General features: G+C 45.6%; 2 protein-coding genes across 7 annotated transcripts; both read left to right on the top strand.

The window, feature by feature from the left end:
- The first annotated feature begins 24,351 nt into the window (after positions 1-24,351).
- On the top strand, positions 24,352-27,093 carry LOC115100764. Its single transcript, XM_029619612.1, is given in 2 exon segments — positions 24,352-25,014; positions 25,597-27,093. Coding segments are annotated over 2 exon segments (2,160 nt in total).
- Positions 27,094-85,979: 58,886 nt separating this feature from the next.
- GPBP1 (GC-rich promoter binding protein 1) lies at positions 85,980-539,122 on the top strand. Of its 6 annotated transcripts, none has more exons than XM_029576801.1 (13): positions 85,980-86,404; positions 87,225-88,253; positions 88,635-88,714; positions 146,105-146,221; positions 148,011-148,131; positions 190,533-190,714; positions 269,739-269,805; positions 344,205-344,389; positions 392,102-392,236; positions 435,532-435,696; positions 455,127-455,311; positions 521,884-521,986; positions 538,130-539,122. In XM_029576801.1, the coding sequence occupies exons 4-13, from the start codon at positions 146,162-146,164 to the stop codon at positions 538,286-538,288; spliced, it is 1,362 nt and encodes a 453-aa protein (XP_029432661.1). In that variant the 5' UTR covers positions 85,980-86,404; positions 87,225-88,253; positions 88,635-88,714; positions 146,105-146,161; the 3' UTR covers positions 538,289-539,122. The 6 variants fall into 6 exon arrangements, with proteins under 6 accessions (XP_029432661.1, XP_029432641.1, XP_029432632.1 ...); XM_029576781.1 differs by having other exon boundaries at positions 85,981-86,404; positions 87,935-88,253; positions 190,533-190,756; XM_029576772.1 differs by having other exon boundaries at positions 85,981-86,404; positions 190,533-190,756.
- Positions 539,123-552,235: the final 13,113 nt, after the last annotated feature.

Genomic DNA, 552,235 nt, shown 5'->3' with positions numbered 1-552,235 from the left:
GACTTTTCATCCAGGAACTTGTCCAAATCTTTGTTAAACCCAGCTACACTAGCTGCCTTAACCATATCCTCTGGCAAGAAATTCCAGAGCTTAATTGTGTGTTGAATGAAAACAAATTTTCTCTGATTTGTTTTAAATGTGCTATTTGCTAACTTTATGGAGTACCCCCTAGTCCTTGTATTATCCGAAAGAGTAAATAACCGTTTCATATTTACCATTCAAGTCCTTTCATGATTTTGTAGACCTTTATCATATCCCCCCCTCAGTCGTTTCTTCTCCAAGCTGAACAGCCCTAACCTCTTTAGCCTTTCCTCATAGGGGAGCCATTCCATGCCCTTTATCATTTCGGTTGACCTTCTCTGTACTTTCTCCAGTGCAACAATATATTTTTTGAGACGTGCTGACCAGAATTGCACACATAATGCCTCTGTAGTGTCACTGAGTGATATAGAGACATTATGACATCCTCCGTTTTATTTTCCATTCCCTTCCTAATAATTTCTAACATTCTGTTTGCGTTTTTGACCACCACAGCACACCGAACTGATGATTTATGTTAAACAATTTTTATTATTTTTCTCTCAATAGCATAAACAAACAAACAAACCAAGAGGAGTGTGGTGTGTCTCTGAACCACTCTCCCCTAACAATAAACATAAGTAATTCAGTTAGTACATTTTACCCCATACCCCACCTACCCCCCAACCCCTCCGTCCCAATCCACGAACTAGGTCCATCGTCCACTGATGAGAATAGATAAAGAACAAAGTAAGAAAAAGAAAAAAAACGGAAGCCATCCAGCAAATAAAGTAGTATGATGTCGTAGATAAGGAAATCCAGATGGTATCACTCATTCAGGACAGCGCTGCGAACACGTTGCGGTAGAGACTGCAAATAAACATCCCAAATGTCAAGAAATCACTTCTTATGTCATGGAGATATTCTCATGAGCGCTGCATCTAGTAGCATCATATGATGAAAGTTATTGCGCCAAGCCCAATACGATGGAGGAGTCTGATCTCTCCAGTTCAGTAATATGACCTTTTTCCCCCACTAAACAGGCCTTACGAATAAGCAATTGAGGTCCCAAACCCAAATTCGCAATGGAGAAATGCAACCAAAAAGCAACCACAGTGGCGAAACTGGGATAAGAGCCCCTAATAGTGAACCCAGGTATCTCGCCAATTTAGTCCAGAGGCTATATATAGGAGGGCACTGCCAAAAGGCATGGGACAGTGAACCCAGCGCTAGGGGTGTGCATTCGTTTTGAACTTATATGTAAAACGCTACTTTTTTTTTTTTTTTAACTTAAAAAAGTAATGAGGCGAAATCGGATTTCCAACTTATTCAACATAGCTATGTTTGGTAAGTCTTGGGGGGGGATTAAGGAGGGTGAGGGGTTTAAATTTTTATTTAGGGAACCGGTGCACGTATGGACATAGACTCAACTTATGGAATTCTCCATATGTCCATATTGACCGAAATTGACCCCCCTTTTCGACTTATGGACTTATGAACATAAACTTTTTGTCTGCACAAACATAGCTATGTTGAATACGTTGGAAATCGCGATCGTTGATCCTAAATAAAAATTTAAACCCCTCACCCTCCTTAATCCCCCCCAAGACTTACCAAAACTCCCTGGTGGTCCAGCCGGGAGTCAGGAAGCCATTCCTCTATTCCTTTGCGAGGAGCACGTGACGTCCGCGTCACGTCGGAGTGACGTGGCCGTCACGTGGTCCACCGCGGTTCCGCTCCCGGACCCCTCGTTGGACACAAACGGAACTTTTGGCCAGCTTGGGGGGGGTCAGGAGGCCCCCCCAAGCTGGCCAAAAGTTCCGTTTGTGTCCAACGAGGGGTCCGGGAGCGGAACCGCGGTGGACCACGTGACGGCCGCGTCACTCCAACGTGACGCGGACGTCATGTGCTCCTCGCAAAGGAATAGAGGAATGGCTTCCTGACTCCCCGCTGGACCACCAGGGAGTTTTGGTAAGTCTTGGGGGGGGGATTAAGGAGGGTGAGGGGTTTAAATTTTTATTTAGGGAACCGGTGCACGTATGGACATAGACTCAACTTATGGAATTCTCCATATGTCCATATTGACCGAAATTGACCCCCCTTTTCGACTTATGGACTTATGAACATAAACTTTTTGTCTGCACATCCCTACCCAGCGCATGACCACAACGTATACACACAGGGAAAGGGGAAATTTTAAGATGAAAGGCTCCCTGGGCCAATATATAACATCTGCATAAAAATTTGTATTGCATTTCTCTGAAGTAAGAGTTCACTGAGATTTGGGACACTCGCTTCAAAGAAGCTTTAATAATATATGTGGAAATCGTAAATACCCCATCCACATTCCACCGTTCTACCAGAACAGAAAATGTATCCACTACAGTCAGCTGTTTAAGAAGCTTATAATACTGTGATAGCGAAGGCACCTTTTCTTTCTCAAAAGAAAAAATAGCATCAAGCGATTTAAAGTGAGAGGCTTGTCTCATGGAGGAGGGGAGGGAGCCCACATAATGCTGCAATTGTAAATAAGAAAAGACCTCAGTGGCGGAGAGGGCATAAGTTTCCCGAAGTTCAGCAAACGGCAAAATCTTACCCTCCAAATTTAAAACATTTCCCAGCACACGTATTCCTCGGCCATGCCACCTCCTATATGCCGCCGTTTGGGAGCCCGGGGTGAAATCGGGATTACCCCCGATGGGAAGAAAATAAGCGCATGTGCGTGGTATCTGTAGTAATCTCATGAGCTTTAGCCAGGAGGTCCTAATGGGCCTAGTAATAACGCTCTGCACCAAAAACATGGGCAAAGCGGCTGCTGGGGCCTGCAAAATAAATTTGAGCGAGAAAGAGGAGGCCAATTCCCCATCTGCAGCAAGATCAATAACAGTGGAGCTATCTAAAAGCCAATCTTGCACCACCCGGAGATTGCTGGCCAGATTGTATATGGCTAAGTCAGGAACTCCCAACCCTCCTCTTCCCCACCTCTCCCGCATCCAAATCAAGGGAATACGAGACTTCCCCCCTCGCCAATAAAAGGTACACTGCGCTTTGTCCAACTGTCTGATTTCAGCTGCACGTAGCTGTAAAGGCAAGTTCTGAAAGATATATAACCACTTTGGCAAAATATTCATTTTAAAGAGATGAATCCTACCTCCTAAGGCAGGGGTAACCTAGCCCAAGCCAATAATTTATCCCAAGTATGTTGTAACAAAGGAAATACATTTAGTTTATATAAATGTGAGAGCTCTCAGGGTATGATAATTCCGAGGTACTTAAAAGAGGATCCCGCCCATTGAAAAGGAAAGTCCTCATCCCACGCAGCTTGCAGAGATTCTGGGAATGCTAGGGCCATAGATTTAGCCAAATTCAGGTGAAGGCCTGAAAAGATGCCAAAGGCCCAAAAAATCTGAAGCAAGGGGTGGAGGGAGTGTCGGGGATCCGTAAGAAATACCAAAATATCATCCGCAAAAGCGGCATATTTAAAGGTGGAAGATTGGAGACGCAGACCTTTAAATGTTCTTGCCTTTTGTATTTTCTGCAGCAAAGGCTCAAGTTAAAGCACAAACAGTAAAGAGGAAAGGGGACACCCTTGCCTCGTACCCCGAGTAATAGAAAAAAACCTCTGAATGAGAGCCATTCACCATCACTGTAGCTTCAGGAGACTGATACAAGAGCCGAACCACATTTAAGAACAGACCCTCAAATCCCATCTGTTGCAACACCCAAAAGAGTTATCCCCATTCCACCCTATCAAATGCCTTTTCGGAGTCAAAACTCACCTCCAGAAAAGGCACATTCATCTGTTGACACATTGTCATGGCTGCCAGCACCTTGCGGATATTTGTCAAGGCATATCTCCTTCGGATGAAGCCCACCTGTTCATGGCCCACCAGGTACGGAAGTATTTCAGATAATCAATCTGCCATAATCTTGGCTAGCAATTTTTGATCAAAATTTAACAATGAAATAGGGCGATAGGATTCGGGCGCTAATGGATCTTTCCCCTGTTTATGAATGAGGGTAATATTGGCTTTATTAACATGATCCAGAAAGGCTCCAGCAGCAGACAACTCAGAGATGACATTTACCAATTTATTTATTTATTTTATTTATTTAACAACTTTTCTATACCGACATTAAAATACACATCATATCGGTTTACATTGTAACAAAAGGTAGAAAATACAAATAACAAGGGGTGGGGTGGGGGGAAAACTAAGAACGTGGGGTCAGAGGGGAGACCCCAAACTAAGATAGGAAAGGGGAGAAGGTGAGAGGAACAGTAACAGGTTAATTAAATGCAAAGGAGCACAAGATATACTATAAATAATATACAAATGGAGCCAGGAATCGAAAGGGTGGAGGCAGTTATACGATTAAATGAATATACCGTTATACACATATGCAATTATACAAAGGGGGCGGGGAGAGGGTTACCGGGGGTCTGTAGGGGTGAGGGGGTGAGAATGTTAATCTGGGAAGGCTTGATGAAAGAGCCATGTTTTTAACTGTTTTCTAAATTTGAAGGGGCAGGATTCCATACGGAGGTTGGGCGGTAGGTCATTCCAGAGCTTAGGGCCGGCGATAGAGAAGGCGCGATTCCTGGTGGTCGAGAGGCGGGCTTTCTTGAGAGAGGGAACTAGGAGAGTACATTTATGAATTGTTCTGGTCGGGCATGAGGGTTGTGTGGGTTGGAGGGGTTCATTAAGCCAGGAGGAGTTGTGGTTGTAAATGGCTTTGTGTGTAATGGTGATGGCTTTGAACAAGATGCGGTAGGGGATAGGGAGCCAGTGAAGGTTTTTGAGGATAGGGGTAATATGATCTGATTTGCGTGAATTGCTGATGATCCATGCAGTGGCATTTTGCAGTACCTGGAGGGGTCTGATAGAGGGGTCTGATAGGGGTCCCACGAGATCCGAGATACATTTATAAAACTCGGCACCATACCCATCCGGCCCAGGAGCTTTTAAGGGTTTGGCCTTCCGAATCACCAAAGTGACTTCATCTAGCGTTATTGGCTTATTTAGAAATGGTTGTTGATTCTGGGTCAGGTAGGGGAAGGACAGCTGCTCACAGAAATGGGCACAGGCTTCCGGGTCCCAGCCTTCTGAGATGTAGAGAGTGCTGTAGAACGCCCTAAACTGGCGCAATCTGTCAGCCACATCGGTTACAACCCGACCAGAGCGTATAGCTGGGATGTAACGAGATCATCTAGCGGCTCGAAGCAGGTTGGCAAGCATCTTACCCGCCTTATTACTATGTTGATAGAGCTTATATTGGTAGTACAAAAAGCTCTTATGCACTCTTTGATGTAACAAAGTATTGAGCTCTCCCTGGATTGTGAAAAAGCGTACCCTGGCATTTATGGGAATTCGTATTATTCAACAAAATCTGAGCTCGGTTCAGTTGAGCAGTCAACGCTAAAATGCGATGATTAATGGCTCGTTTTCGATGGGCCATATAGGAGATAATATCCTCTCGTAATACCGTCTTAGCAGTATACCAAAACAGGACTGGTGAGTCCACATGTTGGGCATTTAAGGTGGTAAAATCTGACCAGCGGGCCCGTAAATATTCCTGAAATTTGACATTATTAGCTAAATAGAAGGGAAATCTCCAGGAAAAGGAGGCAGGATGATCTCCACCAATTTGCAATTCCAAATGCACCAGGGCATGATCAGATATGATAATTTCCCCAATAGTTACATCCTCTATCTGAGCTAGGCATCGTGCACTAATGAAAAAATAATCAAGGCGTGATAAAGTGCCATGAGCTCGAGAAATATGGGTAAAATCTTTCTCACCCGGGTGTAATATGCGCTTAGCATCCACTAATTGGAGAGAGTGCTCCAAAAAAGAGGGCCCCTTCCCAAATCCCGTTCTGGGTCCCACGGAGGAGGATCTATCAAGTTGAGGATCCCTAATAGTGTTGAACCCCCCCCCCCCCCCCCCCACATCAAGATACAGTCCTCCGCATATGGTAATAACCGTTGATATATTTCCCAGAAGAATTCCGGGCTATAATTATTGGGGGCATATATATTGCATAAAATTACCTTAGTCTGCTGTAAATCAGCCACCAAAATAATATAGCGCCCTAGAGGATCCTTGATCGTAGTATGAACCCGGATAGGGACATGTTTAATAATCCAAATGACTACTCCAGCATATTTGGTGGTACCAGACGCATAGTAAACGTCTCCCCCCCAACATCTACTTAATTTATCGTGTTCAACATCAGTAAGATGAGTTTCTTGTAGAAATGCAATGTTCGCTCGCTTACGCTTTAGAAGAGAGTGTATCTTGGACCTCTTAATAGGTGAGTGAATCCCGCATACATTCCAAGTTATGAGATTTGTAACATTACTAGAGAGATATCCATGAAAAGCATCCCAGCAAAGATTCAAGCAACAACAATTGTAGCAGAGGTTCTCCCAGCCGGAACCTCCAGCCACCTGTCATTGGATGGCCTAATGTGTTGATTACAAGTGAACATACCTGGTAAGAATTCACAACATGGATCGGAGACAAACCCTCCCCATTTCCCTGAACCCCATCCTCCCCATTTAATCCCCCCAACAGTTTCACAACCCCAGTTGTGATAGTGTACCCCATATACAGCCTGGAGATCACTACCATGCTGGCATCCCCACCCCCACCCCCCACCCCACCCGCATCCGAGTGAAGAAAAACTAACAATGAGATAAACATACACACACGTCAACAAGTCCAGAACTTATCAGGTAAAAACCCAGAAAGTACAAGAACGACTTGAAATCAGTAGGACAAACAACCATGGGCATAGAAATATATGAACAATTATAACTGCATCAAGTATGAAGCATATAAACGATTATAAGCCTACATATCTGCAGCCCATAGAAGCACCCAAAACAAAAACAGGCAGAGAAGAAATTGTGTAAAGTATAAGCAATAGGGTTTGGGATCCACTATGACCAATCAAACGATTTCCTCAAATCTGACCAGTACTTCAGTGTAACATATTAATGTATATGGGAGAGGCATGAAAAACACAAAAGAAAAATGATAAAACTGTCCTCTGGGCCGCAAGAAGTCCATATGGTCTGTCTGCTTTCAGAAGTTCACAGTTATTTTCCCCATTAAGGGTGAAAAAAGGACAAGAGATCACCAATCCATCCAGCCAGTGTATCCACCGAAGCTTTAGCAGCCTAAGTACCTAAACAGGCTGTGCGCTTCCAAGCTCCTACCGCTTCTAGCGGCCAGACTAGAAAGAAAAACAAAAAGCAAGGCCCATCAATAATCCAGGAAAAATACATTTAAAAAAACCGTCCAATGACTGAAGTATGCAAAAAAAAAATTTTTTTTTTGTAAGAAAGACATCCAGAACCAGAAGTGCCATGATCTCAGAGCTATGCATAAAGAGAAAAAACAGTCAGTCTGAGAGTCTAATCCGACTTGGTGTTCGCATCAGGTGGCCCCTTCTCCTTCAATAGGGATTTGGCAGCTTGGGGCGAGGTATACCAAGTGACCCCTGCATCTGTCGCCACCCACAGCCGTGCTGGATATAACAAAGAGGCGCAGACCCCCTGTGCCAATAGCTGAGAACAGATTGGGGCCATAGCCTTCCTTTGGGCTGCCACCACAGCCGAGAAGTCCTGAAATATAAGCACACGGTTATTTTCATACTGCAGGACCCGGCCTTTCCTCATGGCCGTCAGGATTTCCTGCTTGTGTGCATAATTAAATATTTTAGCATCCACAACACGGGGCCTTGTGGCATCAGGCCTCCGGGCCCCCAGCCGGTGTGCACGCTCGATTCGCAACCGGCCATGTGCTGTAGAAAGAGAGAGCTCCCCGTTCAACTAAGTCTCTAGCAGAGCCGGCAAGGTGCGATCCTCTAACGATTCAGGCAAGCCCACAAAACGTAGATTGGATCTTCTAGATCTGTTCTTCAAATCCTCTATTTTAGCAGAATATTTGCTGATTTCAGCCTGCAGGGCCATGATATCCAGCTGCACCGAGTGGAGGCCCTCTTGTGTCTCTGACACGCGGCTCTCCAACTCAGCGAAACGGCCCTCAAAGCGATTCAAATTCGCCGAAATTTCAGTAATCGCCGCTGATATATTTTTAAGATCGGGCCCCAATGCCTCCATAAGTGCTGCTTTAATCTCGTCAATAGCCGGGGCTGAAGTCACATCGCCCGAACCCACGGCCGCCATTTCCGGGTCCGGGGAGGGAGGAGCAGGTTCTTTCCCTTTATCTTTCACCTGCTTCGCAGGGCGCACTGGCATTCCAGACGGAAAAAAAAACTATAACAGCACAAATACCAAAATTCCAACACTCAATTTTTGACTTATCTGGGTAGTTGGGATGCGGATGGGGTACGATGCAGACAGCAGAGCGCCGAGAGAGAGGGAATCACATCCTCTTCTCTCAGTGCATCACGTGATCTCCCCGAAGTGATGATTTAAATGTTATATCAACTATGATGCCCAGAAGTTTTTCCTGGATGGTAACTCCTAATATGGAACCTAACATCGTTGTTGCGACCGTCGCTGCCCGACGTCTTCACTCTGCACACCTAACCTCTTTTGCGACTCCCTCTTTGGTTCATGGAAGTTTGGCTGCCGCGGCGTCATCTTGCTGTTCTCCTCCAGCGTCCCTGGACCGGCTAGACGCTGCCTTCCGCCATGTTCTTCTGAAGCCTAAGGGCGCACGCGCGCGGCCCCGACTCAAGTACCAGCTGTGGCGCGAACCTCAGGGGCGTCCCCCTGAGATGACATCATCCTCACCGGATACTTAAGGTCTTTCGTTTTGCTAGCTATTCGAGTTAGCAAAGGTTAAGGGTTTCATACGTTTACCTAGCTTCCTCCAGGTATCGCTGAGGATGGGATTCGCTCTCCACATACCTTGCTACTCTGCCTCCTCGGACTTTACCAGGGGTACCCGCTCCTCGGGGGCCTCGCTCTCTTTCTTGATTTTCAGGTCGCAGTCTGGAACCGGCACTCGCTCCTCGAGGGCCCACGTTCCCGGACCTGCTACCGAATACAACTTCTGTTACCATCTCTCTCTCAGAGCTTTCCCTGGAACCAGGTACTTGCTCCTCGAGGGCCTACTTCATTCCAGCCCCTGGGCTGCTTCAAGAGACTATTGTATGAGTGTTACCATCAAAGCTCTGTTCCTAAACTCTGCATACTCTGCCTACTCACTATATTTAGTTTCTCTCAGCTCAGTCATCCTGGGATCGCTGTTCCAGTGCCTGAGGGACTACAGCCCAGCCAGGCCCTTCCAGCTCACTACTGCCACCTCTGGTGGTTCACTATACAGTTTAATAAAAGATCTAGTGTGTGTCTGTCTCCCAACTCTGAGCCTGACCGGTGGCCCCTCTCAGGATCTTCCCCCGTGGGCGTAGTCATCTGCCACCGGCCCAAGGATCCACCCACAATTATCACAAATAATATCAGTCGTATAGCTCAGCATGGATTATTTTTCCCTATATGCATCACCTTGCATTTGTCTACATTAAATTCCATCTGCTATCTGGATGCCCAGTCTTCCAGTCTCGCAAGGACCTCCTGCAATTTATCACAATCCGCTTGTGATTTAACTACTCTGAATAATTTTTGTGTCATCTACAAATTTGATCAACTCACTCATTGTACCTCTTTCCAGATCATATATGCATATATTAAAAAGCACAGGTCCAAGTACAGACCCCTGAGGCACTCCATTCTTTCAGGCCGATACAGAACAGTGGTCTCGGTTGAGTGCACCATTTAACACGCGATTGGCCGTGCGTTTCCCACCAGTGTCTATTACCCCTTATACTGTAAGGGGTAATAGCACGTGGAAAACGAGCGGCCAACCCCCCCCAAACTAATAGCATTCATCACATGCAAATGCATATTGATGAGCCTATTAGTTAGTCACCCGGTATACTGAAAGTAAAATGTGTGGCCAAGCCACACATTTCACTCTCAGAAATTAATGCTTTTCTGTACTCCTCCAACTTAATAGTGCTACAGTCGTTCAGTTTTGCCGGCGTCCATTTTCCAAACCCGAGGGTGTCAGCGGGTTCAAAAACCGACACCGGTAAAATTGAGCATCGGTTGTCAGACCTGCTGACAGCCATCCCTAACACTAATAAGGAGGCACTAGGGATGTGCTATTGTCCCTAGCGCCTCCTTATTAGCACGCGGCCTCATTTAAATAGAGAATCACATGCCCAGGAAAGCTGCCTGGGTGCATGTCGGGAGAGCAGGAGCTCAACACGGAGTGTCGGCTCCCCCACACTTTTTAATGAATGGGCCAGTTTACCTTTTTCTACTGTGAAAACAGACCATTTAATCCTATTCTGTATTTTCTGTCTTTTAACCAGTTTGCAATCCACAAGAGACATTGCTTCCTATCCCATGACTTATTAGTTTTCTTAGAAGCCTCTCATGAGGAACATTGTCAAACGCCTTCGGAAAATCCAAATACACCACATCTACAGGTTAACCATTATCAACATGATTATTCACTCCATCAAAAAATGTAGCACATTTGTGAGGTGGACTTCCCTTAGGCTAATCCATGCTGGCTGTGTTCCAATAAATCATATTTATCTATATGTTCTGTGATTTTATACTTTATAATAATTTCCCTGATTTTTCCTTGTACTGAAGTCAGGTCACTGGTCTATAGTTTCCCGGATCGCCTCTGGATCCCTTTTTATATATTAGGTCAGACTGGCCACCTTCCATTGTTCAGGTACAATGGATGATTTTAATGATAGGTTGCAAATTACTTGTAATAGATCTGAAATTTCATTTTTTTGTTCTTTCAGAACCCTGGGATGTATACCATCTGGTCCAGGTAATTTGCTACTCTTCAGTTTGTCAGTCTGGCGTACTACATCTTCCAGGTTCACTGTGATTTGGGTCAGTTCATCTGAATGGTCACCCTTAAAAATCATCTCCGGAACGGGTATCGCCCCAACATCCTCCTCAGTAAACACCAATGTAAATAATTCATTTAGCCTTAATTGCCCCTTTAATCCCGTGACCATCTAATTGTCCAACCAACTCCCTCGCACGTTTCCTGCTTCGGATATATTTTTAAAAGTTTTTATTATGAGGTTTTGCTTCTACGGCCATCTTCTTTACAAATTCTCTTTTAATCTGTCTTATCAATGTTTTACATTGTACTTGGCAATGGTTATGCTTTTTCCTATTTTCTTCAGATGGATCTTCCAATTTTTGAAGGACGATCTTTTGGATAAAATAGCCTCTTTTACCTCATGTTTTAACCATAACAGCAATCTTTTGACCTTCCTTCCATCTTTCTTAATGTGTGGAATACATCTGGCCTGTGCTTCTAAGATGGTTTTTTTTTTTTAACAATGTCCACGCCTTTTGTACACTCTTAACCTTTGTAGCTGCAGCTTTTAGCTTTTTTCTATTTTTCTCATTTTATCAAAGTTCCCCTTTTGAAAGTTTAGTGCCCCTTTCCAGTCATTAATTCAAATTTCATCATGTTATGATCACTATTGCCAAGCAACTCCACCACTGTTACCTCTCTCACTAAATTCTGTACGCCACTAAGAATTAAATCTAAAATAGCTCCCTCTCTCATTAGTTCCTGAACCACTTGCTCCAAAAAGCTGTCATTTATTCCATCCAGGAACTTTATTTCTCTAGCATGTCCTGATGTTACATTTTCCCAGTTAATATTGGGAAAAGAAATCTTCCATTATTACTGCATTACCAATTTGGTTAGCTTCCCTAATTTCTCTTAGCATTTCATCTGTCTCATCATTTTGGCAGGTGTATGGTAGTATACTCCTATCACTATACTTTTCCCCGACACACATGGGATTTCTACCCATAAAGATTCTATTGTGCATTTAGACTCTTTCAGGATCCTTATCTAGTTGGAATCTATGCTATCCCGGACATAAAGTGCCCCCCCCCCCCCCACCAAATTACTCCTTGCTATAATTGCGATATCATTTGTATCCTGGTATGGCATTATCCCATTGGTTATCCTTCTTCCATCATGCATCTGAAATACCAATTAAGTCTGTCTCATCATTCACTGTTATACACTCTAACTCTCCATCTTACTTCTCATACTTCTGGCATTTGTTATGCGTGCCATCCTTGGCAGACCTGTGGCACGGCCCCCTCACCTTTCTACAGTGATTCCAGCTTCTGGTTCCTCCTCGCTGGCGGCGGTGGGCCATCAGTTCCGACCTCGGGCCTCCCACGGTGCATCTGGCTCTGCCACAGTCCCCAGCATTCCCGGTCCTGCTACCACTTCTCATCGGGCCTCTCCGCGTGGCCCGAGGAGAGATGCTGCTACTCGCACCACGCCCCTCCCTAGGCACGCGTGCACCATTGATCCTTAAGTAGGGACCGCGGCAGGAACCTAGCCGCGGCCCTGGATGATGACGTCAACTTAACTACAGTATTTAAGCTCAGGCTCCGCTCCCTAGAGTTGCCTTTGCAACAGGTCTCCTCACTGGTCAAGTACTCGTTGCCTCCTAGAGATTCGTCTCATCCCTGCGTTCCTGAAACTCATTGCTCCTGGTTCCTGTCTCCTCGTTCCTACCTTGCTTCATACCTCAGATTGAGTACATGGACTTTGTCTTTGCTTTGCCTGACTTTGCCATTGATTCTCTCCAAGTCCGGATCTCTGCCTATCTGTTGCATCCGTCGGTCTTCGATGGCTTCGCCCCACCTACCTCTCTCTACTTTCAGCTCCTCCTGCTCACCTTGGACTGATGGCCGCCGCGGCGTCCCCGGAGCGGCTTTGGTGCTGCCTCCCGCCATTCTCCTTCAAGGTACCTCTAGGGCACGCGCGCGCACGCCGCCCTCATCTTTAACACTACGTTGGCGAGAACCTCAGGGGCGTCCCCCTGTTCTGACGTCATGACTTCCGGGTATATCTGCCTACAGTATTTGCTAGCTCGTTGAGTTAGCAACAGGATTCGTACGGATGGGATTCACTCTCCGTTCCTAAGCTACTCTGCCACTCCAGCATTATCTGAAACTCTTACTACCCTTTGGGGTCTCTAACGGGGTACCCGCTCCTCGGGGGCCTCTTTGCTTCTTTCAGGTGCTATCAGGAAACTGGTACTCACTCCTTGAGGGCCCATGTTCCCTGAGTCGCTGCCTGCATCCTCTACACTTCTACTTGGAAGAACTAACTTACAGTTACCATCAGTGAGTACAGAAACCATCTCTCTCCACAGTACTGCTTCACTGGAATCAGGTACTCGCTCCTCGAGGGCCTGCTCTCTGCTCCGGTGCCAGACCTCTCGTCTAGTGGAATCCCCGTTACTGCTAGTGAGTACAACGCTACCGAGTATCTCTGCTCTAAGGGACCAGGTACTCGCTCCTCGAGGGCCTGCTCTCCCTGTCTCGGAGCGTCTCCTATTTCTACATTGGGACTCTGAATGTTAATTCTATTGTGTGCTCATAACTCTCAGTCTCTTTCCACTACAGCACTGCCTTGCAGAGGATCCACTGTTCCAGCGTTCTATGTGAGATGTGCCCAGCCGGGCTCTACAGCCACTACTCACAACTGCCACCTCTGGTGGTCACTCAAACTGTTTAATAAAAGATTCAAATTTGTGTTTGTCTGTCCGGAGTCTAGCCTGACACCGTGGTCCCTCACGGGACTGCCCCCCGTGGGCGTGATCAGCTGCCACAGTGTCCAAGGATCCACCCAAACACCATTAACCATAACACTATCTCCAGACCCAGATCTCTGCTTCGCCTGACTACGCTACTGCCTATCTCTAGACCTGGATCTCTGCTTTGCCTGACTATGCTATTGCCTGTCTCCAGACCCGGACCTCTGCTTTGCCTGACTACGCTACTGCCTATCTCCAGACCCAGATCTTTGCTTCGCTTGACTACACTACTGCCTATCTCCAGACCCAGACCTCCGCTTTGCCTGACTACGCTTTTGACCATCTCCATGATCAGACTTCTGCCTTGCCTGACTACGCTTTTGACTATCTCCGTGATCAGACCTCAGCCTTGCTTGCCACTGCCTTTGCATTGCCGCCAGCCCAGACTCAAGCCTGCCCTTGGACGCCTCTCAGGCTTACTCCCTGGACATGGTTTCTTCAGGCTTCGGCCTGCTTTTGCTCGAGCACCCTCTGTCTGTCTCTGTTCCATTGGCGCCCAAGTTTCCAGGACATTAACCAGTCCAGAGTAAGACTGTACCATCTCTCACCTGCTGTCTCTGGGCTGAACCAACTCTTACTTCGACTACACACAGAGCCCCACCTAAGTCCTGCCAGCCCCGGCACCCATAGGCTCAACCTGCGGGGAATGAGGGCTGGTATAGGTGAAGCTCCAGTGGCCTCTGTCTATCAGCCCACTCTGCCTGCCGACGGTGGGGACCCGTAGGTCCTTACCTACGGGTTGCGTCAACCCCACCTCGGCCCAAGGGTCCACCTCCGACGCAACAGCATTGGCATACAGACATTTCAAAGTGTGTTTTATGTTTGTATTAATAACCTGCTTTTTAGTTGATAGGGATAATTTGGAATCTTTTAGCTCAGGTGATTCTTTACTTATAGGCACATGGATTACTTTTGCTTTTATTGGGATGCCCTAACTCTCCTGTTTCATGAGTATCCTTTGAAGATAATTTGCTCTGAATGACACGCTGTTGCGTGACTGTTGGCTTTCCCCTTTTTTCTAGTTTAAAAGCTGCTCTGTTTCCTTTTTAAAGGTTAGTGCTAGCAGCCTGGTTGCACTCTGGTTAAAGTGGAGCCTGTCCCGTTGGAAAAAACTCCCCGTTCCCCAAAAGGTTCCCCAATTCCTTGCAAAACTGAATCCCTCTTCTTTGCACCATCATTTCATCCACACATTGAGAGCTCTGCCTGCCTCTGGGGACCTGCGCTTGGAACAGGGAGCATTTTAGAGAATGCTACCCTGGAGGTTCTGATTTCAGAGTTCTACCTAAGACCCTAAATTTGTCTTCCAGAACCTCTCTCCCAGAATTTCCTTTGTCAGTGGTGCCCACATGAACCACGACAGTCGGCTCCTCCCCAGCACTGTCTAAAGTCTTATCTAGGTGATGCGTGAGGTCCGCCACCTTCGTATCAGGCAGGCATGTTATCAAGTGATTCTTACACCCACCAGCCACCCAGCTATCTAAATTCCTAACAATCAAATCACCAATTATGATAGTCAACCTAACCTTTTCCTCCTGGGCGGTAGCCTTGGAAGACACATCCTCAGTGCGAGAGAACAGTGCATCACCTGTCGAGCAGGTCCATACTACAGGATCACATCTTGCCGCACCAAGTTGATGCTGTCCGACCAGGAGACCGTCCTCCTCCAAGGCAGCACCAGGGCTGCCAGACTGGAGTTGAGACTTGGCTACTATGTCCCTGAAGGTCTCATCAATGTACCTCTCTGTTTGCCTCAGATCCTCCAGGTCTTCCACTCTAGCCTCTAGAGATTGGATTCATTTTCTGAGAGCCAAGAGCTCTTTGCACTGGGAGCACACATACAACTTCTCACCGGCAGTTAAAAAATCATACATGTGACATTTGATGCAGAAGACTGGAAGGCCCCCCTCTTGCTACTGGATTGCTGTCTTCATCTTAATTTTGTTGCTAAGGGGAGTAGGAATGTGTAAATAAGAGTCATTTACATTTATTCATATATTTGTTTATTTATTTATTTATTTATTTTTAGCTTTTATATACCGATCTTCTTGCATTGGATACAAATCAAACCAGTTTACAGTGAACTTGCCTGTGGGCATTACATAGAACAAGAAACATCTAAGCAAACTTTGAGTAACATAGAATGAAAATTAAATAACAACTTAAACAATTTGAAATTACATAGTAATACAGTTACAATAAGCGATCGATCCGATTACTTGGGCTTGGTTGCTTTAAGGGTGAGAGGAAGACAGATGAGGTGCAAAGGGCTTGAAAAGAAAGAAAGACATGGGAAACAAGACCAAAGGGTATCTGTGGCCCTCATCAAGGGAACGCGTGTTTAGAGTGAATAAGAGCAAGTTTGAAAGCGAATAGTAGCAAATCATACTTGCGAGGAGATTGGTAGGGATATGTTGAGACTATGGTGAGAATATATTGGTTAACATGCGGGTTCTGGAAACGCTAGTTTGAATAACCATGTTTTGAGTTTTTTCTTGAAGGAAAATGGGCAGGGGTCCTGTCGGAGGTCTGATGGGAGAGTGTTCCATTGAGTAGGACCTGCTGTGGATAGGGCCCTATTCCTAAGAGATGTTTTAGCTTGAGGAACGAAAAGAGTGCCTTGGTATGCTCTTCTAATCGGTCTGGTAGAGTTGTTAGGGCGAAACTGGAAGGTGAGATCAATTGGGGCTAAGTTGTGCAGGGTTTTGTGCATGATGGTCAGGACTTTGTAGAGAATTCTATATTTGATAGGGAGCCAGTGGAGGTTGTAGAGGATGGGCGTGATGTGATCCCTCTTTTTTGAGTTCGTTAAGATCCTGGCAGCTGAGTTCAGTAACATCTGGAGAGGCTTGATGGTGACAGCAGGGAGACCGAGCAGCAAAGAATTGCAGTAATCAACTTTAATGAGGATGATTGATTGCAGAACCAGGCGGAAATCATAAGAGTGCAGAAGGGGTTTTAGCTTTTTAAGCACTTGTAATTTGAAAAAGCACTCCTTAGTCGTATTGTTGACAACTCTTTTGAGGTTCAGCTGGTTGTCCAGGAGCACGCCTAGATCTCTTACGTACGACATGTTTTTGAGGTTGTCCGGAATTGTTGAAGGGGAGTTAGGGCGAGAGTGGCTTTCATCCTGTAGCTGATCCTCTGGGTGAGTGGCTGTCTCCCTAATAAAGAGGTTTTCATCCTGGGAGATGATGAGGAATTCAGTCTTGTCTTTGTTGATGACTAGGTTAAGCTTAGCAAGGAGTGAACTGATTTCCTGGAAGCAACTGTCCTAGAAGTTAAGGGATTTTTGTAAAGACTCCTTAATAGGGATGAGAATTTGAACATCATCCGCGTATATGTAGTGCTTGATTTTCAGCTTGGAAAGGAGGAGGCAGAGAGGAAGAAGATATATGTTGAAGAGGGTTGGTGAAAGGGAAGAACCTTGCGGGACTCCCAGGTTAGATCTGATTGGATGAGATTGTTTGTTATTGATTTTTACCTTGAATGATCTATTGCTGAGAAATGAATGGAACCAGGCGAGAGCAGTACCAGAGATACCAATGTCAACGAGCCGGTCTAGAAGGATTGAATGGTTGACCGTATCAAAGGCTGCAGAAAGATCAAGGAGAATGAGTAGGTGAGATTGTCTTTTGTCCATGTTCAGGATGATGGAGTCGGTGAGAGAGATCAGAAGGGATTCCGTGTTTAGAGATTTGCGAAAACCATATTGTGACGGTGCCAGAATCTTGTGTTCCTCCAGGAATTCTGTGAGTTGTTTATTAACTATTTTCTCCATGATCTTGGTGATGATGGGTAGATTGGCTCTGGGGCGGAAGTTAGCTGGGTCAGATGTTGACAAATTGGTTTTTTTTAAGAGAGGTTTCAAGATGGCCTGCTTTAGCGAATCGGGAACTAGTCCTTGGGTTAACGAGCAATTGATGATTTATGCGATGGGTTTTGCAATGGTATTTGGTATTGAGATGAGGAGGTTCGATGGGATGGAGTCTAGAGGATGGGATGAGAGTTTGAGTTTCTTAAGGATATTTTCCACTTCGAGAGATGAGGTGGTCTCGAATGCATCTAACCTTGCAGTCTGTTGAGGTGATGATGTCAACGAAAGGGGTATAGGGGTGTTGGGGGTGGCAAATGGTTTGGTGAGATTGATAATTTTGTTTTCAAAGAAGGTGGCCAGTTCTATGGCTTTAGAGAGAGCTTGGTCGTCTGGAATGGATGGTGGAGAAGGTTTGGTGAGAGCAGAGATATAGGTGAAAAGAGCTTTGGAATCGAAAATGAAATGGTGTATTTTTTTTTGCGAAGAAATCTTTCTTTGTTTTGAAGATGGTGTTCCTATAGTTGTTGAGGGTGGATTTGTAGCTTGCTAGAGTCGTGGGAGAAGGATTTCTGTGCCAAATATGTTCTTTATTTCTGAGGAGTAGTTTGATAGCCTTCAATTCAGGTGTGAACCAATGTTTTCTGTTGTCTTGGGCCTTGTGGAGCACCTTGGTAGTTAGGGGGCAGGTTCGGTCTGCGACTTTGTTGATGATAGAATGCCAAGAGTTGATGGCTGTATTCGCATCTGAGAGGTGGAGCTGTGGCAGTTCCTTGGCTAGGTGTTTAGTTAGGATGTCTGAAGAGCAAGGTATCCTGAAGTGAACCGTGGTTTTAGGGAAGGAAGGGGGAAGGGAGTCTGCTGTCTTGAGGACCGTGGTGATGATTTGGTAGTCCGACCAGGGAACTGGTGTGCATGTGGGAGAGGATGAGAGAGAGATACCTTCATTAACAAAAATCAGGTCCAGAGTATGGCCTGCTTTGTGAGTTGGGTTGTTAATGATCTGTTTGAAGCCCATGTGCCGAAGCGATGATAGGAGAGTTTCACAGTTGGTGGAGCATATGACCGAGTCTACATGTAGGTTGAAATCTCCCATTATTAATGCAGGGGAGTCGTAGTTGATGTGTTTGGCGATGTATTCTATGAGGGGAGATGGGTCGGTTTCAAGATTTCCTGGAGGGGCGTAGATAAGGCATATTTGGAGCTGTTTGGATTTGAAATACGCACATTCTAGATTAGAAATTAGGTTTGATTGTTGAAGGGTTATCTTTAGGCCTTTCTTAGTTGCAAGTAGCAGTCTGCCTCCTCTTTTTTTAGGTCTGGGGATCGAGAATATGTCGTATATTTGTGTGGGAAGTTGATTTATAAGTGCTGTGTCCGTGGATTTTAGCCATATCTCTGTGATAGCACAGATGTCAGGATTGGCCTCTGAGAGATAATCATTGAGTATTTGAGATTTTTAGAGAGTGATTGGGCATTGAAAAGGGTCAGGGTGAATAGTGAGAGGCCTAACAGTTGTGTGAACGGTGAGAGAATGATAGGGATTAGCCTCTTCTGTTGGATGGTGTGAAATGGGGGAGGCTTCTCTTTATTTCTGAGGTGTTTGTTGATGATGGGGATGTTAAAGGAGTGCATTTTTAAGTGGGGAAGTGAGCTGGGCGCACAAAGGGATGGGCCCCTTTGTTGCGCTCCTTTGGTGCGCGGCGCGCAGCGCCGGAGAGAAGAAGAAATTTAAAGCCACTCTGTGCTGCTGCTGATTGGTTGGCGGGGGGAGCCGCCGCGATTGGCAGGAGCCCGGAGGCTGGCTCAAGGGCCTGCAAAGCATCTCGGAAGGTGAGCGGGTGAATCGACGCTGTGGGCTCGTGGTAGGCGGCAGCCCTGCTGGGGAAGGCGTGCAGGTAAAGTGGCCTTACCCCGGCGGGTCTGAGGCACCGACTGCGCAGCCCAACCTTGCTGCGATCGACGGTGCAGGAAGGAGATGGCGCCGGAGAGAAGAAGAAATTTAAAGCCCCTCTGTGCTGCAGCTGATTGGTTGGTGGGGGGAGCCGCCGCGATTGGCTGGAGCCCGGAGGCCGGCTCAAGGGCCTGCAAAGCGTCTCGGAAGGTGAGCGGGTGAATCGACGCTGTAGGCTCGTGGTCGGCGGCAGCCCTGCTGGGGAAGGCGTGCAGGTAAAGTGGCCTTACCCCAGCGGGTATGAGGCGCCAACTGCGCCTGATATTCGTTACAGAATATTCGTAATGGGATAATTAAAATCTTGATAAGGCCAGGGGCCTTAGATAAAAGGCTGATTGATTTTTAATGTGAAAGTGTCTGCTGCCTATAAATCAAAGAAGAGCTAGGGGTGGGTGGGAGGGACGGAAAGACAAACACACACAAACTAAGCTTTTTCCTATCTTTTGGCTAGTTTTTATAACTAACACAAACAAACAAATAGAATAACATCAAATAGTTAAAAACTCATACAAAAATGTTTGCAACACCCAATGTCAAAACAGACATATCAAATAAAACCCAATAATTAAAACTTGTAAGGATTTTTAAAAATTCCCACTCTCCATACCTGGGAACTTGATTTCCAGATCCTCTGAGATTGTCATAGAAACATGACGGCAGAAAAAGACTGTATGGGCTATCCAGTCTGCTCATTCATCTAATTAATTTAACCACTTTCTTAGAGATCCCCAGTATTTATCCAATGCTTTCTTGGATTAGCAGGCAGAGAGGAATGGGGGATATTGCTTACACATGTGATCTCCTTCTCTTATCCAAGCACACAATGCTCTTTCACCCATCCATACACACACACACACACACATTCTCTCTCACACCCACCCATACAATGCTCTTTCACTCATCCATACACACACAATGCTCTCTCTCTCTCTCTCATATATACACACACACACACACAAAATGCTTTCTCATCCACCTGTGATGGGGCTTTGCCAGTCAGGATTCCTCTCCTGGCATTAACCTCATCTTTTTGGGGAAAGGCTTGTCTAGGATATAAAAATCCCCATGAGCATGCTCAGTTTTCAGTGGATTAGTAGATTACAGAAGGTAGAGATCATCCCTGGATCTAGGGCAACTCTGGTGAGTTGAAGGTGTACTATTGCTTTTGAGAAGATTTTTGTTTAAAGATTAATCAGTCCAGCAGGAAGGGCATCCCCTCCCCGTATCCCAACTGGCTGTATCAAAAGATCTTTTTGCCCAGAGGCTACCTACTAAGGATGTGCATTTGTTTATAATGAAAGTGCAAAAGTCACGAATAAGGCTAATTTGTTTCATTCGGGGGGGGGGGGGGGGGAAACAAAGAAACCTTATTCATTTGTTTCATTTTAAACAAATGCATCGGGCTTAGGTCAGGCCCAAAGCTGAAGCCTTGCTAGACCTATGCCCTAGGTGAGGCCCAGGCTTCGGGCCTAGAGCGAGACACCGGTGTTGTGCTCAGGCATAAGCCAAGGCCCAAAGCAAGGACTGCGACTTAGGCCCAAGCGTGATGCTGGGGTTTTGGTGGAGGCCCAAAGCTGGGGTCTCAGCCAAAACCCCTGAAAATTTTAAACAAAAACAAAACCTTATCTGATCTGTAGGGTATCATCTGGGGTCTTGGTCCAGATCCAGGCCCCTATGCTGTCACATGATCCAGAGGCTGGGTCCCACCACCAGCTGGGGCCTCGGCCCAGACCCAGGCCCAATGCCACAACATGACCCGGAGGCCAGGTCCCAATGCTGGGGCCTCAGCCCGGACCCAGGCCTGATGCTGCGACACAACCCGCAGGCCAGGTACCAATGCAGGGGCCTTGGCCTAGGCCAGGGCCCAAGCACAGGCCCAACGCCATGACCCGATCCAGTGGTACATTAAAATGGCACCATCCGATGGGGTAAATGTGCTGGAGTTTAACTCTGGCGTGGCCCGAGCAGACACCATCAGTGTATTTTGGGAAGAAGAAAGAAAAGGATGCATGAAGAGAAGTTTCCAGGCCTGGGCCAAGGGCCCAGTGTCGGGACTCAGCCTTCTGGACGAGGCCCTGGCATCAGGCCTGGGTCCAGCCGAGATTCTGGCATCAGGTTCTGGCTTCCGGGTTGGGTTACAGTGTTGGGCCTGGGTCCAGCCGAGGTTCTGGCGTCGGAATCCTGCCTTCAGGCCGGGTTGCGGCATTGGGCCTGGGTCCAGTCGAGGCCCAGGCATTGGGACTAGGACTAGGCTAAAGCCTCGGACTTGCATACGTCGAGGCCACAGCTATCTGTTGCAGCCTTGGCCTACGCAAGTCTGAGGCTTCGGGCCTAGGACTAGACTGAAGCCTTAGCCTACACAAGTCCGAGGATCCCCACCGGACTGGGTAAGTGGGGGCCGGGTGGGATCCTGGCCCCCTGCATTTTTCCGGGAGGGTGGGAGGGAGGGCTCGTTTTTGGTTTTGGCAGTGTAGGATAAACATGTTCTTGTTAAACAGGTTGTGCAGCTCAGCTTTCTGGCTCCCTGCCAGGATTACGGCAGTCTGATCAATCGCCTACATGCCAGGGACAGGATGAGTCCGAGTGGGCAGTAGCAACTGTTGACACATAACATGGGGGGATAGTGATCAATCATTTCTCTCTCACACGCACACTTGTTTACGGCACAGTATAAAAGAGCTGGACTTTCCAGTGTCCAGCGGGAGTAGGAGATATTGCCTCTATAGACGTATAGAGTGCTGGACACTGAAAACCCCCTTCTCGCCTTTGCTGACCTGACGACTCCTCGATACAAGGCTGATAACACGAAGGGTGCTGGATGGCATATGCAATCATGTGGTATGTAAATAACTTTCTGTAAATAACGTATATTTCCATGATGTCACATTAATAAATGATGTCATAGATATTGTGTCAGAGTACCTTACTCTCTCATTCCCAACATTTGGCGTCACTGAACAGGATGTCTCTATTTAAAAGGAAAAACGGAAAAGAGACATCCGAACCACCAAGCCCAGTGGATCTAAAAATTCCCGGATGGGAAAAAACCCCATATAAAATGTTGGCCCATGAATGGGCTACGAATACAGGGCTCACGGAGGCTTGGGATATAGGAGGAGAACCTTTAGATATTGTAAATCAACTCCAACAGGTCCCTGTAATAAAAGGAAAAGAATTGGAGACAGTGGGACGGAGAGGATGGGCAGTATTAACAGGATATAAGAAATGTCATGAACAAAAAAGCGTGTTGCAAGAGAAATTAGTTGAACTAGAGTGAGAGATAGACAACCTCCTCAAAGATAATGTTATGCTTAGGTGTCACTTAGAGACGTTTAAACAGAAGGCAGAACATTATCAGACGGTAGCCGAACGAGCCGCTGTGCGGGTAGCACAACACAAATATAGAAAACGAAGAGGAAGAGTAAATAATTCTAAAATACGAGCATGTATTATGAAAGATGATTGGGATCCAGAGATACGGGACGGGGACATATGGGACTCTACGGACAGTGAGGAGGAGGCAGTAATACCCCCTCCCCCCTGTAGAGCAAGCCTTTCCCATAGTCAGGCGTAAATTAAAGCAGACCAGCGATGGTAGAGCTATAGAACAGGAGGGTACACAAGTAATGGAGGACTTCACCCAACAAGAAGTAAGTGAGATATTGGATCGCATGGGGCAAAAACCAGGAGAACCTATTGACCGCTAGAGATGTGAATCGTGTGCCAGATCGTCTTAACGATCAGATTCGGCTGGGGGGCGGGGGGAAATCTGATCGTTAAGATATGTGAATTGGAATTGTTTCTGATTCCAATTCACATCGCTAATTTTTTTTTTAGGGAGGCCCGCGCAGCTAAAAAAAAACAACCCACCAGACCCTTTAAATCGACCCCACCCTCCCGACCCCCCCAAAACCTTTTAAAATTACCTGGTGGTCCAGGGGGGCCTCGGGGGGCCTTGGGGAGAGATCCAGGGGTGCCTCGGGGAGAGGAGAGATCCAGGGGGGCCATCGGCGCCATTTTGGCTGCCACTAATTAAAATGGCGCCGATGGCCCAATAAAAAGAAAAACCCACCCGACCCTTTAAATTGACCCCCCTTAGCCTCCCCCACCCTCCCGACCCTTTTTTTTTAGGGAAGCCCACGCCACTAAAAAAAAACAAACCACCCGACCCTTTAAATTGACCCCACCCTCCCGACCCCCCAAAACCTTTTAAAATTACCTGGTGGTCCAGGGGGGCCTCGGGGGGCCTCGGGGGCCTGATGAGTAAAGATGGCCGGCGCCATCTTTAAAGATGGCGCCGGCCATCCAGTGGGCCTCCCTAAAAAAAAAGGGTCGGGAGGGTGGGGGAGGCTAAGGGGGGTCGATTTAAAGGGTCGGGTGGGTTTTTCTTTTTATCGGGCCATCGGCGCCATTTTAATTAGTGGCAGCCAAAATGGCGCCGATGGCCCGAGAGCGGGAGATCGCGCCGGGCCCCCCCCCCCCCCACTGGACCACCAGGTAATTTAACATTTTGGGGGGGTTCAGGAGGGTGGGGGAGGGTAAGGAATTGGTTTTAAAGGGTCGGGGTGGGTTTAGGGGTTGTTTTGGTGTGCCGGTTTTCCCGCCCTCCCCCAAATAATTCCCGTGCCCTATTTAACGATACAATACAAATGCCCCTGACGATAAATCGGGGGCATTTGTATTGTATCGTGCACTCTAACGATTTAGGACGATTTTAAAATTATCTGACGATAATTTTAATCGTTCAAAAACGATTCACATCCCTATTACCGCTGGCTAGTGAGATTATATGAATCGGGGGCAGGAGACATTATGATTGATCAAAAAGATGTTAAAAGATTCACTATGATTTCTACCGATCCCGAGGTAAGGGCAGCTATCAGAACAGTAGTTTGGCAAGGGGACATGACGGACTTGTTTCGAGTAGTTGCCGCTGCCACTAAAATAAGGTATAGCACTGTATTAGATTGGCCCGTCAGTAACAAACCATTATATAATATGCATGATATCATACAGCGTATCAAAGAAATTACCATGCAAACATGGTGTCTGAGGAATTTGCAGGGAGATTTCCTGGACCTACCTCTGCCCGGTACGGCTCGGGCAGAGATTATGCGTAGTCGTACCGTAATCCCGGCACACAGACCCATTATGTTGACCTTGCTATTAAATACGGCCGGGAAGAAAATTGGAGATTTGATTCGAGCAATCAGAGAGGTCCTAGATTTAGGGATACAAGAGTGCAATGCGCTCTTGACTTTCACAATGACTTTCACATTAAAAGGCGAAGTATGTGACAGAGGAGAAGGTATTCGAAAGGGATACAGGGATCTCCGAAACCGAGATACAGACGCCCGGGTGTCAAGGAGAGATATGTTTGCAGCATTAATAGCTGCCGGAGTGGCTAAAGAGAAAATAGATGGTATTCCAACCAAAGACATGTATAAATTGTATCTGCAAAAATGCAAGGGTAAACAAAAGAAAGTTTACGCGGAAAGGGAGGAAGACTGGGGAAAAGTGTTACTAACAAAGATGAACCAATTGTTGCAAGATAAAAAAGAGCAAGAGGTAAATGCTACAAACCCCTTCATAAACGAGTCTTAGTCCGTACAACCCAGCGCCCCACCTCAGGAGGCCAATAGTACCAGACTTATCCTGGGCACAATAGGAAAAAGGCCATACCCCCCAAATCGCTGCCGTCACCGTGGATAATCGCCCCCATATTGGGGTAGAAATACAATGGCGAAATGGGGCACAGCAGGTGATGGCTTTAGTAGATACGGGGGCGGAGGCCACTTTAATATTTGGAAATCCCAAGAAACATGGGGGGCAAAAGGTAGAATTAGCGGGTCTTGGAGGAAAAACTGTGATAGGAAAACAAACCATAATTTCTTTAGTCGTGGGAGGATACAAAATTGCTCAAGCTAAGGTAGTAATTGTACCCATTAAGGAATATATAATTGGGATGGATCTGTTACAGGGACTTAAGTTGAATACAACATGTGGGCAAATGGTGTTTGGAAAGGCGCCAAGTAAGCAAGTAGCATTTGAAAACAATAGACCAGTATATCTATCCAGAACAATATAGTGGGTAGAACTGTGGGACCAGAAATAGCTTTGCCTAAAACAAGGGGTCCGGTATGCCAAAAGCAATACTGGATACCTGGAGGACATAAAGAGATAACAGAAACAATTAAGGATTTACAGGAAGCGGGGGTGCTAATTCCAACCACTAGCGGTTGGAATAATCCCATCTGGCCAGTGAAGAAATCAGATGGTTCGTGGAGAATGACAATAGATTACAGGGCTTTGAACAAAAATACGGACCCTCTGACTGCTGCGGTCCCCGATATTGTAACATTGGTAGAGCAGATACAGCAACATTCGGGGAAGTGGTACGCCGTAATTGATTTAGCAAATGCTTTTTTCACAATTCCTATCTGTAAAGAAAACCAAGAACAATTTGCCTTCACTAGACTACCTCAGGGATTCTTACATAGCCCTACCATATGTCACCGGAGGGTGGCAGAAGATTTAGAGAGGTATGATTGTCCAAAAGACATACAATTAACTCATTACATTGATGATATATTAGTACAAGGGGATACAGAAGAGCAAGTAGCGATAGCTCTAGCACAAGTAGTAGAAAATATGGAGAATAGAGGTTGGAAAATTAACAAGAATAAAATACAAGGACCTAGCAACACTGTGAAATTTTTGGGGATACAGTGGTCGAATGGTAAAAGAGAAATCTTACCAAAGGCAAAGGATAAGATATTGTTTTCCCCGCCGCGGAATCAAAAAGAAGCCCAGAAGTTTATAGGACTATTTGGATTCTGGTGACAGCACATTCCACATTTGGGGCAAATATTGTCCCCATTGTATAAAGTCACTCAAAAAAAGGAAAAATTCGAATGGGGACGATTACAACAAGATGCTTTTGATCAGGCTAAGGTCGCTATCCAAACAGCATTAGACTTATGGCCTATCAGGGAGGGGCCAGTAGAATTACAAGTTTCATTTTCATCTTGTCATGCGGACTGGAGTCTGTGGCAGAAACAAGTCAGTAAACGAGTACCATTAGGGTTTTGGAGCAGGAAATTACCTGATACTGCATGGCAGTATTCAGCCTTTGAGAAGCAGTTACTAGCATGTTACTGGGCTTTGTTAGACACGGACCAATTAACTCAGAACCATGAAATCTTTATGCGCCCTTTAATCCCAATTATGCAGTGGGTACACAGCACCCCGCATACCCATCGGTTAGGGTATGCGCAAGAAGCTTCCATTGTAAAATGGAAATGGTATATCCAGGACAGGGCGAAATCAGGCTTGGCTGGGCACTCCATGCTCCATGAACAGGTAGTGGAAATTCCTATTAATCAAGAAAAAGAACAGATAGAAACATTGGATATTCCTCCTTCTCCGGTTACTACCGGGGTACCATTCAACCAATTACCCAAAGAACAGCAGTTACATGCTTGGTTTACAGACGGTTCGGCTAGAATGAAGGGAACCGAGCGATTATGGAAGGCTGTAGTGTATAATCCCCATACAAACGAAGTAAGTCAGGAGGAAGGGAAAGGCAAATCTAGCCAGTTTGCGGAACTTTATGCCATATGGATGGCTTTACAAAAGGGAAACTGATTGCCACAGTTATACTGACAGTTGGGCAGTCATGAAAGGAATGACTCAGTGGATGGCAAAATGGCATAAAGATCAATGGAAGATACATCACCGCCTGGTATGGGGCACTGACATTTGGCAAAAAATCTGGGATGAGTGTCACAAAAAGCATGTTACAGTGTTCCATGTAGACGCACATGTGAAAGATGTTTCTTTATCTAATCTGTCCAATTCCATTGCAGATAAACACGCAAAAATCCGAGCCAGTGTCACGACCACAAACGAGCAGGGGCTATGGAAATGGGCACACGAAAAAAGTGGCCACTTGGGGGCAGAAGCTACTCACAGGTGGGCCCAAGCCAGAGGGATACCAGGATCCCTCGCTGATTTTCAAAACATACTCACACAATGTGAATATTGTCAGTTGACACATCCAAGGTCACCACAAGCAATTGAGCAGGGGCATATCCATCGTGGTTTAAGTCCTGCCACTATTTGGCAAATAGATTTTATAGGCCCTTTACGAAAATGTGGAGGAGATGTATATTTATGTACGGCAGTAGATACATTTAGTGGAATCATGATGGCTGTGTCTGCACCAGAGGCTAATCAGAAAGCTACGTTAAAACTTTTAAATGAAATGAGCCGGTATTATGGAATACCAAAACAAGTTCAGAGCGATAGAGGGACTCACTTTACTGATAACTTAGTGCAGCAATATGCTAGAGACAACTACATTGAATGGATCTTTCACAGTCCATATTATCCGCAAGCTGCCGGCCTTATTGAGCATATGAATGGGTTATTAAAAAATATGTTACGCTCTCTTACAAAATCTGCCACCATGAAGGAGTGGAAATCTGTATTGTCCACAGCTATACAGTTGCTAAATAGTAGACCTTTAAAAAAGGACGGAAAGACTCCTTTCCAGAAGTTATATAATCAGGAACCCGCTTCTACTCAGATCCGAAATATCATTTGCTGGGCCACGGCTTCGGGAAACGTCGAATTGCCCCGCCAAAATAGTTATGAAGCTGCGGGATATGATGTAACCAATCCCACCGCTATAGTGATACCTCCCCATGAATCTTTATTGTATGATTTACAGATTGGGTGCAGCATCCCTAAGCAACATTTCGGATGGCTATGTATTCGATCTAGTTGGGCAAAACAAGGCATAACTGTATTGGGGGGAATCATTGATTCTGACTACCGTGGTCCCATATATGTACTGTATCACAACTTGATGAATAAAGAAATTTACATTCCTTCTCAAACCAAAATGGTACAATTGATTATTATTCCCTATGTAACAGACCAAATGGTATGGGGAATTCCCAATTCCACTCCCCGAGGACAAGATGCCTTTGGAAGCACCTCCAATCCAAGTAAACTACATCCAGGAGCTAAAATATGGATCTTCACGCCTCATAGAGAACCTAGGAAAGGTGAAATTTTAGCTGTTGGCAAAGATGCAGTACTGACTGTACTACCAGAAGAAGATGAACATTGAATACAGGTACCCAGTATGCGATGTAAACTAAGGGAATAACTAACAATGTGTTCTCTCGCTACAGGTTGGCTTGCACCTCTCGTTTATGGCGATCAACCTCTTTGCCATCATTGGTATGGTGCACACCCTATATCAGCCTGTAGAAGTAACCTCTGGACGGGGGACTATCAAGTGGAAGAACAGCACCTCCTCTCGGACACAGGATAATTTCACATGTACAGCATACGATGCTTGTGTGGTTTGGAACATCACCACAACTGCAAAAGTAGTGAAAGCAAAGACAACACAGGACAAAACCACTAGATTACTCGTTAAGTATCGCATCGGGGATCAGTTTTCTATAGCCAGTTACACCGCCATACAGTGTCGTAACTATTCGGCTCCTTTTCTACAATATACCCGAGCTATGTGGAAGGAGAAGATATGTAATTCCACCCCAGTCCAATCACTCAATATGACACTTACTAGTATTAATGACTGGGTGCTAGTATGTGAAAATGCTACTGTAATTACAAATCGGGCCCGCTTTGGGTACTTTTGGATGATGCTACCTATAAAAGAAGTTACTAGTCATTCCCAGCTGGTGGTCCAATTCCCCGAGACATGCATGCCTTTTATACATTATGTTACAAAACATGTGTTGAAATTTAACATAACATTTCCCCACAGACCCAAACTTACACGATATAAACGAGAATGGTATGATACACTATTGGGAGGATTGGGTACAGGAATGGGAGCATTAAATACTATGGACATAGAGGTATTAGCGAACAGAATTGCCATGGCCGGAGGGGATACAGGCCTCATCACTAACATTATTGCAAATTGGATTCCTGACCCCGCACACATGCCACAGTATGTGCAGAAGTATTTGCATTTAAATAATGATTTGGTTATAGAAGGGTGGAATGCCACTTGGGAAATGGGACATAATCTGACTGCATTTGTTAATTGGACACAATCCCGTATGCAAGCTTTGTATCTACAACAACAGATAGAGATGATACAAACCAAACTATACATGAGTATTTCTCCTATTTGGAAGGAATTGTTCCAATCATATGTACCATACCAATATCCTGTAGGTTGGCTGCCACAGCCACAGTATACGATATGCGACACAAATTGGTATACAGGTCGAATCACATTTTATAACGCCTCCAATACATTAACAGATACTGTACGTAAATTTACATCACTTCCTTTCCCAGTCTATCTTCCTGAAAGAGGAAGTGTGCTAATACAAGTTTTGCATACTAACAATTGGATACGGACCACCAATAATCACACTATTGACAATACAATATGTACCCCTACACTAATGGTATTGGCTTGCCCTTTAATGTATTCCACATTACCCGATGATTGCTCGTTGCAGCAACCTTTGGCACACTGTAGCCTTCTAATATTACCTGATGATGTAACTGGTTTCATAATTCCATTCCCTGAAACTGTATGTGTATATAATTTGACTTTTATAGGATGCCTGTATAATGTTACTTGGTTTACTTTTGGTTCTCGACAATATTATTTACCACCAATGGACATTGCTGATGCGCAATTGGGGGTAAAGTTGGACTTATCATTCTTTAAGACACCATTGTTGGATTTGACTAAACTGCAAAAGGTATTGAATACCTCAGATTTGTTGAAACAGACCCTGAGACATGTGGACATTGCTGTAACTGGTGCCCTGCTTCGAGCGGACTTTGCCAAGGAACACCTACATTTACAACAACAATTGATAAAAGACACCTCTCATTCTTGGTGGGATGTGTTTTTCAGACGTTCCTTTACTGCTACAATGACTCTGAATTGGATTTTTCATCCTATCCTTATTGTAATGTGTGTATGCCTCCTGTGCCTAGTGTGTACATATTATCTTACCTATCGAGTGCATAAAATAGCACATCAAAGTAAATATACCACTACAGTGGCTTCGTATGCAGTGGTCCCTGCATTGGAGAATGATTGATCAAGGGTGGAGTGTAGGATAAACATGTTCTTGTTAAACAGGTTGTGCAGCTCAGCTTTCTGGCTCCCTGTCAGGAATAAGGCAGTCTGATCAATCGCCTACATGCCAGCGACAGGATGAGTCCAAGTGGGCAGTAGCAACTGTTGACACATAACATGGGGGGATAGAGATCAATCATTTCTCTCTCACACGCACACTTGTTTACGGCACAGTATAAAAGAGCAGGACTTTCCAGTGTCCGGCGGGAGTAGGAGATATTCCTCTATAGACTTATAGAGTGCTGGACACTGAAAACCCCCTTCTCGCCTTTGCTGACCTGACGACTCCTCGATACAAGGCTGATGACACGAAGGGTGCTGGATGGCATATGCAATCATGTGGTATGTAAATAACTTTCTGTAAATAACGCATATTACCATGATGTCACATTAATAAATGATGTCATAGATATTGTGTCAGAGTACCTTACTCTCTCATTCCCAACAGGCAGTTTTGGGTCTTTTTTTTTAATTGCTTGATTCATTTTTTTCACACGAATGAAATGAATCAAGCAATCCATGAACTGAAATTTGTGGGGAAAAAAGCCTCTTGAAAATGGGTTTTTTTTCCCTGCCCATCCCCACCTGTTACCAGCTAGAGTGAGAAGAAGCTGTGGTTGAAGAAGAGAATCCAGAGATTTGAGGAGGCTTCTGAGACGTTTAGATGACAGTTGAAGTTGTTTACTTGTTGGAACCCTGTTTGAAGTTTTTTGTGCTTGGGAATACTTATTTTTTGTATCTGTTCCAGCTTATGCTGGAGCTTCACTCAAGCTATCGTACCGAACAAGGGGAGGATATTTTTGCTATGGATAAAGGTGCAAGAGAAGGGAGAGTGTTGAGAAGATCTAAAATGGACAAGAAACCATTGTTTTCATTGGTGCTATTTTTGATATTAGTGATTTTGGCCTGGATACTTCTATTTAAGTTACAGTAAACTGATTATTTTGAACATCACTTTGAACTTTGTTTTTTCTTTTGTTCCAGTGCACTGGCTGAATGAGTGGACATGTATGAGTTTTTCTTTCTACCCATTTTGCTACTTTTGGCTTTTTTGCTGTTATATTGGACACTCTTGCACATAGTGGTGATCACAGAGCAAGAGCGTGAGCGTTTAATTGCAGTAGTAACTGATCATACCAACTTCACCCCCCCCCCCCATTCAGACTTGGACCCAGACCCTTAGCCCCTCTGGTTGATACTAAGCACACAAACAGGGGACTTGCTACACACTCATACCCACATGTTTTCTCTCTCTCACCCACCCACATACCTACAAGCTCTTTCTCACCCACCCACCCACCCACTGCTCTTTTTCACTCATACACACATGCTGTTTCACCTACCCACATACTCTCACGCACACATACATGCTGTCCCTCACCTACTCATACACACATAATGTCTGTCATCCAACCACACACACAGTGCTCTCTCTTTCCCACCCACACGTTTTCTGTCAACCACACAGACAGACTCTCTCTCTCCCACCCACATATGCTCTCTCTCACCCACAAAAGTTCACACACACTTCTTCTTTCACTATTCTCTCTTGAACAGCAGCAGCAGTGTCTGTCTTCGGCTCCCGCGGATGATCCAACTGTGGCATTGATGAGAGAGAATCATACCATTCCACTCCTCCCAAGGCCCCACCGGCCAAGCTGCTCCTCCTCTTCCAAAGTCCCTGCCAGCCATGCACCTGATAATGGCAGGGCCACAAAAGCAAGTTTGCTTACAGTAAACGGTTTTTCCGTAGATAGCAGGATGAATTAACCATACTGTCATGGGAACTGTCAATCAGGCCCGGGAGGCGGAGCTTCCAAAGCGATGTCAGAGCTTTGCTCTGAGGCTGCACGTGGTTTCCCGTGCTCGGATCAACTCTCCTCAGTCTGTGATAAAGCAAGTGTCGTTGTACCATAACGACGGTCGACTGTGCAGGGAGGTGGGTGGGTCAGCATGGTTAATTCATCCTGCTATCTACGGAAACACCGTTTACGGTAAGCAAACTTGCTTTTTCCCATCAATAGCATGGCTGAATTAGCCATGCTGTCATGGGAGTCCGAAGCTCCCTAACATGCTGCACTGAATTGTGTCAGTCCATGTAGTGGGTGTGGCGTGTTGGCAATTATGTGCCAGTCGACCCCGCCGATGGCTTCTTCAAGGACTGTAATAACATTCGTCCCAACTTGGCATCTTCCGCTGTCTGCTGGTCTAAGCAGTAATGGGAAGTGAATGTGTGAAGAGATGCCCACGTGGCAGCTTTAGAAATGTCCACTGGTGGAACGTGTTTTAAGTGAGCCAATGAAGCTGCCACCGCCCTGGTTTGATGAGCAGTGGGAAGCGAAGGTAACTTGGACTGCCAATTGTCATAGCAGAAGAGTATACATTGAGTAATCCAGCTAGAGATAGTCTGCTTCGCCACTGGAAGCCCAGGAGCATTTGGATTGAAAGAGACAAATAGTTGTGAAACTCTGTTAGGCGAGTGGGTTCGTTGCTTAAAGTAAGCCAACGCTCTCTTGCAGTCCAATGTGTGCAGAAGTTTTTCTAGTTCTTTCTGATAGGGTTTTGAACAGAACGTAGGTAGTTCTATGGATTGGTTCAGATGAAATTGGGATACCACCTTCTGGAGAAAGGTGGGATGGGTTCGAAGGAGTACTTTATCGTGGTAGAACTGTAGATATGGGATATAATGTACCAAGGCTTGTAACTCGCTAACTCGCAGGCCTATACAGTAAAGCGCGGCCGCGGTTACCCTGCTTCTAACCCGCTTTCTACTCACAATTTGGCCGCGTTAGTCCAACCAGCGATTCACTATCCCTTTTAACCCATCCTTACCGCTTCTTTAAATCAACGGGTAACCCTTTCTGCCCACAGCATGTATATGATATGTAAACGATCGGATTAGCTATTCCCTCCCATACAGTAACGTGCACCCCGATTATCGCCTTTTTAACCTGCAATTTTGCCGCGTGTTTAACCTGCTAATTTACTGCCTACCCTTACCCCTGCGTTAGTGTGGCGTGTCAAGTCAGAGAGACGAAATTTCACGGGCAAACGACCCCCTCACCCCCCGGGACAAGACCTTTAAAGGAGCCAGGATTGGGCAAACTTTCCCCCAGCCCCCCGCTCACCTGCCCTGGTCTCGTCCATGGGTGCCGATCTCCTGTGCGGGCGCGCTGACAGCTCCGGAGCAGGAAGGAAGGACCTGTTGTTTCCAAGCATAACCTCTAAACCTCCATAACTAAACTCTTGCCTGCCCAACCTAAAATCCAACGCACCGGGAAAGCCACGCTTCAGGATCGGGCAAACTTTCCCCCAGCCCCAGCTCACCTGCCCTGGCCGCGTCCATGGGTGCTGGTCTCCAGAGCACCCCCAGTCCTTTCTCCCCTTCTCCTGGGGGCAGCCGGCGGCAAGAGCGAGAGCGGCTTCAGCAGCCCGGGGCGGATCGGGCGCTCCCCATGCAAGGCGCGGCTTCCAGCAGCCCTCGCCGGCGATGGTGAATGAGCGCATGAGCGCACGCCGTGACCTCGGACGTCCAGCCGGGCGCTCAGGTCACGGCGTGCGCTCATGCGCTCATTCACCATCGCCGGCGAAGGCTGCTGGAAGCTGCACCTCGCATAGGGAGCACCCAATCCGTCCCAGGCTGCTGAAGCCGCTCTCGCCGCCAGCTGCCCCCAGGAGGAGGGGAGAGAGGACTTGGGCTGCTCCGGAGACCGGCACCCATGAACGCGGCCAGGGCAGGTGAGCGGGGGCTGGGGGAAAGTTTGCCCGATCCTGAAGCGTGGCTTTCCCGGTGCGTTGGATTTTAGGTTGGGCAGGCAAGAGTTTAGGCTGGCTGATACTTCTCTGATCCTTTTCTTTTGCTTTAAGTTGGGATCCACTTCCTGGTACCTGTCATTTCAAATGTCATTTGAAATGACAGGTACCAGCGCACCCAGGATACTGTATAGGCGCTGTATAGCGCTCTATACAGTAAAATGGATTGTGCTTCATGGACGCTTCTTGGACGCGCTTTGGACGCGGCTTGCATTTGCATGCCATTTAAATACTGTATCAAATGGTATGTGATCCGGACTGTGCTTGCGGCAAACGAGGATGCGCCCGGCACTGCCGCACTTTTTCTACCGCGTCCTTACTGTATCGGCCTGTCGGTGAGCTGACGTGACCGTAACTAGGAAAACTACTTTCCAAGTCAAGTATTTGAGATGCGCCGCTTCCATTGAGTCAAATGGGGGTAGCATCAATTGTTTGAGGACCAGGTTGAGGTTCCATAGTAGGGGGGGTTTTGTGACTGGAGGGTGAAGGTGAGTGAGCCTCCGGAGGAATTGCGAAACCATCGGATGATGGGAGATCGGTTGTCCTTCATGAAGCCGGTGGAAGGCAGCTATGGAACTAAGGTGGACCCGGACGGAAACCGTGGCAAGGCCTGCTGTTACGAGCGCGCACGGGCGCGGTCGTCTCGAGCTGGTGGTGAGCCCTTGGGCCACGGCGAAAGCTAGGGAGGAGCCCCAGCCACACCGTGGGAGGTGAGCTGGGCAGGCATGGTGAGCCAGGCGGGTACAGAAGCAGGCACAGAGTCTGACCCTCAGCCGGACCTGCACGCCCATGGTAGCCAACACTGGGAAGTTGACTGATGAACGGTCCTCCGACTGTTCCCGGCCCTTTCGGACCTGCCGCAGGGAACGGCAATGGGCAGCAGGCCGGACAGAGGCGAGGGCAGACAGAGTCCTTTACACTGAAGACGTCAGACAGGGGCTGAAGCAGACATCCAAGACAGGCTGAAGCAAGACGTTGGAGACATCAGGGCAAAGGCTGAAGCAGACATCGTAGACAAGGCAGGTGTAGACATCGTAGACAAGGCTGGAAGGAAACATGGCACTGTCCATCAGGGCGTCCTACTCAGCCCACCCGCGGGACTGAGTCGCGGACCACCCCGTCCCAGACGCGCCCTACACAGCCCAGGAAGGCTGGTCGCAGACCACGCTGAGGAAAGGAGGGTGCAGAGAAGACAAAGCGGAAGATCCAGGCGAACAGGAACTCCGATGCTGGGATACTGACATCCGAAGCCCCTTCGGCTGGCAGGCAGGGAAGCTCAAGAGCCCGGGGGACGAATTCCTCCTGTTGGCCACTCCAGGGCCCAACAGGACAGAAGGCTCAGGAGCCAGACGAGGACATCAAGGAAAAGCAGGAACTGGATCAGGCACATGAGGAACACATCAAGGCAGACATCAGGAACACAGCAAGGCAGACATCAGGAACACATCAGGTAGTGGATATCCGGACCAAGACAGGACAAGGAGCCATCAATACATGGAGGACCTGGATCAGCAAGGTTACAGGCGACTGTAATGCTCAATCCGCAGGCCAGTTGCAAATGATAAGGAAGTCCTTATATACTGGAGGTAGAAGGCAACTCCCTAGGAGGAGCTTGCCAGGACCGCCCCTCACTGGTCCTATAAATAAGGTGGAGAGCTGCGGGCCGGCCCCTAGGAGAAGGGCGTCGCCAAACAGGAAGTCCAAACGCAGAGGCATGCAAGCCACAGGCACAGCTAGGCCACTCAGGCCCTGGAGCAAGTCCCGGATGGAACACAGGCGAGGCCCTGGCTTCGGAGCGGCCTCCGGTGGAAGGTGAGAGACCACCTGTAGCGCAGCAACAGGGGGGATCGTAACACCTGCTATGTACAAGGTATGTAGATACATCAGGAGTATGTCCGGGGTGCATGTGAGCGGGTCTGTTCCCTTTGACGTGCACCATGCCGCATAGCGTCTCCATTTGAGCTGATAGTTGCATCTCGTGGATGGCTTTCTGGAGGCCAAAATTATGTTTTGTACAGAAACTGAAAATCCCTGTTCAGCGAGAAGGAGCCACTCAACCTCTACGCCATCAGATGTAAGGCGGCATGGAGCGGGTGCAGGAGAGAGCCTTCCTCTTGTGACAGGAGGTCTTCTTGATTCGGTAATCGAAAGGACTCCGCTGTCGAAAGCCGGAGGAGGTGTGTGTACCATGGTTGACGTGGCCACGCTGGTGCCACTAGGATTAATTGTGCGCCGTCTTGCATGCACTTTTGTAGCATTTTGGTAATAAGAGAAATGGGGGGAAATGCATACATTAGGGTTTCTGTCCATGGAATCAGAAAGGCATCCTGGGCAGTCCAGTACAGACTTGGCCAGACCAAGCAGAAACGAGTTGTCTTTCGGTTGAATTCCGTGGTGAAGAGATCTATTGTCAGTGTTCCCCATCTCCGGAAGATCTCTTCTGCTATGATTGGGTTGAGAGACCACTCGTAGGGGTGAAATACCCTGCTCAATTTGTCTGCTCTGGTGTTGGAGATGCCCGATAGGTAGGTAGCTTGCAACTGAATTGAGTGCCGGCTGGCCCATAGCAGAATGGTGAGGGCTTCCCTGCAGAGAACCCATGAGCCCAAGCCGCCTTGTTTGTTGATGTAAAACATGGCTACCTGGTTGTCTGTGTAGACCATTTCCCGATGCCCCTGAAGGTTGGAGACAAAGGTCCGTAACACGTAGCGTATCGCTCGAAGTTCTAGGAGGTTGATTTGATACGATTGTTCCTGGTATGTCCACAGGCCTTGTGTCTGCATGTGGTTGAGATGTGCCCCTCAGCCTTTGCGGGAGGCATCCATAGTGAGTACTGCATTGTGAGGTAACAGTAAGAATGGAGCGCCTTTGCTGAGCATCCGTGCGCGTAGCCACCAGTCGAGTTCCCTGGACATGGCAGGTGTAGGGATACAGCCATCATCATCAGGGGCTGGGAATGTTGTCGCCATTGGCGTTTGAGATCCCATTGGATGTGGCGCATGTGCAGTCTGGTAGTAGCTACTGCATGAATGGCCGCTGCCATGTGTCCCATCACTGTGAGAATTTGAAGAGCCGAAGGCGTCGGTATGCGGTGGAGGCATCGGAAGAGTTGACGCATCGTGATTGTCCTGTCGTGTGGCAAGAAAACTCTGTACTGTGTTGTGTCTAAGATGGCTCCTATGAACTGAATCCTTTGGGTAGGTTGCAGATTGGACTTTTTGTAGTTGATGTTGAGGCCCAACTGACTTAGGTAACAAATCGTATCATGTAGGTTTTGTAGGACGCTATCAGGAGCCAATCGTCCAGGTAAGGAAAAATTATAATTCCCCGCTGCCGGAGGAACGCCACCACCACTGCCATGCACTTGGTGAATACCCTGGGTGCTGTTGAGAGACCGAAGGGAAGTACTTTGTATTGAAAGTGCTGGCCATGAACTTGAAAGGATAGGTAATGCCAGGAGGAAGGATGCATTGGAAAATGAGTGTACGCATCCTTGAGATCTATAGAATACATCCAAACTGTGGGTGGAATCAGGGGCAGTATGGATTTGAGGAATATCATCTTGAACTTTTCCTTGACAATTAATTTGTTGAGGTCTCGGAGGTCCAAGATGGGACGCAGATCCCCGGACTTCTTTGGAATGAGGAAGTATGGGGAGTAGAACCGCATGCCATGGTTGGATGGATGGAGGCGTTGAATCACCTGTTGAAACTGCACGAGGTTGGATCTGGGCCCCCTGGATGTAAGGTGGGGAAGGGGCGGTGAGCTCAGGAAAGGGATTTGATATCTGGAACAGACAATGTCTAGAACCCACTGATCCGATGTTATTGTCTCCCACTGCTGAAGGTGATCTGTTATGCCTCCTGCCTGTACCTGGTGTGATGGTGGCGGAGCGAAGTCTAAAAAGATGGGTTGGACTTCGCTGTGGTAGCGGGTTGTTGTGTTGCTGGACGCTGAGGTCATTGACAGCCTCTGCGGTTTTGGGGTGCTTGTGTTTGTTGCCGTGGAGGAGGCTGATACAGTGGCATCCGATAAGAGGTATACGAACGGTACGGGCGTCGCTGGAAGGATTGTCTTCTGTTCGGGGTATAATAGCCCCTTGACGCTGGGTAGGATTGTGACGTGGTGAGAGATTGTACCGCTACTGACTATTCTTTGAATTGCGCGATTGTCTCCTGGAATTGTGAACCGAAGAGATTGTCTCCTTTGCAGGGTAAATTGGCTAGTTTGTCATGGATATCTGGTCTGATGGAGCTAGAGCGAAGCCATGCGACTCTGCGCACCGCAATAGCTGCCGCCAAAACTCTGGAGGAGGCCTCAAACCACTCATACACGGTACGCAGTAAATGCCGTATGGCTTCTTCGACGTCTTGCATCAAGATGGGATCTGCAGGCTTCGGAGTCTGCGATTCTGAACCCTGTTTAAGGCGCTGTACACATTCATATATATACTGAATGATATAGAATTGATGATGGCCTATCCGGGCAGCTAACATTGAGGCTTGAAAGGTTCTCTTCACAAAGTCGTCCAAAGATTTCAAGTCTCGACCCGGGGGTGGACGAGTGAATCTTTGATTTTTTGGCCCGCGCCATAGCAGATTCCACCACCACGGAGGCATGGGGCAGTTGAGTAGGCATATAGTAGGATGACCTTTGCATCTTAAACTGCCGGTAGCGTGAAGGGTGACTCCCACGAACGTTCGAGTACCGAATCTAGAACCTTATGTTCTGGTAACACTGTTGGTTCTGTGGGAAGGTCGAAGATTTTGAACAATCCTAGGGTGTCAGCTCTAGGGTCTGGTATCTTTTGTATATCGAGTACCGATCCCATTTTTTCCAAGAATTTTGGATAAGTAAGGTCCTCGGGCGGAGAGTACGGTTCAGCAGGTTGCTCTTCTGGCTCCGAGGGATATCCCGTCGACGAGTCGAGAGTTGTAGTGTGACCCGTAGGTGACATGGGATGGGAAGGAAAGTCCTGAGGTGTCGGTACTGTGATGGGGATGGGAATGTTAACCGGAGTCGGTGGTAAAGGTGTCGGTGAGGCCTGCACTGATTGTTGCGGAGACGATGGTGCTGTACTTGGAGAACTGACCGGCAACTTGTAGGTGGCTTGCATGATTTCAAAAAACCCCGCCAGAGTAGTAGATAAAGTGGAAACCGCCTCCTGTGTCTGAGGAGGCATGACCGGTCAGTGCGTCGTGCCCCGGCATGGCAATACTGCTAATAGTATATCAGAGTCCGGAGGGGGCGTATTAGTATCCTGGGTATGAGGGGAATCCAGCGCCTTCCTTTTCTTTGAAAGCGGTTCTTGTAAACCATTTCCACTAGAGTGGGTTTTTGAGATCGACGACATGTCCAAGTAGACCTTGAGAGATGAGGAGGACGAGGAGAGAGAGCGAGGAGTCGGCACCAAAACTAGGTCTTTGCTGGAGTCCGGCGAGAAATCCAAAGGCCAAGATCCCTCTCCATGGGAAGTGTGATGTCTCTTCCGAGGTTGAGGGGCAATAGAATGTCGATCCCTAGCCTTCTTCCTCATCTTAGTGGCCACAGTAGGTACTTGTGGCTGTAGTGTTGCAGAAGCGATGGTGTGCGTCTTTACCTGCGCCGATTGTGTCGTGGTCTTTTTTGAGGCCGACTCAGTAGGCCTGTTTCGCGTCGATGTGTTGACGTGGTGAGATGCGTCGATTGCGTCGATGCAGTTGGTGTCGATCAGTGCGTCAGCATCGACTCATGGCGTGATTTCGGCTCTTCCGGCACCGTCGACACATGCACCGGAGGACGTGATGGTACAGATGGCGGCGTCTGTGGCGTGTCGATCGAGGGGGTAGACACGGCCTGCACTGTGGCATTCTGCATCGAAAGCCTTTGAGCCCCGGGCTCAACTGACGGCCGCTTCGTCGACGCGTACGACTCCCTTCGACTCCTTATTCAGTTCCGAGTAGAGTCCCTGCCTCTGGACGTCTCCGGACGAGTGTCCTGTCTGAGATGTCCTCCAGGCCTGGAAGTAGAAGGCTCAACAGAGGCTGCTCGATGCTGCTGGGGAGGCGCCGTTGAGGCCGGTCCCGGCGATGATCGTGCCTCGGTTGGGGGGGGGGGGGTGTGGCATATGATCCACCCCAGCCTAGTTTTAGGGCCTCGATCTTGTCGGCTCTCTGCCGACGCGCCCGTGGAGACATTTTACCATAGTGGGAGCAGGTGGCTATCGGGTGGTCTGGGCCCAGACACCGACAGCACCTCTCGTGTCCATCCGTCCGGGACATCACCTTACCACAGGCGCAAGGCTTAAAGCCTGATGGACGAGGGTCCTTTCTGTCCTTTATCGTCTTTTTTTTTTTGACAAAACTGAGGAGGTCTGGAGCTCTGCGTGCGATCCCGCGCATGGATAAAACAAACTGAGGAGAGTTGATCCGACCACGGGAAACCACGCGTAGCCTCAGAGCAAAGCTCTGATATCGCTTTGGAAGCTCTGCCTCCCAAGCCTGATTGACAGTTTCCATGACAGAATGGCTAATTCAGCCCTGCTATCTACGGGAAATGCTCCTCCTCTTTGTGCTCCAGCAGCCACAATGCTCCTCCTCTTCTTGCTCCACCAGCTGCAATGCTTCTCCTCTTCCTACCCCGCTGGCTGCAATGCTCCTCTTCCTGCCTCGTCGGCCAAGCTACTGTTTCCAGCAGGGCCACACTGCTCCGCTTGGCCTACTATTCTGCTAGGCCTATAAGACGGGGATGTCACTGCCAGCCACCAGCACCTCAGTTAATGTCATCAACAAAAGGCCACGAAGTCAGGCCATTGTTGATTTCATCATTGTAAGGCACTAGCAAGCCAAAGACAATGGGGAAAATTGAGTAGGAGGAGGACCAGAAATAGCCTGTCATCCGGCCGGGTTTGGCCCGCAGGCAGTAGTTTGCCCACTCCTGGTTTTGATGGCCTGTTACCAACAAAACCAATCTTTCCCCTGAAGATAGAGGGTAAGGTCTGATATGGATTAGAGTTTAAATACACACACTCGCATTACAGTAGGATTAGTTTGAGAGGAGTAGGGGTCAAACTGATAGTACATTTTATTGCCATTCACTTAAAATTTCTGTAGGAAACAAATATTACACAGTACCAAATTGTAAGAACATAGTTTTATTTTCTTAGAAACACTTTAAATCTTCATGGTCTTTTTTTAATAAATGCACATAAATTAATAAATAACAAAAAGAATGGTGGTTATTCAGTATTATGGATAACAAATAAGGGATAAAGGAAAACAATATATATATTATAAAGTGCCTTTCAAACAGCTATCTCCCACTTTAACATTATTGAAGAGATTGAATCTCTCTGTCTCCATTCTCTTTATACAATATAAAAGTTAACCGTTCTTTAAAATTCCAATATTAGCGGCACAGGGAGGTTCGAGCCGACCACCGGCTCTAAGAGCCCGAAGACTGCACACCCCCTCCCCCACTGAAAGAGAAGCAGCGCAGGACTGGCAGCGCTGAGCACTGCCCCTACTTGCAGCCCGCCCACTGCCCACCCACCTTCGCCAACCAGATTGCCACGGTGCCCACACTGAGGAGGTAAGAGAGCAGCTTAGGGAGGCTTGAGCCGACCACTGGCTCTTGGAGCCTGAAGACTGTGCCCCCTCCCCCATTGAAAGAGAAGCAGAGCAGGACTGGCAGCACTGAGCACCGCCCCTGTTCTCAGCCTGCCCACCATGCCAATCAAATTGCTACGGTGCCCATGCCGTAGGGCACGAACATGAAGGAGCACAACAAAGGATCCTTCCCCTTTGTACGCCCCTTTGTGCATGCCTAATTAGTGCCTCCAATCCACACTCCCACTTGCATCATGGAAAACTGTGAGCACAATTTGTCAGCTCCCCTATCCCACTTCCCTATTCTTATTATCACTGGCCAGGGTCGCTATGGTGATGAAGCAGTCAGACGGCCCTTCCACCACACACAAGAGCCCTCACCAACATTAATCTAACCAACATGCACCCGATTTCTATACCTACCAACCTATTCTTCATTGTCATCAATGGACAAACTCTCAAAAAAATCCGCCATCATCTACGACCTCCTAATCTCTGGAACCTATGATTATTTATGTGTCACCAAAACCTGTTTGAAAGACTATGATACTCCCATCCTCAACCACTGCTGCCCACACAACTTCTCACACTTTCCTAGTCCTCGAATAGAATGATGAGGAGGAGGCCTGGCTATATTCTTTAAATCCCACCTAAAATTTACTATGGCAGATATCTCTACCTGAAGACTACTATTAGGAATAGTAGCTCCACTTGAGCTACTATTCCTAAAATCCCAACACATCAACCTTTGATTGACCTACAGCCCCCCTGGGCTCCTTGCCTAAAACACTCTCCCCCTGTACGAAACAATTCTTAATCTCAACCTGAATCCATCAACAATTATAATCCTAGGTGACTTCATCCTCCACCCACCAGCCTCACATATTTCAGCTCCCACCAATATTATTTTTGATACTCTTCTTTCATGCGGCTGGAAGCAAATCATCTTCTCCCCCTTGCACAAGAAAGGCAATTGCTTAGACATAGTGGGTTGGATTTTAAATGCCCTGCGCACGTAAATCTGGCCGGATTTACGCGCGCAGGGCCCTCACGTGCCAGCGCGCCTATTTTGCATAGGCCACTAGTGCGCGCACAGCCCCGGGACGCGCGTAAGTCCCAGGGCTTCGTAAAAGGGGCGGGGGAGGGGGCGTGTCCGAGGCGTGTCCAGGGCGTTCCGGGGGCGTCCTGGGGCAGTTCGGGGCGGGACCGGGGGCGTGGCGCCAGCCCGGGGGCGTGGTCGAGGCCTCCGGACCAGCCCCCGGGTCGGGTGATGGCACGCCAGCAGCCCGCTGGCGCGCGCAGATTTACGTCTGCTTTCAGCAGGCGTAAATCTGCCAACAAAAGGTAGGGGAGGGTTTAGATAGGGCCGGGGGGGTGGGTTAGGTAGGGGAAGGGAAGGGAAGTTGTGGGGGTGGAAAGAAAGTTCCCTCCGAGGCCGCTCCGATTTCGGAGTGGCCTTGGAGGGAACAGGCAGCGCACGCCGGGCTCGGCGTGCACAGGTTGCACAAATGTGCACCCCCTTGCGCACGCCGACCCTGGATTTTATAAGATATGCGTGGCTAAGTGCGTATCTTTTAAAATCCAGCGTACTTTCGTTCGCGCCTGGTACGCGAACAAAAGTACCCGCTCGCGCAATTTTATAAAATCTGCCTCCCCATTTGTTAACCCCTCGGGCTTTCACATAAACGATCTGAACATTAACATATCCAAAATTCCTTGAAGTGACCAGTTCCTTATCAACTTCACTCTCATACCCAAATCTTGCAAACAAATCTCCCATGGAAAGAATATCACAACCATGAAATGAGGTTTTATAGACCCTGTGTCTCTTACAACCAACCTCACTCCAATTCTAGAAAATATATCCTGTAACTCACCTGAAGAACTCTTGGAACACTGGAACTCTTCCCTTATATCAACACTCGATAAACTGGCCCCTCTCAAACCATACTCAACTAAAAGAACAAAATCGACATAATGGTATAATACTACACTCCATACCCAAAAATGTGAGCTGAGGAAATGCGAGAGAAAATGGAAGAAAGACCCATCCCACACAAATAGAATCTTATACGATAAATTGACTGCATATCAAGAGGCTATCAATGCTGTAAAGAAATCCTATATCTACAAGAAACTGTCGGCCATACAAAACAATCACAGAGAGCTATATACCTCTGTGAAGACAATCATCAACCCAAGTTTGACCTCTTCCACCCTGCCTCCCACCATCCCGGGTATGAACATTGCCGAGACATTCGCCACTCACTTTACCAACAAAACAGCAACTGTAATTAGCCTGTTCAATAAATTAGCTTCTGATGAAGCTGATAGAGATTTGGAACTCCAAGGCCCAATTTGGGAACACTTCGACGACATCACAACAGAGAATACCACCAAGATCATTGACAACCTGAAACCTTAATCCAATCCCTTTAACCCATGCCATACATCCCTACTCAAATTGATCAAACTGGATATTGCTTCATTTGTCACTAAATTCATAAACTCATTGCTACAACATGGCGTTGTCCCCGATATCTTAAAAAAAAGTCTTAATCCGACCCACAATAAAAAAACCCAACAATTTGAACGAGTAGATGTGAATTGGTTATTTACACTTTTGGATAATAGAAGAACTAGGGGGCACTCCATAAAGTTAGCAAGTAGCACATTTAAGAGTATTTGGAGAAAATTCTTTTTCACTCAATGCACAATTAAGCTCTGGAATTTGTTGCCAGAGTATGTGGTTAGTGCAATTAGTGTAGCTGGGTTTAAAAAAGGTTTGGTTAAGTTCTTGGAGGAGAAGTCCATTAAATGCTGTTAATCAAGTTGACTTAGGGAATGGCCTCTGCTATTACTGGCATCAGTAGCATGGGATCTTCTTAGTGTTTGGGTACTTGCCAGGTTCTTGTGGCCTGGTTTGGCCTCTGTTGGAAACAGGATGCTGGGCTTGATGGACCCTTGGTCTGACCCAGCAACTATCAATATCCACCCTATCTTTCATGGCCAAAGGACTAGAAACCGCAATTCACTACCAACTCGGCAACTTCATTGACTCAAATAATATCCTCAATCAATACTGCAGGGGCTCACCTCCTTCTCTGCAAGGGCTCACGCGGTCGGCGCAACCCAGTTGGGGCAAGAGCCCGCTCACCAGCCCTAACAGTGAGCCAGCAGAGACCCGGAGGGAAAAGGGAGAAAAAAATCCGAAAAAAAAACCACTGCAGGAATACGTGGTGAGTTAAGCCGCTCCCACCCCAACCCAGCCAGCCTATCCTAACTCGGCTACAGGCCCTTTAAATTGGCGACGTTGCCGCGGGCCTCCCTCTTTTGGCGCATCCCACGCGATCCGACTCACCTCCTCCTCTGCAGGGGCTCCCGTGGTCGGTGCAGCCCAGTCGGGGCAAGAGCCCGCTCACCAGCCTAACAGTGAGCCAGCAGAGACCCGGAGGGAAAAGGGAGAAAAAATCCAAAAAAACCCCAAAATGCTGCAGGAAAACGTGGCGAGTTAAGCCGCTCCCACCCCAACCCAGCCAGACTATCCTAACTCGGCTACAGGCCCTTTAAATCGGCAACGCTTCCCGGGGTGTCGTGCGCCCGAAGGAGTGCGACCTAAGGGGCCTGCCCCATAGTGCGCCCCTTCGTGAGCCCCAGGACCCAGGACTGGAGAAACCCTCCACCTACAACCATGTCCCACTAAGCACCACCATATCATACCGACCTCCCATCAGCTTCTACCCAGCCTGCAGCCAGCCGCCTCCTACACTCTTCCTGATATCATCCATCACTCATCTAACACTCCTCCAGCATCTCCCTGATTCCATCCAGCAGCCTCCGCACTCATCCAGCAATCGTCCTGACATCATCAAACATCATCCAGATCTCATCCTGCACTCATCCAACACTCTTCCAGCATCTCCCTGATACCATCCTGCCGCCTCTGCACTCATCCAGCAATCGTCCAGACATCAACAAGCATCATCCAGATCTCATCCAGCATCATCCAGCACTCATCCAACACCCTTCCAGCATCTCCCTGATACCATCCAGCTGCCTCCGCACCAATCCAGCACTCATCCAGCATCATCCTGATCTCATCCAACATCCCCCAGCACTCATCCCAGCCTCCTCCAACACTCATCCTGAACCCACCAAACACTCATCCAGACCCCACCCAGCATACTCCAGCAACATAGAAACATAGAAACATAGAAATGACGGCAGAAGAAGACCAAACGGCCCATCCAGTCTGCCCAGCAAGCTTCATACATTTTTTTCTCATACTTATCTGTTTCTCTTCGCTCTTTGGTTCTATTTCCCTTCCACCCCCACCATTAATGTAGAGAGCAGTGATGGAGCTGCATCCAAGTGAAATATCAAGCTTGATTAGTTAGGGGTAGTAGGGGAAGTAACCGCCGCAATAAGCAAGCTACACCCATGCTTATTTGTTTTACCCAGACTATGTTATTCAGCCCTTATTGGTTGTTTTTCTTCTCCCCTGCCGTTGAAGCAGGGAGCTATGCTGGATATGCGTGAAGTATCCGTTTTTCTTCTCCCCTGCCGTTGAAGCAGAGAGCTATGCTGGATATGCGTGAAGTATCAGTTTTTCTTCTCCCCTGCCGTTGAAGCAGAGAGCTATGCTGGATATGCGTGAAGTATCAGTTTTTCTTCTCCCCTGCCGTTGAAGCAGAGAGTTATGCTGGATATGCGTGAAGTATCAGTTTTTCTTCTCCCCTGCCGTTGAAGCAGAGAGCTATGCTGGATATGCATTGAAAGTGAAGTATCAGGCTTATTTGGTTTGGGGTAGTAACCGCCGTAACAAGCCAGCTACTCCCCGCTTTGTGAGTGCGAATCCTTTTTTCTTCTCCCCTGCCGTTGAAGCAGAGAGCTATGCTGGATATGCGTGAAGTATCAGTTTTTCTTCTCCCCTGCCGTTGAAGCAGGGAGCTATGCTGGATATGCGTGAAGTATCAGTTTTTCTTCTCCCCTGCCGTTGAAGCAGGGAGCTATGCTGGATATGCGTGAAGTATCAATTTTTCTTCTCCCCTGCCGTTGAAGCAGAGAGCTATGCTGGATATGCGTGAAGTATCAGTTTTTCTTCTCCCCTGCCGTTGAAGCAGAGAGCTATGCTGGATATGCGTGAAGTATCAATTTTTCTTCTCCCCTGCCGTTGAAGCAGAGAGCTATGCTGGATATGCGTGAAGTATCAGTTTTTCTTCTCCCCTGCCGTTGAAGCAGGGAACTATGCTGGATATGCATTGAAAGTGAAGTATCAGGCTTATTTGGTTTGGGGTAGTAACCGCCGTAACAAGCCAGCTACTCCCCGCTTTGTGAGTGCAAATCCTTTTTTCCACATTTCCTCTTGCTGTTGTAGCTTAGAGCGATGTTGGAGTCACAGTAACCATGTGTATGTTTATTGAATAAGGGTATTATCTCCAGGCAGTAGCCGTCATTCTGGCGAGCCACCCACTCTTTATTGACAGCCTCTTGATTTTATGGATCCACAGTGTTTATCTCACGCCCCTTTGAAGTCCTTCACAGTTCTGGTCTTCACCACTTCCTTCGGAAGGGCATTCCAGGCATCCACCACCCTCTCCATGAAGAAATACTTCCTGACATTGGTTCTGAATCTTCCTCCCTGGAGCTTCAAATCGTGACCCCTGGTTCTGCTGATTTTTTTCCTACGGAAAAGGTTTGTCGTTGTCTTTGGATCATTAAAACCTTTCAAGTATCTGAAAGTCTGTATCATATCACCTCTGCTCCTCCTTTCCTCCAGGGTGTACATATTTAGATTCTTCAATCTCTCCTCATAAGTCATTTGATGAAGACCTTCCACCTTTTTGGTCGCCCTTCTCTGGACCACCTCCATCTTGTCTCTGTCTCTTCGGAGAAACGGTCTCCAGAACTAAACACAATACTCCAGGTGAGGTCTCACCAAGGACCTGTACAAGGGGATAATCACTTCCCTTTTCTTACTCGATATTCCTCTCTCTATGCAGCCCAGCATTCTTCTGGCTTTAACTATCGCCTTGTCACATTGTTTCGACGACTTCAAATCATTAGACATCATCACCCCAAGGTCTCTCTCCTGCTCCGTGAACATCAGCCTTTCTTCCCCCATCGAATACAGTTCATTCGGATTTCCACTCCCCATATGCATGACTCTGCACTTCTTGGCATTGAATGTCAGCTGCCATATCTTCAACCACTCTTCCATCTTCCTTAAATCCCGTCTCATTCTCTCCACTCCTTCCGGCATGTCCACTCTGTTGCAGATCTTAGTGTCATCCACAAAAAGACATACCTTACCTTCTATCCCTTCCGCAATGTCGCTCACAAAGATATTGAAAAGGACCGGTCCCAACACCGATCCCTGCGGTACACCGCTTAAAACCGCTCTCTCTTCAGAGAGAGTTCCATTTACCATCACACATTGTCTTCTGTCCGTCAACCAGTTTGCAATCCAGGCCACCACCTCGGCACTCACTCCTAAGCTTCTCATTTTATTCACCAGTCTCCTGTGCGGGACAGTGTCAAAAGCTTTGCTGAAGTCCAAGTAGATGACATCGAGTGCTCTTCCTTGATCCAATTCCTTGGTTACCCAGTCAAAAAAGTCAATCAGATTTGTCTGACAGGATCTTCCAATGGTGAATCCATGCTGCCTCTGGTCCAGCAATTTTCCCGACTGTAGATAGTTCACTATTCTCTCTTTCAACAGTGACTCCATTAATTTTCCCACCACCGAAGTGAGGCTAACCGGTCTGTAGTTACCAGCCTCTTCTCTGTTCCCACTCTTGTGAAGCGGGACCACCACCGCTCTCCTCCAATCATTCGGCACCACTCCCATTTCTAGGGATCTATTGAACAGGTCACACAGCGGACCCGCCAGCACATCTCTGAGCTCCCTCAGTATTCTGGGATAAACTTCATCAGGCCCCATGGCTTTGTCCACTTTCAGTTTCACCAGCTCTTCCCATACATTTTCTACTGTAAATGGAGTTACATCTACTCCATTCCCCTCCAGTTTCTTGTTAACTAGTGACGGTCCTTCTCCAGGGTCCTCTTTAGTGAACACAGAACTGAAGAATTCATTTAATATTTCTGCCATTTCTTCGTCTCTCTCCACACATTGATCCTTTCCACCTTTCAATTTCACTATACCATTTTGAACTTTTCTCTTTTCACTGATGTATCTGAAAAATGTTTTGTTACCACTCTTTACTTTTTTGGCAATCCTCTCTTCCGCTTGACTTTTTGCCATTTTGATTAATTTCTTCGTCTCCCTCAGTTCTACCAGATATTCTTCTTTGTGCTCCTCCCTTTGGGATCTTTTATATTTCTTGAACGCTGTTCTTTTAGCCTTTATTTTGTCAGCCACCTCCTTTGAGAACCAGATAGGTTTCATTTTTCTTTTGCTTTTCTTTACTTTTCTAACATATAGATTAGTTGCCTTGGTAATTGCTCCTTTTAGATTGGTCCACTGTTGATCCACATCTCTCTCGTTTTCCCAGCCTTTTAGTTCTTCCTCCAGGTACTTCCCCATTTCATCAAAGTCTGTGTTTTTGAACATCAAAACTTGGGTTTTTGTGCTTCTTTTCCGTGTCCTTTTTGTGATATTAAACCATACCGTTTGATGATCACTGGTGCTGAGGTGGGCACCCACCTGGACGTCTGAGACATTATCTCCATTAGTGAGCACTAAGTCGAGTATAGCTCCTTCTCTCGTGGGTTCCATTACCATTTGTTTGAACAAAGCTACTTGCTGGGCATCTACTATTTCTCTACTATTATTAGATTCTGCAGATGGGATTCTCCAGTCTACATCTGGCATATTAAAGTCTCCAACGATCACCACTTCTCCTTTCTTTGCTATCCTGTGGATGACTTCAACCAGATCTCTGTCCAGCTCTTCCTTTTGGTTTGGAGGCCTGTAAACCACTCCAATAAAAATGGATGCCCCATCTTTTTTTAAGTCGGCCCATAGTGCTTCTTCTTTGCCCCATCTTCCTTGCAGCTCAGATGCTTGGATATTGTTTCTATCCTCTCTGTCCTTCCTTAACAAGTTATAGCCTGGTATTGCCGTATCCCAGTCATGAGATTCCGTAAACCACGTTTCCGTGACAGCAACAACGTCCAAGTCCGCCTCCACCATTAGGGCTTGCAGCTCTGGGATTTTATTACCCAAACTACGAGCATTTGTGCTCATAGCTTTCCAGCTTTCTTTGTTCAGGTTACTGCTGTTCCTGGACTCCTTTTGTGACCTATTTAGTTGAGTTTTGTTATCCACTTTTCTCTTTGCATTTGTGCAAGGGAAGAGATTAATGCCTCTGATGACAGAGTCATCCATCACCGTGAGCTTTTTCCTTTGGTTTCTGATCTGGAATTTCTGTATGCATTGGGGTTTTTCTCTCTTTTCCGATAACATTTCAATCTTTTTCTCAAGGACTTCTTCAGAATTTAATACAGAGAAGGCATTTTGTACTTGTTGCACTTGATACAGTGTGTGTCTACGGAACACAGGTCTTATTCTACCAGAGCCCACTGTAATACTTTTTAAGTTCCTTAATGGCCTGTGTGAGTGGGGGGATAGAGTTGTGGGCTGCACATCTTTCAATAATGGGTGTCTGTGGGTTACAGGTCTTATCCTACCTGAGCCCACAGTAAATCTCTTTTTTCGTGAGTTTTGGTTATTCAGTGGTAAGTGGAAATTATTTCCTGAATAATGTACCGTGGCTGAGACTCTCTTTATTGAAGCTAATTCAGCTTTAAAGTCATCCAGCTCCTTTTCCAAGGTAGAGAGTTTTGAACAAAAGGGGCAAGCCTTAAGTTTCCATATGATTACCCTCAATATAAAGGCTCCACAGCAGTTGCATTGAATAGTACTCATTTAGGTAAGTTATTTGATTGGTACACCTAAGGAATAATCAATTTACTAATTTATCTGGTTGCCTATTATGAAGTTAGGATGACTACATTAGAAATACAAACCTAGGGGTGGGTGGGCAGAGGGGTAGGGTGGGAGGGAGTTAAACAGTTTATACCTTCCCTGATCTTATCCAGCACCCTCCAGCAATCCAGCACTCATTCAACCTCTCTCCTCCAACAAACGCCTTCCTCCTCTCAACTACAATAAATCAACTACAATAAATCTCAACTACAACAAATCACGACTCCAAGACTGGAAGGAATTCCATTCACTGTCAATCCACCAGCCAGCCCAAACATGGCTACATCTCCCAACATGACTCATCGAAAAAGACACAGATACCTGATTAATATCTGTTATGAACCCTCCTGTAGCGGTGCTACGGGAGGCTCCTTACCGCTTCCTGGAGGCCGCGCCAAGCCAGGGCCTCGCCTGCAAACTGTCCAGGATTTGCTCCAAGGCTTGGGAGGCCTCGATGTCCTTGGAGCCTGCCTGAGGCTGCTTGTGTTTGCATGGACTTCCTGGTTTGAGCCACGCCCTTCCCTAGGGGCCAGCCTGCAGCACTTCTCTATAGTTATAGGGCTAGCTAGGTGTGGGCCTGCCAAACTCCTCCCAGGGAGTCGCCGGTCTGCAGCCCTATAAAAGGACTTCAACTTCAGTCTGTCTTTGCCTTGCATCATCGTGACTTCCCTCTGGAGGCTCCTGCCTGCCAGAGCCTTGTAAGGTCTTCTGTTCTTCATGGAGCTCCTCGTCTCGTCTGCTTTTATACTATGTCTTCTTGTCTTGATGTTTTGCCTGAGGTCCCTGACCATGTCCTGATGTTCCACCATGATCTTCCTTATCCTGATGTGTCTGCCTCCCAGGATGTTCTTCCCCACGTCTTCGTCTGGTGCTCCTGAGCCTTCTGTTCCTGCAGAGCCGTGGTTCCCGGATGGTGTATGCCCGAGATTGGTATGGTCTGCAGGTGGGATTGCTCCCTGCGCTCCGGAGCCTCCTTAGAGAGAGCTTTGGATAACACCGGCTTCATCATTGGAGTCCCTCTTTGCCTGGACCTTTCCTGCGCTGTCCCGTTCTCCTCGTGGTCCGTGACCAGCCTGCAAGGGCTGCGTAGGGCGCGCAGTGGGACAGGGGGGTCCGTGACTCAGTCCCGCAGGTGGCCTGAGTAGGGCGCCCTGAGAGACAGTTTCAATGTCCATGCCTTGTGTTTGCCTGTTTGGATGTCAAGTTCCTCATCATGCCCGTGATGCCGATGCATCAACCCAGCTGTTGTTAAGTTCCTCACCCGGATGCCGTAGCATCAACCCAGTTGTTGTCATGTTCCTTGCCCGGATGCCGATGCATCACCCCAGTTGTTGTCAAGTGTCTTCGTCAGGATGCTGTCGCATCAATCAAGTGTCTTGTCTGCGATGCTGCCGCATCGACCATAGTCCTGTCTACGTGTCAAGGCCTCCGTCTGCCCTCAACCTCAGGCCAGGCCTGCTGCTCCAATGCCGATCAAGCGGCAGGTCCGAAAGGGCTCGGAACAGTCGGAGGACCGTTCCCCTACCAACATCATGTTGTTGGCGCTGGGAGCTTGCAGGCCTGGCAGAGGGTCACCCCGTCAGCCATGCGGAGCCACCGACAACCCTCGGCCTGGCCCTGAAGGTCTGGGCCCGGGCTGAGGGCCAAGTGCACACTAAACACCCCCGTTCTCAACAATATCCCCCTCATGAAATATATCAAAAACATTATATCTCACCTTCTTTCTCATAAATGCACAATCCTTAACCAAAAAATTCATATTAATATCAGATATACTACAAGAAAAAACCCACGACTTCAAAGCTATAACCGAAACCTGGTTCAAAAATACCGATCAAGTCATAATGAACCAACTAAACAACAAGGCATATGACACATTTTCAATCCCACGCAAGTCTCGCAGAGGAGGAGGAGGAGGACTACTCCTCATCATAAAAAAACACTTCTCAATGAAATTGATCCCACACGATCTCCCAAGACAATACGAAATATCTCTCTTTGACTCGGAAAACCTGCAAATATGCCGTGTACTGACCTCCAAAACTTCTTGATAATGAAATCTCTCCATTCCTAGAATTCCTAATAACATACATTAGTACAAAAAACCAACAATTATACTTGGCGACTTCAATCTTCACACAGACGCCAGCCCCAGATCACAAAACTGCCAAACCATGATCGACATGCTATCAAATCTAAACCTAAACCAACAAGTGAACAACCCCACACACAAAGCGGGACACACATTGGACCTGATCTTCACAAATCAATATTTCTCAGACACATCAATATCATACAGACCAGTCCCTTGGTCCGATCACTACCTCTTACAATGCAAGACACAGGCAAACTTCAGCAACACGACAAAAACAAACGTTTCACTATCTTTTAAATACCGTCCACCATTCCAAACCGACATTCTCCAACAAGAACTTGGAAAACAACTAGCAAATCTAGACCTTTCCAATATAAACAATGCCATGCAATCCTGGTTCCAACTTACAGAAGAAACTGCAAATAATATAAACCCTGAGATATTTAAACAGATAAAGAAAAACAGAGAACAACACAATCCATGGTTCAACTCACAACTAAGAATGTCGAAATCCAACCTTAGGAAAACAGAAAAGGAATGGCAAAAATACAAATGTCCCGTGACACTACAAAGATACCGCAAGCAACTCGCCTCTTATAAAAAAATGATTCTGAACACTAAACGTGACTACTATAGTCAAAAGATCAAAAACTCCACCAATAACTCCAAATCCCTATTCAACATCGTAAACAACCTCATATCTGAAAACAACTCCCCCAAAACCGAAACAAAAAATTTAAGCCAAGACCTAGCCATGTTCTTCAAAAACAAAATAAAATAATTGATACAATCAACAAATCCTCGATCTCAGAAGACCAAATATCCACAACAATCATAATACCATGGTCTAATTTCGAACCAATCTCAACCACTGAAGCAGAAAAAATGCTAAAAAAAATAAACCCAGCAAGTCATGATCTTGACATAATCCCAACACGAGAACTAAAGGAAATTGCCCATACCATAGCCCCAACCGTAGCAGCAATTATAAATAAATCTCTCAAAGAAGGTGAGCTACCAGTCAAACTAAAAATCACAACGATCAAACCAATTTTAAAGAGGAAAAACCTAAATCCAGACGACCTGAACAACTACCGTCCAATCTCAAACCTACCCCTAATTGCAAAACTGACAGAGAAAGCTGCCCTGACACAGCTCAATGAACACCTCAAAAACAACAAAATCTTACATCCCACCCAACATGGCTTTAGGAAAAACCTCAGCACTGAAACCCTACTTCTCAACCTATCAAACAATATACTAAGAGGTTTCGATAACAAAGTAAGCCATTTACTAATCTTACTAGACCTCTCTGCCGCATTCGACACAGTAGACCACAGAAGCCTAATATCAAGATTAGTAAGCATAGGTCTCTCAGACAGAACTCTAGAGTGGTTCACATCCTTCCTAAAAGACAGATATTTCAAAGTTACCATCAACAACAAATCATCTGAAGCCACCCCCCTCGAAACAGGAGTACCACAAGGGTCCGCTCTCTCTGCCACACTCTTCAATATTTACCTACTCCCACTCTGCCAGCTCATCTCAAGTCTAGGCGTAACATACTATATGTACGCCGATGATATTCAACTCCTCATACCAATAACTTCCACCATCAAAGATGCACTGACCCTAGCAGCCTCTTACCTTGAATCAATTAGAAACATGCTAAACCACCTAAAATTATGCCTCAACATGAACAAAACAGAATGCATTCTGATAGAAAGAAAAAACTCAGGATCAAAGACCAATCCCTCCATACAAATAGACATCATCAGTATCCAACTAAAAGACAACGTAAAAGACCTCGGTATATGGATTGATAATGAACTAAACTACAAAAAGCATATAGCAACAAAAACAAAAGAAGGCTTTCATAAACTCCAAATACTTAAACATTTAAAACCGCATTAAAACCACTTCAATTACTACAGAATGCTGCAGCTAGAGTCCTATCCAGCAAAAAAAAAAATCAGACCACATCACCCCTGTACTCCAAAGTCTACACTGGCTACCGGAAGAAAAAAGAATTGAATTCAAGATACTGACAATCTTACACAATGCAATATACAAAGCAGAGAATACTGCCCTCAACAACATAATACAGATACACAGATCTCAATGCACAACAAGAACTGCTAGTAAATTACATCTAGTCATACCATCACTCCCATTAGCTAAGCTATCAAACACAAGAAATAGAGCCATCTCCATCGCTGGACCGAAACTATGGAACTCACTACCAGACTACCTGAGCTCTCAAAGCAACATGAAATCATTTAAAAAAGAGCTCAAAACATGGATCTTCAAACTTTCAAAGATGGCATCGGTTAATGTCACTTAATTTATGGAACACGTAACACTCTCGGTTATGCAATGATAACACAATTGCAAATTAGATAAATTTATTACATTCTAAGTTGTTTCCAATTTCACTAATGCTCTATTTTTTGATCATTACACGGTTTGATCACAGTTATACCCTGTTTGTATCAGTTGTTGACATAATGTACTTAGTTGCTTGTATCAGTTGATGAAAAAATGTACTAAGCTGTTGTATCTGTAAACCGGAATGAAGGCAGCTTGCTATACTTCAATATATAAAAAAAACGTTTAAATAAATAAATAAATACTAGTTTGCATTCAGGAAACACCATAGTAGTGAATTGCTACTACTATCCAGCTTTGATACAGTAAGACGCGGATTTGACCACGGCTCCTCTTTCCTCCTATGTCTACTCGACATCTCTGCCACATTCGCCATGGTCAATCACTCCATCCAACTCTCAAGGTTGTGCTCCTTCGGGATCATTGGTTTGGTGCTGGCCTGGTTCTCATCATACCTTAACAATAGGACACAGCTAGTCCAAATTGACTCTTTTACCTCCTCACTGACGCCCTGAACTCTGGACTCCCCCCAGGGTCTGCTGTATCCACTGCACTATTTAACCTTTATCTAACTCCGTTATGCAGCATCCTCAATGACCTTGGAATGCACTATAAAATCTATGCTGACAATATCCAATTCTTTTTTCTTCTCAAGGAAACATGGGCCCTGACTGAAGCTGTCCTTAACAACTGTCTTACAATGATCCAAAAGTAGCTGCACAGCAATAAATTAGGTCTCAACACATCCAAAATGGAAATCATCGTGTTATCATTCCATTCAATTGTCAACACTCCCAGCCATTTCGCTTTTGATTCCCACTCCATCTCCATCTCCCAAAGTGTACAAAACTTGGGAGTCACAATTGACTCCTCTCTCTCCATGTGCAACCATATAAGATGTTGTGTTCCGCAGCCGCAGACAGCCGCCGCCCCCTACCTGACCTGTGGTGGCAGGTCGCCGTTGCAGTGTCAGCAGAGCTGCGGGATTTTGCTGCCTATTGGTTCCGCATGCCGGCTCGGGCCTCTGTGGTGGCTGCTGGGTCGGGAGCTGTCCCTGCTCCCCCCTCGCGGCATCGGGCAGCTTTTTCCTCCATGGCCGAAATCCAAGATGGCCGCTGCCATCTTAGGCGCAAGGCCGCGCCTCCTTACCAGATTTAAAGGGACCTCATCCCTTTAATTGCCTACACCTGTCTCTAATACACCAGACCAGGGGAACTATATAAGGAGACTTCCTCTGCTCATTCCTTGACTTGGCAACGTCTTCCTTCAACGTTGTTTGAGTCTGCTTGCTTCGGTGAGTCTTCTTGTGCTTCGGATCCTTGCTTCCTGGTTCCTGTCTTGTCTCATTGATTCCTTGGTACCTGACTTCGGATTGGCAAGCGGTGATTCTTGGTGTGTGACTTCGTACTGGCAAGCGGTGATTCCTGGTGTGTGACCTCGGACTGGTAAGCGACGACCCTCTGTCACTTGACCTTGGACTTTTTCTGGACCATTGTCTCCAAGGGCCCACCTAAGTCCCAGCAGCCCGGGTCCCTACGGGCTCCTCCCAGGGGGGACCGCAGGCTTCCAGGGGTGAAGCTCCAGTTGGCCCTTGCACTGACCTCACAACTCCTTGACCTCTCAAAGGTCCACCTAAGTCCCAGCGGCCCGGGTCCCTACGGGTTCCTCCCGGGGGGGCCGCTGGCTTCCAGTGGCAAAGACACAGTTGGCTTCTTTGACGTCACGACTCTTCCTCTGCCTCCACAGTCACCTCAGTCTCCAGTGCCGAGGGTCAGCCGGTCACATCTTCTGCTCCGCCTCGCCATCTGATAGGAGAACCCAAGGATCCACTTCCTAAGGTATACCATCTTCCCGTCGGCCCAAGGGTTCACAAACCTGAGCATAACATAAGAAATATCACCAAATCCTCCTTCTATAAACTATGACTGATATGTCACCTCAAGCCCATTCTCGAATATGTGACTACAGGTCGGTCCTTCAATTCCTTCTTTTCTCAGGGATCAATTACAGTAACTACCTCCTGATGGGCCTTCCCCTATATACCACTTGCCCTCTTCAGATCATACAAAACTCAGCAGCAAGACTCCTTACCAACAGTCCCATGTGTGAACACATTTCTCCTGTTCTCAAATTTCTTCACTGGCTCCCCATCTCCTACCGTATACAATATAAGTTTGCTATAATTATCCATTCCTCAATCCATAACTTACACTCCTCATGGCTCTCCTCAACAATAAAAATCCACACCCCCTCCCAACAATTCACATCATCTAACAAGATGCTACTAGTCTCTCCACCTACAAAGCTCACCCATCTGGAGGAGACCAGACAACGTGCATTGTTCTTTGCCGGGCCAATCCTGTGGAACAGCCTACCTAAGACAATAAGATATCTCTGAGAAAGATCTTTCTTCAAAAAAGCCCTAAAAATTTTCTTCTTCAAGAGAACATTCCCCAACCTAGATGACTACCCCCATCTCATCCACCTTCAGTTGTTGCTACCTAGTCTTCTAGTCCCCTCTCCTCTAACCCCTAGCAATACTGAAATCCCTCCCTCGATACTTGTCTGTTCTCTCCCCTTCCTTAAATTTTGTATCGCCTTCCCCCTTCTCTATTGTCTGTATATGTTCATATTGTACCCTGCTCTGAACACGGATATGTTCTATATTGTACCCCAGTCTGAATGTAGGAAGGGTGGGTAATAAGTGCTTTAAATAAATAAATAACTATTTCAACCATTTAACCCTTTTTCTTTTTTTTTAATTGAAATATTTTTATTGAAAACCAAATAGGACAAATGGAAACAGGAGTCAGGGCCCCATGTACATACAAATCAGTAAACAGTATAACAGGCTCGAGGAAAAAAAACCAAAAAGCAATATCGTAATGCTAATGTAATCTCAGCATCACCTAACAAATAAAGATATTATCATATTCCATATGTCTCGTAATGCATTCATTATTTACATTATACCCCCCTCAACCCCCCTCCCTCCCCCCCAATATGCTATTAGTGATAATGACAATGGTAGGACAGTGAGTAAATCATACAGTGACAGGTGATAAGAGGGAGATACTAGTCAAGCAATACCCATCACACAAGACTGAAGAGCAAGCAAAATATACCTCAGCTTTCCCCTGCACAACAGGATTGCAACTTCCATGTGGGGTATCCTGTCCAAACATCCTGAAATCGTTTAAGCTGTTTCTTCAACCTTGCAGTGATCTCTGACATAACATACAAATGATTCAGTTTAACTTGTACTTCAGCCAATGACGGTGTATGAGCTAGCTTCCATTTTCTGGCAATTTCGATCCGAGTAGCTGTACAGACATACGTGATTAGTCTATTTGAACCCTCCTTGCCCGGGATCATATCTATTCCCAGTAATGCATGTTGTGGCAGTAACCCCACTGTGACCCCGCACATCTGCTGAATCCATAGTTCTATAGCCTTCCACAGTGGGCGAATTAAAGGACAATACCACCACATATGAAAATAGCTGCCCACCTGTAGGCAACCCCTCCAACATTCGTCCGAAACATGCGGTAGCATGCGGTGTAAACGTTGTGGGTAATAATGCCATCTGTGCAGTAACTTCAAAGAATTTTCTATTAAGGAAGCTGAAATGAGCCCTTTACCCAAGCTTCTGAAAATCTTTTCCCATTCTCGTTGCGAGAAAGTAACATGAAGATCATGTTCCCAAGCCAACATAGCTGTGGATTTTACAAAAGCATCTCCCCCCAACAAGGAGTAGAGCACTGACAACAATTTAACGGTGAAATCCGCTTTCTGACATACTTTCTCAAAATCAGATTGTGCCGTCTGACCGTGCCCTCTGAACAGGGAGGCCTTTGCAAAATGACGAATTTGTAAATATAAAAAGATATCAGATCCCTCGAGACCATATCTCGTTTGCAAATCTGGGTAAGGAAGAAGTCCTCCAGACACCATAATATGTGCCCAAGTGCTGATCCCCTTTTGTTTCCATCTTAGAAAAGCCGAATTTTCAAAGCCGGGTGTAAAATCCGTATTAGCATAAAGATAAGTAGATTGGTGGTATTCTCTGTTCCCCAAAAGTAAGTGTTTACAGGCAGACCAGGTCTTAAGAGCTAGCAGCATAGTCGGAGGGAGAATCTCCTCGGCATGTACACGCCAGGTATGCTTGGGCTGCCAAAATAAACTACATAGAGGTACTTCCCCGGCTAATTGCTGACTGAATAGAAGCCAAGGCTTTGGGTTGGTCCGTTTATGCCAGTCCACAATCGTTTTAAAACGTGCCACTAGAAAGTATCGTTCTAAGTTGGGAACTCCCAACTGTGAGTTTCACCGTTATACATCGGAACTCCTGCCTCTTCTTCAATGTAGCAGCGGAGAGATCTGCAAAGAGTGCTATTTCCTGGCCTTCCCATTGCCATGTTCTCTGTCTTCTTGCAGTATTGAAAATTTTCTCTTTCTGAGAGTAGGAATGGTAACAAACCATGATGTCCCGCGGTTTATTGGCAACTTTGGGTCCCAAGGATCTATGTGCCCTTTCCACTTTGACATCATTAGTAGCAACAGAGGGCTCCCCCTTGGAGGCATCCATGCCCAGGAAAAAAGAAGAAATTTTTTCCACTACCTTTATGCAATCAGTAAACTCCTCAGTCTCTGGGACCCCCCGGATCCGAATGTTGCACCACCGGTTATGGTTCTCGAGGTCTTCTAATTTCTCAGATAAAGAGCTATAAGACTGTTGTAAATGCACATGCTCCCTCCGCAAGGCATCCCAGCTTTCTCCCTGCGTGTCGAGTCTGAGCTCTGCTTCCTCCACACGACGGCCCAGCTCTGCCGTTTCTTCTTTCATCTCAGCAAGCAGTGCTGCTATCTCCGATTTGTATGATTTAAGATCCTGCCGGAGCTCCCCAAACCACCTTCTCATCTCCGTTCGTATGGGCAGGAGATCCTCCGAAGCCGATTGTTCATCACTCTCCCCCTCCGTATCGTGGAGTGATTCCGCCGCCGCCATCTTTAATTGTCCCGGGTCTGAACGATCGGCACCGTGGGCGAAGGAAAACTTGCGGAGATCAGGTGGTTTTTTTTTCGTGGTCATCGCGCCGTCGGTTAGGAGGCACTCCGCAGTCGTCAGGTGCTATTTTGGGCTAATTTGTCGCAATTAATCTGGCAAAATACCCCAGAGGCTCGAGGAGCAGTTCAGAAGCACTGCTTACATGAAGAGTGACGTCACTTCCTCCCCCCATTTAACCCTTTTTCGTGTCTGACCAGAATTAAATCCTTGTTTAAGTGAGCTGATGTGAAGCCTGCTGGATTCCAGAACCAAAGAGACAACAGACCAGATTATTAGACACAACACACATGGTAGTCCTTCTTGAACCAGTTTAAAAATTAGAACACATAATATAAAATCCTTTCCTAATCCCATCGATATAGAGAAAGTTCTTACAACTCAAACATCTTTATATTCCTAACTGAACAAGTTCAGATTAGCCGTATACTGTTTTCTAAATACAAATAAACTATATAATCAAGCCCCTACAGTCCCTTAACACAAAAGATAAGTTCTGTTTTCTTTAAATTATTCCATTCAAAGCTAAGTTTTTAGAACTATTTATATGACATGTGCCCTGTCTGGGCATTACCCTCTGCCTGGCACCACAAAGGTTAATAATCACAGTTTAACTAACACCTCTTTTAAAATTCTGTTCATTCAGCTGATTCAATTAACAGCTGGTTTACAACTACCTTAACAGAAAAAAAGGTGGTAAGACAAGCTAAACCACTTGAAAACAAGATGCAGCAAAAATGCTACATTCTCACAAATTACAGGGAATAATGACTTCCCGGAATGTATATAATCATAGAAGTCACACAGTTTTCTTTAAGTTGCAAGTGTCTATAATCAAAGATTTTAAGAAATATGAAATTTCAGACCTGCTACTAGTAATCTGTAACCTATAATTCAAATCTGCTCTGTACCTGAGAACTGGAGTGTACTCAGTGTAGCAAATGTAATGCCAATCTTCAAGAAAGGGCTCCAGAGCAGTGAGCTGGACATCAATATTAAGTAAAATAATGGAAAGTATTGTTAAGAACAAAATTACTGGTGATATACATGGCTTAAAGGGAAAGAACCAATGTGGATTTAGCAAAGGGAAGATGCTAAATTGGAATGCTTTGAAGGTGTGAATAAGCATGTGGATAAAGGTGAGCCAGCCAATATAGTATATTTGGTTTGTTAGAAGGCATTTGATAAAATCATTTATGAGACACTCCTCAGAAAACTAAAAAGGCATGGGATTGGAGGTGATGGTTAAAAGACAGAAACAAAGAGTAGGTCTAAATGGCCAGTTTTCCCAGTAAAGAAAGGTGCCCCAGGGATCTGTACTGGGACTAGTATCCAATTTATTCATGAATGAGTGAAATGAACAATTTTGCAGATAACACAAAAATAATTAAAGTAAGTAAAACACAAGCAAACTGCAGAGCAAATTGCACAGGCAAACTGAGGAGGAACTGGGCATCTAAATGGCAAATTAAATCATAGCCTGCTTTTGGGGTGTGCGACCAGGGCAATCGCACAGAGCACCATGAGTGAGGGGGTGCTGCATACCTAGCATCCCCTCTCCTACCTGTGTCTCCTCTGTTCTTTCTCGTACTGATGCTTTTCAACTCATGTCATCATTAGGCTGCTGATTCAGGTGGCGCACAGTACAGCCCTTGGGGCATTACTTATGCAGCATGCTCCCCCCGCCTTGATAGAACAGTTCCTGCCCTGGACCTCATGCTGCCATCAAGCCACCTCCTCCCAACAAGCCCATGGAGGGTAAAAAAAAGTTACTGTTGCCTCTAGTGCAGTAGGTTCCATAGCAGCTTGTGTTCTTGACTTCTATTTCCTCTTTCTTTATCTGCAGCGGCGATGGTGACAGCATAGCAGCTACATGGGCCTGTTGTTGCTGTTCTGTTGAAGCACCCCTTTCTCCCACTATTTCAGCGTTCCTGGCTCCTCCCCTCACATGCTTCTGTGGACAGCCTGCCGAGGCAGCAAGCTGGCATCTCACCACTGCCTCAGCAGAGACTCAACTCCTTGCTCTTCTCTCAGCTGCTGAGATCTTCCCCTCAAGCAAAAGGTAATAATTGAGTTTTCCAGCACACCCTTTTCAACACTAAGGAGGGATACCAAGGAACAACAGGCAGCCCACCGATACCCTATTCTTGGGGCCCTGCCTGGATCCCCCTGACCACCAATATAAGAAAAACCAATTAAAAAAAAATTTATTTAGAGGGAAGAACAGTAAGTGTTAGAGACAGAGTGCTTGAGTCAGTGAACATGTGTGAGGGCATGTGAGTCATCATGTTTGTGATTGTGAGTCTGTGAGTGTTAGTGGACATATGACTATGAGAGTGTGAGTGTCAGTGAATGTGTGAGAGCATGTGAGTATCAGTGAATACATGAGAGTCAATGTTTGTGAGAGTGTGAGTCAGAGAGCATGTGTGAGAGACTGAGAGTCAGTATGAGAGTGTACGTGAGAGCATGTATGGTGTATCGGTGGGCGTGCATGTGTAGGTGGGAGTGTGACAGGATATGTGTGAATGTCAGGGATGCTGCGGGAGCACTAGGGAGCGGTCCCAATTCCGGAGGAGTCAGTGGGCCTTGGACCATGATGCGACTGCAGAGAGGAGCTCCGTGGAAGCGCCGAGGCAGGCAAGATGTGTCCAAGCTCAGGCGGGCGGAATGACGACCAGGAGCACTGACCTCTGCCGAACCTGAACAAACCAGAAGAGACCCAACAACGCAATGTTGGTCTCTGGGGTAGCCCTCCGGCCATTCGATAGCCCTTTTGGACCTGCTATCTGGGAACGGCAGATACGTCAGGACGGACAGAGGTCGAGGACAGGCGATGGTACTGGAACAAGACAAAGACTCTTGGAGACATGGAAAGATGAAGGTACTTGAAGACATGGTCAGACGAAGATATGTGAAGACATGGTCAGACAAAGATACTGGGCAGGACTCAGGCAAGACTGAGACGAAGCTGAGACAAAACTGAGACAAAGCTGAAGCAAGGCACATCAGGAACATCGACGAGGATACTTGATGAGTGAACAGAAGACAGCAAGGCTAAAACTCAGCATGAAGTGCAATCCGGGCAGTACTCGAAGGGACCTCCGATCAGTATGATCGACGCATCCCCAGCGTGGAAAACACACCAGAAGGTCATCTCGAAGTGAAACAGAGGTCGGCAGGCAGCTAAGAGTCGAATCCGGAACCAGGACATCCAAGAACAAGGCTTCCAGAAGAAGGGCTGGAAATGGAGAACGCCTGAAGGTGGAATATCTGAACACTAGACATCAAGATCATCTGGAGACAAGGACATCGGAGACATCAGAAGACAAAGACATCTGAAGGCAGATTCATCTGAGGCATCCAAGACAAGGACATCAGGACTTCGAACCCTCAAGACACTCAATAAAGAGCAACAAGGAGGCGCTGAAAGACGAAACATCCGAACGCCAGGACTTCCGGACTTTGGACCTGCAGAGCACTCAATCAAGAGCATCAAGAAGGCACCAAGGGACAGAGCAACTGGACATCTAGTGATGAGGACTTCTACAGATGAAGACATCTGTGGACAGGGGCATATGTAGATAAGACATCAGGAGAGATAGGACATCAGAAGGCAAGGACATCAGGGACATCTGAAGATGAAGACATCTGAAGATGAGGACATGGAATCCAACGAGAGATTAGGACATGGAACCATAGACAAAGATAGGGAATTCCCACGAAGAACAGAGTGTCTTGCAGAAGCGGAGAAGGACTTCGGAGCCCCCTGGACTGAAGAGCTGGAACAATGAAGAGTCCAGGAGCAGGCAGCTCCTTGCAAAGACAAAAATGATCTGAAGGCAAAGCCCTTTTTATAGGGCTGAAGAGGAAACACCCGGATGAGGTCATCAGATGGGGCTGTGTGGCTATTCCCACCGCTGGCCCTTTCAGAAGCTGAAGGAGGCATGGCCTCATGCCTAGGGGCAGGACCCTGGAGATCGGCATCCATGCCGCGAGAGAAGGAGCATGCCCTGATGTCAGCGGCTCCCTGCTGCGAAGAAGGGAAGAAGATGGCGGCTTCCTGCCACAGGAAGAGGAGCTTCAGGGCAGACTCCAGGCCGTGGAAGAGGTCCTGGTTGACGGCGTCCTGCAGGCTGCAGAAGAGGAGTGTCAGTGGCCGCCTCCAAGCCACATAGAAGATAGACAGTGGCTCCCAGGCTGCAAAGGATGCGGTGGCCTAGCGGCGAAGAGAAGCAACAATGGCGGCACTCCTACCGCTTGGGGCAGCTCCACGCCATGCAGGAAGAGCTGGAGACAGCAGCCCTATCAGTGCAGGAAAGAGAAGAATGTCGGTGGCCTCCGGGCCGCATGGGAGGAGAAGAACAGCAGCCTCCCAGCCGCATGGAGGCATGGCAGCATGGCCACAAAGGCAGAACAGCGGCAGCTCTGACCGCCGCGAGACAAAGGTGGCGGTCTCCAGGCCACACGAAACGGTGACAGGGCGGCAGGCGGCGAAAAGGTGAGAGGCTGTTTGCGGCTAGGTCCACGAGCAGCATCGTAACAAGGGAGTGTTTGTGTGTTAGCATATGAGAGAGTTATGTGCAAGCACCAACCTCTGACTAATCCAAAATAATCTCAGGGTGACTAGAATCAAAAGTTCCTACATATGGAAAGCAGTAGATATTTTAATTTTGTATTGCAACAGAAAGCTCTTCCACTCAATTAATGTGCAAGTGGTCTATGACGCTTGACTGCGCATCCTTGTCGTGGTTGTCTGGTACCAGGGAGCTGCACACAATTCCTTTATACTTATCTGGCCTCTGTGGTGATGGTTTTCTCATAGGTAAGAATTTACTTACTCTTTCAGATAGTAGAAAGACTAGGGGGCACTCCATGAAGTTAGCATGGGGCACATTTAAAACTAATCGGAGAAAGTTCTTTTTTACTCAACGCACAATTAAACTCTGGAATTTGTTGCCAGAGAATGTGGTTAGTGCAGTTAGTATAGCTGTGTTTAAAAAAGGATTGGATAAGTTCTTGGAGGAGAAGTCCATTACCTGCTATTAAGTTCACTTAGAGAATAGCCACTGCCATTAGTAATGGTTACATGGAATAGACTTAGTTTTTGGGTACTTGCCAGGTTCTTATGGCCTGGATTGGCCACTGTTGGAAACAGGATGCTGGGCTTGATGGACCCTTGGTCTGACCCAGTATGGCATTTTCTTATGTTCTTATGTTCTTATGCTACTTCTTTCTATAGTCCCTCTCCAGCTATTTGTTTACAGCTAACACCACTGACATTGGGAGGGGGGGGGGGGGGGCTCTTGAGGATGTGACTGCATCGGTTACATGACAAGTGGCTTGCACAGTTAGTTATACAAGCCATAGTGCCAGGGCCCAGCTTTCTCTGTCCATGCTGGGGAGGACAGCTAATGTTGCATGCCCACACAAGGCACTTGCCACAAAGATCTGTGTGTGACTGAGCAGTACAGACTTTCAATTTGTTAACTTTAAGCAAATGGGTATTCAAATCTTCCCTCTTGGAGCAGTTGAAATGTAACTTGTGAACGAAATCTTTTCTGTTTCCACAGAGCAGGAACTCCCAGGTCATGTGCCCTATTAGTGCTCTGTCAGCCAGGAAGTCAGTCAGGGTTTGTCTTGAGCATCACAGAAGTACATGGTTTCTATTGAATCTGGGAGCTGTGCCTTTTGGGCCAATTCTAGTGATTGTGTCATGTCAGACAAATGTGTATCTCTGGAGGACATACCACAGAACAGCCAGGGACATCATAATTGTACCATGAGATTGATGTCTTTCTGTAATGACAAGTGTGGCAGCTGTGATGAACAGCTTCAGTGTTAGAGGAGAGCTAGAAATGGGTAGAGATGGCTTGGTTGTGAGTGACATGGACACATTGTGTAGGAACCCCAGATGCAATTTTCCATTCAGGAAAATATGACACTGCAAAAGCAAATGCTATAGCATACATATAGTGTCACAGTAAAAGGCAGCATGGATTTTGGGTTCGGAAAAAGCTTTTTAAGTCTCATGTCAAGCTAGAGCTTAGCTTCTAGTGTGTAATAGCATGCTGTGGGTTGGCAGTAATAGCACAAAGTCAAGGTGGTGTGAGTGAAACAGCCATTCTCTCTTTGCCGCAGGAGATTTGGGCTATGGTTGCAGGACCATGGTTTTCATGCCCGTCGCTATTCCTAACATGCCAGCAGAGACAAGGTACAACGAGGCCTTATATTCTACCCTCTGCGTCAGAATGCACCTTTAGAGATCTCAAAAGTATATTTTGCTGTTTGGACAAAACAGGGGGAGCCCCACACAGAATCTCTGACATAGTGCTGCTCTGTGGTATTTTCCACAATCTGGTCTACAGTATGGTATCCCAGTAGATGTCGTTCCAGATTTACCTGAGGATCTCTTGTGTACCCCTGCAGAAGCTGAGGAGACCAACGGACTGGCAGCCAGCTTCGGCAAAGCATCATACAATGCTACTTTGCCTGTTAGTCCTCATCTAGTCCTTCCCCTTTCATGTAAGAGAGCCCAGCAGATTGGTTCTAGCTGGTCTCATCTCTGTTTTTTTACTCACAAGTTCTCTGTCTGGATAAGCATGTTACAGAAACCACGTAAGCCTAGTTAGGCAACATCATGATAATGGAGCAATAGGTGTAAAACCCCCCTCACAAGAGACAGAGGTTTGAGAATGCTACCATTTAAGTGAACTGCAGCAGAGAAAAAAAAAAGAGGACATTGCAACTATGTAATTTGAGCAGCCAGCCCAGGAAATTGAAAAGATCGTCAGACCTCTTACTGTGAAGGTACTTAAATGACCATTGAATAGATGAGACACAGATTAAGGTAGGGGATTTGCATGTTACAGCCCCCTGAACTTCTGCTGGTAATTTTGTAGGAAATATCACAAAAAAATCAGAGGATTCAAACTCATAGAACTATGATTGGGAAAGGGATCTGCGCTGCGACCTAGACCCCCAGGCCAATCGCCACCATGCTGTGCCAGGGTTGACTAAACTTCTCGGTGCCTTAAATTTTTTTGGTACTGGAAGTTTTCAAAATCCCGTGAGTGTCGTTGCAGGTATGACGCAGGCCTCCGTTTCACGGCATCTGTCACAGGTGTTGAAGGCCATGATGAAGCGGATGAGGAAGTACATCATCTATCCTATGGATCCAACTGAGCTGCAACAGATCCGCAGTGGGTTCATGGGTATTGAGGGGATGCCGAACGTGTTGGGTGCTATCGACTGCACTCATATTGCGTTTACCCCCAAGTTGGAGGAAGAGAGTGCGTTCCGGAATCGCAAGCACTTCCATTCCATGAATGTGCAAGAGGTTTGCGATGCACACCTTCGTATTCTAAATGTTGTAGCGAAGTATCCTGGGAGCTGCCATGATGCCTACATTCTCGCACATTCATCTCTGGGGACACAATTCCCGGAGGGAAAGTACGGTGAAGATTGGCTACTTGGTAAGTGACAATGGCTACTGCCTGGGATGTCATGTGTTCAGGTCTGGGGATGTTCGGGATGATCGGTATACAGTTATGTTTATGATGTTTGGCGCTGCGAAGTGGTTTTTGATGCATTCCGGATTATTGATCATATAGGTGATGGCAGCTATGGCTGTAAGCCCTGGTTGCTAACTCCACTCCAGTCCCCACACACAGCCGCCGAAAAATGATACAATGAGGCTCATGGCAGCACCAGAAACGTGATTGAGCGCACTTTTGGAGTTCTGAAGGGCAGTTTGTGTCAGGAGGCCCCCCCAAGCTGGCCAAAAGTTCCTTTTGGGTCGAACGAGGGTCCCGGAGCGAACGCGTGGGGAATCACGTGACGTCGCGTCACTCCGACGTGACGCCGACGTCATGTGCTCCTTGCAAAGGAGTTCAGAAATGGCGTCCTGACCCCGCTGGACCACCAGGGAGTTTTGGTAAGTCTTGGGGGGGGGGGGATTAAGGAGGGTGAGGGGTTTAAATTTTTATTTGCACATATGGACATAGACTCAACTTATGGAATTCTCCATATGTCCATATTGACCGCAAATGACCCCCCCTTTCGACTTATGGACTTATGAACATAAACTTTTGGTCTGCACATCCCTAGTAGCGGGGGGGGGGGGGGGGCATGATAGATTACTATCTCAATAGTGAAGTACTATATACCTATTGCCAACAACTCTTCCTTGGAGAGTTGATCCATAACAGATTGCTACTCCTTAGCAGATTGATACAGCTTGCTACTTCCTTTCCTTACAGGAGTATCTAACAGCAGTTCGCTAACAGAATTACAGATAGCTAACTCCTCCCCCTTTGGAGGAGCAGGTCATGTCATATCGCTACTCCTTCCCCTTTCAGGAGCACAGCAGGCCAACTCCGTCCTCCTGGCGAAGTGAGGGACAGCAGATTACTAACTCCTGCCCTTTGGAGGAGGTGAGCGTAACAGATTGCTAGCTCCTCCCCTTTGGAGAAGGAGAGCGTAACAACCAGGTATCCATCCGAAGGGAAAGGTGGGGACAGATAGGCAGGGCAGGAAGACAAGGAGCAAAACAGATGGGCAGATGATGAGACATGGAGAACTGAAGAATGAAGGACTGAAGAACCAACCACAGGAGCTTGAGACAAAGACAAGGACCACTGAAGATGAAGGCAAGGAGCTGGAACTGAAAATGAAGAATGCTGAAGCAACTCACACTACTAAATTGTAGGGAGACCTGTTTCCAAGGCAAGGAAGTATACACAGGATGGCCTTTTATAGACCTAGCAGACAGTGACGGATTTAGGATTTTGCCGTCCCTAGGCACTGATGGTGTTTTCGCACCTCGCTCACCTTTCCTCAGTAAGGTCAGACAACAGGGAGTAGGTCTAAGGCATAGCCCAGAGTTTACTACTTCAGCTCACGGGTAGATTCTGTAGCAAAAATAAGAAAATTCTGAAGTACATTGACAATTGTTTCCATCTTTTATATTACATTATAAACATTGCTTGTGACTGTATAATTTATTATTCTTCTATTGGGTGAGGAAAAGGAATCTCAAGTATCAGTACAGGGAGGAGATCTAGGGGTGGGGAGAAGAGGAGGGTGAGAGGACCAAGGATGAGGAGAAGATGGGAAGAGGACCAGGAGTCAGGAGAGAAGAATGGATATAGGGGAAATTGGGAGAGGGGGAATCAGGAATTTGTGATCAGAGAAAAGGTAGGAGTGGGATGGAAGTTTTGGGACTGAGGAAGGAGAAAAGGGAGTAGGAAGTATCAAGGGCTAAGTTCCAGGACCTGGGGAGAAGGGAAAGATAGGAGATTCCTGGATTTGGGAGATAGCATCCAAAATCAAAGAGATAATATGAATTGCGGTGGGGTGAGCAGTGGAGGGAGTGATGAGGAATACTCTGGTCCTGCTCTTCCTTGCATCCCCTCTCTCACTTCTCACCCAATCTGGCAGAGACACCCACCAAGTGAACACCAATCCCTAATCCCTCACACACACACAAAATCACTGCTTCTCTCTCCCATTTCCCCTCTGTCTTACACACAGGCACACACTCTCTAGCTGATCCCCTGTTATCCCACTCAGTCCCTCCTAACTTCCTCAAAATGATCCACTTTGCCCTGTCTGCTCCAGGCTCACCCCTTTCTCTCTTGATCCCTGCAAGTTGCCTGGGAGGGACTAAATCAGGAAGTGGAGAGCTGTTCTCTGTTAAGTGAGATTCAACACAGCTGTAAGATAGTAAATCTTCAGCCAGTCTGCTGCCTCTCAGATTTTTGCCACCCTAAGCATAGGCCTATGTGCCTATTGACAAATCCAGGTCTTCTAGCACAGTGAGGTCATTAAGGGATGCCACAAGTCCTTTCCCACTGTGGGCCTTTTAAAAATGAGCCGTCAAGCATGAATGTGCCCTAGGGATAGCCCTGATGAGCATTGGTGGCACTCTGCCACAAAGAACCTCGGAGTGTCCCGTCATGCTGGGGAGCAGAAGAGTTTGGCAGCATCAGGGGATGACTGGTGAGGCCCAACCCGCCCAACCCAAGGGTTAAATGCAGCGGTTCATGGTAGGAGACCACGGACCACCAAATGCAACATCATATATGACTCCTTGTTGTGGAGTTAGGAATTATGGGAAAAAGAATACAGAGTGTCAGGTTGCCCCTATGTAAAATGGATCACAATGAATCACTGCCAAGGATCACAGACATAAATATTGCTTGCTTATATACAATGATATTTTATTGTTAATTATTTTACTTAGTGAGAAACAGCAAGCTGCAGAAAGAAACATTGCTTGCATTAGAATTTATATAGGATTATTAGACATATTATAGCTAGTGTTAGCCATATGAACCTGTATTTGTATTCTTAGGATACTATAGAGGCACTTTCTCTTGACAGAAAAGGGAAGTTTATCATTATCTCTGTAACCATCTTAGAATAGATATATTGGCATTAGAAGCAGACAGCCATGAGATAGCTAGGAAGTACCAAGCTTAAAGTAGTGCATCTGCTTCTATAAGATAAGAAATTCAGTCCCAGGAAGGTACATCTATTACTAAAAGATTAAGGAAGTGGAACATTTAGATTAGGGAAGTAGATCATCCTTTGGCTATATGCTCAGAACTGGCATTCTGCCCAGAATGGCTAAAACTGCAAAAGAGGAACTACCCTTTTACAGTTGAACATATTCCCAGATAGACCAGAAGAGACTTTCTGTAGCTTAAAGACAGAAACTATTTTGAAATCATATTTCATACTTTAAATGCATTCTTTTCAAGCATTTAAGAGTTCAAGTATTTTACAAGAGAAAGAATCATTTCTCTTACATTTAGAAGAAACATTAAGAAGATACTGCAGTGACATTAAGAGGAGACATTTAGAAAGATACTGCAATATTCCAAAGAGGAAGTAACTACAGTAAGTTCAGACAGCTAATTTGGATTCGTGGACCCTTGGGCCGGCTAGGACAGTTGGTGGCTCACTGGAAGATACCCAGTGGGTGTTGAAGCTGGGAGGCGGCACAGGAGACCAAGAGATCTTCACCACTGGAGACCCAAGGTCCCCCCAGGAGGAGCCTGTGAGGACCCGGGCCGCTTGGACTTATGAGTGGTCTCCTGCGAGACAGTATCCAGGGAATGGAGATGAAGAGCTGGAGCCAAAAGGCCAACTGGAACTTCACCACTGAAAGCCCATGGTCCCCCCGAGAGGAGCTCATGAGGACCCGAGCCGCTTGGACTTAGGCGAGGCCTCCTGGATGAAGCCGAAGTTGGAAGCCAAAGGACGAAGCTGGATCAGAAGTCTGTGGATGGAAGCCGGAGTCGAAAGCCAGGAGTCAGAAGCCGAAGTCAGAAGCCAAGGATCCAAAGCAGCAACTAGCAACTCAACCAGAGTGAACCTCGTTGCAAGGCAAGGGCCCAGGCCTAGCTGCAGGTTTTAAATACCCCTGCAACATCTGACGTCATCTGGGGGCTTTCCTGCCTGTTCCCGTGCTGGCCCCTTTAAATCTGGAGCTACTGAGCGTGCGCCTCGAGGAGGGAGTACTGCAGGAGACTGCCGGCCGGAACGGAGCAACAGCGGGCCGGGCTGGCCCCGAGGTGAGTGGAGGGTCCGGGGCACGGCCCGGTACTGTAACAGCTAAGGAATGAGGAAGTACATTTCAGTTAGAGATGAGGCACACATGTGTGCATGATATCTAACATACAATTCAGAGTAGTTAAATCACAAGCAGACTGTGATACATTACAGGAGGACCTTGTAAGACTGGAAGATTGGGCATCCAAATGGCAGATGAAATTCAATGTGGACAAGTGCAAGGTGTTGCATATAGGGAAAAATAACCCTTGCTGTAGTTACACGATGTTAGGTTCCATATTAGGAGCTACCACCCAGGAAAAAGATCTAGGCATCATAGTGGATAATACTTTAAAATCGTCAGCTCAGTGTGCTGCAGCAGTCAAAAAAGCAAATAGAATGTTAGGAATTATTAGGAAGGGAATGGTTAATAGAATGGAAAATGTCATAATGCCTCTGTATTGCTCCATGGTGAGACCGCACCTTGAATACTGTGTACAATTCTGGTCGCCACATCTCAAAAAAGATATAGTTGCGATGGAGAAGGTACATAGAAGGGCAACCAAAATGATAAAGGGGATGGAACAGCTCCCCTATGAAGAAAGGCTGAAGAGGTTAGGGCTGTTCAACTTGGAGAAGAGACGGCTGAGGGGGGATATGATAGAGGTCTTTAAGATCATGAGAGGTCTTGAACAAGTAGATGTGACTCGGTTATTTACACTTTCGAATAATAGAAGGACTAGGGGGCATTCCATGAAGTCAGCAAGTAGCACATTTAAGACTAATCGGAGAAAATTCTTTTTCACTCAACGCACAATAAAGCTCTGGAATTTGTTGCCAGAGGATGTGGTTAGTGCAGTTAGTGTAGCTGGGTTAAAAAAAGGTTTGGATAAGTTCTTGGAGGAGAAGTCCATTGATGGCTATTAATCAATTTTACTTAGGGAATAGCCACTGCTATTAATTGCATCAGTAGCATGGGTTCTTCTTAGTGTTTGGGTAATTGCCAGGTTCTTGTGGCTTGGTTTTGGCCTCTGTTGGAAACAGGATGCTGGGCTTGATGGACCCTTGGTCTGACCCAGCATGGCAATTTCTTATCTTCTTAATTTATGGACTCCACGTAGCGTGATGGGAAGAACAGACAGAACCAAATTGTGTTCATGCAGGCAAAGAGCCCTGGTCTGTAGTCTAGACCTGGTCATTCTATCCTGGATACCAGCCCAGTATAAGTTCCACAATTAGTTGTATATAAGATGGAGGTCTGGCAGTAACTCTTTGCACTGAGTGGACAACTGATCCGAGACCATCCAAAATGACAAACAGTGCCTGGTAGGGATGTGAATCGTTTTTTGACGATTTAAAATATCGTCCGATATATTTTAAATCGTCAAAAAATCGTTAGGGCCACGATACAATACCAATTCCCCCGATTTATCGTTAAAAAATCGTAAATCGGGGGAAGGGGGAGGGCAGGAAAACCGGCACACTAAAACCCACCCCAGACCCTTTAAATTAAATCCCCCACCCTCCCGAACCCCCCCCAATGCTTTAAATTACCTGGGGATCCGGCGGTGGTCCAGAACGGCGGCGGTCCGGAACGGCCCCCTCAATAGAATCGTGTTGTCTTCAGCCGGCGCCATTTTTCAAAATGGCCGCCGCAAAATGGCGGCGGCCATAGACAAAAACAATTCGACGGAGGAGGTCGTTCCGGACCCCCGCTGGACTTTTGGCAAGTCTTGTGGGGGTCAGGAGGCCCCCCCAAGCTGGCCAAAAGTTTCCTGGGAGTCCAGCGGGGTTCCGGGAGCGATTTCTTGCCGCGAATCGTTTTCGTACGGAAAATGGCGCCGGCAGGAGATCGAGTGCAGGAGGTCGTTCAGCGGTGGTCCCCGCTGAACGACCTCCTGCACTCGATCTCCTGCCGGCGCCATTTTCCGTACGAAAACGATTCGCGGCAAGAAATCGCTCCCGGAACCCCGCTGGACTCCCAGGAAACTTTTGGCCAGCTTGGGGGGGCCTCCTGACCCCCACAAGACTTGCCAAAAGTCCAGCGGGGGTCCGGAACGACCTCCTCCGTCGAATCGTTTTTGTCTATGGCCGCCGCCATTTTGCGGCGGCCATTTTGAAAAATGGCGCCGGCTGAAGACAACACGATTCTATTGAGGGGACCGTTCCGGACCGCCGCCGTTCTGGACCACCGCCGGATCCCCAGGTAATTTAAAGCATTTGGGGGGGGGGGGGTTGGGGGGGGGGGGGGGTTTAATTTAAAGGGTCGGGGTGGGTTTTAGGGGGGTTTAGTGTGCCGGCTCACGATTTTAACGATTTTTCACGATAGTTTACACACCCAAACGGCAACAATACGATTCCCTCCCCCTCCCAGCCGAAATCGATCGTTAAGACGATCGAGGACACGATTCACATCTCTAGTGCCTGGTGCTCTGCCATCTTCCCCACCGAGACCCTTCTTCATAAACATTGCTGAGGATGAAAAGGTGGAGTCATCACTCAGGGAAGAGTCTACTGTAAATATTCTTTTAGACCTTTCTCTTATATGGTATTGTATATATGCTCTTTCTTATGGTATTGCTTTTACATAAATAGTCATTTGCTAGGCCAAGGTATAATCTGAATGTTTTGCTGCTTCATTGCTTATTTCGATGTCTATAATTTTTGGGGAAGTGTTTGTTGTAAATTATATTACTGCTAGTTCATGTGAAACAACTCTTTCCTTGAGTCCTTTCAGGAATAAAAGCTCACATATATTCTTTTGCCAATTTCTCTCAGTGTATGTGTCTTATTTCTGAAGGATTACACATATATCCCACTCCATGGCCACACTACACTCCTTTAAATTAACTTTGTAGTTTATTATTCTGGGGTTTTCATTTACTTCACCCTACTTTATTTTCTGTTTGAGATGTCTAACTTGAATATACTTTGCAAATAAATAAATAAATACTACTTGTGTATTTATCCAGGGTGTGCCAAATTCAATTTTCGCACTGGGCGCCAGATGGCCCTGGATGAAATTTAATGTGGATAAGTGTGAAGTGATGTACATAGGGTGCACTATTTGTGCAAAATGCTGAGTTCTGTGTTAGGAAAAGGATCTTAAATTCATTTTGGACAATACATTGAAATACTCTCCACTGGGAGACAGTTCCATACATCCACCATCCTTTCTGTAAAGAAATGCTTCCTTAGTTTATCCTTTTTCCACTCTCATCACAAAACCCCTTGTTCCAGAGTCTCCTTTCTATTAAAAAAGATCCATCTCCTGTGCATCGATACCTCTGAGGGATTTAAATGTCTTTATCATATCTCCCCTATTTTGCCTTTCTTCTAGGGTATACATGAGTATCAGGTCAAGTTTGTGGCTCATGTCATGATTTGGTCTGTCAACTAACTGGGTCATGGTATGAGGATGAAAGAGGGTAAACTAAGAAGTAATCTAAGGAAGTATTTCTTTACAGAAAAGGTGGTGGATGTATGGAACTCTCTTCTGGTGCAGATGGTGGAAATAATAAGAAATTGCAATCCCAACATTTTCAGTTCATTATTTCGTTTCAGGGTTTTTATTCATTTATTTTTATTTGGTTTGGTTTATTTGCCAAACCAAAAATAATCCCCACATTAAACAAGAAAAAAATCCCCAAAACAAAAAGAAAATGAACCATTAAAAATCAATATAGGCTGGGGCAGGCACTGAAGTATCGGCTCGGACCAGGGCCAAGGTCCTTCATCTGTGCAAAAAGAGATGAGGCTGGAGAGCTCCCATCCCAGCCCCCACTTACCCCTTCACAGATTCTGCTTGTAAAAAGAGTATGAGCAATCCCCAGTTGCTCCTGCCCAAGTCCTGGCACTTTAAAAATGGTGCTGTCCACTGGAGAATGGTGTCAAAGTGACATCACTTTGGTACCTTCCACAGCATAATTTTGATGTACAGGTTGGCTTGTACATCAAAATGGCGATGGTTGTACCAGAGGAAGGTGCCTAAGTGGTGTCAATTTGACACCATCCTCCTGGCAGATAGCACCATTTTTAAAGTGCTGTGACTAGGGCAGGAGAGACTGGGCATTGCTCCTGCCCTTTCACAAGTAGGATCCAGGAAAGGCTAAGTGGTCTCTGCCTCTACTGTGGGGGTTCCGGCCATCTTCTCCAAACTTGCCCGGTGCGCCCAGGAAACTCCAGAGCCTGAGCCCGGCGGGGGTCCCGAGCTTGGGCACCACAGTTTCTGGCCCTCAACTGCTGCTGCCTGTCTCCCTCCAAAGGGAGGTGCATTTCTTCGCCACCACTGCCCTCACAGATACTGGGGCAGGTGGGAACTTCATCCTCGAGGAGATAGTCACTCTCCTCCAGTTACCCACTCAACCACTAGGGTTACCACTCCGCATTGCTTCCATGCACGGGGAACCATTACCGGATCGTATCGCTCACCGTACACTGCCTATCTGGCTGACCGTGGGAACACTCCACGAGGAAGAGATCTCCCTCTTGATCCTCAAACGATCGGTACACCCCACAGTCCTTGGACTTCCCTGGCTTCAAGTACATTCACCCCACTTCAACTGGCAGTTGCTTCAATTAACCCAGTAGGGTCCTCAATGTCAAGACCAGTGTTTATGACGGGTGTCCCCGTCTGTATCAGTACTAACTTCTTCAACCCTTCCTGGGTTACCCACTCCTTACTTAAAATACCAAGATGTTTTCTCTAAGCAGAAGGCTGATATTCTGCCACCATTCCAGAAATTCAATTGCCCCATTGAACTCTTGCCTGGTTCCACACCACCCAAGGGCAGAACCTATCCCTTGTCACTTCCGGAGACTCATGTAATGTTTACATACATAAAAGAAAACCTAGCCAAAGGGTTCATAAGTCTGTCCACCTCTCCGGCAGGTGTGGGATTCTTTTTTGTAAAGAAGAAAGATAGAAGTCTCAGACCCTGTATTGATTACAAGCGTTTGAACCCCCATTACCCGGAAGGATTGTTATCCACTCCCGCTCATCAGTGAGCTCTTTGATTGGCTGTAAGGGGCTCAAATCTTCACAAAGTTGGACCTACGTTGAGCCTTCAATTGAATCTGGTGGGAAGACATCTGGAAGACTGCATTTAATACACGGGATGGACACTACGAGCACATAGTTATACCCTTCGGGCTATACAATGCCCCTGCAATCTTTCAACAACTAATGAATGAGATTTTTCGGGACCTCCTGTACTCATTCATCGTAGTGTACCTGAACGACCTATTAATATTCTCCAAAGATCTGGAGTCTCATTGCTTCCACATCCAGATGGTTCTCCGACTCAGAGACCACCACCTCTATGCCAAACTAGAGAAATGCCTTTTTGAGCAATCCAGCCTTCCATTTCTGGGGTACATTAGCTCGAGTCAAGAGTTCACCATAGACCCAGATAAGCTCCAAGGCATTCGTGATTGGCCCCAGCTGGTAGTATTGTGAGCTCTGCAAAGATTCCTAGGATTCACAAATTAGTATTGTCAATTCATAGCAGATTACTCCACGCTGGCCCCTCCACTCACCGCCATGACGAAAAAGGGAACTGACCTTCGGGTCTGGAGCCCCAAGGCACAATTTGCATTCCATGCTTTGAAGGAAGCCTTCCATACAGGGCCGTGTCTCCGTCACCCGGATCCTAGCCGCCCCTTTATTGTTGAAGTTGATGCATCCACCATTGGGGCTGGGGCGGTCCTGAGCCAGCAGTCTACCAACGGAGTTCTTGTTCCATGTTCATTTTATTCCCACAAATTCTCGCCTACTAAGGTGAAGCAAGGTATTATAAGCTACTTGTGTTTCAAAAAATGTTCTTCAAATATGTGGATTTGGGCAATGTCATATTGTGCCTTAGCTCGGTACAACTGTTTTTCCAGAGCTAGTATCTCCAATGTTAAAGCTCGACGCAGGCTATCCCATACAATATAACATGACCCCTCATCACTGCCTTAGCAGCCTCCCAGAATAATATTGGGTCATCTCAATGGGCAACATTATAAAAATTCATATTCCTCCCATTTCTTATTCAAGTATTCCCAGAAGGCTGGATCCCTAATAATTTCGTTTTCCTTAGTGTAGACACTACAGATGGACTCAGGACCAATGGGTACAGTGTACTCCTGCTAGCAGTTGGAGACGGATCAGATTTGAATCTGACGTCAGCCCCGAATACATATACCCCTGCAGGAAGTGCAGCTCTTCAGTATTCTCCTCGAAAAGCATTGTGGATATATGTGTGACTGACTGATTAACTTAATAATTTGATTAACTTCAATAACTTCATAACTTAGTTAAATGTTAAAACTTGATTAACTTGAACTGGTTGATTGACTATAGCTGGAGACCGCCAGTGTACTCAACCAGAAAGCGTCGACACCCAGCAGGGTGGATGCCCTAGTTAAATGAAAACGTGGCTTACCCTTGAATCATTTAAAAGACGATGCGTAACGGCAGCCAAGGGTGGGATGCTGAGTCCATCTGTCTACACTAAGGAAAACAAAATTATCAGGTAAGTAATTTCTCCATTTCCTAGCATGTAGCAGATGGACTCAGGACCAATGGGATGTATAAAAGCTACTCCTGAACCGGGTGGGAGGCTGCCCGTGACCCACTTAGAATTGTCCTTGCAAATGCCGTGTCCTCCCGAGACTGAACATCCAGACGGTAGAATCTGGAGAAGGTATGGATGGAGGACCATGTCGCTGCCCTGCAGATCTCGGCAGGCGACAGCATTCTAGTTTCTGCCCAGGATACTGCCTGGGCTCTGGTAGAGTGGGCCTTGACCTGTAGAGGTGGTGGCTTGTCAGCTTCTACGTAGGCCGCCTTGATGACTTCCTTGATCCAGCGGGCAATGCTTGCCCGCTAGGGCCGCTTCCCCTTGTCTCTTTCCACTGTGAAGGACGAAAAGGTGGTCCATTTTTCGTACGGGTTCCGACATTTCCAGGTATCTGGATAGGAATCTGCCGATATTGAGGTAGCGTAGACTACGGGCTTCTTCTGAATTATTTAAACCATCCGTCGTTGGTAGCGAGATGCTCTGGTTAAGGTGGAAGTGTGAGACCACTTTGGGGAGGAAGGAGGGAACCGTGCATAGTTGGATGGTTCCCGGGGTGAACCTGAGGAATGGCTCATGGCAGAACAGCGCTTGTAGTTCCGAGATGCGGCGGGCTGAGCAAACTGCCAGCAAGAACACCATCTTTAAGGTTAACAGGCGGAGGGACAGTCCTCGGAGGGGTCTGAAGGCGGTTCCCGCTAGGAAATCCAAGACGAGATTGAGATTCCACAGAGGTACCTGACACTTTAGTGGAGAACGAATGTGTTTGGCTCCTTTTAGGAAGCGTGACACGTCTGGGTGAGAGGCTATGCTGTCGCCCTCGCTCTTGGGGCCATAGCATGACAGTGCGGCCACCTGTACCTTGATGGAGTTGAGGGACAGTCCCTTCTGTAGTCCGCTCTGTAGGAATTCCAGGATCACGGGAACTTTAAATGAGCATGGCTTGACGTTGTGGTCTTCGCACCAGGCTTCAAATACTCTCCAAATCCTTATGTACGTTAACGATGTGGAGAACTTACGTGCTCGGAGGAGGGTGTCGATTACAACCCCCGAGTATCCGCTCTTTCTCAGGCGGGCCCTCTCAAGGGCCAGACCGTAAGAGAGAATTGAGCTGGATCCTCGTGGAGGATCAGACCTTGTTGTAGCAGGTCCCTGTGTGGAGGCAAGGGTAGTGGGTTCCCTGCCAGCAGCCTTCTCATGTCTGCGTTCCAGGGTCTTCTTGGCCAATCTGGAGCCACCAGAAGAACTAGTCCCCTGTGTAGTTGTATCTTGTGAATGATTGCGCCCAATAGTGGCCACGGCGGGAAGGTGTATAGCAGGGTCCCCAGTGGCCAGGTCTGTACCAGGGCATCGATCCCTTGGGACTGCGGTTCCTGCCTGCGGCTGACGTATCTGGCCACTTGTGCATTGGATCTGTTTGCCAGAAGGTCCATGTCCGGTGTCCCCCACTGATTCACTATCATTTGGAAGGCTGCGGGCGACAGCCTCCATTCTCCTGGGTCTAGACTTTCCCTGCTGAGGAAGTCCGCTGTGATGTTGTCTTTCCCGGCGATGTGGACGGCGGAGATCTCCTGGAGATTTGCTTCCACCCACGCCATCAGGGGGTCTATTTCTAGAGACACTTGTTGGCTTCTGGTTCTCCCCTGTCAGTTGATGTAGGCCACTATTGTTGCATTGTCTGACATTACTCTGACCACTTTGTCTCGAAGTCTGTGAGCGAACCGAATGCAGGCTAGTCTGACTGCCCGCGCTTCTAGGCGACTGATGTTCCATCCCGCCTCTTCTGCGTTCCACTGCCCTTGGGCGGTTAACTCCTCGTAGTGTGCTCCCCATCCTCGTAGACTGGCATCTGTGGTGAGTAGGGTCCAGGTTGGAGAGGATAGTCTTGATCCTCGGCTCATGTGGTTGGCCTGCAGCCACCACCGTAGCTGGTTCCGGACTCTGCCTGGGAGCGATAAATGTACGGTGTAGTTCTGGGACCGTGGGCTCCACCGTGATAGAAGTGAGTGCTGTAGGGGCCTCATGTGGGCTCGCGCCCATGGCACAACTTCCAGTGTAGATGCCATCAGCCCAAGGACTTGCAGGTAATCCCATGCTGTGGGACGAGGATCATTCAGCAAGGTCTGTAGCCGGTTGCACAGTTTTAATCTCCTTGTGGGGGTCAGCCTGACCTTGTCTTCTTTGGTGTCAAATCAGACTCCTAGGTATTCCGACTGTGAGGGTTGTAGAAAACTTTTGTTTGTGTTGACCACCCATCCTAGGCTCTCCAGTAGAGATATGACTCTGCTGGTTGCTTGGTGGCTTTCCTCTGGTGACTTTGCCCTGATCAGCCAGTCGTCTAGGTAAGGGTGGACGAGGATTCCTTCCTTCCTCAGTGTTGCTGCCACCACTACTATTACCTTGGTGAACATCTGGGGTGCTGTGGCTAACCCGAAAGGTAGTGTCCGGAACTGGTAGTGACGGTTCAGGACTTTGAAGCGTAGGAAGCACTGGTGTTCCTGGTGAATTGGGATGTGTAGGTAGGCCTCCGAAAGATCCAGGGATGTGAGAAACTCTCCCGGTTGTATCGCCCTTATTACGGATCGCAGGGTTTCCATGCGGAAGCGGGGAATCCTCAGGTGGCGGTTGACCGACTTGAGGTCCAGGATGGGCCTGAATGCTCCCTCTTTCTTGGGGACGATAAAATAGATGGAATAATGTCCAGTATTTATTTCTTGTGGAGGCACTGGAGTTATGGCCTTGAGGGCCAGTAGTCTGGACAGTGTAGCTTCCACTGCCGCCCTTTTGAAGAGGTCATGGCAGGGGGACTCCACGAACTTGTCCTGAGTTATCTCGACCCATCTGCGGAAGAATAGGGCTAGTCTGCCCCCTATGGCTTTTTCCCTTGGACGGGTTGGCTGAATCTCATTGTGGGGTGCGGCTGGGGCCTGTACCCGAGCTGGTACCCCTCTTGTTGTGCTTGTTCCGAAAGGACTGGTTCCTGCTCATAGGGCGGGGCACTTGATAGTTGTTCCTGAAAGGATTGAAGCGCTGTGAACTTCTGCCCCTGGAGGGCCCGGGAAAGAGTCACTGGTTTCTCTTTGTTTTATCCTCCAGCAGGCGCGGCACTGGGGACTCGCCCCATTTGTCGGCTAATTTCTCTAGTTCGCTGCCAAACAGGAGGGATCCTTTGAAGGGCATCCTTGTGAGGCACGTTTTGGAAGATGCGTCGACCGACCAGCTTCGGAGCCAGAGCTGCCTTCTGGCCGCCTTTATCCCTGATTCTGGTGGTGCTATGGCTGTTGGCGTGTAAACTCTTATGCGCTCTGGTGCGCTTAAGATGAGCGTGTGAGTTGTGCGCGCAGCTGTGCATCCAGCCGTATATATGCGCCCAGCTCTGTGCGTGCAACTTATGCGCACAAGGTATTATGTGCGTGTAAGTCTATGCGCCCAAGTGCTTTGTGCACCTAGCTCGGTTTTGTGCGCTCGGGCCGAACGGCGTGGCGAATAGGGCCCAGATGGCGACGGCGAGCACACGGGCAATATGGCGACCCCCTCGGACGGTCTCCAAGTGGGTAGACCCTTGGAAATAGTCGGGCCTGGCCCTGCTAGGGCGGATCAACCTGGTGGCATTGGTCCTGGCCAGTGACCTGTGCTCTTCCTCGATCCTCAGAGACCGGATTCAAGCAGATTTCTACCTTATTTTGTCTTCGGCACTTCCCGGTTTCGTCCCGGGCGGTCTCCAGCTGCGGGGGGAGAGGGCAAATACCTTCACCACCGCGCTCGAGGGTGCACCTGAGGATCAGGGGCTAGGTCCTCACCGCGATTTGGCCGCAGGACCGAGGCTTACCTCTGAGGGACCACGGAAATCACCTCAGGAATCTCAACTGGGGGAGTGACCCGAGGGTATCACCGTAGGAGAGCGGGGCTCGTCTTCATGTAGGTTTCTTCTTTAAAATTTGGTTTTCTTCTTTGAATTTGGTTCTAACACTGTGAGAGCGTGCAGAAAGTCCCTAACTGCTATGGAGACGGAAAATACTGAAGAGCTGCACTTGCTGCAGGGGTATATGTACTAGGGGCTGACGTCAGATTGAAATCTGATCAGTCTCCAACTGCTAGCAGGAGTACACTATACCCATTGGTCCTGAGTCCATCTGCTACACGCTAGGAAACCATTGTTAGTGCGTACTTCTAATTTTGACATAAAGGCCTCTGTTGGAAACAGGATCCTGGGCTTGATGGACCCTTGGTCTGACCCAGCATAGCAATTTCTTATGTTCTTATGTTCAAAGAGTAGATTCTTTCTATAGGGAAAGACTTAATCTTTTAGGCCCAGGTGGTAAATGTGAATCCTCTCTGAGGTGTGTTATTTATTTATTTATTTAAACGGTTTTATATACCGACAACCGTTTGCACATCGTGTTGGTTTACATGTAACTTACAACCAAAGTAAATATAGGCATTGCCTTTACAGAGAACAGGAACAATCGAACGAAGTAACAGTGCAAAAAATAGTTAAATTGGGAGGGAGGGAATCAACTAGGAGAGACATAGAGACATAGTGTTACCCCTTTGGTGACCTTAGAACTGAGAAACAGGCAGGACACGATGTGGGTGTTGAAAAGAAACTTTACTTGGATTTGCATAAATTAAATAAATATCCAATTGATGGGTTACCTGTCTTACTTCACATCTGTGTTCAATCTGGGTCATACATAAGGAACTCTCTTTTCTTAATGCTGTGCAGCTCACCCCCGTTTCTTGTCTGTGGGGCAAGGGTCCCAACCGGGAAGGGAAGTTTAATGAGGGGAGTCCCCTAAATCCTCCAAAAATGTCTCATACCTGCAGTCCAAGAGTCCCTGATGTTCCCAGCTTGTGTCCTGCGTTCCCCGGTGTAGCGATCCGGTTGGAGTCTCCAATTTGATCATGAAACTCTTCTCTCCTGGACTCTTATTGACCTCTTAGGGGAAAAGGTCTTTTTCTGGATACCAGCAGAGCTTTTACAGCCCGGCCACATAGTGAGGAGGGGTGTTTAAAAAACCTCCTCACTAAAACATAACTTTCAAAAATCCAAATTTCAACCCTGGGTGAGGAGTCATTGTAGTCTTCTCACTGGCTGGAAAGGAATAACCGAGTCTTCTTCCTCCTGCCCTGTGGTTATGGGGATAGTCTCACCAGCAGGAACAGGATTCACCCAGGTACAAACAAATTTAGAAAATCTTCTTACTAAAGTCCTTTCTCTGCTCACGAAGGGATAGCCCCCTACCAGGCAAGAGGTGCACTCGAATTGGGCAGTCTCCCAACCAAAAACAGCGCAGGAGCAAAAACCAGCTCCTCTCTCAAAAAAAAAAGAAAGAAAACAAACTAAACTGACCACCACTAACTAAGGCTCTGACCCCCCAGCCCCTTCTGCACAAGGACTGAACCATCGCAGGCATCCTCATGGGAAGGTGCTGCAAGGAATAGCCTGTTCCTCCTAGCTGTTAACTACCAGGCAGGGATATAGGACCAGCTAGTGGGGGACCAAAGGTTCCCCACATATGATTCTGAAAATATAGGCGTTAAAGACCTGGGTATCATGCCAAATGCATCAGGCATATCTGTCTGCTACTGAACACAGGCTTCATGTAAAAGGAACTTTAATATTTCCCAAGATTTTTGCTATCTTCGTGACATGCTTTCTAATATGCAAACTACAATGCAGAAAATAAAAAAATAAACAAACTAGATATATATAGGCAGAATCCTCCTACAAGAACAATCAGGCCAACAGTCATTGTGCATCCCTAGCTTGTCCTTGGGTGCCCAGGAGATGTGGTTGTGTGCCAGTTATGAAAATAGCTGCTCAATATGAGCATCCATTTTATCCCACAACAGCTAATTTACCAATACAATACAGACAACATACATGGCCTGGAGCATATATATTGTGTGTGTATACTGTGTGCCCAGAAATTTTTTCTTTTTTTTTTTTAATGATGCTTTTTATGGTTCCTCCTACTTAATACTGGACGATACTAAGTAGAAGGAACCACAGAAAAGCAGTAGTTTTTGTATTTTTTGCTGAGTCCTTAACGTGCAGCAAGAGTTTTACATCTCTTTCTAGGCAGGCTTAAAATTTGACGGGTTAAAAAGTGTGGCTTGGGCACACAGGGATTTTTTGCATTGTGAGGTAATAGCTAATAGCCTCATCTACATGGCATTTACATGTAATAGCCTCATCTACATGGCATTTACATGTGATGAGCACTATTAACTACGCCTTTGGATGCATGAAGGCGAGTATCCCCTTATTGCATTAGGGATTAGTCTAGCATGTAGCAAATGCACATCCAGCTGCTCATTAACCTACGTGCTAGGCTGAGCACACTTTATTATAGCGGCCTCTTAGGGCCAGATTTATTAAAGCTTTTGTCCTATTTTCAAGCCTATGCAATAAAGCATGAGTAAAAATGTGTGTCCAAACTGGGACCATTTTTTATCACACGCACATTCACTTCTTGGGCCCCAGATGCAATACACAAATGAGCTGCTGCGCTAAAAGGGATGCACTAGGAATAAAAATTGTGCATCCCTACCATGTCCTTGGCATTGGGCACCTAGGAGTCATGGCTGTGTATGGGTTACCAAAACAGATGCTCAATTTATGAGTGTCAGTTTTATCCCACAGCATAAAATGTGACAGGTTAAAAAGTGTGCTTTGGGCACACAGCGATTTTTTGCATCACGGGGTAGTAGATAAAAGCCTCATCTAGATGGCCTTTACACGTGATGAGCGCTAACAGCTACACCTTTGTTTGGATGGGTGTTTTGGAGGTGCTGATGCTCTTATTGAATTAGGGATTTTGGACGGGCATCCAACTCCTCTTGTGTCTATAGGAAAAATGCTTAGTAAACGAGGCCCACAGGTCGGGAAATAAATTAGCCGCCGACATACAATAAAAATAAATAAAAAAAAAAAAGCATTCTCCAGATTCATTTTCTTCAGGTGTATTTACCTAATCTAACCGTCCAGTCTTGCTAAACTCTATTATATCCGACAGATATTAAATAGAGCATAGCATAGCATAGCAATGAACACAAGTTTCATACAACCCTTTTTTTCTCTACTATCAAACATCCAATATATGCGCACGGAATTTTCCGTCTCTTAGAATATTCATGTTTTAAAGTTTGAAACAACGATCCTTTCTGCTCAGGCACGGAATTAGCGTCCCTGTGCGAACTCCTCCGATGCCAGCGGAATTCCCGACTCAGTCTAGGAAACGTTCCGGATTGTTCCCTGTGACGTCACCAGCAGGGGGATGCCCCACTTTCCAGGTTGGTTCTTGATTTCTGTTCCTAGCTTCCTCATCGTGTTCCAGTCTCAGACTTTCTAGGAGGCTCTAGCCAGCACCGCCGCTTCTGCTCTCAACTTCCTTCAGGCTCAGCAAATGACAAGTCAGCAGCGATTAACTGCTTCTTGAGCCTTCGCCATCGAACACCACACTAAAGCTCTCCGACTCCCACCGTCACCACCCACTACAAGGCAACCGTTACTACTGCAGCTGCCACCACAACTACGGTACTATAAGCACTCCCAGCCGGCGATCTCGCCGCAGAGCTCGCGAGACTTCGAGGGGGCGGGGAACAGATCATTGCGGATCGCTACGGCGCCATTTTGGGACGGAGGCTGGGAAAAGCGGCAAAAGGAATTATTCAAAGTAAAGCACAGTGGGAGTGCACGCGCCAGGAGCCTGAGGGAAAGGAAGACGCATGAGAGGACGTGAAGTGGAGGAAGAGAGACGGTGGGGGCGTCGCAACGGCTGGTGAGGCGGGAAGGTGGGAGTGGAGTGGATGGCGGCAGTGGTGGTTAAGGGGCCGGGTCATGCAGCTGCCGGAACTGCTGCGCTCTCTCTCGAGTTGTTGTTTTGTTATTGGTGTAAATAGTGAGGCCGTCTCCTCCTCCTGGGCGCTGTTTTACTCCTCAGGTTCTGGTGGCTATGTTGTCTTTAGTGGGAGGGGGTTTTGGTACTCTAAACTCAACGAGGTTGGAGGGGAATCTCCTCATCCACGCAACACTTCCCCTCGTCAGCCCGGGCCGGATGGAGAGCGGTCAGTGAGAGGCGCCGTCCCCTGGCGGCTGGCATGGACACACCAGCCCTGGCTGTAGGAGGCGGAGGCGGCCAGAAACTGCTTTTCACCGAGTAGAGGGGGGGAGTGCCTGAAGTTGTGGCCGCTTCTGAAATGTCGCTGGTTCTGAGGGTCGGTCGTTCTTCTCCTTCAACTCCGCACATTCAGCAGTAGCTTCTTTCCCTCCTCATTGCAGGGTCATTTGGTAGTGGTTCAGGTGGCCGTCACTGCTTTCTACGCTCACAGTACACACTGTAGCACGTGATAGCAGATAAAGTAGTAAACTATTAGGTGAGCTGAGTTGGGCTGATTTTGAACAAGTTCGTAGATGATGAAACCAAATTGTTCAGCTAACAGCTCTGTTAAATTTCGATATCTAATAGTGTTTATAGTGCGGTGTGACTTCTGTACATTCAGTGTTCCGTATTTACTTGTTGAGAAGTCCTTGTTTGATTTGCAGAGATCTAACTTTTTTTGTGGTCTGCTGTGTGTTTTTTTTTTTTTTTATATTTTCAGGTTCACATAGCAATAAAACAAACTTGTACGGTGCTTGCCAGAGCGCATTTCCTTCAGATCAACTGGACAAACCTACCGGGAATTAGGGATTTGTTCTTTCCTCACCTAAAAGGGCTTTTTCCCCCCCCTATTTTTTTATGTTTCTAGTACAAACAACTAATCCGTCATAAGTGAAATGAGAGTGGATATTAAATGTTAAACATTCTCCTGGGATCACGGCTACATAATATAACTTTAGTTTTTGAGATTGGATAACAGGCTAAGATCATTCAGTTCTATGAACTTTTGTTATCAACATTTTTTTTCTTAAATTATGTTCCCAAGCAATGTGTAATGTATAATTAACTTTTCTACCTACATGGTTTAGTTAACGGGTACTGCTTTTTTTCTTTAAGATGACCGTATTTATGTTTTGTTACCGTGGACTTTAATGTGAGATGCTTTTTCCTGCAATATAGTTTTCAAGTGTTTCAACATCAGATCTTTTATTTTGCAATGAACAATTATTTCTAAATGAAGAGACGAGTAGAACACAGTTTTTTTTTTCTTGTCCGTTTGTTTTTTTTTTAATTTTTTACTTTGTGCTTGCATATTAGACATGTTTTTGTAAACAACTGCAATGGCGACATCTAGATAGCCAATGTGTCTGCTTCTGTTTGCTGGTGCATAGAAATGCCCCATGTAAATGTGAGGTCTTACCGATTTTTCAGTTTCCTTTTTTGGCATAAAACCGGTATTATGTACTGTGTTTGGATGGGATGTACATCAAAGTGACACTTGCCAGGAACGACACAAAAAAGGCTCTGGAAGATTAAATTTGCTTGCTAAATCAAAGGACTTAGTTAATTCTGGAAACTTCATCGAGCATCCTCTTATCAAAATGGGCAGCTGATGTGTGAGACCTTATGAATTGCTATCTATCTATAACGAGCTCTGGATATTAGGAGTACAATAAGCTGTAACAAACTGGAAAATATAAAGATCAAGAGAAGCAATCTAATGCCTTCCTGTACAGTCTTTTTCTATTTTGTAAGTATACAATTTTTTTATAATGAAAATTTTGAAGAAAGAACTAATGGTAGAAATATTTCTGTTAATTTTTAGATTAGTAGTAAATCAGTATCTTACATTTTACAGATTAATTTTTATTAACCACTGATATTTGTTACAAGAAGAAGCAATGTGCAAGAGGAAAATATTGTTTTCTGCCTTTCACACTGTTCTAAAAATAAGGTTGAGGGATTGCTGTGGCATTGCATTATTGGCATAATGTGCACTTGATTGGAAAAGTTTATTCTGCATAATCAGGCAGTGAGAAATGCTTAAGAATCTCAAGAGGTGTTATGTTACTTTGAGAGAGACTGGTGACAAGGGAGAGAAATTGAAATATTCCTTTTTTTTAAATCTCAGTATTTATTGTGAAAAGACCATTTAAAGAAGATGTCTGAAACCATAACTACTATGATGACGTCTGCATAACACAGGAGCAGGTAAAGAAAACTGGACGATCTAAAAGTTAATGAGAACTGTAAAGTCAATGAATACTACAGGAAATAAGCAAAATGCTTGTGTGTCCGCATTTATTTAATATTTCAGCAGCCTGATAAATCTCTTATCGTATCTCCTCTTAGCTTAGAGAAAAGAGTCTAGAAGGAGATGATATAGAAGTCTATAAAATCTTGAGTGGGGTGAAACTGGTAAACAGGAAACAGTTATTTAATCTTTCAAATAGTACTAGGGCTAGAGGACACTCCATGATGCTAATCTGTAGCACATTCAAAACAAGTCAGAGTATTTTTTATCATTTGGTGCACAAACTAATCTTGGAATACGGCAGCAGAGGATGTGATGAAAGCAGTTAATGTAGCAGGGTTTAGAATGTTCCTGGAGGAAAAGTCCATAAATTCATTATAATAGAAGCAGTTGTGCACAGGAAGGAAGAACTTTTTATAAATAGAAACGTGTTTTTTAATAACAGTAGCAAACTTGATAGTGGTATGGAAAATAATATATTTTATCTGGATTTTGCTAAGGCTTTTAGTAAATTTATGAAAGTTGGATCTTAGAGAGAGAACCACTTTTGATTGGACAAAGAACTGATTGAAGGAAAAGCACCATAGGACTAATTACTGGCAAATGCTTCAGTTGGAATAAGTTAAGTTATGGTTCACAGAACATTGCTTAAACTGCTTTATTTAATGCTAGTGCAAAATCTTGTGCATGTTTGGGGTTGAAAATTCTCCAGCTTTGCAGAACTTTCAACATTGGTCAGTTGGTGTCCCGGGACAGTGTTTCTGCTATTGCTGAGGGTGGATATGATAGAGGTCTTTAAGATCATGAGAGGTCTTGAACGAGTAGATGTGACTGTTATTTACACTTTCGAATAACAGAAGGACTAGGGGGCATTCCATGAAGTTAGCAAGTAACACATTTAAGACTAATCGGAGAAAATTATTTTTCACTCAACGCACAATTAAACTTTGGAATTGTTGCCAGATGATGTGGTTAATGCAGTTAGTGTAGCTGGGTTTAAAAAAGGTTCCGATAAGTTCTTGGAGGAGAAGTCCATTACCTGCTATTAATCAAGTTGTCTTAGAAAATAGCCACTTCTATTACTAACATCAGTAGCGTGGGATGTACTTAGTTTTTGGGTTCTTGCCGGGTACTTGTAACCTGGATTGGCCACTGTTGGAACAGGATGCTGGATTTGTTGGACCCTTGGTCTGACCCAGTCTGGCAATTTCTTATGTTCTTATTAGAGTGTGTGGGTTATATATATATATTTTTTTTAACTATATAAGAATTTTATTTGCAATTTTAAAGGGGATGGAACAGCTCCCCTTTGAGGAAAGGCTGAAGAGGTTAGGGCTGTTCAGCTTGGAGAAGAGACGGCTGAGGTCTTTAAGATCATGAGGTCTTGAACAAGTGGATGTGAATCGATTATTTACACTTTCGAATAGGACTAGGGGGCATTCCATGAAGTTACCAAGTAGCACATTTTAAGACTAATTGGAGAAATTTCTTTTTCACTCAACGCACAATTAAACTTTGGAATTGTTGCCAGAGGATGTGGTTAGTGCAGTTAGTGTAGCTGGGTTCAAAAAGGTTTGGATGGGTTCTTAGAGGAAAAGTCTATTAATGGCTATTGATCAAGTTTACTTAGGGAATAGCCACTGCTATTAATTGCATCAGTAGCATGGGATCTTCTTAGTGTTTGGGTAATTGCCAGGATCTTGTAGCCTGGTTTGGCCTCTGGAAACAGGATGCTGGGCTTGAAGGATCCTTGGTTTGACCCAGCATGGCAATTTCATGTTCTAGGACAGGGGTCCCCAACCACCAGTCCGCAGGAGTTTTTTGCCGGTCCGCGGCGCCGCCAAGCACCGGCAGGTGTGTCGCGCGCTCCCGGTCTCTCCAGCTGCCGTTGCTGCCGGGCTGTCAGCACGTTCAAGCCCAGTGGGAACGGCAGCGGTGCTAAAAAGCTGTGGCACCCGCGGCTGGCCTTTTCTTCTTCCCGCGCCTGCCCCCCTCCCGTGACCCGGAACAGGAAGTGATACACGGAGCGGTGCGCGGGAAGGAGAAAGAGCCGTGCCGCGTGATAAAGTAGCAGCGGCGGCTGCAGCATCGGTCCCCGAGCAATAGAAGCAGCCGGTAATCGAGAAAGGAGACAGCAGCATGAGCCTCCCGCGGCCGATGGGATTCTTCTTTCTTGGCCTGCGGGGGCTGCTGCAGCTCCCATTTGTGCTCGGGGGGGGGGGGGGGGGGGGGAGAAGAGGAAGTGAGTGAGAGAAAGAGAGAGAAGCAGCCAGCCAGCCTGTGTGTGATTGACTGGTCAGAGAGCTGATGTGTGTATGTGAGCGACAATGAAAGTGATTGCTCAGGGAGATGACTGATGTATATGTGAGAGTGTGAGACATTAGTCAGGGAGGTGACTGATGTGTGTGTGTGTGTGTGTGTGAGAGAAAAAGCATGGAAGTGAGAAGTCTGGGTATGTGGGAAAGCATGGGCGTAAGAAGCCTGGTTTTGTGGGGGTGAAAAAAAGCATGGGAGTGAGAAACCTGGGTGAGTGTGCATGCATGAGAAAGAGAGACTGCTTGGTAAGGTGACGGTGTGTGTGAGAGAAAAAGACTGGTGTTTGTGAATGTGAGAGAATGTGATTCAGGGAATGAGAAGCCTGTGCATGAGAGTGAGAAACCTGGGTGTGTGTGAGACACAGCATGGGAGGGAGAAGCCTGTATATCTGAAAGAGAACATGAGAGTAGGAAGCCTGTGTGTGTGTGTGTGTGTATGCATGAGCGAGATCAGGTGACTGGTGTGTGTGTGTGTGAGAGAGAGAGAAATAAAGTGATTATGGGAATGAGAAGCCTGTGCATGTGAAGAGAGTGAGCATGGGAGTGAGAAACCTGGGTGTGTGTGAGACACATCATGGGAGGGAGAAGCCTGTATATCTGAAAGAGAACATGGGAGTGAGAGACGAGTGAGTGGGGGTGTGTGTGTGAGAGAGGGAGACAGAGAAAGTGATTATGAGTGAGAAGCCCATATATGTAAGTAGAACACGGGAGTGGGAAGCCTGTGTGTGTGTGTGTGTGTGTATGGCATGAGAGAAACTGTTCAGGAAGGTGTCTGGTGTGTGCGTGCCGAAGACTGTTTGGGAGATGATTGGTGTGTGAGAGACAGAAACTGGTCATGGGGGCATGACTGGTATGGTGTGTGTGTGAGAGACATGGGCACTAAGGAAGAGGACCATAAGTATAGAGGTTAGCTTCTACTGCTGCTTCTGGTGAGTGCCACGGCCTGCAGGGAAGGGGAGTAGGAGAGCTGCTGGAGGGGGTAAGTAAAGGTGGCTTTTTAAGTTTATTTTTCTTGACTGCCGTTTTAATTGTATGATGTCTGCTTTTTTGAAATATTTTATTGGTGTTTGGAGAATGTTTAATAGTTTTTATGAGTTTTTAATTGTTGGATGTTGTTCTGTTCATAGCTGTTTTGAAACATTTATTCTGCTTATTAGTATAGTTTTACAATTATTTCTGTGTGGGGATCTATAGCTGCTTGCTAGTTCTGTTTTCCTAATAAGAGGTGTATTGGTTTTTAGGACCTGATTTAATATTTGTAGTGTTGCCTTTTCATAGATAGGGTTGCTCCTGTTTGAGTGTATTCCATAATACAGGTGTAACTGTGTGTGTATTAGTTTATGTGCATTACTACAGATCCTGGGAGTATGTTAGGTCGGTTCTGTGTCTGTTACCGATATGAGATATTTTGCTAGCATGTAAGCATTTGTATCGGTCTTATTTGTTGTGTTTTCTCAGAGGACATGCATTGGTGGTAAACTGCTGTCTTTTCATAAGTAGGGCTATTGAGCCTGGAAGTAGAAAGAGTTTGAGTTGCTGTTACTGAGATGTCACCAGAACCAGAATATCTTTTTTGTAGGGTGAGTTGTATGGGGAATGTCATAATTCTGCTTTACATCCATTATTGTGGGTCAGGGGGGTTCCCGTGGATACAAACTGTACTTTTATATCTAGCCCCGTGACGATCATGGGTCAGTGTGCCATGCATGTGAGAACCTATGGTGAGTTGAGTCACATTCACATTATAAATGTCATAATTAAATGATAAGTGTGCACTAAAATCCCACCCCCACCCCGTCCTGCTGGGCCATGGAAAAATGGTCTTGCTTGAAGCCGGTCCCTGGTGCAAAAAAGGTTGGGGACCACTGTTCTAGGACATAAGTAGCAGTATTGCTGTGTTTTTTTTTCTTTTAAGGTAACACTAAACTGTAGCTATAAAATGCTACTGAACGCACTGATTTTAAATGGATATTGCCCAAGAAAACTGGCAAAAACATTAACAATGAGGTTCTTGACAAGTATAGATAGCAGTATTGTGTTAATTCTTAAAATAATTACAAAATCCAACAAGTCAACTCACTGTAGTGTAGGGCTCTACCTTGCGAAACAGAGACGTCAGTTATATCTCCACAGCCTGGGTACTGCGGGGAAACACTTTCATCAAAAGTCTCCGTTACCTATGCAATAAACTTTTTAACTTTTTCAAAATTTGCTGGATCATTTCCAGAATGTCTGCAAGTTCCCCTGATGCAGAAAGTTACTGTTGAACATTCTTGAAATGCTGTGCAGTGTCAGGCGATGATTCATAACATTTCATCCATGCCTTTTGGATTAAAAAAGATGTTTTTTTATAGATTCACGTGAAAATCGTGACTATTTTATTTGCAAATTTTGAAAAAGTTAAATTGCATTGGTAACAGAGACTTGTGATAAGTGTATTTCCCTGCAGTACCTAGGTTGTTAAGGTGTAACTGAACTGAAGTCTGATAGCATTACTTTGGTACAAAAATATTACCCATATATAATTGATTTATATTCTGCTTCTTGGTACTTCAGGGTATTCTTCCCATAGGGAAGAATACCCTGAAGTACCACTCCTTCAAAACGCTACTGCACGCATCCTTACTAATGCCAATAAGAAAGACCACATCACTCCCACCCTCTTCAACCTCCACTGGCTTCCCATCCACTCACGAATTATTTACAAAACCCTTACCCTCATCCACAAAAGTATTACCAACGAACATTACAACTGGCTAAACCCACCTTTCTCCCCTTGCACCTCCACCAGACCCACTCGCTCCTCTCTCCGCGGAACCCTTATTCCCCCCTCCATAAAATCCACAAGACTCATCTCCACCACTAATAGGGCCCTCTCCCTCGCAGGCCCTTCCCTGTGGAACTCCATGCCCCTTGACCTACGCACAGAAACCTCCACACCAACCTTCAAAAAGAAACTCAAAACCTGGCTCTTCCTCCAAGCTTACCCCCAATCATCATCATTTCCTACTAACACCCTAACCCAAACACCATCCCTCGCCAACACCCCACCCCAGGACCTACACCCTACACCCACCCCCCCAAGGAACTACAAACCTAAAAAATTGCCACTCAGCACAACCGTATACATTTTCCCATCTCTACCATTGTCATTCTGCGCTTACACAATTTGTATATAACCTGCGTACACACTAATTGTTCCTTTTTACCCCTGTATATAACCTGTGTACACATCAATTGTTCCTTGCACCCCCGTACATAACTTCTCCTTATGTATCCACTCACCATTCCCCCCCCCTTATCCTTTGTCTCGTATACCCCCACCCCTCCCCCTCCATATTTACTTATTTATTGTATATTACCTTTTAATTATTTACTATGTTACTTCGTTTATGTTAAACAATGTTCCATGTAAAGGCTTTGCCTATATATTCTTGGTTGTAAGTTATCTGTAAACCGGCACAATGTGCAAACGGTTGCCGGTATATAAAACAAAATAAATAAATAAATAAACAAGGGTTTACAATCTGAAGTTTGTACCTGAGGCAGTGGAGGGTAAAATGACTTGCTCAAGATCACAAAGAGCAACAGTGGGATTTGACCCTGGTCTCCTACCAGACCTTCGCAACTCTTCCTCACCTTTAATCCAAATGCGCCAGGACTTCCAGTTTCAAAAAGAATGTTATCTTCCTGGCTTACCAACTGCATATGTTTCTGTTACCAAAAGCATTCGGAATAATTATCTACCACACCCAAAGCACACCAAATTCGTGCCATAGCTGCTTCCATTGCTCACTTTCATGATGTGTCTCTCTTAGATATCTGCAAAGCAGCCACATGGTCTTCACTTCACACCTTCGCATCCCACTATTGCCTGGATAAACAGGCAGGGGATGACGCAAAAATGGGGGCGGATAATTCTCCAAAAGAACACTTCATTAATTCAATCACTTCAGAACTGTCCACCTCCTATTCTGTATTGAGTGATGCCTGACATACAAATGACAACATGCCTACTATGCTCAATACTTCAGCTGGGAACTCCCAGATAGCATGGCTAATTCAGCTGCTTATATGGGGAAAAAAGCAAGTTTGCTTACCATAAACGGTGTTTTCTGTAGAAAGCACATGAATTAGCTATGCTGACCCTCCCCGGACAGTTCCAGCATTGCATATCATCTTGCTTTGACAGGGACTGAGGAGCCTTGAGCAGGCTCAGGGACAGGCAGGAGGAAACATCTCATCTAAAGACTTTGGGTGATCTTGGAGAGCTCCACCATTTAGTGGCACGGAGGACGTACCCAGACAGCATGGCTAATTCATCTGCTATCTACGGAAAACACAGTTTACGGTAAGCAAACTTGCTTTCTGGACCTGGTTATCCACCCTGGTAAGATGAGATTCTATCGTCTGAGCTCTCTTTCTAATATAAATGAATAGGATTTGAATCTCAGCAGATTTTTCATATTTTCTCAAGTTTCCCATCCAGTGTGGCTACCAATACATTGCTTAACCCTATCTGTTTGCGAACTTGGTGATGGGGAGTTGCTGGCTGCCTCTGCCATTTTCCCGACTGCAGGCTTTGCATTTTCTCATCTGGTTAGTTTTGTAGACATAAGAGCTCCTTGGTTGTGGCAGTTAATTGAAGAAAAGCAATTGCCCTGACCAGAAGGTATTGTTTCACTAACGACCTGAAATTTGGAGGGTGATGAAATATAAATGTATCCAGTTTGGTGAGTGGGGACTTGGATCAGTGAAGGAATATACCTTTACGCCTCCATCACATCATGTGACCTTCAGCTTGAATCTTTAAATTGGGTAGATGGCATGACCACAAAGATGCTGTGCAAATCTTCTGATTTACATATGGTGTTTGAGATTGAAAAAGCAATGATGAAAAAAAAAGGCAGAATTGCTAAAAGAAATTTCCAAAAAGAGCTGAGCAGCTCTCGAAGATAAACTGAAGATGTTGCAGTCTTCAATCGATGAGATTGACGGCAGCATGGAGATGCAGAAAACTTGTTTAGACGAACTAGAGGGCTGTGTTGCATCAAGAGACAGTGACCGATCAGTTAGAAACTAGAAGAAAATAGGATAAAGCATAAACATTGGCAAGTTAAATGTAAGACATTGATAAGACAGGCTAAGAGAGAATTTGAAAAGAAGTTGGCTGTAGAGGCAAAAACTCACAGTAAAAACTTTTTTAAATATATCCGAAGCAGAAAGCCTGTGAGGGAGTCAGTTGGACCGTTAGATGATCGAGGGGTTAAAGGGGCACTTAGAGAAGATAAGGCCATCGTGGAAAGATTAAATGATTTCTTTGCTTCGGTGTTTACTGAAGAGGATGTTGGGGAGGTACCCGTAATGGAGAAGGTTTTCATGGGTAATGATTCAGATGGACTGAATCAAATCACGGTGAACCTAGAAGATGTGGTAGGCCTGATTGACAAACTGAAGAGTAGTAAATCACCTGGACCGGATGGTATACACCCCAGAGTTCTGAAGGAACTAAAAAATGAAATTTCAGACCTATTAGTAAAAATTTGCAACTTATCAATAAAATCATCCATTGTACCTGAAGACTGGAGGATAGCAAATGTAACCCCAATATTTAAAAAGGGCTCAAGGGGCGATCCGGGAAACTACAGACCGGTTAGCCTGACTTCAGTGCCAGGAAAAATAATGGAAAGTGTTCTAAACATCAAAATCACAGAACATATAGAAAGACATGGTTTAATGGAACAAAGTCAGCATGGCTTTACCCAGGGCAAGTCTTGCCTCACAAATCTGCTTCACTTTTTTGAAGGAGTTAATAAACATGTGGATAAGGGTGAACCGGTAGATATAGTATACTTGGATTTTCAGAAGGCGTTTGACAAAGTTCCTCATGAGAGGCTTCTAGGAAAAGTAAAAAGTCATGGGATAGGTGGCGATGTCCTTTCGTGGATTGCAAACTGGCTAAAAGACAGGAAACAGAGAGTAGGATTAAATGGGCAATTTTCTCAGTGGAAGGGAGTGGACAGTGGAGTGCCTCAGGTATCTGTATTGGGACTAGGGATGTGAATCGTTTTTCGACGATTAAAATTATCGTCCGATAATTTTAATATAGTCTTAAACCGTTATGGAACACAATACAATAGAGATTCTAACGATTTATCGTTATAAATCGTTAGAATCGTGAGCTGGCACATTAAAACCGCCTAAAACCCACCCCCGACCCTTTAAATTAAATCTCCCACCCTCCCGAACCCCCCCCAAATGACTTAAATAACCTGGGTGTCCAGCGGCGGTCCGGAACGGCAGCGGTCCGGAACGGGCTCCTGCTATTGAATCTTGTTGTCTTCAGCCGGCGCCATTTTCCAAAATGGCGCCGAAAAATGGCGGCGGCCATAGAACAACACGATTCCACGGCAGGAGGTCCTTCCGGACCCCCGCTGGACTTTTGGCAAGTCTTGTGGGGGTCAGGAGGCCCCCCCAAGCTGGCCAAAAGTTCCTGGAGGTCCAGCGGGGGTCAGGGAGCAATTTCCCCGCCGCGAATCATTTTCCGTACGGAAAATGGCGCCGGCAGGAGATCGACTGCAGGAGGTCGTTCAGCGAGGGTTCCGGCGCCTTGCTGAACGACCTCCTGCAGTCGATCTCCTGCCGGCGCCATTTTCCGTACGGAAAACGATTCGCGGCGGGAAATCGCTCCCTGACCCCCGCTGGACCTCCAGGAACTTTTGGCCAGCTTGGGGGGGGGGCCTCCTGACCCCCACAAGACTTGCCAAAAGTCCAGCGGGGGTCCGGAAGGACCTCCTGCCGTGGAATCGTGTTGTTCTACGGCCGCCGCCATTTTTCGGCGCCATTTTGGAAAATGGCGCCGGCTGAAGACAACAAGATTCAATAGCAGGAGCCCGTTCCGGACCGCTGCCGTTCCGGACCGCCGCTGGACACCCAGGTTATTTGTCATTTGGGGGGGGTTCGGGAGGGTGGGAGATTTAATTTAAAGGGTCGGGGGTGGGTTTTAGGGGGTTTTAATGTGCCGGCTCACGATTTTACGATTTTTCACGATATTTTACCCCCCCAAACGGCAACAATACGATTCCCTCCCCCTCCCAGCCGAAATCGATCGTTAAGACGATCGAGGACACGATTCACATCTCTACTTGGGACCCTTACTGTTCAATATATTTATAAATGATTTGGAAAGAAATACGACGAGTGAGATAATCAAATTTGCAGATGACACAAAATTGTTCAGTGTAGTTAAATCACAAGCAGATTGTGATAAATTGCAGGTAGACCTTGTGAGACTGGAAAATTGGGCATCCAAATGGCAGATGAAATTTAATGTGGATAAGTGCAAGGTGATGCATATAGGGAAAAATAACCCGTGCTATAATTACACAATGTTGGGTTCCATATTAGGTGCTGCAACCCAAGAAAGAGATCTAGGTGTCATAGTGGATAACACACTGAAATCGTCGGTGCAGTGTGCTGCGGCAGTCAAAAAAGGAAACAATGTTGGGAATTATTAGGAAAGGAATGGTGAATAAAACGGAAAATGTCATAATGCCTCTGTATCGCTCCATGGTGAGACCGCACCTTGAATACTGTGTACAATTCTGGTCGCCGCATCTCAAAAAAGATATAATTGCGATGGAGAAGGTACAGAGAAGGGCTACCAAAATGATAAGGGGAATGGAACAACTCCCCTATGAAGAAAGACTAAAAAGGTTAGGACTTTTCAGCTTGGAGAAGAGACTGAGGGTGGATATGATAGAGGTGTTTAAAATCATGAGAGGTCTAGAACGGGTAGATGTGAATCGGTTATTTACTCTTTCGGATAGTAGAAAGACTAGGGGGCACTCCATGAAGTTAGCATGGGGCACGTTTAAAACTAATCGGAGAAAGTTCTTTTTTACTCAACGCACAATTAAACTCTGGAATTTGTTGCCAGCGAATGTGGTTAGTGCAGTTAGTATAGCTGTGTTTAAAAAAGGATTGGATAAGTTCTTGGAGAAGTCCATTACCTGCTATTAAGTTCACTTAGAGAATAGCCACTGCCATTAGCAATGGTTACATGGAATGGACTTAGTTTTTGGGTACTTGCCAGGTTCTTATGGCCTGGATTGGCCACTGTTGGAAACAGGATGCTGGGCTTGATGGACCCTTGGTCTGACCCAGTATGGCATTTTCTTATGTTCTTAATCCTACTAGCATTTAAAAAAGAAAAACAGCTAGAAGATCAAGGAAACAGATGAAACCATCTCCGTCTGATAGGTGTGCTTGAGATTATAAAAGATCCCTATCTCATTCTGTTGATTCGGTATGCCGGGGATGTTGGACCTTTCTCTAGAAATGGAGCCTATCTTCATCGAGAGACCTCAAAGAGTAGGTCCGTCTTTCGGAAATGCAACGTGCCTTAGACCAGTAATGGCTTGATTTCTGAATTTTGCTGATAAAGTAAAAATTCTTTCAGCCTATAAGAAGAGACAGAATTAAAGTCCATTGAAATATAATGAATCTCAAATTCTGCTATTCAATGATTATTCAGTAAAGGTAGCAGACAGTCTGAGGGCATTTTCTCCCATATGTGCAGAACTCTTTTGCAAGGGGAGAAACTGGAAACTGTAAAGAGAATTTTTTCATGGCGGAAAGACCACACTTTTGACACCATATCAAGCAACCACATTTTTGGAGAGCTTAAATTTCTCTTTGTTCACTTGTATCAGAAGCAAATTTAAGATTTGGAGAGAGAGGCCTAAAATTGTTGGAGGATACGGATTGTTAATTTTTAACATTGTTACAAGTGAGAATAAAGGGTGGCCATGCTGGTGGTTTGCCATGACACACTACAAAATCTGCTGAACTGGTTATTTTTTGCAGCTGATAATGGCTGCTTGATTGCTCTTATTAATCTTGGTTTAGATTTTGACTCAGTAATTAGGGTTCGGTTAATGATAAACATTCTTACCTTGTTCACAAATACTTTTTGTTTTGCAATTCCAATAATTAGCATCAACCTTAGACCTAAGGGGTTGTTCAGCTTCTCAATATGCAGAAGAATGGAAGAGAAGAGAAGCCAAGGTTAGGTTAAACAAAACAAAACAAAACAACTTTCCATTTTTTCTTTTTTTTTTTTCTCGATTGTTCCTGTAAATACTGCCTGTCAACTGATGGCTATACTTAGTTTAGGTATGTTGGGTATGAATTACCCCACAGATAACTAGGAGCATGGTAAATTGAAAGCTACTTGGGGTACTCTGTTCTGATCATTTGCAATGGAATTCCAAATGAAACATGCTGCAATAGAGAATAGTATATATTTTTTTCTATTGTATTTTTGCTTTTTTGCTGATCTGATTGAAGGATGGTATATTTTCTCAACTGGGGCCTTCCTCCATTCATGCTGACTTACATGTTAATTGCTTTTTTATTTTATGGCCTTTTCTACTTATAAAAACTGACGGTTTCTTAATGGACAGTGGGCAAACATTGATTCTTGAGAGGCTTGGAAGGTGTATCTTCAAGAAGAACAAAATGTCTGTCGATTTTCAGTATAGAATGAGTCAAAGATTGAATATAGATGTTTGTGTAACCCGCAATAGTTTTTTTGATAGAGGTACTGTTGTACTGGGACGTTTTTTCTTTCCGGGTGTGGGTTTGAGTGCCTGTATGTGCAGAAAGAGCACATTTCTTGACATTTTGATATTGTGTTGGTGGACTGTAGAAGACGACATTTGATATTGTACATTGTTTCTAGACTGATGTTGAAGCTGGGCAGCATCATGGTCTAGTCTCAAAAATGTGAATTTGTTAAATCATTACTATTGGAAATATGGATAATTTTTGAATAGCATCACTTTATGTTGATATTCATTTGCCAATAAAGAGAGAAAAATACTTGAATTTTAGCTTTTTTTAAACAAATTAAGTGGCCTCTCTTCAAGAAACTCACCTTAATGGTGATGAACATGGGAAATTAAAATAGGACTGGGTTAGCCAATGTTACTATGTCTAATATTCTAGTAGATAATGTAGTGTTTGCTCTCTTGATCCATAAAATTTTTTATTTATTTTATTTAACATTTTTCTATACCGAACTTCATGACAGGCGTCATATCAGGCCGGTTTACATCAAACTCAGGGGTTAACTTAGTAAAAAACTGTATAACAAGAAGGCCGAAGCGCAGTTACAAATAACAGGGAAAATGAGCTTGGAGGCTAGAGTAGCCAGGAAATAAAGGACAGAAAAAAAACTGGAGAATGAACATGGAAGAATTAGCAATTACTGAATTTGTTCATTTAGTCAGTTGAGCTAAAACAAAGCACTGTTGCGATGTTATGCTTGAGGGAAGGCTTGGACGAAAAGCCAAGTCTTGAGTTTTTTCCGGAAGGTAATCAGGCAGGGTTCCAGTCTTAGATCAGTCGGCAGGTTGTTCCAGATGAAGGGGCCAGCTGTGGAAAGTGCCCGTTCTCTCGTGGAGGTTAGACGAGTGGATTTAGTAGGGGGAGCTTGAAGGGTTCCTTTGTGTGCCGATCTGATGGGTCTTGCAGAAGTGTATAATTTGAGTGGTAACTGAAGGTCTAATGGGAGTTGGTTGTGTATGGATTTGTGGATGATAGTGAGTGCTTTGTGCAGGATTCTGTATTTAATAGGTAACCAGTGTAGGTTTCTGAGTATTGGGGTGATGTGAGTTCTCCGGTTAGTGTTGGTTAATATCCTGGCTGCTGAGTTCTGGAGCATCTGTAGTGGTCTAATGGCAGAGATCGGGAGTCCTAGAAGGAGTGAATTGCAGTAGTCTGTTTTGGAGAATATCGTTGACTGAAGTACTGTTCTGAAATCCTGGAGGTGGAGGAGGGGTTTGAGTCTTTTCATAACTTGTAGCTTAAAGAAACAATCCTTCGTAATATTGTTGATTGATTTTTTTAGGTTTAAATGGTTGTCAGTGGTGACTCCTAAATCTCTAACTTGAGTGGTCTGAGGAATAGAGGTTGGCTGATCGTGGCTGGTAGAATGTTTCGGGGGAGATGAGCAGAATTTCTGTTTTGGTTGCATTGAGGACCAGGTTCAGGCTAGTGAGTAGGTGGTTGATGGACTTGAGGCAGTTTTCCCAGAAGGAGAGCGTCTTTGGGAAGGGATTCTTTTATAGGGATCAGACAGAAAAGTAGTAGGTAAAGAAGGCTATTTTATTATCAGTGAATCTATAGCACACAACATTTTTTGTAGTATATATATTCCATAAATGTGTTTAATCACTGGTTTTTTCTCTGTTAGTAAATGCAGTGGGCCAGTTTCTCCACCATAAGATAATGAGCAGTAATTTTAATGAACCTGTTAACCCATTATTAGATACAAAACCTATTAGATTGAAGTATCCTCAAAAAGTGGCCGGAGGAGTGCATTTTCTTATGAAAGAGTTGTAATTGATTGAGATGTGACAAATATATCCTTCAGAAATAGATTCTAAAATTCATAATTCATACTCTAGGATTGACTGTTTTTAATTTTCTCATCTTTATTTCCTAGAATCCAGCTTCTATTGATAACATTTATTTTGTCAGATCATGTATACATTACACTGGCCTTGTCTATACCACTACAAAGACTGCTTTTCAATGGTGGCCCCCAAGAAGCAAAGCGGAAGCCGATCCAAGATGGCTAACAGCGATAAACACGAAGAGAAGGATCGGTAAAAAAAGGACTTTTATTGAATCTTGCCTGACTCTGGCCGAGTTTCGCTCTTCTAGGAGCTGCCTCAGGGGCTTATCAGCCACATCTATTGGCTCTTCCATGAGCACACTATTTTTTAAAAGATTATTGAATGTTGAATCCTTTCTTACATGGGGACTATGGATTCATTACCTTATTCCACGACGCGCCACAGTCCTGCTGCTGACTAACAAGTATAAATATTGCTGTTGAAACAATCGCTACACTAGTGTGGTTTCAAGCAATAAGTATACTTGTCATACATAGTCCCCATGTAAGAAAGGATTCAACATTCAATAATCTTTTAAAAAATAGTGTGCTCGTGGAAGAGCCAATAGATGTGGATTATAAGCCCCTGAGGCAGTTCCTAGAAGAGCGAAACTCGGCCAGAGTCGGGCAAGATTCATTAAAAGTCCTTTTTTTACCGATCCTTCTCTTCGTGTTTTTCAATGGTGGCTACAGCCGCCGTCATACTATGATACAGATTTATGTGTATTTTTACAATGAAAATGGGCGGAAGATGTAGTTTAATGTAACTGATGCAATGTCTGGGAATGTTTTCTGGAAAGCAGGGAAAATGGTAATCCATGGGCAAATTATAGCTTATATGGCCCAAAAAAAAAAAATCTTGCACTAACATGAACAATTAAGATCCTTGAAAAAGCAATACATTGTCTATGCAAGCAGATCTACAATGACAAATTAATTCTGCTGAAAATTCTTTGAATCATTTATTATTTCAAAGTGAAGTTCAGTATATAATACATTTCAAAAACCATTTATTTAGACAAGGTAATTACTGGCAAGGATGATAGAGTATTAAACTTTGATATTATATAACAGCCTTAAAGGATAATTATAATACAAAATTCCACAGAGGATTAATAGTGCAGATCATGTTGGAATGTTATCAAGATCTGTACTTGGGGTGGCCAACTAAAGAAGTCCAAAAATAATTTTGGACATATTCCTCAAATTACTACTTCTCATAAACAGAGCTGAGACAAACCTATTTCTATCTTGGCTAAGGCAACAGGCTTGTATGACTTCTTAGTGCAGAATTCTATAAGAAAATAATGGATGAAGTATCAGAGTTCTTACTTCAGATGGATAATAGAAGCCTTGTGGGTGGTAGTCTTCAATATGATATAAATCATGCTTTAATTAGTGTTCCCTAAACCTGGAAAAGACTTATCCTTGTCTGGCTCTTACAGACCAATGTGTGGATTTGAAAATGTTGGCATCTGTTAGTTGTCTCAATTTAATATTGCCAACTCTGATAGAAGATCAGACTGGCTTTGTTAAAACTAGAAATGGAGTAACTAATTGTATGCAAACAGAAGTAATTTGGTCTGGAGAATCCAGTAATAAAAATGGTTTGATCATATGTCTGGATGCAGAAAAGGCTTTTTATAATGTTCAAAGGCCATTCCCTGTACGTACCCGGATCAGTCCAGTTTCCTGGGCTTTGTTCCCGCACCAGCAGGTGGAGACAGAGAAAGATTGACAGCCTCTGTCCTATATATACCTAGGCGCCACCCACAGCCTGTTAGTAGTATTCTTTCTCCAGCAGGTGCTAGGTTTGCTTACCCACAGTCTGTATTAGTCTGAGGCAGTTAGAGGTTCCATTTTATTTTCATATCCTCTTTTTGGTATAGGACTTGTTTGCAAAAAAAAAAAAAAAAGGAAAGACTGTGAGGTCTAAGCGGGTTTTCTTCAGCGAGGATCTACTTGGCCTCCCAGGGGAAGGGCAGTCCCTCCTGGGGGACTGCCCTTCCCCTGCGGCTGTGGTCGAGGACCCGATAGCCCTTACTTCAGTAGCTGAGGGGTTGATACCGGACAGCCCGGTTCATGCAACCCTGGAGATCTGGTGGCACGACCCCTTCCGGTGCTGGGCAAGTACTTCTAACTGAATCAATCAAAAAATAAAAAAAAATTATTTTTTTTTGCTTAGACTCTCCCTTCTCTCGTCGAGTTTTTTCTTCACGGCTTGTGGGTTTTTTGTTTGGTTTTTTTTGGCTCCTGATCGCAGTTAAAAAAAAAAAAAAAAAAAAAAAAAGTTACTTTTCTCTGCTTCCCTCGGCCCGACATGTCCAGTAGGGTGGCGTGCAGGGCATGCGGCTCGACGCGCGGTCATCTATCCGGAGAGGATCTGTGTCCTTCCTGCATGACGGGGGGTGAGGGCACCTCTCAGGGGGCCGGGGGGGGGGGGGTGGTTATGCTGCGCGTCTCTTCAGTCACCCGCGCATTCGGGGAGTTGCCAGTCCTTCCCTCGGCTCCGTTCAGCTGAGCGCGGGAACGGGCACCATTTTGGATGGTTTCGGCGTGGCAGGACCCGCCGCGTCAGGGGTAAACCTTTTACCACAGCATCACTCGCAGTACGTTTGCCCGTTGGGGGGCGGGGGAGTAGCGCGGCGAAACCGCCGCGGAGTGTGAGGGGGGAGGCCCCTGCAGATAGGGGGGGATTCCTCTTCGTCATCCTCATCGAATTTGGATTATATTCGATTTTTGCATAAGGCTTTTCGGGCTAAGAAAGCTGCAAAGAGACACGGCAGGGACAGGAGGTTATCACCTTTACCCTCAAAATCCCGGGAACGGGCTCGGAGCCGCGCAGAGCAGGAAGCCCCCAAGGATAAGCGCCCTTTAAGATCCCAGACGCCACAGGACGATTCTAGCTCCTTCTCTGATGTTTCTCTGGAATCAGAGGACCAGGGCCTGGCCACCCCTCCCCCGAGGGGGGTAGAGGGTGAGGGGGGACCCGCAGCAGAGTGCTGCATGGGAGACTCATGCGACGGAGGGAGATGACCCTAAGGTAGTCTGGTTATTCCGAAGGGATGCGCTTACCCCCTTATCCCGGCTATTTTGAAGGAGTTGGGCATTGGATCCTGTGTCTGCTCAACGGTCTTAGGGTCTATGGATCCGGTTTTATTGTGTCTGAGGGGCCCGCCTGCTACCTTCCCATTCCATTTTTCAGCAACGGATTTACTGTACCGGGAATGGGATACGCCGGATATGGGCCTCAAAGTTACGAAGGCCATGGATAAGCTCTATCCTCTAGCTGAGGAGGCTCTAGAGCTTCTGCGAGTTCCAAAGATTGATGCCGCTGTCACTGCAGTTGCGAAGAAGACGACTATTTCCGGTCACAGGCGGTACAGCTCTCAAGGATTGGCAAGACCAAAAACTTGAGCTGCAGCTGAAGAGAATTTTTGAAGTCTCTGTGCTGGGGGTCCGAGCAGCCATGTGTAGTAACTTTTTGGATTGAGAGCGAGCCTGTGCTGGGTTCAGCAACTCCTGGCGAAAGAGTCTCTCTCCGAGGAGGAAGTTCAGCAAGCTGGTCGCCTGGAAGCAGTGATAGCGTACAGTGCAGATGCACTGTATGATCTTCTGCAGACTTCTGCTCGGTCCATGGTCTCGGCGGTTTTGGCTAGACGCTTACTGTGGCTACATCACTGGGCAGCGGATATGTCTTCCAAATCTAGGTTGGGCTCCCTTCCTTTTAAGGGAAAGTTGCTGTTTGGCAAGGAGCTGGAGGACTTGGTTCAATCCTTGGGAGAGAATAAGGTCCATCGCCTTCCTGAAGATAGACCTAAGCCGAGGTCTTCGTTTTCCTCAATCTCGTTTTCGGGGTGGGCGGAGGACTCGTACACCCCGAGCGTCCTCTTCATCTTTCCGTCAGTCTACAGGCAGACAGTCGTGGCTTCAGTCCTTTCGAGGGTGCTGTTTTGGTAGACTCGGTACTTCCCCACCTGCTCCAGGAGGCAAAACTTCGCAATGATGGCAGCAGGTCCATTCCTCGGTACCAGTGGTAGGGGGCAGACTGTCTCTGTTTTGAGGAATGGGCCAAGATCACGTCGGACCAGTGGGTCCTCTCTGTGATAAGAGACAGCTACGCTTTAGATTTTGTACACCAACCATGCCCACAGTTTCTGGTCTCTCCGTGTGGCTACGCCACAAAACGCCAGGCGGTAAAGCTGACGGTGCAGCGTCTTCTCAACCTGGGAGCCATTGTTCCAGTTCCTCCCCCGGACCAGCGCTCAGGCCGATATTCCATCTACTTCATGGTACCAAAGAAGGGGAGGGGTCCTTCATCCCATTCTAGATTTAAAAAAGGTAAACAGATGTCTGCGCATTCCAAGGTTTCCGTATGGAGACGCTCTGGTCTTTGATCGCGGCAGTACATCATGGGGAGTTCCTGGCGTCACTGGACCTCACGGAGGCATATCTCCATGTAGGCATCAGGAAGGATCATCAGAAGTTCCTGAGATTCACAATTTTGGGAAGACATTATCAGTTTCAGGCTCTGCCCTTCGGTCTCGCTACAGCGCCCAGAACCTTCACCAAGATCATGGTGGTCGTGGCAGCACGGCTACGCAGAGAGGGGTTTTTGATACACCCCTATTTGGACGATTAGCTGATTTGGGCAAAGTTGGAAGCCTTTTGCCAGGAGACGATCCAACAGGTATTGCAGCTGTTGAAGACGCTTGGCTAGGTGATCAATATGGCAGAGTCACCTCATCCCCTCCAAATCCTTGGAGTATTTGGGAGCTTTGTTCGACCCTCGGCAGGGTCGAGTCTTTCTCACGAACGACAGGATTGTCAAGTTGCAGGGGCAAGTGCAGTCCTTACTCTCCAAGCCCCAGCCCACCGTCTGGGATTATTTACAAGTGCTAGGATCTATGACTTCTACTTTGGAGCTGGTTCCCTGGGCCTTCGCTCATATGTGGCCTTTACAGTCAGCCTTGCTTTCCTGCTGGAATCCAACCTCCGAGCAGTTCCAGCTGGTTCTGCCATTGACGGACTCTGCTCGTTCTAGTCTGCATTGCTGGATGATCACGGACAATTTGGCCAGGGGGGTTCCGTTGGTGGTTCTGGATTGGACGGTGGTGACCACAGATGCCAGTCTCAGGCTGGGGTGCAGTTTGTCTGAGGACCTCTGTGCAGGGACAGTGGACTCCGGAGGAATCTCGATGGTCCATCAATCGGCTAGAGACCAGAGCAGTCCGCTTCGCGCTACAAGCGTTCCTCCCGTTGATCGAAGGGAAGTCGGTTAGGGTGTTACCCGACAACGCGACCACAGTGGCTTATGTCAATCGTCAGGGAGGCACCAGAAGTTGCACCGTAGCAGACGAAGTGCGCCTGTTTAGTAGACTGGGCGGAGCAGCATCTCCTCAACATAGCTGCGCCCCACATTGCAGGGGTGGACAACGTTCATGCGGATTTTTTGAGTCACCATCGTCTCGACCCTGGCGAATGGGAGCTGGTGGACGAAGCTTTTCAACTTCTCTGCAACAGGTGGGGCGTTCCCCCATATGGATCTAATGGTGACGTACAAAAATTCCAAGACCCCAAGATTCTTCGCTCGCCACAGAGAAACAGGAGCGGAAGGCGTGGATGCGATGGTTCTCCTGTACGTGTTCCCTCCCTGGCCTCTAATCGGCAAGATGATCAGACGCATAGAAGGCCATCTGGCAAACGTGATCATGGGAGCTCCCGAGTGGCCACGTAGGCCATGGTTCGCGGATTTGCTTCATCTGGTAGTGGACGGTCCTCTACGTTTCCATCCGATCCCGAACCTTCTTCATCAGGGTCCAGTCTGTTTCGACCAGGTCAATCGCTTCTGTCTAGCGGCATGGCTTTTGAGAGGCAGCGCCTGAGGGGCAAAAGCTATTCCGAGGCGGTAGTCACTACGCTATTGCAATCGTGTAAGCCATCTACTTCTTTATCTTACGTTCGGGTCTGGAAGGTTTCGACTCCTGGTGTGTGGTGAGAGAGATTGTTGCCACCCATGCCGCTGTGTCCGATATTCTAGGTTTCCTTCAGGCTGGTTTAGCCAAGGGACTGTCTTGTAGCTTGTTGCGTGTTCAGGTGGCTGCTCTTGGGTCTTTACGTGGTCCTGTACAGGGCGTACCATTGGCCACGCACCTAGATGCTGCTCGTTTCCTGAAGGGAGTGAGGCATTTGTGACCCCCGGTAAGCTCTCCTTGTCTATCTTGGAATTTGAGTTTAGTTCTCAAAGCTCTGTGTGCCCCGCCCTTTGAACCCTTCCATAGGGTGACTTTGAAGGACATAACATGGAAGGTTGTCTTTCTGGTGGCGATCACTTCGCTCAAAGGGCTTCCGAGCTTCATGCGCTGTCCTGTAGGGACCCTTTCCTGCGCATCTCTGATTCTGGTATCTCCTTGCCACGGTTCCTTCCTTCCTGCCTAAGGTTGTTTCTTCTTTTCATTTGAATCAATCAGTGGATCTTCCGTCGTTCTCCGATTTAGACATGTCGGACCCTCTTTTACGGGATCTGCGGAAATTGGATGTTCGCAGAGCTCTCCTACGCTATCTGGAGGTTACTAATGAGTTTCGAGTCTCGGACCACCTCTTTGTGCTCTGGTGCGGCCCTAAGAAAGGTAACATGGCCTCTAAGGCTACCATAGCTTGATGGTTGAAAGAAGCTATTAATTCGGCTTATTTAATCCGTGGTCGGCCTTTGCCTGAGGGTCTTCGGGCACACTCGACTCTATCTCAGGCCGCCTCTTGGGCGGAATGCCAGCAGATTTCACCTCAGGAGATCTGCCGGGTGGCTATGTGGACGTCCTTACATACTTTTGTGAGACATTACAGACTTGATGTTCGGGCGCCTGGGGTGGCTAACTTTGGGGAAAGTGTGCTTCGCGCGGGTCTCTCCGGTTCCCATCCCAATTAAGTGTTCGCTCTGGTACATCCCAGGAGTCTGGACTGATCCGGGTACGTACAGGGAAAAGAAAATTGGTTCTTACCTGATAATTTTCGTTCCTGTAGTACCACAGATCAGTCCAGAGTCCCGCCCATTTTTACTGTGGGGAGGTAATGGAGAGTCCGCTTCATCTGCATTGCTTTACATTTCCTAAAGTTATCCCAATTATTGTTCCCCTGTTTTGGGGTCTGGCTACAGTTGGGGTCCATGCTCCTCTTTTTTTCCGTTTACAGTTTTTTGTATATAGTTTGGCTAGTTTTTTTTTTCTGTTGCTTTGACATTACGTAATATTGACAGGCTGTGGGTGGCGCCTAGGTATATATAGAACAGAGACTGTCAATCTTTCTCTGTCTCCACCTGCTGGTGCAGGGAAAAAACCCAGGAGTCTGGACTGATCTGTGTTCTCTGAGGACAGCGGGATGTCAGTCCTCACAAAACTCACCTGCCACTTCACAGAATTGGGTTTCCAGTTTGTGGGTTTTATTCTTACTTTCATTCTTCATTCCTCAATTCTCTATGTCTGAGGAGACGATGCATGGTATAGTGCAAGCCGAGCATGCTCAGAGAGGCTCAGTGAAAGTTCTAGAAACTTTGACATGTTTTGTTTGCTGGGCACCATGCTGTCACCCATGTGCGAGGACTGGCATCCTGCTGTCATCAGAGAACACCTATTACAGGTAATCAGCTCTGCTTTCCATCCCACCGAGGTGAGGCTAAGTGGCTTGCAGTTTCCAGCTTCCTCTCTGTGATCACCCTTTTGAAGTGGGACCACAACTGCAGTTCTCCAGTTTTGTGGCATCATTCCTGTTTCTAAGGATCTATTGAACAGAGGACCTGCTAGTACATCTCTGAGCTCCCTTATTTTCCTAGAATGTACTTCATCCGGCCTCATGGCCTTGTCCACTTTGTTTTCCTAGGTCTTCCCATACTTTCTTTTCTGTAAACAGGGTTGCGTCTACCCCTCTCCTAGGCCTGGTTTTGTCAATTAGCAATGGTCCTTCTACAGGATCTTAGTGAACACATGTAGTGTGGCCATGGGGTGGGATGTTTGCCCTACATTACCTGATGGAAATCACAAACACTGAGAAATTGAGCTTATTCCTGCACAAGAGCTAGCAGTAATATCGCAACAAAAGCTTCCCCAAAAATCATAGGCAATGAAGCAGCAAAACATGCAATATTCTATCCTAGCAAATAACTATATAAAAGCAATATATGAGAGCATATATACAAGCTCTGTGAGGATGATCTGAGAGCAAAGGAAAGCAAGAGTAAGTCAATTAATACTTATGATTGTCCTGCTCAGCTTGATTTGCCTGGAAAATTCGAGGCAGGTGATCGAGTGCCGGTCTCCTGATCTGTTCCCCATTTGTTCGGTAAGGTAGGGCAACTCTGGTGATCCTCTGAGGCACGGGCATCAGCTCTGGCTCTCTGGTACCTGGGACATCAGTGCTGGAGTCACAGTAGTTGTCGCAAGCTTGAATTGGGGTTGGTTGTTATGTGCTGTGTGTGTGTGGGGGGGGGGAGGGGGCATGAGTTGCATGTTAGATATCACACGTATGTGTCTCAGCTCTCACTGTGCAGAGGTGTGCTCCCTACTCTATGCTGCCTGAATCTTGTATAGTTGTTTCCTCTTTGCTAAGCTGACTGAACTCACTGTAGTTACTTCCTCTTTGGGACATAATATCTTAAATGTCTCTTCTTAATGTCACTGCAGTGTCATCTTAATGGCTCTTCTAAATGTAAGGGAAGTATTCAACATCATCTTATTACTACTTATTGTCAGGGAGAATGTTTCTCTCTTGTTAAACACTTGAAAGTAATGTATTTAAAATGTAAAGTAAGATTTCAGAATAGTCGTTTAACTGAACTTTATTAGAAGACAGTATGTAGAAAGATCTCTTCCTGCCTTTCTGGGCATGTATTCAACTATAGATGGGAACTTCCTCTTTTATGGGACTTAAGAATTCTGGGTAGGAGGCCAGGTCTGGGCATATGGCCAGAGGTAGCCTACTTCCCTAATCTGTATGGTGTACTTCTGTAATCTTTAGCTTCTCAGGGCAGCAGTTTAGTTCTGAGCATGTGGCAAAGGATGACATACTTCCTCATTCTATAGTGCTAACTTTCTTTATCTGTACAAGTATGTGTACCACTATTAACCTTGATATCTTCTAGGAAACATGTGATTGTCTAGTTTTAGTGTCAGTGTCTAAGAGCCCTGAGAACGGAGATTGTCAAACTTTCCCTTTTGTATTAGGGGAAAATAAATATCTTTAAGATCACAGAATGCAGTTTCATATGGCTAACTCAAACTATATTATGTCTACAAATCCTGTATCTTAATTCTAGTTGCAAATAGTCTTTGTCAGCACTTGCGTTTCTCACTGAGTAAAACTCTTAAGTAAAAGCATTCTATTACACCTATGTAAGCATTATATGTATGTGTGGTCTCTGACAGTAACTCATTGTGATCCATTTTATGCAAGGGCATCCTGAGCCTCTGCATTCTTTTTTTTTTTTTCCCTATTTCCACTGGGCAACAATGAAAGTGTTACTGACCTAAAAAGGTCCTACTCTGTAGTATCTTGATGTGCTGAACACGGATATGACCATGAGAAGTTTTTATTGGCTCTTGTTTTGAAGATATTTAATATAGTTCACTTTCTATGTTTAGTCATGTAAATTTATCCAGTAGGACTGTAAATAAGCCTAGAATGATGTAATATTGCATAAAACCATCATGCACACATCATCCAGAGTTTTATATCATTTTCTGATGCAATGCAGTTCTACTGCCATGCTGCTGCTGAGTAAGCTGACGTCAGCAGTGTACTATATGAAGCCCAGTCAGAAAGGGTGAGCATTTGAAATATTCATGCTGGCTGACTACTGCTGGACACTCCGCAGAGATGCTCCCGAACAGGTGTACAAGAGACAAGCAAAGAAATCTAAGACGTAGTCTACGACTTCATTTTTCAAACGGTATTAACCGTAGGTCTCCTACTATTGGCATACAATTCAAGATGTATTTATTTATTTTTATTTATTTAAAATCTTTTCTATACCGTCGTTAAGCGGGTGCCATCACAACGGTTCACAATAAGGCACAAAAACTGTTGCATCAAGTGTCTAGAATTCTAACTCTTAAACAGGTGCCATCAAAAAACTGTAACATATTATCATAATAAGTACTATTTGGTGCGTGTTATAATTCTGTCTAGTTTTTCTAACTCTGCTAAAAGTTTGGTGTTACTTAACTTTAGTTCTTTGTAGTTTAAGATAAATGAGGAAATTAGAATAAAAGGAGAGAAGACACACTTTAAGAAGGAAGGAGTGTGTTTGTGTGGGCGTTTGCTTGACCGCAACTAACAATTCCCTGGGTTCTACTCTTGATTCTCTTTGTGGTATACTTGCTTAAATAGCCATGTTTTTAAATTTTTTCTGAATGTTTTGATGTCTCTTTCCAATCTGATTTCTACCGGCATGGTGTTCCATATTATCGGTCCTGCTAGGGATAGGGCCCTGTCCCTTACTTGTGTTAATCTGGCTGTTTTGACTGATGGCATAGTTAGCAGTGCTTTGTTTGCTGACCTTAGGTTTCTGTGTGGGGTATGTAAGTGGAGGGCTGTGTTCAGCCACTCTGCTTTTTCGTCGTGTATTAGTTTATGAATGGTGCATAAAGTTTTGTATTGTATTCTTTGTTCAATGGGTAACCAGTGTAATTCTATTAAGGTTTCAGTGATATGGTCTCTCTTACTTTTCCCAGTTAGGATTCTCGCCACTGAGTTTTGTAGAATCTGTAATGGCCTTATTGTGGTATATGGCAGGCCCAGAAGGAGGGTATTGCAATAGTCTGTGCTGGAAAAGATTAAGGCTTGTAAGACTGATCGGAAGTTGGTGGGCGTTAGTAGTGGTTTTTATCTTCTGAGAGTCATAAGTTTGGTGTATCATTTTACTTTTTGAGATATATGTTGTTTCATACTTAGTTCTGGGTCGATTATCACTCCCAGGTTTCTTACTTTCTCAGCTAGATGTATTTTTTGGTTGTTGTTGAGTGTAATTGGGTTCTGGATGATCGTTAGGTCTTTTCGTTCTAGGTGTAAGAAATTGGTTTTATCTATATTGATTACTAGTTCCATTTGGTTTAGAAGTTGTTTTATTATATCTAGGTACATGTTCTATGTTTAGAGTGTTTTTCAATTGTGTCGTCAATTGGGAGTATTAACTGAATATCATCGGCGTAGATGTAGTGCGAAATTCCTAAACCTGCTAGTAGGTGACATAACGGCAGCATGTATATGTTGAACAATGTGGCGGATAGGGCAGATCCCTGTGGAACTCCTGTTTGAAGGTTTATTTTTTCTGACATTACTTCTTTGATTTGTACTTGGAAGTATCTGTTGTTTAGGTATGATTTAAACCATTTGATTGTCAAGTTGCTTAGTCCTATTTCTTCTAATCTATTTATCAATATGTCATGGTTAACTGTATCGAATGCCACTGAAAGGTCAAGCATTACTAAAATGTACTGTTTACCGCTGTCAAATCCTCTCATGATGTTGTCTGTTAGTGCAAGTAGTAGGGTTTCAGTGCTGAAGTGTTTGCGGAAGCCATGTTGAGATGGGTATAGTATATTGTTCTCTGTGTTCTGTTAATTGTTTTTGTATGGCTTTTTCTATTAACTTTGCAATTAAGGGCAGGTTTGATACTGGTCTATAATTGCTCATGACTAGATGATCGCTGTTTTTTTTCTTTAGAATTGGTTTTACTATTGCTCCTTTTAGTGAGTCTGTCATGTTTCCTTCTTTTAGTGATAGGTTAATGATTTTTGTTAGAGTTGGAGAGACTACATTGGCTACTTTTTTTTAAATCTGTGGTTGGAATTGTGTCTAATGCACGTGGGGCTGGGTTTAGTTTTTTTTAGCATTGATTCAACTTCAATTACGGATATTTTGTCCAATATTATTGCATATTACAAAAGAGCTAGAGCCAATTTTGCATTTTCACAGTCACATTCGTGTTTAGCACAAGGAAATGTATAAGAATTTACTAATTTCATTTCCGTAACATGACTTTTGTGAAAATTTGTTGCCCAGTTTAACTCCAATACAACATTGAACTGAAGCTAATATTTCTGCCATTTCATCTTTTTCACACATTGCTTCTTGATGCCTTTCAATTTTACTATACCACCTCAGGCCTTCCACCTTACTCTGTTGTATCTGAAAAATGTTTTGTTGCCTCACTTTACCTTTATAGTTAGAAAAAGAAAATGGCACTACACTCAAAATGTAGAATGGGACAGCAAATAAGTATTATATATAACAAAATGTTCCAACTCACACTCTTATCATACAAGTAACATTTATATTTAAAAAATACAATTGAAACAATATTCATTGAAGAAAATCTTTAATCAAACCTTCTATTGTTTATTATTAAAATCAAATAGACTCACCACTCTAAAAACCCATTTGCATACACACACTCTATACCTATGCAACAAAGTATCACTTCCTCAATACAATATAAATTGTATCCCTAGTTTTGCAACAAAATATCACCAATTTTTCCCAATCAAAAAAGAAAGAGTTCACCCACCCTTTAGAGCATTAACCAAACATAAAGAAAGTCCTTCATTAAAAATTGTATTAAAAAATGTTCTTCCAGGATTATGTGAGCCAAAAATGAACACAACAGACTAAAGCCCCTACAAAGGCCTTTCTTTTACCCTTATCTGGGCTTCCTGAGGGGGTTAGTCGTGGATCCTTCCCCAAAAAGGGGTTCACAGTCCCATTGGCTTTTCATACCTGCAGCAATCTTTCTGCAAATTTTCACAGCAGTAGCAACAAAAAATGGTGTGAATATTCAACTTAATCCTCACTCAGTGGCATGAAACAATGAAACGTCAAATACTGATGCAGTTTTATTCAATTTAAAGTGGCAAAGAAGCCAGCAAAATTTGCAAAGCCGTCTCCACTCAAAGCAGCTGCGATCAATAATAGTTGAAGCTGCTTGTGTAAAGCTACAAGTGGCACCTCAAAAATCATATTGCACTGTTATTTCTTGGCTGGTGCTCTTTCGCAACTGCATATTTTATAATTTGCATTCAGTGGTAGTGTTGTCATGGCCGTCTGTAAATTTGAACACCACAAAGTGTTTCAAACTAACCCACCACTACAAACAAATACAAAAATGTTGTTTAAAAAAACCCTCTCAAATATTAACTACTTCAAACACTTCAATAGAGATTGCAGTGGGTTCACAACACTTTCATATATCTAAACAAATTTCAAATAGCAAAAAATTAAACCCCCTTTTTAGCTATATATTTCCAAACTAGCAGTCACAGAAGCATTAGAACAAAATGAAGCAAGCCAGAGACAGCAACCAAATATGTTTTTATATCCAGCCATTTTGAATGGCAAAACTTCCTATCTAAATGTTCTGTGATTTTTATTCTTTACAACACTTTTCCATGATTTTTCCTGGCACTGAAGTCAGGCTCACCAATCTATAGTTTCCCGGATCACCCCTGGATCCCTTTTAAAATATCGGGGTGAGTTTGGCCACTCTTCAGTCTTTAGGTTCAGTGGACGATTTTAATGATAGGTAACAAATCTTTATTAATAGATCTGAAATTTCATTCTTGAGTTCTTTCAGAACCCTGGGGTGAATACCATCCGGTCCAGGCGATTTGCTACTCTTCAGTTTTTTCAATCTGGTTTACTGCATCTTTCAGGTTCACCATAATTTGGTTCAATTCATCTGAATCACCCTTAAACTGTCTCCGGAATGGGTATCTACCCAACATCTTCTTCTTCAGTAAACACTAAAGCAAAGAATTAGTTTAGTCTTTCCGCAATGGCCTTATCTTCCCAAAGTGCCCCTCTAACCCCTCAATTATCTAACGATCCAGCAGATTCCCTCATAGGCTTTCTGCTTCATATATATTTTAAAACGTTTTTGAGTTTTTGCCTCCGGCTAAATTTTCAAATTCTCTTATAGCTGTCTTAATCCATTCTTACATTTAACTTGCTAATACTTATGCTTTTATCCTATTTTCTTCTAGTGGATCCTTATTCCAGTTTTTGAATGAAGATTTCTTGTCTAAAATAGCCTTTTTCATCTCACTTTTAACCGTGCCGGCAATCATTTGGCCTTCCTTCCACCTTTCTTAATGTGTGGAATACATTTGGACTGTACTTCTAAGATATTTTTAAATAGTGTCCATGCTTGTTGCACAGTCTCTACCTTTGATAAAATGCGGAAGATAAAATGACATAGAAACATAGAAATGACGGCAGAAGATGACCAAATGGCCCATCCAGTCTGCCCAGCAAGTTTTGCACTTTTTTTTTCTCATACTTATCTGTTACTCTTGGCTCTTAGTAACCTTTTGGTTCTATTTCCCTTCCACCCCCACCATTAATATAGAGAGCAGTGTTGGAGCTGCATCTAAGTGAAATATCTAGCTTAGTTAGGGGTAGTAACTGCCGCAATAAGCAAGCTACACCCATGCTTATTTGTTTACCCAGACTATGTAATTCAGTCCTTGTTGGTTGTCTGTATATAGATCCACTTTCCTTCATTCCCCCTGCTGTTGAAGCAGACAGCTATGCTGGATATGCATTGAAAGTGAAGTATTAGGCTTATTTGGTTTGGGGTAGTAACTGCCGAAAAAGCAAGCTACTCCCTGCTTTTTTGTGAATGCAAATCTTCTTTTTTTCCCACATTCATTCACGTCCTCTAGTCTAGAGGATCCACAGTGTTTATCCCACGCCCCTTTGAAGTCTTTCACACTTCTGGTCTTCCCCACTTCCTCCAGAAGGGCATTCCAGGCATCCACCACCCTCTCTGTGCAGAAATACTTCCTGACATTGGTTCTGAGTCTTCCTCCCTGGAGCTTCAAATCGTGACCCCTGGTTCTGCTGATTTTTTTTCCGATGGAAAAGGTTTGTCGTTGTCTTTGGATCATTAAAACCTTTCAAGTATCTGAAAGTCTGTATCATATCACCTCTGCTCTTCCTTTCCTCCAGGGTGTACATATTTAGATTCTTCAATCTCTCCTCATAAGTCATTCGATGAAGACCTTCCACCTTTTTGGTCGCCCTTCTCTGGACCGCCTCCATCTTGTCTCTGTCTCTTCGGAGATACGGTCTCCAGAACTGAACACAGTATTCCAGGTGAGGCCTCACCAAGGACCTGTACAAGGGGATAATCACTTCCCTTTTCTTACTCTATATTACTCTCTCTATGCAGTCCAGCATTCTTCTGGCTTTAGCCGTCACATTGTTTCGCCGACTTCAGATCATTAGACACTATCACCCCAAGGTCTCTCTCCTGCTCCGTGCACATCAGCCCTTCTCCCCTCATCGACGCTCCAGAGTGGAGTTGGGACTTGGCTATAATGTCCCTGAAGATCTCATCTATATACCTCTCTGACTGCTTCAGCTCCTCCAGGTCTGTCACGCTAGCCTACAGAGATAAGACTCATTCTCTGAGAGACAGGAGCTCTTTGCAGCAGGTGCACACATACAACCTCTCGCCGGCGGGTAAAGAAGTCATACATGTGACACTGGAAGGCCCACACCTCTTGCTGCTGGACTGCTGCCTTCATCTTAATTTTTGGGAAAGATGATGAGAGATCATAGGAAGTACATTTATGTTTAAATGTTAGGTAAAATACTGTGAATTGTTACGTGTAGGAAACCAGTAGGTATTGATGTTATAAGATGTTTACTTTTTAATGTTGGATGAAGCACGATTGGTATGAATGTGATACGAATGATTTTTAATGAGTAATGGTCCAACAGCATGTGCATTACATTTATAAGGAACTAATGAAACTATTTAGATGTAAAAATTTGTTTGAATATAATTAATTTGTGGTTGTGCAATAGTGTTTTACTGTATGTATGTACATAATCTTTTTATTAAAAAAAATTACAAAAATACAAAATCTGTATCTATATTCAAATGATGTATCCACTATGCAATATCACCAAAGATGAATAAATAAAATACTAAAAAAAGATATCACATATCACTCATACCCACAAAGGAGGACTGCCACCCAACATGTTTTAAAACCTGATCAAAAGTATCTTCACATGGGGAGATTATATACAGATAACACTCTGAAACAATTTTTTCTTATTGTGCTTCCTTAATCTTCTCAATAACAAAGTGTCACAAAGTCTTCACTCTACAAATGACCATTTCTTCCTTTATATGTGTGCAAACAAGTAGAATTGAAACTACCTGCCCATTATATAATCAAACTCCGAATGTTTACAGTTCAGAGCTCAACAAAAAAACATTATGGTCCGGATCTGGAATATCTAGGAGCTCATTTCGATACCATGATGAGACCAGTTTTTTCTCATTTAGGAAATTTTGGCCAAGCTAGTGTCAGGTGCATGTTTTCCCTCCCAGTAAGTCCTCCGGGTTTGGAGTTAAGTTCCATGGTGGTGAACTTGGATGGGCTCCTTGGGCCAAGTGCTCATGTGCAAACCCTGCTGCTTGAAGCCTTGCTGCTATCTCTCTGCCCCCCCCCCCCCCCCCCAAATTGTAGGACTATGAAGTTTAATTTTCCCTTCCAGTGTCTGAGGGAGAGCCCATTGTGGTGAATGGTTCTACTGAAGCTTTCCAAGGGAATGAGCTTGAATCCACCTGTATGGATTATGATCATATTGGATGAGAGTTTGTTGGGCTGGGAAGCTCATTGCTGGGATTAAGTAGCTGAATGAGGTCCGGTTGGCCCTGACCATTCTGTTCCTTGATGAAAGGAAGTTCATGTGCTTTTGGACAACGCCAAAGTGGTAGCATATGTGAGCAGGGAGATTTTTTATTCCATTGGGCGCACGTCATGGAAGTGGAGAACATTAGCTTGATTTCTTCAGCAGAATATGCTAGATCCTGGAGAGTGGAGATTCAGGTGAGAATCTATTCAGAAGGTATCGTATTAGTGGTGCCTTTCTGATGGCAACTACAAGAAATCGAAAGCCCCTAGTTTCTTCAGTTGCTGGGGACAAGCAGGATAAATTGACTGACTGATTCATCAGTGGCCAGATAATATTTTCTGTTTCATCCTGGCCCTTCTTCTATTCCTGATAGTAAGGACTTTAAGAAGAATAGAAAATCAGCGCTCACTGATCATTCTGGTGGCTCCAGAGTGGCCGGGAAGGCCATGTTACACAAATCTGGTAAGATTTATTGATTAGTCCTCTCCTTTGGTTACTTGGGACTTGAAGCTGGTTGTTCCAAGGGAGTGTCAGTCCCTGTTCTCTTATGGCCTGGTCCTTGAAAGGTCATGATTGTTCAGAATGGGATACCATCCATTGACTGCTATTAATCAAGTTTACTTAGAGAATAGCCACTGCTATTAATTATACCAGTAGCTTCGGATCTTCTTGGTGTTTGGTCTGGTTTGACCCTCTGTTGGAAACAGGATGCTGGGCTTGATGGACCCTTGAGCTGACCCAGCATGGCAATTTCTTATGTTCTTATGCTGTTAGAGGTCAAATCCAGGGAATGTCTGTTGCCTGTCATGCAGGCATTTCTCATTTCTTTTGGGTAGCTAAGTGTATTTGTCTTCTTGGGCCCTGGTTCCTTAGTGAGACTTTAATCTGCTGCTTAGTGCTCTGGTAGGTCCTCCTGTTGAGCAGCTTAAGTTTTCTTTTAAGGATCTTGCTTTTGAAGATCGTTTTTCAGATAGTCCTTTGTTCTGCTATGTGGCTTTCAGTTTTTCCAAACTCTTTCTTGCCAAGAACCTTACCTAGTGTTTTTCTTGGAGTGGGTCCCTCTTTGGCCAGTGCCGTCCTCTTTACCCAAGGTTGTTTTTGTATTTCATCTGAATCTTTCTCTTCTGGCTTTCTCAATAGATATGGTGATAGGAAGAATGTTTATTTGATCTGCATGGTTTTAGCCCCCCAGATACAAGACCAAAGATATTTTAGAAATTAATAAAATGTTTATTATAATAAATAAATTGTCAATTACAGTATAAATGTCTGGGAAGGATAAGCATAGAGTCTACAAATTATCAAAAGCCCTTAAACTCAACCTTGCCTATGTCACACTCTTACAAGGCTTGTATATATTTTTTTTTCTAGTTGCTCATTTCTAAATATCAGGTCTATCCTGTAAAGTGCGGCCGCGTTTACCCTGCTCCTAAGCCGCGTTTTACTCACTTTCCGGCTGCGTTATCCCTTCCTGCGATCCCGAATCCACTTTAACCTATTCCTACTGCGTCCTAAAATCCCCGGCCAACCCCTTCCGCACGCGGCATGGATATTGCATGCAAACGAGCGAATTAGCTATTCCCTAGCATACCGTAACCCGCGCCCCGATTATCGCTATCTTTCCCTGCCGTTTTGTCGCGCGTTTAACCTGCTAACTTACCGCCTACCCTGACCCTGCGGTAGAGGCAGGGGTAAGGGTAGGTGGCAAGCTTTCCCCCAGCCCTCGCTCACCTGCCCCGGCCGCGATCTTGGGTGCCGGTCTCCGGGGCAGCCCCAGTCCTCTCCCTCCTCTCGAAGCAAAAAAAAGTGAAAAAACCAAAAGTAAGTCGCTTCGCAGCTGTCACTTCTCCCCTCCTCCCGGAGCAGGGCGCGAAAAGCAGCCTTGCTCCGGGAGGAGGGAAGACTGACAGCGGCGAAGCAAAAAAAAAAGCGAAAAAAACCAAAAGCATCCCCGATCGGACTTCTCCTGCCTAAACTTACTTTTTTTGCAGCCGTCCGGCCATCTGAAGAAGGTATCGTGGCTCCCCTCTGCCTCCCGGGGAAGATGGATGCCAGCACGGGGGAAAGCAGCCCCTGTGCATTCAATTGGCTGCTCAAGACGTGATGTCACATGCCGTGACGCCAAACGTCGTGACGTCACGTCTTGAGCAGCCAATTGAATGCACAGGGGCCGCTTTCCCCCGTGCTGGCATCCATCTTCCCCGGGAGGCAGAGGGGAGCCACGATACCTTCTTCAGATGGCCGGACGGCTGCAAAAAAAGTAAGTTTAGGCAGGAGAAGTCCGATCGGGGATGCTTTGGTTTTTTTCGCTTTTTTTTTTTTTTTTTGCTTCGCCGCTGTCAGTCTTCCCTCCTCCCGGAGCAAGGCTGCTTTTCGCGCCCTGCTTCGGGAGGAGGGGAGGGGGGATTGGCAGTCCCGACTTCCTGGTATCTGTCATTACAAATGACATTTGAAATGACAGATACCAGTGTGGCGTGAAGCGTTAGGCCCGCGTACCCAGGATACTGTATAGGCGCTCTATCCAGTAAAATGGGTTGCGCGGGCCTAAGGCTTCACGGGCCCTTCTTAGACGCGGTTTACATTTACATAAAATTAGTGTTCAGGATCGAGCGGTAGGTGTGCTGCACTGTGCGTGTGGCAACCGCGGGTGCCGCAGGCACTAACGCAGCTCTTCCTACCGCTCGGTACTGGATAGACCTGTATGTCATTCTGGCCTGGCTTCCTTTCCCTAGACAACCTGCACCCAGACATTCATTCTCTGTTTCATGATCAAATGTTTGTTCTTCTGTACTATCTTCCCCCAGCTTGTAGAAAGATATTGATCATCTCTTATCTGCACTTTCCTTTGTAGTTGATCTCCACATAGACCACACACACATTGTATGTGAGCCATTCCTATGTCCTTACTCCTCACTAACTTAGGCTCATATCCTGTATCTGTAATTAGCTGCTTTCCTTGGAGCAAACTGCACAGCACGTATTTGACATGTGCTAGCACAAACTTAATAGGGCCTAGCTCAGCAGTCAGCATTATACAATTCTGTGTATTTTTCTTAGATACATGATTCATCAATTTTGTCCTTTTTGTTTTTGGGGGTGGGGCAGTGCATGCTCAGAAAGGTGAGGCAGCCTCCAAATGTTTGTCCAGGTGGATTAAGGAGACTATACATCCTACTTGCTTGAAGTGTAAGAAGATTTTACGCATCTTTTGTAATTATTCTATAACTGGGAGCGGCCATGGCTTGGGAAACAGCCAGGAGGGCAGACTCTGGCTGTTTCCACACACGAACTTTATTTAAATAACAGAAAAATATAGCACAAAAGGCTGCTTACCATTAGACTATAACTTATTCAAAGAACTCAACGTACTATTATGGGTGTACAGAGCCCCATAACGTGTGATGGAAAATGTATTTATTTCAAATTTTTATATACCGGCATTCGAGACAGCAGTCACATCATGCTGGTTCACGTAAAACAGGGGTGCGTAGTAAACATAAACTATAACAATGGTGCGGAAAAAGGCAGTTACATATAACAGGGTGAAGAGAACTTGGCGGAGAAGGAAGAGAAAGGACAGGTTATTAATTCACACAAGTAAACGATAGAAGATATGGTTCACCATGGTATATGTGGAGATAAGGGGTGGCGTGGAGGTGATAGTTCAAATGGCGTCCGGGAATGCTTGTATGGCGTCCGGGAATGCTTTAAATGATAGACAGATAAACACATTTGCAAGACTCGTGAAGATGGTGAATGAAAATGAAAATGGTGAAGAGACAATGAAACACTTTTTGACATGTCACAAGAAGTCGTCATTCTTGTTCTGCTAAGTTTGTTTGTGTTTTTTTGTTTTTTTTTTTAATTTTTGATCATAAGTAGCTTTATAATTACTAACAAAAATAGCATGAATTTTTTTGCTTTAGGTTTTACTAGACAGACTCTATAAGAATGCTGTATTAATAGAATTGGGCCAGAGGGTTACAGAAGCATATTCAGAACAGACCCAAGGCCATGCTGTCACTGCAGCTAACAAACCCTGAGATAATCCTCACTTTGTATGCAAATGTTAACACACGGGTATTCAGATTGTTTATTGTTGAAAAACAATCATAGAAATTTTGACAATTATGTAGCCTAGTTTAGGGATGGAAAGAAACAAGTATAAAATCCTAACTTACATCTTATTATGAGTGAAATCATTTGAGAGGGAGTTTTATACTGGTGCTTTGCATAGCAGTCTGCCATCTCTCTGTCCTGAAGGCCTTATATTTTATAGCATTAAATGTTTTTCTGCACAGATATTGGTTGTAAGAGTCTATTTCAGTAATGCATAATAGTACAACGGGCTTCCTGCCTTCTCCCTGGGGCCCCTCTGACCCTTCTGGGCCTTAACTTCCTTCACCCATAATCCCTTGGAGGGCTGGTTTTTGAGGAGGACAAGGCCACATAGCTGTGGCCGGTTCTTTAAGGTAATCTGAGGGTGTTTCCCATACACTCCCTCATATACTCTCCTCCTCAGCTCAGCCTTGCTAAGGTGAGCATCTGCCTATACCTGGGCTACCTCCTTGGCCCAGGACCCTGTTACCCTCTTTATGAACCTGGGAAAGACTGACTTGTCATTGCCTATGTCATCTCTATAAGTTCCTGTGCAAATCTCCTTGTCCCCCCATCTACCAGTTTCTTATGCCCCACAGTCCCTATTGCTTGTAGCTGATTGAGGTGTTTTTCTCTCTGCTTCTTTCAGGGCTTCTACTTGTGGTTATAAAATTACACCTTCACACAGGGAGAGACAGTTCATTACAGACTGGAGGATTCAGACTAGATGTGGAATGTGGCTATTTGGTCATCTTTACATTCTTTCTCAAAGCACTATAGGTTGGATGTGCAACTTTCAAAAGGGAAACTTTGATAAAATGGAAAACTAGTTAGAAAAAAAACTGAAAGGTGCATTTACAAAAGTAAAAAGTGCGCAACAGGCGTGGACATGTTTTTTTTTTTATTTTTTTTTAAACAAAAAAACATCTTGGAAGCACAGTCCAGATGTATTCCATGCATTTAAGAAAGGTGGAAGGAAGGAAAAACAATTACAGGCATGGTTTAAAGGTGAGGTGAAAGGCTATTAAAGCCAAAAGATCTTCATTCAAAAATTGGAAGAAGGATCCATCAGAAGAAAATAGGATAAAGCATAAGCATTGGCAAGTTAAATGTAAGGCATTGAAAAGACAGGCTAAGAGAAAATTTGAAAAGAAATTGACCATAGAGGCAAAAAATTCACACTAAAAACTTAAAAAAATATATTTGAAGCAGCCTGTGAGGGAGTCGGTTGGACCGTTGGATGATGAAGGGTTAAAGGGGCATTTAGAGAAGATAAGGCCATCGTGGAAAGATTAAACAATTTCTTTGCTTCAGTGTTTACTGAAGAGGATCTTGGAGAGATACCCGTTCCGGAGAACGTTTTCATGGGTGATGATTCACATCAACTGAACCAAATCATAGTGAACCTGGAAAATGTGGTATACCTGGTTGATTAACTGAAGAGCAGTAAATCACCTGGACCGGATGGTATACACCCCAGGGTTCTAAAAGAACTAAAAAATGAAATTTCAGACCTATTTTAATTAATTTGTAACCTATCATTAAAATCATCTGTTGTACTTTAGATTGGAAGATGGCCAGTGTAACCCCTATATTTAAAAAGGGATCCAGGGGGTGATCTAGGAAACTATAGACTGGCGAGCTTGACTTTAGTGCAAAGAAAAATCATGGAAACTTATAAAGAATAAAATCACAAAACATTTAGATAGACATGGTTTGGGACACAGCCAGCATGGATTTACCCAGGGGAAGTCTTGCCTCACAAATCTCCTACATTTTTTGAAAGGGTGAAAAAAACATGTGGATAAAGGTGAACTGGTAGATGTGGTGTATTTGGATTTTCAGAAGGCGTTAAACAAAGTCCCGCATGAGAGGCTTTTAAAAAAACTAAAAAGTCATGGGATAGGATGCAATGACCTTTTGTGGCTTGCAGGCTGGTTAAAAGACAGGAAACAGAGTAGGATTAAATGGTCAGTTTTCATAGTGGAAAAAGGTAAACAGTGGAGTGCCTCAGCTATCTGTACTTGGACCGGTGCTTTTTAATATATTTATAAATGATCTGGAAAGCGGTACGACAAGTGAGGTTATCAAATTTGAGGGTGACAAAATTATGCAGAGTAGCTGAATCTGAAGCAGATCATGATATTCTCTGAAATGCTTACTGTTCCACGTGCAGGTCCCCAGAGGCAGGCAGAGCTCCAGAGTTTCAATGCGTGGATGAGATGATGGTGCAGGGAAGAGGGATTCAGCTTTGTAAGGAACTGGGGAAAGGGGAGACTTTTTTTTTTTCCGAAAGGATGGGCTCCACCTTAACTAGAGTGGAACCAAGCTGCTGGCACTAACTTTCAAAAAGGAGAGAGAGCAGCTTTTAAACTAGAACAAGGGGGAAAGCCGACAGTCACTCAGCAATGCATGGTTCGGAGAAATGTATCCTTGAAGGATACTAATGAAAAAGGAGAGTTAGGGCATCCCAACAGAGAGGTTCCATTAAAAGCAAACATAGTCCATGTGCCTATATGTAAAAAATCACCGAAGCTAATGATTTCCAAATTATCCCTAACAACTGAAAAGCAGGTTAATACAAACAAAAAACACACTTTGAAATATCTGTATGCCAATGCCAGAAGTCTAAGTAGTAAGATGGGAGAGTATAGCAGCAAATGATGAGATTGACATAATTGGCATCACAGAGACTTGATGGAAGGAGGATAACCAATGGGACTTGGTGGAAGGAGGATAACCATTGGTTATCCTCCTTCCACCAAGGTACAAATTATATCGCAATGATAGGGAGGATCAACTTGGTGGGGGTGTGGCACTTTGTCTGGGAGGATATAGAGTCCAACAGGATAAGATCATACAAGAGACTAAATGCTCAGTAGAATCTATATGGTTAGATATCCCATGTGTGTTGGGTAAGAGTATAGTGATAGGAGTATCTTACTGTCCACCTGGACAAAATGGTCAGCAGATGATGAATTGCTAAGAGAAATCAGGGAAGCTAACCAATTTGGCAGCACAATGATAATGGGAGATTTCAATTACCACTAAAAAGACGTTATGCAGCTCTAATTCTTCTTACTCTGTGTGCTGTATACAAAATTACTGTTTCCTAGCGTGTAGCAGATGGACTCATTACAAATGGGTATAGGGTGTTCGTGCTAGCAGTTGGAGACTGATCCGACGTCAGCACGTGGTACATATACCCCTGCAGGAAGTGCAGACGCTCAGTAATTTCCGTCTCCAAAGCAGTTTGGAGCTTCCTTACACTCGCTGAGCATTTTTCCAAATTCTACCGACTAAATTCTTAGCAGAATCCTACCTGAAGATGAGCCCCGCACTCCTGCGGTGATACCCTCAGGTCCCTCCCCCAGTTGAGTTTCCCGAGGTGATTTCTGTGGTCCCTCGGAGGTGAGAGCCTCGGTCCGGTGGCCAGATCGTGGCAGGGATCTAGCCACCGAGTGAGAAGGGCTCGGGCGCGGCATAGAGGCAGCCTCGGTCCCGATCCGTTCGCGGTGAGGACTTAGCCCCCGAGCGAGATGGGTTCGGGCGCAGCTTAGAGGCAGCGGGTGCACTTCCTCGAGCGCGGCGGTGACGGTACTCACCCTCTCCCCCCGCAGCCGGAGACCGCCCAGGTCGCAGCCGGGAAGCGCCGAAGATCAGGTAAGGCGTACATCTTTACTGGTCTTCGAAAAGCGAGGATTAGCGGGGTCTGCCTACGTGGCAGCCCGCCAAGGAGGTCGCCATTTTGCCTGCCTGCTCGCTGTCGCTATCGGCTCTGATTCGCTGCCTCGATTTAGCATACAGATTCAGCGCTCAGGCATCGGGCGCGTATGTTAGGCGCCCGAAAGTGATAGGCGCACGTTCATAGGCGCATACTTTCGGCTGAGAGCACACCAGAGATAACAGACGCGATGGAGCGTATGAGAGCCCATGCGTCCGCAGAGCCGGCACCTCCAGAATCAGGCAGAGCTCTAGGCCTCTGCTCAGCATGCCACACAGAGCGAGGAAGTAGACTCCCTATGTGCCCAATGTGAGGAGGCCCTGGGAGTTCCAGGCCAGGGCCGGTCCCAGCCCAGATTGACTGCCAGTTCCTCAGGGAACACCCCGAACCTAGCAGGCTGCGGTGAGCAGCCAGGGAACCCTACAGACCTGGTGCCCCTCCGGCTAGAACCTGCTTCGCTCTCCTGGGTGGAATTATTCTAGGGGATTCACGCCTTTGTCAAGATGCAGTCTGATCCCCGACCAGACCCATAGGTACAGGATGACCCTGCCCCTGGACCCTCTAAACCTAGGCATGGCCACCCAGAAGCCCCACTTATGGGGACTCGGATTACTCTGAGGAAGAAGGCGAGCTCCCCGAGGAGGGAGAACTTCCCTCGGGGATAGAGCTGTATCGAACCATGAGACGCTTCTTTCTTAAGGAGGATCTTCCAGACCTGGTCTCTCAATGCCTGTCGGAGCTAGCTATCCCGGGCCCAGGCACCCCGGGGGAACCTAGAATGAACCCCCTGCTAGAGGGCCTGCGTCAAACGGCTCACCATTTTCCCCTCCTTCAAGCAGCACAGCAGCTAATCGATCTGGAGTGGAATGCGCCGGAGGCCTCATTCAAAGGGGGGTCGGGCTTTGTCGAGCATGTACCCCCTGGACCCGGCAACCAAGGAGCTGCTGGTGTGCCCGAAGGTAGACGCCATAGTTAGCGCAATTGTGAAGCGCACCACCATTCCGGTGGAGGGAGGGGCGGCCCTCAAGGATGCACATGACCGGTGCATGGACGCCATTCTGAAACAAGCCTTTGAGGTGGCAGCCATGGCCCTACGAATTGCGACCTGCTGCACCGTGGTGACGCGTTCCTGTTTATCACAAGCCAGGACCAACACCCTGGGAGAAGAAATGGAATCAGCCCTCTCGTTCCTCACTGACGCTGCCTCAGACTTAGTCCGTACAGCAGCCAAGGGAGTATCATCCTCAGTTGCAGCCAGGAGACAGCTCTGGCTACGAAATTGGTCGGCCGACTCCTCCAAGACACGTCTTACAAGAATGCCCTTTAAGGGATCCCTCCTGTTCGGCAGCGACCTCGAGAACCTGGCTAACAAGTGGGGCGCATCTCCATTGCCCCGTCTACCAGAAGACCCCCACACACAAAAAAAAAATAATTCCCAGTATCTCTCTAATTATATAGTTATCATTATAATCTGTTTCTGTGGGATCATTTACTAGCCAAAGGACAAGTAAACTTTCAGAAAGTGTCTTGCCCTACCCAGCTTGACCTAGGTATAAACTGTTTCATTTTGAGATTATAAGTGCTGTGGGATCTTTTACATTTACTAGCTAGAGGACCAGATCCAGAAGAGTCCAGGTATAGCCAGTTTGGGTGTGGCTCACTCAGTGGCTAGAGGTAGCTAACTTGTGAGCCAGCAGAAACAATACAGACTGTGCACAGCCCAGGAGAGGAGCCAACTGTTTCAGTGCAGATAAGATACTAGTTTTTGGAATTACTGCTCTGTGTTTCATAATCCCTTTTTATTCTAGTATTGTATATTAATCTGTGGTTCCTTGATATTAGTTTGCTTCTGTGTAGAAAACTGCTCTGTGATTTCAAATCCCTTTCTATTCCAGTACTGTATACTAATCTGTTTGGTTTCTTGATTATATTGTATACTAATCTGTTTGGTTTCTTGATATTAGATTATTGTAAAATTAAAAAAACCCACACAAAAAAAAAAATAAAAATTCCCAGTATCTCTCTAATTATATAGTTGTCATTATAATCTGTTTCTGTGGGATCATTTACTAGCCAAAGGACAAGTAAACTTTCAGAAAGTGTCTTGCCCTACCCAGCTTGACCTAGGTATAAACTGTTTAACTCCTGTATTTCTAATGTAGTCATCCTAACTTCATAATAGGCATCCAGATAAATTAGTAAATTGATTATTCCTTAGGTGTACCAATCAATTAACTTACCTAAATGAGTGCTATTCAATGCAACTGCTGTGGAGCCTTTATATTGAGGGTAATCATATGGAAACTTAAGGCTTGCCCCTTTTGTTCAAAACTCTCTACCTTGGAAAAGGAGCTGGATGACTTTAAAGCTAAATTAGCTTCAATAAAGAGTCTCAGCCACGGTACATTATTCAGGAAATAATTTCCACTTACCACTGAATAACCAAAACTCAAGAAAAAAGATTTACTGTGGGCTCAGGTAGGATAAGACCTGTAACCCACAGACACCCATTATTGAAAGCTGTGCAGTCCACAACTCTATCCCCCCACTCACACAGGCCATTAAGGAACTTAAAAAGTATTACAGTGGGCTCTGGTAGAATAAGACTTGTGTTCCGTAGACACACACTGTATCAAGTGCAACAAGTACAAAATGCCGTATTGAATTCTGAAGAAGTCCTTGAGAAAAAGATTGAAATGTTATCGGAAAAGAGAGAAAAAACCCAATGCATACAGAAATTCCAGATCAGAAACCAAAGGAAAAAGCTCACAGTGATGGATGACTCTGTCATCAGAGGCATTAATCTCTTCCCTTGCACAAATGCAAAGAGAAAAGTGGATAACAAAACTCAACTAAATAGGTCACAAAAGGAGTCCAGGAACAGTAGTAACCTGAACAAAGAAAGCTGGAAAGCTATGAGCACAAATGCTCGTAGTTTGGGTAATAAAATCCCAGATCTGCAAGCCCTAATGGTGGAGGCGGACTTGGACGTTGTTGCTGTCACGGAAACGTGGTTTACGGAATCTCATGACTGGGATACGGCAATACCAGGCTATAACTTGTTAAGGAAGGACAGAGAGGATAGGAAAGGGGGAGGAGTGGCTCTTTATGTCAGAAACAATATCCAAGCATCTGAGCTGCAAGGAAGATGGGGCAATGAAGAAGCACTATGGGCCGACTTTAAAAATGGATGCCCCATTTTTTTTTTTTGGAGTGGTTTACAGGCCTCCAAACCAAAAGGAAGAGCTGGACAGAGATCTGGTTGAAGACATTCACAGGATAGCAAAGAAAGGAGAAGTGGTGATCGTTGGAGACTTTAATATGCCAGATGTAGACTGGAGAATCCCATCTGCAGAATCTAATAATAGTAGAGAAATAGTAGATGCCCTGCAAGTAGCTTTGTTCAAACAAATGGTAATGGAACCCACGAGAGAAGGAGCTATACTCGACTTAGTGCTCACTAATAGAGATAATGTCTCAGACGTCCAGGTGGGTGCCCACCTCAGCACCAGTGATCATCAAACGGTATGGTTTAATATCACAAAAAGGACACGGAAAAGAAGCACAAAAACCCAAGTTTTGATGTTCAAAACACAGACTTTGATGAAATGGGGAAGTACCTGGAGGAAGAACTAAAAGGCTGGGAAAACGAGAGAGATGTGGATCAACAGTGGACCAATCTAAAAGGAGCAATTACCAAGGCAACTAATCTATATGTTAGAAAAGTAAAGAAAAGCAAAAGAAAAATGAAACCTATCTGGTTCTCAAAGGAGGTGGCTGACAAAATAAAGGCTAAAAGAACAGCGTTCAAGAAATATAAAAGATCCCAAAAGGAGGAGCACAAAGAAGAATATCTGGTAGAACTGAGGGAGACGAAGAAATTACCGTATTTTTCGCTCCATAAGACGCACTTTTTTTCCCCAAAAAATGGGGGGGAAATGTGGGTGCGTCTTATGGAGCGAAGGTAGTGTCTCTCCCTCTCGCGCGCCGTTCCCCGCCCCCTCCCAATCAGCATGGTGACGCGGGTGGGTCATATTCTACCGGCGGAACTTGAGCTCCCTGCCCGTCTGCTGTTCCCGGGTGCATCTCCCTCTCGCGCGCCGTTCCCCCGCCCCCTCCCAATCAGCATGGTGATGCGGGTGTGTCACATTCTGCCGGCGGAACTTGAGCTCCCTGCCGGGCTGCTGTTTCCGGGGTGCATCTCGCTGCGAAGGCCGGCGCCGCGCAGGTCAGGCATCAGCTGTTTGAACTGCGTGGGCTATGGAGGCCCCTCCAGTTCGGATGGCTGGCATTTGACCTGTGCCGCGCCAGCCTTCGCAGTGGGATGCACCCTGGGAACAGCAGACCGGCAGGGAGCTGTTTGAACTGGAAGGGCCTCCGTAGCCCACGCGGTTCAAACAGATGATGACTGACCTGCGCCATGCCGATCTTGCAGTGAGCTGCACCCCGGGACCGGCGGGGAGCTCGGGCTCTGCCGGAGGACCTCTCTTGCAGTCCAGAGTAAGAACTTCACTCCTTGTGGTTTGGATGTATTGGAGGGTCATGGGGGTGGTATACTGCCTGGGATGGAGGACACATGACACAGACCAGCAAATAGAATTACTGCCTGTGCTGATTAAGTGGCTACCTGTTGAAATATTAGGAGCAATTGCTCTCCTAATCAATGTAATATAGCCCTGACTATTTATTATTGAACTTTGGAGCAGTCATGAAAGTTTAAAATAACTGGTGTGAGAGCGCTGTGTGAATGAGGGAGAGAGTCTGAGTGTGTGATTGTCTGTGGGTATGTGTATATGTGAGGGAGAGCCAATGAGTTGAGTGGGGGAGAGTGCTAGTGAGTGTGAAAGAGCCTTGTATGATTGTGAGGGAGAGAAAAGCAGCAAGTACCTGTGTGGATGTTCTCTTCCTTACTATAAAAAAAAACAAAACCAAAAAAATATCCCATGGACTGCCACCAGCGGGGAGCTCCGTACAGAGCCCATCAAGGGGACAGAATTATTTTTCTTAATTTTCCTCCTCCAAATCCTAGGTGGTGCGTCCTATGGTCAGGTGCGTCTTATAGTGCGAAAAATACGGTAATCAAGATGGCAAAAAGTCAAACGGAAGAGAGGATTGCCAAAGAGGTAAAGAGTGGTAACAAAACATTTTTCAGATACATCAGTGAAAAGAGAAAAGTTCAAAGTGGTATAGTGAAATTGAAAAGTGGAAAGGATCAATGTGTGGAGAGACGAAGAGATGGCAGAAATATTAAATGAATACTTCAGTTCTGTGTTCACTAAAGAGGACCGTCACTAGTTAACAAGAAACTGGAGGGGAATGGAGTAGATGTAACTCCATTTACAGTAGAAAATGTATGGGAAGAGCTGGTGAAACTGAAAGTGGACAAAGCCATGGGGCCTGATGAAGTTCATCCCAGAATACTGAGGGAGCTCAGAGATGTGCTGGCGGGTCCGCTGTGTGTCCTGTTCAATAGATCCCTAGAAACGGGAGTGGTGCCGAGTGATTGGAGGAGAGCGGTGGTGGTCCCGCTTCACAAGAGTGGGAACAGAGAAGAGGCTGGTAACTACAGACCGGTTAGCCTCACTTCGGTGGTGGGAAAAGTAATGGAGTCACTGTTGAAAGAGAGAATAGTGAACTATCTACAGTCGGGAAAATTGCTGGACCAGAGGCAGCATGGATTCACCATTGGAAGATCCTGTCAGACAAATCTGACTTTTTGACTGGGTAACCAAGGAATTGGATCAAGGAAGAGCACTCGATGTCATCTACTTGGACTTCAGCAAAGCTTTTGACACTGTCCCGCACAGGAGACTGGTGAATAAAATGAGAAGCTTAGGAGTGAGTGCCGAGGTGGTGGCCTGGATTGCAAACTGGTTGACGGACAGAAGACAATGTGTGATGGTAAATGGAACTCTCTCTGAAGAGAGAGCGGTTTTAAGCGGTGTACCGCAGGGATCGGTGTTGGGACCGGTCCTTTTCAATATCTTTGTGAGCGACATTGCGGAAGGGATAGAAGGTAAGGTATGTCTTTTTGCGGATGACACTAAGATCTGCAACAGAGTGGACACGCCGGAAGGAGTGGAGAGAATGAGATGGGATTTAAGGAAGATGGAAGAGAGGTCAAAGATATGGCAGCTGACATTCAATGCCAAGAAGTGCAGAGTCATGCATATGGGGAGTGGAAATCCGAATGAACTGTATTCGATGGGGGGAGAAAGGCTGATGTGCACAGAGCAGGAGAGAGACCTTGGGGTGATGGTGTCTAATGATCTGAAGTCGGCGAAACAATGTGACAAGGCGATAGCTAAAGCCAGAAGAATGCTGGGCTGCATAGAGAGAGGAATTTCGAGTAAGAAAAGGGAAGTGATTATCCCCTTGTACAGGTCCTTGGTGAGACCTCACCTGGAGTATTGTGTTCAGTTCTGGAGACCGTATCTCCGAAGAGACAGAGACAAGATGGAGGCGGTCCAGAGAAGGGCGACCAAAAAGGTGGAAGGTCTTCATCAAATGACTTATGAGGAGAGATTGAAGAATCTAAATATGTACACCCTGGAGGAAAGGAGGAGCAGAGGTGATATGATACAGACTTTCAGATACTTGAAAGGTTTTAATGATCCAAAGACAACGACAAACCTTTTCCGTAGGAAAAAAAATCAGCAGAACCAGGGGTCACGATTTGAAGCTCCAGGGAGGAAGATTCAGAACCAATGTCAGGAAGTATTTCTTCACGGAGAGGGTGGTGGATGCCTGGAATGCCCTTCCGGAGGAAGTGGTGAAGACCAGAACTGTGAAGGACTTCAAAGGGGCGTGGGATAAACACTGTGGATCCATAAAATCAAGAGGCCGTCAATAAAGAGTGGGTGGCTTGCCAGAATGACGGCTACTGCCTGGAGATAATACCCTTATTCAATAAACATACACATGGTTACTGTGACTCCAACATCGCTCTAAGCTACAACAGCAAGAGGAAATGTGGAAAAAAGGATTCACACTCACAAAGCGGGGAGTAGCTGGCTTGTTACGGCGGTTACTACCCCAAACCAAATAAGCCTGATACTTCACGTTCAACCCAAATCCAGCATAGCTCCCTGCTTCAACGGCAGGGGAGAAGAAAAACTGATACTTCACGCAGATCCAGCATAGCTCTCTGCTTCAACGGCAGGGGAGAAGAAAAACTGATACTTCACGCAGATCCAGCATAGCTCTCTGCTTCAACGGCAGGGGAGAAGAAAAACTGATACTTCACGCATATCCAGCATAGCTCACTGCTTCAACGGCAGGGGAGAAGAAAAAAGGATTCACACTCACAAAGCAGGAAGTAGCTGGCTTGTTACGGCGGTTACTACCCCAAACCAAATAAGCCTGATACTTCACTTTCAATGCATTTCCAGCATAGCTCTCTGCTTTAATGGCAGGGGAGAAGAAAAACTGATACTTCACGCATATCCAGCATAGCTCCCTGCTTCAACGGCAGGGGAGAAGAAAAACTGATACTTCACGCATATCCAGCATAGCTCACTGCTTCAACGGCAGGGGAGAAGAAAAAAGGATTCACACTCACAAAGCAGGAAGTAGCTGGCTTGTTACGGCGGTTACTACCCCAAACCAAATAAGCCTGATACTTCACTTTCAATGCATTTCCAGCATAGCTCTCTGCTTTAATGGCAGGGGAGAAGAAAAACTGATACTTCACGCATATCCAGCATAGCTCCCTGCTTCAACGGCAGGGGAGAAGAAAAACAACCAATAAGGGCTGAATAACATAGTCTGGGTAAAACAAATAAGCATGGGTGTAGCTTGCTTATTGCGGCATTTACTTCCCCTACTACCCCTAACTAATCAAGCTTGATATTTCACTTGGATGCAGCTCCATCACTGCTCTCTACATTAATGGTGGGGGTGGAAGGGAAATAGAACCAAAGAGCTAAGAGAAACACATAAGTATGAGAAAAAATGTGTGAAGCTTGCTGGGCAGACTGGATGGGCCGTTTGGTCTTCTTCTGCCGTCGTTTCTATGTTTCTGTTAAGACAAGTCAAGGAGGAACCAGTACCCTTTTCCTAGACCATCCAGAGGTAGAAGCTGTCAACGCTTCAACCCTTAAAGGGCTCGCTACCAAGCACCTCGTTCTCAGACCAGGAACCAGTCCTTTCGGACCAGGCACAACAAGAGGGGAGCCGGCTCTGGTTCGGGTCCTGGCCACACCCGACAATGAGAATAAGCCGACCCATCTGGGGGAAGAAGCCATAGGGGGCAGGCTAACCCTATTCTACCACAGGTGGGTCCTCACCAGTGTCCGGGAAGGGTATTACCTGGACTTCCTTCATCTCCCTCCGGACAAGTTTGTGGAATCTCCTTGTCCGCCCCTCAAAAGGGCAGCGCTGGAAACTACCTTGGGGAGGCTCCTGTCCCTGAAAGCCATAATCCCAGTGCCTGCATAGGAGATAAATTCAGGGCATTACTCCATTTATTTCATCGTACCCAAGAAAGGGGGGCACCTTCAGACCCGTCCTGGACCTCAAGTCAGTCAACCGGCACTTAAGGGTCCCAGGATTTCGCATGGAAACTCTGCAGTCAGTCCGAAGTGCAATACAGCCAGGGGAGTATCTCACATCCCTGGATCTGTCAGAGGCTTATTTGCATATCCCAATCCATTGGGATCACTAGCGCTACTTACGCTTCAAAGTCCTGGATCAACACTTTCAGTTCCGGGCTCTACCTTTCGGGTTAGCCACCGCGCCGCGGACCTTTACCAAGGTAATAGTAGTGGTGGCGGCGTCACTCAGGAAGGAAGGCATTCTCGTCCATCCCTACCTAGACGATTGGCTGATCAGGGCAAAGTCACCGGAGGAGAGCCATCGGGTGACCAACAGAGTTATATCTCTTCTGGAAAGCCTAGGATGGGTAGTCAACACAAGCAAGAGTTCCCTACAGCCTTCACAGTCGCTGGAATACCTAGGAGTCCGATTCGACACCCAGGAAGACAAGGTCAGCCTGACCTCCAAGAGGAAATCAAAACTCCGGAATCGTTTACAGACTTTACTGAGCACCACCCGGCCCACAGCTTGGGATTACCTACAGGTCCTCTGCCTAATGGCCTCCACTCTGGAAGTGGTTCCATGGGCAAGGGCTCATATGAGACCGTTACAACGCGCCCTCTTATCTCGGTGGCGCCCACGATTACAGAACTACACCATGCATCTACCTCTACCGGCCAGAGTTCGGCATCAGTTATGGTGGTGGCTGCAGCCCGGCCACACGAGCCGGGGGTCAGAAATGTCCTCTCCACCCTGGACCCTACTCACTACAGATGCCAGCCTCCGCGGCTGGGGAGCACACTGCGAAGAACTAACCGCCCAAGGGCGGTGGAACAGAGAAGAGTCGGGGTGGAACATCAACAGAGTAGAGGCACGGGCAGTCAGGTTAGCTTGCCTGCAGTTTGCCCACAGACTTCGCAACAGAGCAGTCAGGGTGATGTCGGACAATGCCACCACGATGGCATACATCAACTGGCAGGGCGGAACCAGGAGCCGACAGGTATCCTTAGAAATAGCCCTCCTGATGGTTTCGGCGGAAGCAAATCTCCAGGACATCTCCGCCGTCCACATCGCCGCGAAGGACAACACCACGGCAGACTTCCTCAGCAGAGAAAGCCTAAACCCGGGGGAATGGCAACTGTCGTCCACGGCCTTCCAGATGATTGTGGATCAGTGGGGGACGCCGGGCATGGACCTACTAGCGGACAGGTCCAACGCTCAAGTACCCAGATACTTCAGTCGCAGAAGAGATGCTCTTTCCCACGGGATCGACGCCATGGTGCAACCAGGGCCTCAGGGGATCCTGCTATATGCCTTCCCCCCCCCCCCCCCCCCCATGGCCCCTGCTGGGCGCCATTATACACAAGATTCAGCGACACAGAGGCCTGGTTCTTCTGGTGGCTCCGGACTGGCCAAGAAGACCCTGGTACGCAGACATGAGAATACTACTGGCAGGGGATCCTCTACCCCTGCCCCCTCACGGGGACCTGCTGAGACAAGGTCCCATCCTCCACGAGAATCCAGCTCAATTCTCTCTTACGGTCTGGCCATTGAGAGGGCTAGACTGAAGAAAAGGGGATACTCGGGGCCGGTAATAGATACACTCCTCCGAGCACTCAAGTTGTCCACATCACTAACTTATATAAGGATCTGGAGAGTATTTGAAGCCTGGTTCGAAACTCGCAGCACCAATCCACATACCGCTAAAATCCCCATCATTCTGGATTTCCTGCAAGATGGACTTCAGAAGGGTCTGTCCCTCAATTCAATCAAGGTTCAGGTGGCAGCGCTATCCTGCTACGGCCCCAGGAGTTGACGGCAACAGCATTGCCACACACCCAGACGTTTCACGTTTCCTGAAAGGAGTCAAACACATTCGCCCGCCACTGAAGTGGCCAGTGCCCCTGTGGAACCTCAACCTAGTTTTGGACTTCCTAGCGGGACCCACCTTCAGACCCCTCCGAGGACTGTCCCTCCGGTTGTTAACCTTGAAGATGGTGTTGTTGCTGGTCGTATGCTCAGCACGCCGCATCTCAGAGCTACAAGCGCTGTCCTGCCGCGATCCGTTTCTCAGGATCACCCCAGGGGCTATCCATCTTCGCACTGTTCCTTCCTTTTTTACCCAAAGTAGTCTCACACTTCCACCTCAACCAAACCATATCCTTGCCAACCACGGAAGGGTTGAAGAGATCGGAAGAAGGTCGAATACTGTGTCATCTCGACATCGGCAGGCTGCTGTCCAGATACCTGGAAATGTCGGAAACAGTACGAAAGACGGACCACCTGTTCGTCCTTCACACTGGGAAGAGGCAAGGAGAAGTGGCCTCACGAGCGACTATTGCTCGCTGGATCAAAGAAGTTATTAAAGCGGCCTACGTAGAAGCGGGAAAACCACCACCTCTACGAGTCAAGGCTCACTCTACCAGAGCACAGCGGCCTCCTGGGCAGAAACTAGGATGCTGTCGCCTGCAGAGATATGTAAAGTGGCAACGTGGTCCTCCATCCATTCCTTCTCCAGATTCTACTGTCTGGACGTCCAGGCTAGGGAGGACTCAGCGTTTGCAAGGGCAATCCTAAACGTACCTCGGGCAGCCTCCCGCCCAGTCCGGGAGTAGCTTTTGTACATCCCATTTGTAATGAGTCCATCTGCTACACGCTAGGAAATGGTGAGATTACTTACCTGATAATCTTGTTTTCCTTAGTGTAGGCAGATGGACTCAGCATCCCACCCGGCTGCCAATATTTATGGGGATTCACAGTTTCGAGGTAAGCCATGTTTCCTTACATAGGGCATCCACCCTGCCGGGTGTCGACGCCTTCCGGTTGTGAACACTGGCGGTCTCCAGGTACTATCAATCGGTCAGGTTAATCATGTTCAGTGAAGCAATCGGTCAGTCACACATATCCATACAGCTTTTGCAAGGAAGATTACTGAGCGTCTGCACTTCCTGCAGGGGTATATGTACCACGTACTGACGTCAGATCCATCTCCAACTGCTAGCACGAGCACACTATACCCATTTGTAATGAGTCCATCTGTCTACACTAAGGAAAACGAGATTATCGGGTAAGTAATCTCACCATTATTATTTATAGGACCATCATAACACCTGCGGGCATACCAGCATATTTTAGCTCAAGGTTTTGCCACATCAGGTCGTGTTTAATCATTGGTCCAAGTCCTTTATTGTTTCCTTTATATTCTATTTTTGTTTTTTAATTTTTGTAAAATATATATCGGGGTGATACCTTCCTTTTCGGTGACTCAAACTTTCAAAAGACGTGGTTATTTAAAGTCCAGTCCGCGCGTTTCGCATCGCTGCTTCAGGGACTGTAACAGATCACATCACTTCTGTATTTTATCACTGACAGGTAAGTTCATCACTGCCCCGTTACTTTTTAGGCTTTCTGCAAAGGACAAATACTGTCGTGATTCAATGTTACTTGCAGCACATACATTTAAATATTTGTTTGGCACGTACCTGGGCAAGCTGGATACAGACAACAGTGAACTCACCAAACCTTGCCGCCGTTTCCTCTTGTCGGCGTCTGAGCAAGGTTGCCGCGAGAGTACCGCTGATTATATGTGGTTTACCATGTTAGAGCTGTGTGGAATCATCACATTTCAGCTGTGTGTGAACTATGTTCACATGAAATGGACCCATTCTATTTCCTTGTTAAGGCCATAAGGATTCACTGTTTTTAATTGAAAAATCCAGCGTTGTTCGCTTTGACGGAGGCGTTTGATTCTGTCGCCTCGTCTCCAGTGTGCATTTATTATCTCCAAGACTGTCCATTTTATTTCAGAAAAAGTGTTTGTGTTCAATGAAATGTGTGACCAATGGCTCCTCGGTTCTTCCTGTCTTCAGGCAGCATTTGTGTTCTGTCAGACGGGTGCGAATAGGATGCTTTGTCATGCCCACATAAGTCAGTGGGCATGGGCAGAATGTGGCATAGATTACAAATGAGGTTCTACATGTGAACTGAGGTAGCAGCAGTATGCGACCCAATGAGGTACATATTGTGGTCTGTGATGACTTCAGAGCACAAAACGTGCAGTTGACACAATTACTAATTGTGGTGCTAGATATTGATGCTTCACGTAAACTTGAATGTACAACTTGGTCCTTGATGTTTCTTCCTCTTAAATAGGCTATTCGTATAGGCTCCTTGAACATAGGATGAAGATCCTGCAAAATTGACCAATGCATTCTGATAGCTCTGCTGATAGAGGGGGATGCCAGTGAGTGCCTCATGACCAGTGTCTGCGGGTTCGAATCTGCCGAATTCTTTGGAAGAAATAAATAATCTCGATTAGAATATAATGCTCGGCGGTATGCTTTTTTTTTTTACACAAGATGTTGGATATCCTCGTTGTAAAAACCGTGTTGTCAGTTGTTCTGCCTGTAATTTGAATTCTTCGTCTTCAGTGCACAAGCGTAGAATGCGCATGAATTGCCCAACTGGAAGATTGGACTTGAAAACCTTCGGGTGGAAGCTGTCAAATCTCAACAGATTGTTACGCTCATTTTGCTTCCGAAAAAGTGTAGTGACAATTGTCTTCTCGTCTGGTTATGAGAATGTCTAAATATGCAACTTGATGCTGGTCGTAATTTATTGTGAATTTCAAACATTAATTTAAATCTTTCAACCAGGAGTGAAACTCTAACAGGGACGCTAAAACATTTAAAAACATTTCTATAGCGTCTTTCAAAAGCGAAATAGCTCACCAAAACGGTTTACAGAAATAAACAAGAATTTAAAAATAAAAAATAAAAATAAAAAATGGTAAATAAAATGAGATAGTAGCAACTAAATTAAGTGAATAAAATAAACTAAAATATAAATAAACTATACTGAAAACAATAAAAAATAAAAAAAGTATAAAGCAAGAGTAGTAAGAGTAAGAAAAATATAATAAATTCAATTAAACCCTAAATCTAATAAATCTCCTAGTAATTAAAATTAACTATACTAAATTATTTTACAAAGACAAGAAAAGTCAGAAATAAAGAATAAAATCAGACTAGAGAAGAACAAATCTAATGTCCTTTTGATAATATCCGCTGCAATACATTGATGTTAACTGTAAATAATATGAAACAGTGTATGCCGGTTTAAAGATAATTATAAAATCCTGTGCCTAGATCCCCGAGCGCTTCTTTAAGCAACTGCAGATAGAAAAAAAAAAACAGTGTATGACACTTCAAGGTTGATTATATTCCTGTGCCTGGATCCCCAAACGCTTCTTTAAATACGTGCGTTTTTACTAATGTTTTAAATTCGGTGTGATTCACAGTTTGTCTCAGCGTATTAGGAAGTGAGTTCCAGAGTAAGGGACCCGCTACCGAAAATGCTCTTTCTCTGGTTAAATTCAACCTCGCTAATCTCACTGTAGGAACATCTAGCAAATTCTTATTAGCAGATCTATGACTTCTCGTTGGTTTATATAACCTTAGCGTGGAACATAACCATGATGAATTGGGATTAGGAATGAATTAATGATAAAACCTTGTATTTAACACGATATTTAATTGGAAGCCAGTGCAATTCAGATAAGATGGGTGTGATATGGTGTCTCATTGGTGAGCCTGTTAATAAACGGGCTGCAGTATTTTGAATCTGTTGTAGTGGTTTTAGAGTAGAATCGGACAAACCTAAGAAAAGACTGCTACAGTAGTCCAATCCAGAAAATATAAGGGATTGAAGAACTGTTTGGAAATCAGATTTAAACAAAAGTGGTTTTAACCTTTTTAAAGTATGCAATTTGAAAAAAGAGGTTTTTACTAGGTGAGAAACATGATTTGTTAACGATAACTTAGAGTCCACTTGTATTCCCAAGTTACGTGCAACTTTTTAAATTTCTATAACCTAGTTTCCTAATGTGATTGAAGGCGGTGGACTATTTACTGGGTTTTCGATTACACTAAGTAATAGAAACTCAGTTTTTTTAGTATTAAGTTTAAGTCTGCTATGACTTAACCACTGCTCGATGGTATTTATGTATAACTTACATAAAGAGATAATATTGGTCCAGGAGGATTTATATGGGACAAAAAGTTGTATATCGTCCGCATAGATCTTAAACTGAATATTTAGTGCCGATAGAATTTGACACAAGGGCAGAAGATAGATGGTTAAATAACACTGGGGACAAAGAGGACCCTTGAGTGACTCCTGTAGTTTGAAAATAGGTTCGAGATGATTTACCCTTAAACCTTACTTAATAGCAACGATCAGTTAGATGCGAAGACCGCAACATCCTCCTGAGGACAGTCAAAATTCCCACGATCCTGGAATTTCTGCAGGACGGATTACAGAAGGGATTGTCTTTCAACTCCAAGGTTCAGGTGGCCGCATTGGCCTGCTTTGGAGCCAAAGTGGAAGGCACCAGCCTAGCATCTCATCCGGAAGTCTCCCGATTCCTGAGAGGGGTCAAGCAGATTCAACCACCCCTAAAGTGGCCAGTACCCCTATGGAACCTCAATCTAGTACTAGACTTCCTAGCGGGAGCCTCCTTCAGACCTATCAGACGCCTAACCTTGAAGGCAGCATTCCTAGTGGCAGTATGCTTGGCCCGTCGCATTTCCGAACTTCAAGCACTATCCTGCCAAGAACCGTTCCTCAGGTTCACACCGGGATCCATACAGCTAAGCACGGTCCCCTCCTTCCTTCCAAAAGTGGTTTCCACTTCCACCTAAACCAAACCATCTCGCTGTCATCTCCAGACGAGCATAAGGATTCTGAGGAATCACGCCGTCTTCGCCAGCTTAACGTCGGCAGACTCCTAGTCTGATACCTACAAAGGTTGGAATCCGTATGAAAGACGGACCACCTATTCGTCCTTCACAGCGGGAAGAAACAAGTGGAAACGGCCTCGTGGGCAGCCATAGCCTGCTGGATCAAAGAAGTAATCAAGCCTCCGCCCCTACAGGTCAAGGCCCATTCCACTAGAGCCCAGGCAATGTCCTGGGCAGAAACCAAGATGCTGTCACCCGCCAAGATCTGTCGGGCAGCGACATGGTCCTCCATTCACACCTTCTCCAGGTTCTACCGCCTGGATGTCCAGGCATGGGAGGACACAGCATTTGCAAGGGCAGTACTAAGTGGGCCACGGGCAGCCTCCCACCCTGTCCGGGAGTAGCTTTTGTACATCCCATTGGTCCTGAGTCCATCGGCTATACGCTAGGAAATGGAGAAATTACTTACCTGATAATTTCGTTTTCCTTAGTGTAGACAGATGGACTCAGTATCCCACCCATGGCTGCCGCCAAACACGGAATCTCGGCTGACAATCCCCGAGAGCAAGACAAACATGGGTAAGCCATGCTTTCCTCTAGTTAAGACACCCATTGTTACTGGGTGTTGGCGTTTCTTGGTTGAGTGCACTGGCGGTCTCCAGCTCTAACCCGCATCAACCAGTTCAAGTTAATCACCTTAAGTTATTCAAGTTAATCAAATTATCCAGTCACACATATAGCCACAATTGCTTTTCGAAGAGAATACTGAAGAGCAGAGCTTCCTGCAGGGGTATATGTACTGGTGGTGATGTCAGATTGAAATCTGACTTCGTTTCCAACTGCTATCAGGAGCACACTATACCCATTGGTCCTGAGTCCATCTGTCTACACTAAGGAAAACGAAATTATCAGGTAAGTAATTTTCTCCAATATAAATTATGAATGATAACGTGATCTGACCCAAGACTAATGTTAACTGATAGCCAGCGAGCATCCGGTTCAGAAGCCTGCCCTAAGAATTGAGCACCCAAATTCTTATGAAATAAGTTAATAACCCCACGTTTTTTATATTATGCAGGGGAATAAAAGTTCACCAACCAAGCTTGTTTTAATTTGATCGCCTCTGCTTCAGAGAGATTAATTTCTTGGAGCAAGACCACATCAGGTCGCAGAGACTTCAAATATGTCAAAATTCTTTTCTGCTTTATTGGATGTGAAAGCCCATTAACGTTAAGAGAAACTAAATGGAGCGTTGACATAGAGGGGAAAAATGAAAAGTGAAACCCAGAGAGAAGCATCATATGACCTATTAACAGTAAAACAAACAAAAAATGACCATCCCCGAAAGTAATTAATAAGCAAAGCAGAAGGACATGGATAGCCTTAGAAAAAGCTAGGAGAAAAAAAGAAAAATACAAACATGCAACATGTCATGAAAAGAAAGCTGCAACCTAGGCTTCAGCAGCATCAAGGTAGGACCAGTGGCTGACATGATCCAGGAGCAACACTTATAAAAAGTGAGAAAAAAAATAGAAAAAGAAAACAGTGTGAATATCCTGAAAAATCATCATTCAAAAAGAGAATGATACTTGATTATGCACCAGCGGGAGAAAACCTTTTACTCAATGCACACTTAAGCTGTGGAATTTCTTGCCAGAGGATGTGGTTAAGGCAGTTAGCTGGGTTTAAAAAAGATTTGGGTAAGTTTCTAGAAGAAAAATCCATAAACTATTAAGCAATAGTACCTTGAGATTTATTTAATGTTTGGGTACTTGCCAGGGACTTGTGACTTGGATTGGCCACTGGAGAAGTCAAATTACTATTAGTTAAGTTGACTTAGGGAATAGCCACTGTTTATTACCGGAATTAGTAGCATGGGATCTTTTTAATGTTTGGGTACTTACCAGGTAGTGGTAAGTGGGTAGTGGCCACTGTTGGAAACAGAATGCTTGGCTTGTTGGACCCTTAGTCTGACAGTATGGTAATGTTTTATGATACATGTCTGGCACTTTGTGTTGCTTAGTGGCTATAGAAAGAGGTCACGGCTCAATTTTCTATAGCTCATGGATCAAGGAAGCGGTGGCTTCCACATATTTCTGTAAAGACGTATTGGTGCTGGAAACTCTGAAAGCTCATTCCACTAGGCCTCTAGCATCCAGGGCAGAAGGTCAAACTGTTACTGGAGATTTGCTTATAGTCTACCTTCTCTAAGCACTATATGTTTGGGGTGCAAGCTAGCAGGAATGCTGCTTTTGGAACTGAAGTCTTGAGAGCAGTCTGGCTTGGAGGCTTGAGTACGTTCCACATGTTTGGTCTGGTCTTGTAGGTTAAGGAAGATGAAGTCTAATCTTAATGTTAATTGCCTTTCCTTGAATCCTGTCAGACTAGTTCTGGTTTCCACTCATATAGGCGGAGGTTGTGGAAGTTGGTCCTCCAAGTTTTTTGAGTTGCTTTGTGTTTGATTTTCTTTTTTTGGCCCGCTTGGAGTCTTGGGAAGGGAGAATAGTGGGGTTATGTTTGGACTGGTGAATTGGCAAATGTTCATTTGATAGTATACTGGATAGGCAGTCTACTTCACCAGCTCTTGCGCTAGGGGATAATGTCAACAAGCCAAATAGGTTTTCCATCTGCTGGCAGAAGGTGATAACCTATGTGTTGGGACTGGTCAGGCAAGGTAAGATTAGATTTCACTTTCCTTATTCTGCCAGACCAGTCCCAACATGTGGGACATACCCAAACCTTTCTTTTTCCTTTACTGATTGGGTTATATAATTTTTTTTTTTTTAACCTTTGCCTGTTTAATTGCCCTTCCTGCTTATTTGTTTTTCCTGGTAACTTTCTCTTTCTTGCCCCCCTGTTATGCCAACACACCAACAGCCTCCATCTGTTCAATAGATTTGTGTTCCAGGAGAGTTGCACAAAGAAGCCTTGGTTCAGCTGCTTTCAGCATAGTTATTGCCTCGTCTTCATTGAATATGGTACAGTGAGCAGCCTATTCTTATTCCTGGCAGCAGTCTTGTCACAGCAGGTTTTCCATTAAAGAAATCTGCCAGAGAAAGCGGTCTACTATGTTGAATGTGAGCGGTTAGAGTATCTGACTACTAGTCAGAAGATGTCAAATCCCATCTATCAATATTTTTATGACCTTTTGTAAATCTTTTATCTCCCTGTGCCTTCAATTATTTAATTGAAATTGATTTATACTTATAACATTATAGCTTTTACCTTTTTGAAACTTTCATAATATCTGGATTCAGAATCTGAGAATACTAGCCTGTTCAAAATCTTTTATAAAAGCACTAAAAACATACATGTTCACATAAGCATTGTACTACAAAGTACAATGAATATCGAAAGAAGTAATGCTAGTACTAAATTGCAAACACTCCATTTAATGTGAAGGTATAGCATTTTTGTCATAGTTAGAATGTTAACTATTGCGTTCTTGTTGATGGTTTTAATATGAATGTTTATTTCTGTACTCTGCCTTGAATGTTTGCTACGTGGGTAGATTAAAAAAAAAAAAAGTTGAAAACTTCCATTCCAAATTGATGGAATGGAAATTTCCATTCCCATATAGATGAAAAGATAAATCAGAATTAAGAATTTTTTTTAAACATTTTACTATTAAATCAAATTGCACAAGAGTGTAGTTCCAAAATACCTTAAAAATAATATATCAAAGGATAATGAACGTAGTGATGAAGTCAGTGGTCATTTTGAATGTAAAATGTGTTTAAAGTATGACCACTTCCATTTCTTATTCCTAGGAATTTGCCATGAGGTGTTGAAGCCTTGTTTCGCCAAATCTGAGCGACGAAACCTAAATGGCGCAGCATGACTTTGCTCCAGCCTGGCTTAATTTTCCTAATCCACCATCAACAAAGGTAATACTTTTTTTTTTTTTTTTTTCCATACAGTCCCTCTTTCTTACCAGGTCTGCAAGGATCCCAGTATTGAATACCAAACCTGTAGTTATCATTTCCATAGTTGTCCTTATTATACTCATTCACAGAAGAGAAGAGACTAACAAAACGAGTTAAGTGGAATACTACAAATATAAAACTAGCTGCACAGAAGAGGGAATACCATAAATTTTGAATTATCAATGAATTATATTCTGTACAGTTTTGGGATATATATGTTTTCCAAAGCCTGGTATACCTATGAGATGAATACACTGTATCAAGAGTATGATTCTGCAAAACATAAACTTAAAAGCAGAGGTAAAGATTTTTATTTTGGTAATATTTTTATATCATCCTTGTCAAAAAAAAAAAAAAAAAAAAGGAAAATTGTAAAGATCATTAATTTTTCAGCAGAACCAAACTCCTTTCATAAGTCCTTGTATTTTGTGCACTGTTCTGGATCCGATTCACAGAGACTGGTCCTTGAGGTATGGATGAACAAGTCTAATTTCTCAGTATCTCGAGTATATATGAGAGATTTGCATACATCGAAAATGCAATTGTTTTATGTATATTTATTGTGAACATACAGAAAATGACTGGGCCACATGTGCCTTAAGGATTCATTTGGGATTTTCAAGCATTCTTGATAATTTTAGCATGCTAATTGATACAGGAAAGGTTGGACTGTAGAAGAAAAATAAGTAATAGAAAGGAATAGAAACATTTTCTAAATTTTGAGCACCAACCACAATTTGTTTTGAAGGCAGGGGAAAACTGTGCCCCTCCCCACCCAACTTTTTTTTACATAACTTTTTGGTTTCACTAATTTCTTATTTTCTTTTTCTTTTCGTATTTTTTTTAAATTTGCATAAGACTTGCCATACTGAGTCCATTAAGCCCAGTATTCTATTTCCAACAGTTGCCAAGCTAGTCACAAACACCTGGCAGGATCCCAAAGGGTAGGTGGATTCCAAGCTGCTTATTCCAAGAATAAACAGTAGTGGATATCTGCAACTTGACCTAATAATGGTTTATGGACTTTTCCTCCAAGAATTTGTCCAAACCGTTTTTAAACGCAGCTACACTAATAGCTTTCACCACATCCTTTGGGAGTGAATTCCAGAACTTAATTATGCATTGAATGAAATATTTTCTTTTATTAGTTCATTGTGTCCCCTAGTCTTTGTACTTTTTGAAACAGTAAACACTCATCTTGTTTGGCATTTTTTTTGTTTTTGCCTTTTTCCCTTCAGTCTCTCTCACTTTTTCTCTCTACCTCCTTCTCTCTCTCTCTGGCTTGTCACTCCTTTCCTTTTTCCAACCTCCCCATTTTTTAACCTCCTGGCAACAGCAATGGCATTGGTCTTTGCATCAGTCTCTTGACTTGGACTGATGTCAGCTGTAGCTACTTGTGACTTGAGGGAGGTGGCTCTTTGCCTTAGCCTGCTGCTGTGGTTCCTCCTGTGCCCAGGTCCACTGCTGTGGAAATGGTTTTTATCTGGGCCCATCACAGCTTCTCTTGTGGACTGCTCCTAACTTCAATGGCAGCCTTGACTGTTGTGGAGGCAACTCTTGGGCTAGCATGCTGTTCTCTTAAGATCTATTTGTTTGCCTGCTTGGTAAGGAATCATACAGTTGTGCAGTATACTGTATTTATATTTCTAGGATCTAACATTTGTTTCATCACAGCATGAACTTTTTTTTTTTAATTTAATATTATATTATAATATTATGCTGCCAACAGTTATTGTGTGATTATTTTCAGTCATTACATTTTGAGAAGCATTCTGAAAACTTTGTACGATCAGAGCATCGTTATGATATCAGTCGTAGACGACACAACTCCTCAGATGGCTTTGACTCTAATATTGGACGTTCTAATGGAGGTAATGTAAATTTTTTTTTTTTTTTTTTTTTTGGGGGTGGGTGGGTAAAGGGATATTCAGTTAACCCTTCATCTCTCATACCTACATATCTATGTACAGTGCTTTAAGAAATCTTGGTATATTCTAAAGCCCTGCAGGACAGAACTCCACTGCTGTTGATTTAACAAGACTGGTTTACTAAAATCAACCTTTCCCTTTTGTTTCAAAGGATTTCATGATATAAAAAACCTTGATCAAAGATCAAATGGGTATTCATGTCATCTGAATTCAAAATGGAATTTACATTTTTTATAGCTATTCTGTTTTTATATAATACAAAAATTGAACATATTTTGGCCCCAATTCCTCTGTTTGCTTTACCCTCCTTTTCCCAGAACTGTTACAACCAGCAGTTATCCTAGGACAAGCAGGATGGTAGTCCTCACATATGGGTGACATCACTGGATGGAGCCCTATCACGGAAAACTTTGTCAAAGTTTCTAGAAACCTTTGACTGGCATACTGAGTCCACCAAGCATGCCTAGCATGCTATGATCACTGCAGCCACAGGGGTCTCCCTTCAGTCTTTTTTTTTTTTTTTTCTGCGTTGCTAATAGCCTCGCGTTCAAGGAGCTCTGTAAGTTCTCTCTCAAACTTTTCCTCACAGAAAAATTATATTTTTCTCTTTAAAAAAATTCCCTACAAGGGTCTCCCTTCGAAGCACTCAGTGAGTACCGTTCCGGGTAATTTTTTCAATCTGTTCCTGTCACCTCACATTGGTATCCGCAGGCCACGGACCGTTTCCCGGCCTTTATTTCAATCATGGCCACAGGATTCAAGAAGTGTCCAAATTGCCCCGGAACGTTGTCGATAACGGACCCGCATGAAATATGCGTTCTTTGCCTCTGTTCCAGTCACAATGTCCACACATGTTCTACCTGCGCTCAGATGACTCCAAAGGGCAGGCATGCCGGACTGGATAAAATGGAAGATCTTTTCAAAAACGTTACTCCATCCACTTCGACACAGTCGTCACAGAGGATAATTCCTTCTTCCACCGATAAACCTCACTGAGGAAAGAAAAAAACCAGTGACCGACCATCCGTCTCGGACTCCCTTTGGGGCATCGGTGGCTGCTTCTTCGATGGCTGGTAAAGAGCATTGAGAAAAACGATGTCGCCGTCATCGGACAGACTTCATGCCAACTGGAGTAACTGATACTGCATCGGCATCGATGGCCATCGAGCTGATAGGGAAGCAGGCCTGGGTACATGAGCCTCCATGCCCCTCTGTACCTGAGGCACCGAGGCGCTCTCCACCGTGTTCGGTGTTGCAGACTGAGCCACCACATATACATGTGGATGAGCCACTAGTGCCCATCGTACCTTCTCCTGTGTCAATGGACCCGGTCTCAGTCTCCAGGGAAGAAGTGACTACCATGATACAACAAACAGTCATCGAGGCATTCCAGAAATTGCAGCCTCCACAGACGCTGAGACCCGCACCGGCATCGCAGACATTGGTATTTGAGCCTCTACTCAACAGACTCTATGCCTTAATCGGTACGTTTCCTACGCAACCGGCGCCGATGGATCCTCCAATGACTCCGGCTATACCCATTCCGGTTTCATCGGAAGAAGAGGACGTAGACTCTGACCTTTTTACCTGGTCCATCCGGACTACAAAAACACCAATGACCAAAACATCCATCGATGCCTCTTCCCAGTCCATCGGAGGACACCGGACGTAGATTCCCATCGATGCCATTCGACTCACCATCGATGCCTGGCTTCTCTTCATTGATGCCAAAACATCCTCCTGAAAAGCCAACAAAAATTTCAATGATGCCAAAACGTCCTCTTTCACAGGACACTCTTCCTCCACCTGGGTCCCATTTCCAATCCCATTATAGTCCATGGGAAGATGTGGACACAGACTCAGATACAGAAGACCTCTTATCAGAGCCTTCCCCACAAGAGGAAAGAAGACAGTCCCCACCAGAAGACCTTTCTTTTGTAAATTTTTTAAAAAGAATTGTCAGAAACAATACCATTCGATCTGGTTACGGAAGAGGACACCAGGCAATAAGACACTGGAAGTCCTCCAGTTCGATGCCCCCAAGGAAGTCATGGCTATACCAAGCCATGATGTGCTTTTAGATTTGCAGCACCGCATATGGGAGCATCCCTGTACAGTTCCACCTGTTAACAGAAGAACAGATGCCACAAATCTTGTATAACACACACCAGGGTTTCAAAAACCACAACTACCACACCAGTCAGTAGTTGTAGAATCAGCACAGAAGAAAGCTAGGAAATAAAGTCCTCATTCTCCCCCCCGCCCACCCTCACAAGGAAAAGAACAAAAATTTCTCGTTGTCTTAGGCAGAAAAATCTTCCATGGTACCATGTTGGTGTCACGTATTGCAGCGTATCAACTGTACATGGCGCAGTATCAGAGAAATTTATGGAAGCAAGTACAAGATATCACAGACAATCTTTCACAACAACAAAAAGAACCACTCAATACCCTTATTCAGAAAGGCCTTGAGTCAGGCAAACACTAGGTCCGGATGGCATATGATTTCTTTGAAACCTCTGCATGCATGTCAGCTACTGGAATTAGTACAAGAAGATGGGCTTGATTAAAGGCTTCAGATCTTCGATCAGAAGTACAAGAAAAATTAGCAGATCTTCCATGCACCAGAGACAACCTCTTCGGTAATAAGATTCAGGATGCTGTCTCTCAATTAAAAGAGCATCATGAGACACTACGCCAGCTCTCAAAGTTGCTCAGCAGGAGCATCCATCCTCAGCACGAAAGCCCGCAAGGAGAGATACTAGGAAGCTCTTCTACCGACCTCCATAAATACTACCCACCTGCATCTAGCGTGCGGCCTTAAAGACCTCCTCAACGGGGTCGTCCGCGCCAGCCCAAACAGGCCAGAACTCAACCACCCCCGCAAACTGGACCGCCATCTGGGTTTTGAAGAATTCCCAGAGAACAGAACCCTCTCCGTCAATCCCAGACCTGCCTGTAGGAGGTCGGCTCCATTATTTCAGACAGAACTGGAGCCTTATCACTACAGATCAGTGGGTGTTAGCCATCTTGAACCAGGGATACCGTCTCAAATTTTGTAAGATACCACCGGATTCCCCGCCCACTCTACTGTGGTCACACAACCATCATAGCATCTCAACTAGAGTTAGAACTCTCCACCCTTCTGACTACCAGAGCTGTCGAAACCGTTCCCCAGTCTCAACAAGGCAGAGGGTTCTACTCCTGCTATTTCCTAATTCCAAAGAAAACAGGCGGTCTCCGCCCCATCCTAGACCTCCACAATCTCAACAAATTTCTTCAAAAAGAAAAATTCAGGATGGTCTCCCTTGGGACCATTTTTCCCTTATTACAAGGAGATTGGCTCTGTTCTCTGGACCTTCAAGAAGCCTACACTCACATTCCCATTTCCCCACTACATCGAAAATAACTACGATTCATAGTGGGGCTCACACATTTCCAATACAGAGTTCTACCATTCGGACTGGCTTCTGCACCTCGAGTGTTCACAAAATGGCTGGCAGTAGCTGCTGCACACCTAAGAAAATCAGCATACATGTTTTTCCTTACCTAGACGATTGGCTCATCAGGAGTCAATCCAGGCAAGGAGCTCTCGCTGCCCTAAAAAGCACCATAAGTGTTACATTCCCTGGGATTCTTAATAAACTATCAGAAATCCCATATGAACCTGTTTCAGCTCCTCACCTTCTTTGGAGCAGACCTCGACACCAGAGTTGCAAAAGCTTTTTTCCAAGCGACCGAGCACACAACCTTATGAACCTTGCAAGATCTCTGAGCAGGTGCACAGTAGCCTCTGCTCATCAATTTCTTACTCTACTGGGCCACATGGCGTCTACAGTCCATGTTACACCTATGGCGAAATTAGCCATGAGAAGGACTCAATGGACTTTGAAATCTCAGTGGCTCCAAGCTATTCAGCCACTGTCATCCCTACTATAAGTCACCCACCAGTTATGTCTCTCGCTTTGCTAGTGGACAAACCAGCCTGCCTTACAGACTGGTCTACCGTTCAAGCAGACGGCTACTCAACTAAACTTGACCACGGATGCATCCAACTTGGGTTGGGGAGCTCATGTCAGCAACCTCCAGACCCAAGGTACGTGGGCTCCACTCGAAAAAATGTGTCAAATCAACTTTTTAGAACTTCGAGTGATACGCTATGCCCTTTATGCCTTCAAAGCCTGCCTCTCAAACAAGACTGTGCTAATACAAACAGACAACACAGTGGCAATGTGGTACAAAAACAAACAGGGAGGCACAAGCTCCTATCTGTTGTGTCAGGAAACAGTGCAGATTTGGGCCTGGGCCCTGGCACACTCCATGCATCTCCAGGCCACTTATCTAGCAGGAATACAGAATGTCTTAGCAGACAGTCACAGTTGACATTTCCATCCCCACGAATGGGCTCTAGATCCCTGTGTAGCAAGCAAAATCTTTCAACGCTGGGGTCAACCAACCATCGACCTCTTTGCGTCCAAACTGAACCACAAAGTGGAAAGGTTCTGCTCCCTCCACAGCTGTTGACGTTCAGCAGGGACGCCTTTGCTCACCCCTGGAACAAAGGCCTTCTATATGCGTAGCCTCCAATTCCGCTCGTAGCCAAAACTCTCGTGAAGCTACAACAGGACAGAGGGTCAGATCCTCATAGCCCTGTACTGGCCTTGACAAGTATGGTTTCCCATACTCCTCGACCTCTCGATCAGAGAACCAATTTGCCTGTGTACAGCGCCCACTCTAATAACTCAGAACCAAGGCATGTTACGCCATCCCTACCTACAAACCCTTGCCCTAACAGCTTGGATGTTGAAAGCTTGATCCTACAACCACTCAATCTTTCGGCTCAAATCTCTCTCAGGTTCTCGTAGCTTGACGAAAACTTTCCACACAAATCTTACTGTTCCAAGTGGACTAGATTTACCAATTGGTGCACTCAAAAAGGTATTGACCCTTTCTCCTGCCTCACTCCATCTTTACTAGACTATCTAGGCAGCTCTCAGATTATGACCTCCAGACTTCTTCTGTACGTGTACACCTAAGTTCCATTGCAGCATATCACAAAGGCATAGGGGATGCCCCACTAACTGTGCAACCCCTAGTGATTCTATTTATGAGGGGTTTACTTCAACTTAAGCCTCCCATTTGACTACCGGTTACAGAATGGGACCTAAATGTAGTGCTTGAATGGGTCATGTGATCCCCATTTGAGCCTTTGCATTCCTGTGATGTAAAATTTCTTACATGGAAAGTCCTTTTCCTAGTAGCCACTACATCTGCTAGAAGGGTCAGTGAGTTACAAGCTCTTGTCACATACTCACTCTACACAAGGTTCCTGCAAGACAGAGTGGTCCTGCGCACTCACCCCAAATTTCTGCCTAAGGTGGTAACGGATATCCACCTTAACCAATTCATAGTCTTGCCCACTTTCTTCCCAAGGCCCCACTCTCACCAAGGCGAGAGAGTTTTGCATACCTTGGACTCTAAACGTGCACTTGCGTTTTATCTAGAACGTACTGCAGTCCATAGAAAATCCACCCAACTCTGTTTCTTTTGATAAAAACAAACCAGGAGTGGCAGTAGGCAAAAAAGCTCTCTCCAACTGGCTAGCAGACTATCGAATTTTGTTATGAGAAAGCAGGCTTTCCTCTCCAGGGGCGAGTAAAGCAAATGTTGCTTACCTGTAACAGGTGTTCTCACAGGACAGCAGGATGTTGGTCCTCACATATGGGTGACATCACAGGATGGAGCCCCAATTACGGAAAACTTCTGTCAAAGTTTCCAGAACTTTATTGGGCATGCCCAGCATGGCACTAACCCTGCAGCCAGCAGGGGTCCCCCTTCAGTCTTATTTAAAAGCTACAGGCAGTGCTGAAAAATAAAATAATAAAACGTTACGAACCCTACACTGCGGGGCGGCGGGCGGGTTTCGTGAGGACTAACATCCTGCTGTCCTGTGAACACCTGTTACAGGTAAGCAACATTTGCTTTCTCACAGGACAAGCAGGATGGTAGTCCTCACATATGGGTGAGTACCGAGCTGAGGATGTCCGACCATGCACCAAATGTACCAAAGGCGTGCAACAGGCACAACAACTGGGATGGAATTTGGTAGAGGGCATCCTGAACCCCACCGGGCAGGCGGAAGGGTGTTGATACGTCATGTTGTAAATAGGTTACGAAGGACAGACTGGCCGAAGATGGAATCTTGTCTTCTGGCTTTGTCCAAGCAATAGTGGGCTGCAAAGGTGTGGAGAGAACTCCAGGTGGCAACCCTGCAAATGTCAAGAAGCGGCACAGATCGTAGGTGTGCTACTGAAGTTGCCATAGCCCTCACAGAGGGTGCTTTAACACGGTCTTGAAATGGAATGCCTGCTTGCTGCTAGCAGAAGGATATGCAGTCTGCCAACCAGGAGGAGAGAGTCTGCTTACCCACAAGCTTCCCTAACTTGTTCGGGTGGAGAGAGACAAACAATTGAGTGCTTTCCCTGTGGGCAGCTGTATGGTCTAGGTAGAATGCTAGAGCCCGTTTACAGTCAAGGGTATGCAGAGCCTGTTCTGGATTGGAATGGGGCCTGGGAAAGAAGGTAGGTAGTATAATGGATTGATTAATGTGAAACTCTGATACTACCTTAGACAAGAGCTTAGGGTGAGTGCAAAGTACCGCCCGGTCCTGCAGAAGTTTAGTGTAAGGCGGATAGATAACTAGGGCCTGTAATTCACTAACTCTGCGAGCTGAAGTGATTGCTAGAAGGAAAATCACTTTCCATGTGAGCGAAGATCACAGGAGTGAAGAGGCTCGAATGGTGGTTTCATGAGCCGATCCAAAACCAGGTTGAGGTCCCAAGAAGTGGCCGGAGGACGCAGTGGAGGCTTGAGATGAAGCAAGCCTTTTCAGAAAGCGTGTTACAAGGGGTTGTACTGACATAGGAACATTCCTGGTACCTTTATGGAAGGCGGCTACCACACTGGCATGCATTCTGATGGAAGAAGTCTTTAGACCTGACTGATAAATGCCAGAGAGAGTCCAAAAACTTCGTGATTGGACAGGAAAAGGGGTCAAGGGTCTGAGAAGAGCACCATGACGTGAACCTTTTCCATTTGTAAGAGTAAGCTTTTCTCGTGGAAGGCTTTTGTGAAGCAATCAAGACACTGGAAACTGGTTCAGAAAGGTTAAGAGGCTGAAGGATTAACCTTTCACTATCCATGCAGTCAGGGACAAGGTATGAAGATTGGGATGGCGGAGGCACTCTTCGTTTTGAGTGATCAGAAGCGGGTCCTTTCCCAAGGGAATGCGCCTGCGAATGGAGAGATCCTGCAGTATTGGAAACCACACTTGGCGTGGCCAGTGAGGTGCTATCAGGATCATGGTTCCCTTGTCCTGACGTAACTTCACGAGAGTCTTCGAGCGAGAAGAGGAAGTGGAGGGAATGTGTAGAATAAACAGGTTGCCCACGAGAGGGAGAATTTGTCTCTGGGCTGAGAGTGTTTGCTGTGAGTGAGAGCAGAATTTCTGTACTTTGCGGTTTTGAGGAGACGCAAAGAGGTCTATCTGAGGATATCCCCATTGTTGGAAGATGGAGTTCGCCACCGAGGGGTTGAGAGACCACTCGTGCGGTTGAAAGATGCGACTCGGCTTGTCTGCCAACACATTGTCCACTCCCGTCAAGTAGGTGGTCCTGAGGTACATCGAATGGGAGAGAGCTTCCGCCCAAATCTGTGCAGCTTCCTGACACAGAAGGAAGGAGCCTGTGCCTCCCTGTTTGTTAATGTACCACATGGCCACCTGGTTGTCTGTCTGGATCAGGATAACTTGATTGGAGAGGTAATCCTGAAATGCCCTGAGAACATACCTGATTGCTTGAAGCTCCAAGAAATTTATTTAGTGTTTGGCTTCCTCTGGAGGCAAAGAGCCTTGTGTCTGCAGATCGGCCACATGGGCTCCCCATCCAAGGTTGAAAGCATCGGTGGTGAGAATTAATTGAGGGTTTGGAGCCTGAAAGGGCAAGCTTTAGAGGAGATTGATCTGATTTTTCCACCAGGCAAGAGACTGAGTGAGTCGGTTATGTGGACAAGGGTTGACAGGGGCTGAATGCTTTGAGTCCATTGAGACCTTAGAGTCCACTGCATGAGTCTCATGGCCAAACGGGCCATTGGTTTGACCTGAACTGAGGACACCATGAGAAAGTGGTGTGCATGCGCAGAGTGCTGAGACTGCAGCTGGTGTTCAAGAGACATGAGAGTGAGAGCTCTCTGTCGAGGCAGAAAAGCCTTTGCCTGCAAGGTGTCAGTCTGCCCCAATGAACGACAAGGTTTGAGATGGGACTAAGTAGGATTTGTCGTAGTTGACGAGAAATCCTAATGAAATTAGAGTGTAAGGTTAGATTGAGGGACGACAGAGCAGCTTGCTGAGTGGGAGCCCTGATTAACCAGTCGTCTAGATAGGGGTAGACGTGAACATCTTGGGTCCTGAGGAAGGCTGCAACTACTACGAGGCATTTTGTGAAGACTCGTTGTACAGACGCTAGGCCGAATGGAAGCACTCTGTATTGATAGTGCTTGGGGCCTACTAAAAAGCTCAGGTATTTGTGATGAGATGGAGTTATCGCAATATGAGTGTATGCGTCCTGGAGGTCCAGAGAGCAGAGCCAGTCTCCTCTTTGTAGAAGAGGAAGAAGCGAGCCTAAGGTTACCATCTTGAACTTCTCTCATTGGAGGTACTTGAGGGCCCGTAGGTCCAGAATAGGACGAACACCTCCCAAATGTTTGGGGATTAGAAAGTACCGGGAATGGAACCCTAGGCCGTGCTGAGAGTAGGGTACTGGTTATATTGCGTTGGACTGGAGGATGAGGGAGACCTCTTGTTCCAGAAGGATGGAGTGATCGGATGTTCTCTGTCGGTAGAGGTGGGGAGTCCGGTGGAATGGAGAGAAAGTTCAGATGGTAACCCTGAGCAATTATCGCTAGTACCCATTGGTCTGAGGTGATTGAGTGCCATATGTTGTGGAAGTGGCACAATCAACCTTCCACTGGTATGTGAGGCAGTGGAATCTAGCTGCTGCTCTCTAGGTGGAAGTCAAAAACCTGAAGCAGGCCCTGGTTGAGGAGCTGCTTGTGGTTTTTGTTTACGTGTTTGACGAGACTGCATTTTTTGAAAAGGTCTCGTGGCACAGGATCTAGTTGGTGGCGGGTAGGACTTCGGGCGGAAGAATGACTTTTTAGAGTCCTTTCTGAAGGGCTGTTTAGTAGAATAGTCAGAAGGCATCAGAGAGAGGTGTCTTAGGGTCTCATGATGGTCCTTAAGTTCTGCCACTATCCGTTGAATCTGTTCTCCAAACAGATTATCTCCTACACAAGGTAGGTCGGATAACCTCTCTTGTACCTCAGGGCGAAGGTCAGAAGACTTGAGCCAGGCCCACCTTCTCACCGAAATAGCAGCTGCAGATACCCTAGTGGCAGTATCAAAGATATTATAAGATGATCTGATCTCATTCTTGCCTGCCTGAAAACCCTTGTTTACTAGGGTTTGGAGCCAATCTTGAAATTGCTGAGGCAGGGAGTCCGTCAAGTCTTGTATCTGCTTAAAAATAACCCTGTTATATTGGGTCATATAGAGCTGATAAGCGGCAATTCGGGAGATGAGCATTGATCCTTGGAAGACCCGGTGACCAATGGCATCTAAAAACTTCTGTTCCTTGCCAGGGGGAAAGGAAGTGTGAGGCTTTGACCTCTTTGCTCTCTTCTGTGCAGATTCTACCACTACAGATTGGTGATCCAATTGTGGTTTCTGAAAGCCCAGAGCTGACTGCACCAAATAGGTAGTGTCAGCTTTTCTGTGGACTGGAGCAATGGAGCCAGGATGTTCCCAGTTCTTCAGGAGATCCAGAAGAACCTGGTGGATAGGGATGGAGGTTATTACCTTGGGAGCATCCAGGAACTGCAGCAACTCCATCTGATGTCTATCATCCTGTTCAGTCTGTAATTGGAAGGGAACCAATTCAGACATTTCCTTCACAAAATTTATAAAGGAAAGGTCCTCTGGAGGAGAACACTTTCTGCTTTCAGTGGGTGAAGGTGGTGAAGGCAAATCATCTGTGTCTGGTGAGGAATCAGAGGTATCATAGGGATCCGCACCTGCGCCTCAAGGATGTAGAGGGGGACGGGATGGTGGGATACCTGAAGATCCTGGTCTAGGCTCCGAAGGAATAATCGGAGACATCGATGAAGGCGCAGGCATCAAGGGCATCGATGGGTGGCTGAGTGGCGCCAATGGGCGTATTGGCACCGATGGTTGGATTGGTGACGATGGACGTATTGGCATCGATGGCTGAGGCAGAACTCCTGAAGGAGGAATCGAAACGGTGTTTCTCCTCCCGATGACAGAGTAAGAAGGGAGGGCACTGGCACCATTGGTGACCTAGGGTCCATCAGTGGAAAAGCGGCTATGAGCGCTTCCATCCTGGAGAGCAGTGGTGTCAACGCTGCTGGAATCGGGTCGGTGATCGGTTCCGCAGTCTGCGTCGGTGCCGGAGGAACCTGGAGTTGTTGCATCGCTTTGTCGATGGCCTCCTGAACAATCCGGTCCAGTTCTTCTCAGAGACCTGGAGCAAGCAGCCCCGGCTCCGGAACAGAAGGAGGCAGAGGCATAGTCGGAGAGACCACCGTTAAAGGCGGAGTCGCGGCTTCCAATGCCCTATCAGGGGAGGGTTGCCTCGGTGAAACCGGTCGCCGAAAAGGTCTGTGCCTTTTCTGGACGGGGTTTCTTCGGCGGCTCGGACGATGGCGAGGTCGATTTTGCTCCCTCGATGGTCCGAGATTTTCTACGCCGGTGGCGATGTTTGTCTCTACGATCCCCTCGGTCCTGAGGGGGAGAAGAGGGTATCGAAGGCCGAGATATCGTCTAAGCCGGACGGTCACCGACCGGTGGACGATGCTGGCGCAAAGTTGACAGAGCTGGTTCTGACTACGTCGATGCAATTAATGGTGTCGGGGTTTGAGCACAGAAGAGAAGTTCCCATCTTCTCCATTCTGGTCTTGCGACCTTTTGGTGTCATAAGGGCACATTTGGTGCAGGTCAAGACATCGTGCTCTCGTCCAAGACACATTACACAGACTTTATGGGGGTCTGTGGACATGGTGTGATTACAGTCCGGGCAGCGACGGAACCCCGACTCCATGGAAAAAATTGAGCCGAGGTACGGTCGATAGCCAGTAGGCCGCGAGGGCCAAACTAGACGGTAATCGGAAAACGGGTAAAAACTTACCGGAGTACCGCGGCTTGAAAAAATTCGAGGAGGGACCCCTGTGGGGCAAATTAACTTTTAGTAATTCCGTGAGGAATATTCCGTTAGGAATCTCTGCAGAGCTCCTTAACCGCGAGGCTACTGCTGCGTGGAAAAAAGACTGAAGGGGGACCCCTGCTGGCTGCAGGGTTAGTGCCATGCTGGGCATGCCCAGTGGGGGCCTGTCAGAGTTCTGGAAACTTTGACAGTTTTCCGTGATTGGGGCTCCATCCTGTGATGTCATCCATATGTGAGGACTACCATCCTGCTTGTCCTGTGAGAAAAGCGCACTCAGTAAGGGCTATGTCAACTTCGAAAGCACACTACCATTCAGTACCTATTGCTGACATCTGCAAAGCTGCGACTTGAGTTCTCTTAACATATTTGCAGCTCGCTACTGCTTAGATAAGGAAGGATGACAAGACTCTGCCTTTGGACAATCTGTCTTGAAAAACCTATTTCCAGTATAATACCCAACTCCTTCCACAACTGCCTGCTGTGATTCAGGCTGCCTCATAGTCTATCTGAAATTGGTGCTAACAAAACAACTCTTCAATAGTTATCCTCCTACCTGTCACAAAGATCCTACCAAGTACTACTTAATGATTCACTATCAAAGAAAATCAGCTTAGACACTGGAGTTCCTCAAGGATCCGCCCTTTCAGCGACACTCTTTAACATATATCTTCTCCCACTATGCCACTTCCTTGCAAATCTGAATCTAACCCATTTCATCTATGCTGATGATATTCAAATTTTAATTCCAATAAAAAAATCAATTGAAGAAACATAAACTAACTGCCAATTATCTAAACAGCATCAAAGAAATACTAAACATAAAACTCATCCTCAACTTTGAAAAAACTGAATTAATAACACTTGCCAGAAAAACTTTCTGCATACACCGCTGCTAAATCTCATGAACCAAAATTCAAGCTTCTCCAACCAACCATGCCCGCAACCTTGGAGTAGTAATCGACAAAGAACTTTCATTTAAAAACCATATATCAACAAAAATCAAAGACTGTTTTATCATAAACTACTTATACTCCATCTAAAACCATTTCTCTCAAACAATGACTTCAGATCAATCTTGCAATTATTAATTTTCTCCAGCATAGACTACTGCAACTCTCTACTTCTCCTTACCTCTAAACACCATTCAACCTCTACAAATCCTGCAGAATACAGTTGCAAGAATCCTCTCAGGTGCCAAAAAGCATGACCACATCACCCCAACCCTTATATCACTTTATTGGCTGCCAATAAAATACAGGATCGAATATAAAGTCCTTTCCATCCTACATAAAATTATATATGAAGAACAGAAAAATTGGCGAAGCCCCTACATTCACCTTTCTACACCAAGTAAAAACCTGAGGTCAGCAAATAAAGGTCTCCTAAAAACACCACCAACGCACTCAAATCAACTCGCCTCTACTCAAAATAGAGCAATATCCCTTGGTAGCCCAAAACTTTGGAACTCCCGCCCAACTAAACTCCGAATTCAGGAAAACCTAAAAACATTTAAAAAAGAGTTAAACTTGGTTGTTCAACAAAGCATACCAAACCACCCAAAGAATCAACTAAACATCACCGCCCTCCAACACAACCTCATGATCAATTGAAAATCATCTCATCTATGCTTTACTAAAATATGAAAGAACTCATTTATTGATCATAAGCATGACTTTTTACTACTAAGCCTAATAACATGTTTGTTTTTACACCCCTTGTCAACCCCCGCTATCCCTTTAACCTATATCCTGATTTTTGTAAACCGTTATGATGGCGTTACTTTGACGTTTCAAATGAAGGTACATAAAACTCATTAAATAAATAAATAGTCAATGGCACCCCAGTTGTTGTGCCTGTTGCACGAGTTGCGTGCCATTGACCTGTTAAAAGATGTCAGCCTGTAGCTTGCTAATCACCCATATGTGGGGACTACCATCCTGCTTGTCCTGGGATAAAGCAGAGTTGCTTACCTGTAACAGGTGTTATCCCAGGACAGCAGGATGAGGTCCTCACAAAACCTACCCTGGACCCCACAGAGTTGGGTCTGCTGCCGTTTTATTATTTTATTTTTTCGCTTGCACTTATTGCTACAAATGAGAAGTCTGGAGGCCATGTTCTTAAGGGAGACCCCTGTGGCTGCAGGGATCATGGCATGCTGGGCATGCTCAGTGGATTCAGTGTGCCAGTCGTTTCTAGAAACTTTGACAAAGTTTTCCGTGAAAGGGCTCCATCCGTGACGTCACCCATATGTGAGGATTACATCCTGCTGCCCTGGGATAACACCTGTTACAGGTAAGCAACTCTGGCAGAGACATAACAGAAAGCAATCTGCACTATGTAGATAATGCCACCTGTTGACAGAGCAAAAGGATAGGAGGAGGAAGCTAGTGGTTAGAGCAGCTGACTCCCCTTGTAACCTTGGGCATATTTCTTCACTCTTCATTGCCTCAGATACAAACTTAATTTGAAGCCTTCTGGGGACAGGGAAAAACTTACTGTATCTGAACATAATATACCCTTGAGCTACCAATGAAAAGGCATGAGCTAAATCCAAAATAAAAAAGTATATTTAGGAAGAGTAATCATTGAAAAAAATTGTTAACAGACAGAATTCCTTGACGAAAACATCCTCACCACAAACCAATTTGGTTTCCGTAAGACCAGGAACATCGAATCGCTATTAGCCTCACTATCAGACACTATTATCATTAATCTGGAAAAAGGCCAACCTTGCCGCCTCTTCATGCCCGCTCCGCTCCCGGCATCGGCCGCCGCTCGTCTCCTCCTCTGCCGGGGCTCCCGAAGCCCAATCGGGGTTAGAGCCCGCTCGCGATCCCGAGAGCCGTGCAGAGGAGGCAACCAGAACAGCAAATAAATGAAAAGGAAAAAATCCAAAGATAAGACGGAAGCGCAGGGAACCGCAGGACACATGCGGTGAGTCAGCCGCGCCCCCCTGAGGCACTAGGCCTATCAGAGGGCACCAAGAAAGGCCTTTAAATTTTGGTGCATACATCTGGCGTCGCCCGCCAGGCGTCACGGGCCCGAAGGAGCGCGACTTAAGGGGCCTGCCCCTTAGCGCGCCCCTTGGAGTGTCCCAGGACTCTAACCTTGCATTTGACATCGCTAGCCCAGCACTCAGCATTTAACTGACTTCTGACTGCATTCGCCCTTCTGACTTCATTCGCCCAGCTCTCAGCATTCAACTGACTTCTGACTGCATTTGCCCTTCTGACTTCATTCGCCCAGCTCTCAGCATTCAACTGACTTCTGACTGCATTCGCCCTTCTGACTTCATTCGACCAGCTCTCAGCATTCAACTGACTTCTGACTGCATTCGCCCTTCTGACTTCATTCGCCCAGCTCTCAGCATTCAACTGACTTCTGACTGCATTCGCCCTTCTGACTTAAGTCAATACCTTCACCACAAACAGATATCCGGCAGACCTCGAGACCGTCAGTTCCTCCCGGCCGCTGCACCCCAGAGACATCACCTCCTGCGTCCAACACTGCCTGTAGAGCAAGCTGAAGTAACAGTTCCTCCGGATTTCCTCACTCTACAGAAAACTCAGCTGACCCCTTTGTGCGCCCCTTAGTGCAGCCCCGCAGAGCAGCCCCTAAACTAGAAAATTTGTTCCTGAACGGCCTCTCTCTGCCAATATACATCAGTGCCTGGATCTCCGTTCTCTATCAGTAACCCACAGGCCCATCAACATTTTTCCACACGCTGTGGGCTCACACTTGACTCTAGTTTCCCTAAGGGGTAAGGCCCACGCCTAGACATTCACCTCCATCAGGATACCACCAAACAAGAGACCCCAACGATCCCCTACTGACATCTGACTTTCTGCTATCTCTACCTTCTACCATGCACCCTCTCACAATTCCCATCATCCACAACTACATGTGGAAAGCACCTAAGCCCCCCACTCCCCCTCACAACCGTCAACAGAGGCTCAGGCCCATCCTGCTGACACCCATCACCCAACTTCTTGGACTGGCTCTCTTCTCACTCACTCTTGTTAACGCACAATCCATCTCCAAGAAAACTCATATACTCAATGACTTCCTATCCGATGCAAAACCTGACATCTGTGCCATCACAGAAACCTGGTTAAAACCCACCGACACTGCTCTAATAAATCAGCTTCCCATCCAGGCCTACGATCTCCTCTCTATACCCAGACCCAAAAAAAGAGGAGGTGGCCTTCTCCTCGCAGCCAGAAAAGCACTAGGTCTGACATTGCAGGCCTCTAATAACCTAGCAAATATCGAATTTGCGCTATTCAACTCAAAACATCTGGCGATCGGATTAATTTATGCCCCTCCCGGATTACTGGAAGCAGACCCATCCACAATCATAGAACTAACAGCAAAACACCTGAACTCCGGAAAACCAGCCATCCTGATGGGAGACTTTAATCTTCACGTGGATGTCCAACCTCATTCTACCAATTGCAAAACTCTTCTCTCCTCTCTCAGCCATATGGGTTTCAGACAAATTGTGAAAGAACCAACCCACAAAGCAGGTCATACGTTAGACCTTATCTTCATAAACGATGGAATTTCAACCCACACTATCCCAACTTGCCTTCCGGTACCGTGGACAGACCACCGAATCATCTCATCGGTGTTAAAGATCAAGGAGCTTCCTCCTCAATCAACACAATCAATAACTATATCCGTCAGGAAACAGTGCTCAGGAGACCGACTCAGCGAACACCTGGCCAAGGAACTAGTGCATCTGGACCTCTCTGACGCCAACTCAGCAACATCATCATGGATCAACATCACCAACAAGGTTGCAGATCAAGTGTGCCCCATGACGACAAAATCTATTAATCCAGACAAAGACAACAGGAAACCTTGGTTCACTCCGGAGCTGAAATCACGTAAACATGAGCTTAGATGCAAGGAACACAAATGGCGAAAAAACCCATCTACAACAACCCATCTCATCTACAAATCGTGCCTCAACTCATATAGAAACGACATCAACAAAACCAAGAAAGAATTCTTCTCCAAAAAAATACACCACTTCATTTTTTTATTCAAGAGCCCTTTTCTCTTATGTATCAGCCCTCACTAAACCACCCGCGCCCATCATTCCAGATGAACAAGCTCTCAACAAAGCTAACGAACTGGCAGACTTCTTTGACAATAAAATCACCTCACTCCTAGCCCCCCTCAAGGGACCATCTCCGCATCCAAATTACTCAATCAACCACAGCTCTCAATCATCGCACTCAACCGTTCAACAATCATCGCACTCATCATCGCACTCAACCGGTCAACAACCCAACACAACCCCAGCAGTGCTCAACACCTTTGAGCCCACGTCCACCTTAGAAATAGAGAACATCCTTAAGAAGATAAAACCATCCTCTCATCCGTCAGATCACATTCCTTCAAATATGCTGAGTTTGATCACTAACATCATCGCCAAACCTGTTGCAGACATTAACTGCTCTCTCACCCAAGGCCAAGTCCCTAACCAACTCAAGTTGGCCATGCTCAAACCGCTCCTCAAAAAACCCAACCTTCCCACCTCAGACCCAGCTAACTTCAGACCCATAGCAAACCTTCCTATAATAGCCAAAATTATGGAGAAAGTTGTTAACAGACAACTTACAGAATTCCTTGACTAAAACAACATCCTCACCACAAACCAATTTGGTTTCCGTAAGACCAGGAACACCGAATCGCTATTAGCCTCACTATCAGTCACTATTATCATTAATCTGGAAAAAGGCCAACCTTGCCTCCTCGCACTTCTGGATCTCTCCTCAGCGTTTGACACCGTAAACCACCCGTGCCTCCTGCAGCGCCTAACTGACATTGGCATCACAGGAGCAGCCTTCAACTGGTTCAAATCGTTTTTGGAGAACAGATCTTACAAGGTCAAGATAAATAAGTCTCACTCCATTGAATCCAAGAGGGGGGTACCGCAAGGATCATCCCTCTCTCCGACTCTTTTCAATATATATCTTCTCCCACTCTGTCACTTACTTACCAACCTCAAGCTAATACACTTCCTATACGCGGATGACATACAAATTCTCATCCCTATAGCAGACTCTCTACACAAAGCTATGTCATACTGGAATAAATCCCTTTCAGCTATCAACAACCTACTCGCCAGCCTCAACCTGGTTTTAAACACAAACAAAACCGAAATCCTCCTTATAGCTCCTGAAAATTATGTCCCACCCACACCTCCTATCGCTAGCCAACTTCCGGATACCTGCATGCACTCCACCTCGCATCAAGTAAGAGACCTGGGGGTCATCCTAGACAGCGGATTCAGCCTCAACAAATTCGTAAATAACACAACAAAAGAATGTTTCTTTAAACTACAAACTTTAAAGAAACTAAAGCCACTTCTCTACAGAGACTTCCGCATGGTGCTACAAGCCATCATACTCCCGAAACTGGACTACTGTAACTCTCTCCTTCTAGGCCTTCCAGCTTGCACCACCAAACCACTTCAGATGGTCCTGAATGCCACGGCAAGAATTCTCTCAAACGCCAAAAAAAGGGATCATATCACCCCAATCCTCCAGCATCTCCACTGGCTACCAATTAAATACAGGATTCAGTTCAAATCCATAATGATGATACACAAGGCCTTACATAACATCTCTCCTCGCAACTTAACTTTTCAACTTCAGCTACACACCTCCAAGAAACCGATTAGAAGTGCGTACCAGAACAGGCTAATCACCGAACCGGCGAAATCCTCCCTGAGGAAACGCGCACTATCCACAGCGGGCCCTTCACTCTGGAACTCGCTACCTCCAGACCTTTGCCTTGAATCTTGCCATACTACATTCAAAAAGAAGACTTGGTTGTTCACACAAGCATTCCCTGAGAGCTAAGAGCAGGAAGAATGACAATTTCAGCTTAGTTGTTCTTCCCCCAGCCCCAAGCATACTAGTTCCCGAAGAGATCACTATTGAAATGTATATAATCATATAATCATGTTTTTCGGTTCACTGTAAGCTCCACTAAGTTCCTCCTTGCGCCTTGCATGTTTCTTGTTAACTGTTCAGCAAATATCTACTAATTGTTAATTGTTTAATCTGTTCAATGTAAACCGCTAATGAGGCGATAGTTCTTGTTCCTTGTAAACCGGGGTGATATGTATATTATACAGGAACATCCGGTATATAAATCCTATAAATAAATAAATACATTTTGCCTTCCTCCTCCTCCTCCCACTGGCTCTTTGCTGCTGCTGCTTCTCTTCCTCCCCCAGTCTTTGCATTGGTGTACAGAAGCAGGAAAATTGTTACAGGCCTCTGTTTTACACATGGGCAGACCAGTGGTTCCTGTGTTGCAACTGAGCCTATCTGAAGCCCAACAGTGGTCTTACCATGAGTCTGTTTGATAGATAGGTGCTACATTAAAGTTTTAAAGGGACCCTGAGATTGCATACCCAAGTCTGAAATCTGATCACAACCACTTTAATCATAGCGTTTCCTGTGATTGTGGGTCTGGGTGGTAATATTGGAGGGCCATAAGCTGAGGTTCTTGCCTTGAGTGTACAGGTGATGGCTATTCAAGTCATCTTGGGTTGCTTTCCTGGAGACTGAGGACTGTCTGGGTATAGGAAGCAGAATGTATCTATTGCCAAGATTATAGCATCAGTTAAAGGTGTGAGTAAAAGTCAACATTTGATTTGATAAGAAAATACCTTGTTCTGTCATGGAGAAGGATAGTAGTTATCCCTGTCTGGATTCTGGGGTACAGAGTTTTACTGCTACTGTGGGATCAATATTCCTGGTTTATTGGTGAGAAGGGAGACACTCTGGATGTCAGCGGGCAGGAACAAATGAAAATCCTAGTGGGTTTGGAAAAGATGCAGAAAAAAAATTGTGTATTTATCTCACTGAGCATTTCAATATGGTGCCCGAACCAAAGGCTTCTTCTATGAGAGAAGGAGAACTAGACTCTTATTCTCTTCTCTAGAGGCCTTGCAGCCTTGGTCCCATCCAAAGAGGGATCCCTAGCTTCCTTAGTGGAGGTGCCCTCTGACTCAGAGTAGGAGAGCAGAAAACCTTGGTTATATTTAAAATCAGGTTGTTAACCAGGTGGGCTGTGTTGGTCCTAAAGGCAAAGAATCCTGAGAAGATTGATCCTATTCTGGGGATATCTTCCAGACATGAGGTGTCTTTCTAGTCATCCTATAATAGGGGAAGTTATCGAAGGAATAGTTTAATTAGACTGTAAGGGGGAACGGATGAAGCTGGATAGTTCTCAGAACTGTAAGAGCATATAGCTATACCTCTGTATGCAGTATTTTTAGTGTGTATGGAAATGGCTGTAAGCAGAATTTATGAACTAAAGGTGGCCATATTGCAAAATGTGGTATTCTCCCAGGACAAGCAGAATGGTAGTCCTCACATATGGGTGACAACATAAGAACATGCCATACTGGGTCAGACCGAGGGTCCATCAAGCCCAGCAACCTGTTTGCAACAGTAGCTAATCCAGGCCTTAAAAACCTGGCAAGTACCCAAAAACTAAGTCTATTCCATGCTACTGTTGCTAGTAATAGCAGTGGCTATTTTATAAGTCAACTTAATAGCAGGTAATGGACTTCTCCTCCAAGAACTTATCCAGTCCTTTTTTAAACACAGCTATACTAACTGCACTCTGGCAACAAATTCCAGAGTTCAATTGTGTGTTGAGTGAAAAAGAACTTTCTTCGATTAGTTTTAAATGTGCCACATGCTAACTTCATGGAGTGCCTCCTAGTCTTTCTATTATCTGAAAGAGTAAATAACTGATTCACATTAACCCGTTCTAGACCTCTCATGATTTTAAACACCTCTATCATATCCCCTCTCAGCCGCATCTTCTCCAAACTGAAAAGTCCTAACCTCTTTAGTCTTTCCTCATAGGGGAGCTGTTCCATTCCCTTTATCATTTTGGTTGCCCTTCTCTGTAAGAACATAAGAAAATGCCATACTGGGTCAGACCAAGGGTCCATCAAGCCCAGCATCCTGTTTCCAACAGTGGCCAATCCAGGCCATAAGAACCTGGCAAGTACCCAAAAACTAAGTCTATTCCATGCTACTGTTGCTAGTAATAGCAGTGGCTATTTTATAAGTCAACTTAATAGCAGGTAATGGACTTCTCCTCCAAGAACTTATCCAATCCTTTTTTAAACACAGCTATACTAACTGCACGAACCACATTCTCTGGCAACAAATTCCAGAGTTTAATTGTGCATTGAGTAAAAAAGAACTTTCTCCGATTAGTTTTAAATGTGCCCCATGCTAACTTCATGGAGTGCCCCCTAGTCTTTCTATTATCCGAAAGAGTAAATAACCGATTCACATCTACCCGTTCTAGACCTCTCATGATTTTAAACACCTCTATCATATCCCCCCTCAGTCGTCTCTTCTCCAAGCTGAAAAGTCCTAACCTCTTTAGTCTTTCCTCATAGGGGAGTTGTTCCATTCCCCTTATCATTTTGGTAGCCCTTCTCTGTACCTTCTCCATCGCAATTATATCTTTTTTGAGATGCGGCAACCAGAATTGTACACAGTATTCAAGATGCGGTCTCACCATGGAGCGATACAAAGGCATTATGACATTTTCTGTTTTATTCATCATTCCTTTTCTAATAATTCCCAACATTCTGTTTGCTTTTTTGACTGCCGCAGCACACTGCACCGACGATTTCAATGTGTTATCCACTATGACACCTAGATCTCTTTCTTGGGTTGTAGCACCTAATATGGAACCCAACATTGTGTAATTATAGCATGGGTTATTTTTCCCTATATGCATCACCTTGCACTTATCCACATTAAATTTCATCTGCCATTTGGATGCCCAATTTTCCAGTCTCACAAGGTCTTCCTGCAATTTATCACAATCTGCTTGTGATTTAACTACTCTGAACAATTTTGTGTCATCTGCAAATTTGATTATCTCACTCGTCGTATTTCTTTCCAGATCATTTATAAATATATTGAACAGTAAGGGTCCCAATACAGATCCTTGAGGCACTCCACTGTCCACTCCCTTCCACTGAGAAAATTGCCCATTTAATCCTACTCTGTGTCCTGTCTTTTAGCCAGTTTGCAATCCACGAAAGGACATCGCCACCTATCCCATGACTTTTTACTTTTCCTAGAAGCCTCTCATGAGGAACTTTGTCAAACGCCTTCTGAAAATCCAAGTATACTATATCTACTGGTTCACCTTTATCCACATGTTTATTAACTCCTTCAAAAAAGTGAAGCAGATTTGTGAGGCAAGACTTGCCCTGGGTAAAGCCATGCTGACTTTGTTCCATTAAACCATGTCTTTCTATTTGTTCTGTGATTTTGATGTTTAGAACACTTTCCACTATTTTTCCTGGCACTGAAGTCAGGCTAACCGATCTGTAGTTTCCCGGATCGCCCCTGGAGCCCTTTTTAAATATTGGGGTTACATTTGCTATCCTCCAGTCTTCAGGTACAATGGATGATTTTAATGATAAGTTACAAATTTTTACTAATAGGTCTGAAATTTCATTTTTTAGTTCCTTCAGAACTCTGGGGTGTATACCATCCGGTCCAGGTGATTTACTACTCTTCAGTTTGTCAATCAGGCCTACCACATCTTCTAGGTTCACCGTAATTTGATTCAGTCCATCTGAATCATTACCCATGAAAACCTTTTCCATTACGGGTACCTCCCCAACATCCTCTTCAGTAAACACCGAAGCAAAGAAATCATTTAATCTTTCCGCGATGGCCTTATCTTCTCTAAGTGCCCCTTTAACCCCTCGATCATCTAACGGTCCAACTGACTCCCTCACAGGCTTTCTGCTTCGGATATATTTTAAAAAGTTTTTACTGTGAGTTTTGCCTCTACAGCCAACTTCTTTTCAAATTCTCTCTTAGCCTGTCTTATCAATGTCTTACATTTAACTTGCCAACATTTATGCTTTATCCTATTTTCTTCTGTTGGATCCTTCTTCCAATTTTTGAATGAAGATCTTTTGGCTAAAATAGCTTCTTTCACCTCCCCTTTTAACCATGCCGGTAATCGTTTTGCCTTCTTTCCACCTTTCTTAATGTGTGGAATACATCTGGACTGTGCTTCTAGAATGGTATTTTTTAACAATGACCACGCCTCTTGGACATTTTTTACTTTTGTAGCTGCTCCTTTCAGTTTTTTTCTAACAATTTTTCTCATTTTATCAAAGTTTCCCTTTTGAAAGTTTAGCACGAGAGCCTTGGATTTGCACACTGTTCCTTTTCCAGTCATTAAATCAAATTTGATCATATTATGATTGCTATTGCCAAGCGGCCCCACCACCGTTACCTCTCTCACCAAGTACCTTCTCCATCGCAACTATCTTTTTTTAGATGCAGCGACCAGAATTGTACACAGTATTCAAGGTGCGGTCTCACCATGGACTATACAGAGGCATTATGACATTTTCCATTTATTTCACCATTCCCTTTCTAATAATTCCCAACATTCTGTTTGCTTTTTTGACTGCCGCAGCACGCTGAACCGATGATTTCAATGGGTTATCCACTATGACGCCTAGATCTTTCTTGGGTGGTAGCTCCTAATATGGAACCCAACATTGTGTAACTATAGCATGGGTTATTTTTCCCTATATGCATTACCTTGCATTTATCCACATTAAATTTAATCTGCCATTTGTATGCCCAATTTTCCAGTCTCAGAAGGTCTTCCTGCAATTTATCACAATCTGCTTGTGATTTAACTACTCTGAACAATTTTGTATCATCTGCAAATTTGATTACCTCACTTGACGTATTTCTTTCCAGATCATTTATAAATATATTGAAAAGTACGGGTCCCAATACAGATCCCTGAGGCACTCCACTGCCCACTCCCTTCCACTGAGAAAATTGTCCATTTAATCTTACTCTGTTTCCTGTCTTTCAGCCAGTTTGCAATCCACGAAAGGACATCGCCACCTATCCCATGACTTTTTACTTTTCCTAGAAGCCTCTCATGAAGAACTTTGTCAAATGCTTCTGAAAATCCAAATATACTACATCTACCGGTTCACCTTTATCTATATGTTTATTAACTCCTTCAAAAAAGTGAAGCAGATTTGTGAGGCAAGACTTGCCCTGGGTCAAGCCATGCTGGCTTTATTCCATTAAACCATGTCTTTCTATATGTTCTGTGATTTTGATCTTTAGAACACTTTCCACTATTTTTCCTGGCACAGAAGTCAGACTAACCGGTCTGTAGTTTCCCGGATCGCCCCTGGAGCCCTTTTTAAATATTGGGGTTACATTAGCCCCACCCTCCAGTCATCAGGTACAATGGATGATTTTAATGATAGGTTACAAATTTCTACTAATAGGTCTGAAATTTCATTTTTGAGTTCCTTCAGAAACCTGGGGTGTATACCATCTGATCCAGGTGATTTACTACTCTTCAGTTTGTCAATCAGGCCTACCACATCTTCTTGGTTCACCATGATTTGGTTCTGTCCATCTGAATCATTACCCATGAAAACCTTCTCTGATATGGGTATCTCCCCAACTTCTTCAGTAAACACTGAAGCAAAAAAAATAATTTAATCTTTCCGCGATCATCCAACTGACCCTCACAGGCTTTCTGCTTCGGATATATTTAAAAAAAATTTTTTACTGTGAGTTTTTGCCTCTACGGCCAACTTCTTTTCAAAAATCTCTTAGCCTGCCTTATCAATGTCTTACATTTAACTTGCCAACGCTTATGCATTATCCTATTTTCTTCGGTGTGGAATACATCTGGACTGTTCTTCTAGGATGGTATTTTTTGACCATGCCTCTTGCACACTTTTTCCCTTTGTAGCTGCTCCTTTCATTTTTTTTTCTAACTATTTTTCTCATTTTATCAAAGTTTCCCTTTTGAAAGTTTAGCAAGAGAACCGTGGATTTGCTTACTGTCCTCCTTCCAGTCATTAATTCAAATTTGATCATATCACTACTATTGCCAAGCCGCCCTACCACAGTTACCTCTCACCAAATCCTGTGCTCTACTGAGAATTAGATCTAAAATTGCTCCCTCTCTTGTCTGTTCCTGAACCAATTGCTCCATAAAGCTGTCATTTATTCCATCCAGGAACTTTCTCTCTCTAGCATGTCCCGATGATACATTTACCCAGTCAATATTGGGCTAATTGAAATCTCCCATTATTACCGCACTACAAATTTGGTTAGCTTCCCTAATTTCTCTTAGCATTTCACTGTCCTTATCTTGACCAGGTGGACGGTAGTATACTCCTATCACTATAGTCTTCCCCCAACACATAAGGGATTTCTACCCATAAAGATTCAGTTGTGCATTTAGTCTCATGCAGGATGTTTATCCTGTTGGACTCTATGCCATCCCGGACATAAAGCGCTACACCACCTCCCGGGTGCTCCTGTCTGTCATTGCAGTTATAATTTGTACCCCAGTATAGCACTGTCCCACTGGTTATCCTCCTTCCATCATGTTTCTGAGATGCCAATTAAGTCTGTCATTTCACTGCTATACATTCTAATTCTCCCATCTTACTTCTTACACTTCTGGCATTAGCATACAAACATTTCAAAATGTGTGTTTTGTTTGTATTTTCATTCTGCTTTTTAATTTATTCTTTGCTTTTTATACAATTTACAAAGAAAAAACTTTGCACAGAAATTCTGAAACATGTTTTTCTCAAGATTTATACATGCACGAAAACATCTGTTGTTTAGACCACAATCTTATTTTAGGAAAAATAAGGGGGAGAGAAACAGAAAATATTGGGAGTCAGTCAGTTAAGTTTATTTTAATTGAAATGTTTTCTTAACATGCTAGTAAATATTTAACTACTTTGATTGGCTACCAATTTTTTTTTTATTAGTATTTTATTGTTTTTATTATTATGTTTTATTTTTAGTCTAACTTGATTCCCATCTCCTAAGAATCATTTTTTAGTTTGTTTATTGGTTTTATAGATTATCTTTTATTAACAGCTAATTTATCTCCTTTATCTTCTGTAGCTTTTAGCTGTTACTATTTTATTAATCATTGTATTTCCGAATGTTTTAATTTTGTAAACCGCTGTGAAGGTATGTCTGATAGTTTAGTTTATTGGCATTTATATACCGTTCTAAGTGGAATGCTGTACTTTCAATTTCCAATGCCTGCAAACTGTCCCTAAGCTTCTGCATCCTCCCGTATACTGAAGTGGACAGAGTGCGTTTATGTAGCTTTTCCAAATTTAAAAGCTCAAATTGTAGCTTCTTTTTCCTCTCAAACTTTTCTTTTTTAAGCAAGGCCACCTTTGAAATGAGGTGCCCCCTTATAACAGCCTTCAAACAGTCCCAGAGAAGGGATGGATTGATATCTCCCACATCATTAATAACTATGTATTCTCCGATATTTTGGGCCAATTGAGAGCAACAAGACTCATCTCCTAATAAAGTATTGAGTTTCCAATATTGTCCACCATACTCCTCCCTGCCACATTACAAGGTTACCCAAATATAGGCATGATTGGAGCAGGAAATGGTCTATCTCTGGATGAGAAAACCTAGATAATATCAATTTGTCCACAAGAAAGAAATCAGTCCTGGAATAGGATGTATGAGGACAAGAGTAAAAGGAATAATCCCTATTCTGAGGAAATCAGTGTCGCCAAACATCTGTTAAATCCCTTTGCTACATTAACCTCTTAAGTTGAACTCATGGTGCACTAGAACAAGAACTAGTTTTCCCCCAGAGTTATCCACCATTGGAGACGAGGTTAAATTAAAATCCCCAGCCAGGATCATTTGGCCCTCCCCTTCTGATGTTAAAACTCGACGAGAGACTCAAATCTCTCTGCCCTATGGTTGGCGTGTATACATTCAACAAAGAGTAAACTTCTGCTTCCAACTCGAACTTAACCAGAATATATCTGCCCTTGGAATCAGCATGACTAGTAGGCTGGCCCTTAAAATCTTTATGGAACAAAATCCCCACTCCTGCATATTTTTCGCCTTTAGTTGCAGCAGTGAAAAACTGCTAAGAAAAAATAGGCCACTTTAAAAGATACTCATAGCATTTTTTTTTTTTAAAGTGGGTTTCTTGCAAAAGCACAATAGTGGGTCTCTTATCCAAAAGGTCAGACTTCAGCAATTGTCTCTTGCAGGGAAGGTTTAGACCTTAACATTTTAAGGACAGTATACAAATTCCCGCCATTATTAAAAAAAAAAAAATGAAAGCAAATTGCACACACTATGCCAACATTCCATTCCTCATATAAACTAAATTTCCAGGGCATAAAAAGATTCTCTCTAAACCATGAACATTACCCTTATGATCAATATACCTAAACCATGCCTCTCACCAATCCCACCGTTGCATATAAAAAAAATTCCCTTCCCCACCCTCCAATCCAGAACCAACTACTGTTACTCCATAGCAGAACTGCAAATCTAGTAGGAGGGGAGATCATACTGAGCACAAGATCTACACCCCCCCCTCCCCCCAAGCAGGAATAACTCTCAAAAAGGAAAATTATCTGCACAGTCCCATTAAATCCCTATGGAAAGTTATCTAGATATCAACTTAAGTTTTAGTAAAACCAAAATGACAAACAAAGAAATCAATGCAAAATAGCAAATAGAAATTTCAGCCTTTTCCACTGTCCTTAGATGAAAAATAATTGCCTGAATGCCGCCTCAGTCGCTGTCCTCCTTTCCCCACTCTCTGCCATCTTGGTGTGTCATCTTTCGGCAAAGTCGACATTCTCTGATGTAGAACTTTCTTAACCATTAAGCCAGCTTCCTCCAAAATGGCTTCTGCTTCCTCCACCTTGTGATCCCTGGCAGTCAAGCTGCAAATAGTTATTGCTTAGGCAAAAGGGGAATAACCACCATTAACAAATCCTCTCTCTTCGCAGGACAGATGTTGTTTCCCTAAAGTCTGATCTTTTTTATAGTGACTGATCAGCAAAAACTGAGATGTTGAGTGACTCCCAAGTCCAAGTTTGCCCTGGCTTCAGCAAAAACCTTCTCTTTAATTGGGGAAATGATGAAAACATGCCATGATGTTGCAGGGTTTATTCCCAACTTCAGGTTCTAGGGTCCACCTTATCTTCCAGGGTTGCAAATCCGCCCCTTGGTTGCTACTCAAAAAGAAAGTGCACAAGTTCTTAACCATTGCATGGCAGTCTATAATTCTCAGTCTCCGGGACACTGCAAAACCTGAAATTGCAGTGGTGATTTCGATTCTCCAAGTCTTTGATTTTATCTCTCAGATCAGCATTTTCTAGAGAGAAAATTGCATTGTGATTCTAGTTTCACCACTTTCTCCGATTGCACATCCAAATGCAAGTCGCAGTCCATGCGACGGCCTATCTCTGTCATCTCCTCTTTTATCTTGGCTGTTAGGCCCATTAGGTCTTGTTTAGTTTCTTGCATATCTTTGCGCAGGCCACAAAACCATTGCCTGAACTCTGCGTGGGTTGGGAGTTCTTGCAGACGCCCCTCTGACTCACCACCCATCGTGGCCATTTCCAACACGAGTCACTCTGGGCTTAGGCGTCTTCCAATGCCTCAAGCCCCAAATTGTCTGAGGAAGTTTCATGTAGGAGAACTATTTAAAATCTGGACCTTTCTTCTTGGCGGCCATCGGTGGAATTTAGAAACAGTTCTAGGCAAGCTAGTATGCTGAGACATGTGGAAAGTGTAAAAGTAGCTTGGGGGAGAGCAGAGCTCAAACTCAGGCAGCCATCTTGCTCGGTGGCCATGCCCCTTCTCCCAGATCTCCTGGATTTCCATATGTTGCCATAACATTGTGCTTAGTTGTCCTTAGTTGAAATTTTCCTTTATTTGTATGCTTGGCCCTTTACTGTCCTGCGGAGCAGGGCTGGCCAGGCTCTTCCTCACATGATTCACATCCAGGACTCTTACAGCATCTCTACAATGGAGCATTTCTACAATGGAAGCTCTTCTTGAGAAGATTAGTATTCTGCCAAGGCAGTAGATGCAAGTTTATCTAAGAACATGCTCTAGAATAGTGTTGCTCACACCAGTCTTCTGGTCACACCTAGCCAGTCAGGTGTTTAGGATATGCACAATGAATAGGCATGAGAGAGATCTTCATACAATGGAAGCAATGCATGCTAATCTATCTTATACATATTCATTGTGAATATTTTGAAAACGTGATTAGGTTGAGAAGCACTGCTCTAGAAAAATAAGACACATTCCTCCCTTAACGTGAATAAGGCCTGAGTTTATCATATTCTTAATCTTTTAGACCCTCTGGAAATGAGAGAGTAAGAATTTCATGCAGCTAGCGCTGTGAATAAGCCAAGGGACTTTTTCTGAAATACAATTTGTAGGCTAAACCTCATTACTAATTCTCTCAACTGTTAGGATCTTGTTCCACCTCAGGTGCAAACCAATGTTTTCTTCCATTTAAAGATATTGGGAGTAAAATCAAAATCTGAAGGAAAATGTCATTTTTAAGGGTAAAGACTTCTCTGAAGGCATTAGGCTACAGATTGACTTAAGACAATTAGGGTGCATAACTGGAGCACAGGAATAGGAAAGAGAATAAAGAGAAAACTGTGAGAAGCAAACGTTAGTTTTAAAAACCATCTGTAATTTTGAGACTTGAATGCCACCTAAGAAGGATAAGTAGTTCTGTTTTCTTAGGACTTTACTCTTCCTCTTTGGTTGTCAGGCAGAGACTATATTTAAATTTGAATATATTCTGGATTGGTTATGATCTCAGTTTTTCCTCTTTCTATAATTTCTCATGCTTCCTCCTTAGTACCTATCTTCAGTTCTGTTTGTACAACTAAAGAAAACTGAGAAGATGGGACTGGGAAAAAGATTTGGGTTTAGTTTTTGGCTCAGGTCTTCAGCTCCTGGGGTCATCCAGGGCTGGAAATGCTGCAAAGGCAGCATTCACAGTATCTGGCAGCAGGGAGCAAGTCATATAGTGTGCAGTAATGACACATGGTAGTCAGATTTAGGGCCCTTGATTAGAATTCTTGAAGGAATCCTATTGCATGACCCCAGCTGAGGACTATTGCTTCAGTGACTATACTAAGCACATTAGGAAAGGATTTTATGTAAAGGAAAATATGCCTGGGTAGTTGCAAATGAAGCCTGTTGGTACTACCTTCTAGCTCTGGTTCCAATTGAAGACTGAGTGAAAAAATACTGAGAAGATAAACATGTAGAAAACACGATTTATTGCTGTATAATTTTGTAGCAGTTTCATTCTATGATGATATCTTGTTGTAAATCTGTATCAAAATTCAAAATGCCTTTCATGTGTTCTTGAACCTTCCCAATTACGTTTTTCTCTTGAGTCTTAAGAAAAAAACTCTGTTGTGATACTCTGATATTTAGACTAACTTGCAAGTTATTAATTGGAGGTCCTGCTATTATAGCTTGCCTGTTTTCATTTGCCTTGTTTTGCCAATCCCTCATTGGTGTTTTTGGCTGTAAATCCCCCTTCCCTATTTGTAGCATTTTGGCATATGGTAGAAGTTATTACTTATTTTTTTGTTATTTTCAGTCCTAAAAGCTTATTTATTATATTTCGTGTCAAATTTTGTCTTGATGGAAATCTTTGAAAATCATAAAAATGGAAAAACATTTTGATTCATTTATGGAAAATCCTGAAAATCAGTTTTTTCCTTTAGTCAAGACTGAGAGAAGCTGTCTCTGCAAGGCCTTCAAATGTGCCACCAGTGAGACACACTACTGGTTCAGAAAATGAAAACTCAAGTGCCTTTGAAAAAAGACCTGAATATTATACCATAGCCTTCTCAAAAGCAGTTGCAAAACCATTATTGACTCTGGAGGGGATGTTTTCTTCTTCTTTTAAAGTTACAATCTTCCTTGGTTTCTAGTGATTTGAGATCCTGAGTCTCAGGCCTTTAATTCAAATTGCTCAATCTACAGATAACAAAAATATCCCTTATAGTTTCCAATATTTTACTCTGTATAGGATCTTTCAAAGTTTTCCATTGATAAACAGGCTGAATTAGCCATGATCTGTGGTGATGTCATCAGGCAGCACTGAATGGACTCATCTCTCCTAGCTAGCAGAGCTCTAAGCTACTGAGCATGTGTGGGAGTTCACGCTTTAAAGCTAAATAGATAAGTGCCCCATAAAATATATATATATATATATATATATATATATATATATAATTTTCACAGTCTCCATATATTTCATCAGACTGTAACTGTAGGACAAATATTTGCAGTAATCTGTATTCATTCAGCTGAAGGTAGTGACATGTTATATAACTGTGAGAGGCAAGACTCGCTTTCCATTTTCCTCCCCCCCCCCCCCCCCCCCCCCTTTTTCTTTGCTTCCCCAAAAACGACATACATCTTTTATTTGGTCAAATAAAGGCCGCAGTTTATTTCAACAAGACCCGAGCCCCAAAACTTTAATACAAAGCTAAACATGACCCCCCCTTGTAACATCATTCTTAACCTGCCCCCCACCTCGTCCGAGTGGTAGAGCTCCGCCGATGTCCTCCGAACCTCTTACCCCGCCTCGTCCGAGCGTGAGTGAGTGATATCGCTTCTGAGCATCGGCCCCCCTCTTGCTCATTGGCCATCTTGTGCAGCAGCCCCCCCCCGTGCTACACAAGATCCCCCCCCCCCCTTGCATACCTTTTAACAATACAATAAATCAACAACATTTGGGCTCGGGTTTACCGCCATAGAACAAAGACAACACCACGTTGTCATTGTCCCCCCCCCCCCCACTGCAGCCCCTATTTCTGGCAATAGCATGTTCCAGTCCCTCCTGCAATGCGTTATTGAATAAATCAATTCCGACATTGGACAAATGGACCCCATCAGACCTGAATAAACCTGGAATCACCACCCTGTCTCTCCAACCACTTCCCTATTTGTTTATTCAGCTTTTTAACTCCGTTGTACCAGAGTGGTGACTCCGAAAATTTAAACCTCACAATTATGTCGGAGCACCCCAACATAGTGTTAGGCATCCCGTTCAAAAGTGTACCGAAATCTTTCCTGATTTTAAACACCATTTCCCTGCACGACCACTCACCAATATAGTTTCCCCCTAAATGAATTAACAAAATTTGTGGCATTTCATTCTCAATAACACATTTGTGCAGCAAGGATAACAATCCCTCCCACTTCATCCCCCGACGACTAAACCATTTGATGTTCCAGTTCAGCGCTTCCAACTCGAGATGTACTCCATACGGCCTCTGTTCTGCTCTCCGCTGCGCCCAGTGCACAAAAGAATGGCCCACGACCCAGGCACTTTCTTGCTCCCCCCCGACGTAAACTCCATTCTGCATGAAAGACATAACTGTTACTACCTCTCTTATGCCTCCCCTCCACCCCTTTTCTATGTTACCCTTCTTTTTTTTTTTTTTTTTATAAGCCCTGTCTCACATATGACAAAAAGGCTTTCGACTTCCACCGCCCTGTGAATTTATTTATTTATTTATTTTGAATTTTTATATACCGATATTCCTATAAAGGATATAGATCACACCGGTTTACAAAGAACTTAACTTTCGCTAGGAGGCGATACAATAAACGGTGCATATAAACCATTGAACATTTTAGAAACAATTGGAATTAAGGAACAACAGCAAGCCTATAGCCACAATAAATAAATTGTGAGTCAATCATAAATAAAATAAATAAATAAGATTAAAAAAAATAAAATAAAATAATAATAAAATGAATAGTTAAAGTCTTGTATTCATGTTTTAGGATCTGCATCTAGGAGAACCAAGGTTTTCAGGGAAAGTTTGATTAAACAGCCAAGTTTTTAAGACCTTCTTGAAGGTCAGGAGACACTGTTCTTGACGGAGGTCAGGTGGAAGAGTGTTCCAAAGCGTCGGCCCAGAAGTAGATAATGCTCTTTTGCTTAGTAATGATTTGGTAGGGGGAACATGTAGAGAGCCCAAATAAGCTCTTCTGATAGGTCTTTCAGAGGAATGAGCACGGAATTGATGGCATAGATTGAGAGGGGCAGTTTTATGAATATCTTTATGTATCATCATAAGTACTTTGAACGAAATCCTGGCTTTGATAGGTAACCAGTGTAAGGACTGCAGTATGGGAGAGATATGATCTCTTTTATTTGAATTAGTAAGTAGTCTCGCTGCGGTATTCTGTACCATCTGTAGAGGTTTTATTGTTATTGCAGGGAGCCCAAACAAGAGAGAATTACAATAATCTAATTTGGTAAGGATTAAGGACTGTAGCACTAGTCGGAAGTCTCGAAAGTGAAGGAGAGGTTTAAGTTTTTTTAATACTTGTAATTTAAAAAAACATTCTTTTGAGGTGTTTTGGACATAAGTTTTAAAATTGAATTGGTTGTCTAATTGAACTCCTAAATCTCTTACATAAGAGGAGTGGTTAATGTCTGTTGAGAGTGAATGTGTTACATTTAAGGGGTTGTAGAGAACCTGGTTTTCATCAGCAGAAATAATGAGAGTCTCAGTCTTATTAGTATTAAGGATCAAGTTAAGGCTAGTAAGTAAATTATTAATTGATTGAAGACAATTGGTCCAGTAGGACCAAGTTTTGTGAAGAGAGTCTGTGATGGGAAGAAGAATCTGGACATCATCCGCATAGAGGTAAAAAGTTAATTTTAAGTTAGAAAGAAGTTGGCAGAGGGGAAGCAGGTAGATATTAAATAGAGTAGGAGAAAGGGCTGAGCCTTGCGGAACTCCTAAGTTTGCTCTGATGGAGTGAGAAAATTTATTGTTAATCTTCACCTTGTAGAATCTGTTTTCCAGAAAGGATTTAAACCAATTGTGAGCCATTCCTTTGATACCGATATCAGCTAGTCGCTGGAGAAGAATGGCATGATTTACCGTGTCAAATGCCGCAGATAAGTCCAGAAGTACAAGTAGGTAAGACTGTTTCCTTTCAAGGTTAAGGAGAATGGTATCTGCTAGTGAAGTTAGAAGTGATTCAGTATTTCGAGTTTTGCGAAATCCAAATTGGAAAGGGGAAAGGATGTTATTCTCCTCCAGGTATTCTGAAAGTTGTTTATTTACTATTTTCTCTATAATTTTTGAGATCAGTGGTAAGTTGGCTATAGGACGGAAGCTAGCAGGATTTGTTGTTGGCAGGTTAGGTTTTTTTAGTATGGGTTTGAGTATAGCCATTTTAAGTTGGTCAGGAACAATACCTTGTATTAAGGAACAATTGATTATGTCTGATAAAGCTTTTGAAATAGTGTTTGGGATGGAGAGTAGAAGGTTTGAGGGTATTGCGTCCAGAGGGTGAGATGAAGGTTTGAGTTTTCTGAGGATGTTTTCAATTTCCAAGGAGGAGGATGTCTCAAAAATTTCTAAAGTGGTTTTATTATTAGGAGTAAAGGGTGAAGATGAGTGAGTACATACTTTGTACGAGTTGATCAGTTTTATGAGGTTTACTATTTTTTTTTCAAAGAAAATTGCCAGCTCTGTGGCTTTGTTAAGTGCAAGGACATCTGGAATAGTAGGAGGGGAAGGTTTAGTAAGAGATGATACGTATGAAAATAAGGCTTTGGAATCAAAAAAGAAATGATGCATTTTTTTGGAGAAGAAATCCTTCTTAGCTCTAAGAATAGCGTTCCTGTAGGTGTTCAGCAGAGATTTGTAGGCTGATAACGTCGATGTTGAAGGATTTTTGCGCCAACAGTGCTCCTTGCTCCGAAGATTTTGCTTAAGGGCCTTTAGATTTGGAGTGAACCAAGGTTTCCTGTTATCTTGATGAGGGTGTATTGATTTGGTAACAGTAGGACAAACTTGTTCTGCTACCTTGTTAGTTATCCTAAGCCAAGAGGAAGTTGCGGAAATGGCATCAGAAAGATCAAGTTGTGCTAGATATTACCCCGCTAGGGAATCCACTCTCCGCCGCTGATGTCGCTGCTCCGATCCTGAACGAATGTGAGGTATAACACTGCGAATTCCATCCCAAGATCCCCAAGACTCTTTTCAACATCTGCACAAACTGATAAACCGTCAGTGGCGATCCGTCCTGATGCACTAAAAATGAACCCCCTACTCTTGGTCTCACTTCCACAAAATTCTGTGTATTGCGTACTGGACACACCAACCTATCAACCGCTGGCACTAGAGTTACAAATTGCCCCTTACCCTGTTGATCTACCTTGGAACGATGAATACAAATGGTCACCACCCTACTACAAACCTACACATTTTTGAACATGAGTCCCGACCCTGCTGTGTTTGCTTTTGAAGTTGCAACTAACTCCTTCATTCTCATTGCACCAAAAAATGCCAGCACAACATACCTTCTGTAAACACTCTACAATTACTATGAGGTCCTCATACCTGATGGGAAGCCTTCTATCCGGTGTGCATCCCTTCTCCCTGTTCCAGCCTCCCAAAACCCTTTTTACCAAAAAACTTGTAACCGGATTTCCCCATCCCTTCAACTTTTGGAAGAAGGAAAATCCCACAATGTGCAATCGCACTGATGTCAACGAATATCCCCCATTTCTTGCCCACAATATGAAGTTTACCAGATTTTTATCCTCCACAGGACCTCCCTTCCAGCCCCTGGTACCCAAATACTGTTACCACCATATAACCCCTCAAATAGGAATCCCATGTTGCTGGAGCCACCGACTTCCTGATCAACGTCCATGCTTCGACCGACCCAGATGCCAAAGATGTTCCGGAAACAGATCCCCCGTCAAATTTGCTCCTGGCGCTAGTTTTTTGAATTCCTGCCACTTAAAACGAGAGAGTGCATCCGCTATTAAATTTTGTTCTCCGGGCACATGTCTCGCTCTAATATTGACGTTCCATTTTAGACACAGGAAAACTAACTCCCTCAACAACTCTGACACTCTAGGACAGGGGTCGGGAACCTTTTTGGCTGAGAGCCATGAATGCCACATTTTAAAATGTAATTCTGTGAGAGCCATACTAACTACAACCCTCCTAACCCCCCCCCCCCCCCCCCCCAAGACCTACCAAATTAATTTACTACAACCCACTACTCTCCTGACGCCCCCCAAGACCTGCCAAATTAATTTACTACAACCCCCCATCCTCCTGACCCCCCCCCCCCCCAAGACCTGCCAAAAGTCCCTGGTGGTCCAGCGGGGGTCTGGGAGCGATCTCCTGGACTTAGGCTGTCGGCTGCCAGTAGTCAAAATGGCGCTGATGGCCCTTTGCCCTCACTATGTCTCTGGGGTCGACCAATGGCGGCGGTAGCCCCTGTGACATAGTAAGGGCAAAGGGCCGTCGACGCCATTTTGATTACTGGCAGCCGACGGCCCTTTGCCCTTACTATGTCACAGGGGCTACCGCCGTCATTGGTCGACCCCAGTGACATAGTGAGGGCAAAGGGCCATCGGTGCCATTTTGACTACTGGCAGCCGACAGCCCAAGTCCAGGAGATCGCTCCCGGACCGCTCCTGGACCCCTGCTGGACCACCAGGGACTTTTGGCAGGTCTTGGGGGGTCAGAAGGGTGGGGGGATGTAGTAAATTAATTTTGGAGGTCTTGGGGGGCATCAGGAGGGTGGGGGGGTTTGTTAGATTTTTACTTCTTTATTAAAGATTTGTCTGCGAGCCAGATGCAGCCATCAAAAGAGCCACATCTGGCTCGCGAGCCATAGGTTCCTGACCCCTGCTCTAGGACATTTCGCTGACTGCCTGTTAATTACTTGAACTATTCCCAAATTATCGCACCAAAACAAAACTTTCCGATTTGCCAACTACCGTCCCCATATACTCAACGCTACAACTATCGGGAATAGCTCCAAGAAATTAATATTCCTGAGCAACCCCTCCTCCTTCCATTCTTCCAGCCACCGTTCAGCACACCAATTTCCTTGAAAGTATGCTCCAAACCCGTACCCACCCGCTGCATCAGTGAAAAGCTCTATATCATAATTTGATACTTCCGCACCCTGCATAATGCATACCCAGTTAAAAGATTCCAAGAAAACCTCCCACACACTCAACTCCTTTTTTTACCCTATGGGTCACTCTGATATAGTGATGGCTGGCCCGCACCCCCGCTGTGGTGCTCGACAACCTTCTAATAAACGCCCTTCCCATCGGAATTACCCTGCATGCAAAATTCAAAGCACCTATTAAAGACTGCATTTGCCTTAAAGTGACCTTAGGGGCCCTGCATACACTCTGTACCAACCCTTTTAATCTCAGCACTTTCTCCGCCGGTAAACGCGACTCCAATGCTACCGAATCGAGCTCGATCCCCAAAAATGAGCCTCGATACTGGGCCCCTCCGTTTTGTTGGTTGCCACCGGTACACCCAATGCTGATGCTACCTGATGAACAAAAAATCATCAAGGTAATGTAAAATTTCCCGCGCATCTGTACTTTGCTCCACCACCCACCTGCAAAAATGTGCTGAAAGCTTCAAAGAAAGCACACCGACACCGCGCAACCCATCGGTAAACACCTATCTATATAATACTGACCCTCAAAACAGAATCCCAGCAAAGAAAAACAACTCGGATGAATAGGCATTAACCTGAAGGCAGATTCAATGTCTGCTTTTGCTAATAATGCCCCTTTTCCTGCTTGTGTAACTAAACTAACTGCCTCATCAAAGGAAGCATATCGCACAGAACAAAACTCCCTAGGTATATAATCATTCACTGACTTACCCTTCGGGTATGATAAGTTTAAGATCATGCGAAACTTACCCTGCTCCTTTCTGGGAATCACTGCTACTGGAGACAAATGCATATTTACATATGGTTGCAGTCCAAACGGCCCTGTCACCGTCCCTAACTTAACTTCTGCCCTTATTTTCTCCCTAGCCACAGCTGCATGTTTACTGGCCGACCTTGCATTCTTACCCCCTGTCCCTTTACCCCAGTCCCATATATGGAATAACAAAACCTTCACTGAAACCCGCCGTATAAAAAAACTAGCAACCTTCTGATTACCAAACTGCAAGTCCTCAGAAAACTAAAACCCCTCCTTTACTTCACCGACTTCAGGACAGTACTCCAATCCATTATACTATCTAAGCTAGATTATTGCAATTCCCTTCTTCTCGGTCTCCCCACTAATACCATCAAACCATTACAGATGGTACAGAACTCCGCCGCTAGAATTCTCACAAACTCTAACAAGAGAGACCATATCACCCCCAGTCCTTCGTAATCTACACTGGCTTCCTATTAAACACAGGATCCTCTATAAAGTACTCACAATCGTTCACAAAGCGACATACAAACTAGCTCCTATCATGTTAAGCACTCAACTTCAACCTCATACATCTTCCAGACCAATTAGAAGCGCCATACAAAGGCACACTTCATGTCCCTCAGGTAAAAATCATCATTGAGTAAACGAGCACTTTCTTCAGCAGGCCCCCACCAGTGGAACGCGCTCCCCCCCAGATCTAAGACTGGAACCAAGTCATCAGAAGTTCAAAAAAAGCTAAAACCTGGCTTTTCCACCAAGCCTTCCCAGACTCTTAATGCTGCCCAGACGGGAGGATAAACCCAATTTATGGGATCCTCACTGAGTTTTACTATTATGATTTTTTAACTGTACAAAGATTTTGAGTTCAAACGTTTCTCTTACTTATATTGTATTTATACTGTATCTATAATATATTTTAATATTTCTATGTTAAATTGGCATTCTGTTCTAATGTTTCATGTAAAGCCCCTTTCTCTATTTTGGGCATACCATCGTTTTATGTAAACCGGAGTGATTTGTAGTCCTTACAAGAACTTCGGTATATAAAAATTAAAAATAAATTAAATAAATAAATAAATAAATTAGGATATTGTCCCAACCAGTAACCCAGTGCATGTAATGAAACCGGGGAGTCGGCTTTACAACTCAAATCCTTACGCTTTGCTTCCCCTACCCTGTGCTCCGCTAGCTCCTTGCGCGCATCTGACAGCTGAATGTGCTCCTCCGCATGTGGAACATGCATGTCGGAACTTGCAGTCAGGGAATAAGCAGGCAGCTTTGTAAAACCGCCAACAAACATCATTCCCTCCTGCTGTTGCCTTATTCCCGGGAACTGGCTTTACTACCCTGTCCTCCGGCACGAAAGGAACTCCCCATCCCCACTATTCCCTCCTGCCCCTGCCCCGCCTACAAAACTACCGCTCCCTTGTCCCAATACCCTTGAACCCCTCGACCCTTTATAAGTCATTTGGGTTAGCCACAGGTTAATATCCTGTGAACCCCAAGACATGCCTCTACTACCTTCCATCTTGTCCCGGAACGTTTTCATCGTAGTTGAGCCATGCCCAACCCTCATAATCCCGGAACGCTCCCAGTATGCTGTCCGCATAAGACAGCAGTGCTCCGTATTGCAATGAATCATAATGCCCCGCTACCCTAGCAAGGCGTAAAAACCCCTCACCAATTCACTATGTTCTTCCCTACTTCAGACCCCCCAACTTCTGATACGTCTTCTATACTTCTTCTTATACTTCTTCTTATACTTCTTCTTATACTTCTTCTTATACTTCTTCTTATCCTTCTTCTTACTCTTCTTAGCTCCTCTCCTCCCTTCCAATAACCTAAAAATATTCACATACTTTCTCTTACTATTATGCCTACGGAGTTTTCTCGGTACTCCCTCCCATAATTCTGCTAAAGTTGCACTCGCTGAGTGACCAATCCATGTGCAGAGCCCTTCTCCTAACTTCCTGGTAACCTGGGACCGTATCGGAGGAGTCCTCTGAGTCGGATGAACTGGACGAAGAACTAGATGATGATCCCTCCATTTTCTTTTTCGCCTTCCCTTTTTTTTTTTTAATTCAATTTTCACATTAATAATACAAGAACAATCTTGATTAAGGAAAAAGCATATGTGATGAAAACAAGGATTAACTTAATTACCACATAATACATCCATAATGCTATAATTCAGTCCTCAATTATAAGAAGCCGATCTTAAGCATAGCTCGAAAAGATATTTCTTTTTACAAAAATTATACCATGCAACGTACAATTACATGTTATTTAGGGCTCACTGAACATATGGTAACTATGTAGTCTCCAACTCGGTATCCACTAATTGTGTTTTATCACTCAAAAAAAAATTGACAATTGAGGAGGGGTATAAAACACCAAAGGACTTGCCCTTGTATCCTACACAACATTTACATGGATACTTAAGACAATAAGTTGCTCCTATTCTGGAGAAACCCTTGCTCTAAGTAGAAGAAATTGCCTTCCTCCTCTTTTGTGTTGATTTAGAAAATTGGGGTAAACTCTTATGACTAGTGTAAAAAATGATTCCATCCTATGTTTAAAAAATAAACGAAATACCCAGTCACCGATCTGACTCCAAACACAAAGGTGGTTAACAATGTAGCACTCTGTACCATATCACTGTCAGATGTTTCCAAAATTTTGGAAACATCCAAACTAGTTTCTAATTTATCCATTTCCTGTATCCCTCCTGCTCTTTTTGTTGTTACTCCCCTTTTTATACATTGGAATATAATACATTTTTGCTAAAGGTGGTATTGAATTCTCTGGTACTTAAAAATCTCAAGCAAATATTTTTTAAATACTTCTTTAGGTGGTAATATGGTAACATTGGAAAATTAATGAAACGAAGATTTCTTTTCCTGTCACATTCTCCAAATTTTCCAATTTCATTTGGCAATATTTGATTTTCTTTTATCATTGCAATATTTGTACCAATTTTGTATTATCTAATTCTCCTATAATTTTGTCTAAATCTTTTGTTTCATATCTTTTCTCAATTCCATATTTATTAGTTTTGTCTGTAATTATTCACTTTTTTCTATAACAGGGTTAATTTGTGCTACAACAGAATTTTGCAAATTCCCTATAGCTTCCATTATTACATCCAATGTAACAACTTCTGGTTTACTTATTTGAGGGGACAGATAATCTAGACAAATAAACAGAGTCCTCCATTTTAGTTGGATCCAGGTGGGGACTTCCTTGCACCAAATTCAGTGAGGTGGTCTGTCCTAATTGGACTGCCTCCAGCCTTTCCATTCCAGACAAATCCAGTGACTTATGGCCTGTAAGAGAGGATCCTATCTCTGCGACTTCCGCAGAAGGGCCCTCCCTCATTAGCCCATGGGCTCTGGAAGTAGCTGGATTTACAGGTGGTTCCCTTTGGATCGGGGATAAAGAGCCTTCCCTTTCTTAAGCTTCCCCTTCTTTTCATTCTCACCTGGGCCTGCTGACACATCCCTCTCTCGACCAATTTCATCGTGCCATCCTCCCTTCCTGGAACTGCTGCAATCACGACCTGTCTCCTCTTGTACAAACTCTTTCTCTCTCCAGGCTTCTTGTCTCGAAGTCCCCGGCCTGGCCGCCGCCTCTGGCTCTGAAAGAAAGGATACCCCCCTACCCTTCTGTCCCTCTGTACCCCTTCTATTGAACATTTAAACCCTCTGTTCTTCTGCACTCCTAAACTCCCTTCTTGTAACCCCCACTCTTCACTACACTCGCTGCTAGCCCTGCTGGACCTGCACTGGGCAACCTCCCACTGGTCATTAATTCCCTATCACTCCATTCCGGCCATCCCCAAAACTCTCCGTAGCACCCAAGTTAAAATCATCCCTCCTATTCATATCCTGCATCTAGTTCCCCCCCCCCCCCCCCCCCCCCGCCCCTTCCCCTAACTCAGACCTAATGTATCCTGTCTCCCTCTGAAAAGCCCTCCCTGGCGCCTCTGACTCATAATTAACGTGCTATTTCTTGGCAATAGCTTGCCTCCCTCCCACCTGCGGTGAACAGGAGGGGGTGTCGTAGCTACTAAACCTGCCTGTGCACCAAGAATTCCCTTCCCTTTGCCTATTAAGTCCCTAGTACTACCCTTCTTACCCAGACTGCCTTGCACAACGTCCTGCTCCTGCTTCCCCTTTCCTAGCTCACCCATCCACCGAACAGCGCCCCTCCCCGCTGACCCAGCCTGTTTCTTTGCTTTTCCTCTGGAACTATCACCTCGCTGCACCGGTTTTTGTACCCCCTCCCCTTGCAAACCGCCGCTCCTCCTGAACTCGCAAATTGCTCGGCACGGGGAGACCCCGTCCGACAGAAAACTGAATTCCATGGCAGAAGCATTAATGGAAATATCTGCCACCGATTCGAAGGGGTATGCTTGGCCCGGCTCCTCCACGACAGGGGAGATAATCTCTACATCAGCAGACTCGGGGCCGCTCTCCCCTGAATCTGCCGTCATGATCGCCTGCGGCTCTGTTCCCGTGGGCGGGGCTAATGCGCGCTGGGACGCTGGAGTAGCAGTATCGCTGAGGCAGGCCGAAATAACAGCCCTAGGCCCCGACCCACCCCAGCGCACGGGCTGGCTGGGAAGGACCTCGACAGCAGGCAAACCGTGTGATGCGATGGGTGAGCCTACCTCCTCTCTGCTCAACTCCTGCCCGCGCAGCGACTCGCGGCCACGCTCCCTTGCTCTCCTAGACATAACTGGGGAACCACAGGGGTAAACCTGCCTAATGCTAATCTTATCAATTCAAACTAGGACGTCAGGATATCCTGTCTAATGGAATCTATTAGTTCTCTTGACTTATTTAGTCTGAATAATCTTAAATGATTCTTTATTTACCCTACTCGAACTCCACAGCAAAGCTTCTTGCCTGCTGCCTCGGCCGTTTCCCCGCCAACTGAGGCGCAGCAACCAATGACTAATCTTATTTACCCAATCCCTGCTCCTCATTTGAAATTCCTTTTTGCCATTGGCTCCTTACCTCACCCCCCCCCCCCTTCTAACTCCTGCCCCCTTTCCTTCCTCTCTAAGACCTCGCTCTCTTGCCACACATTATATTCGCAGGATGAGACAAGCTCACCCTGCTTTAACTTATGAGTTTCTTGGCCTTTTTCAATATTTTACTAGAGTTGCATGCTTTTAGTTAAACATATGTAGATTGTTACCTGAAGGATGAATTATACTTCAGCTTTTACAGTAAAAGTAAACTTGATGAGCAAGAGCTTGTGCTGTTTCCCTCTGTACAAATCAGGCCACTTTGTTCTTAACTGCGTAATGAAGAAAACAATGTATTAATTACTGTACTTGTTTTATCTTCATATCTTAAGGAAATTTTGGAAGAAAAGAAAAAAATGGTTGGCGTTCACAAGCCAGGAATGGTACTGAAAACATAACTCAAAGAGGGGGATACAATGGTGCATGTTCCCGCACTCATAGCAGCACTTTCCACTCTGGAAAAAGCCAAGGACTGCATGAAAATAATGTACCTGATAACGAAACTGGGAAAAAGGTAGTTAGAGAAGGACCCAAGCAATTTGAGGCTGAAGATTTTGTAAGTCCCTTGCAATATTTATATAAAATTAGGTTTTCAAGGTTTATTTTTTATTTTAGTTACTGTCAATTGTTTACTAGTTCTCTGATCAGGACTTATGCAACAATATCTTGTTTTTTTTTTTAATTCTATTAATTTTTCAATGACATGCAAATTTTAGTACTTCTATTAAACATACAGAATATTCAGGTATAAAACAGTGGTTGGCAGTTTTATTTTCAGATACAGCTTAAGAAAAATGAAAACCTTTTGTTTTAGTAAAAATGCAGAGGTCATTTGATGTTAACTGTATATTTAAGTTCTTGAACAGGGATGACTATAGTAATTTGACTTTTTTCCCTCCCTTCTCTTTTCAAATCCAAACTCTTATTTTTTAGTTTATATAAAACTTTTTAATTGCCCTTAAAATTTCTAAATTGCTTAACAGAAAATGTTGAGATCAGTTTGACTTTCTGAATTATAATCAGAACTGGTTCTGTATCATAAATTAATACCCTTAAAGCTTAGCTCCTGAAATAAGGTGTGTACAGTTTCAAATAAATAATGCTAGTTATTAATAGTTGGTGTGTGCCAGTACCAGCTAAAGCTCTTTTTATCTAAACATTTGGAGGTAGTAAATGTGAATTTTGCAGAATCTGGAAGCAGTAGTTTTGACGTTATTTTATATTTGATTCTAGACAGTTAATTTCCTTTTGTCTTTCAGTAGTGGGAGAGACAATTTCACATATTGCCTAAAAAAAAGAAAGTATGTACACATATAGCTGTATGTAAAAGTTTAGTCACCCTTGGTCTAATTGTATGTTTCATTGAATCTCTAAGTGAACAGAAGCTGACAAAGCCTCTACATGCTACAGAGTTAAATTGAACATCTTTCTGCAATTTTTAATTCAAAATAACTGGAAATAATAAAACAGTGGTTTTGGCATGTGCAAGAAGTTAAATCACTTAAGGTTTTTGGGTTAGAAAAAGAGATTGAGGGGGGATCATAAATGTATCATAAATCCATAAATGGAAATAAATCCACAAGCAAGCAGTTGTTTGCACTATGGAAAAATATTAAGACCAGGGGGCATACAATGAATCTGTATGCTAGCAGTTTCAAGATTAACACAGAGTATTTCTTTAGTCAGTTTGTAGTTTAACTTTGGAGTTGGCTGCCACCAAATTTAGTAACAGGAAGCAGCATAGCATAGTTCAAGAAGGGTCAATATGCATTTCTGAAAGATAAGGATATAATCAAATATTAGAGATAGGGTAGGGGCCAAGTGGCTTTACACTTTTATAGACCTGTAGGGGGAGCACTTAGATGAACTCTGGTTTTCATCTGGTGACTCTGGGAGACAAGATGCTGGACCATTGGTCTGACTTAGCTTGGTCATTCTTAGGGACATTGGGAGATGCTAGAGATGTGCAAGTATGGAGACTGTCTCATGGGGCTTTTAACAAGCCAGGATCTAGTAATGCAGATTTGGCATAGAGGGAAGGAATGATTCAATTTACTCAATGCCGCCAGGCTCCCGCAATAGTGCGGTCATGACAGAAACCACATAATTAGCATGATGCTACATAAGTTGCATGTTGCACATTCAACATTCCTGAAGTTTCTCCACCTCTTAATTCAGACATTTGAAGTAAACTATAAGATGCCTGCCTACAGTCTTTACTATCTCTGCTCCTGCGTCAGCCCCTCCCCTTGCAAACAGCTTGTAGGGATCAGGAAGAGGGATGTGGGGTATTTGAGGCTGGAGCAGAAGAAAGAAGCACTCTACTCCCTAATCCAGTCCCTTTCCTTCTGTTGTCCCTTCCTACTTGTCCTGAGGGGACCAGGAGGAAAGGGGTGAAGTTGGAGAGGACAGAAAATAGAATGTTTGATCCCTCAAAGAACTCATGAACAAGCCAAAGATTATTTTGATATAATACCTGGATAGTGATATCCCTTTATAAGAATTGTATCTTTATACAAAGGTTGTAACACCTCCATATGTGGCCAACCTTTCACCAGCTACAAAGATTTGGATGTGTTTTTGGAAGATTGCAACTCATGGTCGTTCTACAGCTGGTAGAAAGGGCATTAATTTCAGTTGATAGCCTTGATGAATGACACTACTGCTCACAAATTTCAAACATTGTAGTAATTCAACCCCTTTTTGTTTCTGTTGTCATATGCCCAATATATATATATACATACAGATATTTTTCTGTATAATAGCTTGACAGACTGTTGAGGGCACGTTTAGCACACATAAGCTCATATAATTGGAAGAGCGACAAGGACTTTCCCAAGAGAATATAAAAAGGGTGGTTGCACTATTTCAATTCAAAACAAGTGACCTTTTACAGTTAGGTTTGTAAATTGTCGTGCTAAATTGTTGATTTTTGTATATGGTAAATTTTGTATTTGTGTATAGTTTAAATATTTAAAACATGAATGGTTTTCAATAAAATTGACCTTTTTTTGCATAGAGGTGTGAGTTTTTATACAAAATTGTCAATTTGCCACAGAAATTGCTCATTCTTACCACAAACTCTTGACAAATCTGCCACAAAAACAGAGGCAGTGAGCTCAACAATGCCATTTGCTGGTCTGCCAGACATCCCTCTAATACAAGGTTAGGATTATTTCAATTTCTATGAACTTTGTGTAAAAATTAATTAAAATTAAAACAATTACATACTCCATTAGTAGGCAGGAGAACATCTATACAGGGGGACTGAGCAACTTTTCAGGATATAGATGAGAAATTTGAATTTAAAGATGATGCTATAGAGCAGTGATCTTTACTGTTTATCCAACAGGGGTCTCTTTGTCAAAAAAAACAAAACAAAAAATAGTAGGAGAGACCCAGGATCATCGTGGGACAAAGCAGCTGGTGCTTGGGCAAGGGGGAAGGGTCCCATCTGTAATGCAGTCAACCTGGGTCGGGGGAATGTTACCTCCAAGATGTTGGTCTAGTTCACTCAGCAAGTTGTGTAATTAAAATGAATTATTTGCCCATCTCCCTCCAACACACTGTTCCCCCACACTTTCTTCCCCCAATTTCATCCCAGCCACTCCCAACTTGTCTCATCAACTTCTCAGCCGCCACCATCTTGTCTCCACCTCAGTGCTCTCCAAACCAGCTCTCCCTTCAGTCGTTCCCCCCCCCCTCCCCCCAAATCTTCTCCGGAGACTTACTGCTGGCATCACCTCCGGAGCAACCTTTTTTTTTTTTTCCTGGCATTGTGCAGCTCTCATGTGAGACCAGTATGGGAGTTTGGGCACCATGCAGCTCATCTCACAAAGCGATGCAGTGCCAGAAGAAACGAGAACAGCTGTTCTGGAGATGGTACAAGAATATGTATTGGGAGAAGTTGTTTGGGAGCTGTTATTGGTTCTCAGGCCTTACAGTGAGGAACAGTACAGTAAGAGGATGACATTTTTTTGAGGAAAAATGTAAAATTTTAAGACTGGTAGGACTGAGAGAGATTTCTAGTGATGATTGGGGATGGGTTAATCTTCACTTTTTCACATTGAGGACATTTGGGTATAGGTCAAGTAGGCGACTGATCTTGAATGTAGAAGTTTGCAAGAAAACTTCAGGAATTAAGAGATGCTGCTTTAGTAGTCATATTAAAACTCAACTGCATTTTTCCAACACATCCAACAATATAACAAAGAGTGGAGGGTTTCTGGACAAAGGGCCACTAGGAATTACAGGACTCTTGAGAAACTCGCAACTCTTTTGTTTTTATTTAACTGTTTTCTAATACTCTCCAGTTGTATTCGTTTATAGACTTAAAGGTCTAGCTCAGAACCACGTCATTCGTTTATAGACTTAAAGGTCTAGCTCAGAACCACGTCCCAGAACTTGAATCATTCTCGCTTTTATAATCATATCAAACAACTCCTAATTTTATCCTTGGTCTCACAATTCCAAATCATTAAATATTTGAGCATGCTACACCAATACCTCTTAATCCAGATGTAACCTCAGTTTTTGAAGTCTTCACTCCTATAGAAATAACCGCCTGTTCTTATTTACTTAACCCTATTCTGTAGACGTAAACTTTTCATGAAGACTGTAATCTGTAAGCACCTGTATTTATTATAAGAATTTGTATTTACTATTTATATTTATTATTTAGCTATTAACATTGTTCTGTTACCACTTGGTACTATTTCTCTCCTTTACCTCAAACTCTAAGTTCCTACTAAGTTAGCCATGTTATTTATACCCAATCGTTGGATGTAATTGTATATTTGTTTAATTGTTCAATCTGTTTGATGTAATTTTCTGTTCCTTGTTCTGTGTAAACCGAAGTGGTATGCACTAGTGCATGAACTCCGGTCTATAAAAGCCTTTAAATAAATAAATAAATAAATAAATATATCTTTCCTGTCTTCCAACTCCCATGTTCTTGCTCCCTGTTTAATGTAACTTTATCTTCTGTATAGTTGTTAATTGATTTCCCCCAGTTACACTGTAAACCGGTACGATAAGACCTGGTCTTGAGCATCGGTATATTAAAAGAATTTAAATAAATAAATAAAAGAAAGACTTCTTTTCTCACAGGACAAGCAGGATGGTAGTCCTCACATATGGGTGACATCACTAGGATGGAGCCCAGTCACAGAACACTTTTGTCAAAGTTTCTAGAACTTTGACTGGCACCTACTGGGCATGCCCAGCATGGCACCAACCCTGCATCCAGCAGTGGTCCCCCCTTAAGTCTCTCTCTTTTTTTTTATTCCCATGCAGCAGTAGCCACGTGGGTTAAAGAGCTCTCTAGAGATTCCTGACAGGAAGTTTCCTCACAGAACTTATTTCCAAACTTTCAAAAACATTCTACCCCATAGGGGTTCCCCTATCAATTTCCGTAGTCCATGGTCGTAAGATAAGGCTTTACCCTCATTTGCGGTGGATTCCCATTGAGTTTTCCCTTCGGGGCCTACCGGCCATCGACCGCACCACGGTCTGTTATGTTTGGGGTCGGACCATGACGTCTTAACTTGCACCAAATGTGCCCAAATGACACCAAAGGGCCATAAGGCCCGCTCAGAGAAGATGGAGTTTTTTTCAGGCACCACAGACTCCATCGAGCGCTTTGACATCATCTGAGCCGGTGCCTTCGACCTCTCGCCAGCAGCGGGACACTGGGCTGTCCATCCGGCACCAACTACTCCGAAGGCATCGACTTCTTCCTCTTTGGTTCCGGAGGACAGAGGAGAACATTGTGAAAAGCGTCGACACCGTCATCGGAAGGCTCAGTCCACTTATCCAGGAAAGGCATAGGCGTCGACAGAGCCGCCAACAAAGAAATCCCATCCAGAGAAGACTCCATCCTCTGCAACTGGGTCACTGAGGCGTTCCCCCACCTTCGTTGGTGCTGGGAGCCGTGACTCCACTTTCACCAGTGGACCCTCCGGCTACGTCCGTGCTGCCTCCTATTCCGGAGCTGGGTTTCCACACCCCCAGGCTTCCACGAGGAATTGGATCAGATGATCCAAGAGGCAATCAGAAAGGCATTGCAGGGCTTCCAGCCTCCATCGCAGCCGACACCGATGCCAGCCCCAGTCGCCGACCCGATTCCCATGGTGCGCGCACTGCTACTCGGCAGGCTGGATGCATTGATCGGTGCCTTTCCATCGGTGGAACAGAGGATACTGGTATGTCCAACTCCTTCCACGCTGATTTCTTTGTCATCGGACGACGAGGAAACACCGAGGCTGGAACCTATGCCTGGGCCATCCTCCATTGATGCCGTCTGTGCCTAGGCCTGATCCTATGGAAGCAGGTAATCAGCCTTTCGATCCTTGGACTGATGATTCTTCCCAGGATTCTGATGATCTACCTTCAGAGCCATCTCCCCCTGAGGAGGAAAGACGTTCTCCTCCAGAGGACCTGTCCTTTATTAATTTTATAAAAGGAAATGTCTGAAGCCATACCATTCCAACTTCAGACGGAAGAGGACTCCAGACACAAGATGCTGGAAGTACTCCAATTCGTAGATGCACCCAAGGAGATCATGTCCATACCTGTTCATGAAGTCCTCCTGGACTTGCTGAAGAGGAATTGGGAGCATCCAGGCCCTGTACCACCAGTGAATCGAAAAACAGATGTCACCTACCTGGTACAGACAGCTCCTGGTTTCCAAAAACCACAGCTGGATCACCATTCTGTGGTGGTAGTCAGTCCAAAAAAGACACTACATTCTAAGCCTCATTCTTCCATACCTCCAGGGAAAGAACAGAGGTCCCTTGATGCATTTGGTAGTGTTTTCCATGGCTCAATGCTTATTTCTCACATTGCTTCCTACCAGTTATACATGACCCAGTATAACAGGGACCTATTTAAAAAGATCCAGGAATGTTCTGAGTCTTTACCAGACCAGTTTCAGGATCAGCTCAATGCCCTGGCTCAGAAGGGTCTAGATGCTGGCAAGCATGAGGTCCGCGCTGCGTATGACATTTTTGTCACTACTTCCAGAGTGTCTGTAGCGAGGATTAGTGCACGAAGATGGGCCTGGCTGAAGTCCTCTGACTTAAGACTAGAAGTACAGGACCAGTTGGCTGACCTGCCCTGCGCTGAAGATAATCTCTTCGGGGACAAAATCCAGGAGACTGTAGCACAGCTTTAAAGACCACCACAAGACGCTATGCCAGCTTTTGTCGGTGCCTTCAGATTTCCCATCCACCTCTAAAAGGACATTCTAAAGAGACTTTAAGCAGCCATCCTTCAAGCCATGGAGATGATATCCTCCTGCTACTCGAGGTTGCCCCTCCAGACCTTACCAGAAAGGCCAGGCCAGACAATCCAGGCCTCAAAAAAAACTTAGCCAGCTGCTGGATTTTGACTCCTTGCTGAAGAGCATAAGCCAACCTCCTCTACCGTCCGTACCCATCGGCGGTCGGTTGTGCCACTTCACCAACATATGGCACATGATCACTTCAGATCAGTGGGTACTCGCTGTACTAACTCAAGGTTACCACCTCAACTTCCTGACTGTACTGGCAGATTCCCCACCTCGACTGACATGGGGATCATTAGACCACTCCTCTCTACTGGAGGAGGAGGTTTCAACCCTCTTCAAATCCTGGGCGATAGAACCAGTGCCCTCTCTCAGCAGGGGCAGGGGTTCTATTCCCGGTATTTCCTCATTCCAAAAAAGTCAGGCAGCATTTGTCCAATCCTGGACCTGCGTGCTTTAAACAAGTATCTGTAGAAGGAAAAGTTCAGGATGGTAACCTTGGGCTCTCTACTTCCTCTTCTGCAAAGAGGAGATTGGCTTTGCTCTCTAGATCTTTAGGATACGTACACACACATCTCAATCACTTTGTCTCACCGCAAATTCCTTTGATTCCTAGTCTGCCCCGGCACTTTCAGTACCGGGTACTGCCGTTCGGCCTAGCATCCGCACCTCGAGTCTTTACCAAGTGCCTCGTAGTGGTCGCGGCCTACCTGAGGTGTCAAGGTGTCCACCAGACAATCACTAGTTGTCCTTCACTCTTACCCGTTATGGTGATTACACTCACTAATGGACTCTGACACCTCCAGGTTAAAGCACCATTATGCTTTAACCCGTACGCCCTATGGTATCACCTCATATTTATTTCCTGCCTTATCTTCTTTCCAGCTTGTTGCAAGCTTCCAAGTTCTCTTACCCTGTTGATTGTAACTTTTTGACTCATTCCTACCTACTGTTTTTGCTGTACTTGAATTGTTACCCCAGTTTTATTCTTGTTAATTGTAAACCGATCCAATATGGTTATTTACTATGAAGGTCGGTATATAAAACTGTTAAATAAATAAATGTCTATCCTTATCTCGACGATTGGCTGATAAGGGCTCCAACTCAAAAGGACGCACTAGCCTCCTTATGTCTAATTCTCCATACATTGCTGTCTCTCTGGTTTCTGATCAACTATCCCAAATCCAGCCTAATTCTATCTTGAGCCCTATCCTTCATAGGAGCCGACCTGGACACCGTGCAGGCGAAAGCATTCCTTCCTCAGGATCAAGCTCGTACTCTCATGTCCCTACTGAAATGCCTCTAGGATCGAGATTACACGACAGCTTGTCATTTCCTCATTTTGCTGAGTCACATGGCATCCTCTGTACATGTCACTCCAGTGGCATGCCTCGCCATGAGACATGCAATGGACTCTGAAGTCCCAGTGGGTTCAGGCTTATCATTCAATGTCCTGCATTGACCACGTTACCAAGTAGCTCCGCCTGTCGCTGGCCTGGTGGATGTGGCTCTCCAATCTTCTTGAAGACCTTCCCTTTCAAATTCCAGAACCTCAAATTATCCTGACAATGGACGCCTCCAACCTAGGTTGGGGTGCTCATGTCGACGGACTGCAGACTCAGGGAACCTGGTCTCCAGAGGAAGCCAAACAGATAAATTTCCTGGAGCTTCGGGCGATCAGATGTGCCCTCAGAATCTTTCAGGATTGTCTCTCAAACAAGGCCATCTTGATTCAGACTGACAACCAGATAGCGATGTGGTACATCAACAAGCAAGGGGGAACAGGCACCTACCTTCTGTGTCAGGAAGCTGCACAGATACGGGCGTGGGCTCTTTCCCACTCAATGTACCTCAGAGCGACCTACTTGGTGGGCATGGACAATGTTCTAGCAGACAAGTTGAGTTGAACCTTCCAATTGCACGAATGGTCTCTCAACCCCAAGGTAGCGGACACAATCTTCCAACATTGGGGGTATCCACAAATAGACCTCTTTGCGTCCATCCACAACCGCAAAGTAGAGAACTTCTGCTCACTCACTCACAGCCGAGGGACACTTTTGCCCTCTCGTGGTCCAGTGGTCTCCTCTACGCGTACCCTCCACTTCCACTCATATCAAAGACTCTCGTGAAGTCACAAAGGGACAAGGGCTTAATGATTCTGATAGCCCCTCACTGGCCACACCAAGTCTGGTTCCCAATCCTCCGATACCTATCAGTTCACCGGCACATCCCTCTAGGGGAGGATCCGCTTCTGATAACTCAGAATGACAAGTGCCTACGCCACCCCAACCTCCAGACCCTATCCCTGACATCCTGGATGCTGAAAGGTTAATACTCCAACCCCTTAACCTTTCGGAGTCTGTATCCCGAGTCCTGGTAGCTTCACGAAAGCCTTCCACGAGACGCTCTTATCGTTCTAAGTGGAAAAGGTTTACGATCTGGTCCATGTCCATAGACCCCCTTCTCTTGTTCCATTGTGAAGTTTCTGGACTATCTCTGGCATCTGTCAGAATCAGGCCTGAAAACTTCCTCTAAAAGAGTACATGTCAGTGCGGTAGCCGCTTTCCATAACGGCGTGGGAGCTGTCTCTATTTCGACACAGCCCTTAGTCACATGCTTCATGAGAGGTTTGCTCCACCTGAAACCTCCATTGCGTCCTCCGGCCCCGCTTGGGACCTTATCGTGGTCTTAGGGCGGCTCATGAAACCTCCGTTTGAGCCTCTGCACTCCTGCGATCTCCGCTATCTCACCTGGAAAGCAATTTTTCTTCTTGCTATAACATCTGCTCACACAGTTAGTGAGTTACAGGCATTAGTAACCTACCTGCCTTACACTAAAATTCTACATGACAGAGTTGTCCTTCATACACACCCTAAGTTTTTACCAAAGATAATGTTGGAATTTCATCTTATTCAATCCATCATCTTACCTACTTTCTTTCCAAGGCCCCATTCAAACCCAGGAGATCAGGCTCTACATTCCCTGGACTGCAAATGAGCCCTAGCCTTTTATCTGGAGCGCATGTCAGCCCACAGGAAGTCCACTAAATTATTTGTTTCTTTTGATAACATCAAATTGGGAAATCCAGTGGGAAAACAGACCCTTTCCTCCTGGTTAGCAGACTGTAACTCCTTTTCCTATCAGCAAGCAGGCATTCCGCTACAAGACTGTGTAAAAGCACACTCTGTTAGGGCCGTGGCAACCTCAGTGGCACACCTTTGTTCGGTGCCACTTATTGATATTTGTAAGGCTGTGACCTGGAGTTCTCTCCATACCTTCGCAGCCCATTATTGCTTGGATAAGGCTGGCAGGCAAGATTCCATTTTTGGCCAGTCTGTTTACTCAATTTATTCTCAGCTTAACCACCCAACATCCTACCAGCGACCCGGTCAGCGTTTTCAGGATGTCCTACCCAAATCCACCACTGTTGTGCCTATTGCACATCTTTGGGTGCATTTGGTGCATTGCTCGGGCATCCTCAGCTCGCTACTCACCCATATGTGAGGACTACCATCCTGCTTGTCCTGTGAGAAAGCAGAGTTGCTTACCTGTAACAGGTGTTCTCACAGGACAGCAGGATGTTAGTCTTCACGAAATCTGCCCGCCACCCCGCGGAGTTGGGTTCGCTTGCAATTTATTTTATTTTTTGCATGTACTTCTTGCTATACACGAGACTGAAGGGGGGACCCCTGCTGGATGCAGGGTTGGTGCGATGCTTGGCATGCCCAGTAGGTGCCAGCCAATGTTCTAGAAACTTTGACAAAAGTGTTCCGTGTTTGGGCTCCATCCTGATGATGTCACCCATATGTGAGGACTAACATCCTGCTATCCTCTGGGAAACTAGAGACCGGTTAGCCTGACTTCAGTGCCAGGAAAAATAGTGGAAAGTGTTCTAAACATCAAAATCACAGAACATATAGAAAGACATGGTTTAATGGAACAAAGTCAGCATGGCTTTACCCAGGGCAAGTCTTGCCTCACAAATCTGCTTCACTTTTTTGAAGGAGTTAATAAACATATGGATAAAGGTGAACCGGTAGATATAGTATACTTGGATTTTCAGAAGGTGTTTGACAAAGTTCCTCATGAGAGGCTTCTAGGAAAAGTAAAAAGTCATGGGATAGGTGGCGATGTCCTTTCGTGGATTGCAAACTGGCTAAAAGACAGGAAACAGAGAGTAGGATTGAATGGGCAATTTTCTCAGTGGAAGGGAGTGGCAGTGGAGTACCTCAGGGATCTGTATTGGGACCCTTACTGTTCAATATATTTATAAATGATCTGGAAAGAAATACGACGAGTGAGATAATCAAATTTGCAGATGACACAAAATTGTTCAGAGTAGTTAAATCACAAGCAGATTGTGATAAATTGCAGGAAGACCTTGTGAGACTGGAAAATTGGGCATCCAAATGGCAGATGAAATTTAATGTGGATAAGTGCAAGGTGATGCATATAGGGAAAAATAACCCATGCTATAATTACACAATGTTGGGTTCCATATTAGGTGCTACAACCCAAGAAAGAGATCTAGGTGTCATAGTGGATAACACATTGAAATCGTCGGTGCAGTGTGCTGCGGCAGTCAAAAAAGCAAACAGAATGTTGGGAATTATTAGAAAAGGAATGATGAATAAAACGGAAAATGTCATAATGCCTCTGTATCGCTCCATGGTGAGACCGCACCTTGAATACTGTGTACAATTCTGGTCGCCGCATCTCAAAAAAGATATAATTGCGATGGAGAAGGTACAGAGAAGGGCTACCAAAATAAGGGGAATGGAGCAACTCCCCTATGAGGAAAGACTAAAGAGGTTAGGACTTTTCAGCTTGGAGAAGAGACGACTGAGGGGGGATATGATAGAGGTGTTTAAAATCATGAGAGGTCTAGAACGGGTAGATGTGAATCGGTTATTTACTCTTTCGGATAGTAGAAAGACTAGGGGGCACTCCATGAAGTTAGCATGGGGCACATTTAAAATTAATCGGAGAAAGTTCTTTTTTACTCAACGCACAATTAAACTCTGGAATTTGTTGCCAGAGAATGTGGTTCGTGCAGTTAGTATAGCTGTGTTTAAAAAAGGATTGGATAAGTTCTTGGAGGAGAAGTCCATTACCTGCTATTAAGTTCACTTAGAGAATAGCCACTGCCATTAGCAATGGTTACATGGAATAGACTTAGTTTTTGGGTACTTGCCAGGTTCTTATGGCCTGGATTGGCCACTGTTTGAAACAGGATGCTGGGCTTGATGGACCCTTGGTCTGACCCAGTATGGCATTTTCTTATGTTCTTAACACCTGTTACGGGTAAGCAACTCTATCTCCACTCTTAAGTAGTGGACATAGTAGGAGTAATGAAATAACACTGCTATACCAATCAAGTCAGATAGCTTTTAAAAATCCAGAGGAAAGAAAAAGCAGAATTAGCTCTGAAAATTTTTTTTCAGTGATGAGTTTTTGTTCTTTTATTTATTTACGTTAGGTACATATTCAACGGCTCTGCTAGCTGTTCCACTAAATATACCTAGATTTCTCACAGGACAAGCAGGATGGTTGTCCTCACAAATGGGTGACATCGAGGATGGAGCCCAACCACGGAAAACGTCTGTCAAAGTTTCAGGAACTTTGACTGGCCCCTACTGGGCATGCCCAGCACGGCACTAACCCTGCAGCCAGCAGGGGTCTCCCTTCAGTCTTCTTTTTTCCGCGTAGCAGTTGCCACGCGGTTAAGGAGCTCTTACCACATTCCTGACAGGAATCTCTTCAACTACTTTCTTGAAGAAAAAATTGCCCCTCGGGGTCTCCCTTCTTCAATTTTTCCTCCGCGGTACTTCGGTAAGTTTTTGCCGTTGTTTTTGTCGACTACCGTCGAGTTTGACCCTCGAGGCCTGTTGGCAGTCGACCGTCCCGCGGCTAAATTTTTGGCCCATGGCGTCGGGGTTCCGTCGGTGCCCGGACTGTACGCGTACTATGTCCATCACAGACCCACATAGAGTCTGTGTTTTGTGTTTAGGGAGTGAGCATGATGTCTTAACTTGCACCAAATGTGCCCTAATGACACCAAAAGGTCGCAAGGCCAGAATGGAGAAGATGAGACTCCTTTTCCATGCTCACACTCCGCCATCGATTGCATCGACGTCATCGGAACCGGCACCGTCGAAGTCTCATCGTCATCGACAGCCTCCAGGTGACCGTCCGCTATCGACGTCTTCACGGTCATCGACTCCTGTCCCTTCCCCCCGAAGATCGAGGGGATCGGAAAGAGAAACATAGCCATCGACGTCATAAGTCTCGGACCGTCGAGGAATCTAAGTCATCGACCTCGGAACTGTCCGAGCCGCCTTCGAAGAAGTCTCGACCAGAAGTGGCACCGTCCACTCCTGTCTCGCAGACACCGAGGCAACCCTCACCCCTCCGGGGTTTGGGAGCCGCGATTCCACCAGTGACGGTGGTCCCTCCGGCTCAGCCTCCGCCTCCTTCTCCCGTAGAGCCGGGTCTTGTCACCCCAGGTCTCCGGGCAGAACTGGACCGCCTGGTCCAGGAGGCCATCGACAAGGCGATGCTCCGGTTCCAGACTCCTCCGGCACCGACCCCGGCACAGAGAGTGGAACCGGCCACCGACCCGATTCCAGCAGCACTGGCACCACTGCTTGCTCGGATGGAAGCGCTTACAAGGGCCCTTCCACCGATAATGCCAGGGTCACCGATCTCATCAGGTGGAGAAACACCGTTCCGGATTCCCCCTTCGGGGGTAGTTCCATCGGTACCTTGTCGTCCCTCGCCACCGATACTCTCCTTGGGGGCGATATGCACATCAGCTCCACCGAAAATTTCGATGTCGGTGCCGATTCCTTCGATGCCGACACCGATTCCTTCGGTGCCGACACCGGTACCGATGCCGGCACCGATTCCATTGAGAACGTTCTCGATGCCCCCGGTAATTCCTTCGAATTTCTCGGAGCCTCAACCGGGGCCTTCAGGTACACAGCCACCTCATGGTCCTATAGGTCAGCATCCTGATCCTTATGACACCTGGGGTGATGATACTTCTACTGACACCGATGATTTGCCTTCACCACCCTCTCCTGTGGAGAGTAGAAAGTGTTCCCCTCCTGAGGACCTCTCTTTCATAAATTTTGTGAAGGAAATGTCGGAGTTGGTCCCTTTTCAGCTTCAATCTGAACAAGATGACAGGCACCAGATGATGGAGTTGCTCCAATTCTTGGATGCCCCCAAAGTCATCACCTCTATTCCAATTCATCAGGTTTTTCTGGACCTTCTAAAAAAGAATTGGGAATCCCCTGGATCTGTTGCTCCAGTAAATAAAAAAGCTGACTCTACCTATCTCGTACAGTCAGCACCTGGCTTTCAGAAACCACAATTAGACCATCACTCTGTTGTGGTAGAATCAGCTCAAAAGAAAGCTAAACGAATAAAGCCACATTCTTCCATACCTCCTACTAAGGAAAATAAATTCCTAGATAGTATAGGTAGGAAAGTATACCAAGGAGCTATGCTGATCTCCAGAATAGCTTCTTATCAATTATATATGACCCAATACAATAGGGTCATCTTGAAACAAATGCAGGAGTACTCAGATACCTTGCCAGAGCAGTTCCAGCCTCAGCTTCAATCCCTACTTAAATAAAGGGTTTGAAGCTGGGAAGCATGAAATAAGAACTGCTTATGACATCTTTGATACTTCCACTAGACTTTCTGCTACTGCCATCTCTGCCAGACGCTGGGCTTGGCTTAAGTCTTCTGACCTTCGCCTGGAAGTTCAGGACAGGCTCTCTGATTTGCCCTGTCTAGGGGGATAATTTATTTGGTGAGCAAATTCAGCAAATAGTTGCTGAACTAAAAGATCATCATGAGACACTTAAACAGCTCTCATCTATTCCTTCTGACTTGCCTTCTAAACAACCATTTAAGAAGGACTCCAAAAAGTCATTCTTCCGTCCACGGAAGTATTATCCCCCACTAGCCAAGTCTAAGCCTGCGAGGCCTTACCATAGAGCTCAGCCTCGCCAGTCTCGAAAACAAAAGCCCGCAGCAGCTCCACAACCTGGCCCTGCATCGGGTTTTTGACTTTCAATTAGAGAGCAGATGCCACATCCCTCTTCCAACCATACCAGTAGGAGGTCGGTTAGGTCATTTTCTACAAAAATGGCACCATATCACCACAGATCAATGGGTGATAGCGATAATTGCACAGGGTTACCACCTCAACTTCCTGTCTCTCCCTTCGGACTCCCCACCCCTGCAGGCGTGGAGACTCACCGATCACTCTGTTCTTCTAGAGCAGGAAGTATCCCTTCTCCTCCAGTCAAACGCTATAGAACCCGTTCCTCTCTCACAACAAGGACTAGGGTTCTACTCCAGGTACTTTCTGATCCCAAAAAAGTCAGGAGGACTTCGGCCAATCCTGGACCTACGGGCCCTCAACAAGTACCTTTACAGAGAGAAGTTCAAGATGGTAACCTTGGGCTCGCTTCTCCCTCTGCTGCAAAGAGGGGACTGGCTCTGCTCTCTAGACCTAAAAGACGCCTACACTCACATTGCGATAACTCAATCTCATCGCAAATACCTCTGTTTTTTAGTAGGCCGAAATCACTACCAATACCGAGTGCTACCTTTCGGCCTGGCATCCGCACCATGGGTCTTCACCAAAAGCCTCGTGGTGGTTGCAGCGTTCCTCAGGAAGGAAGGTGTCCACGTCTACCCCTACCTGGACGATTGGCTAATCAGGGCCCCAACCCAGCAAATCACTCGGTCATCCCTGACCCTGACAATTCAAACTCTACTTTCTCTAGGGTTTCTTGTCAATTACGAGAAATCCTATTTAGTCCCATCTCAAACCTTATCCTTCATTGGGGCAGACTTGGACACCTTACAGGCCAAAGCCTTCCTTCCTCATCAACGAGTTCAAATCCTTGTGTCCCTAGCTTGCCAGTTGCAGTCTCAACCCTCAGCAACAGCTCGCCAATTCCTCATTCTGCCGGGACACATGGCCTCCTCAGTTTATGTAACTTCCATGGCCCGCCTGGCCAGGAGAGTCATGCAGTGGACTCTATTGCAATGGGCCCAAGCTGTTCAGCCTCTGTCCTCCATTGTTCGCATCACCAATGCACTCCGTCTGTCTCTTGCCTGGTGGACAACTCAATCCAACCTCCTACAGGGCTTGCCTTTTCTTCCACCAGACCCTCAGATAATCCTCACCACCGACGCTTCCAACATCGGTTGGGGAGCCCATGTAAACAATTTACAAACTCAAGGGTTCTGGTCACCAGAGGAAGCCAAACACCAGATAAATTTCGTGGAACTGAGAGCAATCCGATATGCTCTCAGGACCTTTCAAGATTGCCTATCAAACCACACAATCTTAATTCAGACGGACAACCAGGTGGCCATGTGGTACATAAACAAGCAGGGAGGCACAGGCTCCTTCCTTCTGTGTCAGGAAGCTGCGCAGATTTGGGCAGAAGCCCTCTCCCACTCCATGTACCTCAGGGCCACCTACTTACCGGGAGCAGACAATGTATTGGCAGACCAGCTGAGCCGCGTCTTCCAACCACACGAGTGGTCACTCGACCCCTTGGTAGCGACCTCTCTGTTTCACAAATGGGGTTATCCCCATATAGACCTCTTTGCGTCTCCTCAGAACCACAAAGTGGACAATTATTGCTCTCTCATTCGGAGCCAGCACTCTCGGCCGAGGGATGCATTCTCCCTCACGTGGACAACCGGTCTGCTTTATGCATTCCCTCCACTTCCTCTTCTGTCCAAGACTCTCGTGAAGCTACGTCAGGACAGGGGAACTATGATCCTGATAGCACCGCACTGGCCACGCCAAGTGTCGTTTCCCAAACTTCAGGATCTCTCCATCCGCAGGCACATTCCTCTGGGAAAGGACCCGCATCTGATCACTCAAAACGATGGATGCCTCCTCCATCCCAACCTCCAAGCCTTGTCCCTGACGGCATGGATGTTGAAAGGTTAGTCCTTCAGCCATTTAACCTTTCGGATTCCGTTTCTCGTGTCCTGATCGCTTCACGGAAGCCTTCCACAAGAAAATCTTATTCTTACAAATGGAAAAGGTATACATCATGGTGCACTTCTCAGTCCCTTGATCCCCTTTCCTGTCCAATTTCTAAATTCTTGGGCTATCTCTGGCATCTATCAGAATCAGGTCTAAAGACCTCTTCCATTAGAATGCATGTCAGTGCGGTAGCCACCTTCCATAAAGGTATCAGGGTGTCCCTATTTCAGTACAACCCCTTGTAACACGCTTTCTTAAAGGCTTGCTCCATTTGAAGCCACCTTTACGCCCTCCGGCCCCTTCTTGGGACCTTAATCTGGTTCTTAGTCACCTTATGAAACCTCCTTTCGAACCTCTTCACTCCTGTGACCTAAAATACCTCACATGGAAAGTGTTATTCCTTTTGGCTATCACTTCAGCTCGCAGGGTTAGTGAATTACAGGCCCTAGTTACCTATCCGCCTTACACTAAACTCCTGCAGGACCGGGCGGTACTCCGCACTCACCCTAAATTCTTACCCAAGGTAGTTTCGGAGTTTCATATTAATCAATCCATTATACTACCTATCTTTTTTCCCAGGCCCCACTCCAACTCCGGGGAACAGACTCTGCATACCCTTGACTGTAAACGTGCTCTAGCTTTCTATCTAGACCGTACAGTTGCCCACAGGAAGAGCACTCAATTATTTGTCTCTTTCCATCCTAACAAGTTAGGGCAACCTGTGGGTAAGCAGGCTCTTTCCTCCTGGTTGGCGGACTGCATCTCATTTTGCTATCAGCAAGCTGGCATTCCTTTCCAAGACAGTGTCAGTAGCACACCTTTGATCGGTGCCGCTTCCTGACATCTGCAAGGCTGCCACATGGAGTTCCCTCCATACATTTGCAGCCCATTATTGCTTGGACAAAGCTGGAAGACAGGATTCCATCTTCGGCCAGTCTGTCTTGCGTAACCTTTTTCCAGCATGATGTACCAACACCCTTCCACCTCCCGGTAGGGTGCGGATGCCCTCTACCAAATTTCACCCCAGTTGTTGTGCCTGTTGCATGCCGTTGGGTACATTTGGTGCAGGTTCGGACATCCTCAGCTCGGTACTCACCCATTTGTGAGGACAACCATCCTGCTTGTCCTGTGAGAAAGCAAATGTTGCTTACCTGATGTAACAGGTGTTCTCACAGGACAGCAGGATGTTAGTCCTCACGAAACCCGCCCGCCACCCCGCGGTGTTGGGTTAGTTTTTATTTTATTTTCGGCACTGCCTGTAGCTTTGAAACAAGACTGAAGGGAGACCCCTGCTGGCTGCAGGGTTAGTGCAGTGCTGGGCATGCCCAGTAGGGGCCAGTCAAAGTTCCTGAAACTTTGACAGAAGTTTTCCGTGGTTGGGCTCCATCCTCGATGTCACCCATTTGTGAGGACTAACATCCTGCTGTCCTGTGAGAACACCTGTTACATCAGGTAAGCAACATTTGCTATCCTAAAGTCAGCTGGATAACTATATCTAGCTAAGTTTAGGACAGGTCCACAGCATGACCAGAGTTAACCAGATAAGTTTTCCGGCTAAGTCTGTATATTGGAGTTAGCTGGATAACTTAACTGGCTAACTCAGATCCTCCCCTGAATGCCTCTGGAATGCTCCTGATTACTAGAATTTAGCTGGATAACAGTTAACCAGTTGAATGCTTTTGAATATGAACCTCTCTATATATTATCACATTTATAAATTGCCTTCCCAGATTGCTTAAGATGTTACAATAATGTCCTAAAACACAATTTAATAGAAACAGCAATATTACTAGTAAAAACAAAATGACAAAATCAGTAGTACACAAATAAAACATCTGTAAATAAAATCCACAAGACATTAACAAAGACTAAACATTAAATAAATATAGGGCTGTGCAACTAAGGTAAAAGAATCTAAAAAATCTGACAGCAAATAACTTACTGAAGGTAAAAGGACATTTTTATTAATTGATCTGTAAGAATAACCAGCTTTTCACTATTTGAAAGATAATCTCTTGAATGTCCTATTTCCCTAGGGAAGGAATTGCATAAGTAGGGCCTTCTCTGAGATTGTCCTCAGTCGCGGGTCCTATTGAATCTCATTACTGAAAGTGACAGCACTGAGAGATTTTTGTGATCAGATATTACATTTTTGGTCGGGGCATAGTTAGATAAATGGTCTTTTAAATAAAATGGATCCTAAGCCATTAATTACCTTAGAGGTCATTGACAGTATTTTAAATTAAGCATGTTGCTGCTAATGCAATTTTTTTAAAAACAGATAAATCCCTGGGAGCACTATTTTGAATTAACTGTGCTTTCTTCCAAATTTTTAATGGTAAAGCATTATAAAGAAAAAAGTTTGCTAAACAGGAAAAACAAGCTAAAAATGTGAGTTACTCAAAATCTGCACTAGTGCAGAAAAGTGCTTTAAAAACAGACATAAGGGAAGGCAGATGCTGGAAGCTAGAAGGAATGGAACCAAATTTGTCTTGCATGCAAAATTGGCAGAGTCTCGCTGACCAGGCTTATCAAGTAAATCCAAAGAGTAAGTTCTCTAGAGTGGACACCTACAACTGAACAGTGTGCATTTTGGTACTGTGCATCTTGACTTGGACACAATAGAGTACTAACTATTACCCTTTCATTTCACTTGGCATGCCTTGCCACAGTGGTCTTGAATGTGAGATTTGCCCAAAGTTGGTATGCATAGTGCCAGTCTCACGTGCAAGGCCATTATGACAAGACATGGCAAGTAAAATCAAAGCCTAAGGTCCTTATGAGTTTACTCCACCTCAGGCCCACAAGTTATGTTTCCAAGGTAAGCTCTTGTGCAGGCACTTAGAGCTGAACAGTGTGCTAAAGTGGGAATGCACAGAGCCAAAATGCATGCTATTCTCTTGTTGGTGCTCAACACAGAAAAGCTTATGCTTTGTTCAGGTGTTGATGCCTGTCCTGAGAGCTTACACTGGAAACTCAACTCCTGAGTTTGAGGTGGCATTTCCGGTGGCCAGTGTTCCATTGCTGTCAAGTATGGTAGAAGCAGCTAGACACTACCACATAAAATACCATGTCCTCTAGAAATGAGTTAACATTTATTCCACTTCAGACCCAGGAGTTAAGTTTCCAGTGTTAAAAAATGTGCCTTAAACTGTCTGCCCTTTAACATACCTCTCTGCATTGCTGGTGAATAGCTAATACACTCATTAACATGGGGATTTGCATGCACCTGTGCAAACTTTAGGGATAGTTTTAAATCCTGTTCTAGTGTAGATATTTTTACATGCAAAATTTTGTGAAAAATACCATGACCATGATTAAGGTACCATAAGAAAATCTATGCTAAAATAGAAGTAAAACTAGCCCTAATCTTAGTGTGTTTTATTAAATTAGTCCCTTGGAGACTGCTATTTAGCCTTCCATATTTAAACAATACAGGATCAGCCCTAAATTGCAAATCTGAGTTTGATAGGGAAGAACAACTTAATTGATTTTAAGTTGCAAATTGAAGTTCAAACTACTGAATTTAACTACATATAGCACTAAATATTTTTCTCAGGCCTTAGAAAGATTAGAAAGAGAGGAGATTTTGGTAAAAGTTTGCTTCTCCTTATAACTAATTTCTTTTGAAATTGCAAGTCTTAAAGTATATTAGGTTTCTTTAGAGAAGCATGCAACACGGATTAGATGAAAATGGGGTTTATTGCTAAACTTGCTCTTCTGAGGAGATTTGTTTGCAGAAGACTAAAGCAGGGTCTAAATCCTTTTTACTTTCAGACAAGCCTCATACGTGTTTGCCTTATAGTAACTCATTTCATTCAGAAGAGAGTGAGGATATTTTCATGGACTGATTTTCAACCCATGGAAAATACCTTTCATATTTTCTAGAGTCTCGCAATTTCTAGCAGGAACAGAGGAATGCATAGAGAATTCCTCACTTTGCATTGTACTACCAAATTTCAGTCAGGAGATTAAATAGTCTTAACTCTTATATCTGGAGAGAAGGCCTGCATCACTTTCAAGGTTAGTGGGTCTTAACCATCTTGGAAAGTCAATTTAAAGTGAACACCAAAGGGGAGAAGTGTTGGAGCCCATTTTGTATTTGATTCCAGTGGCTAGAAAAGCCTCTGCTGTTGGAATGCATTTCATTTATTTGACTTAAGGGGTACAGCCTCATTTTCTGTACAAGAATAAGAAAACAAGTTTGGTCAGTATTTTTCATAGTGCCCAAAAGAATAGAAGAATTTAAAATGGTAATTTGCAATTTCTAGAGAAATTTATTTATTTATTTTATTTATTTAGGGTTTTTATATACCGACATTCTAGATATACATATCAAATCAAGTCGGTTTCCATATAACAAAACTGTCGCCGGTAAGGCGTTACATTAAACAATAGACAAAGTATTGAACAGAGAACGTGCAGCGTAACATTAAACAATCGACAAATTATTGAACAAAAGAACGTTCTCTTTGTTTGTGAGGAAAAATTTTGTTTGTGAGGAAAAATTTGTGAGGAAAATTATTTTGTACAAATCAAAATACCTTAAAGTAGGAATGTTTTCATTGATCTACACAGTATACTCTATACATTCATAATGAAAGAGCAATTATAGAAAAAATCCAAAAGTAATTATAATTTACAGTAATTGTTGGCAGATGACCCAAGTGGTCCATTCAGTCTGCTCAGCAGTTTTGTTTTGTTTTTTAAAATATGTACAGATAGTAACTATTGCTCCATACTCTGAGTTAATATAGGTTACCCCTTTTCTCATTTCTACCCTTTAGCCACAAGGAATTCTGTGTTTATCCCATGCTCTTTGGAATTCCATTACTGTTCTTATATTCACGAGCTCTTGGGAGGGCATTCCATATATCTTTCCATGAAGAAACATTGCCTGATGTTGGTCCTGAGTCTATTCCCTTGGAGCTTCATATTATATTCTTTAGCTCTACAGATTTCCATTGGAAAGGATTTGATTCCTGTGCATCATTAATTTCTTTCAGGTATTTAAATGTCTGTCGTGTCTCTCCCCTGTCTCTTCTCCAGGGTATACATATTCATTTCCTTCAGTCTCATATGGCTTTCGATGCAGACACCATGCCATTTTAATCATCTTTCAGAAATCCTTTCCAATCTGTCTCTATCCTTTTTGGATTTAAGACTGCAAGCAGAATTAGTCATTTAAAAAAGCACAAAAAACTTGGTTATTTGAGCAGGCTTACAACACAGGCACTGGTTAATTTTCAGCTTCCAGTCATATTTTATCTTCAGTTGTTTTTTACAGTACTTTTATAGTTTTACAATTTTTATATTTTTATTGATTTATTAACTGTGGCTATGAATTTTGTATTCTATTTGTTTCATTATCTTGTTTTATGATTACATTTCATTTTATGGTTTAATATATTTTACTGGATGTTATTTATTTTTGAAATGTTTTAAACCATTGTGACGGCAAGGCCAAACAACGGTATATAAAAATCTAATAAATAAATATGATCTCCAGAACTGAACACTACTCAAGGTGAGGCCTCACCAAAGACCTGTTCAAGGGCATTATGTCCTTTTTTTTTTCTGCTGATTATGCCTCTTTGTGCAGCCCAGCATCCCTCTGGCCTTAGTTACCGCCTTGTCACATTGCTTCACTACCTTCAGATTGTCAGACACTATCACTCCAAGATCTCTTTCCCTGTTTGTGCACATCAGTCTCCCCACCCCCATCATGTACAGTTCGTTTGGATTTCTTCACCCTATATGATGAGACTGCATTTCTTGCATTGAATCCCAGTACCAAATTTTTAACCTACTCAAGTTTTCTTAGATTGCTTCTCATTCTCTACTATTTCAGGTATATCTACTGTTTTGCAGAACTTAGTATCATCTGCAAAAGGCAAACTTTTCCTTCTAACCCTTCCATAATGTTGCTCACAAAGACTGAACAGAACTGATCCTTGACTCACTCCACATGACTTTTCTCTCCTAAGCGTAGGTTCTGTTAACCACTACTCACATTTATCTGTCTGTCAACCAGTTTGTAATTCATTTCACCATCTTGAGACCACTCATAGGTTTTTCATTTTGTTCATTAGCTTCCTATATGGCACCATATCATAAGCTTTGCTGAAATCCAGGAACATCAAATGAAGTGCTCACTCATGATTTAATTCTGTAGTCACCCAATCAAAAAAATTAATCATTCATTTGACAGGACCTTCCTTTGGTAAAACCATAGTTGCCTTGGATTCAGCAACTCACTGGATTGTAGATAGTTGACTGTTCTTTCCTTCAGTAGTCTCCCCATTAATTTTCTCTCCACTGACATAAGGCTAACTGGCCTTTGGTTCCCAGACTCCTCCCTCCTTTTTTCCTGCCATTTTTCCTGGCAGAAGAACCCAAGCTCTTTCAAGTTGACTGGGAATAGTTTGTGGACTGCAGTCTTCAGGTCTTGCCACAGAATTTGTTAGTTTCAGGTCTGAGCTTTGATTGGGCCACTTGAGGACATGCTTCTTGCTGAGTCATTCCATTTTTGGTTGGGGCTTACGAGCATTGTCCTAGAAGGTGAATTTTCTCCCCAGTCCCAGAATTGTGGTAGATTAGAACAGGTTTTTGTTCAGGATCTGCCTGTACTTTGCACTATCCATTTTTTTCTTACAGGCCGATACAGTACCTGCCATTGGACGTGCGTTTTCCCTTACCCCTTATTCAGTAAGGGGCGGAAAACGCGCGTCCAACCCACGGAACCTAATAGCGCCCTCAACATGCAAATGCATGTTGAGGGCGCTATGAGGTATTCGTGCGCGATTTAGAAAGTAAAATGTGTAGCCAAGCCGCACATTTTACTTTCAGAAATTAGCGCCTACCCAACTCTAGCCTTTAGGGATCCACAGTGTTTATCCCATGCATTTTTGAATTTGTTTACTGTTTTTGTTTTCACTATCTCTTCTGGAAGGGCATTCCAGGCATCCATCACCCTCTCCATAAAGAAATATTTTCTGATGTTGGTTCTGAATCATTCCTCCTGAAAGTTTCATATTGTGACCCTTAGTTCTTCTTCTGTTTGCTTTCCAACAGAAAAGGTTCAAGGAACATCCATCATTAAAACCTTTTAGGTATCCTAAGTTGTGTATCTTATCTCTCCGTCATCTCCTCTCTTCCAGGCTATACATATTCAGATTCTTCAGCTTCTCATAAGTACTGATACAGACCCCATACCATTTTGGTTGCCCTTCTCTGGACCTCCTCCATCCTGTCTTTATCCTTTTTGAGATACAGTCTCCAGAACTAAACACAGTACTCCAGGTAAGGCCTCACCAAGGACCTGTACAAGAGAATTATCACTATCTTTTTCTTACTGGTTCTTCTTCTCTTTGTGCAGCCCAGTATTCTTCTGGCTTTAGCTATCGAATTGTCAATTGCTTCGCTACCTTTAGATTGCCAGACACAATCACCCCAAGGTCCCTATCCCAGTCCATGCACATTAGTCTTTCATCCCCCCCCTTCACATACAGCTGTTTATGATCACTGCACCCCAGACGCTTGACTCTGTACTTTTTGGCATTGAATTCCAACTGCCAAGTCTTCAATCACTCTTCAAGCTTTCTTAAACCACTTTTTTCCTAGCGTGTAGCAGATGGACTCAAAACAAATGGGTATTGTGTGCTCGTGCTAGCAGTTGGAGACTGATCTGACGTCAGCACGGGTACATATACCCCTGCAGGAAGTGTAGCAATTCAGTAATTTCCGTCTCCAAAGCAGTTTGGAGCTACCCTCACGCTCGCTGAGCGTGTTTCCAAATTCTAACGACTAAATTCCTAGAAGAAACCATATCCTTGCCTACCACGGAAGGTTTGAAGAAGTCTGAGGAAAGTTGAATGCTACGCCATCTCGACATCGGCAGACTGCTGTCCAGATACCTGGAAATGTCTGAAGCAGTACGAAAGACGGACCACCTGTTCGTCCTGCACAGCGGGAAGAAGCAAGGGGAAGCGGCCTCACGGCCAACCATCGCCCACTGGATTAAAGAAATTATCAAGGCAGCCTACATAGAGGCGGGAAAACCACCGCCTCTACAGGTCAAGGCTCATTCTACCAGAGCACAATTGGCCTCTTGGGCAGAAGCTAAGCTGCTGTCGCTTGCAGAGATATGTAAAGCGCGACGTGGTCCTCCCTCCATACCTTCTCCAGATTCTACCGTCTGGACGTCCAGGCCAGGGAGGACACAGCATTTGCGAGGGCAATCCTACACGGTCCTCGGGCAGCCTCCCGCCCAGTCCGGGAGTAGCTTTTGTACATCCCATTTGTTTTGAGTCCATCTGCTACACGCTAGGAAATGTAGAGATGACTTACCTGATAATCTCGTTTTCCTTAGTGTATGCAGATGGACTCAGCATCCCGCCCAGCTGCCGGTATACATGGGGATTCACCGACTCACGGTAAGCCATGTTTTCTTATAATAGGCTATCCACCCTGCCGGGTGTCGACGCCTTCTGGTTGTGATCACTGGCGGTCTCCAGCTACTATTAATCGGTCAGGGTAATCCTGTTACTTTAATTGATGGGTCAGCTACAGCTTTTGCAAGGAAGATTACTGATTTGCGGCACTTCCTGTGGGGGTATATGTTCCCGTGCTGACGTCAGATCCGTCTCCAACTGCTAGCACGAGCACACTATACCCATTTGTTTTGAGTCCATCTGCATACACTAAGGAAAACGAGATTATCAGGTAAGTAATCTCTACATTATTCTCTCTGCACCTTCAGGCATGTTTACTCTATTGCAGGTCTTAGTATCTGCAAATAGAAAACTTTACCTTCTATCCCTGCTTTGATCTTTATAATCTGCCTTGTCCCCACTGCTGCAAAGCTTCTCATTTACTGATATGAGTGAAAAATGTTCACCAATAAAGTCAAAACACTTTCAATGCTGTGACTTAAAAATGTTTGAAAAATATTTATCAAATAGAAGGTTATGCGAGAGGGGTGTATTATAATCAGTTCACCACCTTATTTTATGTTGTGTGAACACAGATGTCATTGTATCCCATCTCATGTGTGAACATTAGCCATACTATCTTTTTATATTTTTATATTTTATCCCAGGACAAGCAGGATGCTAGTCCTCACATATGGGTGACATTGGTAATGGAGCCCTATGTACGGAAAACTTCTTTAAAAGTTTCTATGAAACTTTTGACTGGCACCGGAGTGCCTACTGAGCATGCCCAGCATGCCATGATATTCCCTGCCACAGGGGTCTCTCTTCAGTCTTCTTTTTTCCGCGAAGCTGTTAGCATCGCGGGCTATTAGGAGTCTTGAGGTGATTTTCACCTTGTACGAATTTTGAAAAAATTTGATCAGCCGCAGGGGTTTTTCGATTTTATTACCGGCGGTAACTTTTTTCTGTTATTGATTCCCGGCTGGGAGCGATAACTCTGGGGTTTTTGCCGTCGACGGCCGTCCGGCGCCATGGCCTCCGGCTTCAAAAAGTGCCCTAACTGCACAAGAACTATGTCGATTACCGACCCACATTTTGAATGTGTTCTTTGCTTAGGCAAAGACCACAACATTCAAATGTGTAAGTCTTGTGCTGAAATGACCAGTAAAGGTCGTCGTTTAAGGGCTGAGAAAATGGAGCAGCTTTTCTCCATACAACTACTTCCACGGGCATCGACGTCAACGCAGTCTTCTCCATCGGCTTCCGTTCGCCAGCTTCTGTTGAAGAAAAAACATCCAGAAGCGGGAGACGCCTCAACTTCATCTCAGTCGATATCATCGAAGGCATCGACTGCTGGAAGCGAAAAACAAAAGGAGAAACATCGCCATCGCCATCGGCGGCAGGAGACGATGACCGAAGAGACTTCCACAGGTACGGCCTCTCCGGCAAAGAAAACCCGGACGGAGACGGAGGCTCCAAGGCCTACTATAGGGCGTTCCCCACCGATATCAGTGCCGGGTTCCGAACCTCCTCAGGGCTCTGAGGAGGTATCGGCATCGCCTCCACCGCCTCCCTCCACAGCTGCTCTGTTTTCACCAGCTGTGAGAGTGGAACTTGACTCCCTGATACGTCAAGCGGTGCAACAAGCGCTACGAGAGGCGATTCCACCATCGATGCCGATGCCATCACCATCGATGCCCATTCCGTCGATTCCGAGGTCACCGACGATGGCAGCGGAACCGAAGACGATTCCTACCCCGGTACGCAGTACCGAAGACGATTCCTACCCCGCGTACGCAGTACCGAAGACGATTCCTACCCCGCGTACGCCTCTACCGATTCCTTCCTCGGTGTCAGCGACGTCAACACCGGTTCCACCGGGGGATGTCAACATCCTGCATCCAGTATTTAACAAACTGGACTCACTTCTGGACATTCTGACCAAACAACTACCAAAGGATCCAGTTCCAGGACCATCTGGTCTACCAAGGCAGTTGCCACTAGACCCAGTCCCAGGCCCATTGGGAGTACCAAGGCCTGTTAGGCCTCGCTCGCCTGTGCCACCACATCATGATCCTGGGGACTCTTCCTCTGAGTATTCTTCGGATGAAGAACTATTCTCAGAGCCCTCTCCGCCGGATGACCATAGAAAATCTCCACCAGAAGACCTCTCATTTACTAATTTCGTAAAGGAAATGGCAGACACCATCCCCTTTCCTATCCAGACGGAAGTAGATGAGAGGCAGAAACCTTTGGAAGTCCTACAATTTGTGGACCCTCCCAAAGAAATGTTGGCAATCCCGGTACATGAGGTTTTTCAAGAACTACAGCACAGAATTTGGGAGCACCCAAGTTCTGTACCAGCAGTGAACAAGAGGGCTGAAGCCACTTACCTGGTACAGCCTACTCCAGGATTCCAGAGGTCTCAACTGCCTCACCAATCAGTGGTGGTTGAATCTGCCCAAAAGAAGGCAGAAAGGCAAAAATCCCATGCTTCCTTACCACCTGGAAAGGAAAGTAGATTCCTAGACAATTTAGGAAGAAAGATTTTCCAGGGTTCCATGCTGGTGTCAAAAATTTCTGCTTACCAGCTTTATATAAATCAATACCAAAGGAACTTGTGGAAACAGGTTCAGGAACTCACGCTTTCTCTTCCAGAACAGTTTCAGGAGTCATTCCAAAGCATCATACACAAGGGCCTTGACTCGGGCAAGCATGAAGTTCGAGCAACTTATGACTGCTTTGAAACAGCAGCAAGATTATCAGCATCAGGCATAGCTGCGAGAAGATGGGCTTGGCTGAAAGCCTCGGATCTTCGCCCAGAGGTTCAGGAGCATTTATCTGATCTTCCATGTCTGGGGGATAACCTCTTTGGGGAGAAGATTAAGGAAGCTGTGGCAACCTTGAGGGACCACACCGAAACCTTAAAACAATTATCCTCTTAGCCTCCAGAACCTCAAGTTTCTTCCAGGAAATTTCCCAGACGTGACACTCGCCGACCGTACTACCGTCCACGTCGGTACTATCCCCCAGCTGGTAGGCCAAGGGCCAATCGCCCAACACAACGCCAACAGCCTAGGCAAAGGCCAACAAGACCTCAGCCACCTCCACAAACAACAACTACTTCTGGTTTCTGAAAAGCCCCAGAGAGCAGCAGCTACATCAACCCGTTTCAGGAAACACCAGTAGGAGGTCGCATACAGTACTTCCACAACAATTGGACCTCCATCACCACCGACCAGTGGGTGTTATCCATCATCACTCACGGTTACAGGCTGGATTTCTTAACTATCCCAAAAGAAAATCCACCACGTCACTCTTACACAATAAATCAACATTCCATAATTCTTCAAACAGAATTATCCACCCTTCTGAGAGCCAGGGCTATAGAACCAGTCCCTGGGCCTCAAAAGGGCAGAGGATTCTACTCCAGATATTTCCTCATTCCAAAGAAAACAGGAGGCCTTCGACCCATTCTAGACCTCAGAAATCTCAACAAATTCCTGAGAGAGGAAAAGTTCAGAATGGTATCCCTAGGCACCATTCTGCCTCTTCTTCAAAGGGGAGATTGGCTCTTCTCTCTGGATCTTCAAGATGTATACTCTCACATCCCCATCTATCCTCCTCATCGCCAGTACCTGCGCTTTCGGATACTAAATCAGCATTTTCAATACAGAGTGCTGCCATTCGGCCTTGCATCAGCACCACGAGTATTCACAAAGTGCATGGCTGCAGCAGTGGTACACCTCCACAAGCACAGAGTGCACGTGTTCCCTTATCTGGACGATTGGCTCATCAAAAGTCAATCAAAAGAAGGAGCTCTCACTTCTCTCAAGCTCACCATCCAAGTGCTTCACTCCTTGGGATTCCTCATCAACTACCAGAAATCCCATCTGTCACCAACTCATCTGATACAGTTCATAGGTGCAGAACTAAACACTACACTAGCAACGGCTTTTCTTCCAAGAGACCGTGCGCAAACACTTGTCCTGTTGACTCACAATCTTCGCAAACCATTCCAGGTAACCGCTCACCAATGCCTCATTCTTCTAGGGCATATGGCTTCCACAGTTCATGTCACTCACATGGCCAGATTGACCATGTGCCTACTGCAATGGACACTCAAAGCACAGTGGATACAAGCCACTCAACCAATGTCGACTCCCATTCATATCACACCAGAACTCAGATCTGCACTCCTCTGGTGGACATCAATGGACAACCTGCTCAAAGGCCTACCTTTCCAGCAGCCAGTTCCACAAGTGACTTTGACTACAGATGCATCCACCTTAGGATGGGGAGCACACATTGGTCATCTAAAGACACAGGGCAAGTGGACTCAGCTCGAAGCCTCTTTTCAAATAAACTTCCTAGAGCTTCGAGCTATACGCTATGCGCTACATGCGTTCAAGGACTGCCTATCACACAAGACTGTTCTGATCCAAACGGACAACACAGTAGCCATGTGGTACATCAACAAACAAGGAGGGACAGGTTCTTATCTCCTTTGTCAAGAAGCAGCACAGATTTGGGACTGGGCCCTCACACACTCAATTTTTCTACGGGCCACCTACCTAGCAGGCATCCACAACACAATAGCGGATCGCCTCAGTCGTCAGTTCCAACCGCACGAATGGTCCTTGGATCCAGCAATAGCATCCAAGATTTTCCAACGCTGGGGTCAACCGACGATAGATCTCTTTGCATCTCAACTCAACTACAAAGTGAACAATTACTGCTCTCTCCTCTGGCAACAAAACAGCCTACCAAAGGACGCGTTTGCTCGCCATTGGAATTCAGGCCTGTTATACGCGTATCCACCGATACCACTCATAACCAAAACATTAGTGAAACTACAACAGGACAAAGGAACTATGATACTCATAGCCCCATATTGGCCTCGACAAGTATGGTTCCCCACACTGCTAGATCTCTGTCAGGGATCCAATTCGCCTGGGAGTAGCTCCCAATCTCATAACTCAGGAACAGGGTCAGTTGCGCCATCCCAACCTTCAATCCCTGTCCCTAAAAGCATGGATGTTGAAAGCTTGATCTTACAGCCACTCAACCTTCCATCCGCTATATCTCAAGTACTTATAGCTGCACGTAAACCTTCCACTAGAAAGAATTATTCCTACAAATGGAAACGGTTTACGCTGTGGTGCACCCAGAAAGCTCTAGATCCGTTCACTTGCCCCACTACCTCGCTACTAGATTACCTTTACCACCTCTCAGACTCTGGTCTTAAGACGTCATCTGTAAGGGTACACTTAAGTGCAATCTCAGCTTACCATAACAAGCTGGGAGATGCATCTATCTCCACACAGCCTCTCGTCAGTAAATTCATGAGAGGCCTAACTCACATTAAACCTCCAGTTCATTCCCCAAGCATACAATGGGATCTGAACGTAGTACTCACTAGACTTATGCGTTCTCCTTTTGAACCCATAAATACTTGTGACCTTAAATACCTTACGTGGAAAACGGTATTTCTCATAGCCATTACATCTGCCAGAAGGGTCAGTGAACTACAAGCACTAGTCACATATGAGCCTTTTACAAAGTTCCTCCATGACAGGGTAGTCCTCCGGACACATCCAAAATTCCTTCCTAAGGTTGTCACGGAATTTCACTTGAACCAATCAATAGTTTTACCTACATTCTTTCCTAGGCCTCACTCTCACCAATGAGAAAGAGCCTTACACACTTTAGACTGTAAGCGTGCGTTGTCCTTCTATTTAAACCGCACTACAGCCCAAAGAAAATCCAGTCAGCTGTTTGTATCCTATTATCCAAACAAACCAGGTAAGGCAGTGGGTAAACATACTCTGTCAAATTGGTTAGCAGATTGCATACAATTTTGCTATGAAAAAGCAGGCCTTACTCTTCAAGGGCGAGTAAAAGCACACTCAGTAAGAGCGATGTCAACTTCAGTAGCACACCTTCGCTCTGTACCTATTCTGGACATTTGCAAAGCAGCAACATGGAGTTCTCTTCACACCTTTGCAGCTCACTACTGCTTAGACAAAGAGGGAAGACAAGATTCAGCCTACGGACAATCCGTCTTAAAGAACTTGTTTCCAGTTTAATCCCAACTCCTTCTACATCCAACCTGCTGTGATTTCGGCTGATTCATTTCAACAACAATACCTCACGGTTACTTCAGCACAAAATGACTCAGCCTCTAGCTTGCTAATCACCCATATGTGAGGACTAGCATCCTGCTTGTCCTGGGATAAAGCAAAATTGCTTACCTTGTAATAGGTGTTATCCCAGGACAGCAGGATGTAGTCCTCACGAAACCCACCCGCCACCCCGCGGAGTTGGGTCCGATACGTTTTATTATTTTATTTTTGGCTAACGCTTATTGCTACAAAACAAGACTGAAGAGAGACCCCTGTGGCAGGGAATATCATGGCATGCTGGGCATGCTCAGTAGGCACTCTGGTGCCAGTCAAAAGTTTCATAGAAACTTTTAAAGAAGTTTTCCGTACATAGGGCTCCATTACCGATGTCACCCATATGTGAGGACTACATCCTGCTGTCCTGGGATAACACCTATTACAAGGTAAGCAATTTTGCTTTACTGATAAACACTTATCTTTAGCCAGTCATGTCACAAAGCCATCTCCTGCCCAACTCAGACCATGTTTCGAAATAAATCTTCCTCAGGCGCAGATGTAGTGTTAGATATGGCACAACTTCATAGACTCTTTCTCGTCTATAACAAACTATCTATAACAAAGCATCTCACAACATAATTCTGCTACTATCATGCTTTTTTTTTTTTTTTTTTAGCATGGTGATGCTGTTTATTTTATGCCACACATAGGGGCCGATGCAATACGGTGCGCTGAGCCGAACGCACTATTAACCTGCAGATGGACGTGGGTAAAATAGGCGCAAATCTATTAAAGGACAACCAATTGGTGGGTGTCCTTCTCTTTAGCCCCGTCTATTATTCTTTATTATCCAAGTTTTAATGCAAATTTTTCTGTTTTTTTATTTCTTAAACGATTTTCTAAAAAAATCCCCTTATCTCCCCGTTTTCTGAGGCGACCCGCTGCTTGTTTGTTAATACTTATCAGGGCGTCCATCTCAACTTCTTCTCACGGGATCGCGTCTGCTTGCCTGACATGGGCCATGTTTCGGCACATTCGTGCCTGCTTCAGGGGCTACGGGAGGGGTAGTGCTGTGTCCTAACCAGGTACACAGTATCTGATATGTCTCCAACTATGAAGATAACACAGTTAATTCTCATTTTCCTTCTATTCCAACAAACCTTTTCTACATCCCTAAAGAGAAGGACACCCACCAATTGGTTGTCCTTTAATAGAGCCACCATACATAAGCAACACCATAGCACAAGTGTCCCCTGTATTGGTGTATGTTGTAGAATTATTATTGAAGGGAAGAGGTTGGTTGATGAGACGGGGCTAAAGAGAAGGACACCCACCAATTGGTTGTCCTTTAATAGAGCCACCGTACATAAGCAACACCATAGCACAAGTGTCCCTTGTATTGGTGTATGTTGTAGACTGATGCAATTAATAGCAGTGGCTATTCCCTAAGTAAAATTGATTAATAGCCATTAATGGACTTCTCCTCCAAGAACTTATCCAAACCTTTTTTGAACCCAGCTACACTAACTGCACTAACCACATCCTCTGGCAACAAATTCCAGAGCTTTATTGTGCGTTGAGTGAAAAAGAATTTTCTCTGATTAGTCTTAAATGTGCTACTTGCTAACTTCATGGAATGCCCCCTAGTCCTTCTGTTATTCGAAAGTGAAAATAACCGAGTCACATCTACTCGTTCAAGACCTCTCATGATCTTAGACCTACATCATATCCCCCCTCAGCCGTCTCTTCTCCAAGCTGAACAGCCCTAATCTCTTCAGCCTATCCTCGTAGGGAAGCTGTTCCATCTCCTTTATCATTTTGGTTGCCTAGTGCATACCTCAGACAGAGGAGTAGCCTCGGTAGTGGCAGCCAGAAGACTGTTATGGCTGCAAAATTGGTTTGCTGACGTCACCTCTAAAGCGAACTTCACGAGAATGCCCTTTAAAGGATCTCTTCTATTCGAAAGCGAACTGGAAAAGTTAGCCAGCAAGTGGGGTGAATCACCATTGCCTCGGCTACCGGAAAACAGGGGTAAAAAATCCCAGCGCCCCTCGCCCAGAAGAGCCAGGGGCAGAGGTTCTCAATGTTTTAGACCCTGCAGGAACTCACAGTTCCAAGCACCCGTCCTTCCGGCAGGTCCTAGTCCTTTCGGAACTGACAGACCAAGAGAGGAACAGGCCTGGGAGCAGGCTCCAGCCATGCCCCCCAATGAGAAGGGGCCAATCCATCCACGGGAAGAGGAAATAGGAGGTTGACTTTCCCTCTTTAACCAAAGGTGGGTCGAGATCATGTCTGACAAATGGGTGCTAAACATTTGAGAAGGTTACTCTGGAGTCCAGCAGCATTCCTCAGGACAAATTTATTATGTCACTCTGCCACTCCCATACCAAAAGACTGGCAGTGGAAGCCACTCTAACAAGATTACTCAGCCTGAAGACAATAACTCCGGTTCCTGCACCCCAACAAAATACGGGGTGCTATTCCATCTATTTTATCATTCCCAAGAAGGAAGGGTCATTCATGCCCATTTTGGATTTCAAGGACGTCAACAGTCATCTATGGATCCTACACTTCCGCATGGAGACCCTTCGCTCTGTAAGAATGGCAGTACAACCAGGGGCATCCCTGACCTCCCTAGACCTCTCCAAAGCCTACCTTCACATTCTAGTAAATCAAGAGCACCAGTGTTTTCTTTGCTTTTGCGATACTGGGACACCAGTTCCGAGCACTACCCTTCGGCCTAGTAACCGCCCCCAGAACATTCTCCAAAATCATGGTGGTCGTGGCGGCAACACTAAGGAAGGAAGGGATCTTGGTTCACCCTTACCTGGACGGCTGGATGATCAGGGCAAAGTCTTCGGAAGAGAGCCAGCAGGTGACCAGCAAGAACCTACTGCAGGAGCTCGGTTGGGTCGTGAACACGGGCAAGAGCAGTCTGCAGCCCTCCCAGTCTCTAGAGTACCTGGGGGCCCGTTTCAACAACAAACAGAACAGTCTTTCTTTCTCCCCTGAGGAGAAGGAAGCTGATGGAACAGTTACGACGAATGACCTATGTGCGCCCCAGAGTATGGGACTATCTTCAAGTCCTAGGCCTCATGGCTTCAACCCTGGAAGCTGTTCCATGGGCAAGGGCCTACATGTGACCGCTCCAGCGATCCTTGCACTCACGATGGAACCCACTGTCCTAGGACTACTCAATTCACCTCCAACTTCCAGCAGACATATGTTCTCAGCTTTAGTGGTGGCTACAGGAAGACCACCTAAGTAGAGGAGTAAACTTATCCCCACCGAACTGGCTCTTGCTCACCATGGATACGAGGGTGGGGAGCCCACTGTCAGGAACTGACGGCCCATGGACAATGGAGCGAGGAAGAGGCGGGATAGAATATAAACCGCCTGGAAGCTCGAGCAGTCAGACAAGCTTGCCTGGATTCAACCACAGACTCCAAGACAAAGTGATTCGAGTAATGTTGGACAACGCCACAATGGTGGCCTACATCAACAACCAGGGAGGAACCAGGAGCTAGCAGGTGTCCCTGGAGATACATCCTCTCATGGCATGGGCAGAAATAAACCCACAAGGGATCTCTGCTTCCCACATCGCAGGAAGAGACAACGTCTCTGATTTTCTCAGCAGAGAGAGCCTGGACCTGGGGGGGGGAATGGATGCTGTCGACCACAGCCTTCCAACTGATAGTGAATCACTGGGGCATACCAGCCATGGATCTACTGGCAACCTTCCTCAGTACCCAAGTCCCCAGGTTCTTCAGCTGCAGACGAGAGCCACACTCCCAAGGGATTGACACCTTCGTCCAGACTTGGCCAGAGGAAGTTTTACTGTACGCCTTCCCTCCCATGACCACTATTGTGCAAGGTCATCCGCAAGATAGAACACCACAGAGGACTAGTTCTACTAGTAGTCCCGGATTGCCCAAGACGCCTATGGTACGCAGACATGCAAAGACTCCTTGCGGGGGAGCCTTCTGTGCCTCTCCACACAGGGACCTTCTCCAGCAGGGCCCAATTCTCACGAAGATCCATCTCGATTCTCTCTTATGGTTTGGCCCTTGAGAGGACTCGCCTGAAGAAGTGCGGTTACTCGAAACCCGTGATTGACACCCTGCTCAGAGCACACAAGTTCTCCACATCCTTGACATACATACGGATCTGGTGAATATTCAAAGCCTGGTGCGAAGAACGCGGGACTCTCCCACGGACAGCCAAAATCCCCATGATCCTGGAGTTCCTACGGGACGGTATGATGAAAGGGCTGTCTCTCAACTCACTCAAAGTCCAAGTAGCCGCCCTCTTCTGCTTCAGAGCCGAAGTGAATGGTATCTGTCTAGCAACTCATCCAGATTTGACCCGTTTCCTAAAAGGGGTTAAGCAACTTCGGCCACCCCTAAAGTGGCCGGTGCCTCTATGGAGCCTCAATCTGGCATTAGACTTCCTAGCGGGGGCTTCTTTCAGACCAACACGAGGTCTGTCACTACGCCTTTTAACATTGAAGCTGTATTCCTGGTGGCAATATGTTCAGCTCGTGGTATCTCCAAATTACAGGCACTATCCTGCCGGGAACCCTTCCTTAGGTTCAGTCCTGTAACCATACAGCTGCGCACTGTTCCCTCCTTCCTACCGAAAGTGGTTTCCGACTTTCACCTGAACCAAGCCATCTCCCTACCATCTCCCGATGAACATAAGGACTCTGAAGATTCACGCCTTCTTCGCCACCTAAATGTTTGTAGAATCCTGGTGCGATATCTGGAAAGATAGGAACCGATGCGCAAAACAGATCGCTTGTTTGTCCTTCACAGCGGGAAGAATCAAGGAGAGGCGGCCTCGTGGGCAACCATAGCCTGCTGGATCAAGGAAGTAATCAAAGCAGCCTACATAGTGGCAGGGAAGCCCTTATCACTGCAGGTTGTGGCTCAATCTACTAGGGCCCAAGCAGTATCTTCGGCAGAGACCAAACTGCTATCGCCCGCAGAGATCTGTCGGGCGGCGACGTGGTTCTCCCTAGACACCATCTCCAGGTTCTACCGCCTGAATGTTCAGGCCCGAGAAGACTCAGCCTTCGCAAGGGCAGTACTAAGTGGGCCCTGGGCAGCCTCCTGCCCTGTCCGGGAGTAGCTTTTGTACATCTCACTAGTCTGAGTCTATCTGACTACATGCTAAGAAATGGAGAAATTACTTACCTGATAATTTTGTTTTCCTTAGTGTAGACAGATGGACTCAGCATCCCGCCCACGGCTGCCCCCAGAGAAGGAGGACCTGGGAAAGTGAACGTTGAGACCAAACAAATACAGGTAAGCTGTTGCCTACCCTTAGTTGAAGACACTCAGTCTAGTGTCGGCGTTGACTTAGTTGAGTGCACTGGCTGTCTCCAGTTTTTGAATTCAGTTGAATCAGTTAAACAGGTATAAAAAAGTTATGCAAAATATATATCCACAATGGCTTTTCGAGGAGGTTACTGAGGAAGTGAGATCAGTGCAGGGGTATATGTACCCAGGATGATGTCAGCTTGAAATCTGACTGTCTCCCATCTACTAGCAGAGGAGCACATAACCCACTGGTCTGAGTCCATCTGTCTACACTAAGGAAAACAAAATTATCAGGTAAGTAATTTCTCCATTTAATAAAATGTATAAAAGAAATAAAATATAAACTTTTCAATGCAAGCTGTAAACAAAATTTCCAGGAGTATTTGAATCAGGTCAACTATGGTGATTGGACCCAGGTAGACTCTAGTTGACTTACGGGCCTCGTTAAGGTGATTTTATGAACAGAAGCTAATTTGTGTTATGACACAGGGTGTGAAGACCTATGCAATCAAAACTTTTGTTTTTTAATTCATAATTACTCTTGGAATATCTGTTTAAAATAAGTGAATTTTCAAAGAATTATGCTTTAAAAATAGCATATATTGTAGTTTATACTTTACATTTTTATATTCCGCTTTTCGGCACTTGAAAGTGTACATCAAAGTGGTCCTGCAATTCATCACAATCTGCTTGATATTTAACTACTCTGTATAATTTTGTATCATCTGCAAATTTGATCACCTCACTCGTCGTACCCCTTTTCAGATCATTTATAAATATATTAAAAAGCACCGGTCCAAGTGCAGATCCCTGAGGCATTCCACTGTTCATCTTTTTCCACTGTGAAAACTGACCATTTAATCCTCCTCTCTGTTTCCTGTCTTATAACAATTTGCAATCCACAAAAGGACATTGCCTCCTATCCCATGACTTTTCAGTTTTCTTAGAAGCCTTTCATGTGGGACTTTGTCAAACGTCTTCTAAAAATCCAAATACACCACATCTACCAATTCTCCTTTGTCCACATGTTTATTCACCCCTTCAAAAAGGCAGTGAAGGCGCATGAGCGCACGCCGTGCGTGACGTCACGGCGTTCGGTCATGCACTTTCGCTGGCTTGAGCGCCCAAATTGCACGTACAGGCGTGCGTTCATCCACCGCCGGCGGGGGCTGCTGGAAGCGGCTTTCGCCGCCGGCTGCCCCCTGGAGGCAGGGGGAGCCACGGTGCGTGCCTCTGGAGGGGGGGAGAGAGAACTGTTTGTCATTCACATGCAGTAAGTTTACTTTTGTTGCACTTTATTCACATTTGCTTTAATAACATGTCGAGTCTATTTTGACCGGAGCCTGCCTATTGCTGTTTCTCTCTGCCAGGGCTTGCCAGACGCTCCACACTAACGCAGGGGTAAAGGTAGGCGGTAAATTAGCAGGTTAAACACGCGGCAAAACTGCAGGTTAAAAAGGCGATAATCGGGGCGCACATTACTGTATGGGAGGGAATAGCTAATCCGATCGTTTACATACCATATACATGCCGCTGGTGGAAAGGGTTTCCCGTTGATTTAAAGAAGCGGTAAGGATGAGTTAAAAGGGATAGTGAATTGCCGGTTGGACTAATGCGGCCAAATTGTGAGTAGAAAGCAGGTTAGAAGCAGGGTAACCGCGGCCGCACTTTACTGTATCGGCCTGTTTGGAAGAAGGGTTATCATGACTTTCCCTATCTAGGCAATTCGTTTCATCTCAATAGATTTTAAACTGAAGACATTTGAGTTTGTCACACTTGTCTGGAATCATGTTGAGATGTTAAATTTACAAGCTCACCTACCCAAGTCAGTATTTGGAGCATTTGGGGGCATTTATCATGTTTCTTAAGGAAATGTTTTTCTCTCCAGAAAAAAAAATCAAGGCTAGATCTGTAAGCTTCTAAAAGTGAGAGACTGAGCAAAAAGAAGTGTGCCAGCAGTTGCATCTGATGGTGTTTTGTATTCATGTAATTGAGCAGGTACACAGCTGAATATGCACTGTCTACAGCCATGTTTGCTGAGTCTCTGAAATCCATTATCTCAAGGTTGAGAAACTGTTCTGATGCTATCTTAAGAAATGGATTTGTCTGAATTTGAGTAAAAAAGGAGTCTCTGTTGCCAGCTCGGATTTTACTATATTAACTTTGGGCATTTATGCATATAACTTTACTTACAGGTCGATCCAGTAAAGTGTGCTCCGTCGGAGCGCACTGTCACCCTGCTCTGGACGCGTGTTTTCCCTTACCCCTTATTCAGTAAGGGGAGGAAAACATGCGGCCCACCCGCGGCACCTAATAGCGCCCTCAACATGCAAATGCATGTTGATGGCCCTATTAGGTATTCCCGAGCGATCCAGTAAGTAAAATGTGCAGCCAAGCCGCACATTTTACTCTAAGAAATTAGCGCCGCCCAAAGGTCGGCGCTAATTTCTTCCGGCGCCAGGGAAGTGCACAGAAAAGCAGTAAAAACTGCTTTTCTGTGCACCCTCCGACTTAATATCATAGCGATATTAAGTCGGAGGTCCCCAAAAGTAAAAAAAAAAAGTAAAAAAAAAAATAAAAAAATTTTGAATTCGGCCCGCGGCTGTCGGGCCGAAAACCGGACGCTCAATTTTGCCGGCGTCCGGTTTCCGAGCCCGTGGCTGTCAGCAGGCTCGAGAACCGATGCCGGCAAAATTGAGCGTCGGCTGTCAAACCCGCTGACAGCCGCCGCTCCAGGCCAAAAGGAGGCGCTAGGGACGCGCTAGTGTCCCTAGCGCCTCCTTTTCCTCGTTTGCACCGCGTCGCCTAATTTAAATACTGGATCGCTCGCACCGGCGAGGGGCCGGTGCGCGCGCCGGGAGAGCGGGCGTTAGTCCGCTCTCCCACGGACTTTACTGGATCGGGCTGATAGTTTGCTAGTTTTCCTTTTGACTCCTCCTCTCTCCTTATAGTTTTCCTCCTGATCTTACATGTCAGTTTGAGCTATTTTTGTATTTCCAAGCATTAGGGATTTAATTAACTTGATGGGGAAGGATTAGTCCTCCCTGTCTCCATCCAGTATATCTTGCTTGATTAGTTTAAATGTTCGTCAATATAGAAGACTTCAGTACATGTTAGAAAAATACGTCACCTTTTATACAGCACAGTGTTCCTCCAAGTGAAGCCCAATCCCCTGTGAAGCCGAACATGACTTCCTTATGTTCCATGTGTTGGATTTCCTGCATTCAGAAAATCTTGCTTTTTCTGTTGCAACAGACAAGGTAGCATTGCAAGGTTAGCCATAAGTTGTGCTAACTGTTTTAGTCCTATCATGAATTCCTATACATCTAATGGATTATGTTAGTTTTATCCCTGTACAGGCCATTTGGCTTTCTTCTATCATTTTGTCCCAGTCATGTAGCTGGAAGGCAGATTTCTTTGTGGACAAGCAAGACAAATCCAGCCACAAGTAGGGTGACATTGCCACATGGCACTGATCTGGGACATGCTTTCTCGCTGCAGAAAGACTGAAAAATCTTTGAGCATTTGTGGAAGTTCCTGCACTTTCACTGTGTTCAGTCAGTTTTCTTCTGCTATCGCATAAAGCATGGCTTTCTCTTAATTGTGCTCCTGCATTTTTCATAGTTTTTCTTGGGGTTTTTCAATTAGTTTCTGTAGTTTTATATTTTTTTGTTGTGCGAGCCTCCCCCCTCTCCTCCCCAGAAAACTGTTTTATTTTTGGTTTTCATAAGTTTTCAGCTCACATGCAAAGATGTCTACAAAAGGGTTGAGGTCAGGTAAGGTGTTTAAACGGTGTAAAAAAAAAAAAAAAAAAGACACAATGGCTAGTTCAGTGTCAACCATGCCCTTAAACTCTGACGCAGCCTAGCAGGTGAACCCACTAGGCTGAATTTGACAGACAGAAATGCTCTGAGACTGGATCTCATCTTTACCTTACCAACACCTTCCCCCAGAGGTTGAGCCCTTGAGTTCTGGGGCTGGCAGGACTTAGGCAAGATTCCAGTAAGCAAATGAAGAATGTCAAACAGGCAAAGGGCAGGCAGTGATCCAGGGACATAGGTGTACAGGCAGAGGTCAAGCACGAGATACCAGTTCAGAGGGAGAACATGGAGGGAAGACTAAGCAGGGGGGAAGCAAGACAGGGAACTGGAGTAGGGCAGGTGCACAAAGGTTAGGCACAGGAGCGGGCAGAGCAGAGATCTGGAACAGGAGGCAGCAAGGCAGAGAGGAGAAAAGCATGGTCAGGAATGAGGCAAGGATAGCAATATATACTGCAAAGCAGGCAGACCTGTTGCTGAGATGCTGTCTGGGAGTGTGGGCTTAGTTTAAATGTCCTGTCGGCACTAACGTCGTCAGCATGTGCCCCCTGCTCCGCTGTGGGGCCTATGTATATAATACAGTGGCATGCATGTGCTCAAGGAGCAGCATCCCAGGGCAAGGCTGGAGGCAGATGGCGGCTGCATCATGCTGGGGCAGGCAGGAAGCATCCTGGGAGAGCAATGGCTGAGCTAGTGGCATCAGGGCAAGTTCGCCTCGTCCCAGGGGTGTGACAGTACCCAGTCTTCTAAGTCCCCCTCCTTCTAAGTCCCCCCCCCCCCCAAACCCTTTGGTTTGGGCTTATGGGGAAAGAGATGATGGAATACTTGGGTGAGCCGGGGAGCCTGAACATTGGATGAAGGTTCCCATGTATTCCCTTCTGAATCGAAACCCCTTCCAAGAGATAAGTTAAAGTAACCTGCATCAGATGCACTTGGAATTAAGAATGGCTTACACTTCATGGTCTGTCTCCTCCTGTGGTCATGTTGGTAGGCTCGGAAATGGAGCAGGACAGCCAAGCAAAAATAGTTTGAGTAGAGACACATGGAAGATGTTGGGATCTAGCTTTAATTGATACAAAACAGGTCAATGTCATCAGCATGGGTTGCCCCTGGGGTCCCTACCATGAGGCCTCTATATACAGCACAATGGCATGCGTGCCTAAGGAGCAGCATCCTGGGGCAAGGCTGGAGGCTGACTGGCATCTGCGTCACAGGTTAGGCCCACATTGTGTTGGGACAGGCAGGAGGCATCCCTGGAGCACAGTGGCTGAGCCAGCAGCATCAGGGTGAGTGTGACTCGTCCCAGAGTTGTCCCGTGGCCAGCAAATCCTGACATTCAGATTTTCATAAGCTCTCTTTTTTTTTGCTTGGGTGCAGACCACAAAAACAGCAAATCTTGATGCCTGTGATAGGATGTCTCCAAGAGAATTCTTTTTAGAGAGCTAAAATTAAAATTTTACTTGTCTTCTCTGGAGGAAGAAAGAGATACAGGGTAACCAGAACCAAAAAGAAAAAGTTGAATCCCCAAAGCACTGTGAGCACAGATCTTCATCCATCCACTCAAAACAAAAAAGAAAGGTCTTCATCGGCATCGTCAACACACCAGATCTTCCTTGGCACTGAAGATGGTGTCTAATTTTGGCACAGAAACCTCAGAGCAGAAGAAAACCAAGCTTTTATATGTGCGGATGTCATTGGCACAAGTTTTAGCACTGAAACTTGCCAGCACCAAACATAAAAAAATTTGGAGCAGACACACTTCCTTTATCCACTCTGCCAGTGCTAGTTCCAAGGTCAGATACTTATTCTATCTTTAAAAAAAAACAAAACAAAAAATCAATCAGAATGCCATCCTTCTATTTATTTATTTATTTTATTTAACAGCTTTTAATATACCGGTGTTCGTGGGGCACATCATGCCGGTTCACAATGAACTTGAGACAGGAGGAAATTACAAAAAAAAAAACAAAACAGCTGTGGGGGGATGGAATATGGATGGAATTTGTCCACAAATATGACAGATTTACCATCTACCCTGCCATCACTGAATACAGAACTTCTGGAAAATTTTGAGGCAGAATTGCACTCTTCATTTTAGGAATTTTTCTAAGGTTTCACAAGATCCTTCCATTAAAATATCTGCAGCTCAATTTTCAGACTCTGATCAAGAATCCATATCCTTATATCTTTCCAGGATTCAATGGAATTGCTTTCTGATTGATCACCAGAACCTGTGAGGAGTACTTACCCTACAGATGATATGGCATATTCTCTTTTCATACAAAGCATGGCACAGGCAGTTACATTTAATACAGAAGAAGGTAAAACATCCACAGAGGATTTTCTTAGAGTTTGCAAGTTTCTGCAGCCACCCAACAATCCATGGTGATAACTATTCATAAAGCTCTTCAGGATCTTCAATTGAAATTTTGGTAGTTACCGCTCAGTACACCTCTAGGAACAGAAGCCAAGCTGTTAGATTCTTTGGGAAACATGTTGTAATCTGCAATGTTGCAGTCTGGAACATTGGCACACTAATTACAAATGGTAAAATATTTATATAATCTTCCACACTTTAAAAAAATATATTCTACTCATTCCCATATGACTTTTAGGACAAGATCACATAAATCAATAAAGCATTACTGTCTCTAATGATTTTGACATATTGTCAAGAGCTTTAGCTATGGCCATAGGTTTAAGAAGTCTAGCATGGCTAAAAGTTTCAGGCCTATGAGAGGATGTACACATCAAACTAACTAAAGACTTGCCATACTGGGTCAGACCAAAGGTCCGTCCCCAGTATCCTGTTTCCAACAGTGGCCAATTCAGATCACAGGTGTCTGCCAGGATTCCAGTGGAAAGATAGATTCCAAGCTTCTTATCCCAGGGATAAGCAGTGGATTTCTGCAACTCCACCTCAATAATGGCTTAAACTGGACTTTTCCTCCAGGAACTTCTTAAACACATTTATAATAATAGCTTTCACCACTTCCTCTGGCAACTAATTGCAGAGGTTAATTATGCATTGAATAAAACATTTTCTCTTATTTGTTTTAAATATATCACCTAGTACCTTCATTGTGTGTCCCTTACACTTTGTAGTTTTTGAAAGAGTTAATTAATGTTTATTACTTCCACTCCACTCATTTTATAGACCTCTATCATATTTCCCCTCAGTTGTCTCTTCTTCAAGCTGAAGAATCTTAACCTGTTTAGCCTTTCCTCTCAGGGGAAACATTCCACACCCTTTTATCATTTTGGTTGCCTTTCTTTGTATCTTTTCTAATGCTGCTATATCTTCTTCTTTTTTTTCTTTTGAGATGTGTTGTCCAGAATTGCACACAGTACTCAAGATGAGATTGTACCATGAGCGATACAGAGGCATTAGGACACTTTCTGTTTTATTCTCCATTCCTTTCCTAATAATTCCTAGCATTCTGTTTGCTTTCTTGGCTGCTGCTGCTGTATACTGAGCAGAAGATTTCAATGTATTATCAGCGATGATGTCTAGATCCTTTTCTTGAATGTGGAACTTTGCTTTGTGAGCAGTAATTTGGTTTGCTCTTCCCTAAGTGCATTTATTTGTCAATATTAAACTTTATTTGCCATTTGTATATCCAGTCTTCATTTATCTTTGTTTCGAGAGAAGGTTAAAGAAGCAGTAGATATGATAAAGGAGCATTGAACAGCTTTGCAAATGTTGACAGCAGCCCAGTGGATCAGCTGTCCTAGAAAGTCTATCTCAGCTGTATAACAAACAATATTACCCTTGTAGAAGGTATCGGCCTTATCTGTACTGCAGACAGAGACTACAAATACAACAGCATCCTAGAGCTCATCTAATGGAATGGACTCAGCAGAGATCCACCCAGTAAGCTGTGCAGAAATTTGGGCTTCATTTTTGAGTATTCCCACTAACCTCTGTAAACTCTCTTCCTTTGGGGGAAAGACTACAGCAATTTTAGAATTAATGGTCCTTAATTACCACAGATTCGTTTTGCCAATTATTCAGACAGGTGATACCCTCAATTTTCCTCTAATCAACCAAATTTACATACTGTACCTTTTTGGATCAACTGCTTTTCTCACAGGACAAGCAGGATGGTAGTCCTCACATATGGGTGACATCACAGAATGGAGCCCAATCACGGAACACTTGCCCAGCATGCACTAACCCTGCAGCCAGCAGGGGTCCCTCTTCAGTCTTTTTTCTGCGCAGCAGTAGCCACGCGGTTAAGGAGTTTACAAGGATTCCTGACAGGAATTTTCTTCACGGAATTATTAAAAGTTAAAATGCCCCACAGGGGGTCCTCTGTTAACTTTTTCAGTCCGCAGTACTCCGGTAAGTTTATCTGTTTTTCCGTCTAGTTTGGCCCTCGCGGCCTACTGGCCGTTGACCGTACCGCGGCTTGATTTTTTTTCTGTGGCCATGGTGTCGGGGTTCCGTCGGTGCCCGGACTGTACTCGTACCATGTCTATTATAGACCCTCATAAAGTCTGTGTAATGTGTCTTAGACGAAAGCACGATGTCGTGACCTGCAGCAAATGTGCCCTAATGACACCAGAAGGTCGCAAGGCCAGAATGTGGAAGATGGGACTTCTCTTCAGTGCTCAAACCCGACTCCGTCCATTGCATCGACATCATCTGAACCGGCACAGTCAACATCGTGCCAGCATCGACCACCGATCGGTGACAGTCCGGCATGGACAACTTCCCAACTTTCGACACCCTCTTCTCCCCCTCAGGACCGAGGGGATCGTAAAGAGAAACATCGCCACCGGCATCGAAAGTTTCGGACCATCGACCTTGCCATCGTCCAAGCCGCCGTCGAAGAAACCCCATCCAGAAAAGGCACCGACCTTTTCGGCGACCGGGTCACTGAGGCACTCCTCGCCCGACAGGGCATCGGGAGCCGTGACTCCGCCTTTAACCGTGGTCCCTCCAGCCATGCCTCTGCCGCCTCCTTCTGTTCCGGAGCCGGGGCTGCTTGCTCCAAGTCTCCAAGAGGAACTGGACCGGATGGTTCAGGAGGCCATCGACAAGGTGATGCATCAACTCCAGGTTCCCCCGGCACTGCCATTGGTACCGATAGTGGAACCGGATACTGACCCGATTCCAGCAGCCTTGGCACCGCTGCTATCGAGAATGGAAGCGCTTATAACCACTTTTCCACCGATGGCTCCGGTACCCTCCCCGCTTACTTTATCATCAGGAGGAGAAACACCGTTCCACATTCCTCCATCAGGAGTTCTGCGTCAGCCATTGAGGTCGATGCCGATACTTCATCGGCGCCATCGAGTCATCCACCGATGCCCTTGATGCCTGCGCCAGGGCCTTCATTGCTTTCATCGGTGCCTCCGGTTATTCCTTCGATGACTTTGGAGCCTAGACCGGGACCTTCAGGTATCCAACTCCCCCCCCCCCCCCCCCCCCCCCAAAATCCCTCTCCAGTTCCTAGAGGGACAGGTGCTGATCCTTATGATACCTGGATTGATGATTCCTCATCAGACACCGATGACTTGCCATCACCTCCTTCACCCACTGAGAGTAGAAAGCGTTCTCCTCCAGAGGACCTTTTTTTCATAAATTTTTTGAAGGAAATGTCGGACTTGGTCCCCTTCCAATTATTAACGGAACAGGACAGACAGGCATCAAATGATGGAGTTGCTTCAATTCCTGGATGCACCCAAGGAAATCACCTCCATCCCTATCCACCAAGTTCTTCTAGATCTCCTCAAGAAGAACTGGGAACATCCTGGCTCCATTGCACCAGTCCACAGGAAAACTGACTCAACCTGTTTAGTACAGTCAGCTCCAGGCTTTCAGAAGCCTCAGTTGGATCACTAATCTGTGGTGGTTGAATCTGCGCAAAAGAGCAAAAAGGTTGAAACCTCACACTCCCTTTCCCCCTGGCAAGGAACAGAAGTTTTTAGATACCATTGGTCGCCGACTCTTTCAAGGATCAATGTTGATCCTCCGAATTTCCGCTTAAACTCTATATGACCCAATATAACAGGGGGTCATTTTTAAGAAGATGCAGGAGTTAACAACCTCCATGCCTCAGTCACTTCCAGAACAACTCCACACCCTAATTAACAAGGGTTTGGAGGCAGGAAAACATGAGATCACATCATGTTATGACATCTTCGACACTGCAACCAGAGTATCTGAGCAGCTATTTCAGCGAGACGATGGGCTTGGCTCAAGTCTTCAGACCTTCGACCGGAAGTGCAAGATAGGTTGTCTGACCTTCCTTGTATAGGAGACAATCTCTTTGGAGAGCAGATTCAAAAGACAGTGGCTGAATTAAAGGACCATCATGAGACTCTCAAACAGCTCTCTCTGATACCTTCGGATTATCCTTCCAAACAGCCTTTCCAGAAGGGCTCTAAAAAGTCTTTCTACAGACCAAAGAAGTCCTGCCCGCCAGCAGCCAGATGTCATTCTGCGAGATCATTCCTCAAATCACAGTCTCGTCAGACCCGAAAACAAAAGCCTCAGACAGTCCCCCAGCTGGGCCCTGCCTCTGGCTTTTGACTCTCGCGTAGAGAGAGCAGCAGTCAGATTCCATTACCACACATACCAGTGGGAGAACGGTTATGCCATTTCAACAACATATGGCAATCAATCACCTCTGACCACTGAGTCCTAGCAATCATTGCTCAGGGCTATCATCTCAATTTTCTCTCCATCCCACCGGATTCCCCGCCTCTCATGGCGTGGAAAACATCTGACCATTCATTGCTCCTGGAGCAGGTGGTCTCCCTCCTACTCCAATCCAGAGCAATAGAACCAGTACCATTCCCTCAGCAAGGTCTTGGGTTCTATTCCCGGCACTTTCTAATACCCAAAAGATCGGGAGGCGTTCGTCCAATTCTGGATCTATGAGCCCTCAACAATTACCTCCAGAGAGAAAAGTTCAAGATGGTAACCTTGGACTCGCTTCTTCCTCTTCTACAAAGAGGAGACTGGCTCTGCTCTCTCGACCTCCAGGACGCATACACTCATATTGCGATAACTCCATCTCATCGCAAATACTTGAGGTTTCTCGTAGGCCCCAAGCACTATCAGTATCGCGTGCTTCCAGTCGGCCTAGCGTCTGCACCACGAGTCTTTACAAAATGCTTCATCATGGTTGCCACCTTCCTCAGGACTCAAGGTGTTCACGTCTACCCCTATCTAGACGATTGGTTAATCAGGGCTCCGACTCAGCAAACCGCTTTGTCATCCCTTCATCTCACCTTAACCACTCTAATTTCACTTGGATTTCTAGTCAACTACGACAAATCCTGTTTAATCCCATCTCAAACCTTATCGTTCATTGGGGCAGACTTTGACACCTTGCAAGCAAAGGCTTTCCTGCCTCGACAACGAGCCCTCACTCTCGTGTCTCTGGCGCATCAGTTGCGGTCTCAATGCTCGATGACTGCACGCCACTTTCTCATCCTCCTGGGACCCATGGCGTCCTCAGTTCAGATCACCCCAATGGCACGCCTGGCCATGAGTCATGCAGTGGACCCTAAGGTCGCAATGGACTCAATCCCTTCAGCCCCTGTCGACCATTGTCCAAGTCACCGACTCACTCCGTCTGTCTCTCGCCTGCTGGACGAATCAAATCAATCTTCTACAAGGCTCGCCCTTTCAGGCGCCAAACCCTTACATACCTCTAACCACCGATGCTTCCAACTTCGGGTGGGGAGCCCTTGTGGCCGATCTCCAGGCACAAGGTTCTTGGTCTCCAGAGGAAGCCACACACCAGATAAATTTCCTGGAACTATGAGCAATTCGATACGCTCTCAGAGTTTTTCAGGATCACCTGTCCAATTAAGTCATCCTGATCCAGACGGACAACCAGGTGGCCATGTGGTACATCAACAAACAGGGAGGCACAGGATCCTACCTTCTGTGTCAGGAAGCTGCACAGATTTGGGCGGAGGCCCTCTCCCACTCGATGTACCTCAGGGCCACCTACTTGCCCGGAGTGGACAACGTGTTGGCAGACAAGTTGAGTCGCACCTTCCAACCCCACGAGTGGTATCTAAACCCCTCCGTAGCGAACTCCATCTTCCAACAATGGGGTTATCCTCAAATAGACCTCTTTGCGTCACCCCAGAATCGCAAAGTAGGCAATTTCTGCTCTCTCACTCGCAGCCAACATTATCCACCAAGAGACGCGTTCTCCCTCTCATGGGTAATCGGTCTCCTATATGCATTCTTTCCACTTCTCCCGAAGACTCTAGTGAAGCTACGTCAGGACAAGGGAACCATGATTCTGATAGCACCCCACTGGCCCCGCCAGGTGTAGTTTCCAATACTTCAGGATCTCTCCATTCGCAGGCACATTCCTCTGGGAACAGACCCGCTTCTAATCACTCAAAACAACTGGTGCCTCCGCCACCCAATCTGCAAGTCCTGTCCCTGACGGCATGGATGTTGAAAGGTTAATCCTTCAGCCGCTTAACCTTTCTGATCTAGTCTCCCGTGTCTTGATTGCTTCACGGAAGCCTTCCACGAGAAAATCGTATTCTTACAAATGGACCAGGTTCACGTCATGGTGCTCCTCTCAGGCCCTTGATCCCTTTACGTGTCCAATCCCAAAGTTTCTAGACTACCTCTGGCACTTGTCAGAGTCAGGTTTTAAAGCTTCCTCCATCAGAATGCATGTCAGTGCGGTATCCGCCTTCCATAAAGGTATCGGGGATATCCCTATCTCAGTACAACCTTTTGTAACACGTTTCTTGAAGGGCTTGCTTCACCTCAAGCCTCCACTGCGTCCTCCGGTCCCTTCTTGGGACCTTAACATTGTTTTGGGTTGGCTCATGAAACCACCATTTGAGCCTCTCCAATCTTGTGAACTTCTCTCACATGGAAGGTGATTTTCCTTTTGGCAATCACTTCAGCTCGCAGAGTTAGTGAGTTACAGGCCCTAATTACCTATCTGCCTTACACTAAGCTTCTGCAGGACCGGGCGGTTCTTCGCACTCACCCTAAGTTCTTGGCTAAGGTAGTATCAGAGTTTCATCTCATTCAATCCATTATACTACCTACCTTTTTTCCCAGGCCCCATTGCAATCCCTTGATTGCAAACGGGCTCTAGCGTTTTACCTAGACCGTACAGCTGCCCACAGAAAGAGCACTCAATTATTTATCTGTTTCCATCCTAACAAATTGGGGCAGCCAGTAGGTAAGCAGACTCTCCTACTGGCTAGCGGATTGCATTTCCTTTTGCTATCAGCAAGCAGGCATTCTGCTTCACGACCGTGTTCAAGCATACTCTGAGAGGGCCATGGCGACTTCAGTAGCACACCTACGCTCGGTGCCGCTTCCTGACATTTGCAGGGCTGCCACCTGGAGTTCCTTCCTTACTTTTACAGCCCACTATTGCCTAGACAAAGCTGGAAGACAAGATTCCATCTTCGGCCAGTCTGTCTTGCGTAACTTATTTACGACGTGATGTATCAACACCCTTCCGCCTGCCCGGTGGGGTTCAGGATGCCCTTCCCCAAATTCTACCCCAATTGTTGTCCCTGTTGACGTCTTGGGTACATTTGGTGCATGTCCGGACATCCTCAGCTCACCCATATGTGAGGACTACCATCCTGCTTGTCCTGTGAGAACACCTGTTACAGGTAAGCAACATTTGCTATACTAAAGATAACCTCCTTATTGGCAGCAAATGCCATAAAACCAGTACTTCTCCCAGAAAGCAGGAAGGGTTCTACTTCAGATATATTCTGATCCCAAAAAATTCAGGCGGCTGCCATCCAAATCTCGAACTAAGGATCCTCAACAAATTTCTAAAAAAATGAATTCCCTAGGAACAGTTCTACCACATTTGGATATAGAAGATTGGTTGACTACTCTAGATCTCAAGTACACATAGTTGCATATTTCAATTCATGCCAACCACAGGAAGTATCTGTTTTATAACAGATGGCAACCATTATTGGTACAAGGTTCAATTTGAACCTTCAATTTTTCAGTAGCACCCCAGGGAATTCACAAAAAGGTTGTCTGTAGTAGCGGCACACTTTAGAAAAAACATTTCTTTATATGTCTAGATGATTGACTATTCTCTCACATATCTTTAAAGGCTCATTAGGTTGCTACCTATGCAACCCTTCAATTGTTTGGATTCATAATAAATTTTCAGAAATCCCAGTTATTTCCATAATATCAACTGTAATTCATAGGAGCTTTCGTGGACACGAGAAGGGGGAAAATTTTTTCTCCCAGTGCCAAGTATGGAAGGTCTCATCAGTATAGTTCTCGACTTATGCAAACAAGCCTCTGTTTTACCCAGAACTTACATGAAAATGCTAGACATGTGGCAGCAACAGTTCATTTTGTTCCTCTGACATGCTTACATATGAGACAGGTCCAGTGTCATTTAAGACTTCATTGGAATCAATATACTCAGCTGATGTCTTTGAGTATGGGTAATCAAGTTGCTCATTTGCTCCCTTCTGCGGTGGACTCACTTGTCAAATCTTTGTTTAGGCCAGGCTTTCCATACTCAACATCCTTAAATCATGCTTACCATAGATGCATGTTTATAAGGTGGGGGACCCCATCTCAGCACTGCATACTGTCAGGGGACTTTGAACATTCAAGATTTAGACTGTCACATAAATCAGCTGGAGTTGAGAGCTCTCCAGTTATTCCAGAAATGGAAAACATGGTCAGTACAGACAACCAAGTAGCTATGTTCTACATAAATAGACAAGCATGGGATCACAAAAACCTTGCATGGAAGCATGCAGAAGATGGAATTGGGCTCTTGCAAATAAATTTAATCTCTGCAACAAACTTACCAGGGAAACCAGACTTCCTTTTGGATTCCTTAAGTTGTCATCTTTAGCTTTACAGGTGATCTCTTACCCACAGCCCAGTCTATCTCTTTCAGGACTGGAGAACACCAATAACAGACCTATGTAGCTTCATTGAATCATCAGCTTCCATTGTACTACTTAAAAAGGCCAACTCCAAATGGATTAGCAAGGGACGCATTAGCCATTTAATGACATGATCATCTGTATGTTTTTACACTGATTCCTCTTATATTGAAAACCATTGAGAAACTAAGAAGGGGAAAAAGGGAATATGATCCTTATTGTCCCTATCTGGTTTTTGTGGCTTCAAAGACTAGATATGATTCCACCATGCATGTTCAAATCTTTTCAACTCTATTGACTCACAACAGTGATTCTCCTCTTCATCCAAATCTGCAGTCACTTGCTTTAGTAGCTTGTATATTGAAAGCTGAATAAGTCATTACCTTTTTCACCAGAAATAAAAGATGGAAACCATCCACTAGACTGTCTTAAACCTTAAATGGAAAAGATTTTCTGCTTTGTGTACCAATCAAAATACAGACCCTTTCAACTGTTCTGCATCAGTTTTACTTTGATATGGTTTAAGCTTCTCAGAGGCAGGCTTGAAATTGTATATATTACCTGACTGTGTAAACGGCGCTTCTCTGCTACTGGACACACAAGGATATCACAAGGAATTTAGTAAAAGCAAAGAGAAATTTATTATTGCATATCCTTGGAAGACACAGACAGCCAAACCTTCAATATAGGCAGGGCATTACTGTCTCTTCCAGTATCTTGTAAAAGCTGTATTATATAGGTTTAAACCATACACAGAATGCCTGTGACGAGGATCACTTACGCAATATGACAGTAAAACTACTTTAACCTGAAAACACTCCCCCCTGAGGCCCCTTTGTTTCTGGCCTTGCTTTTGATGTCTCCTGTTTCTTCTGAACTTCTTTGCTCTGTCAATAGATCAATCATTTCATCTCCAGGGGGCAGGGAGAAACTTTGATTTCAGTTGGAGTCTCTTGGAGCCAGATAAGCAAAGAATGCAGTTTCAGCCATCTGCCATTGATAACCTCATGACCTTTAAGTATAGGCTTTGCAGAGACTAAAGGTATTCCAGATATCTTCCATATTCTTGAATCTGAGGTCAGCTAAAAGTTTTTCTCTATGACCAACATTGCAAGCAGGCCACATCCTGAAGGATTCTGGGAACTGAGTGAGCAATAGTCTTAGCATTAGGCTCCATATATCATTTCCCTCTTGTGCCACCTTCAATGGCAAGAGTGACACACCAACAGGACTGCGACAATGGGCCATAGCAAAGGCACCTAAAAAGTGTCCTAACAACTAATCTTGGTATTTATCAGGTGTAAAGCACAGTTGTGTGTGTCCCTCTAGATTCCTAATGAGTGTAAGTGATACTCATATAAGCATTCACTAGTTAATCAAACAATAACATTAAAACTGAATTACAATAGAAATCCAGTTCTATAATTAAACTGCAAGTGTAATAATATCAAAACTGTAGTCAAACTAGAGATTACATTGCATACGTATCAAACGAACACTGTAAAAACTAAAAAAAAAAACTGGCAGAAGGAAGAAATTATTCTTAAAAGGATTAGAGAAAGTAATGAGGCAGTCTATTAAAGTGGACAAAAAAAAAACAGACTAGCAGAATAAGAACAATGTTTATTTATTTTATTTATTTTTAATTTTTATATACGAGGTTCTTGTAGGGAATACAAATCACTCCGGTTTACATCAAACGGTGAGTTGCCCAAAAGGGAGGGGCTTTACATAAAACAATAGAACTAAGGTACAAATTGAACTAAAGTACAAATTGAACATAGAATAGTATAGTTTCAAGAAACTTTTGAACTCAGAATCATAGTGTAGTAACAAATAAGTAGAACAAAGTGCAGTGTATACAATAAAGTATAAATTAAAATAAAATTATATAAAATAAAGTATCTATAAACACATTATATAGAATAAAGCACAGAGATTCTTGTGTGTAATCTCTACACACATGGCAGTAACAGGGTAATTTCCCCTTGAAGATTGCATGCTTGTGCCACGGATTTTACACCTTGGAAGGCATTTTGAACATTTCTCCCTCACTGAACAAAGACTTCTAGTCATGATCTAGAATCACAACTTTTGAACCATTTCTGCTTTAGGGGACGATGCACTAAAGTGCTAACAGCTTCATAAATGCTAAATTCTGTGCGGAAAACTAGTGAGTAGCAAGCAAAAGGGCCTGATTCATCAAGGTCTTTTCCCACAGACCCAGAATGGGAAAAAAAAGCTTTAGTGAATCAAGTCCAAAATAATAATGTTTGTCAATTTTGAGACGTGCTATTTGCCATTTTTCTGTATGGAATTTTGCATTTGCAATGTTTTAGAGCACATATAGTGTTTAGTAGGTCAAAGCACTATATAGTGCTGGAGCCAAGATAAGAAGAAAAGAACAATGAGCAATTAGTATGCCAAAAGATATAGTAATAGAATAGTTGCATAGCCCTATGACAGTAGGCCTTATTTTGAATGGGTGAATCTCTGCAAAGAGATCAGTCTCATAATAAACACAAAGACCACACTACCAGGAAATATTTGTGAGAGGGTATAAACAGACTTTAGGTAAAATCTAAGAGATAGTGTTACAGGAAAGAGATATTCAAAACGGGTTCAGAGAAGAAATCAGAGTAAAAAGGGAATAGGATATTGAGATATTAAAGATCAGCAAAGTGATTACCATAAGTGCAAGCTACAGAACAAAAGAATAGGAATAGCTTACAGCAAATAGATCAGTATGTATTTAACATATGCTGGTGTAGAAGAAAAATATATATAAATATATATCTATATGTATATCCCTCTTGAACCGTAAATTATCATATTTGAATCATACTGAGACATATCACCCTCTACGTGATCAAAGCAGCTTTCATAGATAAAGATAAAGAAAAACATAGGTGTTCAAGTCTAGTCTTGGAATTTCTAATACTTATATGTATTTCTTTGCTGAATCAGCTAAATGATTATGTACTAAGTACTGGCAGAGAACAAAAGAACCTAGATTCTGCATAAAGTCACTCCCACAGAACAAAGAAAAAACATAACGATCAGGTATATATGGTAAGCATGTCAGTCCATATAGTATATGATGATGTCTGTGGCAAAGGATAATTTCTGCAGTCAGTGCGTATATAGTTCTTTTAATAGGATTCAGTGCTGACGGCAGAGTAGAGTCTTTTAGCTCCTTATTAGATTAGATGCATATTTATGAATTCGAGCCTAGATGAAAGTACAACAAATCAAATTAAGCAATAAGAAAATGCCATCATTTCATGAACTCCCTGCATATTATTTCTACATTGTGTCAATGCAGCATGCGGAGGTCCAAACCACAAACAACTATTCAGGCATTACATAAAAACATACATTTCACAGAACGGACTACATAATACATGCATTCATTCATTCTGCATTCTCAGTATTACACATTTAACACATAATAGACAACATGACAAACTTTTGAGCTCAAAATTAAAAATAAAAAGTACTTAAAGATTTAAAAGAATTGGATTGATCCACAAAAGAAAACAAAAAATCAGGATTAAAATAGATCTATTGAAAAAATGAAAAAGGAATCAAACTGGAAAAACTATAATCTTCATCTCCCATGGGACAGAGACAGATGTGCTTTGTTCCTTCGTACTCTGGAAAGAAATCTAGCATGTGACAATTAATATAATGATTAAAATGAAATTTAAAAATGACATTATTTTCCTTAAAATTCAGCATTCTGTTATACCTTAATTCAGCAGAAAGCAGTCATAAAACTACTTTCCTGTCTATAACATTCCACCTCTAGGAGGCGCTGTCCCCCGTGATAAGAGCTACTTCCATTTGCAAATCTAAAACCCTTTTTGTTTCCTGTACTATAAACTCCTAACTCATTTCCTAAAAAGAGAAACCTGAAACAAACAACTTTATTCTTAATTAGAATTTATTTTATTTCCTTCCTATACTAATATGCTTCATAAAATTCCTACTAACAGATCCTGTAAATACCTTAAATAAAAGTACGGATCATTTCCAGAAGCACAGACATATCAGCTGGGAGTCTGAAAGTCTTCAAAATAAAAGAAGGGACTTTATATTATAATAGAGAGCAGTTAATTCCCTACTGTGCACAACCCTGGGCACTCATTAATATGCATTAGCCAAGACCTACAACTGTATGTGAGGGATTTCCCTGTTTTGTTTTGTTTTTGTTTCAATCTATTTCTCCTTTTGGATATGTATACCTGAGCTCCCATCAAAATAAAAATCCCAATCATTCCCTTCATCTAGCACCACCATCCCTCTTCCAAAAGGTAGCATCTAGTGAGGTATAAGAAAAACTGAGAAATATCTATCATCATTGGAATATAACATAAATGCTGTAATTAACAAATACTGCAGCATGGAGTTCATGCATATTAGAGTGCCATCTGTTTGTTTCTAACCTTTCTTTAATTAAATAAATCATATCTTTACACAATTGTTTAAAAGCAAACCCACAGAGAGAGGTTTAAATGCAACTGACTCACATTTTTTTTCTAACAAAGACATCCAGAAGCTCCCTCCAAACAGTAAGCTGTACTGTAAAGCACATTACACTGTACCCCATAACTAATTCACCGACAAAGCACTTCACACACCCGCATCCAGCATAAAAATAAATCTCTTCCCTCTTTAACATTACTATGTCCCTGCTAATGCCATCAAATTCACTTCCGCCTACTTTCAACAACACAAATTGAGTTCTGTTGCTTCATATCATAACCAGTTGGAAGGTCAGCCAATTTCTTCAACATCCCCTAGTATCCAAATTCATAAAAAGTATCCAACATTTACATCTTTCAATTAGTGACCGTCCTACTCAATGGGATCTCAGTTTAGTTGTCACTGCCTTAATGAATCCTCATTTTGAACCTCTTTCTTTTATAGACTTTATTTCCTTGGAAAGTTATATTCCTAATAGCAATAACATCTTGCACACTGGGTAAGTGGTCTTCAAGCTCTAGTGATTCATTTTCAGAACAGAGTAGTGTTGAGAAGACTAGAAATTTTTACAAAAGTAATGACTCAATTTCATTTAAATCTTATTCTGCCTATTTTTTCCTTAAAACCTAATGCTAATAAGGCAGAACAGAATCTTTGATTTTCTTTTTTTTTTATTTATTTCACCTTTCTGCCACTTCATTGGGGTACAGAAGAGTTCTGTTTTATTTGGAGAGAAGAAAATCTATGCAGTTATTTGTTTTATATGCTACAGGTACACAAGGTTATTCAGTGAAGAAACATACCTTATCCATATGGCTTTCAAGCTGTATTTCATATTACACATTTTCGTGAAAGTATCTTACAAACAAAGTTAAAGTCCATCAGGTTAGGGCAATGTCAACATCAGTAGCTGAAATTACGTTTGACTTCAATTATTGATATCTGTAAAGCAGCTCTTGGTCTTCTATGCATACTTTTACCAAACACTACAGTATCTAGGAAGACTCTTGTAAGGATAGTAATTTTAATCGAGTAGTTTTAAGAATTCTTTCTAATAACTTTAAAACTCCCCCCTCCTCCTCCTTTTTTTTTTTTTTAATAGGTTGCAATTTTGTATTCAGGAAAAATTCACAAATGTAATTGTAACCCTCAACCTGGGGATTCATCCTGCTTGTCCATAGAGATAGCAAAGTTGCTTACCTGTAACAGTGGACAGTAGGACAAACCAGCCACACAAATCCACCCTCATCCATGTTGAGTTGAAGTTTAGCTAAGGGGCTTATGTGGCAGTGGCAACTTTGGAATTTCCACGAACACTCAAAGATTTTTCAGTCTTTCTGGGCTATGAGAGAGATTGTTCTAGGTTGGCGCCATGGAGTGACGTCACTCCACTTGTGCGGCTGATTTGTCCTACAGTCCACAAAGACACCTGTTAAGATGATTAAGCGAAGCTGCTTATCTGTATTTCCTTCTTTACCTGCTTCCAAATTTGTTTCCCTGACAATAGTATTCCTCACCAGAAGAAATTTCTGCCTTCTCTTGTCTTCTGCCAATCTTCCTATGATTAGCTTCAATTCTGTTTTCTCTGTGTCCCTCCTTATTGCATTATTCCACTGCCAAGGCTTTATGTGGTGCAGCCATTGAAAGGTGAAGGACAATTGCTACTGGCTTAACTTCAGTTTTCCTAAATCTATTCTGTTCTATCCGTTTCTTTCTTTGGTATCCTCTGATCTTAGTCACCTGTGAATGGGGAAAGAGTCTTTCCGACCCACTGGACATCCTAACCACCTGGGTTCTAGCAGTCTCCATCCTTTGGCAAGAGATGTGAACCCAGATGGGATAACACAGCAGTTTCCAGAAGATCTTTGAAGGCTACTCCCCATAACCACTGCACAACATCTGACATGGCTGTTTCTTTTATCCCTGCTCTAGAAATGACTACATTTTTAGTTTGAGTCCCTCTTAACTGCTTGTAAGACGTTTCTCCTTCACTCATCTGTTTTTTCTGTGTAGCTGGTTCTTATCTCAGTTCAATGAAAAAGAAGGTCTGGAAGGGGATAGATTTGGGAGTTACACAAGGAAATATTACTTTACAGAATGGATGCAGCAGCTTCCCAGAAGATGGGGTGGAGACCAAAAAAGGTTTGGAGTTCAAGACAGCATAGGACAACTATAGAGACCCTATATCCTTAATTTTGGGCATGGTAGAGAAAAGCTGGAGATCAAATAGGAACTGAGATATTGCAGTAGAAAAGAAGATAGAAAGACTGGATAGATCTTGCAGTCTTTATCTGCCATCATATTCTGTTTTAATGATCTGAAGTTTTTTTTGTTTTATTTTGACCAGACATGAAAACAGATTTAGAAAATCTCCACCTCCCTTTATTTAGCTAGTTTTCTGTATGTGCATGTATGTGGGTGGGAGCTAGCTGAATTTTTCATATCTTTTTACTTATTTTTCTCTGTTTTGGGTTGATTGGCTGGTTTTGTTTACTGCCTTTTTTGCACTTTATTTTTCCCTCCCCTTCCCTTTTATCTCTGCCCATCTTCTCATCATGTTTTTCCTCATCATCTGTCTCCCTCAACATCTCTCCTCTCTTTGGCCTGGTATATAGGAAGGGTATAGGGGTCCAACACTTTTTTCTTTTCCCCCTTCACTGTGCTCTTTATCTAAAAAGAAAGCATATTCCTTTGGGGCAGAGGAGCAGAAGCAGGGTTTTAAGTATATGCTTTCATGGTGTCCCCTCATGCTGCCATTTTATGAACACTGTGCCTGCCACTGTTGAAAATGAGTATGGGGGAAAGCAGGTTCCTCAATCTTGTGGCTTGTCTTTGGCCATGGAGCATTGCTGTTCCTCTGTATGGGCTCCACTAAGTGCCAGGGGTTGTATTCTAGATTTCTGCCTCTGAGCCATAGACAAGCAATCTACCCAAAAATATGTGCCAACTAATCAGTTGTCTTGCTCCCATGAATGTAACATCACTTAAATGCTTCAGTTATACACACAAATACAAGTCAATTAACAGTTCTCATTTTGAGTACTGTACAATTCTGGAAAAGGTACCTCAGATGGGTATAAACTGAATAGTTGATCCAAAGGCTATCACAGCCTTGTTGGTTATCCATGCACTAATGACTAGTTGTATAGATGACTGTAACTCCCTTCTGCACAGTGTCTCCTTGACTTGCTTGAAATGACTTCAGTTTGTATAAAATGTGACCAGAATCCAGGTAGGGGCCAAATTTTCAGATTTTTTTTTTTAAATTCTTATATTCTGCAACTTCTGAAAAAATCATCCAGTGCGAATAATATGCTAAACAATCATAAAATTACAATGCATACAACTTAATCAAGCAAAATATTACTACTAATAAACATATAATTAAAACTACAAGTAAGATATATCGGTCAATAAAATATATGCGCGCTACACAACCATTTGTGAGGGACCTTGGAGTTCTCCTTGACCACCAACTAAGCATGAAGAACTATATAAATTCCATTCTCAAAGCCTGCTTTTTCAAACTTAATGTACTTAAAAAAACTCAGACCCCTTCTACATACCCAAGACTTCCGTACAGTTATCCAGGCCACCATCTCATCCAAAATAGACTACTGTAATGCTCTACTCCTAGGGCTCCCTTACTCTTCCATCAAACCATTACAAATGTTACAACATGCTACAGCGAGACTTATTGCAAACTCCCATAAATTCGACCACATCAATCCCATTCTTAGAGACCTACACTGGCTCCCCCATTGCCTTTCGTATTCTCTACAAAACCCTCACCATAATGCATAAAGCAATTCACACCCACAACTCCAACTGGCTAGACTTTCCTTTCACATCTACCCAGTCCAATCGACCCACTAGAACGACCAATAAAGGCACCCTAGCTGTGCCCTCCCTGAAAACAGCCCATCTCTCCTCTACACGTGACCGGGCACTTTCCATAGCAGGTCCAACTCATTGGAACACACTACCGCCTGATCTACGCCTCGAACCGTGCATGAACAACTTCAAAAAGAAACTGAAAACATGGTTGTTCAAACAAGCTTACCCAGAATAAAAAGCCTACACGGTCTCCAAAAATAGACCTCCTTGCGTCCATTCTCTCTTCCTCATATTGAGGAACCATATTTTGTTATCCTCTCTCCTCTTCACACCGAGGAACCATGTTAATGTTAATGTTACCGTTATTTCTCTTCTCTTCTACTTCTTGTTACCCTCCTCCCAGTTCTGATTCCCCTGTTAAAATGTAATTTCCAAGTTTAACCAGTTGTGATGTAAACTGGCATGATGTCCACAACTAATGCCGGTATATAAAAATGTTTAAATAAATAAATATATCACACATACATGCCTCTAAAAAAAAAACAAAACATAGCTTTGATATGTTTATTTTAGACTACACTGGCTATCAATTGAAACAAAGATCAAATTCAAAACCTTCTGCCTCATTTTCATATGTTTGAGCATTCAGGTCCAAGTACTTAACCTATCTTCATGCCTTCTGCACCCTAGCCAGAGAGCTCTGATTCTCACAAAAAGGTACTTCTTTCCTCCTCACTTCTGACCTCTGCCAATCTGAAGTCTAGAAGACTAAGGGCCTTCAGGTGCTACACTCCAAAGATCTGGAATAAGGTTCTGTTATTCTTCCATCTGGAATTAAACTATCTTGCTTTCTGGAAAAAGCTTAGACATGGCTATTCATCCAGGCCTTCTCCCACTTACTTCACTAAGACTAATAAAGATCCCTATTCCTGGTCCTTTGCTCACTGTTATCTAGTGGAACCTTCTTGTTACCTGTTTAAATCTGAAATTATCTGTAATCTGCTTTGAGATTATAACTCTATCTTCAACCACCAAATAACAAGGAAACCCCTTGGTATGTGTTTTTTTTGTGTGGTTGCTATTGATGGACCAACCACTCTGTGGCTGGCCTATTTCAATAGCTCCCATGTTTTATTGTTGTATTTCCTTTTTTCACTTTGACTTGCAATTGGCAATTCTTAAATTTCATTAGCTTCTGTATTTTATTGTTTAACTGCCCAATTAGCAATGCTTGAATCGTTGTGCTTATATTTCCCGATGTGCGCGGTCTGAACCACCACCACCGTTCTCTTATACAAGTCCTTAATCTGGTACTTATCTTTTCTTTTAAATGCACATTACTGTCGCTGTTGATGGGTTCTGAACCGTCCGCCCAACAATGGCCATGTTTCGGCAGTAACTCTGACTGCTTCAGGGGCCTCCAGGAAAAGTCTGCCGTTATATCTAAATATGGGTCCACCAACAATAAAGCACATATAGTTTTAAAACTTTTTCTAAAATCCCTTTTGCCCCATTTATTACTAAATCTATAACCCACTGCCCAGGTATATAGTACTTACTTATTCCACGTATGAAACTTCTTAATGTGAGCGGCGCCTTCATGTGTGAATCTGGCGTCTCTCCCTATTCACGCACTCATATAGCCCTCTTTCCCCACTCGTTGGCCAATCACGTTTGTCTCCTATGAGACTAGGGTACTAGCACCCTAGGGTGCCCTTCAATCATGTGATCTGATGACTTCACTCGATTATTTTAATTTTTTTCTTTTTGCCTTTTTTCTACTGCTCCTTTTCATCTTTGCTACCCTTTTTTTTGATGTAGAAATCCATATAACTTCGCAACTTGTGATCTAAAACTACCTAATTGCCCCGATCGGGGAAATTTTTACATCTGACCTGATGGAGAACCTCCTTCTTCCTGTATAGGTTCTTTTCTTCTATACCACGGACCTGTTAGAGAACTGTGCTCCTGCTGCTTTTTGCTTAATTGTTACTGTATATAGCCAGTTTATGGGTTTCCCACCGTATTTATTTTCGTCCGCACTGTGTTGGGCCTCTACATTGAATCAATTTGTACTTTTAATCAATTTTTTACTTAATTTCGCCAAAGGGTCCTTCATAATTAATACCGGACCTGATGGAGTCCTATCTATTTCTCAACATATGCCCCTCTTTCTTTTCTTTACGGCGATGTGACAACCTCTTATACTATGGTTTTCTTTCATACTACAAATTTGATTTTGCCACATTCTGGCAATGATATGATTCTCTGAACGTGTTGATCACCTCCCTACCCATATCGAGCCTTGCTGCCAATTTTTTGCTTAATTTTTCACTGTTCCATGATCTTTACAATGATGTAAAAATGCCGCGATCTAACAATAGTGTGATCCTATGAGCATATTACTTGACCCCCTACCCATATCGGGCCTTACGCCCAATTTTTTTACACGATCTTCCCGCGATTCTTTGACAAAAATGTAGAACTTATTATACATGGTTTTTATTTCTCTCTTTATTCCACCACGTTCTACTGTATTTCAATTATTCCTCAATTGTTTTTATTTATCATTCTCCTGATTTGATATGATTTGTGAAACCAACCTCCTAACTGCTTTTTATAACCAACAGCTGTTCTCCTTAACTGCTTTTAGAACCAATGGTACCCTACCATATAAACACTGTCCCTTCCTGTTCAATTAAAGCGCTGGCTGCCCTATACCTGTGTGACCCTGTTCATTACCCTCCTTCCTTTCTCTACTAATCATAGGAGTTAACCAAAAATAGCCCAATTTATCTCACGATTTAGAAAAAAGGCAAAAAGAAAAAAAAATTAAAATAATCTCGAGTGAAGTCATCAGATCACATGATTTGAAGGGCACCCTAGGGTGCTAGTAGCCTAGTCTCATAGGAGACAACGTGATTGGCCAAAGAGTGGGGAAAGAGGGCTTATATGAGTGCGTGAAATAGGGAGAGACGCCAGATTCACACATGAAGGCCCCGCTCACATTAAGAATTTTCATACGTGGAATAAGTAAGTACTATATATCTGGGCAGTGGGTTATAGATTTAGTAATAAATGGGGCAAAAGTGATTTTAGAAAAAGTTTTAAAACTATATGTGCTTTATTGTTGGTGGACCCATATTTAGATACAACGGCAGACTTTCCCGGAGGCCCCTGAAGCAGGCAGAGTTACTGCCGAAACATGGCCATTGTCGGGCGGACGGGCGGTTCAGAACCCATCAACAGCGGCAGTAATGTGCATTTAAAAGAAAAGTACCTTATTAAGGACTTGTATAAGAGAACTGTGGTGGTTCAGACCATGCACATCGGGAAATATAAGCACAACGATTCAAGCATTGCTAATTGGGCAGTTAAACAATAAAATACGGGAGCTAATGAAATAGGCCAGCCACAGAGTGGTTGGTCCATCAATAGCAACCGCACAAAAAAAACACATACCAAAGGGTTTCCAGGCGAGATCAAGTGACGCCTTGAGGGAAGGCGGATGTAGCTTTTCCTCGGGAGCTCCTAGGGAACGCTTCCAACCCCATTTAAAATCGGGATAAAATTTCCCCCTTTTGATGCGATTCAGTAGCGCTTGATGCCAGGAATCGACGGCGCTAACAATGTCGACGAGACTTGCTAAAAAAGATAAAGGGTTTCCTTGTTGTTTGGTGGTTAAAGATTGGTTTATATTAAAGGAAATGAAGTTAGTTAGTGAATTGAGATTATAACTGGCAAAAAGCGGAATATCAAGTGTTTGTAAATAAAAGTCAACAGTTTTTATCATAAAGAATATGTGGACAGACTTAAAGCTCTAAACATGTTTGAAAGGAGGGAGAGGGGAGATATGATAGAGACATGAAAAACATCTAAGGAATAAATGCATAAGAGGTGGGACTCGACCAGAACCTCCTTTCTTTTGAAAGAGGTCATAGGATGAGGGTGATAAGATGGTAGGCTGAAAAGTAATCTAAAGAAATATTTCTTTACAGAAAGCGTAATGAACACATGGAATAGCCTCCATATGCATGTGGTAGAGAGGATAATATCAGAATTAAGGAAAGCATGGATTTCTGAGGGAGAGGAAGAGACTATAAAATTGAGCAGGAGATATGGATGGGCAGCCTTGTTAGGCCATATGGTTTTTATCTGCTGCTGTGTTCTGTGTTTCTATAACGAGAGACAGCAATTTAATAAAATATATTATAGAAATTAAATATAAATGTTTCAGTTAATATCAATTGTGAACATATCTTCCGTCTCTTAGCTTTTCTTTACTGAAGCTGAGAGGCTTTTATTAATGATTCAATTTATTCTTCTCAAGATTCAGAACCTTTTCCCTTGATTAATAGTTTCCACAGTTTCAGCTGCTGGTTCATTTTTGTAAGCCTGTCCTATCAGGGCTTCTTTGTCTTTCCTGAAACACACCCTGAAGATCTTGATCAGGCCTATCCTGGTCAAGGAGGGGAGTGGAGCATTCTGTGGGTCCCAATTCCTGAAAAGCTTGTTCAGACTTCCCACAGTTTGCTTTTGGCCCCAAAGCTCTTCCAAAGTGTTCACATGTTTGTCCTCCTCACTGGGGCCTGGTCTGCACAGAAGAGAATGTCATTTATGTAGCATGAGTAGTACTTTGCCGTCTTCCTCTGATTCTCTTATGCCATTCAATATGTTCTGTGAAAAGCTCTATAGTGCAAACAAATGGGAGAAATGAGAGAAAGGGAAGCCTTGTCTGACCCTTGACTTGATGGGAAAGAGGTCTATTTTCAAATAGTTTTAAGTTTTCTACAGAACAGCTTCCTCATCTTGAACCTGTGGCTCACACTGTTAAGGAAGTCATGGAATATGTGGTTATATACAGTTTGTGATCCAGATTCAAAAGTGTATGTAGCATTCAACCATTGGTCTTTAGTGTACTAGACTGTGCCCCTGATTAGAGCAGGACTTTCTGTGATCTTGCACCCTGGCATGCTGTAGTTCTGGTCTGGATGAATCACTTGAAAAGAGAACACTTTTCAGTTGATTTGCCATTGCCTTTGACAAAATCTTTTCTACATTGAGAAAAGAGATGGAGTGCCATTGTTTTAGGATTTGTCTCTCCCTTCTGTTTGTGCAAGGGCATGAGCAGCCATATCAATGTGTGTGGCCTGCTGGCCACTATTGTCTTCAGCTTGTATAGCTCCAGTAGGTCAAAGTCAGCAAGTTCTCCCTCATCTTGACATAGTTCAGCCATGAGACTATTGCTGCCCAGGGTCCAACCTAACATGAGGATCTGATAGCCATATGCAGCTCCTCCAGCTTTAGGGGCCTCTCTGTATTTCTTCCTGTGTGATCTGAAGACCTAGCAACTCCCTTCAAGAACCTTGGCCTGTTTAGGGAAATAGAGGTTCTCATGGAAGTCAATAAAGCCTTCATATCATCTTTCTTGCCCCCAAGGGTTCCATTTTGGGCTTGCAGCTCCATATGTGTGTGTGCTTAATGTGGAGCCACAGTGCTCTCCAAGTGCTCCACTTTGCACCAGAAAATGATTTTCCTTAATTCCTTCTGGAAATGCTTTTTTGGGCCCATCCCTAGTCATTTTCCTGAGGAGCCCAAAAGGGACATCCTTTTGGTATGTACTGTTTGCATTGCATTTTCCTCCTCAGTTGTGCAGTTGTAACATAGTAATGATGGTAGAAAAAGACCAAATGGTCCATCCAGTCGGCCCAGCAATTTCTTTAGAGTAGTAATTATCGCTCCGTGCAGGTTCCCCCAATCCTTATGTTAAGGGTAGTAATGTTTACAATCAAACTTGCTGATACAGTACAGTGCGCTCCAATGGAGCGCACTGTTAGCCTGCTCTTGGATGCGTGTTTTCCCTTACCCCTTATTCAGTAAGGGGAGGAAAACGCGCGTCCATCCCGCGGCACCTAATAGCGCCCCTCAACATGCAAATGCATGTTGATGGCCCTATTAGGTATGTGCGCGGGATACAGAAAGTAAAATGTGCAGCCAAGCCGCACATTTTACTTTCAGAAATTAGCGCTGACCCAAAGGTAGGCGCTAATTTCTTCCGGCACTGGGAAAGTGCACAGAAAAGCAGTAAAAACTGCTTTTCTGTGCACCCTCCGACTTAATATCATGGAGATATTAAGTCGGAGGTCCCGAAGAGTAAAAAAAAGTTAAAAAAAAAAAAAAATTTGAATTCGACCCGCGGCTGTCGGGCTGAAAACCGGACGCTCAATTTTGCCAGCGTCCGGTTTCCGAGCCCGTGGCTGTCAGCGGGCTCAGGAACCGACGCCAGCAAAATTGAGCGTCGGCTGTCAAACCTGTTGACAGCCGCCGCTCCTTTCGCCCGTTTTTACCGCCGGGCCTAATTTAAATACAGAATTGCGCACACAGGTGAGTGGCCAGTGCGCGCGCCGGGAGAGCGGGCGTTGGCTGGCTCTCCCACGGATTTTACTGTATCTGCCTGAAAGTGAAGCAACTATCAAACCCATAACAAAATTGCTGCTAACATTTTTACAGGGTGAGCAACCTTATTGATAATTCAGACAATGCTGCTGGAACATGTTTTGCTTTGGAGTTGGCCGTAGAAGCAGTCCTGTGCTTTTCCCCTAATGTCTGCATTACAATTACCCGACTGTAAAAGTCGGGGTCCAGCGTTGGCTGTTTTCTGAATCCAATTCCCCTTTTAGCCCAAGAATTGGAACCCCATCTCATCACCACTGACCCAAATGCTCATTTTTGTATGGAGGACTTTGATCATTGATGATCCTTAGCTGCTGTACTGCTATGGAGCCATTCACAATCAGCACTATGCTGAGGACCAACTAATGGGTGGATGCCATAGTGTCTTGGCTTCTGAGTAGAACACCACCTGTAGTCTTACAGCTGTTTCCTCCAGGCAAGAATAAAAGGACTCAAGGATCAATGCTGGCTGTGTATGGGATGCCTTGCTCCTGGAAAAAATAATGTCACACTCTTCTTGTTGGCTAATAAGGAATTTTATTTTCTTCTGACATACAACCTCAGCAGAGGTTTGTCTGCATCAGACTTTCAAGGAGGCTGGGTATATGCCTTTCCTGAATTTAGGGCAGCTAGTCACTAGAGGAGTCATTGGAAACCTGCAAGCAAATGCCACTCTTGGGCAAAGCTTGCTAGGATGTGTAATTTTAAAGGGAAACTGATTTGGGTAGCCAGGGGAAAGTAATTGGGAAGTTGTGAGGAATGGAGAAAAGCAGACAGCTGATTGACAAGCAGTCAGAGAAAAAAGGGGTGGGATGCTGTCAGGAAGGCAGAACTCAAACTGTGGATCGACTGGTCTGAGAATGAATATGATAGAATATTTCCATTTAAGAAACCTGGCCAACCAACATAAGGGTTTTTAACAGTTTGGCAGTACATAGAAGCAGGGGTTTTCTCATTATATGGATTTATGGGTGCCTGGAATATCTTGGTGACTTAAGCTATGGATCCAAATCCCATTCTCAAGGGCCACAAACTGGTCTGATTTTCAGGATTTCTACATGAGTATGCATAGAATTTGCATGCCTTAGCTCACTGGTTTCAGTTGTTGCTTGGTTTGTTGCAGGGCTTGGCACTATGAGGGGGCAGAGTGGTATCAGTTGGATTAGGTGTGCAAACTTGTCTTCCTTTTTGGTTTTCCCCTCATCCCAGGCAGATGAGAATACAACCCAAACTGACTCTGATATGGAGAAATATTTTGGAACCTTCGTTTTCTGTTTTTATTTATTTTCCCTAAGAATTCATCGGTGTATATTACAGCTAACAAAAAAAAGAAGAAGAAAATTATTTTTTGGGGGAAAAAAGGAGTTGCTTTCCTCTGATTTTCTGCCATTTGGTTGGTTATTATTTAAAAGATTTATATTTCACACTCTCCAAGGTTTGAGGCAGGTTACATGAGCAAACATACATCATCAAAAGTAAACTTACATAAAGGCAAAAAATGTAAATAAAAATATCAATTGAGAAACATAATTAAAACAGAATGAAGGTAATAAAATAAACATAGTTAAAATAATATGAAGAGCAAGCACATGAACTCATAAGATAAGGCTACAATATGCAAAATTGTAATTCAGTCTCTTACCAAGATACTTCAAGATGAAATTCAGAGGACTAATGGCAAGAGTAAATGTTTTCAAAGCCTTTTTGAATTCCTTAATACCTGAGATGGAACGGATTGCCAGGGGAAGTAAGTTCCAATAAGCAGGACCTGTTACGGGTGAGTGTTAGATGAGTATGCCTTGCAGCAGGGACACCCAAGAGGTGGTGCTTGATGGATCTAAGACTTCTGGTAAGTGTATAGAAATGGAGAATAGAGGAAATCCAGAGAGAAGAGATGTTTAGTAAATTACAGACTGTGATTGCTAATTTTTATTGTATTCATGATTGGATTCCAATGGAGTGATTGTAAGACCAGGTATAATGTGATTGCATATAACTGAACCAGTTAAGCCATGGTGCAGAATTTTACACCATCTGTAAGGATCTGAGTGAGGATTGTGGGAGTCCAGAGTATAGTGAGTTAGAGTAATCAAGATTAATGTAAGGGCCTGTAGTAGAGTACAAAATTCAGGAGTGTCAAAAGGAAAGATTTAATGTGACAGAGTATCTTAAGTTTTGCATATGAACTACTGATTATGGATTTGATATGCAATTTCATTGACAGAGTTTGATCGATTATGACTCCTAGGTTTTATACAATTTGCAAAATTTGAACAATGTGATTGTCTATGGTGAATGAAGTAGAATCTTGTAAAAGGGGGGGGGGGGGGGGGGGGGGGGGGGGGGGCGCAGATCATCCTATAATAGTGACTTAGATTTCTGTAGATTGAGGGAGAGTATTATGTGTAAGCCAGGATCTAATAGAGGAAAGGCAAAGAGATGAATTGAACAGAAGATGACAGGTAGATTTTAGAGTAAAGAAGAACTGGATATCATATGTTTAAAGCCGACATGAGGATCCAAGTGTAGACAAAAGTATATTGAAAAGAGCTGCAGAAAGTGTGGAACCCTGGGAAAAACCCAGTGGGGTGGAGTACCAGTTAGAAGTGCATGATGGTATTTGAATTTGTTGAATACAGTTAGATAGGATTTGAACCATGAGTTCACTGTGCCAGAAATATCAATAGCAGAAAGGCAGGTTAATAAAATATTGTTGTTGATGATGTCAAATGCAGTGGATAGATCGAGAAGGATTAGAACATATGAGGTGCTAGAGTCCATGCCAGGGTGAATGACATCCGTGCTAGATATAAATGTTTCGGTATTGTGAAAATGTTTAAATCCAAATTGATATTGGTCCAAAACTGTATTTTCAAGAAATTGTGTAAGTTGTAAAATAGTAGATTCTAAGACTTTAGCAAGAAAAGGAAGGGAAGAGAGGAAGAAAGTTTGAATAAGTGCAATTTGGTTTTCAAAATAGGGGGGACTGAGGCTTTTTAGAGGTGAAGACATAACCTGAGGTGAGAGAGAGGTTTACCATTTTAGCTAGAGGTGTATCAATCTCTTGTTTGAGCACCTTAAGTAAAGCAGTGGAGCATGGGTTTAATGGACAGGAAGAGGATTTGAGGTTAGTAATAATTTGTAGAGTTTCTGATGCTGAGACATAGTCAAAGTTTACCCATGATAGTTGATTAGTTTGTTCTAATGTTACCCAAGGAGGGGGCATATGGGGGAAAAGAACATAGACTAGTCACTTTAAAGCTAAAATGGTTAGCAAAGGCATTACAGAGTTCGGTAAGTGAATTTGCTGGGGGGAAATTGTTGCTTTGTTGGAGGGGGTGGTAAGATATTTTACTGTGTTAAATAGCACTCCTGGATTGTTACCAGAAAATCTGATACATTTAGGGGTAGATCTTAAAAGCCCTGCGCACGTAAATCCGGAAGGATTTACGCGCGCAGGGCACTCGCGCGCCTATTGGGGTAGATCTTAAAAACGTACGCTGGATTTTATAAGATCCGTGCGTATCTTATAAAATCCGGGGTCGGCGCGCGCAAAGGGGGTGCACATTTGTGCAACCTGCGCGTGCCGAGCCCAGCGCGCGCTGCCTGTTCCCTCCGAGACTGCTCCGGTTTCGGAGCGGCCTCGGAGGGAACTTTCCTTCACCCTCCCCCCACCTTTCCCTCCCTTCCCCTACCTAACCCACCCCCCCCCGGCCCTTTCTAAACCCCCCCCTTACCTTTGTTGGCAGATTTACGCCTGCTGAAAGCAGACGTAAATCTGTGTGTGCCAGCGGCCTGCTGGCGCGTCATCACCCGACCCGGGGGTTGGTCCGGAGGCCTCGATCACGCCCCCGGGCCGGTGCCACGCCCCGGGCCCGCCCCCGAAACGCTGCGTCATTCCGCAACGCCCCCTGACACGCCCCTTTTACGAAGCCCCGGGGCTCTGTGCGCGCCGATGGCCTATGCAAAATAGGTGCGCCGGCGCGCAGGGCATTTAAAATCCGCCCCATTTTGCATAGGCCGCTGGCGTGCGCAAAGCCCAGGGACGTGCGCAAGTCCTGGGGCTTGTGGGAGGGGTGGGTACGGGGGGCATGTTGGCCGGCCGGGGGTGTGTCTGGGGGGGCGTGTCCGGGGTCAGCGGGCGGTCCGAGGCGGGTCTGGGGGCGTGGTGATGGTTCGGGGGCAGGCCGGGAGGGCGGTGCCGAGTCCCCCGGCACTGCGCACACGGTACGTATTCCTCAAGCAGGTTTAACTTGTACAGCAAAGGTAGGGGGGGGATTTAGGTAGGGCTGGGGGGTGGGTTAGATAGGGGAAGGTGGGGGGACGCGGAAGGAAAGTTCCCTCTGAGGCTGCTCAGATTTCAGAGCGGCCTCGGAGGGAATGGAGCAGGCTGTGCGGCTCGGCGCATGCAGGCTGCCGACTTTGCGCAGCCTTGCGCGCGCCGACCCCAGATTTCATAAGATACACGTGGCTACGCGCGTATCTTATAAAATCCGGCGTACTTTTCTTTGCGCCGGTTGCGCGAACAAAAGTACGCGCGCACGTACTTTTTAAAGATCTACCTCTTAGTGTTTGCTGTAAATCTAGCAAAGAAACAGACATATTGCATTAGTTGTTGATCATAGGCAGTTTTATTCTCTGCCATTTTGTTTTTTTTTCCAGCAATACTCGGTATTAAACACTGATAAATTCCCAGAGAAAACAAAAACTGAAAACGAAAGTCTCTAGAAATATTCTACAAAGCAGTCTAGCTTCTATGCTTCACAGCTGTCATATACCTTATGTGGACTGGAACAATCGAGTAGACTGGATGGGCCAGTAGGTCTTTTTCTGCCATCATCTGTGTTTTATTAAAGAGAACATAGAAAGTCATGTTGTTGAGAGAGAAATTAATCCATAACCATATCACTCGAACATACTGTTGAAGATAAAGGGGCACTAGTTACTACTCCCTTGGGCTTGGTCTCACTCATTTGGGCTACTCCATCAGTTGACATCTATAATGTTGTCAGGCTCCCTACCAACATATGTAGTGATGCTGGGAATATGGCTGCTACGTTAAACAAGGTGCCAACCCAGTGGACAGCATGTTGCCTTCAGGTGTCAAGGATAGGTTGGCAGACTTCATCATTTTCAGGGTGTCATTTGCTTCGGTGATGGTTATCTGAGTGGTTTCCATCTCAATTGTTGTGGGTCTAGATGTTCCTCCTTTATGCCTCCTGACTTACTGGAAAGGAGGAGTCAATGTCTAGCTTCCTTTTCTTGATCCCCAGTAGTTTTTTCTAGTTAGCTAATCCTTTTGAAGTTTCTTTGGTATCCTTTGTGTTCATATTTAGTTATTGCTGGAATTGACTTGCCTTCTTTCTGAGACTCAGGATTGGGTCTGTTTCTACTGTTAATATCAGGATGGATACTGAGCGCACAATCTTTTGCAGGCCTTTTCCTCTGATTTAACTGTAGAGCTGGAGAAGGAAATTTTTATATCTCTGGATATAGTGAAACAATGGTGGTATATGCTGGTTTGGAGGGTGGTTAGTCTCTCCCACATATTGCTTTAGGACATTTCTTGTACTGAATGAGTACAAGAACATTCCTGTATTGGGTCTGTGGAATTCAGAGGGTAATAGCATTTCAAGTACATATATGCCTAGTCTCTACTTTCTTGTAGCAACTCAAGGATAGTTTCTGTGGTAAGAGTAGAAATATCTGTGGCAAAGAGTTTGTAATTTTGTCTCATATCTGCTTAAATTTCTATATTTGTTGTTTGATATACACAATTGTTTTTTTGTACTGAAATTTTATTTTTAAGGAAAATGCAAACTCTAAATCCTTTAATACTTTTATTTTGCTTCTGAATTGTCTTTCATTCAGTCTTCATTTTTTCTCCATTTTTAATCTTTCATTTTTGCTTTTTCTCCCATTTTCTTTTTTCATTCCCTATCATTCCTTTAAATTAGTAAAAAAAAAAAAAAAAAAAAAAAAAAAAAGTTTGCGTTGTAAGAAAATTACATTTTCTAATTAGATATTAGAAACCACATTCCAACTATTACTTTAACTGTTTTGGCATGCAAGTTGCTTAACAATAGTAAGTAAATCCCCAGTAAGAGTAGACTCTTGACAAGTCCACATTCATTCATCATTAAAGGTTTAATATTTGTGTTGAATACACATATTAATCTTAATTTTAAAGCCTCCTTGCCCTGATGCATTTTTTTTACAAATATTTTTTAATGTCTCTCCTCAATCAAATTCTTCTTTAGAAAATAGTTTTTCTTTGCATCATTAAGCTCATAATTATTCTACTTGTTAATTGTATTTATGCATCTGATAAACTTGCTTCCAGGAGATTCAAAAGTTCTGAATCTATTTTTACAAATTTAATTTAAAAATTTGATTTTTATTCTATTCAGTTTGGGTGAATTGTTTTTATATGCAAAATTTTTAAATTTGATTTAGTAGCAGAGAGCAGATTTCCAGCAGAAAGCAAACTGTGACAAGCTTTATATCTGCAAAATTGCAGATAACTAGGACATTTAAAGACTAGAGGTATATCTACTGATTTTTTTTTTTTTTTAATGGTTTCATAAACTATATAAGACATTAAAATCTTTTAGTTGGAGACTTCTATTAGCATGAACTATTTAGAATACAGAAAGAAGAACCAGAAAAAAGAAGTTCTTGCATGTTACTTCTGGGAGTGTTCATAAATGATCCTGAACTGGCTTATCTTGTTCATAGTTATCAATATGCCTCGTCATTGCTAGAGCAGAGTAGGACTAGAGACTTTGGAATGCTCTCTCAAACTACTGGAACATGGGATAAAAGCCTGGATGATAAAAACAAACAAAAAAAAAGTAGCAAAGGTTGAAACTTCTTAAGAAGTTATCCTTTATCTGTGAGTGTTTGAGAAAAGGGGGCTTTACTAGCGGTGTGCTGCACGGTTTGGTCCTAGGGCTTGTTCTTTTCAACATTTTTGTAGGCAACATTGTTGTCTTTTTGCAGATACCAAAATGTGCAACAGGATACACAGCTAAGAGGAAGATATGGAAAACATGAGGGATCTAGCGAAGCTTGAGGAATGGTCTAGAGTAGTGGTCCCCAACCTTTTTTGCACCAGGGACCGGCTTCAAGCAAGACCATTTTTCCATGGCTCGGCAGGGCGGGGTGGGGCAGGGGTGGGGCTTTGGTCATATGGGGGCGGGATTATGGAGGGGGTTGGATTTTAGTGCACTCTTATCATTTAATTATGACATTTATAATGTGAATGTGACTCAACTCACCATAGGTTCTCACATGTATGACACACTGACCCATGATCGTCACGGGGCTAGATGTAAAGGTACAGTTTGCATTCACGGGAACCCCCCTGACCCACAATAATGGATGTAAAGCAGAATTATGACATTCCCCATACAACTCACCCTACAAAAAAGATGTTCTGGTGTCATCTCAGTAACAGCAACTCAAACTCCTTCTACTTCCAGGCTCAATAGCCCTACTTATGAAAAGACAGCAATTTACCACCAATGCATGTCCTCTTGAGAAAACACAACAAATAAGACCGATACAAACGCTTACATGCTAGTAAAATATCTCATCTCGGTAACACACACAGAACCGACCTAACATACTCCCAGGATCTGTAGTAATGCACATAAACTAATCTGCACACAGTTACACCTGTATTATGGAATACACTCAAACAGGAGCAACCCTATCTATGAAAAGGCAACACTGCAAATATTAAATCAGGTCCTAAAAACCAATACACCTCCTATTAGGAAAACAGAACTAGCAAGCAGCTATAGATCCCCACACAGAAATAATTGTAAAACTATACTAATAAGCAGAATACATGTTTCAAAACTGCTATGAACAGAATAACATCCAACAATTAAAAACTCATAAAAACTATTAAACATTCTCCAAACACCAATAAAATATTTCAAAAAAAGCAGACATCACACAATTAAAATGGCAGTCAAGAAAAATAAACTTAAAAAGCCACCTTTACTTACCCCTTCCAGCAGCTCTCCTACTCCCCTTCCCTGCAGGCCGTGGCACACACCAGAAGCAGCAGTAGAAGCTAAGTTTTATACTCATGGTCCTCTTCCTTAGTGCCCATGTCTCTCTCACACACACACACCATACCAGTCATGCCCCCATGACCAGTTTCTGTCTCTCACACACCAATCATCTCCCAAACAGTCTTTGGCACACACACACAGTTACCTTCCTGAACAGTTTCTCTCATGCCATACACACACAGGCTTCCCACTCCCGTGTTCTACTTACATATATGGGCTTCTCACTCTCATAATCACTTTCTCTGTCTCTCTCTCACTCCCATGCTTGTTCTCTCCACATGCACAGGCTTCTCATTCCCATAATCAGTTTCTTTCTCTCTCTCACACACACACACTCACCAGTCTCTCACTCCCATGTTCTCTTTCAGATATACAGGCTTCTCACTCCCATGATGTCTCACACACACCTAGGTTTCTCACTCCCATGCTCACTCTTCACATGCACAGGCTTCTCATTCCCATAATCACTTTCTTTCTCTCTCTCTCTCTCTCACACACACACACACACACACACACACCCACCAGTCACCTGATCTCACTCATGCATATACACACAGGCTTCCCACTCCCATGTTCTCTTTCAGATATACAGGCTTCTCCCTCCCATGCTGTGTCTCACACACACCCAGGTTTCTCACTCCCATGCTCACTCTCCATGTGCACAGGCTTCTCATTCCCTGAATCACATTCTCTCACATTCACACACACCAGTCTTTTTCTCTCACACACACCGTTACCTTACCAACCAGTCTCTCTCTCTCATGCATGCACACTCACCAAGGTTTCTCACTCCCATGCTTTCTTTCACCCCCCCCAGGCTTCTTACGCCCATGCTTTCCCACATACCCAGACTTCTCACTTCCATGCTCTCTCTCTCTCTCTCTCTCATACACACACACACACACACACACATCAGTCACCTCCCTGACTAATGTCTCACACTCTCACATACACATCAGTCATCTCCCTGAGCAATCACTTTCATTGTCTCTCACATACACACACAAACAGCTCTCTGACCAGTCAATCACACACAGGCTGGCTGGCTGCTTCTCTCTCTTTCTCTCACTCACTTCCTCTGCCCCCCCCCCCCCCGAGCACAAATGGGAGCTGCAGCAGCCTCCTCCTCCAGCCCCCGCAGGCCAAGAGAGAAGAATCCCATCTGCCGCGGGAGGCTCATGCTGCTGTCTCCTTTCCCGATTACCGGCTGCTTCAATTGCTCGGGGGCCGAAGCTGCAGCCGCCGCTGCTACTTTATCACGCGGCACGGCTCTTTCTCCTTCCCGCGCACCGCATATCACTTCCTGTTCCGGGTCACGGGGGAGGGGCAGGCGCGGGAAGAAGAAAAGGCCCAGCCGCGGGTGCCACAGCTTCTTCTAGCACCGCTGCCGTTCCCACTGGGCTTGAACGTGCTGATAGCCCGGCGGCAACGGCAGCGGGAGAGACCGGGAGCGCGCAACACACCTGCCTGTGCTTGGCGGCGCCGCGGACCAGCAAAAAACCTCCACGGCCCAGTCCCGGTCCGCGGACCGGTGGTTGGGGACCCCTGGTCTCTAGAGCATTTCCAGTCCAATTCTAGTCCTGAAGAGCAACAAGCAGATCAGTTTTATTTATTTATTTATTTTTAGGGTATCAACAATGAATATGCATAAGATTTGCTTGCACTGCTTCCACTTTATGCAAATTTATTTAATGCATATTCATTATGGATATCCTGAAAACCTGTCCTGTTTTGTGGCTCTTGAGGACCGGCGTTGGCCACCCCTGGACTAGAGTCTGGCAGCTAAGATTTAATGCTAAATAATGCAGTCATGTATTTGGGGTTGCAAAGATCCAAGGGAGCTATACATTCTAGAGGGTGAAATTATTCTAAGCATAAAAAAAGAGCGGGATCTGGATTTGAGTATATTTGATTCTTAAGGTGGCCAAATAATTGGATAAGGTGATGGAAACCCTGCCCCCACCCCCCCCGAAAGATAGGAGAATAGCCAGCAGAAAAAAGATAATTTTGTCCCTGGTGAGACCTCATTTGGAATATGCAGTTCTGGAGACCATGCCTTCAAATGGATATAAACCAGTTGGAGTTGGTCCAGTGGGTGGCTACTAAAATGGTCATTGGTCTTCATTCTAAAGCATATGGGGACAAGATCTAAACATGTATACCATAGAGCAGAGATTCCCAAACCTATCCTGGGGACACCCAGCCAGACAGGTTTTCAGGATGTCCACAGATAGATTTTTGTATGCGCTGCCTCTATTGTATGCACATTTATTTCATGCGTATTCATTGTGGATATCCTGAAAACCCACTTGGCTGGGGGTCCCCCAGGACTGGTTTGGGAACCACTGCCTTAGAGGAAAGGTGAGAGAGAGGAGATGTTGGAGGTATTTAAATATCTGTTATGTTTCCATGCAGAAGAAGCAGGACTGTTTAAATGAAAAGGAGGTTCTAGAACAAGGGGGTCATGGCATGAGGGTGAAAGGGAGTAGACTCAAGAGTAACCTAAGGAAATATTTCTTTAAAATGAGATTAGTGAATGCATGGAATGACCTACCCATGGATACATATGGTAGAGACCAGGACAGTATCTGAAGTTTGAAAAAAAAAAAAAAAAATCTGAGGGGAGTATCAAGAATTGTAAAGATGAATAGTTGCTGTGGATGGACAGGATTAAACACACTATATGGCTTTTGTTGTTTTTTTTTGCTTGTCATAGTGTGTTTGTTTCTAGGTAAATTGGAAGCTGAACATGCATACAAGAAAATGCATGTAATAAAATTTGCCGTGCTGGCTCCCTGTCTCTCTGACTTTGTGAATTTCCAGAAAATCTGTAGTATACAAGGTGATCCTATGGCAATTTTGTCCATAGAACTTTCTGGATTCATCCTCGTTCCTCTTTTCTGCCTTTTCTCTTAGCAAAGAAGGGACTTTGGTATTACTTTTCATCATAAAACTTTCCTCCTTTGGAGGCATGTACACTTTGTGTGACTGAAAATTTTACACTTGGTATTTTTTTCTCATTCCTTTTTAAAGGCATGTTAAAATATAAAGTGGTTCTTATTCAGTAAGCCAGAGAGGGGCAAAGTTTTCAGGGTAAATTAACCCATATAACTGGAACTGAATATTCAGCAGAACAAACCTCCTACCGAGTATACCTTGCTAAACTAATTAGAATAGTTACCTGGGTAACTGTGCTGCTCATCAGTTTACTGAATAATTCAAAGAAAAAAAACAAAACACTAGCCTCGAACCCCTCCTCAAAGTAAAACAAATAAAAAATCAGTCCAAATTCCCATGGATTATGGGGCTGTAATGGACTGATTTTCCCTTCATCTCCCCCTTTTGTACTCTTGAAAGAGCAGGAATACTACCCCCCAGCCCCTCCCAAACCACCAAAGCCTTCTGGGATACCAACAGGGAGGAGGAGGAGAAGCTCATTTAATATGGTAAGAGCTTTAAAGGTGGGTACAGCAAACAGGTGCCAGCACATAGATATTAATTTATTCACATCACTCTATTGCAGATTGGTCAATGAATGAGCCAATACTTGTGATCAAGAATTTGCCAATTGTCAGTGAAATTGACCAATCCGCAACAGAGTGATGTGAATAAATTAATATTAAAGTGTTGGTACCTGTTTGCTGTACCCACATTTAAATATTCATCCAGTGGGAGTGGGCGAGAAACATCTCCTCTTGCCCGGGGTACTAGAAGATAGGGGTGGTGGGGGGGGGGGGGGGGGTTTGCAAGGATGCTCCTACTGATTCAAGTGCAGAAAAGAGGGGAGGAGTATAATACAGCCTGAACATTTTATTTGCTAAAATTGCAGAGAAGATGGGTGGGATCAGGCCACTAAAAGCATGACATCTTTCTTTCATTTTTTTAACTTGGCGGAAGGAGGAAGAAAAAGGGATGGGACTGTTCCTGATCTGTGGGGGAGTTTTGATGTATTTATTTTATTTACCCAGCTCTTCAGAATATAGCCGCTTAGGTCTAAAGATGACCTCGTAAACATATGTGGCTAAATTTAGATCTACTCTCCTCCAAGCTCAGACTTGCACAGGTAATCTTACCTGGGTAGTGCTGAATATCATGCTATTTGGCTGAGTTTAAGCCCTGCCCCCAGAGCACCCATGTGCCTTCTCTTTTTTTTATTTATCTGTGTAAGTTTTAGCTGGGTATTATCTTATTTGGTTAAAACTTGCATGTTCAGCAGGGAGGAAAATTCATTTGGGGATGGTTCATATTTAAATATAGGCCTCTTGTGTTTTTTTTGTTTTTTTTTTTTAGAAACTTTGTTTTGGATGTGGCTTATATTTGTTTTAAGTTGCTTGCTTTCATATTATAAAAAAGTAATCTTGGTTCTCAACCTAATCTTTTTTGCACCCAAAGAGATCTGGTTTTCAGCATAATGCAGATAGTCTGAGTTAACCTAGTTGATAGACTCAATGTATGGAACATATCTCATTCATGTTCATTATGGGTATCTTTAAAACTGGTCTTATTAGGAAGCTTTGAGAACTGGATTGACAACCATTGCTCTGAATGACATGGGATAAAAAGTATGTCATTATAGATAAAATTGTTATGCTTCTGCAAACTTTTTAAATTATGCAAATTCTCATTGCAAAATGTCATACTACATCAGATGTATTTTTCTTTTTAGGCAATTTGTTCTTAAATTAAAATAAATTTTGTATTTTCATATTGATAGAGATTTGAGAAAAAGTTGGCAAATTTTAATCATTTCATTTCAGCCATCTCTTAATCCAGATCATGACAGAGGACTGAACCATAACAGGTCCCTAACTGGAGGTGTATGGGGTAAGTTACTTAAGCTTCGGTTAAAGCTAATATATAAACATGTAGCTGTACATTTGTCTATAAAACAGCAGATCAAATAGCTGAAAATATGCTGTTTGAACAGCCCTGCTGCATGCAAATAGCATTCAAAAAGTTATTATTGGAAGAAGAGAATACAAAGTAACTTTTCAACGAGTCTGCTAGATACCATATTGCTTGTATTTTGTCTTGTCTGATACCAACTTCAGAACCATTTGGAGAACAGATTAAGAAGCCAGAGAAAAGAAAACTATATTCTAGTGTAGTTCTCTAACTTGGGGTACAAGATACCTACTCCTTTCTTCTCCTCTTGATTGTAGTAGAATTCCAGACCTTCCCAATCTGAGGGCTCCCAGCCTTTCCCTTTTCTCTAGTCAGAGGAAGGCAAGCAGAGCTTCATACCTGCCAACTGCTGTCTGTTGTGCTCTTCTTAGCTTTGTGGTTTGAACAGCTGATACCCTGTAGATCCTGCAAGATCTATTGTGGATGGGTAGAGGGATGGTAGGAAGAGGAGAGGGCAAGAACCTTTGATTTGAATAGTATTGGGAAGGAAGACGAGAAGATTTGGAAGGGGGAGGAAGAGACCTGGCTTGGATCCTGAGTAAAGTTATTAGAGAGGGAAAGGAGAAGGATATGGTAAAGTTTGATCACTACTGTTCTGTTATCTTTGCTAAATTAAATTTAATAATTTAAAATATTTATGCACAAAATTTGGGGATTATTGAACATTACCTCTCATTTTTTGTCTACGTAGGATAGTACTTTATAGAAGTAATTCAATCATAGATTTTCAGCCAGTACCTTTTCTATTTACATAATGATACAGATGACCTTTTGTGGGGAGAACTGTTTGATCAACTGATGATTGAACCCACACGGGAGAGGGCGATATTGGACCTGGTGCTTGCCAGTGGGGACAGTGTTTCTGATATTGTGATCACCTGATAATATAGTTCAGTATTCGAGCACTGGACTTGAAGGGTCATTCAAAGGTGAAGCATCTAAGCTTAGGAAAACTTTTTATTTTGTTAAAATGGAGTACCTCAAGGAGTCAGTTGGATGGGAAAGTCGAGGGGATGTAGAAGGGCAGTGGACAAAACTAAATGGAGATATAAGGGCAACTAACTTTTTAGTTAAGAGAGAAAATAAAGGCAAGAAGAAAAAGAGGTCATTATGGTTTCTAAAGAAGTAGCAGAAAAGATAAGGAAAGAAAGGGTAGTGTTCATAAATTAGAATAGATCGCAGAAAAATGAAGACAGACAAAAGCTGAAAAAGCTAAGAGAAATTAGAAAGGTAGTTATCAATGCAAAGACTCAAATGGAAGGAAAACTAGCAAATATTGTAAAATGAGGAGAAGACTTTTTATTTTTAAAGTTCTCACAGGACAAGCAGGATGGTTGTCCTCACAAATGGGTGACATCGAGGATGGAGCCCAACCACGGAAAACTTCTGTCAAAGTTTCAGGAACTTTGACTGGCCCCTACTGGGCATGCCCAGTACGGCACTAACCCTGCAGCCAGCAGGGGTCTCCCTTCAGTCTTCTTTTTTCCGCGCAGCAGTAGCCACGCGGTGAAAGAGCTCTTAACCATGTTCCTGACAGGAATTTAAGAATTTACTTCTTTAAAGAAAAATTTGCCCCTCAGGGGTCTCCCTTCGATAAATTTTTCAACCCGCGGAACTTCGGTAAGCTTTGCTGTCGTTTTCTTCGACTACCGTCGACTTTGGCCCTTGAGGCCCGTTGGCAGTCGACAGTCCCGCGGCTAAATTTTTGGCCTACTGCCATGGCGTCGGGTTACCGTCGGTGCCTGGACTGTACCCGAACTATGTCAATCACAGACCCTCACAGAGTCTGTGTTTTGTGCTTAGGGAGTGAGCATGATGTTCTGACTTGCACCAAATGTGCCCTAATGACACCAAAAGGTCGCAAAGCCAGAATGGAGAAGATGGGGCTCCTCTTCCATGTCCGCACCCCAACGCCATCGATTGCATCGATGTCATCGGAACCGGCACCGTCGAGGTCTCATCATCATCGACAACCCTTCGGTGACCGTCCGCCTTCGGTGACCTCATGGCCATCGACTCCTGTTCCTTCCCCTGATGCTCGAGGGGATCGAAAGGAGAAACATCGCCATCGATGTCATAAGTCTCGGCCAGTTGAGGAATCGACGTCATCGACCTCTGCACCGACCGAGCCACCGACAAAGAAGCCTCGATCAGAGGTGGCACTGTCCCCTCTTGTTTCGCAGGCACCGAGGCAACCCTCACCCCCTTTGGGTTTGGGAGCCGCGATTCCACCGGTGACGGTGGTCCCTCCGGCTCAGCCTCAGCCTCCCTCTCCCGTCGAGCCGGGTCTTGTTACCCCTGGTCTCCGGGCAGAACTGGACCGGCTGGTCCAGGAGGCCATCGACAAGGCGATGCAACGATTCCTGACTCCTCCGGCACAGACTCCGGCACCGAGAGTGGAACCGGTCACCGAGCCGATTGCAGCAGCACTGGCTCCGCTGCTAAACTGGATGGAAGCGCTCATGACAGCCCTTCCACCGGTGATACCTGTGTCACCGACACCGGCAAGACCGCTGTCACCGACAGGTTTTTCATCAAGTGGAGAAACACCGTATCGAATTCCCCCTTCGGGGATAGTTCCATCGGTGCCAGGTCGTCCCTTGCCACCGATCTCTTCCTCGGGGGCGATACGCACCTCTGCTCCACCGAGGTTTCCGATGCCGGCACCGATTCCATCGAGACCGACACCGGTTCCTTCGATGCCGGCACCGGCACAGATTCAGACATCGATTCCATCGAGAGTATTCTCGATGCCCCCGGTGGTTCCTTCCAATTTCTCGGAGCCTCAACCAGGGCCTTCAGGTGTTCAACCCCCCTCGTGCTCCTACAGGTCACCACCCTGATCCTTACGACACTTGGGGTGATGATACCTCTACTGACACTGATGATTTGCCTTCACCACCTTCTCCTACGGGAAGTAGAAAGCGTTCTCCACCTGAGGACCTCTCTTTCATTAACTTTGTGAAGGAAATGTCGGAGTTGGTTCCTTTCCAACTCCAGTCTGAACACGATGACAGGCACCAGATGATGGAATTACTTCAGTTCCTGGATGCCCCAAAAGTCATTACCTCTATTCCAATTCATCAGGTTTTCCTAGACCTTCTAAAGAAGAATTGGGAATCTCCTGGGTCTGTTGCTCCCGTAAACAAAAAAGCTGACTCTACCTATCTCGTACAGTCAGCACCTGGTTTTCAAAAACCACAATTGGACCATCATTCTGTAGTCGTAGAATCAGCTCAAAAGAAAGCTAAACGACTAAAACCACACTCTTCCATACCTCCTACTAAGGAAAATAAATTCCTTGATAGTATAGGTAGAAAGGTATATCAAGGAGCTATGCTGATTTCCAGGATAGCTTCTTATCAGCTCTATATGACTCAATATAATAGTCATTCTAAAACAAATGCAGGACTATTCAGACACCTTGCCAGAACAGTTCCAGCCACAGCTTCAATCCCTTCTCGACAAAGGGTTTGAAGCGGGGAAGCATGAAATAAGAACAGCTTATGACATATTTGATGCTTCCACTAGACTTTCTGCTACAGCTATTTCTGCTAGACGCTGGGCTTGGCTCAAGTCATCTGACCTACGTCCAGAAGTTCAAGATAGGCTTTCTGACTTACCTTGTCTTGGGGATAATTTGTTCGGTGACCAAATTCAGCAAATTGTTGCTGAACTAAAGGATCACCTTGAGACCCTTAAACAGCTCTCATCCATTCCTCCTGACTTGCCTTCTAAGCAGCCGTTTAGAAAAGACTCCAAAAAGTCTTTCTTCCGGCCACGAAAGTATTATCCCCCGTCCTCTAAGCCTCGGCCTACAAGGTCTTATCACAAGACTCAACCTCGCCAGACTCGAAAACAAAAGCCCGCAGCAGCTCCACCACCTGGCCCTGCGGCGGGTTTTTGATTCTCACTTAGAGAGCACTTGCCAAACCCCTCTTCCAGCTATACCAGTAGGAGGTCGGCTGTGCCACTTTCTAGAAAGGTGGCGTCATATCACCACAGATCAGTGGGTGATAGCTATAATCGCACAAGGTTACCATCTCAACTTCCTGACCCTCCCTCTGGACTCCCCACCCCTGCAGCCGTGGAATCTCTCCGATCACTCTATTACAACAAGGACTGGGGTTCTACTCCAGGTACTTCCTGATCCCAAAAAAGTCAGGGGGGCTTCGTCCCATCCTGGACCTACGGGCCCTCAACAAGTACCTTCACAAGGAGAAGTTCAAGATGGTAACCCTGGGCGCGCTTCTCCCTCTGCTGCAAACAGGGGATTGGCTATGCTCTCTAGACCTGAAAGACGCATATACCCACATTGCGATCACACAATCTCATCGCAAATACCTGTGTTTTCTAGTAGGCCGAAATCACTACCAATATCGTGTATTACCTTTCAGCCTGGCATCCGCACCACGAGTGTTTACCAAGTGCCTCGTGGTGGTTGCAGCGTTCCTAAGGAAGGAAGGTGTCCACGTCTACCCCTACCTGGACGATTGGTTGATCAGGGCCCCAACCCAGCAACTTGCTCGGTCCTCCCTGACCCTAACAATTCAAACTTTGCTTTCTCTAGGGTTTCTTGTCAATTACGAGAAATCCTACTTAGTCCCATCTCAAACCTTATCCTTCATTGGGGCAGACTTGGACACCTTACAGGCAAAAGCCTTCCTTCCTCATCAACGGGTCCAAACCCTGGTGTCCCTAGCTCGCCAGCTGCAGTCTCAACACACAGCCACAGCTCGCCAATTCCTCGTTCTTCTGGGACACATGGCCTCCTCCGTTTATGTGACTCTAACGGCCCGATTGGCCATGAGAGTCACACAATGGACTCTGAGACGCCAATGGACTCAAGCTGTTCAGCCTCTGTCCTCCATGGTACGCATCTCCAACGCTCTTCGTCTGTCTCTTGCCTGGTGGACGAATCAATTCAACCTCCTAAAGGGCTTGCCCTTTCTTCCACCAGATCCTCAGGTCATCCTCACCACCGACGCTTCCAACATCAGTTGGGGAGCCCATGTCAACAATCTACAAACTCAAGGATTCTGGTCACTAGAGGAAGCCAAACACCAGATAAATTTCCTGGAGCTCCGAGCAATTCGCTATGCTCTCAGGACTTTTCAAGATTGCCTATCGAACCATGCAATCTTAATCCAAACAGACAACCAGGTGGCCATGTGGTACATAAACAAGCAGGGGGGCACAGGCTCCTTTCTTCTGTGTCAGGAAGCTGCGCAGATTTGGGCAGAAGCCCTCTCCCGCTCCATGTACCTCAGGGCCACCTACCTGCCGGGAGTAGACAATGTACTGGCAGACCAGCTGAGCCGTGTCTTCCAACCACACGAGTGGTCACTCAATCCTCTGGTAGCGACCTCTCTATTTCACAAGTGGGGTTATCCCCACATAGACCTCTTTGCGTCCCCTCAGAACCACAAAGTGGACAATTACTGCTCTCTCATTCGGAGCCAGCACTCTCTGCCGAGGGATGCATTCTCCCTCACGTGGACGACCGGTCTACTCTATGCATTCCCTCCACTTCCTCTTCTGTCGAGGACTCTCGTGAAGCTCCGCCAGGACAGGGGAACCATGATCCTAATAGCACAGCACTGGCCACGCCAAGTGTGGTTTCCCATACTACAGGATCTCTCCATCCGCAGGCACATTCCTCTGGGAAAGGACCCGCATCTGCTCACTCAAAACGACGGATGCCTCCTCCATCCCAACCTCCAAGCCTTGTCCCTGACGGCATGGATGTTGAAAGGTTAGTCCTTCAGCCATTTAACCTTTCGGATTCGGTTTCTCGTGTCTTGATAGCTTCACGAAAGCCTTCGACAAGAAAATCTTACTCATACAAATGGAAAAGGTACACATCATGGTGCACTTCTCAGTCCCTTGATCCCCTTTCCTGTCCAATCTCTAAATTCTTGGACTATTTATGGCATCAGAATCAGGTCTAAAGACCTCTTCTATAAGGATGCATGTCAGTGCGGTAGCCGCCTTCCATAAAGGTATCGGGGGTATTCCTATTTCAGTACAACCCCTGGTAACACGCTTTCTTAAAGGCTTGCTCCATTTGAGGCCACCTTTACGTCCTCCGGCCCCATCTTGGGACCTTAATCTGGTTCTTGGTCGCCTTATGAAACCACCTTTCGAACCTCTTCACTCCTGTGACCTAAAATATCTCACATGGAAAGTATTATTCCTTTTGGCTGTTACTTCAGCTCGCAGGGTTAGTGAATTACAGGCCCTAGTTACCTATCCGCCTTACACTAAACTCCTGCAGGACCGGGCGGTACTCCGCACTCACCCTAAATTTTTGCCTAAGGTAGTTTCGGAGTTTCATATCAATCAATCCATCATACTACCTATCTTCTTTCCCAGGCCCCACTCCAACTCCGGGGAACAGACTCTGCATACCCTAGACTGTAAACGAGCTCTAGCTTTTTATCTAGACCGTACAGTTTCTCACAGGAAGAGCACTCAATTATTCGTCTCTTTCCATCCTAACAAGTTAGGACAACCTGTGGGTAAGCAGGCTCTTTCCTCCTGGTTGGCGGACTGCATTTCCTTTTGCTATCAGCAAGCTGGCATTCCTTTCCAAGACCGTGTCAAAGCACACTCTGTGAGGGCCATGGCAACTTCAGTAGCTCACCTTCGATCGGTGCCGCTTCCTGACATCTGCAAAGCTGCAACCTGGAGTTCCCTCCATACCTTTGCAACCCACTATTGTCTGGATAAAGCTGGAAGACAGGATTCCATCTTCGGCCAATCTGTCTTGCGTAACCTTTTTCCAACATGATGTACCAACACCCTTCCACCTTCCCGGTAGGGTGCGGATGCCCTTTCCCAAATTACACCCCAATTGTTGTGCCTGTTGCACGCCGTTGGGTGCATTTGGTGCAAGTCAGGACATCCTCAGCTCGGTACTCACCCATTTGTGAGGACAACCATCCTGCTTGTCCTGTGAGAAAGCAAATGTTGCTTACCTGATGTAACATGTATTCTCACAGGACAGCAGGATGTTAATCCACACGAAACCCACCCGCCACCCTGCGGTGTTGGGTTCGTTTATTTTACTTTTTAGGCACTGCCTGTAGCTATAAAAACAAGACTGAAGGGAGACCCCTGCTGGCTGCAGGGTTAGTGCCGTACTGGGCATGCCCAGTAGGGGCCAGTCAAAGTTCCAGAAACTTTGACACAAGTTTTCCGTGGTTGGGCTCCATCCTCGATGTCACCCATTTGTGAGGACTAACATCCTGCTGTCCGGTGAGAACACCTGTTACATCAGGTAAGCAACATTTGCTATATGTTAGTGATTGGAGCAAGTGCAAAAATGGCATTGTGAAACTCTGAGCTGAAGAAGGAGGAACATCTAGATGCTGATGAGAAAAAAGTAGTATGTATTAACACATTTCTTTCATCTGTGAAAGGGCCAGGAGCGGGATGACATAAAGCGAACATAAATAGGATTGTAAGTGAGTTAAACCTCAATCAAATTTCATTAAAATGTGTTAGGAGCTTATTAAACTTAAGTAGATAAGGCAATGGAGGTAGATGAGATAAATTAGAGGGTATTAAGGGAACTTAAAGAAGTTTGAGCAGCTCCTTTGGTTGACCTTTCCAAAGCTTCTCTAGAGATGGGAGTAGTTCTGGAATAATAAGAACATAAGAACATGCCATACTGGGTCAGACCAAGGGTCCATCAAGCCCAGCATCCTGTCTCCAACAGTGGCCAATCCAAGCCATAGGAAGTTGGCAAGTTCCCAAAAACTAAGTCTATCCCATGTTACCGTTGCTAGTAATAGCAGTGGCTATTTTCTAAGTCAACTTAATAACAAGTAATGGACTTCGCCAAGAACGTATCCAATTCTTTTTTAAACCCAGCTGCACTAACTGCACTAACCCCATCCCCTGGCAACAAATTCCAGAGTTTAATTGTGGGTTGAATGAAAAAGAACTTTCTCCGGTAAGTTTTAAATGTGCCACATGCTAACTTCATGGAGTGCCCCCTAGACCCTCTATTATCCGAAAGAGTAAATAACCAATTCACATTTACCTGTTCTAGACCTCTCATGATTTTAAACAAATTTTTACTAATAGGTCTGAAATTTCATTTTTGAGTTCCTTCAGAACCCTGGGGTATATACCATCCGGTCCAGGTGATTTACTACTCTTCAGTCTGTCAATCAGGCCTACCACACCACCTAGGTTCACCACGATTTGGTTCAGTCCATCTGAATCATTACCCATGAAAACCTTCTCCGGTACGGGTATCTCCCCAACATCCTCTTCTGTAAACACCGAAGCAAAGAAATTGTTTACTCTTTCCGCGATGGCCTTATCTTCTCTAAATGCCTCTTTAACCCATCAATCATCTAATGGTCCTACTGATTCCCTTACAGGCTTTCTGCTTCGGATATATTTAAAAAAGATTTTACTGTGAGTTTTTGCCTCTACGGCCAACTTATTTTCAAATTCTCTCTTAGCCTGTCTTATCAATGTCTTACATTTAACTTGCCAGCGCTTATGCTTTATCTTATTTTCTTTTGGATCCTTCTTCCAATTTTTGAATGAAGATCTTTTGGCTAAAATAGCTTCTTTCATCTCATCTTTTAACCATGCTGGTAATCGTTTTGCCTTCCTTAAGTTCTGGAAAGAACTTAAGATTTGCCAATTTAAAGGTCCATCAAGCTCAGAATTCCAACAGTGGCCAATCCAGGTCACAGGTACCTGGCAGGATCCCAAAAGGTTGATAAATTTCATGCTGCTTATCTAAGGGATAAGTTTTGAATTTTCCCAAGTCCACCTTAATAATCGTTTATGGACTTTTCTTTCAGGAACTTGTCCAAACCTTTTTTAAATATAGCTGCACTAACAGCTTTACCACATCCTCTGGCAACAAATTCCATAGTTTAATTTATGCATTGAGTAAAAAAAAACATTTTCTCCTATTTGTCTTAAATGTATTACCTAGTAACTTCATCACATGTTCCCCAGTTTTTGTGCATTTTAAGAGTAAACAACCAATTCATTTACCAGTTCCACTCCAGTCATTTTATAGACCTAGTTATCTTCAGTTATCTTTTCTCCAAGCTGAAGAGCTCTAACTTCTTTAGCCTTTCCTCATAGTGAAATTGTTCTATTCCCTTTATCATTTTGGTTGCCCTTCCCTGTACCTTTTCTAATTCTGTATATATTTTTTAAGATGCGTTGATCAGAATTGCACACAATACTCAAGGTGCAGTTTCATCATGGAGCAATAGAGGGGAATTATGATATTCTCTGTTTGATTCTCCATTCCTTTCCTAATAATTTCTAGCAGTTTGCTTTCTTGGTTACTGCTGCACAAGCAGGTGTGGCTTCTTTTTACAAAAGTGGAAATGAGGCTGGGAACTACAGGCTAATTAGTCTGTAGTGAACAAAATAATGGGCATGCTGCTAAAACAGTGCAGTTTCTGGAAGCCAGAATAGATTCCAGAGGCAGCTTGGTTTTACAGAAGTAGGTCTTGTCAGGTGAAAGTGATCAATTTCTTTGAGTGACCAAAGAGATGGCTTAAGGATAGCACTAGATGTAGTTTACTTTGGATTTCGGTAATGCTTTTGACATGGCTCCACATAAGCAACTTATAAATAAATTGAGCGCCTTTAATATGAGCTCTAAAGTGACTGACTTTGTTAAAGAGACTGGTAGAGTGGGAGATGACAAAAAGTAGAGAGAAATGGAATTCACTATGAGAAGAGGTTCATTACTAGTGGTGTGGTGCAGAGATTGGCCCTTGGATTGGTTCTGTTTAACATGTTTGTGAGCAAAATAGCTGAAGGATTATTGGGAAACATTTGTCTCTTTTTTTTTTCCTCGGGGATACCAAAATCTACAACAGGGTAGATAATCAGGAAGATATGGAAAACAAATGAGGGATTTAGTCAAGCTTGAGGAATGGTCTAGGGTCTGGCAACTAAGCTTTAATGCTAAAAATTGCAGTTTTGCATTTAGGATACAAAAACCCAAGAGAGGGTTCTGGTGATAATTGTATCCGATGATCTTCAGGTGGCCAAACAGGTAGATAAGGTGAAAACAAAAGCCAGAAAAATACTTGGGTGCATAAGGAATGATCAGCAGAAAAAAGGAGATGATATTGCACCAGTATAAGTCCCTGGTGAGACTTCATCTGGAATATTATGTACAGTTCTGGAGACTGCATCTTCAAAAGGATATAAATCAGTTAGTCGGTCCAGGGGGTGACTACTGAAATGGTCAGTGGTCTTTGTTCCTCAGTGTATGGGGACAGACTTAAATATCTAAATATGTATGTTAGAGGAATGGCAGGATAAGGAGATATGATAGGGACATTTAAATAGCTCCAAGGTTTCAATGTAGATAAGGCAGACCTCTTTCAAAGGAAAGGGAGCTGTAGAATGAGGGGGTCATTGGATGAGGATGAAAGATTCTAAAGTAATCTTAGGAAATATTTCTTTACAGAGAGGATAGTGGATGCATGGTACAGCTTTCCCTTAGAGAGGAGGACAGTATCTGAATTCAAGAAATCATGGGATAACCACATAGGATTTCTGAGGGGGTGGTAGAAATTGTAAAGCTGATTAGATGGTGTGGATGGCAGACTAGATAGGTCGTATGGTATTTCTAGTAGCATGTTTCTATGATCTTTTCTAAGTACATTGTATTTAGTGGCTACTCATTTAAAATAACCTTATATTTTGTAAAACAAGCACAGTGATTCACAGTGTACTTGATATGTGGTTTCCATGCATGTAGACCAGGGCTTATATTGAGCCTCCATTGTATGCAAATTTATCTGTCATATTCATTCGGGATATCCTGAAAACCCGACTGGCTGTGGGGTCCTCAGCTCAGGTTTGAGAAGCCCTGGTGTAGACAGATGGACTCAAGAACAGTGGGTTATGCTCTCCTGCCAGTAGATGGAGACGGAGCAAGCTGGCATCACAGTATATAATACCCTGTTTCCCCGAAAATAAGACAGTCTTATATTAATTTTTGCTACCAAAGATGCACTAGGCCTTATTTTTAGGGGATGTCTAATAGAGCTGCTGGCTGCCCCTGCGTCAGCCATGCCTCACCAGTGTGCTGTCAGAGAGAGGTAAGAGTGTGCAGCATTCATGGTAGTCAGCTTGGGCTGACTCTGCTGCTTTTGAACCTCTGCACACTGCTTGGAAGGGGTCCCCCGACTGGTACTGCCACCATCCCCAGATGTCAGTAATCTTGCTGCCACTGTCACTGCTGCCACATGGCTATTGGGGAGGCGCCGATTGCTGCTGCTGACACTGAAGCCCATTCTGCTGCCTCCTCTGTGCAGGCCCCGTGGGCTTCCACTTTCTCCATGCTGATCTCTACATTGTGAGATCCGCATAGAGAAAGTGCTATTCTTGCACATTCCCAAAGATTACATGTGCCAAACACTAAAAAGTAATTTATTTTTTTTTTATCTTTGCTGGCTGAAGTTAGTTTTCTAATCGGTTTTTTTTTCCACCTTCCCTTTCTTATTTTTTTGCCAATTCCTTTTATATTGTCCTTTTTTCTTCCGTATTTCTTTTCTCTCCATCTTCTTCCCTCAAACAGTCAGGTTCTCATTCTCACATGCATTTTTCTCTCACACTCACACTCACACTCACTCACTCACACACACACACTCACACACTCACACTCACACACACTGTCACATGCTGTCTCTCATTCTCCCACCCCTCCCTAATCCCTACCCCCCCTCTTTTCCCTCTCCCCTTCCCCCCCACCCAACCTCACCCTTTCCTTCTCCCACTGGACATACCATGCTAATAACTGCCTAGGATAAATCTATGTTTACGTATCTTATAGTTTTTGTTGATTATATATTTATCTCTCTCTAATTGTTTCATAGTTTAAATTCTGTACTGTCTTCCATTGCCCAGGTTTTACGCTCCCTGTTTAATGTAACTTTACTTTCTACCTTGATGTTAATTGGTTTCCCCTCAGTTACATTGTAAACCGGTACGATAAGACCTAGTCTTGAGCATCGGTATAGTAAAAGAAATTAAATAAATAAATAAATACAATCATTCATACACACAGTCGCTCACTGGCACATGCTGTCTGACTCTCACACACCCTCTCTCTCACTCCCACATGCTGTCTTGCTCAAGCATAGGCTCTCACCGTCACATGCTGTCTCTCTCACACACACAGAGGCTCTCACATGCTGCCTCTGCAAACATTCAGATCCTCACTCCCACATACAATCTGTCAACTCATCTCATACATGCACGCACACACCCTCTAGAGACCGCGGCTCTGGCAACGTTTACTTCCGGGGCGCACAGGCAGGAAGGAGGAAGAGCATCAGCGCGTTTGAACGCGATCTTTTTCTTCGGGCAAGGAGGCTCAGCGGCCGCATGAGCCTCCTTGCGCCCGGGGGCATTGGCTCCCCTCGGGATACCACTGCTCGCGTCTGCCCCTAATACCTTGGAAACTTTATTTAAAAAAAAAAAAAAAGACGTCACAGGATTGACCGGCCCACCGGGGGAAGCCCGATCCCCCGATAGGTCAGTCCGCCCCTGTTTACAAGGGATGGCTTACTTTCGGGGGAGGTCTTATATTTAGGAATTCGGCAAAATCTCTACTAGGTCTTATTTTTGGGGGATGTCTTATTTTCGGGGAAACATGGTATATACTGCTGCAGTGACTCCAGCCTGCCAGGATTCTCAGTCTCCGGCAGATGGTCTACTTACATCTCCCGATGGGGATTGCTGCCCAAGGGCAGTGGAACGCAGAAGAGTCGGGGTGGAACATCAATCGCCTAGAAGGCCAGGGCAGTCAGACTAGCCTGCTTACGGTTCGGTCACAGACTCCGAGACAAAGCGGTTAGGTAATGTCTGACAATGCCACAACAGTGGCATACATCAACAGTCAGGGAGGAAACAGAAGCCAACAGGTGTCCCTGGAAATAGACCCCCTAATGTTGTGGGCGGAAGGGAACCTCCAGGAGATCTCGGCCGTCCACATCGCCGGGAAAGACAACATCACGGCGGATTATCTCAGCAGAGAAAGTCTAGACCCAGGAGAATGGAAGCTGTCAACCACAGCGTTCCAACTGATAGTGAACCGTTGGGGGAACACCAACCATGGACCTTCTGGCAAACCGGTCCAATGCCCAAGTACCCGGTTACTTCAGCCACAGATGGGAACCTCAGACCCAAGGCATCGATACCCTGGTTCAGACATGGCCACAGGAGACTCTGCTATACGCCTTCCCACCGTGGCCCCTACTAGGTGCGATCATTCACAAGATAAGTTTACATAGGGGACAGGTACTTCTTGTGGCCCCGGACTGGCCAAGAAGACCATGGAACGCAGACATGTGGAGATTACTGACAGGAAGCCCCCTGCCACTACCTCCACACAGAGACCTGCTACAACAGGGACCGATCCTCCACGAGGACCCAGCTCGATTCTCTCTCAAGGTCTGGCCATTGAGAGGGCTCACCTGAGAAAGCGGATACTCGGGAGCTGTAATCGACACCCTACTCCGAGCATGCAAATTCATCACATCTGGTGCAAGGACCACAACAGCATACCTCGCTCAGTCAAAATCCCCGCAGTCTTGGAATTCCTACAGAATGGCCAACAGAAGGGATTGTCCCTCAACTCCATCAAGGTACAGGTGGCCGCATTATCATGCTACGGTGCCAAGAACGAGGGTGGCAGCATAGCCTCTCACCCGGATGTCTCCTGCTTCCTGAAAGGAGTTAAACACATCCGACCACCCCTAAAGTGGCCGGTACCTCTTTGGAACCTCAACCTGGTCCTAGATTTCTTAGCAGGAGCCTCGTTCAGACCTCTCCGAGGCCTGTCTCTCCGACTGTTAACATCGAAAACAGCCTTCCTGCTGGCAGTCTGTTCAGCCCGTCGCATATCCGAGCTACAAGCACTGTCCTGTCGTGAGCCGTTCCTCATGCTCATCCCTGGAACCATCCAGTTGTGCACGGTTCCCTCGTTCCTCCCCAAAGTGGTGTCTCACTTCCATCTTAACCAAGCTATCTCACTACCATCGCCAGATGAACATAAGAATTCGGAAGAGGCCAAAAGTCTACGCCACCTCAACATCAGCAAACTCCTGGCTAGATACCTGGAGATGTCGGAATCCATACGAAAGACAGACCACTTGTTCATCCTTCACAGCGGGAAGAAGCAAGGGGAAGCGGCCTCACGAGCAACCATAGCCCGCTGGATCAAGGAGGTCATCAAGGCGGCCTACGTAGAAGCAGGCAAGCCGTCACCTCTACAAATCAAGGCCCATTCTACTAGGGCCCATGCGTGTCCTGGGCAGAAACCAAGATGCTGTCACCCGCCGAGATCTGCAAGGCGGTGACATGGTCCTCCATCCACACCTTCTCCAGGTTTTACTGCCTGGATGTTCAGGCTCAGGAGGACACAGCATTCGCAAGGGCAGTACTAAGTGGGTCACGGGCAGCCTCCCACCTGGTTCGGGAGTAGCTTTTATACATCCCATTGGTCCTGAGTCCATCTGCTACACCCTAGAAAATGGAGAAATTACTTACCTGATAATTTTGTTTTCCTTAGTGTAGACAGATGGACTCAGCATCCCACCCACGGTTGCCGTTACTCATGAAAGCCCTCGGGGGACAGCTCCGAGAGCAAGGGAATCAAGGGTAAGCCAAGCTTTCCTTCATCTAGGGCACCCACCCTACCGGGTGTCTACGTTTCCCGGTTGAGGGCACTGGCGGTCTCCAGCTATAGCCAATTCAACCAATTCAAGTTAATAAATTTAACCAAGTTATAAAGTTAATCAAGTTATTCAAATTAGTCAGTCACACATATATCCACAATGCTTTTCGAGGAGAATACTAAAGAGCTGCACTTCCTGCAGGGGTATATGTACTAGGGCTGACGTCAGATTGAAATCTGATCAGTCTCCAACTGTTATCAGGAGTACACTATACCCATTGGTCCTGAGTCCATCTGTCTACACTGAGGAAAACGAAATTATCAGGTAAGCAATTTCTCTAGTTTATTGAATAAGGTTATTAATCATCAGGTAGTAGCCGTCATTTCCACAAGCCACCCCCATGCCTCTACTCTTCATTCACATCCTCAAGACTTTATGTATCCACAGTGTTTATCCCACGCCCCTTTGAAATCCTTCAGTTTTGGTCCTCACCACTTCCTCCGGAAGGGCGTTCCAGGCATCCACAACCTTCACTGTGAAGAAATACTTCCTATCGTTGGTTCTGAGTCTTCCTCCCTGGAGTTTTAAATCGTGACTCCTTGTTCTGTTGATTTTTTTCCCAACGAAAAAGATTTGTCGTTGACTTTGGATCATTAAAACCTTTCAGGTATCTGAAAGTCTGAATCACTCCTGTTCCTATTTTCCTTCAAGGTATACATATTTAGATTCTTCAATCTCTCCTCATAAGTCATTTGATGAAGATTCTCCACCTTTTTGGTCACCCTTCTCTGGATCGCCTCCATCCTGTCTCTGTCCCTTCGGAGATACGGTCTCCAGAACTGAGCACAGTACTCCAGATGAGGTCTCACCAAGGACCTGAACAAGGGGATAATCATTTCCCTTTTCTTACTTGATATTCCTCTCTATGCAGCCCAACATTCTTCTGGCTTTAGCTATCGCCTTATCACAGTGTTTCGCCGACTTCAAATCATTAGACACTATCACCCCAAGGTCTCTCTCCTGCTCCGTGTGCATCAGCCCTTCACCCCCCCCCCCCCCCCCCCATCGAATATATTTCGGATTTCTGCACTTCTTGGCATTGAATTGCAGCTGCCATATCTTCGACCAGTCTTCCAGCTTCCTTAAATCCCATCTCATTTCCTCCACTCCTTCCAGCGTGTCCACTGTGTTGCAGATCTTAGTATCATTCGCAAATAGACAAACCTTACCTTTCCTAGCATGTAGCAGATGGACTCAGGACCAATAGGTATAGTGTACTCCTGATAGCAGTTGGAGACGGGTCAGATTTCAATCTGACGTCAGCCCTAGTACATATACCCCTGCAGGAAGTGTAGCTCCAGTATTTTCCATCTCCATAGCAGTTATGGACTCTATGCTCGCACAGCATTAGAGTAATCTTACCAAAGAAAACCAAAATAAGAAGAAATCTTACCTCTACAGCTTCCTTAAATCCCTTCCCAGCTCTCCTGCGGTGACACCCATTGGGTCCCTTCCCGATGTGATTTCCGCGATCCCTCTGAGGTAAGCCTTAGACTGGTGGCCGACCCTCGGCGGGGACCTAGCCCCCGACTTTGGGTGAGGCTGAGAGGCAGCAGGTGCAACCTAGAGCGCAGTGGTGAAGGTATTTTCCCTCTCCCCCTGCAGCCGGAGACTGCCCGGAACGAGACCGGGATGCGCAGAGACAAGGTAAGGTAGAAATTTATTTATTTGTTCAGTTTTATATATAGTCATTCGGTGCAGCCATCATAATCTATTTAAAAGTCTCCGGTCTCCGAAACTCGAGGAGCCGCACAGGTCGCCAGCCGGCACCAGTGTCACCGGGTTGATCTGCCCTAGCAGGGCTAGACCCCGGTCAGATCCGAGGGTCCTCCCACATGGAGATCCTCCGAAGTAGTCGCCATATTGTCTGCGTGGTCGCCGTCACCATTTTGCCCTGCCGCCTTCTGATCTGTGCGCACGGCTCGCCTCTGTGCGCACAAGGTTGCGCACCCAAATACCGGGCGCACAAGCAACGTGCATAGCCACACGCTTACTGAGCCGGGCACATAAGTTCGACCTGTGCGCACAACAGCGCACACATCTCCTCCTTCGCACCAGAGCGCACAACTGTATCTTATGCGCACAAGCCATGGCACCACCTGAAAATAAACTCAAAGCTCAGGGCCTTTGCCCAGCATGCCACATTAGAGCTGCACAGCATGAAGAGGCCACTGCCCTGTGTATACAGTGTGATGAGGCCCTAGGGGATCCAACTCATGGCCCTCCCCAGCCGGTACCGGGCTCCAGCCTCTCGAGCAGTACGCCGGACCTAGCATTGCACAGCGGGACCCCCCTCAAATGGGGCTCCCAGGGACACAGCGCTTCTTAGTTTAGACCCAGGCATCTATCTCCTGGGTGGAATTCTTCAAAGGTCTGCATACCTTCGTCCACATGCAACCGGGGCCTCCTATAATACAGCCACAGGCTCCACAGACGGACCTCAACATCCCAGGACCCTCTATGCCCAGGGAAGGGATCCCACCGCTCAGAAGCTCCACCTTCGGGGACACAGACGACTTGGATGAGGATTCAGAACCCCTGGAGGAAGGGGAACTCCGGGGACAGAGCCCCACCGAACCATGAGATGCTTCTTCACCAAGGACGAGCTTCCAGACCTGTTCACACACAGCTTAAAAGAGCTTGCTATCCCAGGCACAAGTGCCTTGGGGGAACCTAAGACAAACCCACTATTAGAGGGACTCCATCAGATCTCCTGCCATTTGCCACTATTACAAGCCGTCCAGCAACTAATTGACCTGGAATGGGATGCCCCAGAAACTACATTCAAAGGGGGCCGGGCTCTGGCAGCCATGTACCCTCTGGACCCAGCTGCTAAAGATCTCCTGGCATGTCCAAAAGAGGATGCCATGGTCTGCACAGTCTCGAAGCGCATTACTATCCCGGTGGAGGGAGGAGCAGCACTCAAGGATGCGCAAGACAGACGTCTGGAATCTATCCTCAAACAGTCCTTTGACGTCTCCGCTATGTCCTTACAGATCGCGGCCTGCTGTGCCTTGGTGACGCGTGCCTGCTTAGCACAGACCAGGAACAACACTCCTGGGGAGGCCCTGTAACCAGCAGTATCATTTCTTGCGGATGCCGCTTCTGATCTGGTACGCACCGCAGCTAGAGGAGTGTACCAGAAGAGAAATCTGGCTCCGAAACTGGTCGGCTGCATCTTCCAAAACGAGACTCACAAGGATGCCTTTCAAGGGAACACTCCTGTTCGGAAGCAAACTAGAGAAACTAGCCAACAAATGGGGCAAGTCCCCACTGCTGTGGCTACCGGAGAACAGGAGTAAGAGAAACAAGCAATCCTTCCCCCGAACCTCCAGGGGCAGAGGATCACAGCGCTTCAACCCATATAGAAGCACATATCAAGCGGCCTGCCCTGCAGGCCGGAGCAAGTCCTTTCGGAACAAGCACAACAAAAGGGGAGCCAGCTTGGGCTCAGGCCCTAGCCACACCCCTCAATGAAAATCAGCCGACCCGTCCAAAGGAAGAAGCCATAGGGGCAGACTGGCCCTATTCTACCAAAGATGGGTCGAGATAACTTCGGACAAGTGGGTCCTATCCATCATTCGAGAGGGATATTACCTGGATTTCCACCACTTCCCTCCAGACAAGTTTGTGGCATCTCCCTGCCATGACCCTTCCAAGAGGATGGCAGTGCAAGCTACACTGACCAGATTGCTAGCTTTAGAGGCTATAACACCGGTGCCTCCAGAACAAATAAATACTGGAAATTATTCCATCTATTTTATTGTCCCCAAGAAAGAGGGAACGTTAACACCCATCCTGGACCTCAAGGCAGTCAACCGTCACCTGAAGATTCCTTGCTTCCGCATAGAAACCCTACACTTGGTAATAAGGGCGATACAACCGGGAGAGTTCCTTACATCCCTGGATCTGGTCGAAAGCCTACCTACACATTCCGATCCAGCAAGAGCATCAGCGTTTTCTATGCTTCTCGATCCTGGACCATCACTACCAGTTCTGGGCACTACCTTTCGGGTTAGCCACTGCACTCCGATCATAGTAGTGGTGGCAGCAACACTGAGGAAGGAAGGAATCTGCGTGCACCCTTACCTAGACGATTGGCTGATCAGAGAGAAATCACTAGAGGAAAGCCTCCAGGCAACCAACAGTCAAAACTCTACTGGAGAGCCTCGGGTGGGTGATCAACACAAACAAGAGCTGCCTGCAGTCCTCCCAATCTCTAGAATACTTGGGAGTCCGGTTTGACACCAGACAACAAGGTCATCCTGACACCGACAAGGAGATCAAAACTGATGACCCAGTTACGAACTCTGTTGAGCTAACTTCGCCTCACAGCATGGGATTACCTACAAGTCCTCGGCCTCATGGCATCCACACTGGAAATAGTGCCATGGGCACAAGCTCACATGAGACCCCTACAACTCTCACTACTGTCACGATGGAATCCACTGTCCCAGAAGTACACAGTACGTCTTCAGCTCCCGGACAGAGTGCAGGCCCAACTACGATGGTGGCTACAAGAAGCCCATCTGAGCCAGGGAACGAGGCTATCCTCACCAACCTGAATTCTACTCACCACGGATGCCAGCCTACGAGGATGGGGGAGCACACTGCCAGGAGCTAACCGCCCAAGGGCAATGGAACGAAGAAGAGTCGGGATGGAACATCAATCGCCTAGAAGCCCGGGCAGACAGACTAGCCTGCCTAAGGTTCGTTCACAGACACCGAGACAAAGTGATCAGAGTAATGTCGGACAATGCCACAACAGTGGCCTACATCAACCGTCAGGGAGGAACCAGAAGCCAACAGGTGTCTCTGGAAATAGACCTCCTAATGTCATGGGCGGAAGTTAATCTTCAAGAGATCTCGGCCGTCCACATCGTTGGGAAAGACAACGTCGCTGCGGACTACCTCAGCAGAGAAAGTCTAGATCCAGGAGAATGGAGGCTGTCGACCACAGTATTCCAATTGATAGTAAACCGTTGGGGAACACCAACCATGGACCTCCTGGCAAATGGGTCCAACGCCCAAGTACCCAGTTTCTTCAGCCGCAGGCGGGAACCCCAGTCCCAGGGAATAGATACCCTGGTACAGACCTGGCCACAGGAGACTCTGTTATATGCCTTCCCGCCGTGGCCCCCATTTGGGTGCAATCATCCACAAGATAGAACACCACAGGGGACCAGTACTTCTAGTGGCCTCGGACTGGCCAAGAAGACCGTGGTATGCGGTCTTCTTGGCCTCGGACTTCTTGGCCTCGTGGTACGCAGCCTCGTAGTACGCGGTCTTCTTGGCCTCAGACTGGCCAAGAAGACGTGGAAGACATACGAAAACTGCTGACAGGGAGCCCCCTGCCGCTACCTCCACACACAGACCTACTCCAACAGGGACTGATCCTCCACGAGGATCCAGCTCGATTCTCTTACAGTCTGGCCATTGAGAGGACTCGCCTAAGGAAGAGCGGATACTTGGGAGCAGTAATTGACAACCTACTCCGAGCACGCAAGTTCTCCACAACCCTAACATACATAAGGATTTGGAGATTATTCGAAGCCTGGTGCGAGGACTGCAACATCATACCACGCTCAGTCAAAATTCCTGCGATTTTGGAATTCCTGCAGAATGACTTACAGAAGGGATTGTCTCAACTCCATCAAGGTACAGGTGGCCGCATTGTCATGCTACGGATCCAAGAAGAGAGCAGCAGCATAGCCTCTCACCCAGATGTCTCCCGCTTTCTGAAAGGAGTCAAGCAGATCCGACCACCCCTGAAGTGGCTGGTGCCTCTTTGTAACCACAACCTGGTCCTAGATTTCCTAGGAGGAACCTGCTTCTGACCTCTCCGCAGTCTGTCTCTCAGACTATTAACACTGAAGACAGCCTTCCTGCTGGCAGTCTGTTCGGCCCGTCGTATATCCGAGTTACAAGCATTGTCCTGCTGAGAGCCGTTTCTCAGACTCACCCCGGGAACCATCCAGTTACGCACAGTTCCATCGTTCCTCCCCAAAGTGGTGTCTCACTTCCATCTCAACCAAACCATCTTGCTACCATCGCTAGATGAGCATAAGAATTTGGAAGAGGCTCGGAGTCTACACCATCTCAATGTCGGCAGGCTCCTAGTCCGATACCTGGAAAGGTCAGAATCCATATGAAAGACAGACCATCTATTTGTCCTTCACAGCGGGAAGAAGCAAGGGGAAGCGGCCTCGCGAGCAGCCATAGCCCGCTGGATCAAAGAAGTCATCAATGTGGTCTACATAGAAGTTTTACAAGTCAAGGCCCATTCTACTAGAGCCCAGGCAGTGTCCTGGGCGGAAACCAAGATGCTGTCACCCATCAAGATCTGCAGGGCAGCAACATGGTCCTCCATCCACACCTTCTCCAGGTTTTACCGCCTGGATGTTTAGGCTCTGGAGGACACACATTTGCAAGGGCAGTACTAAGTGAGTCATGGGCAGCCTACTACCTAGTTTGGTAGTAGCTTTTATACATCCCATTGGTCCTGAGTCCATTTGCTACACGCTAGGAAATGGAGAAATTACTTACCTGGTAATTTTGTTTTCCTTAGTGTAGACCGATGGACTCTGCATCCCACCCACGGCTGCTGTTACTTTCAGAAATTAGCGCCGACCCAAAGGTCGGCGCTAATTTCTTCCAGCACCGGGAAAGTGCACAGAAAAGCGGTAAAAACTGCTTTTCTGCACCCGCCGACTTAATATCATAGCGAATTTAAGTAGGAGGTCCCGAAAAGTAAAAAAAAAAAAAAAAAAAAAGTGGAAAAAGAAATTTTGAATTCGGCCTACGGCTGTCTGGCCGAAAACCAGACGCTCAATTTTGCTGGCATCCGGTTTCCGAGCCCGTGGCTGTCAGCGGGCTCGAGAACCGACACCGGCAAAATTGAGCGTCGGCTGTCAAATCCGCTGACAGCCGCCGCTCCTGTCAAAAAGGAGGCGCTAAGGACGCGCTAGTGTCCCTAGCGCCTCCTTTTCCCCGTTTTTACTGCGTCACCTAATTTAAATACAGAATCGCGTGCACCGGTGAAGGGCCGGGAGAGTGGGCGTTCGTCCGCTCTCCCGCGGACTTTACTGAATTGGCCTGTAATTAAGCAAGTTATAGTTAATCAAGTTATTCAAATTATTCAGTCATATATATATATATATCCACAATGCTTTTCGAGGAGAATACTGAAGAGCTGCACTTCCTGCAGGGGTATATGTACTAGGGCTGACGTCAGCATGAAATCTGACCCGTCTCCAACTGCCATCAGGAGTACACTATACCCATTGGTCCTGAGTCCATCTCTCTACACTAAGGAAAACGAAATTATCAGGTAAGTAATTTCTCCATTCTATCCCGTCCGCGATGTCATGCTCGAAGATATTGAACAGGACCGGTCCCAACACCGACCCTTGCGACACTCCGCTCATCACTGCTCTCTCTTCCGAGTAAGTTGCATTTACCATGACACATTGTCTTCTGTCCTTCAACCAGTTTGCTATCCATGCCACCACCTTGGTACTCACTCCCAAGCTTCTCGTTTTATTCACAAGCTCCTGTGTGGGACCGTATCAAAAGCTTTGCTAAAATCCAAGTAGATAACATCAGGCGCTCTTTCTTGATCCAATTCCTTAGTCACCCAATCAAAAACGTCTGTCAGATTCGTCTGACAGGATCTTCCCTTGGTGAAACCATGCTGCCTCTGGTCCAGCAATTCTGCTGCTTGTAGATAGTTCACTATTCTTTCCTTCAGCAGCGACTCCAGTACTTTTCCCACCACCGAGGTGAGGCTAACTGGCCTGTAGTTACCAGCCTCCTCTCTGCTCCCACAATTGTGAGGGACCACCATGTCTCTTCTCCAATCATTCGGTACCACTCCTGTTTCCAGGGATCTATTGAACAGGTCACGCAGCGGAGCCAGCAGCACATCTCTGAGCTCCCTCATTATCCTGGGATGAACCTCTTCAGGCCCCATGGCTTTGTCCACTTTATTTTCCTAGCTCTTCCCATACATTCTCTTCCATAAACAGTTTCATCCATTCCACTTCCCTCCAGTTTCTTGTTAACTAGCGACGATCCTTCTCCGGGGTCGTCTTTAGTGAACACCGAACTGAAGTATTCGTTTAATATTTCTGCCATTTCTTTATCTGTCTCCACCCCTTTCAATTTCACTATACCACTTTGGACTTTTCTCCTTTTACTGATGTATCTGAAAAAGGTTTTGTCACCTCGCTTTACCTCTTTGGCAATCCTTTCTTCCACTTTTCGCTTTCTTGATTACTTTCTTAGTCTCCCTCAGTTTTATCAGATGTCCTTCCTTGTGATCCTCCCTTTGGGATCTTTTATGTTTCTTAAACACTGTTTTTTGTCTTTTATTTTATTAGCCACCTCCTTTGTGAACCAGATAGGTTTCATTCTTTTCTTGCTTTTCTTTACTGTTCTTACATGTATATTAGTCACTTCAGTAATTGCTCCTTTTAGTTTGGCCCACTGTTGTTGATAGCTCCACAATTTCTATCCATAAGGCTTCGAGTGCAGTGTATCTCCTGCAAAACATATCCTGCTTGACTCTATACTATCTTTAAGATATAGTGCCACTCTCCACCAGTTTTATATGCCATGTCTTTGAAATAATTTGTACCTTGGTAGAAGTGTCCCATTGGTTATCTTCCTTCCAGGTCTCCAAAATACTTATGTCTATATCTTCTTTGTGTCATACATTCTACTGTCTAGTCTTTTTTTCAGACTTGTGATATTTGCATACAGACATTTTAAAGTAGTTTTATTTGTTTTTCTGTGCCCTGTTAGGTTGAAAGAGTTTTTGCGGAAGCATCTCTGTGTGATGCGAAGGGTTAAGTCCCTTATGAGAGAGAAAAAAGTTATGATTTATTCATAGTTAAAACATGCAGCTTTGTGCATAAATTCACAGAGAAATATACTGTTTCAGCCCTTCCTTCACATCCCACAGCTCCCCCGGCCCTCCCTTTTCCCGCTAGTCTGATGAGAAGTACTCTGGAAGCTTCAAGGTGTCACACACGCCCACACAGACACACACACACACAATACAAGATGAAGGCAAGACTTAATTAAAAGGATAAGAATACCACTTTACAGCCAGCTGGTAGTTAGGGAGTTAAAACTTGTCCTTGATGTCAGTGAAAACCAAGTTGCTCTATTAGTGCTGAGAACTGGGAAATACTTGGCTCAGAATTAGTTTATGGTGCAAGTTCTTTATTAAGTAATGGATTATAGACATAATATACATTGCACACAGTATTTATAGGCCCTTTTATAATGATTTAACAGTGTCTTGTTTTCTATCTGAAATAATTGCTTTTATTATACATGACAGTGATATTTATGCTGATTTGGTTATTATCCTGGGTGTCCAGAATAGTGTTTACATATGAGAGAGAATTTCTGGACAAAATGGTTATTAGAGGTAGTGAATAACCACAAGAAATCCACCATTTCAGAGTACAAATGCAGTAGTTTTCTATATCAGTTAGTTTGACAATATTTCTAGAGAGTTGGGAAATGGAGCTGTTCAGCGTATGGGCAAACCAAGGACTTAATACCCTAGGACCCAGTGGTCTGGGCAGATTCTCTGCCGAAAACTGAACAGATGACTTCAGCAAGACCAATTTCCGCAATAAAAAAAAGAATCTTCAGCGTTGTACAGCCCATCAACTGAGACCCTATCCCCCTGCCTTGTAGATTCATTGACTGGAGAGCTAACAGCGGGCTCTCAACCAGGAAAGTGACTATTTTTGCTTGGCCATTGTATATATTTTCCCTATTAGTTTGGGGAATTATTTTTACCCTTGCTTATGCTGCTTTACAATACAAATACTGTCTGGCTTTGTTCACTACTTCATATCTATAAACCTTCAAGACAACTCCGTTTGGACAAATGCATTTTAGAAATTCCTTCAGTCAAATCAGCAACCCTGGCTTTAACTCGAAAGCGTGCTTTTTCTGTGGCTGGCCCAACCCAGTGGAATGCTTTACCTGATCACATAAGATTGACAGTTAATCATAACGAATTTAAGAAAAAACTGAAAACTCATTTTTTTATTAAAGCATTTAATAACCAGTAACCCAATCTGCTGAATCTTTTACCAGATCTGATGTACCTAAAGTATTTGTGATTGTTTTGTTCCTACTTTTTATGAGTATAATGTTGTAAACCGCCTAGACGGGCAGATACCTGCCTTATTTATGCAGTATATAAGAATTTTAAATAATTAAATAAGATATATAAACTGTTCTGTTTGTGACCCAGATGTTCTTATAAGTATCGGTTTGTGGATATATTATACAAAAAATATAGCTTTTAATATTTCCATTAAGCCATGGACAGGTATCAGTTTTTTTTTTTTGTTTTTTTTTTAGTGTGATCCGGAGTACAAGGCAAAAACCTCCATTCCTCCCTCCACAACCTGCTGCTTATCAGATGATATGGCAGTTTGGAGTAATTTTTATTTGTGTGCTCTGTATTTAAATACATCTGTTTCCTAGCAGGTAGACAGATGGGTTCAGGACTAGGCTTATGCACCTCTACCAGCAGATAGAAATGGAGCAAACTGACATCACAGTATATATACTCCTGTAGTGACAGCCTGCCAGTATTCTTCGTCTCCAGCAGATTGTGGACATGCATTTCCCTACTGGGGATTGGTTTAGATTTTAGGAGGAAGAATAGAAGGAAAATGAATTTGCCTTGCTGTCCTGCGGTGATACCACATGGTCCCTCCCCCAGTTGAGAATTCCTGAGGCGATTTCCATGGTCCCTTAGATGAGTTCCTTGGTCCGGTAGCTGGTTTTTCAGCCGGCGTGGACGTAGCTGCTTGGACAGCTGAAAGGCAGTGGGTGCAGGAAGCTGAGTGTGGCGGTGATAGCATATGCCCTCTCCCTCTGCAGGTGAAGACTCTCTGTACTCAACTGGGAAGGGCTGAGCTCAGGTAAGATTAAAAAAAAAAAAATGTAAGGAGGTAAGGAGGAAGCCCTACATAAAAACCCTCTATACGAGTCTCTGTGCTCAGCTTGCTGTTCCGACATTTGTCCTGATCTGAGAGAGGTTTGAGGGATGGGGGTAGCCTGGCATGTTGAGCAGCTTTTATTGGCTAGGCTCCACTCTGAGGCTTTTCTCCTGAGTGTTGCGTGGTAGGCCGTGGCGGTGTTTTGTGCGCTTTGCCTGTGCATTTGGCTTCCTTCAGGATCATCTGTTCAGGTAGTGCGTCTGTGCGTCCAGTTTTTGGTCACTTAGGTGGGAGTCGGTTTGGGCATCCAGGTTAAACGGTGTCCGGTCTAGATGCATGTTTAAGCCGTGCACTTAGCTTGGGCACTTATATTTGGGATGCTTGGTTTTTAGATGCCTAAAATTTTGGACGCTGAATTTTTGGATGCATATAAAAAATGAGCACTGCCTGTCAAATACGTTCATCTCCACCTGGGGTGCCCTCTGACTTGTGCCAGTGCTTGGAGGCTCAGGGAAATGTATCTTTTGGACTGGCCACTTTTTCCAAGGTTATGGTGGTGGTGGCGGCAGATGAGAGGATGGGATTCTAGTTCCATCAGTATTTGGACAACTGGCTAATTCGGTTGAAGTCTATGGAAGAGAGCCAAATGGTGATCTCCCTGTTGCAAGAGTTCAGTTGGGTGGTGAACCTAGCCAAGAGCAGTCTTCAGCCATCTCAGTCACTGGAGTATTTGGGTGTTCGGTTTGACACAAGGCAGGGCAAGATCTTCTTTCCAGAAGCTCATATTCAGAAGTTGACGCAGATGTGTCTCTTGGTGAACACTATATGCCCAACAGTGTGGGCCTATCTGCCGGTACTCTGTTTGATGACGGCAACCCTGGAAGTGGTACCGTGGGCACACATGCGTCCTCTTCAGCGCTGTCTGTTGTCTCGTTGAAACCCACAGTCTCAGGACTACTTGATTCAGCTCCACCTGCTGATGGAGGTCTGCTTTCAACTACAAGTGGATCATCTAAGAAAGGATCATCATCTGAGAGAGGAGTTTCCCTGACATAGCTGGACTGGTTGGTACTCAGGATAGATGTGAGCTTCCAGGGTTGGGGAGCTCACTGTCAGGAACTTCTGGCACAAAGACGCTGGAATTCAGAAGGGTCTCTCTGGAACATCAATCGGCTGGAAGCCCGGGCAGTCTGGTTGCTGTGCCTACAGTTCAGCAGCAGGCTGCAGGGTCGAGCGGTCCAGGTAATGTCAGACAACGTAACGATGGTGGTTTACTTTAATCGACAAGGAGAAACCAAGAGCCAGCAAGTGTCACAAGAAATAGACCAACTTATGGAATGGGCAGAAGTGCATCTTCAGGATATCTTGGCCTCGCACATTGTAGGAAAAGACAATGTAAGAGCAGATTTTCTCAGTAGGGAGAGTCGACCCAGGAGAGTGGATATTGTCTGACAAGGTGTTTCAAGTCATAGTGGATTGCTGGGGCTTTCCGTTCTTAGACCTGCTGGCGACTTCTTGCAATGCAAAGGTTCCTCGATTCTTCAGTCGCAGGAGAGATCAGAGGTCCTTGGTTATTGATGCGCTTTTGCAGGTCTGGCTGGAGGACAAACTGCTGTATGCCTTTCCTCTGTGGCCAATGTTGGGCAGAATAGTTTGGAGGATCAAAGGACACAGGGGGATGGTGCTTTTGGTGGCACTGGATTAGCCCAGAAGACCATGATATGCAGATCTGCGAAGACGCCTGGTAGACTCTCCCCTTCATCTTCAGGCACATAGGGATCTGTTGCAGCAAGGGCCTGTTCTTCCCGAAGATCTGACTCTGTTTTGTCTTATGGTATGTTCCTTGAGAGGTCTCGCTTGTTGAAGCATGGATATTCTTCTGCGGTGATTGCCACCTTGCTACGACCATGAAAATTCTCCACTTCTGTGGCCTATGTATGGGTTTGGCGAGTGTTTGAGACTTGGTGTGAGGATCGAGGAGTACTTCCTCATTCAGTTAAGATCCCGCTCATTTTGGAATTTTTGCGGGATGGTTTGAATAAAGGGTTGGCCCTTAATTTCTCAAAGTTACAGGTAGTGGCTCTTGACTGTTTCAGGGGTCAGGTGAATGGTGAATCCTATCGTCTCATCCTGATGTGGGCCGTTTCTTGAGGGGAGTGAAACATGTTTGTCCTCCCTTTCAGTTACCGGTACCCTTGAGTCTCAATCTGGTTTTGGACTTTTTGGTGGTCCTACTTTTCGACCAATGTACTCCCTTTCTTTGCAGTTTTTGACCTTGAAACGGGTGGACATGTATCCTGCACATTGAATTTCTGAGCTGCAGGCCTTGTCTTGTCGAGAACCATTTCTTTCGGTGACTCCTGGAGCAAATCAACTGTATATTGTTCCTTCTTTCTGGCCTAAAGTAATCTCAGATTTTCATTTGAATCATTCCATTTACTTGCTGTCACTGGATAAGGAAAGAGTTTGTGATAAACTGCAGGAGGACCTTGTGTGGCTGGAAGATGAAGTTTAATATGGACAAGTGCAAGGTGATGTATAGAGGGAAAAATAGCCTTGCTATAGTTACAGAATGTTAGGCTCTATATTAGGGATTACCACCCAGGAAAGAGATCTAGGCATCATAGTGGATAATACATTGAAATCGTCAGCTTAGTGTCTTGTGGCAGTCAAAAAAGCAAACAGAATGTTAGGAATTATTAGGAAGAATGTGGGAATAAAACAGTGGATGTTATGCCTCTGTTGCTCCATGGAGAGGCCACGCTTTGAATACTGTGTGCAATTCTGGTACCTGCAACTCAAAAAAGATATAGTTGCACTGGAGAAAATACAAAGAAGGGTGACCAAAATGATAAAGGGGATGTAAGCCTCCCCTATGAGGAAAGGCTAAAGAGGTGTTAGGGCTGTTCATCTTGGAGAAGAGACGGCTGAGGGGGGATATGGTAGAGGTCTACAAAATCATGAAAGAACTTGGCCAGATAAATGTAAATCAGTTAGTTACTGTCTGACAGTAATAGGACTAGGGGACACTCCATGAAGTTAGCAAGTAGCTCATTTAAAACAAATCAGAGAAAATTCTTTTTCACTCAATGCATAATTAAGTTCTGGAATTCATTGCCAGAGGATGTGGCTATGGGAGTTAGTGTAACTGGATTTAAAAAGGTTTGGATAAGTTCTTAGAGAAGTCCATAAACTGCTATTAATCAATAAGGAATAGTAGCTTGGGATCTATTTACTATTTGGGTACTTGCGAAGTACATGTGACTTGGATTGGCCACTGTTGGAAACAGGATGCTGGGATTGATGGACTTTTGGTCTGACCAAGTATGGCATGTCTTATGTTCTTATGTGATGAGGAGGAATATCGCCTGTTGCTTTGCTTGGATGTCAAGAGACATGTCCTGAGATATCTGGAGGTTTCTAAGGCTTTCCAAAAGACTGATCACCTGTTTGTCCTTCATGGAGGAGGTAAACAGGATGAGCCGGCTTCACGGGCTACAATAGCTCGCTGGATTAAAGAGGTAGTCACAGCTGCATATGGCCGCTGAAAAGCCGTTACCTGATCAGGTTAGTGCTCAGGAAGTGCCATGGGTAGAGGTTAGAGTGTTGACTCCTGTCGACATTTGCCAAACTGCAGTGTGGTCCTTCTTACATACCTTTTCCACATATCATCTGGATGTGCAAGCTCGGTAGGATGTAGCCTTTGTGCGGTTTTGACTGGATCGCGAGCAGCGTTCCATTCTATTCGGGATTAGCTTTAGTACATCTCCACTGGTCCTGAACCCATCAGTCTGTGTGCTAGGAAATGAGAAATTGCTACTTATCTGATGATTTCACTTTTCTTAACCTTTTAGATCCTGCTCATTGAAGGAATTATTTCCTGATGCCCCTTTTTACATATCTCAGTTAACTAGACCCAAATATGGTATAAATATGGTATAAAAAATTTGCAAGTAATTAAAAGTATATGAAAAAATATTCCACTTGTGGAATGTTGGTACCTAAAAGGTTAATATAGACAGATGGGTTCAGCTTCCTGCTGTTGGCTGACATATATTTGTTATAGTCCTCCTGGATGACTGTTCCAGGTGTTACTGGTAAGTGTTACTCCAGTCTCTAGATTGTTAATTTATTTCTTGTTTGAGCTCAGTATTTCATGTTGGCTGAGTATTGAAATGGTTATCTGCTTTTTATCAGACTTTTGCTAGTCTGTCCACAGTTGCTTTTGAAGAGAATACTGGCAGGCTAATGTCACTGCAGGAGTATATATACTATGATGTCAGTTTGCTCTGTCTCCATCTGCTGGTAAAGTGCATAACCCACTGGTCCTGAACCCATCTGTCTATAGTAAGGAAATTGAAATTATCAAGTAAGTATTTTCTCATTTTTTTTAAGCTTTTACAACCACTCCTCTATCAGGACATTCCAGTTTACTTGGTTTGCTAGTATACTTTGGAGATACTTCCCATTGAACCATGTTTTGCTGAATGACTGTCCTCACCCCCCCCCCCCCCCCCCCCAATGGTCTAGTTTAAAAGCTGCTCTATCTCCTTTTAAAAAAGGTAGTACCAGCAGCCTGGTTTCCCTTTGCTAAGGGGGAGCACATCCCTTCAGAATAGGTGCTTCCTTTCCTCAGAAGTTTTCTCAGTTCCTAATAAACCTAAACCATCTTCCCCGCACAATCGTCTCATCTACACATTGAAGCTTGTCCTGCCTCTGGGGCGTGGAATGGGGAAGCATTTTTGAGAATGTAACACTGGTGGTTCTGGATTTCATTTTCCTATGTAAGAACCTAAATTTAGCCTCCATAACCTCTTTCCTGTACTCTCCTATGTCATTGGTACCCACATGTACCATGACAGCCAGCTTCTCCATAGCACACTTTAAAATCTTACCTAGGTGGTAAGTTAGGTCTGCTACCTTTACAACAGGAGGGTAAATTACAAAATGATTCTCATGCCAACCAGCCTCCCAGCTCCCTATTTTTCTAATGATCGAAGCACACTAAATCGGCCCTAACCCTTCCCTCCTGGACACTGTATCCTGGAAAGACTCTCAGTGCAAGCGAATAAAGCACAGGTGGCTAACTCCAATCCTGGAGAGCCACAAACAGACCAGATTCTCAGTATATGCACTATGAATATGCCTGAGATAGATCTGCATGCACTGTCTCTAGTGTACACAAATCTATCTCATGCATATTCATTGTGCATATACTGATTTGGCTCTCGAGGATCTGATTTGGCTACTCCTGGAATGAAGCATCACTTGGAGGGCAGGTCTTAGTTACAGGATTGCTTTCTGCCACACCAAGGTGATGGTCTCCTGTCAGGTGACCTTGCTGCTCCTAAGCAGGACAAGGACTGCTATACTGGAGTTGGGACCACTTTGATGTGTCCTTGAGGGTCTCCTCTATATATCTCAGCTCCTCCAGGTCTGCCACCCTGGTCTCCAGAGATCGAACTTGTTCTCTGAGAGACAGGAACTCTCTGCACTGGGTGCATACATATACAGTCTGTCACCAATAGGTAGATAATCAGGGTGCTGTGCAAAAGACTGGATAACCCCCATCTCGCTGGGCTTCTGTCTCCATCTTAATTTGTTGATCTGATAAAATATTAAAGGCTGATTAAGGAGTAGGTATGTCTCCATTTAAGGGTTGCTAAATGTGATTAGAGTTTTAAAATTTGTGTCTCAAAATCTGTAGTGTTGAAATTTGATAACTAGGTAATTGTTGGTGAACTACCTGCAACAGAACTAAAATTAGTCAATCACTAAAATCAGAGTTCATTTAATGTTGTTTTAAATGACTAATTGACTTATTTTGAAGACTTGTCCTAGTGGGGGTGATAATCTATATATCAAAAAATGAGACGTGGGTGGGAATCAAACTATAACTTGTTTAGGAACCAGTACTCACCTTCTCAGATCAAATGAACTTTGCAAAATCATAATTCTAATACTGGTAAACAAATGCTATCTTTTTACTAGCTCAGTGATGTCTTTTTTTTTTTTCCCACTACACAAGCAATTCTCACTCTGACCAACTTAAAACTAAAAAAAAACCTATATAAATGACCAGTAATAGTTTAACCATTCAAGGAAGTTTTGTTTTTCTATTGATATGCAGGCTGAATTAGCCATGCTGTCTGGGTGATGTCATCCAGTGGCATGGAGGCAGAATTTTCTCTCTAAGCTAGCAAAGCTTTTCTTCACTGAGCATGTGCAGCAGTTCCTTTGCAATTACTCGTGGTAGTTCTCACAGGACAAGCAGGATGATAGTCCTCTCATATGGGTGACATCATCAGGATGGAGCCCAATCACGGAAAACTTCTATCAAAGTTTCCAGAACTTTGACTGGTCCCTACTGGGCATGCCCAGCATGGCATTAACCCTGCAGCCAGCAGGGGTCCCCCCTTCAGTCTTCTTTTTTCCGCGCAGCAGTAGCCTCGTGGTTTAGGAGCTCTGAAGAGATTCCTGACAGGAATTTTCCTCACGGAATTATCTAAACTTTAATTGCGCCACAGAGGGTCCCTCCTCTAACTTTTCTCTAGCCGTGGTACTCCAGTAAGTTTTTTGACCGTTTCCATCGATTACAGTCTAGTTTGGACCTTGCAGCTTACTGGCCGTCGACCATACCGCGGCTCGATTTTTTTCTATGGCCATGGCGTCTGGGTTCCGTCGGTGCCCGGACTGTACTCGCACCATGTCTCACAGACCCCCACGGAGTCTGTGTAATGTGTTAAGGCCATGAGCATGATGTCCTGACTTGCACCAAATATGCCCTCATGACGCCTAAAGGTCGCAAAGCTAGAATGGAGAAGATGGAACTCCTCTTCCGTGCTCAGACCCCGACCCCGTCCATCACATCTACGTCATCGGAAATGGCACCGTCGACTTCGTGCCAGCATAGACCACCGTCCGGTGACCGTCCGACCGTCCGCCATCGATGTCTTCATGGCCATCGACACCCGCTACTCCCCCTCAGGACCGAGGGGATCGCAGGGAAAAACATCGCCATCGACATCATAAGACTCAGACCGTCGAGGGAGCGAAATTATAGACTTCACCACCGAGCCACTGTCGAAGAAGCCCCGTCCAGGAAAGGCACCGACCATTCCTGCGACTGGGTCATCGAGGCCACCCTCACCCGATAGGGGTTTGGGAGTCGCGATTCCGCCTGTAAAGGTGGTCCCTCTGACTGTGCATCTGCCTTCCTCTTCTATTCTAGAGCCGCGGCTGCTTGCTCCAGGTCTCCGAGAAGAACTGGGCCAGCTGGTTCAGGAGGCCTTCGACAAGGCGATGCAACGTCTCCAGGTTCCTCCGGTACCGATTATGGAACCAGTCATCAACCCGATTCCGGCAGCACTGGCACAGTTGCTATCCCGGATGGAGGGCACTGATGGCCGCCCTTCCACCGATGGATCCCGGGTCTCCGATGGCTCCGATGCCCTCCCCGTTGACAGCTTCATCGGGAGGAGAAACACAGTTTCACATTCCTCCATCGGGGTTCTGCCTCAGCCATCGATGCCAATTCGTCCCTCGCCACCGATTCGTCCATCTGTGCTGATATGTCCATCGGCGCCTTCGATGCCGGCATCGATGCCTTCCATGCCATCATCTGTGCCCCCGGTGATTCCTTCGATTTTCTCGGAGCCTCGCCTGGGGCCTTCAGGTATCCAACCCCCTTCTCGTCCTACAGGTCAGTCTGCTGATCCTTATGACACTTGGGGTGATGATACTTCAACAGACACAGATGACTTGCCTTCACCACCTTCTCCCACTGAAAGTAGGAAGCGTTCTCCTCCAGAGGACCTCTTTCATAAATTTTGTGAAGGAAATGTCTGAGTTGGTTACCTTTCAACTTCAGACTGAACAGGATGACAGGCACTAGATGATGGAGTTACTCCAATTTCTGGATGCCCCCAAAGTGATCACCTCTATCCCCATTCATCAAGTTCTTCTGGATCTTCTCAAAAAGAACTGGGAAAATCCTGGATCAATTGCTCCAGTACACACAAAGGCTGACACTACTTACTTAGTGCAATCAGCCCCAGGTTTTCAAAAATCCCAGCTCGATCACCACTCAGTTGTGGTAGAGTCGACTCAAAAGAGGGCAAAAAGGTCAAAACCTCACTCATTTACCCCACCTGCTAAGGAACAAAAGTTCCTAGACAACATTGGTCGACGAGTGTTCCAAGGGGCCATGCTCATCTCCCAAATTGCTGCTTACCAGCTTTATATGACCCAATATAATAAGGTCATCTTCAAACAGATACAGGACCTTTCTGAGTCCCAGCCTGAACAATTCCAAGACCAGCTACAAACTATTGTCAACAAAGGGTTTGAGGCGGGAAAACATGAGATTTGAACATCTTATGATATATTCGACACCTCTACCAGTGTGTCTGCAGCTGCTATTTTGGCAAGATGGGCCTGGCTCAAATCTTCTGACCTTCGCCCAGAAGTACAAGACCGGCTGTCTAACCTACCATGTGTAGGAGATAATCTGTTTGGTGAACAGATCCAACGAATGGTGGCTGAATTAAAAGACCATCATGAGACCCTTAAACAGCTCTCTTCGATGCCTTCCGACTTCTCCTCAAGACAGCCCTTCAGGAAGGACTCTAAGAAGTCGTTCTACCACCCAAGGAAGGCCTATCCACCACCAGCAAGGTCCCGTACTATAAGACCTTATCAAAAGTCTCAGCCTCGCCAAGCCCGAAAGCAGAAACCACAAGCAGCTCCCCAGCCAGGGCCTGCTTCAGGTTTTTTACTTCCGCTTGGAGAGCAGCAGCCAGATTTCTCTACCAAGCATACCAGTGGGAGGTCGATTGTGCCACTTTCACAGCATGTGGCAGTCAATCACAACCGACCAATGGGTACTGGCAATCATTGCTCAGGGTTACCATCTAAACTTTCTCGCCCTGCCACCGGACTCCCCACCTCTGCTGACGTGGGGAATGTCCGACAACTCCATTCTTCTGGATCAGGAGGTATCTCTACTTCTCCAGTTAAGAGCAATAGAACCCGTCCCGCTATCGCAACAAGGCCTAGGGTTTCATTCCCGGTACTTTCTGATCCCCAAAAAATCAGAGAGGGGGGGGGGCTGTTCGTCCAATTCTGGACCTACGTGCTCTCAACAAGTACCTCCAGCGGGAAAAGTTCAAGATGGTAACCTTGGGATCTCTTCTACAAAGAGGAGATTGGCTCTGCTCTCTGGATCTCCAAAACGCATACACACACATTGCGATAACTCCAACTCATCGCAAATACCTCAGGGTTTTAGTAGGCCCAAAGCACAGTCAATACAGAGTGCTTCCGTTTGGCCTAACATCTGCCCCACGAGTCTTTACCAAATGTCTCGTAGTTGTCACAACTTTCCTCAGGAAAGAAGGTGTTCATGTCTACTCCTATCTGGACGACTGGTTAATCAGGGCTCCAACCCAGCAAGCCACTCGGTCGTCCCTCGATTTGACCCTACACACTCTAATTTCCCTAGGATTTCTAGTCAATTAGGAAAATCCTATTTAATCCCATCTCAAACGTTGTCGTTCACTGGGGCAGACTTGGACACCTTGCAGGCAAAAGCCTTTCTACCTCAACACCGAGCGCTAATCCTAGTGTCTCTCGCTCACCAGTTGCAGTCTCAGCATACAGCAACAGCTCGCCAATTCCTCGTCCTTCTAGGACACATGGCGTCCTCAGTCCATGTTACACAAATGGCCCGCCTGGCCATGAGACTCATGCATTGGACTCTGAGGTCACAATGGATTCAAGCTATTCAGCCTCCGTCGACCATTGTCCACATCACCAACTCCCTCCGTCTGTTCCTCGCTTGGTGGAAAGATCAGAACAATCTCCTCCAGGGACTGCCCTTTCAAGTACCAGATCCTCAACTCATTCTCACCACCGACACCTCCAACCTTGGGTGGGGAGCCCATGTGGACAATCTACAGACACAAGGGTCTTGGTCTCCAGAGGAAGCCAAACTTCAAATAAATTTCCTGGAACTTCGAGCAATCCGATATGCTCTCAGGGCTTTTCAGGATTACCTATCAAATCAAGTCATCCTGATTCAGATGGACAACCAGGTGGCCATGTGGTACATCAACAAGCAGGGGGGCACAGGCTCCTTCCTTCTGTGTCAGGAAGCTGCGCAGATTTGGGTGGAAGCTCTCTCCCACTCGATGTACCTCAAAGCCACCTACTTGCCGGGAGTGGACAATGTATTGGCAGACAAGCTGAGTCGCGTCTCTCAACCCCTCGGTAGCGACCTCAATCTTCCGACAATGGGGATACCCCCACACAGATCTCTTTGTGTCCCCTCAGAACCACAAAGTGGACAACTACTGCTCCCTCATTCGGAGCGAGCGCTCTTAGCCCAGAGATGCATTCTCCCTCTCGTGGGCAACCGGTCTGCTCTATGCATTCTCTCCACTTCCTTTTCTCTCACAGACTCTCATGAAGCTACGTCAGGACAAGGGAACCATGATCCTGATAGCACCTTACTGGCCACGCCAAGTGTGGTTTCCCATACTTCAGGATCTCTCCATCCGCAGGCACATTCCCTTGGGAACGGACCCGCATCTGATCACTCAAAAAGACTGATGCCTACGCCATCCCAATCTACAGGCCTTGTCTCTGACGGCATGGATGTTGAAAAGTTAATCCTTCAACCACTTAACCTTTCAGATTCAGTTTTTCATGTCCTGATTGCTTCACGGAAGCTTTCCACGAGAAAATCTTATTCCTATAAATGGAAAAGGTACACATCATGGTGCACCTCTCAGTCCCTTGATCCCTTTTCCTGTCCAGTCCCAAGGATTTTGGACTATCTCTGTCATTTGTCAGTCAGGTCTTAAGACATCTTCCATCAGAATGCATGTCACTGCAGTAGCCGCCTTCCATAAAGGTGTCTGGGATGTCCCTATCTTGGTACAACCTCTCGTAACACGCTTTTTGAAGGGCTTGCTCCATATCAAGCCACCTTTCCGTCCTCTGGCCCCTTCTTGGGACCTTAATCTGGTTCTCGGTTGGCTCATGAAACCACCATTTGAGCCTCTTCATTACTGTGACCTAAAATATCTCACATGGAAAGAGATTTTCCTTTTGGCTATCACTTCAGCTCACAGAGTTAGTGAATTGCAGGCCCTAGTTACCTATCCGCCTTACACTAAACTCCTGCAGGACCGGGCAGTGCTCCGCACTCACCCTGTTTTTACCTAAGGTAGTTTTGGAGTTTCACATTAATCAATCCATCATACTACCTACCTTTTTTCCCAGGCCCCATTCCAATCCAGGAGAGCAGGCTCTGCATACCCTTGACTGTAAACTGGCTCTAGCTTTCTATCTAGACCATACAGTTGCCCACTGGAAGAGCACTCAGTTATTCGTCTCTTTCCATCCCAACAAATTAGGGCAACCTGTGGGTAAGCAGACTCTCTCCTCCTGGTTGGCGGACTGCATATCTTTTTGCTATCAGCAAGCAGGCATTCCTTTTCAAGACCGTGTCAAAACACACTCTGTGAGAGCCATGGCGACTTCAGTAGCACACCTACACTTGGTGCTGCTTCCTGACATTTGCAGGGCTTCCACCTGGAGTTCTCTCCATACTTTCGCAGCCCACTATTGCTTAGACAAAGCCGGAAGACAAGATTACATCTTCGGCCAGTCTGTCCTGCGTAACCTATTTCCAATGTGATGTACCTACACCCTTCCGCCTGCCCGGTGGGGTTGAGGATGCCTTCGACCAAATTCCACCCCAGTTGTTGTGCCTGTTGCACGCCGTTCGGTACATTTGGTGCACGTTCGGACATCCTCAGCTCGGTACTCACCCATATGTGAGGACTACCATCCTGCTTGTCCTGTGAGAAAGCAAATGTTGCTTACCTGTAACAGATGTTCTCAAGGGACCGCAGGATGTTAGTTCTCACGAAACCCGCCCGCCGCCCCGCGCTGTTGGGTTCGTAACGTTTTTTGTTTTTTTTTCGGCACTGCCTATAGCTATCAAATAAGACTGAAGGTGGACCCCTGCTGGCTGCACGGTTAGTGCCATGCTGGGCATGCCCAGTAGGGGCCAGTCAAAGTTCTGGAAACTTTGATAGAAATTTTCTGTGATTGGGCTCCATCCTGATGATGTCACCCATATGTGAGGACTAACATCCTGCTGTCCTGTGAGAACACCTGTTACAGGTAAGCAACATTTGCTATCTCCTCAGTTCACTTTTTCTGCACTCTGTACGGATGTGTACATTCTCTCAGATCTCCTCACCTTTGCTTTAGTGACTTAAATGCTGTTTGGGGGGTTTTTTTTTTCAGTGCTGCATTGGCCCAGAGCCCGGGATTCAAATACTTTTCTTCTGGGCGCATCATGTCCCATGAGATAGACACAATTACTGCTACCTCTTCTTAGAACCCCACCATGATCAGGTCAATTGTTGAGATTGTGGACACTTTTCCCTGTGGGCCCAAAAGCAATGTGGTCAGAAAATTGCCTGCGGTCAAGCAGCTTCTTTGATTTCGGAAGAATTAGATCCATCCCCCAAGAATGCAGACAGAAGATCAATACAATCCTCCTTGGGGCACATGGTACACCACCTGATATCCACCAGAGAGCCGTGTCTGTGGGCATGCCAGAAGCACCAAAGGCGTTCGCAAAATCAAGTCTCGGCACCTCAGCTTTCTGAAGTTAAGACTGCACACAAGACATCAGAGACTGACGTTGTTCTGAAGAGCTTGCATGCTGCTAGAAAAGGCCTACACGCAAGATTCATTGAAGCAATGAAATGCATGGCACACGACACACCGAAATCCACTGCGAACTATGCTCTGAAGCTACTGCGACGCAGTGGAAATTTGTACATGACGCAACGAAGAATGCGGGCCACAACACCCTGAAGCACAAGACGCATGATGCAGCAAAGCATTGTGCACCATGTGATGCTTCGAAGCCTAAGATGCACACTGCATCGAAGCATTCAGTGCACGATGAACTGCAGACAGAGGGAAGGTACAACTCATACAATACCGCTTTCAAAGCCAGTTTCTCAAAAGGGCTGGTCATTGCTCTGGATATGCATTGTTGATGGAAAAATATGAGTCTGTTGTCAAAGGACGCACACCATTAGTGTCAGAAGTCCACATCTGAGAAGTATTCTGCAGTTCCCATCACAGGAGCCTATGATCGGGATACAGTTTCTGATGCAGTTGTTCTCTTCACCACTCCTTCCAGCACCTCCTCTAAGTTGCAAAGCGGTAGACAGTGTTTTTCAGACTTCTCAACTGTATCAAAAGGAAAATGAACTCTGTGGACCTTCTAGAGGAACTCTAATCCAGACAGAGGATTCTGTCCGGAACCTTCATCTCTCAACATTTCAATCTTTATTTTCCTCCATATTGCTCACAGCAGTACCGCCTCCAAGACATCTGAGACATTTCCCTGTCACCATTCCAGCTGCAATTTACCAGCCTGTAGGGGATCTATCTTCCCTTCCAGAAGTTCCCTTGGAAACCCAACAGTTATTCAGGAGTCAACCTCTGGGCCAGTGCTCCAGAACTTTCACTTGCAGCCAGGTCCAACTAGGCAATGCAGCAGATATTGAACATCCTTAAGAATTTCTTTACCTCATTGCAACCTCCCACTGGCCTATCCAAGCCGTCCACCATTAGAGTAGGAATGGCTCACACACGATATGGAACCTGCAACCTCTCCACATGAGATTCCAAAATTCCTGGTTCCAGGGGATTTGTCACCTTTGTCAGTTCTGATGGATGACAAAAGTCTGGTTGCATCATTGACGTCTGAGATTCCATCTGAGATGTCCCCTGGGAACTGTCCTAATAGCTCCACAGGAATCCTCTCTGCTCCACCAGAAGAGCCTCCTGAGCATACTTCTCTACCTGAAGACCCGTATACTCTTGCTTTGTGGAGAATCCAGGAACATCATTAAAAGTGAAAGTAAAGAAAACGCCGGACCCATGCTTGGAACTCCTAGGCATCTTAAAAATATTGGATATTCAAGCAGAGCCCATAGCCCTCTTCACGTGTCGTGTTGGATTCACTTCTGATTAAGTCGTGGAAGTCCCCTTTCTCTGGAACTATGGTGTTGGGGAAAATAGACTTAAAGTTCCATCTCAGGAAGTCTCCAGCCTGTGGAGTAGTTCAGCTACACCTCAGTGATGGTGACGTCAGCAATGAAAAAGGCAAAGAAGCCTAGGCTTCACTCCAGTTCACCACCAAGCAAGGATCACAAAATTTTAGTTGACTTTGGCCGCAAGGTCTTTCAAGGGTCTATGCTTGGCTCTCAGATAGAGCAGCACCAATTCTACATGGTGCAGTACTTATATGAATGTGCACAAAAGCTTAAACCATACATAAGATCAGAGATGGGAAATGAAATACCTCCTCAACAGCTGCTTGATCTGGAGGAGGATCTTCATCACCTCCTTAGATTGATGTTGCTGAAGTCTTGTATATCAATTGCTGCCCATCGCTTAGCTTGGCTGAGGGCTCGCAGTATAAGGGAAAATGCTCACGAGAAGTTAGCAGATCTTCCCTGTTTGGATGAGAACCTGTTTGGGGATAAATTGAGAAATTGTCTCCCAAATAAAGGAGCAGAATGCTCAATCCTTAATTACTTTAGCTGATCACCAAGAATCACCCATATGATTTTACTCACAGCATAAATGATCCTTCTGCCCTTGTTAGCCTTACAAACAAAATCCATCCTATCATCAACCTTCATACCAGCAGACCCATCAGCAGACTGTCAGCTCAATTGATGGGTTGCAAAGGGCCCTGGAGGCCACTAAAGCAGCAATAGCTGGCTTCTATATCCCAGCAAAGGTTTTGATCTACCAGTTGCCACAGTCATCCATTCAGGTCAGGGGCAGAATCAAAGGCTGCTTAACGGTATGGTCCTGACACTTGTTCATCAGGGTTATCACCTAGATTTCATCAAATGACCATCCATTCCTCATGTGATCATTTCCTCATTAATTCCATCCCACCTTACTCTTTTGAAGCAGGAGGTACAACATGTATTAACCCTGAGGGCCATACAGTGAAGTTTCAACACAACCTGGGCTATTACTCCAATATTTTCTTATCTCCAAGTAATTGGGAGGCATCCAACTCATCTTGGACCTCAGGACTCTCAACAAGGATCTATGAAGGGAAAAGCTAAAAATATCTCTCAGCATGATACTACCCTTCATCCAGTCCGACTGCATGCACTTCCTCGATCTAATTGGATGCCTGTACTCACATTTTGATACCTCCTCCTTGTTGGCAGTGCCTTTCTGTTAAGATAAGTTCCAATCATTGTCAATACAGGGTACTCCCATTGGACTCTTATCTGCCCCCAAGGTCTTCACGAAATTTCTTGCTGGGACTGTGGTTCACCTTTGAATGGCCATAAGAATATTTCCTTATCTGGATGATTGGTTTCTTCGGGGAAACTATGAGCCAATCTCATAGACACCATTCAATGCTTAGAAAATTTGGGCTTCCTGATAAATTACTAAAAGTCTGTACTCCATCCAACATAAATTCTGCAGTTCATAGGAGCAAGAATAAATAGTTTTATCAAGAGCCTTCTTTCCCAGCAACAGAGCCCAAGTGTTACGAAACCTTCCCTCCCAGCTCCTTCATCGGGCTTCTTGGATGGTACACTGAGTTCTAGAGTTGCTGAGCCATGTGGCGGCAGCTATTCATGCAGTTTTCTGAACTCTACTTCATATGCGACAATTGCAATGGGGCCTCAAGAAACCCTTCCGTACAGAGTTGCATGGAGAGAAGATAAATGCATCTGGAGGAATTTGGATAATTTCTAGAGCATAGCAATCCCTTAACACCTCCAGGACCCACTGGACCATCGTAATCTGTTCATCACCATTCTCCTTACCCTTTCAATGAAGGACATTGCATGGTGGCTATCTCAGGTGGTTTGGGAGACAGGGTCCCTCTTCAACCATTTTCTCATTAGCTAATCCTCACAACGGACACAATGGTGTGCTTGTGCTACATTACAAGACACGGCCTCTGGTCTGTCAAAGAAAAGCTACCAAATCAATGTCTTGGAATTGAGAGTGATATGAAATGCCCTGGTAGCATTTTGTCACGTACTACGGGGAAAATAACATCATGATTCACATGAACAATCAAGTGGCCATGTTCTATATAAACAAGCAAGGAGGATCAGTTCATGAATTCTTTGCAGAGAGGCCATTCAGATTTGGGACTGGGCAGACATTCACTCAATCTCCCTTTAGGCCACTTACAGGGAATAGTGACTATGAAGCGGACAGGCTTAGCAGAATCTTTCATCTGCACGAATGGGCCCTCAATTAGAAGGTAACAGATGACAATTTCCACCTCTGGGGTCATCCTTGGATAGACCTCTTTGCAGCAGAACAGGAAATTAGAATGGTTTTGTTCACTTTGTCCCAGCAGAAGAAAAGTGCAAGATGCCTTTCTACTGGCTTGGTCAGAGGGGCTAGTTTATGCTGCTTTTCCCCCAATTCCACTCATCTCCACGAATGAAGATCAGATTTACCATTGCAGTTAACAATGGTTACAAAATTTTGGATGGCATGTTACCGATCTTGTTTCACTGTGGTCAAGAGGATTGCGATCTTTCAGGAGGCGATCTGTTTTCTTTTTTTTTTCTCTTTTTTTTTTTTTTGTGTCCTTGTTGTTTTGCAGCACATTCATCTATAAGTTTTTTAGCTGGTATGCTCGGCCGAGTTACGCTTCATAGGGCTACTACTATTTTTCTTTTCTCTAGATTGTGCTGGGAGTTGCGTTGCTTAGCCTATAATTTATTTTACTAGTTAAAGCGGTCTCTTTACCTACTTTTTATTATGGATTTCTGGCCACAGAAGACTTCCTATAAGACTTGATGGCCTTCCTGGAGTCCTCCAGTCGATATTCCTCTTTATTTTCTCACCTGTTCTTTCAGTAAAGGCTGATGTGATTTCCAGGGACATACTATAAAACATAATTTATTTATTTATTTTATTTATTTATTATTTTTACTATACCGGCTTTCATGACATGGATCACGTCAAACCGGTTTACATTTAACAGTGTGCAAGATAAGAGATAACTCAAACAACTGTAACAAGAGCATTGTAAGGAGAGTGACAGTTACAATAAAACAGGGAAATAAATAACTGGGAATTGGAGGTGAGAATAGGGGGATTTAACTGACAGCAACTTATTTACAAGATGGACAGCAGAAGTTCCCCCCCACACACACACACTTATGGTTACTTATTTTCACATGGTTGCGTGGAGGATGTGATCCCGTTCCTTGAAGAAACAGAAGTATGGAGTGGACACAGCGCCTTGAAGCAAATTTTTTAAATTTCTTTAGTTGTATGGTAGCCAATGTTTGAATGTTGTGAATGGGATGGGGACAAATGGAATGGCTGGAGGTGTGTGTGAATGTCTATGGGGTACTGTCTTCTTATAAGATACAGTTTGGAGTGTAGATGATGGTAAACAATCAACCATATGGGTTTAGATTATTTGTGATGGGGGTGCTAAAGCTGGGCGGCTCTCAGATTTACAGTTGCTATATTGTCCTATTTCCTTTTTGAGAGATGGCTGATTTGAAAATTTTCTTTAAATATAGATGGTGTGTGTTCGCCCATTAAGAGAAAATTTTGAATCTCTTTATAAAAAAAAAAAACCAAAAAACAAAAACAGCCAAATCAAAATTTTTTTATTTTTTTAGTTTTTTTACAAGGAGCCTACTTGGGTGATAAAGAACATGGAAAGCTCAAACAGGATTGGGTGGGCCTGTGTCATTTTGCCTCATTTTCTAGGAGACAGAGATGTTGCCATATTAATTCATAAAAGCTGTCTGTTCTTAGTAGAGCGGAAAATAATGCTATTAATTGCATCAGTAGCATGGGAACTTCTTGGTATTTGGGTATTTGCCAGGTTCTTGTGGCCTGGTTTGGCCTCTGTTGGAAACAGGATGCTGGGCTTGATGGACCCTTGGTCTGACCCAGCATGGCAATTTCTTATATTCTTAGGGACGATATATAATAGTAATTGGAGCAATAGCCAACACTAAATTAATCTTGTGCAATGTTTATGCACCCAGTGTTTTCTCAGACATTTTATTCTAACCTAGTTATCTCTTGCCTCATACTCTAAATACCGTTTAGTGATTGGGGGTGGGATTTCAATTTACCTGTTTCCTTGGAACTGGATGCAAAACCGGTGCGTGCTGAAAGTTTACACACACCATTTGAAGGGGTTCATTTTCTGCTGAAAGAATTATAATTGCTGGATGTTTGTTGCATACTGCATCCTCTGGAAAAGGATTTTACATTTTACTCCCCTGTTTACAACTCATACTCCAGGATAAACTATTTTTTAATTTCACTGTCTGAAATTTACATATTATACAAGTGTTACCTCTGGCAAAAGCACCGGAGTTAGATGAATTTGGTGCAGAATTCTATAAAATACTGCAGAATGAAGTTGCTGATCCATTATTATAAATGTACAATGGATGTTTACAGACAGTTTTCCTAAGGATATGATCGTGGCCCAAATAATTGTTTCCTAAACCTGATAAAGATTTGATGAAGCCTATAAAGATGTAGGCCATTATCTTTAATGTAGATTTTAAGATCTTGGCTTCCTTGTTAACTAGACGGCTTAATGTGGTGGTATCAATCATTGTGGCAGATCAGTCAGGTTTTATACAAGGCAGGCATGGAGTTGTAAATGTTTGAGAACTCATTGAAGCAGTGGGTTAAGAGGAAAAATGCAATCTGCATGGTCTTATTATCAGCCTAGACACACACACACAGCATTTGACAATGTTCAGTGGAACTATATGTTCTTAACATTGCTCAAATTTGGAATCCCTGAATCTTTTATTCAGTGGATTAAATTATTATACGCTTTACATGTGGCTAAATTGTTGATCAATGATGTTAATTCCAACCCATTTTTTCTGCAAGGGGGTACTCATCAGGAATGTCCCTTTTTTCCAATATTGTATATTCTTTCTGTAGAACCCCTGGTGCAAATAAATATTAGATAGTGACATTTGCAGTTTTACCTTTAGTAAGTCTGAATACAAAATTTGCTTATTTGCAGATGACATGCTCTTGTTTCTTAAAGAACCATTGGTTTCTCTTAAAGACTCATCCTCAAACAATTTGGTATTTTTGCACGACTAAAATTCATTTTTCCAAGTCTGAAGCACTCCAATAATGGACAATATAAGGAATAATTGGGTTGGACCCTTTGGCTTGGTTGCAGGGTCAATTTAAATATCTAGGGGTTTGGATACCCAGAAATATCTCTCAAATGTACGAGTTAAATATAACTCTATTATTAGACTCTAATAATCAATTACAATTGTGGAAAGTTTCCTCTTTCTTTGCTAGGTAAGTGTGTACTGTTTAAAATCTCTTACCAAAATTACTATATAAATGCAGATGCTTCCAATTTGGTCGAAATCTAAGGATATTACGCACTTAAATTTAGCTATCATACAGTTTATTTGGAGGGGCAAAATAGCAAAAGTTAGTCATAAAATACTTATGCATTCCAAAAAATTTGGAGGTTTACAGCTCCCACATTTTCATTTTTACAATGTTTCTTGCCAGTTGTGATTTTGCTGGGAATGGTGTAAGTAAGCAGTAGTTTAAATATGAAGTGCCTAATTTGATGGTTTTGTGTACCCTTTTGGGGCCATAAATGTATTGCATACATCATACGATTCTATCACTGCAGCTTAAAAAGTATGTATTGATTTAGACCGGTGATATTAGCATGGGGCCCGGTGATATTAGCATGGAGGTATATGTGTAAATGTGGAGGAGACAACCCCTATGCTACTGAGTTAATTGAAATTTTAGGAAATCCTGCTTTTGTTCCAGGATAGAACACATTATTTAAAGAATGGAAACAATTAGGCATAAACAATTTGGGGAGATTTTTGTTGTATCACAGGACACCATATCTTTTGAACAACTCCAACAGCGCTTAAGACTACTTAATCAGTTTTTTATATATTTGCCTTATTTTCATACAGTCCAACTTCAAGTGGTTAAGCCTCTCTCCTAAACTTCACTTATATCAATAATCAAAAAGTTGAATATACAGCAGAATACTTTGTCATTTTGGTATAACATTCGGTTCTGTAAGGAAATATCTTTGCTGTCCTCTCTTGCTCATTCTTGGTCACTTGATGTGGGGAGAAACTGGATGAAATGGTTTCTGAAAATTGCTGATGGATGCAAATGGAAAAGTTAGATGCATTTCTTACAAATAGAAAGCTTCATCCAGACTATAGGAAATTATGGCATGAAATGTACTTCTATCTACTTGTTAATATCTAAAATGTGCTAATCTCAAGTGGCTATTCCACACTATCCACAAATCAGGTTTAGCGGTTCCTGTATAGAAATACAGTATGTTCATATCTATTAATAAGAGTACTCGTGTGTGCATTTAAGGATGGATGAATGTGAATGGTGTGTTTAGGTAGTGAGTTTGTGTATTGTGTATATTGTTTTAGGGGGTTTTTTTGTTGTAGGTGAATGGTCATGGTATAGTTTGTTTTATGTTGATAAAAGTAAAGTCTATGGGACTTGTACATGGAAAAAATTTAACTGAACAAGTATTTTTTTTTTTTTTAATAAAGATCCTGGTTTATCCGGGTTGCTTTTCAATTTTAATTATTGACTGGACTGTTTGTGGGATAGACTTTGGAGATTCTGTTGTGTTTGCATCTTCGGTTTGCTTATTTGCATGAATATGCCCTATCATTTAAAAACAAATCGAGAATAATCAGTTTTTTTCCCCAAGATTCACTGTCCCATCCATGTCAGGTATAATTGGGGTTTCAGGGGCTCGGTTCTATTACCTCTTCTTTTTAATTTATTTTTAATTCCCTTAGGTCAGTTGATTCAGTCATTTGATTTTATCCTTTCTATTTATTTATGCGGATATCATCCAGATTAGGGCACATTTAGGAAAAATCCCAAGGAGGTTGTTCATAGATTGGATTTGTGTTTTATTTATTTATTTATTTTAACATTTTATATACCGATAGCCGTTTGCACATCGTACCGGTTTACAGATAACAGATATAGGGCCACTGAGTAGGCATATCCTTTACATGGAACGCAGAACAGTAACAGATAACATCAAAACTTTGGTTAAGCATTTAAAGTAAACTAGGTTTGTGTGGAATTGAAACACAAGGGGGGGGGGGGGTAAAATATCGTTGGATATTGACTTGGAAAAGATTGAGCTACTTAAGTAGGGATGGGTGATATTCCTATTTTACCTAATTGAATGAGAATGGAGTTGACTCCTAAAGATCATGTGAAATCTCTTGGGGTTGTGCTTTATACTAAATTCACTTTGGGATAATAAAATTACACAGGTAGCAGGTAATACCTATTTCAGACTGAAATTGGTAAAGTAGTTGAGACTATATTTGGATATGTCAACATTAAAAGCTGTGACTTATGCATTCATTCTTTCTCAGTTGGCTTACTGTGATGCAATTTATTTGGGATTACAGGATTAAACTGATTCACAAATTACAACTTGTTGAAAATACAGCTGCTTTGTAAGGTCTTGGGGAAATCCAGTAGAATATCTGCTAAATTTTTGTTACAGCTTCATTAGTTACCTATAGTAGACAAATGTAAATTAAACTTGGTTTTGGCTTTTAAAGTTGGCACCCCTTCATTGAAGGATTCTCTGGAATAGCATGAAGCAAAAAGAAATTTAAGATCTGTGGGGAGGCGGTTTCTGCGGTTTGCGGCTGTGAAATAATTTGGTATCTCTTGTTTGGATAACACATCTTTTTCAATAGTTATTCCAGTTTTATGGAATAGCCTTCCATTGGAATTGAGAAAAGAAATAAATTTAGTGAAATTTCAGAAAAAGCTAGAGACATGATTTATGTCTGATTACTAGATTGTGTTGTCTTATAGAACGTAGCGTAACTCTGCAATTGTCATGACGTTATCAATATTTTAATAATATAGCTTAGCTTGCTGTGAGATGAATTTGCAGGGGGTTGGAATTATTTGTTTTGTTATATTTTTAATGATATTTTAAATATGTGAACTTTATTTTGTTTTAGTTTGTTGTCTTTGTTAATTGCTTTGGGTCATAGTTTATCTGTAAAGCGATTCAGAAAAGCTATTAAATTAATTTGACCGCCAATTCAAAAGCCTCCAACTCCCCTGGGACATTGTCATTTTAAAGGCTTTTTTTTTTAAACTTTTTTTTTTTTTTTTTTTTTAGAAGAAACAAGACATGAAACAGTCAATATCTTGTCTAAAGATATATAACCAAGCACCATCAAGATATCAAAATAGGAAAGGTCAAACATGAGGATCACATCAGAGACCAGAAATTAAGAACATAAATAACTAAATAGCCTCCCTAAGTAGGCCCGTATGATAACATACCAGTCAACATCCTAATTTTCAGCATGCCATTTCCAAAACTTCACTAAATTAAAAAAGAACCTTGAAATGTGAGAAAAACTAAATTACAAAAAAAGCACACAGATTTCTCACTTGATGATAGTTATGGTTTTTTTTTTTTTTAAGTTGACTGTGAATCCAGCAAACATCATACTGCACAGGGTTCTTGGTTTAATATGAGCCAGGTAACCCGTAAGGTGCTATGTACCTTCTATGTACTTAGAGCTTATGGATTCAAAGTCTCTTTTTTTATAAGCTAGTAATATACTTAGCTTGAAGGCTGGAATGATCCTCAGCTTGTAGACAGAGTCGAAGGCTTCTCTGTGTTAAATGCCGCATAGTGTTTGTTGGGGGGAGAGGTTCCTTTCAGGTACGTTGTTTGATATTTAAATAAATGTCCTGCTATAAGGTGCCTTTCTTGTATTCCCCTTCGCTCGCTGTCGAATCGCTCGACTCTGCAGGGTTTCGGAATGTCTTTCTTCCTCAGGGGACCAGCAAGCTTTAAGAATGTAAAAAACTTTTAACAAGCCACAATTGTATGTGTGCTCAGGGCATGCGATTTCCGCTGTTGTAAATAAACAAGAGGACAAAAAACAGTCAGTTTGTAACCATCGTCCATTTGAAAGGCGTCCACTATATGGAACATAAGGACAGTGGAATTCTATGTGCATATATAATGCTTACCTAATGGTTGAATTTGATCAGCGCTATTTGTTGTAATGCTTCCTGTCATCGGCATTTCAGCCACGGTTTAGCATCTTACTGCGCCGCAGGCTTTCACAAGAATAAATCACAATACAAATTTTAATCACAAGAATCGATTGAAACACAGCCCTATTATCATGGTGTTTTACACCATGTTTTCAAGCATTCTGCTGTTTCGCGGGCTTTTACAAGATATGAACAGCGCATGTACAGTATGTCAGACACGAATTATGCTCCTGTGGCGACAGGGAAGCATTACAACAAATATTGTTCTCAAGGAGGTGGTGTGGAGAGATAGGGAGGTTGGAGTACCCAGTGGATTAAAATTTATAGCAAATAAATACTTTCACTTAGATAACACAAAGATGTTGTCTTTCTACATATAAGTGATTGTTCACAAACGCTACTTCAAATGTAACGTTATCAGCTCATTTATGAGGGTTACTCCACCTCCATTATTATTCATTATCTCACATGTGGGTATGTACGGTGAAGCAAACCGATACATCAGTTCTCAATTTTTATTTCAAGTGGACAATTTAAAAGTGGCACGCCAAATCAATATCCAACCTACATCTTCAAAATCAATATCGAAATCTGCATTCTTTTTATTAATCAAACCCTCATTGGTAACCAAATTCATCAACACTATAGAGTAATGATCATGTAGTTGTTTGAGCTTGGGGATAACAGATTATTGTGTTATCATATGTTCCACCCTTGTCTTAAGTCTCAGCAGGGTGAGTCCAGAGGGATGTCTGAAAATATTTCTGCCATTTCCATGTTTGTCCTCTGCACATTGCTCCTTGTCACCTTTCAAATGGTAGTATATCGTTTTGGGGCTTTCATTCTTTCTCTATATATCTGAAAAATATTTTGCTACTCTCTTTATCTCTTAGGCAATACTTTCTTCCGCATGACCGTTTACTTTTCTGATTTCTTTTTTTGTCTCCCTCATTTTCACCAGGTATTTTTTTCCTGTGTTCTCTTTTTGGGATCCTTTATACTTTCTGAACGCTGATCTTTTTGCCTTTATTTTTGCAGTCACCTCCTTTAAGAACCAAATTGGTTTCTTTTTCCTTGAACTTTTGTTTACTTTTCTAACGTATAGATTTGTTGCCTTTGTAATATCTCCTTTTGCTCATTTTCTCCCAGTCTTCTGGTTCTTACTCCAGGTATATCCCCATTTTGTCAAAGTCCGCATAGTTGAAAGTCAAAAACTCTGTTTTTCGTGTGACTTTTGTTCGTATCTGATTAGCAGTATCAAACCATACCATCTGATGATCACTGTACTCATTGGGGCACCTGTCCGGACATTATAGACATCCACATTTGTGAGCACTAGGTCCAGGATTGCACCGTCCCTCGTGGGATCCATTACCATTTGTTTGAACATAGCCCCTTGGAGGGCATCCACTGTCTCTCTGCTTCTCATAGATTCCGCAGAGGGGATACTCCAGTCTACATTTGGCATAGTAAAATCTCCAACGAACACTTCTCCCTTCTTTCCCATCTTTTCGATGTCTTCGATCAGATCTCTGTCCAGCTCTTATGTCTGAATTAGAGGTCTATAGACAACACCAATGTAAATGAAAGCATCATCTTTTTTTAGGCTAATCCATAATGCTTCTTCCCTACCCCCACGTCCCTTGCATTTCAATTGGTTGGATATTGCTTCTGACATAGTGTTGCTACTCTGCCTTTACTGTCCTTTCTGTCTTTTCTTAAGTTATAGCCAGGGATGACTATATCCCAGTAATTTGACTCCATAAACCATGTTTCTTTAATATCAACAATGTCCAGATTCAATTCTGGAATTTTATTGCCCAGACCATGAGCATTTGTGCTAATAGCTTTCCAGCGTCTCTCCTTCAGGTTACTGCTCTTGAACTTTTGTGCTTATTCAGCGGACTTTTGTTATCCCCTTCATCCATTTCTTTGAGATTTGGGGGTTGAGATTCCAATTTCCTTCTGCCACCCCACGTCCTCTAGTTTAAATACCTTATGGCATAGGAATTGAATTGATCACTTAGGATCTTTTTTCCTGCCACAGACAGATGTAAGCCATCTTTGACATAGAGTCTTTTAATGTTCCATACATGGCACTAGCCCCCAATATATCCAAAACTTTCTTCCTTACACCAAGTTGTGAGCCATGCATTGAAGTTATCTATATAGCTTAGCCTCTTTCCCCTTTCCATGAAAAGACAATAGTCTTTACCATATGATTAATCTGCTTCGCCAGAGTCTGGAAATCTCTCTGTACCACTTGGATGCTGTTTCTATCAAGGTCGTTGATAATATCAACCAGAGTCCTTACTTTGATTGCATTGACTATCTGAATAGCATTTCTACTAGCTGATGATCCTGCTAGGCTTTGAACTATAATGTTTCCCTCGAAAAGAGTTCCTAAATTAGAGCCTATGGTGACTGTCATTCAGCACAGTGAGCTTTTACTTATGGTTATTGGTTGTATTATGGAATTTGAGTACCTTGGGTTTCTTCTTTCCTTTTAGATACCATTTGTTTCCATTGCTAGAGCTTCTTCATTATCTAATATGGAGAAGGCATTTTGTACTTGTCACTTCAGAGAATGGATGTCTCCATATCCCAAGTCTTATTCTGCCAGAGCCCACTGTAATCCATTTGTTCTTGGGTTCATGTACACACTGTGTAAATGGAGGGGTGGGGGGGACCTGTTGGCTGCATAGTTGTGAAGAACAGGTGTCTTTGGGTCATAGGTCTTATCCTACCTGAGCCCATGTAAACCACTTTTTTCTGAGATTTTGAATTTTCTGTGGTAATGGGAAACGATTCCTGAATGCTGTAAAGTGGGTGAGGATTTCTTGCTAGTACTTTATTACAGTTAATTCAGCTTTAAGTTGAGCGAACTCCTTTTTCATGCAAGGGTTCTGAACAAATGGGGCAAGCTCTAAGTTTCCAAATGATTTGCCTCAAGATAAAGGCTCCACAATTGTATTGGATAGTCCTCATTTTGCTCATTTGATGAAATTTAATGATGGATAAGTGCAAGGTGATGCATATAAGGAAAAATAACCCATGCTATAGTTACACAATGTCAGGTTCCATATTAGGAGCTACCACCCAAGAAAGAGATCTAGGCGTCATAGTGGATAACACACAGTCATCGGTTCAGTGTGCTGCGGCAGTCAAAAAAGCAAACAATGTTGGGAATTATTAGAAAGGGAATAGTGAATAAAACAGAAAATATCATAATGCCTCTGTATCGCTCCATGGTGAGACCGCACCTTGAATACTGTGTACAATTCTGGTCGCCGCATCTCAAAAAAGATATAATTGCGATGGAGAAGATACAGAGAAGGGCTACCAAAATGATAAAGGGAATGGAACAGCTCCCCTATGAGTAAAGACTAAAGAGGTTAGGACTTTTCAGCTTGGAGAAGAGATGGCTGAGGGGGGATATGATAGATAGGTGTTTAAAATCATGAGATGTCTAGAACGGCTTAATGTGAATCAGTTATTTCATGTTAGCATGTGCCACATGCTAACATGAAGTTAGCATGTGGCACATTTAAAACTAATTGTGGAGAGTTTTTTTTTTCACTCAGTGCACAGTTTGTTGCCAGAGGATGTGGTTAGTGCAGTTAGTGTAGCTGTGTCTAAAAAAGGATTGGATAAGTTCTTGGAGAAGTCCATTACCTGCTATTAATTAAGTTGACTTAGTAAATAGCCACTGCTATTACTAGCAACAGTAGCACGGAATAGACTTAGTTGTTGGGTACTTGCCAGGTTCTTGTGGCCTGGATTGGCCACTGTTGGAGACAGGATGCTGGGCTTGATGGACCCTTGTTCTGACCCTCTTTGACATATCTTATGAATTTATGTATCCCAGCAAGACTATATTAGAAGAACAAACCCTGGGGTGGGTGGGTAGAGGGAATTAAGCAGTTGATATTAACTACTAAAATTTTAGCTTACATGGAGTTACAGGGATTTTGTAGGATCCTTTGTATACTTAAGTATGGGTTTTTTAAAAATATAAATCCTCCCTTTTAGTACTGTTAACAATCCTTATCAATACTCCACACTTCTTGCCCTTCAGGGCTGCAGTCTGAGCAATCCCCTCAAACACACAAACAATGCAAATATGCATAATTTTGTCTATATTTCAGAACTTTAAGGCAGTAATATAATATACTTAGCTTGGAGCTCTTCTGGACAGGAAATAACTAGTCATCTACTTGGATTTCAGCAAAGCTTTTGACACTGTCCCGCACAGGAGACTGAGGAATAAAATGAGAAGCTTAGGAGTGAGTGCCGAGGTGGTGGCCTGGATTGCAAACTGGTTGACGGACAGAAGACAATGTGTGATGGTAAATGGAACTCTCTCTGAAGAGAGCGGTTTTAAGCGGTGTACCGCAGGGATCGGTGTTGGGACCGGTCCTTTTCAATATCTTTGTGAGCGACATTGCGGAAGGGATAGAAGGTAAGGTATGTCTTTTTGCGGATGACACTAAGATCTGCAACAGAGTGGACACGCCGGAAGGAGTGGAGAGAATGAGACTGGATTTAAGGAAGCTGGAAGAGTGGTCGAAGATATGGCAGCTGAGATTCAATGCCAAGAAGTGCAGAGTCATGCACATGGGGAGTGGAAATCCGAATGAACTGTATTCGATGGGGGGAGAAAGGCTGTGCACGGAGCAGGAGAGACACCTTGGGGTGATGGTGTCTAATGATCTGAAGTCGGCGAAACAATGTGACAAGGCGATAGCTAAAGCCAGAAGAATGCTTAGGCTGCATAGAGAGAGGAATATCGAGTAAGAAAAGGGAAGTGATTATCCCCTTGTACAGGTCCTTGGTGAGACCTCACCTGGAGTATTGTGTTCAGTTCTGGAGACCGTATCTCCAAAGAGACAGACACAAGATGGAGGCGGTCCAGAAAAGGGCGGCCAAAAAGGTGGAAGGTCTTCATCAAATGACTTATGAGGAGAGATTGAAGAATCTAAATATGTACACCCTGGAGGAAAGGAGGAGCAGAGGTGATATGATACAGACTTTCAGATACTTGAAAGGTTTTAATGATCCAAAGACAACAACAAACCTTTTCCGTAGGAAAAAAATCAGCAGAACCAGGGGTCACGATTTGAAGCTCCTGGGAGGAAGATTCAGAACCAATGTCAGGAAGTATTTCTTCATGGAGAGGGTGGTAGATGCCTGGAATGCCCTTCCGGAGGAAGTAGTGAAGACCAGAACTGTGAAGGACTTCAAAGGGGCGTGGGATAAACACTGTGGATCCATAAAGTCAAGAGGCCGTCAATGAAGAGTGGGTGGCTCGCCAGAATGACGGCTACTGCCTGGAGATAATACCCTTATTCAATAAACATACACATGGTTACTGTGACTCCAACATCGCTCTAAGCTACAACAGCAAGAGGAAATGTGGAAAAAAGGATTTGCACTCACAAAGCGGGCAGTAACTGGCTTGTTACGGCGGTTACTACCCCAAACCAAATAAGCCTGATACTTCACTTTCAATGCATATCCAGCATAGATGATACTTCACGCATATCCAGCATAGCTCTCTGCTTCAACGGCAGGGGAGAAGAAAAACAACCAATAAGGGCTGAATAACATAGTCTGGGTAAAACAAATAAGCATGGGTGTAGCTTGCTTATTGCGGCGGTTACTACCCCTAACTAATCAAACTTGATATTTCACTTGGATGCAGCTCCATCACTGCTCTCTACATTAATGGTGGGGGTGGAAGGGAAATAGAACCAAAGAGCTAAGAGAAACAGATAAGTATGAGAGAAAATGTGTGAAGCTTGCTGGGCAGACTGGGTGGGCCGTTTGATCTTCTTCTGCCGTCATTTCTATAAGAACATAGGAATATGCCATACTGGGTCAGACCAAGGGTCCATCAAGCCCAGCATCCTGTTTCCAACAGTAGCCAATCAAGACTGGCACTTGCCCCTGCTTATTCACAAGATTATCTTCTGCTATTGAATAGGATCAGCCCCACTCCAAGACAAGCTGCCTACTGTTAGCTGAGAAGTTTTAATTTATTTTTCTTTTTTCCACCTCTAGCAATCTATCAATACTCCACACTTCTTGCCCTTCAGGGCTGCAGTCTGAGCAATCCCTTCAAAACACACCACAATGCAAATATGCCTAACCTTTTGGCTATATTTCAGAGTTTTAAGGCAGAAGGGCTTAGAGCCCTTCTGGACAGGAAATAACCAGAAAAGAGCAAGCAAAGAAAACAGCCGTTGTTCCTACCATACTTGCCGTTTTTGTCACAATTATGATGCGGGCCTCTCATTTTGCCCTTATCTTGCAGGCTGGCCATCCCAGTAACGACTCCTTGTTTGCTGTTAGAGATCCCCCAGCATCTAGGTATTGCAGCCATCATTCTCATTGCTTCCAACACATCCTGTAGGCCTGAGTTAAATATGTCCAAGACTATATTAGATAAGTGGAGTCCATCTGGTCAAAATAGGCCATGGCAATGTTCATCAATCTTTTCATGGGATGCATTGAAATCTTGCAAAACTAAGATGAAACGACCCATCTATTTATTAATTTCTTGTTTTCCTTTCGATAACTTGGTGTGACCAAGCAATGCTAGTTTGAGAGAAATTTTCCACTATTGTGATGCAGTCTCTCTGTATTTTTTGTATTAGCTTTATGCTGCGCGTTGACTTCAAATTATTGCTGCCTAAATGCAACAATATCACCTAAGGATGAATATGGATTAGCTGCATTACTAATGGCATTAGCTGGTCCCACATTATCCCAGGGAAGCCCTTCCATGTGATCGAGATTTTAAGCCTCGCTAGACCCAAGTGTTCACCAGAAAGTCTTGGTTTGCCTTTGATACGGTCCTGTATAGAAGACTCGTGAAAAAAATGAGAAGCTTGAGAGTGAGCGCCAAGGTGGTGGCATGGCTTACAAACTGGTTGACGGATAGAAGGCGGATGATGGTTAATGGAACCTACTGTAAAGAGAGAACGATGTTAAGTGGAGTGCTGCAGGGATCGGTTCTGTTCAGCGTTTTTGTGAGCGACATTGTAGAAAGGTTAGAAGGTAAAGTTTGTCTATTTGTGAATGATACTAAGATCTGTAACAGAGTGGACACACCAGAAGGCGTGGAGAGAATGAGATGTGATTTAAGGAAATGAAGAGTGGTTGAAGATATGGCAACTGGACCTTTGCAATTGATTTTGCTACACACCTGTTAGTGTGTTTGCCCATCGTTCCACACTTCATTGTGGGTTTAACTGGAATTTAATGCCAAGAAATGTAGACATGTATCTGGAATGTGGTAATCTGAAAGAACTGTGTGTGATGGGGTGAAGCACTGCTGTGCACGGAACAGGAGAAAGACCTTGGGGTGATAGTGTCTAGCGATCTAAAGTTGGCAAGGCAATGTGACAAGGCAATAGCTAAAGCTTGAAGAATGCTGGGCTGCACAGAGAGAGGAATATCTAGTAAGAAAAAGGAAGAGATAATCCCCTTGTACAGGTCCTTGGTGAGGCCTTACCTGGAGTACTGTGTTCACTTCTGAAGACTGTATCTAATGAGGGAAGAGACAGGATGGAAGTGGTCCAGAGAAGGATGACCAAAATGGTGGGTTATTCATCAAATGACTTATGAGGAGAGGTTGAAGGACCTAAATATGTTTACCCTGGAGGAGAGGATGAGCAGAAGGAGATATGATACAGACCTTCAGATACTTGAAAGGTTTTAATGATGCACGATCAACAACAAACTTTTCTGCTGGAAAGAAACCATTAGAATCTAGGGGTTACGAAATGAAACTCCGGGGATGACGACTCAGAACAGGAAATATTTCTTCATGGAGAAGGGTGGTGGATGCCTGGAATGCCCTTCCAGAGGAGGTGGTGAAGACAAAAACTATGAAAGATTTCAAAAGGGCATGGGATAAACACTGGATCCCTAAAGACAAGGGGGAGGGTAATATAGAAAGAGGCATGTGAGTAACTTGCTGGAATGGCGGATACTACCCTTAACAAATAAGCCTTCATACTGTTGATACAACTCCATCCTTGCTCGCTGCTTCAATGGCAGGGGGAAAAGAGGAATTGGATTCAGACAGCAACCAATAAGGACTTTGAACTATATAGTCTGGGAAAAAAAATTAAGCATGGGGGTAACTTGCTTGATTCAGTGGTTACTACCCTCAACCAGAAAGCCTGATACTACAGTTATGATGCAACTCCAATATTGCTGTCTGCTTCAACGACAGGGGTGAAAGGAAATTAGACTCAAACAGAAACTAACAAGAGCCCTGACCTTGGCAGTCTGAGTAACTGATAAGTATGGGAGCTTGCTAGGCAGACTGGATAGGCCATTAGGACCTTTTCTGCTATTACTTCTATGTTCTATATAGGCCCAGCAGACGAAAGAATGTCATATGATCCAGACAAGGTGTAATTGTTAACCTGGACCTGTAATGAAGACAAGGGTGTGGTTGCGTAGGATCCATTCATGAAGAATTCATCTGGCCTGAGGTAGACTTGGTACTGTCTTGAGGCCACCTCCCTACTGCTATAATGACTTCTTTTATGAGTCCCAACGAGGCAGCTGTAGAAGTTGTCTTGATTCCGAATGAATGGGAGGTGTACCAGACTGCATTTTTCTCACAGGACAAGCAGGATGGTAGTCATCACATATGGGTGACATCACAGGATGGAACCCAATCACGGAACACTTTTGTCAAAGTTTTCAGAACTTTGACTGGCCTCTACTGGGCATGCCCAGCATGGCACTAACCCTGCAGCTAGCAGGGGTCCCCCTTCAGCCTTCTTTTTTTTCCACGCAGCAGTAGCCTCGTGGTTAAGGAGCTCTGCAGAGATTACTGACAGGAATTTTCATCACGGAATTACTACAAGTTAATTTGCCCCACAGGGGCCCCTCCTTTAACTTTTTCAAGCCGCTGTACTCCGGTAAGTTTTTACCCGTTCTCCGTCGATTACAGTCATTTGCCCGCGTGGCCTACTGGCCGTCGACCATAAAGCGGCTCAGTTTTTGCCATGGTGTCTGGGTTCTGTCTGTGCCCAGACTGTAATCGCACCATGTCCATCACAGACCCCCATACGGTCTGTGTAATGTGTCTTGGACGAGAGCACGATGTCTTGACCTTTACCAAATGTGCCCTAATGACACCAAAAGGTCGCAAGGTCAGAATGTAGAAGATGGAACTTCACTCCCGTGCTCAAACCCCGACTCCGTCCATTGCATCGACTGCCGGCCGGTGACCGTCCGGCATCGACGTCATTTCGACCTTCGACACCATCTACGTCCCCTCAGGACTGAGGGGATCGCAGAGACAAACATCACCATCTAAAGTCTCGGACCATCGAGGGAGCGAAATCATCGACTTCGCCATCGTCCGAGCCGCTGTCTAAGAGACCCCGTCCAGCAAAGGCACCGACCTGGGTCACAGAGGCAACCCTCACCCGACAGGGTATTGGGAGCCGCGACTCCGCCTTTAACGATGGTCCCTCCGGCTATGCCTCTGCCTCCTATTCTGGAGCTGGGGCTGCTTGCTCCAGGTCTCAGAGAAGAACTGGACCGGATGGTTCAGGAGGCCATCGACAAGGTGATGCAATGACTCCAGGTTCCTCCGGCACAGACACTGGTACAGATTGTGGAACCAACCACCGACCTGATTCTGGCAGCGTTGGCACTGCTGCTCCCCAGGATGGAAGTGCTCATTGCTGCTTTTCCACCGATGGACCCTGGGTCACAGATGGCTCCGGTGCCCTCCCCGCTTACTCTGTCAGGAGGAGAAACACCGTTCCGCATCCCTCCATCAGGAGTTCTACATCAGCCATTGATGCCGATACGTCCATCGCCACTGGTCCAACCATCTGTGCCGATACACCCGTTGGAGCCACCGAGCCATCACCTGGATGCCTTCATTGGTGCCTCCAATTATTCCTTCGATGCCTTCGGAGCCTAGACCAGGACCCTCTGGTATCCCACCACCCCGTCCTCCTCTTTCCTAGAGGGTCAGGTGCTGATCCCTATGATTCCTCCCCAGACACCGATGATTTGCCTTCACCACCTTCACCCACTGAAAGTAGAAAGCGTTCTCCAGAGGACCTTTCCTTTATAAATTTTGTGAAGGAAATGTCTGAATTGGTTCACTTCCAATTACAGACTGAACAGGATGATAGACATCAAATGATGGAGTTGCTACAATTCCTGGATGCTCCCAAAGAAATAACCTCCAACTCTATCCACCAGGTTCTTCTGGATCTCCTCAACAAAAACTGGGAAAATCCTGGCTCCATTGCTCCACAGAAAAGCTGATACTACTTATTTGGTGCAGTCAGCTCTGGGTTTTCAGAAACCTCAATTGGATCACCAATCTGTAGTGGTAGAATCTGCACAGAAAAGAGCAAATAGATCAAAGCCTCACACTTCTTTTCCGCCTGGCAAGGAACAGAAGTTTCTAGATGCCATTAATCGCCGTGTCTTCCAAGGATCAATGCTCATCTCCCGAATTGCCGCTTATCAGCTCTTTAGTGACCCAATATAATAGGGTCATTTTTAAACAGATACAAGATTTGACAGACTCCCTGCCTCAGCAATTTCAAGATCAGCTCCAAATCCTAGTAAACAAGGGTTTTGAAGCAGGCAAGCATGAGATCAGATCATCTTACAATATCTTTGACACTGCTACTAGCGTATCTGCAGCCGCTATTTCGACAAGGAGATGGGCCTGGATCAAGTCTTCCGACCTTTGCCCTGAGGTACAAGACAGGTTATCTGTCCTACCCCTGTGTAGGAGATAATCTGTTTGGCAAACGGTTTCAACGGATGGTGGCGGAACTTAAGAACCATCATAAGACCCTAAGACAGATCTCTCTGATGCCTTCTGACTACTCTTCAAAACATCCTTTCCGAAAGGACTCTAAGAAGTCATTCTTCCGCCCGAAGAAGTCCTACCCGCCACCAACCAGATCCCGATCTACGAGACCTTTTCAGAAAGCCCAGTCTCGTCAGACTCGGAAACAAAAACCTCAAGCAGCTCCTCAACCAGGTCCTGCTTCAGGTTTTTGACTTCTACCTAGAGAGCAGCAGCCAGCTTCCATTGCCTCACATACCAGTGGGAGGTCGACTGTGCCACTTCAACAACATATGGCACTCAATCACCTCAGACCAATGGGTATTGGCGATAATTGCTCAAGGTTACCATCTGAACTTTTTCTCTGTGCCACCGGACTCCCCACCTCTACCGATGTGGAGAACATCCGATCACTCCATCATTCTGGATCAGGAGGTCTCCCTCCTTCTCCAATCCAAGGCAATAGAACCCGTACCCTACTCTCAGCACGGCCTAGGATTCTATTCCTGGTACTTTCTAATCCCCCAAAAAATCGGGAGGCGTTCGTCCTATTCTGGATCTACAGGCCCTCAACAAGTACCTCCAGTGAGAGAAATTAAAGATGGTAATCTTAGGCTCGCTTCTTCCTCTTCTACAAAGAGGAGACTGGCTCTGCTCTCTGGACCTCCAGGATGCATACACTCATATTGCGATAACTCCATCTCATCGCAAATACCTGAGGTTTCTAGTAGGCCCCAAGCACTATCAGTACAGAGTGCTTTCATTCGGCCTAGCGTCTGCGCCACGAGTCTTCATAAAATGCCTCGTAGTAGTTGCAGCCTTCCTCAGGACTCAAGGTGTTCACGTCTACCCCTATCTAGACGATTGGTTAATCAGAGCTCCCACTCAGCAAGCTGCTCTGTCGTCCCTCAATCTAACCTTACACACTCTAATTTCATTAGGATTTCTAGTCAACTATGACAAATCCTACTTAGTCCCATCTCAAACCTTGTCGTTCATTGGGGCAGATTTGGACACCTTTCAGGCAAAGGATTTTCTGCCTCGACAGCGAGCTCTCACGCTCGTGTCTCTTGCATACCAGCTGCAGTCTCAGCACTCCGCGATTGCATGCCACTTTCTTGCTACTTTCTTATCCTCCTGAGAGACATGGCGTCCTCAGTTCAGGTCACACCAATGGCCCATTTGGCCATGAGAGACATGCAGTGGACTCTAAGGTCTCAATGGACTCAAAGCATTCAGCCCCTGTCGATCATTGTCCACATAACCTACTCACTCCGTCAGTCTCTTGCCTGGTGGAGAAATCAGATCAATGTTCTCCAAGGCTTGCCCTTTCGGGCTCCAGACGCTCAATTAACTCTCACCACCGATGCTTCCAACCTCGGCTGGGGAGCCCATGTGGCCAATCTACAGACACAAGGATCTTGTTCTCCAGAGGAAGCCAAACACCAAAGAAATTTCCTGAAGCTTTGAGCAATCAGATATGCTCTCAGGGCATTTCAGGATCACCTCTCAAATCAAGTTATCCTGATCCAGACGGACAACCAGGTGGCCATATGGTACATCAACAAACAGGGAGGCATGGGCTCCTTCTTTCTGTAGGAAAACGAGATGGGATGCCACAAAAAAGCCTTTTCCAATTCTTTATTGGTGGAGACTTAAAAACTGCCCAATAAAGAATTGGAAAAGGCTTTTTTGTGGCATCCCATCTTGTTGTTTTCCTACGGTTCTACTGGATCGCCTACCTTGTTGTTTTTTGGCTCCTTCCTTTTGTGCCAGGAAGCTGCACAGATATGGGCGGAAGCTCTCTCCCATTCGATGTACCTCAGGGCCATCTACTTGCCGGGAGTGGACAGTGTGTTGGCAGACAAGCTGAGTCACATCTTTCAACCGCACATGCGGTCTGAGGAAATCCCCAACAATGGGGATATCCTCAGACCACTTTGCGTCTTCTCAAAACCGCAAAGTAGAGAACTTCTGCTCTCTCATTTCCAGCAAACACTCTCAACCCAGAGACGCATTCTCCCTCTCGTGGGCAACCGGTCTACTTTATGCATTCCCTCCAATTCTCTCGAAGACTCTCGTGAAGTTACGTCAGGACAAGGGAACGATGATCCTGATAGCACCTCACTGGCCACGCCAAGTGTAGTTTCCAATACTTCTGGATCTCTCCATTCGCAGGCACATTTCCTTAGGAAAGGACTCGCTTCTGATCACTCAAAACAATCTTCAAGCCTTGTCCCTGACGGCATGGATGTTGAAAGGTTAATCCTTCAGCCACTTAACCTTTCTGACCCAGTTTCCCGTGTCCTGATTGTTTCACGGAAGCCTTCCACGAGAAAATCTTATTACAGATGGAACAGGTTTATGTCATGGTGCTCTTCTCAGTCCCTTGACCCCTTTACCTGTCCAGTCATGAAGTTTTTGGACTATCTCTGGCACTTATCGGTGTCAGGTCTCAAAACTTCCATCAGAATGCATGTCAGTGCGGTAGCTGCCTTCCATAAAGGTGTCGTGGATGTACCCATATCAGTAGAACCCCTTGTAACACGTTTTCTGAAGGGCTTGCTTCACCTCAAGCCTCCACTGTGTCCTCCGGCCCCTTCTTTGGACCTCAATCTGGTTTTGGGTCGGCTCATGAAACCACCATTCGAGCCTCTTCAATCCTGTGATCTTCGCTATCTCACATGGAAAGTGATTTTCCTTCTGGCAATCACTTCGGCTCACAAAGTTAGTGAATTACAGGCTCTAGTTACCTATCCGCCTTACACTAAACTTCTGCAAGACTGGGCAGTATTCCGCACTCACCCTAAATTTTTGCCTAAGGTAGTTTCGGAGTTTCATCTCAATCACTCCATTATACTACTTACCTTTTTTCCCAGGCCCCATTCCAATCCAGGAGAGCAGGCTTGACAGCAAATGGGCTCTAGCGTTCTACCTAGACCATACAGCTGCCCACAGGAAAAGCACTCAATTTTGTCTCTTTCCATCCTATACAATTGGGGCAGCCTATGGGTAAACAGACTCTCTTCTCCTGGTTGGCAGACTGCATATCCTTTTGCTATCAGCAAGCGGGAATTCCACTTCAAGACCGTGTTAAAGCACACTCTGTGTGGGCCATGGCAACTTCAGTAGCACACCTACGATCGGTGCCGCTTCCTGACATTTGCAGGGCTGCCACCTGGAGTTCTCTCCATACTTTTACAGCCCACTATTGCTTGGACAAAACCGGAAAACAAGATTCTATCTTCGGCCAATCTGTCCTGCGTAACCTATTCACAACTTGACGTACCAACACCTTTCCGCCTACCCATTAGGGTTCCGGATGCCCTCGGCCAAATTCCACCCCAGTTGTTGTGCCTGCTGCACATCTTGGGTACATTTGGTGCATACTCTGACATCCTCAGCTCGGTACACACCCATATTTGAGGACTACCATCCTGCTTGTCCTGTGAGAAAGCAAATGCTGCTTACCTGTAACAGGTGTTCTCACAGGACAGCAGGATGTTACTCCTCACGAAACCCGCCCTCCGCCCCATGGTGTTGGGTTCGTAACGTTTTCTTATTTTATTTTTTGGCACTACCTGTAGCTTTTAAACAAGACTGAAGGGGGGGACCCCTGTTGGCTGAAGGGTTAGTGCCATGCTGGGCATGCCCAGTAGGGGCCAGTCAAATTCTGGAAACTTTGACAAAAGTGTTCCGTCATTGGGCTCCATCCTTTGATGTCACCCATTAGTGACCCATATCTGATCCATATGTCCTGTGAGAGCACCTGTTACAGGAAGGCAACATTTGTTATACCTGCGGCATTTAGCGCCCAACAAAATACGTGAGTAAACTGGAAATGGGATAGTGAGTATTTATTTTTCATGCAGCAGCAATGAGCCTGCCACCTCTAGCCTCAAGGGCTTATAGATTTGATACCGGGCATGTAGCATCCACGTCTAGTTTATGCAGTTATGTAATATCCCCTTTTGCTGCCTGGTCCGTCTTGGACTGGCTAATGATTGTCAAGCCATCATGGGTCAGAAGCACATCTTTTGCTTGGAGGCCTGCCGGCTGTTTTTTTTTTTTTTTTGAGGACCATGCTACCAGCTTGCTGACACTTAGGCTGCGAAGAAGGCCAAGGAAAATGCACGACTAAACAGGCTAGACTCAAAATGATTGTAACATACAATTCTCAGTGCTTGAATTACACGCTTTGTGTTCGTCTGTGATGGGTCACTTTTTATATCGGGACTTGCTGCGACTAGCCCAGCCCTGCATGATTCTCTTTATTGGGGAAATACTTTGCTCCGTTCTTATGTCCCAATGCTTTGGAAAAAAGTGCAATGCCTGCTAAATCAGTGGACATTGTAGACCTGGCTATGCCTTCCCTCTTGGCGCTGTAATCTGAATCGAACCAGAGAGTGCACACTTATGAGCCAAACAAGCTTGGTGCTTTCTTTGGGAAGAAAAGACTTGAAGTCTGCTATGGCATTGATGTAGTAGTTCTTTGTGTTGCTCGAAATAGAATCGAGGATCAGCTTCCAAACCTCTCAGGGCTAAGTATCCACATCTCTGAGGCGAGGGTTCCTAATAAGTCTGCCTCAAGAACTAGCGATCTGAAAGATGCACATTTAAAGCCCAGAAGCGCCGAAGATCGGGTAAGGCGTACATCTCTTCGCCCAGGTCTCCGAAGTAGAGGATTGGCGGCGTGGCGAGCCGTGGAGGACGCCATTTTGTGGCCTTATTCAGGTATTCCGCGCCCGTAATAGGCGCGGCTTTCTTCCTCCTTGGCTTTGTTTCAGTGACTTGTTGAGCGCCTATTGAATGGCGGACCGCTTATTGCTGACCGCCTATTGCATACCACTTGCGCATATATGTATATATATTGATGCCCGCTTCTTGCCGGCGGCCTATGGCAGGCGAATTGAGCGTCTATTGCTGACCGTTTATGGCTGACGGCCTATGGACTGCAACTTGAGCACATGGTGCTGCCCGCTTTTTGCTGAAAGCCTCTTGACGGCTAAACGAGCAGATATTGCTAACGGCATATTGCTGGCTGCCTGTTGAAAGCTATTGAGCATATATTGCTAAATTGCATATTGCTGACTGCCTATTGAAAGCTATTGAGCGTATATTACAGATTGCATATTACTGACTGCCTATTGAAAGTTCTTGCGCATATATTGCTAATTGCATATTGCTGCCTGCCTCTTGAACGCTATGGAGCGTATATTGCTGATTGCATACTGCTGCCTGCCTATTGAAAGCTATCGAGTATATATTACTAATTGCATATTGCTGCCTGCCTCTTGAACGCTATGGAGCGTATATTGCTGATTGCATACTGCTGCCTGCCTATTGAAAGCTATCGAGCATATATTGCTAATTGCATATTGCTGACTGCCTATTGAAAGCTATTGGGCGTACATTGCTGATTGCATATTGATGAATGCCTATTGAAAGCTATTGCGCGTATATTGCTAATTGCATATTGCTGCCTGCCTATTAAAACCTATTGAGCGTATATTGCTATTTGCATATTGCTGCCTGCCTATTAAAACCTATTGAGCGTAAATTGCTAACGGCATATTGCTGACTGCCTATTGAATGCCATTGTGCGTTTATTCCTTACCGCATATTATTGGGAGCATTTTGAAGCCCATTTAAGCGTGTATTGCTACTCGCATATTACTGTCAGCCTATTGAATGCTATTCAGCGGGTGTTGCTAACTGCATATTACTGAGAGCCTATTGACTGCCATTAAGCGTGTATTGCTAATTGCATTTTACTGAGAGCCTATTGACTGCCATTAAGCGTGTGTTGCTAACTGCATATTACTAAGTGCCGCTTATAGCTGAGGGCCTATGGTACACTATAAGGCGTGTCTTGCTACTTGCATATTGCTGAGTGCATATTGCATATAATTGAGCTGTGTTCCTGGCCGCCTATGGCTGAGCACATATTGTGCGCCTATGGTGCTTCGCGCATATTGGCTGCCGCATGTTATATGCCTTCTGCGCTTATCGTATTAAGCGCCTCTTGCTGCCGCATATTCTTATTATTGTGCGCCTGTTGTATTAAGCGCCTATTGCTGCCGCATATTCTTATGACTGTGCGCCTGTTGTATTAAGCGCCTATTGCTGCCCCATATTATTATTGTGCGCCTGTTGTCTTAAGCGCCTATTGCTGCCGCATATTATGTTTGTGCGCCTGTTGTATTAAGCACCTATTGCTGCCGCATATTCTTATGACTGTGCGCCTGTTGTATTAAGCGCCTATTGCTGCCGCATATTCTTCTAATTGTGCGCCTGTTCTTGTAAACATTCCGCGCATACTTGGCAATGGCTCAGACCGCCGCAGCTTCTTCAGCGGCGGCGCCGCTTGCCTCAGGCATTGTAGCCCTTGGCCTCTGCTTGCATGCCAGCTTAGAGCCCTGCACAGTGAAGAGCCGGACTCCCTATCTGCCCAATGTGAGGAGGCTGGGAGTCCCCTGGACCAGGACCGGTCTCAGCCACGATTTGCGGACAGGTCCCCAGGAAGGGGATTCCTGCCTGTGTGCAGATGCAGACGGTTTCCCCGCCAGTGCCTGCCGTTTCTGCGGTTCCTGCGGTGGCGGCTTCTATGATTCCCGTTCCGGGACCTTCACGCCCTTATCATGAGCGGGTCTCCCGCTGCTGGACTGTCTGGTTCCTGCAGATCAGGAGTTTCACCGGCCGAGTCGAGACTCCCGGACGCGGGGGAACCTCCCCCAGGAATTGAGCCATATGACAGACCCCTGAAGAGATTCTTCCTAGGGCGGATCTCTCCGACCTGGGGTCTCAGTGTCTGGCGGAGTTGGAGTCTTCGTCCCACGGCCACCATTTTCCATTCTTGCAAGAGGCACAACAACTGATGGCTTTCGCATGGGCGGCACCAGCGGCTACATACAAAGGGGGCCGGGCCCTGACGGGCATGCACCCATGGACACCGGCTATCCAGGACCTGCTGGCGTACCCTCCGGTGGGTGCCTTGATTAGCGCTGTGCTCCAGCGCACTCCCATTCCGGTTGAAGGGGGGACGGCTCTCATGGGGCCTCATGACCGGCGATTGGCCGCCATTCTGCAGCAGACCTTTTGAGGTGGCGTCTCTCTCTCTCTCTTTTGCGGATCGCAACTTGCTGCACAGCGGTGACACGTTCCTATTTGTCATTTGTGGGAATCGTCCTGTCCTTAGAGGCCATCATCCCAGTATCTGCCTGGGAAGTGAATTCTGGACGCTGTTCCATTTATTCCTGGTACCCAAGAAAGGGGGCACCTTTCGGCCTGTGCTGGACCTCAAGTCTGTCAAACGATACTTGCGGGTACCGGGGTTTCGCAGGGAGATGTTGTGCTCCATCAAGCCTGGTGTACAGCCAGGGGGCTTCCTCACGGCATTGGACCTGTCAGAGGCATACTTGCACATCCCGATCTGTCCGGATCATCAGCGCTACCTCCGCTTCAGGGTTCTAGGCCGCCGCTTCCGGTTTCGGGCTCTGCCCTTCGGGTTGGCCACGTCACCACAGACATTCACTTCGGTGGTCATCATGGTTGCAGCGGCACTCGGGAGCGGAGGAATTCTGGTCCATCCCTGCCTAGACGACTGGCTGATCAGAGCGAAATCTCAAGAAGAGAGCCTTCGGACGACCGACAGGGTACTCGGCCTTCTGGAAAGCTTGGGGCTGGGTAGTCAACCTCGGCAAGAGCTGCCTACAGCCTTCCCAGTCACTGGACTACCTGGGTGTGCAGTTCAACACCCGGGCAGACACAGTCAGTCTCACCACCACGAGACAGTCTCCGCCTCTACAAGTCCGGGCTCATTCTACCAGAGCACAAGCAGCATCTTGGGCAGAATCCAGGATGCTATCACCTGCGGACGTCTGTAAAGCAGCGACGTGGTCCTCCCTCCGTACCTTCTTCAGGTTCTATCGTCGGGATGTCCAGGCCAGGGAGGACTCTGCATTTGCAAGGGCGGTACTACATGGGCCTCAGGCAGCCTCCCGCCCAGGCTGGGAGTAAAGCTTTGGTACATCCCATTTGTTCTGAGTCCATCTGGCTACACGCCAGGAAATGTTGGGATTACTACCTGATAATCCCCTTTTCCTTCGTGTAGACAGATGGACTCAGCATCCCGCCCAGCTGCCTGCGTACATGGGTTTCACAGATTCAAAGTAAGCCATGTCTTCTGTTCCATAAGAGCGTACACTCTACCAGGTGTTAACGCCTTCCGGTTGTGAATGCTGGCAGTCTCCAGCTCCTATCAATCGGTCAGGGGAATCCTGTTTTCACTTTTCACTGAGCGTCAGTACACATTTCCATAACAGCTTTTGCAAGGAAGATTACTGAATAGCTACGCTTCCTGTGGGGATATACACCCCCGTGCTGACGTCAGATCCGTCTCCAACTGCTAGCACGCGGATACTATCCCCATTTGTTCTGAGTCCATCTGTCTACACTAAGGAAAAGGGGATTATCAGGTAGTAATCCCAACATTGCGAGCCACTTTGATATTGTATTTAAAGGCAGTATTTATTTATTTATTTATTTATTTGTGTTTTTCTATACCGGCATTCACGGCAGTTCGTATCATGTCGGTTTACATAAAACAAGGGGTGAGCAATACATTATAACGTACATAGCTAAAACGTAAGAGTATACATTACAAAAGTATAACAAGTGCGTAGAAGAAAAAGTTACAATAAAACAGGGGTTATTCTAACTGGGATTAGAGTTAGAGGAGAGATAAAAAGTTTAACAAGAAGTAAAACATTGTAGTGATTGGTTGGTATTGTCTGTTTCAGTTTAATAGAAGATGCTCAGTGTTGCTGCATTTGATGGAAGTGAATCATTAAGTATGATATCAAATGGATTAACTAAGATATGCAGTCAGGACAGGATTTTCAAAATAAAATGAAAATCCATCATCAGGGCTTCAGCAGCTTCCTTAACACATCTTTATTATGCCTCCATAGAAGACATGCAAAGCTGATACCTGGTGTTCCATCCTCACTTTTACTGCTCATTACTGCCTAGAAAATGCTTCACGTCAGGATAGCATTTTTGGCAAAGTAGCTTATTTGATTTTTGGCAAAAGCTTATTTGATTTCTTCAGTGCTTCCTAACTATGGCATAATTACAGGTTGCATGGTGCTCTAATAAAAACATAATTTAATCAATCTTCAGCTTGGGAGTCCCCAATTGTATGACTGATCCAATCCTGGTCTTGCTTGTCCACAGAGAAAGCAAAGTACTGACTTGAAGCAGGTGTTCTCTGTAGACAGCAAGACAAATTAGCCACACTCTCACCCTTTTCCCCTTAGAGTTGAAGGATAGCTTGCTGCAAAGACTGACTCGCAACGTGATTGGTATGTGGGAATTTCTGCATATGCTCAAAAAATCCACCTGGGTTTTTCCGAGCTCTGAGAGAACTTTTTCCTTCTTGGTAACGTTGGATGATGTTGCCCCATTTGTGTGGGGCTGATTTGTCCTGTTATCTATGTAGAATCTCTGTTGCAGGTGAGCAACGTTGCTTTACCTGAATAAACGACTTTGAAAATTGTCATCCCCATGATAATTTTATTCAGGGATGCATGAAAAGTAATATGAAAGCGATACAATTGTTACTTTCTCCAAAATATCTTTTTTAATGTATAACTAATACAGGTTTAAAATTATATGGCAGTGTACAGTATTTCAACTGTGAAAAAAATAGAACAGTAAATTATAATAAAATGAAATGTTTTGACATTCTGTTGAGATGAGAATGTATTTCAGATTTTTTGTGTCCTTAATGGTAAGCTGTATAATTATACAACCCAATACACATAGGGAATCCTAAAACTATTAACACTGATTATTAACATCACCTTTTATCATCAATAAATTTTCATCAGGTTTATTGTTCCATTCCCAAACATGTACACATTTTATTATATTGTATTAAACATTAGATACATACAATATTTTAAATACACAAATTTATAGCAATATTATACCCAACACTGCATATACACTAATACATATCACCCATCATCATGAACATATATCATCACACCATATATTACAGTAGATTTAATATGCACATAGTCTGGACATGTCCTAGGTACTAATAACCCATAGCCACAACCCTAACCCCCTAATAACACATAATCACATTCACTCAACATTCACTCATCATAAAAATTGCATTCCCATAAAATATCACAATGCCATTTATAATGATCTTATCAGTATCACCTAGTGGTAAATAATTAGCATAGCACTCCCGCCCTATATATATTCCAATTTCCTTATTCCCACAATCTCTCCTTGTATTCCACAGAGATTTATTAAATCAGAATCATTCCTTGTGTTCCTTCTCCAGTGATGCTTCTGAATCTTCATCAACAAGTATTTTTTACACCAATCACCCGACAAGGCACCTTGTTTCACCCTAATCGGGCTTCTTCAGGGGATTCTTACAACATTTCCTAATTCCAACCGTGCACCGTTCTTAATGATCGGGTATCTGGAATACATGTACACCATAAAATCTATCATTATTCTGTCCAAAACTTTACCCCAAAATTTTTTAAAACCAGCCAACAATATATTATAGCTTACTCCTATTCCATGTAATCACCACATGTCCGGACCACAATGTCCCCACTTTTCAAACACATCTATGAACACAAACAAATAAAATGTTATTTAACCATCACCGCATCAAAGATCACAGATATTCTCAATATTCTATTATATATACATACTGGAACATATCCACTTAACTACCCGTTACTGTTTAATAGATGTTCAAACTGGCGAACCACACAGCCACCATGGAGCTCAATCTTTCTGAAAACATATTAAAATTTTTTTTATCGTCATCTCACCTTAAACCACCACTTCGTCTCAACATCTACAGACTCCACCTTACACCACACGCAATTTACCTTCTCAAAATGCGGTAGTTACAACGTCGTATATTGATCCCCACATCTTTTCCACCAAACGAACACGTAACCGCTCACAACCGCCGTTCCACTGGCTACCTCTCCGTTCCAAATACATCCATCAAGTGATGACACCCCGCCTCTAAATATATTTAAAAATCCTAAAGACCAATCATGGTCCCTCACCTATTCTCTCAATTATTATATACACCTGAACTTAGGGTTGCTTACTCCCCTGCCGAGCCATTCAAACCAACGTAGAGCACAGCATTATGGCCATTAACTCGAACCTGGGACTACCGCCTCACCTGAATAAAGGTCATGGGCTCACAAACTTGCGTGTTAACGTATCCGCCCTTACCACGTTAGAACGCCATTTTCACAATACCTACTAAACTCCATCATAAACAAAACTACAGCGAACCACCTATAGCTTTAATCATCCACCCAATTCTTTACTCTATATCACCAGAGCTGAACCCCTTCAATCTTTACCTAATCACCATTTCTACACAGTATTTCAAAGACCCAAGGACCCATTTTTCTACGTACTGCATCAACCACAATCAAAACAGGAATCCACCTGTTTTAATAAAATGCTTCCCATTTAATCCCAATATTTAATCCCCAGGGATAGTAAGAGCGCCACCAAAAAATGAATTTTTGCTCTAATTGCCACAAAGCCTTTGTTATATTCCCCTGAATATCCAGCTTTAACTGGGAGATCACAAAAAATTTATCATCCACATGTTTGGCATCCCTCCAATGATTCACCAATGGGGCTCCTTCCCTAGCAATACGGAGATTACTCTTGTATTCAATGATCCTCTTTCTTACTGGTTTTTTTGTATGTCCTATATATACCAACCTGCATGGGATTCCATGTAGTGACAAGTTCAGGCGTATATAATTGAGAGAATAGGTGAGGGGCCATGATTGGCCTTTGGGATTTTGAAATATATTTAGAGGCGGGGTGTCATCACTTGATGGATGTATTTGGAACGGAGAGGTAGCCAGCGGAACGGCGGTTGTGAGCGGTTACGTGTTCGTTTGGTGGAAAAGATGTGGGGATCAATATACGACGTTGTAACTACCGCATTTTGAGAAGGTAAATTGCGTGTGGTGTAAGGTGGAGTCTGTAGATGTTGAGACGAAGTGGTGGTTTAAGGTGAGATGACGATAAAAATGTTTTTAATGTTTTCAGAAAGATTGAGCTCCATTCCATGGTGGCTGTGGTTCGCCGGTTTGAACATCTATTAAACAGTAACGGGTAGTTAAGTGGATATGTTCCAGTATGTATATATAATAGAATATTGAGAATATCTGTGATCTTTGATGCGGTGATGGTTAAATAACATTATTTGTTTGTGTTCATAGATGTGTTTGAAAAGTGGGGACATTGTGGTCCGGACATGTGGTGATTACATGGAATAGGTAGTAAGCTATAATATATTGTTGGCTGGTTTTAAAACATTTTTGGGTAAAGTTTTGGACAGAATAATTGATTTTATGGTGTACATGTATTCCAGATACCCGATCATTAAGAATGGTGCACAGTTGGAATTAGGAAATGTAAGAATCCCCTGAAGAAGCCCGATTAGAGTGAAACAAGGTGCCTTGTCAGGTGATTGGTGTAAAAAATACTTGTTGATGAAGATTCAGAAGCATTGGGCGATTGATGTAAAAACTTTTTGTTGATGAAGATTTAGAAGCATCACTGGAGAAGGAACACAAGGAATGATTCTGATTTAATAAATCTCCGTGGAATACACGGAGAGAATGTGGGAATAAGGAAATTGGAATATATATAGGGCGGGAGTGCTATGCTAATTATTTACCACTAGGTGATACTGATAAGATCATTATAAATGGCATTGTGATATTTTATGGGGAATGCAATTTTTATGTTGTGAATGTTTATTTATTTAGGTTTTTTATATACCGGCATTCATGATCAGATCACATCATGCCGGTTTACATTAGAACAAGGAGTGCAAAGAACAATAAAACTATAACTAGTGCGGAGGAGTTGCAGTTACAATGAAGCACAGGTAATGGAACTGGGAGAAAGAGAGAAAAAGAACAATGTCAGGTTAACATAAGTTAATAATTATTTACAGTGGCCAAAAGGCTACATTCTTAGGGAGGAGATGGAGGTAATTAGGAGTCGTCTGGGAAGTTGTCTGAAATGAGGTTGTGTTGTGAACTCTTAGGGTGCACAGTGTTTGACATTTGTTCCATTGGAGCCTCTTCTCTGAGAGAATTGTGTCATCTCCTGGTGACTGCTAGCTTTTTCAGCCTCACTGGGTACTGGAGGATAATTATACAAAGAAAATGGAGCTGATATAGCTGTAAGTATGGAAGCTACTGCATGTGCTGTGGACTTAGAGAGGCAGGAATCGAATAGACAAAGCTGATTGTTTTCCAAAAAAGTAAGAGCCAAACATGGCAGTGCATTAAATATCTGATTAAAAAGGATTTCCACATAAAATATCTGGCTAGAAGATAAGAACACATTAGTATATGTTCTTCAAAAAACTATATTTCCATCCATTTTATGTATTGTGTGTTCAATATTGACCTAAAAAAGGGAAATGTATTTGCTAATACTGTTATAAGAGAGTAATCATGACTCAATCATGTTTTACTCCGTGTCCATGTTGAGTGAATGTGATTGTGTTATTAGGAGGTTAGGGTTGTGGCTATGGGTTATTAGTACCTAGGGCATGTCCGGACTATGTGCATATTAAATCTACTGTAATATATGGTGTGATGCTATATGTTCATGATGATGGGTGATATGTATTAGTGTATATGCATTGTTGGGTATAATATTGCTATAAAATTGTGTATTTAAAATATTGTATGTATCTAATGTTTAATACGATATAATAAAATGTGTACATGTTTGGGAATGGAACAATAAACCTGATGAAAATTTATTGATATAAGGTGATGTTAATAATCAGTGTTAATAGTTTTAGGATTCCCTATGTGTATTGGGTTGTATGTTTATTGAGGGGGATCTATGAGTTCTTGAGTTATTGTGCCAGATTAAATAATTTCTCAAATGTTCAGTGAATCCCCTAGGTGGAGATGACACGTAGTGCCTTTGTTCTATTTAATATAATTTTATGCCTGAAAAATTCCCATTTAAATACCAGGTCAGGTTTTAGTGTTCTTTCCTACTGGAGAAGTTCACATTTGAAATGGAACCCTGAAATTTCAATTTAGTTCTTAAAATAAACACAGGATAAACTTGGCAGTAAACACATGGCAGGGTTCCACCCCCCCCCCCCCCCCAAATATCATGGATATAGAGTAAGAAAACAAGGACATGCTTCAGTCCTTCTTGACAGCAGTCCTAATTTCTTCAGGAAATTCTGTAGTTTCAATCCTGAAGATAAGTTAGGCTTACTTTTTGTAAATCTAAAATGAGGTGGGAAGAGAGAACATGGTCATATTTGCCAAATTTATACAGTTCAAAGTGCTTGTTCTGTTTAGTACTAGCAATAAAATACTTTCTCTCCCAGCAGTACTGTGTGTTTACTTTTATTAGTATTTTAAATCTGTTCTTGTAATGTTGTGCTTTTTACAGAATATCCTCTGAATCCTAGATCTAGAACCTCAAGAATGCTGGTCATTAAGAAAGGAATCAGAGAAGATTTGTCATTGTCTGGATTCCATGTAGTGACAAGTTCTCATTCTTTGCCTGTGAAAAATGGGACCGGTCTCAGTGTTTATAAAGGATTTGTCCCTAAGCCTGCTGCACCACCTACAAAGGCAAGTTGAAATTAAAATATATAGACAAGATAATTATTGAATGTATGCATGCGTGTACAAGAATATTCTAGTCTAGAACAGTTGTTCCTGGCCTGCGGTCCGTAAACCAACAGGAGTTTGTGAATCATGCCAATGGGTCCTTCAGAAGGGATGCCAGCAAATTTTCGGGCCGATACAGTAAAAATGCGGGAGAGCGGGCGAACAGGCCACTCTCCTGTGCACGCGATTCAGTATTTTAATTTATTTTAATTAGGGCCGGCGGTAAAAAGAGGCGCTGGGGACACTAGCGTGTCCCTAGCGCCTCTTTTTTGACAGGAGTGGCGGCTGTCAGCGGGTTTGACAGTCGATGCTCAATTTTGCCGGCGTTGGTTCTCGAGCCCGCTGACAGTCACAGGTTCGGAAACCGGACGCCGGCAAAATTGAGCGACCGGTTTTCGAGCCGCAGGCTTATTTCAATTTTTTTTTACTTTCTTTAACTTTCGGGACCTCCGACTTAATATCGCCATGATATTAAGTCGGAGGGTGCACAGAAAAGCAGTTTTTACTGCTTTTCTGTGCACTTTCCCGGTGCCCGGAGAAATTAGTGCCTACCTTTGGGTAGGCACTAATTTCTGAAAGTAAAATGTGCGGCATGGCTGCACATTTTACTTTCTGTATCGCGCGGGAATACCTAATAAGGCCATCAACATGCATTTGCTAAATAAGGGGTAAAGCTAGCGCGTCCAAAACGCGCATCCAATCGCGGGGTAACAGTGCACTCCGCCGCACTACTGTATCGGCCCGTTTGTTAGGGAGCAAATGAACAGGCTGCTGTTACCTCTGATTACTTCTGTGGCTGCCAAAGGCAAGGAGAGTGAGACTGGGTCTATTATGGCCCCAAAAACGTCATCCCTTATTGCTGCAGACCAGGAGGAGGAGGGTCAAAGTGAAGCTGTTTGCACCCTTTAGAAGCCTCAAACTACTCTGCCACATGTTTTGTGGAGATATGGAAGAGAAGGGACCGATTGTAGCCTTTGAGAATCATAAACCCCACTGCTACACTTTGTGAGGATGTGGGGAAGAGAGTGGCCGATTGTGATTGTCAGAATCTTTGCAGCCTCTGCTGCAAATTGAGGAGAGCAGAGGAAGGCCAGGTTATAACAATGAAAAACATTTCTCACTGCTGCTACATGCTCTACCACTGGCCTGACAGAGAGGAGAGGAAAGCGGCATCAGAAAATGAGTAGAATGCCTCAAAGGAAAAAAGGAGGGAATGAAACTGGGTTGAAAATATGAGGGGAAAGACAGGGCAAAAGGAATGAGATTAAGGAAGAAAAAGGACTGAGAGACAGGAATTCACAATTTACCTGATTAAGGGGAAAGAAAGTGGATTGCAGCCTATCAGGGGAGAGGAGGAGAGGACCCCCAAGAATTATACTGGATAGAAGTAGAGAGAAATGGAGAGATAGAAAGGACCACCATGATCTAGGAGGGAAGAAAGAAAAGATGACCACCATGATCTAGGAGGGAAGAAAGAAAAGATGACCACCAGAGATCGAGGAGGGAGAATGAGAACAGCCAGGTGTTGATATGAAGTTAAAACACACAAAATATTTAAGGGGGTACACAGACATTGGGATCTTATTAGCTGCCTTCGTGTTAAAAAGCAGGCTATTGTTTTATTTTTTGTTTTGTTTTAATCTAAAAGGCAGATATTGAAGAGAAAGCCTTCGTGTTAAAAAGCAGGCTATTGTTTTATTTTTTGTTTTGTTTTAATCTAAAAGGCAGATATTGAAGAGAAAGCCTTTAGGTAAGTTGGATAAAAGTTATCCAACTAACTTATGTGGCATATTCAACAACACGGTTATGCTGTTGAATATCCCTGTATTTGGCATGCTACTGGCCAGATATGTTGTATTTGGCTAAATTAAACTTGCTGTATGGCAGGTCTAACTTATTTGGTTAACTTAAGATAAGTATGATTATCGGCATGAGTAGATCTGCCTCAATTCGCCCCTTAGATATCCCGCTAACTACTTAGGATAAGTGGCACCCCCTGAATGTAGCCAGTTATTCAGCAGTTGCCACTGAATATAGACATCTAAATTATTTAGTGACCATCATTTTTTAAAACTGTTTGTAAAAACCATAAAATAATAAAATGTAAAACAAAAGCTGGCTAAACAGATGTCAAATTTCAGGGAGGGTAATTTCAAAATATTTTATATAGGTAAGCACCTTTTTACTCACGTAAAAAGACCCTTTTGAAAATAACTATTCCCTGTACATACCAGGATCAGTCCAGAGAAGTGGGTTGTGTATCCCTACCAGCAGATGGAAGAGAGCTAAACTTTGGGCACTGCCCTATATAGTATAGTGCCACCTGCAGTCCCTCAGTATTTCTCTTCCAGCAGTTGGTAGAGGTGCACTACCTGCAGTCTTAGTTATTTTCAGTGTAGTTAGTTAGCATTTTTGGTTTTCCTTCTTTCTTCTTTATTTCCTCATTGCTTCCTGAGGTGTTAGGCACCTTCGTGGGCCATCCCTCGGTGGAAGCCGGGCGTCCGGGGGGTTGGGAACCCCTGACTGAGTTTCGCCTGCTTCGGCTTGGGGGTCACAGACTAGAGGCTCCTAGTCCTCCTACCTCTGAAACTGCTCTATCCATCCCTGCTTGAGCTGGCTCCTTAAAGTTAAAAAAAAAAAAAAAAAAAATGTAAGATCAGTGTTTCAGTGAGGCGTTTTTCTGAGGTAAGGAGTCAGCTGGGTCAGCCAGGCGGGGTTGGAGCTTCCATTCTTCCACTCCCGGGGCTCCGGGAGTTTGAGTAAGAAAGGGGGTAAGTCTTCCGTGTCCGGACTGCGTTTTCAGCACCATTGGGTGAAACAGCACGGTTGCTGTGTCGGGGCCTTTTTGCCGGTTCTTTTAGTGTTTTCCCGCGCTGCTGGCAGTGCGCGCGCCGCGCCCGACTAGGCCTCTGCTTCGATCGCGGTTTCTTGGGGCCGCGTGGCTGCGCGGACTGGCATGGCGCCGCGAACTAAATAGTCTTCCTGTCGCGAGTGTGGAGCACGCGGGCAGGAATTAAACGCGGCTTCCCTCTGTTCCAATTGCTCCTCTGAGTTAGCAGGCTCTCCTGTGGGGGGGGATTCCCCCCCCCTGTTTTGGGGCCCCTATGAGTGAGGACCCAGTTATGGGGGCTGGGGAACCAGTGCCACTGGCCCTCTCGGAGGTTTTTTCCCCGGAGTTTGTTCTCATTATGCATCAGGCTTTCCTAGCCAGCAGACTAGCAGCAGCAAAGAGACCCGGGCAGGCGGAGGGTTCCGCTGAACCACCCCGGAAGCAGGGCAGGGCCGTAGATGCTACGCCTCGTCCCACAGAGCGCCCCCATCAGGTAGATGACATTATCAGGGGTTCTCAGGACCCAGACCTTGTTACAGGATCGGCTCCTACAGGGATGACGCCTGAACCGGATCCGGATCTGGGAGACACGGACCCCGATGACACGGATGGGGACGACTTCCCTTCTGCGGAAGGGGATGATTCCATTGTGGTTCGTCTTTTTAAACGTGACGAGCTGCGTCCTCTGATTCCCCAGCTGTTGGACGTCCTGGGTCTTAAGGTTAACCAGGAGGAATCTGATAGTGAACGGGTTAATCCAGTCCTCGATGGGATACGGGGACCCGCCTTTACACTGTCAAAAAAGGTCCGCAAGCTCGTGAACTGGGAGTGGGTTACTCCAGATGTGGGTTTGAAGGTTGGACGGGCAATGGCGAAGCTCTATTCTCTGTCATCGGAGGTGGTGGATCTCCTGAAGGATTCCTAAGGTGGACGTGGCCGTCTCGGCGATCACAAAGACGACCATGATACCCGTTGTGGGCTCTGCCGCATTGAAGGACATGCAAGACCATAAACTGGAGATTCAGTTAGAGGGTCTTTGAGGTGGCCACCTTGGGCCTTCGGGCAACGGTCTGCGCTAGTCTTATGCAGAGGGCTTGCCTGTGCTGGGTCCTAGAGGCGAGCTCGAGCGCCGGCAGTGGAGGTGATGGATCACTACAGTTGGCCCAGTTGGAAGCCGGCATTGCGTATGGGGCGATGCGCTGTATGATCTCATTCGGACCTCGGCTCGGTCCATGGTGTCCGTGGTGGTTGCTCGTCAGCTCCTCTAGTTGCGGAATTGGGCGGCGGACTTGTCTTCCAAATCTCAGCTTGGTAACCTTCCCTTCAAGGGCAAGCTCCTTTTTGGGGAGGAACTGAATGAGTTGGTAAAACTACTTAGGGAATCCAAGGGTAATTGATTGCCAGAGGATAGGTGAACTTCTAAGAAGGTTTTTCCCCCTAGGGCTCTATTTCGAGATGCTCGCCAGTTTCGTTCTACCAGATATTCTACTCCTTCTGGTTCTAAGCTGACGCAGGGTCGCCAGCAGTGCTTTCACGGTGGCTGCCGCTCTGGTATGGACTCTGGACACCTCAGTGTCGGAACCAGTAAGCCTACCCAATGAAGCCCCGAGCACCCATTCTGTCGTCGAAGCTGTCTGAGGCAGATTGTCCAACTTTTACACGGAATGGGCGAGAATGACCTCAGACCGATAGGTCTTGGAGGTCATCAGAGACGGTTATGCACTGGAGTTCAAGCGGCTGGTTCGGGAGGTGTTCGTGGAGTCCCGCGTGATCTCTCGCAGCAAACGTGAGGTGGTGCAAGATACCCTTCAACGCCTTCTCGAGCTCAGGGCTATCGTCCCGGTCCCACTGGAACAGCAGGGGCGAGGACGATATTCGATTTACTTTGTGGTCCCCAAAAAGGAGGGTACCTTCCGTTCAATCCTTGATCTTCAGAAGGGCAACCATTGTCTCCGGGTCCCTTGTTTTCGAATGGAAACCTTGAGAACAGTAATGGCAGCGGTGCGAAAAGGGGAGTTTCTGGCGTCCCTGGACCTCACTGAGGCGTATCTGCATATTCCGATCCATATGCATCACCAGAGGTTTTTGCGTTTCAAAGTCTTGGGTCAGCACTTCCAGTTTCGAGCCCTTCCATTTGGTCTCGCCACAGTGCTCCGCACTTTCACCAAGGTAATGGTGGTAGTGGCCGCCTTTCTTCGCAAGGAAGAAATCTTGGTCCACCCGTATCTGGACTGGTTGATTTGAGCCAAGTCCCGGGAGGATTGAGAACGATCTCTGTTCACCTTGCAGTCACTCATGTGGGCAATCAACTTGCAGAAGAGTCATCTGGAACCCACTCAGCAACTGGTGTACTTGGGAGCGCTCTACGATACCTTTCTCGGCAAGGTGTTCCTGGTGGAGGATTGTATAACGAAGTTGCAGGGTCATATCCAAGGACTGATGCTGATGGAGAATCCCACTGTGTGGCACCATCTGCAGGTCCTGGGATCCATGGCTTCCACCTTGGCCTTGGTCCCCTGGGCATTCGCACATTTTCGTCCTTTGCAATGTGTGCTGCTGTTACGATGGCAGCTGGTGTTGGAACAGTTCCATATCTCTATGGCGCTCCTTCCCGAGTCCAGGGCCAGTCTGTCATGGTGGCTGTCGCACGGCAATCTGGGCCGGGGGGTGGACCTGGACAATCTGGATTGGATGATAATCTCCACCGATGCCAGACCTGACTGGGGGGCAAGTATGTACAGACAGATCAGCTCAAGGGCTTTGGTCCCCTTCGGAGGGGTCCTGGTCCATCAATCGGCTTGAGACCAGAGCAGTTCACCTGGCTCTCCTGGCCTTTCTACCCTGGATCCAGGGCAGAATGGTTTGGGTGTTCTCAGACAATGCGACGTCAGTGGCTTACATCAACCGACAAGGAGGGACAAGAAATCCTGCAGTGGTGCTCAAGGCGCGACTTCTCTTCGCCTGGGCGGAACGCCATCTCAAGGGGATTGCGGCTTCCCATGTAGTGGGAGTGGAGAAACGTATAGGTGGACTTCCTCAGCTGCCAGCAGCTCGATCTAGGCGAATGGGAGCTGTCTCTCGAAGTGTGGAACCTCATTTGTGCCAGGTGGGGCATACCTCAATTGGATCTGATGGCGACCAGAGAAAATTCAAAGACTCTGCGCTTCCTCAGTCGTCGACAGGAGCCGGGTTCGGTGGGGCTCAATGCTCTGGTGTGCCCCTGGCCCACGGGATTCTGCTGTATGCCTTTCCTTCCTGGCCTCTCATTGGGAAACTTCTCCGTCAAATAGAGCTCCATCCTGGCAGGGTGGTACTCGTAGCTCCAGAGTGGCCGCATCATCCGTGGTTTCGCGGATCTCGTTCGCTTGGCCCTCGAGGGACCCTTACAGCTCGTGTATCTACCGAGACTACTTCGGCAGGGCCCACTATTTTTGGATCGGGAGGATCACTTCTCTCTCGCAGCTTGGCTTTTGAGACTACGTTTACGCTTGAAGGGCTATTCTGAGCAGATCATTTCTACTCTCCTACAGGCGAGATGCCCAGCCATTTCTTTGGCCTATGTGCGAGTGTGGAAGCTGTTTGAGACATGGTGCCAACAACGATCCTGCGATCCATTATCAGTGAATGTCCCACAGGTCCTGGACTTTCTGCAGCAGGGGCTCGCTAAGGCGTTGGTGTTTAACTCCCCTCGTGTTCGTGGCAGCGCTTGGTGCTTTGCTTGGCAAGTTTGTGGACTGTTGCTGGCAGTCCACCCAGACATTGCTAGGTTTCTCAAGGGGGGGTTAAATATACTTAGGGCCTCCCATCCGTTCTGTGTGCCCTGATTGGAGTTTGAACTAGTGCTTCGGGTACTATGTGGTTCCCCCTTTGAACCTCTTTGCAGAGCTTCATTGAGGGATCCCACCTTAAGTCTTTTTGGTGGCCATTTGCTCGGCACGTCGGATTTCGGAGTTACAGACTCTGTCATGTCGGGATCCGTTTCTTCGGATTCCGATGATAGGGTGTCCTTACACACGGTTCCATCCTTCGTTCCCGAAAGTGGTTTTGGCGTTTCACGTCAATCAAACTGTGGAGCTTCTGGCCTTCCCTCAGTGGTCTCGTGACTCCTTGCAAGGCACGGATCTGCATATGCTGTACGTGCAACGCATATTATGCTTAACTGGAGGTTACTAATGACTTTCGGAGGTCCATTCATTTGTTCATTGTTTTTGGTGGCCCAAAGAAAGGGGACAAGGCATCTAAAGCGACCATCTCTCAGTGCATTAAAGAGACCTTTCGTTCATCGTACATAGCCTGCGGGCATCAAGTTCCCTTGGGTCTCTGTGCTCATTCCACTAGGGATCAGGCTACCTCCTGGGCGGAGTATCAGTTGCTGCTGCCTCAGGAAATCTGTAGGGCGGCGGTGTGGTCCTATTTGCACACTTTCACTAAGCATTATCATCTGAACGTGCATGCTGCGGAGGGGGTCTTCCTTCTGTGAGAGTGTTCTGATTGCGGGTCTTTCGGGTTCCCGCCCAGTGTAGGGTGGCTTGGGTACATCCCACTTCTCTGGACTGATCCTGGTATGTACAGGGAAATGAAAATTGGTCCTTACCTGCTAATTTTCGTTATCCCAGGACAAGCAGGATGCTAGTCCTCGCATATGGGTGACGTCAGTAACGGAGCCCTAGTGCGGGAAAAACTTCTGTCAAAGTTTTTCTAGAAACTTTGACTGGCAGCCTGAGGCTACTGAGCATGCCCAGCATGCCATGATATTCCCTGCTACAGGGGTCTCACTTCAGTCTTCGTTTTTCTGCGCCGCTGGACAGCAGCACGGATACCGGAGTCGTCTGAGTTTACCTCAGCGATACCTATTAGTTACATAAACTTCTTCTCATTCTCCCGAAAGGGGTCTCATTTTTTCTCAATTCACTGGCTGGTGAAATATTTTAGCATTTAAAAAAAAAAAAAAATGCTATTATTTTTTCAGTCATCGGCCGTCGATGACAGAATGTCGTCAGGGTTCAAGAAATGCCCGACTTGCAACCGGACAATGTCTGTTACTGATCCGCACACAGAGTGTGTTAGATGTCTCGGCGAAAAACATGACATTTCCTCTTGCGAGAAATGTCAAGAAATGACACCAAAAGGCCGTAAGCTCCGCCAGGAGAAAATTCAACAGCTTTTCAGCTTACAACTGACTCCTTCTCCGGCCACTTCTTCGAAGTCTTCACCAACAGGAGTTTCGAAAAGGTATTGTTAAAAAAGCTATGGGAGTATGGGAGTATGGGAGATAAATCCTCCCATACTCCGTCGACATCGTCGATACGTTCGGCGGCAGACATAAGGCCTAGGCATAAACATCGGCACACCTCGGCTTCACCGTCTGGATCTGTCCGAGGAGAACCGTTAGAGAAACGGCCTAAATTTACCACAGCCTCGATGCCTGAAGGGCCTACTCCGTCAAGTCTTGCGCAGCAGACGAAGTCATCGACACCTCCACCGCTGTCACTCTCTACCTCAATACCGCAAGACTTCACAGCCTATATAAAAGAGGCAGTCACAGGCGATCAAAGAACACTTGCCGGTGACATCGCTGATGCCGGTGACATCCACCTCGACATCGACGTCACCGATGCCGGTACAATCTGTACCGATGTCTGTTCAATCGACGATGACACTGATTCCGGGACTCTTCCGATGCGGGTACTCATCCGATGCGGCCACTGTTTCGATGCCGCTCACCGCCCACAAATAGCAGTGCCAAGCCCCGTCCAGCTCCCGGGTTCTTTCTTGACTCCAGAATCCTTCCCGAGACACAGGACACATCTATTCATCGGGTGTCATTTTAACCACGATGCCCTCATCGATGCCCCCATTTCCATCGGTAAATCATTGATGTTTTCTACGCCTTTCCATCCAGCATTGACGTACATAGCTTGTACTGCTACCGAACAGTCATCGATGGGAAAGACATCGATATCATCGATAACAAAAACAAAATCTACGATGCCACTCCCTGCTGGAGTTGATGTATCCTCTGAAGCAAGATTATACTCTGTGCTTCAGAAAAAATATCAAGATCTACTGGATTCCTTACCTTCAAATCCAGTGGAGGAGGAGTCTTCTTCCCAAGAACCCATTCCAGGGCCCTCTGGTGTACCTCCTCCACATTCAACTGGAAAACCAGGTCCACATACTCCAGATTATGACTCATGGAGTGATACACAGTCTGACACCTCAGAAACTTTTATGTCTGACCCGTCTCCTCCACATCCAAGAAAACAGTACCCCACCAGAATGCTGAGTCCATCTGCCTACACTAAGGAAAATGAAATTATCAGGTAAGTAATTCTCCATTTCCTAGCGTGTAGCAGATGGACTCAGGACCAATGGGATGTATAAAAGCTACTGCCGAACTGGGTGGGAGGCTGCCCATGGCCCACTTAGGATTGCCCTTGCAAATGTTGTGTCCTCCCGAGCCTAAACATCCAGACGGTAGAATCTGGAGAAGGTATGGATGGGAGGACCATGTTGCCGCCCCTGCAGATCTCGGCAGGTGACGGCATTCTAGTTTCTGCCCAGGAAACCCCTGGGCTCTGGTAGAATGGGCCTTGACCTGTAGAGGTGGTGGTTTTCCCGCTTCTACGTAGGCCTCCTTGATGATTTCCTTGATCCAGCGGGCAATGGTTGCCCGTGAGGCCACTTCCCCATGCCTCTTCCCGCTGTGAAGGACGAAAAGGTGGTCCGTCTTTCTCACTGGTTCCGACATTTCCAGGTATCTGGATAGGAGCCCTGCCGATGTCGAGATGGCGTAGACTACGGGCTTCTTCCAACTTCTTCAAAACCGTCCATCGTAGGTAGTGAGATGGTTTGGTTAAGGTGGAAAGTGTGAGACCACTTTGGGGAGGAAGGAGAGAACCGTGCGTAGCTGAATGGTCCCTGGGGTGAGTCTGAAGAACGGCTCACGGTAGGACAGTGCCTGTAGCTCTGAGATGTGGCGGGCTGAACACATGGCCAGCAAGAACACTGTCTTCAAGGTTAACAGACGGAGGGACAGGCCTCGGAGGTGGTCTGAAGGCGGATCCCGCTAGGAACTCCGAGGTTGAGGTTCCACCAGGCACTGGCCACTTTAGTGGTGGGCGAATGTGTTTGACTCCTTTCAGGAAGCGTGATACATCTGGGTGCAAGGCTATGCTGTCCCGTCCTCGCTCCTGGAGCCGTAGCATGACAATGCGCTATCTGTAACCTTGATGGAGTTGAGGGACAGACCCTTCTTTGGTCCATTCTGTAGGAAATCCAGAATCACGGGAACTTTAGAGGAGCGTGGTTTGACGTTGTGGTCTTCGCACCAGGCCTCAAAGACTCTCCAGGTCCTTATGTATGTTAGAGATGTGGAGAGCTTGCGTGCTAGGAGGAAGGTAATCTATTACTGCCCCCGAGTATCCCCTCTTTCTCAGGCGGGCCCTCTCATGGGCAAGACCGTAAGAGAGAATTGAGCTGGATCCTCGTGGAGGATGGGAACTTGTTGTAGCAGGTCTCTGTGTGGAGGCAGGGTAGTGGATTCCTGCCAGTAGTCTTCTCATGTCTGCGTACCAGGGTCTTCTTGGCCCAGTCCGGGGCCACCAGAAGAACTAGCCCCCTGTGCTGCTGAATCTTGTGGAATGATTGCGCCCAGCAAGGGCCACAGAGGGAAGGCGTATAGCAGGGTCCCCGGTGGCCAGGCCTGTACCAGGCATCGATCCCCTGGACTGCGGATCCCGCCTGCGTCTGAAGTACCCCTGGGACTTGAGCGTTGGATCTGCTTCTAGAAAGGTCCATGTCTGGAGTCCCCCACCGATTCACTATCATCTTTGAAGGCTGTGGGTGACAGCTTCCATTCTCCTGGGTTTAGACTTTCCCTGCTGAGGAAGGCTGCCGTGGTGTCTTCCCGGCGATGTGGACGGCAGAGTGTCCTGGAGATTTGCTTCTGCCCAAGCCATCAGAGGGTCTATTTCTAAGGACACACCTGTTGGCTTCTAGGGCGGTTGATGTTCCACCCGCCTCTTCTTCGTGTCCACCGCCCTTGGGCTGTTAGCTCTTCGCAGTGGTGCTCCCCACCTGTGTAGACTGGCATCTGTGGTGAGCAGGGTCCAGGTTGGGGAGGATAGTCTTGATCCCCCGGCTCATGTGGCGGATCTGTAGCCACCACCGTAGCTGGGTCTGGACTCTGGCTGGTAATGGTAGACATACGGTGTAGTTCTGGGATCGTGGACTCCACCGTAATAGAAGCGAGCGTTGCAGGGGCTTCATGTGGGCTTGCGCCCATGCACCACTTCCAGTGTGGATGCCATTAATCCGAGGACTTGCAGGTAATCCCATGCTGTGGGACGGGAGGTGCTCAGCAAGGTCTGGAGCCGGTTCCACAGCTTTGATCTCCTCGTAGGGGTCAGGCTGACCTTGTCTTCTTGGTGTCGAATCGGATTTTTAGGTATCCCCAGCGACTGCGAGGGCTGTAGGGAGCTCTTGTTGTGTTGACTACCCAACCTAGGCTTTCCAGTAGGGTTATGACTCTGCTGGTTGCTTGGTGGCTTTCCTCCTGTGATTTTGCTCTGATCAGCCAATCGTCCAGGTAGGGATGAACGAGGATTCCTTCCTTCCTGAGCGTTGCCGCCACCACTACTATTACCTTGGTGAACGTCCAGGGTGTAGTGGCTATCCCGAAGGGTGGTGCCCGGAACTGGTAGTGATGATTCAGGACCTTGAAGCGTAGGTAGCACTGGTGTTCCTGATGAATTGGGATGTGTAGGTAGGCCTCAGACAGGTCCAGGGATGTGAGGAACTCTCCTGGTTGTATTGCACGTATGACTGATCGTAGGGTTTCCATGCGGAAGCATGGGAACCTTAGGTGTCTGTTGACTGACTTGAGGTCCAGGATGGGTCTGAATGTACCCTCTTTCTTGGGTACGATAAAGTAGATGGAGTAATGTCCAGTATTTATTTCCCTTGTAGGTACCGGGGTTATGGCCTCGAGAGCCAGAAGTCTGGTCAGCGTAGCTTCCACTGCCGCCCTCTTGCGGGAGTCGTGGCAGGGAGATTCCACGAACTTGTCTGGAGGGGTTCGAAGGAAGTCCAGGTAGTACCCCTCTCGGATGATGGCTAGGACCCACTTGTCCGAAGTTATCTCGACCCATCTGCGGTAGAATAGGGTTAGTCTGCCCCCTATGGCTTCTTCCCTTGGATGGGTCGGTCGGCTGAATCTCATTGTGGGGTGCGGCTGGGGCCTGGACCCGAGCTGGTTCCCCTCTTGCTGTGCTTGTTCCGAAAGGACTGGTTCCTGCCCGTCAAACCTCTTCCTGATTGCGTTCTGCGTTACTCCACTTCCGGTTTAGGTTTAAACATCCTCCTGGATACCAGCTAATTTTACCATTAGATCGCCATCAGGAAGAGTGTTAGACGGAGGCTTGTTAGAGCACCGGGAAACTTAAAAAATAAATGAACATTCAGTTGGATTCTTGGCAAAAAGAAAAAGCATACGAATGATCCCTGATGAAGACATTCTATGTCGAAACTTGCGCAAGTCGGGACTAATTCAAGACTTTCTAAAGCTAAGTACAGCACATCTATTTCTGACGGTTTGCATGAATAACCAGTAGTGCGTTTGCACAGAGAGAAGAGATTTGATTTAAATCAATAATTAAAGGAATAAAAAGTGATATTTCTGAACCCAACTTTAAAAGTTTTTTAAACATAATTTGTTAAAATAAAAAAATGGAGGTTGGAGGATGTGTTTATGATTAAAACGGTAAGGCACCAAGGGGGTTGCCGTATATACATTATATGAAACCATCCCCATCTCCTAAAAATTTTTTTTATGATTAATTGAAAAACATAAAAATAAAAATCGTGTTGGTTTTCAGTGAATATCTAAGTTAAAATATTATTACCAAGTAGTGATTGTGGTAAAGAAGTTTTATACTTGGTGTATAATCTCTGTTGTGGAGTAGTGTCAAAAGAATCATAGGCAGCTCTCACTTCATGTTTCCCCGCCTCAGAAGCTTTATGAATTAGATTTTGTGCTGGTTCTCTGAATTCCTGGGGTAAAGATGGGATAAACTCCTCCATCTGTTTCCATAGGTTCCTTTGGTATTGTGTGATGTACAGTTGATAGGCTGCAATTCTGGAGTTGAGGATTGCACCTTGAAATACCTTACGACCTAAAGTGTCCAGGAACCTATTATCTTTCCCTGGAGGATTAGAGGAATGCACTCTTGATCTTTTTGCTTTCTTCTGTGCTGACTCTACAACTACAGAAGAATGTGGAAGTTGAGATTTTTGGAAACCCGGTGCAGATTGGACTAAATAGGTGGAGTCCATTCTTTTATTAATGGGAAGAACAGAACAAGGATGTTCCCACATTCTTTGCTGAAGTTGGAGAAGAATATCATGGATAGGTATTGCCATGATTTGTTTGGGGGGATCAATAAATTTCAGTACTTCAAGGGTTTGGTGGCGTAGATCCTGCTCAGACTAACTTAAATGGAATAGAGTCGGCCATCTCTTGAATGTCCTTGGAGTTTCTAGAAATTTTGACTGGCAGACTGAGTATGCCCAGCCTGCTGCTATCTGCGCATCCATGTGAGGTCCCCCTTCAGTCTCTTCTTTTCTGCTGTGCAGTAGCCTCGCGATTGTGGAGTTCCAAACTCTTGAAACGTTTTTTGCGTATTTTCAGGGTTTTCTTTTCTTAGTCGTGTCTCCCCGCCCCCCCCCCCTCTCAAATTCGGTTCCTGGTAGGTACCCTTGGCTTTTGCCTTCGCTATTCGCGGCGAATTCCCGACGCCCACTTCTGGGTCCCTGTCAGTCATCGACCACGCGCCGGCCTCTTTTTTTTCAATGGCGTCATCAGGTTTTCGATAGTGCCCCCAGTGCCCGCAGACCATATCCATCACGGATCCGCATGAGGTATGTATCCTCTGCCTCGGGCCTCGCACAATGTCCGAGGGTGTGTTTGTGCGATCAAATGACCCCCAAAGGGCGTCATGCTCACCTGGATAAAATGGAGAATCTTTTTGGCTCTCCGGCATCTGTATTCTCCATGCCTAAGGACCGTGGGGAACCATCCCTGTCTCTTCCCCTGGCAGTCTCGCTCTCAGTACCCCTAAGGATTACAGAGAGGGAGCTTGATCCTCTGTGGTCTCTCCCCTCCCTCTAACCTTGGGGTCGTCGTCGTCCTCTGCGCTGGGAAAGAATGGGCAGAGTGCCGGAAACCCAGGAAGCATAGACACCATCACCGTCCCGACTCTGTTCCGGTTCTGGAGTGGCATTGGTGGCTGCCGAGCTGCCATCAAAATGGCACAGCCACTGGAGGCCCCATCCTCCGGTGCCCCTAGAGGCCCAAGGCGTTTCCCACCAGCAACGATGCTGGGCGCGTACCCCCTCGTGATTCCTCAGAGGGTGTGCCGGCGATGCCTCGTCTCCCTCCATCAGTCCTCGCCACACAGGATTTCCAAAAGGAGTTGGACTGCAGGGTACAATTGGCGGTGGTCAAAGTGCTTAAGAGTGTCGAGCTGCTGGTGCCACTGGCCCCCATACTGGTGCCCGAGCCTCCGTCTTCCATGCTCGCGCCCCTTGCTAGTAGAGCATCTAGATGATCTTGGCGCCCTACCAATGCAACCGGTGCCCAAGAGGCCCCCCGATGCCTCCTCGGCCACCAATGCCCTCCACTGGAGTGATCCCGATTCCTGGATCCTCCGAGGCGGATGAGGCCATGGGGACAAGGTATCCATGCCCGCGGTCCCGGGCCAACCGGTTCCCCCTGGTGTATCACTGCTGAATTCCCTCTCGATGCCCTAGGGCCCATTGATACAGTTGGTGCCTCCACAGCCCTCTGTAACTTTGGGGTCCAGGCCTGGTGCCTCTCCCGGTCCCTGCCCTCGGCATCTAGACCCTAGTGAAGGGGAGGGCGCCTATGACCCGTGGGGCGATGACTCCTTGGACGCATCGTCAGAGTTCTCAGACCCCCCCTCTTGGAGCCTTCCCTTCCGGAGGGACGGCATTGCTCCCTGCCTGAGTACATGTCTTTTGCCAGCTTTGTGAGGGCAGTGGCAGAAGCCATTCCCTTCCAGCTCCTGTTGGAGGAGGACTCCCGTCATAAGATGCTGGAGGTCCTACAGTTCATCGATGCTCCAAAAGAGGTTGTGGCGGTGCCGGTCCACGACATCTTTAAAGATCTCCTCCTCTGTATGTGGGAACACCCGGTGTCGGTGGCCCTGGTGAACAGGAATGTTGATGCGACTTATCTGGTTCAACAGGCAGCGGCATTTACCCCACCAGCCTGCGGTGGTGGAGTCCGCACTCAAAAAGGCCAGACGCTCCTGGACGTATGCTTCTGCCCCTTCGGGGTGCGAACAACGGGAGCTCGATGGCATTAGGAGAAAGATATTCCAGGGGGCAATGCTGGTGGCCCATATTGCGGCTTATCAGCTGTACATGACACAATATGACCACAACTTGTGGAAGCAGGTCCAAGAGTTTGCGGAGGGCCTTCCTCAGCCACAGCAGGAGTCCCTTACGGTCATCGCTACGCTGGGCCTTGAGGCAGGTAGACTTGAGGTCAGGTTGACCTACGACGTCTTTGAAACCGCATCTCACCTAGCCACCGGGGGCACCTGCGCCTGATGGCTGGCTTGGCTCAGAGCCTCCGATTTCCAACCAGAGGTGCAGGATAGGCTTGCGGATCTCCCCTACACAGGAGAAGAACCTGTTTGTGGACAAGGTGAAAGAGGTCATGGCACAATTGAAGGCTCAGCATGATGCTCTTCAGAAACTCTCCACCAGCCCCTCTGAAGGCCCTTCCACCGCCAGGAAGTCTTCCAGGCCGGGCCCTTGCAAGCCCTTCTACGGCCAAGGAAATACTTCCTGTCGCTGCCCGTACTTGGCCACCTCAGCCCAGTCCCAGAGGCCGTGGCCGGCAGCAGTGGGTACCGAGGGCCCAACAAGCCCCCCCAATACGAAATGCTTGGCGGTGCTGGCTGCCTACCTCAGGTGTCGCTCGGTTCACGTCTTTCCATACCTGGATGACTGGCTGATCCGGAGCGATTCACACTCCGGGACCATGAATGCTCTGGGATTCGTTATCAACTTCCCCAAATCACATCTCAATTCGTCTCCATGGTGCCAGGTTGGATACAGCACAAGCGAAAGCTTTTCTGCCCAGAGATCGAGCGATCACCCTCTCTTCGCTGGCTACCCTCGTTCACAACAAAGTGATGGTACCAGCCTGTCAGCTGCTCCGCCTACTTGTCCACATGAGCCCCTTGGCCCGCCTCTGCATGAGCGACCCGCAGTGGGCCTTGCATTGGCAATGGCGGCAGGCATCCCAGGATCTGGAAGCACCAATGATGATCACAGACCCTCTCCATCTTTCTCTAGCCTGGTAGGACTCCCATTCCAACCGGCTCCACCCCAGCGTCCCTCACCACAGACGCCTCGGGTGGTGGCCCCACATGGACGGCCTGCATACTCAGGGCCTTTGGACTGCGACAGAGTCCTGTTGCCAGATAAACTTTCTGGAATTGTGGGCGATCCGGTATGCCCTATGGGCCTTCCAGGACAGGCTGTCCTCCAAGGTCGTCCTCATCAGAATGGGCAACCAGGTGTCGATGTGGTACATCAACAAGCAGGGAGGCATGGGCTTTTTCCCCCTCTACCTGGAGTTGTTACAGATCTGGGATTGAGCCCTCTCCAAGGGATGTATCTGCCGGGCCACCTAAACGTTGGCGGACTACCTCAGCCAGTTCTTCCAGCCACACGAGTGGTCCTTGAACCCGGCGGTAGCAGCCAGCCTATTCAGTCGCTGGGCCACGCTGTACATGGACCTGTTCGCCTCTCCCGACAATCACAAGGTGAGCATTTTCTGCTCCCTGATTCCAGAGAAGGACCGTCCAGCCTGCAACACGTTCTCCCTTCACTGGGGACAAGGTGTCATGTACGCGTACCTCCCAATTCCACTTCTCTCGAGAACTCTGATGAAGCTGCAAGAGGATAGGGGGACTATGATCCTGGTGGCACCCTCCTGGCCAAGACAGGTGTAGTTTCCTTTGCTCTAGGATCTGTCCATGAGCACACCGGTTCCGATGGGGACAGTTCTCGACCTCTTATTGCAGAACCAGGGCACCTTGCACTACCCGAACCTCCAGACCCTGGCCCTCACGGCATAGATGTTGAGCGCATGATCCTCCAGCCCCTGCAGCTCTCGGATGGGGTCTCCAAGGTCTTGATTGAATCCTGTAAACCTTACACTCGAAAAATTTACAGCTTAAAGTGGAAGCGTTTCTCCATCTGATGTGGGGTCCAGTCCGTGGCCCCTTCTCCTGCCCGCTCCCCCGCCTGCTGATTATTTGTGACACCTGTCCGAATCTGGCCTCCAGACCAGCTTGGTCTGAGTACACCTCAGCGCCTACCACCAGGGGGTTGCTGGGGCGCCCATTTCAGTCCAGCGTCGGGCGTTTCATGCGGGGCCTGGTTCAACTGAAGCCCCCGCTTCACCCACCGGCAACCCCGTGGGATCTCAACGTTATCCTGACAAGGCTCATGCAACATCCGTTCGAGCCTCTCAAATCCTGTGACCTGAAGTTCCTCACCTGTAAAGTTATGTTCCTGATGGCGATCACTTCCTCTTGCAGGGTCAGTGAGATCCAGGCCCTGGTTATGTACGTTCCCTTTAAGGAATTCTTCCATGATCGTGTGGTGCTGCGCACACATCCAAAATTTCTGCTGAAGGTGTCAACTGCTTTCCACATCATCCAATTATCCTTCCCACGGCCTCATTCCCACCCAGGGGAACATGCCCTTCACACTCTGGACTGCAAACGGATGCTTGCTTTCTATTTGGACAGTACAGTGAGCTCTTTGTGTCTTTTGACACCAACAGGCTGGGTGCAGCAGTGGAGAAGCAGACCTATTCAACTGGCTAGCAGATTGCATTGCCTTCTGCTATGAGCAGGCAGGCTTCCAGCTGGCTGGCAGGGTGAAAGCTCACTCTGTGCGGGCTATGGTGTCATCAGTGGTCCATCTGCGAGTGGTCCATGTCGCCGAAATCTGCAGAGCTGCAACCTGGAGCTCGCTCCACACGTTTGCGGCGAGCTACTGTCTCGACAGGGATGGTCGCCAGGGCAGTGCTTTTGGCCAGTCTGTCCTCCGCAATTTATTCCAATCCTGAACCCAACTGTTCTCATTGTGCTCTCTGTAGGGCCAGACTGTCCCTTTTTCCCACAGCACCTGTGGATCCCTCTGATCACAGGGGGCAGTCTGGAGCTCTGTAATCATCCATATGTAAGGATTACCATCTTGCTTGTCCTAGGAGAAAGTGCAGTTGCTTACCCTGTAACAGGTGTTCTCCTAGGACAGCCTGCCTCGCCACGATGTTGGGTTCGCTTTCAGTTTATTGTGTTATTTTTCTCACTCGTATTTTTGCTATATTACGAGACTGAAGGGGGGACCTTGCATGGACAGGCGGATAGCAGCAGGCTGGGCATGCTCAGTCTGCCAGTCAAAGTTTTCCATGCCGGGCTCCATCTGAATATGGTCACCCACATGTGAGGACTAACATCCTGCTGTCCTAGGAGAACACCTGTTACAGGTAAGCAACTGCGCTTTTTTGCGGTCGATCACTCCGTGCTGGTGGTGCCTCGGTGCCCACCGGCCATAGATGCCCGCCAGCATTGCTTTTGACTTTGCGGCACTTTTGTTTCGCCCCATTATGTCCATGTCTGGTTTTCGCTCATGCCCCGGTGCCAGAGGACCATGTGTATCACTGATCCTCATGAGGTATGTATCCTCTGCCTGGGGTCATCGCATGACATCCGATGTTGCCACTTATGCACCCAGATTTATATTTGTATTTATTTATATTTGTATTTATTTAAAATTTATTAGTCGCCTAAGCGATTTACAATAAACATACATAATCAAAATTAATAACTCAGCAATAACAATAAAAACATAAATTAGATGATCAAAACATAAAATCAACAAAATGTCAACAGAAGGCCTGCTGTAATAAAAAGCCCTTCAAAAGGGCGACGTGACACGGGCCTGACATTGCATCAGATCAGCGGTGTGTGGGTCACAGATGTGCAGGGGGTCCCATTACTGGGCATGGCACTGAAAGTACGGCAGCAAGCTGCTTGCCCAGCTGCTCACCGTGTTTCTCAAGGAGACTGAGCACCATGATCACCTTGGATGCCATCGAGGTATGTGACCGCCCTCGATGCCGTAAAGGCCTTCTGTGCCATAGGCATCTTCTCTATGTACCAGAATCAATGAGCGCCTTGGGGCTGACCTCGACTATTGGGGGCTATGACTGCCATCAAGTGCCATGGTACCCCTCGCTATCAGATCCGCCCTTCATGCTATCAGTGCTCATAGGACAGTCATAGCCGCTGACAAGGGATGCCATTGAGCTCCCAGCATCGACGCCCTCGGACAGATGAGTGAGCCGAGGGGAATCAATGATGCTGGCAGTGATAGGTTCTTTTGGGCACTGATGAGGTGTGTCGGGGCCATGTTGGGGCTGCAGAGCCTCTGCCTGTAGATGCCCCTGGCATCTTTGGTTGCTGCTAGTCCATCGATGCCTTTGGGCACCAGAGTCTCTATCTGTGCCGTCAGGCTGTCTATATCTGTGGGTGCCAGGGATGGTGCTGTATACCGTCAAACTAATCAAGCCACAGTCAAGTGCAGTCAAAGCGCTGGGTGCATCATCGTTTGGTGCCCTTGATGTGATCATTGGTGAGTGCGAGAGCGTTATTGGCCCAATGGGTGCCGTCACAATGGCAGATACCAGTGGATGCGGTTGGATGCCGCAGGAAACGATGGCAGAGCGCCATGCGCATCATCTGTCACCATGAACTTTGCTGCTGCCATTCCATGAAGGAAATGGCAGTGAGCCATTCCTGACGAAATTTCAAGGGCTGTATCCAGCCTCTTGGAGCATTATTAGATACTGGAGGGGGCCATAAACGTCACCCACCACCATGCCATAACTAGATCCCCAGGGGTACTGGGGATGCATCAACTGGACTGCCCTAGGAATGTGTTCCTGGTCAAACCTTTAGTTTTCTCCTTCTTCAGAAGAGGAATTTCTCACAGGACAAGCAGGATGGTAGTCCTCACATATGGGTGACATCACACGATGGAGCCCAATCACGGAACACTTTTGTCAAAGTTTCCAGAACTTTGGCCCCTACTGGGCATACCCAGCATGGCACTAACCCTGAAGCCAGCAGGGGTCCCCCTTCAGTCTTCTTTTTTCCGCACAACAGTAGCCACGCGGTTAAGGAGCTCTGCAGAGATTCCTGACAGGAATTTTCCTCACGGAATTACTAAAAATTAATTTACCCCACATGGGTCTCTCCTTCAACCTTTTCAAGCTGCGGTACGCCGGTAAGTTTTTTACCTGTTTTCTGTCGATTACTGTCGAGTTTGGCCCTCGCGGCCTACTGGCCGTCTACCGTACCGTGGCTCAATTTTTCATGGCCATGGCGTCGGGGGTTCCGCCGGTTTCCGGACTGTAATCGCACCATGTCCATCACAGACCCTCACAAAGTCTGTGTAATGTGTCTCGGAAGTGAGCACGATGTCCTAACCTGTACCAAATGTGCCCTTATGACACCAAAAGGTCACAAGGCTAGAATGGAGAAGATGGAGCTTCTCTTCCGTGCTCAAACCCCAACGCTGTCTATTGCATCGACATCGTCAGAACCGGCACTGTCAACTTCGCGCCAGCAACGACTTCTCGGCCTTTGTCACCCTCTACTCTCCCTCAGGACCGAGGGGATCGTAGAGATAAACATTGCCACCGGCATCGAAAGTCTCGGACCATGGAGGGAGCGAAATCATCGTCCGAGCCGCCATCGAAGAAACCCCGTCCAGGAAAGGCACCGACCTTTTCGGCGACCGGGTCATCGAGGCAACCCTCACCCGACAGGGTATCAGGAGCCACGACTCCACCTTTAACGGTGGTCCCTCCAACTATGCCTCTGCCTCTTCCTTCTGTTCCAGAGCCAGGGCTGCTTGCTCCAGGTCTCCGAGAAGAACTGGACCGGATGGTTCAGGAGGCCATCGACAAGGCGATGCATGGACTCCAGGTTCTTCCGACAGCAGTACCGATTGCGGAACCGACCTGATTGCAGCAGCGTTGGCACCGCTGCTCTCGAGAATGGAAGCGCTTATGGCCGCTTTTCCACCGATGGACCCCAGGTAACCGATGGCTCCGGTGCCCTCCCCGCTTGTGTCATCTGGAGGAGAAACACCGTTCTGCATCCCTCCTTCGGGAGTTCTGCAGATGCAGATACATCTGTTGGTACCACCGATCCACCCATCGATGCCTGCACACGGTGCCTTTGATGCCTTCATCGGTGCCTCCAGTTATTCCTTCGAGTCCTTCAGAGCCTCGACCAGGACCTTCAGGGATCCCACCGCCCCGTCCTCCTCTAGTCCCTAGAGGAGCAGGTGCTGATCCCTACGATACCTGGACTGATGATTCTTCGCCAGACACCGATGATGTGCCTTCACCACCTTCACCTACTGAAAGTAGAAAGCATTCTCCTCCAGAGGACCTTTCCTTCATAAATTTTGTGAAGGAAATGTCTGAATTAGTACCCTTCCAATTGCAGACTGAACAAGATGACAGGCATCAAATGATGGAGCTGTTACAATTCCTGGATGCTCCCAAGGAAGTAACCTTGATCCCTATCCACCAGGTAGTTCTAGATCTCCTCAAAAAGAACTGGGAACATCCTGGCTCTGTGGCTCCAGTCCACAGGAATGCTGACACAACCTATGTCGTTAAATTAGCTCCAGGTTTTGGCAAACCTCTATTGGATTACCAATCTGTGGTTGTCGAATCTGCCCAGAAAAGAGCAAGGAGAGCAAAACCTCATACTTCCTTTCCCCCAGGCAAGGAACAGAAATTTCTAGATGCCATTGGTCGCCGTGACTTCTCCAGGGATCAATGCTCATCTCCAGAATTGCCTCTTATCAGCTGTATATGAACCAATATAATAGTCTTATTTAAGCAGATTCAAGACTTAACAGACTCCTTGCCTCAGCAATTTCAAGAGCAACTCCAAATCCTAGTCAACAAGGGTTTTGAGGCAGGCCAGCATGAGATACAATCATCTTATGATACCTTTGACACTGCAACCAGGGTATCTGCAGCTGCAATCTCGGCAAGATGATGGGCCTGGCTCAAGTCTTCCGACCTTTGCCCTGAAGTTCAGGACAGATTGTCCGACCTCCCCTGTGTAGGAGACAATCTGTTTGGCGAGCAGATTCAATGGATGGTGGTGGAACTAAAGGACCATCATGAGACCCTGAGACAGCTCTCTCTCATGCCTTCTGAGTTCTCTTCAAAACAGCCTTTTAGGAAAGACTCTAAGAAGTCATTCTTCTGCCCGAAGAAGTCCTACCTGCCACCAACTAGAACCCGTTTTTCAAGACTGTTCCATAAAGCCCAGTCTCGTCAGACACGGAAACAAAAACCGCAAACAGCCCCTCAGCCAAGCTCTGCTTCCGGTTTTTGACTCTTACATAGAGAGCAGCAGCCAGCTTCCATTGCCCCACATACCAGTGGAAGATTGATTGTGCCATTTCAACAACAGGTGGCACTCAATCACCTCAGACCAGTGAGTCCTAGCGATAATTGCTCAAGGTTATAGTCTGAACTTTCTCTCCATTCCACCGGACTCCCTACCTCTACAGACGTGGAGAACATCCGACCACTCACTGCTCCTGGAGCAGGAGGTCTCCCTTCTCCTCCAGTCCAGAGCAATAGAACCAGTGCCATACTCACAACAAGGCCTAGGGTTCTATTCCCGGTACTTTCTAATCCCGAAAAAATTGGGAGGCGTTCGTCCAATTCTGGATCTATATGCCCTCAACAAGTACCTCCAGCGAGAGAAGTACAAAATAGTAACCTTGTGCTCTCTTCTTCCTCTTCTAAAAAGAGGAGACTGGCTCTGCTCTCTTGACCTCCAGGACGCATACACTCATATCGCGATAGTTCCATCTCATTGCAAATACCTGAGGTTTTTAGTAGGCCCCAAGCACTATCAGTACCGAGTGCTTCCTTTCGGCCTTGCGTCTGCACCACGAGTCTTCACAAAATGTCTTGTTGTAGTTGCAACCTTCCGCAGAACTCAAGGTGTTCACGTCTACCCCTACCTAGACGATTGGTTAATCAGGGCTCCCACTCAGCAAGCTGCTCTGTCGTCCCTACATCTTACTTTACACACTCTAATTTCATTCGGATTTCTCGTCAACTACGACAAATCCTGCTTAGTCCCATCTCAAACCTTATTGTTCATTGGGGCAGACTTGGACACCTTGCAGGCAAAGGCTTTCCTGCCTCGACAGCAAGCTCTCACGCTCGTGTCTCTCGCACACCAGCTGCAGTCTCAACACTCCACGACTGCACACCGCTTTCTTATCCTCGAGGGACACATGGTGTCCTCGGTTCAGGTCATCCCAATGGCCCGTTTGGTCATGAGTCATGCAATGGACTCTAAGGTCACAGTGGACTCAATTCATTCAGCCCCTGTCGACCATTGTCCACGTAACCGACTCACTCCGTCTGTCTCTCGCCTGGTGGAAAAATCAGATCAATCTCCTCCAGGGCTTACCCTTCCAGGCTCCAGACTCTCAAATAACTCTCACCACCGATGCTTCCAACCTCGGATGGGGAGCTCACCTGGACGATCTGCAGACACAAGGATCTTGGTCTCCAGAGGAAGCCAATCACCAAATAAATTTCCTGGAGCTGTGAGCAATCAGATATGCTCTCGGGGTATTTCAGGATCGCCTCTCCAAGTTATCCTGATCCAGACGGACAACCAGGTGGCTATGTGGTACATCAACAAACAGGGAGGGACGGGCTCCTACCTTCTGTCAGGAAGCTGCGCAGATATGGGCAGAGGCTCTCTCCCACTCGATGTACCTCAGAGCCACCTACTTGCCGGGAGTGGACAATGTGTTGGCAGACAAGCTGAGTCGCACCTTTCAACCGCACGAGTGGTCTCTCAACCCCTCAGTAACGAACTTGATCTTCCACCAATGGGGTTATCCTCAAATAGACCTCTTTGTGTCACCTCAAAACCGCAAAGTAGACAACTTTTGCTCTCTCACTCGCAGCCAACACTATCAGCCAAGAGACACGTTCTCCCTCTCACGGGCAACCGGTCTCCTATACGCATTCCCTCCATTTCCACTTCTCTCAAAGACTCTCGTGAAGTTACATCAGGACAAGGGAATCATGATCCTGATAGCACCCCACTGGCCGCGCCAAGTGTGGTTTCCAGTACTTCAGGATCTCTCCATTCGCAGGCACATTCCCTTGGGAAAGGACCCGCTTCTAATCACTCAAAACGACGGGTGCCTACGCCACCCCAATCTTCAAGCCTTGTCCCTGACGGCATGGATGTTGAAAGGTTAATCCTTCAGCCACTTAACCTGTCTGAACCAGTTTCCCGTGTCCTGATCGCTTCACGGAAGCCTTCCACGAGAAAATCGTATTCTTACAAATGGAACAGGTTTACGTCATGGTGTTCTTCTTAATCCCTTGACCCCTTTACCTATCCTATCACAAAGTTTCTGGACTATCTCTAGCACTTGTCAGTCAGGTCTACAAACTTCCTCCATTAGAATGCATGTCAGTGCGGTTGCTGCCTTCCATAAAGGTGTCGGGGATGTTCCTATTTCAGTACAACCCTTGTAACACGTTTTTTGAAGCGCTTGCTTCACCTCAAGCCTCCTCTGCGTTCTCCGGCCCCTTCTTGGGACCTCAACCTAGTTTTGGGTCGGCTAATGAAACCACCATTCAAGCCTCTTCAATCCTGTGACCTTCGATATCTCACATGGAAAGTGATTTTCGTTTTGGCAATCACTTCGGCTCGCAGAGTTAGTGAATTACAGGCTATAGTTACCTATCCGCCTTACACTAAACTTCTGCAGGACTGGGCAGTACTCCGCACTCACCCTAAATTCTTACCTAAGGTAGTTTCGGAGTTTCATCTCAATCAATCCATTATACTACCTACATTTTTTCCCAGGCCCCATTCCAATCCAGGAGAACAGGCTCTGCATACCCTTGACTGCAAACGGGCTCTAGCGTTCTACCTAGGCCGTACAGTTGCTCACAGGAAAAGTACTCAATTGTTTGTCTCTTTCCATTCCACCAAATTAGGGCAGCCTGTCTGTAAGCAGACTCTCTCCTCCTGGTTGGCGGACTGCATATTCTTTTGCTATCAGCAAGCGGGCATTCCACTTCAAGACCGTGTTAAAGCACACTCTGTGAGGGCCATGGCGACTTCAGTAGCACACCTATGCTCGGTGCTGCTTCCTGACATTTGCAGGGCTGGCACCTGGAGTTCTCTCCAAACCTTTACAGCCCATTATTGCTTAGACAAAGCAGGAAGACAAGATTCCATCTTCGGCCAGTCTGTCTTGCGCAACCTATTTACAACGTGACATACCAACACCCTTTCGCCTGCCCGGTGGGGTTCAGGATGCCCTCAGCCAAATTTCATCCCAGGCCTAGTGCCTTGCACGCCTGCGTACATTTTGTGCATGCTCTGACATCCTCAGCTCGGTACTCACCCATATGTGAGGGCTACCATTCTGCTTGTCCTGTGAGAAAGCAAATGCTGCTTACCTGTAACAGGTATTCTCACAGGACAGCAGGTTGTTAGTCCACATGAAACCCACCCGCTGCCCTGCGGTGTTGGGTTCGTAACGTTTTCTTATTTTATTTTCGGCACTACCTGTAGCTTTTTAACAAGACTGAAGGTGGACCCCTGCTGGCTGCAGGGTTAGTGCCATGCTGGGCATGCCCAGTAGGGGCCAGTCAAAGTTCTGGAAACTTTGACAAAAGTATTCCGTGATTGGGCTCCATCCTGTGATGTCACCCATAGGTGAGGACTACGCCAGCGATGCCATCAACACCGATTCCAGTACCGACGGGGATATCGCCCCCGATACCGATGACACCGCCCGTTCTGGCACCGGTGCCCTCGATGCCGATTCCGGCCATTCCACCACCACCGCCATTGATGCCGATTCCGCCTATTCCTGCGCATGCACCGTCGATGCCGATTCCGGTGCCAGCACCGATGAAACGATCGATGCCAGGTCAAGAAGTCTCCATTTTCCAGCCTCTCATGGAGAAATTGAACACCTTAATCCAGGTTTTTTTCTCGTATACCTCATGATGTGGATCAGGATACACTTCCAGAGCCTTTACCAGGTCCTTCTGGCATTATCCCACCTATGAGACCACAATCACCACAACTTCCTGAGATTCCATTCAAACCTCTCAGACCATCAGCTCACCCAGTGGACACTGGTACTGAGTCTGAGGTAGATCTCTCATCTGATGAAGATATGTTATCTCAACCTTCACCACCAGAGGATAGGAGAAAATCGCCTCCGGAAGATCTTTCTTTCTCCAACTTCATCAAAGAAATGTCAGAAACCATACCATTCTCACTTCTATCTGAACTGGATACCAAACAGAAGACATTAGAGGTACTACAATTTGTAGATCCACCTAAAGAGATATTGGCTTTCTCACAGGACAAGCAGGATGGTTGTCCTCACAAATGGGTGACATCGAGGATGGAGCCCAACCATGGAAAACTTCTGTCAAAGTTTCTGGAAATTTGACTGGCCCCTACTGGGCATGCCCAGCACGGCACCAACCCTGCAGCCAGCAGGGGTCCCCCTTCAGTCTTCTTTTTTCCGCGCAGCAGTAGCCACGCGGTTAAGGAGCTCTCACCACATTCCTGACAGGAATTTCTTCTTGAACTTCTTTGAAGTAATATTCGCCCCACAGGGGTCCCCCCTCTATCTAAATTTAGCCTGCGGTACTTCGGTAAGTTTTTTTTGCCGTTTTTCGCCGGTTACCGTCGAGTTCGGCCCTTGCGGCCTGCTGGCCGTCGACCGTCCCGCGGCTAAATTTTTGATCAATGGCCATGGCGTCGGGGTTCCGCCGGTGCCCAGATTGTACGAGCACCATGTCTATCACAGACCCTCATAGAGTCTGTGTATTATGTTTAGGGAGTGAGCATGATGTCCTGACTTGCACCAAATGTGCTCTTATGACACCAAAAGGTCGCAAAGCCAGAATGGAGAAGATGGGACTCCTATTCCATGCTCACACTCCGCCGTCCATCGCATCGACGTCCTCGGAACCGGCACCGTCTAAGTCCTTCCATCGTCGGCAACCTCCCGGTGACCGCCTGCCATCGACGTCTCCACGGCCATCGACTCCCGTCCCTTCCCCCGAGGACCGTGGGGATCGGAGGGAAAAACATCGTCATTGACATCGCAAGTCTCGGACCATCGAGGAATCGAAGTCATCGACCTCTGTACCGTCCGAGCCTCCACCGAAGAAATCTCGATCAGAAGCGGCACCGTCCACTTCTGTTTGAGACATTGAGGCAACCCTCACCCCATCGGGGTTTGGGAGCCGCGATTCCACCGGTGACGGTGGTCCCTCCGGCCCAGCCTCAGCCTCCCTCTTTCCCGGAGCTGGGTATTGTTACCCCAGGTCTCCGGGAAGAACTGGACCGGCTGGTCCAGGAGGCCATCGACAAAGCGATGCAACGGTTCCAGACTCCTTCGGCACCGACTCTGCCACCGAGAGTGGAACCAGTCACCGACCCGATTCCAGCAGCGCCGGCACCGCTGCTCGCCCGGATGGAAGCGCTCATGACCGCCCTTCCACCGGTGATACCCAGGTCACCGACAGCACCGGTGCGCTCCCCGATGCCAAATTCATCGGGTGCAGAAACACCGTATCGAATTCCTCCTTCGGGAGTGGCTCCATTGATGCCATGTCGTCCCTCGCCACCGATACATTCCTCCGGGGCGATACGCACATCGGCTCCATCGATGCCTTCGATGCCGGCACCGATGCCTCCAAGGGTATTTTCGATGCCCCCGGTGATTCCTTCGGGTTTCTCCGAGCCTCAACCGGGACCTTCAGGTATCCAACCCCCTCGTGGTCCTACAGGTCAGCAACCTGATCCTTATGACACCTGGGGTGATGATACTTCTACAGATACCGATGATTTACCTTCACCACCCTCTCCTGCTGAAAGCAGAAAGCGCTCTCCCCCCCCCCCCCCCCCCCCCCGAGGACCTCTCTTTCACTAACTTTGTGAAGGAAATGTCGGAATTAGTCCCTTTTCAGCTTCAGTCTGAGCAAGATGACAGACACCAGATGATGGAGTTACTCCAATTTCTGGATGCCCCAAAAATCATCACTTCCATTCCAATTCATCAGGTTTTTCTGGACCTTCTAAAAAAGAATTGGGAAACTCCTGGATCTGTTGCCCCAGTAAACAAAAAAGCTGACTCTACTTACCTTGCACAGTCAGCACCTGGCTTTCAAAAACCTCAGCTAGACCACCACTCTGTCGTGGTGGAGTCAGCTCAAAAGAAAGCTAAAAGATCAAAGCCATACTCATCCATACCTCCTACTAAGGAGAACAAGTTCTTAGATAGTATAGGCAGAAAAGTTTACCAAGGGGCCATGCTCATTTCCAGGATAGCTTCTTACCAGCTGTATATGACCCAATACAACAGGGTCATTTTTAAGCAGCTACAAGAATTTTCAGATACTTTACCAGAACAATTCCAACAACACCTTCAAAACCTCGTACTTAAAGGATTTGAAGCTGGAAAGCATGAGATAAAAACATCTTATGACATCTTCGATGCTTCCACTAGACTGTCTGCTATAGCCATCTCAGCAAGACGCTGGGCTTGGCTTAAGTCTTCTGACCTTCGCCCGGAGGTTCAGGACAGGCTCTCCGACCTGCCCTGTTTAGGGGATAATTTGTTTGGTGAGCAAATTCACCAAATAGTTGCTGAATTAAAGGATCATCATGAGACCCTTAAACAGCTCTCATCGATTCCTGCTGACTTCCCTTCTAAACAACCATTTGAGGGAACCTAAAAAGTCATTCTTCCGTCCACGGAAGTATTATCCCCCACACACCAAGTCCAGGTCAATGAGGCCATATCAAAAGCCTCAGCCTCGCCAACCTCGAAAGCAAAAGCCCACAACAGCTCCTCAACCAGGCCCTGCGTCGGGGTTGTGACTTTCACTTAGAGAGCAGATGCCTAATCCCTCTACCAAACATACCAGTAGGAGGTCGACTAAGCCACTTTACAGAAAAATGGCATCGCATCACCACAGATCAATGGGTGCTAGCGATAATTGCACATGGTTACCATCTCAACTTCCTAACTCTTCCTGCGGACTCTCCACCTCTGCAAGCGTGGAGACTTACCGACCACTCTGTTCTTCTAGAGCAGGAAGTTTCCTTTCTCCTCCAGTCCAATGCTATAGAACCCGTTCCTCTCTCGCAACAAGGACTAGGGTTCTATTCCAGGTACTTTCTGATCCCAAAAACGTCAGGAGGACTTCGACCAATCCTGGACCTACGGGCCCTCAACAAGTACCTTCACAGAGAGAAGTTCAAGATGGTAACCCTGGGCTCGCTTCTCCCTCTGCTGCAAAGAGAGGACTGGCTCTGTTCTCTAGACCTCAGAGACGCTTACACCCACATTGCGATAACTCAGTCTCATCGCAGATACCTCCGTTTTCTAGTAGGCCAAAACCACTATCAATACAGAGTGCTCCCATTTGGTCTAGCATCCGCACCGCGAGTCTTCACCAAATGTCTCGTAGTGGTTGCAGCGTTCCTCAGGAAGGAAGGCGTCCATGTCTACCCCTACTTGGACGATTGGTTGATCAGGGCCACAACCCAGCAAATCGCTCGGTCTTCCCTGACCCTAACAATTCGAACTCTAATTTCCCTAGGATTTCTTGTCAACTACGAGAAATCCTACTTACTCCCATCTCAAACCTTATCCTTCATTGGAGCAGACTTGGACACCTTACAGGCAAAAGCCTTCCTTCCTCATCAACGGGTTCAAACCCTTGTGTCCCTAGCTTGCCAGTTGCAGTCTCAACCCACAGCAACAGCTCGCCAATTCCTCATTCTGCTGGGACACATGGCCTCCTCAGTTTGTGACTCCAATGGCCTGTCTAGCCATGAGTCATGCAATGGACTCTGAAATCACAATGGATTCAAGCCACTCAGCTTCTGTCGACCATTGTCCGCGTCACCGACGCACTCCGTCTGTCTCTTGCCCACCAGATCCTCAAATAATTCTCACCACCGACGCTTCCAATGTCGGCTGGGGAGCCCAAGTAAACGGTCTACAAACTCAAGGATTCTGGTCTCCAGAGGAAGCCAAACACCAGATAAATTTCCTGGAGCTTCGAGCAATCCGATATGCTCTCAGAGCCTTTCAAGATTGCCTATCAAATCACATAATCTTGATTCAGACAGACAACCAGGTGGCCATGTGGTACATCAACAAGCAGGGATGCACAGGCTCCTTCCTTCTCTGTCAGGAAACTGCGCAGATTTGGGCAGAAGCCCTCTTCCGTTCCATGTACCTCAGGGCCACCTACTTGCCGGGGGTAGAAAATGTCTTGGCAGACCGGCTGAGCCGTGTCTTCCAACCGCACGAGTGGTCACTCAGTCCCTTGGTAGCGACCTCTCTTTTCCAGAAATGGGGTTATCCCCACACAGACCTCTTTGCATCCCCTCAGAACCACAAAGTGGCCAATTACTGCTCTCTCATTCGGACTCAGCATCTCATCTCGGCCCAGGGATGCATTCTCCCTCCCGTGGACAACCGGTCTGTTTTATGCATTCCCTCCACTTCCTCTTCTGTCGAAGACTCTTGTGAAGCTACGTCAGGACAAGGGAACCATGATCCTGATAGCACCGCATTGGCCACGCCAAGTGTGGTTTCCCATACTCCAGGATCTCTCCATCCGCAGACACATTCCCTTGGGAAAGGACCCGCATTGATCACTCAAAACGACGGATGCCGCCTCCATCCCAATCTCCAAGCCTTATCCCTGACGGCATGGATGTTGAAAGGTTAGTCCTTCAACCACTTAACCTATCGGATTCAGTTTCTCGTGTCCTCATCGCTTCACGAAAGCCTTCCACAAGAAAATCTTACTCCTATAAATGGAAAAGGTACACATCATGGTGCACTTCAGTCCCTTGATCCCCTTTCCTGTCCAATTCCTAAATTTTTGGACTATCTTTGGCATTTGTCAGAATCAGGTCTAAAGACCTCATCTATTAGAATGCATGTCAGTGCGGTAGCCGCTTTCCATAAAGGTATCGGGGGTGTCCCTATTTCAGTACAACCCCTTGTAACACGTTTTCTTAAAGGCTTGCTCCATTTGAAGCCACCTTTACGTCCTCCGGCCCCATCTTGGGATCTTAATCTGGTTCTTGGTCGCCTTATGAAACCACCCTTCGAACCTCTTCACTCCTGTGACCTTAAATATCTCACATGGAAAGTGATTTTCCTTTTGGCTATCACTTCAGCTCGCAGGGTTAGTGAGTTACAGGCCCTAGTTACCTATCCGCCTTACACTAAACTCCTGCAGGACCGGGCGGTACTCCGCACTCACCCTAAATTCTTACCTAAGGTAGTTTCGGAGTTTCATATTAATCAGTCCATCATACTACCTATTTTCTTTCCCAGGCCCCACTCCAACTCCGGGGAACAGACTCTGCATACCCTTGACTGTAAACGAGCTCTAGCTTTCTATCTAGACCGTACAGTTGCCCACAGGAAGAGCACTCAATTATTCGTCTCTTTCCATCCTAACAAGTTAGAGCAACCGGTGGGTAAACAGGCTCTTTCCTCCTGGTTGGCGGACTGCATCTCTTTCTGTTATCAGCAAGCTGGCATTCCCTTTCAAGACCGTGTTAAAGCACACTCTGTGAGGGCCATGGCGACTTCAGTAGCTCACCTTCGATCGGTGCCGCTTCCTGACATCTGCAGGGCTGCCACCTGGAGTTCTCTCCATACCTTTGCAGCCCACTACTGTTTGGACAAAGCTGGAAGACAGGATTCCATCTTCGGCCAATCTGTCTTACATAACGTTTTTCCAACATGACGTACCAACACCCTTCCGCCTACCTGGTGGGGTGCGGATGTCCTCTATCAAACTTCACCCCAGTTGTTGTGCCTGTTGCACAGGCACAACACGTATTTTTGGTGCACGTTCGGACATCCTCAGCTCGGTACTCACCCATTTGTGAGAACAACCATCCTGCTTGTCCTGTGAGAAAGCAAATGTTGCTTACCTGATGTAACAGGTGTTCTCACAGGACAGCAGGATGTTAGTCCTCACGAAACCCGCCCGCCACCCCGCGGTGTTGGGTTCATTTTTCTTATTTTATTTTTCGGCACTGCCTGTAGCTTTGAAACAAGACTGAAGGGGGACCCCTGCTGGCTGCAGGGTTGGTGCCGTGCTGGGCATGCCCAGTAGGGGCCAGTCAAAGTTCCAGAAACTTTGAAAGAAGTTTTCCATGGTTGGGCTCCATCCTCGATGTCACCCATTTGTGAGGACTAACATCCTGCTGTCCTGTGAGAACACCTGTTACATCAGGTAAGCAACATTTGCTATACCAGTACATGAAGTCCTTCAAGAGCTCATGTACAGAATGTGGGAGCATCCTGGATCAGTGGCTGCAGTTAACAAGCATGCAGATGCCACATATCTCGTCCAACCCATACCCAGTTTTCATAAAGCTCAACAACCACACCAGTCTGTGGTAGTTGAATCAGCCCAGAAGAAAGCTAAGAGGCTTAAGACGCATGCTTCCACACCTCCAGGGAAGGACAGTCGTTTCCTGGACAGTTTAGGAAGAAAGATTTTTCAGGGTGCAATGCTGGTCTCAAGGATAAACTCTTACCAATTATTCATGAACCAGTACCAGCGCAATCTATGGAAACAGGTAGAAGGTCTTGCTCAAGAACTTCCAGAACAGTTTCAAGAAGGTTTCTTACGTCTCGTGCATAAAGGCCTAGAAGCAGGCAAGCACGAAGTGAGAGCCACATATGACACTTTCGAGACGGCTTCTCGATTATCAGCCTCAGGTATTACGGCTCGTAGATGGGCTTGGCTAAAATCTTCTGAACTAAGGCCAGAAGTCCAAGAGAGATTGGCTGACCTACCTTGTCTGGGTGAAAACCTATTTGGAGACAAGGTCAAAGAGGCAATGGTGTCCATAAAAGACCACACACAAACCCTGAAACAACTGTCACTAATCCTTCAGGAGACACATCAACCTTCTAGGAGACCTCCTAGAAGAGAAGTAAGGAGACCTTACTATCGTCCTCGGCGATACTACCCTCCAGGAGGCCGAGCCAGGCAACCATGCCCCACTCAGCGTTCCCAGGTTCGACAAAGGCCTACTAGGCCCCAACCGCCTGCTCAGACTACATCTACATCAGGCTTTTGAAATTCACCCAGAGAGCAGAAGTCCCTATCAAAATCCTCTTCCACACTTACCAGTCGGAGGTTGCATAACTTATTACCATCACACTTGGACCTCCATCACAACAGACCAATGGGTACTCTCAATTACAGCTCAAGGGTACCGATTGGATTTTCTCACTGTACCAAACGAAAATCCTCCTCTTTCATCTTGGACAGTGAATCATCACTCCAAAATCCTAAAAGCAGAATTATCCACCCTTCTGAGAGCCAGGGCCATAGAACCAGTTCCCAGGCCTCAGTGGGGCAGAGGATTCTACTCCCGATATTTCCTCATTCCAAAGAAAACCGGGGGTCTACGTCCAATCCTGGATCTCAGAAATCTCAACAAGTTTATCAAAAAAGAAAAATCCAGGATGGTATCATTAGGCACCATGCTACCTCTTCTTCATAAAGGAGATTGGCTCTGCTCTCTGGATCTTCAAGACGCCTACGCTCACATTCCCATTTTTCCTCCTCATCGCCAGTACCTGCGATTTCTGGTCGAAGGACAACACTTTCAATACCGAGTGCTTCCATTCGGCCTAGCCTCAGCACCTCGAGTGCTCACAAAGTGTCTGGCAGTGGCGGTGGCTCACCTCCACAAACAAAAGGTTACATGTATTCCCTTATCTGGACGATTGGCTCATCAGGAGTCAGACACAAGAAGGAGCTCTCAATTCCCTCAAGCTCACAGTCAACTTGCTTCACTCCTTGGGATTTCTCATCAACTACCAAAAATCCCAATTCACACCATCTCACCTGTTGCAGTTCATAGGTGCAGATCTAAACACCATCACAGCAAAAGCTTTTCTTCCAAGAGACCGTGCTCAAACACTTGTTCTCCTGGCACACTTTTCGCAATCAATCTCAAGTTACAGCTCATCAGTGCCTCACCCCTACTCGGACACATGGCCTCCACAGTTCACGTCACTCCCATGGCCAGACTGACCATGCGACTAATGCAATGGACACTCAAAAATCAGTGGATTCAAGCCATTCAACCATTTCCTAGCGTGTAGCCAGATGGACTCAGAACGAATGGGTATAGTATGCTCGTGCTAGCAGTTGGAGACGGATCTGACGTCAGCACGGGTATATATACCCCCACAGGAAGTGCAGCAACCCAGTAATTTCCGTCTCCAAAGCAGTTTGGAGAGCCTGCACGCTCGCAGAGCGTGTTTTCCAATACTACTTTTTATTTTCTACTTTCTCTATTCTACTTACTAAAATTTCTCCAGGAACATCAAGCCCCGCACTCCTGCGGTGATACCTTACGGTCCCTCCCCCAGTTGAGTTTCCCGGGGTGATTTTCGCGATCCCTCGGAAGTCTAGGCCTCGGTCCGGTGGCCGAATCGTGGCAGGGATCTAGCCCCCGAGCGTGAAGGGCTCGGGTCAGGCTGAGTGGCGCCTCGGTCCCGGCGTGGACTTAGTCTCGAGCGAGACGAGTTCGGCGGCTCAGAGGCAGCGGGTGAAATTCCTCAAGCGCGGCAGTGAAGGTACTGGCCCTCTCCCCCCGCAGCCGGAGACCGCCCTGGTTACAGCCGGGAAGCGCTGAGGATCAGGTAAGGTGTACATCTCTTACTTTTTGGTCTCCGAGGGACGAGGATCTGCGGCGTGGCCTGTAGGCGGCACGCCGTGGAGAACGCCATTTTGTTGGCCTTGTTCAGGTATTGAGCGCCCATGATAGGCGCCTGTCTATGACTAAGCGCATATTGTATATCATTGTGCGTATGTTGCTGACCGCATACTAATGAGCGCATATTGTATATCATTGAACGTATGTTGCTGACCGCATACTAATGAGCGCATATTGGATATCATTGAACGTATGTTGCTGACCGCATACTAATGAGCGCATATTGGATATCATTGAGCGTATATTGCTGACCGCATATTAATGAGCGCCTGTTGTATTAAGCGTATATTGCTGCCGCATATTATTGAGCGCCTATTGTATTAAGCGCCATTTTGCTGCCGCATATTATTAAGCGCCTGTTCTATTAAGCGCATATTGCTGCCGCATATTATTGAGCGCATATTGTATTGGGCGTATATTCCCAAGCTGCGATGGAACAGAACGCCTCAGCATCTTCAGTGGCGGCGCCTCCTGATTCCGGCATTAAAGCCCTCGGCCTCTGCTCAGCATGCCAGCTTAGAGCCACGCATAGCGAGGAGCCAGACCCCCCTTGTGCCCAATGTGAGGAGGCCGTGGGAGCCTCGGGCCAGGACCAGTCTCAACCAAGGTTTGCTGACAGTTCCCCAGGGGCCACCCCGGATCTAGCAGGCAGTCTCGAACAACCTGGAATCCCGGGGGACCTGGTACCCCGACGACTAGAGACCGCTTCCATTTCCTGGGTGGATCTCTTTAAGGAGATTCATGCCTTTGTACAGATGCAATCAGCTTCCCGTCCAGGCCCTGCTGCTGCGGCCGCTGCTGTTGTTACTCCAGCTGATCCTGCCCCTGGACCTTTGCGCCCTTATCATGGGCACCCGCCTCCGAGCAGTCCGGTTCAGGCGGACCCTGATGTCTCGGAGGATGAGTCCGAACCCCTGGAGGAGGGGGAACTTCCCTCAGGGATTGAACCATGAGACGGTTCTTCCCTAAGGTGGATCTCTCCGACCTAGTATCTCAGTGCCTGGCGGAGTTGGATATTACAGGTCCCAGCACTACGGTGCCCTCTACGCAGAACCTCCTGCTGGAAGGTCTTCGTCCTACAGCCCGCCATTTTCCTTTCTTGCAAGCAGCACAGCAACTGATAGATTTGGAATGGGCTGCACCAGCGGCCTCATTCAAAGGGGGTTGGGCCCTGACGGGCATGTACCCCCTGGAACCAGCAATCAAGGAGATGTTGGCGTGCCCTCAGGTGGACGCCTTGGTTAGCGCTGTGGTCAAGCACACTACCGTTCCAGTTGAGGGGGGGGGCGGCCCTCAAGGAGCCTCATGACCGGCGACTGGACGCCATTCTGAAACAGACCTTTGAGGTGGCAGCTCTATCTTTGCGGATCGCAACCTGCTGCACAGTGGTGACGCATTCCTGTTTGTCACAGGTCAGGAACAATGCTCCGGCAACAGACATGGAGTCAGCTCTCTCGTTCCTCATGGATGCTGCATCAGACCTAGTTCGTACAACAGCCAAGGGGGTCTCATCCTCCGTAGCCGCCAGGAGGCAGCTCTGGATACGGAATTGGTCAGCCGATGCTCCTTCGAAGACGCGCCTCACCAGAATGCCCTTTAGGGGTTCTTTCCTGTTCGGCAGCGACCTTGATAAACTGGCCAGCACATGGGGTGCCTTTCCAGTACCTCGACTGCCAGAAGATCGGTTCAGAAGGAACCAGCGTGCCTTTCCAAGGCCCTCCAGAGGTAGAAGCTCCCAGCGTTTCACTCTCTATAGGAGTCGCTACCAGGCACCTCGTCCTCAGGCCAGGAACCAGTCCTTTCGGACCAAGCAGCGCAAGAGGGGAGCCGGCTCGGGTTCAGTTCCCGGCCGCGCCTCACAATGAGAATCAGCCGATCCATCCGGGGGACGGAGCCATAGGGGGCAGGTTAACCCTCTTCTACTCCAGATGGGTCGAGATTACGTCGGACCAGTGGGTCCTCGCCATCATCCGAGAGGGGTATTATCTGGACTTTCATCATCTCCCTCCGGACAAGTTTGTGGAATCTTCATGTCCCATACACAAGAAGGCAGCATTGGAAGCTACCCTGGCGAGGCTCCTGTCCTTGAAAGCCATCATCCCAGTACCTGCCTGGGAAATGAATTCTGGACAGTATTCCATTTATTTCATGGTACCCAAGAAAGAGGGCACTTTCTGGCCCGTATGGGACCTCAAGTCCGTCAATCGATACTTAAGGGTCCCGAGGTTTCGCATGGAAACTCTGCGCTCAGTCAAGACCGCAGTACAGCCAGGAGAATTCCTCACGGCCTTAGACTTGTCAGAAGCCTACCTGCATATCCCGATCCATCCGGATCATCAGCGCTACCTACGCTTCAAAGTTCTGGGATGCCATTTCCAATTCCGGGCTCTGCCCTTCAGGTTAGCCACGTCGCCGCGGACCTTCACCAAGGTGGTCGTAGTGGTAGCAGCGGCGCTCAGACGGGAAGGAATCCTTGTCCATCCCTACCTAGACGATTGGCTGATCAGGGCGAAATCATGAGAGGAGAGCCATCAGACAACCGACAGAGTGATCGCCCTTCTGGAAAGCCTGGGATGGATAGTCAACCTCAACAAGAGTTGCCTACAGCCTTCCCAATCACTGGAATACCTGGGAGTACAGTTCGACACCCAGGCAGACAAAGTCAGTCTCACTACCAAGAGAAGGTTAAAACTTCAGACGCGCCTCCGGTCCTTGATGGGAGCCAGCCGGCCCATAGCTTGGGATTATCTGCAGGTGCTCGGCCTCATGGCATCCACCCTGGAAGTGGTACCCTGGGCAAGGGCCCATATGAGACCTCTCCAACGCTCCCTGCTCTCTCGCTGGAGCCCCCGCTTCCGGAATTATTCCAAGCACCTACCTCTGCCAGCCAGAGTGCGGACCCAGTTACGGTGGTGGTTGCCGTCCAACCACACGAGCAGGGGGTCGAAGATGTCCGCCCCCACATGGACTCTGCTCACCACAGATGCCAGCCTGAGCGGCTGGGGAGCACACTGCGAAGAACTCACCGCACAAGGGCGGTGGGACAGAGAAGAGTCCGGGTGGAACATCAACTGTCTAGAGGCACGAGCAGTCCGGTTAGCCTGCCTGCAATTTGCTCACAGACTGCGGAACCGAGCAGTCAGAGTGATGTCCGACAACGCCACCACGGTGGCATACATCAACCGCCAGGGCGGAACCAGAAGCAGACAGGTATCTCTAGAGATAGCCCCGCTGATGGCTTGGGCAGAGGCGAATCTTCAGGACATCTCCGCCGTCCACATTGCCCGGAAGGACAACACCACGGCAGACTTCCTCAGCAGAGAAAGCCTAAACCCAGGGGGAATGGCAGCTGTCGTCCACAGCCTTCCAGATGATTGTGGATCACTGGGGGATTCTGGACATGGACTTACTAGCGGACAAGTCCAATGCTCGTTCCCAGTTACTTCAGCCGCAAGCGAGATCCGTTCTCTCGCGGGATCGATGCCCTGGTTCAGCCATGGCCTCCAGGGACTCTGCTATACGCCTTTCATCCGTGGCCTCTGCTGGGCGCCCTTATCCACAAGATTCAGAAGCACTGGGGCCTAGTTCTTCTAGTGGCACCAGACTGGCCAAGAAGACCTTGGTACGCGGACATGAGAAGACTACTGGCAGGGGAGCCCCTTCCCCTGCCTCCTCTCAGGGACCTGCTTCGTCAAGGTCCCATCCTCCACGAGGATCCGGCTCAATTCTCTCTTACGGTCTGGCTATTGAGAGGGCTAGACTGAAGAAAAGAGGTTACTCAGAGCCCGTGATAGATACACTTCTCCGAGCTCGCAAGTTTTCCACATCCCTCACCTACGTAAGGATCTGGAGAGTGTTTGAAGCCTGGTGCGACACTCATGGCACCAACCCACATGCGACCACAATTCCTATTGTTCTGGATTTTCTACAGGATGGGCTGCAGAAGGGTCTCTCCCTAAGCTCCATCAAGGTTCAGGTGGCTGCGCTGTCATGCTACGGTCCCAGGAGGGATGGCAAGACCATTGCCACGCATCCAGATGTTTCTCGCTTCCTGAAAGGAGTCAAGCACATTCGTCCGTCACTGAAGTGGCCAGTGCCCCTGTGGAACCTCAACCTAGTTTTGGATTTCCTCGCGGGATCCACCTTCAGACCCCTTCTGGGCCTGTCTCTCCGTTCTCTAAGTTTGAAGATGGTGTTTCTGCTGGCAGTATGTTCAGCTCGCTGCATCTCTGAGCTACAAGCGCTGTCCTGCTGTGATCCCTTTCTCAGAATCACTCCTGAGGCGATCCATCTTCGCACGGTTCCCTCCTTTCTACCTAAAGTGGTCTCACAATTTCACCTCAACCAAACCATATCTTTGCCTACCACGGCGGGTTTGAAGAAATCAGAAGAAGGGCGTTTACTACGCCATCTCGACATCGGCAGATTGCTGCCCAGATATTTGGAATTGACACAGATATTTGGAATTGCACAGCGGAAAGAAACAAGGTGAAGCGGCCTCGCGGCCCACCATCGCCCGCTGGATTAAAGAAGTTATCAAAGCAGCTTACGTAGAGGCCGGGAAGTCACCGCCTCTACAAGTCAAGGCTCATTCTACCAGAGCCCAAGCAGCATCTTGGGCAGAATCCAGGATGCTGTCGCCTGCAGAAATATGTAAAGCGGCGACTTGGTCCTCCCTCCATACCTTCTCCAGGTTCTACCGTCTGGATGTCCAGGCCAGGGAGGACACAGCATTTGCGAGGACAGTCCTTACACGGTCCTCAGGCAGCTTCCCACCCAGGCTGGGAGTAAAGCTTTTGTACATCCCATTCGTTCTGAGTCCATCTGGCTACACACTAGGAAATGTTGAGATTACTTACCTGATAATCTCCTTTTCCTTTGTGTAGACAGATGGACTCAGCATCCCGCCCAGGCTGCCGGTATACATGGGTTTCACCGATTCAAGGTGTAGGCCATGTCATTTTCTTACATAAGAGCGTCCCCTTTGCCAGGTGTCGACGCCTTCCGGTTGTGAATGCTGGCGGTCTCCAGCTACTATCAATCGGTCAGGGGAATCCTGTTTCACTAATTCTTTGATTGTCAGTACACATACATCCATAGCAGCTTTTGCAAGGAAGATTACTGGGTTGCTGCGCTTCTTGTGGGGGTATATATACCCATGCTGACGTCAGATCCGTCTCCAACTGCTAGCACGAGCATACTATACCCATTCGTTCTGAGTCCATCTGTCTACACTAAGGAAAAGGAGATTATCAGGTAAGTAATCTCAACATTGTCCACTCCCATTCAGATAACACAAGATCTGAGTTCCTTCCTCCTTTGGTGGACATCAATGAACAACCTGCTCAAAGGTCTACCTTTCCAGCAACCAGTTCCACAAGTGACTTTAACTACAGATGCATCCACCTTAGGTTGGGGAGCACATATTGGTCATCTAAAGACACAAGGGACGTGGACAAAACTCGAAGCCTCCTTTCAAATAAACTTCCTAGAGCTTCGAGCTATACGTTATGCGCTACATGCGTTCAAGGACTTCCTTTCACACAAGACTGTTCTGATCCAAACGGACAACACAAGTAGCTATGTGGTACATCAACAAACAAGGGGGAACAGGTTCCTACCTCCTTTGTCAAGAAGCAGCACAGATTTGGGACTGGGCCCTGACACATTCAATTCTTCTACGGGCCACTTACCTAGCAGGCATCCACAACGTAGTAGCAGATCACCTCAGCCGTCAGTTCCCTAGATCCAGCGATAGCAACTAAGATCTTTCAATGCTGGGGTCAACAAACAATAGATCTCTTTGCATCCCATCTGAACTACAAAGTGAACAATTACTGCTCTCTCCTCCGCCAGCAGAACAGCCTACCAAAGGACTCCTTTGCTCGCCATTGGAATTCAGGCCTGTTACATGCGTATCCACCGATACCACTCATAACCAAAACTCTAGTGAAGCTACAACAGGACAAGGGGACCATGATACTCATAGCCCCTTACTGGCCTCGACAGGTATGGTTTCCCACACTTCTAGATCTCTCAGTCAGGAATCCAATTCGCCTGGGAGTAGCTCCCAATCTCATAACTCAGGAACAGGGTCAGTTGCGCCATCCCAACCTTCAATCCCTGTCCCTGACAGCATGGATGTTGAAAGCTTGATCTTACAACCACTCAACCTTCCAACCACTATATCTCAAGTGCTGATAGCTTCACGTAAACCTTCCACTAGAAAGAATTATTCCTACAAATGGAAACGGTTTACTTTGTGGTGCACCCAGAAAGCTCTAGATCCGTTCACTTGCCCCACTACCTCACTGCTAGATTACCTATACCATCTCTCAGACTCTGGTCTTAAGACGTCATCTGTAAGAGTACACTTGAGTGCAATCTCAGCTTATCATAACAAGCTGGGAGACACACCTATCTCTACACAGCCTCTAGTCAGTAAATTTATGAGAGGCCTAATTCACATTAAACCTCCAGTTCATTCCCCAAGCATACAATGGGACCTGAACGTGGTATTAGCCAGGCTTATGCGTTCTCCTTTCGAACCCATAGATACCTGTGACCTTAAATATCTTACATGGAAAACTGTATTCCTCAGAGCCATTACATTAGCTAGAAGAGTCAGTGAACTACAAGCTCTTGTCACATACGAACCTTTTACAAAGTTCCTACATGACAGGGTGGTCCTCCGTACTCATCCCAAATTCCTTCCAAAAGTAGTCACGGAATTTCATTTGAACCAATCCATAGTTCTACCAACATTCTTTCCTAGGCCTCACTCTCACCAGGGAGAAAGAGCCTTACACACCTTGGACTGTAAACGTGCGCTATCCTTCTATTTAAACAGCACTACAGTCCAGAGGAAATCCACTCAACTATTTGTATCCTATGATCCAAACAAACCAGGTAGAGCAGTGGGTAAACATACTTTGTCAAACTGGTTAGCAGATTGCATACAGTTTTGTTATGAGAAAGCATGCCTTACTCTTCAAAGGCGAGGAAAAGCGCATTCAGTCAGAGCAATGTCAACCTCAGTAGCACACCTTCGCTCTGTACCTATTCTGGACATTTGTAAAGCAGCAACATGGAGTTCTCTTCACACCTTTGCAGCTCACTACTGTTTAGACAAGGAAGGCAGGATTCAGCATATGGACAATCTGTCTTAAAGAACTTGTTTCCAGTGTAATCCCAACTCCTTCTACAACCAACCTGCTGTGATCTTCGGCTGATTCATTTCAACAACAATACTTCACTGTTGCCTCAATATCAAATGATTCAGCCTCTAGCTTGCTAATCACCCATATGTGAGGACTAGCATCCTGCTTGTCCTGGGATAAAGCAAAATTGCTTACCTTGTAATAGGTGTTATCCCAGGACAGCAGGATGTAGTCCTCACGAAACCCACCCGCCACCCCGCGGAGTTGGGTCCGATACGTTTTATTATTTTATTTTTTGGCTAATGCTTATTGCTACAAAACAGACTGAAGGGAGACCCCTGTGGCAGGGAATATCATGGCATGCTGGGCATGCTCAGTAGGCACTCTGGTGCCAGTCAAAAGTTTCATAGTAACTTTGAAAGAAGTTTTCCGTACATAGGGCTCCATTACTGATGTCACCCATATGTGAAGACTACATCCTGCTGTCCTGGGATAACACCTATTACAAGGTAAGCAATTTTGCTTTATCTGACCAGCAGGAAAAGATCCATGCATTCATCTGTTGGAGGAATTCCAGGTTCTTGTGGACAAATTCATTGTTACATTAGTGAGGGAAAAAACTGAGGGTCATTGACCATTCTATTTTTTTGGGTTTTGAGATAGGTTCTGAGGAAGAGGTATCCAGGCTTCCGCTGAACAAGATGCACAAGCTCCAAGAAATGATTCAGTAGGCAGTTCAGGCCAAGACGTTAATATTGGCCAGTATACAGTGACTGATAGGTAGCTTGAACTTTGTGTATAGAATCATTCCGATGAGGGGGGTATTTTTAAGGAGGCTAACAGTCTGCAAGATGCATTCAGGTATTTGATTTGTGCAGAGAAATAGTGCTCCAATGTCTGCGACTCAGTATGATGTTCAGGGCGCAGCATGTGCCTGGGGTTAGTAATGGTGTAGGGGATTCTCTTTCCCCTCCTAAGTGGGATTTGTTTCGTAAACAGGTCCCAGATGCAGGCGACGTGGGATTTCTGGTACCAGAGCACCTAGGGAAGATTGGGATTCTCTACCACATGGGATCTTTTGCAGGGATCAGTAGTACCTGCTACTTAGTCGATCTATCGCCAAGGTTATGGTTGCATGAAGGGTTTCTTGAAAGGACTGGGTTGGGAAAAGGGCCTAGTCCCAATCAGCTTTGATATTAAACATGTTGCTAGGGCAAGGGATGAGGGTCTAACCAAGGGGGCTGTAATCAAACACTTGGCAGGTTTTGGAATTTTTTTTATTTATTTTTTTTTTTTACAAAGGTGCAGGGTTTGGGAGGTCCATCTAAGTGATTCACAGTAAAGAAGATGTTTACTGGGTGGGCAAGGAAGGTGGAGCCCATGAAGGACCTAAGGCCTATCACCCATGTCCTATTAGTTAGCCTTTGGCAAGTTTGTGAGTACAGTTTTGAAATTAATTTATTCCAGGTGGCTTTTGCATTAGCTTTTTTCGGGCCTTGAAGGTGAGCAAGCTAGCAGCTACTTCGAAGAATTATCAAAGCTTTTATGGGTTACTTATGTGGAATGTGCAGGTGAAAGAAAAGACTGTCCTCATTATACACAGATCTAAGACTGACCAGGCGGGTAAAGGGGTAACTCTGCCTGAGGCAGGTTGAATCGCAGGTCACTTGCTATTTAAAGAATGTGAGCAATTATTTAGATGGCAGACCTCCCAGAGAACAGCATCTGCTAATATACTCTGATGTCTTACTTATTAAATATCAATTTTCTGTAGTACTTAGGTGGCCTTTGTGCAGGTAGGGCTGACAATTTTGGGATTGGTGCTGCCTCCAGCACAGCTCAAGCTGGATAGGTAGATGGAGGTCTTTCGCAGTGAATTTGTATGTTATACCAAATTTAATAATCAATGAATAATATTTAATGTTCAGTTTCTTTACAGGTCTGCCCCAGGGGCGAAGGACAGTCTGGACTGTGGGACACTCCTTCATCCATTGGGTAGCCAGGAGGGCCAGGGATTGGCTGTACACAGCAATGCGATATGCGCTGGGAACAGCTGGTACCAATGCTTTGGCTCAAATTGGGCATATGTGTCTGGCAGGATGCTATAATACCTTTGGGTGGCAATGGCTTGGGTACATTTTCTTGCAGACAGTAAATCTGGCAGAATTTACAATTGGGACAATTATTGACCAATATCCAACTTGCTTTTTATCGCAAAAGTCCTAGACAAAGCAGTGTTATCTCAATTAGAAAACCACTAGAAGACAATCTACCTTATAAATGGCCTGTGACCGACGGCCCGCAAATGCGCAGTAGAGCGCAGCTCTACTGCGCATGTGCGGGCAAGGACGTCGGTCAGAAAAAAAAAAATAGCGGTGGGGCCGCAGGAGCGGGAGGAGAAGCAGCGGCGCCGCGCGCGGTGCCGCTGCTTCTCCTCCCCAGATCTGCCGGCAGATCTCGGGGGGGGGTGTCACTCCCGCGCCCCCCCCCCCCCGAGATCTGCCGGCAGGAGCGGGAGGAGAAGCAGCGGCACCGCGCGTGCGCGGCGCCGCTGCTTCTCCTCCCCAGATCTGCCGGCAGATCTCGGGGGGGTCACTGCCGCGCGCGCGGGAGTGACACACCCCCCCCCCCCCCGAGATCTGCCGGCAGGAGCGGGAGGAGTTAATGGAGCCGGGTGAGGGTTGCGGGAAGTCGCGCTTACGGCGCCGGGAGGAAATGGAGGTGGGTGAAGGGAGGGACTGAGTGGGAGGGAGGGAGAGGGGGACTGAGTGAGTGGGAGGGAGGGAGAGGGGGACTGAGTGAGTGGGAGGGAGGGAGAGGGGGGACTGAGTGTGAGGGAGAGGGGGGGACTGAGTGAGAGGAGAGGGAGGGTGGGGAGGAGTGGGTGGGGGAGGGGGGGTGGTGAAGAGTGAGGGGAGAGAGAATGAGGGGGAGGTGAGAGACAGAGGGATGTAGCCTGTTTTAACGGGCTTTACGGCTTGTATTCTATATCCAATTTGGATTCAGAAAAAATCGTTCAACAGAAATTTACTCATTTCTTTAATATAGTAACATAGTAATGACAGCAGAAAAAGACCAAAATGGTCCATCTAGTCTGCCCAGCAAGCTCTGGAATTTGTTGCCAGAGAAGGTAGTTAGTGCAGTTAGTGTAGCTGGGTTTAAAAAAGGTTTGGATAAGTTCTTGGAGGAGAAGTCCATTAATGGCTATTAATCAAATATACTTAGGGAATAGCCACTGCTATTAATTGCATCAGTAGCATGGGTTCTTCTTAGTGTTTGGGTAATTGCCAGGTTCTTGTGGCCTGGTTTTTGGCCTCTGTTGGAAACAGGATGCTGGGCTTGATGGACCCTTGGTCTGTCCCAGCATGGCAATTTCTTATGTTCTTATGTTCTTACCAAGGTAGTAACTGCAGCTCCGTGTAGGTTACCCCCATGTTTCTCTTAACGGTAGTAACTGCCGCTCCATGCTGGTTAAGCTTTTTTGTTTATTCCCATCCTCTAGCCTTTTAGGGATCCACAGTGTTTATCCCATGCCCCTTTGAAATCCTTCACAGTTTTAGTCTTCACCGCTTTCTCCAGAAGGGCATTCCAGGCATCCACCACTCTCTTTGTGAAGAAATATTTCCTGACATTGGTTCTAAGTCTTCCTCCCTGGAGTTTCAAATCGTGACCCCTAGTTCTACTAAATTGTTTCCAATGGTAAAGGTTTGTTGACGCCCATGGATAATTAAAATATTTCAAGTATCTGAAGGGCTTTATCATATCATCCCTGCTCCTCCTCTCTTCCAGGGTATACATATTCAGGTTCTTCAACCTCTCCTCATAAGTCATTCGATGGAGACCTCCCACCATTTTGGTCACCCTTCTCTGGACTGCCTCCATCCTGTCTCTGTCTCCTTTGAGATACAGTCTCCAGAACTGAACACAGTACTCCAGGTGAGGCCTCACCAAGGACCTGTACAAGGGGATTATCACTTCCCTTTTCTTAATAGATATTCCTCTATGCAGCCCAGCATTCTTCTGGCTTTGGCTATCGCCGTGTCACACTACTTCATCAACTTCAGGTCGTTACACTATCACTCCAAGGTCTTTCTCCTGCTCCATGCACATCAGCCCTTAACCCCCCAACGCATATAGTTCTTTCGGAGTTCCACACCCCAGATGCATGACTCTGCATTTCTTGGCATTGAATCCCAACTGCCATATCTTTGACCACTCTTCCAGCTTCCTTAAATCCTATTTCATTCTCTGTACTCCTTCTGGTGTGTCCACTCTGTTGCAGATCTTAGTATCATCTGCAAATAGACAAACTTTACCTTCTATCCCTTCTGCAGTGTCGCTCAAGGAGAGGTTGAACAGAACCGGTCCCAACACCTATCCCTGTGGCACTCCACTTAACACCATTCTCTCTTCAGAGTAGGTTCCACTTACCATCACCCATAGTCTTCTATCCATCAACTAATTTGTAATCCACACAACACCTTGGTGCTGACTCCAAGCTTCTCATTTGGACCCTGTACTACAGGGGTTTGTCAATGATGCATCTTATATCCTGATATCTTATAGCCTGAAATACTGTGGACCATATTCTGCTATGCCATCAGTAGAGAAAAAATGGAATAGACGGAAATATCAAATAGCTCTCTTCCTTCCAAGCAGATAGGTCATTTCAAGTCAAACTAGGCAATCACATATCTGGTACCTTCCCAATTGATACAGGTGTCCCCCAGGGTTCAGCACTATCGGCAGCACTATTCTACTTTTATATGCTGCCTCTGTGTACATTCCTAGCGGAACTAGGATCCAACTTCCTACACGCAGATAACATACAGTTCTACATTCCATTTGCCAAATCATTGAAAAAAAAAAACTGCATCTACACCATCAATATACATGAAAGGAATATAGCAAGAACTATCTCAGCTGAAACTAACACTAAACACAAAAAAAACCTGAAATCATATATTTAAGGAAAAGCTCCTCTATAGTCAAATCGCCACCTCTAGACCTCAGTAATTTTACATTACACCCTCAGAGAGAGTATGGGACCTAGGAATACAGATTGATGAGAACTTTACAATGAAAAGCACATGAGCAAATTAATTAAAACAGGACACTTCAAACTGAGAATTTTACATCAGTTGAAACCATTACTAATATCACACGACTTAATGCACTTCTACAGACATTAATATTTTCAACATATATTACTGCAACTTGCTATTACTAGACCTACCTTGAGGATTATTAAAACCACTCCAGTTGTTACAAAATGCCTCAGCAAGACTTTTATTAGGGACAAGGAAATTTGACCACATCACCCTCTAGCACTGTATTGGAATTTTGTTCTAAGGTACTGGCCTGGAACTGGAAGTAGGGTAAAGGGAAGACCAAGTTAAAAAGGGCTTAATCTCTCATATACTGAGGTCTAGTTATGCAAGAGAGTGTTAGGGTAGACTGCAAATCCACCTCAAAATCTGAAATACATACAGTATTAGAACAATTGATTATCAGTGATACAATTTTTTTTCTTGTTATGCAGTTTTAAAATCTGTGCAAATGATGTAACATGAATAAAGCTAGATAATTTTATTTAAAAACTTGTATACCCTTAATAGGTATATGTTATCATAATTGTGTAACTTTTTTCTTTTAGCCTACACAATGGAAAAGCCAAACTAAAGAAAGCAAGACTGGGACTCTATTATCTCAAGATTTTGCACATAGCTTTAATTCTCTCAAAACTCCAACTGCCAAAAATATTGGTATAACACAGAATTCAGTGAAAGAGGTATAGTAACATGTTTTATGTTGAATAATAGCATATTTGGTAATAATTTGTTTTAGATTTTCTCACAGGACAAGCAGGATGGTAGTCCTCACATATGGGTGACTACATCAGGATGGAGCCCAATCACGGAAACCTTCTGTCAAAGTTTCCAGAACTTTGACTGGCCCCTACTGGGCATGCCCAGCATGGCACTAACCCTGCAGCTAGCAGGGGTCCCTCTTCAGTCTTCTTTTTTCTGCGCAGCAGTAGCCTCGCGTTAAAGGAGTTCTGAAGAGATTCCTGACAGGAATTTTCCTCACGGAATTATTAAAAGTTAAATTGCCCCACAGGGGTCCCTCCTCTAACTTTTCTCTGACCGCGGTACTCCGGTAAGTTTTTACCCGTTTTTCTGACAATTACCATTGAGTTTCGCCCTCGCGGCCTACTGGCCTTCGACCGTACCGCGGCTCGATTTTTTTCAATGGCCATGGTGTCGGGGTTCAGTCGGTGCCCGGACTGTACTCGCACCATGTCTATCACAGACCCCCCATAAAGTCTGTGTAATGTGTCTAGGCCGTGAGCATGATGTCCTGACTTGCACCAAATGTGCCCTAATGACACCAAAAGGTCGCAAAGCCAGAATGGAGAAGATGGAACTCCTCTTCCGTGCTCAAACCCCGACTCCGTCCATTGCATCGACGTCGTCTGAACCGGCACTGTCGACTTCGTGCCAGCATCGACCACCAACCGGTGACAGACCGCCATCAACGACTTCACGGCCATCGACACCCTCTACTCCCCCTCAGGATCAAGGGGATCACCATCGACACCGTAAGACTTGGACTCGGACCATCGAGAGAGCGAAATCATCGACCTCACCATCGTCCGAGCCGCTGTTGAAGAAGCCCCATCCAGGAAAGGCACCATCCTTTCTTCCTGGACCGTGTCACCGAGGCAACCGTCACCCCGATCGGGGTTCGGGAGCTGCGACTCCGCCTTTAATGGTGGTCCCTCCGGCTATGCCTCTGCCTTCTTCTTCTGTTCCTGAGCCGGGGCTGCTTGCTCCAGGTCTCCAAGAAGAACTGGACCGGCTTGTTTAGGAGGCCATCGACAAGGCAATGCAACGTCTTCAGGTTCTTCTGGCACCGGCACAGACTGTGGAACCCACCATCGACCCGATTCCGGCAGCACTGGCACCGCTGCTATCCAAGATGGAAGCGCTGATGGCCGCTTTTCCACCGATGGATCCTGGGTCTCCGATGGCTCCAATGCCTTCCCCATTGACAGCATCATTGGGAGAAGAAACACCGTTCTGCATCCCTCCATCAGGAGTTTTGTCTCAGCCATCGATGCCAATACGTCCCTTGCCACCGATTCATCCATCAGTGCCGATACGTCTGTCGGCGCCACAGACTCGTCCATCGATGCCTGCACCGGTGCCTTCGATGTCATCATCGGTGCCTCTGGTAATTCCCCCGATTCCTTCGGAGCCTAGACCTGGACCCTCAGGTATCCAACCTCCTCTACATCCTAGAGGGAAGTCTGCTGATCCTTATACTTGGGGTGATGATACCACATCAGACACCGATGACTTACCTTCACCCACTGAGAGTAGAAAGCGTTCTCCTCCAGAGGACCTCTCATTTATAAATTTTGGGAAGGAAATGTCTGAATTGGTTCCTTTTCAACCCAGACGGAACAGGATGATAGGCACCAGATGATGGGAGTTACTCCAATTTCTGGATGCCCCCAAGGTGATCACTTCTATTCCCATCCATCAGCAAGAAGAACTGGGAAAATCCTGGATCAATTGCTCCAGTACACAGAAAGGCTGACACCACTTATTTAGTTCAGTCAGCCCCAGGATTTCAGAAGTCACAGCTTGATCCCACTCGGTCGTGGTAGAGTCTGCACAAAAGAGGGCAAAAAGGTCAAAACCTCACTCGTCTACTCCTCCTGGTAAGGGACAGAAATTCCTAGATAACATTGGTTGACGAGTATTCCAAGGGACCAAGCTCATCTCCCAAATTGCTGCCTATCAGCTTTATATGACCCAATACAACAGGGTCATCTTTAAACAGATACAGGACTTATCAGACTCCCTGCCTCAGCAATTCCAAGACCAACTACAAACCCTTGTAAGCAAAGGTTTTGAGGCAGGCAGGCAAGCACGAGATCAGAATATCTTATGACATTTTTGACACCTCTACCAGAGTGTCTGCAGCTGCTATTTCGGCGAGACGGTGTGCCTGGCTCAAGTCTTCTGACCTTCACCCGGAAGCGTAAGACCGGTTGTCCAACCTACCGTGTATAGGAGATAATCTGTTCGGTGAACAGATCCAACGGACAGTAGCTGAATTAAAAGACCATCATGAGACCCTAAAACATCTCTCTTCGATGCCTTCCAACTTCTCCTCAAAGCAGTCCTTTAGAAAGGACTCTAAGAAGTCGTTCTACCATCCAAGGAAATCCTACCCGCCACCAGCCAGATCCCGTGCCAAGAGACCTTATCAAAAACCTCAGTCTTGCCAAACCCGAAAACAAAAACCACAAGCAGCTCCCCAGCCAGGGCCTGCTTCAGGTTTTTGACTTCCGCTTGGAGAGCAGCAGCCAGGTTCCTCTGTCGCACAAAGCAGTGGGAGGTCGACTGTGCCACTTTCACAACATGTGACATTCAATCACATCCGATCAATGGGTATTGGCAATCATTGCTCAGGGTTAGTATCTGAATTTTCTCGCCCTACCACCGGACTCCCCACCTCTACAGACATGGAGAACATCCGATCACTCCATCCTTCTGGATCAAGAGGTCTCCCTCCTTCTCCAGTCAAGAGCAATAGAACCTGTTCCACACTCTCAGCAAGGCCTAGGGTTCTATTCCCGGTACTTTCTAATCCCCAAAAAATCGGGGGGTGTTCGTCCAATTCGGGACCTACATGCTCTCAACAAGTACGTCCAGCAGGAAAAGTTCAAAATGGTCACCTTGGGATCGTTTCTACCTCTTCTACAAAGAGGAGATTGGCTCTGCTCTCTGGACCTCCAGGACGCATACACCCATATTGCGATAAGTCCAGCTCATCGCAAATATCTGAGGTTTTTAGTAGGCCTCAAGCACTATCAATACCGAGTGCTTCCGTTCGGCCTAGCATCTGCACCACGAGTCTTTACAAAATGCCTCAGTCATTGCAGCTTTCCTTAGGAAACAAGGTGTTCACATCTACCCCTATCTGGACGACTGGTTAATCAGGGCTCCAACTCAGCAAACTGCTGTCGTCCCTCAATCTAACCCTACACACTCTAGTCTCATTAGGATTTCTCGTCAATTACGAGAAAATCTAAATCTAAGATCTTTGTCATTCATTGGGGCAGAATTGGACACCTTGCAAGCAAAGGCTTTCCTGCCTCGACAACGAACACTAACTCTCGTGTCTCTTGCTCACCAGCTGCAGTCTCAGTACGCTGCGACCGCTTTCTCATCCTTCTGGGACACATGACGTCCTCAGTCCATGTCATACCAATGGCCCACTTGGCCATGAGACTCATGTACTGGACTCTGAGGTCTCAATGGATTCAAGCTATTCAGCCTCTGTCAGCCATTGTCCATGTCACCGACTCACTCCGTCTGTCTCTCGCCTGGTGGAAACATCAGACCAATCTCCTCCAGGGATTGCCCTTTCAGGTTCCGAATCCTCAAGTCATTCTCACTACAGACGCTTCCAACCTCGGGTGGGGAGCCCACGTAGCTGATCTGCAGACACAAGTCTCTTGGTCTCCAAAGGAAGCCAAACATCAAATAAATTTCCTGGAGCTTCGAGCAATAAGATACGCTCTCAGGGCTTTCCAGGATCGCCTGTCAAATCAAGTCATCCTAATTCAGACGGACAACCAGGTGGCCATGTGGTACATCAACAAGCAGGGAGGCAAAGTCTCCTTCCTTCTGTGTCAGGAAGCTGCACAGAATTGGGCGGAAGCTCTCTCCCATTTGACAAGTAGGTGGCCCTCAGGGCCACCTACTTGCCGGGAGTGAACAATGTGCTTGCAGTCAAGCTGGGTCGCGTTTTTCAACCGCACGAGTGGTCTCTCAACCCTTCGGTAGCGAACTCCATCTTCCAACAATGGGGATATCCTCAGATAGACCTCTTTGCGTCCCCTCAGAACCACAAAGTGTACAATTACTGCTCCCTCGTTCGCAGCAAACACTCTCAGCCCAGAGACGCATTCTCCCTCTCATGGGCAAACGGTCTGCTTTATGCATTCCCTCCACTTCCTCTTCTCTCGAAGACTCTCGTGAAGTTACGTCAGGACAAGGGAACCATGATCCTGATGGCACCTCACTGGCCACGCCAAGTGTGGTTTCCCATACTTCAGGATCTCTCCATCCGCAGGCACATTCCCTTGGGGAAGGACCCGCTTCTGATCACTCAAAGCAACGGGTGCCTTCGCCATCTCAATCTTCAAGCCTTGTCCCTGATGGCATGGATGTTGAAAGGTTAATCCTTCAGCCACTTAATGTTTCCAATCCAGTTTCCCGCGTCTTGATTGCTTCACGGAAGCCTTCCACGAGAAAATCTTACTCTTATAAATGGAAAAGGTTCACATCATGGTGCTCTTTTAAGTCCCTTGATCCCTTTTCCTGTCCAGTCCCGAAGTTTTGGACTATCTCTGTCATCTGTCAGAGTCAGGTCTCAAGACATCTTCCATGAGGAATGCATGTCAGTGCTGTGGCCACCTTCCATAAAGGTGTCGGATGTCCCTATATCAGTACAACCCCTTGTAACACACTTTTTGAAGGGCGTGCTCCATTTCAAGCCCCCATTACGTCCTCCGGCCCCTTCTTGGGACCTTAATTTGGTTCTCGGTCGGCTCATGAAACCACCATTTGAGCCTCTTCACTCCTGTGACCTAAAATATCTCACGTGGAAAGTGATTTTCCTTTTGGCTATCACTTCAGCTCGCAGGGTTAGTGAGTTACAGGCCCTAGTTACCTATCCGCCTTACACTAAACTCCTGCAGGACCGGGCGGTACTCCGCACTCACCCTAAGTTTTTACCTAAGGTAGTTTCGGAATTTCACATTAATCAATCCATCATACTACCTACCTTTTTTCCCAGGCCCCATGCCAACCCAGGAGAACAGGCTCTGCATACCCTTGACTGTAAACGGGCTCTAGCGTTCTACCTAGACCATATAGCTGCCCACAGGGAAAGCACTCAATTGTGCGTATCTTTCCACCCTAACAAGTTAGGGAAATCTGTGGGTAAGCAGACTCTCTCCTCCTGGTTGGTGGAGTGCATATCTTTTTGCTATCAGCAAGCGGGCATTCCATTTCAAGACCATGTTAAAGCACACTCTGTGAGGGCCATGGTGACTTCAGTAGCACACCTGCGATCGGTGCCGCTTCCTGACATCTGCAGGGCTGCCACGTGGCTTTTTCTCCACATCTTTGCAGCCCACTATTGCTTGGACAAAGCCGGAAGACAAGATTCCATCTTCGGCCAGTCTGTCCTTCACAACTTATTTACAGCATGACGTACCTATACCCTTCTGCCTGCCCGGTGGGGTTCAGGATGCCTTCTACCAAATTCCACCCCAGTTGTGCCTGTTGCACGCTTTTGGGTACATTTGGTGCATGTTCGGACATCCTCAGATCGGTACTCACCCATATGTGAGGACTACCATCCTGCTTATCCTGTGAGAAAGCAAATGTTGCTTAACTGTAACAGGTGTTCTCACAGGACAGCAGGATGTTAGTCCTCACGAAACCTGCCCACCGCCCCGCGGTGTTAGGTTCGTAACATTTTATTATTTTATTTTTCGGCACTGCCTGTAGCTTTCAAATAAGACTGAAGGGGGACCCCTGCTGGCTGCAGGGTTAGTGCCATGCTGTTCATGCCCAGTAGGGGCCATCAAAGTTCTAGACTCTTTGACAGAATGTTTCCGTGATTGGGCTCCATCCTGATGATGTCACCCATATGTGAGGACTAACTTCCTGCTGTCCTGTGAGAACACCTGTTACAGGTAAGCAACATTTGCTAATTCAGAGAATGTTTTTAAGTAATGCATATTTTTTTTGCATGGTACAAGGCATTCATTTAATGCAGTTAGAAGCCAAGTGTCTGATTTAGAGAGATTTTTTGAGAAAGCATACTATGTATTAAAGGAATATCGCCAGTTTAGTATGTTTATATATTTTATTATAGGAGAACTTTTTTCTAAGGTTGAAAATGTGTCTTGTAAAATAATAGATTTATTATGCTCTCCGATTGCAATTAAACGGGTGTGCATAAAAAAAATCCTTTTTGTTTTGTATAATGTTTACATTTTTGCTTTTTTTTGTTTTTTGTTTTTAGTGTGTGCTATTTGCAAAGAGCACATGTAAAACATCAAAAAACAAGATTTGGGGGTGTTTCCATCTAGAAAACAATGAGTGCACATCCCTATCAAACATATAAATACAGAATCTAATGACGGATAACACTCGTCTAGTCTTCCTAATTTACTTCTTGTTACAATACCAGAAACCTCAATTGATTCCCTGGCTTTCCTTTAATTCTTTGCATCTAAGTATCCTCTGTGCTTATTCCATGCTTTGTTTGAATTCCATTTTTCTTTTTCAGCCTCTTTTGGAAGCCTGTTCTTTGAATTCATTTTACGCCTGATTCTTACTCCCGTTAGAGCCTCATGTGACTTTTTGCTTGCCTTTTCTCTGTTTACATCCTTTTGAAGATATGTCCTGTAGAATTGGGGACACTGTTCGAGATGAGGTATTATCAGAGACTTGCACTGAGGCGTTATAACTCTTTTTTCTGCTGGTTATATTTCTCCCTATGCAGTGTATTTTGCGACCTTGATCAGATTTGATCATCCTGAGATTTCCCCTGATTGCACATCAGTATTTCACCACCCATTGGGTACTGATTTCTTTGATTTCTGCACCCAAAAGTGTCTATCAATCTACTAAAAATGTGCCAATAATTAGTATACATTTTTGTGCACAAGTATTAATTCTTAGGTTTATTACCAATGTAGTAAACTGACTTGCATAGTGCAGCATGAAAAGTGCACTACTAGACGTACTTCAAGCATTGCACTGATGCACTGCATAATGCTAAAATTAGTACATAGACCCCTGCAATAGAAGAGAGGGTCAACATTCCACTTGACAGATGTTCCCTCCCATCCTACTGATTCAAAACAAATGACTGCCCACTCCTTCATTACCCCCTACACCTCTGATCTTTTAAACAAAGGAGCAAACTGTCTCTGATCCCACCTCCTTCCCACTTGATAGTAGAAAAACAAGCTCTCCCACCCATCTGATGGTGAAAACAATTGTTTTGTCCCTATTTTTCTTCCTTTCACCAACCCAATGGTGAAAAATAAGCCCCCTGTCCCTGCTCATTTCTTCTTTCCCTTGTCCCTGGCAAAAAAAAAATAAATCATAAAGTAGAGCCAGCAGGCAGAACAACCTTAAATCGTACCGGCTCATATCCAACAATGCCCTAGCTCCACCTATCGAAGCACCTGGAGCTAGAGAATCATATGAGTGGGATAAGGAATTCAGGATGGGGGCAAATTGTTTTTTTAACCATTGAGTTGGGTAGAGAATATTGGAGGTGAAGGAACATTTTTTTCAGCATTGGATGGGTGGAAGGATTGTGATTATAGACTGGAAGGTTAACTTTTTTTTTTGCCAAGGAGTGGGGCGGAGGATTAGGAGGTGAGAGAGGTTTCTTTTTTTATTATATTTTTAAAGATGTACTTAGGGGAAAGCAGAGGACAAGGCCCTGGCCTAGGGATATACTGCTAGCATGCTGGACCAGCGTGCTAGCAGTTTACTTTTACTTGTAATGGAAATTACATTTTAAGCGCTATTGGCAGATGGGTAAGAAAGGTGCTAGACCGGAGAAGACTTCATTGGAACTCATGGGGAAGAAGAGACAGCTGGGCAATATGTTCTGATGGCAGATGAAAGAGGAACTATTGCCATCAGTGGAGCAGTCCTCTGCTGCTGACCCATGAAAAGGAGAGGATGAAGGATAAGGGAGAAAGGCTGGAGAGCATGAAGAACAATGAAAAAAGGGCAACAAAAAGCAAAAAAAAGGTATAAAATAGACAATAGAAAGGAATAATTATTTTTGCCGTCTCCTAAAAATTTGGACTGGTGCCCAAGGTTTTCAAAATTTCTACATCCCTTATACCAGCATGTTCTGGATATCATTGATCTTTTGAAAGCAGTGACATAAAATGGGAAACCTACAATGTTAAATGTTAGTCTCCAAGAAAAGAGGTTGTTATAGATGTAATGAATTGGTGCCAAAATGTTACTGACCTGAAGATGGCAACAATTAGTTGGCTGTAGATTATGCAGTGTATAGATATATTGAAGCAACAGCCTCATATGGGAGGAGTACTCTGAGTTTTACACGGAAATGTTTTATCACAGTGCTCTAGGAAAAAGATGCAGGTCATGGTCTTGATGTATTAGTTATTGCTGTAGTTAGCACACATTGAACATGTCAAGTAAATATTTAACAGAGGAATAAGTCTCCATAAACTAATAGTAATAAATTTACTGAATGTTAATCCATAGATACTCCTAGAAGATTCTTCAAGCAGTTTATAGCTTGAAATAGTCGATATCACGTCAAAAAGTGGACATGATGAATTCATCTGTTCAACTTCTTAAGAATTGGTATATTCAGCATTTGAAAACAGGCTCAGTTGTGAATCAGATATTGAACATTGATATTAAAATCCTTTTTCAGCATTACCCTCTTCTGAAGAATGGAATACATTTTGAAGAGTACTTATCAGCTTATCATAGAATCCTTCCACTGTTAACAGTATAGAATTGCCACCTGTCTTAGTATTATTGGAGATTGACAGCATTGAGAGAATACCAAAAGGTGCCCATAGCTACAATGTTCTCAGTAATCTTTCTTTATTTAAAATGTAATCGCTAGTGCTTGATGCCCTAAGCAATGTACAAAAACTATGTAAAATGTGTATAATATAATAAATACAAAATTAAACACCATAACAAAAATAAAGCCCAAACAAAAAGAAACAGATGTCCATGACTGCCAGATATTCACAGCGTATGCGATGTTCAAGACAAGAACAGGAAGCGGATATCCATGACCGCTGAAGATTCAGTGTGTATGCACTGTTCAAAATTAGAGAGAGGCCTTTTTAAAAAAAAAAAAAAAAGGTGAGTTTTTAGCATTGTTTTAAAAGACTTGCTACAATCCAGTAAATTCAGGGCTTCAGGTAGAGAGTTCCATAGTGTAGGGGCTGCTATGGAAAAATCAGTCTCTGATATCCTTGAGGTGAGCTTGCTGTTTCGATGGCATGTCCAGCAAATCTTGTTGGGAGAATCTTAAAGTATGTGTGGGGCAATATATTTATAGTAATGCTTTGAACCAAAGTGAATCACTAGAATTGATTAACTTAGACTACTATGCTAATTTTGTATTGTATGCGTTGGTCAATGGGAAGCCAGTGTAGGTTGAACAGAATTAGGGAAATGCGAATTCTCTAGTTGCTACCTGAGAGAGTGTATGGGTATGTTTAGTAAAAAGCTGTAGAGGTTTTAGTGTCATGGCTGGAAGCCCAATGTGTATTGAATTACTGTCATCAGTTGTAGGCAGTATCAAGACCTGAACTGTGCAGAAATCAGGTTTATCCAAAAGATATTGCACAACTTCCCCCACTTCCACTACTTATTAGAATAAGCAGCTTGGAATCTGTTTAACCCTTGGGATCCTGCCAGGTACTTGTGACCTGGATTGGGTACTGCTGGAAACAGGATACTGGACTTAATGGACCCTTGGTCTGACTCAGTATGGCAAGTCTTAGGAATGCACAAAGGGGGTGCGGAGTAGAAAGCACACACATTTAGATAGATAGCCAAAAGAATAATGCGTGGCAAATAATTATACTGAGCAATAACAGTTTTAACAAACAAAAAAACTTTTTATTATTGTGTTACTAAACGACCCCGACACGGCCGTGTTTCGCGTCAGGCTGCGTCAGGGGGACCAAGAATTTCCAAAATCTGTAATCAAAGAAACATCATATAGCTATTGTGCAGTTTGGCAAACACAAAAATATATAAATGAAAGAATCAAAATAAGAGCCAGGACACAGTAAAGAATCAAGTATTGCTGGACAATTTGTGGAACAAAGCAGATAGAGTCAAGGAATATAATATGAAGATACAAATGGAAAGGAGAAAAATCTGAAAGAAGGAAAAATAAAAAAAATAATTAAAATAGATGAAAAATGAAAAAATGAATGAAAAAATTAAAAAGTAGATCAAGAAGAATATACATAAAAGGAATTGTAAAAGAGGAGGGAGAAGGGGAGAAAGGAAGGAAAGGTTAGAAAGGAAAGGGGAAAGAAGGAAGGGGGAGGGAAGGAAGGGGAGGGAAGAGAGAGGAAGAGGCAAGGGAGAGAAGGGAAGGGGAAGAAAACAGATTATAGAGGAAAAAAAAAAGGTTATAGAGAAAACGTGCCCAAGGGAATAATCATATGGTAGGATATGGGAGAACTAAAAACTTATAAGTTAACAACAATGTGGACAAGATGTCTGCAGATAACTGAAAAAGAAGAAAAAAGCACAGGAGGGTGAGTGAAATAGACACAATGTTGAGGCAGACAAAACATCGGAAAACTAAGTGAGACATACCTTGATGGTAAACAAGCAGCTCAAGGCAGGAGATCAAAGAGCTAGAAGCGCGGCAGGGAATTTGACACTAGAGCATTCAACCAGTCTGAAACAAAGTGACAGAACAAAAATAAAAAAAATAGAAGTGACATGAGTATAAAGCTATAAACAGAATAAAGGCACCAAAATGAGTCCTTCAATTTCGAAGTTGCAACTTGCTATTAAAATCTTTTCCTTTATTCAACTATTGTTAAAAATTATCAGATCATATATTTTATTTATCAATTTTTCTATTTTTACATTTTATCAATTGTTTTCTTCCTTTATTGAATCTTTATAAAACAGAAGATTAGACCTCAGCACCGGTGTGTAATTCTGACAATGAGCATAGGTTTCTAGCCGAGTTGGTACAATCACCGGTCTATAATTTTTCTATATATTTTTTTGATTTTTCTTAAGTTTTTTATTGTATTGAATTGTGCAACCACACAATGTTAGTTGCACTGCAATTCCAAAGTGTTAGGACTTAAACTCAGAACCTGCACGGTCTCTGGTAGTCGCAATTGGAAATAAACTGAAACAGTTTTATGCTGTGCCGCCCGACTCCATACTTAGAACAAGCAAAAACTTGTTTCTTATACTGGCAAATAATGAAATTGTAATCCCAACAAACAATTACTTATCTTAATCGACCACTTTGTTTATAGCCCAGATATATTCTTGGCTGAGGAAACCGCTTAAATTTCTTTGCGGAAGCCACCAAATCGCCGACGTTGTCAATCATTCAGAACCTGCATCAGGGCGGGCTTTTCTGTGGACTGTGTCATCTCAATGGTCAGGTCAATGTCGGGTCGGGTCAATGTCATTGACCCGACCATTGAGACGACACAGTCCACAGTCTTCAGACCGGGTGTCTTTAAGAAGCAGATTTAAATGTGACTCCTAAAGAAGCAATCAGCAGATTGCGAAACACCGGCCGTTGTCAGGTCCTATATACTAGCTACGGGAACAGACGGAGCATTTAAAATTAATATTTCATCATTTAAAATTAACATTTCATCTTGTTATAGAAGTTCATCTTGTCGTAGAAGTATACCATTAAGAACTGTGCCATATATGAGGATAAGACCGAGCGACTCTGCTGAGTGCAGAGTCGGTGTCAGGCTTTGCTGATGCGGTTCTTTTCAAAATAATTTTTATAAATCAATTTTCAAAGCATAATTATTAATTCAAATTGTGCTAGCGTGGGTGTATGAGATACATAAGAAGAAGTCCTTTTGCTTTTTTTGTGGTAGTCACACTAGAGGACATTTTTTGGCTCTTTGCTATATTTTTTCTTGTTAGAGATATACACATGCCAGAAATAATATTCAAAGGTGATGATTCTGAAGAGCTGAAATAAATCTGTGAACCTGGAAGATATATTAGGGCAAATTGACAAACTAAAGATTAACAAATCACCTGGACCAAATGGTATACATTCCAGAGTGATGAAAGAACTGAGAAATGAAATTGTAGACCTGCTATTAGAAATTTGTATTATCCCAGGACAAGCAGGATGCTGGTCCTCGCATATGGGTGACGTCACAGAACGGAGCCCAGCGCGGGAAACCTTTCTGTCAAAGTTTCTAGAAACCTTTGACTTGCCCTGAGAGGCCACTGAGCATGCCCAGCATGCCATGATATTCTCTGCCACAGGTGTCTCTCTTCAGTCTTCGCTTTTCTGCGCTGCCGTTCGCATCGCGGGACTACAGCCCTCGCGTTTCGCAATTCTTGTGACTGAAAAAGTCAACAGTTTTTTCTTGATATTCTCTCTCATAGGAGCTCTCAAGCTCGCCGGCTGATGAGTAATATTTCATTATCATATTCTCCGGAATATTTTTCCCTCACACTCGCATCCATCGACGGCCGTCTGTTCCAAAATGGCGACGGGATTCAAAAAGTGTCCCGTTTGCAATAGAAACATGTCGATAACTGATCCACATTTGGAGTGTGTACTGTGCCTCGGAGAAAAACACGATGTCAGTACATGCCCCAAATGTGCAGAAATGACTGTAAAAGGACGGAAAGCCAGACAAGAGAAGATGGAGCATCTGTTTTCTCTTCAGCTAATTCCTTCTCCATCGAAATCATCGAGGTCATATCCGGCTGGAGCGACCAAGAAGGTCTTGCTTAAAAAACCACGTCCAGATGGCTCCGGTGATCGCCCGTCCTCTCCATCCTCAATACTATCGACAAAATTGGCAGAACACCAGAAATCTAAACATAGACATCGACGTCCATCATCTTCTACATCGATGTCCCAGGATGAATCGATACCAAAGCGGCCCAGACAGCAGGAAACACCGGCACCTTCGATGCCTGGGCCTTCACAGTCACAGATTCCAACCACCTCGTCGATGGACACTTCAGTACCGCCACCGAGTACATCACCGGTGGTTTCACCAATGGTACAGCCTGAATTGTCTACATTAATAAGACAAGCGGTTCTACAAGCTCTAAAAGAGCAAAATATTCCGACGATTTCGTCGATGCCGACATCCGTGTCGATGCCGATGCCTCCAGCATCGATGCCGGTGGTACCACCGATGACGGCATCCTTCTTGCCGCCCAGGATTTGGACTGGTTTTATAACCACTACACCGAGACTTGAGCCACAATCAACATCACTTTTTGCACATATTCCACCATCGGTACCATATCCACCGACAACATCGACAGTATCCCCGCTACCATTGGGCTAACCTGCACTGGAACCTCCAGAAGTTCAAGATGAGGCCTTTTATTGACGCCTTTTACAAAGGTACCAAAATGTGATCGATAATTTACCTCCTGTTAGGCCTCATATTACTTCTGCAGATGTTTTCATCGATGACCCACAGACTGGTCCTTCAGGACTTCAGCCCCCACCTAAAACAATACAAAAATCACCTTACAGAGAAGATTCAGAAGACTCCTGGGATGGTGAACCCTCTCAATTTTCTTCAGAGGAGTTCATGTCTAATCCTCCTTCTCCTGATCGAAGAAAGAAGTCACCCCCAGAAGATCTTTCCTTCTCCTCATTCATACAAAGCAAGTCTGACTCAATTCCATTTAAACTTACAGCAGAGGAAGACACAAGAGCACAAACCCTTGAGGTACTACAGTTTGTGGATCCACCCAAACAAGTACTGGCGATACCAGTATATGAGGTGCTACTAGACCTCCAAAAACAAATCTGGGAACACCCAGCTTCTACCCCTGCAGTAAATAAACATGTGGAGACGACTTACATAGTTCAACCAGCTCCAGGCTACCACAAACAGCAATTACCACACCAGTCTGTAGTGGTAGAATCAGCACAGAAAAAATCTAAATGTGTGTGCCCACACTCATCCATCCCACCAGGCAGGGAGCACAGATTCCTGGATACACTAGGAAAAAAGGTATACCAGAGTTCCATGTTGAGCACCAAAATCTCTGCATATCAACTCTACTTACTTGGCAACTTACTTGGCAAAGCTAAGAATTCTTTAAATTAAGCCTTTTTACAAAGCTTTAATTTTGCTATTCTGTCTGCTTCCCTCCCACCCTACCCCTCTACCCACCCACCCCTAGGTTTGTTGTTCTAATGTAGTCTACCTAAATACAATTGGCAACAGGATAAATTGGTAATTTAGTGTTCCTTAGGTGTTATCCATCAGATAAATTTATCAAAATGAGGACTATCCAATGTAACCATTGTGGAGCATTTATTGTCAGGGAAGTCATCTGGAAACTTAGGGCGTGCCCTAAATGCTCAGAACTGTCTTCCTTGAAAAAAGAGCTGGCTAAAGATAATGCTGAATTGGAAGCAATAAAGAAAGTTTCACCCACTTTATATAATTCAGGAGTTAATCCCACATTACCACATAATAACCAAAAGTCAAAACCAAAGGGGTTTACAAGTGGGCTCAGGCAGGATAAGACCTGTGACCCACAGACACCCATTCTTGACAGCTGTGCAGCCCACAAGATTACCCTCTCACTCACATAGAGCATTAAGGAACTCAAAATACAGAATTATAGTGGGCTCTGGTAGAATCAGACCTGTGATGCAGAGGCACACACTATATCAAGTACAACATGCCTTCTCTTATTAAATACTGAAGAAGTTCTTGAGGAAAAGATTGAAATGTTATCTAAAAAGAGAGAAAAAACCCAATGCACACAGAAATTCCAGATCAGAAACCAAAGGAATAAGCTCACTGTGATGGATGACTCTGCCATCAGAGGCACTAATCCCTTCCCTTACACAAAGGCAAAGGGAAAAGTGGATAACAAAACTCATCTAAAGTGGTCACAAAAGGAGTCCAGAAACAGCAGTAACCTGAATGAAGAAAGCTGGAAAGCTATGAGCACAAATGCTCGTAGTTTGGGCAATAAAATCCCAGATCTGCAAGCCCTAATGGTGGAGGCGGACTTGGACGTTGTTGCTGTCACGGAAACGTGGTTTACGGAATCTCATGACTGGGATACGGCAATACCGGGCTATAACTTATTAAGGAAAGACAGAGAGGACAGGAAAGGGGGAGGAGTGGCTCTTTATGTCAGAAACAATATCCAAGCATCGGAGCTGCAAGGAAGATGGGGCAATGAAGAAGCACTATGGGCCAACCTAAAAAAAGATGGGACATCCATTTTTATTGGAGTGGTTTACAGGCCTCCAAACCAAAAGGAAAAGCTGGACAGAGATCTGGTTGAAGACATCCACAGGATAGGAAAGAAGGGAGAAGTGGTGATCGTTGGAGACTTTAATATGCCAGATGTAGACTGGAGAATCCCATCTGCAGAATCTAATAATAGTAGAGAAATAGTGGATGCCCTGCAAGTAGCTTTGTTCAAACAAATGGTTATGGAACCCACGAGAGAAGGAGCAATACTTGACTTAGTGCTCACTAATGGAGATAACATCTCTGATGTCCAGGTGGGCGCCCACCTCAGCACCAGTGATCACCAAACGGTATGGTTTAATATCACAAAAAAGATACGGAAAAGAAGCACAAAAACTCGAGTTCTGCAGTTCAAAAACACAAACTTTGATGAAATGGGGAATTACCTGGAGGAAGAACTAAAAGGCTGGGAGAATGTGAAAGAAGTGGATCAACAGTGGACCAATCTAAAAGGAGCAATTGCCAAGTCAACTAATCTATATGTTAGAAAAGTAAAGAAAAGCAAAAGAAAAATGAAACCTATCTGGTTCTCAAAGGAGGTGGCTGACAAAATAAAGGCTAAAAGAACAGCGTTCAACAAATACAAAAGATCCCAAAGAGAGGAGCACAAAGAAGAATATCTGGTAGAACTGAGGGAGACGAAGAAATTAATCAAGAGAGCAAAAGGTCAAGCAGAAGAGAGGATTGCCAAGGAAGTAAAGAGAGGTGACAAAACATTTTTCAGATACATCAGTGAAAAGAGAAAAGTTCAAAGTAGTATAGTGAAATTGAAAGGTGGAAAGGATCAATGTGTGGAGAGAGACGAAGAAATGGCAGAAATATTAAACGAATACTTCTGTTCTGTGTTCACAAAGGAGGACCCTGGAGAAGGACCATCCCTAGTTAACAAGGTACTGGAGGGGAGTGGAGTAGATATAACTCCATTTACAGTAGAAAATGTATGGGAAGAGCTGGGGAAACTGAAAGTAGACAAAGCCATGGGACCTGATGAGGTTCATCCCAGGATACTGAGGGAGCTCAGAGATGTGCTAGCGGGTCCGCTGTGTGACCTGTTCAATAGATCCCTAGAAACGGGAGTGGTGCCGAGTGATTGGAGAAGAGCTGTGGTGGTTCCGCTTCACAAGAGTGGGAACAGAGAGGAGGCTGGTAACTACAGACCGGTTAGCCTCACTTCGGTGGTGGGAAAAGTAATGGAGTCACTGTTGAAAGAGAGAATAGTGAACTATCTACAGTCGGGAGAATTGCTGGACCAGAGGCAGCATGGATTCACCAGGGGAAGATCCTGTCAGACAAATCTGATTGACTTTTTTGACTGGGTAACCAAGGAATTGGATCGAGGAAGAGCACTCGATGTCATCTACTTGGATTTCAGCAAAGCTTTTGATATGGTCCCGCACAGGAGACTGGTGAATAAAATGAGAAGCTTAGGAGTGAGTGCCGAGGTGGTGACCTGGATTGCAAACTGGTTGACTGACAGAAGACAATGTGTGATGGTAAATGGAGCTCTCTCTGAAGAGAGGGAGGTTTTAAGTGGTGTACCGCAAGGATCGGTGTTGGGATCGGTCCTGTTCAATATATTTGTGAGCGACATTGCGGACGGGATAGAAGGTAAGGTTTGTCTTTTTGCGGATGACACTAAGATCTGCAACAGAGTGGACACGCCGGAAGGAGTGGAGAGAATGAGACGGGATTTAAGGAAGCTGGAAGAGTGGTCGAAGATATGGCAGCTGAGATTCAATGCCAAGAAGTGCAGAGTCATGCATATGGGGAGTGGAAATCCGAATGAACTATATTCGATGGGGGGAGAAGGGCTGATGTGCACGGAGCAGGAGAGAGACCTTGGGGTGATAGTGTCTAATGATATGAAGTCTGCAAAACAATGCGACAAGGCGATAGCAAAAGCCAGAAGAATGCTGGGCTGCATAGAGAGAGGAATATCGAGTAAGAAAAGGGAAGTGATTATCCCCTTGTACAGATCCTTGGTGAGGCCACACCTGGAGTACTGTGTTCAGTTCTGGAGACCATATCTACAAAGAGACAAAGACAAGATGGAAGCGGTACAGAGAAGGGTGACCAGGAAGGTGGAGGATCTTCATCGGATGACGTACGAGGAGAGATTGAACAATCTAAATATGTACTCCCTGGAGGAAAGGAGGAGCAGGGGTGATATGATTCAGACTTTCAGATACTTGAAAAACTTTAATGATCCAAAGACAACGACAAACCTTTTCCGTCGGAAAAAAATCAGCAGAACCAGAGGTCATGAGCTGAGGCTCCAGGGAGGAAGACTAAGAACCAATGTCAGGAAGTATTTCTTCACGGAAAGGGTGGTGGATGCCTGGAATGCCCTTCCGGAGGAAGTGGTGAAGTCTAAAACTGTGAACGACTTCAAAGGGGCGTGGGATAAACACTGGATCCATCAAGTCTAGAGGGCGTGAATAAAGAGGAGGCATTCAAACACTGCACGGAGCGGCAGTAGCCACAGAGGCATTCAAACACTGCACGGAGCGGCAGTAGCCACAGAGGCATTCAAACACTGCACGGAGCGGCAGTAGCCACAGAGGCATTCACGGAGCGGGATGCCAGTGGCCAGTAGTTGGTGTTCCACCTTCACGGAGCGGAAGGATGGAGGGCTGCTATCTCAAAAAATAAAAAAATAAAAACAGGGGTGGGTAAGAGTATGGGGTAAGGGTGTGGCCTGCTTGTTACAGCGGTTGCTACCCCTAATTGAGCTGGATGTTCACTTGGATGCAGATACGGCGCTGCTCTCTAAATTGGTGGTGGGGTGGAGGGGAATTAGGGCTGGAGGGTACTGGAAGCCAATAGTAACAGGTGGGAGAGAAAAAAAAGTGGAAAAAATGAATAAAGTGCGTAGCTTGCTGGGCAGACTAGATGGGCCTGGAATGCCCTTCCGGAGGAAGGGTGAAGTCTAAAACTGTGAACATCTTCAAAGGGGCATGGGATAAACACTGTGGATCCATCAAGTCTAGAGGGTGTGAATAAAGAGGAGGCATTCAAACACTGCATGGAGCGGCAGTAGCCACAGAGGCATTCAAACACTGCACGGAGCGGCAGTAGCCACAGAGGCATTCAAACACTGCACGGAGAGGCAGTAGCCACAGAGGCATTCAAACACTGCACGGAGCGGCAGTAGCCACAGAGGCATTCACGGAGCGGGATGCCAGTGGCCAGTAGTTGGTGTTCCACCTTCACGGAGCGGAAGGATGGAGGGCTGCTATCTCAAAAAAATAAATAAAATAAAAAAAAAACAGGGGTGGGTAAGAGTATGGGGTAAGGGTGTGGCCTGCTTGTTACAGTGGTTGCTACCCCTAATTGATTAGGGCTGGAGGGTACTGGAAGCCAATAGTAACAGGTGGGAGAGAAAAAAAGGGGAAAAAATGGATAAAGTGCGTAGCTTGCTGGGCAGACTAGATGGGCCGTTTGGTCTTCTTCTGCCGTCATTTCTATGTTTCTATGTTACATTACTCAATACCAGAGGAACCTCTGGAAACAGATGGAAGAGTTCATAACCTCTTTATCCACCCAGTTCCAAGAGCCTTCACAAGCTGTAATAACAAAAGGATTGGAAGCAGGCAAACATGAGGTAAGAGCAGTCTATGATAATTTTGAGACTGCCTCCAGAACAGCAGCAGCAGGTGGAATCACTGCTTGCAAATGGGCCTGGCTCAAAGCATCTGACCTCAGAACCGAGGTACAAGACAAACTTGTAGACCTGCCCTGTCTTGGTGAAAATCTATTTGGGGACAAAATTCAAGAAGCTGTACAACAGCTTAAGGACCACACTGAGACTCTACGTCAGCTGTCTCAAACCCCTCAAGAGCCTACGACTCAGTCTTCTCATCGTCCTCCACGAAGAGATATGAGACGTTCCTATTACAGGCCATGCAGATACTACCCACACACTTCTAGGGGTAGATCCAGTAGACCTACACAACGCTCCCAGGCCAGACAATCCAAGCCTGCTCGTCCACAACCTCCTGCACAGACAGGCCCTGCAACAGGCTTTTGAAGCAAACACCAGAGAACAAACCCAACCTTGCAATCCCAAGTCAAATATACCAGTGGGAGGAAGAATATCCCATTTTCACACAAATTGGCAAAACATAACATCAGATCAATGGGTACTTTCCATAGTCTCTTGAGGCTACAAACTAAATTTCACCTCAATTCCTCCAGAATTTCCAGCAACTTCCTGCCCACAACAAAATGCTCAACTACATCAATTACAAGCAGAATTATCCACCCTTCTGAGATCCAGGGCCATACAACCAGTGCCCCGGACACAGCAGGGCAGAGGATTCTACTCCCGATACTTCCTCATTCCAAAGAAAACCGGAGGCCTACGTCCCATCCTAGACCTCAGAAATCTCAACAAATTTCTAAAAAAAGAAAAGTTCAGGATGGTTTCTCTAGGCACCATGCTTCCACTTCTTCAAGCAGGAGATTGGCTTTGTTCTCTGGATCTTCAAGATGCTTACGCTCATATTCCAATATACCCTCCTCATCGCAAGTACCTGCGCTTCACAGTACACCATCAACATTACCGATACAGAGTTCTACCATTTGGACTGGCGTCTGCTCCCAGAGTCTTCACCAAATGTCTAGCGGTCATAGCAGGACACTTGCACAAAGAAGGTGTCCATGTTTTCCCATATCTAGACAACTGGCTCATAAGGAGTCCATCTCAACAAGGAGCAATAACTTCTCGAACAATTGCTCTACTTCACTCCATGGGATTTCTCATCAATTATCAAAAATCCCATCTCACTCCAACTCATCTGCTTCACTTCATAGGAGCAGAGTTGAACACGGATCTAGCAAAGGCTATTCTACCTATAGACCGTGCGGATGCCCTTATTCTACTAGCAAACTCCATTTCCTCACGGACACAAACCACAGCCCATCAGTTTCTGATACTGCTAGGTCACATGGCATCCACCGTTCATGTTACACCAATGGCAAGGCTTGCCATGCGAGTTGCCCAATGGACTTTAAGATCACAATGGATTCAAGCCATTCAACCACTTCATTCTCCAATTCAAGTGACCCACCAACTAAGATCATCTCTACTTTGGTAGACCAACAAAGACAACCTGTGCAAAGGCCTACCCTTCCAACAACCAGTTCCATAGATTACTTTAACTACGGATGCATCCACCTTGGGATGGGGAGCTCATGTAGACAATCTTCACACTCAAGGAACTTGGACAAAACTCGAAGCAACATATCAAATCAATTTTCTGGAACTTCGAGCTATACGTTATGCACTGCATGCGTTCCAGGACTGCCTTTCACACAAGACTGTTCTGATCCAAACAGACAACACAGTAGCCATGTGGTACATCAACAAACAGGGAGGTACGGGCTCGTATCTCCTTTGTCAAGAAGCCGCACAAATTTGGGGCTGGGCCCTGAATCACTCAATGTACCTACGAGCCACTTATCTGGCAGGCATTCACAATGTAGTAGCGGATCGACTCAGTCGTTGATTCCAACCACAAGAATGGTCCCTGGATCCTGCAGTAGCGACCAGGATATTTCAACGCTGGGGTCAACCAACAATAGACCTCTTTGCATCACATCTGAATCACAAAGTGGACAAGTTCTGTTCTCTACACAAACAAAACAATCAGCCAGCCAAGGATGCCTTTACTCGCCCTTGGAACTCGGGCCTACTATACGCATATCCTCCAATACCGCTCATAACCAAAACTCTAGTGAAGCTACAACAGGACAAGGGGTCCATGATACTCATAGCCCCATATTGGCCTCGACAAGTATGGTTCCCCACACTGCTAGACCTCTCAGTCAGGGATCCACTTCGTCTGGGAGTAGCTCCCACTCTCATAACTCAGGATAGTGATTGAAGGTTGCGGCATCCCAACCTTCAATCACTATCCCTGACAGCATGGATGTTGAAAGCTTGATATTACAACCTCTTAATCTTTCATCTCATATATATCAAGTGCTTATAGCTTCACGTAAACCTTCCACACGAAAGAACTATGCTTCTAAATGGAAGAGGTTCACTTTGTGGTGCTCCGAAAAGAACATAAATCCTTTCACTTGCCCCACTACTTCTCTACTAGAATACTTATACCATCTTTCGGAATCTGGTCTCCAGACTTCATCTATAAGAGTACACTTAAGTGCAATCTCTGCTTACCATAACATGATTGGAGATGCACCTATTTCCACACAACCTCTCGTAAGCAGATTTATGAGAGGTTTAACTCACCTTAAACCACCAATTCGACCACCTGTCCCAGAGTGGGATCTGAATGTGGTATTAAGAAGACTCATGCACTCTCCCTTCGAACCCATAGATTCTTGTGATCTTAAATTTCTCACTTGGAAAAATATCTTCCTCATAGCCATTACATCAGCTAGAAGAGTTAGTGAGTTACAAGCACTTGTAACATATCCACCCTATACTAAGTTCCTACATGACAAGGTGGTTCTACGTACACATCCAAAATTCCTTCCCAAAGTAGTTACGGAATTCCACTTAAATCAATCCATAAATTTACCCACATTCTTTCCAAGGCCTCATTCCCATCCAGGAGAAATAGCCTTGCACACTTTGGACTGCAAGCGTACACTTGCTTTTTATATAGACCGAACTGCAGTCCATAGAAAATCCACTCAACTGTTTGTATCTTATGATCCAAACAAACCAAGTAAAGCAGTGGGTAAACATACTCTGTCCAACTGGTTAGCAGATTGCATACAGTTTTGCTATGAAAAAGCAGGCCTTCCTCTCCAAGGGCGAATAAATGCACATTCAGTAAGAGCAATGTCAACCTCAGTGGCACACTAACGTTCAGTACCAATCCTTGACATATGTAAAGCAGCAACATGGAGTTCTCTTCACACTTTTGCAGCTCATTACTGCTTGGACAAAGAAGGAAGACAAGATTCAGCCTATGGACAATCTGTCTGAAAGAACTTGTTTCCAGTTTAATCCCAACTCCTTCTACATCCAACCTGCTGTGATCTTCGGCTAACTCATTCTAAAAAATACTTACTATTACTTCACCACGAATGACTCAGCCTCTAGCTTGCTATTCACCCGTATGTGAGGACTAGCATCCTGCTTGTCCTGGGATAAAGCAAAATTGCTTACCTTGTAATAGGTGTTATCCCAGGACAGCAGGATGTAGTCCTCACAAAACCCACCCGCCACCCCGCGGAGTTGGGCCTCATACCTTTATTATTTTATTTTTGCTAACGCTTTTGCTACATACCAGACTGAAGAGAGACACCTGTGGCAGAGAATATCATGGCATGCTGGGCATGCTCAGTGGCCTCTCAGGGCCAGTCAAAAGTTTCTAGAAACTTTGACAGAGGTTTCCCGCGCTGGGCTCCGTTCTGTGACGTCACCCATATGTGAGGACTACATCCTGCTGTCCTGGGATAACACCTATTACAAGGTAAGCAATTTTGCTAACTATCAGTTTCCTCATCTATGGTACCTGAAGACTAGTGGGTTGCCAATGTAACACCAATTTTTAAAAATGGATCAAGAGGCGATCCAGGAAACTACAGACCACTGAATCTGATGTCTCTGCCAGGTAAAATGGTAGAAACTATCATAAAGAGCAAAATTGCTTAACATATAGATAAGCATAGTTTAATGGGACAAAGCCAACATTGATTTAGCCAAATTTGCTACTTTTTTGAGGGCATAAAACGTGGATAAAGTTGAACCAATTGATATAATGTATCTGGGTTTCCTGAAAGCATTTGACAGAGTCCCTCATGAGAGACTTCTCAGGAAATTAAAAAGTCATGGGATAATAGGCAGTGTCCTATTGTGGATTGGGAACTGGTTAAAAGATAGAAAACACAGAGTAGAGTTAAATGGTAAATTTCCCAATGGAAAAAGGTGAATAGTAGAGTGCCCCAGGGATCGCTGCTGGGATCACAGCTTTTTAATATATTTATAAATGACCTGGAAATGGGAACAGCAAGTGAGTTGATCAGATTTTCTGATGACAAAAATTATTCAAATTTGTTAAAATTGCAAGAGGATTGTGAGAAATTGCAAGAGGACATTGTAAAACTGGGAGACTGGGCATGCAAATGGAAAATTAAATTTAATGTGGACAAGTGCAAATTGATGCACTTAGGGAAGAATAACCCAAATTATAGCTACATTAGGAGTTACCACTCAGGAAAAGGATCTATGTATCATTGTTAAAAATGTTGAAATTTTCTGCTCAATGTGCAGCAGCAGCCAAGAAAGCAAATAGAATTCTAGGGATTATTAAAAAAGAAATGGAGCATAAAACAGAATATCTTAATGCTTCTGTATCGCTCTATGGTTTAACCTCATCTTGAGTATTGTGTGCAGTTCTGGTCACCACGTCTCAAAAAAGGTATAGCAGAATTAGAAAAGGTACGGAGAAGGGCAACCAAAATGATAAAAGGGGATGGAAAAGCAAGTTTGCTTACCGTAAACGGTGTTTCCATAGATAGGATGAATTAGCCATGCTGTCATGGGAACTGTCCTTCAGGGCCCAGGAGGCGGAGCTTCAGAAGTAAAATACAGAGCTTTGCTCTGTGCGGCTGTGCCTGCTTTCCCGCGCAGCAAAAGAGATTCTCCTCAGTCTGTGATTAAGTAGGGTTCGTTGTCTGCCTATCCAGGAAGGTGGGCGGGTCAGCATGGCTAATTCATCCTGCTATCTACGGAAACACCGTTTACGGTAAGCAAGCTTGCTTTTTCCCATTGATAGCAGGGCTGAATTAGCCATGCTGTCATGGGAGTCCCAAGCTCCCTATCACGCTAAGTAGCACAGTACACACCATGTTCTTCACCAATTGAAAGGGTAAATACTGAGTTCTAGTATCCCAGGTGACTCTTTCCCTTTTTTTTTTTTTTTTAAGCGTGATCTTAGTGGTAGATAGTGCAGAGTAGGATTAATGAATGACAGAGTGTAGTACGGCTTTGCCCACAGCCGCATCTGATGATCTACACAATAGTGAGAGGTGAAAGTATGTAAAGATGACCATGTTGCTGCTTTACAAATGTCAATAGGCTGGACTCCACGGAGGTGCGCCACCGACGTCGCCATTGCTTGTACTTGATGTGCGTTGGGTTAGAAGTTAGGACTACCTTTCGCTTGTGGTAACAAAACTGGATACATTGAGCAGTCCAACTAGAAATAGTTCATTTTGCTACCGGGAGCGCTGGAGCATTTGGATTAAATGAGACAAAAAATTGTGATGCTCTGGAAGTAGAATGTGTTCTAGATTTGTAATAAGCCAATGCTCTCTTACAGTCCAAGGTATGTAGGAGTTTCTCTCTATCATTACTATGCGGTTTAGGAAAAAAGATAGGTAACTTTATGGTTTGATTTAAATGGAATTATGAAACCACCTTTGGCAAAAAGGAGGGATGAGTTCGCAGGATCACCTTGTTATGGTGGAATTGCAAATGGGGACTGTAATGCACCAGTGCTTGAAGTTCACTGACTCTTCGAGCTGACGTTACCGCGACCAGGAAAACCACTTTCCACGTGAGATATTTTATGTGCGCAGATTCAATTGGCTCGAATGGAGGTAGCATAAGTTGTTTCAGGACAATATTGAGGTCCCAGGATATCGGTGGTTTGATGACTGGAGGTCGCAAACGTATGAGACCTCTGAAACATTTTGATACTATTGGATGCATCGAAATGGGTTGACCTCCATGCGGTCTATGGTATGCTGCTATAGCACTGAGATGTACTCGAATTAAAGAGGTGGCGAGACCGGCTGTGTATAGGGTGTGGAGATAGTCCAAGAGTGTCTCCGACGAACAATCTATGGGTTGGAAACCATGAGTTAGACACCATTTGGCATAACATTTCCACTTGAAACTGTAGTTACGGGTTGTGGATGGTTTTCTAGAGTGTAACTATGTCCTGAGCCGCCATGGATATACCTTGCTCAGTCAAAAGGAGCCGTTCCACCACCAGGCCGTCAAGTGGAGGGATGCTTGCATCGGATGCAAGAGCATCCCTTCTTCTTGTGTTAGAAGGTCTACTTGAGGTGGTAGTGTGAATGGTTCGTCGATGGACAGATCGAGAAGGTAAGTGTACCACGGTTGTCTGGGCCAAGCTGGTACCACTAAAATGAGCTGTGCCGCATCCCGTATGCACTTTTGTATAGTCTTCGTGATGAGTGGAATTGGAGGAAAGGCATACATGAGAGTTTCCGTCCATGGAATCAGGAACACGTCTTGCACTACTCTGCGACTGCTGTTCCAAACGGAGCAGAAGCGAGGAACTTTTGCGTTGTGTTCTGTGGCGAACAGATCTGTTGAGGGTGTTCCCCATTTCTGGAAGACTGCTAATGCCACCTGGTGATTCAATTCCCATTCGTGAGGGTTGAAAATTCGACTGAGCCTGTCCGCCCGAGTGTTCACCACACCTGGTAGGTATGTGACCTGTACCTGTATACAGTGCCGATGTGCTTGGTCTAGAATCTGAATCGTCTCCTTACCCAGTATCCAGGAATCGGACCCACCTTGTTTATTTATATAAAACATGGCTACTTGATTGTCTGTATATACCATGATCCGTCATCCCTGTAGATGGAGGAGGAACGTGCCAATTGTATTCTTGATGGCTCGGAGTTCCAGCAAGTTGATCTGTAGGAGCTGTTCTTGTGGGGACATAACCCTTGAGTCTGCAATTGATCCAAATGCACTCTCCATCCTTTGTGAGAGGCATCAGTGGTCAGGACTGCATTGTGTGGAGGTGGGGTAAACAATGCTCCTTTCGTTAGTGTTCTGGGTTTCAACCACCAGTCCAAATCTTTTATCATTTCTGCAGTGAGGGATATTTGTTTCGCGAGAGGTTGCAAATGTTGTCTCCACTGCCTCTTCAGTCCCCATTGCAAGCGGCACATGTGTAATCTTGTGTTGGGAACTGTATAGATGGCTGCTGCCATATGTCCCAGTGCTGTGAGAACTTGGCGCACCGTCAGACGTGGTGTTAGCGGAGAGATCGTAATATCAGACGCATCTCCACTCTCCTGCCTTGAGGAAGAAAAGCTTGTGTCCTGATGGTATCCAAGCGGTCGCCAATGAATTGAAGAATCTGCGTTGGCTCGAGAATAGATTTCTGAAAATTGACCAGTATCCCCAAACGCTCCAAGCACTGGAGTGTCTGGTGTAGATGGTGGTGGAGCGTTTCGGGATGCAATTCCACTAACAGCCAATCGTCCAGATACGGAAAAATGCGTATGCTTAGCTTCTGTAGATGCGCCACCACTACTGCCATGCATTTTGTGAAAACTCTGGGGCTGCCGAAAGACCAAATGGGAGGACCTTGTATTGATGTTGGTTCTGAAATTGGAAGGAGAGGTATCGCCACAAAGAGGGGTTGAGTGATATGTGCGTGTATGCATCCTTCAGATCGATGGAACACATCCAGTCATTGGATTGTAGAAGTGGTAGAATATTCTTTAAGGATGCCATCTTGAACTTCTCTTTGGTTACGTGTTTGTTGAGCTCCGCAGATCTAAAATTGGTCAGTGACCTCCTGTCTTTTTTGGAATGAGGAAGTATGGTGAATAAAAACCCTTGTCGAGCATTCAGTGGAATCAACTGGATTGCTCGTTGTTTCTGAAGGGATAGTATCTCTTCCCGTAGCAGTGATTGATGTGGGCAGACTGGACTCTGTGTGCAGATGCTCCGATCCCGGAACATTGCTCTTCATTTGTTGAATGCACTCAAACAAATATTGGACGATGTAAAACTGATGTTGAATGCGTGCAGACAATATTGCTCCCTGGAAAGACTTGCAGGTAAACTCGTAAAGGAGCTTTTGATCCTTACCCGGTGGGACCGAGGCATGCAGTTTGGATCTTTTGGCCCTCTGCATCGCCGATTCCACCACCAGGGAGGATCATTCTTCATTCTAAACTTTAAGTCCGTTTTTCTTGACACGGCCAGAATGGAAAATGGTGTTTCCCACGACTTGTCAAGGACTGAATTTAAGATCTTATGCGACGGCAAGGATATCAGTTCTGCCGGTACATCAAAGATCTTGAGTAAATCTAAGGTGTCCGCCCGAGGATCAGGCAGCTTCTGTATTTCCAGATTCAACAGTGATCCAACTTTTTCCAAGAACTTTGGATAGGATACATCCCCCGGAGGAGAGTATGGTTCCAGGGGATCATCCGGGGGATCAGATGGGAATCCCGTGGACGAGGACGGTGATGATGGAGGGCAGTTCGGGTCCGTAGCGTACCCCGGTTCCTGGTGAACGGGTGCCAGCACTGCTGGAGGTGGTGGTCGTTCTTTTACCGATGGCGGCATCATCTCCTCCTGGGAGGATGATGGGTGCGAATGTGATGCTTCACTGCCCGCTGGTGAAGTGGGCATGTCAAACGATGCTTGCATGATTCCGAAAAAATCAGAGAGGGCCAGCGAAAGCTGCATAAATTTCTCTTTTGTCTGAGTCTGCATTTTTGGTTTGGCGCAGAGTCTGGCTGGTTGAGGTGGTGGAGAGTGTAACCCCTGCGGAGACTCCACTTGCCTTCTTTTCTTGTGTGGTCCCTGTGGGGATTCATCAGTCAGGCCATGCCTGGACGATGCATCAGAGCAGATCCTGACCGATGAGCAGGAGGACCGTGAAGAGGAATGGGATGTAGTCCGGCCTTGTTCCTCACCTGATGGTAAGAGGTCCCTGGAGGAACGACTACTCTTGGAAGAAGCCATCGGTGCTTGGGGACATGGATGAGTCGATGGTATTGCGTCGATCCAGTCGCCTGATGCAGTGATCTGGACCCCGGTTGCGTTGGGAGCGGTCCAGATGGTCTGGCTGGCGCTCCGTGTTTTTCTCTTGACGCCTTATGCTCAGTTACCAGCATCGATTGCGTCGCTGCCGATGCGGTGTGTGTCGCTCCCGACACTTTATGTGCCAATGTCGACGCTTCTGTTTGGGAGTGCTTCGGCCCCGATGCTCTCGATGAAGGATGCGTCGCTCCCGACGCATGCATCGATTTCGACGCTAGCAGAATCTATTCCGGCACAATTTTCATCGATCGGGGCAGTGAGGGCATCTTCTTCGCTGTCAGCGTTGACGCTGGGCCTAAGTCTCGACGCATTTGGGGTAGCGTTGCGTCGGGCATGCGAGTCAGTGTCCCCCGTCTTCGACCGCTGCTCTGCCGTGAGGAGCCCCTCTGGCGCCGGCGATCGATGTTGGGACGGGTCTCTGTACTTTTTGGAGGCCTTGTGGTGCCGCTTGTCATCAGACTTGCGGCCTTCTGACTCCCCAGTCCCGGGGGTGCAGGTATCGATGGACGCTGACCGCCTTACCTTCGGTCCGGATTCCTTCACTGGCTCGGGAGAAGAATGGGCTTCCGAAGGTGACCCATGGGATTCAGCTGGTATTTGAAGCTGCTGAATCTTCTGAGCTCGCTGCTGCTAAGCTTGCGGTGACATCAGCCGCATTGTGGGCATGAGGCCTGCATATGAGTAGGCCCCAGGCATCGATAGATATCATGTCCATCAGTGATGGACATGATCTTTCTGCAGTTACATTTCTTAAACCCGGAGGGTCTGGGAGTGTCATTCTTAGTGGCTGAGGAGAACCACAAAGCCCCACATGCGATCCCGCGCGCAGAATGAAGAGACTGAGAAGAATCTCTTCTGCGCGGGAAAGGAGGCACAGCCGCACAGAGCAAAGCTCTGTATTCTACTTCTGAAGCTCCGCCTCCTGGGCCCTGAAGGACAGTTTCCATGACAGCATGGCTAATTCAGCCCTGCTATCAACGGGAAACAATTCCCCTATGAAGAAAGGCTAAAGAGGTTAGGACTCTTTAGCTTGGCAAAGATGACTGATGGGAGATATGATGGAGGTCTGTCTACAAAATGAGTGGAATGGAACGAGTAAACAATTAGTTGTTTACTCTTTCAAAAAGTACAAAGATCAGGGGGGATACAGTGAAGTTACTAGGTAATAGATTTAAAACTAAGAAGAAAAAATATCTTTTTACTCAATGCATAATCTGTAATTCGTTGCCAGAGGATGTAGTGAAAGCTATTAGTGTATGAGTTTAAAAAAAGATTTTGACAAATTACTGGATGAAAAGTCCATTATCCATTATTAAGGTACAGTTGCAGAAATCCTCTGCAACTGTACCTTAATGTACATGTTTAGAATAAACAGCTTGAAATCTATGTACTCCTTGGGATCCTGCCAGGTACTTGTGATCTGGCTTGGCCTATCTTGGAAATAGGATACTGGGCTTGATAGACCTTTGGTCTGATCTAGTATGGCAATTCTTATGTTCTTATGTTTCAGTGTTCCCTGTCTCTCTATGGACAATATTACAGCATTTGGAATATCATATGACCTTGGTGAAGAGATTGATTTTTTTTTTGTCAGGTCTGAGGTTTTGACCCTGCTTTTCTGGTTAGGAACCTGACAGGTGCAGACCCATAGGATTTGAATCAACCAACTCTTCACTTCCTGTGCTCTAGTGAGCCAGCAACCCTATTCAGGTTAATATGGTGGAAAATATTCTGGAGAATCATTAAAAATAAATAAATAAATTCAGTCAATACATGACACTATCGCTACAAGGAAAAGCAGGAGCTTTGCCAGAAAGATGATTGTAAACCAGTGTATGGAAAAAAGAAAAGATCGACCATATGGCAATGGAATATCATTAATTTTCTAACCAGCAGAAAAGAGATTTCCATGACTTTAGAAGAAATTGCGTGATATAGAATTTCTTCTTTAAGCTTTCTGCTTTTCATAACAGGTGGGGCATTTCACAAACCTGTCAAGTCAAACTTTGTAACATTGAGGAACTGCCACTTGATCTCACCACTGTCATGTCATATTGCATTGAAATGATAAAAGAATAAAGTCATATCAAGCATGGTATAGTCTGCTAAGCTTTCAGTGTTCGTGTGTCACAGGCCAACACTCAAACAGTGGCATTTCACTTTAGTAAGGTTTAAGACAATGAACTGCTGAACATAAGAAAATGCCATACTGGGTCAGACCAAGGGTCCATCAAGCCCAGCATCCTGTTTCCAACAGTGGCCAATCCAGGCCATAAGAACCTGGCAAGAACCCAAATACTAAGTCTATTCCATGTTACCATTGCTAATGCGGGTGGCTATTCTCTGTACTGAAAACTACTACAAAACTGCATTAGTAACAGCATTGCTGAAATTCATTTGAGTTGCCTACTGGAGCATCCTGGTGCTCATTCCAATCAAAGCCCAACAGAATGAGAATAAATTTCCTCATGTATGATTGCCATTCTTTCTTCTACTCTGCTAACCTATACTTCGCAATGAATCTCACCTGCTATGATTTAAAATCTAGAGAACATAATCTGTGTTTTGTATTGAAATCTCCATGAAAGTTTGACAGGAGGTTCTTCCATGCAACTGAAATGGATAATTTCTACTCCATTGTTTTCCAATTTTGAAGATCCTAATGAATGGGCTGTTACTACTTATGCGGGTCACATGACTGAGCAAGACATGTAACTTGTTTTTCTTCTAACTTGTCATTAACGTCAAAAAACTTTCGTTAAGTCCTACAAGCATTGATTTTTGCAAGCACCGACTTCTGTAATGCGCTACTACTAGGCTTACCATACACCTCACTCAGACCACTACAAATTTTACAAAACACTGCTGCAAGAATTTTGACCGGAAAAAGTATGAGAGCACATCACTGAAACCCTAGCCGAGTTACACTGGTTACCTGTTGAGCAGAGAATACAATACAAAACACTTTGCATCTTACATAAATTAATACATAACGAAAAAGCAGAATGGCTTAACACAGCCCTCCGCGTACATGTACCAAACAGAAACCTAAGTTCAGCGAATAAAGCACTCCTTACGATCCCATCAATTAAGACAGCAAGACTAACTCAAGTGAGAGAGAGAGCACTATCCTTGGCAGGACCCACACTGTGGAACACCATGCCACTTGAGTTAAGGTTGCAAAAAGAAGACAAAACCTTCAGAAAAGGCTTAAAAACTTGGCTATTCAAGCAAGCCTACCAAACAGAGAAGGGGAAACAGTGAGGCAGGCGAAGTGAGAGGTATGAACAATTAAGGTGTGTAGCTATATTTCTATCTGTTTTTACCCTACCTTCTCGTTCTTCACCAGAAGAGAAGTTGTCACTTATAAAGTTAGATTTGTTTTTAAACTGATATTTCCTGGACAGTATTGTATCACAAACCAATTATATCATTGAGAAAACGATGTACCGAATCATTATGGCACTTGTGTAAATTAATATATCTCAGCATCCTTATTTTATGTGCCCTATTGTAAACCGTTGTGACGGATCCTTCTTAACGACGGTATAGAAAAGATTTAAATAAATAAACATATATAAGAAACCAGGAGATACCATCATACTACTATTGCTGCTTTAGCGTGAAGTGTCTGCTGTTCTTGAGATTTAGAGATTTCCCTGGAATAGACACACTGGGAGGTTTCTTTTTCTGTGGTAAAGTGACAGAAAAATTAATCTTTCACTCAACAGATTTGATGAACATGGAGATGTATCAAGATGGCAAAAAGGAGTTCACTGAAGATCTTTGATAAACAAGTTGTATGCATTGTTCTTTATAATAGATATTTTAGATTTAATTACCTTTTTCAAATCCAAGCACATGACTAGTTACAATTCAGATACTATACTTACTTGATGAGCGAAAGTTTGTCCACTGTTTGTTCATGTAAATGATGGCTAGTAGCATACTACAAGATTTCCTTTGGACTCTGTTCAGACAAAGGGCACAGCCTCTGAACAAACTTGTAAGAATGACTGAAAAAATTCACAACAGGCACAGACCCTTGATCCAACAAATTTTGGATGGATGTCCATGCCGAATGTGCAAGAGCCTGTGGCATCTACTATAGGTGGACTGCCAGGTGAAGTGAAATTCTCCCAGGGCAAGCAAGATGGTAGTCCTCACATGTGGGTGACATCATCAGATGGAGCCCTGTCACGGAACACTTTTGTCAAAGTTTCTAGAACTGAGCCAGCATGCCACTAACCCTGCAGCAACCAGGGGTCCCCCCCTCAGTCTCTTTTTTTCCACGCAGCTCTGTGAGAAATTCTCACTACTTTTCCTCATGGAACTTTCAAAGTTTTTTTTTTTTTTCTTCATAAATTACCCTTACTGGGGTCCCCCATCGACATGCGTTCCCTCCATCGCTCGGTAAGTGAAATCCCTGTTTTTTCTGGTCGATTCCTGCCGGCGTTTTCTTCGGTGTCTGGTCATCTATCACATGCGCGCGACCGGCTTTAGAAAATTCCCCAAATGTCCGAGGACTATGTCCATAACGAACTCACTCGAAACTTTTGTTTTCTGCTTAGGACCTTGCACGAAGTTCATCGGTGCCAGAGTTGTGTGCAGATGACCCTCTAAGGCAGTGGTTCTCAACCTTTTTTTGGCCGGGACACACCTGACAAATGGTTCTCATATGCGTGACACACTGAACATGTGACCATCACGGGGCTAAGTATAAACATGCACTCTGCATCCACAGGACTCCCCTCAACCCTCAGCAATGAGTGTAGAGCAGATCTAGGGCATAACCCGTACAACTCACCATACAAAAAAAAGATATTCTGGTTCTGATGACATCTCAGTAAAAGCAAAACAAACTCCCTTTACTACCAGGCACAATAGCCTTCCTTATGAAAAGACAGTAATTTACCACTAATGCATATCCTATTGAGAAAACACATCAAATAAGATTGATACAAATGCCTACAGGCTAGTAAAACACCTCACTTTGGTCACACACCCAGAACTGACCTTCACCAAGTACAGAAAAAACACAAATTATAAATATGGAGACAGAAACTGGAACGGAAAACCAAAAAAGCCACTCTGCATACAGTGCGAACCTGGAGAAATGGAAAGAGAAATATAGCACCTAACAGACTCAGGATTTGCAATAATGCACACAAACTAACCTGCACAAAGTTACACCTGTATTACGGAACACACGCAAACAGTAACAACCCTATCTAAGAAATACAACTATTAAACCAGGCCCTAAACACTAAAACATTTCCTATTGGGAAAACAGAATAAGCCAAGCTGCTACAGAGCCCCACACAGAAATCATTGTAAAGTTATAACAAAAATGTTACAAAGCAGCTGCTGAACAGAATAATATTCAATTAAATACTCATAAAAATTATTAAAACATGTCCAAATATCAATAAAATATTTCAAAACAGCAGACATCGCATAATACCCAATAATTAAAATGGCAGTCAATCAAGAAAAATAAATTTAAAAAGCCACCTTTACTTACCTTCTCCAGCAACTCTCCTACTCTTTTCCCTTCCAGGCCAATAGCACTAACCAGAAGCAGCAAGGGCTGCTGAAGCTCTGTCCTCAATCTTCTTCCTTAGCACCCACAACCAGTCACTCACAACACACACACCCCCAAATAGACCCCACGACCAGTCTCGGTCTCTTTCACACCAGTCATCTTCCTGACCAGTTTCTCTCTCTCACACAGAAACACATCACCTCCCTGACCAGTCTCGCTCTCTCAATCACACTCATGTTCTCTTATATACAAGCTCTCAATCACACACAAAAGCTCTTACACCCATTCACACCAGCTCTCACCCAGGCTTCCATTCACACCCCTACACACAAGCTCTCACCCAAGCACCCATTCACACCCAATGACACAAGCTCTCACCCAGGTACCCATTCACACCCACAGACACAAGCTCTCACCCAAGTACCCATTCACACCCTCCGACACAAGCTCTCCCCCAGGCACCCATTCACACCCTCCGACACAAGCTCTCCCCCAGGCACCCATTCACACCCTCAGACACAAGCTCTCACCCAGGCCCCCATTCACACACAAGCTCTCACCCAGACATCCATTCACACCCACAGACACAAGCTTTCACCCAGGCATTCATTCACACCCTCAGACACAAGCTCTCACCCAGGCATCCATTCACACCCACAGACACAAGCTCTCACCCAGGCACCCATTCACACCCACAGACACAAGCTCTCACCCAGGCATTCATTCACACCCTCAGACACAAGCTCTCACCCAGGCCCCCATTCACACACAAGCTCTCACCCAGACATCCATTCACACCCACAGACACAAGCTTTCACCCAGGCATTCATTCACACCCTCAGACACAAGCTCTCACCCAGGCATCCATTCACACCCACAGACACAAGCTCTCACCCAGGCACCCATTCACACCCACAGACACAAGCTCTCACCCAGACATCCATTCACACCCTCAGACACAAGCTCTCACCCAGACATCCATTCACACCCTCAGACACAAGCTTTCACCCAGGCACCCATTCACACCCACAGACACAAGCTCTCACCCAGACATCCATTCACACCCTCAGACACAAGCTCTCACCCAGGCATTCATTCACACCCTCAGACACAAGCTCTCACCCAGGCCCCCATTCACACACCAGCTCTCACCAAAAATAACTTCTTCCTTCATTGCAGGGATAGGCTCCGGTTCCGCCGTGGCTTTAATCCGGCGGGCCTTCTTTTTTTCGGCGCCACGGGGATGGGCGCCTCAGTCAGAGGTCGGGTTTCCTCTTCGTCGCTACGGGGCTGGGCTCCCGTAGCGGCCTTGCACTGTTGGGGTTGGGTTTTCTCTTCACCGCTACGGGGCTGGGCTCCCGTAGCGGCCTTGCACCGTTGGGGTCGGGTTTTCTCTTCACCGCTACGGGGATGGGCTCCCGTAGCGGCCTTGCACCGTTGGGGTTGGGTTTCCTCTTCGTCGCTACGGGGCTGGGCTCCCGTAGCGGCCTTGCACCGTTGGGGTTGGGTTTTCTCTTCGTCGCTACGGGGCTGGGCTCCCGTAGCGGCCTTGCACCGTTGGGGGTCGGGTTTTCTCTTCACCGCTACGGGGATGGGCTCCCGTAGCGGCCCTTGCACCGTTGGGGTCGGGTTTTCTCTTCACCGCTACGGGGCTGGGCTCCCGTAGCGGCCTTGCACCGTTGGGGTTGGGTTTTCTCTTCGTCGCTACGGGGCTGGGCTCCCGTAGCGGCCTTGCACCGTTGGGGGTCGGGTTTTCTCTTCACCGCTACGGGGCTGGGCTCCCGTAGCGGCCTTGCACCGTTGGGGTCGGGTTTTCTCTTCACCGCTACGGGGATGGGCTCCCGTAGCGGCCTTGCTTCGTCGGGGTCCTACACTGCTATTCCTCCCACCCCACTCCCGGACAGTGCCATGCCTGCCTCACCGGCCAATCAAAGGCTTCCTCCCTTCTTCCTTCTACCACTGGCAGGTGGCAGGGAGGAGGCTTCCGATTGGCCTGCGCGGGGGAAGGCAAAATGAAGGAGGCTTCCCATTGGGCAGTGGGGGTAGGAAGAAAGGAAGCTTTCAATTGGACCGCGGGGGCTGGAAAAAGGGAGAAGGAAAGTACAATGGGGCAGTGGGACACCGGGAGACGCGACACACCTGGCGGTGTTTGGCGACACACTAGTGTGTCGCGACACACCGGTTGAGAAGCGCTGCTCTAAGGGACGCCGTGCTCGATTGGAGAAAATGGAGCAGCTCTTTGGTCCAAAGCGCGCTGCTCCATCATCTCCAACTCGGAAGCTGCAGAGCAAAAAGGGTCCATCGACCTTGGGGATGCCCAGCCAGCAGCATCGCGGAGCGGGTGACCGTCCGTCACCCACCCCCTGAAGGACATCGGCGGCATCATCCTTGACGCCAGAGAAAGATCGGGCTGATTATAGAGGGAAACATTGTCACCGACATGAGTCTCTGTCAGGTGCCGGCACCGATTCTGCAACGGCATCAACGGCTATCGAGCCACCTATGAAGAAAACCCGGGGAAAGGAGCCCCATCCTCCTCCGGTGCCGGCTAATGAGCCTCCACAGATCCCTGTGGAGGGGTCAGTAACGCCTAGCCTGCTTCCTACCCCAGGCACAGAGCTAACTATGCCAGCCTCAAAAGGGGAATTGGACATAATAGTCCAAGAGACAATGCTGAAAGCCCTTCGGGGCATCCATTCGCCACCGGTGCTGACCCCCATACCGACACCGCAGTTGGCATCCTTGATGTTTGCACCACTTTTTGAGCACGTAGATATGCTCATCAGTGCCGTATCGACCCCCCTTACGTGATCGGACACGTAGTCATCCATCGAAGCCTCCGCAGGTCCCAATCCCTATACCAGATTCCTTGGAGGAGGATGACTGTTCCCGGTGACATCCCTCCATGGCAGCAACCGATGCCAGAGCCTATACCAGGACCATCGGGGATATCGAGGCCTAAGCGTACCTCATTCGCTTTGAAGCCATCAATGCCGGTTCAGCCTCTGCCGAAGCCATCCCGCCAACCATCGAGGCCTATCTGACCTCTAGGATTTGATGTGCTTCCTCCTTTGGGAGGCCCACAAGAAAAGGGAGAATTCCCCCATACAATCCTTGGGAAGGTGAATCCTCCGAAGACTTTTCCATACTTCCGAGGAATTGCTCTCGGAGCCCTCACCTCCGGAAGAGAGGCAGCGTTCTCCTCCAGAAGACTTCTCCTTTGCCAGTTTTGTAAAGGAGATGTCTGAAACAATTCCTTTTTCATTGGTTACGGAGGCAGACGCTCACCGCCAGGTGTTGGAGGTTCTACAATTTGTGGATCCTTCAAAAGAAATAATGGCAATACCAGTACATGAAGTACTGCTTAATCTATTGCACCGACTCTGGGACCATCCAGGTACTGTACCGCCAGTTAAACAGTAAAACTGATGCGATGTACCTCGTGCAACAAGCCCCAGGCTTTCAGAAGAGTTGACTCCCCCTACCACTCTGTAGTGGTAGAGTCGGCAAAGAAAAAAGCCAGAAGGCTGCATCCACATTCCTCTGCTCCTCCTGGCAAGGAACGAAAAGCATTGGATGCATTGGGACGCAGAGTCTTTCAGGGGTCAATGTTGATAGCACGAGTAGCGGCATATCAACTTTATATGACCCAATATAACAGAAATCTGTGGAAAAAGGTGCAAGAAATTGCCGAAACTTTACCACAGCAACAACAAGACTCCCTGACTTCCATCCTCCACAAAGGACTAGAAGCAGGCAATCATGAAGTCAGAGCTGCTTATGACTCATTTGAAACAGCATCTAGAGTCTCAACAGCAGGCACAAGTGCTAGGTGCTGGGCCTGGCTTAAAGTTTCAGATCTACACCCAGAAGTACAAGATAAACTGGCAGATCTTGCCTGTACAGGGGAGAACCTGTTCAGGGCCAAGATTCAAGACATAGTGGCTCAAGACTATCATGACACCCTGCGTCAATTGTCCTCGGTTTCCCCAGATGTACCCCCCAATGCCCGCAGAGGAACATGAAGGGACGTCAGGAAGCCATTTTATAGACCATGCAGGTATTATCCCCCTGAGTCTTGTACTTGAGGAACTAGGATTCTTCAGAGGGGAATTACACGACAAGTAAGGACACCTAGATCGCAGCCAGTTCCACAGGCTGCTCCTCTGGCTACATTTTAAATTATTCCAGACAACAGATTCATTACTCACTTTAATTCAGTAGGGAACCTATAATGATTAACGCCTATAATCTGGGCTCACCTTTTCAACATGAAGCCGTTGGTACCTAACATTGGTGTCCCAGAACCATAAACCATTTCCCTACAATGGGAACAGGTTTTATTTAAAAAAAAAAAAAAAAGTGGAGAAGACAGTCTGATCCGACCTCTTCTGCACCTATGTGCCCTATACACATCTCCTTGTCAGCACTGGGCACCAGTCTTCCTTTGCTGAATCAGTGAGCCTGGGCCTGTTCTTTGGACATTCAAGAACATGTTTCTTTCATATACTCATTACTACCTTTTCGGTTCGCCTAGGCATCTCAGTAGTTAAGTTAACCAGTACTAACTGCACAATTACTCCGAAGTGTCACCTATTTTCTCCATGCCTGGACAGCTATCTTAAGTTAGTCCAGACATGTGCCCTTAACTCACTGGAGTTCTCCTATAAGGATACTGTGCTCAGAGGCATTTCTAATTATTTACCCGAAATTCCTCTCTGCACCATCTTCTCATCTCCTTTTTTGGAGCTGATAAACACCTCACAATAGGCCAAGATTCTCCCGAATAATTGTGCAGTCCTGCTGTCCATTCTCGCCAACTACTCGCAAACGACAGACAGCCTTGGTTCACCTATTTTTGCGACTGTCGCTGTTCGACGTCCTCACTCTGCCCTCTTTACCTCTGTGGCGACTCCCTCCGGGTCTCCATGCCGTCTCCCTCTGGCATCCCCGGACCGGCTCGACGTTGCAGATCCGCCATGATGCCTGAAGACCTAGGGCACGCACGCTCTGAAGTACCAGCAAGAGCGCGAACCTCGGGGGCGCCCCCCTGAGATGACTACATCCGCTTCCAATATTTAAAGGTCTCTATTTTCACTATCTGAGTTAGCAAGGGGATTGCTTCAGCTACACCTCCCAAGCTACTCTGCCTCTTCGGACTTACCAGAGGTACCCGCTCCTCGGGGGCCTCGCTCTTTTTTTTTTTACTTTTAGATTACAGATAGGAACCGGTACTCGCTCCTCGAGGGCCCATGTTCCTGGACACTCTGAAGATTCTCTACTGCTTGGAAGCTATTGCTGCTACAAACAATTGTGAGTTACCATCGCTCTCTCAGAGCTTTCCCTGAAACCAGATGCTCGCTCCTTGAGGGCCTAAACCTTTCCAGCTCCTGAGCTTCCTTGAGACCTTACGTGAGTTTTGTCATCTAGTTCTGTTCATGAACTCTGCCTACTCACTTTCTACAGTTTCTCAACAGCTTAGCCATCCTGGATCACTGTTCCAGTACCTGAGGGACTACAGCCCTGCCGGGCATATCAGCTCACTACTGCCACCTCTGGTGGTTTCAAAAACCTGTTTAATAAAAGAACTAATGTGTGTCTGTCTCCATACTCAAGCCTAGCCGGTGGTCCCTCTCGGGATATCCTCCCAGGGGCGTGGTCATCTGCCACCGGCCCAGGGATCCACCCACAACTATATCAGATTCATTACAGATTGCTACTCCTTAGCAAGACGATATCTGAGACACTACAAGATTGATGACGACGACTCCTTTAGGAGCCAGTAATATCAGATTGCTACTCCTAGCAACAGCTTATTGTCAGATCAATAACACCTATTGCTATAAGTTGAACATTTAAACTTAACAATTTGTCACCACACTGGTATAAATAACCAGAAGCTTGACATAATGGACTTTTAGTATCAATGTCGTCATTTGTGGACACAAGGCCGAACTACTTGCAGGTCTACCCTTCATACAGCATCTCCCTCCTATGTTGGAGTGCCCAGATCACAAGTTTTCACATTCCATACTTATATATGGCCCCAGTACCCAATATTTTTTTTCTTGGACTTTTGGACGAGTTGGTATGTTCTCTAAGCTTTCAAGAGGTGCCTTTCAACCAAGTGGTCTTCATTCGTAGACCACCAGGTTGCACGTTCATGCTTGAACACACATGGCAGTTTACACTCCTACCGCCATAAACAACAAGGTTTTTACCCTAGTCCATACCATACTCTGTTATGCTTCACACAAAATATTGGTACACGTATGGACTGTATTAATGTCCCGACTCAGCCGACAATTCCAGCCCCTTACGTGGTGCTTGAATTCCCGGTTGTAAGCAGATCCATCCATCAACCATCCTTTCTTGCGTTCCATGTGAACCGTAGATGCATGTTTCTGCTCCCAACACAAGGCCAAAAGAGCACCATCCATGGATGCCTTTGCTGTTTCTCGTCATGCAGGTCTGCTATACAGGTACACTTAGCTACCACTTATAGCAAGATTCTCATGAAACTGCAACATCATAAAGGTTCCATGATACTCATGGCCCCTCAGACGGTGCCACATCTATCTCCATCTTTCTGGTACCGTTCTTCCAGTCCTTGTAGTTTCACAGGCACCCTCCATGCGGATCCTAGCCTCTCTATATGGATGGAATTTGTGTGGTAGTGTCCATAGAAAGGCTTTACCCCATTCTTGTCCACATTGTTCTTTGTGCTCTTTTAGACAGATCTTTCACTCTAGTCTCCAGACTTCCTTTGCACAGAGTTCCTTCAGGGCCATTCACTGTCCCTCTTATGGGTATGTGGGATGTTCCGTATCTCAATACCTGGTACATTGCTTCAAGACAAGCTTGTTTTCATCTTAAGCTTTCTACAACAGTCAGCCATGGCATACCACAGCACTGTAGTCCTTGCACTACGACCCTGCGAGTTTAGATATCTTACTACAAAATTCTTTCCTAGTACCAAACATCTACTCGCATTGCTGGTGTACTCACGTCCCTAGTGGCATACTCGCCATGATCTGATAATTCTTCGAGCTCACCTACATACCTTTATCTGATGGTTACAGATTTCCACAAACTCAGTCCCTACTTTCAAAGGCCTTACACTCACTCCAGTGCTCGACCTTTACACATCTTGGGCTGTAGCATACGACTTGCATTTCTAATCATGATCTACAGTCCACATGACATTCACCCGACTATGGGTTTCTTTACTAAGGTTACCCTTGAGTCATGATGGCTATAACAACCTTCTTAGCTTGCTTCAACATATGCATTGCATTCAGCAGCAGCGAACAGCCCTTCCACTTCTGGAATAAGTAAAGGAATTTTGACAAGGCCATAGCAATGTCAGTAACATACACAGTTTGCTACACACTGACAACACCTATGCCACTGCGACATGAAGTTTATCTCCACTCCTTTGCAGTCCGCTAGTACCTGGACAAAGCCGAATGACACCGTTCTGGCTTTCCCCTCTCTGTGCTTAGAAATTCCTCCATCTGTGAAACCAACTCATCCTATCACGACCCATTGTGAATGTCAGGCTGCCTCATCCCTGCCAGCAGCACCCCAGTTGTTGTGCCTGTTGCACATGTTCGGTGCTGCTTGGCATCATATGTATGACTCAGTCTGTAGCTTGCTTTTAACCTACATGTGAGGACTACCATCCTGCTTGTCCTGGGAGAAAGCAGAGTTGCTTACCTGTAGCAGGTGTTATCCCAGGACAGCAGGATGTTAGTCCTCACAAAACCCACCCGCCACCCTGCGGATTTGGGTTTGCTTATGTTTTCTTATTTTATTTTTTGCTCGTACTTTTGCTACAGACGAGACTGAGGGGGGAGCCCTGGTAGCTGCAGGGTTAGTGGCATGCTAGGCATACTTAGTGTGCCAGTCAAAGTTCTAGAAACTTTGACAAAAGAGTTGTGTGACAGGGCTCTATCTGATGATGTCACCCACATGTGAGGACTAACATCCTGCTGTCCTGGGAGAACACATGTTACAGATAAGCAACTCTGCTTTACTTGTAAGCAATGAAAATGTCCATTTGTCAGTCAAGGTTACTGTTGTAGGGTCATCTGATGAGATAGTTGTATAAAAGAAGAAAATCAAGAATATCTCAGTATATGCCATGATCACAGATGTTACTTCAAATTTGAGTTGAAGTGTTTTATTTTACTTAAATGTTACATAATCATTTGTACCTTTCTTATTAGAACTATAAAATTAATTTGAAATAAATGGTAAAACTGTCTACTTGAAACAAGTACTCTTATTGTCTTGCAAAAAAAAAACATTAGTAGAATTAATGGCTTTTGCATTTAAACACTTAGTGCTGCCAAATGAGTCATCGCTCATCAAAAGAGAGAAAGATTTTTGGTTTTTACAATGCCTATTTAAAATCATCTAGAAAACCAAACTTTGCCTCATAGGTTTAAGATATCAACATTAATTTATTTTGTAATCATGGCTTCTATTTTTTTAAAGATGGAATCCAAATGCCTCATGCGCCTTGAACCTTGTGCAATTAAATTCAAAAAGAAACTAAAAACACTTCTGTTCAACCATGCCTACATAGAATAACTTTTTCCCTTCCCCCTCCGTAGTCCCCCCCCCAATTCAGGTGACCGCCCTCTCCTTATATTAAGGAGACATTCATTGTAAATTGTTTTCTCTGGTTATGACTTTCTTGTTTTCTCTATCCTTCCTACTGCCTTTTGGTTTACCCCCCCGCCCAGTTACATTCTCCCTGTTGAAATGTATTTTCCAAGCTTTCAGTTATTATGTGAACCGGTATGATGTCCCCACTAATACCGGTATATAAAAGTTTCTAAATAAATAAATAAATGCCAAGATTAAGAAAGTGACTCTTAGGATACATTTTATCCTAAACACCTAAAAAAATATCTTTGGTCATAAAAAAATGTTCTCTAAAAATGTGTGGTCTATTTATGTGTTTATATATCTATCTATATTTATAAGGACTGCAGTTAAGCTGCTGTTTACTCACTGATTGCAACCTGAAGAAATAGCAGTTCTCTCTTTAACATTCTGGCTACTACTTCAAAGACTGAAGTACCTTGGAATATAAGGATATTCATCAGTTTATTAACTGGGTAAAGGAAGGCAGGGTATTATGATGCCTGAATCTCCAGCAGTAGATACCATCATGAATGTATGTCATATCCTGAAAATACTCTCTCTTGAAGATGCTACTTCTATTAGTGATATTATACATTGTAAATGCTAATTAACTACTGCAGTGATATAAGTACTAAAGTACTACATTCTAGTTATGGAATGTTTCAAGGCTCATGCCAGATAAGAATAAGTCAGTTCTTGCCCAGATGTTGTAGTACTTGTGAGTAGCAGATATCACATTTTCATCTCTGTACATCTTATGTGGTGGTACCGAGCTACTGCTAATTTCTGGATACTAGAGAAACTGAAAACCACAGTTATGAAGTTTAATTCATGCACATTAACATTTGAGGGAAAATTAAATCTAAAATGAATAAAATATTAATTTTACAAAAGCATAATTTTCAGTATTTTTACACAGTCCTTTCTTTCCCCTCCTAGTGTAATCGTTCAAATTCTTCATCCCCTGTTGACAAACTTAGTCAGCCTCGTTTAACAAAACTGACACGAATGCGCACAGATAAGAAGAGTGAATTCTTGAAGGCATTGAAACAGGATAGAGTGGAAGAGGAACATGAAGATGGAAATCATGTTGGGCATGAGAAGGTAGTACTGAGGACAGTGAGATTTTGGTTTGGTTTTTTTTTTGTTTTTTTTTTTAAGGAGGACATTCTCAGACATCTGAATAGGGTTATTGCCCATCTCTTCATTCTGCAACTGCCTTGCTCTTCTTGACACCCCTACTCTTTTTAGTGAGTTGCTGCAGCAAACCTTGTTTCAATTGATAGAACAAGATATAGTCTCCATATTTCTCCACAAATAGGCAAAAACTGCTCTAGTAAAAGCTTGCCACATACATATATTTTTCTCCCTTTCCTCACTCTCCTCCTCATCTCCTCCCGGTGTCCACCCTTTAGATCAACTTATTTACTTTTGCACCATGCATCCTTTACCTGCTTGGAGATTTAAATTTCTTTTGTCATTACATACTCTTGTTAATTTTGCAGTAAGCATTCTCACAGGACAAGCAGGATGGTAGTCCTCACATGTAGGTGACGTCACTGAATGGAGCCCTATCACTGAACACTTTCTGTCAAAGTTTCTAGAAACTTTGACTGGCACACTGAGCATGCCCAGCATGCCATAAACCCTGTAGCCACAGGGGTCTCCCTTCAGTCTCTTTTTTTTCCATGCTGCAGTTTGCCTTGCGGTTAGGAGCTCTGTGAGAATTCTCTTTCTTTATTTTCTCACGGAAAAGTTTGAGGTTTACCGCACAAAAAAGTTCCCTCACAGGGGTCTCCCATTGCGACATCTGTTTTCGTCATTCAGTGAGTAAATTTGGTCTTCGGTCGGTTCCTGCTTCCCCTTCCTCTGTGTTCGCAGGCCATCAATTGTTTTTGCGGCCCCTTTATTCCATCATTGCAACAGGGTTTAGAAAATGCCCGGAGTGTCCCCGTACCATGTCAATTACCGACCCGCATGATGTCTGTGTGCCTTGCCTCGGCTCATCACGACATTCGTCAATGCCCAAGTTCTGTTCAAATGACCCCGAAGGGTAGGTAGGCCCACCTAAATAAGATTGAGTCCCATTTTAAAATCAAGATAACTCCATCAACATCCACCGAATCGTCACCGGCAGGAACATCGAAAAAATCCATCAACAAACCTCGCCAGGAGCATAAGGCAGCGGTGACCATCCATCACTGACAACACCTAAGGCATCTGCATCATCTTCCTCAGTGCCGGGGAAGGACCGGACTGAGGGAAACAGTCACCGGCACTGACGCAATTCCACCCCCAGTGCCGGCACCGATACTGCATCAGCCTCGATGGCTATCGAGCTGATTGCAAAGAGGACATGGGTAGAGGAGCCTCCAACCTCCTCATTACCTGAGATACTGAGGCGATCCACACCAATACCGGTGCCGAGTACTGAGCCCCCACAAACTCCTGTGGAGGTGCCAGTTATGCCTAGCCTGCCTCCCCCTGTAGTTGTGTTACAGATACCAGCTTCCAGGGAGGAGCTGGACATACTTGTCCGACAGGTGGTCCTTGATGCCCTCCGGAACCTACAGCTGCCATCGATGCCGGCCCCCATACTGGCACAAACACCAGAGCCATCGATATTTACACCACTCCTCGACCGTCTGGACACACTCATCGGTGCACTTCCAACCCAGCCTCGGCTGCCGATGCCAAAACAACTTATTGAGTCTCTGAAACTCCTGATACCCCTTCCGGGATACTCAGAAGACGAAGGCACGAACTCCAGTCCCTTCCCAGCACCACTTCCACCGATGCCGGAACCGGTTCCTGGTCCATCAGGGCTCTCAGGAGCGAGACACCCACGATTCCCCTCGATGCCATCGATGCTGCCAAAATCTTCATCTGTGCCACCGCATCCTCCATCGAGGCCATTGAGGGATTCATCACTCCCAGCACATCCTGAAGTACCAGCTTTTTTCCCTCCCTCGAGATCTCAGCCAGAGGCCCCATATGACCCATGGGAGGAGGTTGATACCGACACTTCTTCGGAGGATATACTATCAGAACCATCTCCTCCGGAAGAAAGGAGATGGTCTCCCCAGACGACCTGTCCTTTGCTAATTTTGTAAAAGAAATGTCAGAGACAATCCCTTTTGACCTGATCACAGAGGAAGACACGCGTCATAAAACATTGGAGGTTCTCCAATTTATTGATGCTCCCAAAGAAATTATGGCTATTCCCGTCCACGAGGTTCTCTTGGATCTCCAACATCGTTTATGGGAGTCCTCTGTTGTATTTTGGACCTTGAAACGTGGGCTCTTGGTCGCTGTAAAAGATGGCACCTCCCACAGGGCAGGGCCCTGTGGGAACTTGCAGCGATAGGCTAGCTCAAGGCAGAGATGAACACAGAGAATTAGCTTTCTTGTACTGCAACGTAGATGATAACCCGAGGAATGGGTGATGACTCCAGCCAGGAGAGGAGGAACAAGATGGCAATGTTCAGTCTGTAGGTTGCAGGGTGGAAAAGGCAGTTCCACAGTCTCACCATGTCCCAAGAGGGAGATGGGTCCGATAGTGGTCCGCGGTGCAGGGTAGGCCAAGGATCTGTAGAGAGAGAGATGAAACAATGCAAAGGCAGAACTGGAGTGGCAGTACTCACTCTGATGCTGGTAGTTGTAGTAGAAGGGAACCCCCGAGAAGTGGAGGTCCCCGAAGAGCGGATACCGTAGGAGTCCTGGTAATGGGTAGGTAGGAGCATGGCAAGGCCCCCTAGGAGCGGGTACCTTAGGCATCCTACTTGGTAGGAGGTAACCCCGGAGGGTAAGGAGGAGCGAGGCAAAGCCCCCATGGAGCGGGTACCTAAGTCGTCCTGGAACGAGAGTACACAGAGCGGGAGCATCTGGTAATGTGGAGAGATCAGCATGGAGGATTCCTTGCTAACTCGTAAAAGGAATCGTGAGCAGAGATTAAATACCAAAGCTAGTGACGTCATGCGGTGGGAATGCCCCCGAGGTTCCCGCCATGACGCACGTAAAGGACGGGGCTGCGCGCGTATGCCCTAGATGACTCCTGGAGAAAGATGGCAAACGCAATCGCCCTTGCCGGACTGGGGACACCAGAGGGTACGGTGAGGAGAAGCGGAAGCAGCCATCTTTCCAAAATGAACTGAGTCAGGTAAATAAAAGGTGAGCAATAGAGGGCGCAGTCATCTGCGACGGGGCGCAACACACCCTTGCACTGTCCCTCCAGTAAAAATAGGAAGACAGATGCAACGTATCTGGTCCAGCATACTCCAGAATTCCAAAAGCCACAACTACCACACCAATCAGTGGTAGTTGAATCTGCACAGAAAAAGGCCAGGCAATTGTGCCCTCATTCTTCATCTCCCCCTGGGAAAGACCAAACATTTCTAGATATTTTGGGTTGGAAAATCTTTCAGGGCTCTATGCTATTGTCACGTATAGCTGCATACCAACAATACATGATGCAATATCAGAGGAATCTCTGGAAGCAAGTTCAGGAATAGCAGACTCTCTTCCCCAACAACAAGATAACCTCAACGCCATACTACAAAAGGGTCTTGAAGCTGGAAAGCATAAAGTAAGGGCTGCTTACGATTCCTTTGAGATTGCTTCTCGCTTATCAGTGACTGGAATAAGTGCCAGAAGGTGGGCCTGACTTAAGGCATCTGACTTGCGAGCTGAAGTCCAAGACAAGCCTGCTGATCTGCTGTGTACCGGAGAAAATTTATTCAGTGACAAGATACAGGATGCAGTGGCTCAACTGAAAGACCACCACGAGACCCTGAGTCAACTGTCCACTGTTACTACAGAGGCTCCCCTCCTCTGCAAAAAGGACCACGAGAAGGGTCCCCAGAAGACCATTGTATCGCTCACACAGGTACTACCCACCTACATCCTGCGTGAGATCAACCAAACCACCTCAGAGAGAACATCCACGACAGCCCAAGCCATCCAGGCCTCAGCCAGCCCCATAAACAGGCCAAGCTTCTGGATTTTGAAATCTATCCAGAGAACAGCAACAACTCCACAAATCCAAATCCAGACTTGCCAGTAGGAGGTCGGATTCACACTTCATAACAAACTGGCTCGGCATTACCACAGACCAATGGGTTATCTCCATCATAACCCAAGGATACCATCTAAACTTCCTCATGCTGCCCCCAGATTCACCACCCAATCCACTGTGGATGCAAAAAGATCACCAACCCTTCTAGAGTCAGAACTGTCCACCCTTCTGAGCGCCAGGGCTGTGGAACGCGTTCCCCGGACACAGCACGGCAGAGAGTTCTACTCCCGCTATTTTCTCATTCCAAAGAAATCAGGCGGCCTCCGCCCTATCCCAGACCTCTGCAATCTCAACAAATTTCTACAAAAAGAAAAATTCAGGATGGTGTCCCTAGGCACCATGCTTCACCTTCTGCAAAAAGGAGATTGGCTCTTTTCTCTGGATCTTCAAGATGCTTATGCACACATTCCCATATCCCCACAATCACCTCAAATACCTGCGCTTTGTAGTGGGACATCAACATTTTCAGTATCGGGTTCTGCCTTTCAGACTTGCCTCAGCACCCTGTGTATTTAGAAAGTGCCTAGAAGAGGCTGCGGCCCATCTATGCAAACACAGCATGCACGTGTTTCCTTACCTGGACGACTGGCTAATCAAGAGTCAATCCAAGCAAGGAGCTCTTGATGCTCTCAAGGTCACCATCAATCTGCTACACTCGTTGGGGTTTCTCATCAATTACCAAAAAATCTCACCTTATTCCACCTCGCCTCCTGACTTTCATCGGAGCAGATTTGGACACCACGGTCGAAAAGGCCTTCCTGCCAAACGACCGAGCAGACATACTCTCCAGACTAGCTACATCTCTGCGCAAAAGGAAAACAGCCTCAGCCCATCAATTCCTCACGTTGCTAGGCCACATGGCTTCCATGGTCCTCGTCACCCCTATGGCCAGGCTGGCCATGTGGATAACTCAATGGACTTTGAAATGTCAGTGGCTCCAAGCCATTAAACCTCTTTCATCCCAGATCCATGTAACCCACCAGCTGCGTCTATCACTTCTCTGGTAGACCAATGAAACCAATTTGCTGACAGGTCTAACCTTCTAGCAACCACTTCAAGTAACCTTAACCACAGACTCATCCAAATTGGGTCGGGGAGCTCATGTGAACAACCTTCATACTCAAGGAATTTAGACATGACTCGAAGCACAGTTTCAAATCAACTTCTTAGAGCTTTGAGCCATACGCTATGCTCTATTTGCATTCAAAGACGGCCTTTCACACAAGACTGATCTCATACAAATAGACAACACAGTTGCAATGTGGTACTTAAACAGGGAGGCACAGGCTCTTATCTCCTCTGCCAAGAAGCTGCGCAGATCTGAGCCTGGGCCCTTGCACACTCCATGCATCTCCGGGCCACTTATCTGGCAGGCATACAAAACGTAGTAGCAGATCGCTTCAGTCGACAGTTCATCCTCACGAGTGGTCTCTGGATCCTGTGGTAACGAGCAGACTCTTCCAGCGTTGGGGTCAACCAACGATCGACCTCTTTGCATCCAACCTGAATCACAAAGTGGACAGATTCTGTTCCTTGCACAAGAAACAAAACAGGTTAGCCATGGACACCTTCGCTCGCCCCTGGAACACAGGCCTCCTATACGTGTATCCCCCGATACCGCTGATAACCAAAATTCTCGTGAAACTACAACAAGACAGGGGAACAATGATACTCATAGCCCCATATTGGCCTTGACAAGTATGGTTTCCCATGCTTCTCGACATCTCCATCCGAGGAGCAATTCGCCTGGGCACAGCGCCCACTCTCAGAACCACGGCATGTTACACCATTCGAATCTTCACACCCTATCCCTAAAAGCCTGGATGTTGAAAGCTTGATCCTTCATCCGCTCAACCTTTCAACTAGGGTCTCTCAAGAGCTTGAAGCTTCACGAAAGCCTTTGTAAGTGGAAAAGATTTACCACGTGGTGCACGCAGAAAGACGTTGACCCCTTTTCCTGCCACACTCCTTCTCTGTTAGACTACCTCTGGCATCTTTCAGACTCTGGTCTCCAGACTTCCTTGGTAGGGGTACACCTCAGTGCCATCTCAGCATACCACAAGGGAGTAGGGGATGCCCCAATAACAGTGCAACCCCTTGTTAGTCGGTTTATGAGGGGTCTATTCCAACTTAAGCCACCTCTATGGCCGCCAGTTACCGAATGGAACCTGAATGTAGTACTTACAAGGCTCATGCATTCCCTGTTTGAGCCTTTACACTCCTGTGATGTTAAGTTCCTTACATGGAAAGTTCTTTTCCTAGTAACCATTACACCTGCTCGAAGGGTTAGTGAGTTTCAAGCACTTGTCACATACTCACCCTATACCAGGTTCTTCCATGACCGAGTGGTACTCCGTACTCACCATAAATTCCTTCCTAAGGTGGTAACTGAGTTTCACCTAAATCAGTCTATAGTCTTGCCCACCTTTTTCCCAAGCCCTCACTCTTACCAGGGCGAGAGAGTTTTAATACCTTGGACTGTATACGTGCACTTGCATTTTACTTGGACCGCACTGCAGGCCATAGGAAATCCACCCAATTCTGTTTCTTTCGATAAAAACAACCAGGAGTTGCAGTAGACAGACAAACTCTCTCCAACTGGCTAGCAGACTGTATCAAATTCTGCTATGAGACCGCAGGCCTTCCTCTCCACGGGCGAGTGAAGCACTCTGTAAGAGCCATGACGACAGTAGCACACTACCGTTCAGTGCCAATTGCTGAGATCTGCAAAGCTGCAACATGGAGCTCTCTTCACACATTTGCAGCACATTACTGCCTGGACAAGGAAGGTTGTCAAGAATCTGCCTTTGGTCAATCCGTCTTGAAAAACTTATTCCCAGTATAATCCCAACTCCTTTCACATCCATCTGCTGTGATTTTCAGGCTGCCTCATTTTCCCAACAGTACACCAGTTGTGCCTGTTGCACAAGTTGTACACTGTTGGTCCACATAAATATGAGTCAGCCTGTAGCTTGCTATTCACCCACATGTGAAGACTACCATCCTGCTTGTCCTGGGAGAAAGCAGAGTTGCTTCCCTGTAACAGGTGTTCTCTCAGGACAGCAAGATGTAGTCCTCACGAAACCCACCCGCCACCCTGCGGAGTTGGGTGCGAGTGATTTATTTTTTCGCTCGCACCTATTGCTACAAACGAGACTAAAGGGGGAGACCCCTGTGGCTACAGGGTTTATGGCATGCTGGGCATGCTCAGTGTGCCAGTCAGTTTCTAGAAACTTTGACAGAAAGTGTTCTGTGATAGGGCTCCGTTCAGTGATGTCACCCACATGTGAGGACTACATCCTGCTGTCCTGGGAAGAACACCTGTTACAGGTAAGCAACTCTGCTTTACCACTGGGCCAGTCATTCTTAATTCAATAGAGAATTAAATTTTAAATAGCTGTGTTTTGGTATTATGTATTTTAGGTCGTCATCCAGTAACAACTGAAGCAAGGACCTATATGGTCTCAAAAGCTCTTGTGCTACATCTTTCTATTTTTTTTTTTTGTTTAGTAAAGGGTATCACAACCTACAAAGATTCTGTGGTAGTCTTATTCAATAGAAGTCAGTGCAATTATATATGAACATGGTCATGACACAATGACAAGTTATTGTATTTGTTATAACAGGATACATTGTAAAAACCCCTGATTAGTATATCATTGCTGCAATGTCATGAGTGCCTGTACTGAACTATGCTCTAGCCTAGGGCTTCCCAAATATTTAGCCAATGTGACCCGATTTTAGCACTTGAAAATTCACATGATCCTAGAGGACAACAAAACCGAATTAGCAAGGGTGTAATTTGTCTCCAACAATCCCTCCACTCATCGTTCCTGCACTCCAGCTGAACCCCTCTTACATCGCCCCAATTCCTCTCCCCTTCCCAGCCTAGCCTCTTGCTCACCCACTCCAGCTTTTTACATTCTCCCCACTGAACCTTTCTCACCTCCAAGCCATTTTTGTAACCCCAATTGATCTGTCATCCCCTTCCTCTCTTTTCTCACATACCCCCCCAGTTGATACTTTCACCTCTAGCTCCTCTCTTGCATCCCCCCTCTCACCTTCCACAGCCAATCCCTCTCCCACTGATCCAATCCTCAAACCCTTCCTGTATCTGATCCCTCCATCCAAACATCCCCTTGACTAGGATCAGCAGCAACATTTTGCTTTGGGCCTCAGGCGATAAGTGGATGACAGCTAGTGGGATGAGAGGGCAGGCTGATGACAGGAGCAACATTTTTCTGTTAGGTAAGTTCAGTGATGGGAGAGGATAGAGAAGTGACAAACTGCACAGACCTGTGCACAATCTGCCCACTCTTCCCCAATGGCTAGTCCAATGCCTGATGTTGATCTGCATACTGCAGCAGCATTAGTAATGAAAGTCAGCACGGGATCTGTGAGACAGTAAAAGCTCACAGGCCCTGCAGTGGCCCCCAATCCCTCCTCACACATGGCTTCCTGTTAACGTGGAAACTCAAGCAAGGGCGGGACCATTGCAGGACCTGAGAGAGCATGCTAGCTCAAAGATCCCATGCTGATTTCCACTACTACTACTGCTGCTGGTGATGTATGGAGAGGACTGCCCTTTGAGGCATTTGAGACCCCAGCTGGAGGTTTTGTGACCCTATTTGGGGTCCTGACCCACAGTTTGGGAAGCTCTGCTCTAGCCATTTGAAAAACACATTAAAAACTGTCTTTCAAAACACACAAACGGATGGTGTATATGGAGGACATGAAATTTCAAAGACCAGGATTATGAAATATCCATCTTTATGGTGATGTAAATTAAATTCTTAAACAATTTTTATATTTTAATAAAAATATAAGGATTTTTTTTGTCTTTATGGCCATCTTTGTGTCATTTTTATCCTAAATCCTCTTACCTGGTCTCTCCTGGTAGCATGCCAGGAGGTGATTTGCAGATTTGTACCGATCCAAGAGATGGGAGAGGTATCTTCTCAGAAGCAACCCTCCATGCTGCTCATTGGCTGGTAGGAAATGCTACTGATTATTTGCTACCTTTCTGTCCCTTCATTATGTACGCAGGCCTATGTGACCTTAACTAAGGGATCCAAACCTGGATCCCTTGCATCACTTTTCACAGCACCATGGCCTGAATCGGGGGCTAGCCCAAAAATGAGTTCTTATGGAGTTTGTTTTTCTTCATCTTCCGTGTTTGCTGCATTGCGTGTTTCAAATTATTGCATGTATGTTCTTAAGAACAATTGCCATGCTGGGTCAGACCAAGGGTCCATCAAGCCCAGCATCCTTTTTCTAACAGAGGCCAAACCAGGCCACAAGAACCTGGCAATTACCCAAGCACTAAGAAGATCCCATACTACTAATGCAATTAATAGCAGTGGCTATTCCCTAAGTAAACTTGACTAATGGCAGTTAATGGACTTCTCCTCCAAGAACTTATCCAAACCTTTTCTTAACCCAGCTACACTTAAGTGTACTAACCACATCATATGGCAACAAATTCCAGAGCTTTATTGTGTTGAGTGAAAAAGAATTTTCTCCAATTAGTCTTAAATGTGCTACTTGCTAACTTCATGCAGTGCGGTTTTTGCACTCATTTCTAAACCATTAGTGAATGTGCATTTGTTCTTAGCTTATGGATGCTTCATGCACCCTACAAGGCAATTGAGTTCCACATTAATCCTAAAATAAGTTATCCCAGTCAGTTAGTTTTATGCTCAGTTATTATATGAGTAACTAATTCTGAATTAATTGTATGTGAATAAGTTTTTGGAGTCAATTTCATGCTTAAATATGAACCCATAGAAATAGAAGGGATTTAATCTTGCATATATCCACTGTATAAAAAGAACAGGGGACAAAACCATATTAATTTATCCAGAACTGAATATTGTACCAACTGTTCTAGGAGTTAGAAGCATTTGCATGTGAAAACAGTAAGTTTGTTGACATGTTCTTCCCTAGAATCTAATTTTGTGACCATAAGAAGCTGCTATACTGGGTCAGCTCAAGAGCCCATCAAGCCCAGCATCCTGTTTCCAGCAGTGGCAATACAGTTTACAAGTAACCAAACATTAAATAGATCCCATACTACTAATGCCAGAAATAGCAGTGGCTATTACCTAAATCAACTTGATTGATTAGTAGATTATGGACTTCTACTCCAGGAATTTATCTAGATCTTTTTTTAAACCCAGCTACACTAACTGCCCTAACCACATCCTCTGGCAACAAATTCCAGAGCTTAATTGTGTGTTGAGTGAGAGAATTTTCTCCAATTGTTTTAGATGTGCTATTTGCTAACTTCATGGAGTGCCCCCTAGTCCAGCTATCTGAAAGAGTTAAATAACTGATTCACATTTAACCCGTTCTAGTGCTCTCATGATTTTATAGACCTCTATCATATCCCCCCTTAGTCATTTCTTCTCCAGGCTGAACAGCCCTTACCTCTTTAGCCTTTCCTCATAGGGGAGCCATTCCAGTCCCTTTATCATTTTGGTTATCCTTCTCTGTACCTTCTCCAGTGCAGCTATATCTTTTCTGAGATGCTTCCACCAGAATCGCACATAGTACTCTTGGTGAGGTCTCACCATGGAGCGATACAGAGGCATTATGACATTCTCTGTTTTATTCAGCATTCCCTTGCTAATAATTCCTAACATTGTTTGCTTTATTGACCGTCTTGGCATACTGAGTCGTTGATTTCAATGTAGAGGGTGTTTCAAAATGATGGACCCAATTTCAAAGCAGTATATTTAAAAATTAGGTCCATCTTTTTGAAACACCCTGTATTATACACTGATGCCTAGATCTTTTTCCTAGGTGGTAACTCTTAATATGGAACCTAACATCATGTAACAACAGCATGGGTTATTTTTCTCTATATGCATCACCTTGAACTCATCCACATTAAATTTCATTTACCATTTGGATACCCAGTCTTCCAGTTTCACAAGGTCCTCCTGAAATTTATCACAATCCACATGTGATTCAACTACTCTGAATAATTTTGTCATCTGCAAATTTGATTACTTCATTCATCGTTTCCCTTTCCAGACCATTTATAAATATATTGAAAAGCACCGATCCAAGTACAGATCCCTGAGGCTTTCCACTGAGGAAGCTGACCATTTAATTCTACTGTTCTACTGTTTCCTGTCTTTTGCAATCCACGGAAGGACATTGCCTCCTGTGCCATGACTTATTAGTTTTATTAGAAGCCTCTCATGAGTAACTTTGTTAAATGCCTTCTGAAAATCCAAAATCACTATATTTACTGGTTCACTTTTATCCACATGTTTATTAAATCCCTCAAAAAAAAAAAAAATCTAGCAGATTTGTGAGAAGACTTCTCTTGGGTAAATTCGTGCTGGCTATGTTCCATTAAACCATGTCTTACTATATGTTCTATGATTTTGTTCTTTAGAATAGTTTCCACTGTTTTTTTCCCGGCACTGAAGTCCTGTTTTTTCCTGTTTCTACAGATCACCCAGGTGTCCTTTCGAAATATCGAGATTACATTGGCCACCCTCCAGACTTCAAGTACAATGGACGATTTTAATGATAGGATACAGATTTTTACTAATAGATGTGAAATTTCATTTTTGAGTTCTTTCAGAACCCTGGGATGTATACCATCTGGTCCAGGTGATATGCTACTCTTAGTTTGTCAATCTGGTCGTCTACATCTTCCAGGTTCACTGTGATTTGGTTCAGTTCATCCAAAAAAAAAAAAAATCACCCTTGAAAACAGTCTCTGGAACCGGTATCTCCCCAACATCCCCTTTAGTAAACACGGAAGCAAAGAATTGTCTTTTCGCGATGGCCTTATCTTCCCTAAGAGCCCCTTTAACCCCTTAATCATCTAATGGACAACAAACTCCCTTGGAGGTTTCCTGCTTCGGATATATTTTTAAAAGTTTTTATTAGAGTTTTTGCCTCTATGGCCAACTTCATTTCAAATTCTCTCTTAGCCTGTCTTACATTTAACTTGACAATGCATATATTTTTTCTTGTTTTCTTCCGATGGATTCTTCTTCCAATTTTTGAAGGACCTTTTTTTGGCTAAAATAGCGTGTTTCATCTCACCTTTTAACTATGCCAGTAATCATTTGACCTTCCTTTCACATTTCTTAATGCGTGGAATACATCTGGACTACTCTTCTAAGAAGAAGTTTTTAAACAATGTCCATGTCTGTTGTACATTCTTAATCTTATAAGCTTCTGCTTTTAGTTTTTTCTAATTTCCTCATTTTATCAAAGTTTCCTTTTTTGCAAGTTTAATGTTACAGCTGCAGATTTATATATTTTCCCCCTTCAAATTTGTTCCTGAACCAATTGTTCCTTGAAGCAGTCATTTATTCCATCGAGGAACTTTACCTCTCCAGTATGTCTTGATGTTAAATTTACCCAGTCATTGAAATTTCCCATTATAACTGCACTGCCTAATTGGTTAACTGCCCTGATTCCTCTTAGCATTTCATCATCTGTCTCATCATTTTGACCATATGGATGGTAAAATACTATCACTATACTCTTACTGATCACACATGGGATTTCTTACCCATAAAGATTCTACTGTGTATTTCCTAGCGTGTAGCAGATGGACTCAAAACAAGTGGGTATAGCATGCTCGTGCTAGCAGTTGGAGACGGATCTGACAGCACGGGTACATATACCCCCGCAGAAGTGCAGCAACTCAGTAATTTCTGTCTCCAAAGCAGTTTGGAGCTCCCTTACGCTCGCTGAGCGTTTTTCCAAATTATAACGACTAAATTCTTTGCAGAAATCCTACCTGAAGACGAGCCTTGCACTCCTGCGGGATACCCTCGGGTCCCTCCCCCAGTTGAGTTTCCCGAGGTGATTTCCGTGATCCCTCGGAGGTAAGCGCCTCGGTCCGGTGGCCGGATCGCGGCAGGGACTTAGCCCCCGAGTGAGAAGTTCGTACGGCAGCCAAAGGAGTGTCATCCTCAGTGGCAGCCAGAAGACACCTCTGGCTGCGAAATTGGTTGGCCGACTCCTCCTCCAAGACTCGTCTTACAAGAATGCACTTTAAGGGATCCCTCCTGTTCGGGAGCGACCTCGAGAAACTGGCTAATAAATGGGGCGCATCTCCATTACCCCATCTACCCGAAGACAGGTCAAGGAGGATCCAGCGCCCTTTTCCTAGACCATCCAGAGGTAGAAGCTCTCAACGCTTCAATCCTTACAGGGCTCGCTACCAAGCACCTCGTTCTCAGACCAGGAACCAGTCCTTTCGGACCAGGCACAACAAGAGGGGAACCGGCTCGGGGTCGGGTCCCGGCCGCACCCCACAATGAGAATCAGCCGACCCATCTGGGGGAAGAAGCCATAGGGGGCAGGCTAACCCTATTCTACCGCAGATGGGTCGAGATTACTTCGGACCAGTGGGTCTTCGCCATTGTCCGGGAAGGGTATTACCTGGACTTCCTTCATCTCCCTCCGGACAAGTTTGTGGAATCGCCTTGTCTGCCCCTCAAGAAGGCGGCGCTGGCAGCTACCTTGGAGAGACTCCTGTCCCTAAAAGCCATAATCCCAGTGCCTGCATGGGACATAAATTCTGGGCATTACTCCATTTATTTCATTGTCCCCAAGGGGGGCACCTTCAGACCCGTCCTGGACCTCAAGTCAGTCAACCGGCACTTACGGGTCCCAGGATTTCGCATGGAAACGCTGCGGTCTGTCCGAAGTGCAATACAGCCAGGGGAGTTTCTCACATCCCTGGATCTCTGAGGCCTATTTGCATATCCCAATTCATCGGGATCACCAGCGTTACTTACGCTTCAAAGTCCTGGATCAGCACTTTCAGTTCCGGGCTCTACCCTTCGGGTTAGCCACCGCGCCACGGACCTTTACCAAGGTAAAAATAGTGGTGGCGGCGTCACTCAGGAAGGAAGGCATTCTCGTCCATCCCTACCTAGACGATTGGCTGATCAGGGCAAAGTCACCGGAGGAGAGCCACCGGGCAACCAACAGAGTTATATCTCTTCTGGAAAGCCTAGGATGGGTAGTCAACATACACAAGAGTTCCCTACAGCCTTCGCAGTCGCTGGAATACCTAGGTGTCCTATTCGACACCCAGGAAGACAAGATCAGCCTGATCTCCAAGAGGAAATCGAAACTCCGGGATCGCTTGCAGAATCTGCTAAGCATCGTTCGGCCCACAGCTTGGGATTACCTACAGGTCCTCGGCCTAATGGCCTCCACTCTGGAAGTGATACCATGGACACGGGCCCATATGAGACCGTTACAGCGCGCCCTCCTATCTCGGTGGCGCCCAAGATTACAGAACTACACTGTGCATCTACTTCTACCGGCCAGAGTACGGAATCAATTTCGGTGGTGGCTGCAGCCCGGCCATATGAGCTGGGGGTCCAAGATGTCCTCCCCAACCTGGACCCTGCTCACTACAGATGCCAGCCTGAGCGGCTGGGGAGCACACTGCGAAGTGCTGACCACCCAGGGGCGGTGGAACAGAGAAGAGTCGGGGTGGTACATCAACCGACTAGAGGCACGGGCGGTCAGGTTAGCATGCCTGCGATTTGCCCACAGACTTCGAAACAGAGCAGTCAGAGTGATGTTGGACAATGCCACCACGGTGGCATACATCAACCGACAGGGCGGAACCAGAAGCCGACAGGTATCCTTAGAAATAGCCCCCCTGATGGCCTGGGTGGAGGCGAATCTTCAGGACATCTCCGCCGTCCACATCGCCGGGAAGGACAACACCAAGGCAGACTTCCTCAGCAGAGAAAGCCTAAACCCGGGGGAATGGCAGTTGTCGCCCACAGCTTTCCAGATGATTGTGGATCAGTGGGGGACTTCGGGCATGGACCTACTAGCAGACAGGTCCAACGCTCAAGTACCCAGATACTTCAGTTGCAGACGAGATCCTCTCTCCCACGGGATCGATGCTCTAGTACAGCCATGGCCTCAGGGGATCCTGCTATATGCTTTTCCTCCATGGCCCCTGCTGGGCGCCATTATACACAAGATTCAGCGGCACAGAGGCCTAGTTCTTCTAGTGGCCCCGGACTGGCCAAGAAGATCCTGGTACGCAGACATGAGAAGACTGCTGGCGGGGAATCCACTACCCCTGCCTCCACACAGGGACCTGCTGAGACAAGGTCCCATTCTCCACGAGAATCCAGCTCAATTATCTCTTATGGTCTGGACATTGAAAGGGCTCGACTGGAGAAAAGGGGATACTCGGGGCCGGTAATGGATACACTCCTCCGAGCACGCAAATTCTCCACATCACTAACTTATATAAGGATCTGGAGAGTATTTGAAGCCTGGTGCGAAACTCGCAGCACCAATCCGCATGCCGCTAAAATCCCCATCATTTTGGATTTCCTGCAAGATGGACTTAGAAGGGTCTGTCCCTCAGTTCAATCAAGGTCCAGGTGGCAGCGCTATCCTGCTACGGCCCCAGGAGTGCCGGCAATAGCATTGCCACACACCCAGACGTTTCACGTTTCCTGAAAGGAGTCAAACACATTCGCCCGCCACCGAAGTGGCCAGTGCCCCTGTGGAACCTCAACTTAGTTTTAGAATTCCTAGCGGGACCCGCCTTCAGACCCCTCCGAGGCCTGTCCCTCCGTTTGTTAACCTTGAAGATGGTGTTCTTGCTGGCCGTATGCTCAGCACGCCGCATCTCCGAGCTACAAGCGCTGTCCTGCCGCGATCCGTTTCTCAGAATCACCCCAGGGGCTATCCATCTTCGCACAGTTCCTTCCTTCTTACCCAAAGTAGTCTCACACTTCCACCTTAACCAAACCATATCCTTGCCAACCACGGAAGGTTTGAAGAAGTCGGAAGAAGGTCGAATACTGCGCCATCTCGACATCGGCAGGCTGCTGTCCAGATACCTGGAAATGTCGGAAGCAGTACGAAAGACAGACCACCTGTTCGTCCTTCACAGCGGAAAGAAGCAAGGGGAAGCGGCCTCATGGGCAGCCATCGCCCGCTGGATCAAAGAAGTTATCATGGCGGCCTACGTAGAAGCGGGAAAGCCACCACCTCTACGGGTCAAGGCTCACTCTACCAGAGTGCAGGCAGCCTCCTGGGCAGAAACTAGGATGCTGTTGCCGGCGGAGATATGTAAAGCGGCAACGTGGTCCTCCATCCATACCTTCTCCAGATTCTATCGTCTGGACGTCCAGGCCAGGGAGGACACAGCATTTGCGAGGGCAATCCTAAGCGGACCTCGGGCAGCCTCCCGCCCAGTCCGGGAGTAGCTTTTGTACATCCCACTTGTTTTGAGTCCATCTGCTACACGCTAGGAAATGTAGAGATTACTTACCTGATAATCTCGTTTTCCTTACTGTATGCAGATGGGCTCAGCATCCCGCCCGGCTGCCGGTATACATAGGGATTCACCGACTCACGGTAAGCCATGTTTTCTTATATAGGGCATCCACCCTGCCGGGTGTCGACGCCTTCCGGTTGAGAACACTGGCGGTCTCCAGCTACTATCAATCGGTCAGGGTAATCATGTTCATTTAATCGATCGGTCAGTCACACATATATCCATAAAGCTTTTGCAAGGAAGATTACTGAGTTGCTGCACTTCCTGCGGGGGTATATGTACCCGTGCTGACGTCAGATCCGTCTCCAACTGCTAGCACGAGCACGCTATACCCACTTGTTTTGAGTCCATCTGCATACACTAAGGAAAACGAGATTATCAGGTAAGTAATCTCTACATTTAGTCTCTTCTGTGATCTTTATCCTATTAGACTCTATTCCCTCCTGGACATAAAGCACCACCACCAAATTGATCCCCTCCTATCATTTCGATATAATTTGTACCCTGGTGTAGCACTGTCCCAATGGTTATCCTCCTTCCATCAGGGGTTTTAGATGCCAGTTATGTCTATCTCATCATTCACTTCTAAACACTGTTAACTCTCCCATCTTACTTCCTAGACTTCTGGCATTGGCATACAGACATTTCAAAGTGTGTTTTTTGTTTATATTAACAAACTGCTTTTTAGTTAATAGGGATAATTTAGCATCCTTTAGCTCAGGTGATTCTTTACTTATGGGCACATGGATTACTTTTGCTTTCATTGGAACCTCTCTGTTGGGATACCCTAACTCTCCTGTTTGATTAATATCCTTTGAAGATACTTTCCTCCGAAGCGTGCACTGCTAGCGACTGTCAGCTTTCCCCCTTTTTCTAGTTTAAAATCTGCTCCATCTTTTTTTTTTTTTTTAAGTTAACCCAATAAGAAGGGTGTGTCATCAGGTGAGACATCTATAGGTACAAAAAGCAGTACTAGAGTGGAAAAAAGCTTTTATTCACTCAGCCTAGTTAGGCAGACAAATCTTGCATTTGGAAGCATTAGTGCAATTAATTATGAAAACATTTAGTCCCCCGACATGGCCGTGTTTTGCACTGTCTGCATCAGGAGGGACAAAACAGAAGATCAAAAGATCTTCAACAATATGGAAACAAATAAATCTTCGTGAAACCAGGACTAGAGAGTTTCAAAAGAACCCCAATATAGGCAGTCAGGTCTACAAAGTTAAAACTGTCTTAACAACCAAGCTTCTAACCGATGTATACAGTTTTAAAAGTTAACACCAGCAGCCTGGTTCCGCTCTGGTCAAGGTGGTGCTCGTTCTTTTGGAAAAGTCTCCCCCTTCCCCAAAAGGTTGCTGAGTTCCTTTCAAAACTTCCTTGCACCATTGTCTCATCCACACATTGAGACTCTGGTGCTCTACTGCCTCTGAGGGACCTGCAAATGGAACAGGGAGCATTTCAGAGAATGCTATCCTGGAGGTTCTGGATTTCAGCTTTCTACCTAAAATCCTAAGGTCCAGATTCATTAAGGCTTTTCTCTCATTTTGTGTCTATGGGTAAAACCCTTAGTGAATCAGGTTCTCTATCTGGCTTCTAGAACCTTCTTCCCACATTTTCCTATGTTGGTGCCCACATGTACAGCCGGCTCCTCCCCAGCACTGTCTAAAATCCCTATCTAGGTGACGTATGAGGTCTGCCACCTTCGCACCAGGCAGGCAAGTTACCAGGCAGTCCTCATGTCCTCTAGCCACCCAGCTATCTAGATTTCTAATAATCGAATCACCAACTAAGACTGCCTTCCTAATCCTTCCCTCCTGGGCAGTAGCCCTGGTAGACTCGTCCTCGGTGCAAGAGGACAATGCATCAGCTGGAGAGCATGTCCTTACTACAGGATCACTTTCTGCTACACCAAGGTGATGCTCTCTGACAAAGAGGCCTTCCTTCTCCAAGGCAGCACCAGGAATAGCAGACTGGAGTTGGAACTTAGCTACTATGTCTCTGAAGGTCTTCCAGGTCTGCCACTCTAGCCTCCAGACATTGGACTCTTTCTCTAAGAGCCAAGAGCTCTTTGCGCCGGGTGCACACATACAACCTCTCACCAGCGGATAATAAATCATGACACTTGATGCAAAAGACTGGAAGGCTCCCCTCTTGCTGCTGGACTAATGCCTTTATCTTAATTTTGTTGATTTCCTAGTTAATCTTATGTTGCTACCTGTCATACATCTGCTTTTGGGAAATTCTGATATATTTAATTACTGATTATTCCACAGTTACCAGATGTTTGCAAGTTTTTCTTTGAAGGATGAGGATTGTGCATTTAAATTATATTAAATGTGAATGTCAGTCATGTTGCTGAGGTCACATATACCTGCAGCTATAATGCTATAAACATTGTGAAATAAAAAAATGAATAACTTGTAATTAATGCTCTTAATGTATTTAAAAATAAACTACATACATAAAATTAAAAAAAAATTATGGACAGATTTCAGTATTCAGAAAATACCTAAAAAAAAATCATTTTCCGAAGACTTGTTTGATTACCTTAGAACACTTTCACTTTGACCTTTTGTTTACACAAAAACCAGTACCTTATCAAACTGTAGTGATGTTTTACTAAGAGGAGTGTGGTATATCTTTGATATGACTAGTTAAGTTCACGTTGTACAAGCAATGGGTAGTGCTTTGCAGTTCATATTCTTTCTTAAACTTATATTTAAGCCAAAGTGATTGTGAAATTATAGTTTGGTAGTGCAAGATGCAGTTATATTTTCAAGCATGTACAGTATACATTTAATAATTCTAAAGTATCTTAAAATGTTGCATTATCTTCATTTCAAGGTTGTATGTAACAAATTTCTGTCCAGATACCCTACATGCTACTGAAAAATTAGCAAGCATAGGAAAAGTAAATTGAGTGATGATACTGAGGTAAGACTATAGAAGTGAGTCCAGAACTGCTTTGTAATATATTGCAATTCGATCACTTGAAATTTAAAATGTATTTATATTGGGGTTCCTTCAGTCTTTGAAAGTATCTGTTGCTTATTGGGTTAGAATGAAAACATTTTTTTCCATTTACCGATAGTGCCTTTCTTTTCTTTTGGTCTGAAATTTGTATTTTTCATGTATGCTTCATTGTAGGATGATGAAAAATTTGATTTACATGATAGCAACATCACATGCCATGAAAGAGATATAAATCGAAACTTTGATGAAAATGAAGTTTCTCAAGAGAATGGAAATGCTTTGATTTCTAAACAAATTATCAGATCTTCTACCGTCCCTCAAGCAGATGTCCTCTCCAGCTCCCTTGAAGCAGAGCATAGGTTTGTATTCTAAATTTATGCTTCCATACCCTTCAAAACAGAAATGAAAAAAATGCTATAACTATTAGAATCCAAGTGAGAAAATGTTGTCTGACCAAGAAGTTCCAATAGTCATACACATGGATCTGTATCAAGCGTATTCTCCATCAATAAGCAAGGCTGAATTAGTCAAGACTCGTGAATGACATCATCTGATGGCACCAAATGGATCCATCTCTCACAGCACAAGCAAAAAAACCCACTGAACATGTATACTAGTCCCAATGCATGCACTGCCTCGTGAGCTCCCTAGTCTTCTTGTCAGCTACTACACAGACATGTACCCACTTTCTTATTTTTGAAAATTTTCTCTCAATTTCTTCCTCATTGCAGTCTTGATTTTTTTCCACTGTCTTGCCCCCTTTTTTAGTGCTTTTTGGGAGGGTGGGGGGTGTCAGTAGAAAATGTTTTCAAGGATGAAGAAGGAAAAGTAGAAGACAGAAGCCTGCCATTAGCAGCTTCAAGGTTTGCATTTGTCAGTGTCCAGTTGTCTGGTCTGTCCAGGTCACACAGGTCCGCTGTGTGACCTGTTCAATATATCCCTAGAAACGGGAGTGGTGCCGAGTGATTGGAGAAGAGCGGTGGTGGTCCCGCTTCACAAGAGTGGGAACAGGGAGGAGGCAGGCAACTACAGACCGGTTAGCCTCACTTCGGTGGTGGGAAAAGTAATGGAGTCACTGCTGAAAGAGAGAATAGTGAACTATCTACAGTCTGGAGAATTGATGGACCAGAGGCAGCATGGATTCACCAGGGGAAGATCCTGTCAGACTAATCTGATTGACTTTTTTGACTGGGTAACCAAGGAATTGGATCGAGGAAGAGCGCTCAATATCATATACTTGGATTTCAGCAAAGCTTTTGATACGGTTCCGCACAGGAGACTGGTGAATAAAACGAGAAGCTTGGGAGTGAGTGCCGAGGTGGTGACCTGGATTGCAAATTGGTTGACAGACAGAAGACAATGTGTGATGGTAAATGGAACCTTCCCTGAAGAGTGAGCGGTTTTAAGTGGTGTACCGCAAGGATCGGTGTTGGGACCGGTCCTGTTCAATATCTTTGTGAGCGACATTGCGGACGGGATAGAAGGTAAGGTTTGTCTTTTTGCGGACGACACTAAGATCTGCAACAGAGTGGACACGCCGGAAGGAGTGGAGAGAATGAGACGGGATCTAAGGAAACTGGAAGAGTGGTCGAACATATGGCAGCTGAGATTCAATGCCAAGAAGTGCAAAGTCATGCATATGGGGAGTGGAAATCCGAATGAACTGTATTCGATGGGGGGGGGAAAGGCTGATGTGCACGGAGCAGGAGAGGGACCTTGGGGTGATAGTGTCTAATGATGTGAAGACAGCAAAACAATGCGACAAGGCGATAGCAAAAGCCAGAAGAATGCTGGGCTGCATAGAGAGAGGAATATCGAGTAAGAAAAGGGAAGTGATTATTCCCTTGTACAGGTCCTTGGTGAGGCCTCACCTGGAGTACTGTGTTCAGTTCTGGAGACCGTATCTACAAAAAGACAAAGACAAGATGGAAGCGGTACAGAGAAGGGCGACCAGGAAGGTGGAGGATCTTCATCGGATGACGTACGAGGAGAGATTGAAGAATCTAAATATGTACACCCTGGAGGAAAGGAGGAGCAGAGGTGATATGATACAGACTTTCAGATACTTGAAAGGTGTTAATGATCAAAAGACAACGACAAACCTTTTCCGTAGGAAAAAAATCAGCAGAACCAGGGGTCACGATTTGAGGCTCCAGGGAGGAAGATTCAGAACCAATGTCAGGAAGTATTTCTTCACGGAGAGGGTGGTGGATGCCTGGAATGCCCTTCCGGAGGAAGTGGTGAAGACCAGAACTGTGAAAGACTTCAAAGGGGCGTGGGATAAACACTGTGGATCCATAAAGTCAAGAGGCCGCCAATGAAGAGTGGGTGACTCGCCAGAATGATGGCTACTGCCTGGACACAATACCCTTATTCAATAAACATACACATGCTTACTGTGACTCCAACATCGCTCTAAGCTTCAACAGCAAGAGGAAATGGAATAAAGGATTTGCACTCACAAAGAGGGGAGTAGCTGGCTTGTTACGGCGGTTACTACCCCAAACCAAATATGCCTGATACTTCACTTTCAATGCATATACAGCATAGCTCTCTGCTTCAACGACAGGGGAGAAGAATAACTGATACTTCACACATCCAGCAGAGCTCTCTGCTTCAACGGCAAGGGAGAAGAAAAAGGGTTCGCACTCACAAAGCGGGGAGTAGCTGGCTTGTTACGGCGGTTACTACCCCAAACCAAATGTGCCTGATACTTCACTTTCCATGCATATCCAGCATGGCTCTCTGCTTCAACGGCATGGGAGAATGACTGATACATCACGCATTTCCAGCATAGCTCTCTGCTTCAACAGCAGGGGAAAAAACAAAAAAAACAAAACTGATGCTTCACGCATATCCTGCATAGCTTCAACGACAGGGGTGAAGAAAAAAAGGATTCGCAATCACAAAGCGAGGAGTAGCTGGCTTGTTACGGCGGTTACTACCCCAAACCAAATGTGCCTGATACTTCACTTCACTTTCAATGCATATCCAGCATGGCTCTCTGCTTCAACGACAGGGGAGAAAAAAACTGATACTTCACGCATATCCAGCATAGCTCCCTGCTTCAACGGCAGGGGAGAAGAAAAAACAACCAACAAGGGCTGTACAACATAGTCTAGGTAAAACAAATAAGCATGGGTGTAGCTTGCTTATCGCGGCGGTTACTACCCCTACTACCCCTAACTAATCAAGCTAGATATTTCACTTGGATGCAGCTCCATCACTGCTCTCTACATTAATGGTGGGGGTGGAAGGGGAATAGAACAAAGAGCTAAGAGAAACAGATAAGTATGAGAGAAAAAAATGTGTGAAGCTTGCTGGGCAGACTGGATGGGCCATTCGGTCTTCTGCCGTCATTTCTATGTTTCTATGTTTCAATGCCCATGGGATGTACTATAAATGTGTGGGCCCAAATCATGATTTCCTGTAGGTACCCGGATCAGTCCAGACAGTGGGTTGAGCCTCCTTTCCAGCAGGTGGAGACAGACTAAAACTTGCAGGATGCCCTATATCAGGACAGAGCCTATCCTCTAACCCAGTGGTTCTCAACCCTGTCCTGGGGACCCCACCAGCCAGTCGGGTTTTCAGGATACCCACAATTGAATATGCATGAGAGAAAATGTGCATGTTATGGAGGCAGTGCATGCAAATGTTCTCTCATGCATATTCATTGTGGATATCTTGAAAACCCGACTGGCTGGTGGGGTCCCCAGGACAGGGTTGAGAACCACTGCTCTAACCCTTCAGTATTCGTCTGTCTCCAGCAGGTGCAGCATCTCCCCTTCGGCTCTCTGCTGTAGGCTAGTCAGCCTCTTCTTTCTCTTTAGGCTCAAGCAAGTACTACTTTTGGTTCTTGTTTAAAAAAAAAAAAAAATCTCTGAAGGAAATTTCTGCCGCCTTTAGTGCTTTTCTGTTTTTTGTGTGGGAGACGTCAGTCTCCCAGCTCTTGCCCGGCTCAGGGGGGCTTGTCCCCTTTTGCAGGAGGGGGTTCCCTGCATAGTCCTGAGTCCGTGGACGCTTCCAGGTGTGGGGACCGACGCTTTCTGGGCCTCGTTCCCCCTCTGGCTGCCGAGAGCGTTTTGAACCCGCTACTGCGCTCAGTAAAAAAAAAAAAGAGTTAAAAGGTGTTAAACTTTCAATAAGTTGCAGGTACTCACCTACCTCTAACTTATTTGCAGCAGTTGACCAGCTTTTTTATTCTTTTCTGGCCAGAGTAGGGCTAGAACCGGCAGTCAGAGAAGCAGAAGGCAGCAGGTTTCCCTCCTGCTGTGCAGGTTGTCAATCAAGCTTTTTTTCAACTTTTTTTCTTCAGCCGAGGTTTAGCTATGTCCCGGCTGACAGCCTGTCTTTCTTGTGGGCTGTCCTCTTCGCGTTTTTCGCGTCAGGGCTTCTGCACTGCTTGCCTGCCGGGTGGGGAAGGTCCCTCCTCGCCAGGACAAGCAAATTTAGCCCGGGGCTCCACTCCTCCCGGCATGGCTAGGCCTTTCCCGGGCCGGCAGAGCCCGGGAACAGCCGCCATCTTGGATTTTTCATCAGGGCCGATTTCAGTGATCCCTGGGGCTGGGGGGCCGGATTTTTTTGATTTAACGCCTAATTTGACCCCCGCGGGTCCCCAGGAGGGGGGGTCCTGACCTTCCCTCTCCCCCCCCCCCCCCCCGGCAAATCCAGGGTCCCTTTTTCCGTGGATTTCGTCCTCTTCATGCACAAATCTTTTCTAGCTAGACTGCATGAGCTGGATGAAAGCCCCCCCCTTGCCCCCCCCCCGCAAAAAATCCCTCGTTCAGCGCCGTTGACCACTGGACCGACCATGGAGCCTCAGGGACCAGTGCGGGTGGTCCCGGGGGTGCCCCCCCCCCCCGGTGTCTCCCGGGTCCTTGGACCCCGCTGCTGCCTCGGATTCAGCGGATGCCCCCCCCCTAGAGGGGGATGACCCCAGAGCCCTGCGTCTTTTTCGTAAGGAGTTAGAGCCCCTCCTCCCTTTTGTTTTGGAGGAGCTGGGTCTGGAAAGTCCCTCCGTGGATAATCTCATGGCCTCACTCCCTAAGGATATGAACCCGGTTTTGGGAGGGCTCCGGGCTCCGGCCTCGGCCTTTCCCTTCCACCCCATGCTTAAGCTCCTTATCCTGCGGGAATGGGAGGCTCCTGAGGGCGTGCGATGGATAAGCTCTATCCCCTCCCGGAAGAGGGCTTGGAGCTGTTGCGATATCCATCGGTGGATTCTTATGTTTCTGCAGTGGCCAAGCACACCACGATTCCGGTGGAAGGTTCCACGGACTTGAAGGATTCACAAGATCGTAAGCTGGAGGCTCACCTGAAGCGCATCTTTGACGTCCTAGCCCTCAGGGTTCGGGCGTCTTGCTGTAGCAGTCTTATGATGCGGGCGAGCCTCCAGTGGGTCCAACAGTTACTCTGTGCCCGGGAGCTTCCGCCAGGTGAGGCAGAACAAGCCGAACGTCTGGAGGCGGTAATCGCTTACGTGTCAGACGACCTCTACGATTTGGTCCTTGCGAAGGCGATGGTTTCGGCAGTGGCTGCCCGGAGGCTCCTTTGGCTACGCCACTGATCGGCTGATCAGTCCTCGAAGACCCGGCTGGGTACGCTTCCCTTCAAAGGTAAGATGCTCTTTGGCGAGGATCTCGACAAGCTTATGGACTCCTTGGCTGACAACAAGGTCCATAAGCTTCCAGAGGGCCGCCTTAAGTCTTCTCAGTCCTTCGCGGCCTCTCGCTTTCGCTTCAGGGGTCAGCGTCGCTCCGCTTCTCGCGGGTGGGGCGGTGCTGCGAGGGGGTCTTCTCGTGCGCAGTCCTGGTCGCAGTCCTTTCGTGGCAGGCGGCCTTTTCGCGAGGGCCAGCCCGTGCGTACCACCGCTAAACCTGCCACGCAATGAAGTTCAGCTGACCCATTCCTCGGTCCCTTACCTCGGCGGACGCCTCTCCCTGTTTTTCGAGGAATGGGTCAAAATCACGTCTGATCAGTGGGTCCTCGACATTATCAGAGACGGGTACGCTTTTGACCTCGTCAGGGAACTTCCAGATCTCTTTCTGTTCTCCCCTTGCGGCCGGGCCAAGAGGGATGCGGTGGTCCAGACCCTCTCCAAGCTTCTGGATCTGGGGGCGGTGGTCCCAGTCCCAAAAGGGGAAATTGGCACCGGCCAGTATTCTATTTACTTTACCGTGCCAAAAAAGGAAGGGTCCTTCCGCCCAATCCTGGACCTCAAGAGGGTCAATTGGGCCCTCAAGATCCCCCACTTCCGCATGGAAACCCTACGGGCGGTCATTGCGGCGGTCCGTCTCGGAGAGTTCCTTGCTTCCCTCGATCTCGCAGAAGCATATTTTCATATTCCCATCCATCTCGATTACTAGAAGTATCTCAGATTCCACATTCTCAACCAGGACTTCCAGTTTCGAGTTCTCCCCTTCGGCCTCGCGACCGCTCCTCGCACCTTCACGAAGGTCATGGTAGTAGTGGCAGCGGCCTTGCGCCAGGAGGGGATTCTCGTCCATCCCTATCTGGACGATTGGCTCATCAGGGCCAAGTCGGAGACCTCTTGCCGGTGGGCGGTGGATCGCGTCTTGGAGCTCCTTGCCTCTCTCGGGTGGATAGTGAACTTTTCCAAGAGCAAGCTTCAGCCCTCCCAGGAGTTGGAATTTCTTGGAGCACACTTCGACACCCGAGTAGGCAAGGTATTCTTACCTCGGGCGCGAGCCCTCAAGCTGATCGATCAGGTCCAGAATCTGATTGCGCTATCTTCCCCGACGGCCTGGGATTATCTCCAAGTCCTGGGCTCCATGGCTTCTACTATCGATGTGGTCCCCTGGGCCTTTGCTCATATGCGTCCGTTACAGAAAGCTTTGCTGTCTCGTTGGCAACCAGTGTCAGAGCAGTTCCACGTAGTCCTTCCGTTCTTGGAGTCTACTACCGACGAATTACAGTGGTGGCTGTCTCTTCCTCATCTCCTGCAAGGGATGCCTCTTCAAGCTCCACAGTGGACGATAGTAACCACGGACACCAGCCTGTTGGGCTGGGGTGCGGTCTGCCTTTCTCAGTCCACCCAGGGGACATAGTCCCAGACTCAGTCGCGCTGGCACATCAATCGACTGGAAACTTTGGCGGTCCGCCTGGCCCTTCAGGAGTTCCTTCCCCTGATCCGTGGCAAGGTGGTACGAGTCCTGTCCGACAACTCCACCACAGTCGCCTACATCAGTCGCCAAGGGGGCACTCGCAGTCCCCTGGTAGCCTTAGAAGCCAGCCGTCTCCTCGCTTGGGCGGAGCGTCACCTATAGTGCCTTGCGGCTTCTCACATCGCTGGAAAAGACAATGTTCAAGCAGACTTCCTCAGCCGGCAGTTGCTCGATCCGGGAGAGTGGGGGCTCTCGGACGCGGCCATGGCTCTGATAGTGGACAGGTGGGGTCCTCCTCACCTCGACCTCATGGTGACTCTGCGCAATGCCAAGGCCAGTCGGTTCTTCAGCCGCTGGAGGGAGGCACGGCGCAGAGGGCGTGGATGCTCTGGCTCTACCTTGGCCAGCGGACGTCCTTCTGTACATGTTTACCCCGTGGCCACTGGTGGGGAAAGTTCTCAGGAGAATCGAGCTCCACCGGGGACCGGTGATTCTTGTCGCTCCCGAGTGGCCGCGAAGGCCATGGTTCGCGGATCTCATCAATCTAGCGGTGGACGGGCCCCTGTGCCTCGGTCATCTCCCTCGTCTCCGGCAGGGGCCTGTATTTTTCGACCAGGCCGATCGCTTCTGTCTTGCGGCCTGGCTTTTGAACGGCGTCGCCTGAGGCACAAAGTTTATAGGGAGGAGGTCATCTCCACCCTGCTGCGAGCCCGGAAGCAGTCGACTTCTCTGGCTTATGTGCGCATCTGGAAAGTTTTTGAGTCCGCGTGTACGGAGGCGGGTGTCCCTGCGCGCTCCGCCTCGATTCCTTTGATTCTTTCTTTTCTTCAGAAGGGTCTCTCTAAGGGCCTCTCCTTCAGTTCTCTACGCGTTCAAGTCTCGGCGCTCAGCTCTCTCCTGGGTCGGGTGGACGGTCATGCCTTAGCAGCTCACCCTGACGTGATTCGTTTCCTGAGGGGCGTTAGACACCTCCTCCCCCCTCTCAGGCCACGTGTCCGTCGTGGAGTCTCAACCTGGTCCTTCATGCTCTCTGTGCAGCTCCCTTCGAGTCTCTTCGCCACGCTACGCTCAAGGATCTTACTCTAAAGACTGTCTTTCTGGTCTCTATTTCCTCTGCTCGCCGTATTTCCGAGCTTCAGGCGCTGTCCTGTCGGGAGCCCTTCTTGCGTTTCTCCGATTCCGGGGTTTCTCTCAGGACGGTTCCTTCCTTCTTGCCTAAGGTTGTCTCAGCTTTTCATGTCAACCACTCGGTCGAACTCCCAGCATTCTCTCCAGAGGAGATTGTGGGTACAGCGGGTGGCGACCTTCGTCGGCTAGATGTGAAACGAGTCTTGCTTCGCTATCTCCAGGTCACCAATGACTTCCGGGTATCGGACCATCTCTTCGTCCTTTGGAGTGGTCCCAACCGAGGTAAGCAGGCTTCTAAGACCACGATTGCGCGGTGGTTGAAGGAAGCCATTTCCTCGGCGTATCTTTGTCAAGGTCGTCCGCTTCCTGAGGGTCTGAAGGCCCATTCTCTGCGTTCTCAGGCTACTTCGTGGGCGGAGAGTCAATCTGTCTCCCCTCAGGAGATTTGCAGGGCCGCCACTTGGACGTCTCTGCACACTTTTGCTCGGCACTACCGTCTGGATGTACACGCTCCGGTGTTCGGTTCCTTTGGGCGGCAAGTGCTTCGAGCGGGACTGTCTCGGTCCCACCCAGTTTAGGGAAGCTTTGGTACATCCCACTGTCTGGACTGATCCGGGTACGTACAGGAAAGGAAAATTAGTTCTTACCTGTTAATTTTCGTTCCTGTAGTACCACGGATCAGTCCAGACGCCCTTCCCTGTCTGTCTTCTGTCCTCTCGAAGCTTGTTTTCTTGCAGGTCTGCAGATTTTCATATTTTCCTTGGTGCAAGATTACTGAGCATTTACACCGGAAGCCTTGGTGGTTATTTTATGCCAAGTTTATGCAAGAGCATATAGGTATACCATGCTTCTACATTAATCTATGGTTGCTCCGTTGAGCTTTTTGGTTACTTGCTTGATCCTATTCTTGGGTTTATTGTTTTATGCTTTGACATACGTTATACTGAAGGGTTAGAGGATAGGCTCTGTCCTGATATAGGGCATCCTGCAAGTTTGTCTGTCTTCACCTGCTGGAAAGGAGGCTCAACCCACTGTCTGGACTGATCCGTGGTACTACAGGAAGGAAAATTAACAGGTAAGAACTAATTTTCCTATGGTTTATTTGCCTTTTTACATAAGATTACCCTAGAAAAGAATATTCGTATCGTCAAATGATTTTACTTATACTCTAACTATCAATTAATCTGTGTTCAAGTTAGTTAAGAAATACTGTAAAGATGAAATTGTAATGCAACTCTATTTGTTCATTGTAAACCGATGTGATATTCTAGTTCGAATGTCGGTATATAAAAACAAATAAATATGGTGAACTGCTATTACTATGGGCGCATGTCTCTCATAGTGCAGCAGTCTCAAGCTTGGAAGATGTAGGGCCTCAGAAGGGCATTGAAGAGTAAGTGCCAGCATGAGTCTGGACATCCGAGCCTCCTGGAATGGAATATCTTCAGCCTCACAGTGTGTGGCACCTAGCCGGAGTTACTCGCCCCCTTTTCCCCACTCTGTAGGGAGAGTTCCCCCCACCCCCATGGTGTAAGGTCAGGGCTCTAGCAAGGCAAAACCAGTTATGGCACTGAAAGAGTCATGGAGCAAAGTGCCTGAGGTCAATCCCCAGGGTGGGCTCCATCAGATCCAAAGAAGCTGAAATTGACACCTGGTTAAGGCTCTACACTGGACTGATCTTCAGTGCCAGTGAAGGATGGGACCACATTGGCACAAGTGCCATCCTTTTAATCAGTGCAGAAAATTCCTATGGCACAGTCTCAACTCTTCTACCTAGACCCCGTCCCACAAGGATACAGTTTGTGGCACTGGCACAAAACAATAAGGTGCACTTGATGTGGAGACCTGCAGTAGAGGTGTCACCAGTGTCTTTGACTCATTGAAGCTGTGGCACCATCAAGAAAGGTTGCATTGATGCAGAAAACATCGGGAGAGTACCTGGTGCAGAAGATTTATTTTATTTATTTATTTTATATACCAACATTCGTTTGCACATCACATCGGTTTACATTTTAACAATAGAACTAAGGAAATTATATTATAACATTTCAAGTAACTAGGAGAATAACAGTAGCTAATAGGGAGGGAAATTACATTAAAATATTTAAACAATTTAAACATTTAAAGCAATTCAAGTAAACAGGAGATGACTAAGAGATGTACTAAGGGGTGGTGGAGGGTGGAGGGGAAGCAGGACCAGAAAAGTGAACAGTTATTGAAGGAAAACGTTAACTAACCTTATTTAGATTGTTGAGGGTACACGTGAGGAAAGCATGTTTTGTTATTGATAATGATGGAGAGGCTAACAAGGTATTGTGTGTGGAGAAAGTTGGAAAGTTATTGGCAGTCTTGTTTGAAGAGCCAGGTCTTCAGCTTTTTTTTTTTTTTTTAAGTTGATAGTGTTGGGTTCTAGTCTTAGGTCTATGGGCATAGAGTTCCATAAGGATGGGCCAGATGGTCTAGATTCCACTTCTATCAGTGAGGGGAGTCTCTGAGCTGATGTCGCCATCTTTAGATGGCAGAGTGAAGAGAATAGAAAAGTCAGTTCTACACCATGCTTCTGAGTGGGTATGCTTCAGCTTAGGATGCTTTTCTGCTAAGCTGGGATGTTTGTCTACTGTGTGTGTAGTCACCAATTCTATTAATCCATGAACAATTCAAAAGATCCTCTGGGATTGGGCACAGATGATGCTCATTGCTCCATCTTGGCCACAGCAAGTGTGTTTTCCATATCTCATCAAATTGTTAATTCAGTCTCTGATTTCACTGGGAGCTTCTCTGACTCATCGTGCAGGAGCAGGGCAAGCTTTGCCATTTTAATCTGCCCTGATTCTCACAGCATAGATGTTGTGCACACAGTAGTTTTCTTCTCTGCTCCTCCCAAAGTGGGGATATAAGATATACTAGTATTCGATAGGAAGTCTTCAACTAGAAGACGTTCATGTCTTAGTGTCTGTCCAGCTCTCTGGACTATTTTTCTTGGAGCCTGAGGGTTTTGCTCAAGTACTTTTTCTGCTTTTTATCTTAGGCCTTAGTACCTCTACAGTGAAAGTTCACCTCAGGGCTATCTCAGCATATCACCAGCAGGTGGAAAGAGTTCCAGTCTCCACCCACACTTTCTTCTCCAAGTTTCTGAAAGTACTCTGGCATTCTACAATTATTAAACATCCAGTGTCTTGGGACCTTTATGTAGTACTAGCACAACTCATGAAGCCTGACTTTGAAATTCTGGAGTTAGTGAATTTGAAGTTTCTCACTTGGAACGTCTTGTTCTTCGTAGTCATTACTTCTGCTCAAAGAGTCTGTGAATTGCAAGTGCTAGTTTTGTATTCATTCTTGTAGTTCTTAGTTTCTGCCAAAAGGGATGTCGGCTTTTCACTTTAACCAAGTTATCATGCTGCCAACCTTCTTTCCAGGACCGTATGAGCATAGATGAGAAAAGGCTCTTCATTTCTTGGATTGTAAAAGAGCTGTAGCATATTATTTGAGAAGGACTCAACCTTATCAAGATTCTTAACTGTTTGTGGCCTTTGATCCTAACAGACTGGAAGGGGCAGTAGACAGAATTCTGTCCAATTGGCTAGTGGACTGTTTCATGCACAGTTATGTACTGCCTGGTGTACAAATTTACAGACCCTATCAAAGCTCATCAAGTGAGAGCCATGGTGCTTCAGTGGCTTAGCTCTGGGCTGCTTCCATTGAGAACATTTACAAAGCTGTGATTTGGTAGTCTGTGTACACATTTAGGTCCCACTATTGTCTGGACAGCATGTCAAGAAGTGACGCTTCTTAAGGACAAGCAATTTTGCAGTCTGTTCACCCAGTAGTTTACTGGTGGGGGTCCAGGTTGCTATTTCAGTAATTGTTCTGCAGTGCAACCCTCAGCCTAGGCCTCCACACGAATCTTGACTAATTCAGTTCTGCTTATCAACATGGAAAACAAGTTTGCTTATCTGTAAATAGAATTCTTCATAGACAGCAGGATGAGATAGCCATGCCTATGACCCACCCACCTACTTACCTGGAGATTGACTACCTCACTTCAACTTAAGTTATGCAAAAGACTGGGGGTTATGAGAGAGTGCACACAGGGACTACCACGCATGTTCAATGGAATTTTACTGAGCTGTGAGAGATGGATTCACGTGGTAACATTGGTTAATATTACCCATAAATCATAGCTAATTCATCATGCTGTCTACGGAGAACACTGCTTTACAGGTAAGCACACTCAGCTGGGGGTATTTCTGAAAAAACCTATTGAGGATGCATAGGAAGCGAGACGTAGAACATCAGATCAGCTGTTATTGTTTTGATTTTTTTTTCACATTGTCTGAGGAGTGTCTTGCCAAACCTCTTTTTGACAATTTTCTCTAGTTTTCCCTTCTAATGTCCCTAATTAGGAATCTTGTTTTGCCTCAGAATATGCTTTCCCTGTACGTACCAGGATCAGTCCAGACTGCTGGGTTATGCCTCCCCTCCAGCAGATGGAGTCAGAGAGAAAACTGAAAGCACCCCCTAGATATACTGGTGTGCCACCTGCCATCCTTCAGTATTTCCTCTGACTCCAGCAGATTGAGAGACATAACCTGCAGTCCTGTCTATCCTGACACACAATCTTTTTTCAGGTGTCATTTATTAATTTCTTGACTTGTACTGTCTAGATCGATTAGTTATTTCTCTGTTTAGTTTAAAAAAAAAAAAAAAAAAAAAAAAAAAAAAGTGGGACTGTTTTAGTTTCTTGTTGTTTCCCTGTTTTCAGCGCAGCGTGCTATTCTTATACAGGCAGGCTGAGAGAGCTTTGCTCTTCTTTATTTTCCCGGTTGGTGTCCCTTTGGTCGGGGGGAAAGTCTACCGGTGGTCCGGTCACCCTCCCCGTCTGTTCCTGCTTTATTCCAGGGGTTTTTTCCTCCTGAAGAGGGCTTCTGTTTTATAAATAAATAAATAAATAAACTAAAGGCTGTTTTAAATTCAGCGTGAGGACCCGTAAGTCCTGTTGGTAACAGGCTGTGGTCCCTTGTAGCCCTAGCCTGCCGCGCGGACCAGGGACTCCGGAGGGGGTGAGGTCTCTTCACCCGGCGATTTTTTCCCCTTGCTGTTTTTTGGCGCGAATCCCTGCTCCCAACCAGATACTCACGGTTCTGCCGTAGGATGCCCCGAGCTTCGGCCTGCACGGCCTGTGGCAAGGCGGGGGTGCGACTCTCCAGGGAGGGTCTCTGCTCCCATTGCATTCCCGGGGGCGAGGGACCCTCCCGGGGGCCGAGCGCTGCCCACAGCGCAGCTTTTCGTCCCTCTTCAGTGCGATCAGGGAGCCTGGCAGCCGCGCGGTCATCAGCCCCGCCCCTCACTGTTAGGGAGCCGGCGGCCATTTTGACCATGCGGCAGCCTGCTGATTCGGCATCGGAGGAGGAGGATTTTTCTCATATCTCTCCTCCTGCCTTGAGCCCGTGCAGTGGATCCGAATTGGACGCTCCTCGAGCCCCTCCCCCCCGGGACCAGCCCGCGGGGGGCTCCAAAAGGAAAGTGCCCTTTTCTTCAAAATTTGTCCTATTGATGCACCAGGCATTTTTAGACACGGAGGCAGGTTGGGAGCCGGATGAACCCCCTCCCCCTAAGGTTCCCAGAGTCTCTCCTGAGCGGGGCAGAATCTCTCTTGAGCGGGGCAGGTCTGGGCCTAGGGACAAAGCGGGGGGTTCAGATCCCACCAGACTTTATTCATTAGGCGGCAAGGGGGGTCCGGTAGCTCCGGATCTCACTCAGGGGTCTCCGGATGGCACAGGATCGCCGGATGGTACGGGGACTGAGGTCTCTGACGCTCCGGGGGCGCTCGAGGGCGATGACCCCCAGATCCTGCGCCTGTTTAGCAAAGATGAGCTTAACTTTTTAATCCTTCATGTTTTGAAGGAATTAGAGATCCCAGCGCCACAGCAGGACACTGACACTTCCACGGGGGACATAGCTATGGCAGGTTTAAGGGCCCCCCCACAGTCTTTTCCCTTACATGCCAAGGTTTTACAGCTAGTTTCCAAAGAATGGGAGGTGCCGGAGGCATCACTGAGAGTCAGCAGGGCCATGAATAAATTATATCCCCTGCCTGCAGATTCTTTGGATATTTTTAAGGTCCCTGCTGTGGATTCTGCAGTGACGGCTGTAGTTAAGCACACTACCATACCTGTCACAGGAGGGGTAGCTTTGAAAGATCTCCAAGACAGAAAGTTAGAGGTGCTGTTAAAGCGCATCTTTGAGATAGCCGCATTGGGGGTCCGAGCAGCGGCATGTAGCAGTATGGTTCAGCGTGCTACTCTCCGTTGGGTCCAACAGTTGCTTACCACACAGGAGCTACCACCAGCCGAGGCTGAGCAGGCTAACTGCGTGGAGGCAGCGGTTGCTTACACGGCGGATGCCTTGTATGATTTGTTGTGAACCTCGGCCCGCACTATGTCATCGGCGGTCACTGCTCGGCGTTTACTCTGGCTTAGGTGTTGGTCGGCGGATGCCTCGTCAAAATCGCGCCTCGCATCTTTTCCCTTCAAGGGGAAGTTGCTGTTTGGGGAGGAGCTAGATCAGCTTATCAAAGACTTGGGGGAGAACAAAGGGGCGGATTTTCAGAGCCCTGCTTGCGTAAATCCGCCCAAAACCGGGCGGATTTACGGGAGCAGGGCCCTGCGCGCCGGGAAGCCTATTTTACATAGGCCTCCCGGCGCGCGCAGAGCCCCGGGACTCGTGTAAGTCCCGGGGTTCTCCGAGGGGGGCGTGTCGGGGGCGGGCCCGGTCGTCGCGGCGTTTCGGGGGCGTGTCGGCAGCGTTTTGGGGGCGGGTACGGGGGCGTGGCTACGGCCCGGGGCGGTCCGGGGGCGTGGCCGCGCCCTCCGTACCCGGCCCCAGGTCGCGGCCCGGCGCGCAGGAGGCCCGCTGGCGCGCGGGGATTTACGCCTCCCTCTGGGAGGCGTAAATCCCCCGACAAAGGTAAGGGGGGGGGTTTAGACAGGGCCGGGCGGGTGGGTTATGTAGGGGAGGGGAAGGTGAGGGGAGGGCAAAGGAAAGTTCCCTCCGAGGCCGCTCCGATTTCGGAGCGGCCTTGGAGGGAACGGGGGTAGGCTGCACGGCTCGGCGCGCGCCGGCTATACAAAATCCATAGCCTTGCGCGCGCCGATCCAGGATTTTAGCAGATACGCGCGGCTCCGCGCGTATCTACTAAAATCCAGCGTACTTTTGTTTGCGCCTGGAGCGCAAACAAAAGTAGGCTATTCGCGCTCGTTTTAAAATCCGCCCCAAAGTGTATAAGTTACCGGAGGACAAGCCCCGTTCGTTTCGCTCTTTTGGGAATGTACGATCCCGCTTTCGGGGACAACGCCGGTTCCGTATGGGAAGGGGGGGGGCTCCTTTCCCACAGAAACAGCAGGTTCCCAGGTCTCAGCCTTGGTCTCCTTCCTTTCGAGGCAGGCGGCCACAGCGTCTGGGATCCTCGCAGAACCTGTCCACCGGCAAACCTTCGCACTGAAGGCGCGCGGGCCCATTCCTCCCTCCCCTGCATCGGAGGTCGCTTGTCCCTGTTTTGGGAGGAATGGGTCAAGGTCACGTCGGATCAGTGGGTTCTCGACGTAGTTCGTTACGGCTACGAGTTGGACTTTGCTCGGCCCCTCCGGGATCTTTTTATGGTCTCTCCCTGCGGTCCTCAGGAGAAGCGGCAGGTTATCGCCCACACTGTGCACAGGTTGCAGTCTCTGGGGGCGATATTGCCGGTTCCTCCGGAGGAGACCAGAACAGGCAGGTATTCCATTTACTTTCTGGTCCCAAAGAAGGAAGGTACGTTTCGCCCAATTTTGGATTTAAAAAAAGTGAACAAGGCATTGCGGGTTCCCCGGTTTCGGATGGAAACGCTAAGGTCTGTTTTTGCGGCCGTCCACAAGGGAGAATTTTTGGCTTCTTTGGATCTGGCCGAGGCGTACCTTCATATCGGGATCAGGGAACGTCACCAGAGGTACCTCCGGTTCACAGTTCTGGGGGAGCACTTCCAGTTTTGCGCCCTTCCGTTCGGGCTAGCCACGGTCCCGAGAGTGTTCACCAAGGTTCTCGTCGTAGTTGCAGCTTATCTGCGACGTCAAGGAATTCTGGTACATCCCTATTTGGACGATTGGCTCATCCGGGCAAAGTCGGAAGAGGCGTGCCGATGAGCAGTCCAGTCAGTCGTGCAGCAACTTCAATCGCTAGGTTGGGTCATCAACTTTGCGAAGAGCCAGTTGGTCCCGAGTCAACAGTTAGAATTTTTGGGGGCGCGCTTCGATACCTTAGAGGGCAAAGTATTCCTCACGCAGCAGCGCCTAGAGAACCTGATGTCTCAGGTGCAGACCTTGCTAGCTCTACCGTTGCCTACGGCTTGGGATTATTTACAAGTCATTGGACATATGGTTTCTACTCTGGAAATGGTGACGTAGGCCTTTGCTCATATGCGTCCTTTACAGCGAGCTCTCCTCTCCCGCTGGGACCAGAAATCGGAGGATTACGGTGTCCAATTGCCGCTGTTGGAGCCAGCTCGGTCCAGTTTGGCTTGGTGGTTGATCCCAAACAATTTATTGCAGGGGGTGGACCTAGAGCCGCCCCCGTGGATCGTAGTGACGACGGATGCCAGTTTGACAGGCTGGGGAGCGGTCTGTCAGTCCAGCGCGGTGCAAGGCCTGTGGACCCCTCTTCAGGCAGCTTGGTCCATCAACCGTCTGGAGACCAGAGCGGTACGTCTCGCCTTACTCCACCTTCTTCCGTTGGTTCGAGGTCGGGCGGTGCGAGTTCTATCGGACAACGCAACCACGGTAGCGTATATCAATCGTCAGGGCGGCACAAGAAGTCGGCCGGTGGCGGACGAAGCGTCGCTGTTGATGGCCTGGGCGGAGCGTCACCTATCCCGCATAGCGGCTACCCACATAGCGGGCGTCGACAACGTACAAGCGGATTATCTCAGTCAATACTTGGATCCCGGAGAGTGGGAGCTCTCAGCCGAGGCGATGGGCCTCATCACCCAACGATGGGGAACTCCGCATCTGGACCTGATGGCGACTCGGCAGAATGCGCAGGCGGCGCGTTTCTTCAGTCGATGGCGAGAGCACGGGTCGGAAGGGGTGGATGCCCTGGTGCTTCCATGGCCTCGGCACATCCTCATCTATGTGTTTCCCCCGTGGCCCCTAATAGGAAAGGTGTTAAGACGCATAGAATCCCATCGAGGCCCAGTGATTCTAGTGGCTCCGGAGTGGCCAAGGAGAACGTGGTTTGCGGATCTCGTCAACCTGGCACAGGACGGTCCTCTCAGATTGGGTCATCTTCACCACCTGCTTCGGCAGGGACCTGTATTTTTCGATCAGGCGGACCGCTTCTGTCTGGCGGCTTGGCTTATGAGAGGCGGCAGTTGAGGAGGAAAGGATACTCAGAACCGGTCATTTCCACGCTCCTTCGGGCGCGCAGACCCTCCACTACGCTAGCCTACGCCAGAGTGTGGAAGGTGTTTGACTCCTGGTGCTCTGCATCAAAAATCCCGCCGCGAAGGGCCTCGGTAGGGGATATCCTTACGTTCTTGCAGACGGGTTTAAAAAAAGGGGTTAGCTTACAGTTCTCTAAGGGTTCAGGTGGCGGCCCTGGGCTGTTTGAGGGGCAAGGTGGACGGGTACTCGCTCACTGTCCACCCAGATGTTGCTCATTTTTTGCGGGGCTTTCGGAACTTGCGTCCACCATTTCGACCCCCTTGTCCTTCCTGGAGTTTGAATTTGGTGCTCAAAGGTCTCGTCAAGGCCCCCTTTGAGCCCCTCAGGAGGGCATCGCTAAAGGATCTCACGCTCAAAACCGTGTTCCTAGTGGCAATTGCGTCAGCCCGTCGGGTGTCGGAACTCCAGGCACTTTCGTGCAGGGATCCGTTTTTACGGATTTCCAGTGCCGGCGTGTCGCTACGTACGGTCCCGTCGTTCTTACCAAAGGTGGTGTCGGCTTTTCACCTTAATCAGACCGTAGAATTACCTTCATTCTCAGAGTCGGACCTAAAGTCTTCGCACGGTTCCGATTTGAGGCGTCTAGATGTGCGGCGAGTGCTCATGCGGTATTTGGAGGTAACTAATGCATTCAGAAGGTCGCATCCACATATATTGGCTGTGGTAAGTCTGTTCCTGAGGGGCTCAAGGCGCACTCTTTGCGTTCTCAGGCGACTTCCTGGGCAGAAAGTCGTTTGGTTTCTAGCCAGGAGATTTGCAGAGCAGCCACGTGGAAATCATTGCATACCTTCGCTCGTCATTATCGGCTTGATGTTGGCAGCACATCAGCTGATTCCTTTGGCAGCAGTGTCATTCGAGCGGGACTCTCTGGGTCCCACCCCAATTAAGGGGGCTTGGGTACATCCCAGCAGTCTGGACTGATCCTGGTACGTACAGGGAAAGGAAAATTATGTTCTTACCTGATAATTTTCGTTCCTGTAGTACCAAGGATCAGTCCAGACGCCCGCCCGTTATTGTCTATCCAGAGAGTCTGCTCCACTAGCCAGTTCTTTTTCAATATATTCAGCACGGTAGGTACCAATCCCTTTTCTTTGATTTTAGAGGGTGGTGCTTTTTTTGAAGTTCTGATAATGTTCGCCAGTTTTTGGCATGTGAGAGTTTAACTATTTGATCTAGACAGTTGCCATGGTTTATTCGTGGCTAAGTTGGCGGAGGATTGGTTTGGCTTTCTTCTGCTTTGTTATACTTTATACTGAAGGATGGCAGGTGGCACACCAGTATATCTAGGGGGTGCTTTCAGTTTTCTCTCTGACTCCATCTGCTGGAGGGGAGGCATAACCCAGCAGTCTGGACTGATCCTTGGTACTTCAGGAACGAAAATTATCAGGTAAGAACATAATTTTCCTTTCTGTTTTGTTTGCATATTAATTATTCTCCAAGGACAAGCAGAATGGCAGTCATCACACCTTTTGACCTGGGATCCTGCGGGTTTTCCTGATAGTGTCCCTAGGCAGGTTTATTTATAGAGCCTGGCTTGGAAAACTTTTGTCAAAGTTTCCAGAAGTTTGACTGAGCCTCACTGAGTATGCCCGTGACAATCATTATACCATACATCCATGCTGGGGTCCCTTCAGTCTTTCTTTTTCTGTGGAACCTAATCGTTGCAGTTGGAGCCTCAAAGTATTTTCTTTTGTGGATTTTTGCTGTTTTTTCAGTTTTTCTTGTCTCTCTCTTTACCTTTTGACCTGGGATCCTGTGTGTCTTCCTGATAGTGTCCCTAGGCAGGTTAATTTATCTATTTATTTTTTAAATAATTTTCAATATTTACAGCAAACAATCTTGACAAGAAACAGAGAAACACATACTTAAGTAATGAAACATTTCCTATATTTCCTCATACATTAGTCCCCGACAATGAGGAAGGAGAATTGTAATTGTAATACGAAATATAGAAGCACAAATATGAAGTAAAGGCATAGCAAAAAAATCCAAAGATAATAAATTGACATCTACTATGGTAAAGCAGGTATGCTGACAGCCATTTGCTTTTGATCAACAAAGAAACAACTGATCTGGGGGAAAAAATTGATATCCAACTCAACAAATTTAACTATGCATTTTCAAGAGTATCTGAGGAAAAAAGTAGCACCTAATGATAATACTTCTTGAAGCATAGCGAGAAACAATTTCCTCCTAGCTTGTATAGTTTTGGAAACGGGATACAGCCAAACATTTTTACCAAAAAACAACACCTGAGATTTATGCAAAATAAATTTCTTGTTAAAAAAAAAAAAAAAAAAAGCAAACAAACAAGAAGAGTTCCTCTCCTTTATGGCAATCTCTGAACTGTTCCAGAAAGCAGAAATGTCCAGATCTTGAACTTGAGAATGAAGGTTCAAAGTCTCTAGAGAATCAGTAGTTCCCCCTACACCTTGATCCAGGTAGTAATAAGTATAATTTATTCAAAGGGGAAAAATTAACCTTGGAGATTCCCAAAATTTCCAAGAATATTTTTTAAGTAAATCACAAGGAGAAAGAAAGAATGGAAATCTTAGGAAAATCTTAAGTTTAAATGTCTAGCAGAATTTTGCAACTGCTCATATCCTATATTTATCTTGAATCAGACAGATTTAACTGCCAAATTGTATTTCATCCAGCAGGCTCCTGGATTCAGCAATCGCCAGCTGCTGCACCAGTCTGTGGTAGTTGAATTTGCTCTCAAGGCCAAGCATTCTAGGACCTACGTTTCGGTACCCTCCTGGGGGAGGGATCCTCGAGCCATGGATACTCTTAGGAGGAATTTGTTTCAGGGCACATAGCAGCTTATCAGCTTTTTTATGGGCCAATACATACAGGACATCCTGAAGCAGGTGCAGGAGGTCACCGAGCAGCTTCTTCAGAAACAGAATGACAGCCTCCAGTCATGGTGATCAAGAGTCTGGAGTGCAGAAACACATGGTTCCTACGATGTTTTCAAGGTGACATCAAGGGTCTTCCTTTCTGATAAGGGTGCATAGACTAGCCTGGCTACACGCATCTGATCTCTGCCCAGAGGTGCAGGCAGCTTTCGCTGATGTGCCGTGTTCTGGAAAGAATCTCTTCGAAGATAATATTAGTCACAGTGGCACAAATCTATGATCATTTTACAATGTAAAATAAGAAGCTTTCGTCTTCTTAGAACCCTAGTTGCACTGTAAACCAATGTGATATTCCAGATCGAACACCAGTATAGCAAAACAAATAAATCATTGTGTGATGCTCCAATAGCTCGCCACACCTGCTCCAGATTCACCCTCCTCCTTCAGGAGGTATCCGAAGTTTGGGCACAGGAGGCATTTCTTCCAGGCAAGATGGCACTATCCTCTGCTCCTCAGTCCTGAGCTCAGCAGGTCCCTAACAACCATCCCAGGCAGCACAGGGCACCTAAGCCCCTAGATGACATCCCAGTCAACACCGGGGTTGGTGTTTTGACTGGGCTGTGAAGAGCATAGCCAAGATCCTAGTAGTTTTGTCTCAGGACCTGCTGATCAGTCAAGTTACAATTCTACATGAATCGGTGGCCCAGTGTAACCTCGGACACATGGGTCCTTGGCATTGTGTGGAGATAATACAAATTAAACCTATTGGGTTTCCCACCAAATTGCCCTCCACAAACCCATCTTGAAGTCGAACAGTGCATCAGGAAATTCTGTTCACTGAGCTTTCCTTCCTCATAACAGCCAGAACAGTCAAGCTTGTCCCACCATGGCAGAGAGGGTGGGGATTCTACTCCAAGTACTTCCTGATTCCAAAGGAAACAGAGGGACTGTGTCCCATCCTAGATCTTAGGGCCTTTATGTTCTGTCTCTGTTGTTAGTGTAATATTGTTTTATACTGTAATCTGCTTTGACCATCAGTTATATAGACAGAATAGAAGAATTTTAAATAATAAAATAATAAATAATCAATTCATCAAAAAAGAAAAATTCAAGATGATTTCTCTGTCACCTTGATCTCTTTTCTGCAAAAAGGAGAATGGTTATTCTCTCTCGATCTCACATAAAGATATTCCCCAGTCACAGGAAATATCTCAGATTTATAGTGGGAAACCAGCACCTCCAGTATCACTTTCTGGGCTAGCGTCTACCTTGCATGTCTTCAAAAAATGCCTGGCTGTGGTGAATGGCATACCTGCGCAGGCTGGGAGTGCACGTTTTCCCTATGTGATTGATTGGCTGGTCAAGAGCACATCTCTGGTTGGAGCCAAAGAGTCCATGTGCACGCTTATTTGGGTGTTGGAGTTACTATAACTACCCCGTCTCAGCCCGTCACCTCAATTGGAGTTTATAGGAGCTCTGCTAGATACAACTCAGGCAAGAGCCTTCCTCCCAAAACAATGGGCCACAACTCTGATGGCCATAGCAGCAGATGTTCAAAATAGTCAGCAGACATCTGTTTGGCTCAGGTTGTTGGGACCAGATGGCTACAACAGTCCAAATAACTCCCATGGCACATTTGTACATGAGAAGCACCCAGTGGACCTTGAGGTTGCAGTGACTACAGGCCATTCAAGATCTCAGGACCTGCATTAAAGTCACTCTGGCACTAAAGGACTCCCTGTTCTAGTGGTGGGACAATTCCAGTCTGGTTCAGGAGTTCTTTCCAAATTCCTTGGATTCAAATTGTCCTAACCAAGGATGCAGCTCTGCACCAAGGATTTTTGGTCTTCCTGGGAATCTCATTAGCAGATAAACTTCCTGGAGCTTCAGGTGATTTGTTACACTGAGCTTCCAGAGATCGGCTGTTCAACAAAGCTTCCTTGTCCAGATGGATAATCAAGTAGTGATATATTACATCAAGAAACAGGAAGGTACAGGCTCAGAACATCTGTGTCACGAGGCTGTCCAGCTGTGGGCGTGGGCCATCTCTTGGGGGATGGTGCTCTGAGCCACTTATCTGACCAGCATGGAGAACGTATTGGCAGACAGACTTAGGTCTGTCCTTAAGACTCCATAAATGTTCCCTAGACCAAGGAGTGGTAAACCAGATCTTCCACCTCTGGGCACCACGGAGGTGATCTGTTCATGGCTCCTTGGAACAGAAAGGTCACCCTCTTCTGCTGCACACATAGGGCACTCAGCAAGCTAGCCTCGGATACCTTCTTCCCCCCCCCCCCCCAATTGGCTGAGACAGATCTGGTTTCCACTCTGACTGGGGACTTCCCTAGAGCTCACCACTTGGCTCAAAGTTGGTTGCACCATCCCAATCTGCGGTCCCTCTCGTTCAGTACTTGGATGTTGAGAGGCTGATTCTGCATCCTCTTTCTGAGGATCTCTCGTGTTCTCTTGGCTTCCAGAAAGCTATCTACTGTGAAGTTATTTAGAGTGAAATAGAAGAGGTTTGCTCTGTTGCCCTAGGCCCTTTCTCCTGCTCCACAAAAAAAACTGCTTGTCTACCTTCAATATCTCTTTGAAGCTGGTCTTAAGATCAACTCAATCAAGGGTACACCTTAGTTCAATTGGTGTGTATCATCACCATATAGAAGGTAAGCCCATCTCTGCACAGCCAGTAGTTGTATGTTTCATGTGGGATCTGGGTCATTTGAAGCCTCCCATCAAGCCTCCATCTGTCATGAGATCTCAACGTAATTTTGTCCCAACTGATGAAAAACACCTTTGAGCTACTGTAGATAAATTGCGGTTGAGGATCGTGATTGTTAATCGATTGTGCCAGCGAGAAACTGGTAGAGATTAATGCATGGTCTGACCAGGGGACCGATTTGTATATGGGTGGTGCTGTGTGAGAGATGCCTGCGTTTACAAAAATTAGATCCAGGGTGTGCCCTGCTCTGTGTGTGGGTTTGTTGATTATCTGCATGAATCCCATGGCAGTCATGGCATTTAGGAATGTTTCGCAGTTTGTAGAAGAAGGGTCGTCAACATGTAAGTTAAAATCTCCCAGTATAATGGCTGGAGACTCAAGGTTTAGGTGTGTCGCTATTAATTCAAGAATGGGAGAGGCATCTGAGTCCAGAAGTCCTGGGGGGGCATAAACTAGCATGATTTGCAGGTGCTCAGATTTGAAGAAGCCAGCTTCAATTTTTGAGGGAGAGTAGATTGGGAATTGAGTAAGTCTTAGTTCTTTTTTGGCTGCAAGGAGAATACCCCCACCCCTTTTTTTTCTGTCTAGGAATAGAAAAGAAATCGTGTGTTTCAGTTGAAAGTTGGTTTATTAGTGCGGTGTCCGTATGTTTAAGCCATGTTTCAGTTATTGCGCATAGGTCAGGATTAGTGTCCAGAAGAAGGTCATTGAGGATTAGTGTTTTTTTGGTAAGAGATTGGGCGTTGAATAAAATCAGAGAGAAAAGAGCTAGGCCTAGAGTCTGTGTAAGCGGGGAAATCATGATGGGGATGAGGGATTTGTAAGTAGGTGGACGTGAAAACACTGAAGGTTTTCCTATGGAAATGGACCTTTGTCGGAGAATTGGAATTGGGAGACCAATAGGCATTGAATAGGCTGGTTGGATTAGGTGTTAGATGCGGATTGAGCCGGTGCTGGGGGTTGGTTTGGCTGGCAAGTTTGATGTGTTTGGATGAGTACTGAATCCTCGAAGAGTGCTGGGGTCTGGAAGGATGAGTGCCTGGTGTGGAGTGGAAGGCAGAGCTGGATGAGTGCCGGACGTGGACGGATGAAAGGATGAGCGCTGGAAGAATGCTGGACGTGGACGATGAGCGCTGGATGAGAGTGACGTGGACGGATGAAAGGATGAGCGCTGGACGAATGCTGGACGTGGACGGATGAGCGCTGGATGAGAGTCTGACGTGGACGGATGAAAGGATGAGCGCTGGACGAAAGCTGGACGTGGACGGATGAGCGCTGGATGAGTCGGACATGGACGGATGAAAGGATGAACGCTGGATGTGGAAGGATGATACCTGGACAGGAATAGGCAAAAGCTGGGCGAGTGCAGGTTGGTTAGTAAGCGGGGAAAAACTATTCGATGCTTACTAAAGTTGCGAGGGGTTTTTTTTGTTTGTTTTTTTTTATAAGAGGTGCTGCACTTCGGGGCGAAACGAAGGGGCGAACAAAGGGGCCTGCCCCTTTGTCGCGCGGCGCCTGGGAGTGTTTCCTTCGTTTAAATCCCCTCTTAGACGCGAGGGGATGACGTCATCGGCGCGCCCTGAGAGGGGGAGGAAGACTCGGATCGTGTCCAAGAGCGCTTCTGGTGAAGGAGACGGGCTGCAGGGAGACACGAGGTCGGTGTGAGGGCCCTCGGAGGTAGGTGCGAGAAAATAATGGGCCTTACCCCGACGGGCTCGTGTGCCGACCGCGCGGCCCCTTCTCCCAGCTCCTGCCCTGGCTTCCTCCACTGGACTTGTAGGGACCCCGGGTCGCTGTAGAAAGCCTTCCAGATGATTGTGGATCACTGGGGGATTCCGGACATGGACCTACTAGCGGACAGGTCCAATGCTCAAGTACCCAGATACTTCAGCCGCAAGCGAGATCCGTTCTCTCAAGGGATCGACACCCTGGTTCAGCCATGGCCCCTGCTATACGCCTTTCCTCCGTGGCCCCCTGCTGGGCACCCTTATCCACAAGATTCGGAAGTACCGGGGCCTAGTTCTTCTAGTGGCACCAGACTGGCCAATAAGACCCTGGTACGCGGACATGAGAAGACTACTGGCAGGGGAGCCCCTTCCCCTGCCTCCTCTCAGGGACCTGCTTCGTCAAGGTCCCATCTTCCACGAGGATCCGGCTCAATTCTCTCTTACGGTCTGGCCATTGAGAGGGCTAGACTGAAGAAAAGAGGTTACTCGGAGCCAGTGATAGATACACTACTCCGAGCGCGCAAGTTCTCCACATCCCTCACCTACGTCAGGATTTAGAGAGTGTTTGAAGCCTGGTGCGACACTCATGGCACCAATCCATATGCGACTACTATTCTTATTGTTCTGGATTTCCTGCAGCATGGGCTTCAGAAGGGTCTATCCCTAAGCTCCATCAAGGTGCAGGTGGCTGCGCTGTCTTGCTATGGTCCCAGGAGGGATGGCAAGACCATTGCCATGCATCCAGATGTTTCTCGCTTCCTGAAAGGAGTCAAACACATTCGTCCGCCACTGAAGTGGCCAGTGCCTTTGTGGAACCTCAATATAGTTTTGGATTTCCTCGTGGGATCCACCTTCAGACCCCTTCGGGGCCTGTCTCTCCGTTCTCTCACTTTGAAGATGGTGTTCTTGCTGGCTGTATGTTCAGCACGCCACATCTCAGAGCTACAAGCACTGTCTTGCCGTGATCCTTTTCTCAGAATCACTCCGGAGGCTATCCATCTTCGCACGGTTCCATCCTTCTTGCCTAAGGTAGTCTCACAATTTCACCTCAACCAAACCATATCTTTGCCAACCACGACAGGTCTGAAGAAATCAGAAGAAGGGCGTTTGCTACGCCATCTCGACATTGGCAGATTGCTGCCCAGATATCTAGACATGACAGAAACAGTACGAAAGACTGACCATCTGTTCGTCCTTCACAGCGGGAAGAAACAAGGTGAAGCGGCCTGTCGGCCCACCATCGCCCGCTGGATTAAGGAAGTTATCAGAGCGGCCTACATAGAGGCCGGGAAGTCACCGCCTCTTCAAGTCAAGGCTCATTCTACCAGAGCCCAAGCGGCATCTTGGGCTGAATCTAGGATGCTGTCGCCTGCAGAAATATGTAAAGCAGCGACGTGGTCCTCCCTCCATACCTTCTCCAGGTTCTACCGGCTAGATGTCCAGGCCAGGGAGGACACAGCATTTGAGAGGGCAGTGTTACACGGTCCTCAGGCAGCCTCCCGTCCAGTCCGGGAGTAAAGCTTTTGTACATCCCACTTGTTCTGAGTCCATCTGGCTACACGACAGGAAATGGTGAGATTACTTACCTGATAATCTCGTTTTCCTTAGTGTAGACAGATGGACTCAGCATCCCGCCCAGCTGCCTGTCTACATTGGTTTCACCGATTCAAGGTAAGCCTTATCACTTCTTACATGAGTGCGTCCACTCTGCCAGGTGTCGACGCATTCCGGTTGGGAATGCTGGCGGTCTTCAGCTACTATCAATCGGTCAGGGGAATCCTGTTTTCACTATTTCATTGATCGTCAGTACACATATAATCCATAACAGCTTTTGCAAGGAAGATTACTGAAGAGCTTCACTTCCTGTGGGGGTATATGTACCCGTGCTGACGTCAGATCCGTCTCAAACTGCTAGCACGAGCACACTATACCCACTTGTTCTGAGTCCATCTGTCTACACTAAGGAAAACGAGATTATCAGGTAAGTAATCTCACCATTGTTCACGAAAATTCAAGGTGTTTTGTGGATCCCCCCCCCCCCCCCCCCCCCCCGGAAGACATATAAATTCTGTCAGTCACCCTCCACTTAAGATCCACGAAAGAATGTTGATATTGTAAACAATGTGAAACGATGGGAGCTAAATGTTTTTCTGTATTCAAACAACTTCGATGTTCAATCAGTTGGGTTTTTATAGCTCGTTTAGTCCTACCAACGTAGATTTTATTGCATGGACACACAATATAGATTACAAGGGATGTTGAACAATCCGAATGAAAATTAACAGAATGAATTTTACCAACGTTATCTGTCCAAGACCATCGAGGGATTGGGCACATATTGAACATCTATTACACGCCCAATGGCCAACGGGGACTTCAGTGTCAAGGATGTTTTCTGAACGTAGAAATGAATGTGTAAGTAAATCTCTCAAATTTCGGCCCCAGCTGTAAGCGATCAATGGTGGTTCAGCAAAAATTGGATGTGTTTTTAAAGTGGGCCAATATTTGCGAATAGCTATTGCAGTAGATTTCATGGAATATCTCATAGTACATACCAATGGGAATTCATCAGGATGATCAGATTTATCAAGAAGGAGCCACTTACGTTGGGCGTTGGATGTGCGCTTGAGAGCTTTTTTTTTTTTTTTTTTTTAAATAACAGATGAAGGATAATTCCGCTGCAATAATCTAGATGCCAAAGATTGAGCTTGCACAGAAAATTCCTCTTTTTCAGAACACAAACGGCGGAGCCGTAAGAATTGGCCCACCGGCAGATTTTTCTTCAAAATAGTAACTAGAGAAATGTAATAAGGTATTCTTGTCCCTGGGTTTTTTGTATAGTGTGGTGGAAAAATGGTCATGGTCGAGGGTGATGAGAATATCTAGAAAATTAATTTGGGAGCGATGAAATTGCATTGAAAAAAATTCGAGTCCAGGGAGTTAATCCAAGAACTGATACGGACTTATTTCGTTACTGTGCCACAAAAAGAAAATGCCATCTATGTACTGTGTCTGCATCAGTTCTTGGATTGGATTAACTCCCTGGACTCTAATTTATTTTTTCTAGCTCATCGGCATGTGTATTCTCAGAACTTTCCTCCATCTCCAAATGCAAGAGGGCTTCCCCTCAATTGCAAGATCCCCTGCAAAAATGGTACAAGTCTTCTCGACGGGAGGAGCACACAGGATACCGCGTCCGGGGGCCACCTTTGGACATCCTTAAGGCGGCAGTCTCCGCCAAGGGCAGAGGGCAACAAATGTAGCTTGATAAGGCTACACTAGCATTGCAGGCCATGACTTGGATGTCCCAGATTCTTTCGCAGTTCTTTCATACCTGGGAGAATGCAGATGAGGGTCCTTTGAGTCCTTCTCAGCACCACCCACCACAATCAAATAAATCGCCATCGCACTCTCCCAGGGAATGCTCCCCAGCGAAGCACCACGGCAAGCATACCCCTGTCACCTCAACCTTCCTCTGTTTTCCTCCATGGGGATCCACTCGGACCCACCTGAGGGGCAGCTGGAACCCTCCTCTCCCGTGGAAGACCTTTCTTATTCAAAATTCGTGGAGAAGGTGAGGACTCGCCTGGGTATCGGACAAAGAAGATCCCGGACCCCCGCGCAGAAGTTATGGTCATTCTCAAAATATTTGAAGTTCCAGCGGAGCCCTCCGCCTTGCCATCTCATGCTGTTCTGGATGCAGTAATGGCAAAGGTTGGAATTCCCCGTTCTCAGCTCAACCCATCTCTAGGAAGACTGACCTGAAGTTTAGGATGCTGCAGTCGCCTTATTACAGTGTGGTGCAGCTTCCCCATTCCTTGATGGTTGTAGAGTCCGCAATGAAGCAGTCCAAGACGACTCGCCTCCACTCTTAACAACCCACCAGGCAGGGATTGTAAATATCTGGACGACTTTGGGAAGAGGTCATACCAGGCAAGCATGCTGAACGTGACGATACAGTAGCACCAAGTTTATATAGCCCAGTATCTGTACAAGTGCCTGCAGTCCTTGAAGCCCCATCTCATCCACACTGCCTCGGAGGGGACTCCTCCGCAGCCATTCACTGACCTGGAGGAAAACCTGAGACATTGAATGCGAACAATTTGAGGCCCTTGATACGTCGGCCCGAACGTCTGTTGCAATTGCGGCCCAACGGCTAGCTAGCGCTATTCGTAAGGATGTCCATGAAAATCTCACAGACCTTCCATGTAAAGAAGACAACTTGTTTAAGGACAAGCTACAAGAGACTGTCTCCCAGCTGAAGGAACAGAACGTAGGTGTCCTCTGTCTCACGTCTCCGGAGGAGCAGCGAAGCGCAATTAGACAGTACCCTTCAAGCTACTGGCGTCCGTATCAACACAGGCACCATTTCCGGGTGTACCCCAACTACTGCCCACCCATCTACCAGCCCAGTAGACAACAGCCCCAGCAGTCTACTAACCGTGGCAGGCCACGGGTGCCACGACAGCAGTGCCTGCCTCAGCCCACTGAACTCAAGAACCAGCAGGATCTTTTAGAATAGCGGGGCCACCGCCACAACCGCCAGTGGGGGGAAGAATATCCTTTTTCTTCAGCTGTTCAGCGGTGATCAACTCCAACCATTCGCTACTCCGCATTGTCAAAGAAGGCTACTTCCTCAGCTTCAAGGGCAAACCCTCCCTTCTGCATCTGCTCTGGTGCCCAGGTTTCAGACACCAAACAACCGTGCTCCAGGACGAAGTTCAGAATCTCCTCCAACACCGCTTCATTCAGCAGGTGCTCATTCACGACTTGAACGAAGGGTTTTACTTCCAATACTTCCTCATCCCCAAGAAGAAAGGGGGGACTTCACACTATCCTGGACTTACAGTGTCTCAAAATATTTTTGCTGAGGGAAAAATTCAAGATGACGTACAGGGAGATTCACTCGAAAGAGACCCCAAATATTCTGTTGTAACTTCCGTTAGGATGAAGCAATCTGAACCAAAAAAATACGTTACATACCTTGATGTATGTTTAATCTTTTGCATTACATGCGATGCTGAAAGTGATCGCCGTTTTCTGCCAGACATGTTTCGTCGCGGCGCTCCATGTTCCTGAACGTGTCTGTGAGCATATTGGAAGGAATAGCAGTAATTTCAAATTTGATATTTTCCTTCAAATCTTCCACAGTGTGAGGCTTGTTCAGAATCTTTCCCTTTGAGCATACCCCAAAGGAAGAAGTCTGAATGTGGCCAAAGTCCCTTTGAAATTACCCTGCTGCCGAAAGAGGTCTCAATTTCTGCTATGCTCTTTGCTGATGTGTGACACGTTGCTCCATCTTGCAAACTGAGGTTAAATGTCACGCCTTCTGTCTGGCGCCTACCTCATCGCTCCGATGCGAGGGCATCCCAGCTTGTTTGATACTCCATATACTGAGGAGCACATTGCATGTTGTTTCGTTCAGATTGCTTCGTCCTAGTGAGAGTTATTACAGAATATTTGGGGTCTCTTGAGTGAATCTCCCTGTAGAAACCTTCAGAAAGAACAAAATTGCAGAACATATAGATAAGCATAGTTTAATGGGACAAAGCCAATATGGGTTTAGTCAAGTGAAGTTTTGCCTCACTAATTTGCTACATTTTTTGAGGGCATAAATAAACGTGGGTAAAGGTAAGCCAGTTGATATAATTGTATCTGGATTTCCAGAAAGCATTTAACAAAGTTCCTCATGAGAAACTTCTTAGGAAATTAAAAAGTTATGGGGGGCAGTGTCCTAATGTGGATTGCCAACTGGTTAAAAGATAGAAAACAGAGAATAGGACTAAGTGGTACATTTTCCTAATGGAAAAAAGGTAAATAGTGGTTTGCCTCAGGGATCTATTCTGGGACCACTGCTTTTTAATATATTTTAAAGTGATGGAATGGAATCAATTTGTGAGGTGATCAAATTTGCCAATGACACAAAATTATTCAAATTCGTTAAATCGCAAGAGGATTGTGAGAAATTGCAAGATGACATTGCAAAACTGGGAGACTGGACATGCAAATGTGGACAAATGCAAAGTGATCCATTTAGGGAAGAGTAACCCAAATTATAGCTACATAATGGAAGGTTCCACATTGAGTCACCACTCAGGAAAAGGATCTAGGTTTCATTGTTTAAAATATGTTGAAATCTTCTGCTTAGGGTGCAGCAGCAGTCAAGAAAGCAAATAGAATGCTAGGGATTATTAGGAAAGGAATGGAGAATAAAACAGAGAATATCATAATGCCTCTGTATTGCTCTATGGTGCAACCTCATCTTGAGTGTTGTGTGCAGTTCTGGTTACCACCTCAAAAAAAATATAGCAGAATTAGAAAAGGCACAGAGATTGGTGACCAAAATGATAAAAGGGATGGGACAATTCCCTTATGAAGAAAGGCTAAAGAGGTTAGAACTCTTCAGCTTGGAGAAGAGACAGCTGAGGGGGGATATAATAGAGGTCTGTAAAATGAGTGGAATGGAAAGACCACAATGAAGTTACTATGTAAGACATAAATAAACTAATAAGAGAAAATATTTTTTTTAAACATAATTAAGCTCTGGAATGTATTGCCAGAGGATGTGGTGAAAGCTACGAGTGTATCTGCATTTAAAAAAAGGTTTGGACAAGTTCCTTGAGGAAAAGTCTATTAACCATTATTAAGGCAGAGTTGCAGAAATCCACTGCTTATTCTTAGGGATAAGTAGCTTGGAATCTATCCCTTGGGATCCTGCCAGGTCCCTGTGACCTGGCTTGGCCTTGGTTGGAAACAGAGTACTGGGCTTGATGGACCTTTGGTCTGACCCTGTATAGCAAGTTTTATGTTCTTATCAGTGAAATTTATGGAAACTTTGACATACATTTTCCATGCTGGGCTCCATCTGATGTCACCCATATGTGAGGACTGACATCCTGCTTTCCTCAGAGAACACCTGTTACAGGTAAGCAATTCTGCTTTCTATGCTGTTTGCATCTGGCCCTTTGTTTCAGTGAACTGCATTGAGCTAGGCTTAAATCCCACTTCCTTTGCTGAAGAATTCTTTTTATGCTTTATTCTGATTATTTCCTGTCTGAAGCTAGCCCTAACAAAGGACAAAAGCTTCAAGATATGTTCTTAGTTTTCCTACGAGGAATCCATTTCACCAGGAATGTTACTGTTGCCTCAGGAAAGGTCAAGGCGTGTTTGGATGCTCAAAGATGTCACTTTAGAATACTAAGAGCTTAAAATATTAAGATGCTTAATCAGACCAAAGGTCCATCAAGCCTAGCATCCTTTCTCTGACAGTGACCAATCTTGAGTCACCACTACCCGAGAGAGCCCAAAGAATTTCTTGTTGATTACTACTAGGATAAGTGATGGTTTTTCTCAAGATTACCTGGCTAATAATGATTTATGGACCTTTTATACAGGAACTTGTCCAAATCCATTTCAAACTCTGCTTTTCTAGATGCCTTGACCATATCTTCAGGCAACAAATTTCACAGTTTGTGCATTGAGTGAAACACTGCTTTCTCCAATTCTTTTTTTTTTTTTTTTTTGTTTCATGGCATGTCACCTAATCTTAGTACTATTTGAAAGGGTAAATACATTTTTTATTTACCTGTCCCATCTCACTCGTAATTGTATAAACCTCTATCATATCCCCTCTCACGTGTCTTGTCATCCAAACTAAAGAGCACTACTTAATAAGAGAGCTATTCCATCCCCTTTATCATTTTTGCTGCTCTTCTCTGTACTTTTTTTTTAGTACTGATGTGTCTTTTTTTGAGATGGGGCAATCAGAGCTGCACACATCATCCAAGATGTGGTCACACTATGGATAAGTACAGGGGCATTATAATAATTTCCATTTTATTCTCCTTTCCATTCTGAATAATTATTAATATCATTTGCTTTTTTGATTGTTGCCACATGATGAAATAAAGATTTCAATCTATGGTCTAGAATGACTTCAAGATCCTTTTTCCTGATTAGTGATGCCTAATATGGAACCCAGCATTGTGTATTAATATAGTTAGGACTATTTACTCTTATGTACATCACTTTGTAGTTGCCCACATAAAATTTCATCTTGCCCAAACTTGCAAGGTCTTCCTGCAGTTCCCCTTGCAATCTTCTTGTATTTTAACAATTTTAAATATATATTTTTTAACTATTTATTAATTTTCACAATTATAATATAAGTATAGAAACAGAAATGACGGCAGAAGACCAAACGGCCCATCCAGTCTGCCCAGCAAGCTTCACAATTTTTTTTTTTCTCATACTTATCTGTTTCTCTTGGCTCTTAGTAACCTTTTGGTTCTATTTCCCTTCCACCCCCACCATTAATGTAGAGAGCAGTGTTGGAACTGCATCTAAGTGAAATATCTAGCTTAATTAGTTAGGGGTAGTAACCGCCTTAATAAGCAAGCTACACCTATGCTTATTTGTTTACCCAGACTATGTAATTCAGTCCTTGTTGGTTGTTGTCTGTATATAGATCCACTTTTCTTCATTCCCCCTGCCGTTGAAGCAGAGAACTATGCTGGATATGCGTGAAGTATCGGTCTTTCTCCCCTGCCATTGAAGCAGAGAGCTATGCTGGATATGCATTGAAAGTGAAGTATCAGGCTTATTTGATTTGGGGTAGTAATCACCGTAACAAGCAAGCTACTCCACGCTTTTTTGTGAATGCAAATCCTTTTTTCCACATTTCCTCTTGCCGTTGAAGCTTAGAGCAATGTTGGAGTCGCATTAACCGTGTGTATGTATATTGAATAAGGGTATTATCTCTAGGTAGTAGCCGTCATTCCCGCGAGCCACCCACTCTTCATTCACGTCCTCTAGACTTTATGGATCCACAGTGTTTATCACACGCCCCTTTGAAGTCCTTCACAGTTCTGGTCTTCACCACTTCCTCCGGAAGGGCATTCCAGGCATCCACCACCCTCTCCTTGAAGAAATACTTCCTGACATTGGTTCTGAGTCTTCCTCCCTGGAGCTTCAAATCGTGACCTCTGGTTCTGTTGATTTTTTTCCCGACGGAAAAGGTTTGTCGTTGTCTTTGGATCATTAAAACCTTTCAAGTATCTGAAAGTCTGTATCATATCACCTCTGCTCCTCCTTTCCTCCAGGGTGTACATATTTAGATTCTTCAATCTCTCCTCATAAGTCATTCAATGAAGACCCTCCACCCTTCTCTAGACCGCCTCTGTCTCTTTGGAGATACGGTCTACAGAACTGAACAGAGTACTCCAGGTGAGGCCTCACCAAGGACCTGTACAAGGGGATAATCACTTCCCTTTTCTTACTCGATATTCCTCTTTCTATGCAGCCCAGCATTCTTCTGGCTTTAGCTATTGCCTTGTCACATTGTTTCGCCGACTTCAGATCATTAGATACTATCACCCCTCTCCTGCTCCGTGCACATCAGCCTTTCTCCCCCCCATCTAATACAATTCATTCGAATTTCCACTCCCCATATGCGTGACTCTGCACTTCTTGGCATTGAATCTCAGCTGCCATATCTTTGACCACTCTTCCAGCTTCCTTAAATCCCATCTCATTCTCTCCACTCCTTCCGGCGTGTCCACTCTGTTGCAGATCTTAGTGTCATCCGCAAAAAGACAAACCTTACCTTCTATCCCGTCCGCAATGTCGCTCACAAAGATATTGATCAGGATCGGTCCCAACACTGATCCTTGCGGTACACAGCTTAAAACCGCTCTCTCTTCAGAAAGTGTTCCATTTACCATCACACATTGTCTTCTGTCCGTCAACCAGTTTGCAATCCAGGCCACCACCTCGGCACTCACTCCTAAGCTTCTTATTTTATTCACCAGTCTTCTATTCAGGACTGTATCAAAAGCTTTGCTGAAATCCAAGTAGATGACAGAGTGCTCTTCCTTGAGCCAATTCCTTGGTTACCCAGTCAAAAAAGTCAATCAGATTTGTCTGACAGGATCTTCCCCTGGTGAATCCATGCTGCCTCTGGTCAGCAATTCTCCTGACTGTAGATAGTTCACTATTCTCTCTTTCAACAGTGACTCCATTACTTTTCCCCACCACCGAAGTGAGGCTAACCGGTCTGTAGTTACCAGCCTCTTCTCTGTTCCCGCTCTTCTCCAATCATTCGGCACCACTCCCGTTTCTAGGGATCTATTGAACAGGTCACACAGCGGACCCGCCAGCACATCTCTGAGCTCCCTCGGTATCCTGGGATGAACCTCATCAGGCCCCATGACTTTGTCCATTTTGTTTCCCCAGTTCTTCCCATACATTCTCTACTGTAAATGGAGTTACATCTACTCCACTCCCCTCTAGCTTCTTGTTAACTAGTGACGGTCCTTCTCCAGGGTCCTCTTTAGTGAACACAGAACTGAAGTATTCGTTTAATATTTCTGCCATTTCTTCGTCTCTCTCCACACATTGATCCTTTCCACCTTTCAATTTCACTATACCACTTTGAACTTTTCTCTTTTCACTGATATATCTGAAAAATGTTTTGTCACCTCTCTTTACATCCTTGGCAATCCTCTCTTCCGCTTGACTTTTTGCTGTCTTGATTAATTTCTTCATCTCCCTCAGTTCTACCAGATATTCTTCTTTGTGCTCCTCCCTTTGGGATCTTTTATATTTCTTGAACGCTGTTCTTTTGGCCTTTATTTTGTCAGCCACCTCCTTTGGGAACCAGATAGGTTTCATTTTTCTTTTGCTTTTCTTTACTTTTCTAACATACAGATTAGTTGCCTTGGTAACTGCTCCTTTTAGATTAGTCCACTGTTGATCCACATCTCTCTTGTTCTCCCAGCCTTTTAGTTCTTCCTCCAGGTACTTCCCCATTTCATCAAAGTCCGTGTTTTTGACCTGCAAAACTCAGGTCTTTGTGCTTCTTTTCCATATCCTTTTTGTGATATTAAACTATACTGTTTGATGATCACTGCTGCTGAGGTGGGTGCCCACCTGGACATCAGAGACATTATCTCCATTAGTGAGCACTAAGTCAAGTATAGCTCCTTCTCTCGTGGGTTCCATTACCATTTGTTTGAACAAAGCTACTTGCAGGGTATCCACTATTTCTCTACTATTATTAGATTCTGCAGATGGGATTCTCCAGTCTTCATCTGGCATATTAAAGTCTCCAATGATCACCATTTCTCCCTTCTTTCCTATCTTTTGGATGTCTTCAACCAGATCTCTGTCCAGCTCTTCCTTTTGGCTTGGAGGCTGTAAACCACTCCAATAAAAATGGATGCCCCATCTTTTTTATAACAAATTATAACAAAAGCTTGTAGAGATTGAGACAATACAGGAAAAAAGAAAAGCCATAAATATAAGAAAAATATCTTGTAATCTTATAAAACCACAAAAAGAGGAAGTGCGGATTAATTGAGCAAATACCAAAGCAGAAAATGCAGACATCAACCAAAAGAAAGGCTGCAAAATATCTAAATTCCACTACTTAGCAGGTTATGAAGGTAGCAGAATTGAAGTAACAATCTCAAATGAGCTACTATCTAACAATGTTTTTAAATCAGTTGGTTTAAAAAAAGAATACCTATTGCCATCCAGTTCAACCATACATTTGGAAAGGTAATGGAGGAAAAACTATGAATCCTTTCTCTCATTTGGAGGAAAACCTTCATCTTATTTTGTCTGTCTATTTACGTCCAGAAAAATGTGAATTTTGTGATCTATGAAGAGAATATCTTTGGAAAAAAATAACCTTGTTAAATTATTTTGACTAACAGAATAAATTGAAGTCAGCAAAGTACCCCTCTCATGGATCACATCATCCAATTGTTATAAGAAATTAGTTAAACAAAGACCAAGAACTTCCTTAATATACTTTAACATAAGATCATTCAGACTAATCAGAGAGGAATGTGGGAATTCCAATAAATGCAAATTTAATGATCTCTCAAGGAGTTCAAGATATTTATGAATGGAAGAAATATCTTTAACCACAGTTGATTTAAACTCTTATATAACAGGATAGTGAGATTCTAAAGTCTGAATCTTCTTATCTTGGTCTGAAAAAAACAGATTGAATGACAAAAACTTGATTCTTCATTGAATCCAGTGAAGAAGAAACATTTTGTTACTCATTTTTCTCCCCCAATAATACCAAGGTATGCCAAACGTCTCCCAGTTCTATACTTGCTGGCCTCTGGAAAATGGATCCCACTATGGGTTCCCTTGTCGAACAGGTGTCATACTTGCCATGAGGGGAAAGCCCTCTATTTTCACCAATCATAACCCCACTGGAAGACACCAAAAACCTTGTAGGGTCTGGAGCAGGAGGTGGTAGTCGGAGCTCAAGACTTGTTTCTATTTGAAGCCGACCAGGCACTACTCCTCATGTGCCTGCACTCAGCAATAAAGCCTTCTGAGCTTAAATGCTCTTTACCCCTGAAAACATCTGGGAGACTCTTACGTTGACCAGATGTGCAGGAACACAAAAGGCTTGAACCTGACCTTTCCTCTTATCCATCAAAATGAAGAGTGGGAGAAAAGCAGCCAGTCGAAAAATGTTGATCCCAAACTAGAACAGAGGGGTGCACTCCTCATTAGAGCTCATCTTAGCGCAGTTGACGTATACCTCCACAGTGTAGATAGTATGCCCATCTCTGTGCAGCCTATAGTTGTATGTTTCATGTAGGGCCTGCTTCAGTTGAAGCCTCCCCTAAGGCCTCCCGCTGGGTCTTGGGACTTCAGTGTGGTATTGGCTTAGCTGATGAAAGCTGCTTTTGAGCCACTTCGCCCCTGGAAGGTCATATTTTTTGGTGGTGGTCACTTCAGTGCCAGGATCAGCGAGCTCCAGGCCTTAGTGACTTAATCTACTTTATACTAAGTTCTGTCATGACAGGGTGTTCTTGCATATGCATACTAAGTTTCTGCCTAAGGTGTTAACGGATTTCCATCTTAACCAGTCGATCGTTCAGCCATTTTTCTTTCCCAGGCCCCATTCGCACCAAGGCGAACAAGCCCTGCATTGTTTGGATTGCAAGAGAGCCTTAGTCTTCTATCTGGAGTGGACAGAAGCCCATACACAGTCCACCCAACTTTTTGTTTCTTTTGATGATAATAGGTTGGGCATTGCCATTGCCAAACAGACACTATCCAATTGCTAGCAGATAGCATCTCCTTCTGTTATACCCAGGCAGGACTGCATCTTGAAGGTCATGTCAAGGCTTGTTCTGTCAGAGCCATGGCAGTATCTGTAGCCCACTTGCAAGCAGTTCCTGTGGAGGTCTGTGAGGCTGCAAACTGGAGTTCTCTCCACACTTTTATTCACATTACTGTCTGGATGTCGATGGCCAACATGCAGTAGCTTTGGCTAGTCTGTCCTTCGGAACCTGTTTGAGATGTAGAACCCAACTCTCCTGCCTAGGTCACATTCAGGTCGATACAGTAAAGTGTGCTCCGTCGGAGCGCACTGTCACCCTGCTCTGGACGCGTGTTTTCCCTTACCCCTTATTCAGTAAGGGGAGGAAAACACGCGGCCCACCCGCGGCACCTATTAGGTATGCCCGAGCGATCCAGTAAGTAAAATGTGCAGCCAAGCCGCACATTTTACTCTAAGAAATTAGCGCCGCCCAAAGGTCGGCGCTAATTTCTTCCAGCGCCAGGGAAGTGCACAGAAAAGCAGTAAAAACTGCTTTTCTGTGCACCCTCCGACTTAATATCATAGCGATATTAAGTCGGAGGTCCCCAAAAGTAAAAAAAGTAAAAAAAAAAAATAAATAAATTTTTGAATTCGGCCCGCGGCTGTCGGGCCGAAAACCGGACGCTCAATTTTGCCGGCGTCCGGTTTCCGAGCCCGTGGCTGTCAGCGGGCTCGAGAACCGACGCCGGCAAAATTGAGCGTCGGCTGTCAAACCCGCTGACAGCCGCCGCTCCAGGCCAAAGGAGGCGCTAGGGACGCGCTAGTGTCCCTAGCACGTCCTTTTCCTCATTTGCACCGCGTCGCCTCATTTAAATACTGGATCGCGCGCACCGGCGAGGGGCCGGTGCGCGCGCCGGGAGAGCGGGCGTTCGTCCGCTCTCCCACGGACTTTACTGGATCGGGCTGATTGTTTGGATTCATGCCGTTTCCCCATCTGTACCAACAGCACCAGTGGTGTTGTGCCCATTGGCACCTGATTAGGTGTCAGTTGGTCTTCATTTTGTGTTGGGGAGCAGCCTATAGCTAGGGATTCACCCATGTGTGAGGACTACCATCCTGTTTGTCCTCAGAGAAAGCAGAGTTGCTTACCTGTAACAAGTGTTCTCGAAGTACAGCAGGATGTTAGTCCTCATGAAACCCGCCTGCCACCCCACGGAGTTGTTTCTCCTATTTTTTATTTTTAATCGTAATTCTGTGTTTACAGACTGAAGAGATACCCCGTGTGGATATGTGGTATAGTGCTTGCTGGGCATGCTCAGTGTGCCTAATCAAAGTTCTAGAAACTTTGACATAAGTTTTCCATATCCGGGCTAATCTGAGGAAGTCACCCATGTGTGAGGGCTAACACCCTGCTGTCCTTAGAGAACACCTGTTACAGGTGAGCAACTCTGCTTATTCAGTATTGCTTCTGAACTATTAAATATACCTCCAAAGTTAGCTGGATAAGTTCATCCAGCTAACTTTGCTACCCAGACAGTGACTGAATATGGTTATTAATGTTAGATAGTGACCAGCAGCAGACTAAAATTAGTCAATCACTAAAAATCAGAGTTAAATGAATGTTGTTTTAACTGAGTAATTGATTTGTTTTGAAGACTTTCCTCCTAATGGGGGTGATAATATATATTTCAAAAAATGAGACGGGATGGGTGGGAATCAAACTAGTAACTAGTTGCTCAGGAGCTAGTACTCTCACCACTTCAGATCAAGTAAGTGACCTTTGCAGACTCTATAATTCAAACACTGGCAAAGAAACACTATCTTTCCTAGGACCCTATCAGATGAATTCAGAACCAGTGGGTTATGCACCTCTACCAGTATTTTATGTCTCCAGAGGATGGTTTGCATACATCTCCCTAGTGGGGATTGCTTCAAATTTTAGAAGGAGAAATAAAAAGAGAATGAATTCACCCCACTCTCCTGCAGTGATACCAAATGGTCCCTCTCCCAGTTGAGAATTCCTGAGGTGATTTCTGTGGTCCCTCAGATGAGTGCCTTGGTCCAGTAACTGGTTTTCTCAGCTGGAGTGGACTTAGCTGTTTAAAACAGCTGAAAGGCAGCAGGTGCAGGAAGCCAAGCACGGCGGTGACGGTATATGCCCTCTCCCCCAGGAGCTGGAGACCATCTCTGTACTCAGGCGGGAAAGGCTGAGTTTAGGTAAGGTTTCAAAAAAAAAAAAAAAGAGTAGAATTGTTGTTTATAAGGCTTTACCCTTCTTCCGGTCTCTGTGTATGATGTGCCGTTCCGAAGTTCGTTCCTGCTCTCGAGGGAAGTTAAAGGACTTAGGTAGCCTGGTGGGTTGGGTGGGCTAGGCACCGCTGTTAGGCTTTTCTCTGTGCGCTGTGTGGTAGGCCGCGGCAGCATTTTCGCGTGCTTTTTCCAACATGTTAGGCTCCCCTCTTCAGAACCGTCAGTACCTGCAAGTGAGTTTAGCTGTGTGTTCAACTTGTGCGCCCAGTTTTTGGACGTTTAGTCAGATGCCTGCTTGTGTGTCCAGGTGATTGCAGCTTCTGTGTTAGGCGTATGCTGCCTGTGCGCACATTTTGGGCCACATTGGTTGAGCGCTTAAGTTTGGAAGGGTGCAAGTGCACCTAGTATTGTGACACCTAGCCTTGGGATGCCTACATTTTGTGCCCCTAAATTTTGGACTCGTATATTTTACAGCGTGAATTCAGCTAGACACAAGCCTTCAGTCACCTGTTAAGCGTACTGACAGACTGATGGCACCTGTAGCTAAGAAACCTAGGCACCTTTCCCTCTGTGCTGCCTGTCATATTTGGGCATCTCAGCCTTGCGTGCCCTCTAACTTGTGCCAGTACTGCTTAGAAGCTCAGGAAGAATTATCTTCCTCTGATTTTACTAAGCCTGGTTCTTCCCATTCTGATAGCCTGGGCGAAGACATGTCAGGAGGTGGCGCCTGACTTTGGAACTCCCTTAACTGGTTCATCAGCAGGGGACAGGAGATCAGTGGGCACAGCACAGGGGCCTTCTGGTTTTGGTATTGATCTTTCTGCCTTTGCTTGTGTTGAATTCTTTCAAGGATTGCAGTTCTTTCTCCAGGTGCAGTTCTTTCTCCAGGCGCAGTTCTTTCTCCAGGCACAGTTCTGTCAGGTCAGAGTCATAGGCAATGACTTCTCACTTGCCCAGTACTAATGTTAAGCGCCGAAGTACACCTAGATTGGCAGCAGGTCCTCCCAGTAGGAATCTGGATGGCACTGATGATGAGGCCAAATATGACTCTCTGGAGGATGGGGAAATTCCTCCAGGACTGGAATTGTATAGGACTATGTTAAGGTTCTTTCATAGATATGAGCTACCGGCTCTGATTTCCCAGTCGTTAAAGATGCTGGGAGTACCTGGAGCAGATTCCTTGTCTGAGCCAAAGAAAAATCCCAATTTGGTTTCTTTACGTAAAACTTCTTGTTTTTTCCCCTGTTATGGAGGCCATTCAAGAATTGATTGATCTTGAGTGGGATGATCCAGAGGCAAATTTCAAAGGGGGTTTGGCTTTGGAAGGGCTGTATCCCCTGGATCCAGCGGTGAGAGAGCATTTGTGTGTTCTTAAAGTGGATGCTCTTGTCTGTGCTGCCTCCAAACAGATGACTATCCCTATGGAGGGAGGAGCAGTGGCAATGACCTTGCAGATAGCTTCGTCTTTTTCTCTGGTAGCTCGAGTTTGTTTACTTCTCTCTCAGGAGGTCAGTGAATCTGGAGTGAATTCCAGGGAAGTTATGGAGCCAGCAGCTGCCTATTTGGTAGATGTGGGCTGTGATTTGGTCCACAGCTCAGCCAGAGGAGTGGCTTTGGTAATAGCGGCCAGGTGTCAGTTATGGCTGAGAAATTGATCAGCTTATGCGACCTCCAAGGGCTAACCTTATGAAATTTATCTTTAAAGGCCTGCTCTTGTTTGGGAGTGAGTTGGAGAAACTGACCAGTAAGTGGACCTTCATCACAGCCCCATGCACTGGCAGCACTGAGGATGCTTCCCCCCCCCCCACCCCCGGAACAAAAAGGGAGATGCCAGCACTGCAGTGGCTGCAGTGCCCACCGATGACAAAAGATCAGCGTGGCAATGATGCCAAAGCTGGCAAGGCACACGGCCTACCCAGCCTTCATCACTGGCCCCATTTACCGGCAGTGCTGAGGACGGCCTCCGCCCGAAAGAGGAAGGAGATGCTGGCGCCATAATGGCTGGGCCTGCCTACCGCCCACCCACCAACAGAAGATCAGCACAGTGGTGATGCCAAAGATGCTTGTGCCATGGGGCATGCACCCTTGGCTAGCGACAAAGGAGCTTGCCCCTTTGTGTGCCCCTTCGTGCAGACCCGAAGTGCTTATTCTCTTTCACCCTGGACATAATTGCTACAATTATTGATCAGATGTGCTTCATTGAGCCTATACGAGGACAGGGTTTGTATGGAGATCTAAGGAGTGCCCCAAGAAAGAAGCAAAGGAGGAGCACAAACTTGGTCTTCCCCACGAAAGGTATCAACTTTTCTACTATCTCTTCCTGCTTAATATTTACTCTGCTCCTATTAAGAACATAAGAAATTGCCATGCTGGGTCAGACCAAGGGTCCATCAAGTCCAGCATCCTGTTTCCAACAGAGGCCAAACCAGGGCACAAGAACCTAGCAATTACCAAACACCAAAAAGAATCCCATGCTACTAATACAATTAATAGCAGTGGCTATTCCCTAAGTAAACTTGATTAATAGCCATTAATGGACTTCTCCTCCAAGAACTTATCTGAACCTTTTTTGAACCTAGCCTCATTAAGTGCACTAACCACATCCTCTGGCAACAAATTCCAGAACTTAATTGTGCGTTGAGTGAGAGAATTTTCTCAGATTAGTCTTAAATATGCTACTTGCTAACTTCATGGAATGCCCCCTAGTCCTTCTATTATCCGAAAGTGTAAATAACCAATTCACATCTACTCATTCAAGACCTCTCATGATCTTAAAGACCTCTATCATATTCCCCCTCAACCATCTCTTCTCCAAGCTGAACAGCCCTAACCTCTTCAGCCTTTCCTCATAGGGGAGCTGTTCCATCCCCTTTTATCATTTTGGTTGCCCTTCTCTGTATCTTTTCCATCGCAACTATATCTTTTTTGAGATGCAGCAACCAGAAATATTCAAGGTGCGGTCTCACCATGGAGCGATAGAGACATTATGACATTTTCCATTTTATTAACCATTCCCTTCCTAATAATTCCTAACAATGCTTGTTTTTTGACTGCTGCAGCACACTGAGCCGACTATTTTAATGTTAAATCTCTGTAAAAGAAAAATCCCTTTGATTAATGACCTACTAGAGCAGTGGTTCTTAACCCTGTCCTGGGGACCCCCCCAGCCAGTCGGGTTTTCAGGATATCCACAATGAATATGCATGAGAGAAAATTTGCAGGTGTATGCAAATTTTCTCTCATGCATATTCATTGTGGATATCCTGAAAACCCGACTGGCTGGAGGGGTCCCCAGGACAGGGTTGAGAACCACTGAGCTAGAGGATTTACATCCCACCCTTTTTTGCATTTCTAAAACCTGGCTGAATGACAAAGATAATATACTCTTAAACTAAATTTCCCACCCTACCTATGATGTATTTCATGTTCCTAGACCTAAACGAAAAGGTGAGAGTTTATTAATAATTTGTGAAAAAGAGTTTAAGCTAGAACCTTACAAAGTAGAAATTAGCCCTCCCTATGAGGTAGCAATTCTAAAATCTCCTCAATTAAACATAGGACTGGTCTGTTGTCCTCCAGGTATACTACAAAAAGATTGCTCACCACTGATTGATTTATTTGCTATGGGATTTCCATCACCAGATTCTACCTTAATTATAGGAGACTTTAACCTCCATGTAGATAAAACACCGAGAACGGCAGCCTGTAATTTGTTTCTAGAGACAATGGAAGTTTTGGGATGGTCCCAATTGGTTTCCAAAGCTATTCATAAAACGGGACATATTCTAGACCTAATATTTGCCAATACCAGTAACTGTCTAATCAGTACTTCTCACACACCATATTTATTGCCCTGGTCTGATCAATTAATAAAGGCAGAAATAAAAGTCTAAATAATAATCATACTTTTTCCTTCAGGAAAAAGATAGACATGGAGGTACTTGCAGAATCAATAGAAAATAAGCTCCCTGTACTAAATCAAGCCAATGCCTCCTCGACATTTGATTCCTGGGATCAGAATGTCAATGACATAGCTGAAAACCTCAGTCCTGTCCAGATGAAAACTATTAACAAAGAAAGGAATACTTTTAAACCTAAGAAACCCTGGTACAATGATGATTTAAGACGCACTAAACAGATCCTTAGAAATCAAGAGAAACAATGGCAGAAATGTCCATCTTCTGAATCCCTAGGCAAATATAAATCTCTCCTAACAAAATGCCATGCACTAACCAATCAAGCAAAAAAAGATTATTATGCTAAACAGATACACAGGGTAATATTTAATTCTGAATTGTGCTTTGATGTTTTTAACATTTAATTAAGGACCCATCATCTTCCATCTCGAGAAACTATAACTTTTCAAAGGCCACTTGCACTGAATATGCTGCATCCTTTTTAGACAAAATCAATAGGTTGAAAACTCAGTTTCCTATCTGTTTTCCCACAAAAGCACCTGAAGATTCACATGGCCTGGTTAAGTGGTCCTTGTTCAACAGAGTAACTAATCTTGAAATTAGCCAAATCATTGCTAACATTAATCCTGCTACTCATCCCCATGACCCAGTTCCCGCCAGTCTCTTGAAACAGATGCACTGTTTTCACTCTGACAATCGCAACCTTAATCATTCTCTCTCAGACGGAATGGTACCACGTGGGGTAAACAAGCTGTGATAAAGCCAATTCTAAAAAAAATAAAACTGGTAGAATTGACAATTTGGACAACTATCATACAATATCTAATTTCTTTTCTCTCAAAAATACTTGAAAAAGCAGTGTTATCCCAACTTGTAAATCATTTAGAAAAACCAAGATATTCTCTTCCCAAATCAATTTGGATTTAGGAAACATTGTTCAACTGAGACATTACTCCTCTCATTAATGGATTCTGTTTTACGAGGGTTTGATGCTGATGAATCTTATTTTCTCATCTTAATCAGTGTAACAGCCACTTTTGACACTGTGGACCATACCTTGTTGTGCCATCAGTTGAGCAACAGTGGGATCGAAGGTTATGTTCTCAGATGGTTCTCTTCCATTCTGCCTAATAGAACATTCCAAGTCAAATTAGGCAATCGCATATCTGATACTTTCCATATTGATACAATGTCCCTCAAGGCTCAGTCCTCTCGGCAGCACTATTTAATATTTATATGCTCCCACTGTGTAAATTACTGGTGGATTTAGGAATTACGTTCTTCTTGTTTGCTGACATCGTTTTATATTCCATTCTCCGTCATTTGAAAATACAGTATCAACACTTTTAACCTATACGAAAGCAATACCGCAGGAATTGCTGCAATTTAAACAACATTAAACCCTAAAAAGACTGAAATCATTTGATTAAGTAGAAACTCTTTGATAGTTAAACCACCGGCTCTAGACCTGGGTAATTTTCAAACTACTCCCTCAAATCAAGTACAGGTTTTAGGTATCCAGCTAGATGAGAACCTTACTATGAAAAAGCACATTAATAAATTAATACAGGTTTATGCCAAGTTGCATATATTACATCGGTTGAAACCTTTATTAACTTTTGAAGACCTCTGAACTGTATTGCAAACTCTAATTTTCTCATTACTGTAACTTATTACTTGGTCTTCCTGCGTGTCTCTTAAAACCATTACAGTTACTACAAAATGCCTCAGCAAGACCTTTGATAGGAACTAGGAAATTTGATCAGATTACACCCTTGCTGATTTCATTGCCCTAGCTGCCAGTACAGTCCTGAAGCTATTTCAAAATATTAACGTTAATATTCAAAATCATTCATTCCAGTAACACTGGTATGATAGGAGTGACTTTACAACCATACACACTGCAGCAAAACACTAAGATCTCAAAATAAAGGCCTACTGACTACCTATGTAATCTATCATTGATTGCTGATTTATAGCTAGGAATGCTAACTTTAACTGTTGTGATCTTTATATGAAACACAGGTATATAAAATGTCTATATAAAATAAATAAAGTGCAAGTAGTGGCTCTTACCCGTTTCAGGGGCCTGGTGAATGGTGAATCCTGATCAACTCATCCAGATGTTGCCCGTTTCTTGAAAGGAGTGAAACTCCTTTGTCCTCCCTTGTGGTTACCGGTACCCTTATGGAGTCTTAATCTGATGTTGGATTTCTTGGCAGACACTACGTTTTGACCAATGCGTAGTCTTTCCTTGTGGTTACTGACCTTGAAAACGGTGTTTCTGGTAGCAATTTCTTCTGCACATCGAATATCCAAGCTGCAGGCCTTATCTTGCCGGGAGCCATTCCTTCGGGTGACTCCAGGGGCGATACAGCTACATACTTTTTCTTCCTTTTTGTCAAAAGTGGTCTCAGATTTTCACTTGAATCTGTCCATTTCCCTGCTGTCTCTGGATAGGAAAAGAGATGCAGAGGAATATCGCCTGTTTGCGACCCTTGGATATCAAGAAACATATCGTGAGGTATCTGGAGGTTTCTAAACCTTTCCGGAAGACAGATCACATGTTTGTCCTTCACAGAGGAGGTAAACAGGGCGAGCTGACTTCGCAGGCTTCAATAGCTTGCTGGATTAAGGCGGTAGTTACAGCCATGTATATGGATGCTGAAAAGCCGTTACCTAGTCAGGTTAGGACTCATTCCACTAGGGATCAGGCAGTGTCATGGGCAGAAGTTAGATTGTCTCCTGTTGACATTGGCTGAGCTGTGACATGCTCCTCCTTACACACCTTTTCAAGCTGTTATCATCCGGATGTGCATCCCGGGAGGACGCAGCCTTTGCACGATAGGACCGCGAATAGCCTTCCACCCTATTCAGCAGTAGCTTGGGTACATTCTACTGGTTCTGAATTCATCTGTTTGGGCACTAGGGAATGAGAAATTACTATGTACTTGATCATTTCCTTTTCTTTAGATCAGACAGATGAATTCAGCTTCCAACCCTTGGCCACTGAATGATTGTGTTATTGTCCTCCTGTGTGGCTACATGTTCCAGGGGTTACTGCTAAATGTTACTTCAGTCCCTAGACTAGTGCTAATGCATTCTTTGTCTGAGCTGAGTGTTTCCTGTTGGCTGAGTTCTGAATTGGTTATCTGTTAATCAAGTTTTTGCTAGTCTATCCAGTTAGCTTTTGAAGAGATTTCTGACAGGCTGATGTCACTGCAGGAGTATATATACTGTGACATCAGCTTTGCTCAGTCTCCATCTGCTGGTAGAGGTGCATAACCCACTGGTTCTGAATTCACCTGTCTGATCTAAGGAACAGGAAATTATCAGGTAACTAGCCATTTCTCATTTTACTAGCTCAGAGACGGTCATCCTGCTACACAGACAATTCTAACCCTGGAGTTTAACCCTCCAAGAATATATTTTTTTAAATGTCTTTAGATTTTAGCACCTCTTTCCAGTAATTCCAAACTTACCATCAGCAGATGCAGGTTCCTCTGTCAGTGGAGTGCTGAGACTAATGACAAGCTCTGGGCGAATGGTCAAGGTTGAGGAATGCGGAAGAGACATGGTCAGGTCGACCTTTGTTTTCGAAATGGCATTGAGTCTTTGCTGTGGGGATTGGTGCACATATTTGTCTGACTGTGGGCCTCAGACCTCTGATATGCTGTCCAGGAAAGACTCACTGACATTCTATGTACTAGAGAGAATCTCTTTGGCGAGAGTGTTAAGAAAGTGGTGACTAGAGAACGATGCTTCAGCAACTCCACTTTCACTCTAGACCCACCCTACTCAGCTAGGAAGTCCCTACGTTTGGGGCTGAGGTAACACTTCTATCAAATGAGGGAGTGTTTTCATCCATCCCATCGGCAGCAGGCCACTTATGCCCACCAAAGGCAGCAGAGGGTCCCTAATCCACAGCCAACATCCCAGCCATAACCTGCAATGGTGTATAGACTAAATTACGGAGAATATTACCTAGATCTCAGTTCCCATGACAGAGGACCTTCCTTTCCTGTTGGGGGCATATTGAGGTTTGATGCAAACAATTTACTTAGTGTAACTTCAGACATGTGGGTCCTCTGCTTAATAAGAAAGGGCTACAGATTACACCTATTAGATGTCCCTCCAAATTGGACACAAGACTTTGCTTTGGGAGTAGCTCAGCATCAGGAACTGCTACAGAAGGAGCTTTCCTCCCTCTTAAAGAACTAATGCAGTTGAGCCCATTCCACCAAGGAAAAGAGGATGGGGATTTTACTCCAAGTATTTCCTGATTCCAAAGCAAACAGGAGAATGTTGTCCTGTCTTAGACCTAAGGGCTTTGAACAAATTCTTAAAGAGAAAATTTAAATGTGGTTTCTCCTGGCACCTTGATTCCCTTTTTGAAAAGAGAACAGTCTTTGCTTTCTCAATCTAAAGGATGTGTACATCCACAGAGATTTCTAGGTCACAGAAAATACTTCAGATTTGTAGTCAGGGATAGTCACCTCTAGTATTGCGTACTGCTTTTCAGCCTAGCGTCTGCCCCATATGTCTTCACAAAATATCTCACCATGGTGACAATGCATCGGTGCAGACTTAGGGGCGCACATGTTCTCCTACCTGAACAATTGACTGATCAGAGCACTTTTCTGGCAGGCACCACAGAATGAATTTGCAGAACCATCCTGATGTTGGAGTTGCTGGTGTTTTTTCAACTACCCCCAAGTCCCACTTGAGCACATCAACTCAGTTGGAGCACCTCTACACATAGTACAGACAAGAGCCTTCTTCCTACAACAAAGGGCTTTTCTCACAGGACAAGCAGGATGGTAGTCCTCACATATGGGTGACATCATCAGGATGGAGCCCAATCACGGAAAACTTCTGTCAAAGTTTCCAAAACTTTTACTGGCCCCTACAGGGCATGCCCAGCATGGCACTAACCCTACAGCCAGCAGGGGTCCCCCTTCAGTCTTCTTTTTTCCGCGCAGCAGTAGCCTCACAAATAAGGAGCTCTGCAGAGATTCCTGACAGAAATTTCCTCACAGAATTACTAAAAGTTAATTTGCCCCACAGGGGTCCCTCCTCTAACTTTTTTCAGACCGCGGTACTCCAGTAAGTTTTTACCTGTTTTCCATCGATTACCGTCAAATTTGGCCCTTGTGGTCTACTGGCCATTGACGTACTGCGGTTCGATTTTTGCCATGGCGGGGGTTCCGTTGGTGCCCGGTCTGTACCCCGCACCATGTCTGTCACAGACCCCCATAAAGTCTGTGTAATGTGTCTAGGACGCGAGCACAGTGTCTTGACCTGCACCTAATGTGCCCTATTGACAGCAAAAGGTCACAAGGCCAGAATGGAGAAGATGGAACTTCTCTTCCGTGCTCAAATCCCGACTCCATCCATTGCATCGACATCATCAGAGCCGGCACAGTCAACTTCCCGCCAGCATCGAACACCGGCCGGTGACCACTCTGCATCGACGACTTCTCGGCCATCGGCACCCTCTACTCCCTCTCAGGACCGAGGGGATCACAGGGACAAACATTGCTATCGACACCGTAAGTCTCGGACCATCGAGGGAGCGAAATCATCGACCTTGCCATCGTCTGAGCCGCTGTCGAAGAAACCCCGTCCAGAAAAGGCACTGACCGTTTTTGCGACCGGGTCACCAAGGCAACCCTCACCTGACGGGATTGGGAGCCACGACTCCGCCTTTAATGGTGGTCCCTCAGGCTATGCCTCTTCCTCCCTCTTCTGTTCCGGAGCCAGGGCTGCTTGCTCTAGGTCTCCGAGAAGAACTGGACCGGATGGTTCAAGAGGCCATCGACAAGGCGATGCAACAACTTTAGGTTCCTCCGACACCTGTACCGATTGTGGAACCGATCATCGACCCGATTCTGGCAGCGCTGGCACAGCTGCTCTCCAGGATGGAAGCGCTCATGGCCGCTTTTCCACCGATGGATCCCAGGTCTCCGATGGCTCCGGTGCCCTCCCCACTTAGTGTCATTGGGAGGAGAAACACTGTTCTGCATTCCTCCATCAGGAGTTCTGCCTCAGCCATCAATGCCGATACGTCCCTCACCACCGATCAATCTGTGCCAATACGTCCTTCGGCACCACCGAGCCATCCATCGATGCCCTCGATGCCTATGCCGGTGCCTTCCATGCCTTCATCGGTGCCTTCGATGCCTTCATCGGTGCCTCCGATAATTCCTTCGATTCCTTCGGAGCCTAGACCAGGAACTTCAGGTATCCCACCATCCTGTCCCCCTCTAGTTCTTAGAGGGACTGATGATTCCTCTCCAGACACCAATGATTTACCACCTTCACCACCCACTGAAAATAGGAAGCATTCTCCTCCAGAGGATCTCTCCTTTATAAATTTTGTGAAGGAAATGTCTGAATTTGTGCCCTTCCAATTACAGACTGAGCAGGATGATAGGCACCAGATGATGGAGTTGCTCCAATTCCTGGATGCCCCTAAAGTAATCACCTCTATCCCTATCCACCAGGTTCTTCTGGATCTCCTGAAGAAGAACTGGGAACATCCTGGCTCCATTCCTCCAGTCCACAGGAAAGCTGACACTACCTATTTGGTGCAGTCAGCTCCAGGCTTTTAGAAATCATAGTTAGATCACCACTCTGTAGTGGTGGAGTCTGCACAAAAGAGAGCAAAAAGGTCGAAGCCTCACTCTTCTGTTCCACCTGGCAAGGAACAGAAGTTCCTAGATGCCATCGGTCGCCGAGTCTTCCAAGGCTTCATGCTCATCTCTCGGATTGCCGCCTATCAGCTTTATATGACCCAATATAATAGGGTCATTTTTAAGCAGATACAGGACTTCTCGGACTCCCTGCCTCAGCAGGCAAGCATGAGATCAGAACATCTTATGACATCTTTGATACTTCTACTAGAATATCTGCAGCTGCTATTTCAGCAAGAAGGTGGGCCTGGCTCAAGTCTTCTGACCTTCGCCCGGAAGTACAAGGCAGGTTGTCCGACCTCCCTTGTGTCAAAGATAATCTGTTTGGCGAACAGATTCAATGGACTGTGGCAGAACTAAAGGACCATCATGAGACCGTAAGACAGCTCTCTGATGCCTTCCCACTTCTCTTCAAAACAGCCCTTCAGGAACGACTCTAAAAAGTCCTTCCGCCCGAAGAAGTCCTACCCGCCACCAACCAGATCCCATGCCACGAGAACTTATCAAAAATCGTAGTCTCGTCAAACACGTAAACAAAAGCCACAAGCAGCTCCTCAACCAGGGCCTGCTTCAGGTTTTTGACTTTCACCTAGAGAGCAGCAGCCAGATTCCACTGCCTCACATACCAGTGGGAGGTCGATTGTGCCATTTCCACAACATATGGCACTCAATCACCTCAGACCAATGGGTATTGGCAATAATTGCTCACGGTTACCATCTGAACTTTCTCTCCGTGCCTCCGGACTCCCCACCTCTACCGATGTGGAGAACATCCGATCACTTCATTCTTCTGGATCAAGAGGTCTCCCTCCTTCTCCAGGTCAAAGCAATAGAACCCGTACCATACTCTCAGCACGGCCTATTCCCAGTACTTTCTAATCCCCAAAACATTGGGAGGCATTCGTCCTATTCTGGACCTAAGGGCCCTCAACAAGTATCTCCAGCGAGAAAAGTTCAACATGGTCACCTTGGGCTCGCTTCTACTTCTTTTACAAAGAGAAGACTGGCTCTGCTCTCTGGACCTCCAGGACGCATACACTCATATTGCGATAACTCCATCTCATCGCAAATACCTGAGGTTTATAGTAGGCCCCAAGCATTATCAATATCGAGTGCTTCCATTTGGCCTAGCGTCTGCACCACGAGTCTTTACAAAATGCCTCGTAGTCGTCGCAGCCTTCCTCAGAACCCAAGGTGTTCACGTCTACCCCTACCTGGACGATTGGTTAATCAGGGCTCCCTCACAGCAAGCTGCTCTGTCGTCCCTCAGTCTAACCTTACACACTCTAATTTCATTAGGATTTCTCGTCAACTATGACAAATCATACTTAGTCCCATCTCAAACCTTATCATTCATTGGGGCAGACTTGGACACCTTGCAGGCAAAGGCTTTCCTGCCTCGACAACGAGCACTAACTCTCGTGTCTCTTGCGCACCAGTTAAAATCTCAGCACTCCGCGACTGCACGCCAATTTCTCATCCTCCTGGGACACATGGCGTCCTCAGTCCATGTCACAACAATGGCCCGCTTGGCCATGAGACTCATGCACTGGACTCTAAGGTCTCAATGGACTCAATCCATTCAGCCCCTGTTGACCATTGTTCACGTCACCGACTCACTCCGTCTGTCTCTCGCCTGGTGGAAAAATCAGATCAATCTCCTCCAGGGCTTGCCCTTCCAGGCTCCAGACCCTCAAATCACACTCACCACCGATGCTTCCAACCTCGGATGGGGAGCCCAAGTGGCCGATCTGCAGACACAAGGATCTTGGTCTCCAGAGGAAGCCAAACACCAAATACATTTCCTGGAGTTTCGAGCAATCAGATATGCTCTAAGGACATTTCAGGATCGCCTCTCAAATCAAGTCATCCTGATTCAAACGGACAGCCAGATGGCCATGTGGTACATCAATAAGCAGGGAGGCACGGGCTCCTTCCTTCTGTGTCAGGAAGCTGCGCACATTTGGGCAGAAGCTCTCTCCCATTCGATGTACTTCAGGGCCACCTACTTGCTGGGAGTGGACAATGTGTTGGCAGATGAGCTGAGTCACATCTTTCAACCGCACGAGTGGTCTGTCAACCCCTCGGTGGCAAACTCCATCTTCCAACAGTGGGGATATCCTCGGATAGACCTCTTTGCATCCCCACAAAACCTTAAAGTGGAGAACTACTGCTCTCTCATTCGCAGCAAACACTCTCAACCCAGAGACGAATTCTCCCTCTCATGGGCAACCGGTCTGCTCTATGCATTCCCTCCACTTCCTCTTCTCTCGAAGACTCTCGTGAAGTTACATCAGGACAAGGGAACCATGATCCTGATAGCACCTCACTGGCCACATCAAGTGTGGTTTCCAATACTTCAGGATCTCTCCATCCGCAGGCACATTCCCTTGGGAAAGGATCCGCTTCTGATCTCTCAAAACGACGGGTGCCTATGCCATCCCAATCTTCAAGCCTTGTCCCTGATGGCATGGATGTTGAAAGCTTAATCCTTCAGCCACTTAACCTTTCTGAATCAGTTTCCCGTGTTTTGATTGCTTCACGGAAGCCTTCCACGAGAAAATATTACTCTTACAAATGGAAAAGGTTCACGTCATGGTGCTTTTCTCAGTCCCTTGATCCCTTTTCCTGTCCAATCCCGAAGTTTCTGGACTATCTCGGGCATCTATCAGAGTCAATGTCTTAAGACTCTTCCATCACAATGCATGTCAGTGCGGTAGCCGCCTTCCATAAAGTGTCAGGGATGTCCCTATATCAGTACAACCCCTTGTAACACGCTTTTTGAAGGGCTTGCTCCACATCAAGCCTCCACTACGTCCTCCGGCCCCTTTTTGGGACCTTAATCTGGTTTTGGGTCGGCTCATGAAACCACCATTCAAGCCTCTTCACTTCGATATCTCACAAGGAAAGTGATTTTCCTTTTGGCTATCACTTCAGCTCGCAGAGTTAGTGAATTGCAGGCCCTAGTTACCTATCCACCTTACACTAAACTTTTGCATGACCGGACGCTACTCTGTACTCACCCTAAATTCTTACCTAAGGTAGGTTCGGATTTTCATCTCAATCAATCCATCATACTACCTACCTTTTTTCCCAGGCCCCATGCCAATCCAGGAGAACAGGCTCTGCATACCCTTGACTGTAAACGGGCTCTAGCATTCTACCTAGACCATACAGCTGCCCACAGGAAACGCACTCAATTGTTTGTCTATTTCCACCCTAACAAGTTGGGGAAGCCTGTGAGTAAGCAGACTCTCTCCTCCTGGTTGGTGGGACTGCATATCCTTCTGCTATCAGCAAGCGGGCATTCCATTTCAAGACCGTGTTAAAGCACACTCTGTGAGGGCCATGGCAACTTTAGTAGCACACCTGCGATCGGTGCCACTTCCTGACATTTGCAGGGCTGCTACCTGGAGTTTTCTCCACACCTTTGCAGCCCACTATTGCTTGGACAAAGCCGGAAAACAAGATTCCATCTTCGGCCAGTCTGTCCTTCGTAACCTCTTTACAACGTGATGTACCGCCTGCCCAGTGGGGTTCAGGATGCCTTCTACCAAATTCCACCCCAGTTGTTGTGCCTGTTGCACGCCTTTGGGTACATTTGGTTCATGTTCGGACATCCTCAGCTCGGTACTCACCCATAGGTGAAGATTACCATCCTGCTTGTCCTGTGAGAAAGCAAATGTTGATTACCTGTAACAGGTGTTCTCAAAGGACAGCAGGATGTTGGTCCTCACGAAATCTGCCCACCGTCCCGCTGTGTTGGGTTCGTAACGTTTTATTATTTTATTTTTCGGCACTGCCTGTAGCTTTTAAATAAGACTGAAGGGGGACCTCTGTTGGCTGCAGAGCTAATGCCATGCCGGGCATGCCTAGTAGGGGCCAGTCAAAGTTCTGTAAACTTTGATAGAAGTTTTCCGTGATTGGGCTCCATCCTGATGATGTTACCCATATGTGAGGACTAACATCCTGCTGTCCTATGAGAATACCTGTTACAGGTAAACAAAATTTGCTACCACATAGATATATACAGTGGAGAGGACTTAAATGAGTCGCCAGTCATTAGCTTGGGACATGAGTTTGTTGGGCAACATGACGCAACAGTGCATATTACTCCCTTGGCACATCTTCATATGGGAAGAGCCCAATGAACCCTCAGATTACTGTGATTTCAGGTTAAGACAGCATCTGCATCACACATTTGTTCATTTTTTACCTCTTGTTTCAGGAAATTGTCCAGATGTAGGACTGTGCCATCTCCAAGGGGATGGTCCTCAGAGCCACATATCTGGCGGGCAAGGAGGGTGTCCTGGTGGACAAGTTGCCTAAGGTCCTAGAACTCCACAGTGGTCAGTGGACTGGAATGATGGGGTAGCACACAAGATATTCTGCAAGTGGCTCACACACTGATGATTCTTTCTGCATCCCCTCAGAACAAAAAGGACAAGTTCTTCTATTGCAGGAAAGGGTTTCAAGGCAAACTAGCCTCTGATTCCTTTGCTCTTGATTGGGGCCATGGCCTACTGTTTATGTTCTTCTTAGCACTCTTTTGGCCAAGATATATTTGGTGCCCACTCCTTTAAGAGATGTCCATCAAGGATGCATTCATGCTGAGCTATTCTCTAACCCTCGTCACTTACAAACTGGAGCTGTTGCACCATCCCAACATGGACTCCCTGGCTGTAAAACCTTGGATGCTGAGAGGGTAGCCTTACAGCCTCTAGATCTTTCAGAGAATATTTCTTGTGTTCTCATGGAGAAGAGACGGCTGAGGGGGGATATGATAGAGGTGTTTAAAATCATGAGAGGTCTAGAACGGGTAGATGTGAATCGGTTATTTACTCTTTTGGATAATAGAAAGACTAGGGGGCACTACATGAAGTTAGCATGTGGCAGATTTAAAACTAATCGGAGAAAGTTCTTTTTCACTCAACGCACAATTAAACTCTGGAATTTGTTGCCAGAGGATGTGTTTAGTGCAGTTAGTATAGCTGTGTTTAAAAAAAGGATTGGATAAGTTCTTGGAGGAGAAGTCCATTACCTGCTATTAATTGAGTTGACTTAGAAAATAGCCACTGCTATTACTAGCAATGGTAACATGGAATAGACTTAGTTTTGGGGTACTTGCCAGGTTCTTATGGCCTGGATTGGCCAATGTTGGAAACAGGATGCTGGGCTTGATGGATCCTTGGTCTGACCCAGTATGGCATGTTCTTATGGCTTAAAGGAAGGATTCTACATGGAAATCCTATGGACTAAAGTGGAGGAGATTTACATTTTGGTGTGATAAGGCCCTAAATTCTCCTGAGCCACCCAAAAACTGCTTGACTACCTTCTGCATCTTTCCGAGTCAAGTCTCAAAACTAACTCAGTAAGTATTCATCTTAGTGTAGTTGACCTTCTATCCCACTGTGTATGTAGAAGGTAGACGTATCTCTGCACAGCCTTTGTCTGATTCATGCAGCAATTGCTTCACTTGAAGAGAGAATGCCTTTTAAACTGTGCCAAGATGCCGTTCTTAACTCTTTAGAAATTCTATAATTCTTGTATTACGAATTGTCACCCCCGACAAAACCATGTGGTGAAACACGGCCTACGTTGGGGGATAGATCCACTGTAACTACATAGCTATCTATCTAACAGATCTTTAAAGCAACACTACATAAAGCTTTTGAACTTGATTGAAAAACAGATTTCATACTATCCCACGGTATGTTTTACTTAGTGACTTCACTTGAAGCCTGCCATCAAGCGTTTTGTATCTTGTTTCTGATACTGACCCTGCTGCTGAAAACTCCTTTTATCGCTCTGCACTTCTGTGAGCCAAAGTACTTGACCTGGAAGGTTTGCATGATAGGTTGATTCTCTGCACATGCTTTAAATTTCTGCCTAAGGTAGTGTCTGATTTCCATCTTAATTAGTCAATCATCCTTCCACTATTTTTCCCAGTCCACAAAGATGAACAGATGCTGTACAGTTTGGACTGCAAGAGAGCCCTGGCATTCTCCCTGGAGCAGACTAAAGCCCACAGAAATCCCACCCAGCCTTTTGTTTCTTTTCACACCAACAAAACTGTGATTGCCATTGCCGTCACACACTATTGAATTGGCTAGCAGATTGCACCTCCTGTTATGCCCAGGTGGACCTGAATTTGATGGGTCATGTCAAGATTGATTGTGTCTGAGCCATGGCAACATTGTTAGCCTACCTACAGTTACTCTCCATGGAGGAGATATGCAAATCTGTGATGTAGTGTTCTCCATACATTCAATCGCATTACTGTTTGTACATGGACTTTCACTGTGACAGTAGGTTCGAGCAGTCTATCCTGAGGAATCTCTTGATGTGTAAAACCCAACTTCATCCTTAAGACCTGTTGCTTTTGTACCAGATTCCCCAATACAAAACAAATAGAAAAAAGCTTGTTGCTACCAAAATCAGGTTCCAGTTAGTGTTTGGGTTTCCCCTTTTTTATATGGGATAGTCTGTAGCTAGGGTTTCCCCACTTATAAGGACTTCTTGTCCCTGGAGAAGGTAAGCTGCCAGCTTGTAACAGGTGTTCTCTGAAGACAACAGGATGTTAGTCCTCAGAAAACCCACCCACATCCCTTGCAGCTGGTTTCCCAAAGTATAAGGTAAGGAATTGGACTGAAGGGGACCACCATGTGGATGTATGGCAATAAGGACATAAGAATTTGCCAAACTGGGTCAGACCAAGGGTCCATCAAGTCCAGCATCCTGTTTCCAACAGTGGCTAAACCAAGCAAATACCCAAACACTAAGAAAATCCCATGCTACTGGTGCCAGTAGTTAGCAGAGGCCATTCCCTAAGTCAGCTTGATTAATAGCAGTTAATGGACTTCTCTCCCAAGAACTTATCCAAACCTTTTTTAAACCCAGCTACACTAACTGCACTAACCACATCCTCTGGCAACAAATTCCAGAGCTTCATTGTGCGTTGAGTGAAATAATTTTCTCTGATTAGTTTTAAGTGTGCTACTTGCTAACTTCATGGAGCGTCCCCTAGTCCCTCTATTATCCGAAAGTGTAAATAAGTGATTTACATCTACTCGTTCTCGACCTCTCATGATATCATATCTCTCCTCAGCCGTCTATTCTCCAAGCTGAACAGCCCTAACCTCTTTAGCCTTTCCTTTTAGGGGAGTTGTACCATCCCTTTTATCATTTTGGTCACCCTTCTCTGTACCTTCTCCAGTGCAACTCTATCTTTTTTGAGATGCGGTGACCAGAACTGTACACAGTACTCAAGGTGTGGTCTCACCATGGAACGATACAGAGGCATTATGACATTGTCCATTTTATTCACCATTCCCTTCCTAATAATTCCTAACATTGTTTGCTTTTTGCTGCAGCACACTTTGCTGATGATTTCAATGTATTATCCACTATGATGCTTAGATCTTTTTCCTGGGTAGTAGCTCCCAAAATGGAACCTAACATCGTGTAACTTCTGCATGAGTTATTTTACCCCATGTGTAATACCTTGCACTTGTCCACCTTTAATTTCATCTATCATTTGGATGCCCAGTCTTCCGGTCGTGCAAGGTGGTCCTGCAATTTATCACAATCCACTTGTGATTTAACTACTCTGAATGATTTTGTATCACCTGCAAATTTGATAGCCTCACTTGTCGTATTCTATTCCAGATCATTTATAAATATATTGAGAAGCACTGGTCCAAGTATAGATCCCTGAGGCACGCCACAGTTTGCCCTTTTCCACTGAGAAAATATTAATCCTATTCTCTGTTTCCTGTCTTTTAACTCATTTGTAATCCACGAAAGGACATAACCACCTATCCCATGACTTTTTAGTTTCTTAGAAGCCTCTCATGAGGGACTTTGTCAAACGCCTTCTGAAAATCCAAATGCACTACATCTACTGGTTCACCTTTATCCACATGTTTATTAACCCCTTCAAAAAAAAAAAATGAAGCAGATTTGTGAGGCAAGTCTTCCCTTGGGTAAAATCCATAATGACTGTATTCCATTAAACCATGACTTTCTATGTGCTCTGTGATTTTGATCTTTAGAATAGTTTCCACTATTTTTCCTGGCACTGAAGGTCAGGCTTACTGGTCTATTGTTTCCCGGATCACCTCGGGAGCCCTTTTTAAATATTGGGGCTACATCGGCCACCCTCCAGTCTTCAGTTGCAATGGATGATTTTAATAATAGGTTACAGATCTTTACTAATATAGCTGAAATTTCAATTTTTAGTTCCTTCAGAACTCTGGAACATGCTCAAAGTTCTAGAAACATTGAGAAAAAAGTTTTGTGCTGAGTTCCATCTGATGATGTCACCCACTTATGAGGACTGACATCCTGCTGCCCTCAAAGAACACCTGTTACTGATAAGCAACTGTTTTATTTCTCTAGTCATTTATCCAGCACTTGTTCTAATATATGTACATTTTTTTTCACCTATTTTGCCTGCCTGCCCCATAAAACAGAAATGCAAAGTAAAAAAGGCAGTCAGAAAACAAATCATATTTAATAATGCATAAAATTCAAGCAAACTTTGTTCCCCAGTTGTAGACCTTAATCCAGTTTTATCCCAAATAGAACTAATCCCTTAATTTTAAAGCCTAGTCTATATTAACAAATGTACCAAAATGTCCTTTCACAATTTTCATCTGTATAGAGTTGAAAAAAATAAAGATAATGAAAAAATAAAATAAACTCAATCCAAGTATATATTAAGGACAATAAATTCATTGATCCAAGATAATGGTCAGAATCTGGTAAATCTCCTTTTGAATAGGTAAATTAATTCTCTTATTACATACTCAGGGGTTAGTTTGTAGTGATTGATAGAATTAATTTAACAGATGAATATTTTTTAGCTTCAAATACTTAGCATATCCTAATTTTTTTTATACATAGACTCAGCTTCAATGTCCTGTAAATTATTTGTGTAAACAAAAAATATCCCTTCCTGGCTGCCTGTGAGGCATCTGAAAAATCCAGAATTTATTTATTTTTAACATTTTCAATGTTTTTATTCTCTACTTTTCTTTCCTTTTGATTAAGTCTAAAGTTCCCTGTACATACCAGGATCATTCCAGACGGTGGGTTATGTTCCATGTCCAGCAGATGGAGTCAGAACACAAAATTCCCAGGGGAGGAACCATATAACCACGCCTCCCCTGTAACAGCTCTCAGTAACGTTCTGACTCCAGCAGATGTGAGCAGGGGACTTGTGGTCCCCAGCTTGTTAGCTTAGGGCTACCTCCTCAGGGGGATCAAGTTTAAAAAAAAATAAAAAATAAAAAAAAATAGGAAGTTTTAAATTTACAGTTTAGGTCACTTTGCTAAGGCTCCTCTTACAGCAGGGGGAGAGCTCTCCTCTGGTGCTGGCTCATCGCTCTCTAGCCTGGTGACTTGCTGATAGGCTGTTGCCTGTTTTCTTTCTTTCTTTTCTCATTTTCCTCACTGAGGGTTCAGTTGGGGTAAGTGTATTTTTGTTTCATCTTCTTTTTCAGCAGAAGACTGCAATTTTTTGGACTCCGGCTCTCTGAGGTGAAAGTTGGTAGTGCCGGCCTCTCCCTCCTGACCCAGGTTTTCCCCCCTCCCTTTTGGGGGGACCGACGTCCCGACCTGCAGCCCCGCGAAGCACCATTCCCCGGGGCCGCCTGCTGTCGGGAGGGTAATTCCCCGTCAGTTCTTCTTCAGGTCGGTGGGGGACCGCGGCAAGCATCCGTTGCCAGGTCGGCGCTCATTTTAGGTGCGAGCCACCTGTAGAGCTTCCCCCCCCCCCTCTCTCTCTCCCTGTGGCAATGCAGTCCGCAGCGCCTTGTGAGGGCTCCGACAGGGCCGGATTATTTTCTGAAGAGGGTCTGTGCTCAGGCTGTTTCCCCAAGGGGGAATGTGCGCCAGCTACTAACAAGGACGTTCGAGCTGCAGACCGCGTGGGAAGGAAGCACCAGGCCCCGTTCCCTCTCAACGCGGGAACGGCGGACATTTTGTTGCAAGATTCTGATGCCGCGCTCTCTGAGGAGGACACGGATAATCTGTTCCCCACTTCTAGGCCCGTTTTGGACCCTTACTCAGAGTCTAATCCTGGTTGGCAGAGGGGGGATCCCCCGGTGGGTGACCCCCTCAGGATGCCAGGCCTTTTCCCCTGAATTCATAGTCCTGATGCACAGGGCTTTTCTTCAGAGCAGAGACACGACCTTCGGGACCTGGGGACCCTCTCCCCCCAAGATACCATGTCCTACCCCCTCCTGGGTGGGACCCTCCCTCAGGCTCGCCCCCCTTTAGTAGGCAGGGGAGCGGGGACATCTCGTGGCCCTCCCGGGACACCATCGATAATACAGACTTCGTCGGGGGAAGGACAATCCCAGGACCTTGACGTAGACGACCCCACCTTGGCGGCCCAGGTGGAGGGCGACAACCCTAGGGTCCTCCGCATCTTCCAAGCGGCGGAGTTAGATGACCTCATTCCCTACATCCTCCAGGAAATGGATATTGATCCCCCTCCGGAACTGGTGGGGCCTGACCCAGCTCTCAAGAAGGGGGACCCCCTCCTAGCAGGACTGCGGCCTCTAGCCAAGTCTTTTCCCACTCATCACAAGATCTTGCAGTTGATCACTCGGGAATGGGATTCCCCGGAGGCCAACCTTAGGGTCGGTAGAGCCATGGAAAAATTGTATCCTCTGCCGGCCGATTTTTTGGAAATTCTCAAAGTTCCCGCCGTAGATTCTGCGGTATCAGCGGTCACAAAGCATACCACTATTCCTGTCACTGGAGGGACAGCATTGAAGGATATGCAGGATCGGAAGCTGAAGGTTTACCTCAAGCGTATCTTTGAGGTCTCAGCCTTAGGGATGCGGGCGGCTATCTGCAGTTCCCTCGCACAGCGAGCGGGTCTTCGGTGGGTGCAGCAGCTTCTCACCTCCCACTCCTTACCAGACGCTGAGGCTCACCAGGCGGACAGACTGGAAGCCGTGGTTGCCTGTGGAGCGGATGCTTTATAGCCCGAACCGTGGTGGCGGCGGTCTCAGCGCGTCGGCTCCTTTGGCTTTGCAATTGGTCAGCTGATGCCTCTTCCAAGACACGTTTGGGGTCCCTTCCTTTTAAGGGTAGGTATCTTTTTGGTGAAGACTTGGATCAGATCATCAAGTCCCTTAATGAGAACGCGGTGCACAAGTTGCCTGAAGATCGACCCCCGTTCGTCAAGATCATATATTTACTCCAGAAACCGTTATCGTAACCAGCGGAGAGCGCGTCCTCAGAGGCAACAGCCACCTCGGGCTCCCTCTTCTCGTTCGCACTCCTGGAACCGGCCCTTTCGTGGTACATCCACTAAATCTACCCAATGATGCCAGACGGACCCGCGAGGTGGTCCCTCGACTGGAGGGTCGCCTTGTTCTCTTCTACGAAGAGTGGGTCCAAATCACGTCGGATCAATGGGTTCTGGATATTCTAAGAAGCGGTTACGCTTTGGATTTTGTTTGCGCTCCTCGGGACCGTTTCCTGTTTTCCCCTTGCGGGTCCTTAATCAAACAGGGAGCCGTGCAGCAGACCCTCGATCGTCTCCTTCGATTGGGGGCCATAGTGCCGGTGCCAGCCGCCGAACTGGGCCGGGGGCATTATTCAATCTACTTTGTGGTTCCCAAGAAGGAAGGTACTTTTCGTCCTATCCTGGACCACAAGCAGGTCAACCGGTCCCTCAGAGTCCCTCGTTTCCGCATGGAGACACTCCGTTCAGTGTTAGCGGCAGTTCATCCGGGAGAATTCTTGGCTTCGTTGGATCTCACGGAGGCGTGTCTTCACATACCAATTTGTCAAGCTCATCAGCGTTACCTACGCTTCAAAATTTTATGTCAACACTTCCAATTTCGCACTCTTCCCTTTGGCCTGGCCACAGCTCCATGGGTTTTCACGAAGATCATGGTGGCGGCAACCTTGCGCAAGGAAGGCATCCTTGTGCATCCTTACCTAGACGATTGGCTCATCTGTGCAAAGTCACGAGCGCAGTGTATCCTCGCAGTCGACAGAGTGGTTCAACTTCTCCAATCTCTGGGATGGATTGCCAACTTCACCAAGAGCAGCCTGGTCCCGTCCCAGTCATTGGATTTTCTGGGAGCTCACTTCGACACCAAGAATGCCAGGGTTTTTCTGCATCTGGACAGAGCTCATTCTCTGCGTCAGCAGATTCAAGGATTTATGGCGCTCGAGACGCCCACTGCCTGGGACTACCTGCAGGTACTGGGGACCATGGCCTCGACCATCGATCTGGTTCCTTGGGCATTTGCGCATCTGAGGCCTCTGCAGAGATCCCTACTCTCCCGGTGGCAGCCGGTGTCGAGAGATTTCCAGGCAATCCTTCCGATTCCGAGGGGAACCTTCATCAGTCTCCATTGGTGGCTGGAACTGCAGCACCTAGATCAGGGGGTGTCGCTGGAGGACCCGGATTGGGTTATTATCACCACGGACGCCAGCCTCACAGGCTGGGGAGCGGTCTGTTGGGACAGCTCAATCCAGGGTCGATGGATGGAGGAACAGTCGAAGTGGCCCATCAACCTCTTGGAGACCAGGGCGGTCCTTCTGGTGTTACAGGGTTTCTTCCCCATAGTACGCCATCAAGCACTCAGGGTGCTATCGGACAATGCGACTACAGTGGCGTACATCAATCGCCAGGGAGGCACGAGAAGTCGGTTGGTCTCTCTGGAAACCGACAAATTGATGGAGTGGGCAGAGCTTCACCTCCAACGACTAGCGGCCTCGCATATAGCGGGAGTGGACAACGTCCAGGCGGACTTTCTCAGCCGACAAAACTTGGATCCCGGAGAGTGGGAGCTCTCGCAGCAGGCGATGCGGATAATAGTACGGCGATGGGGGAGACCGCACGTAGACCTAATGGCAACTGCCGGAAATGCAAAGGCCACCCGCTTCTTCAGCCGCAGGCGGGAGCGCGGCACCGAGGGCATGGACACGTTGGTCCTGCCCTGGCCGCGCCACTGTCTCCTATATGTTTTCCCACCGTGGCCCCTCGTGGGCAAGGTCATCCGCAGGATAGAGGCACACCAAGGGCCGGTGATCCTTGTGGCGCCAGAGTGGCCCCGACGACCATGGTTCGCGGATCTGCGCAATTTGACGGTGGAGGGTCCCCTTCGTCTTGGTCAGCTGCCACGTCTTCTACGCCAGGGACCAATATTTTTCAAGGAGGCAGATCGCTTCTGTCTTGCGGCCTGGCTTTTGAGAGGCGTCAGTTGAGGAGTCGCGGTTATCTGGAGCCGGTTATTTCAACCCTACTGAAAGCACGTAAGATGTCCACCTCTGTTACCTATGTTCGAGTCTGGAAGGTCTTTGAGGATTGGTGTGGAGCGAATGACATTCTTCCCATACAGGCCTCAGTGCCACAAGTCCTTTCCTTCTTGCAGGCAGGTTTGGATTTGGGTCTTGCTTACAATTCTCTTCGGGTTCAGTTGGCGGCCTTGGGGGCTTTTGTTCGCAGTGGAAATAAGGAGTTTCTGTCCTCGCATCCGGACGTCTCCCGTTTCCTTAAAGGAGTGAAACACTTGAAGCCTCCGATTCGCCCACCTTGTCCGTCGTGGAATCTGAATCTGAGTCCTCTGTGGTTCGCCGTTCGAACCTCTAAGCTCGGCTACCATCAAGGACGTCACTCTCAAGACCATTTTTCTTGTGGCAATCAGTTCAGCAAGACGTATTTCCGAGCTGCAGGCCCTATCCTGTCGTGAACCATACCTTCGTTTCACGCCTGAAGGGGTTTCGCTGAGGACGGTTCCTTCTTTTCTCCCTAAAGTGGTTTTGGCATTCCACCTCAACCAATCGGTGGAATTACCATCTTTTGCCTCTTCTGAGTCTGGAGACCTGCGTAGACTGGATGTACGGCGGTCTCTGATACGCTATCTGGAGGTGACTAATGATTTTCGGCTCTCCGATCATCTGTTTATCCTCTGGTCCGGACCCTGGAAGGGTTGCATGGCCTCCAAACAATCTATAGCGCGATGGTTGAAGGGAGCGATCATAGCGGCGTACCTTGGCGTAGGTAAGTCCCCTCCGCTGTTTGTCAAGGCTCATTCTCTTCGAGCCCAGGCGACATCTTGGGCGGAGAGCTCCTCCGTCTCCACTCAGGAGATTTGTAGGGCGGCCACCTGGAAGTCGATCCATACTTTTGCGAGACATTATCGCCTGGACGTCGGTGCTCCGTCGGGCGGTCAGCTTGGAGACAAGGTAATATGAGCAGGGCTGTCTGCGGCCCACCCGTGATGGGAAAGCTTTGATACATCCCACCATCTGGAATGATCCTGGTATGTACAGGGAAAAGAAAATTATTCCTTACCTGCTAATTTTCGTTCCTGTAATACCATGGATCATTCCAGACACCCTCCCTTGGTTTGGGGGTTTGCTTGTGGGACATCCCTGCCCACCTGTCTTAACAATCTTTTACTCTGTATTTTGAATACTGCACATCTTTTTTGTTCACGCACTGCTGTTCGCAAGTTCACTGTTCAGAATTTAGTTGCTGTTTATTTGGACAGTGGTTATTTCAATTCCTTCTTTGATTACTTGATCCCTCTGTTTTTAGTCTCTCTCTTTTGGGCTTTGTTAGTCTAGTTACTGAGAGCTGTTACAGGGGAGGCGTGGTTATATGGTTCCTCCCCTGGGAATTTTGTGTTCTGACTCCATCTGCTGGACATGGAACATAACCCACCGTCTGGAATGATCCATGGTAATACAGGAACGAAAATTAGCAGGTAAGCAATAATGTTCTTATTTAGTTCCTACCTGTTTTCAACAGAAATGGCACCTGCATATGTTACATAGAAACATAGAAATGACAGCAGAAAAAGACCAATCGGCCCATCCAGTCTGCCCAGCAAGCTCCCACACTTACTTTCCCATACTTACCTGTTTCATTATTTTCCCATACTTATCTGTTTCATCTACCACCAAGTTCAGAGCCCTTTCTGGTAACTGTTTTTTTTTTAATTTCCTGCCATCCCCTGTCATTGATGCAGAGAGTAATGTTGGAGTTACATCAAAGGTGAGCATAAGGCTTAATGGTTAAGGGTAGTAACCGCTGCATCAAGCAAGTTACCTCGATGCTTGGTTGCCCAGACTGCACAGATCAGTGCCTTGTTGGATGTGTCTGAATGTAAAACCTGTTTTCCACTTTCCCCCCTACCATTGAAGCAAATAGCAGTGCTGTATATGTTTTCAAAATGATGTATCAGGCTTAATTGGTTTAGGGTAGTAACTGCTGTAATAAGCAAACTACCCCCACTCTTATTTGTTTACCCAGATTGTGAAGTTCAGTCCTTGTTGGTTGTTATCTAAATGCAAATCCCCTTTTCCACATTTCCCCTTGCCGTTGGAGTTGTAAAGGCTTATTGAGTAAGGGTAGTAATCATCAGGTAGTAGCCTCCATTCCAGTACTCCACCCCCATGGCCCTTCTCTTCATTCCTGTCCTCTAGCCTTTATTGGATCCACAGTGCTTATCCCATGCCCCTTTGAAATCCTTCAGTTTGTCTTCACCACTTCTTAGAGAAACACTTTTTAATAAAAAGAAATTACCTTAAATTGTCAACCCTTTACTTAATCAGATGTTCACATCTCAAACCATTTTTTCTTCCCAGGAATAGAAAATATAATTTTTAAAAAATTATTGAATATTTTTTAATGTATTAGAATTAGAATTGCTAAGTGAGATCATAATCTGACATAAACAAATTTTTTCTTTGACTAAACCCAGTGATAAAACCCTGATTTTCAAAACTAGATCTGACCCAGGATATGCCAGGATATTGTTACAAGTATGACCTAGTCATTGGAAGCATTTTTCATAAATTTGGCTTAATACAATTACTTTGTGTATTTTAACCTGAATCCAGATAATTTGACACATTCAGTTATTGTATTTTAGGTATTATATAATTGTATGGTTGCATAATGTTTTTCTTTTTTTTTCAAGATTGCTAAAAGAAATGGGTTGGCAAGAATACAGTGAAAATGATGAAACATGTGCACCACTAACAGAAGATGAAATGAGAGAATTCCAAGAAATTAGTGAACAGGTAATATACTGGATATAATTATAACCAAAGTAAATATCGGTATGTGCTGTATGATAAAAGTAGTGTGCCCTTAAGGAGTTATTGGGAGAAACACAAGACCACAAAATGAAGTTAGGTTCTTTCCAGCTCTTCTCAACAAGGAGAAGCAAAGGGCTCTGCCTCTTGAGTGTAATAAACTAGCAATAACAAGTTTTAGATCATCTCTTCTCCCTAGGGGGTTGTCCTGCTTCCTACAGTCCTTCCAAGTCATCCTTTGGTCTTTGAGGACATGATTATATCTAGCAACTCCAGTAGCATAAGTCTCTGGAGGGAACAGCAAAATGTTTTATTAAAAAAAAAAAAATGAACAGCTTGATGGCTCAGAGTAGTGCATTGAACTATAGTGCCAAAGACTTGGGTTCTGTACTCAGCAGGCTGGTGAGCTGGTCAGGGATGCTACAGAGGCAGTATTCACAGTCCCCAGGAGAGGTAGTCATAGCCATTGTTCAGTGGTGACACTTGGTTACTCGCCAGTTAAATTCTAGAGGGAAATGCTGTCTGTGGTTCCTGGCCAAGAATGGGAAGATTATAAAAATTGGAAAAATACCAAGGGTAGTTGTAAATGAAGGATCATGGCACAGTTGTCCAGTAGAGTACAGTTTTCATTGAGCTGGAAGCACAAAGGGGCAGGATGAAACTGCCAGACCAGAGAAAAAAGTGTGTAGGTGTATGTATTTGATTTATATTCTGCCTTTTGGCCACTTCAAAGTGGAAATGAAGATAAGGGGTAACTGTACAGAGCTGCAGCTATTACACTTGACAGAAGGCAAAGTGTTAACCTGCATGGAGCGGCAGTTACCACATTAATAGAATAAAAATTAATTAAAAGAAATAAAGCTTGCTTGGCTGGATGGATCATTTGGGTCTTTTTCTACTATCAGAGGTCCCACTATCTTAAGTTTGCACCTGAGGCAGTGGAGGGTGAAGTGATTTGCCCAAAGTCACAAGGAGCAGCAGTGGTATTTGAACCCTGGCTTCCCTGGTTCATAGCCTAGGCTACTCCACTCATAAGCATAGTTATATATGTATAATTATGACCTGTCAAGTTAGGGATCACATTACTCCTGTGTTGAAGTAGTTATATTTGCTGCCTGTGGCCCAGCAGATTCAATTCAAAATACTGTTGCTTTTTGAGTGCTTTCAGGAAGAGGGTCCCTCTTATTTATCAGATGGGTTAATAAACTCTTAATCCATCTTGTTCGTTGTGTTCTACAGACAAATGTCGTCTTGAAGTGCCTTCTCATAAAAGTAATACATCTTCAGTCCACCAGTCACCAAGCTTTTTCAGTGGTGGGGCCAACACTATGGAATGGCCTGCCATTGGAGCTTTGTACTATTACAGATTACAAAGAGATCCATATTCAGACACAGTTTGGATAGCAAAGTTAGCCGAATAAATTTATTTAGCTAACTTTATTCAGTAGTACAGCTACATTGTTGAAGAGAACCAGCTACTAACTATAGCCAGCTAACTTTAGAACAGGTCTTTAGCCTGACCAGACTTAGTATCTGATTCACTAAAGGTTTTTCCCATAGACACAAAATGGGAGAAAAGCCTTAATGAATTTGACCCCTAGCCGGCTAACTCAACTCTTCCCAGCTGCTCCCCCAGAATGCCCCTATCCTAGCCAGCTATCTTATTAGCCAGCTAGAATTTAACTTGATAAGTACTCAAATATTAATTTAGCCAGCTGTAGTGGGTAAGCTGAAGGGTGGTTATTACTTCACAGAATAAACAACACACTTATTTATAAGTATAGAAGTTTTACTTATAGTTCTATGAATAAACAATAAAAGCATACAAGATTAGATTTTGTATTAAGATTATGTACAAAGATACTTCCCCTCACAGTTTCCACTGTGAGTATTTTATATATCTTAGAAAATCGGAAACACAGTGCTGGAGAAGAGGAACAGGTCAGTGGTTACTGGAATGTCCATCAAGAGTTTCCTCTGAGCTGCTCTTTCTCTGATCTAATCAGTTTGTCTGATTTTGGTCTTTTTATGCTAATTTCCCTAACCTGTGTCCCAGTTTATTCTCTGGGCCACTCCCTCATGTTTTTGCCATCTGTTGAGGCTTCAACTATTTATGCTAACCATATCAACAGCTGTTAGGTGCAGTTAGCTTGCTGATGTCCTGTTTTCCCTGATAACTGCACAGTTATCCTCATGATTAACTCCTCGTTAATATATCTGATTTCATGACTTGTTTCTTGTTACCAGGTAAGTTAAGAAATATGGCACGTTTATCCTCAGAACTTATAGGCCTCATATAAAGCAATTACACTAACTATATTAGTGATTATCTTTGTTCCACTAATTTCTATCATGTTACAAAGTTCTTCATATTAATTAATAATTTTCTACACCAGCTAACTTCTCAGCTGGCTAAATGCTTTTGAATATGGATCTCAAAGTGATTTGAAAAAAGTTGAAGGCATATTATTTTCAAATAGCCTTTTCTTGATTTTGTGTTTTATCTTAAGATGTTTTGCTCTTACGATTTTATTGTATGTGTGTGTATATAATATATATATATTTTTTTACTATGTATGTAGCATGTACACTTCTTAGCATAGATGTTCTATTAAAGGTGGTATAAAAGAAATTTTATATGTCTGTGTGTGTATATAAATAAAGATATATACATGTGTTTATGTATATATATAAAGAGAGAGAGCACATGCAAAACAAAACACCTTTTGCTGTCAGAGCAGTAATTGAACTGGTAAGGCAGCATATAACTGCTTGAGCTGATCAGAGTATTAGCAGCATCTGCTCAGAGAAGAGCGACCAAAAAGGTGGAGGGTCTTCATTGGATGTCATACGAAGAGAGATTGAAGAATCTAAATATGTACACATTGGAATTGAAGGTAGCATTCTCAAATGGTTCTTTTCTTTTCTATCGAATAGAACATTCCAAGTACTGGGCAATCACATATCTGATACCTACCATATTGTTACAGGTGTGTCCCCCAAGGCTCAGCACTCTCAGCAACACTATTCAATATTTATATGCTCCCATTGTGCAAATTACTGGTGGATTTAGGAATTACATTCTTCCTGTATGTTGATGACATACAGTTTTTATCCCATTCTCCAAATCACTTGAAAACCATACAGCAGGAACTATCGCAACTTAAACTAACATTAAACCCTAAAAAGATTGAAATAATTTGGTTAAGTAGAAATGCTCCAATAGCTAATCCACCGGCTCCAGACCTGGGTAATTTTCAAATTATTCCCTCAAATCAAGTACGGGATTTAGGTATGCAGCTACCGTGTTTCCCCGAAAATAAGACATCCCCCAAAAATAAGACCTAGTAGAGATTTTGCCGAATTCTTAAATATAAGACCTCCCCCGAAAGTATGGCATCCCTTGTAAACAGGGGCGGATTGACATATCGGGGGATCGGGCTTCCCCCGGTGGGCCGGTCAATCCTGTGATGTCATTTAAAATTTTTTTTTTTTTTTTAAAATAAAGTTTCCAAAGTATTAGGGGCAGACGCGAGCAGTGGTATCCCGAGGGAAGCCAATGCGCCCGGGCACAAGGAGGCTCATGCGGCCGCTGAGCCTCCTTGCCCGAAGAAAAAGATCGCGTTCAAACGCGTTGATGCTCTTCCTCCTTCCTGCCTGTGCGGCCCGGAAGTAAACGTTGCCGGAGCCGCATGGGCAAGAAGGAGAAAAGAGCATCAGCGCGTGCAGAAGAGGAGCTGCCGCAGGCTGCTGCGAATCCCAAGTCGCAGCGGCCCAAGAAGAGGAAGAGGCCCGGTAGCGAGGAAGAAGCCCGAGAAGTTCAGGGCCACTGCAGAGCCCATCCTGCAGCGACCCGCGAAGAGGAGGCCTGCAGTGGTATCCCGAGGGGAGCCGATGCGCCCGGGCGCAAGGAGGCTCATGCGGCCGCTGAGCCTCCTTGCCCGAAGAAAAAGATCGCGTTCAAACGCGTTGATGCTCTTCCTCCTTCCTGCCTCTGCGGCCCGGAAGTAAACATTGCCGGAGCCACATGGGCAGGAAAGAGAAAGAACATCAGCGCGTGCAGAAGAGGAGCTGCTGCGGGCTGCTGTGAATCCCAAGTCGCAGCGGCCCAAGAAGAGGAAGAGGCCCGGTAGCAGGGCTGAGGAAGAGGCCCGAGAAGTTCAGGGCCACTGCAGAGCCCATCCTGCGGCGACCCGCGAAGAGGAGGCCCAGAGGTGAGAGAGAGGCTGAGGGTCTGTAGAGGGTGGGTGCGTGCGTGATTGAGATGAGTTGAGAGATTGTGTGTGGGAGTGAGGATCTGAATGTTTGCAGAGGCAGCATGTGAGAGCCTCTGTGTGTGTGAGAGAGACAGCGTGTGACGGTGAGAGCCTATGCTTGAGCAAGACAGCATGTGGGAGTGAGAGAGAGCCTGTGTGTGTGAGCGTCAGACAGCATGTGCCAGTGAGAGACTGTGTGTATGAATGATTGTATGAGAGACAGCATGTGACAGTGAGAGCCTGTGTGTGTGAGAGAGAGAGAAATGCATGGAGAATGAGAACCTGACTGTGTTTGAGGGAAGAAGACGGAGAGAAAAGAAATAATGAAGAAAAAAGGACAATATAAAAGGAATTGGCAAAAAAATAAGAAAGGGAAGGTGGAAAAAAAAAAGCCTGTGACCAACCGATTAGAAAACTAACATCAGCCAGCAAAGGTAAAAAAAATAAATTACTTTTTAGTGATTGGCACATGTAATCTTTGGGAATGTGCAAGAATAGCACTTTCTCTATGCGGATTTCACAATGTAAGAGATCAGCATGGAGAAAGTGGAAGCCCACAGGGCCTGCACAGAGGAGGCAGCAGAATGGGCTTCAGTGTCAGTAGCAGCAGTCGGCGCCTCCCCAATAACCATGTGGCAGCAGTGACAGTGGCATCAAGATTACTGACATCTGGGGATGGTGGCAGTACCAGTCGGGGGACCCCTTCCAAGCAGTGTGCAGAGGTTCAAAAGCAGCAGAGTCAGCTCAAGCTGACTACCATGAATGCTGCACACTCCTACCTCTCTCTGACAGCACACTGGTGAGGCATGGCTGACGCAGGGGCAGCCAGCAGCTCAACGGTATTAGACATCCCCTGAAAATAAGGCCTAGTGCATCTTTGGTAGCAAAAATTAATATAAGACACTGTCTTATTTTCGGGGAAACAGGGTAGATGAGAACCTTAGTATGAAAAAGCACATAAATAATACAGGTTATGCCAAGTTGCGTATATTACATGGGTTGAAACCTTTATTAACTTTTGAAGACTTTTCAACTGAATTGCAAGCTCTAATTTTCTCATTCTCCCAGGACAAGCAGGATGATAGTCCTCACATATGGGTGACATCGGATGGAGCCTTATCACGGAACACTTTTGTCAAAGTTTCTAGAGCTTTGACTGGCACACTGAGCATGCCACCAACCTTGCATTCAGCAGGGATCCCCCTTCAGTCTCTTTTTTTCCCACGCAGCAGTTATCTCGAGGTTCTTAGGAGCTCTGTGAGAATTTCTCACAAAATTTTTCCTCTCAGAACCTTTTCTCAAAAATTTGAAGATTTTTTTCCCCATCCCAGGGTCCCCTATCAACCACCAACCTCTTCTAATGCCGGTAAGTTTACCACGTTTGTTGCGGTTGGTTCCCGGCGGTGTTCCTATCGCCGGCGGTGTTCCTATCGCCCCTTTTTTCGATATGGTGACTGAGAGCAACCTACCTGACAGGAATAGACAATGTGATGGCATACCATATCAGCCGGGCCTTTCATCCCCACGAATAGGCCCTAGATCCCAATGTAGCGAACAGAATTTTCCACCAGTGGGGTCACCTACACAAACACCACAAAGTAGACGGATTCTACTCTCTACACCGCAGCCACGAGTCACCACCGATGGATGCCTTCACCACTCATGGAAAACGGGTCTTCTATACATATACCGTCCTATTCCACTCATCAGCAAGACTCTCGTGATGTTAAGAAAAGACCGGGGCACAATGATCCTCATAGCCCCATACTGGTCACAACAAGTTTGGTTTTCCATCTTACGCAACCTATCAGTCTAGCAACCAATTTGCCTAGGCACAGATCCAACTCTAATAACACAGAATGATGGACTGTTACGTCATCCCAACCTCCAGTCTCTGTCTCTGACGGCATGGATGTTGAAAGGTTGATTCTACAACCCTTTAACCTTTCTAACAATGTGTCCCAGGTCCTTGTAGCTTCATGGAAGCCTTCTACTAGAAAATCTTATCGTTCCAAGTGGAAAAGATTCTCCTTGTGGTGCATAACAAAAGAAATAGATCCCTTTTCCTGCCCCACAGCAAGGTTCCTTGACTACCTCTGGCACCAGTACATATAAGTGCCATAGCAGCTTACCATAAAGGTGTAGGAGATGCCCCAATTTTGGCACAACCACTTGTAAGGTGCTTTCTCACAGGACAAGCAGGATGGTAGTCCTCACATATGGGTGACATCACAGGATAGAGCCCAATCACGAAACACTTTTATCAAAGATTCCAGAACTTTGACTGGCCCCTATTGGGCATGCTCAGCATGGCACCAACCCTGCAGCCAGCAGGGGTCCCCCTTCAGTCTTCTTTTTTCCATGCAGCAGTAGCCTCATGGTTAAGGAGCTCTGCAGATTCCTGACAGGAATTTTCCTCACGGCGTTGGGGTTCCGTCGGTGCTCGGACTGTAATCGCACCATGTCCATCACAGACCCCCATAAAGCCTGTGTAATGTGTCTTGGACGAGAGCACGATGTCTTGACCTGCACCAAATGTGCCCTAATGACACCAAAAGGTCACAAGGCCAGAATGGAGAAGATGGAACTTCTCTTCCGTGCTCAAACCCCAACTCTGTCCATTGCATCGATGTCATCAGAACTGGCTCCATCAACTTCACGACGCCGGTGACCGGCCGGTGTCAACGACATCTCGGCCTTCAACACCCCCTCAGGACCGAGGGGATCGTAGAGACAAACATTGACATCGAAAGTCTCGGACTATTGAGGGAGCGAAATCATAGACCTCGCCATATCCAGAGCCTATGTCAAAGAAACCCCGCCCAGAAAAGGCACCGACCTTTTCGGTGACCGGGTCACAGAGGCAACCCTCACCCCACAGGGTATCGGGAGCCGTGACTCCGCTTTTAACAGTGGTCCCTCCGGCTATGCCTCTGCCTCTGCCTCGTTCTTCTGTTCCGGAGCCGGGGCTCCTTGCTCCAGGTCTCCGAGAAGAACTGGACCGGATGATTCAGGAGGCCATCGACAAGGAGATGCAACGACTCCAGGTTCCTCCGATACCGGTACCGATTATGGAACAGACCACTGACCCGATTCCGGCAGCATTGGCACTGCTGCTCTCGAGGATAGAAGCGCTCATTGCCGCTTTTCCACCTATGGACCCTGGGTCACCAATGGCTCCGGTGCCCTCCCCACTTACTTTGTCATTGGGAGAAGAAAGACCATTCCGCATCCCTCCATCGGGAGTTCTGCCTCAGCCATCGATGCTGATACGTCCCTCACCACCGATCCAACCATCGGTGCCGATACGCCTGTCGGCGCCACCAAGCCATCCATCGATGCCTTCATCGGTGCCTCAAATTATTCCTTCGGAGCCTAGACCAGGACCCTCAGGTATCCCACCAACCCGTCCCCCTCTAGCTCCTAGAGGGGCAGGTGATGATCTCTATGATACCTAGACTGATGATTCCTCCCCAGACACCGATGATTTACCTTCACCACCTTCACCCACTGAAAGTAGAAGCAGTCTCCTCCAGAGGACCTTTCCTTTATAAATTTTGTGAAGGAAATGTCTGAATTGGTTCCCTTCCAATAACAGACTGAACAGGATGATAGGCATCAGATGATGGAGTTGCTTCAATTCCTGGATGCTCCCAAGGAAATAACTTCCATCCCTATTAACCAGGTTCTTCTAGATCTCCTCAAGAAGAACTGGGAACATCCTGGCTCCATTGCTCCGGTCCACAGAAAAGCTGTCACTACCTATTTGGTGCAGTCAGCTTCAGGTTTTCAAAAACCTCAATTGGATCACCCATCTGTAGTGGTAGAATCTGCACAGAAAAGAGCAAAAAGATCAAAGCCTCACACTTCTTTTCCTCCTGGCAAGGAACAGAAGTTTCTAGATGCCTTTGGTCGCCGTGTCTTCCAAGGATCAATGGTCATCTCCCGAATTGCCGCTTATCAGCTCTATATGAGCCAATATAATAGGGTCATTTTCAAGCAGCTGCAAGATTTAACAGACTCCCTGCCTCAGCAATTTCAAGAGCAATTCCACACCCTAGTAAACAAGGGTTTTGAGGCAGGCAAGCATGAGATCAGATCATCCTACAATATCTTTGATACTGCTACTAGAGTATCTGCAGCAGCTATTTTGGCAAGGAGATGGGCCTGGCTCAAGTCTTTCGACCTTCGCCCTGAGATACAAGATAGGTTATCTGACCTAGCCTGTGTTGGAGATAATCTGTTTGGAGAACAGATTCAACGGAAGGTGGCGGAACTTAAGGACCATCATGAGACCCTAAGATAGCTCTCTCTGATGCCTTCTGACTATTCTTCAAAACAGCCCTTCCGAAAGGACTCTAAAAAGTCATTCTTCCGCCCGAAGAAGTCCTACCCACTACCAATCAGATCCTGTTCCATTAGACCTTTTCAAAAAGCCCAGTTTCGTCAGACACGGAAACAAAAATCGTGTGCTTTTTTTCAGCGACAGGCTGCAGGGTCAAGCGGGCTGGGTAATGTCAGACAACGCAATGACAGTGATTTACATCAGTCGGCAGGGAGGAACCAAGAGCCAGCAGGTGTTGTAGGAGATAGACCTTCATATGGAATGGGCAGAAGTGTATCTTCAGGAAATCTCGGCCTTGCACGTTGTAGAAAAAAACAATGTAAGAGCAGACTTTCTCAGCAGGGATAGTCTGAACCCAGGAGAATAGGTGTCAGAAAGGCATTTCAGCTGATAGTGGATCGCTGAGGCCTTTCATTTCTAGACCTGCTTGCGATTTCTCGCAATGCGAAGGTTCCTCGATTCTTCAGTCGCAGGAGAGATCCGAAGTCCTTGGGTATCGATGCTGTCGTGGAGATCTGGCCGGAGGACAAAAAACTGCTGTATGCCTTCCCCCATGGCCTATTTTGGGCAGAATAGTTCGGCGGGTCAAAGGTCACAGGGGGATTGATTGCTTTTTGTGGCACTAGTTTGGCCCAGGAGACCATGGTATGCAGATCTGTGAAGGCTCCTGGAAGACACCCCCCCCCCCCCCCCCTCTATTTTCTGGTGCACAGGAATCTGTTGCAGCAGGGACCTGTCCTTCACGAAGATCCGACTCTGTTTTGTATTATGGTATGGCCCTTGAGAGGGCTCGCTTGATGATGTGTGGATATTCTATTGCGGTGATTACCACCTTGCTAAGGGCACAAAAGTTCTCCACTTCCTTAACCTATGTGTAGGTTTGGCAAGTGTTTGAGGCTTGGTGTGAAGCTCGAGTACTGCTTCCTCCTTCAGTTAAGATCCCACTCTTTTTGGAATTTTTGCAGGGTGGATTGAATAAAGCATTGGCCCTTAATTCCTTGCCTGTTTCAGGGGCCAGGTGAATGGTGAATCCTTATCGGCTCATTCAGATGTGGCCTGTTTCTTGAAGGGAGTAAAACATCTTCGTCCTCCCTTGCGGTTACGGGTACCCTTGTGGAGTCTTAATCTAATATTGGATTTCTTGCCAGGCCCTATGTTTCGACTGTTACATAGCCTTTCATTGTGGTTACTGACCTTGAAAACAGTGTTTCTGGTGGCAATATGTTCTGCGTGTTGAACGTCTGAGCTGCAGGCCTTATCTTGCTGGGAGCTGTTCCTTCAGGTGATTCCAGGGGCAATACAGCTGCGTACTGTTTCTTCCTTTTTGCCTAAAATGGTCTCAGATTTTCACTTGAATCAATGCATTTCCCTGCTGACTCTGGATAGGGAAAGAGATGTGAAGGATTATTGCCTGTTACGTTCCTTGGAAGGCAAAAGACATGTCGTGAGGTACCTTTCTGTAAAATGACTCGCCTGTTTGTCCTTAATGGTGGAGGTAAACAAGGTGAGCCGCCTTTGCGAGCTAGAATAGCTTGCTGGATTAAAGAGAGGTAGTCACGGCCACTGAAAAAACCGTTGCCTACTCAGGGCTCATTCCACTAGGGCTGGATTAAGGAGGTGGGCACGGCCACTGAAAAGCCATTGCCTATTCCAGGTTAGGGCTCATTCCATTAGGGCTCAGGCAGTGTCATGGGCGGAGGTTAGATTGATGTCTCCCATTGATATTTGCCGAGCTGCGAAGTGGTCTTCTTTACACATCTTTTCCAGGTATTATCGTCTGGATGTGCAGGCCTGGGAGGATGCAGCATTTGCGCGGGCGGTTTTGACTTGAGCACGGTTAGCCTCCCATCCTATTCGGGAGTAGCTTGGGTACATCCCACTGGTCTTGAATCCTTTTGTCTGTTGCTAGAAAATGAAAAATTACTATTTGCCTGACAATCCTCTTTTCCTTAATCCAGACAGATGGATTTCAGCTTCCCACCCTTGGCTGCCAAATGATTGTGTTATGGTCCTCCTGCATGGCTACTTGTTCCAGGGGTTACTGATAAGTGTTTGTTCATTCCCTAGATCAGTGTTCATACATTCCTTGCCTGAGTTCAATGTTTCCTGTTGGTTGTGTACTGAAATGGTTATCTGTTATTAATCAAGTTTTTTGCTGATCTGTCCACAGTTGACTTTTGAAGAGAATACTGGCAGGTTGATGTCCCTGCAGGAATATATATATTATGATGTCAGTTTGCTCCATCTCCTGCTAGAGGTGCATAACCCACTGGTCCTGAATCCATCTGTCTGGATTAAGGAAAAGGAAATTATCAGTTTAGTAATTTCTCAATCCCCATATTGCATCAGGGGTTATGGACGTGCATCTAAAACGTGCTTCCAATCACGTATTAAACCGTGAACTAGCCGCTGCACACGGTATTGCATCGGCTTTATTGTAGGGATTCCTCCTACACTTATGTAGTTTACAGTAACACAAACTGTACTGATTTAGCACCATTACATGCTGTTCAGCATTTAGCATCTCCTGTAGCAGTCTCTAATAAAAGGCAGGAATATTGCAGGAGTTGTGAAACCATATTCCTCTCCTTTCCCTTGCGTGAATTCAGGCCTCCTTCAATTGGTGAAGTCAGACTAAGGCCTGGATTCACCAAGTCATGATATTTATTCACGGGAGGGGCCCATTATAGAGGGAAAGCAGTGCCATGATATTTTGTCCCTCTCTGCCAAAATATTGTGGTTGTATCACCACGTTTTTTTGACTTCACGTGACTGGGCAAGGTATGGTCCACATCATTTTGGAAAATGGCACTGTTCGGTGCTAGGGGACATCTTGGGCCCTCTTCCTTTGCAGATATACATATTTTGTGGTAGAGGGGCCACTAGACCACCACAGTTATTTTTGGTCTGTTGGGGGGGGGGGCAGGGGGCAGATTGAGGAGGGGGCCTACTGGCCTAAAGTTTTCTAGGAATAGGGGGCAGGAAGGGGATGGGATTACTATTTGGGTGGTTGTTTTGCGATAACTGAGCTGAGTGGCTATGGAGAACATCATTGTGTGGCAGCATATTTATTTATATTTTGCTGGGGCATTCTCAATTGGCAGCCCCAGAGTGAGTGGGAAATATAAGATCCCTGGTGATATCTTGGGGGAGCTGTGTTGAGCTGCAGGGCCCTTGAAATTTACTGCAAGAGTATCGGGACCTGCATTAGAGTGTCTGTGTTCCCATGGTAGAGAGAAGATTTTCCAAAAGGTATAGACAAAATGATGTGACTAACAAATTTCGGAGTTAGCCACATTATTTTATTTAATTTAGAAGTAGGTATGCATGAGCTGTTTGTATGGATTTGCAAAATTCATATGCGTATAGACAAAAAATTGTGCAGTATCACAAATATCATGCGATATCACCACAGTAGTGCTATATGCGCAGTGTACACTGTTTAATACATGTTATACCTTTGCTGTGATTTGGTAAATCTCCCCCAATAATTGGTTCGGCCAGTAAGGAGCCATAGCTTGTTTGTGACAGCAACGGGGTAGTGGGGCTTCCTGTTTTGTTCTTGGCTATCTTAGGAGGAGCCAAAGTTTCTATCCTGCATTAAGGATGATAGGGCAGCAAGACTTGGAGCTAGATAGGCAGTACTATGGAACAGAAAGTCAGAAGATAAAATATGTTATTTATTTATTTAGAGATCTTGTTTACCGTTGTTTCAAGTGAAAATCACTAGTTCACCACAGTTTATGACATAAACATTCATAAGTATTAGAGGATATTGAGTATATCAATAACATACACAATTATTAGTTACCGGGCAATGGGTAGAGTATTCAGGTGGTAGCTTGGGAGGGTATTAGGGGGAGAGAAAGGGGTATAAGGGTGAAAATGGGAAGAGAGTGAGAAAGTAATCATTCAATCAGTTTGTGTTGAGTTGTATGCATTTTGGAACAATTCCACCATATGAAAGGTAAAGTGAAGTCAATTGAAAATCCAACAAAAACCAAAAACTTCACTCATGTATGTTTTTAACCAAAATTCAAATATGATTACTCCCGGATGTTAAAAATCGGAGGAAAAAAGACCTCAGCACCTCATGCTTGTTCTAGCCAGAACATACAGCAATTGAGAGGTAGTTTACAGTCATGGGTCTTAAAAAAAAAACAAACCTCAATTTCTAATTTTTATCAAAATCCGATCCTTTCATTAATTTTGAAAATGTATATTTTTGTATGTTCATTTTATATTTTCTTAAATTGCACATTTAAGCTCAAGCTGTGCTCTCATGGATGAAATTCAAAACAGATACTTCTTCAAAAATAATTTTCATGCACATTCCAGATGAAGTAAAATAACTTATCTGACTGGATGAAATTACACCAGGAGTGAATAGGAAGAGAATGGTTAATAAAACGGAAAATGTCATAATGCCTGTATATCACTCCATGGTGAGACCGCACCTTGAATACTGTGTACAATTCTGGTCGCCGCATCTCAAAAAAGATATAGTTGCAATGGAGAAGGTACAGAGAAGGGCAACCAAAATGATAAAGGGGATGGAACAACTCCCCTATGAGGAAAGGCTGAAAAGGTTAGGGCTGTTCAGCTTGGAGAAGAGACGGCTGAGGGGGGATATGATAGAGGTCTTTAAGATAATGAGAGGTCTTGAACTAATAGATGTGAATTGGTTATTTACACTTTCGAATAATAGAAGGACTAGGGGGCATTCCATTAAGTTAGCAAGTAGCACATTTAAGACTAATCGGAGAAAATTATTTTTCACTCAACGCACAATAAAGCTCTGGAATTTGTTGCCAGAGGATGTGGTTAGCGCAGTTAGTATAGCTGTGTTTAAAAAAGGATTGGATAAGTTCTTGGAGGAGAAGTCCATTACCTGCTATTAATTGAGTTGACTTAAAAAATAGCCACTGCTGTTACTAGCAATAGTAACATGGAATAGACTTAGTTTTTGGGTACTTGCCAGGTTCTTATGGCCTGGTTTGGCCACTGTTGGAAACAGGATGCTGGGCTTGATGGACCCTTGGTCTGACCCAGTATAGCATGTTCTTATGTTCTTATCAGAATGGCCTAGCTAAAATGTGGGATAAGGTTTTGTGATAAGATGAGATAAAAATGAAGCTTTTCTGGGCAAAATTCAAATCTCACTAACTCTGATACTGGTGCGCGGATACACGTATGCTTGCTTGCACCAAAGGCTGTGGCCATTTTATAACGTATGCATATATATGCGCACGTTATAAAATAGGCTGAATGCACGTACATATGCGCACAATTTTATATGGACGTACGCACAAATACCACCTCTACCGCGTAAGAGGGGGAATTTTATATTGGTTGCGCACCAACACCGTTACTTGTTTTCCCAGTTCATCCAGTTAAGGGATAGGATTATTAGCCTCCCTTTCCCCCTGTTAGTTCCAACCCTTAAAATTTTACTGACTAGCCTAGTTTTTGGTTTTTTGTTTTTACTTACACACTATCTATGGTAGTAGTAAAGTTTCTTGGCAGGGGACCTGTGTGCATGTATTTACATGCACGTTTCATGTTAAAATCCCAGAATGCCCATGTCCTGCCCTTTCCCTGCCACCTTTTTTGAGCTTTCTCACTTGCACATGTACCGGAGGCTTTTAAAATCTGTTCAGCGCGCGTGGCCTCAACTTGTGCACATATCTCCCAGTTTTCGCCTGCAACCAGCTTTAAAAATTCACTGTGTGGCAGAAACCTAACACTGCCCATTCCTCAGAAAACGCCATCCCAACAGTAAGGTATGGGGGTGGTAGCATCATGTTGTGGGGATGCTTTTCCTCAGAGGGGACTTGGCATCTTGTTAAAATTGAAGGACGGATGGATGGTGCAACATATTGGCAAGACATCCTGCTTCAGTCTGCTAACAAACTAAAACTTGAGAGAAATTTCAACTTTCTGCAGGACAATGAACCCAAGCACAAAGCCAAAGCAACATAGGAGTGGTTGATCAACAAAAAGGTTAATGTTCTACCATGGCCAAGTCAAAGTCCAGATCTTAATCCAATCGAGAATTTGTGACATTATTTGAAAATTGCAGTCAATAAGCATCATTCAATCAACATGAACAACTTGGAGCAGATCTCCCAGGAAAAATGGGCAAAAATCACTCCCAAACAGGATGCAAAGTTTGTAGAAATGTACCCAAGCTGTTATTGTAGCAAAAGGTAGCTCTACCAAGTACCAGTCTGAAGGGGGTTGAATACTTATGCAAATAGCATTTTTCAGTTTATTTTACAAAAAATGCAGAGAAGTAATGAATTGTGACTTTGAAAATGTACTTTAAGGGGCGGATTTTAAAAGGCGCGCGAATAGCCTACTTTTGTTTGCGCTCCAGGCGCAAACAAAAGTACGCTGGATTTTAGTAGATACGCGCGGAGCCGCGCGTATCTGCTAAAAACCTGGATCGGCGCGCGCAAGGCTATGGATTTTGTATAGCCGGCGCGCGCCGAGCCGCACAGCCTACCCCCGTTCCCTTCAAGGCCGCTCCGAAATCGGAGTGGCCTCGGAGGGAACTTTCCTTTGCCCTCCCCTCACCTTCCCCTCCCTTCCCCTACCTAACCCACCCGCCCGGCCCTGTCTAAACCCCCCCTTACCTTTGTCGGGGGATTTACGCCTCCCTCTGGGAGGCGTAAATCCCCGCGCGCCAGCGGGCCTCCTGCACGCCGGGCCGCGACCTGGGGGCGGGTACGGAGGGCGCGGCCACGCCCCCGGACCGCCCTGGGCCGTAGCCACGCCCCCGTACCCGCCCCCAAAACGCTGCCGACACGCCCCCGAAATGCCGCGACGACCGGGCCCGCCCCCGACACGCCCCCCTCGGAGAACCCCTGGACTTGCGCGAGTCCCGAGGCTCTGCGCGTGCCGGGAGGCGCACAGGGCCCTGCTCGCGTAAATCCGCCCGGTTTTGGGCGGATTTACGCGAGCAGGGCTCTGAAAATCCGCCCCTAAGAGCATACTGGTTTGCAATAAACATACTGTCTGGAAAAATCTGTGTAATTGTCATTTATAATCCACTTTTTAGGAGGTTGAATATTTTTGCAAGGCACTGTACGTATGTATGTAGATAGATATATATATAATTTTTTTTTTTTTTCAGGATTTCTGCAAAAATGCTTGTGGAAAGCTGCTTATGGAAAATGCTCTGAAAATGTTCTCTGTCTCTGGGTTTAACTTAGTTCATGAGTAGCCAACTCCAGTCCTTAAGAGCCACAATCAAGTCTGGTTTTCAGGATATCCACAATGAATATGCATGAGAGTTTTGCATGCACTATATCATGCAAATTCATTGTGGACATTATTAAAAACCAAACCTTTTTTATGGCTTTTGGGAAATGGAGGTGCCCCCCACCTGACTTAATTAATGTAATTTATAAGGCATGCTTTAACTGTGTGAGTAGAGCACATATAGTTTACAAATAAATAATGGAGATGATTTAAGAAAACATTGTTTGTCATTTACAAATATATTTTGGTTTATATTTTTAGTTACAAAAAAATGGTCTTCGGAAAAATGGTCTTCTAAAAAATGGTCTGACTTTTGACTTCAAGTTTGGCTCCTGGAAAAACAGCACTTTCAAACCCACTATTGAGAATGATGAAACAGAGACAAGCAGCAGTGACACATCTGATGACGACGATGTGTGAAGGATTCACCAACAACTTAAGATGTTCAAGTTTGAAATTTCTCATGTCATAGTGGGGTGAAATTTGAAAAGAACAATTTATGTAGAGAAACTCCATTAGAGGAAATGTTTTGGGGACTTCTTTGTGAAGAAAATAAGAATGTTGCATTGGACTGTGTTGAACATAACTATATTTCTTTGTAAATGGATGTTGTAGACATGAGGACTTTGATCCAGGATTGATTTGTTTCATCACTGCAGCATTTCTCTGACTAGCAATGTGACAAGGTAACAAATGAGATTTTCTCATTTAATAAAACAAAAATAATTGTGTAATATTCTGAAGAGCTTGGTCTTAAACTGTTTCAATCTTTAAAACAAATAGGCTACGTGACACAGTGTTTTACTCATTGAGTCCTATTTCTTTCTTGGATGGGAAATCTTGATATCTACTTTGTCCTTACAAAAAGAAATGGGCAATAATGTAGTATGTTGTGAAAATTTGCAAAATGCACTAGAATTTCAGTACTCTGAACAGAAGTATTTTACTGTTTCCACTTTTTGAAAACTAATTGATCTTGTCCTTTTTAGTACAGTAATTTACTGAAGAAGCTGTTATCAAACTTCCTTTGAAATTCATAGAAATAATGTACAATTCAGTTTTATTTGAGATGCTGCAGGAGCTGGGATTTTTTTTTTTTTAGGTGGACAGGAAATCTTGGGAAAAGGTAAACATATTTTGATTTAAAAAAAAAAAAAAACACAAAAAAACCTAGAACATGCCAAAAAAACAAAACAAAACAAACTTATTGGATCTATCTACTACATGGCAAATAAAAACTGGATTTACAGACTATTCTGGTGTATCGTATCAAAGGTGTCATATATAAAACCATTATTTTAATCTTTTATTGAATTTCATGATGTACCCAAATATAAAATAAATTATTTATCCTCATCCCACACACAAATCCAGAACTGGGAAAACATTGAGGTCCATATTCAAAAGTATTTAGCCGGATAACTCAGTTTTCTGGATAAATGAAGATTGGGCACTTACAAGTTAGCCAGGTAGGGAGTTCTGGGAGCATAACTGGGAGGAGTTGTTAGCTTGGTAACTTCTCTGGCTAACTCCGATATTCAGAACCAGCCGGATAACTTATCCGGCGAACTCTGGTTAGTTCGTAGAGATGTTGTAAAGTTAGCTAAATAAACGTATCCAGCTAACTTTGATAGCCGGATATATTCAGCGGCGCAGCCACACTAAATATATCCGTGCTAACCAGCTGAGCCACATGGCAACTGAATATGGACCTCTTTGGGATCACAAATCATTTCATTATTGATAGTTTTTTTTGTTTATCATTTAGACTGTTGTAATTTCTCTTTGATTTATACTCCTGCCTTTTGTTTCCCTGAATTTATTGCTCTGTTATGGCAATATGTAGTCTAAAATTTATGGCACATATATGTTTACTGTGTCTTGTAGGTAAAATTTCATAATCTTTGAGCTTCATTCTGTAAGGAAAACAAACAATTTAACTTATCTGGTTTATGCTAAAGAAGTATCAAACATTATGCTATAGGAGCCTGGTATAAGAAGTTTGGGGAGGCTAGGCCTTCCCAAAGCCTGGCTCTCTAGATCTTAAAAATCACCTCTTCTCCCAGCCTAGTCTAGCTGCTCTTTTCCTTGGCATAGGTGGAAAGCAGACAGACACTAGAATGGGAGACCGAGGCAGGCACTGGAGGAGCGCCTAGCTTTCTGCTGCTGCTAATTCTGTGCCTCTTATTGTTTCTGGCCAGCAGAATCAACCAATCTACAACAAGAGGCAGGGAAGCATTTTCTCTGGCTTCTACAGGGACTACCAGGTCAGAGCAAAATATTCTGTGTTGGCCATAGAAAGAAGAGAGCAAGAGATTGTGTATGGGGTGGAGGGTGACACAGAGAGGAGACAGCAAGAGTGTGTGTCTGGAAGGAAGGCCCATACAGAGGAAAGAGCAAAAGATTGTGAGGGGGACACAGAGAGGAGAGAGCAATAGAGTGTGTGTGGGGCCGGGGGAGTACAGAGGAGAGAGAGGATGAGATTGTGGGTATGGGAAGAGATCAAGAATGAATGGGTGGGGGTAGAGAGCAAGTGAGTGGGTGTAACATGCTGCCAACCATGGGCCACTGCTCCGCAGTCTGCTTTCCGGGCCCGGCGTGATGTCCTGTAATCTGCTGAGGTTGCCCAGCATGGCTCCTGGCATCCTGTCCCTCCACAGTATCTAATTTCTCTGAGTAGGTCCACAGTAATGCACCAGTTTTATAGACCCTGCAGCCCTGCCTCCCAGTGGCATGGGCTGATGTCATCTCTGCTGCAACATAAAAGGAAGTCCAGTCTTCTGGGCTGGTGCCTAAGCAACAGATTCTCTTCCCTTGTTCCTGCGCAAGTAGTTGTTCCAGTTAATGTTTCCTGGTTTTGACCCTGCCTGATCAAGACTCTTACTGCTTGCCTCCTGCCTTGACTCTTGCCTGACCTCCGCCTCTGTATGGACTCTACCTGCCTTGTCCTTGCCTGCCCAACCACTTCTCTGCTTCATGAATTGGAACAGTTCCTTGGGCAGTCAACATCCTCAGGGTCCACTCCCAAGCCTGTGACAGTGGGGTGGGGGGAAGGGAAGAGAGCAAGAGATTGTGTGAGTGAGGGGGGGGCACAGGCGAGATCAAGAATATGAATGTGTTGGGGACAGAGATCAAATGTGCATAGATGGTAGAGTAATGGGAGGAGAGCAAGAGTGAGAATGGGGGCAGAGAGGTGAGAGGAAAATACTATGTGGTGAGGAAATGAGTGTAGGGGAGCATGTTTTAGTGAAAGAAAGGGTGGAGATCAAGAAGAGAGGGAGCAAAGAATGAGGAAAAGGGCAAATAGGAGTGCAGAATAATAGCGGAAACCAAACAATTGTGTGTATGTGAGGGGGAGAGCAAGAGTGTATGTGTAGGTGGGAGGAGACCAAAAGCAAGTGTGTCAGAGGAAAGAGCAAGAGATTTGTGTGCATGTGAAGAGATCAAGAGTCCAGGTGAGCAAGAGTTCAGTGTGTGGAGTAGGGCGAGGAGAGAGCAAATGAGTGTATGTGAGTGAGGGGGAGATCAAGTGCAGGGAGAGCAAAAATGTGGAGGGAGCAAGAACAGTGTGTAAATTTGAGAAAAGGAGGGGCAAGCCAGAGTGTGGAGAGAGGAGTGCAAGAGATTGTATGTATGTTGGGGGAGAGCAAAAATGAACATGTGGGGGGAGAGAGCATAGAAATGGCAGAAAAGGACCAAATGATCCACCCAGTCTGCCCAGCAAGCTTATGCCAGTATCTGCTGCACTGTGCAGGTTACCTCCATGCTTATTAGTTTACCAGACTGTAAAAGTCAGGGGCCTCGGATGCTATTTGAATCCAATTTCCCTTAACCGTTGCCATGAAAGCAGAGAGCAGTGTTCAAACGGTATGATTTGATATAACAAGATACAGAGAATTCACAAGATGACTTGAGTTTTGAATTTCAAAAATACAGATGTCGAAATGGGGATGTACCTAGAAGCAGAACTAGAAGACTGGGAGAAAATGAGAGAAGTGGAACAACAGTGGGCCAAACTAAAAGAAACAATTACAAGAGCAACAAATCTATATGCTAGAAAAGTAAACAAAAGTAAGAAAAATAAGAAACCGATCTGGTTCTCAAAAGAGGTGGCTAATAAAATTAAAGCAAAAAGAACAGCGTTCAAGAAATATAAAGGATCCCAAAAAGAGGAGCACAGGGAAGAATATCTCGTGACACTGAGGGATTTGAAGAAAGAAATCAAGAAAGCAAAAAGTCAGGCGGAAGAAAGGATTGCCAAAGAGGTAAAACAAGTTGACAAAACATTTTTCAGATATAGTGGAGAAAGGTGAGAAGTGGCATAGTGAAATTAAAAGGAGGCAAAGATCAATAGGGGGAGAGTGACAAAGAAATGGCCAAAATATTAAACAATTGCTTTAGTTTGGTGTTCACTAAAGAAGATCCTGGAGAAGGACTGATGCTAATTGACAGGACTGTGGTTGGGGGAGGAGTAGACAGAACTCCATTTACAGAAAAGAATGTATGGGAAGAGCTTGAAAAACTGAAAGTGGACAAGGCCATGGGGCCAGATGAGGTACATCCCAGGATATTGAAGGAGCTCAGAGATGTGCTGGCAGGACTGCTGAAGGACCTGTGCAATAGATCCCTGGAAACAGGAGTGGTGCCGCAAGATTGAGGAAGAGCGATGGTGGGTCCCGTTTCACAAGAGTGGGAGCAGAGAGGAGGCTGGAAACTGCAGGCCAGTTAGCCTCACCTCAGTGGTGGGAAAATTAATGGAGACTCTGCTGAAGGAAAGGATAGTGAACTATCTACAATCCAATGGGTTGCTCGATCCGAGGCAGCATGGACTCAACCGGGAAAGGGTCCTATCAGACAAATCTGATTTTTTTTGATTGGATGACTAAAGAATTGGATCGAGGAAGAGCACTTGATGTGAGCTACTCGAATTTCATCAGTTTTGATACGGTTCCGCACAGGAGGCTTAAGAATAAAATGAGAAGCTTGGGCGTGTGTGCCAAGGTGTTGGTGGATTACAAACTGGTTGACAGATAGAAGACAACGTGTGTGGTAAATGGAACCTACTCTGAAGAGAGAACAATTTATTTAGTAATTTTTATATACCGACATTAGAAAGGCACATCATGTCGGTTCACATATTAACCATAGCGAGGAAAATACATTATAACAGGGTAAAGGGATGATGACTAAAGAGAATAGCTAAAGCAGAGGCAAGAAAAAATAGGAATGTAAACATCGGTTAAATAGATTCAACAACAAAAAATACATAAAATAACTAAAGAGCAACTATATATATATATAAATATCTATATCTGGGATAAAATGAGTTCAAACGGCAAATGGTGAGATACATAATCCAAAGGGGGGGGGGCAGGGTTAATGCTATGCAGGGGGAGTAAAACAAGGTAAGTTACATACTTCAACGGGGGGGGGGGGGGGGGGGGCAAGGATTAATGCTATGCAGGGTGGGGAACAGGGAAAAATGGTGTATTATACCTCCAATGTTAAGTGGAGTGCCACAAGGATCGGTGTTGGGACCAGTTCTGTTAAATATCTTTGTGAGCGACATTGCTGAAGGGATAGAAGGTAAAGTTTGTCTATTTGTGGATGATACTAACATCTGCAACAGAATGGACATGCCGGATAGAGTAGAGAGAATGAGACATGATTTAAGGAAGCTTGATCGATTGTCAAAGATATGGCAGTTGGTATTCAATGCCAAGAAGTGCAGAGTCATGCATTTGGGGTGTGGTAATCCAAAAGAGCTGTATGTGATGGGTGGTGAAGGGCTGCTGTGCACGGAGCAAGAGATGGACCTTGGAGTGATAGTGTTTAGCAATCTGAAGACTGTGAAGCAATGTGACAAGGCAATAGCTAAAGCCAGAAGAATGCTGGGCTGCATAGAGAGAGGAATAACCAGTAAGAAAAAGGAAATGATAATGCCTTATACAAGTCCTTGATGAGGTCTCACCTGGACTATTGTCATTTCTGGAGACCTTATCTCAAGAGTGACAGAGACAAGGATGGAGGTGGTACAGAGAAGGGTAACAAAAATGGTGGGGGGTCTCCATCAGATGACTTACGAGGAGAGGTTGAAGGACCTTAAGTATGTATACCCCGGAGAAAAGGAGGTACAGGGGAGTTATATAGACCTTCAGATACCTGAAAGGTTTTAAAGATGCAAAATCAACAAACCTCCATTTGAAAGAAATTAGTAGAACTAGGGGTCACAAAAAAACTCCAGGGAGGAAGATTCGGAACCAACTTCAGGAAATATTTCTTCACGGAGAGGGTGGTGGATGCCTGGAATGCCCTTCTGGAGGAGGTGGTGAAGACAAAAACGGTGAAAGATTTCAAAGGGACATGGGATAAACATTGTGGATCCCTAAAGACTAACCAATAGAAATGAAGAAAAGTGCATGGGGTAACTTGCTGGTGTGGCAGTTACTACCCTTAACCAATAAGCCTTCATACTGTTGATACTACTCCAATATTGCTCTCTGCTTTAACGGTAGGGGTAAAAGAAAAAAAGGGGAATCATATTCAGACTAAATATTAAGGTATGGGAAAACAAATAAGATTGGGGTAACTTGCTGATGCCACTGTTACTACCCGGTGAGAGATTGTATGTGTGCACTCGGTGCAAAGAGCTCCTGGCTCTCAGGGAACGAGTCCGATCTCTGGAGGCTAGAGTAGCAGACTTGGAAGAGCTGAGGGAGACAGAGAGGTACATTGACGAGACCTTCAGGGACATAGTAGCCAAGTCCCAAATCCATTCTGGCAGCCCCAGTGCTGCCTTGGATCAGAAAGGTCTCCCAGTAGGAGAACATCACCCTGGTATAGCAGGAAGTGATCCTGTAGCAAGGACCTGCTCTCCAGGTGATGTATTGTCCTCTCGCACTGAGGACAAATCTCCCAGGGCTACTGCCCAGGAGGGAAGGGTTAGGCCGGCCATCATAGTTGGTGATTCAATTAGAAATGTAGATAGCAGGGTGGCTGGTGGACATGAGGACCGCCTGGTAACTTGCCTGCCTGGTGCGAAGGTGGCAGACCTCACGCGTCACCTAGATAGGATTATAGACAGTGCTGGGGAGGAGCCGGCTCTCGTGGTACATGTGGGCACCAACGACATAGGAAAATGTGGGAGAGAGGTTCTGGAAGCCAAATTTAGGATTTTAGGTAGGAAGCTGAAATCCAGAACCTCCAGGGTGGCATTCTCTGAAATGCTTCCTGTTCCACGTGCAGGTCCCCAAAGGCAGGCAGAGCTCCAGAGTTTCAATGCGTGGATGAGACGATGGTGCAGGGAAGAGGGATTCAGCTTTGTAAGGAACTGGGGAAACTTTTGGGGAAAGGGGAGACTTTTCCGAAAGGACGGGCTCCACCTTAACCAGAGTGGAACCAAGCTGTAACACTAACTTTCAAAAAGGAGATAGAGCAGCTTTTAAACTAGAACAAGGGGGAAAGCCGACAGTCACTCAGCAGTGCATGGTTCGGAGAAATGTATCCTTGAAGGATACTAATGAAACAGGAAAGTTAGGGCATCCCAACAGAGAGGTTCCATCAAAAGCAAACATAGTTCATATGCCTATATGTAAAAAATCACCAAAGCTAATGATTACCGAATTATCCCAAACAACTGAAAAGCAGGTTGTTAAAACAAGCAAAAACCACACTTTGAAATGTCTGTATGCCAATGCCAGAAGTCTAAGAAGTAAGATGGGAGAGTTAGAGTGTTTAGCAGCAAATGATGAGATTGACATAATTGGCATCACAGAGACTTGGTGGAAGGAGGATAACCAATGGGACAGTGCTATATCAGGGTACAAATTATATCGCAATGATAGGGAGCATCAACTTGTTGGGGGTGTGGCACTTTATGTCCGGGAGGGTATAGAGTCCAACAGGATAAAGATCATACAAGAGAGTAAATGCTCAGTAGAATCTATATGGGTAGAAATCCCATGTGTGTTGGGTAAGAGTATAGTGATAGGAGTATACTACCATCCACCTGGACAAAATGGTCAGACAGATGATGAAATGCTAAGAGAAATCAGGGAAGCAAACCAATTTGGCAGTGCAATAATAATGGGAGATTTCAATTACCCCAATATTGACTGGGTAAATGTAACATCAGGACTTGCTAGAGACATAAAGTTCCTGGATGTAATAAATGACTGCTTCATGGAGCAATTGGTTCAGGAACCTACAAGAGGGAGCTATTTTAGATTTAATTCTTAGTGGAACGCAAGATTTGGTGAAAGAAGTAACGGTGGTGGGGCCACTTGGCAACAGTGATCATAACATGATCAAATTTAAACTAATAACTGGAAGGGGGACAATAAGTAAATCTGCAGCTCTAACACTAAATTTTAAAAAAGGAAACTTTGATAAAATGAGGAAAATAGTTAGAAAAAAAACTGAAAGGTGCAGCTGCAAAGGTTAAAAGTGTTCAACAGGCTTGGACATTGTATAAAAATACAATCCTAGAGGCGCAGTCCATATGTATTCCGCGCATTAAGAAAGGTGGAAGGAAGGCAAAACGATTACCGTCATGGTTAAAAGGTGAGGTGAAAGAGGCTATTTTAGCCAAAAAAAATCCTTCAAAAATTGGAAGAAGGATCCATCTGAAGAAAATAGGATAAAACATAAGCATAGTCAAGGTAAGTGTAAAACATTGATAAGACAGGCGAAGAGAGAATTTGAAATGAAGTTGGCCATAGAAGCAAAAACTCATAATAAAAACTTTTTAAAATATATCCAAAGCAAGAAACCTGTGAGGGAGTCTGTTGGACCATTAGATGACAGAGGGGTTAAAGGGGCTCTTAGGGAAGATAAGGCCATTGCAGAAAGACTAAATGAATTCTTTGCCTCCGTGTTTACTAATGAGGATGTTGGGGAGATACCAGTTCCGGAGATGGTTTTCAGGGGTGATGACTCAGACGAACTGAACGAAATCACTGTGAACCTGGAAGATGTAGTAGGCCAGATTGACAAACTAAAGAGTAGCAAATCACCTGAACCGGATGGTATGCATCCTAGGGTTCTGAAGGAACTCAAAAATGAAATTTCTGATCTGTTAGTTAAAATTTGTAACCTATCATTAAAATCATCCATTGTACCTGAAGACTGGAGGGTGGCCAATGTAACCCCAATATTTAAAAAAGGCTCCAGGGGTGATCCGGGTAATTATAGACCAGTGAGCCTGACTTCAGTGCCGGGAAAAATAGTGGAAACTATTCTCAAGATCAAAATTGTAGAGCATATAGAAAGACATGATTTAATGGGACACAGTCAACATGGATTTACCCAAGGGAAGTCTTGCCTAACAAATCTGCTTCATTTTTTTGAAGGGGTTAATAAACATGTGGATAAAGGTGAACCGGTAGATGTAGTGTATTTGGATTTTCAGAAGGCGTTTGACAAAGTTCCTCAAGAGAGGCTTCTACGAAAACTAAAAAGTCATGGGATAGGAGGCGATGTCCTTTCGTGGATTACAAACTGGTTAAAAGACAGGAAACAGAGAGTAGGATTAAATGGTCAATATTCTCAGTGGAAAAGGGTAAACAGTGGAGTACCTCAGGGATCTGTATTGGGACCGGTGCTTTTCAATATATATATAAATGATCTGGAAAGGAATACGACGAGTGAGGTTATCAAATTTGCGGATGATACAAAATTATTCAGAGTAGTTAAATCACAAGCAGACTGTGATACATTACAGGAGGACCTTGCAAGTCTGGAAGATTGGGCATCCAAATGGCAGATGAAATTTAATGTGGACAAGTGCAAGGTGATGCACATAGGGAAAAATAACCCTTGCTGTAGTTACACGATGTTAGGTTCCATGTTAGGAGCTACCACCCAGGAAAAAGATCTAGGCATCATAGTGGATAATACTTTAAAATCGTCGGCTCAGTGTGCTGCAGCAGTCAAAAAAGCAAATAGAATGTTAGGAATTATTAGGAAGGGAATGGTTAATAGAACGGAAAATGTCATAATGCCTCTGTATCGCTCCATGGTGAGACCACACCTTGAATACTGTGTACAATTCTGGTCGCCGCATCTCAAAAAAGATATAGTTGCGATGGAGAAGGGCAACCAAAATGATAAAGGGGATGGAACAGCTCCCCTATGAGGAAAGGCTGAAGAGATTAGGATTGTTCAGCTTGGAGAAGAGATGGCTGAGGGGGGATATGATAGAGGTCTTTAAGATCATGAGAGGTCTTGAACGAGTAGATGTGACTCGGTTATTTACACTTTCGAATAATAGAAGGACTAGGGGGCATTCCATGAAGTTAGCAAGTAACACATTTAAGACTAATCGGAGAAAATTCTTTTTCACTCAACGCACAATAAAGCTCTGGAATTTGTTGCCAGAGAAGGTAGTTAGTGCAGTTAGTGTAGCTGGGTTCAAAAAAGGTTTGGATAAGTTCTTGGAGGAGAAGTCCATTAATGGCTATTAATCAATTATACTTAGGGAATAGCCACTGCTATTAATTGCATCAGTAGCATGGGTTCTTCATAGTGTTTGGGTAATTGCCAGGTTCTTGTGGCCTGGTTTTTGGCCTCTGTTGGAAACAGGATGCTGGGCTTGATGGACCCTTGGTCTGACCCAGCATGGCAATTTCTTATGTTCTTATGTTCTTATACCTTTGATGCTATCATAAGCTTGCTGGGCAGACTGGATTGACCATTTGGTCCTTTTCTGCTGTCATTTCTGTGTTTCAGAGCAGCCATGGCATTCGAGCAGGTACCTCTACCTTCTTCCAACAAGAGGTTTTGGTTAGATATTTTTTCCCTCACTGTAGATGATAATGGCCACCACTACACCCCCCATATTACAACTTATGCAACATCACTGAAATTGAGAGAGAGAGCAAGATCCTGAGTTCACTCAGTGTTACATAGCATGGATCCATTCTACCTAAACTGTTCTGGTTTGCTCTTTATATAATTTTTGGAACGTACTAGTTTATTATACTTAAATCTACAATTTCCTAGCGTGTAGCAGATGGACTCATTACAAATGGGTATAGTGTGCTCATGCTAGCAGTTGGAGACGGATCTGACGTCAGCACGTGGTACATATACCCCTGCAGGACGTGCAGATGCTCAGTAATTTCCGTCTCCAAAGCAGTTTGGAGCTACCTTACACTCGCTGAGCGTTTTTCCAAATTCTAACGACTAAATTCTTAGAAGAATCCTACCTGAAGACTAGCCCCGCACTCCTGCGGTGATACCCTCGGGTCCCTCCCCCAGTTGAGTTTCCCGAGGTGATTTCCGTGGTCCCTCGGAGGTAAGAGCCTCAGTCTGGTGGCCGGATCGCGGCAGGGACCTAGCCCCCGAGTGAGAAGGGCTCGGGCGCGGCATAGAGGCAGCCTCGGTCCCGATCCTTGCGCGGTGAGAACTTGGCCCCCGAGCGAGACGAGTTCGGGCGCGGCTTAGAGGCAACGGGTGCACATCCTCGAGCGCGGCGGTGACGGTACTCACCCTCTCCCCCCGCAGCCGGAGACCGCCCGGGTCGCAGCCGGGAAGCGCCGAAGATCAGGTAAGGCGTACATCTTTACTTTACTGGTCTCCGAAGAGCGAGGATAGCGGGGTCTGCTTACGTGGCAGCCCGCCAAGGAGGTCGCCATTTTACCTGCCTGTTCGCCGTCGCCATCTGCCCTGGTTCACCGCCTCGATCTAGCGTACAGATTAAGCGCACAGGCATCGGGCGCGTATGTTAGGCGCCCGAAAGTGATAGGCGCGCGTTCTTGGCGCACATTGACAGGCGCACGTTCATAGGCGCACATTGAAAGGCGCATACTTTCGGCTGAGAGCACACCGGAAATAACAGACGCGATGGAGCGTATGAGAGCCCATGCGTCTGCAGAGCCGGCACCTCCAGTATCAGGCCTAAGAGCTCTAGGCCTCTGCTCAGCATGCCACCTCAGAGCCACACACAACGAGGAAGCAGACTCCCTATGTGCCCAATGTGAGGAGGCCCTGGGAGTTCCTGGCCAGGGCCGGTCCCAGCCCAGGTTGACTGCCAGTTCCTCAGGGAACACCCTGAACCTAGCAGGCCGTGGTGAGCAGCCAGGGAACCCAACAGACCTGGTGCCCCTACGGCTAGACCCTGCTTCGCTCTCCTGGGTGGAATTATTCAAGAGGATTCACGCCTTTGTCAAGATGCAGTCTGATCCCCGACCGGACCCATACGTACCGGATGACCCTGCCCCTGGACCCTCTAGACCTAGGCACGGCCACACGCCACCCGGAAGCCCCACTTATGGGGACTCTGATTACTCTGAGGAAGAAGGCGAGCTCCCCGAGGAGGGAGAATTTCTCTCGGGGATAGAGCTGTATCGAACCATGAGACGCTTCTTTCGTAAGGAGGATCTTCCAGACCTGGTCTCTCAATGCCTGTCTAAGCTGGCTATCCCGGGCCCAGGCACCCCAGGGGAACCTAGAATGAACCCCCTGCTAGAGGGCCTGCGTCAAACGGCTCACCATTTTCCCCTCCTACAAGCAGCACAGCAGCTAATCGATCTGGAGTGGAATGCGCCAGAGGCCTCATTCAAAGGGGGTCGGGCTTTGTCGAGCATGTACCCCCTGGACCCGGCAACCAAGGAGCTGCTGGCGTGCCCGAAGGTAGACGCCATAGTTAGCGCAATTGTGAAGCGCACCACCATTCCAGTGGAGGGAGGGGCGGCCCTCAAGGATGCACATGACCAGCGCATGGACGCCATTCTGAAACCAGCCTTTGAGGTGGCAGCCATGTCCCTACGAATTGCGACCTGCTGCACCGTGGTGACGCGTTCCTGTTTATCACAAGCCAGGACCAATACCCCGGGAGAAGAAATGGAATCAGCCCTCTCGTTCCTCACTGACGCTGTCTCAGACTTAGTCCGTACAGCAGCCAAGGGAGTGTCATCCTCAGTTGCAGCCAGGAGACAGCTCTGGCTACGAAATTGGTCGGCCAACTCCTCCTCCAAGACACGTCTTACAAGAATGCTGTTTAAGGGATCCCTCCTGTTCGGCAGCGACCTCGAGAACCTGGCTAACAAGTGGGGTGCATCTCCATTGCCCCGTCTACCAGAAGACAAGTCAAGGAGGAACCAGCGCCCTTTTCCTAGACCATCCAGAGGTAGAAGCTCTCAACGCTTCAACCCTTACAGGGCTCGCTACCAAGCACCTCGTTCTCAGACCAGGAACCAGTCCTTTCGGACCAGGCACAACAAGAGGGGAGCCGGCTCGGGTTCGGGTCCCGGCCGCACCCCACAGTGAGAATCAGCCGACCCATCTGGGGGAAGAAGTCATGGGGGCAGGCTAACCCTATTCTACCACAGGTGGGTCGAGATTACTTCGGACCAGTGGGTCCTCGCCATTGTCCGGGAAGGGTATTACCTGGACTTCCTTCATCTCCCTCCGAACAAGTTTGTGGAATCTCCTTGTCCGCCCCTCAAAAGGGCGGTGCTGGAAACTACCTTGGGGAGGCTCCTGTCCCTAAAAGCCATAATCCCAGTGCCTGCATGGGAGATTCTGGGCATTACTCCATTTATTTCATCGTACCCAAGAAGGGGGGCACCTTCAGTTCTGTCCTGGACCTCAAGTCAGTCAACCGGCACTTACGGGTCCCAGGATTTCGCATGGAAACTCTGCGGTCAGCCCGAAGTGCAGTACAGCCAGGGGAGTATTTCACATCCCTGGATCTGTCAGAGGCTTATTTGCATATCCCAATCCATCGGGATCACCAGCGCTAATTACGCTTCAAAGTCCTGGATCGACACTTTCAGTTCCGGGCTCTACACTTCGGGTTAGCCACCGCGCCGCGGACCTTTACCAAGGTAATAGTAGTGGTGGCGGCGTCACTCAGGAAGGAAGGCATTCTCGTCCATCCCTACCTAGACGATTGGCTGATCAGGGCAAAGTCACAGGAGGAGAGCCACCGGGCAACCAACAGCGTTATATCTCTTCTGGAAAGCCTAGGATGGGTAGTCAACACAAGCAAGAGTTTCCTACAGCCTTCACAGTCGCTGGAATACCTAGGAGTCCGGTTCGACACCCAGGAAGACAAGGTCAGCCTGACCTCCAAGAGGAAATCAAAACTCCGGAATCGTTTACAGACTTTGCTGAGCGCCACCCGGCCCACAGCTTGGGATTACCTACAGGTCCTCGGCCTAATGGCCTCCACTCTGGAAGTGGTACCATGGGCACGGGCTCAAATGCGACCGTTACAACGCGCCCTCTTATCTCGGTGACACCCACGATTACAGAACTACACCGTGCATCTACCTCTACCGGCCAGAGTATGGCATCAGTTACGGTGGTGGCTGTAGCCCGGCCACACGAGCCGGGGATCAAAAATGTCCTCTCCAACCTGGA

Source organism: Rhinatrema bivittatum, chromosome 1 (assembly GCF_901001135.1).
Source record: "Rhinatrema bivittatum chromosome 1, aRhiBiv1.1, whole genome shotgun sequence".
Taxonomy (NCBI): Eukaryota; Metazoa; Chordata; class Amphibia; order Gymnophiona; family Rhinatrematidae; genus Rhinatrema; species Rhinatrema bivittatum.
Note: the sequence above shows the minus strand (reverse complement) of the source record. Positions and strands in the feature narration are given on the sequence as shown.

Coding starts and splice junctions, on each gene's coding strand:
- GPBP1 (XM_029576791.1), top strand. CDS start 146,162: ATGGCGCAGCATGACTTTGCTCCAGCCTGGCTTAATTTTCCTAATCCA. Junction 344,390..392,101: donor CTGCTGCACCACCTACAAAG/GCAAGTTGAAAT, acceptor TTTTTCTTTTAG/CCTACACAATGGAAAAGCCA. Junction 455,312..521,883: donor TCCCTTGAAGCAGAGCATAG/GTTTGTATTCTA, acceptor TTTTTTTTCAAG/ATTGCTAAAAGAAATGGGTT.